Source organism: Prinia subflava, chromosome 3 (genome assembly GCF_021018805.1).
Source record: "Prinia subflava isolate CZ2003 ecotype Zambia chromosome 3, Cam_Psub_1.2, whole genome shotgun sequence".
Lineage (NCBI taxonomy): Eukaryota > Metazoa > Chordata > Aves > Passeriformes > Cisticolidae > Prinia > Prinia subflava.
The window spans coordinates 87,186,979-87,672,134 of record NC_086249.1 but is presented as its reverse complement, the minus strand read 5'-3'; the positions used below and the strand labels follow the sequence as shown (position 1 = coordinate 87,672,134).

At 39.9% G+C, this 485,156-nt stretch overlaps 4 protein-coding genes across 7 annotated transcripts; 1 reads left to right on the top strand and 3 right to left on the bottom strand.

The window, feature by feature from the left end:
- Window positions 1-20,117: 20,117 nt before the first annotated feature.
- Window positions 20,118-31,168, bottom strand: CLDN34 (claudin 34). Of its 2 annotated transcripts, none has more exons than XM_063393568.1 (2): window positions 30,946-31,168; window positions 20,118-23,904 (listed from the first exon to the last, which is right to left on the bottom strand). In XM_063393568.1, the coding sequence occupies exon 2, from the start codon at window positions 22,278-22,280 to the stop codon at window positions 21,636-21,638; it is 645 nt and encodes a 214-aa protein (XP_063249638.1). In that variant the 5' UTR covers window positions 22,281-23,904; window positions 30,946-31,168; the 3' UTR covers window positions 20,118-21,635. The 2 variants fall into 2 exon arrangements, with proteins under 2 accessions (XP_063249638.1, XP_063249637.1); XM_063393567.1 differs by lacking the exon at window positions 30,946-31,168 and having other exon boundaries at window positions 20,118-22,338; window positions 23,769-24,797.
- Window positions 31,169-40,891: 9,723 nt separating this feature from the next.
- Window positions 40,892-159,754, bottom strand: SHROOM2 (shroom family member 2). The gene is made up of 10 exons (XM_063392816.1): window positions 159,392-159,754; window positions 112,691-112,842; window positions 85,332-85,463; window positions 77,539-80,176; window positions 75,529-75,632; window positions 57,861-58,610; window positions 53,666-54,217; window positions 52,598-52,778; window positions 47,840-48,112; window positions 40,892-43,740 (listed from the first exon to the last, which is right to left on the bottom strand). Exons 1-10 carry the CDS (start codon window positions 159,608-159,610, stop codon window positions 43,474-43,476), a joined length of 5,268 nt encoding a protein of 1,755 aa, XP_063248886.1. The 5' UTR covers window positions 159,611-159,754; the 3' UTR covers window positions 40,892-43,473.
- Window positions 159,755-159,962: 208 nt separating this feature from the next.
- Window positions 159,963-185,503, top strand: GPR143 (G protein-coupled receptor 143). Its single transcript, XM_063392817.1, has 10 exons — window positions 159,963-160,089; window positions 169,976-170,087; window positions 172,546-172,974; window positions 174,699-174,808; window positions 177,714-177,808; window positions 179,183-179,275; window positions 179,761-179,870; window positions 181,110-181,218; window positions 183,461-183,578; window positions 184,805-185,503. Exons 3-10 carry the CDS (start codon window positions 172,731-172,733, stop codon window positions 185,102-185,104), a joined length of 1,179 nt encoding a protein of 392 aa, XP_063248887.1. The 5' UTR covers window positions 159,963-160,089; window positions 169,976-170,087; window positions 172,546-172,730; the 3' UTR covers window positions 185,105-185,503.
- An 11,588-nt stretch (window positions 185,504-197,091) lies between these two features.
- On the bottom strand, window positions 197,092-387,334 carry TBL1X (transducin beta like 1 X-linked). 3 transcript variants are annotated; one of them, XM_063392814.1, is made up of 18 exons: window positions 387,194-387,330; window positions 339,890-339,950; window positions 333,439-333,511; window positions 283,418-283,525; window positions 250,442-250,549; window positions 233,332-233,477; window positions 230,229-230,478; window positions 223,557-223,689; window positions 216,718-216,859; window positions 213,827-213,890; window positions 213,629-213,726; window positions 212,081-212,141; window positions 208,139-208,260; window positions 206,671-206,745; window positions 204,651-204,778; window positions 203,330-203,495; window positions 202,463-202,564; window positions 197,092-201,398 (listed from the first exon to the last, which is right to left on the bottom strand). In XM_063392814.1, the coding sequence occupies exons 5-18, from the start codon at window positions 250,497-250,499 to the stop codon at window positions 201,372-201,374; spliced, it is 1,572 nt and encodes a 523-aa protein (XP_063248884.1). In that variant the 5' UTR covers window positions 250,500-250,549; window positions 283,418-283,525; window positions 333,439-333,511; window positions 339,890-339,950; window positions 387,194-387,330; the 3' UTR covers window positions 197,092-201,371. The 3 variants fall into 3 exon arrangements, with proteins under 3 accessions (XP_063248884.1, XP_063248883.1, XP_063248885.1); XM_063392813.1 differs by lacking the exon at window positions 339,890-339,950 and having other exon boundaries at window positions 387,194-387,334; XM_063392815.1 differs by lacking the exons at window positions 339,890-339,950; window positions 387,194-387,330 and adding an exon at window positions 386,593-386,658.
- Between the last annotated feature and the right edge of the window lie 97,822 nt (window positions 387,335-485,156).

Here is a 485,156-nt window from a genome sequence, read left to right as displayed (position 1 = left end):
TTTTTCAAATGATAGTTAGATTAAACTTGGAGGAAAAAAAGATATTTTCCAGAATTTCATTTCAGTTTATACTTAAAGTAAGGGAAAGTTATTTGTCCTGTTAGATTTAACAAAGAAACCTCTCATGTCAGCATTTTATACACCCGCTGGCCACAGCCCACTGCATTCTAGCTCTTACAGGAGATTTTTTTTGCCTCCTGACCTTGGAGCCAGCATAGTGCTGTGCCACCCCACAGCAAGGAGGCCCCTTTCCTGCTGCTGCTGCTGCCCACCCCTTGGGCAGGGTGCTCAGGGGAAGCCTTGAAGACTGGTGTGTGTCTTGTGTCAGTTTGAAAGATGGTAAATGTAGTCACTGTCCCGCATAAAGCTTTTACAAAACAGAAATAGAGAACATTCTAGATAAATTACCATATATAGGCTTTATGCAGGATTCCCCAGCACATTTGCTCAGTGACTCCCAAGTACTTCAACAACACTGGAGTGCTTGTTCTCACATTGACATCACCAGAGAGACATTTATTCCAACACAAGATGTTTGCTGTGCAGAATATGTTCAATTTTGTTTTACATAAGCACATTATTACAGTTCATTTTTCATTTTCATCGAAAGATGTCTGTGGCATTGCCTACTCTTAGGAGCAAGAAACAACACAAAACAACCCCCCAGCAACACCCTTTTTTTTTCCCATCTAAAAGAAACATGCCAGCTGCCACGTGTTTCAGTAAGTACACATTCCAGTTCAGCAAGATGAGTATCATTGGCAAATGTGTGTTGTGATTTGGATACTGGAAACATAAATATATATACACATACATATCTAATACCTCTGAAACATGAAGATGATTTTAGCAAGTCAAATCAAAGTCCATCCAGTCCAGGACTCTAACAGTGGCCACTCCCAGCTGCCCAGAGTAGTTTAAGGACAAATCAGACACATAGTGACATTTTTCAAGAGCTGTCTTCCAATCTTCAGTGAATTCCAGCTCAGGATGTTCTTGCCCAGAGCAAGAACCCCTGCATTCAAAAGTTTCCAAGGGACCTTCTTTATTAAATTAATCAAATTGTTTTAGCATCCACAATATATATGGCAGATATCTTTATCTATACCCTTGGAGAAGTACTGTCTTTTGAACCTTTGTGCTGTTACCAGTTTGATACCTCCTATCTATTGTACTAAAGGAAACTGTGATGATTTTGTCTTCTCTGTGGAGATGCATCATATATCCCATCCATCCTCACTGTGATGTAGTTTTGTAATATTCCCAGCCTTATGAAGGAAGAAATCTCATCTTTATTTCTTGCAAATTGGACTGAAGTGATCTCTGCCCCTCATTCATCATGATGGCTGACCAACAAATTAGAAAACAATGTTGGATAATAATGTCTGCTAGTCTGTCCTATCTGAAATAAGGGCAAAAATGCAAATTAATGGTTTGTTTTGGCCTTCAGTTCATTTTTCATGTGCTGTGGATATGCACAGAAGTGCTGAGTATGAGAACCTCCAAAGTCTATGTAAGTTCTGAAAAGCAGAATTCCTTACAAAATTCCCCAATATGCCCAGATCAGAAAAACACAGCCATAATACTCAAAATACAACCATAATATTCATGTTACAGGAGTATCACATTCATAACCAGAAAGCTCCTCCTCTTATATAGCAGTCATCAGTATTTTTTCAGGTTTGTTTTGGTTTGGTTTGGGTTTTTTTGAGTTTAGTTTTTTTGTTGCTTTCATTATTTTTTTTTGGGCAGCACTGCCAACTCATTTGGATGTGTATTTTTCTTTTTAGCCAACAGCCCTTGCAGAGACCAAGGTGATATTTTATAGTGTTGTAACAGACCATTGCTAGATGTAGGATATATGTGCAAAGAATTTCTGATCTTTTTAATTTCACAAAATCATTAATGTTGGAAAAGACCTCCAAGATCATCAAGTCCAACATTTGACCAAACGCTACAACCAGCAAATAAAAATAAACAAAATTAGTTGGATGATAGGCCTTTGAAATTTTTGTCCCACATCATCCTAAGTGAGTATCTCCTCACCAAAACTACCTAGACAAATTACCTAGGTAGACTTCAATGTGCTCTGAGAGCCCTTAAAGTTCACATATTGTCAGGTTCTTGTCAAATTTACATTATTGTTTAAATTTAAACTGATCTCCAGAGATTACATTTTAAATATAGGTGCAATAATATTTTCACTGGATTACATATAATTTTAAGTAAAGTTTAAATGATCATATGGGCTGCTTAAATGTTTTTTCCCAGTGTTTAAAAACCTGTAATTAGTTTTCAAAATCTAAGATTTCTCATCCCTTTCAAAGCCTTGTAAACTAAAGGCTCTTTTCTTTATTTTACCTTTATAATAGGAAAAGCAGCAATCTTCTGTAACGCCTAGTATTGTAAAAACTGTATTTCTATACTTGGTATAGCAATAACACAGTCTAAGAAAAGCATTTACTGAGCTCACAATATTGAATTAAGACCAGTGTCCAGCAATGAGCTTTTGTCACTAAACACAGCAATCAAACACACACACAAAAAGGTTAAAAATCTATTTTTTAATTCAATGTCTCATTAGCACAGAAAAATCCTTGTCAAGGTCAGCATTCCCCAAGCCATTTGATGCTGGAGAGATCTGTGCTATTACTCCATGTGTCATGCAAATATTACACTGCAGATTTGGTCTGACTCCAAATAGAAAGAACTTATTTTCCATGCTCCTCTAGCAAAGTCAATGTATATTCCTCTCTATTGACTCCACTTTTGCTTTGGAAGCTCTGGAATTTTATAACTGAGTTATACACCATGAATTGCCTAAGCAGATAATGAAGATGCTACTCTTTGGTTTTCTCTGTTATAAATGACTGTTGTCATATATCTGTTATAAATGTGTCCATCCTCACAAAGAATGAAGAATTTTGTGGCAAAGACAGGGCAGCAATCCAGTTCTCTGGGACAGGAAGCAGCTGATTTAATCACCAGACCTTCTCTTTGTACAGTGTCTTGCCTCATGCACTAAACACTTCCAGGTTTTGGGACGCAGAAGGAAAAAATGCAAAGTCCAATGACAATGAGAGTTGAAAGGTTTAAAATGACACTGAGTATGCAGCTGAAGAGACCTTCCCGTATGACCAGCACAGCACTGAGCAATGCCACTGACAACAGAGTGCAGGTCTAAGAGCTGCATGTGTTCCCTTCACAAATGCTGACACTGAGATTGCCAGAAGGAAATTTTCATGGGAGAAAGAAGAGGGACTCCTTCTTTTTCCTTTTAACAGTTGCCAGCATCCTGCAGACATCCAATGGAATGATGGAAGAGAGGCTGCCATGCCCAGCTTCCAGGCCTGGCTGTCCTAATGATGTCCACTAAATGATTTCTTGGCTTGTAGGTCTCAGAAACCACTTCTGCCAATAACTGACATGACTGAGAGAAAACAAATCTGTAGGCCATTAAATGTTTCCTGGAATTAAATCAACACAAAACTCAAATGAAACCAAATCATAAAAAGCTCAAAATGGAATAGTATGTATGATGTGCCTTAAATCTGGTGAGACATAATTTTATTCTATGCCTGAATTGAAGATTATAGATTATGCTGTTTTAATTTCATCGTCAGATCTGATAAGAAAATAGAGAGGTCACACAGAGGAGGGGAAAAGGGGAGAAAAAAGAAAGCATTGATTTACAATGCTATTCAGAACGTTATAATCACGTGCATGAAAGCTATGGTAGTCCATTGGATCTTCCTGATGCCATCCACCCGACATACATTATTAGTATGCACTTTTCTATAACAACTAGTTCTGCTGAAGTTTTGGTCAGCATGTTTAGGATGCCCTATGTTCTGCTGTGAGAATAAAGGAAAATCTAGAAAATGAGCAATGACTGTTTCAGGTGTTATCTTTTCTAAGATAACTTTCCTAACTGTGGTTTCTTTCTTCACTGTGGTTGTCAACATTATGATGGAGTCACAAGACTGCACTGTACAAAAGGAGTCCCTTGAAGCAGAGGCCAGTGGTATGCTTTAGGACTGAAATAAAGGATTTTTTTTTTCTTTTGGCTGGAAAAACTTATAAATGGCATTTTCCTTTCCACAGTGGTTATTCCAACATGTTTTTTTTTCCTATGAGACAGTCTGTAGATGAACTAGGTTAACAGCATCTAATTTTCCTAGTATCATGACCCTTTGGGAGTACCATTTTACTAAAAGTATAATGAGATATAATCCTGCCCCCTAGCATCATTATTTATTACCGCTCTATTAATAGAGTCTGTAACTTGTTTTTATTAACAAAAGATATGAGTGCATATTTGGCAGTAACTCTTCTTGATATCAAGGCAAAAAGTCACAAGATTAGAATCATATTTTCTCAATAACACTTTCTAACAATAGATAGAATTGACACTAAAGAACATCTTGCTAAGAATAGATGGAATTATTGTGTAAAAATGCTTCATACACAATGGAAAAAATTCCAATAATTTTGGCTGGAAGGCTATGACAGATTGTGACAAAAAGAAAATTATGCTGTCACAAGTGCAGAAAAATGCTTTAGCTGTGCTAGGGTGCTGCTTCTCTGCTCACCCCCACTGTTTCATACTCTTTTGGAAGAACTTAATATTTTAAAAATTTGCAACTCTTTGTCTGTCTCCTACATTTAAAAAATGTAGTTGCGAACTTCATACCTGAATGAAAATTGAGATTACTTTGCATTGGCATCATTGGTTTTTTCTGAATGTGTATCATCCCAGTGTAACTTGTCTTGAAGTGGAAGAGTGCTTCAGTAACATCTTCACAGCTACCCCACTAATCTTTGAAACACAATTTGATAATACCTGCACAAAGTCAGAGTGCAGTTGGACTGATAGTGTGCTGACTGTGTGTAACAATGACTAATACCGTATCATCCTTTATACATGTCTTTCTTGGCTTTTCAAGTTTCTTCTTTAGCAGAACAGGCTCCTGCCATTCTGAAACACTAGAACATAATTTGACTAATTAGCAACCACAGTTTCTTCGTTCTCATTTTTAGCATCTCCTTTTTACATGGGAGAATAAAAGTCCAGTGTCTTCAGTTTAGAGCCATACTGTGCTTTTCAATGGTGCCATAGATCACAGAATTCCATCGGAATTAAGATGAGACAGGACATATACCCTTTGTTAGGGTATACACATACCCATATATAACATGCGTGGAACATGCAAGTCTCACAGCATGTGAAGATGTGACTTGAACCAATCACTCTTTGTCACAGCTGTTAAATCGTAACCAAAGGGAACAGGACCAGCTCCAGCAATGCCATACTGACTAAAGCACCCTCTGGCTACAGCCTCTTACCCTGCACTGTGCACAAAGGCAACACTGCCTGCTGACACATTCCCTCCCCTTCCCTTTACCTTGTGTCCCAAGGTGGGGAACCAAAAGCTGGGCAGCGCCACTGGGGGTGTGAGAGCTGCAAGGTGTGGGGCAGCACCGGCTGGTGAATGTCATTCTCAGTGGGTCTGTGATTGAAAACAGGGAGGCCTGACTTTCCTCCAGAAAATCTTTGCTCTGCCAAAGCAGCAAAATGTAAAAATCATAGTGATTTTAGAGCAATGTAAAGTCTACCATAGAAGAATGGATACTTTTTATTAATATATTCATATTTAGATGTATTTTATTTAAATGCTTTCTTAATTTCATTTTGGACTTCTCTACCCATAAGTTTGAAGTGATCTAATGAAATCTGTTCCTGTCAGGTCAACCTAAATGTGTAGATTTGGGTGTGGACAGGGCCATAATATCAGAAGTCCTGCTACGTTTTACAGCTTATAGGAAGGTTAAGTTTAAAAGCTGATAGAAAGGTTAAATATAAAATTGTTCCAGAGAGCATAGCTTCAGATGACAGCTTAATTCTCTTTTCCCACAAATCATTGTGGTTTTCTTCATGCAAATTTCTTGGTCTTCAATATCTTCTCTCATCATATGGGAAAAGCACTTCTGCATTTCAAAATCCATACAGATAATAGTTTGCAGCTTCTATCTTCAATTCCCATACTGGCCATAAAATGCAGAACCGCCTCTTTAAAAACAACAATAAAATAAATTTTTAAAAAATAGAATCATTGCAATGATTCTATGTTCTTTCACATTTTCCTGCCACATTTCCTTTATTTTTGTCTGTCATTAGTTTAATTGGAATTTCATCTGGCTTAAGCATCTGTCATTTTGTTTATCTTTTCTGTACTATGCATACCAATGACACTGCCTCAGTAACAGTACAAGTGTGTTTATGTTAATAACAACAGGCATACAAGGAATTGTTCTATGTCAGGTGCTGTCTTACAGCATCCCTTTGAAAGAACAGATTACCAATGAACACTGAACACCTGTTTTTTACATTCTTTAGTAAATGACTAATGTTTATATACAAAGAGAAGGTGACCTCAGTCGAGAGCTGTAGCAGCTGGCAATCACACTGCCAAATCCCTTCAAATGCTAGCTGGTTAGCAGAAACAAATTTTCTTTTTGTGACTACCGTCACAAATAAAACCATCAGTTTTATTTGTTCACAGCTAACTCAAATATTACCTATCCACACAGGATCGCAGGCCAAAGTACTTTTTGCAACCAGCTGCTGGCACCAAATGTGCCTCACTGATCAATAATGAAGGTGCATAGGATTTATCTCAACAGAAGGCTTGGCTGGTTATTGGAGAAAGATCTCCTATGTAAGCCAGACAAAACCATACAGCATCCCAAGAGGAGGAGCAAACCCCATTTCCTGCCCAGCTGGGATGGAGGGCAGGCGGAAAGGAGGAGGAGAGGAGATACTTTCATTGTTTACAACAGAATAGAAATTCCAACCAGAAGCAGAAGCCTGAGAAGGCATAATGACATTCCTCCTCCCTCACGTGTTCAAATCCAACTGGTTTTAACAAACATCTTCATAAATACCTTCCAGGAGGAGAAGCTGAAAAGTATTTCTAATCTTCCCACAAAACACGCACAGAACACGAATGCAGTTCTAGAGGGAAGAATATTTCATTGTCATGAAAATCAAGGCAACACACTACATTAGATTCCACAGGCGCCTCTAGTTCTTAGGGAAACTGATTTTCCGTATTCCTACTCAAGCGATGCTGGAGGCAAAGATAGAGGTATGATTCACAAACCACAGCCTCCAGTTTGGCTGCTCCTGTACTGCAGGGTAAGAGCCAGCACAGTAAGCAGCTATCTGTGCAAAGGGAATAGCCTGGATTGCAAGGAAACCTTCAGAAGTCTTTATGAAAGCTAAACAGCCAAATGGATGCTTATAGGCAGCACTGAAGTAAAAACTGGCGCAATAATTATCATCATTCATTGGCATACACAGGCCACTTAAAAATAAACCAGTTTAATTACTAATACTGGTTATGGGCATTTATTTCTTGGTTGCAAGAAAATAAAATATTTTTATCTGTTTGCAGTATCACTCGCAGTCCTAGAAGTTCAATAGGAAATTTACTTGCCGACTCAGGGGGCATATGCATTTTGGTAACCAATTCATATTTGAAAATTATGAGCAATGAATATAAATTTTACCTCTTTCATGGTTCTGTTTGTTGTTTTAATTCGGGTCCTCATATCATGTGTTTTGTCATTTTTCATATAATTATATTTACTGAAAGCTGCCTATGTATAGACCTAAAATCTTTTCCCAGAATTTATGTTACTTTAAGTTTCTTCTTTCCATTTCCATCTCTTTCTTTGGAACCCAAACCAAGCATGAAAATTTTCAGCCAGAAAAAATGTTTATGCTACCAGTCAGGACACAACACATACCTGTGTAAATGCAAACACTCCCTCTTGCTGCACAGGATTGCAATTTTTTTCTGGCTTGGTAGATATTTATTAGAAAGCTGATTTATGGGTAGTGCTGATCCAAATGAGAGTTGTCATGGCATTTAAAGTAGGTATAACACCACTCATATGAGGGCAGAATAAGTTTTGCATATCTAGTTTTTGCCTTCTGTTTTAAGGATTAATGTTACCTGCTAAGGAGTTTCTCTTTTCCACCCCAACTAAATTTTGATTTTTTTCATTTAGATAAAATTCTTAAAGCTAGAGTGGAAGGCAACTTACATATTTAGGTGTCTAATACTGCCTTGCAGTCCAAGAAAAAGGAAAGCTTCTGGTCAAAAGCAATTGAGTATTAATTACCTGTGAATATTTGGAAAAATCCCATCCCAAACCGTCTGAGTAAAGTGTACTGTGCAGCTAGCCCCCCCACCCAGCTTCCTTAAATCAGTGTGGAGTGACACCAGCTCAAATTGTATGTTTAAACAGCAGAGCAAAGGGCAACTTATTAGCTGTCTCTGATAGCTGTAAGATTTTTGCACCATCATGTTATCTTAGTTCTGTAATATCTAATTATATAAATCCTTCTGAATGTTTATCATAGAATTTAAAGTGGATTTTATACTCTGTTAGCCACATACCTTAATGATAGCTTTAAAATTGGAGAGGATATTAAAAGTCAGGTGTTTCCTACCTGGTAACCACTGTTTTAGTTGTGTCTGTGAGAGAACCACAAGCTATTTTTAAATAAAAGGCTAGGTTTATTTTGTTTTCTTTCTATAAATTCTCCAAAGGAAGGAAGTCTTTACCAGAAGACTTCTCAGGTTGGTTTCCTTTTACTGGCATAAGAGATGTCATTTGATGGTTTGTGTTGAAACTGAATCCAAATATCTCATCACTGCCTGTCCAGGCCCTCTTCCAGATTAACTTCATCAGACAGATTAAAATGTGAACAACCTGAAACATCTGCAAGAGTTTGGCATGGGATATACACTGTGTTTCTCAGGACACGTTTTTTTGTAATGTCTAATCTCCTGAACTGTTGGAGATGTGAGAGTGCTGTTGAAGGGCAATTACCAAACAATGTCAAGCACCAAGAAAAGTAAAGAGAGAAAGGAGAAAAACCTCTCTGGCATTAGGGAAATGAGGTCTTCAGAAGACAAAGAGTGTCTGCCATAAAAACTGAAAAAGAAAAAAAGTCTTTCACAATAATCATAATTATTTTGCCACAGTAGTAGAATTTAGTCATTAAAAAGAGTTGCTGTAAAATAAGCATATCCTTCATAGCTACATCAATCAATTATCATGCAGGTCCCTGTCCCAGCTCAGGCTGCAGCAGGCAGGGGTCTGTCACCAGACTCAAGTGCAGCTTTCACAAGAACTAAACCAGCATTTGGGTACAGTTCCTGTGTTAGACCCACACCTCTAAGCTTCGTTCTCAGTGTAATAGAGTAGAACCCTGGAAGTGTTACATGTAATTCTGCCCTGTGATACAAACACAGCGATACCATCTCTTAAAATATGGGAACATGAGTTTTTCAAGTGACACTAACATCCTTTTGACTGGCAGTGTGGGAACAGAGCAAGCACCCTAGGAGGGCTCCAGCTCATGCAGCACACCAGGACTGCATGGATCGAATCCTGCATAGCCTCAGCCAAGTATAAATGAAGTCAGATGAATTTCTGAAATTGATTTTCTAGAAGTGCTAGGACTTCAGAGTGAGAGGAATAAATGTCAGAGAGGAAAAATATGTCAGAAAAAAAAAGTCAGAGAGGAAAATATGTAAAAAAAAAAAAAATCCAAAACAAAAAAACAAGTAGGGTATTATTTAAATTATTGGAACTTTGAGACAAAGGGCTGAAGGGATGTATACGATAAAACCAATTTTCCAGCACCTTGGTCATACATTTTATGAGAAATGAATCCAGGTCTGGGATCCCCAGCACATGAAGGTCATTGACCTGGCAAGTCCAGAGATGGGCCACCAAGCTGATTACAGGGATCGAGCACCTCTCCTACAAGGAAAGCCTGAAAGAACTGAGGTTTATCACTCTGTAGAAGAATATAAATTTTACCTCTTTCATGGTTCTGTTTGTTGTTTTAATTTGGGTTTTCATATCATGTGTTTTGTCATCTTTCATATACTTATATTTACTGAAAGCTGCCTATGGATAGATCTAAAATCTTTTCCCAGAATTCATGTTACTTTAAGTTTCTTCTTTCCATCTCCATCTCTTTTTTCTGGAATCCAAGAGAACAGAAAGGAGCCCACAAGAAAGACAAGATCATGTAGTGACAGGATAAGGGGGATTGGCTTCAAACTGAGAGTAGGTTTAGGTTAGGTATTAGGAAGAATTACTGTGAGGCTGGTGAGGCACTGGAAGAGGTTGCCCAGAAAAGCTGAGGATTCCCCATTCCTGGCAGTGTTCAAGGCCAGGCTGGATGACACTCCAAGGAACCTGGCTTAGGGAAAGGTGTTTCTGTCTGTGGCAGGGCAATTGAACTAGAGGATCTTCAAGGTCCCTTCCAATCCAAACCATTCTATGATTTCTGAAAGCTCTTCCTGCACCTCAAGTGATGCATTCTCACATTCTGCCCGGTCTTGTGTCCTTATGGATTTGTGAGGGTGTGGTGAAAATAAATCCCCTTAAAACCTCTGACGGACGGTGTCTGGTCTCCCCGTGTGTTTGTGGGCAGCGGCGAGCGGCAGGCCCCCGAGCAGAGCGGCTGCAGCTCGGACCCTCTGCAGGCGCAGCTCTGCCTCCCGGAGCGCCAGGGCAGCGCGCCTGCCTGGCCAACCTCCCTCCGGCACTCCCAGCTGGCCCGAGGAAAGAGGGGTTTTCCATGCCACAGGGGCCGTACTGCTCTGTGGGGCTGAGCAGGGCAAACACGGCGGCGGCTGCGGGCATTCCTTTGCCCACAGCGCGCTCGCTCCTTTGCCCTGCCCGGTGCTCCCTCATAGCGCGCCACGCGCACACGGCCGCGCGCTCCGCCGGGCACGCGCCCTGCGGCGGGCGGGGCGAGGCGGGAGCGGCGCTGTCCCCGCGCGCCCCCTGCCGGCCCCCGCGCCCCGGGAGGAGCGGCCCCCGCAGCTCCCGGTGCCTCTCTGTGGGGAGGAGGCGGGGAAGAGGCGCTGTAGGTCCGCCAGAGCGCTCTGCGGCGTTGCAGCGCCACAGCCGCTCAGCGAATCACGGCGCTTGGCCTGAGACAGCGGCCGGCTGATGCTGAGGGTGGTGCCGACCACCAGAGCCCCCGGCTTTCACACTGCTCCCTTTCCAAAGGCCTTTTTCCCAGATTTATCTGGTTGTTTTTTTTTTTTTGTTTGTTTGTTTGTTTTTTTCCTGGGCTGAACATCCCAGTTACTAGCCTTACACGTGGTTTGAAGCTATTTGTAGGAAATCTTTGTTTTCTCACTGCAGGCCCCACGGGTGCCCCGTGAGCATCTTTCTCCTCAGGTTCCTTGAAGCCTCTTGTGCAGCCCCCTTCCCCCATGTCATTGGGCAGCCCCAAAGAAACTTTAGAATCCTAGTAGCAGTGCACAAAACCACTCTAGAACAATCCCAGACAGACAAAGATTATTGATTTTTTTCTTACCCTCATACATTCTAAAAGATCAATATAAACACAAAGTTGTGGCATATACAGTGGACATACACATGAGTTAAGCCATGGAAATCAAAGCTAAACTAAAAATCTGCAAATACTTGGCCACAACAAAATCTATGCACCAAATTTTGCTTTCCAAACTGTGGGACAGTAGGAGGTAGAAACAGCATTCCCAACAGCCTGAGAACGAACCCTCCCCCTGGGCAGGAGGAGTATTTGAATTCAGGAGAAAAAGAAATGTCTTGATTTTTAAATACTGATGGAACTCAAGACTACTGGCATTGAAACAGGTGATAGGAAAGGTGGTTAGGATTCCTCCCACTAGGTAAAATGAGATATTTTTGAAACTCTTTGCTGGAGATATCCCACATACGAAAGTGGTCCAACCATATCCTTGCTATCTCCGTGGCAGCAGCTATCATAGAGCAGTCTTGGTGGGCAATAGCTCCTGTGGAGACAGGAGGATTATATAACAAATGACAAAAACGACTAGAAAATTTCTTTGAAATAATGTGGGGCTTTCCAGAATCTGAACCATGAAACATCCGCAAACGAGCTGAAAGTAGTGATGTCAGTATACCACAGTTTCCATTCTATAGCAAGCATTCATACTATATACAAACCCCACCCTAATACCTGGAAAGCAGTTCCAATTAGGCAAGATAAAAACGATGGACAGGAAATCGCTAGCTGAAGGTGATCGGCTGTTGAGTCTTTGTCAGGTGCAGTGCTGGCCATGAAGTAAACTAACTGCTTGGCACTGAAAATCCAGTGCTTGGCATCTGTATGTATTTACAGAAAAGAAGGCTTGAGTTCTGGGGTGACCTGAAGTTTACATTGTATCCTGCAAAGCTTTAATGGATTCAGCCCCTCACAACATTCAGTGACAGCCATTAAAAATGCCTGTGATGGTGTTAATCACCATTTTCTATCACAAACGCACATTTCTCTAAAAGCAGAAGGATGAGAGGAACAGGGTGTCCCCAGAGTTTTGAGACGTTTAACCCTGTGTGGTATTTTGCTCTTTCCATGGGGTCTGCAGGTAAGTTTTAATATCTGATTGAAGAAAAACACTGAATTTAATTCTTATTCATTGTGCTGGGGAAAAAAGCTATTAAATGTTTCTGGGCTTCTAAAATTCACATAATAGAGCACGTTAACATAGAATCATTCAATTACTAGTATTGGAAAAGACCTCCAAGATCTTTGAGCCCAACCTGTGAACATCCAGACTTTTATCCAAAATTGACACTAACTCATTCCTCAGCCCAGCCCAGGCCTCCAGCAGGACAGCCAAAGGAATCATTTCAGAACCTTGTAGCAGTGACATAATACTGTTTAACTTTAGTGGGCTGCATCTATAAAAAAGTCCTCAAATTACTATCCTAACATTCCAGTTGAGATATTTAACTGGAAAACTTTAACTTCATCAACATGGAGAATTTAGGAGGTGCCTGTTGTGATAGGAGGAGGGGTAATGGTTTTAAACTAGGAGAGTTTACAAAACCCTTCATGAGACCCTTATATTAAAGGAGGATCAATTTAGATTAGAGATAAGGCAGAAGGTTTTTACACTGAGGGTGGTGAAACACAGTAATTGGTTGCCTAGAGAGGTGGTGGATGCCCGTCCTTGGAAACATTAAAGACCAGGTTGGATGGGTCTCTGAGCAACCTGATCTCATTGAAGATGTCTTTGCTCATTGCAGGAGGTTTGGGCTAGACAGGCTTTAAAGATCCCTTCCAAGCCAAACTGTTTTATGATGATTTCCCTTAAGGAAATGTGCCATGAATGGTTGTTGCAAGTTATCAGTCCTGCAATTGCATCTGTGGTGTAAAACACTTGACCGTATTATTTTTAAGAGGCATGTTTCTTTTTAAACAATTTTGCTTAAACTGTAAGAAAAATATTTTCTTTCATGCCTTTAATGGAAGTAGAAAGTTTCTCAGTCAAGATCATCTCCTTTAAGTTTCCCAATTCAAATGACTAGCAGAGAAATCACAAACACTCTGGGGTCTTTTTTCATAATCCCATGGCCAAGTGGTCACTCCAAGAAGGCTGAACTAAGGTTAGTAGAGTTCTCAGGAATATTTAATCTTTATATTTATCTGTTACAGGACAAGATTCAGTTTCCCCATTGATGTGAATTGGTTTCATTTTATGATGTCAGTTGATAATTTTTTTTCCCAGTGATGATCTGGCAAAAAGGCAGCCGGTCCTAAAACCAAGCTGGTATCTGTAGCTGCTTGCTTACTTTTAATGGTATTAAATCACCAATCCGTGCTTCAGCCAGCCAGGTGTTGTCTGAGCAATGCAAACAATTTTCTGAATGCTACAGACATGAATGCATCTCCCAACAGTTGTGTGTCTAGCATTGCACAGAGATTAAATCACTTACCACAGGAACTGGGCAACAGCATTTTTGCGGTTCCTAAACCAGACTTTGGTCATCAATACCAATCTGCCAAATGCACTGATACAAAGAAGTTTGTGATCAGTAAAAGCTTGAAAGTAGAAGCTCCTTCTGTCTTGTCTATCCACTCTGATGTAAACTGTTCTTGCTTTAAAAGACAAGGAGCTCCTTTTCATTGGGATTTTTTTCTTTTTTTCTTAACACTGAATTAATCAGGGAGAGCATTTGAAAAAAGGCTATGTTAATGTGGACTTCCTCTGCTGGCTTTCCAGTAACTGAGCATGATTTCTAAGACTTTATGTAAACAAAGGATTAAACTGGATTTGGGGTTAAATCTTCCTATTGCAGCATAATTCATCAGCAGTGAATGGCCAGAGAAAGCTATTAGTTGGGAGTACATAGATATACTTTCTCAGGAGGTTGATGCTGGTCATCTAAAATAAGATGTTTGCCATCAGTTTCCAAATTTCTGTAATTCCATAAGTAAACTTCTGAGAAAGACTTTGGCAGATGAATACTAATATGAGGACAGGAACTGCCAAAGCTTCTGTGTACTACAAAATATATTTCATACATGTTATATAAATCTGCAGTCTCTTGCATCCTTCACTGTCACATGTACCTACCCACCTACCCTGTGCTCTCCAGGTTGGAATGCAGCCATGAAATTACAGGCCAGCCACCTTCTTTCTTTGTGTAATTTACTCTTTTTGTCTTCCTTCTGAATTTGAATCCCTAAAGTAAGTGCTGTCCATTCTCATTTTATGAGCAGAAGATGATTTCAGGTTGAATTCTGCACAGACAAAAACTGCATTTTCTGAAACTCTAATCATATTTTAATCACTAATGTTCCTTATCTTTGTTAAATCACCTGCCTCTCACTTTCCCTTTCTGCTTCTTTCTTCTCTGCTTGCATTTTCCTGCCTCTCTCACAGTTTTTCCTCAGTGACTAACTCAAGTTTCTTCTTTTTTACCCCTCATGACTTTTTTTTTTTAATTGTTCCTCTGTCCGGTGTTGCTCTTCTACTATGCCTCCAGATCGTCTTTCACTGCTGGCATGTCAGTGTGATCTCCAGATTGCACTGGTTATTTAGACAAGAAAAAGTCTTAGATCTCTTAAGGTATCATAGTGGACAATAAAATAAGGATAATTTAAAAATAGTAGGAGTTCCTTGTCACATTTTTTAGAAACATGATTTGCAAATAGAATGAATTCAATGGAGAATTCAATGGAGAAATCAATGGAGAATTCAATGGAGAATATGGACACCTGATAGTTTTCTTCAAAGTGTCTAGTTTTTTGTTTGTTTGGGTTTTTTAGTTCTTGTTTTTGTTTGTTTGTGTTTAAATCAAGTATATCCTTAGCCAGTTTTGCACATCAGAGCTCCACCTTTTTAGACTGAAATTAAAAAGCAATCCTGCAAGATGCTGAGTACTTTTGTAAATTCCCTCTGACTTCCATACTCATATTCGTGTAAGATTCGTTTTTCAGGTTAGTTTTGCATATGCCTACTCCAGAGTACTTTGTATTTGCTGCCACAAATATGAAGTTTCAGCTACAGAAAGATTTTCTGAAGTACTTCTGGGCCTCTGAAAAGCAAGAAATGCTTTTTTACAAAAGCAACTTTTTCTGACCATTAGTAATGATCTTTATGAGGCTGTTGCTTAAATGTTCACATCAGAACTTGTGAAATTTGTGGACCAAATTCCTCCTGACATAGAGTATGGGTAGCATTCCTTAAGTAGGTTGACAACCAGCATTTCAAAGGGAAGAGCAGCACGTTTCAGCAGGTTCTGAGGCCTGGACTGAGCAGGCATCTGGAAGGGCCTGGAAGCACTGAAGATGCCACCAATTTGGTGAATGTCGGCATTGGCTTTGAACATCACCAGGATCATTTGGGAATTCTGGACTATTAGCACGCCAAGCAATGTTTACTATTTACAGCTGCAAAATGCAAGTCTCAGAATTCATGGGTTATCACTGGAAATGAAGCTATTTATAGGGAGAAATCCTGGTGAATACAAACATTTCTGAGAAATAGTAGAAAAAAGATAAGGTCTTAAGGCTCTTGCGACTAATCCCATTGATAGATTCATGGGGTATGCTTTCATGGTGTGTGCTCACGGAAAGATAGGATGAATTGGCATATGCTCAGTGCCTTCCAGCTGGAGGGATATCATACCAGTTAGTTTGAAACATTAAAAAGCATAGTGACTTCAATAATCCCATTCTATTCCTAGCACAGGTTAAAATATTTAACCTATACTTAACCTAGGTAAATATCGTGTGTAATGTAGGCTATGATATCTCTGTGATAAATAATGCAGTTTAATTCTAAAACAATGTTATTAAAACATCATTTAAGTGCCTTTTGGTAAAGGAATCATCAATGCAACATTGTATTGCAGCAGGCAAAATTCAATTAAATGAACACTGAATTTAGATATCTCTGAAAAACAAAAGTTCCACCTATGCAGGTCACTTTAGAAATAACACTTGTCAGTAACACTAAAGTGAATTCATGTACCTGTATGAAACACAGTAGTGTTTCAAAGTTAGCTAATGAAAATAATTTTTTGGCTGAAAAGAATTAGTCACACAGTGTATTTCCATTCCCTTGAATGAACCAACAGCAATGGATGAATGTCACTGAAGAGTCACAGCTGAACCCAGAGAGCTCCTTGGGCACATGAAGTCACTGGTTTGCTGTGTTTATGCTGTAGCCCTGCCACACGTTTCTCGCAGGCCTCTGAGGCCTGTTTTATCAGAAGGAGCCTTGGCATCCAGCACAATGGCATGTTTATGTTAAAAAGAAAGGTCCCACTGCGAGGGCAGGACAAGGGACGCCGGTAGAAGTGGCAGCAGTGGCTTCCTGCGCCCTAGGCTGGCGTGGGCAGAGGGGGAAGTGAGACACCCTGGCTTACACTGCAGACCAGAAACTGTAGCTCTCAGGGATTAACACACATAGGCCAGTGATAACTTTCCACATTCCCCCAGCTAGGAAAAAGCTGATGTGTGGATTTTGAGTACAGCCCTTATAACTATTTCTTTGAAGAAGGCTTGTAGGTCATTCCTACAGCTTCTATTCCTATTCAGCTTCTGAAAATCGGGTGCACATGAAGTAACCTTGGACAGTCAGAATGTATGTGCTCCTTCAAAATAGCATCCTAGGAATTAACCTCATACTTGGTCTTTCCCGCATATAGTCCGAGAGGAAGGCAGTGATGTGACAGTCTATGAACTGGATATTACCATTGCATGCTGCACTCCATTCCCAATTTTGAGCCGTGATTTATTTGGTTTATAATTCTGAGATGAAATTCGCTTACATTTTTTGTATTTGGCATGCAGTTGGTTTTGTCACACTAATTAAGAGCCAGCACACTCCAAAGCAACCGGCTAATTATTGAACCCTCTCAAGCAAGGGAAACAATAAATTATCTGGGCAGTGGAAAGGGAAATAGGTCAGTTGAAAAATATGTTTTTATGAGCTGATACTGAATTTGACAATACAGATGCTGGCAAGAATGAAAGGAATCCCAGTTCAGTTTTGAAAAAGGTATATTTTTTATGCCAGCCAGACTTACATTTTTTAAGCAAAACCTCTTTGCTCTAAAGTATTTAATGGCCCAGAGAGGAGGAAATTGGCTGTGACATTTCAGGTTTTGCATTCTAAGGGGAAAATGGTTGAAGGTCTAAAAGTATCCCTGAAAGCACCCTCCCTTCTCATCACTGTAATATACCATAAGCCATGTGACAGCAAAGACATTTCTTTCTGAGCCTAGCATTGTTTTTAATCATCTAAATCTGCAACTGAGACTGTCCTCACATAGAACTGCAGACTCAAATAAAAATTTTGTTTACCTGACTAATTTGATGATCTACTCTACACTACAATGTCTCCAGTTCATCCTGTTTCCTTTACCTGATCACAAGTGACAGCTGTCCTGAACTGCATATTCATCTGGGGGAAAAATCTCAGCAGGCTTTGTGCTGTGGGGCTGTTTTTCTATTAGGCACAGTTCAGCTCTATTCTCTATTTGATCATCCATCCTGGAGTAATATTGAAAGTATATTCATATATTTTTTGATCTGTGGCCATGAATGGACAGGTGAGGTAGATGGTACACGTAAATAAGATTAAGCAAATGCATCCTGTGATGGATTAATGCCAAGGAGTATGTTATAGATGTCAAAGATGAAGGCCTTATCATTATCACCCAGCAGAACTCAAAGGGGGTCTTGGTATTCAGATTATTCCCCCATCTGTGAATTCAGACATGTGAGTGAATCACAAGGTTGTTTATTGTCAACTCAGAAAAAATAAAGCAAGGCTGGTTTATGTGTAGACTGAGGCCAGTGTGGAGACATTCCTAGACAGGGTGGAGCCCACAAGGCGAGCGGTGCTGTCACTGGGGAGGAAGCAGGTCCCAGTTTGCACTGAAGCTGGAGAGACAGAGCTTTGCGATATGATCTATTCTGTGGTGAAATTTGCTTAGGAGGTTTTTTCTCCTTGTCTCTCTACCTCACAGCCCTGGCCACTCACTCCTGCCTGCTTTACAGCTTTTTGCCATCCTTAATTGTGCTGCTACAAATGAGTGTGGAGCCAGACTACTGAATAGGTCACTAAAGCAGTCTAGATTAAAAATAGCCTTCCAAAATAATTTTGCATTTTTGAGTTTTAAACCAAAACCATTTCAGCTGCCTGATTTTACATACAACCCTTAAAAGTACCTATATAAGCACAACTGACATGGTAACAAACTGACCTACTGAAAGGTAAGTAATCTTCTCAAATCTAGAACAAATATGTCCTGGAAATATACACAAAGAAACAATGCCACCTTGCTGGTGAAGGAAAAGTGCAGGGCCTCTACTTTCTTCCAATATTGAAATTGTAATGAACACAAACATTCACTTAATTTTAATGAATCACACTGCCCTGATGGATCAAGGTCAGACAGGCTCAATGCTTTGAAATCAGTGGAAGTTTTGCTCCTCCTTTGTTTTGAGCTAAGATTAGCTTAGAGAAATGAGGCTCATGGCTGACCTGATCACTCTCCACAACTCCCGTAAAAGACAGTGTAGGCAGGTGGGTCAGTCTCTTCTCACAGGCAACCAGTGACAGGACAAGAGGAAACGGCCTCAAACTGTGCCAGGGGAGGTTCCTGATGTCCACATCAGGAGGACATTCTTCACTGAAAGGTTGTCAGGCATTGGAACGGCCTGCTCAGGGAGCTGGTGGAGTCACCATCCTTTGAGGTATTCAGGGAATGGCTGGACATGGCACTCAGTACCATGGTCTAGTTGACAAAGTGATGACCAAAGGTTGGACTCGATTATCTCAGCGGTCTTTTCCAACCTAAATGATTCCACAATTCTCTAAGAGTTTTTCCCTATCTTTTCTTCAGAGAAGGACTTGGAGTTTTAATATAGATTACTATTTGAACATAGATTATATTTTATGATATATCAACATAGAATATGGATCCTGTGACCATTGAGAGACTGGGAAAGGATGCCAGGAGTTCCATCTAGATAAGCCCTCTGTCCTGAGGTGGGTTTACTCATACCTGCAGTCTTCCTGGCACTATTTGCCTAAACCTTTTTTGGGCAAAACTTTATTCTAAAATCCCCACATCTTCTTAGGTAATCTATTTCAGTGTTTAGCTGAGGAATTTCCTCACCATCTAGTCTGTGTTTGACACACAACTGATATTCCATAGCCACACATCAGTGCAGATGAATATAATTTCCAGTGGAAACAGCAGTGGCAGCATCGCAGAGACTTGGCATGTCCCTGAGGATGTTTGTTGATTTTTCTTTAGCCAAATGAACCCAATGATTTAGTGAATATAGATAACAAATACAGTTGGGGTTCTGACATTTCTGTGCACACATTAAATCAAAAAGAATTGAAGAATCAGTAATTTTCTCTTAAAGTTGTAATTCCTTGCCAGGGAATATTGGTAGTTTACTAGTGTAATAAGTTTAGTAGTGGCATAAACACATTGAGAGATTGGGGTTTTTTTCCTTACAACCATAATATGATATAATCTAATATTATTGTTGGCCCTGAGGGAAGAGATGACAGTACAACTGACATTACTATTGATTTGTACCTTTAAAACTGAAACCTGCCAATATTGTAAAGAATGTACTTTAGAAACCAAACTGGAAACAATACATAAGAAGTTTAATATATATTAAACTGCCTTCATTGAAAGACCATTTGAAAGTGCTTTACAGCATTATATAAACAGTCAAAAAATAGGTTCTTGCAGCAATGAAAAACTTACCAATGATGAAATAAACTGCTATTTCAGAAGAGACTGGAGACGAAATGAAGGTGCTGTGGAATTTCTATGTTGTCAGACAGTACAGCAAAGTCAAGCCCAAGGGAAGATGTATAGGAAAAATTGGACTGCTAGAACAAGCTGGGATAGTAACAGCCACCATGTCCTGGTTTGTTGGCATTTTGCCTTGTCTTGCAATGTCCAAAAAAATTATTACATTTTTTTTTTAAATTTTTCTTCTTCCTTCTCTGAATCCATGAGTATTTTAAAAATGGAGGACAATTGAAAGAGTAAAACTTAATTACTTAGATCTCTGTAGCATTTCTTTAAAAATGTAGTATTTGAAGATCTCTTTCAAGAGATCATCTGTTTGTCAACACTGTTGGCTCATTCCTTCTAATCTCTAAACTTTTTGGGGTTTTTTAAATTGTCTTTATTGCAGTACTTGGGACATTTTTTTTCTTAGGTGAAATTTGGTTATAAGTGCCACACTTGGCAACTGTGGCTACTATGGCCATTATAGTGGGTTAAGAGAAAAAGGGTTTCAGGGAGGCTGTAATCTCCCAGGCATTGTAGGCATCTGGGAAAAAGGCAGTCTTTGTCTCTGCATTGATTATAAACAGAACCTGAAGTTACCGGCTTGGACATAGATTCCTACATCAGATGAATGATATCCTGAAAGTTGTACTGAGTATTCCTGGTTACTGAGAGCACTGATTTTGACATTAGTTTTGTAATAACTTGTACAAGTTATTTCCGTCTTTTGCAATACATTTGGATTCAGTGAAGTGTCAGATGAAGAAGCAAACACTTGCAGACTTTTTGGCTCTGCCTCAGTTAGGAACTAAGGAGCGCACCTTCCCCACAGGCAAACATGTTGCAACATAAAATGCAAATAGCTTGAAATAAAAACAGAAGCAATAAAGGAATGGCTCTTTATGTGCCCTCAAGGAAGAGGAGAATCTGGCAAGACATTTGTAAGACAATTCAGGGAAGAGTCATTTGACACAACCTTGATGACAATCATATTATTGGTTTTAAAAGTCTTGACTTGTCACGAAACATACTTTGCTAAGGATGTAACCAAATAAACAACAAAAGAGCTTAGTACCAACAAGGAAAGAAATTCACATTTAATACATGTTACTTCACATTTTTTTTACAGGACATTTCGTTCAAAATCAGCTCTTTAAGCACGGTAAATATTTTACACCAAAAAATAATAAATTAATCAATAATGTTTGTATTTACAAAAGAGGACAACTGGCAAAATTTAATCACATTTGCTGCTCAACAGCAGTTCTCTCAAAGACAAACCTCTGGTAATAGGTGAGTACTGAGATGGTAACTCCACTGGTTCCTATAAGAAAATAGCATGGCTACTGTAGAATAAAACTAAATTCTGCAGTTCCCTAACTTTACAACCACTCATGCTGCTGTCCTGATCTCTTGACTGTACTCTTGTTCTGAAACAGTATGGGGGGTTTGTCCTGTCAGGATTTCGTGGTAGTGTTTGTGGTCATGGGAAATCTGTATGAGAGAGAAAATGTCCCACTCAGCAGCAGGAGGATGACAGCCACAATCCCAACAGGAATGGCAGCACCGGCTTCCTGTGCCACTGGACTGGAGGGCATGTAGTAAGAAGGAGGAAAAGCTATGCTCTGGTTGTGAGTTACGGAATAGAAATTCCAGCTCACGGGAATCAGGACACACAGAGCAGCAAATACGTAGAAGACGCCACCCAGCAGGAAGAACGGGGCAATGAGAGTTTTGTGAGTGATTCCCATGTACACATTTCTCAGAGCAAATATTGTAGCAGCCAGTCCCAGCAAGCCCATGAACATGGCGATCAACAGGAGACCCTGAGCAGCATAAATTTCATGGGGGATGAAGGAGTCATAGCCACTGAACTTATGGCAAAACTGTTCTCTATAGCCAGGTGAGACATGATGATAACTGATGAAGCAGACTTTCCAAATCCCCACCCAGGCAATGCCAGAGGAGATGATAGTAGTGTTGTCCACATGCCACACTCGCCATTCCACACTTCCCGTTGAAATGGTGCACAGGATCCAGCCTACCGTGCCCAGAGGAAAGGCAGCCAGCTGGAGGTGTGAGGTGCTGACCAGGGAGTTCATCCTTCGGAGCTCTCCTGCTCTGTCACAGACACAGCTGCCATGTGAAGAGAGAAAGGCACTGCAAAGAAACAAAACATAAAATGACAAAGGCCATTATTATTTGGGTGAATAGGTGAACCTGTCAGTGAAGAAGAGAATATGTGTGTAGAGGGAAGATGCAGTCATCTTTCCCCAACCTTAATGAACTGTTGAAATTTAATATCCATGGACAAGTAGCATACAGGGTTTAATTCTGTATATATCATGGTATCACACAGAGGAGAAAGAGTCTCTGATTAGCTCCCCTAAAGATCTTCTTTACATCACAAAAGGAAAATGAATGGGGTTTTTTCCAAGTTACTGTCTTCTTTGTTAATTAACCATTATGTTCAAAGATCCTTATACACATTACACATAATCAGGAGCCCTAGAGTTACTGGCTAGCAGGAACAAAATCTGAGAAAATCCTCTGGTTCCTGACTGTTGCAAGAGATCCTGCAAAACAGAATCTCTGGTCCTCTCTCCCAGCACCTGTGGTCTTGAGGCTGGAGCCCAACCTGTACAAACTTCAGCTTTTGTGCTGTCTTTACTGAGAGCTGCCAGGACCAGTGTGAGACAGTAAATGCCTCAGTTCAGAGGCATGAGCAAATCCAGGCCACAAAGTCTAACAACAAACAATAAACTTTGGCCATTTTTAGATTAATTAGCCATTAATGCATTAGCAGAAACATTTTAATTAATCAGAAATGTGAGGGGGCTGCAGCCTGCATATGATGTCATTGCTTTCCGACCCTCAAACTTTACCCAAGATTTTTTTGATGCTTTACCTTTGCAAATTCCACTTGTTATAAATTTCCCAGTTTCCCCAGTTTGAATCATCCTAAAACTGTGCTGGGAACTATTTTAGTAATTGAGATTTAAGATTTGTTTGCTGACTGTACATTCTGAGAGCAAATTAGGGTTTTATTGTATTTAAAAAAAAACAAACAAAAAACAAACAAAAAAACCCCAACCAACCAACCAAACACGCCCCCAAAAAAACAAAAAAAAAAAGAAAAAAAGAAAAGAAAAAAGAAAAAAAGAGAGAAACAAATCAGTACTTAATTTCCCATGTCTTTTGTACAATTTTTTGAATACTTATAGGAATGATCTGTCATCAGAGAATATCTGGCCTCAAATTTATGTAAATCTGACATGTTCTAGGGATCTGTATATCCCATAAGTTTTCTAAAATACTTTTTCTACTGCTCCTATTTCATTCAAGACTGGAGAAATACTGTACCAAGTCGACTCTAATGCCACTATGTTTTGTGTATTAAACATTAAACATAAAGACTAAAGCAACAATTTTTCTATTTACTGATGTTAAGGTAACTAGATTTAGTTGGCAATACAATCTAGTTGCAAAAACCCACCTGTGGAAATCTTAAAAAAGAATTATCTTCATAAAAATATGGCCTTAAGCAGACAACGTCCATCTTCTCATACCAGTGCCCACTACATACTTACTTCAGTCCTGGAGGTGATGACAGCTATGAGAGGATGGGACAAAGTGATTTTTGATGCCAGACAAACACAGTAACATCTGCAATTTTATCATTTCGGCCTCCCAGTTCATCTGTGTATCTCCAATAGGACTGATTTCCTGTGGGATGTATTCATCTCCATTATTGCAAGGGTACATTTAATACTCTCCAGCATGGAGAAACTTGCTCCGGAAGAGTCTCTTGTATTTTTATCTACTTAAACTGAAACAAATTTATAAACACTCTCAATTTGCTGTGTTGTTTACAAAGTGATTATAAACCCTCCTTTCTAATTAAATGTTTTACCAGGCGTGGAGCACAGTAGCCTCTCTTTCTGTCCCAGTTCTACATCAAAATAGCATCATTTCTGTTCCTGTCCAGGGATGGGAAGGTGCTGGACAGGAAAGAGGGCGAGCAGAGGAGTCCTGTGCTGGCTCCATTTGCCTTCTCTTGGAATCCCTGGAGCACAGAAGCCAAACCTGAGCCATGTGAAGATACCATTTGGTGTAGAGCCCATATGGCTGTAACACTTCTTGTGTACATCATGAACATTCATTTAAACAACCTGCTGATATCGTCATAAAAGATATGTCAGCAGGTGAATCCTTATCATCGACAGCTTTTCAGAGTATACTACCAGCATATAACTTCATTGATTGAATGTATCCAACTGTCTGCTTACAGAATTAAATGAGAGTAAATGTGATTATAAGCCTGCTATCAAACTTGCTGAGATACTTAGAATTGTGTCCAGAATTGAATTATAAAATTAAGAATCAGGAAAGTTCTTTTCCCCTTTAAGATTCTTAAAAAAAACACAGAACAAGCAAACACACAGGATGAAAGAATTTAAGGCTTATACAAAAGTTCTGAGAACACTGGAGAACACCAGTTAAAGATGGGCTTTAGATGAGTTATCAGGTGTCTAGACACACAAAAAATTGCTTATGTAGGAAATGATTCATTTTGGCTCATTTTTCCACACCCTGCCCACTGGAGCATATTTGATCTAGCCCGGTGTCACTGCCTTAGAGAAAAAAAACAATGTTAAAAAGAAGTACTTTTGAAATCAATGATGAAATTAAATTACGGTTCTCACACTTGTCTGTTTTGGAAAATTAAACAGAAGCATGTACTTAACAACTTCCTGGTACTGAGATTCAGCATGAAAATAAGGAGCAAAATATCAAGGTAAAATAGTTACAGGATTTTTCTTGACATATGAAAACATGTCAGAATGTTTTAAAAAAAATTCTGGTTCCTAATTCCAGTCTCTATCACTACAAATATTAATAAACACACTAGGTTTTGCTGACACAATGAAAAGAAAACAGGTATGTATCACTTGCCAGAAGCATTGATTTTAAAGTAAGTCTTTGGGCAAAGAGGATCAGGGGAACTCCTTTTCTCCCAAATGTAGAAAGATACATTGATTTTTCAGAGCTGCAGTGGTAAGTATTTAAGAAAAAAAACCTAACATGACATTTCTCTTGCAGATGCCAAATAAAACTGGGAGCGAGCTGCAGAGGGCGTCGTCCTCCAGGATTTCAGCCATTCCAGCGACTCTTACTGTGAGTCCTCAAGATTGAAGAAAGGAGGGAGGGAGGGAAGGTCATAGCAGGCTGGGCCAGGGTTTTGTCAGCTTTTGCCTCAGCTGGACCTTGGGGGTGACCCTGCACAAGTTTCTATCCACAGGAGGTGGGAGATGCAGGTGCTGAACTTGGCTCAAACACCAGCAGTGCCATTCCTGTAGATTTCAAAAGGGACAGAGGCATCCCTTTTGGAAAGGAAGAATTTGATCTGTCACCAGCTTGTCATCCACAGGAAAAAAAAAACCAAACCCAAAAAACCCAACACAAAACCCCAAACAAACAAACAAGCAACAAAAAACACTTTTTTTTTTTTTTTTTTTTTTTTTTTTTTTTTTTTTTTTTTCTTTTTTTGTAATAAAATTAAAATTTCAGGTGCCTGTGCAAATGCCCTTTTCTGCCTTCTGGGAGAAAAATGTGAAAGCTCAGTCCCTGCATATTTGCGCTATATTGGATAAAATACAGTTCAAACCCAGATCATGTAGCAGTGTTCTAACACATTCAGCACTGGCCAGTTTCATGCTTTAGTAATTACATAAATATTTTGAATTAATTTAATTAGTGTAGTAAGGTTACCTATATGGTCTGAATAACACAGTGATGTAACACAATCACTGGATGAAATGTCCTAAGGCAAATGAACTCATATTCAGTCAGCTACAGAAGATCTTCTGAGTAATTAGGTGGTGTCACTGGCATGTGGTTCTTGATCCAGGAGCTCGCTCAGAGCTGCAGATTGAAGCATTCCAGCTTTGCAGACCACCTCCTTCATGGGGTGGACTCCACTGGCAATGTGGCAGGAGCAAGCTAGGTCTGTGTGGTGTCTGTGTCAGTGGATGAAAAGCATGACTGAAACCCCTTTTCATCAAAAGAAAAGTGGTTTTGAGAGGTGGCCACAGTGCCATCTTTCAGTATCCCATGATTTCATCCACATTTTTACTTAAAATCTACTCAGTTCAATCCAACAAGCACCCCAGTAGCTTCTGGGGATGGTCTTAGGAAAGTCTATGAACAGTAGCTAAAAAACAGAGAGCTTCTTCTACAGACTTCTCACCTGGCAGCCATTTTCTCTCTGAATATATCTTCCATGTCATTCATTTGGAAGGGCTTTCCTTCACAGATATGTTTTTAACTAAATACCCTACTAAAGTAAAAGCCAGACAGAATCACAGAATCATGGAGTCACAGGATGGTTTGGGCTGGAAGCAACCTTAAAGAGATCTTGTTCCAATCCCCCAGCCATGCGCAGTTGCGCCTCTCACCAGACCAGGTTGCTCAGAGCTCCATCCAACCTGGCCCTGAAGGCTTCAAGGGATGGGGAGTCTGAAGCTTCTCTGAGCAACATGTTCCAGTGCCTCACCACCCTCACAGTAAAGAATTTATTCCTAATAGCTAATTTAAACCTCCTGTCTTTCAGTGGAAGCCATTCCCCCTTGTCCTATCACAGTTCCTGACGAAGAGCCCTCTCCAGCTTCCCTGTGGACCCCCTTCAGATTCTGGAAGGCTGCTATGAGGTCCTCACACAATTTTCTCTTCTCCATGCTGAACAGCCCCAACTTTCTCAGCCTGTCTTTATAAGGGGGTGCATATTAAATGTACATTCGCTAGCTTTCAATGCAAATTTGCATAGAGAAGACAGAAGCTACTAGTAAAAGATGATACATGTCAGTGTATTCATCCAAAAATAGAAACTTGAAGGATCCTTTTGTATTTATTGCTGATTCAACTTAAATTAGGCTTTGCACAGTGAGTAGCTCCTTTTCTTTATGAAAAGTATGTTGAGCCATTGCACATGTGTCGCGGTGCCCACTAGAGTTGACAGACTCTGTCCCCGGAAGCCCAGACACGGTGACAGGCGCCGTCGAGGGTCAGCCTGTGAGCGGCGCAGGCAGGGCTGACTCCTGTGGGTTCTTTCCCTGAGGGACTCTCGTGAGTGATGGAGATACGACGGGCAGTGGAATGAAAGGAGGAGACAGTTCCGAACGAACAGAGGGTTTATTGGAAACACCTCCTCAGCCCAGAACTGTCCGAGGAGAGGAGGGTACAGTGGGTTTTTGTCAGGGGCTAGCTGGGGGGGGCAAAGGGAGTGGTCGGCTACCACTAGCCAACCAGGGCCAGTCGCTGAGGGACGCAGGGGTAGGGGAACATAACGTGGACTAATCAGGAGAGGGTAGGAGGGGGTTTACAAAGGCAGGAAGAATGACAGACACTTAACTGAAAGTAACGTAACAGGTGCAGGTGCAGACTAAAATCATGTGAGTGAGACAAAGGAATAATAATTAGGGGGGTAGGGTACATAGAACCAAACCAGTACAAAAATATATGAAGTATAACTGATTAAATTAACACACTGCCACACACATGGACTTGAGGAACAGAATGAGACATCAGTTTCCTACTCTTAGCTTCAACGAACAGAGAGGATGCCTGAGAGCCACACTGGCTTTCCTACAGCTGCAAGCTTGCTTCTAGGAGACAAAAAATAAAAGCAAGCTGCTCTAACAACTGCCAAGTGGTTTCCTAGAGGTGGCTTTGGGTCATCTGTGCATCAGGCTTACCTTTAAAAAGACTAAAAGGAAATGTTGCAGTTGAATAGATCAGTTCTTTGTGGGCACAGGCCCACCTCCTGATACTCTCAGCAGCAGGAAAAAACAGAAATGGAGCTATCTTGAAATTTTGTCAGCACTTCCTTTACTTGCAGTACTTGTTAGTAGCAAATGGCTGGGGCTATGATATGATATCGATTCTGAGGGCAGAGAAACCTCATTTACACCAAATGCATTTCACTTCTGCAATTAATACTGTGTCTTCCAGAAAGCTGTTTTAATGACACTCAGTAGCCTATATGCGTCCATTGGGTTTCAGATCTGCTTTCTAAAACTCACCTTACCTTAAGTTCCTGAAACAGAGACTTTAAAAAACCTGCAGGCAAATGCAAGAGAGAAAAAAAGCTATCAAACTCTCTTAATTCATGTGTTTAAATATAATTGGACCTTTCAGGTTACTGGGGCTCAGGCTCCTTCCTGGGGGGATGAAGGCCTGTGCCAGGGACAGATGTCCAGATTTCAGGGTAGCATAAGGAAGTCCCCAGCCACACAATCACCTGCAAGACTTGTCCTTAAATTCTTCATTTCATACGATGGGTTGAGAGCAAGAGGGCTGCAGCTTTCAGAGGCATTGAAGGGAGTTTGCTATTTAGGAGGGATCCTTTGGTTGGCGTGTGCTGGGAAATGCATTCTCCAGCAGCAGCATCCCCCCTGCAGTATCTGTTACCTCTCTGGGCCCTGAGGCACCAGGCAGAGCTGGATAGGCCAGCCATCAACACATGGACACAAGATCTCAAACATAAACTGCAGGGAAATGTGAAATGGAGCTGGGTCTTGTCATGGAAATTTATAGAAGTCTTACACAAATTACATGATCCTTGACATGATATTCAAAGACTGTATTAATGCCTTTGGATCCTTGAGTTTGGATGTGTCTAGAAGAGAGCTTCAGAATTTTTTTTATTCTTCTGCCATCACTGTTCCAGCACAGCTCTGGCTGAAGGACAGCTTTATGTCTAAGGCCATCTACTTGCTGTGGTCCAGGCCACAACAAGAGTTGCCACTACTAGCTTATAAATCAGTCTACCTTCTTCAACAGACATTTCAAACAGTTAGGGTGAAAGCTCTTTTGTTCCTATTTTCCTAGAAATAAAATTAGCTGTTTTTATGATCCATTCCTTGAATACACCTCCATGACACTCATGAAGTCTTGAACTCTGATATCTCATGTTTAGATTTTAGCTATCACCAACATAATTATTTTCAGTTAGAAAAGACAAACTAGAGGGGTCTAGAGTCTTAAAAGTCATCGTTGGGTGTGACCAGATTTGTAGGGTATGTCCAGATTTAACATGCCTTATGTCCCCTGTCCCTCCAAATGTCAATGTCCAATGTTATAAACTTTGCTGCTTCCATTTATTCACTGTGTTTCAAAACAAGCAAACTAAAGCAATCTTCATTTCTCTTCTCTCAAGTAACAAGAGATTGAAATTTAGCCGTATAAAACTCCTTTGCTTATTTCAGGAAAATGTTTTGATTTGCTTTGATAATAGGACAAAATCAAACTGATAATTTCTATATTTCTCACTGTTTTTTCACATTCTAATTTACTTTTCTGTGGCTGAGCCCATCTTGAGCTCTTGTAACATAAGGAATCCCTGCAGGCTGGTAGGCAGTGAGATGGCAGTGGGATTGACCCAGGAGCCAGATGACCCTAAATTATCAGAGCTGCTACAGATTGTTTTGCCTCTGTCTCAAATGCAGCTCCATTTAGAGCCAAAGTGTAACAGTTCAGAAACATTCCAGGAATGACAGCCTCTGAAAAACTAAGGCACATAACCTGGCTGTGTTGAGATGGGATACCTCCAAGAAGCTTCAGAAAGCAGGGGGAGCCCAGAAGTTTGCCTACTCTGGTGTCTGGCACATAGAAAAGAGCACTGAGGATTCAGTAGTGTAAGTAAGACAACCACATCTAGGACCCAGAGAACTCACACACAACTGGGGAGATGAGGACACTGAACACACACTTTGGGGCATGGGAAGATGTCACCCAAGAGGAGAACCTACCAGCCAAAAGAGCAGGAACCAATGCTTCCTGAGCTGCAGGAGAAATTAAGAACTCCTAAAGCAACCTGAATGTCAGCCTGGAAATGCTGCTCAGGCATCCAGCCGGGAGGCAGGAGCAGTCCCTGAGCCAAGGGCACGTAAGGAATGCCTGCTAAAGGGGCAGAGGGAGAGCACAAAACCTGCACACAGCAACCTGCACACAGCAACCTGCACACAGCAACCTGCACACAGCAACCTGCACACAGCAACCTGCACACAGGTTCCTGCTGGCAAGATTTCCTTGATGGGAGGTAGTGGGTGCAAGGAGAGCCTTCCAAAATGATAGGAGACTATACTTGCTTCTTAGTAAATGATAGCACAGCAAAAATAAAATACGCTAAAAGATGTTCCAACAGAAGAGCGATGTGTGAGCCTCCCTGTCTGAACCAACTTGCCTGCCAAAAAAATAGGAATTCTACTGCAGTTTGTAACCAGCTTAAAGAGAAAGTTCATGATAAACTCTTCTCATATGAAATGAGCATACAATTATTTTTCCCAGGCTACGTAAGCAGAAATTCACTTATTTCCCCCTATTTCATGTTTTAACCAAATATTTTTGCTTTAGATGATGTCAGGCATCACTAAATTAACATTTGAATCCTGTTTTTGAAAAGTATTATAGCCTAGATACACTTTATTGGACTACACTGAACATGGTTTACTAACAAAACCCTTTGTTTAATGTAAATCTTGCAGCAGAAAGGGAGAAAGCAGAAAAAAACCCCATTAGTATAGTAATTACAAAGGTCTCTTCTTAGCAATATCTCTATGATTTAATGCTTGAAAACTTAATTCTTCAATTCCCAGTTGGGAAAGCATTATTTATAGAAAACAAATAAATACTTAAATCTCTCTCCCCATCTGTTCTCTATCAGCACTTCATAAAATAAGTAATATTAAAAAAAAAAGGGTAACTTACTTCTGCAAGTCTGAGAGCTCCTTAGGGCTTTGAAGCAGTGTCAGCTGGATGAAGCAATTTCCAAAAGGGAGGTAGAAAAAATGCCCCTGCAAATTGTCCAACTTGCTATGCTCCCAAATAGGTACCTCACAGTTCCTTGTCACTCTCCCACTAAGTCAACAAAGATGTAGGAAGTCAGTTAATAATTAACATATAAATATATGAAAGCTTTGTCATATGCCATTTATTTTAATTGCTTTAAAACACTTACTGAAGCATATAGATAACTCCCATGGAAATTACAGCTTTCTCTAAGATACCCTTTCAGCAAATCTACCTTTTTGATTATGGGATTTTTCAGCTTGAGATCACCATGATGCTCCAATCTGACAGCACGAAGGACACAGAATTCTCATCTGAAAAAGAACAAAGTGATTTCATAATCCTTTCTCTGTTAGATTTTTCTTCTTGTATTTTTTCACCTTAAATCAGTGCAGCTCTGCAGTGGGAAGAAATATAGGGGAGAAAGAGGAGTTTTTCTACGGAGTAAATTCAAGCTGAACTGCTCTCTTGATGGACTCTGGTTGGCAGCACCCACACTTTAGAACAAATAGTACTGTGCTTGCTATCTCAGATGCTTAAAAAAACACACACATTTTTTAAAGTTATATTATGTTTGCCTTGCTTCATGGTTTTCCCATGAATGTAAACAATGGCTCTCATAAACTGGAAGAATGTTCTTAACTCCATTCTGGTTCTTTCTCTTTGAACCCTATTCCAAACCCTGATAAACTCCAAATGATGCACGGCCTCAGCTGGTTACAGTGCTAACACCACCAGCATTTTGTGTTTGTTCTCTGTATGGCCATTCCCTTAAGAGCTGGACTCGATGATCCTTGTGGGTCCCTTCTAACTCAGAATATTCTGTGATTCTGTGACATTTCAAAGCTTGGTGTCAAAAGACAAGTAAGTTTATTTCATAGAAATACCCTGAAATGGGGAGGCCTCTGAAAAATTCTTCTCATTGAAAAATTCTCACTGTAACATGCACAATGGCTGGTCATTGCCATCACTAAAGAAGACTGGAAAATGTCATTAATTCATACCCTCCTGTTTTCTGCATCACCTTTGGTCCTCTCCTGCTGTATCTTCCAGCAGATGCCAGTTCACTGGTTCCTTGTGCAGGTGATGCAGCCTGGCCATGCTGACAGTCTTGTCGTCTCCTGAGCTCAGCAGCCTGGGATCTCCTCTCTGGCTGCTCACAGCTGGGTGGAGGTGGTTTGGTGCACAGACAACCTCAGCTGCTCAGGCCCTGCTGTTGTGTGACAAGAAACCCAACACACACACACACACACACACACACACCGGAGGGCTGCTGTCGTCTGCCAGACTCCAGGATGGCCTCCTGCCATCCTGACAGCGCTGCTGATTCACCAGGACAGCATCCTTGGGCAGGAGGCAGCTGGCAGAGAGATTCCTTTTCCTGCATTTAATAATTGTGTGGGACAAAATTTGCAGGCAAAGCCATTGCTGATCTTACACATGAGGCTGCTGCACACCCCTCTTTGTCTCACCCTGCAACAAAAGGGACATCCCCTACATCACTCCTAGAAGAACAATTCTTTTCTCACCAAATTCTCTGTCTCTGATCTATTCTCAGTCACCAAAAAAAAAAAAAAAACAAACACAAAACAAAACAAAACAAACAAACAAACAAAAAAAACCCCACCCAACACAGCAACAAAACCAAACCCACCATGGTGTTTAAGAGATTAAACTGTACTAAAAAATAATGAGTTCAAAATATCTGTCAGGCACCATCACTACAGTGAAGCTTAATTCAACTGGAAATCTACAGTGCTCAGTCTGTGACAACAACTAGCAGCATAAGCATCATCACATTAGTGAGAAATACAATACACACAAAATGGAATGGAAGAAGCAAATGGCAGTATTGTGTCTTTTCTTCTCAGTATATGATTATGACTTCTATAAACATTCTTTTTTAGTGTAATAGTGACGAATTATTAGGAAGCAGATAGAAATTAACTAAGTTTCTGACTACTTTATTTAAAGGAACATATTTTAAACCTAAGATTTTATTGTTCCTTGAATACCAATGGTTAATACTTTTTGAGGCAGAAAACATTTGCTTTCTTCCACCATGGCCTGGACCCAAAGCACATTGAAATCAGTGGAAATAGTTGCTGACTTCAAAGACCTTTAGATCAAGCCTGGTCCCTTCTGTGGTTTACAATTTCATTGTTAAATACCACAGAACAGGAAATATTTGTTTCAAGTTATTTTTCCTTTTATTTGCTGCACACTGAAAAGCCAGCCTGAAAGCAAGACACTGTGCAAGGTTTGCTGCTCAGCCCGTGCTACCACGTAGGCAGCTGAAGGAGCCCCTAAAGAGCTCAGGGGTTCAGGTACTTTCTCACTTTTTATTTCTGAGACAAAGGCTTCTTCTTCCAGAAGCACAGCAGCCTCCCTGCAGCAGCTTGCCACTCTGATCAGTGTCAGAGTTGTTGCACCCTCACTCTTGGTCACTCCCTGCTTGTCCTCAGCAGATCATCAGATACTCTCCAAATCCAACACTGAACTGAAACTTGGGCCTCTGAAATCGTAGAAAAATATTTCCATAAACAGCTTTCCTAACTGTTTACCTTTATGGCCATACCAAGTTGTCCTTTAAAACCTGGGAAATTCAGAGATGAAACAAACACCTCTACCGAACTCAACACATCTCTCATCATTAAGTGCTTCACAGCCCAGCAGCAGCTGAGCTCCTGCCTGCTTTGCCCAGGCCTCCTCAAACACGGGTCACAAATACTTTGTCCACAGCTGCCTCTGAAGAGGCCACCCACTGCCAGCCTCAAGGGACTCCAGAGGGAAGCACTGCACACTATCGGAGACTCAGCTCAATCCCAAACCACACCCACCCTGTTTACAGCTGCCAGCAGGTGCTGCTTGTTTTTATGGTTAACCCCATTGGCTGGTAAGTTTTCTGGCTCCAAAGAACCTGCTAATAGGTTTGTTGTGATTATGTCATTATATTTTTTGTGGCCTTGATTCCTCTTCTGTTTTGTGAAGTTCCAAATAAACATCCACAATGCTCAGTCCCTATTATCCTCTGTGTTATTTCTACTTGTCCAGTGTGGATGGGATTTAAACATGTTTTAGTCTAAAATGACAGTGGACTCTGACATTATATGAGAGGGTTTATATCCCTCCCAACAAAAGAAAGAGTGTTCAAAGTCCAATTCAGGTGTTACAAGCTAGGAAGACTGTACTTCATTCACGTCTGAACTTGCTTCCTTTCAATCTTGTACAGCCCTAATATCCCTAACAATTGTCACATAGTTTTTAGTGCTTCTTCTATCCAAAACAGGTCAGAGACCTTTTGTCCAGCATCTACACCACTAGCAGTGTCCTCAGAGCCCCTGCTGACACACTAACATCCCTTTATTTTTGTCCTTAACTTTCCCTAGATTCCCTTATAACTGAGCTAGAAGATTCACAGAAACTTCCCAAAAAGCATCTGAGCCTTTTACTGTTTGTCAATTAAAAACCAGGGGGAAGTGAGAACACACAAACACAGCTGCCCAGGCTATCTCCAGCATGGGCTCTTTAGACCTTTTCTTCAGAGATCAGCAACTGTAGATCCATTGGAATGGGCTGTATATTAGTGTTTGAAGAAAAATTGAACTGACTGTTAGAGGCTCAAAAGATTTAAGAGGAATGATTTCACTGTGATTGTGTCTCAACAAGGGGCTGATTTAAAACCAATAAAATTTGCCTTTGGCTCAGCAAGAAGTTGATGTTTTTTCCCGGAGATGCAGAATACAGAAGCTGGCATGCATGAAATGAAGGGCTGCTAAAATTAGATGCACTCTTGTGGTTTGGGGAGGCTCCTGGTTATTCCCAGATACCCAAAAGTAGGTCATTCAAAGCTTAACAAAGACATTTCCCTCAGACTTGACATTTTCGAGCCAGTTGAAAAGACCACCTGATGAGAGAATGTTATCAACACGTCACACTGGGGTTTCACTCGGCCTTGGCAGTGTTTCTGAGAGCTGCAGTGCTACACCACCAGGCTTTTGTCACTTCACTGGAGCTGCTTTAGCAGCTTGTTCTTATCAGCTCTTAAAAGTGACAAGGAAATCAAATACCAATGAATTTTCATTAAAGGGAATGAAAGTAAGAGATCAATAGAAACCTTTAGCTGTTAACAGAGCCTGGGGATTTAACAGCTTTACAAAGCAACTTCCTGCACAAATGATGAGGCAGTATTAAAGTACTAGTTTAGGAGAACCATATGAATAACTAGTTGCTCATTAGTTGATCATGATCATGATCTGACGTAGGAGATCTTTAGGATCTTTACTGACACCCTAAAAGGGTTTCTGTACCTTTGCCTCAATTCCTGGTTACCTTAACAGCTGAACAATGATTGTGATCTTTCATCTGACCAGTGCCCTATTTAGATTAATGCAATAGGAAGTAGATAGAAATATTCTGGTGACCCAGAACATAAGTAAAATAAGATACTGCAGAAAGCAAACCTGATTTCTTATGAAAACCCAAACAGCCACAAGCTGGATGCCAGTGGAGAGCAGAAGGATGTACTTCTGTAAAGAGCTCCAGACAGGGCAAATTCCTTAAATATGAGAAGGGAAGCAGCTTTTCAAAGGCATTTTATTCCAGCATCTCCAATGCAAAGGCAGGACAGCTCTACTTTTTATCCTTGTGCTGGTCAGTCATTTATTTGGGCAGTGGGAAAGAAGTGTCACACTGCCCCTGCTTTCCCTCAAAGCCCTCTATAGGCAGCTTACAGGCTACAAGGCAGAGATGAAAGGTGATCAAAGGTGATCAGCACGTGCTGGAGCTTGGGACAGTTTCAAAATGTGGGGACAACCTCCTGGAAGGTTCTGAGGAAGAAGGGAATGCTTTTATGGATAGTTAAATTGGTCAGCACAGGAATGCTGGTAGGAAACCCCAAACACAGGGGAGAAAACAAAATCAAACTTAGTAACTGACTGAACCAGTAAAAGGAGAAGGCAGTTCCTAGAGGTGCATGGGTGGAGAGGGTCTGTACTGGTAGAAAAAAAAATTCTCTGAGCCATGCTGCCTGGAGTGCTCAAGCCCCATTTGCAAGCCAAGAGCTTGCAAACTCCCACCTGTTTTCCTGACCTGTTAGCTCCAAAACATGTGTTATAATTACTGCTGCTCTTTAAAAGCCCCTGATATAAAACTGTAGGCAATCTAAATATTTGCTGAAGTATCACACCTCAGTACGTGACTGTGCAATGTAAGAACAGCAAACACAAAAGGTGGATTTATAGTGACCATAAAATTTTCATTCCCAGTTTCCTGACTTCCAGAGACTTTATGGCCAACCTTCACACTGCATTTCCCCATCATTTGTGACAACAGGACTGCACTCCCAACACCCTTGAACATTTGCACCTGATTTTTATTTTCATGAATCTGTCTTGCACTTGCTGGGTTTTGACAGGGCTTTCTCTGCTCAAATGAGTTCTCATGCTGTATGTGATGCTCAATAGCACACACACAACTTTTAAATCCCAGTTTTGATCAGTGAGGGCTCTTATGAGTTATGATACTCTCTCTACTCTCTAATAATTTACGTGAGCCTCTTCTCTCATTTTCCTGTCCTTTGCACTGGATATAGACTGTGGGATTAGACACAATATTTTAGAAAGTTTATAAAGTTTTCAGCAATATTGCATCACAAGTTACTAGCTTTCCTCTGTTCCTGTGTTTCAGCCTGTTTCCTAGAGCATAGAGCTCATGTGAACTGATCCCTCACTGCGATCCCACACAGGTTTAGAGAGTCTGGTCTATGTCAGTGCCCTGTCCATGTGGTTGCCATCATTTTCTCCTTGATTAATTGCTTTCATATGTCATCATATGAAATGATAATTTGTTTGAACACACCCAGACTACCAATTTTTCTCTGTGCAACTTTCCTCTTCATTGTTTGCCATACACGTTGCAAGCTGTGACCATTATCACTGGGCTGCTGTTGTAATAATCTCTTATTGGTTTGGTGGAACTGCCCATTGCAAAAAATGCTGGTCTAACTAACTCCACCTCTGCAAAACCAGTGTGACAATGAAGTTTACTCACCTAGGGTTTTTTTTTCCCTATAGTGTAAAAACAGGAAGAAAAGTGTTGTGTTTTTAAAATTCTTAATGGGCACATTCTGGCCACACTTATCCACGGAGTATTTTGGCTTTCAAGTTCACTGATGGCCTACCATGAACTGTGTAAGAACATCCTGGGAACAGAAACCCAAGATCCTCTATTCCCTATTGATGGAAAGGCTGAATATTTAGATTTTCTGTTTCTTACTCTCGAAATTATGCTTTCCTGGCAGAACACAATGATCCAGCTTAAACAGGAATTGTGTATTGCTCTGCCCTACCTGGTGTTAAATGAAGTTCTGAAGAGGTGGCAGTTAGGTAAGCAAACCCCCAGAGAGCAAGCCAGGTCACTCATTCTGTAAATGTGTGTTGTGCCTAGACACCCTCATCTCCCAGCCTGTGTGAGTTCAGCATCTCAGCATGTCCAGTTGGCTGGGCTGTTTAGTGAATTTAGGATGACCACAGAGAAAGGATGACTTCTTCCTCAAAGGATAACTTCCTTCAAGGCTCCTTAGTGCCAGAGAGCGGTTCCAGTGTTTCCTGAGCCAAGAAAGGGATGTCATTGAAAGCACAAAACATGAACACAGTGAGATCTGAGATTCTGAAATTCCAAGTTATTCCCCATGACTTTGATTTTAAAAGATGCTTTAAGGTATTTTCACATTATAGTAACTAAAAAGGTTGCCCTAGCCCATGAAGACAGGACACTTCTGCTGTGTCACAGAAACACAGGAAATTCACAGTCCTGAAGCACTTTACCACTGGTTTCATTTTTCTTCCTCCAGGGCACTGATCCTTTTAAGTTTTCTCAGTTTTCACTTCCTTGTGATATGTATCACCCCATCAATAAGAGAATGACTGCTCCACCCCTTTCCAGTCAGTGCTGGCCACTTTCGATCATCACAGCTTGTTTTCCCATTTTATCTCTGGAGGAACCAGACCTGCGTGAGAACGCTGCCGGGGCTGCAGCTCCTGGGAGTGGCAATGAATAGTATCCACAGGACTCATGCCTTTCATATCTAGATCTTGAGATAATCTTATCTTCCTTCCATTGCTTATTATTTAGCCTGCCACTGCTCATTGTATTTATATTTCTCTGAGGCTTTTAGAAAAGACACAAGTGAAATTTATCAGTAACAAACATTATGAAGAGCAGACAGCTGGGAAGTGAAACAGATGTTGAAACTAAATGATTCTCATCGTGAAGATTTTGTTAATTCCTCTCAGGCTTTTGGACTTCACAGCTCCACCAAAACAATGTTTTGGTAAAGCAGACATCCATCATCCTTATGTTCTCCATAAGGAACAGCAGCAAATCAACAACTCTTGGTAACATCAGAACACAGCCTCCTCAGAGCCAGTGCTGCCTCACCTTACAGAAGCTGCTTAGAATGAATGGTGTAGTTAACACAGTTACAGCTCGGTATGCACTCAAGAAAATGCTTTCTTTCACTAATTCCCTTCAAATACAGGAACATGGAACTAAAATTCTTGACAGTTCTCCCCTGGGACAAGTAGCATGCAGGCTTTTTAGATGCCATTTTGCTGGAGATTTTATGTTGCTGAAAGTAAGTATGATTATTTTTCTGTATCTTCCACTACATCTTCAGCTTCACAGTCACAAATCTATTTGCTTTAATTAAAATCTCTCCTGTGTCAAGACAATCATGAGCAGCAAATTAAAATATTCCAATAAAAGATGAAATGCATTGGGAATCTGGTTGTTCTCTAGTGGCACTGTTGTAGGTTAGCAAATGACACCTAGAGAGGAGGAGATACACAGAATTTCCTCCCCCTGCTTCACCCCAGAGGAGGTGCCAGGAATCCCCACAGATATTCTTGGTGTCCCACTCTTGGCAGCAGCAGCAGCACAAGGAGATCAGCAGCAGCAGGTAATGGCAGTTTGAGGATACATTTCTTGTTAACTTCACCAGGAAGCAGTTTGTTGTATGGAGGGACTTAGAGGAAGGGAGAACACAGGCTCCACTAACACTGATGTGTTTGGCAGTAGTGGAAGGCACATCCTAGCCACAAGGCCATCTCCCCCTGCAAAACCTAGGAGCCTGCTTCCAAGAAATACCAAAGCATCTAAAAATGAAGCCATTGTGAAGGTTTTTTACATGTGAGAAAAAAATCTGCATTTCACTGGCCTTTTGTTCAAGTAAAGGCTCAACTGCTATGACTAAAATAAAACAGCCCAAGATACACAACAGCTCACTGGCCCACATGGTTATAACCAAGAAAAAGGTGTTTATTGTAGACTGTCCTAAATACTTGCACTGCTTGCTGTGTGCTACTGTAGCCTGAGTGAGAATTACCTCCTGCTACTGAACTGCACCCAATTTATTTCAATTCAGATTTTCCTCTGGAATGTAATCAGTTCACCTACTTCAAATGGAACAACTTTATTCATAGAAACGTTATCATAGCAGCAGGTAGAAAGAATGAAACCCAAGATTTCACAGGTGAATTGCTAATTCACATGGGTTACCCATCTTACAGTTTAGGGATCATTATAATTCGTTAAGTTGCAGACTGGAACTGTGGTAAGTAAATGTGATGACCAATTTACCTCTGCTGACAACTGACAATATACAATCCAGTTTAAAGATGCAATTGTTTATCTTCATAACATTCTGTGGGCTTGACCTGCTCAAGTATATAGAAAAAAAACCAAATTATCCTCTAAAAAACCTGCACAACTGAGAAGACCAGACACTACTAAAACAGGAGTTGCTTTCTACTGCATATTATAAGGCCTTGCTAGAGTTACTGAATTGCCAACAGGTTTCTTCAGCTGTAAAAAACTGAGACAATTAAGTACACCAAAATTAATCACTAGAACTTGATTAGGAAAGAACGTCATGAAATGTTGACTCCTTTGAAATCTCAAAGTACCCCATGAGAGAAAATAAAGAGCTGAATTTCAGCTTAAAGAAAAGCAATTTAAAAAAATCAAATAGTACACAAAAAACCAGACTGCTATTCCTCTGGAGCTGACATCCTGGATTATACCTAATGCTCACGAAAACAGGCACAAACAGGTGGGTCCATGTACAAAGAGAGAGAGAGAAGAAGGGTGAAAAGAAGTTTAGAAAAATCCTACAAATATCCAAGTATTTTTCTTTCCCTAACTCCTTTTTCCTAGGTTTTATAAGGATCTTCACAGACAATCACAGACAATTAATTTCCAGGACTAGGCTATGGTTCTGTGATCTGTGGTCACCTCTGCTATAAATCTGTGCATACTTGCCAGTGTTTCCAATAAGGCAGAAGATTCTGGAGTTCACCTGAGAACCCCCATTAAACTGCAGTTTCTGTGGAAGTCTGTTAGAGTTGGAGAGTTCACAAGGGTTCTGTTCTTGCAAAAAATCTTGTGCACCACTGACTTTAGACATTTCTGTATGAAGTATCCATTCTAAACATGGGATGAAGCTGACACAGTGGAATTGCCCAGGCAGGAAAATTTAACTGCTCCCTTGGTGCTCTGTAAGTGGTGAGAGACCCATTTATTTTATCAACCTCATAACACATTTTACCTTTCTGCCATCTCACATTCACACTCCTAAAACACTAAATAGACACAAACACATTTCTGGTACTTACACTGGGAACTTGAGAATGATTGATTACTTAAAACATTAAATAAGCTGTGCAAAGACAACAAACTAATTCAGACCACAAGATAACTGGCCTGGCCTTGAAAAGCACTATTGACAGGCACCACGAGATGGCCAACAGTGCAAAGCAGCAAAGCAGTAGCTTTTGACATTAACACTGCACACAAAAACTAACTCTACATTGAAATATACAGTTTATTTTCTCAAAGTCAAGCAATACCATTTGTCAGTAGGTACGTGTTAGGTATCAGGCAGGAAAACTGTACATTTTCACTCTGGGCTGCAGGATCCAAACAGCTGGAGAAGCATTGTGGAAATCTTTCACTATACAGAGATCTAGAATTGAGAACAACAAAGGATGAAGACACAGCCATCCCCAGGATGCCAAAGGCAAAACATTAGCACCAGATTTTTTCAAAAAGCAACAGTACAGCTATTTACAGATTTACATATAACATTGGGAGGCCACCATCTTCACGTTTCCGGGGTGAGTGAATTTTAAGTTTTGAAAAAGGAAAGGTGATAATAATAGTGTCTACACAACTGTTCTGTGAAAAGGATAATAGATACAGCTTTCACAATATTGCTACCTTTTATCAGAGATCTAAATCAAAGTACTGTATACAAACACATTGTAATTATAGTATTATTCACATTTCACATACACATTTCAGAGTAACCACAATATGTAAAATTTTTCAAATCCCACAGATAAAACAATGCACACTTTTCTCCAAGCTAAAAGACAAGCATAATTTATTTATGTTTAGTTTGAGTTTGTTATGGTTAAGGGGTAGGTTTAAGGACAAAGAGACCAATTGTCCTAGGAACATAGCAGCAAATAACTGTGAGATGTCAGATTACATTTCTGAACTAGGAGAAAGAAACTAAGGTCAGCTGTAGGTCCTAAATGGTAGCTCCATTTGACCTCAACTGATGCACATCAACATCATTTCAATTAAAATTTGGTCCAGGTATACAAAGCAGTGCACAAAAGGGTGTGTGCAGGGAGAACAGTCCTTTGGATGTTTGCACCTGTCTGTAAAGGAACTGGTTCCACAGGATTTTTGCTCCCCAGTTCCCCAACTCACAAGGAATTCACTGATCAGTGCCTTTCCAGTTCTCTCCCCACAAAAGAGAGGATTCAGGTAAGAAAGACAGAAAAACTCCTGCGAATGCTGCCAAACTGCAGGAGTAGTGGGAAGAACACTCTGCTCTTTTCAACAAAAGTGAGCGTTTGTATTTTCAACCTGCTTAGCTACAGACTGGCTTTCACATCAGCCTTGAAAATGGCTTCTGGTTGGGGAACCTATTTGTCTGAGGAGAGATAAATCTTTTCCTTACTACGATGAAAATGGCATGTACACAAAGTCTTCCAAGACTTTCTTTGCCTCCAAAACTTTATCTTAACATAGAACTTGACACTTAAGACACTACAGAATTTCACTGTAGGTACCTAAGCAAGTCAGCATAACCTATTACTGCGCTGCAAACGTGAGTTAGCACCTTTTTTAGAGCTACTGGAAATTATCTAAGTCAACAGCAGTATCAGGAGAACACAAGCAGTGATCTGATTCTGTGAACTAACATCCTCTCCTTTATCACTGTTCAATGGAACAAACAAGCAAACAGCCCCACTTATGTTCACAGTTACAACACAGAGTTGCTCCAAGTAATGCACAGTATTTACATGGCAGAATTGTTTCTATTGCATTTGGTAGTCTGAGAAAGAGGAACAAACAGCATTATGTAGGTCAACTTCAATATAACTTAATTGTCTATACAAAACCATCACAACGCTGAGCAACCAGAAGAAAAACACAAGCAGTGTCCTTAACCTACATTTATTTCCATGAACTGTAGTGGGTTTGGGACAAGAAGAATAAAAACATGCATAAAAAAGCACAAAAAAGCAAATGAGCCTTCTAAATAATTTAGATGAAAAATGCTTTGAATAAAATCAGCACAGTACTTCCAGCCTGTTTCTTAAATCAAGTACAACTTTGTAAAGAAAATGACTTGCATTGCATTAAGAGAGTGTACAAATATGTCTTGCAAAATAATTTAAAAAAAAATCTTCAGCAAGGTAGGCATTAGGTGATTTGCAAGCTGCTTAAGAAGCTTTTAACTAGACTGATTTTAAAGTTGTTTTCTGCAAGGGGAAAGTGCCATCCTATATACAATGTTACAAAAAAGGGTCTGATGCCACAGGATCAGAGTGACACTGCATTTCAGCAATCTGAATATATTACCTATAAGATGCATGCTTCCCCTATTTAATGTGTCTTTAAAAAAACATAAAAACCCACTAAATTTAGAGCTTCTAAATGTGTGTGCATTCATGAATTGCTGTAGAGTTTCCCAGCAGACTGTGCAGCATCTGAACATGAAGGAAGTATACAACCTATTCTTAAAACCATTGTTTGCATGCACAACTGCCACAGACTTTGAACACACCGAGCAGAAAAGTTAAATGTCTCTTCTTCTGTGGAGCTTTCTGGCAGTTAAGCAATGAGGAACAGCTGTAGAGTCCAGCAATAAAAATGTATTCTAAAAAATTAAATATATCATTAAAAAAAAAAAAAAAAAAAAAAAAAAAAAAAAAAAAAGAGCATTATTGCTGTTGTGAGAGCTATTTTTCTCTTGTGCATTTGTTTCTCTACCAGACACTCAAGCAAGCTAAGATACTCATTTACTTTGAAACTCCCCTATCCCTTCCTTCTTTCCCATTTTTCCCGTCGTTGGTTGCACCAGTGCCCTTATTTGAGCCGCTCGGGTTGGAGGCTGTCAGTCAGACACTTCAGCTGCTCCTCCCCCAGCTTGATCTTGTCCTCAAGCTCTCGCTGCTCAATGATCAGGGCCGACTTCATTTTCACAAAGTGCTCATAGTCTGCTAAGTTCTCCTCACTTAAGTAGTTTGCCAAAATGTCAAAGACAATGCGCTCCCGGCGATCCAGGTTTTCCTTCAGCTCCTTTGCATCCTCGTGTTGCTGGGTCAGCAGCTTTTGCTTGTCTACCAATGTCCGCTGAGGAGAAAACAAAAACAGTTAAAAATCCACTGGGTTCACCAGGTTGGGACAACAGCGTCACTGTTCAAATCTCAGCTCTGTTCTGTCTACAGAGACCTTCCTAAATGTTTAGAAAGGTGGAAAAAGAATGCTCCTTATAAATTTAGACTAAAAAAATGCATCAACAAACTGATAAAACGCATTGTAAATCAATGAAAGATGCACCATTACTTTCTACTGGCCTCAAACGCCTTACTTCAAAGACTCCTTTATTATTTAATAACTAGCTGTATACAATATAGTTGCCTTTGATGAATAGTTCTTCAAATTAAGACTCAGCTGTCTTACATCTTCCATACACAGCACTGGCACAGCTGTGGTTACAGAACCCAGAAACAGACCAATTAATGGAGCAATTTGTTCTCATACAGCTCTTGACACTCTGTATTTAGCAACTCTACTGCACTCACAAGCCTTCTCAATGACATATCAAGTCCTATGGTCTTCAGACATGAGCAAGAGTGGAAGCTGAAGCAAGGCAACAGAAGGGCAAAAGGGAAGTAAAACCAAAAAGCATTATTCTCCAAAAAGGGCTGCAACCTTTCTGCTTTGTGACTTCACAAGAGACAAAATAGGAAAAAGGGAGGTTGAATGGAGGAACACACAAAGAATGAGGACAGCAGAAGACAGCAGCAATATCCCTCTCCCCCAGCATCACTGTCAGCAGAGCCAACAGCCGCACCTGGATCACGGGGTGCACTCCTTGGCAGTACATGGAGAGAAGCAGGAGCAGCACCAACCCAGCCTAGTTCAGATGTCTGCCCACAAGTGATTGCCTTTTCGCAGTGACAGAGTATGGCTGCCTTACTCTGACATCAAGGATTCTGTGCAGATGTCTGAACTAAATTAAAAAGTGTCCCTAAGAGGTACCAATCCATAACTTCTACCTTTGCTTCAGAGATGAATTTTCTTTGAGAAGCTTTCTTCAAATAAACCTCAGTCTGCTCTAATAAGCATGTCCATCTTTTTAATTTGCACCTTCTGTTATATCACACATGCTGTTTAATAAGCCTGAAGGATTTACAAAAAAGTGTTTTTGTAGGATATAAAACAGTCTTTTCAAGATGGAAGTATGAGACAAAGGAGGCTACAGACCAGTGAGCTTTAATAAACCTACCTGTCAGAGTTGCACATGCATCCTGTGCTGACTCTTTCTACAGACACATCAAAGCTCAAGAGAGACGTGTTTTCAGATTTGTGCTCTCAGTGTACTTAAAATACACAGCCTAGATTAACTCAGGATTCAAGACAGCTATGGAAGACAAGTCAGAAAAATCACACACTATTAGAAAAAACAGTTTAATCTTCCCTTGAGCTTATGCCCACGGAAAAAAAATACTGCCGCAAGCAGAATTATCTGCTGCAAAGAGATGGAACTAATAGTGCTCCTGAACTCACCAGGGTAAGTAGCAGACAGCCTTAAACTCAGGAGTGTGGCTAGACTGCTCCCAGGGCAGCCTTGCAGGTGTGTGCATGCTGAGCAGCAGTAACTAGCCAGAATTTGATGAATGCAGGAGGACATGGACACAAAGTGCAAGCAATGAGAAGACACTGGCTTTACTTTGTAAGAGCAAGAGGGCTGGTAGCTCTTCAGATGAAGCCCCTTTCAGAAGCTGAATTTGAAATATCTGATACTGTTCCCTGTGGCAAAATGTATTAACTCAGCAGTCATTATTTGACTGTTTTTATTGAAAAAGTCTGGTAAGCTGGTGCTGGCTCCTAAAACGTGGAAAGCTATCAGAGCAATGTTTATTAGACAACATCATCTTGGAAAGAAAAATCAGTGCCCACTGGGAATATGTTCCCCAACAATGGAAGTAAAATCTCCTGTTTTGTTTATATGATACATTAGTGGTTCACCACTTAGTATCACTTAACCTACAAAACACTAAAGGACAACAAAAAAGCCACAAGCACCAGTCTAAATTCAATGCTTCTAGATGTATTTCATAGAATCATAGAATGGTTTGGGTTGGAAGGCATCTTCAAGATCATATAGTTCCAACCCCTGCTCTTACCAGACTAGGTTGCTCAAAGCCCCATCCAATCTTATCTTGAATATTTCCAGGGAGGAGGGTGGGTACCTCTCTGGGGAACCTGTTCCAGTGTCTCACCACTCTCAGGAAAGAATTTCTTCCTAATATCTTACCGTCCTCCTTCACCTGAAGGCCATTCTCTCTTGTCCTATCACCACATGCCCATGTAAAAACTCCCTCTCCAGCCCTGTTGTAAGCCTCCTTTAGTACTGGCAGACTGCTCTCAGACCTCTCTGGTATTCTCTTCTCCAGGCTGACCAGCCCCAGCTCTCTGCCTGTCTTCACAGGAGCAGTGCTGAAGCCTCTGATCAGCTGAGTGCCCTTACTCTGCAAGTGTTCCAACAGGTCCATGTCTTTCTTGTGTTCTGTGCCCCAGGGCTGCATGCAGCACTGCAGGTGGGGTGTCACAGGAGCAGAGGGGCAGAATCCCCTCCCTTCACTGCTGGCCATGTTGCTTTTGATGCAGCCCAGGACACATTTGGCTCTCTGGGCTGCAAGTGCACACTTCTGGGTCATGTTGAACTTTTCATCCATCAACATCCCCAAGTCTTCCTCTTCAGGGCTCATCTCAGTCCTGATGGATCTCTCCTGATGTTACTATGGCAAGACTGGTGTCAGTGCATGTGAAGATGAATGGGGATTAAAATATGTTTGGGATTTGGAGTCCTGTCAGTATAAATTTGAGATCAGAACACACAGACAATTTCTCACTGTCCTTACGACACCACCTCCTCACCATCTTCCTTTTCCCCACTCACAGCTCTCAAAATGTGTTTCCTATGTGCACACATCATTTGGCAGCTCCTTCCCCATTAGGCAACTGCAACCACACTTAGAAAAAAGTCTAACAAGGGATTAAATTTCTTCAAGTGTCAGAAGCTTTGATCTGCCCTTTAATAAGCTGTCAAATACTTTCCCTTCCACCTCAGTCAGAGAGAGGTCTGAACAGCCATTAATCAAAGTATGTTAAGGCCAAAGAGCAAAAGCACAGCTCCAGATCAGTCCCAGCACTTACTGACTCTTATGTGTGAAATAATGCAACAGGCTGAAGAAACAACATGAAGCCACAGCCTTGGAAAAAATTCTGTTACAACACTTAGGTGGACTGCTGGCATTTCAGTCCACAGCTACAAGCCAAAAATCCTACTTCACATTCATTTAACCGTGGAAGCTAAACTCACTTGAAACACACACACCCTCCACACTCTCTATTTATTTTAGCCTAGGTTTCACACATATCTACATCTCTTCTTTGGTGCATATCTTTATTGCTATGTATCTCCTTCCTAGGTAAGGCCTGACAGGATTTGAAGTTAAACAAATTGCTGCAAGCAGAGGTGGGATCCAACATGTTAAGAGGACCTTGAATGCTTCTGCTCCTGAAATTTTCACTTCTGCTGGGAGTCCTCCACATCACTACCAGGCTATTCTGCTTGGGTAAAACATGTTTTCTACTGAAAAATTCTTTTTGCTATGCCTTCCCCTGTTTCCCCTCCCCACCCCTCCTTTTTTAAAGGCTTCTCCTGTTGTTTCTTGTTCTTGCTCCTCACTAGGCATTGTGGAAGGAAGCTGTAGCAGATGAGAAGCATTTTCTTTGTATCAACCTTACAGATTTGTACCAAGATACTCATTGCACATGAAGAAGCCTGCTAGCTTTCTGTATTAAGGCACAAAACCTCCTTTTCTTCTCTTGAATTGTTACGATATTTCTGTTCACCTCCTTTCTATGCTCTTATCAGTACATTCTCTCTTTCTTTAAACTTTTGCCAAGAAGTCTGTTTTTTAGTATGTTGCACCCCAAACCCACTTTTTCTCAGCAAGCCACTTGTAGTTTCAGTATTCCATGAAGAGAAGGCAAAGAGAAAAGTTTTAAGAAATCTAAAAAAAAAAGGTCTTATGAGATTTACCCACACACTATCCCTTCATGTTGAGCACTGCAATTTAGACAAACAAAACCAGGCAAACTGCCCCCTCCCAAGAGCTTCCCTAAATGCAGGAATATTACTGTTGGCCCTCCTCACCCGTTCTTCTGGAGAGGTGCTGTCATCCAGGTTATTGAGGGCGTTTTCCACCCGGGCCAGACGACCAGACAGGGACAGCAGAAGGTTGACCACTTTGTCAAGGTCACCAATAAACATCTTGAATTTGTCAAACTCATTTGGTTTGCAGACTTCTTTCACAATGGCCTCTACCTCTTCCCCCAAGATATTGTTTGCTTGGATGTCTTCCAGAAGTGTCTCCCGTGCTTCTCTCAGCACCTGCAGCTTCCTACTAATGCTGTCAATAAGTTCTTGCTGTGGAAAATAAAGGAGATAAGAATTTATTAGCACTACTGCATTTTTCCCTACATCTGAAAGTCATGTCAGCCAGCACTGTAATACATTTCAAACCTCCATGAGGCTTTGACAATGAATGCATTACAAATACACGCCTGTGGCAAAGGTCTATACCTCTGCATTCAAAGGTTCAGGACAAAGCTGCACAATGCTGAGATCTGTGTTAAAGCAAATTACCTTTGTGGAAAAAGATGAAGGCTTTTCACTCTACCAATAAGCCTCTCTGCTCCTTCTTTGAGAGCTTCAAAGCCTGCTATGAACAGCAGAAAGTACAGCACATGCCTGTGTCTCTAAATATCAGGTCCCTAACACCTTGTTGATGAGCTACACTTAGGAAGATACACAGTACTAGAAAAACAATCCTGTATTTTCCACATGGTGCAGTTAAAACTAGGGCACTGTCAAGCTTTCTCTTCCTTTCTGCATAATATTAGCATTCCTCCAACAGCAGTCATTCCACTCTCAGAAAATCTTAGCATTAACAGTGCCTTACAACATTTCTGTAGGGGAGTCATAATCCCTATGGCACAGGGAATAAAATCTACTGTATTGTGCAAAGCAGCCCTGTGCAAAGCTGTGCAAAGCGACTCTGCCAAAGGACCAAAGAAGCATCACCATCTCAGGCCAGAGAATACACAACCTCACTTGGAGTTTGAGGGGCTTCTGTACTATATCCCCACTGCCTGAGGTGCACTTGCACTGCCCTAGGAAAGCATGTCAGGTGCAGCACCAACAGAAACCAGACCAAGAATCCAGATCTCCTCTGATCACCTGGGGTCCCTCTGTGCTACTTCCCTGCATTTGGGCAAGAGGTCTTGTTTTTTAATGCCCATTAGCTTTCACTGCTGCACAAGTGGTGTTAGTTCAGACAGCTGTCAACTCTGAGATAATTCACACCCTAAAAATGCCTCATTCATTTAAATGTAGGTGCCTATTTGGTATTCAGCTAATTTCAAGTAAGAAAAATTTCCAAAGCATTCTCTAAACATACACCTCAGTGCAAATTCTGAATGAAAATTACATCCTTTAAAATAGTCATTATTACACAGCACCCCTAGCTTTTTTTTTAATTACTCGTGACATTCTTTAGGAACTCTGCTTTCTAAATGCAAATCTGAATACAAGTCTTCATGATTACTGAGAAACATACTGATAGCAGCTGCTGCTCACAGAGGCCACTGAACAGTCATTGCCAATTTATTTTGGGAACAAAAATCAACACAAAACAAAGTCTGCCATCTTAACAGAAAGTAACTACACCATGAAAATATAACAGCCTTTTTGAAAGTAGAAATTCAACCCATGGATTATCCATACTGGTTTTTTCCTTTTTGATTTAATGTACTCAGTCCAGGTTAATCTGGATCTGGGTTATCTGTTAGCCTTGGTGCCCAAAAGATTAAGGTAGTAAGCAGTTCTACAGATGCCTGCTTTACTGACTGATTAATCTGCAGGATTTGGTTTTTTTCCCCCCTTTTCTCAATGCAAATGCAGTTTGATTTGGATTATGTAGGTCACAGTGCTACACTCTCATTTCCCTGAGATGACATGCACTATGCTGCTGTTCCACCATTCAAAACACAGCAGGATGCTGCGGTGCTCTATGTTATTATCTCAAATTTTTTCACTTCTGCAGCTGTGCTGAAACTTTCTTTAATTAAAAAAAAAAAAAAGATACATGGCTGCTCAGCATTTACTGATATGGTCTGCCAGTCCAGATCAGCTCTCTCAGTTTCTTTCTTTAAAAAACAAAGAAGCCATTTTCCCAGTAACATCCTGTTTAGTAACACCCCAAGCAGCTGAAGCCAACCTCTAAGGCAAGATTTTTTTCAGGTGAGAAGGCCATAAATACTAAGGCTGTCATATCTCTTAAGAATTGGATTATGATTCCTGCTTGCTTTGTACCCAGATGAAGCAGCCTCTGCACGCAGCAACTGTGATCTCACTACATCCTTCTGCACAAAGAGAAAACCTGTATTATATTCAATATCTACTGAGCCAGAAGAGCTGCAGTCTACATCTTGAGACTGGCAAATGAATAATTTATAGCTGTGAATTCTGTACCAGTACACAAGGAAACAAAGTCATTCTTGCTGATCTGACTAGCAACACAGCAAGTGGCTCAGCAGAGCACTGCTCAGGTGGCTCACTGCTTGGCATGCTTTTACATAAAGTATACTCTGCTTTCAGCTCACCACCCCATTCCTAAGGAACTCAAGCCTCAAACCAGATAAAAATTGGTATACATGAATTATTTTTACACTCTTCAGCAGTTGCTGAAATTTTCCTAAAGGAAAAGGAGAAACTTCCTACACGGCCACACATGGATTTTCCTTACTACAAAAAACACTCAGTGCATAAGACACACAGATTCCATTCCTGCTAGCTGGGAATACAGGGATTGTCTAAAAAAATCAAATTAAAAAAATAAAAGAATTCACAACTCTATATGAAATTCCTTTACTTATTTCAAAAGAAAAAAACATCACCACACATTTCTGGTTTGCAGAGCAGAGAATGACAAATACAGGAATCCTTCCACAGTGGACTGCAATTAAGATATCTCATAACAGAACTACCAGTTTCCAGGAATCAAGAAACAGGTTCAGGGTATATGGCCCCTCTAAAACTACCCAGGTCATGAAGTGTGCCATTAAAATGTTCAGGTCCCTAAAAATGCCATGTTACACTGTTGCCAAATTTGAGAAGCTGGGCCAGGCTGTATCTTCCATCCCTTTAATAAAGATGGCTTGACCCACTTACAGAGTTTTCTATGTTTTCTGACAAGATCCGTGATGAAAGCCCACTGAACTGAGTGCTCCATCTCCACGTGGAGGAGCAGGGGGAGAAGCAAGCAGCAGGGTGTGTGTGCTACAACAGGGACACTTAGAGAAGGTGGGAAGGTTCTGCTAAAAGCCCTTCATGAAAACCTTCCTATCTCATATGATTAGTGGTACATACTGAAACTGGGGGATGGATGGAGAAGTATGAAAATGGTAAACACGATTTTCCTGTTAAGACACCAACAAAAGTAAATGGTGATCTTGCTTGTGAAAGTTGTAGTATTTAGTTTGTTGGGCAAACAAGAAAGGTTTAATTTTACCTCCCTCCTACTCTGTAATTAATGAGAATGAAACTAATTCCAGCAAAACCATGAATGTGACAATCATGTGTGGCACCAGATAAAACCAAATTATTTAAAATGAAGGGAAATCCTTAATTTGTGTAAGTAGTACAGCTGTTGGATTCAGCAGCTGTCTAGCAGGAGGGTGAGGGAAGGGCTCCTGCTGCAGCCACACCACGCCCCTGGCAGAGCACAGCACACTGAACCCTGTGATGCAGAGGCAGCAGAGGGAGGCTGAACAACACAGAAGAAACAGAAAACACAACAGCCCACTCAAAGGCAGTGCCAGCCACGCCTGCTCTGCACCACAGGTAGAAATCTCTCATTCTTAGTGACTAAATATAGTCCTAATAATTAAAAATCATTTCTTTGGGGCTGGATTGTCAAGTACACCCTGGGAGCTGCTTTTTAAGCAGAGAGCTGACTTGGACAGCAAAGGTTTGCACACCACTGCATTACTGGCTTAGGTAAACAGAGTTAAACTACATCACTTTACTTGATCAAACACAACATTTCCTCCAGCTTATCCATACTGGGAACAATGATTAAAATATTTTGTGCCAAGTTACTAATGAGATGAATGCAATAATTTTACTGTAGGACAACACTTTCTCCACACAAACGTCAGATCAACATTGTAGTATCTAGGGAATGATGGTGACCTTTGATCAGAAATAAAACACCAAAGGGTGGGGATTAGTAAGAAGATTTCTTCCTTCTCTTGTGACAAGTAACTTCCACTGAATCCACCAGGCTGATTAGTTATCTCCCACAATCATTATTAATTGGGGAGGCAGGAGAAATAGTTTCCTGTTCATGAAAACAAAGGGGAAGAAAAAGAAAAAAGAAAAAAGAAAAAAGAAAAAAGAAGGTGTATTTATGTTCCTTCTCTCTCAAGACAAACCCAAATTCTGGACCTAAATTTCAAAAATTTGGAACACCTAAAACCACCACCAGCTTCAGTGGGATACATAAAGACTGCTGGGGTTTTTTTAAATAGTCAGAAAGAGAGAAGGACCTCAAATGGAAAATGGTATTTTAAAATAACCTCCTCAAGACTTTTCCACTTGAGACTTTCCAAAACATGCAACAAGTTGCAAGAAGCACCTAATATGAAGTTCCTAAATTCACAGGCGTACACTTAACTCATCACCAAAAACAAACAAAAAACCGCCAGAACCAAAAGAGGCTGATTTTTCCAACTGATCCTGTATATGTAGAAAGCCTTTTATTGAGCAGTGTTTAGTCAAACAAATTCACAGTTAATATAATGAACAGAACTCAGAGCTTCCCATTACACTTGTAGAAATATCTTTTACCTTCTTCTCTGACAAGTCGTGATCCAGTTCATCTTCAGAATCATCCTCACTCTGCTGCTGTTGCTGCTGCTCCTGCATGTCCTTCATTTTAATCAGCAGCTCTGCCTTTGGTGCAGATGTGCTGTAGTAAGTAGAATTGGTTGTCAGGGAGATGGCAGATGGTGCACTCTGCTCCTCTTTCCTGGGAAAAAGTCAAAACTTTCATTAACTGCCTTGACACCCTAATCAATGAAAAGAAATGAGAATGCTTTAGAGCCATCATTTCACCAAGCAGGCAGGAGGTTCAAGAGAAAGCCATTACCTATGTAAATAAGATAAATAAACACTGTCTGTGAATAAAATTTGTATGAATTCAGTACATGCTCAGCAAAACTGAAATCACGCATAAGATCATACATTATTACAAGAATTGAAATGCATCAAAGATATTGCATCTGGAAATAAAATGGAAAGTTACATTTTACAAAGGAGTGCAAAAAAAAATCCTCAGTGTCATAGACAGTATCCTAATGGATTGGGATAGTACAATATAGGTATTTAACTTTTTGATTAGGGAATCATAAACAAACCTCTTGAGAAGGATACAACTTATCAAATAATTTGTATCAAGAAAACAAAACCCCACAGAACATCAACATGGATGGAATTCTATTATTTTCTTTCTTTGATCTCATTTCCTTATAGGAAATGCCTAACACCCACTTCAAGTCATCTTCATAAATTTTCATCACATAAAAAAGCAAGAATATTGTTCCTTCTCTGTGCAGTTACTAGACTGGATGACGTTGGTAAAATACAAAATCATGATGAAATGACAAAATTTAATTATTTCTTAAGTTGTCAAAAATTGGCTTTCAGGCAAGTCTTGTAAATCTTTCACAATTGTACAACACTGTTTCTGTCATTAATGGTATTATTAATAGTATATGCTTGACTACTATTCCATCACAGAAGTCTCAGAAAAGATCCTCAACAGAAGGAAGACTCACCTCCAGCCCCCATGGAATACTGACACACTCTGGATAGAAGCTTACAAGGACATACCAGCTTACAGAAGGTAATACTCACTTCTCTTCTGAAATTTTTGGAGAGGGAACTTTTGGCAGAAGCTTCCTCCGCTGCTGAGCTTCCTCTAGGAGATGTTCATCTTTAGGGAATATACCCACCATCAGATCCATTGTTGTTTTTATTTTCACATTAGGATCTAGAATGTCTGCTAGAGATTTATCTCTTCCCACAATCTCTCTGGCGAGTTCTTCTGACTTCCAGTCTTCAAAGGTCTTTTCTTTGGCCTTTACGTAGCTGGATGCTTGCGTGGCAGCACTGCTGTCCTTCAAGTTGCTCCCAGGTTCTTCAGCTGGTTGAGGGTCAGCTGGTTTGGTTCTGGCCTCTGGCTCTGGCTCTACACCTTGCCTGGTGTAAGCACAGAATCGTGAATAGGATTGCTCAGAAGTGCTGAGTGTTTTAATCTGGTCCTTCTCCAAACCACTGGGTAAAGCAGGAGGCTCCATGGTACTCACAAGGCTCTGCCGACTCTCCTTCTCTGCGCTGCTCTCAGAATGAACTATCTTGATGGGAACCATTTTCACTGTGGTATTATTGTCTATGACCCTTTCAATTCTGAAAAATCAACAAAATTCATCCTTAGAAATGGAAGAACCTTGAATCTCAATTCATATCTGTCAATCAGAAGGGAAGTCCAAAAAGACAGATAAGAGTGAGGTAATAGACTATTCCTAGCACTGAACCTCAAACCGTAAATCTACCTGTTCTTTTCTGCCCACAAATTTTAAATAGTATCATTAGTTCATTTGTAGGGTATCCTACCATCAGCCTTGTACAATACTCCTGATACAGGATTTCTGTTTGTTTCCATCAACATGAGGGTCCAATGTCAGCAGTCAGGCCCTGGATTTCAGACAGCTCTGCTGAACCACCTTTTACCCCTGTGCTGCCGCAGGCATAGAGGAAAACGCACCCTCAGCCCATCCTCACTGCCTCACACAGACCCAGCAATGCCCTCCTTGCCTTTTGGCTGAGCTGCCTGGGGAGTCTGTGATGCCCTCACATCAATTCTCAGCTCTTCCAAGGGAAGAGACAACAGGCCAGATGGGAGCATCCCACAGGCTAGGTTTTTGCTGAGCTACAGGAATAACAAAGAATCACACATGGGAAATCTGGAAATCATTCAAAACTTAATTACATGGTTAAAAAAATCTTCATTTATAAAATTTCACATATGACATAGAAGCTTAATAAATAGATCCCACCATAGCATCCTAGTTTTCCACTTAAAGAAGAAAAACAGCCATTGAAAAGGATAATATACAATTCTGAATATTCTTTTTAAGAGAAGCTTGTAGCAGAAGTTCTGTACTGCATAGCACAAAGGGCTACCTTAGCCATTCAGTAAGGAAAGCTATTTAAAGCAGAGGCTAACAGATGTTTAAACTGGACAATAACATGTTAAATAACATTACAGAAACATCTGTACTGTATGTAAACCATATAAGAAACTGAAGTCTAGTTTAGTGGTTCTGAGTTTGCAAAAAGTTTAAAATTATTGTCATAATGTGGGTTTGGAACCTCTACAGCAAGGAAAGGAACATTGCCTACTAGCTAAAATATCTGGTTTCATCTGTCTGGGTAGCTTGCTGCCTTTGAGATAAGTGACCAAGACATACTACAGCTCTTGTCCTCTAAGTGTGGGTGTGTCACTTTCCTTAAAATAAGCTTATACTTTTGTACTGTTGGTAACAGCAGAATCTGTTTCACTCGACATTTTTCAGAAGTTTTATCTTGTATTTTAATGGTATATTTGGTTCTGAATGAACATGCAGCCCTCCAGTAGGTATTTAGTGCTTTGTGGACATGCTTTGACATACTGATCCAACTCCGGGGGCAGGTTATCCAGCCCATGCTGAACCTCCCCACTCCCATTTCATCAGGCTGTTTTCATTCAAGGGGACTGTCATTTTAAAGAGCTCACTTCTGTGCCCACTGCTCAGGCCCAGCTCCCCACCTGCAGACTGGGACTCTCCTCCTGACTGCAGCAGAGCTGGGCAGTGCCCAGCCACCACCCCCTACCCTTTCTTTTGCTTATTTTACTTAAAGCCCACACATTTGAAACTCCACTAACATGTGAAGAGGAAGATATTTTGGAATTTGGGGGAAATATAAGATGAACGCATAAATGTATGGGAGGTAACTGGAAAAGAAGTGAGCTGAGTGGAATTCTTCACCTAAAATGCCCAGCATCTGTTTTGAGACTTTTGAGTACATTCCTCTCAGCCTAGTCAAGGATTTTTTCCAGAAACTTAAGTTATCATTAAATTGATTGCTTTAACTAGAAGCAAAGACAGTTCAACACCAGGTGCTTCAAAAATTCTGTTTCTGCAATCACTACCCTCCTGATTTCTGAAGGTTTTCCATTTGTGGACAGGCAACATGAAATTTTGACTTGTAGCAACTCTGCTTCAGAGTGGACATTCTAAAGCTTCAACCCAACCAACAGTCTCTCCTTGACTTGAGTTTAGGTTTAGTGGAACTCTGTTGATGCACTCTTTTCAGCTTTGTTGTTGCTAAGTAGCTGTCTTTGGCAATAGCTGGGTTATGTACACCATCAGTATTTGCCCCACACACATCATTCTGCCTTAATCACTGCAAGAAACCCTGCACACACACTCACTCTGGCCTGCTGATGAACAAGACACTTTTCTTTAAAGAGTACAAAAGCTATGAGCTAACATCATCAAACATGATGTTAGCTGCCCCTAGCATCAAAGTGGCATGTCCAAATGCTCCTATGCAAGGAGCCAATAGAAAAAATAAGCCAAATCTGATTAACTATGTATTAAGGTAAATCTACTTAACATATTTTATGAAATAAATACCATATAGAAAGTTCTGAGGTATGGCTGCCACACTTGTCCTTTTTGGCTGAACCTGTTTTAGTGAGTAATTTAATTATTAACTGGGGACAATACATTGTGTGCAAAAAAAGAGCTGTCTGGGCCTAAGAATTTTAAACATTAGCAAAAGATTTGCAGGGTAAGTATTTTACCATTCAGATATGGGCATATAATTAGGCACACCTCACTGCTCATTTCAACATTAAAGCTTAGCAAAAAGGAAGGACAAATACAATTGGCTTTCTACGCATCTTTCATATCTGTTCATAAAGTAATACATTAAGGAAGTCAAAGCAAAATATTAAGGAAGTCATTACTGCCATCTACCTTAGCACATGGATTCTAGGGTTCATACCACATATTGCACTTTTCATTGTAAATTATATTATTACTTCATGTTAAAAACACTGCAGAAGGAAATCTCGTTTTTTCCTCCAGTTGTAAGAGGAAAAACATCAAGGCCTATTTAGGAAAAAAGTGATTCATGTTTTCATGTCATAAGGCAAAATGGAAAACAGCCTGAGTTTGTTCAACCATTTACATTAGAGTAAAGCCATGCCAACTGTTTTTCTCACAGATGCAACCTCTGCATGAATTCAGCTTAGAGGTTTTGTTTTCATTCTTTAACCATGAATTATAGTGCTGAAGGATTTATGAAAACCAAGATTCCTGAGCTTCCTGGAAGAGTTTGTTATCTTGTGGGAGAATAACCTTTTATGATGTTAGCCGCATATGACAGATGCAGCAATCAATTAATTTTAGTCAGTTGTCTAATTCTGGGTTTATCTACCCTGGGAAAGGACTGACAATCTTCTACAGAGTGTTCAGTCCTTGTCAACATAAAGTGTTGAGGACCTCTCCACAGAAAACCTGAAGTGCCACATTTCACTGTAAAAGCAACACAAACCAGTCATGATTTGGCCAGTGTATATTACTCTGGGTGTTTTCACAAAAGATGTTCTCACAAAGGATCCAGCTTCCCTTCCCACATCTGCTTTGTCCCTCCCTACTCTGATTCATATTTACATACAGACACAGGTAGAGGAAATAACAGGGACTTTTCTGACTTTGCCTGTACTGTCAGAGGAAAATCTCTCAGAACCCTTCCCTTTCATTTTCTACTACCAGGTGTAGCACCTGGGCAGCACACATCAACTAAAGAAACCACAGACATTAGGAAGGACATTAATGGTACCAAAATAAGTTTCACACAAGCCTGTGGTCTCTAAAATATGCTGCAACGGCTCAATGCTTAATGAAATTGAAGGATGTGTAAAGAAAATGGACAACCAATAATAAGGTTTAATTGGGAAAAAATATTAATAAAATAGTAAAGGAGTTACATCTACTACCTGGCTGGGTTCTCATCCTGTAGGGACACAGGAGGTTTATCAGTGAGCTTCTGTGGTGCAAACTGGGGAGAAGGGGACCTTGATGACTCCATGCCAGGTTTCTGAAGATACCGATACTTGGAAGACTCAGACTTAAGGTGTGTTTTTTCTTCTAAGTACTGACAAACATTCTCTGTGGATGACACTTGCTGGAGCTGCTGTGGATTAGCACTCTTCAGTTTTCCACTGAAAGCTGCAGGACTCTGACTGAGAGAGGATTGACTGGCAAAGATTTCAGCAGAGCTGGGGGATGAGGACACAAAGGGCTGGCTGGCTGCTACCAGCAGAGATTCAGAAGAGGTGCCGAGAGATGGTGCAGAAATATCTGGCCTCCTGTATTTATCTCTTTTAGGTGGTGGTGGCCTCTGAGGAGCAGATCCTCGCTTCTTGTTCAGCAGCACTGGCTCTGTTCTATGGTTTTCGTCTCCTTTGCCCCAGGACTGACAGGAGTGGTTCTCGTTCAAGGTCTGTGGCTCAGAGTAGGGCAGGTGAGGCAGGCTACAATCCTTGTTCCTCTCATTCACATTTTCCTGAGAGTATCGGTAGTCACTAGGCAATGTCCCAGCCCTGCCCCGACTCTCATGAGGCAGAACTGTAGGTTCTTGCACGTGCAAAGGCCTGACAGAAGACTTCCACTTGCGGCCTAAATTCTGGTCCAGCTGATCACTCTTCTCTTGTGGGTTTTCCCTCAGGGCCCCTGTGTCAGCTTGCCTAGAGGAAAGAACATGCTTTTAGTATGCTGCTGATTTATTTCCTTCCGTGCAAGGCCAATCCCCCAGCTCAAAAAGCTTGAACACTGAGATCACATCCAACACTGAACATCAACTCCTCCAATCTATGGCAACTGTATGGGACAAAAACATCCCCTCATGTATGGGCACACATGGTGTACCTAATCTAACGTGATGAGTCAAAACATAATGTCAGGCTAAATTAGGGTATGGAGTGCCACAGGACATGACACAACCTCTGAGTAACCCGAGGCGCTGCAGTGTGCACAACTTAGTTAAATGCACAGCCAAATGGCCAAATGTTGGCAGAAAACAAAACTGTCTCCAGAAGAGGAATTCTAATACTAAAATTTATCTTCTTGCTCCAAAGTCAGTAACAAAGTGTGTGAAACACATTTCTTATCTAGGTGCAATAATACTTCAGTAACATTTCTAAATGTAAACTGAATACCAGGAACTTTAATTATGAATCCAGAGGTTGAATTTTTATGTGTCTGCTGAAAAATTAAATGAGCGCAAACAAAATGTGTACTGAAACTAAAAAAATTGGGAAAGGGAAAATTAGTATCTCCTGAATTAAGGCAGAAAAGGAAATTTAGAAAGGATAGTATTCTCCAGTCAGACTTATTTTAGGGTTGAACTTCTTTTGCCCTGTCAGCACAAATGACAAACAATGGCTGAAAACGCCGTATCTTATCCTAAATGTTTATCTAAATGTTTTTGAATTCAGTTTCACACTCTCTGTCTCTCTAGTTAGGAAACAGCCTTTCACAGTTCCATGCCTGTCCTTTGCCACAAGACACGTAGTGCATTTGTGCTCACCAGATAAAGACCAACTGGGGAAGCAGCAGAAAGCAGGAGGAAAGTACCTCTGGAGCCCCGAGAGGAAAAGGGTTTGCTCTCTGCTTTAAAGGAGGCTGAAGAGACACTATGAGCTTAGAAAACAAGCTGCAACACAGAAGTCAAAGGCTTCAGAGAGCTATTAATGCCAGTTACACTACTGACAGTGCTGGTGTCTATATTTTTAAACAGTAATCCTGTAGTCATGCACTGCCCAAGCCTTCCTTTGAGGTGACTGTGAAAAAGGCATCTTTCCCAGCCTATTTGTAAAACAAGGTTGACTTGAATTTTTCAATGTAAACACATTACTGACATCAGTGTACCAGTTTTGAGAATGTCTACAGGCAGTTAACACCAGCATGTAGGAAAAAAAAAATGAGATAAAAGCACATAAAATAACTATTAGCTTGAAATCTATTATAAATTCAAAAAGAAAAAAATTTGAGTAATTACACACTGCACTACTATTTTAATTAATTAATTAATTAGATTTTAAATTAAATATTGTGGAAAGATGACTAATAACATGTGGATTCCCAAGAAAGTCACATACACAATCTTTCTCTCATGTGAAGTGTTAAACCTTAAAATTCTACTTTAACTGGTAAATTCTAACATGTATTAGGAGATTAGTATTGTTGTCCTTCAGGTCCCTTCATATTTGTCTCACCTAAGAGTAGCTAGTTTAGACAACTTCAAATTGTCTGACAAATTCAGAGTCAATTCAGATTTACACAACAATGTTTATTGACTCCTCTTTTAACAGTAGATGAAGGACAGTTTTGTGAAGTAAAAAAATGTACAAAAGGCTAGAAAGACCAACACTATTCAAATTTGGTTCCGTGGCATCTTGGCATCTCAAGAGTCAGCTCATTTTCCCTAGTGAGTTCAATGTAAGCAGAACCAGGTCCATAAGTAGATCCACTAATTTTAATGGAAATATTTACCAAATGAAAACTGCAGGCCTTACATATGAAATATTGTGTTTAAACCAGCATTGTTCATTGTCTAGATAACCTGTGAACAGCACAATTTTCTCCTCATTAGCCCATGCAAAAGCTCCTCAGGCCTCCCAATGCACCTTCACATCCATAAGCCATAACAAAAACCAGTGCAACAGATGCTCTCACATACACAGAAAAATCAAGGGTATGACAAGATGTTGCAAAGACACCAATTACATGCATTGCCTCAGCCAGTTTGCAAAGTATACCATGAACTCTGCATGCACATTAGGACTGTGAGTGCTGGTGGAAGTAAACAGGACAGAGAACACCACCAATCTGACACCTGTGCATATACACAACATGTAACCAATATATTGGGGTGTGTGTATATATACAGTACTCTGGCTCAGAAGCAATGACCGCTCTAGCAGTCCTATCATCTTCCAAAACTGAGCAAAAGGACAAGGTATTACAGCAGAGAGAAATTTGCAAACATGGAGATAAACTTCAGAGATTACACACATGACTTCATACAGCTTCCACAAAATTAATTAAATTTTTTTTCACACAAAATGGGTCTGAGGAGAGGTGGTGGCTACATTCAACACTGAAGCTAAATGGCATTCAGTGTGAGTGTGTCATCATGCAAAACATGCTCATTACATTATTTTGGAGAGATGTAAGCTTACTGTTCAGAAAGGAGGAAAAGAAAATAAGCTTCAAGCCCCAGGAGAACACAGTGGCAAGAACCTGCAAAGGTGTTACATTATTATCAATACTGAGAAGTCCACTAAACTGCTTGCTATCTGTCAGTGCATCATGTAATCATATCCCCAGAATACAACTGGTTTGGAAATGAGGCCCATAGGATTATGCAAAGATAACATACCACTGAAAGGAACTCATCATTTATAACCAAACATCACCAAGTGAGAGACACAGAACAGTTTTAAACCATCTGAAAACACAATTGATATAATTACTATTTTCATTCTAGATAACAAACCAGCCAACATCAAAAACATTAAACTCTTAGCTCTATCTTCAAACCCGAAGCTCCCCCAACCCCATAATACAATGCCACAATTACCCAAGTTGAACGAGCCTTTCTGAGACAACAGAACCAGGAAAGTTCACACCACATTCCCCACCCCAGCACGGCACATCACAGCTTTCACTGCCAGACAACTTCCACCAGCCACTTAACCCGAGCTGCAAAGGAAGTGTAATTAAGACTCTTATGCTATTGCTACAAAGTGGTATTCAGTAAGGATGAGTCTCGTACAGGAGTCTAACATGAGCCTTTTCTATTGCACTTGTTATTAGTATTTTGCTGTAGGAGCTTTCATATCTAAATGGCAGGAGGCAGAAAACCAATGTATTCTTCTAACTGAAAAGAAGGAATTGCTTCATTACATAAACCAGTCCTTCACATTTTTGAGGAGCTCTCATTTAGCAGAGGGCTCAGCATTCCCTGAGGGGGTCTGTGTGGAGAGACAAGAGGCTGAGCACTCATAGTGAATGCAGGAGGAGCTCTGCTCTGTGTCTTGCACTTTCCCAGTGGCCAGAGCCACACCAGCATCACTTACTGCAGTGGGGGTGGGAATGTGGATCTCCACAGTGGCACGAATTATTTTCTACCTAAATGGACAAGTATATCTCTCAGTTTCCTTCTGGCTCCATTAGCTTGGAGCATACATACTCAAGACTGAAATGTAAAGGTCATGTAAATACTAAGCTGGGCAAAAAACTCCCAGGTCTCATCCCCAGCCTGGACACCTCCAGTCCCCTGAGCAATAATACAACAGGCTATTCTAGGAAACCAGAGAGAGGTAACAGTAATGTGAGCTCTTACATAAAGGTTAAACCATATACACACATACATACATTAACAGGAGCCTGCCAGTGGAGTCAGTGAACATTTACAAAAATGAATCATTACGTATAGATGCCTATCAGAAGAATAACATTTTTGGTTGCCATGAAAAACAACTCCAAATCACTTTCTTCATTTGCCCCATACTCAAGATTTGACAAAATCTGTATAGAGATAGAATGATCTGATCAAATGTTGTGCCGCAATAAATGAAAGGGATTTCAGCAAACTCAATGTGTTTGATTTTTATCCTTCTGATTTACAGTTTCTTGAGAACACTTCAGGCCAACCCAAACAGTGCCACGAGACACTCCAACTTCAAAATCCCAGACTAGATAAGTTTTGCAAAAATGCATTAGCCAACATTTGAAAAATGTATCATTTGTTAAAGATCTGACCTCTGTGCAGAAGTTTCACCATAAAACATAAGCATGGTTATGTAACCAAAGATATGTCCTACACTAACTCACTGGCAAAGGAGAGCAAATGGAGTGGCTGTTTCTGATTTAATTTAAATTCCTTTTTAAGAACTACAAGCTACACTGGAAAGAGGCCTTCATACCTGAGTATGACTCCTCCATAAAAGTCCTCACCCTACAAAAACAAACACTCTCAAAATCAAGGCCACAGTTTTGCAGTCCCTTTAAAGTGACCTTATGCAGATACTTTGCCAAAAGAGGCAGTCTCCTTCTTAGACACTTTGAGCTTTTTCTTCCTGCTCTTTTCAGCGTGCTAGCAGTAGGAATTGTACAGCCCCATAGAAAACTGGATCAAGGATCTGACCTGGCTTGAAACAGATAATTATGTGGCTTAAAGCAATTGGAAAATACTGTCTTTGCATACAACAAGATCCTGTTTATAGGCACAGCTCTTGCCAATACCTTTTAAGCTATGAACTTTATGTGCTGAAACTATGTTTTCATTGTGCATTTGTCTGGCACGTGGCACACTGGGATCCAAAAGCACTTCTGCAATAGTCCACAAAAAAGGGTAGTTTCTTCTACCCAGTATAGTTCTGCTTGAGACAACACAATGCTATGTAATTAGAATGAGGTACATAGGGCAAGACTGTTGGAAATTCCAAAAAAAAACTGAGGTCTAATGTCACATTTTAATCCATATTGATAAGCACTAACTAATGCATGATAAGTGTCTTCCATAATTTCAGAAACTTTGAAGGTTCAAAGGCATCAGTTCCCCCAAGGGGTGGCAGCTGGGAGCCAAGTGGGATATGCTGGGCTGTCTCAGGTCTCATTAGATACCTGTGTTTAGCCAACTGTTGAGCCAATTTAGAATTAAACCTGAGTTCTCTGTGGACTACAAATTGACTCAGTATTTCACTTGCACATAGATGTCTCCCTTCTATTAGTTATCTGAATCCTCATCTGAGTTCCATATCCTTTTCTTTCAGAGGGTCCAGGACAACTTAAGCCCTTAAATTGGTTTTACTATTGCAATATTCAGGAGACACTGACAATGCAAACCCACAATTTGGACATGCAATACCAGGGCAATTATTTTACCATTTATTTTTCTGATGAGCTCTCTATCTGCCAGCACTACTGAGTCAGTACAGCACACACTATCCGTCAGGTAGTGACACATGAAGCATATCCCAAAGATGCTAAATGAGACCTTTATCAAACTACTTAGAAATCTTTAAAGATAAATGGAGAGGATAAAGAACCTTCTAAAGAACCATGGTGCCTGCACCCTAACAGTCATGCCATGAAGAGGCACAGCATATAAGCCACTACAAAGAAGTGGGGCTGTCCACTGCCTTGGTCTGAAGAGACAGATGATGGCTGCTAGTATCCAAGAAGCACTACTGAAGTAAACAGTCCTAAAACCAAAGCACGTGTTAACATGAAAAGAATAATGAATACTGAATGATGAGAGAATGCTTTCTCTCTCTCAAGGGGAACAAAAAAAGGCCTGTCAGAAGACAACTGTAGCAAGGTATTTCAAAAAGTATATCCCAGAGCACATCACTGGTGCACTACAACCCGTTTATCATGGTGTGAGTCTTGGTTTTTCAATTCTGTCTCTGAAAGCCTGTTAACATTATCTGTGCCTCAATGGCAGCAATCTGTTTAGTCAGTCACACTAAATACAGCTTAGTTGTTGCACCCAATGTGATAAAGCAAAATGTCACTCTACCTTAACAACCCCTGCATTATCACCTGGCTTTATCACAGAATGAAATACGATAACAGACACTGCTTGCCAGTCCATTGATCCCATCAGAATTTCTCTCCTGTCCTGCCTGCAAGGCAACGTACACACTGCAATGTGTTTTCATCTCTCATTCTGTCTCTCTAAAAATATTACCTATTTCCCCATGAAAATCAGAAATAAATAAATAACAGAACATATCCACTCTAATTCTGCAGTAAATAAACAAAGTTATGTTGATGGATGAATGTAGGCCAGTCACGGGTAACAGCAAAAGACATAGGCCCTTAACAGAAATAAAATCTGATTAAAATTATATTTCTTATAGCAGCAAAATGGTCTTTATGCAGAAGGGAAGAATCTTGTGGGAAAAGGCAGAGGGAGGATGCTTTCCTTTCCTTAGTTCAGAAAACAAAAGCCCCTCCTCCACTCTACAGCCATCAAAAATAAATGATAAAAGATAATTTTTATGGCTGTATTCTTATTGCTTTATCTATTGCATGCCTCTCCTAACACACAGGGGATTACCTGCATGGAATTAAAATTACTTAAACTCAAGTCAGCCAGTTAATGTGTTCAGTACTTACACACTGAATTCAATCATCAGAATATCCCAACAGTATAACGAGAACCATCATATTACACAAATGGCAACCATTGCAGAGACAAAAGACAGTATTTTCCAACACTGCTAACAAGGAAATCACAGTCACATTAAAAAAAAGCTCAAAGGAGAATGATTGTTTTGTCAATTTACTAAAAACCCCCCTACATTCCAGTTGCCACTCCTTTGATTTTTTTTCATTTAGACTTTTTTGTCCTGATAATGCTGTTGCTATTTTCTTGTTATTACTACTGAAAACAGCTGCTTGCAGCTGAACAAGAATTAGGTAACAGAAAACAAGCTATAAAATAAAACACTTTGTGAATAACAACTAGGTCACCTGGGATTATCAGGCATTCTCTCATCAAAAAACCCCACATAACTAGCTCATCTCTAAAGAAAAAAAAATCCTAAACCAGTTATTTTAATTAATTAGCATGCACATGCACACATTTCAACAGCCATCTTTTCACTCTGAGCCACACTCACCGCTTGCTTCTAATAGTCACATCCAATTCTCTTACACTCCCAGCTAATAGCTCCTGCTGCTGTGGAAAAGGTCTTCATGCAAGCCTGTACTCACAGTAACAGGCTTGCCAGGCAAATAACAAGATGAAAAGCTCTTGCACCACCCCTAGCCGAGAGGAACCCCGAGCCTGGCACCCTGAGCCACAACAACAGCACTGCAGCCCTCAGCCCAGAAAACAAGTATTTTCAAAAGGCACTGCCTTCTAATTCCAGTGTACATGATGCCAACTGTGAAAACAAAAGCTGCTAAAAACAGCGCGTGTGTGTGAGCATATGCACAGAGAGCATCTTAGCTGGAATTAACTCACGTTTCCCCTATTCTCCCAACCCATGAGCAAACAGAGCAGTCGACTGCACTAAGCAAAATAAAATTCTGTACCAAGCACTGCATCGTTGCTAATTCGCTACTGTAGCTTCTGCTGATACAGGCAGAAGATGCAGCCTGTGCTCAAAGACCTGAAGAACAAAAGAAATACTGTATGAATTAATGCTGCAAATTTCTGTTCAGAACTGACAAAAAATGGTACATAAGGCACACACCTCTAGCCATTTCTTTCATGCCTTAACACTAAAGACAAGACAATCTTACCAGGATTTACAGCTTTTCACCCATATTCACTGCATATGTGAGCTTTGCATCCTTGCAAATGTGCCAGCCAGTTTGAAAGCCTTGCAGAACTGAATCTGTCTCAACCTCTGCGTCTCATTTACTGTAACACAGAGGATTTTCAAAGCCATGCCTCACAACAGCTGGCTTGTTTTTGCCTGCTTCCTATGATTGACAAGTTCATACAAGCTCTGTCAACTTTAACCTTGATAAGTGAAGGCTTAGTCTGTATTGTACGTTACATCACCAGAAACTTCTGACCTCAGGGAAAAGATCTCAGAGACTTCAAAGCTTTTCCTTTCCCCCACCCCCACCCCCTGGATTTGCTTATTAAAAAAATAATAAATAAAACAAAACGTAAAAGTCCTTTAATTTTTTTAAAGGTTTTCATTTGTGACAATCATGATCTGCATTTCCACAACTACAGCTCTGCAAGTTTTATCTATTTACAATGATTTTAAAAGATCAGTGTGTTACTAGGTTCCTTTCTGAACAACACTCAAATAACCAAGTCTTTAATTTTAGAGGAGAGTCTTCATCAACAGCCCTCCAGCCTGATTTTTTTTGCATGTGTTGTGTGCACAGGCGCCCTCTCTTGCAGGAGATTCTGCAGGGAAAGAACTGAATGCTTTCATGCTGCATGAGCACATTGCCACCCCCAATTCCATCTTTAGAAGGAATTGTGGCTTTCATCAGAGAGCAAAGCTCAAGCTCCTTTCAATTTTTCTACAAGAACACATTAAAGACTTAACAGAGAAGTTGTGGATAAGGTTTCAATATGTATTAAAAGATAATTTTAAAGATGATCACTTTAAGAGGAAAATGTTATTTAAAATGTACACAACAAATTCACATAGAGCAGTTAGATATCCAGTTAATAACCTCCCCTAAAATTTTTCTGCCTCCGAAAGCTGCCTATTTGATTTCAATAGAGAGAATGATTTCAAGAAAAAACACCAATTTACATAATACAACACAACTGGTTAACAGACTGCAGCAAGTCTGGCTGGCCCATGCAGAGAAATGGAAGCTACAGCTGCCACGTTACTTTTTAGCACAAAACTTCACTCACATTTACTGCCATAAACAGTCTCCTGTGTGACAGCAAACCATAACCATGTTGCCTAAGGGCTTATTGCAGAAAGCGAACATTTCACAGGCTAGCTTTTACTATCAGAACATCATAAAGCCACTCCATATGTCAGAAATGTATGAATTGCTGCACTGAGGAGACAAATCAGTCACCTATTTCCAATTAGGCTTTTCATCAAGTAACTTAAGGGAAAATAAAATCTACAGTGCATCAGTACATGATGCTTTTATGACTATAACCACTGGAGACTATATCTTACATTAGCTCTAAATCTCCGTACTCAACTGTTGTTATCATCAACAGGGCTACATGAAGATAGCTGGATTTCAAGCAGAGCAACTAAAATGCATGTCTTTAGATGGTTTTCATTCTAATCCTCTTTCCAGGGAAAGCAGTAAAATCAAACTAGAATACAAAAACGAACAAATGCATGCAAATTTCTCTCTGTTTCTCTGTCCACCAACACTTTTGTGTGTTGTTCTTTCACTCACTCCCAATTTCAGAATCATTTGGACTTCTTCCAGCTACTCATGCTTGGTAACACCATTAAGGGCAAGGGAGGAAACTTTTGGTAAGAATAAACTACCCTTCAACACTTCCTTTTATCAGCCAGTGATGGCCTTGCATACCCCTAGCTGTCACTGCATGCCCTGTGAGGAGAACAGATGTGCCAGGAGCAATTAAAGCAAAAATATCTTTACTTGGTAGCAAGAAGCTGCTAGTAGAAAAAAAGGGTATCCCCTTTTTAAGAGATGGGATAGCCATCCTCAATCTAGAAACAGGGATTCAAAGATCACCTGATCAAGGTAGAGGGAGAGTCCACATTTTCAAGGAGGTGGATGGGGGAGAAACAGAGCTGTATCACTGCAGAGTATTGTAAAACAAGCACAGGTTTTGGAGGCAGTCCAGCAGCCATTTAATGAGATCCATCAGCTGCTGGTGAGTGGAGCGTCTCACCCATCTGCAGGACGCACACCTGAGAGCTGCCGGCTGACTGCTGCCAGCAGAGTGAGGAATAGGGAGGCAGTGGCAGGAGCCTGCAAGTTTTAACAATTTCATTTAGCCACAACCAACCCCCAAATCCCAAAATAATGCATTTGGGATGCTTATGAAGATGCCCACACATCTCCCAGTTCAACCAGCCTGAAAGTTTTAAAATGGACAACAAGAGGAAGAAAAAGGCTACAAGTGGGACAATTTATCATGCAACTTCTGCCTTGATCCTGAGGTATGAGAAGAATCTGGTTCAAATCTTTGCTATTTGAAAAGCTACCCTGTGCCAGTGGCCATATGCATTTAGATAAATCTTTTTTGGAAGATTAAGAATCCACACAGTGGTATTCTATTTTGAAAAGGGCATTTACATACATGAGATGAATATTTTTTAAAAGAACAAGCCAGATGGTATAATGCTAAGAGGTAACTTGCAACTGAAGATACAATATATGAAACTCAGAGGAAATGTGTAACACCTACCAAAACATCCAACCACCATTCTTCCTTCCCTCTCTCTGTCCCCTTCAAAGGTTGAATTAAATAGCAATTAAAAGGAACGTCCACCAGAAAATTTAAGTCCTACTCAAATGAGGAAAATCCATAACTAATCTAGTAAAGTAGATGTATAAGCAAAATATGGTAAATAAAGAAATTTTAAAAGAAAAGCTGAGGTACAAATCCTTAAGGGTGTTAGGACAAAAGAAAAGAAAAAAAAAAAAAAGGGCTGCAGCAAAAAATTGATTCAGTCTCCCCTTCATAACTCCACAAGCAAAAAATAATCTTTGCAGGAACTATTCTCAGATGCTGTACACCATTAAAAGTGGGTAGTCATAAGCTACCTAGGCCAAATGACAATCATCTGAAACTTCCCCAGGAAACTGCTGAACTGGGATCTGTGATGCACAGCTACCCATTCCTCTAATACTTGGACAGCTGCTTGAGCACAGTGACACACCCAGTGTTGGGGAAGGGAAGGTGTGAGGGTGCTGAAGAGAAAGAATGAGAGAAAGAGCAAGAATAAAAAAAAAAGCCTCATCATGAATCTGGAAAACTTCAGAATCATAAACTTAACATCTGAAATAAGCAAAAAAGTAGAAATTTCCTGAAGAGATTCAGCAGCTGAACTAATGAGTAAAAATGACAAAGAATAATTTGGGCATATGTAGAAAAGATGTGTCTTGGATGCACCACCAGTCTTAGAAAGAGTCACTACACATAGGGACAAGAGTGATTTGGATCACAGGGACTTTGGCTTTTCAGATGAGTTAGAAAATTTAATTTTATCTCACCTGAGGCTCTTAAAATTTGGCTCCCATGAGACAGAGTCCTCACTCATCTTACCACATCATTCACATCAGAATCCATTAGATATAGATGATTCACAAAAGGGGTGAAAAACTAGGTGACAGCAGTTGCTGATGTGAGAAAATTATTCAGATTTAATAAATGCAAAGTAATCCACAGGAGAGATTCCTGTACCTCACCAACAAATACAATGATGTAGAACAGAAATTACTGCTATACGAGAAGGAAAAGCTGAATTTCACATACAAGCCTCGTACTTCACAGCAGTAAAAAACTAAACAAAACCCCCAAAATAAAACAAAGCTCAAAGACAGACAGACCAGCAGAGGCTTGACAAAATACCCAGCTGCATGGCTCCTGGTTTGCCCTGGTTTTCTGTTCTGCCCCCAAGCATCTGCTACTGGCTCACAGAGAAAAAAACTGCTTAGGTAGACCTTTGGCCTGCTTTTAAGCATCAACATCCATCAGCTGCCATCATGTACCAGGTGATTCAAGGTTCCACTGTCCCAGAGTGTGGTATTTATATATCTGTTGTTATATTTATATATCTGTTAATTATCTGTCACAAACAGCAGTACACTGAAAGGACATAATGGTTCATGGCAATGAAGCTTGTACTAATTAGAAGTATTCACAGAAACCTAAGGAAAATGAAAGGTTACAGGAGATTTCTCATATATGAATAGGTGCTGTTCTATGAATAGAGTGATGTAGTCATATATGAATAGATTGCTCTCATCTATATGGACAGGAAGAGCTACAGTAGGTTTTTCCCATTTTCAGACAAAATACAAACAGCCCAGACTGTACTGTGTCATTGCTCTATGACACACACAATGACATCATTGGCAAAAAAGACTGTTGTGAGAAATGCCTTAATAATCTGTACCTCATGGTAAAGAAATGCTAAGGACATGGACCTGCTGGAGCAAGTCCAGAGGAGTGCCAGGGAGATGATCAGAGGGATGGAACACTTCTCCTGTGAAGACAGGATGAGAGAGTTCAGCCTGGAGAAGAGAAAGCTCTGTGGGTCTTGTTAATACATGTGTGAAATGTTTGCCAAAGTAATTTTTCCACTGATTTCTAAGGAAGCAGTTGCACAAGATCATACTATTTCTTCCTCACATGGAAAAGAGTGGAAACATTTTGCTTACATAACTCTGGTAATGTCTTGGTAAGTCCTACTATGCCTGAAACATACTTGTCCTGCAATATTCAGTCAGAAAAAGCAACTCACAGTTTGACTAGTTTGTTTAACTGCAACAATAAACGAGTAACCTCAGGAAGGTCAAACAGGCCAAGAGCCAGGTTTTGCCCCTGGGTCAGGGCAATCCCAAGGAGAAGTTCAGGCTGAGAATGGACCAAGACCAGCCTTGGGAACAAAAAGTTGGGGGTGTTTGTGGACAAAACGCTCAATAATGACTAGGCAGTGTGCACTCCCAGCTCAGAGAGCCAAATGGCTCCATCAAAAGCAGTCTGGCCAGCAGGTCAAGGGAGGAGATTCTCCCCCTCTATTCTGCTTTTGTGAAACCCCACCTTGATTACTGCATTCGGCTCTAGGGTTCCCAAAAGAAGAAAAACGTGGCCCTGTTGGAATGTGTCCAGAGGAGGGCTACTACTATGATCACACAACTGGAACATCTCATTGAGGACAAGCTGAGAGAGATGGGGCTGTTCAGCTTGGAGAAGAGAAGGCTCCAGGGAGACCTTACAGCACCTTCCAGTACCTAAAGGAGGCTACAAGAAAACCAGAGGGACTTTTCACAAAGGCATGTAGTGATAGGGCAAGGGAGAATGGCCTTAAGATGGAGAAAGGCAGGTTTAGATTAGATATTAGGAAGAAATTCTTTACTGTGAGGGTGCTGAGGCACTGGAACAGGTTATCCAGAGAAGCTGTGGACTTCCCATGCCTGGAGGTGTCAATGACCAGGCTGGATGGGGCTCTGGCCCTTTTGCTACATATAAAACCCCCCAAGCCTTCAAGTCTTGTATATCAGTAGCTCAGTTCCTAGTTAAACTGATCCTAACATTGTGTATTTCCAATTAATTTACACTAATTTAGATGGTGACTAATTTACACCATCTACCACTGTAAATAGGAGGAACCAATTTGTCCAAATGTGTATTGGGGATTGTTGGTGGTTTTTTTCCCCACTGTTAATTAGTCCTCATAGATATGCAAACCCCAGCCCCTATCAATATACCCATTTTTATATGGGTTTTATATGTCTGTGTATATATACACATATATACACACACAAACATCCATATATGCATGATACAAATAAACACATACACAAATGGACTAATGGTCATTTTTAAATTCTTCTCTAACTCATTCAATTCAGAAGTCATAAGGTCACTCACATGCCTGTGTTGCTGAAGGTCTTCCTCCTTGCACAACAATTTGGTGCTGCTCCTGGTGAGCATGGAGCCTAGATATTCACCAGGTGTTGAAAAATCTTCCTTATAAAGAACCTAATAAACTTGGAAACATGTCTATAGGCTCCTGTTTCTGGATTATCAAAGATTTTTCTAGAACATTATACTTGGGCATTTAGAACAACTTAAACATTAAGAAATTATTTTTCTTTTGGTTTTATATTGTCAAGGCTGTTCCTCTGTCTTCAAGAGCTCAACTCAAACAGGAGTAACTACTAAAGTATGAAAACACTGAAAGAAGTATTTTACAGTGTTCAATTAGAGTTGAGTCACACTATAGTCCTGCATGCATATGACATGTACATGCTCTTGGACTTTACACTTATTAAATGTTGAAATATTTTCTGTAGCCTGTGATCTCAGAAACCCTTTTTCACTTTTTGAAGTTATGTAACTTTAATAGGCATCACAGGAACAAATTAATAGAGCTAGGAGTTAAATGTTCTTAGAAAGTAAATAAAGGCAATGGCTGTAAACATCTCTAGTAGATGGCAATCTTAAGAATTAGATCATAAAGCCTGAATCTTTTGATGCAGAATGACTTATGTGTACATGTCATACTGCAGGAAGCCACAGACTACTGGTCAGATCATCCATTTCCCTCTTTAACCTTTTGAAAGTCTTTCAGCTTAGAAATTGTGGAGACTTCTGCAAGGAAGGTAATTATATAACCAGTACAAGTGATTTTACAAATGCAGAAAGAGAGACATGTTTGAAGAAGCACAGACTTTGCATCAGCAAAAAGGTAAGCTTTTGTAACTAATCTGAAATAGAAAGACTGGCATCAATAAAAATAAAAAAGCATCATTTTTTGTTTTAAAGATCAGAAGAATTGTATAATGCTTTTATGCTGTCCTAAAGTTAAGAACATGCATAGAATCACATCAACCCCTCAGTAGAAAAATACTCATCTCATGTTAGATGACTGCATCCCTGTAAGTTCATAACAGGAGTGGTTTGATTCTTCCCCAAAAGATGACAACAGCTGCTATGGACCACTGTTTTCTCTTCCTACAAAAGTAATACCCTAAACTATTAAATACTGCAGTTCAGAAGAATATGTTGCAGCTCTTATAAAAAGGGAGATGAAACAACCTGAATTCATTGGAAACCCTCAGTAATCTCAGAGGGGAAAAACAGAGCTCCAAGATGAAAGAGGTTCACAAACTATCTTCATCAACTCAACATTCACATCCCCCCAGTTTTTCAAAGTAGTGTTAATTCAGGTTTTACAACTGTGTGCTAAAAAAGAACAGCCAAGAAAATACTGTAGCAAAAAGCTCAGGAGAAAAAAAAATTATCAAACATCTTTATTTTTGTTTGTTTGTTTTTAAAAAGTCATTTGCTGGTACAATATTCTAATCCTCTTTCATTGTAGATTCAGTGCATTAAAAAGATTCATATTTCTGATGAAAACAATCAGGGAAGCTGTAAATGGTAAATATTCAAAGACTATTTCAAGTCAATAATTTTTTTTCTTTTCTCAAAACAACTGAAGGGGGGGGGAGTCCAGAGGTACTCTGTAGCATAAGAACAGTCTCCAACCTGGACAAAGCACCCATGAACTCCACAGCTGTCTCTCAGCTTGGGTTACTGCAAATCTCATACCCATAAATGCAAAAGGGCCACTCCTTGTTCAGCCCCATTGCACTGACTTTGGTAGCACAAAGCAACCTTAGCACACAGATCTCAGTAGCACAAAATAACAGCTGCCAGCAAGTTAATCCAAATATAAATTTTAAAAGAGATCATTAAATATGACCATAAGGAAGACCTCAGGTTTGGGTACTATTCATGTTCTAGAATATACTCTGAATTAGGTAGATTTCATAGCCATTTGCAGATTGCTAGATTTTTAAAAAAGAAAACTAAAAGCGTTTAGGGCAGGTCAAAAATTGTAAAATCAATCCATGCCATGAGACCAGTTCCTTCTGAGCACAAGAATGGCTTGTTAAAAAAGGAGCACAGAGAAATATATATTCTTTCCCATAAGGCAACCATTCATTATCACACAGTGGTAGGTCACAACACAGGAATTAAATGCCCAAATGAGGGATTTTAATTAGTTTTTTGAATACAGAAGGCATATCAACCTTCTGCATAGCAATGTTGAGAGAAAGACTGTGAAAAGAGACAATTTCACAAAACCTTCTGTAATGCGGTAAAATGGCCAAATACTACATCTGAAATAGTGTGTCAAAACAGGCTCCAGCAGAAAAAAACCTTACTGCAGCTTGTGCCCAGTCATGTGATTTTCATGGATTCCATGATTATAAAGCAAGAATTGTGCTGCACAAACACTGCTAAAATGCTGGCGTAGGAGTATTATTCACACGCTTTTGTGGCTGGGCTTGGGCGCTGTAGATGGAAATCGTTTCACTTGTCCAGGGATGCTGCCCGCCCGCAGCAGCCCCGCCGCTCCCGGCCGCTCCCGCCCGCCCCTCTGCCTCCCTCCTTCCCTCCCCACGCTGCGCACACACTCGCTGCTCATTTTGGAATCACTACGGTAAGTACAAAGAGCTACAAAACACTAGAAAAACGGGGTGGTCCATCAGCTAAGCCATAAGCAATGCAAAATACAATCATATGAACCCACAAATAAATAGTAACTTTTTACAAGGTTTGATGGTCACAGCTAGAGTGTGTGTTTGCTACAGTTTGTAATTTCCTCTCCCTTGAGAGATTAATACCCCTTACAGAACCGAGGAAAGCCTACAGAGGTTCTTTTTTCCACGGATGGGTTCCCTCTGTTATGAAACCCAGAGCTGTCAGTGTGTGCACAACCTCAGCTCGGCTTCAGCAGCCACAGAATCAGCGACTGCTGAAATCACTGCTTACACCACAATGGGCCAGGACAAGGACAACCCTCAGCATGCTAGACATTTAAAGGAATTTAACTACACTCTCCATAAAGCCACACTTTCAAAAAGAGTTTAAAAACATGGTACATTAATTAAAACATGAATTAACAGAGAAAATTTGAGCTCTTCAAACAGTAAAACAAATTCTAGGGTCTCCTATTCATGTCCTATATTCTGTAAAGGCATAAGAAAAGGAAAGTCCAATTTACAGCACTATTATGTTTCAGAAGCATGCTGTCCTTGCCAAGGATAATAGTGGAAATCTCTTTTGGGATACCTCAGGGCCCCCACCTACGCCCGAAAAAACCTGTAACTATCATTTCATGCACACAAATAAGAATCAACTGCCTCTGAACAAACCATAATATGCTCAACACTCAACAATTTCTTTAAGCTCACACTAGAGTCCCCAAAAATTTCAGTCCCAACATTAATTCTATCATGCACATTGAAGTATGTGGGGAGAAGGAGGGAAATAAGGGGAAAAGGCACTGCAGAAACTCTGAAATCATCACAGCAGAACTTGCAGTTTGAGTCAGGAAAAGATCAGATCAGAGAAATTTGCAAAAAGATTTGTCAACCCCAAATCTTTTAGAGAGAGCAATTAAGAAATACTGTACTTACCTTACAGTACAGTTCCTTTCATCCAGTTTGTTAATGTTAGAGAAAATACACTCCCCATCTTCCTTTAAATCCTCTGCTTGCCTCCTTACTTCAACTGATACTTCCTGAAAGAGGTTTATAGTACAAGTAAGAGACCAAGTCATCATGTTTCACTCTCAAAAAAATCTGTGATTATGGAACCTCTTATTTGTGGCTTTGCTCTGTTTGAATATACATCAAGTCAACAGCACAGCATGTTTTAAGCTTGTTTGGTTTTAAGCAGTACAGCATGCTCTGTGACCTCTCGTGCAGCACTCCCGACCTGGCTGTGCCTGCGTTGCTGCTCTGCTTTGCTGATCTTCAGAAGAGCTTAACATTTATATAAACGTTGGCAACTTCCATTTGGCAAAAACAAACAAACAAAAAAAGAGGCGCAGAAGTTGCAGAAGAGTTGCTCACATTTTAGGAGATGCAAGTATGCACCAGGTTGTGAATCCGCGTGCGTCTCCTTAAGTTTCTCAGTAAAACACCAACAGTACTGTTCCACAACGTTATTATCTCACTATCTTCAAACAACCCCACCCAAAGCACAGCTTTGCATTACAAACACTGAACCTACAGGAAATTTAATTGCGCATTAGCACTGGAATCATCTGAATCATATATGCAAAACAACATCTTTATTTACTTCAGTCTGTTGTAAGCATCTTCAATGCACTTATCACCATATTTTCCAGGTGCCTAAACAGGTGTTTGCTTTTTGCCCCAGGAGGCCAATACTGAACGTAAAGGCACTGACTAATAAACCAGAAATGCATACAGGGAATAGATAATATGATTTTTTTTCTGCTGGGTAGGCAATTATTTAATAATTCAGTGAATTTAGTTTTCAAAATAACTTCCAGGTGAATATTTTCAGTACTTAGAAACTCTCTCTATCCTAGTAAATTATCCACATAGTTAAGTCTGCATATAGAGTTCAAAAATAACTTTTGCCAAACTTCAAGACACAAAAAACTTAAGGAAAGACAGTCCACAACTTTTAGAGATCAACAGTTTTGTTTCTTTTTGAACTATTCTCATTCTGCTCTATGTCTACACACACATACACAGAGGTGACCTGTGAATGTATGAATGCAATATTTTTACCAAGAGGGGAAAAATAAAGGAAAAGTAATATACAACTGCATTGCTTCAATTTTATTCTTGCAGAAGGTGAAGTCCAACACAGATTGAACACACTATGACTCCTTATACATATCAGGCAATCTTGTAGTAGCCTGAACAACATCTTTTAACAGAGAACTAAAGAGACTTGGTTTCTCTGTTTACTTCCAGTGTCAGCTGCCAACCATTACCTGGCCCTGCTCGGTTAAAAATTAACGTAATATTTACTTGCAAGTTGAACAGACATTTGGCATCTCTCTAAGGAATAAATGTATACATCTTAAATCAAGCAAACTGACATAAAACAAAACATTAAGCAGTTTCATTGTTGCTGTAGCTTTAACATTAAGAGGCATATTTGCAATCTGTAAACTTTATTGGGCAGAAGTTTTGTCCTATGTAGCTTTTACATGAAGCAAGTTTAGAAGAAAAGAGGAAATTATTAGACCATTAAAAATTAGACAAAAATATGTGTTTTTTACACTTGGGACACTTTTGTTCATAGTTTCAGAGAATTCAAACAGGCAATACAGCCACATCAATGAAAAAGTAAGTTTGAGTGAAAATTGCTTTGAACCTTCAAAATCTCTACTGTAAAAAAGAGCAAATCAATCATGGTCTTTTTCCATCTCACTGCAACACATAAGAAATTACTTTGATCCAACTGCTCTTGTGCAGTACAAACTTTGATCTTCCTCATTTTACTTAAGAGATCAACCTATAACATTTAGTCCTTTACTGACAAAAGGCAAACCATGTTCCTAAACTGGAAATTTTCAATAAAATTCTTTTTTTTCCCTCCACTCCTCTACTGTCCCCCACCACTGTGGGCAATTGAAAGGACAATGCAAAAGACACTTGTACCTGTTTGTAGAAATCAGTGGAAGGGGATGATCTAGACCTCTCATGGGCGTATTGGGATTTCCCATGCTGTTCGTGGCCTGTGTCGAGGATATTATCAGCTGAATGGTACCTTCCTGAGCCCCTTGGCTCTATTGGCTTCCACTGCTCTTTCCACGATGCCTCATACTCTGCAAAGGTTCCCAGGCGCTGTGGCTGTGCAGATTTCCCAATCCTCTCAGCAGCCCTACTGCTGCTGCCATGGTGGACACTATCTTTTGAAGCACGGGCAGCTTCAAGTCCAGCAGAGGCTACCCGACCTCTTCTCTCATACCACAGCTCCTCTCCCTCTTGTGCTTTCCTATCTGGCCTCTCAGGCTGTCCCTCTGCTAGACCATAGGAACCTGGTTTCTGTGATGATTTTCTAAATGCAGGCTTACTCGTTTCTTCAAAAAATTTCCACCTGTCTGCAAACGAGCCCAGGGCTTCTTCTGATATATCCGGACGGCAATGAGCATGACATTCATTCTCTGACATGCCCACCTCATTCATCTTCTCTGGTTCCGAGTATGACTTCAGTTTTTGCTCTGTTGTGAACCTCTTCCTGGCTCCAATGCGAGAAACGTGATGAGTGCCACTCCCTGTAGGGTTTGGTTTGGCTTGTGTAGCCTCAAGGAATCCAGAGACATCTTCAGAAACCAAAGCCAGTAATGAAGAGTTGTAACTCCCAGTTTTCCGCTCAGGTGACCTGGGGAGATATTCAGCGGGGCTGGGCTCCAAGTCCCGACGTTTGAAGGACGTCGCACTCAGAACCCTGGCCTGTGCCTCTTTGAGGTGATCTTTGTAGGTGCTGGTGAAGTTTGTGTCTGGGGAGGTGGTGATGTTCTCTGTTGAATCTGGTTTCCAGGTCTCACTGCACTCCTCTGTTTCAGATGACCCTACTAGTGTAGCAGTACTTCTGCTTTTCTGCAGCTTTGCTCTTCTCATTTGGATCTCATTTCTGAGGGTTGTTGCAAAACGATCACTCCTTCGTGCCTGTTTAGACAGGTGAGTGTCAAATGAGGTCTGTCGTTCTGTTACTGCTTCTGGGTTGTTGTCAGACTGTTTTTTCCCTTCCTGAGCTAAAGAGTGCAACATTGGTGTCTTTTGAGGAGAAATCTTGCTGCTCTCATCTTTCCCCCACCTAAAATCTTTCTGAGCAGATCTGTTTTCAGTGGTAAGGACACTGCCCTTCACATACTCTTGCTGACCATGCCTAGTTTCACTTTCCTCAGAGCTGTTCTCACAGCTTTTCTTTTGTCCAGATTTTTCAGTATGATTAGGTTTTTTAAATTCTTCTACTACAGCACACCTAGCATCTCCCTCTCTGTCCACTGGATAATGGCTACTGTTCTCATACCTTGCCAGTGAAGATTCAATAGATTGTTGAGGTAGATAATATTTTGGGTTTGGGGCCATTGTAATAACTGCAGAATTTTCATGAGGTCCGAGTGACACATCAGTTCCCACTGCAGGTTTCCAGCCGTCATCCTTGACTTGTAGTGGCTTTGAGCTTCCCTGAGCAGGTTGTTTTGCTGTCACACAATAATATCGACTTTGTCCAGTGTTGTCCACCTTCTGTTCAGCAGCACTGTTCAAAGAGGAAGTGTTGAGCAGACTGGCCTGGTGTGGACTGTAGCCATGAAAATGATCTGCAGCTAACTCCTGAATGCCACTGTAGGACAGATAATGTTGCTGATCCTTAGGTGCAGCTAAGATTCTTGCGCTGTGATAAAAGGTGCTTTCATCACTGTACTGGTGCTGGTGGTGATAATTGTAAGCAGGCTGTGCAAACCTAACGTCGGTGCTGGACAAGGATGGCTGCAGTTTGTTCACAGTTCCTGCATTACTACTGTACCTTTCACCAGCTGAAGAAAAAGTGTGTTCTGAACTGAGATCAGATTTATAATTTGAGCAGCTGATCCTCCTGTCACATGCTCTGGAGGGCCGCCGCTGCTGCTCTGCAGTTTCCAAACTCCAGTCACTCCTGGGCTGAGATCGGTTCAGGGCTGTAAAGTGCTGCGTGCTGGCACCCTCTGAGTACACAGGGCCATGGGCTTTCTCGTGGCCCTTGGTGGCAGCAAAGCTGTCACTACGAAGAGGTGGAGGTGGGGGGGGAGGAGATGAAGACTTCTTCTTATCAGGAACGTACCAGACAGGTCCGAAACTGGATCTTCCCGAGCCAGTGAGCTTGCCATCTGCGTGTTCCTCTGTTCTAGGACTTCTGTTGTTCTCGTATTGGACGGGAGCTGGCAAATACCCAGGTTTGTCCTCTGTTCCACTGCTGTCATTCAAAAACTGGCCAGACTTGCTTCCATGCTTAGCAGTCTCCCAGGGGCCCACTTTGTAAAGCATGTTCTCTGTTGAAGAAGTGTCTGCATTGGACAGAGTGTGGTCAGGGGTGCTGGAACTCGTGGAGAAAGACCCGTAGGCTGAGTCCCGCTTACTTTGGCTCCCTAGATGATCAATGCTACTATTAGACCTTGCAGAAGAAAGTCTCCCATACTGGGCTACTTGGGGAGTGTGGTCCCAGCTGTCCATACTTCCCAAAGAGCTGAATTGGTCAGAAGTGCGATATAGACTTGACTGATCCCATGAATTTGATAGATCATGAGAAGAACAACTATTGAAGGAAACAAGAAAAAAAGGTGTCAGAATAAATACTGAAAATGTCAAAAAATGCCACAATGTAATGATAACCACCCATTTTAATAATATTGGTTAAGATCCATCTGCACAGCATTTAAAGATAAACAATCTAACAAAATTTAAAGTTTGAACATGAAGTCAGGGCTCCAACATTATACTTCACCACTGATTCAAAGCTTGAAACCTTAGTAACTAACTTCCTTATGTAAGTTTGCCAGTAAGTAATATGAATTTATCTCCTTGAAGGGTCTCTTTTCCTCTGCAAATTGTTGATTTTGCTGACTTTTAGAAAAATTTAGTTTGAGCTCCATTAGCTCCCTCTTTCCCGGGACAAGCACCAACTTATTTTTCAGTTTATTTTCCAGGCACTCCGATCCTTCATCTCTGAAATATGATGCTAAACTTCTTCAGCCCATGATGTTATTCCCTTGTCAGTAAGTTATTCCCAAAAAGTTATATTCACATCTGCCTATTGATTTGATGTTTTAACTTTTAAGCAGAGACGCACTAAATGTGTTTGTCTCAAATACCACCTGCACACGCATCTTAGCACTGTGGTTTCAAACCACACTCAGGTTGACACTCTTTCAACAACATTCAATTCCTCCCAGTTCCACAACATTGGCAGGAAAACTTCAGGAGGAGATGCCACAGCAGCATAAGCTCTGCATGGCCAGACAAACTTCTAATTTTCCTTAGAGAATCCTTACTGACACACCAGTTTCTCCCTTCCTCTATAAAAACACCATCTTTGACACTGTACTTTCTTCAGGTCTTTTGCCAAGGTCAATATTCCAAAGTCCTGCTGCTGCTGTTACTTTCCTACCCCATGAGTTTTGTTTCATTTTCTTTCATTTCTTTTCTCTCTCAAGTACCCACCTCCTGTCAATCCAACACATTTATGCTGAGGCGACAGTCTTTCCAATTATTCTCATCACATCTCCCTGTTTGAACTTCACTGGCAGCTCCTCCTGCTTTTATATACCAAATTCAAATTCTTGCCTTTGCATGCAAAGCCCCTTGGTAGAAATCCCAGAATTATTCCACTTCCCTGTAGCTATAATTATATGAAGCATCTATCAAATCTTGTGCTGTAAAGAGACCTGTGAAAGCTAGCAATGAAATCAGAATAGTCCACACAAAAAATACAAAGAGTGATATAGGTCTTTTCTTCTGTCAAAAATATTGCAAAGGTCAACTCAACAGTTCTCTGGAATTCAGTACTAACAGAATTGCTTTTTTCCCCTGTCTACTACTACAGCCTTTTAAACTTTTCTTATACAACATGGTCAAAAGCAATTTATATGAAATAAGGAAATATATACTTTATGCTTATTTTCTAAAAGCATTTTATTAACAATATACATTAACAATAGTGTGTGGTGTTTTATGTTCTTTAATTTGTTTATTTTCAGCATTTAAAACATGTTGCTGAATCCTTAAAAAGGTCTTAATTGTCATCTTAGGCTGATACTGTGGTTCTTGTAAAAAGTATTTTGGTCATTACTAGGATTTTTTTGTCATAGAATAATGTAAGTCAGATATTACTATGAATTGCTGATATTTCAACTCCCTTGAGCACTAAGGAGATCATAGAACCATTAAGGTTGGAAAAGACCTTTAAGTTCTTAAAATCCAAAGAGATACTTGGCATTAATTAAAAGAAAGATGCAGGAAAGCCTCAGTTTACAGGTTTCACGTAAATCTGCTAAAATCAAATGTGAAGTAGAGATCATCAGCGTAGGAGGTCAAAGCCTTGCTAGAAAATGCCTAATGGAAACCCAGCAGAAGCAGCAGACACTTTAAAAAAGGACAAGAAGGTTTCTAATGGCATGTTACTGCAAAGCATGGCCTCCTGTGGTCCTAAACTGCAGGCCAATTCTCCTGTGAGCCCTGACATGGCAGAGAGTCCAAAAGTCTCTGCTCTGCCTGAGCCTGGCTGGCATCCCCGGATATGCTTCTCTCAATGGATGTTTTAGAGCAGATTCATAAAAGCAGTTACACTGCTAGTCAACATCTGGTAGATGAAGTCCAGGAACAATCTACGAACACTATCCCTTGGCCACATTGGCCAGTAAACACCCTTACCTGGAGCATGAGCTTCTGTTCCTGGACTCTTACAGAAATGATCTCATCTCAGCAACTGCATGGGATTACAAATCAGATGCACCTGACCCCAACTGCCCCAAAAACTCAGTTTTGGGTTCATCTGCACCACTAAGGGCACAGAAAAAAACCCAAAAGTTCCTCTGTTATAGTATATCCTACTGCAAGAAAATGCAGGGTTTAAACTTTCAGCAGCTTAAGACACTTCACGTATACTCCTCCCACAAAAGTACTCAGCCTTTGTTTAGGATGGGCCAGGAAAAAAAGTCTGCACCATATTGTTAAGGTGCAACTTCTGTGAAAGACAGAAGACTCATAGAAGGAAATGAAGGCACTAAAAGCTTTACAAGTGTTAGCTCTCTAGCCTTACATGAAAGGCATCTAGGCCTAGCCTAGTGCTCTCAAGATAACTTAATTTTTTTGCATAAAAGTCACATAATAAAAAACTCATACATATAGTGCTGGATGTGGAGGGCTGGGTTCCAGGACCACCCTCCCTCCACTCTAACGAAGATAGATGAAGACAGAGGAAGACAGGCCAGAAGAGGACCACCGTCTCTTTATTCACCTTCTCAAATGTTCAAATTCATCAGGCTGGCAAAAACAAAGCCCCAGCAAAACCAACCAACCAAAAACATCCTAAAGCAAATCAAACTGCCCATACCTTAACCTAGCAGTAGATACTATGGCTAGTCTTCACAGGGCTGTTTTGACCAGCTGTGCCCCGCTCCACCAACACAAAAAATGTTGTCCCCCCTCCCCCAATGAACTCTCCATGTTTTACAAGTAATTTAGCGAACTTTCACACTCACAGAGGGAATGCAGGTAGGCACATTCAGAAGGTATTTTAGGCTTTGAACACCAATCTCAGATGCTTAGCTCAAGGAAGGACACAAAATTCCAGAAATAGCCCAGGGATGAGATACTTGGGCTAGAAATATCCCCTCCTGGGCTATTTTCATTATCTCCTTGCATTCTGCTTTCAGTTGATTGCTGTGCTTTCCAATCAGCTGAGCTTTTTGTGAAGGGTACTTGTAAAGCGGGGATCTCCGTGGCTGCTCCCCTCTTTTTGCAGATCAGCAAGCCTAAAGAACCCCACTCTGCAACTGAGATCCCCAAAATACCAAAATCCTTGGGCTGCCACTGTGGGAATGCTGCGTCTCCTCCAGCAGTGGCATGGTAAAAGCAGCTCTGCCACTGAATTGGTCTTGGACAACAGACACCAGGGCTAACAGATCTCCCAAATCACCTTTTAAGTGGGCAGCACAGGTAGCCCAGGGGTTCAGGATGGCAGTGACCTGGGAACTGTGGTATTAGACTGTGCTGAGACCACTAATTCTTTCAGCAGCTCGTGAGAAAAAAATCTTTGTTTTTATTCATATTAGTGACTGCCAGCAGTTACAGCTATTTCTGATATGTGAGGGGAGAGGACTGCTTTATTCCCATCCCTCTTTTCCTTTATACCCACAATTTCCTGACCAAACCCCATTTCAAACTAGCATTGAATCATTTTTTAATCTTTTTTAAGTACTAGGACACACCCAGCTCCTATCAAAACACACCTTGAGACAGATCTTGTAGTATTTTACTTTCGCAAGGTACAAGGACAACCACCATGAAGAACAGGAAGTACACAGTGATTTACACCTTAGTGTAGAAGACTCATTAACAGCAGAAATACTCATTGCAATGAGGAACTCTGTAGAAGATTTCAGAAATTTCTAGATTTTGTTTCTATGTACAAGGACGTTTGCTGTCTTAAAATCTATGAATCAAAATCAACCCATCTCCATGATATTTAAACACAAACTTTAAATCAGTGTAAAACAGCAGAAATTGTAATCAAAGTTTCTAAAACTTCCTGCAATAAAGTATTACAAAAAACATTTTAAAAAACCTCTTTCTGCCTACATTGACTTCATTCAAGGGCAGAGAGCAACTTTGCTTAAAAACAGTAGGGAGCTCCCAAAGAAAACAGTATAAAAACATTGTAAATGCTCATCTACTTGTAAAAATTAGACTAAAAAAACCAACAAACCCTGAAGTATTAATGTTCTTTTGTTTTGACTACGTTTTGACTACCACAAAACATTAACCTCAAGAAGTAATGATTCAACAGAGAATGTGAAGCATTAAGTATAGAAAACCGAAGTCTACTTCCCAAACCAGGATTGCACACCAGACTGATTTTCTTTAATGCTCAGTGGAACTGTGGCCCAATAGGTACTGAGAAGGAAAAAATAACAGAAGACAAAAAAAACCCCCACCTCCTCCCCCAAAAAAAACCCCCAGAACCAAGAAAGTCTTTCATGAAAATGACAAAAAATTATCACCTAGGAACAGGAAACAAACAAGAACCTGTAACCAGACACAAACAGGTGTTACCTAAAGGTTTAGAGTTTCACAGCTAAAACTGCCTGGGTGTCTGCCTTTCTCCATTAGTGTTGAATGTGACCTAACAAATACTAGGTGCTCTAAACAGCAACTGAAAAATCATCGACCTTATTACCTCTCCAGACAAGCAAAATCACAGATGTAGGGAAGGCTTACAGACAGACAGTTTAACTAATTAAACCAGTAATACCTTAAAAGACCACGCTAAAAGCATTCCGCACCCTCTCTTTAGAAAAAGCCTTTTAATTATTTGCATTTTTCATTTCTTCTCCCCTTCCTATTTCACTTTATGAATGTTAACTTTGATGGTTACTTTGCCTTAGGATTTTACCAGTGGACATTGAAAGGAAATGCAGAGCAAGAAGCATAACCTTGTGATTGTCTTTAAAGCTAGTTTCTTACCTTTCAGTCACATGCACATATCACAAACTCAAAAATCCACTCATCCACACGTCAAACTTCCCCAACTCCCCCTTCATGCACTGTAAGGACAGGCAACTCTAAAGAAGGGTAATACCACGATTCTGCGTTGGTTGTTTTTTTACAAAAACAACCCCTCAACAACATGATCTCGTTATTTTTGCCTCGCTGTTAAAGGCTGAAAGTGTGTAACTTAAGCAGAGACTCACCTTGCATGATAGCTCGAGTGCCAGGAGGCGCAGGCATTAGCCGAGGGAAGGTGTGACGTGGCTGCCTCAGGTTGACTTTCGGTAAATTTGGTTGCATGCCAGGAGTGCGGCCTGCAGGCTAGGTCATTCCTTCTGAAAACAACAGAGGCAGAGGGTGCTACTTTAATGCAAACAGTTCAGTAAGGTGATATGCAGTAAAAAAAAAAAAATCAATCAGGGCAACAGTAAAACATTTCACAGTTAGGACAACAGCATAATGATTTTAAATGACAGCAAAACTTTGTACATGCATGCCAGTTTTGAAAAGACATCACCATTTCTTTAAAATGCTTGAGATAGACTGAAATGCCAGTATTTATTTTTTTAAATGGGTGCTGAGGTGGGTGTTTTTTACAAGGAACAGAGACCAATAAATTTTAAAGTGCCTGACACGTATCCAGAGCTTTAATAGTTAAAGCTAATTCTGAGACTTTTACAACTTGGTAACAGTAGGGCTGTGGTAAGATTTCACTGTAGGTAGGTGCACATGGGAGGAGCTCGGAAGAAACGAGTTAATGACAGGAAGGATTAAAGCTATGTACATTGTTTCATACAAGGCAGTGATACAAGCAATAAGATCAACTCCAGGCAAGTTCTGCTTCAGCTCTTGAAATATTTGGCATCCCAGATATGCAGGGAGGTTTTGTTTGTTTTGGTGTTTTATGGGTTGTTTTTTAAAGAACACATCTCAAAAACAGTTCGGTGAATCATATAAGTCCCCAAATATCTACTTGGATATCACCTCCAAATGTTACTGGTCATGAAACAGAAGAGATTCCTTCTAAGTACCACAGCAAGTTGTTGTCCCAGCTTTGCACCTTAAAAACTGTTTTGCAAAATTGCTCCATACTCCTCTACCCCCTTCCTTCTGCTCAGGAATTAGTAACTACAGCTTGCACTGTCTTCCAAGGACTTGCTGTTTGTTACACCTCTCAGCACTCATGAACTTTTCCCCTAAGGTTAAATAAGCCTTCTGGGTGGAATCCAGCTACTTCTGTTTCAGTGACCAAATGCCAAGTACAGGCCATTTGTCTAGACCCTCTTAGTCACTTGGGAATGAAGCAGGACCTTCCTTGAAAGTAACTCATCCTGCCCTTCTCTCCTTGGCTCATCCTGGAGGAAGTGTAATTTAAAATTAAGATGCGGTATGAGGTTTGACAAATTCCATCTTTTGAAGTCTCAGTCTGAAATAAAGGCTTACAAGACTGTAGTTATTAAGATTTTTTAATGCACTTATATATTTAGGAAATTTGTCCGAGTTACAGAAGTAATTTGCTACATGAAAAAGTGTTCCATATTTTCAATTTGAAATGTAAATGTACTTCCACTTTTTTTTACTCATTCCCCCTTTTTATAAATTTGTCTGTTATCAGACAGCCACTGCATTTAGAGACCAAAACTAAAGCCAGTATCTTCAAAACAGGTGAGGTCTGAGTACTGGCTTTTCACAGTACATTCAGGAAGATCTGAAGAAATCAGTGATGAACTGCCTTTCCAAACTCTGCATGCAAGACAACAAAGGGAGAATAACAATTCTACAGGGAAACTAATTCCACTACAAAGTGCAGCATCATTTCTGTCACTAAAAAAAGAAGTAATTGTTTCCATAAACAAAGGCCTACTCTTCTCAGCATGACAAAAGAGAAAACAGTTAAGCAGAGCCTCTCTAGTTGCTCATCCTTGATAAGACATGACATTCAGAGAATGCAGGAGCCCCAGTATTCTTAGTGCAAACAAGTGCAAAAGATTCTGCTCTGCCATGTGACGATGGGCTCCAGACAGTCCTTGCTTGCTCCAAGCCTGTATGAGTATGGAAAACATTATGATTCCATGGTTCAGCTGCAGAGAACATCACATGTCCTTTCCCCCCACTGCTCACCTTTAACAGTACTGACACCAACTTAGCAAACCACAAATACCTGGGCAAATTCAACAGACGTCCTAGACATCAATTCAGCTGAAAAGGTTTATCTTTTATGAGACAATTACTTTTCTATGATGTACCAGTAAGGAAACACAAGACTAGGACACTAGCACAATACAAGCAGCGTTTGGAGAGTAAGGAAAAGAAGGTTGGGAAGAGGGCTTCTGCGACAGTCTGGGCTTGACAAACAGCAGGAGGAATCCAATCACTGGGAATAAACAGAAGGGGTGCACAGGAAAAGTCAGTACTGTACCTCATGGAACTTGTCAAGATCTTGATAAGATAGTTCCTCGCTACATGAATGTCATTTTCAGAAGGCATTTTCTGTGCTACAATATCCACCACCACTTTCATCTTCCTGAGAAGCCAAGCAAGGGGAGGAACAGACTGGACTGAGTTGTGGCATAAGGCAAGTCAAGTGGACAAGAATTCACAAGTTCTGTTCAATTTTCTGTATTTGTGGACACAGTACTTTTGAGAGTTTTGCTTGTTTGGTTTTGGGTTTTCTTGTTTTGGGTTTTTTTTACATAATAGTCTGAGCAGCCTAAAAATACTGGTGGGATACATATAAGGTTAAATCACATAGACACCTGCTTTTGTTGGGAAGCTCACAACATGACTAAAAATTAATTCACCGTGCATAGTCAAAACTACTTTCTGATAATAATTTTAATTAGATGGTGAGAATCTATCCTGCATTTCAAGAAACCATTTTTTCTAAAAAGTGGACTGCAACATAAATATTGAATCCAAAACTCTGCAAATGGATAGAAGAACAAGAAAGAAAAGATTAAAAGACTCAAAACAGGAATATTTTGCAGGCAACTAAAGAAGCTGGAAGCTGAGCATTTACATTCTAATGTAATACCTCTCTGTTGCTTCTGAATGACAGATGAGATCACCTGAACCTACAATCAGAAAACCTCCAGCATTAATGGAAGCATTATTAAAAACATTTCATTGAAAGTGTCTTTCTACCATTGCTTTTACAGAAGCTGCTAGAAGGAAAATGTTGGTAAGCATAGAAGACAGGTTACAAAGGAAAGAAGATAAAAGGTCAGCAGATACAACAATAGAAGCATGTATTTCCCCAGCACCACCTACTCCAAGAGAAATTGTATCATTCTTATCTACCAAGTAGCGCCTCTGTTGTAACCCTGCCATTCAGGCTTTTGCATTTGAAGCAACCAAAGCAAAAAGGTGACAGGCAGTTCCAGGGGCCTGCATCCAGGTGAAAAACAATTGCTAGAATGTATTTCATAGAACCACAAAATAGTTTGGGTTGGAAGATCCGTCAGTTAAAGATCACTCAGTAAAAACATCCCTGACATGGGCAGGGGCACCTTCCAAGAGAGCAGGTTGCTCACAGCCTCATCCAGACTGGCTTTGAACACTCCCAAGGATGGGTATCCACAACTCCTCCAGCAACCTGTTCCAGTGCCTCCCCACCCTCACGGTAAAGAATTCCTTCCTAATATCTAATTTGTCTGTCCCCTGCTGAACGAGCAAAGGCCTGACTGCTGGCACACACCTCAAGCCTGAGGCTGCACCCCTTTCCCTGCAAGCAGCGGCAGCCCCACAGGACAGAGGCTGAAGCCAAACCGGCTGTTTGTCTCTTTCCAAAGGATTTCTTCCCTTCTCTCTCGTCCTTTTTCCCTGTCCCGCCCGGCGACCCGCGCGCGCCCCCTGCCGGCTGCCGCGAGCTGCGCCCAGGGCGGCGGCGGCCGGGGCACCGCGGAGGCGCGGCCGGGGCACCGCGGAGGCGCGGCCGGGGCACCGCGGAGGCGCGGCCGGGGCACCGCGGAGGCGCGGCCGGGGCACCGCGGAGGCGCGGCCGCCTGCTGCCGCTGCCGGGATTATTCCTCATCCCAGCCGAGCCTTCCTCAGGCCGCTGAGCGCACACTCTGCCACGACCACACGGTAGTGGTTTTTCTCCTGGCGGCTGCAGCCAGGAGGAACAGCGGCACATCACATTACACATTACACATCGGCAGTGATCATTGAAGCCGAGGCTCCCCACAGCCCAGCTAACCAGAAGTGAGCATTGGAGGCCAGTCCTTGCAAATGCAGTGTACCCCACTGTATCTGCTGCGACAGGAAATAAATCATGAATTCAATCAAAGAATGGTTTGGGTTGGAAGAGACCGTAAAGATCATCTCATTCTAACCCTCTGAGGAACGCAAGGACACCTTCCACTAGACAGACCATTTGCTCAGAGCCCCATCCAACCTGGCTTGAATGGTTTCAGGGTATAGGCCATCCATAGCCTCCCTAGGCAACTTGTTCCAGTGCCTCATCACCCTAAGAGCAAAGAATTTTTTCCTAACATCTAGTCTAGACTTACTCTCTCTGAATTTGAAGCCATTTCCCCTTGTTCTGTCACTACATGTCCTTGAAAATAGTCTATCTCCAACTTCTTGTAGGCTCCCTTTGGGTCCTGGAAGACTGCCATTTGGTGACCCCAAAGCTTTCTCTTCTCCAGGCTGAACATTCCTTGTTCTCTGAGCATTTTCACATGGGAGAGCTGCCCCAACCCTCTAATCATCTTGGTGGCCTCCTTTGGACTCACTCCAACAGGTCAATGGTACTTCCCATGCTAGGGATGCCAGAGTTGGATGCAGTACTCAAGTTGGGATCTCACCCTAATAAAACCTGGGTTTAAACAAGAAATCACGATTTTTCAAAAGTAAAAGAATGGACAAGTCAGTGGCTTGAGTCAGAACTGAGCTGAATCTACAAAGACAGAAAAAAACCCCAAAGCAGAAGCATCTGTACTTTTTAGCTCTTACTGTTACCCATTCCCAGACTTAATCCCTGAGTTAAAATAGCTGTAGTGATTTATATTAAAGATTCTTTAAAGAAATATCTATTCCCTTTTTGGTCACTTCAGTTTCTACAGAAAGCTGTAGACCATGTTTCAAGGTACAAACACAAAAATTTGGGAACTGATCAATGTAGTGATGGTGAACAACAGCTATCAAAATAAAACTCTCTCCATTCACTACAATGCAACTCAAAGCTTTTTTAGCAGTGCAGCAAAGCCTTTCCATGTTGTTAAAAACTTTTCAAAATAGCCCAAGTTCACTTTTCCAAAGTTGCAGCAGGAGGTCCAAACTCGAAGTACCAGCAGTCATTTTAAACCTTGTCTAGAACCAGATTTGGTCTAATCCCAGTGTAATTGGCTAGAAGACATGTCAAAGATGCAAGGTTAAGGAAATGCAGAAAGGCTGCATATAAATAAAATATAGATAAAATGGAAACCTGCAAAAGCTTAAAGGTCAAATGCAGAATCCACTGGCATTCTCAAACAAACAGCATGCTCAAGCACTGCTCATGCTGTGAGGCACAGCTCACAAGGTGCCCTTAGGTAGTTTCAAAGCCAAATAAACCAAACCACGCTGCAGTTGTTTGTCCTACAGAAACAGACAACCATTACAAACACTGCTGCCCCATGCCAGCCATGCAAACTGGCTAGGAGGGGTTCAGGTTTTGGAACATCCTCAGCAAGCCACTCACATTATTTTTTTTACTCCATGTAGAGCAAATGTCAAGAATTGGTAGTGACAGCACAGGTGCCCTTGTTTGTCTGCTTATAAGTCCCAAACAGCTTCATAGTTCTCAGCTTTCTCACCTCCTCTCCCTTACAGTAACAGTAGGCTAGACATACCAATACTTCATTAGCAATTTTCTTTTAGTAAATCTGTGTCTGCTGGGGGAACAAAAGTTTTCACAATCCATAGGAGGTTTTTTTGTAGCTCACCAATCTTGTGTTCAGTAAATTAACACACTAGAAGACCAACATATAATGTAATTAACTGGGTACACAAAAAGCTATAAAGAAACTGCTAAATCATTTAATTCAATGTATTAAAAATATTTTTTGGATTTTGTTAGTCTTCTGAATCCTTGGCAGGATAAAAAAGGAGGCTGAAAACCACCATGAGTCTGCAGTTACCCGCAGGGTCCTCAAATAAAAAGAAATTGACACTGTAAGTGGTTTTGATTCCAGAAGCTGTTATATATATTTGTCACTGCAGATCTGAAGAACTCATCCAACTGCCTAACGTGGGAGCTCATGGTTAGAATGGGATGATTTTTCTAAAATAAAGGTTTTTTTTTTTGAATGAGGACTTAATTTGATCTTTCTTCTTATCCTCCCTTTAAAACAGACAAACAACTTTCCTCTCTATAGAATACCAAAGGAGTCATCATCCTATACAGACAAAGATATTTGGTATTATCTATTTCAAACAACTATATTCACAGAATTCAAATTACTTCATGCTTCATTAGCCACCAATGGCAGATCTATCTGCCACAGAAACATGGGAATGAAGTATCTAAAATATGGCAAAAACTATTGCCCAGCAGCAAAACTCTATAAGGAATGTGAATGGTTTCTTGTGTCATTCTCAGTAATTAAATACATGCAAGAGTTATCCTAGTTTAGGCTAAACCAGTTGTCAACAATTCCATAAAAAGCTCTTGATTAAGTCCAATACAATTCCCTGCTCCTTTCCCCTTACCATTTTCAGGGTTGTCCTGTCTGCTGACATAAAAGTACATCTATATCTTTGGAAGTAACACCACACCAAGTGAGGATAAAGCATCCAAGACCTGAGGTGGAATGCTTTTTCTGAACAGTGCCCCACTTTATTTTTCCTTCGTTTATTTAAAAATAAAGGAAAGGGGGTGGTATGTATGTGTGAAAGAATATGAGAAGGAAGAAAAACACAGAAAGCCCCCCTGGAAATTTCCATACAGAAGTTGTATATTAAAGGATTTGCCAAATTAAAAAAACTTCCAGAATATATTTTGAAGTAAACCTTCACTGTCCTTCATATCCAATAGAGGTAATACATATATACACACACACATGCATACATATCTATGTAGATACATGCATAGATATATACGTACATAGAAAGTGACTTTTTAGGCTTTGCTAGTTCCAAAATATGCCCACAATTTCTCTAACCAGGTAGATAGTTTTGCACTCTAGCCACTGCTTTTTTGGTCTTCCCAATATACTGAAGCACTGCTAAAACCTGTCTCACAACCCACTTATGAATTCACCTCTCTGCTGCTTTCCAGAGCATCAGCCACAGCCACTTCCTTTCCTTTCCCCTAAGCCTGTCCTACTGCCTTTCCCTCAGATTCAGTCTTAGATGCCCCAAGTTCCCACTGTCCTGGGGCTAGACAGCAGCAACTTAAATGCTTTTCCTGAAGTACACTCTGTGCCAGCATTCAGACTGTCTATCCAGGAGAGCCTTAAATGTCCTTTCAAGTAAGGACAGAAGATACAGTAACTGCATTAACACCTCCAAAAAGCCAAAAAAACAGGGCCTTCCCAGGTGAGGCAGCATGTGAAATTTTAACTGTAGAGATATCAACCTCACTTTATATGAAAGAGATTAAACTTATGATGTGTAAAATGTCTTTTCACAGTGAGCAATAAACCCAAAAAACTGCTGGAAAACATCATCACGGCAAGTACATTAGGGACATGCCTTTGACCTCTGTAGCAAGTTTTATAAAAACAACACATACCATCTCCTTCTTTCTTTGAGGGTCACTCCCTGAATACAAAAATTGCCTAAATGGAACTCTATTTCAGATGAAGCCAAATTTTGTCTGGCTTTGTTTCTGGCTTGTTCATAAAAGGAATGGTTAAATCAGATGCACTGCAGGGACATTTAATGAAATATTTAATTAAGTAAATATTTAGAACAATACTGCCGATCACCATTAGAAACAATATAGTTCTTTTCATTTAAAAACCTCATTGGAGTAAGAAGTAGAACCAACTCAACAGGCCCACAAAGTCTTTTAATCATGTATTTAAGAGCTTGCACTTGTTAAGTACTCTAGTATTGCTTCTCAGCCTATTCTTACAATGCTTGGAATTCTCAAGTAATCTTCCAAATAAATACTGGTCATACCACACAGCATCCAGGACCCATTTACTCCAGCTTAGCCTTAACTGAGACAAAAGATGAGAGTAATACTGTAAAAAATTACAGTACTTCCCACATTAATAAAGAACTGAATATGTTTTTCGTGTAGAAATTTTCCCTTGCGGCATCCTGGTATCATAAGGATAATAGAGATATGAAAGAAAAAACTATTCGACCAAAAAAACCACAAAAAACCAAAACCAACAACAAAAAATCCACCCCAAAAAACCCCAAAAGAGATAAAAAGAAAACCTACTCTTCTGAGAAGCCTCTTCTGGACAACACATACAAGTGGATGTAAAAAGTTATACTTCCACTGAATTGAGGTAGCTATGCAACTGTAAATCACTCTCTGATATAGGGCACGGTTTGTAAAAAGGATTTTTATTGTCATAAAAACTATTTTCAGATTAAAACAGACATTAGAATTTTGGCACATTACAGAGCTGGTAATTTGGGCAGGAAATCTCAGCTGCCTTAACGTGTTGGAAGCCCAAGGCATAAGGTGGTTACAGTTGCACAATCATCCAAGGTAACCTCTCCCTCCTTACCTCCCGGGGCAGCTCAAGTTTCAGGCGAAGTTAATTGTTAGTTCCAAGTTAAATCCCGTGCCTAATCTCCAACTGATGACTGCAGCCCTAACAGCATTATAACACCAGCAGTACAATTTGAAACACTTATGTATCCATCTACCATTTCTCCATTGGCAAAGGGCAGGTATTTTCCTGCAGCTTCTTGAAGCATGAGCTACTCTCCTCCTATGCCTGTACTAATTCAGGCCAAATATATTTTGTGTAGACTCTTAATGGAAGTAGAAGGAATCTGCATGGGCAGGTACAATGTTGCCTCTGAAAGCACCTCCCACCCAGGGTAGGAGCATGACCCTGAGAAATGCAAGCCACCACCCTCCATCCCCAGGGGGAAGGAAGATGGGGACTGCAGTAAGGCAAGTGCAAGAATCTGGATCCTCTGCTGAGGCTGGTTCTATGCCCTTGCTTAATCTTCTGACATTTCATTCTGTGAGAAACAGAGCTGTTTCCCTTCATTTGGATACACTGGGAATAAGTACAAATCCTTATTCTGAGCATATATGGCAGACCTAAAACACTTACAATCCCTGGAGCTAGAACTTTAATAATGACCAGACAACTCTCATTTCTGGGATTCCTGGAACAGCACTGATTTTGCTTGAGGAACTAGGTTTTTAGGCTTATTTTACAGAAACAGGATGTGCCAAGATATACACCCAATTTAACACTATTGGACTTGAAAGCTGGGTTCAGTCACTTCACAGCAAAATAAAAGCTATTTTCCAAGCAAAATTGAAAACAGAATCACTTCACAACAATAACTACACAAATCTTCAATAGATCACTTTTCTTCCAGCCCAGCTCACACCACCTCTTCAGATCTCAATCTTTAGCCACCCTAACTATCACCAAGAGCAAGTTTTACAAGAGAGTAAATCTGGCAAAAATAGAATAATAAATGCCCACAGGTTGAAACATGTGCTTGGATACACAGCAATCAAATCAGAAACTATCTAAATTTTCCAAGCCCAGATCAGTTACAATACAGGAAACACAGGAAAATTTTCTATATAGTACAGGTAAATACAGGAAAAAATCCTCTAGTTAATATTCATAAATAGTTACTCCTACTGCCAAAGTTTGTTTGATAAAAAGCTGCAGAAACTATCAGCATCCCTCTGAAATGAGCAAGTAGTTTAATAACTGTATTCATCAATGCATTCTTCCTGCATAAACCAAGGTATCTATCTATGCACAATCTCACAACAGATCACACAGATACTATGACTACATTCACATGCAAATTGTGCCTACATCACTCTTAATTAACTTGGAGCAGTGAATACAGCTCTAACAGTGAGTACTCAGCTGTTTGCATCATATGTGCTACATTTCATCTTCAGATGGGAAACAAAATTGGGTTTTAACAATCCTTCAGGGTGGTACAGAGCTCTACACCAGTATGTCTAAATAACCTCAAGGAATAGAAAAGATATCTTCATATAGAAAAAAAATCACTGAGACACACTGAATACCACATATGAGCTCCAAGTGACTAATGGAAGTCTAATATTTTATAGCTTTACTCAAGGTTCAGTGAAGTCAATAGAAATGTGTGATGGGTCTTACGTGCTAGTACTCTGTTATGTGTTATTATGTGTTATTATAAACCAACAGTAACCTGCAGACATTGATCCTAACTCTTCTGGGATCCTTCTCCACAAATACAATGCTACCTGAGCAGCCCTCTAGTGTGAGAAGGTCCATTAGTGTCACTAGATTAAGGATTTCTCCAATGGAGCTGACTTGCCTATCTGGTCACCACTAAAAAGATAGACAGAAACACATCCTAGCCCACACTGCGCCAGCACGCCACCTTCACATCATATATGTTCTTGAAAAGCAGGGGAAAAAAACTAAAAAGAAAGAAAGAAAAAAAAAAGTCAGTCCTAAATTAATCATTTAACTCCTTCCCACTTCCCAAACTGTGTAAGACAAGTGTATTTAAAAGACTTGGCTGTCTTTCCCCCACTTCTGCTCAGTACTTCATATTCTTCTCCTTCCCAAGGAGAAATCCCACAATCCTTTCTTTAGATTTATTGTGAAGAACAAACATTTTTGTTCTCACATTTATCAACATACTCATTTCCTCTTGCACCATTCCGTAAAAATCCCCTTCCACCCTTGTATAAGTTCTGTACATGCTGGCAAACAACTCACAGCCTGTGAAACTTTTTCCACTGAATTTTCTTTTCACACCACTAAAAGCTCGAGGCTTAAAAACTCTCAGGCCTTGACTCTTTTGAGTTTTACTAAGAGCGACTCTGCCAGTCCATTTGTCTCCATCCCATTCTGGGACAAAGAGACCAGCCCAAGAAAACTGGTTGCAGAACTCTTAGAAAGTAGAGACTACAAACCAGTGCCTGGCCCAGCTGGGAGATGAGTGGTTTTGCTCAGCAAGACAAAGCACACGGAGGCCAGGTCTGCCTGAGAAATGGGAGGGAAATTTGAAAGCAAACAACAACAAAAAAAAATTCCAAGTTGCCTACCCTCTTCCACACCTGCCGACTCCACTTCAATACTCCTATGATGAAATTTTAAACGGATACATTTGAGACAATGCACTGCTTTTTTATCTCCCTCATCCAACAAGTTACAAAAGCCACTGAAAAGCCACGAGAAAGGCACTCCGAGCAGTGGCTTATCCCAGCAATGGAACGTAGGGGTGAGGAGCTGCCGTCCTGCCCAGCCTGGCAGGAGCCTCCTCCCCCTGGCACAGCCCCAGGTACCTACCCGGGCTTTGCGCTGGGCGCCGCCTCCTCCCGCAGGGGCCGGGCAGCGCTCCCGGCTGGCGGAGCAGCCTCTGCTCACGGAGCGGGACCGGTGCGAGATCCCGGGGTGTTGCTAGCACCCTCCTGGGCTCCGTGTCCCCGGCAGCCGCGGGCCATGCCGGCGGAGCAGAGCATGGGGCTCCTCAGCCCCCTGCCACCGGCTGGCCTGTGCTAATCTGCGGCCGCCGGCTTAGGGATATAATTAGACTCACAAAGGAGCCTTGTTAGCGCTCCCCGCTAAGAGGCCGCAGCACTTCAGATTAGTCAGACCCGCGACTCTGCCGCTGAACGCTGCTGCGGGGGAAAAGCTAAGCAAAGCCCAACAAATGAAACCAGAGGACTGTTCCTGACGGAGGAGGAAGGAGGGGGATTTTTAGTTTTCGTTTGAAGTGGTGTTTGATATGGCGCATGAAAAATGCACTGATACCATGCCGCTGAAACTGTTTGATCTGCTCTGTCCTTTTCCAACCTTCTAAGCAAATATACAGGCAGGTAAATAAATCGGTCTGGGGCACTGCATTGAAAAGAAGTTAATGTCACCTATGAGATGACAAAGTTAAAAGAAAATCTCTTAAGAGCTGATGGACTATCAGGGGTAGTGGAGAGTTACAGATGTTTTTCCTACACTTGAAAAACAACCAGTCTTCTCAGGGAGTAGCATTTCCTCTGAAAGAGAGGCAGCCTGTTACATCCCTAGAAATAAACCACCTCAGTATGCAGGCACTGGAAATCATCACCTACAAAAAAAAGTGGCAAGTACATCCTTCCATTCCCCCATGGAAACTGATGTTATAAATTCTGGGGAATTCTTTCAAAGGACAATTTATTTTAAAAGTCTTCTGAAAAAAATAAGCTTTATTCTGTAGTCACACAATTAATCCCCTTCTGCTAGCCAGATTTGCACATGTAAGCTTGCTTGATGCTTGCTGACCATCATTATACCTGAGGATATAAAGGATACAGTAATAGGCTCCACAGAGTTTCTTTGGGGGAAAATGAAGAAGATTCATTACGCTGTTTTATTTTATAGTTAAGGATTGGCACAGCAGAACGAAGATAAATGTTCCTCTTACACACTGGCCTATGTGCCAGAATGTTTTCCTTAGGTTCACTGATCCATCAAACTAAACAACTGTACATTTTTATGTTCATTAACAGAGCAGACTGATTGCACCACAGCATCCTTACCAACCAACCGACCTCCATCCTGCATGTGTCAAATGAATGGCTTTTCCCAGGTCAAAGCAGGGTGCATACACAGTTGTCAAGGAACAGCTGGAAGCTCTATGGATCTACAGAAATACTCAAACTTCAGGAAGCAGATCGGCTAAAAGGCAAGAAGTGGTCTCATTTTATGCAAGTATACATATTTGGATTTTAATAAGAAATACAGTTAAGACAACATATGACAGAATTACAAATTACAAAGAAGTCCAATAGCTCAACTGTGTGAACCTGCTGGAAAGTCAGACGATGTCTGGCTAAAACTTTCTCAGCCAGGCTGATATATTCTATCAAAAAACAACTGCACTTCATATAAAGGTGATAGTATAGATGACTCACAGATGTCAAACCTAATGTAATGAGGTTTTTTTTGGAAGAAGCCTTCAATAAAGGTAAGCTAAACCTAGCATGATGCCTTGCTTATTAACATTAACACACATGCCTGTGTGTGCATGTGCATAGTCAGTCCAGAGAAAGGCAGACTGACTTAATGGCTTGCTTTTCTAACAATGTTTCAGAAAGAGTCTAACAACCATGGAGTTATTGCTGTGTTAATGAGGATACAGACCTGACAAATATTATTCTTGGTGACTTATTTGGAAAAACAGAAGTAAGATTCAAGTGGGAAAGAAGAACTTTTTTTTCCCCTCAATTTCTAGCTGCAAGTCCATCCTCACTCTAAATAACAGAGGAATAAATTGCGTAGGGTAGGTACTACTGAATCTGCTGTCTAAAAAAACCAGTGAGAATTATATTGTTACAGTGGTAAGTGATGAGGAAAACTAAGTATTGCCTTGATTTTAAATTAATGCCTGAGCCTCAAAATACAGTTGACTAATAGGATTTTTAATTTGCTTTAAAAAGCCTCTTTTCAGTCTTAATCTGCAATCAGATACTGCTGAGCTGTCCTGCTAGACTGCAGCCAAAACAGCAAACAAGCTCATCTTACCTTCACTTCAAAGACTGCTGGCCATGGCAGTACATTTGCTGGAAAACAGCTATACACAGTCACATAATTGCCATGAAAGCGTTCCCAGGATACTAGTTGAAATTTTAAAAATATCCCTGAAAGAACTAGGATTATTAGAGTTGCTTATGTGACATATAGGATCCAAAGATGAATGAAGGTAGGTGATCAGACAAAAGCCACGCACAAGAGCCCAGCCTACAGAAAAATAGAGACTTTTTAGTCTCTGTTCTTCTGGGGGGGACAAGATCCCTCTCATTCAAAGCCTTATCTCAAGTGTAAACCTGCCTCTATAAGGGAGTACAACTAAGTAAACAACCTGGACTCATTACTCCAGTTGCTGCTGGGTTACAGTATAGAAGGAAAAGGAGCCTATATCCAACATTACACATCAGTTATTAATGCAGACATGCTCATAAAGCTATGACACTGGATGCACAAGCCCAATGGTATCCAGTCTATGTAGTACCAAACAACTGCTCATTAATAACTGTTCTTGAAAGAGGAAACTCTACATCCCTGGTTCAAAGGAAACCCCTGCATGTCACAATCTGAGCTTCCAGAAGGCTTTGCCTCCTTACTGAAAGTTAAAACATCATCTAAAAACTTTGTATTAAAAACAGAATAGGTCAGGAGTTAACCCCCTATTTGTTTCTTTCCCATCCCCAGAATGAGAAAACACAGATTCAGGGTGAAAAGTTTTCAAGCTTTCATCAGGAACACACATATCGGTTTCACTTGAAAAGTTTCCCAAATGATTTTTTTCATTCATTTTAATAGCCAAAGTTGTGGGAAGTAACTTGCTCATCACCAAGAGCAGCACCACAGAAACAGCAGCATCTGCAATCAAGCCAGTTAATGAATGTGCCCATCCCTGTCTCTCCTCCACCTGACTGGCTGCCAAGGCAGATTTCATTCCCCTCCCAAGCCTCTCCCTTCTGTCCACAGGCATGTGGCTTTTCACCAAAAATATACCCAAAAAGAGGTTAAAAACCTGAATGCTCAATATGCCTGTCCCTTTGAGATCTTCTGGGAAACACACTTAGGATGCTTTTGCCTAGACTGACCTTCCTGCATTATTAAAATATATATTACCACATTTAATTTAGGAATGCTTCTCCAGCACAGACTGTTGTGTCCTAAGGCAGAAATTTCTAAATAATATACATATTTTTGAATTCACTTAAGTGATTTAAATTAAAGTAACAACCACAAGAGAGCGCTACCAGCAAAGGATTCAGTCGCAGGGAGAAATCAGACTTTAAGCTATTCAGAGTAATACAAAAATAAAGAGTGTGGTTAGGCAGTCTTATTTGCACATCTAAAAGGTAACCTCAGACATTTAATTGCTATAGCTGTGATCTTCAGAAGTCAGGAAATATTCTGGGTGTCTCCATTTCTGAAGGTGGAATTCGAGATAGAACAATGACTTGTTTCTCTTTGTTTCAAAGGGAGATTAGTCAGCAGTTTTTGGATTTTTTGCATCTTTAAAATGACCCACTCCAATATCTGAAATTAACAGCTTTTCTAATATTACTATTTTTTCCTGAATGTTTGTAGCTAAATGTTTGTTTGCGACTAAAACTCAATGCAGAGTTAAAACAACAAAACTGAGGCTTTGTTGTTGTTTATGATCTCTGTGCACTGAGTATCTGAATACCTTGTACTCCCCTCTTACTTATCTTTTCAAGAAAAGTGCCAACAAATTATAACAACAAAGTCAGCCTATTTTTCTGGAAGCAGCAAATGGAACTGCAGCACTTCTGTCCATGCAAAACAGAAGGAGTTCCTGTTTTTGCAATTTCAGCTTCTAGTATCTTATCATAAAAGGAAACGACTTCCAAAAAGTATCCCTAAAAAGAAGTGACCTAGAACTTAAAAACAATAAAATAAAAATATAAACACATGCTTAACTTATGGACTTCCAGGGGGAAGGAGAGGCTCTAAAAGAGAAAAGCAGTAATGAAAGCAATAATCAGATTTTCTTAGAATGGTGAATTGAACCAGTATTTTGACAGACAAGTTATTGACAGAATTCTGTTGTATAGATATGTATAGAAATCCCTAAAAGTTGAGCAAAGCAGCGTATTCTGCCTTCAATGCCCATTCTCACATGCCAAAATTCACACAATGGTCTACACAATCGCCTTTTGCCTTGCTGTCAACCATGGTGAGACCTCTAAGGCCTGCAGCACTGCTCTGTGCTTTCTCCTCCCATGGATCAGGCAACCAGTTGGTCTGACCTCCCATTTGACAGTCATCCTGCACCTGAAAATGGAGCAAACAGCAACACCACACTATAGCCAACACAGTCTCTTTTAAAGGAAGCCATGCTGGAAGGAGTGTGACCTTGTCACAGCACAGCAGCTCCTCTCCTATCCCATGCTCTAATAAATTGCATTTTACATAAAAAGAAACTAAAGAGACTTGCAAAATGCTCTGCTTCTGTCTGTGAAAATAATGCAAATAAATTATCAACCCTAGTGCCCTTGAAGACTTTGGTCATTAACTTAAAGAAATCAGGATATTACCATCACAGTGTGCTCAGGTTTTCCTTGTTCCTCAGCCCAACTCTACAGGCTTGAGCAGGATGGAACAGCAATTTCATTTATAAATAAGATATGCACTGTCAACAAAGAGGTATTAATTTGTATGAGGTATAACATCATAAATCTTCCTGCCTTCTGAATTCACAATAGACTACCATGATAAAGCTCTCATATTCTGTAACTGTTTTTCCTTGCTCTGCCTTGGGGAACTAAACAGACACATCTGGATGTCTGAGATAAAAGTGTTGCACTTGGGATTTATGGTATATTATATAAGCTACATAAATACTTTTCCTTCATCCTTATTTTTGCACATTCTGCTACCTTTTGATGGCTAGATAGCATTAAACTCCTGATGTCACCTTCTTACCTCAGTTTTTACCATGATTTATCAGAATTCCTCACAAGGATAATAAAACTTTTTTTTTTAATGAGTATTTATCATTAGGAAACATCTAAAATGCTTCACACGTTGAATAAATTTGTTCTGGCAGGTTTTATTTTCAAGTATCTTGGAAATTATCATGTCATAGTAAAGTGCTAAAGAAATTAACCTTTAAAGTAAATACAAAAGAAGCATTATTCACCAGTAACACTGAAGAAAAACACAGCCTCTGACAGGACTACTGCTAACAGCAGCAGCAGGAGTCAAATTGGGGGATTTTAGGCTGTCTTACCATGGCTGAGGTGAAGGAGCAGGAAGCAGAGCAGCTTTCAGACACATTCCCCCCTGCCATCTTTGCCCAGGATGGGCAGAGTGAGTGCCAGAGCAGCACACGGCTGCCTGCACCGGCCTGAAACACTGCCTTCAGCAAGAAGGAACTTGCCACATCCTTGGGGCACACAGCCACAGAAACCCTGGTGCTGCTTGTGGCTACAAACAACGGGTGTGTTTTGCCTCCCAGCCACTCACCACAATAAGCTTAACCTTCAATAGCCATCCCAAACGACTTGAGTTTCCTCAGAAACCACATTCCAAATACTGCTCTTTCTACACAGGTATGGTGTTTTCTCACACCAATTTCAGCTGTAATTTACCTCACCGTGTCCAGGGTGACCCAAAAACAGGAGTGGGGAAAGGGAATTCCTCTTGTCCCAGGGCATTTCAGGAGACAGCCCAGCCCTATTTTGTCTTGAGCTTAGTTAAAACACTATAGCCATATGATGATGCAAATTCTGAAGCCTCCACAAAGAACTGTGCCACAAGCTGGCATGGTTCAGGTTTTACCTGAGAAAGCTATTTTGCTCTGACATGACCTATGCCAGACCAGTTACTATCCCCCAGAGTGCTTTCTTCCCCATCAGATGCCAGCCCTGGCTCAGCTGCCCACCTGCTGGCAAGGCTGCTGCTCCATGAGCCAGATCAAAGAACTGAGCATGGTTTTGATTGCAACCCAGCAGAAATTTCCCCAAACTTCAGCTTTTGTCATTCTGTCCTTCCTCTGCACTCAGCGTGAAGCTGGACTAAAAGCACAAGGGCTGTATAACTCAGCAGTGTGGCAGCTGTGACTCTGTGCCAGACTTTGTTTTGCCAGGTGATCCAGTATTATGCAGATTCAGTAGAATCAACCATAAAATACCCTGGGTTTCTTGTGTAACAGATAAGATGCAAATTTCTTCAGTTATTCAGTAACTAAATCTGCAATACACTTGCATTCCTGACCTTCTTTGAAGTGGTCACATTTCTGAAGTTAAGGGTTGGATTGAGAAATTATTTTAAAACTTCTTTATAATCTTTTCAAATTGGAAGGTATCACATGTAGTTACTTGAGCAAGTAGAGCATAAAATCTCTACTCTCAATATGGTAGATACTTGATGCTGAAACGTGTAAGAAGTGCCAAGTTCTCCAACTTGTAAATCATTTAATCCTCATGATGTGAAATTTGTAACCTAAAATAAAATTTTCACAAGGAGAAAACTGCAACACACTGAAATAGGCATATTATTCCTTCTCTCCTGGAATTGGACATGTACATTTCATCATCCTTGATGAGTGTTAAAAAACCCAACAGCCTTAAGTGCTCCCATTGCTTAAAAGCAGTTCCAAAACATTATTTCAAAACATACAGAACATACATAGAAGTATGCCTTCATCATGCAAAGATAATCTCTGACATAAAAAGATTATTCATTTGGTCTTTAGTGGGTGGGTTTATAATTCTATTTCAGTCAGGAGTCTGAAGATATCTCCATTATTATCGAACACATTAAAAAATTATCTGTGTGTGTGTCTGCAAAAGTTTTATGTGAAATGAATAAGTCTTCAAATCCCCTAAATTTAGAAATCTCACCTCTTTTCCTCTCTCTCACCCAAGGGTCTACATATTAAGAGTTTCCAGCACCTACACTGAAATTCACAAATGGAAGGCAGTTTTCAGAATAACTCCAATGTACCACCTTGTAAAAAGCTATGGTTAGATCCTGTAAGCACTTGTATACTTTTTTTTATCTTCAGTCATGTGAGTGCTCTTACTAAATTGGATGAGACTACTCATGCTCAAAATTAACCATTTTGACAAGTGCATGCATGATTGAGGAAAAAAGCCCACTACAAACCTAGTCATGACTCACAGGTTGTTATCGTTTGATGGGTATCCCACTCCACAAAAAAGCCGTGTTGCCCTATTTTGGTAATTACTTCAAAAAACTGAATAGCACTGCCACAGTAGCCTTTGAATAAGCATATTCAAATTACAGACTATTCCTTTTACCTACATGGAAATGTCTAGTCTGTGGCCTTCCTAATAGCCGAAACATTGCCCTGACAGAATTGCTTTGGTAAAATGTTGTGACATCTGTTGTAATTTTGGCTTTCTGTTATTTAAGCTCTACAGGGCAGATTTTTTAGATTTGCAAAGAAATAAAACCATGAAGTTGTCATAAAATGAAAACATATCAGTCATGACTTATGTATTTGAGAGAAGCCTGACAGATGTACAAGACAAACATCCAAAATCATAAGACAACAACTTGCCCTTTGAAACCAGGGACAATACACCACGAACTGGAGGAACTAAAGCTTGTGATCACCTCAAGCATCCATCAGTGTGTCATTAACAGAATTAACCAAATCATGTTAATGCAACTCAGAAGCAGGTGAGGTGGGCAGAAAAATGAGAAATAAAAGTGCTTTTTAGATGTACATCACATCAAGAAGGCAGTTGACATGGCAAACATCCTGGGTGATATTGCTAGGGTTACAGTGTGAGTTCACACTGTTAATGTGTTGGATTAAGTGACTGTCATACAACCAGGGAAAATGGTCGTCATCAGGGCTTTTCTAAGGTATAATTTGCTGAAAATACAAGACAGAAGTGTGTGTTCCTCCTTTTGTCATGTCCGTTCCCTTTCCATCAGTAGCGCAGGATCACACAGTTGAAGGATGAGGAGCACAGTGGAGGCCCAGCCAGCCTTGTGTTTGCCCATGGAGAAGGTGGAAGGCAAAGCAGAGCAGGAGGGACGTCCACATGGGCTGGCCTACTCTGTGTGTCCCCACTGAGCATGTGAGGGTGGTTTATTTGGCAGATGCTCCATTAAACATTCCTCCATTGAAAGATCCTGCTGGGATTACTAGGCACTCCTTCAAGTACAGGACATCCAACCCGAGGTTTTCCTGAGCTGGGCCTGTAGGTGCTGTGCAGTTCGCATAATGTGCCATTGTGCTGGTTTTGCATTGATTGACATTTAGTGGGCAGGGAAGAAGCCACCCACAGAAATTATTTTCTAATAGAAGCTGTTAACAGCTTCCTCCATGCCTGACAAAACCATTCAATGACTAGTTTTGAATACTGGCACCTTGCTAAACCACTAGCAAGCTGAAAACACCTCAGTGAACACACATGTTAAAAACTGAACAAACCCTGGGAAAAGCGTTCTTCTTCCAGCCTGGGAGCAGGGAACCGGCGGGCCTGGCCCCCGCTTGTGGCTGGGCCTGGCCCCCGCTCCCCGCGGCCTGGCAGGGCAGGGCCCCACGGCTGCCGGGCAGGGGAAGGGGAGGCCAGCAGCTTGTGGCAGTGCTGCTGCTGGGATCCCAGCTGATTGATTGTCCCGCAGCACAGACTCTGAAGAGTCCTCCACTGCTAACAGCTCTGCACGCCGCTACCAAGTCCTCTTGCCCAGCGCTGTCCTGGTGCCATGAGAGATCACAGGGCTGAGACCGGGGTGGCTCTGCAGCCCGTGCAGGGAGTGGCCCCACGGCTGGGACAGAACACATCAGGGGCCAGAGACCCGGGCTCCTGAGATCCTGGCACAGATCCAGCATGGCCTGAAATCCATCCCTGCGACTGCTTCGGCCACCACCAGCAGAAACCATCATGACCTCTGCCGGCCTCGGGCAAGATATTAACTCTTCCATTGCATAGATGAAAAGTACAAAGCACTGATCCTTTCTCAAGTGAGAGAAAAGGACACAGTGAAGAGACATGAAGACACCAAGGTCAGTGAAGAAGGAGTTAAGTCTCAGATGGGAGGAGAATGAGGAGATGCCTTAGTGTTAGGCTGCAATTCTTTTGCAAGGCCATGGTGATGGACTGTTGATACACTAGAATACCCCTTTAATTCATGAAAACAGTATGGGGAGATGAAGTGTTCAAATTGCAGAATATGAGCAAAGGCATTTGTGCTGAAGGAAGTAAATGGTGAAGTAGCTGTGGTCTCATGAAGAGCTTGAACAGAGAGAGGAATATGAAAGTGATGAAGACCCTCTGCCCCAGGGAAGAAGAAAAATAGCTCTGTTCCTAGAGATGAAGATGATCTCAGACACAGATGAAGAGAACCTTTGCTTTTGAACAGCTCATCCTTAAAATAGTACCCCATAAGTTTGACATGGCCCATAAATGCAGCTGTGGGAAGGCTGCATGAGATGAGAGGGACTTCACTAATACAGATTTTCAGGCAGCTGCTATTAGTGAGAAACTGAAGCCACAAGAGGACTGTTTTCTCATGGAGAAGTCTCCATGACACAGCAAAAGAGATTCTTCTTCCTAAGAGAACTGACGAAAGACTATTTTAGAGGTGGTCAGCTGACGTAAGTCCTGAAGTTTTGTCTCTGTATGTTGTCAGTGGGAAAGAAAAGAAGATTGTGGGGGGGAGGAGAAGTGTTTTGAAAGTTCTATTCTGATTCTTACTAATTATTTTTCTTTTCCTTGTAGTTTTGTAATGAAGTGTTTTTTATACCCTTTAAAGATGTGAGCCTGCTTTGCTCTCCTATTAATTCTTATCTCACAACAGAAAGTGAGTAAGTAATTTGAGTGGGTGCTTACCCCACCACAGCCATGTTTGCGCCTATCTGGTTCCTGCCACCCCACTGTGAGCCATGGTAGCTCACTGGCAGCAGCAAAGGAGTAAAAGAGGTGCCCTAGCCTTGTCATGCCATGTAACATATCCTGGAACACATGGCTTACTCCCCTCTCCATCTCCAGACCTGGCTGGGAGCAGTGTATGTGTCCACACCTGGCACACATTTACACCTGGCCATCCTGCTCAGAGCAAAGGAGGGGGCCCACAGCAATAGACTAATCCACTTCTCAAGTGAATTTGCCAAGTGGGAGTTTAAAAGAGCCCAGCCCTTCCACCAACTGCAGTCCCACAGAAACATTCATGCCTTGAACTTGAAAGCTGTGTGCATCTCCTGAGAATACCCACTCCCAAAGATCTGCAGAAGCACATCCTGTTACACAGCTGTCAGTTCCCAGAAACACAGGTGCCAAGGGCTGTCACACCTGTCCGCTTCTTACAGCAGTGGTACATGTAAGCAGATGCAGCTCTGGAAAGCCCTACTACAGTTTCCTGCATATTTCCAAAATCCAGTTGAAAATACAGTAATTAAAAAAAAATTTAAAAAAATCAAAACATTCTTGGGCAGTTAAGGCCAAGGTCAATCTTTAAAAACGAGGGATTACAGCTACTGGACAACAAGAGAGATCACTGCTATTTGTTTTGCCATAACAAACCCCAGTTCCAGAAGAAACTAAATTTAACTGCAAGACAAAATAGATTTTGCTTGTAATCAACAGTGGTTCTCCACAAGTGCGTTTGGTTTATTGAGCAATGCTTAACCATAACCATGGACAAAATAGTATACTAATGTTTAGAAGTAGAAAAATACACATAATTTTGCAGATTGTTTCCTATACCATTTTGGTATCTGTGAAACTAGAAGTATCAAGGCCAAACACAGGTAAGAGACAGAATTCACAGTTCTCCATCTGTATCTCATAATTGTACAGAAAAAAAAATCCCTCAATTTTCCAAGTCATCTTATAAATTGATATTCTCAAGTGTCATGGAGTATTTCTGCAGCCACAAGGAGCCATGAAGTATACAGGTAGCTACTCCATGGGTCATAAATAGGCAAGACTAGATCTCCTTGTTAAGTTACACAAAACCCATTACAGAAAGGTCACTGTTGATGTTCAGCAGGTTTCTGTTCAGATTGTGACAAATTTCAGTGATCTCCCATCTGAACGTTGCAAATGACTGTCAAGATTTTTATTCACAGATTTCTGCTCAGGTCTCAGGTGTCTGAAACAGTACTGTACAATCTTGTACTTAAAAACTCTTTCTTCTGTGCTTTAATTAAGAGTTGTCTGTCTTCACGAAGTGCCATGCAAATAAAGATAACCCTAACTTTCCATGTCTAGGTGTTTATAGCACAAGTATCATGAAAGTCACTGCCCTTGTTAGGATTTTGCACAGTCATGTCAGCATTCATACTATGCTTCTGATGACAAGTGTGTTTGCTCCCACTCTCTTTCTCTCTCCTTTAACAGGGGACTTCCTCAATATTGCAAAAAGAGCTTGCACTTTGGGAACATGAAGGCACAACACCAAAATGCTACAGAAGCAAGCCCATGTGTGTACCCACATATGTACACAACGTGGCCAAATTCCCAAACTTCAGAGCTTGTTCTCAGGTGCTGGCAGTTCCTGCAGAGTTGGCCAAGTTAAACCAAGTCCAGCTTCTCATCACTAGGAGACCCTGCAGAAAAGAGGTTGCTCCTCCTTCATCCACTCATTTTGACTGCTGCTAACAGACTACTCAAGCAGCCAAGAGGACAGCCCTTGTAACTTCTTAGGGTGACTCCCAGAGGTGAAAATTTCACCCTGCCTTTAATAAATCACACATGTAAGCCTCACCTATGTGCCTATTTTTAACAGTTTAATGTGTCTCATGAATGCATAGTGAAAAATTACTCTTACTATGGATTTGTTTTGTTATGGATATATGCTTATGGCTAGCATGTGCAAAGGAATGAAGATGGTATGTAATAAGTAGAAAGGAATTTAAGTTAGAAATATATCCAAAATTATTAAAATACACAGAATATGGCAATCACCTCAACAACATTCAGTATTGACACTCAGATGAATTTCACTTGTATGTAGATATGCACAGCATTTCCAAACAAAAGAAACTCACATGTAATTCTTGTAAGAAATGTCCTAAATACAGTCTGCTTGCCAATTTCCTAGGAAAGGAATCTACTGAAGAAAGTACTCAGTACTACACTGAAGTACTAGCATGCAATTAAGATGCATTGTTTCTGCAAATTCACTTGAGAAAATTGCATGAAGCCTCTTGAGTCCTATTTTAATCCAGGACCAAAAGTACACTGCACTTGTTCTACCATCAATATATGTAAGCCACTTAAACATCACGTTTGTTGTTGAACCAGTTGCACAGTCCTGATTTGGTTTAGACCACAACTATGCAACATTTCCAGAAAATACACCAAAGTACGTATGTTGATAGCCAACACATTTATACTGAGCATTTGGTACTGCAGACAGTTTTATTAGAAACCAGTGTTATTTTTCTTGTGTGAATCAAGAACCATATTCTTTAAAAACAGCAGGTAAATATAATCTTTTGGAAGCCAGCTACCACTACAGAACAACATAAGCCTCTTAAGAAACTTTTGTCACAGACACAAAGTAATTCTTGTGAATAAAACATTACTCTTGCTAAAACATTTTCCCTTGGTATTCGCTGTAGGTACATTAAACTTCTAAACAGACAATACATAAAATTAGATCAACATAGGATCAGGCTATGGCTCTACCACTTTGAGAAGAATTTTCACAGGGACACAGTTCTCAGCAGTGAAAAATAAAATGTGATTTTCCTTGATTAATTATATCAACTGACATTACAGCAAGGAAAGTTCTCTACTTTCCAGAAGAATTTTGTTAAGAAGTAAATTTTCATAAATCAATAGATTTTTAAAAGTTTGCTTTTTACTTCTGGATCAGTATACAAATAGGTAAGACAAATGACCCCAAGGTAAAATGTTTTCCACATAAAATCTAGATCTTGGCTACGTGCATTAACTCTCACAGATAGCAAGAACAACATGATTAAAACAAAGAGTCTCTTTAAGCTTCTGGATTGAACTTCAAACCTTCTGTGTATTTTGGTCCTTCAGATTATTACACTGATACCCACAGAGAATAAAATGTTAAACCAATGCTACACAGAGACATCACAGTGCTAGACAAAGGCCACAGGGCAAGCAGACAAAAAGATGCTAAGATGACTTGCAAGATCAATACTTCATCTTATATGTAACTCAATGAAAGGGAATAGTGGGACTATTCCCCAGGGAACAGTAAGCATGGCTCTGAAGACTGAAATGCTAAAACAGCCATTTCAAGATTGCTGCAATTGATTAAAATGCAGACTACCTGTGAAAAGTGGTGGTCCTACCCAGCTGAAAACCTATTTACTCAAGTAATTTTGTAGTCAGATCAGTTCCCTGATCCAATTCAATCCAGACCTGCAGGAGTGCTGACACAAAGACTAAACAACTGGTTTGCTTAAAGACACTGCTTTAAAGTACTCATAAAAATGCAGCCTAAGATTTAGGGCAAACAAAACAAAACTAATACTGTTGTTCAAACCATAACTTCTGAAAGAAAGCACGCAACAAGGCTTTTACAAAAACCTGCATCATTTGAACTTCCAGCAGGAAAAGTTATTTCAGCACAGTGACAGCAGTGCATGAGAACAAGCTGGCCAAGAATAAAATAAGACTGGAAGTTAAAAGGTTTCTGACCATCAAAGCACTGATGTCCTAAGGCAGCTTTCCAAGAGACAGAACAAAGTTGAAAAATCAAGACAAAAGCCCAGCTAGTTTCATTCACTAAGTTTTATGAAAGCTTATCTAATACTATGCAGGCTTGTCAATGACCCAAAGGGTTATTGCCTCTTTTGGAAGCTATGGAAGTTCTCAATGAATTTCAGACAATAATGTTTTCTTAACAACAGCCACCGTTTCAGCCTCTTGGCTACAACAGCTAGCCTGGTTTTGAGCATTGCATACATGTTAATGAAGGAAAAAGGGGAGGGATGATAAAGAACTGATGAAAATCCATCAGTTTTGCACCAAAGTGCTCAAGGGCTTCTATAGCAATGGGCTCTGCCGCCTGCAGAGAACGGCCACAAATCCCCAGCAGCAAATCAGCACTTGAGTAGCTGTAGCAAAGTTCTCCAAAATCACATGCATGAAGTGAATCATAGAATCACCCAGGTTGGAAGAGACCTTTAAAAGATCCAGTCTAACTGTCCACCCAGCACTACCATGGTAACCCCTAAACCACTAAAACCTAACACCCAGCACCAGATCCAGGTGCCTCCAACACCTACAGGGATGGTGACTCCACCACCTCCCTGGGCAACCAATTCCAATGTCTAACCACCCTAATGGGGATTTTTTTTTCTAACATCTAATCTGATTTTCCCATCTTAAGGCCATTTCCTTTTGTCCTCTCACTGTTGTCACAGTAGAAGAGAATGGCCTCCACCTCACTGCAACTTTCTTTCAGATGGTAGTAGAGAGTGATGTGTTTATGAGTAAGAAGAATGACACAGCTGTGTCTCTCATGAGGGTGTTTCTGCACCAAAACCTTCTGCCATTTCCAAAGATAGGTCAGAATCCACAGATTCTGAAAAAATTACTTTCATAAAAATGAAAAGCACCAAGAGAGGGAACCTTTCTACTTGATCTGAAGCTTTTCCTGGTAATTAAGACTTGCTGTCTTGGCACATTCTTCAGTGTCTATAAAACTTCTCAACCCTGAAGTTCTCCCTCTCTCTGACAGGAACAACTGATGGAACCTGTGCTAACAAACGCTTTTACTGGAATAGCCAGCACAAGTTGGAACTGCTGAACATCAATATGATTTATGGCAGTTATTTTGCATTTGTTAGCTTAAATGCTACAAAATATTGGTGAGAGCTTCTGGAAGTAGCTCTTGTTGAGGATATAAACTATCAGCTGTGAAAGAGCTCCAGGTTCCCATAATTTCTTCTCTCAAAAATACCTTCTAAAACCAAAGGTGAAAAGTGCACTTTTGTACCTCTCTTACCTATCAGTGCTATCTCGAAAGACTGTCCTCATCTGAGACAGCCTCAAACAGTCATTATGTTTATGGACTGGATCATTGTATCTGTCAAGTTTAACTCTTGGCATTTGCTGTGTTGCATCAAAATTCTTTTTTCATTCTAATGAATTCTCACATGAAAGACTTGCTGGTATAATTTGATAAAAGTAATTAACTAGAATGTTCTGATACACCAGAGTAGGAAATCACCAACAAAGATCATGTTCATATTTCTTGGTTGGATTTTTTTCATAAATTACAAGATCTAGCCTACTTTAACATTGGTTCACTTCTGTCAAAAATATTTTATGAAAATTATTTTTAACTCAAGTTAGTTAAAAGTCACAAGTCAAAATGACAAAACGACAAGTTTTCATACCAAAAGTCTGTTCTGTTTTGATAAACTGCTTCACTTTTCCCATTCACTAATAACTAACTGAAAGTACTCTTTATGCAAGCCACTTATGAAATGCTTGAGACCTCAAATACTTTCAGAGTGGGAAAATGCTTTTCCAAAAGCTTCCCATGTATCCTGCTCCTCACAGCACAAGTGGCCTGCAGGGCGTATGCACTAAAGAGCAGTGCCTGTATCTGCACACCAAAGGCAGGGAAGCAGGGCTGACAGCCCGCTCTGGGCACTGCACTTCAGGGACAGAGGCTGTGTCCTGACTCATCCATCACAACACCACTCACAGAATATATTGCCTCGGGTTTTGCTCTGATCAATAGGCTGCCTCTGTCCACATCTTCTATAAAGGAGGAGTTTAACACCACATAATATGCACATAAATAACAATGAATGAGTCACGAACTTGCCAAATCTTGGCAAATTTAGTTGCACATAAATAACAATGAATGAAAGTCATGAACTCGCCAAAACTTTGCAAATTTAGTTGCTCAGTCACTTATAGGCTGGAATGCATTTGGTGTTCCAGCTAACGACCCCAGCTTACCTTTTCACTACAAGCTTCAGCGTCTTGTGTGAACCTTTCACCAGGCAGATTGCTTCTTGTCGGAAGCCAGACAGGCCCACATCATTGATGCCAACGATTTCATCCCCAGCCAATAACTTGTCCACAGCTGCAGCTTTGCTCCCATCTTCTATCTGGGGGGGGGAAAAAAAAGGTATGTAACAAACAGCAGAATTACATAGGTTACATAGTGCCACCTTTAAAATAAGCTAATGAGCTTTCAATACTGGCTTCAACAAAAATTAATACAATAACTAAGTGCTTAACATAATTAAGAAGGCACATTAAATATCACTATAAAGAAACAGTAATTATACAGAGACAATTAGAATAGGAAAGAAATTAAAGAGAGGAAACCTCCTGAGAAAGCTAGAAAGCTTGAGGGAAATTTGGGAATAAAAGAAGAACTTCTTCGCTCTGCATCCACTAGAACAAGTTGTGGAGTCTTCCTTCACTGGAGATATTCAAGAACCGTCTGGATGCAAATCTGTGCTCTGGGATGACCCTGCTTGAGCAGGGAGGTTGGACCAGATGATCCACTGTGGTCCCTTCCAACTTGCTCCATTCTGTGAAAAGCATCTGTCATCTTGACCTCTATTCAATACTGAACATGTAATCATACTTGCAAATAGAGCTTTGGGCAGGCATCTAAAAATCTGATTCTCTAGAGACGGCAGGCAATGATATTAACCATTTTGTCAATAACACTAACACACAGCCCACTCCAAAGATCTGGCATGCAACAAAATCCCAAAACACTGCTTAACAGGCTGGCCTAGAAAACAAAGGCATTTCATAGGAACATAACATTTAAAATATACCTGCAAATTTACCATCCATATAGCTAAAGAACAGCTCTGGCTTAAAATGACAGTGATACTATGGGAAATTCACTGGAAGATTATTTTGCTTTCACAGGCATCTCTTGAATGGATTTAATTTTTATACAACTGTTCATAACATGTGGCAAAAACACAAGATAAATTAAAGATTCAGGCTTTTGCAATTGTCACCCCAATTAAGTTAAAGAACCTCACATTATAAGTTAACTATTTTCAAAATTTAAAACAAATCTCAAAAATCTGATTGGACAGATTAACAAGTATCATCAGTTTGAACTGATTTCAAATGATGATTACAAGGATGTTATGAGGTTATGCAAGGAGAAAATTACAAGGCCTAAAGCCCAGCTAGAACTTAATCTGGCTACTGCTGTAAAAGAAAATAAAAATATTTTCATAAATACATAAGCAAGCAATGGAGGGCTAAGGAAAATCTTTATCCTTTACTGGATGTGTGGAGACCATCCCTCTAAAAGATGGTGTACTCAGATACACGGTTTAGTGGTGGATTGGGCTGAACTAGGTTAACAGCTAGATTTCATGATCCTTAAGCTATTTTCTAAACCAAACAAGTCTACGATTCTAAGTGTAGCTGTAGGTATTGAACACTTTGCAATTCAATCCCTTGGCTTTCTAGTTTCTTCCTATCTCCTTTGCTGTCAACACAGCCTCTAGCTTCTGAGTTGCTTGGCTTCATGATCCACGTATTTAATTTTATTGCTCCCTCACTCGCTCATAATCCATACCCCACATCTTCCTATACATTTGACACTTTATCTTCAAAGACTTTCATTTATGTCTTCATTATATAGTATCTCTGAGTCCAACATTATTAAATGCTAGTAAATTTACAAAGAGCAATTCCTTGTAATCACCCCAACTGCAGACAGCTTCATAAAGAACTACCATCTTCTGAGGCACCAAAGTCAATCAGCAATGAGATACATCCAGAGGAAAGTAACTTCATGAATTCTGAAGCTCACAGTACAGGTTTTAGAAAGAGTCCAGCAACAAAAATATAAATAAAACAACCTAATAAAAAAAGCAATATCTCTGGATGAAAGTACTTTAGGATGATCTCATAGAGCACTCAATCTCATTGCAGGCACATAAATGCTCTCTTTATGTAAGTTCATGATAGATGTTCTTAAAAATCTTCAGGCCTGTGAACCCAAGCCAAAAAGAATACTATGAAAAATGCTTAGTATTATATCCCATTCTAAAACACTTGTTATTATAATAGTAATGTTATTATAATATTATTATAATAGTAATCAAGAAACTATTTACAGAACTTCTTATCTTAAGAAAACCAAGATAATTAAAGACAGCAAGTTTTTACATCTCCATAAATCTAGTTTTCAAGTTATGACCTATCTTCTGACCTGCTCACATATCCTCTGAGCATCAAGAATTTACCAGAATACCAAATTATCACTGCAAATCTTCATTTAGGTTTGAAACAAGGGAGTAGCAGTGGAAATTGCTTAGATGTAAGTAAAGATTTCAGTTCAGAGATGTCAAGTGTAGAGCATCTGCCGTATAAGGGACACTGAAATCAGGCTGAGCAGAACAAGAGAACAGGCAGCCTGGGACACATATCTGTGGCCCAAGCAGGTTAGAAAAGTGGCACAAAAAACATTAAGGAAAGTCAGAGCTAAATCACTAGAATAGCTGGAGGAAGGTCAAGGCAGGGAGGGGGGTTGGGTGTTGGGACCGGACACACATGGCAGAGGGCAGAGAGGGAAAGTATCTGGGAGGACACTTGAAATTTCAAATGTAGATGTCAAACCATTTGCAGCCCTTATGCCCCAAGCAAGGCACCCAAACATAATGACAAGGCTGAGACACCTGGGCCCCAAAACACTTTGACAGGATCTTTTTTTATTAAAAAAAAAAAGGGGGGGGAGGTGTGTAAAAATCTGTCTCCTAGGGTTTGAAGGAATGTTCATTGTTCTCAGTAAGCATGTTTGTTTTTTCTTCAGGCTGGCAATGCACTGACAGCAGGGAGTATTCAGTTACCCCTTCTGAGTTTTAATTTCATCAAGGAAACTACACATTCCACACAGAGCAAGCTTTCCAAAGAGACTCTGACTGTCCAAAACAACATTAATCAAAACAACCTCATAAAGTGTTTAAAAAATCAAAACCTAAACAGAAGGCTGAAGCCATCCTCATTAAAACTTCAAGTGGCTTTAAGATCTTGTCTTCAGATCACCTACAGGTAGTGAGAATAAAAACTACACATCCATTCACAGTACAAGTCTTTTCAAGTTGAATAAATTTAAACATAAACCTTTCATACTCAGATCCCCAAATGGCTGTACTGATATGATTCTACTTGACAATACACTTTTAAATGGAAATGGAAATATTTTCCTTAGCCCTTTTAGACAGGAAAAATATAATTTCTTCTGTTACACTACAAGTCCTTCCTTTAGTCATAACAATTAAAACATTATGCTTTGCACGCGTATAAAAAAACACAGCCAAAAAAGTCCATGAGGAAAAGGCCTCTTCAAACATACTGTTATATTAACCTGCCTTCTTTGTGCAAAACTGGACAATGCCATTTCAGCTTCTACTTCAGGTTCTCTTCTGTTTTATCAGTTTTAACACTTATTGTCTTTATTTATTCACCCACTGAGTAACTTTCCATCTCATCAGGCCTTAACTAGAAGTGTAAATACCAACCAAAATACATAAACATTTTCAAACTAGCAAATACACACAGCTGTGCTATGTATGCTGTGTTCAGGAATTAAGCCCAACTTTTAAGACTGAAGACTTTATTTATCTACCTAGCATCAAATTCCTTTAGGATTTCAGGTGTCCAGAAAAACGAAGTCAATAGCTGAAAATAAAGCCTTGAAAATGCAGAGGGAGGTTTTAAGATGAAGTCTTTCAAGAACAGTCAGGGAGATATGCCTCAGTCACTGTCAGCTGGCAGATACAAGTGGATGTAACCCAGCGGGAACTCACCTCCCATAAGCACACACATCTTAGCATTTTTACAGCAATAACAGGAAACAAAAGACACAGAAGAAAAACAATCAACACCTTATTTTCTTATAAATAACAGGCATAAGCCTTCAACAAACATATATAGTTACACAGCTTATCTTGAATGAGCAAGGGTTCTAGAAATGCTCTCAAACCATGCTTTTGTTAAGTACTAAAATATCATACCCCCATACTAGGCTAAATTAACAAGTGTAAACATGTTGACTTCCTATCCTTAGCAGTGATGTTGGTATGCTCCCAAAGAAAGTGTTTTCAAAAGGAGATGAAAAGGATGTTTGTTGACCGAAAGCATCTGCTTAGACAGTCTCCACCTCTCACCCTGCTGTCCCTGATGACCTCCCTACAGTCCCAAGCAAACTTTGGGATCTGTGCATCAGGGAAGATTTTGAGTGCAGACTTTGCCATAATAACAGTATCTACATCAATTGTTACATCTTCCCAAATTTATTTTTGCTTATATCACATCCACAAAAAAAGGAAGAAATACTGATTCAAAATGTAGATATGAGGATTTAAAAAAAAAATTATTGAAAAAACAGCACACATGTAAATCTAGTATGTGAAAATCTTCTTGTAAAAAGAAGATCCTTCAAACATGGAGAAAATGTCTCACAGCTACATACACAAACATATTCAAAGAATACTTTCAAGTCTGTATTCTGCCTGTTGGTAATAAACAGAAAGGGGAAAATAATGGTCTATCTTTCCAGCTTTGAATTGCTGCAGTGTTGATGGGGAGCACCAATTCCAGCATGTGACCCCTTCACTTCTGTGTTTACCAGGTCTGATGCTTTACTTAAAATACCCACATTCCTCTATAGGCACCTGTATAAACAAGCAGGAGACAGGTTGGGGAAATGCTGTGTCACATGAGAGATCTAGTTTTGTTTACAAAGCCAACAGTTTCTTGTCCGTGCTCTCTTTTGACAGGGTGGGAGACGGGATGGAAACCCAAACCCACAGACAAACACAGGAAAAAACAGCACCACTTATCAGCATTCTGCTATCAACTGTGATAAACTATTTTATCATAATTCATTTCTTGGAACAGCCAAGAAATGCTTCCGTGGTTGTTTGTATTATGAGTATCTAATACAGTTTTTCCACAAACCTAACAGTCTTCGTAGAAGATCTTCAGAACAAATAAAATGTGGAAAGTGTCAATTATTTTGATTTGCAAAGAGTTAAAGGAGAAAAACCTCTACAGTTCAAGCCTGGCATTTGTCCAACTTTAAGGAATGAACAGAAAAGTAACAGACCTGACCTAACTCCTAACTACTGACAAATCTGCTATACATTCTGCAAATGCATTCACCAGCAACACTCACAGCTCAAACTGAGGCAGGATAAAAGAGGGGTGCAAACTCCAACAGGACCTAACTGGTCCAAAGACAATGGGGATGTGTGTATATGTAAGGCACCACACAGAAGCATGCATACACTAGAAGCCAGGCAAGGCTAATGTGTTTGACATTACATTCCTATACATCTTTCCCACTCTACTTTGAAAGAGACTGTTGGAAGGACACCTGGCAGGGAAGAAACTCCAACCTCGTTTTACAGATGGGCTTAGAAGCATATATGGAAACAAGGCCCCAAACAATGCAGCATGGCTGCAACAAAGCAAGGAATTCCACACAAACCTTCACATTGATGGAGAGTACCTCTAACCCTGAACCACCTCTTCCCACAGACTGCAGGTTAAATAGTCAGTATTAGCTACTCAACAGGAACTTTAAACACCACCATACTAAAAAAACCTTCATGATGGGCTACCAACTTGCAAACTGTGTGCCTATGCAATACTATCCAATATTACTAACCTGGAAATGGCTGCACTTTGATCAGGCAGGTGAGTGTCTGCTGCATCGGGTGACATGCTAACTTAGCACAGAAGCCAGAACTTCCCTTTTGCCTGGTATCATAAATTCACACCCCACAGCCATTGTCCATACATGCTCTTCCTGAGATTATCTTTAAACATTACAGCAAACAACATAAAATTTTAGGAATGTTTAGTCCAGGACAATGTATTTCCTTAACAGCAATTTCTTTCTTCTCTAGACCTGAGGGAAACAGTTCATGGTCACTGTCACAAAACCACTAAACAGGCAGAGAAATTCCCCTTGCCCAGCTGCTCCTTTAAAGTGTCCCCTATCGTGCTGCACAGATCTTGAGCTGGCAGAAGCCTTCCCTTCTGTCAACAAGTGATTCTTAAAAATCAAAATGAAAACATTTTTTTAAAGGGTAGAGTTCAGTAACAGGACACAGTCTATCACAGCCTTTTCTAATTGCTTGTTTTTAAGTGTATTTAAGCATTTGCATATTCACCCAGTAATCTTTTCCTTTCTTTGTTGTTTTTTGCTTGGAAAAAAGCATCAGATTTTGAAAAGTTGATACAGTTCTTGAAGTACTCATTTAGTTTTAATAACGGTGTCCACGCTGCTGTTTTGACAAAGGGCTGCCATCACTGCCACTAGATTAGGCCGTTTTGGGGGGGATTTATTACAGCTGCAAAAACTGACTCCAGGCTGAAATCGAACTGCAGAGTCCCTCATGCCAGAAATGTTTAAGAAGTATGGTAACACATCCACCACTTCCCTCTTTAACAATTCATACATAAACTGATTAATGTTTTAGTTCAACCTACATTCAAAATAATACCTACCATCAGGCTGTGAGAAAAATCTTTCCAATTATAAATCATCAGCTACTATTTCTAAAGAGATTACTGTTATCATATCTGTTTCTTTTAATCACAGGGCTATTGCAGACTGAAGACCAAATAAAGTACTTGAAGTTAAAAATTTAATGAAACTTTCCCCCCAGAAATGAATGATAACAAATTTCCAGATGAAAAGTATCGGGAAGAAAAGCTTCATGTAGATTTGTAGGTTTTAAAAAACTGTACAACAGATATTTATTTTTAAAGGTTTTTTTCAAAGTGATTCCATTGTTTCAGCAACAGAAGTTGGAAGCTTTTCATCACTGCTGAACAATTCTACTAGGAATAAATTTATAATAATTTAAAAAACCCAACAAAAACCCAGAACCCACAAACCCCTAGAAAACCTTGATGTTTGGAAAGCATAGAGATAATGTATTAAAAACAAACAAAAAAGTGGGGCTGCTGTGTGTCAAGAACTCAGCTAGTTTTTTTCCATTAATACCTAAGCTTTACATTTTACAGCTTCTAAATAATATTTGCACATATTGCCAGAGCAGTATGCCTGCATCTATTCCACATCTACAAAGCAACTAAACACAGAAAAACTGTAGTCTTTGGAAATCTTTCTATGCAAGAGCTCCTCTAGGGCAGCACAAGCCCCTCAGGGAAGCTTCCCAGCTTTTACAGTCCCTACAACCCTAAACCAGCACCCAGGCCAGAGCAAAGCCAAAACAGACTCAGCTTACCTGGGGTAAGAACAAGGCCAAGACAAGAGTGGAAAAGATTGCAGTGAGTATTGAGAAGACTCTGGAAGCAGGGGTGATAGCAAAAACCTTTTTGTAGTGTTGAACCTGAAACTAAACAGCTCCACTGCCATCCCTCACACCAAAGTAACACTTGCAAAGCATAGCTTAAATTTTAATTTTTTTTTCCTAGCACATCACTAACATCTAAACACCTTCCTACTACTGTTTGGTACAGCATTCATTAAGACAATCTGTACACAAACTATTCAAAAATTACTGAGAAATAACTCCCATTTACTTTTAGCCATGTGTTTGGTTTTCCATTTTACAGAAGCTAATGACACATTCAGTCCAGAGGAACCCATTTGTAGTCATAGATGCCTCACACTGTTTTTAAAAATATTTTGCTATCCTTTTTTTCCCTCCCAAATGATAAAATAATCTGTATAAGAATGGAGTGAATAACTGTACTATGAAAAAAATAGCCAGCTGCCCAAAAGAGAACTGCTTTCCCTATATGCAGTTTACTTACTCTAACAAACCTCCTAGCAGAGAAGTTTGATAGGGTTGGATTACCCATTTTTACTTGTCCAAGTTTACTTATGGACAACTATATATATAGGCTGTTTATATATGCAATCTGTGCAGTTAAGATTAAGCATTTTTATAGGTCTACATTTTTGTACTTTCAGCTATTACGAACTATGATAAAATGGTTTATATGGAGGTTACAGAAATAACTTGTATTTTATCTGTTCAAACTGATAACAGGAACAGACTTCCAAGAGGAAAAATACGACCTGACAAAGTAATCTTTCTGATCATAAAGTTCAAAGTTTTTCACTTTGCAACTATCATACGCTTTCAACAACGCTGGTTTATCTTTCTGCCTTCCTGTCCATCCCAGGAAAACAATGTCACCATTTGCCAATGTACCCTTGACAAAAACAGATGAAATCCAACAGCCTACAAAACCATTGTATAATTAGGGAAAGGGTAGAAGTTACTGACAAATCAAATTTAAAAACCCCTGAATGTGTCTGTATGATCGTGTAGATTGGACTCTGCATTAATTAAAAAGGAAAAATCCAGTTTCATCAACTTGCAGCTTGTTTGTGAAAAACTTCAACAGATCTGAAAGACACACACTGAAAGATCTAGTGGATGGCAACATATACTTACCAAAAATAAATTTAATCTATTTCATTCAGTCTATCAGTTTAAATGTGAATTTTTCCAAAAATTTAAGTTGCATCTACACCCACATCTACAGATTGCTGTGGTTAAAAAAAAAAAAAAGTAAAAGAAAAAGCCACACTTTTAGATACAGGTAACACTGATTAAGACCCAGCAACAGAAGAAAAAGCTGCTTCACTGCCTGTTAGTTTTAAAAAGCACTGTGATGGGTCTGCCAAAACCCACAGGAATTTTACAGAGTGTTAGGTTTCCATTTTAAATACTTTCTCTTGAACAGCCCATTTTTAATGGAATGCTTATCTTGACTAACTCATACCGTTATTTGGTTTTAATCATGGTTGCTGTTTGGGATCCTCCAATTTTGTCATAGCACAAATGCTCACTTCTGAGACAGTAAGAAAGGATAACATTTCCCAATAATTCTTGTGATCACATTCCTGAAAATGTGATTTTATCCCAAAAGTAAAAGTTATTTGTAATAGTTACTGCAGAAGTGATTAAGACCCCACTGCTCTGTAGTGATCAGAACGTAACATTACACAGCTAAACAAAAATCTAGCAAACAATGAGAATGACCTGTTCTTTTAATAACTGATACCAATTTCTTCAGCAAGATTTCTCCACTTCGCAAAACTATTCAACTTTAAAGAAAAAAAAGGCTCAGTAAGGTGCTGAATTTTAAAGCATGTCTTTGTTGATTCCCTCACCCACTCCTCTGCAAAGAAAACAAACAACTTCAAAAGAAGGGTCAGGTTCCTCCTAAAATTTGAGTGCTTTTAACTTCAACAACAGAATTTGTTCTTTACGTTAACTTTTCATCTCTGTTCAGAATTGATATACACATTCACTGATTATCCAAATTACAGACTGAAGCTGTCCTTTGCCACAGAATCTTCCTGAGCAATTCAAATATTTAAAGCCAAACTCAAACAAGAAGACACATTTATTCCTCCCCCACCCCAGTGCTAAAATACTCAACAAAACCTAAAGTTGTCTTGATTCACCTTTATATAATTTATCCAACCCCGTTTACTCTTAGTACTTTAAACTGAATAGATTCAGATATCTGCTCCCACTGTATGAAAGCCATGCTTCTGCTGTGCACTCTGCACACCATTTCAATTCTTCATTCTTAGAGCAATAAAAACTCGGAAGCAAGTGGGGTGACCCTCAAGAAAAAAAAAAAAGGCATACTATTATAGAAACAAAAAAAGGTCTGGGTAACCTTGCTCTTAGTTTGTCTTCTGTTCTTGTTTATTACTGTCTCAGTAAAGGAAGACAGCTTCCCTCACTCCACTTTGACCCAGAAGTCAAACTTAGGAAGATGAAGAAGCAAACACTAAATACAGCATTGAATATACTTTTCTAGGGCAGGAACTTCAACGTAACTTCTCCTAAAATTACCAAACACAGTTCACAAAGCAGATTGCAAATGACTGTATGGCAGTTCCTACTTGTGCTGAGGTCCACTTTTGCCAGCTTGAAGTATCTGAGCCACCTGGTACAGTCAGACAACCAAAATTCAGGTCTGTGGAGAGGAACTAACCTGTAGCAAGAGTTACACCCCAGGCATCAATCACATTATGGCATCCTGCCCTTCTCCCCTTGCCATCAGTACTGTTACCATATATATCAGATCTAACAAAAAACCAAAACCAACCAAGCAAAACAAACAATAACAATTTAAAAAGGCTAACAAACCCCCCTCCCCCCAGCAATCCCAAAATTTTCTTTAGAAGAAATTTTCATTTCTTCTAAACAAGCATAGATGTTCATAATTTTAAATTCTTCATTTTGTGTAGTTTATTCTACATACCATTCCTTAAAACCTCAGTACCTTATGTCATCACAGAACATTAGAAGAATTTCCTTCCTCATGAAAAATTTACCATAGGAATTAGATATGCAACCATTTTTGGCATCTCTGCGGGTATCCTGCCACCTTTTCTCTATTTCAGAGGCTTAATTCTTACTAGGATTAATGAGAGATAATTAACCAATTAAGATAATTATATTGAGTCAATGACAAAGGTTATTTTTTCCTTAAGAAATTACAGGACTGTGCTGTGAATTATCAATTAATGCACTAAAATCACCATGGATTGTAAATTAACACAAATAGAAGCTTCAAAAAGCTGCATAGATTTAACAGTAAATTATAATGTAGTACTCAAGAATTGTTATATTTGGAAGTTAGAGTATGCTCACTACTCTAAATGGACATTTTCCAAATTGGCTTTACTTTGCAGGCCTTTTTTCAAAAGCTTTATTGTATTACACATGTTACTGGCCTCATTTAGCTCTAGGAGCAGGCACATTAAAAAAGACATATCAAAACATTACTCACACCATTAGCTGCTTTTCCTGATTTAAAAATGTGTATTTAATTATGACAAAACTACTCAGTTTAACAAACATCTGTATTTCTGTTTGGCAAATGTATCTGTCATCTGTGCAGATGCACTTATTAGAAGACACACTCTGCCCAGGCAGCACAATTCACAACTTCACTGCGCAGCATTCACTCAAGTATGAGCGGAATTTTGGAAAAAACGTCTGTACTGTAATTCTTGCAACACAGGAGAAAATTTGTACTTACACTTCTATTTTCTGACATTGGTGGTGGGACCACTGCCTGCGCACACAAGCATCACACACAGAGCTTCTTGTGTGCCACTGCTGCCCATGCCGGCGAACACGACCGCTTCTCGGGAGCGTGTATGCCAGCAGCACGCAACCACACTCATGAAAAATTCATCTCTCAGCACACCAGTTTAGGATGTCACTGTTGCCAGGGGGTTGAATGTTCAAATACCACATTGCACAGGAGATTTTGTACTTGCTCTTCTTGATAACTGATGGACTATTTAAAGATTGCCTGTATTGATATCCTGAACAAAATCAGTAACGAGGCTAAGGAATTTGAGTATTTTGTGGGACACATAGGATCCTGTCTGTGTTATTAATGAATGCCATGCAACAGCTGCTTTCCTTTCAGAAAAGAGCTATCTTAAAAGCCTAACACCAAAACATGCAAGAGCTGGGAGCAAAGTACTATTTTAACCTACTGTTTGATAGTCCTAACATTTTTCCACAGGCATGTTATTGTGACCATCTTTAGAGGAAAGCAACATGGTCTTCTGCAGAGCCTGTCCGCTGTCAGCAGTACTTCCATTCAAAACTTGCCTTTTCTTCTCAAGCTTGTCACCACACCTGCCTATCCCCAAAATCATGTTCTGAGCAGAGACCTGAGCCTTCAAAGAGTAGAAGTACAAAGAATCCCCTAGACAAAATCCCTGAATTTTGTTTTAGGCTTAAGAGCTGCGCATGTAGGCTGAGACTGAATTACGAAGTAGGAGTATGACAGGACTTCGCTACATCTTAAGTCCAAGAAAAACATCAATCACTAAAAACACCAGAAAAACAATCTGTTCTTCTGAATGATAAAAATTTAAATCACATACTATATTACATACTATGCAACAACTGTGGCATACTGAAAAAGGTTGTTTGCACTGTATTTAAATTATCTCCAAATTCAACAATTTTTACACTCTAAACTGTAGGGAAACTTTTAATAAAATTTTATTTATCGTAGTAAAGGAAGTTGAAGGTCTAACTAAAGCAGCAACTGGAGAGCCTTCTGATGACTCTCCCCTCAGAATTAAAACATGAAAACATCAGAATTAACCTGAGATAATTTGGACTCTTTCTCTGTACAGTTGTTCACATTAGGATACTTCTTTAAATAGCTCCTTGCTCAATAGGGAGGTTTCTGGATTATCTATGTCAAGCACTTAATTACTATAAAACTGCATATCCATTCTAGGAGCTAAACATCAGACACTGTAATGGCCAATTTGTAAACCTCTGGAGTTTTTTGTTTAGCGAGCTATGGACCTGAAGTCCAGTTAAATTATTTTGAAGTATATGTCCAATCTCAGCTCCTGAAGATGAGCCTTGCTTTCTTTACTACTAACTATAACACTCTTTTTAACATATAAAAAGAAACAGTATTCCTAAAAGTTGACTTGGAGCTCTTGCTTTTATTATTAAAAGAGTGTATTATTACAAAATTTTATCATTAAGGACTGTTGAGATTGTGTTGCAAGCCGTTCACTAAGCAGGTCAGTCAGTACAAATCGACCACATTTTTATTAGACAGCTACTCCTATACTTCCTGAGTTGCTGTTTGTTTCTTTACCTCAAGAACAGTTAAGCACTACGGGAAGCCTGAATTCCCATGTCTCAGTTCCTCCTGTTTATGTTCAACTCGTGTTTCAGAAACAAGGGTCTGTACCTTCATAAGCACTTGAAAAGCACTATACAGATACACCAGAAAGACATGCAGCTGACAGGAATTTGGAGGAAAGTTGCACTGATGTTCTTGGATTTTTCTTGTCTGGTAGAGGTGCAGATGTACCTTTTGGGAGCCCATTCCAAAACCCTTGGCTTCCTCCCACTAAGCTGAACAGCACTCTTAGTTTCTAGTGAACTGTGGAGAACAACACATTCATTCTTGCCAAGATACAGGAAGGCAGAGATGGGCTAGCAATAGTCTATTCAGGTTGGTCTGGCCCACACCACACAACAAGATATTAGCAGCTGTGATATTGTGCTGATGTGGGCAGAGGTTGATACCTCTTGAGCCACTCACGAGAGGGAAGAACTGCAGCTTTTTACATTAGGGAGTTTCCGGAGCATGAGTAAGACTGAAATGCAGGAAGTTAGATAACCGTGCAGTAAAAGGCCTAAAATTCCCATTTCATTATTTGCGGAAAGCTGCAGACTCCTGCTGTGTTCACATATTTTCTGAGCTGCGTGAAGTAACTCTAAGCAAAACCATTTCATGAAGATCTCTGAAGTGCACGGACACTACCAGTTAAAGCAAGCATGGGGTATCTGCGAGACAGTACCTCTTCCTTCCTTCTCTAAGCCACTGCTTTATGCTCCTCTACAGAATATGCAGGAATTTTTTTACTTTGAAATATTAGCTAGTTACTTGGAGAGACAGGTTGGCTACATACAGGACTTCCGAGCAACAACAGATCCATAACTGTTATCAGTCATAGGTTTTTCCTTGTCTGGGCATCATCCAATTTAAGATTAGAGATAAATTTCACTTAATTTTCCATATGGTTATCCAAACCACAAGTTTCTGTCTTTCATTCAAAGTTCTCATTTCAAATGCAAATCCCTTCTTCTCTCCTTTATCAGTTACCTACTATAATTATTTCAAGATTATTTCAAATTTTGAATTAATTTTCTGAAAGTACTATCTTTTTAGTACATAAACTTTGAATTCTTCAATTTTACCATTCTTATTTTAGAACTTTTGTGGTATGGTAGTTCTTCCACGAAGTTTAAAGGCTGTGGTCCAGAGAAATACCCACACACCAATTCTGGAACACAGTTGTACTACATTTGATATTGGAACTGTGATATTTTCTATTTTCGGTGAGGCCCAACATGCCATAAAAAGATATTTTAATTGGGAGAATTTTGTTATTTGTTAAAAGTGAAGGAAGCACTTTTGGGGTCCAATACACAGCAATGTTGTTTAACAACTTAGTGGGACTAAACCAGGAACTCTACAAGGAGTATTCGCTCTGCTTTGGAAGTTCACCCTCTCAGTGCTACCTGGCAGAGCCACGAGAGTGCATTAAACGTACCAATTTTCCCAATTCATTACTTCATTGCAAGCAAATCTCCAGAGGAATACATGGAGCATAAATTCCACTGGACATGATAAGTTCTCTACAGTGATCTTCTAAAAGATACAGGACTGGACAGTGTGCTCTGTGCCACAGAGCCAGCTGTATCATCTGGTGTCACAACCACAGCTTGCTACCTCAGTATCAGCTTTCCAAGAGTTTAGCACAAAACAGCGAACAAACTACTAAGTTAGTGTACTTAATGTTACAATGTACTCAATAAAAGGGCTTAAAGCTGTAGAAGTGTGATTTTAAAAGTTTTCCACAAACAGGAAACTAAGGCTCAAACCTGGATAAAAACATCGCCTATTTCACTCTAAATCAGACATGCATTTTCAGGATTCTTACAGTGTCTGTCAAGTGCAAGCAAGGAAAAATTGGCTGAGTTTTACAAACTGTGGAACTTAAAATATGATCTTGTGATAAGGAACACAATACTACTTCTCCCGATAGAGTTATTAATTGGTAATGCTTTCCTCCATGCTGGTGGTATTATATTGCACCTCTGCCTTTCACCATTCTTTTTGCACAAGGAACACATTTTTTTTCTTCAGGATGATAATCTAGATTAGGAGGCAATATAATCAGCCTGTTAATTATACATACACAGAAGGAGCACAACAGTAGCACTGCTTGTTAAGAGAATTTAAAATGTAAGCAACACAGGGCAGTTCATTTAGAAAATTAATCTTCTACCAGAAGAGACAAGAAAAAAAAAAGGCTTCTCATTCACTGATATAAAAATCATACATAAGATTTATCAGCACAAACTCTATGCAAAATGAAACTAATAGGAAAAGTCACTTTTTAGTCAGATTCAACATTACAGATATTTTCAGTACAGTAAATGATACATTTAAAAAACATCTTTAAGGCAATTTCATTTTGCAATATATCCATTTGCTGAAGAACACAGTGGAAGAAGTTTAACTCCAAAACCCTAACAGTCAACTTTATTTCACAGAGTAGCATCGCTCATAACCTACAACACTATGAGCTGTTCCAGAAGCTAGTTTTTCAATTTAATAAGGAAAAAAAAAAAAGGAAAAAGGGAAATAGAACACTAAATAAAAATATTTCCATACTTAAGAGTTTTCTTTTGCTTTTATGTCGCCCTGTTACCAAAGGCAGAAAAGTGAAGTGCCATTCCATCAGTCAACGTACAACTCGAAGCGGTCTCCTGGCACTGGACCAGAAGGCAAAGCTGAGCTGGCCCTGGTGAGAGGCTGTGCAGGTCTGCTGGCCCAGCACAGCCACGTCCCTCGCTGAGCTCCTGCCCAGGGCAGCCGGCACGGAGGCTGCTCCGGGGTCCCATGGGACGCGGCGCCTCCTGCACTGTGCCCCTCCAGTGCTGGCACGGGCTCAGCAGGAGGTGCCAACGTGGCCTTGTGCCACCTCCAGGGCACCCACAACCATCCCACCCCAGCCATTCCCCCTGTGAAACACCCAGCTCTAGCATCGGGAAATTACAACAGAGAAAAACAAAGGAACATATAAGATCACCTTAAAATAAAGACCCTTCCCTTTGCTTTCAAGCATTAAGTTTTTGCACTGTACTGTTACTCTGCACAACGTATTACCTTTATCTAAAATATCTCAAGTATAAATTGCACTGAAATATTTACAGCATTGCAATGCTAAGAGTGTCGAAATGCTTTTTGCCTAAGCTTATCAAATATGCAGTTTGTCTTGGGGGGAGAGGGGGAAGTTACAATGTATAAAATTTGAGTAAGGTATTCTCTCTGTTGGTTTGCAGTTCACAAGTTTATAGTAGTCTGTACTGGCTGTGCATTGTTTGCCAACAATCACATCCCAGAGGCTGAACAAAGTGATAGATGGAAGGGATGAAATACAGAATCCAGCCTTCAAAATCTGCCTGTCTGCTTGGTCAATGGCAGGGAAGTGCAAAAGAGCATTTTAAAGAGCTTTGCAGAAAAAAAAAAAAGCCAGATTTTTTGTGGCATGAAAAAATGTAGCAAAGTATGAACATGACTCTACACCCATTTGGACTTGACTACTGTGCCAAGACAAAAAACAAACAAACAAACCAACCCAAATCAATGAATCAACTGGGGAAAATTAAATAAAGCAAAATAACCAAGTCAGGCAAGGTGTACTCGTCAGCAGCTGTCCTGTGGCTGCAGAGACAAAACACCTCTCTGTTAAATGAGCACACTGGCAACTTTTGAGAGCACTCAGGAATTATTTTAGGGCAATGCCCAAACATGCTGACATTTAACAGGTTTTTTTTCAGACTCAGGGCAACTGCTACACAACACCAAAGAAAATATTTTTTTAAACTATTTTTAGAAGTTGTTCAGATTATACAATATGGATAAACAAACACCACTGCTGCAGATTTTCACATCCAGCTATGTCCCATAGTATGATATAACCACAAACATTAAATAGTTATTGCTTTAACTGGCATGAAAGCAATAGTATGATATATTTACTCTTTCTTTGTTGCATTGTGCAACATCAAAGTAGGATCATTGTCAAAATATTTAATGCTAAAGCACATTTCTATTAAATTCATTGTTTGCCAAGATACAAGGCAGGCAGAGTTGAGACACAGCAAGACCTTACCAGTTCATTTCTCTGGACTCAAGGAGAGTTTAAGGGAATGCTTGCAGAATGACTAGCCTAGATAAGAAACTCCTCAGCTAATTTTGGCCAGCTCCCAAATTGAAATACTGGAATTGAATTTGGAAGTGGTTAAAAAAAAAGGAGAAAAGCTATTTGGATCATGACACTTAACATCTGACTTGTGTAAAAACTGAAAAAAAGTCATTCTGTTAAATATTTTCACTTTTAAGACAGAATATATTAACTGAGGAAAGCAGAGGACAAATAAATGTGCTTGGACTCTCTAGCAGCATGCCTAAAGCTCAAGGTTGAAGTACAACTGACCCCACACAGAGCCATTTGAACATGTGCCAAATGCATGAACCTCAGAAGTTTCATGCTCTGCTAAGGCAACTTTCACATCACTCACTGGCTTCATCTCAGATCAAAAGCACTAAAGGAAAAACTGTGCAGAGAATCTGATTACAGATGGCCTTTACTGATGCTTTCTACTTAATCTCCTCTGGAATGCGAGGTCATAGCCCTCCCATATTTTAAAAGGGATCTATATACTATATGCACAATCAACTACTGTCACTGTACTATATTTTGCGTTCTCATCTGAGCAACATAAGGAGTTTATGGCAGCCCAGATTCCTACCCACAAAACATGCACAAGGGTTGTATGGTTTCAGAGGAGACTGCACTTTCTGCAGTGCTCATTGCTTTATAAATACAAAAATGTATGTTGCAGTTACCTGAATTACAGCCTGTAAAAGATGCAATGGCTGGAGTGGTACTCAGTGCTGTAAACACCTTAAACCCCTCAGGACTCATCTGCCCAGAACAAATGCACCCATGTCCTGCAGGTGACATGGTTCACTCTACTTTCTGTTTTGCCCATGGGCCAAAATCTATCTTCACACATCCTATGTGCCACAGGGCAGCTTTCAACTAACAAAATCCAGAAAATTCAAGGCCTAGCCACACTGGACAGAAGCCTCATTCTTCTAAATCTCCAAACTTTTGACAAGAAATAAGACTTCCTTGCTTTAATTTAAGTCTTTTCACAGATATATTCTCCTTATTAAAAGCTTATCAAAACCCTAATGATTTGGAATCTCTTTTTACTCTCCTTAAAATTCTCAAAACTGTGAAAGCATAAAACTGAAGCTGCTCAAAATATTCTACTTGAAAAACACACCTAAAAGTAAATACTCTTTAAAATTAAAAAGTATTTGAGAACTAATTCAAAAACCTTTCCTTGCTGTTCATTGAAGCATTGAGCCTCTTTCTTTTCTAGCAATCAAATGAAAAAGTAAAGAGAGAAAAAGCTGTTTTCTTTTCTAAGTTTAACTTCCAGTTTTCAGTGTCTTGTGTCTTCCAATCAGCACTTTTAAAAATCACAACCAAATAAACTGTGCCACACAAAAGATGTTAAATTTCTTCTTAATGCAAAGTACAGTTGTTGTAACACAAGATGCAGTACTGATGCTCCAAACAAAATTCAAACTGTAGTCAATGTAAAGTCTTCTAAATTCTCACATGACAAATTGCATTGGATGAAAGTCGATCAATAATCCTAGAAAAGTCAGCTACATAGCTCTTTTCTTCCTTAGTTTTTGTAGTGGTCAGGTTCCTGGACTTTGAGACCTCATGTCTTTCTATTCGTTGTTTGGCCAGAATTCCCTCCTCTAAGTAATAGTTTGTTTCACAATTTGAAATACAAAGGGGTAACGGAGACTACATTTATGTGAATATCTTCACCTGGGGGCCCTTGTCCCCCATTTCAAACTATGTGCATACACTTGTAGACACCTCAAGTGTAGCCAACTGAAACAGCAGAAGTATCTTCAGGTTCAAAAGTCACTTCCACCAAAGATAAGAAACGCAGACCCACAGTTAACTATACAAACAATGAAAAGCTTGCACCAGAGTCTTTTAGACACTCAGTCAAACACCAAGACCTGCTATGCACAACATAGCTGAATGTGACTGTTTCTCCATGCAGAGAAATAAGAATTGAAGGGCGCAAGAAAATGCACTGATTCATCTGAACTCCAAGCATTGGTTCAGTCCTTTATAGGGAACATCTGCTACAGGCTAAGTACAATACAAGCAAACATTTTTGCTAAACCTTAGAATAAGCATGAAACTGAAATTAAAACTGTGAGTGAAGTACAAATAATGCAGTAACAGGTTAGAGAAGGTATGCTCCCTACCTTTCATACAAGAGCAATGTACAAATCAAAGTGCAGAGAGAGAGCCTTACTCCATGTAATGGTGCTTTCAGCTGCTTTACACCGATCTTGACTTATTCTACACAAATTAATCAAGAGACTCAGTGTCAGATCTGTACAGCCAACTGCTAAGCTTCCTCTGCTACCCCCAGCAACTGTGAAAAGGCTCCCAAGCATGGGTGCACATACAGATCAGGGACTCATAACTTGGTGACATTTTCAGACATCTCTGTCGTTTTTGGGGTCTTCAAGGGATGCCCCACAATCCTATTTCACAGGACGTGCCAAAGGAACTTGTGGCCAACTTCAATTCAACTGAGTAACAGTTGCTAGCTTGAATCATTTTCTCTAGTCTTATCCCAACCTAATTCTGGCTCGAGTTTCTATCTTACAGTCTCCTTCAAACAAATGTTGACACAGAGGAAACAGGCAGAACAATCAGACAGCTTTCTTGAATGGGATTTATTTCTACCACCCCAGCTTCCACTGTTTGATGGGAAGTAAATCTATCAACATTGTTTGCATACATTACATCACTTGTAAAATGTCTCCAAAACTAGAGCAATGTAAACAAATACAAAATTATAAAAGAACATGTCTGCCACTACAACAGTGCCATCCTCAAGTTCAGGGAGATGATACACCATTCCCACTAAACAATAAACACAAGCAAAACAATCTAAATGTAGGGAAAGATTCATGCTCTAATAATCAATTCATATTCAACAACAAAAAAGTTCAGGAGGGCTTCTCAACTCAAGTATTTAATTTAGCAGTAAATATAAATAACAATGCACAAGCAATGCATACTAGCTTTTAAGAAATAAATCCAAGCAATCCAAGCTTTTAAAAATGCATAGTCTCATCTTTATACGTACAGGTGGACAATAGGAAATTAAAGCTCCTTGATTCTCAACTGCTTTCAGTCAATTAGTCCTCAGTAATCAGATTAACATTAGAAGGAAGATGTTCTTATCAGTAGTAAGTGCTTCCTTTGCAAGAAATGTCATTTGCAACCTCATATTTCAGCCATCTGAAAACAGAGTCCAAGAACTCAACATGTATGAAAGCACAAGTCCAGCAGTTGCTCACCCTTGGGAAGAAGGCTCTCAAGGGCAGGTTTAAGACATGTTTAGCAGCATTGCATAAGGAAATTTGACACCTATCTCATCATGGTATTTTTCTTCTACAGATAGTGAACTGATCACCAAGGTTATCAAAATAGCCAATTCTTCATTAATCCTGATTTCAAACATGAATGGGTACAGGGAAATGGAGATGTGAAGGTAAGCTATGCTAACTCCTAAAGCTTCCTCCTTCAATAAGCAGGCCAGAGTGGCTATTATAGGTTAGGGGGCCTGGAGGGCAGGGGGGTGTGCTCAACCCAAGCCTGCAGCACAGCTGCTAAGACACAGCAGGAGGGATCTGGATATTGGACTTAGTCAATCAGCTAAAGAGGTCTAAGCAAACTGATGTTCGTAATGAGAACTGTAGAATTCCATTCATACAATGGGTGGCAATGGGCCAAGGATAACTTGCTAAAAATAAGAGACCTAGAAAGATTAAAAAGCAAAAACATTTTTTGTGATATAGAACTAGAAAAGGGCCAGATAACACTGCATGTATATTAAAATACTCCCTCTTCCTGAAGGGCCTTCCAAGAATATAACATTTCCAGTGATAAAAAAAAAGGGAAAAATGGAATAATTCTTCATAGCTGGATCAAAGAGATACCCTGACCATTTGGAAGTATTATGAATATGGTAGAAGACTTGTTTGAAATTAACACTTGACCATTATCATTAGTCAACTTGATAAAACTTGATGTAAGAATGAAAAGACCAATTTGAGTGAGTCTCTGTTCATCTCACCTAGATGCTAAATAAAGATACTATTTCTGTGCATTTGTTTTCTCCTGATTTTTTTTCCACATTTTAAAGATCAAAGTGATAAAACCTCAAAAATCAGGATACCTAGCACTCAGAACAAGAAGTGTGTTTTTTATTTACAACTGCATGGGTAGAAGTTTGCACCAATTTTTTTTCCACATCCTTCATCCGCATAGGTAAGCTGCTGTTGAAGATGCAAGATGAAACAACAGGTAATTAAAACAAGAGGTTCTCATGACTGCAAGACGGCTTGCTTGTCCATGAAAAGTAGTTCCTCGCTATTCTCTGCACTAAGAATAACTGGCTAACAGCAAAGAACACATTCTGCTCCTATCCCCCACCCCACACAAAGCTAAAATCCCATTGATATAGTGTCTTTGGGTGGAGTAACCGAACTTTTACAAAGCAGCTTGCCTTTTTCCCAGACAAATGACTTGGCTGAACTTAAGAAACTCCTTTTGCTATTAAAAAATTCCACAATAACTGCAGTTCTAAGAAAAATCCCAGAATCTAGAGTGGAAAACCCCTACTGAATTAGGCTTCCAAGAGTCAGCAAGTCTTAAGAGTTTATTTAAACAAAATTGTCACTCAAATATCAGCAAACTGCATGGACCACACGGAAAGGGAACTAAACAACATAAATCAGGTGACTATTGCAGCTTCCCCAACAAAATCTTTGCTCTTTACAAAATGTCAAGACAGCTGAAACTTAGCCGAGTTCTTAAAGACGGCTGCATGCATTTAATTAAGTCAAAATCGAAGCCAGATGGCACATGACGCTTTTCCAATAGACTGGATGCTGTCACAAGAGGCACTACTTAAGCATTCCTTGATGATTCCTGGCACCAGTGGCTACAAAAATCTCTTTTTACAATCTACCATACACCCCTCCTTTTTTTCCAGTCACCAAGCCTTTAAAGAAGGTGGGAAGGAGGAAAAAGAGAGCCCCTGAGATAAATTGACTCAGTGTGTGGAATGCAAGGCAAACATTCCTGTACAAATTCAGATTTGATTTATTTTCTTTAGAAAACTTCAGTGCAGGAAAAACCCCCAATTGTTGGTCTTTGCCTTATACTCACTAAGGTTATCACCTGTCTTAAAGGGAGAAAATAGGTAACTATAGTTCCAAAGCACTGCACAGCAGAGGATGACATTAACACTTTAGCCAGTAATAAATTAAAGTGAGCTGGCTGAAAAAGTCCTCAAAAATTTGGAAGTATATGGCTGAAACATTAACATTTCATCTCTGGACCGCATAATCTCTCAGTGAAAAATGACAGTGGATGCTTCTGTGGTCAGCACACATGCAATGAACTCCTACTCACCAGGAAGGCTAGCAAGTTATTGCCTGTTGTAGTCAGCCAAAGTTATACAGGGTTGAGCCAGAATAGACCAGCAATACCATATTTTACTCCCAGTACTGTACACTGTACATGGAATTAAACAGAGAGGGCATGAGCCATGGTGCAGGTCATGCTTCTCAAGGCTTGTACAGGCCAGAGGGAATGCCCACCAAGGTGTGTCTCCAAGGTGATGAGGAATAAAAAGCATCAGAAGTTCATATAAATGAAAAATATGCTGCTGACAAAACACCTTAGCTTGATTTTTACTTTGAGATTTTTGTGTTCCAGAATTACTTAAGCAGCTGCCATATTGCTCCCAAAAGGATTCCTGAAGATGTTTAGAGCAAAAGGTGGGAACTATTATGTTTTTTTAATAGACAAGGAAGGCTCAGAGGCCCTTCCCTGCATTCTCTCTCCATGCTTCCATCAAATCATACTGACGATGGTTCACTTTTTCAAGTACCTCATTGTTAGATCACTCAGACAAAGCACACACATGGACAAAGGCACAGGACTGTAAATTTAGGTTATTTCTAACTGAATGATCTCCTACCCAGCATTACGAGGGATTAGGGTTTACTTAGGTTTTAATGTGATTGCCACATTTACACATATTCAATCTCACTTTTCACTTAAAAATGGAATCTTAAGTGATATCTTGCACTGAATATCTTACTGCTCGTGCAATCTGTAGAAAACTTATTTCCAGCACTACTGAGGACAAAAACCTGACTGCTGGAGAGGGTGGATGTGTTTAATAATTTCAGCAGAACAATTCTTCTCTCCTAGTTAGTTTAAAGCTCCATTAATCTTAATGCAAAACAAAACAGTTTCCTTTAACAGCCGAATTCTTGACCTTGAGCTGTTTCAGTGTCGGAGTTGGGGGCTGGGGAGAACGGACATGGATTGACTACAACTAAGAGATGAAGAATAAAAACAGTCAGATAGAAAAAAAACAGGGAAAAAACCCCTCACTAAACTAAACTAAAATTATACCTGTGAAAGATTAACACCTCCATTCCTACCACTGAAACCTGGACATCATCTCAATTTTTGTTATCCATTTTCAGATAGATTTTTAAATATAAGGAGTGATGAAAATTATGAAAAGACAACCAGGAATGCACACACTAATGGCTTCTAAATCACCCACTGACCCACATCATTAGCCACTAGAGTATTTTCTGACTAATGTTGCAAAAGAAATCCAGTCTGACCAGGCAGCATTATTTTCACTGTGAAAAAATATGAGCTGCAGATGCTTTCTTTGTGGAAACTGAAGATGCCTCTTATTTAGATCTGTTTGTTATGAGGTTTTTTATTCAAGATGGATACTAAAACCATCATTCTTATATGACCCCAGCTTAGAGCTGGACAAAATAAAACCTTTAAAACTATTCTCAACAGTCAACATTCATAGGGCTTCTTACATACAGGTTTTCTGCTCCCTTTTACCCACTGCTTTTCCATTACTGAGTAAGTGCTCAGAGCAGTGCTTTTGCTACCAGGGCATTACAACATGCGACAGACTCAGGTAGGAGAAGGCATTTGAGTTGCCTCTCAAATGGCATTAAATTGCCTGTGATTTATCTTAATACCCTAAGTTGTATAAAAGCATGATTTCCTCACTACATACATCTTGTAATGGGCAAATTTCATCAATTTGCCCAGCATTAACTGTGGCTAAGAGGGCACACAGCAGTTCCCGTGGGATGATTTCTGGATCTCCCACATCGGCACCACCTGACCCTGGAGAACAGCTCCTGGGGACAGCTTTTGTTTGAAATGCTGCTAGAAGGAAGCTGTTGAGATGGCTCAAACATCAATGAGTCATCCTGTATCTGCACTTACAAAGGTTTGAGGGACCTTCTTTTACAGAGAAGGGACTGGACAAAGAGTAAGACCTGATTTTGCCTGTGAACTCTGGACGTTCTCATTTGACTGTCGACTTTTGCTCTAGCCAACAGTCACAGACACAAGAAAAGTACAGAGAAAACAAAATAACTTGGATTACATTCACAAATCTGATTTTCTTCCACAGGTACACAAGGCTGTTTGTGAAACTAGAGGTATGCTGACCCATACTGTCCTCTCAGTACAAGAAAAGTCCTTTGAACAAAAGTTTGTCACCCAACACAAAGGAATTTTTCCGATCATCTCCCATGCTGACTCAGTGGCTTTTTGGCCACATTTATTACTATTTACCATACAGTTCTGCATGGTTTACCTAAAGTTCCATAACAAAGTGCCCACTATTGCTGCAAGAATACCTACATAAAAACATTTTAAAAGCCTGAAGAACTTACTGTTCTTAACAATTTCCACTAACCAGCTACGACTAGAGTGACAGAGCTAGCTTCATACACACCCTCAACAGCTACTCCAGTGTTAAAGCCTGAGAATAAATATGCACATAGAGAAGGATCCATCATTCTGTGGATCCAAAAGACCTAGAAGGCATCTGTATAAAACCTTTTGTTTCCAAATGAGGAAAACGGTGACCAGCATAAACACTTAAGGCCAAGTAATACTTTAACCGAGTGGCCTCCTCCATCTTCCACAGCTTGCAACAGAAGAAATTGCGTAACAGAGCAATTGAACCAGCCCAGCAAACACAGCAGGTGGTCCCGGCTCACAAGACTTCCACCAATGGGTTTTGAAATTTTACACTTAGCCTGGTATGCACCCACATACATTAAAGAGCCTAAAATGTTAAACATCAGAGACAAACCAAACATTTACAAAATACAAACCCTATTATTTTGGACAAACCTTGCTGCAATCACAGAGGAATGTTTCCTTTGGCTGCTACTATGCTCACTTCCATTTATTTATATAGGAAAAGAAGCAAACAATATTTTCTTACCTTGTTTTTTTAATTGGCTACATATGGTACAAAACAGTAAATGATAAGGCTGGAGAGTAAATTTCTGTCTTTTAATGAACAGATTGATATAAAATGTTACTAGTACAAGATTTTTTAGTGTTTGTCTCTGTTACAGAAGAGAGATCCTGCAACCAGAAAATTCTTGAAAAGTTTTTTCTTTCAAATAGAGAAAAAAAATCAAATACCAAAAGATAGTGGGTATATAATAAAACCCTTAAGACAGCCCAATTTACCTCAATCACCGTAATAACAAACTGCTGCTCTGCTCTTTCTTCAAAAGTACTGGAATACTTAGCTTGTTAAGTTCTCTACATGAAAGGGTTAAAAAGCACAGATCTTCAATCACTCTTTATTAAGACTCTCGAGAACAAATCACAGTTCTCCATTATTTAGTAGCAAAACACAGAAAACTGAGCTAGTATTATATTTCAAAAACATCCAGAAATGCTGGGCACAAGCTGAGCAGTTCACAAAATAGTTGTCCTACTTATTTTTCTGCATTTTATTTCAACTTTTATTTTGCAATTATTACCTTCTTATATCTAACTACAACAAATCAATGGACAGAAACAGAAAACTGTAAGCAACTCCAGCTTACCCATAAGTTTGTGTGCAGCTTCCCCCCACACAAACACAGCAGTGTGGCACCTCATGGTGAATTAGCCCATTTACAGTAAATCAAGCCCACAGCTCTGCTAAGATGTATTCTCTGCCTGCTGTATTCTCCAACCAGCCAGCCCACACACTACTTTGGGAACAATATTTTCGCCTAAGCACAGCTGAGTTCATGTAAGTGAACAAGGGTGTCACAAAATAACAGAAAAAGGAGATTACAAAGAATGCCTGAATCTTACACTGAAATTTCTTTTGCCAAAATGAGATTCAAAGAAAGAAGTGGGGGTTTTTAAACAAATGCTGAAACAGGATCCAGGCCACCAGATAATATCTAGTTCACAGCATAACCTTACATGCCCTTATTTTCCAATAATCTCTATTTTGGCACAAGTTGCCTTGAAAAAACCCAAAATTATGCAAAGACTTGTCATTTCAAAAAGCTCACTCACAGCTCAGAACTCTTCCTTAAATAAGAGAAGCAACACTGTAACTCTGGCTTTAACACAGAACAAAAGACATGCTGCTTTCTTGCCCCTGAGAAAGGCAAATGATGTTCCTGCCGAGTCAATGCCAGATAAGTGAGTTATGTTGTCCAAGCCCTTAGAGAAATGAAAGAAAGCAAATATAGCCAGGCAATTCTACACACTGACAGAAAATGAACACACTGAAGAAACACAGAAAGCATTATCAATAGATGCAAATGGGTTTGGGCCCAACAATTATCAAATGTCAGAATACAATCTGAAAAAGCTTTTAGAACAGGACTGTCCAACAAATCTAGGACTGGTTGGACAGAAGCCTAACAAATAGGACTGTCTTACAGAGAAACAGCTTCCTTTTAGAAAGACAAGGTCAATTGTCTAATTAAGCAATAAAGAATGCTTAATAATTTATTTAAAAAAAACAAGATATGGTCTGTTACTCCATGAGACTACACACACAAAAGCCCCAAACCCTGAACTAAAGCATACTCAAATTTTGCTAGTAAATATCCCTGACCATAAAATGCATTAGGCTTATAAACAAGGTATAGCAGCACTTACAGAATGAAAATACAACTGCTTGTAAAATCTGCTTTTGGCCAGGCATCTGTGAGCACAAACCCATGGCAAGACAGGTTTTATTTGAGGTCACTGTCTAAAAAACATCAGGACTATGTAACTTCATTTCATGTACAGTCTTTCCTGCTCCCTTAAATTCACAATGCTGCTATTCTAACACATGCCAAGAACTGAACTAAGAGAGTTTTGGAGATCAAGAGAGGAGCCTCTTGATCTGAGAAGTCAAAATAAATAATTTAGATCTGCATTCACAATCTCTGCAGATCCTGAGTAACAATTTATGTGCAATAAACACACTCAGCAAGATGCTGCATTGCCACTAATAGTTGAGTGGAGCATTCTGTAAAATTTTAAAGAAAAAAGGTTTCAGAGACAAACCAAGAAATTTATACAAGAAATAAATACACCAGAGTAATTTCTTACAAAACAGAGAATCAGTAAAACAGTCACAAACTGATGCAACAACAAGAGGGAGGGGAAAAAAACCCACCACAACCTTCAAAAAATCCAACACCAGGCTACATTTTAAAGCAACTCCTACTGCAGAGTGTGACCCCTCATTTAAATAACCTTACTACCTCACGAAATGTAGGCAATATATTAATGCCTACAGTAGCCCCACAAAAGTGCAGAGAAAATGAAGACGAGCCCATGACTACTAGTTTCTACCAAGTTACATACTACAGAAGATATGGCATTAGTAAAACACAGGAGGCAACAGCACAGGGTGATTTCTGCAGGCTTCTGTTTGTAGGTCAATCACATTCTTTGCAACTCAACAGAAAGAATTATCTGAACAAAGCACTATACTTTTTTTGTCCCAAGAGAGGGTCTCCTACTTTTTTAATGGTATTTCTTACCAAAACTTTTACAAGAAACTATGTTGTCATAGGACTAAAAATAATTCCTCTCTAAAAGCCCAGGCAGGAGAAAACAAGTAATAGAAATAAAAAGGCCAGTTTCACAATACTGAAAGGATACCAAAAGCATCTCACTGGCATCTGCACTATGGACTGTGCTGTTCAATATTTCTGGTTTTAGGAGTTTTGGTTCTGGGTTTTGTTCATGTTGTTTCTGGTAAATTTTTTTTTTCTTTTTTTTTTTAATTGATCTGCAAGGGGATGAACAAAGTTTGTCAGTGATGTAAGACTACCTGGCTTAGTCTAAGCTGCAAAGAGCCATGCAACAAAGACTGAATTTCTTAAAGTCACTGTAGATAAGGGAACAGACACATAAAACTCCACACACACCCACAACACACAACAAACACGACCCAAGGCAAGCAAGCTCTGGGCATGCCAGAGATCATCACTTGCATCATGTGCTCTGCTGTGCTCTGAAAAGCAGTTCGGTGGTCACCACCAAACAAGTAAATAAAACATCTGCAATGACTAGAAAGGGAATGGCTTGCTCTTTTTCACTCACAGGATGGTCCTGTGTCATTCAATTCCCCATGTTATTGTAAACTGAAAGTTTCATGTAATCCCATCCAAACTAGAATCTAGCAGATTTTACAACACAAGAGTGCAGGACAGGCTACTTAGAGATACTGACCCAGAATCTTCATGGAGAGAATTTAATCAGGACAGACTTGAGCTTAGAAAAGACATAGCAAGAATAATTATTATATAATAGATAATAACACACTATTTTGAATCCACAAAATTGAGAGGGCCAGTTATTTCTCAGAATTATAACAAAGCCAGTTACAGTTGTGTGAAATAGCACCATTTTCTTAAAAGCAGGTAGGAAACATTCCTAGTAGATAACAGGAAGGCAAAAGTTCAAAAATACAGCGTTAAAAAAAAAAAACAACCCTGTTCTGTCATGAATTTGCTAATTAACTTCAACACAAATAATTCAGACATCCCTAACCTTCTATTAAAAAACTGTATCGATTGTGAAAGGGAAATAACATTTTAAAAGTTACATTTTATTTCTCCTGCTTCTTAGAACTCTTAGTTATTATTATCAGAACTATTCCTCAGCTACCTCCCCAAACAGAAAGCTAGGTCCAGTAGACTTTGTCCCCACTCAGTACAGCTGTCCTCATGTTCCTAGATACAGCAGAGCTGCCCACCCAGACAATACCCGTCTCACGATGCCAAGGAGGAAGATGGAGGAAATCAATCTGTAACACAGAGTACATTAAGCTGGCTTTACAGAGGTTACTACAAAATGCATGTTAGCAAGTCAAGAAGAACAGAAAATAGTGGGGTTTTTTATTTAAAAGTAGAGGATACCATCAACATTACAGGTAAGGCATTTTCAGAAAGAGGTATAAGGTCACGACGTCTCTAAGCAACATTGTGATAGTCAAGAGCAACAGATGTTGTTTTCAGGACTAAACTGGTTTGGAAAAACAGTACTGGAAGATTGCATGCACAGAACAGATATTCATAGGATGGCAATCCCAAATGAAGGAGCTACAAAAACAACAGAGGTCTAATTCTGAAGGCAAGAACAAGCATTGAATGATGAAGGAAAGAAACAAATGCAATATATAAAAACCTTTAAACTGTGTGGTACCAATCAGCCTGTGATATTTTTGGCAAAATTGTATGTGAAGCACTAAGAGTATTTTGAGTGTACCTACAACCCAAAGTCAAATGGAAGCTTTTGAAAAATGCAATGAATTGATACAAATCTGTATTGCTATTTATTATATTTATTTAAAATAAAAAGGAAATATTACTGACTGGAAAGCACTCTGGTTTGGACTGAACAGTAGATAAATCACCATTTTGTCAGCACATACTGACAGAGGCTACCAGTGCCACCACAAACAGACTCTACCAGAGCCAACAGTTACTATTTAGGAAACAGAAGAATTTCAGCTGAGAGTTTTAAAGCTTCAAGAGGAAATTGCAACCCCAATCCCTAAATAAAGCTGACAAATAGTCGGTTTTTGGAGAATCTCAGAATACTAAGGCCAAGTTGTGGCAAAACAAATTTACATGAACTTGTGACTACATAAAAACAATTCACAAGTTTTCTCCTTACTTGCAGTGAATCCATAAATGTACACCTACATAAAATGAACAGAAATTTTCCCAGGCAATGTATCTTCAACAGAAATTATTGGTCTCCTAACTTTTCCAGAAGTACTCTAACTACTTTTTCCCTCTGTGAGCCACCAAAGTTCTTCTAGACCTAAGAATACTGGTTGTCTCTAAACATACGAAATTTTAAATGTGGAACAAATTAGAAGCTGCTCTCTGAGAATACACAGAGATGTTTCTGCAACAATCACTATACAGAGATTGCCACAAATCAGGAAAAAATATGTCTAGCCTTTAATGGAAATCTTTGATTGGCAAACCAAGATGTTTTCCTCATCAGTGGGGTGGCCAATACATCATTACTGCTCATGACCTGCATGTTAAGAGTTTATCACATTTGCAAATGTATGAGCCACATTTATTTCCCGCAGATCTTTCCCTCTGAAACTACCAAGCAACCAGAAACCATACCCTGATACAAATCCCAGGCTCAGGGAGTCACAAGCTGGCTCCAGCCAGGTTACAACAGAGCAGCCGAGCATCAGCGTGACACAGCCTCCCATAGGAAGTTCTCCTTGTGAGAATTACGAGCACAAAACTGATACAGCCACAGAGATAACCACAAATTGCTGCTATTGTCATCTTGTATAATTACCTCCAGTGCTGCTGCACACCCTCAGGTCTCCACCCAAAGCAACCCCAAGCAAGAGGAGTATTTTAGAAAGAATAGTCATTGAGGCTTATTATACCCTTAGCACCAAAGAACTTTTAAGCGTTTTCCTATCTAGTGCACATCACAGAATCATAGAACAGTTTGAGTTGGAAGGGCTAGTTCCACACACACCCCGCCACGGGGTCAGACACCTTCCACTAGGACAGGTTGCTCAATCTTTTGTTTTCATTAAAAACAGGTTATGTATGATTCAGAGACATTTACACACCATCAGACACACTGCATCAAATTATGAGAATGAATTAAAAACACAGTAACAAGAAAAGTAGGGAATCCAAATTAAAAAGTAAATGCAATTTTGGTTTCAACCCTACAGATTTTATGGAGTTTTATGTTTTTTACTGCTAAAGTGATCCTTATGAAGAGAATGGATAGTTTTAAGAATTTTTCTACACCACAGAGAAGCCCAGACAAAGAAAGCTTTACCTCCAAAAACGACTATTACACTCAGCATAAGACTAAGAACCACTGAGAACAGCAGGAAATAAAACAGCATTCAAAACCACTGAAATATGACATTAACTATAATCATTTAATTATAACTTGCATCTAAGTAATTTTAGTAATTTTTTCCAGAGCTACTGAAGGTACAGCTAACACCTTTTAAAAAAGAAAATAGGGATAAAACATAAAGAATGACTGAAGAAATTCCAACACTATCCAACACTATTTGACTATAATGTCAAAAGTCATCTGGAGTTTAACTGATAAATGAAAATATTGTACTATTTCAGAGTAGGACCTGATCTCATATCTTATATAAACAATCTTATGATCATGAAAAACAGGGATTCAAAGCTGTGTTTAACTATCAACAAAGCCACATATTTTCATTTGAGTATCCTGCAAACACAATGCAATACAAAACAAACCCGATTTTTTTCCTGTACTTAACCTGAATGGTTAAGTCAGTCAAAACTTTCATTGTTCAGATGCCCTGTGACTAACTGACAACTTGAGAGATTATAGATCCTATGATTTGCTAGAATTTACTCTGCCACCATAGAGCTCAAGCTTCTTGGTTTTGAATCCCAATGTAGGTTTCTGTTTCTTCAGAAACTTTGAATGGACAACATACTAAAAGGGTTCATCAGTTCATAATTCAGTTTTATTTCTGATCTGCTTTCTTCCCAATACTGACACTGAGCCAATACTTTCACATTGAGCCAGTATGTTTCAAAAAAAACCCACAAAAAACCAACAACAAGCCACCAAGCAAGAGTAAACAAAGTTTCAAGCCATACTGCTTGGAAGGCTAGAAGGTTAGAAAGTTAGAAAAAATAAAAGTTAGAAACTATTACTATTATTTCAAACATGGCCAAGTCTTCAAGCTTGTTAAGATTAAAACGCCATTGAATTTTGGTCTGTGTTTCAATTTCCTTAAGTAAAATACATTTTGGCAGTTTTAAAGTAACTTGGGCTGTTCTCCAGCACCATACTGGATTTTCAACATACTTTTAATGAACTGGAAGCTTGTGTCAATTGTTACCACCAGGATTAAAAAACTTGCCTATTTATGGTGACTGCAGCCTTGCCTGTAACACCCAGGACCCTGCACTATCCCTTCTTTTATTGCCACTGCATCCTCAACTTCTCATTTAAAAACTTTGGGTCTCCTCTTCCCTTGGGGGAAGTCCCCATCTCATGTGCACAACCTGCACTGCATTACTGAGGTGCAATAACTGAGGTAACAGCTTACAGGTTTAGGTTTTTTCCTATTCCTTTGAGAATGAGCTCCAGCATTCAGTAAGCAAAGGTTATGAACTTCAAGATTTAATTTTAATACATAACTTTGAAACCTTTGAAGAAACTGGCATCCACCATCAGATTTTTGGTCAGTTCAGGAAATGGATCTGTGAACATAAATCAGATAAGAACAAAATGCACTTGAACTGTCCCTTTTTTTTTTAAAGCAAAAAACCCTCAAAACCAAACCCCTGAATATACCAGAGGTCATAAGGTGTTCCTGCTTTCCTTCCAAAACTGCAAGCTTTGAGTAACACTCAGGAATGGAAAATTCCTTTTCTGACACTGTACATTAAAGCTAGCTCTGTTGTTTGAGATGCCTAACGACTACGTCATGATCCTTCTGCCTCAACTCACAGCCTAATCAGAAAAGGAAATACCTCTAAGAATATCTCAGAAAGGGGACACATTTTTCAAGTGTTTTACTAAAATTTAATCAGCACCTGGACAACTATCATCAAACACTATAAAACATCCCCTAACCTTGCTAGGTGCTCTTGGCTTCAAAACTGAAGCTGGATGAGATGTTTTAGCTGCGTGAGTCACAGAGACAGAGAAAAAAATGTGCTCTCTTGCGTACCAAAATTCACAGGATACTTTTTCAGGTCACAGTTTGTTATGTGTACTCTGGCTTCAAATTAAAAAAACACACAGATTAACTTCAAATGTAACTACAAAAACATAAAAATCACTGTTCTTCCTGCAAGCTATTAAGTTCCTGTTCATTTTTATTTAAATTTATGGTACAGAAAGTACAGACGTCTTTTTGTTGCTCTTATTTACATATTTCACCTTTCTAATAAAGCAGTATCTAAAACATGGTTTCACAAAAATTATCTTGTGTCCTCATCTTACTCCAAGATCCATTTCAGTAATTAACCACAGGTGGTATTAACCACTTCACTAATCAAAGGTGTTCAATGCTTTCATTATGAGATCATATTTTCCTTCTGTGGTTGATGAATTTGCCATACTTCAATTAATTAGGCAGAAACTCTCCATTGTATGTGTAAGGCTCACATTTTTCTCATTATTTTTCTTATATTTCAACTGAAATGGTTCCCCCATTCAGTTGGGGGAATGAAGAACAAACAAATGAAGAAATAAAATTAAGGAAAGAAATCTTTTGTTAAGAAGTAAAATTGGCAACTATATTTCAAACACCCTAGTGACCTCTGCTTCAGAAAAAGGAGTAGTCAGCGAGCATCCACAATGTCATGCCTTATGTCACTTGACCTTTAAAAGTCCCCAGCTATTGGAAGTCTCAATCAACTCCAAGTCCTGAGAGAAGATCCTTCATGCTGAGCATTTTGTATGTTTGGGGCTTTAAAGGCAAAATAAGCTTATGAACTAGGGAAAGAAATAGCATAGTGAAAGCAACTGGTAAAGAAAGAAGTTTTTGACTATTTAATTGAATCCAGAATCACTCATGTGGAGAATGATAAGGGAAAAAGACTTTTGGGTAAGAAGAGGTAACACTCAAATGGATTAAAGGAAATTCAGAAAAGTCTGGGCCCAAGCATCAGAAAGAAGAGGAAATTGCAACACACCTCCTCCAGAACCTGGAGGCCAAGTTCCTGGATCCAAACATTCCTTTGCCAAAGGAGAAACCTAAACCCAGTGCACAAGGTACCACCTTCTAACTCTGACTCCCACAGGAAAATTAGTTTGGAAAATGCAGATCAGCAGCTAAAATTACATGGATGCCACTAGGATGCCACTTTTCTTTTACCTTCTCCTAAAAAAAAAACCCAAAAAACCACAAAAAACAAGCAAAAGCAAAAACTATTACAAGAATATAAAATGTAAAGACCAAATCACTCTGTAAAATGATTTCAGACTTCTGTAATTAAGTGTTACATATACACAACCCTAGTCACATTCCTTAGAACCATACAGGAATAACATGTTAATGCTAAATTTCATCGACAAATAGAATCATAGAAAGGTCTGGTTTGGAAGAGACCTTAAAGATCATCTGGTTCCAAACCCCTGGCCATGGGCAGGGACACCTTTCACTAGATCACATTGCTCAAAGACCCACCCAACCCAGCCTTGAACACTCCCAGGGATGGGGCACCCAGAGTTAACAGATTTAAATAAATCAGAAAAACAATAATTTTAAAAAGTGCAAAGTTCAAAAACGTTTTTTAAAAGCAGTAATTACCAGCAGCATGATATTGAAAGGTATACAACCAATTTTATTTAGTATCAAAACAAGTAGCACAAAAAATCTTCATAGAAATTTCTCCAAATTAAGAAGAAACTTGGCCATAAAAACCAGCAGCCAGCATCAATCAAATGGACCAGAAAATTCCAAGGTTTTAGGCAAAGAAGTCCCTGTAAGAGATGCAGACCCAGCTATAATATGACATGATTTAATTTAGTGCTGATTTAGCAAACATGCTCTCCTAGATAATCAAATGTCAAGTATTTTCTGGTAGCCATAAATAAAAACAAGGAAAATAGGGGTTTTTTTACTCTGATATTAATATTAGTTATGTCCATTTTGTCCTCAGAACAGAGGTGAACACATTTTAGATTCAGACTGCTTGTTAATGAAAATTCAAAAGTTAGGAAACAGGAGATAAGCATTTTCAAAATGATTTTGATACCTGAATTTAAGCCTGTAAGTCACTGCAAAGCAGGTGACGGTATAGCATGATGTTGCCACTCCCTACTGCTCATCTCCACTCCCTCTAATCAGATAATTAAATTGCTCATGCAACATTTCCCCATGCAGCTTTCAGCAAAATAAACCAGGTTGCTAAAGACTTGATGTTTGCAGCACTGGATTAAAGGTGGAGCCTACACAAACCCAACACCTTTGGGCTGAAATGCAGGGTGATGGTACCAATTGACACAATACAGACAGCAGCCTCCAATTCCTGTTATAGTAATGTGCAGACAAACTAAATTTATTTTGTCTGCAGTAAGAAGAAAACATGCACATGCTCCCCTCATTACACTGTAACTTGTATGCTGTGCTATCACCTTGGACAATTGATGAAATCATCATCAATCTTCATTGACCGCACCTTTCTATTACAGAGCTATAAGTGGGTCATAACCATCAGAAACTGAAGGAAATTCAAGTGGTCAGCAAGGATGCATTTGGCTACAAAAGCGTATTTCTTTGTGAAGTTTTATCATGAGCAAATGTTTCAAATGGCTGGTGGACTTACTAGTAGTTACTTACTAGTTAACTTACTAGTACTAGTAAGTTACTACTTACTAGTAGTCCACACTGGGGGTTTTTTGCCTCACACTCAGGTGCTGAATCACCTCACTTCATTCATCTCTCTTCCTTTTCTGAAGCACCAAAAGCACCTGTGCATTTTGGGTGGGTACTGGGTTTAATTTTGTAAACAGAGATCTAACTGTACACTTCAGAACATTACAATGAACACTAGACAAAACAAGACTTGGTGCTTGTGTCTGCTGCAAAGAAAAATGTACAGAATCACATAGCTATAGCCTTTTAACACAACTCTGTGTACCCCAAGGGTTTTCAAATATCTGTGTTCTGGGTCTTGCTAGAAAGACCACAAAGTCTTTGTCACTGTAATAATTCAGTCCTTCTGCATCAGGTCTGCTTCATGAGAAACAAGACTTCTGTGAAATATTGTTAGTTCTATTCATCACCAGAGGCAAAGCAGACAATGGCAGAGGTACACAAGCAACCCGTGGCAAAAGAGGTAATTAATTTACTACATCTCCCAATTTTCAATGCACCAAATTTCCAGTTCTTTGCTTCTGATAGGGTTCTATGTTAAAGCTTTGCAAACTCAGACCCTTTACTGGCTTCAAGGGAGCAAACAACCACCAAAGAGCCACCTGGATCTTCACTTGCATGTTCTAATCACCGACATCTTTGACATAACAGGTCATGGCTACAATATTTGTTAAGATGATGATTGCCTGAATCAGACAGACGAAATTCAGTTGAGCAACACCAGACTTGTCTTACACCCCTCCCTAACAAGAGACTAGAGTAATCACAGAAACTCCTCAGGTCTCCAAGGTGTCAGAAAAGGCACAGCCCTACTCCCTGCTCGTGATAGCAATCTGTCCCAGCAGTCAGGAAAAACATCAAGCTCCCAGAAGGTTAAAAAAGTGTAGGAAAAGAACTTATTTTACTAATATATCACTGGTGTTTCCATTTTATAAGCAGGGGAGTAAATTGTTAGGTGTTACCTTTTAAAAAACAGGATAAAGGGAAAATAATAGTAAGTACAAAAATTCTTATACATACAAAGAATACATAGTTTAAAATGGGAAAAAATTAGCTCGTAACTTAAAAGTTGTGTTCAACCAATGTTTTGAAATTTAGGAGAAGCATTATGACATGAGAGTAGCATTTCAGAGAATTCAGTATTTATATCATATCTTCCAGCCTCAGAACAAGACACTTTTTTTAATTTTACAGGAGCCTTTCTATTTAGAAATAAAGACACTTGATCAAAATAGTGGTGTAAGAAAAAGATTACAAACTGTTTATAAAAGCTGTTTTTAAGGTATGCAGTGCTCTTCAGTTTTGAATTAACTGCTCAAAACATTAATTATGTTTAACAGACACATGAAGCTTCAAGTTTTCCCTGTTATCCTAAAATTCTTTCCACACAAACACCCAATAAAACACTACTTTATGTCAGTACAGTATGTTTGCATCTTTCTTTTACTTGAATGAACATCTGTGAAATGGATGGTTTACTGTTCTATTCTTTTAAAAAAGGGGACAACTAAAAATGTGTCTGCTGAAAATCTAATGTTCTCCTTTCTTCTGAGTCAGCAAAATATGTATTTGTAGAGAAAAGAAAAAAATTTGCAATACTGTAATTATTGCATTATCCAGAAGCCAAATAGTCACCAGGAGTTGTATAATTAACTACATTTGATATCAGCCAGCTAAACACCCACAAACATATTTTTGCATGTAATTTGTTTAAGAAAATTAACACACTGATGACTAACTGACACTGTGTAGGAAGCATTTCACTTCCTTTGTCATTAAATCATGTTTCTGTGATATTATCCTAAAATATTAGAGTATTTTACTGAAAAATACACACTACACAGCTTCCAAATAAAGTATTGCTATCCCCAAACAGTATTCACTGAACCAAATCAGAAGCTTATTTCCTAAAGAATGCTGAGTAGTTTGTACATATTTGGGAAACTGGGAGACACTGCTTTATTTTATAATTTATGTTGGAAACTTCCAAAGCGACTGTGTAGCAAAGTATGTTTTATCTCAAGAGAGAAAAAAAGCCAAAATTATCTGTTTGTATAGATTTGTGAAGGTTTTCTGAGAACAAGCACATATTTTACTGAAGAGAAGTACTGAAACTACAATTTTGAGTACAGCAGTAGGTACCTGTGCATCACCTATAAACAAATTTACTGTACTTTCATGCTCCCTATTGACAGATCCCCCCTCCTTCAGCTATCCAGACTTGAGAGAATATACTAGAAGGACTGAGGATAAAGAACTTGTTACTTTAAAATTAAAAAGTTTGGCCATTTTAAAAGGCTTTGGGTATTTTTTCAAGTTTCCCTAATGGATCTTTTTCAATTAAAAAACAAATACAAAACAAAACAAAACAAAACAATCAAAGCACAACTGAGAATGAAGTTCATGCTTGTCCATTATTAAAAAAAAGCTTAATTTCAATAGGTTATGCTACAGCTTCCACACAACCAAATTGAATTCACACATCAGTGAAAGCATACTTAGACTCTCTGCCAAACTGCTCAGAGGTGTCTCTCTGCTATTACCAGAAGAGGAACATCCTGTTGTCATAGATGACACAAACACACAGCAAAAGTCTAGAGTATTTTCTGTACTGTGAGTACAGAAATGATCTCAAACTCAGAAACATGATGGACAGAACAGCAAAGAGCCTGGAGCAAAGAAAAGATCCAGTAAAGCCACCTACAACCACAATAACAAGAACACCCTCGATCATGATCCATTTTCCTTGTGAAAGGTTACTCAGCTAGTGAAAGGACTGCAGGAATGGATGAACCTGCAGTGTTACTATCTATCCAAAGGGCTACAGCTTCTCAAGCACTGAAATAGATTTCCCTACTATGTTACCCATTTCTAGCTTTCAGACACTGAGATTTGTCCCACACTTATTTGTACCACCTCGAAAAACAGGCCACTCTACATCTTAAAAAAATTTTCTCATTACTAAGTACAGTTTTTCAGAAAATCTGTATTTACGAAATGTGACAACGTATTTCAGTACTTATACGAGTATTTCAGCTCAGATATCAGTTAATAGACGATTTTAAGTAAGAAAGAGGAATTTAAACATTTCAAAGAACCCAACAATTTAGAAATGGACAGATTTAAATGGGGAGAAAGCAGGGCTGGTGGCAGAGGGAAAGTCTTCCTTTCTATACGGAGTGAGGCAGGAGAAGTACAGGGACAGGATGTGAGGCATTCCCCTCAGTGCCAGTGCTGCTGAGCTTTTGACTAAACAGCTCAAAGCCTTCAGTAGATTTTGGCATTTCATCAGGGTTTGGAGGAACTTTGAAATAACCACCTCTTTCCTATCATCAAACACTCGATTCCATCTGTTTCTACTCTATGAGTCAACCCAAGAATTGTGTACCTGACAAAAGCTATTTGGTTACTCAAAGCTGCAATTTGCTGCGTTTCCAGCATTTACCAGCAAGTTGGCTCTTTCTGCCTGGGGGAGGCCAGCACACCACAATGACCTTCAGATACCCACAAAGGCCACTAAAAAAAACCCCAAAAATTGTTATGTGGCAGATGCCACTCTTATGAGCAATAAGAAATCTGTGCTTACCAAAAATGCCCTGAATTAATCACAGACTGAACACTAATACTGTATTAACTTATGGAGAGGGGAAGGAAGTTCTCTCCTAAGTTCATAAATGTTGTCGTCCTTGGTTGGTAACAACCTTCCCCTAACCAGCTTGATAAATCAAACAGAAATGCTATGCTCAGAAACAATCAAAGAAATAAAATTTTAAACAATATTTTAGGTATAGGTGCACACACACACTACAAATACAATCTTGCTCAGTAATATTTCACTTTACTACAGCTACCCACAGAATATCTAGGTATGTGTTGAGGAACCAGGCCTTTCCTCAGTTTCTCACACAGCTGACAGCAAGTGGCAGGCATCTCCAGAAAGCAATTCAGAGCACTTAAGTCCTGTCTAATTTAAATACTACAAAACACTTTTCAAAACTATCTCCTTCTATTAAACATTAATCTTAAACCCAGATAAACACCAGCAGAAGTTTGCTGCTTGGCAAAACATATACGGAGGGCACAAACACATTCAGAAGTCCAGTAAGTTGATTTTTGAAAACTGATTCTAGTTACAAACTTCGAAGACTACTCCTCTATCTCTGAATGAATGCATTTAAACACAAAACATTCAGTTGTCCATTCCATAAACCTTACTTCTTCCTGGCTTGTATATGACCATATGTGAAGTTAGAAGTAGTACAAAAATTACAACTTCCAACAATTCCCTCCAGAGTAGCAATAATATTCCTGGGGAGGGTATGGGGGGACAAGGAAAGCACAGCACACCTCTTGCATAACCTTTAAGAAACTGAAAATATGTGGAATTAGAAAGCTTCCAAGATTGCTTCTTATCTTAAAGATAAGCAAACACACACCCCCCAAATAAAAAACAAGCCCAAACGTCTCAAATTATGTTAAGTTTCATAGAGGCATCAATACCAAATAGGTTCAAAATAGACAGCTGAAAACAAGTCCTCATAGATTAAATGAAGTCTCTGTATAACTGCATTAATTTTTACTTTACCTGTGAAAATCTTTATGCACTGTATCTCTTAAATGCACAGCAAGTAAAAAATCTCCTTAATACCTAGGACCTGTCTCAAATTTCTATCACAAACTGACCCACAGAACTAGATCCATATACATATTAGGTATTCTATGTACAGATTACAAATACATAGGAAGACTAAATAGAAATAGCTTTTCTTAAGAAGAAAGAAGCTCACATGTAATAAAACACTGGCTTTGTTATTACCAAACAGTTGTTTCCTCTAATCTATTCACAGCCACGTTTCAATTCCCATTTACCTTATTCTTTCCACATTCCCATACTTTAAATACTCATTAAGAAGGAGAACATACAATGAACTGAGGTCTGCAGATAAAAATAAGTACAATCTATTGAGTAACTGAGTAAAGCATATGTAGTGTATGCATAAACACCACACATACCCACACTGGTTTTCATCTTAAAAAAGAAACAAAAAAACCATAAACATGATGGATATCTAGATAATAAATTGAATTACTGGCGAACCTCTGACAACAGCAAGCAGTAACTAGAGGTGTCTTGCAGATCTCTTATTTCCACGTAATGTCTATGACAGCATCCAAAATTCATACTGAAAAGTATGAATTAACATATGTATGAACTAACAGAGAAGTTTAAATTGTCCTTTAAACAGACCAAACATTCAAACTGTCTCATTCCTATTGCAGTAACTATTCCCACAAAACACACCAATTCCTCTGGCATGCTCCACAGACATGAATGATTTTGTGTTTTCTTTCAAACTAAAAAATCACAATAAATTTGACAGTTTTTACCCAAGTAGCAGAAAGAGGGAAATGCAGAGAAGATAAAAAACAACAATTTGGAAACAATCAGTATATCCAAAAGCTAGAGGTTTGCTTGTTGAAAGGAAGCTTCTTAGCTCTGATTTTAAATAGAGCACTCCAAGCCCTCTGGAAGATTCTCCTCCTGAGACATAGTGTGAAGTGCACAAAGGAAGACTGCAATTTCAGTACTGCAAACACACAACATTAAACCCCACTCTCACATTGCTGACTGCTAAGCAGCTAACTCAACTGCTTTGAGACTTCTGAAGGCACAAGCCTTTAAACACCCTTTCATTTCTTACAGTTTTTAGATCTCATGTGGCAATATCCAAGATAACTTTTAAATACAACTTCCAAAACTGGTGCCATTTCAACTGTTAAAGCCCTTGGAAAAACAAACAAACAAACAAAAACCCCAAACCAAAAAACAAACAGACAAAACACCAAAACAAGGAAAAAAACACACAAAAAACCCACCCCAAACAAACAACACACCTGCAAACCCAACCTCCCAAGCCTCAGACTTCCACAGCCAGATCATTTACACCACATATGAGGGTTGTGGGCTCCATTCTGTCAGTAAATTAACAGTCATAATAAAGAGGTCATTCACCAGCCATTAAAGCACTAAGACTGAGAGCATTCCCTTCATCAATTAGCTTACCAAATTAAAAGCAGTAAGATCTTCCTGCATCAAAACAAGTCAACTCCTCTCTTCCAATAACAGAAACCTGGGATCTAATAACCAGACACCAAGGCAAACACCAATCAGAAGAGTTTCTATAGCATTGAAAAAAGCCCAATTTTTAACATATTTGGCAGGGGAGAAAAATATAAATAGCTACATGATACTATTTCAAGCCTAAAACATTCACTGTAATGTATACACGTTTCCTAATATTTCTCAGCTATCAAACTGAACAACACAAAAAGGTCCAACACAGACCATAAGCCCCTCTTGCAAGATAAGAAGTTGAATAAAGGTTTCAAAAGAAATACAGTATGTGATATGATACATTCTTTCAAAATTGTTCACTAATACACTTGTTAAAATTCTGACCCATACAGGTCAGTAGTTCTACTTGCGTTTGATGACCAAGAGAAAATGAATAGAAAACAAAACAGAAGGAATAATCCTCCATGTATTACCTTTCTAGAACTGAAGGAAGTGAATTTAATTTGTTGGAATATGGAGACCTAGATCAGAATTCTTTCTTGGCCACAGTACACTGCCTCCTAAGAACTTATAAATCAACCATTTACACGAACAGCTGCATTTCAGTTGAAGCAGTCAGGAATTTCACAGGATTACTTCTAAATGCTGGTTTTCTGGATATCGAACTTCACAGCCAAGTTTAAGAATTGGCAATGTCTACAAAGAATGCAGCTCACCTCAAACACCTAACATGAGGGAACAAAGTGGTATTTGTATTTGATTATGTCTTTTTTTATTATTATTCATTTGCATACAGCATTAAAAAAGCTTTTTTTCCACCCTAAATATTGTTGCAGTATGGCAATGAAGTAATTGCTTTTAGTTACACGTTTAAGGCCAAAGAATAAAGAATTACCTAAATAAAACAGTAACCACTTACTGCTGAAACAACAAATTAATACAAGTCATATGGAGAAGTCTTGCAGCCAATTAATAGAGAAGCATTTCTTTATAAAACTTAAATGACTGTTAGGTTAAACAAGTTACAATTCACACCTAACCACAGATAGGAACACATCAGGAAAGTGCTCCTATCAGGAAAATGAAATAAAAGTTCTGAGTAAGTCTGATAAAAGGAGGAGTCCTTTTTAAAAGAAAGCACCTCCAGCTGGGGCATGGATTCAGCACTGATTCAGGAGATGAGAACGCTATCTACTAAATCAACAACAAAACTCCTTGCAACAGTCCAGGTTTCACTTGGAAATCTTGCTGAAATACCAGCCAAGCCCAGCCTTGATTAGACTGCAATGAGATCATAGCTTGAGGAGGTATAGCTGTAGGCTCTTGTAAAGCTGATACTAAAGAAAAAATTATTTAAATGATACATCAATCTTTCGTGAAATGCATGAACTAGAATGTTCTCTTATTTATTAATGTAATATGGATAAAGTTGACTGCAGAACAACTACAGAGTTCCTAAGGATATTGTTAGCACAGGAAGTGAAATTACTTTCTATCCACCACCCACAATCAATACTATGACACTGCAAGTTGGGCATCTCAGATAAGAGCACTTTTAAAGTAAAAGTAATCAAGATAATGCAGCTATGGGAGATTTTCACAAGATTCACACCTGAGCACTCTGACTTTTCATTTTCATTATTTCCAATAAGATCTCCCTCTTCAGATGTTGCTTCTTTAAAAAAGAGGAAAATACAAACTGAGGCTCGTGAGACTTCTAATTATTATCCTCAAAGTTCTCATTTCCTCTTTTATTGAAATACGCATGTTGCTATAAAAAGCAAGTCCTTTCTTTCAAGATGTCAAATTAAGCAAGAACAAGCTGCCTTTGGGCAATTTTTTTGGAATGTTATCACACACACATGCAGAGATCAGAAAAAATGTAAAGCATTTTTTTAAAGGGACTTTAAAAAATAATGCTATGCAACACAGTGACAATGCTAAAAGCCTTTTTCTTAAATACTACCAACACCATTTGCACTTGGGTGGGGCAAGTTTTCGACGACCAGCTATGTTTAAAGATTGAACAAGCTGTATCATGCACCATTTTTCTCTGTACCTATTGAAGCAATAACAAAAAGGGCAAGGGGAAAAAAATTAAAAAAGGCTTGCGCCTGGCAGGTGAACTTGATACTCTGCCTACCTGGTTCTATTTCTGGACTATTTCTCCCAGTCTTGTTTCGAGTACAGAAAGAAATGCTACTGTGAAATGGGGAAACCTGCCCACCCCGAAAGTGCTGGGCACCAACAGTGTGACTGTGCACTGACCTCTCCCGGGGCAAAGCACTTTCCCCACAGCATCAATCATGGAATGGTTTGGGCTGGGAGAGACCTTTAAAGGTCATCCAGTGCAACCCTGCTGCAATGAGCAGGGACAGAACTCCAGCAGCTGAGCACACACTTACACCCTTGGTAAGGCTGGACACATTTTCTCCTCTTTAGCATGCTTTCCCTTCTCTGATTATTGACAATTTAGTGGATCAAAAGACACTCTTGTTTTAATTGACTTAATTTCCAGCTAAAAAAATCCCAGATAGTATTCGCAGCCAGTATTTGTCCTAGACTCTCCCTATGACACCTGTAATAAAAAATTTCCCTTCCTATCAGCACGTGAAATAGCCACACCACCAGAGAAACGGAGAAGTGTATATTACACAGAAAGTGCTGAAAGTGATCATATACTTGCTCATGAATTTTTCAATTGCAGTATTTTTTGGTGCTATTTCTCTGGCAGTTGTGCCATATATGCTAAAGAAAGTAAGAAATATTTACAAACACAGATTTCCCAGCATTTACATAAAGGTGCAACTTTCTTCAAAGGCTGATCTTGCTTTTGAGACTGTAAAAGTGGAGACAGGCAGAATTTTAGAAATCCCCCTTAAGCAGCTGCTATCTGAGACTCCATTCACACCTTGTCACATTCCTCTCAGAGCTGGCAGTTGTCATCATCCACCCTCACTTCCCCAGAGATGCTCTGAACTAGAGTGAGACAGAGCTTCATAGCCAGCTAATGCTTAAGCACAGTTTGAATCCACAAACCCAGGAGTTTTTCCACAGGTGTCCTGAAGGATACAGTCCACTGGGTTTTCTTGGTCTCCCACTGACCAGCCATCAGTCTACCTGAGAAGGAAGGACACATGCCACAGAGAGAAGCACTGGTGAAATGGCATCTTCTCATCCATGGCAGCCCAATGATCGCCACTCAGGAACAGGGTAACTGAAGTTCAGAGCTCATTTCAGCTGAGGGGAGACAAACCCTACATCTCCTGCAAGGAGGGATTGTTCTAACCACTCTGTATTAAATTATTCTTCCCACCCCTAGAAGCAGTACAGTAAAAAACCAAAACACCACGATGGGTGGGCCAAATCAAGATGGAACACTTTGCAGCTAAAGAATTGTAGTCCTGGGCACACAAGTTTCAGTCCCTGGTTTCAAAACTAATTCTATACCACCGTATCCAACAACGGCAAATATAAATACACCCTAAAATTTAAACCCAAGGATCCAGGTTCTCTGTCATTCCTAGGTCTGTACGGATGGACCCAGATTGCCCTTGCACACAGCAGCACAACAGGCCCAGTTTAAAAGGTTCCCAGGCACAGACACTTCTCTCCACATACCACAGCCACATCCTCATGCCACAAATACTTATGCCTGTTACTTAATACCTAAGTAACATTATGGATAAGTATCACTGATCAGTCTTTAGATGTAGCACTTATTAGCCATTACCAGAAAGGTGGAATTATTTGAATTGGCACTCAATAGCTAGTAAAATAGCTCTTTTCTCCTTTCCTCAAATGCTCCCAGGTTTGCTGTTCTCTAATTCAGGACACTGGTAAGCAGCCAACAGTCTTGCAGTCATTTTTCAGCCTATACATCTGACACTGACTGTTGTTCCTTGAAAAACAGCACTAGGAAAGTGATCTAGAAACAGATGGTTTGAAAAGTCCTCACTTGGAAAGTTCATAACGCAGTTGTTTCAAGGGTGGGAGAAGGGAACCAACTAGAAAACTCACAACAAAACCAGATGAAAAATAAGATTAGTATAATTTCTGCTGTGGATAAAACAGGACTTGTTGACCTCTGGCACTTTCAAAATGGGAACAAGGTATAGTCCTGAGGACTTGTAGACAAAAGCATATATATATAACTTTCTGACAGATCTTGAGCAAAATGTGCTTTGCTAATGTGATTTCTTTTTCACTACAACATATGGCTTTATTTTAATGTGCTTTCACTGTGCAACATGAAAGCTGTCTTAACTGCAAAGACCAACAATTACTGAGAATGGGGGCTCTTAAGTCAAAATACATCCAGATGAAAAAAAAAAAAATTCTACAAAACGTGAAGCCTTTCTTTAACTCGTGTCCAGTACACTGAGATTAAATCTGTGAGTATACAAGGCCAACCCCCCCCCCGCAAAAAAACCCCACAAAAACAAACAAAACAAGCAAAAAGAAAAAAAAAAAAGAGAGAGAGAAAAAAAGAAGGCGAGCAGAAAGTGCATATATACCCAAGCACGTCCCCCTCCCTCGTCTTCGGTGCATGGATTTGGTCAGTATCCACAAGCCCTTTTTGAAAGAAAAGGGACAAACAAAAGGCTATCCTAATTATTTAGAATTTGCAAGTGCAACGGCAGCGGAGAAAACTCAGCCTCGGAGCCGCGAGTTTCAGTCCCCAATACTCTCCCGCGCCAGGAGCCCAGAGGGGAAAGAGGGAGGGCACAGCCCAGCAGAGGGTTTCGGGTCCCCCAGCCATTTACCAGCGCTCACAACGACGGCACCGGCTTTTTACTGTGGCGTACGAGCGGCCAGGAGCGGCAGCTCGGGGCCGCCGGCTGCCTGCACCCAGCAACCTGTTGCCCCCAGAGCTGCTGGGATGAGCCCCGCGCCCTCGGGCACCGCTCCCCGGGCTCCGGCGGGGCCGTGGGGCCCTGGAGCAGCCCCGGCCCTGCCGCACCTGCGCCGGGCGCGCTGCCCCGCGGTACCCGCGCCCCGGGCTGCGGGCAGGCGGCGCGGCCGGGCTGTCACCGCCGCGGGCACGGCAAAATGGAGCCGGCCGGACCCACCTCCCCCCGCCCCGGCGCCGCTCACCTTGGTGATGATGAGGGGCTCCCCGTGCTCCCGTCCGCCCTTCAGGGTGAAGCCCCAGGGAGCCCCGCCGGTCAGCTGTACCTCCACCAGCTTGTAGCCCTCAGCTGCCCGCTGCTCCACCATCACCATCACGGGCCCCGGTTCCACCAGCCCGACGCCGAGCCGAGGGTCGCCGACGGCCAGCCGCTCCCGCCCGCCCCGCAGCCCCACGTCCTCCATGGAGCGCCGGTCGCCGCCGGGGCTGGCTCGCCTCTGCCGGCCGCTCCCCGGTGCGCACCAGCCGGCGGCCGCCCGCGGAGCCACCTACCCGCCCCGCAGCGCCGGCCGGCCCGGCCCCATCGGCGGCGAGCGAGGGCTGCTCCGCCCGCCCCCTCCTCTTCCTCCTCCCCCACAGCCCGCGGTATTGTCTCACGCCGAGGCCGGAGCCCGGCGGCGGGGGGGCGGCACCAACTTGTGGCAACTTGGCGGCGGGGCAAATGCCGCCGAGCACCGCGGGGTGCTGGGAGGAGCGCAGAGGGGAGAGGCGACCCCGCCTCCCCTTCGCCTGGGAAGGAGGGCGAAACCCGCGTTCCACCGGCGGGGCAGGCGCTCGCCCCTCCCAGAGCGCGGCAGCCCCGCAGCGCGGTCCCCCGGCCGAGGAGGAGGGGGAGAGGGGAGCAGCCGCGGGCCGGCCGCCAGACAAAGGCAGCGGCGAGAAGGTCCGTGAGCCCCGAGTCACCCCGGGGCCGGGCCCGGGGCCGTACCCGTGCCACCCCCGCCCCACCGCCCGCAGGGGCTGCCGCGCCTCCTCCCCACCCCCGTTCCCAAACAAAAGCGGCGAGCAGGTGGAGGGTGGGGTGAAAGGGCAGCCGGCGACTGTGGCCGTCCCCCGGCAGGGCTGCCCCGCCTTCGCCGTGCCAGGCGGCGGGGCCGCGGCGGGGAGCGCAGAGGGGGCCGCCTCCTGCGGGCTCTTCCCGTCTCGCCGCGGTGTTCGGGGAGGGGGAAGCGGGGCAGTGCGGAGGGCAGGTCAGGGGGCAGCTGCGGCGGGAGCCGAGGGAAGGAGGAGCCTTCCGCCGGCCCCTCCCGGCCCGCGCTGCCTCCACCACCTGTGGGGCGGGAGGGGCCTGGGGCGCCGAGCCGCGCTCCCCCGCCCGCCCCTCTGGCGGCCACAACGGGCCGGGCGCCGGCAGGGAAACACAGGTGAAGCCTTCAGCAGAGAAATCCAACAGAGAAGAGATCTGGAGTCCCAGATTTGAAAAAAAAAGTTTAATGGCAGAGTGCGAGGCGGACTAGAAGTGCTGATCTGACGGCAAATCTTATGGATGGGAAGTAAATGCAGGGTTTGTGTTTGCCTGATACCTTCACTGAGTTAGTGGTGAGGCTGGGAGTGAAATAATTATTTTTTGCAATTCTTGCTGTTTAGTTGAATCACTTTATAGGAGGTTTCAGTGTCTTAAATCAGGGCCAGATTTGGCCTGGAGTACCGGTATGCTAGCACAAAATCCTCCTTGGCGTTCCACTGCCAAGCAGCCACAGTACTGCTTGGTCTAAGACAGAGGGAAATATCTATTTTCGTTTCTGAAAGACTTGTGAACCTCAAGGTACTTTTTCATGTGACAAGCTGTTTCATGGAGGTGCCTGGTATATGCAGTGGGATTTTAAGGTTTTGTATATTGATGTGACAGATCATCTTCTGAAAGTGACCATGGGGCTATTCTCATTATATAGTCTGTTCCTCTAATTCCTGTTTCAGTTGGTTTATTTCTCGTAAAATTCTCCTGCCTTGAACTAAAGCTGGTTTTTGTGGTGTGGTGGGTGGGAGGGGGTTTTGTTTGTTTGCTTTTCTTTTCCCTTTTTTTTCCCCTTACAATACTTCCCATTAAAATACAGGAAGTTTCTTCAATATCAAAAGAAAACTTGGGGTTCTGGACTCAGGACATCTGAGTCATCAATCCCAGCAGCAGATTGGAGGACATCTAGAAACAAGAAAAATATATGATTAGGATGATTGTTGTTCTTTTGTGATTAAGAGACAGAAGGAGCAGTGGAGGGGGTACTCCAACTTACACATCCTTTTATGAGAATCCCGCAAAATACAACATTATACCAAACCCAGGTATTGCACCAAGTTATTTAAGGCCTCTAAAGACTCGCAGATTCGCAGGCAGATTTCTTCTGCAATTATTTTCTGTCATATAGACAAGCAGAAATACAAGTAATTTTCTCCATGTCCTGTCTCCAGTTCTTGGAATCTGAGACAAAGTCTTCAGTTATATTTGTGTAACACGTATCAGGTTGTCTTCGCAGCAATGTATACTCTGTAACATACAGCTGGAAGTTTTAAGGGGCTGCAGTATGCAATTTGTTTTCTGTAAGTGTGATAATGAAAGGAAGATCCGGAATAATGATTTAAACTTTAGTGTATCCCCAATATGCACATTGAAATTAAAATAAAATCGCTCACATCACTAACTAAAAGAGTAAATACTGCTTCCAAAAATGCCTTCTCTGTTTATATCCCCCCTTTTTCAACTGCCAAACATTTGTTCTTCGTGTTGAACATTTTATTGTCCATAGAAATTCAAGATTTACATTACTGTTCTGGTTTTTAGAATTGGTCTTAAAAATTCGGTATTGAAGCATGATGAAGAAATCTGTGCAAAGGCACAGATTTTAAAACTGGAAAATCTAGAGCCAGGAACTGGCAGCCACTGTCAAATTCTGCTACTGTAATTACATCAGTGGAAGATGTGGACATGTAGCTCTTGGGCTAAAGAAGGAATATCTGAAAGCTTTCACACTTCTGGTTAAGAGAGACTTCAATAACGAAGAAGTTTCTAGCTAATGCTTGCTTAGAACCTGATAGTCTGAAACAGTTGTTAAGCAGATCCTCTGTTTGTGGCTGACAGTTCAGAAATCAGAATTCCTTGTCTTGAATGACACCTTTTTTTGCCTTTTATCCTTTGATGTTATCAATGTTACTAAGAGACCACAAAGTAAAGTTCTTCATACATATAAGTTTGATCAGCCAAAGCAATAAAGGAATTAATTTTTGTCTTATTGGTCAAATTTCTCCCTTTTGTATCCTCCCTCTCTGTGAAATCTAGAGCTTGTTCAGAACTCAGCTGGAGACTTCTACTTTTACACTTCTGAAAGTATTGTGATAATTTTTATTACTTGAATTTCTGCAGCTTCTGGCGGCCTTCATAAGGTTTCAAATAGTCATAAAGAACAAAGGATTTATTGAATGGATTCTAAAACATTACTTTTCATTTGTATGATAAGAGACTCAATGATAACTCTATTAGTCTAACAAAAGCCTCAGTGACCGAATCCTCAGCTTGCTCCTGTGTGAAATATTTTCTGAGCACACAGAAGTTAGCAATAGAAGGTAGAAATGGAAGATACATCAGGGTGCCATAAATATATCAAAGGAAGTAACAAACCACTTTTTTACACTGAGGACAGAGAATGATGTAGCTATTACCAACAAGGTATGAAAGGGATCCCTTTGTGTAAAAATGTAAAGATACATGTATCAAAGATACTTCACAGTGATACACAAAAGTTACTCCAAAGCCTTCTCCTGCTGTGCAAAAGGAGCTATCAGATTTATATTAAGAGATGGTTCCCACATCCCCAGATTGTGTGTCCCTGCCCTGTGGAACAAAAGCTTTCTGCAGTAAGCTGTGGTCTCCTACCACAGTACTTCATCTGTCATCCTACTTTGGTACTTGAAGCTTAATTAACAATTTCAAGTTTTGTTCTACAAAATTTATTCAACCTCCATTCCTTTCTGTTGCACATATTGCATATCTGTTCCCTGTTTAGTCAGTGAGATTATGAAAACTGTGAATAAATTACTTTATGGCAGGATTTTATTTGAATAGGCACAGTATGATGTTAAGGCATAGCCTGTTTCACCTTTGTGGCTGTACAAAACTTGTATTTTCCTTAAGGCATGGCACCTTGCAGTGAATTGCACAGGAGAACTGCAGGATGTCTCTAGAATATTTTTACTCTCAGTCCTGAGGCCATTCATTGTGCTGCACATTGCGATGTCAGAAGGGCTTTTTTTTTTCCCCAGAAGCTGAGGAATTTGAGAGATGTAGAGGTTCCTGACTCATAGTTACAGAGTAAAGAACTGAGGTGAGGTAAGCTTTTACAACCTCCCACTTTGTTACCAGCCCTTCCGGGAGCTCACTACCAAACATTGAGACAAAGTGCCTCTGCCTCAGCCATACAAAATCCAAGGCTGATGCTCTGGAGCATGCATAGTTCTTTGACAATTTAAGTTCAGATGCCAAAAGAGAAAATCTGATCCATGGTACATATTCTGAGAGAAATACGGGATCACAGAGTGATTGGAGGTGTTGAAAGGGATCTTAAAAGATTATTTAATCCAATGTCCTGTGAGCTGGGACATTTTTCAGTAGATCAAGTTGCTTAAAGCCCCGTCTAACCCAGCCTTGAACACTTCCAGTGATGGGGCATCCACAACTTCTCTGGGCAAGGTGTTTCAGTGCCTCACCATCCTCACTGTAAATAATTGCTTTGTAATATCTACTACTTCTTCCTTGCCTGTCCCTTCTGAACAGTTTATGGCACTGATGGCAGCTCTCCAGTCATGCAATTTGTACCACCAGTGATTAGACTGTAGCTTTCCAGTTGCACAGTGGCTCGCAGCTCTTTCCTGTTTCCAGCTCTAATGTCTTTGAAAATTATCATCACAAAGACTAAAACGACTGAAACAGTGATAAGAAGTTCTTACAACAGAAGTGGATGGATTTTTGTCAAGGTTTGTCAAGCTGCTGGCAGTCTATTGTGGAGTCTGAAAGTCCTGAGAACCTGGAGAAACAGGTTGGGTAGCAGCCCAACAGACAGACATCCTGGCATATCTGGGAACAAGGAGGCTTTCCTTTGGAAACCTGCCATGCTGCTTCTGATGAATTCAGCGTAATCATGCTCTTCTGCAAAACACTTTGATTCCAACAAATCACCCATATTCCCAGAATGAAAAACACCATGCTGTAAAGCTCCAGCAGGGTGTCTCTGATTTAGGCACCTTAAAAATCTTTCCCAAGTGTGTCTTGTTTCTCCTGTATTGCAAGTAAGGCTTCATCAGCACATAATTAGTGCTGGAGAAAACCTTAGAAGTTTTCAACCTTTCAGATATGTATAACTCAAATGATCGTTGAACTCTTAATTTCTTTATGATTAAAATAAAATCTATGTTCTTTATCTAAAGCTGAGATTCATGCAAGAATTCAGCATGTTCAGATGATAGATATTTCTGTCTCCCATGATAATTTTGATTCAAACTTTCTTCAATTCTCACTTATTCTCACAATACATATGCTTTTACCTTGGAGCGATTTTCTGAAGGTGACAACGTGAACTGTGGAACAAACTGAGGCTGTGAGTGGCCAAGAGAAAAAAAATATGATGATTTGCTAAGAATAATATTCTTGACTCAGATCTTGGGACCTATTTGACCTGCAGACAACAAAAGGGAGATGAGTCCAACACAGACTCCTATAATCTGTAGCCTGCTTAAGGATTAACAATTTTCATAACCCTGCATGATAAAAAGATTGAAAATCAAAGAAAAGGGCAAATCCTCATTTGATTGCAGAAGACAGCAGCCACCTAGCAAGAAGAGGTGAACAGGTAACCAGTTTTTCCTGGAGATGTAATTGTCAGCTTGTAGTCAAGCTCAGGCACATGTTAAGTCCTGCCTTGGGCCATTGTCCCTCTGGTACCAATGTATCTGTTCCTTTTCCAGTTCCTACATTAGGACCCATAATTAAATCACATTATAACACCTCTGACTACCACTTTACAGAGAAGTCAAGTACTGGTAGTCCATGCTGTTCCGTTGTCAGCAGGCTGACTAGGCAGCAGGCAGCACTTGGACACAGTTTGGGGGATAATATGGGCCAGGGACCATTACTATGAGCCCCTAAGGAGGAAGCCATTCTTTCTTGGTCATGGAAGAGAGTCCAGCAGTATATGCATATATACACTATATAGCTGCATTTGATAATATGTCTGTACATTGCAGCTTCATTAATCTGGGAATTTTTAAATTTTTTTTTTCTTCATGAAGTTTCATCATTTCAGTGAAGCACCATTTGTAATATTTATTCTTGCTGCCAAGTCTCTGATTATGGTACAGTAGGGAGTGCTTTTCATTGTCTATCTTCTTTGATAAAACATGCTACATGATAACATTCTCTGTACAAACTGTGCTGTGCCACTTAGTCTTATGTGCCATCAAACACTGACCCATTCATAAATACATGAAGGATAGTCTCAGAGGCTAACAAGAATCCTTAATGCATTTAATCTCTGATATCACAGCATGTTATATCTGAATTCTGTTCTTGATGAAGATGGTCACTGGTGCCAAGATGGTCATGGAAAATGCTAAGAGAGGGTTTCAAATGCTCTTTGTGGAGATAATGCTGCAGAGGCTTTTAAAGGGGAAGATAAATAACAAGAGGCCAGAGTATGCATAAGAGCAGACAAAAGCCTTGTAATCTGGTATTTTTCACTTGGACTTTGTCTTCATTTGCTGGCTAGCCCCAAACAGACCTTTTTCTGCCTATCACTGATGTATAAATAAACCTCTCAGTGCTTTCTATAAACAGACACAGTTTCTGCATTACAACTGACCTTTCTACTCTCAGCTTGGTTACACAGAACATGAACCATGTCCAGGTGAAGGTCATAGGATGTAGAACCTTGTGAGAGTCCATCTAAACATGCATAAGGCGTAAAGTACATGTTCTTTTTTTGTTGCAGTGCCATAGGAGTTTGCCCTAAAGCATCAGGTGTGCTCCAGAGGCTGTGGTCCAGCAGTGGCAGGTGCAGGATATTGCATGAATGCAATGATATTAAGGATGATGTAAGGCTGGCTTGGGCATGCCCAGGAGTCCAGGGGGCAGAAGTTCTTTCTGTGCATGCCACCTCCCCACAGACTGCTATGTCCCTTTTTGCTAAAGGTAAAGGTGTGGTCTCCTCTCAGGTCTGCTTAATAGAACTGTTAGTATTTGTAGAATATTTGAGGGAATCCTTCTGAGTCATGCATGTGAGAAAAAGTGCAACATTCAGATTAGCTTTCCTTGGCTTGTGTTTAGCTTAGAAAGGATGAGGCTGTGGAAAGTACTGTTTCCTTGGCCTAAATTTTGTGTAAAGCACACTTGTGCCCATGGAACACTGTAAATAAAGTCCTGAGAAAACTGGGGAGTGGGGTGTTATCACCCATCTTTGGCGTTAACATAGATCCTGTCGCAACCCTGAAATTTAATTTCTTTTGAAGCTCTGAATTTGTGGAGTATCAAAGGCACACACACTCTCAGAACACTGCTTTTCTGAAGCAGTTTTAGGACCAACCAATTTCTTGGAGTTGTGCTTACAGGAAGTTGGCTAATAGGAGCAGCTGATGTAGCCAAGTTGTAATATAAAAGTATAGTGTGGACATATTGCTCACCTGAAAGGTATATCCAGTAAACTGCATTGGATGCTCATTACTTTTTCCACCCTGGACTGTGAAGTCCACCTCTGACAATGAAGTCATCCCGAAGAGCAGAAAAGTCAAGAGTGGATCACAAATACTTTCTGCACTTCAAGGTTTCTGCTGCTATTACTGCATTTCCTCTGGATTCTCTGAGCAAGCTAAGCTGTATTTTTTAGCTATCTGTTAATTTCAGAGACTTCAAGACAACAATTTGTGGAATAGAAGGTTGCAACTTTCCTTCACCCATTCCCAAGATGCTGCAGGTCTGACTGCTGGCCATGCAACCACTGCAGAGTTAAAAAATGCAGTGGTGCTCATGGGATTTCCAAGAGGAACATTGGCTTGTCTGTGATCTGGACCTGGACTGTACATTTGATCTGAATTCCCTTCAGTTACACTTGTTTACAGTGTCCAACAAGACCATCTAATTGGCTTTGGTACACTGACATTTTTATCAATTTAATAGAGCCTTGGAGAGTCCTTGCACTGTAAGAGCAGTGAAGTTAGTGCTGAAGTATATTTTGAATAGACTACATAGACTTGCCTGAGGACACAGGTTTTATGAGATAATTCTTTTGTGCTGATGGGCTTTGAAAAATATAACTACTGGGTGGTGGAAGGTGTAATCTAAAAAGATCCCACCATCTAGCAATTGTAACAAGGATATAAGAGTGTCCTACCTAATTTCTCCCAAGGGAACCAACTAACATAACCTTCAGCATGTAGAAGTAGTGAACCTTCGGATGATCCTGAGGACAGGATAGAATTTAACTTTTGTAGATCATGGTACATGCCTACAAATATTACTATCCAATTTTCAGTGTGTGAGAGGTAATACTCCTTCTTTTCACAGCCTTTTTCATCAATCATTTCCTATTTAAACTGTGTCTCATAGTCTGCATAGGACGAGGTCTCTTTATTACACATGTGCTGAAACTGAGGTACCTTTTTGTTCCGTGAAATGATATAACAATGACAATGACTGAGGGTGAGATTTGCCCAGAAATGAGGCTGGCCACAAAAATCCATCTTAATGCAAGTTCAAAGACTGTAATATTCTCAGCATTGGCATAGAGAATTGGGGATTTTTTTCTTCTGATCTCTAAACAAAAAGAATTTTCTTCAGTTTTATGGATACATTTTTCTAGTCAGTTGTTTTGTACTTCATCTGTATAAATCTTGTTTACTAATTTAAATGCATTAGAGGCACAGTTTCAAAAACTAATTTGTGTATGTTTCTTCACAAAAGTCAGGTAAGATAACATTTCCCTGGAGAAGGTTTATAGTAAGTCAATAAAATATGAGTAACTTGATTGCATCAGTCAAATACACACAGTTATTGAGTTGTTCAAATACACACTCGTTTCATGTATTAAGGTTTTTATTCTTCAAGAAAACAAAAAGAACTCAAATATTATTACTTTTCTGCAAATGAGATACATTTATCCTCAGCCTTTTAAATTAATATTCACCATCCTTAAAAGTAAATTATTATTTTACAATTCTATAATTTTATTTAAAACACTGAGGGAAGTTTTCTTTTAGTAGCTTTTAATGAACTCAGTAGCTGTTATAATCATGACAGATGTCACACCTTGAATATCACTGCTGTTCCAAGGTCCCTAATTTTACAGAAAACTAGAAATAGCAAGAATGGAGTGTGAATTTTTCCATTCATTTCAGTTATACATTGAAGTTAAAGGTTTAAAATTGCCTTTTAAAAACTACTACTACTAATCATGGGAAGCACATGCCTCACAGTTTCTTCCAAATTAAGTCTAATTGGAGAAGGCCTGAGTAGATAAATAATGGTGTTAGAGCATATAGAAGATTTTTTTTTTTGTCAAGGCCTTAGGGAACATATTGCAGGATCTGCTGGAGACATCATAACTGCATCCATTGAGCTTGAAGACAGACCTAGCTTTTTTCAGTTTGGGAAATATTATGTCAGGTAGTGTGTAGAAGACTATGAGATTCTGATCAAAGTATAACTTCTACATTTGTGAGGTAGATAAGATCTTTGCTGGGACCTGTCAGGCAATGATGAGTTGAACTGTACACATAAACAAAACCAAGCTGTCCTCTGTCTCGATATCCACAAATTTCCTTGTCCTTTGTAAACCAGTGCTGTAGTCCCAGACTTAATTAAAACAGTGATTAAAGTATGTGCAGCTGCACACGCAAACATAAGCCATACCCACACTCCTTAACAACAGAAGTGAATGCCTGTCATATTTTTGTAAACCTGTTGCTTTCCCTTAGAAGCAGGCAAGCCAGTGTTTCATCTTAAAGATGATCACAGACTGCCATGAAATGTTGTGTTGTGAGTCCAAGAAGAGAGTGAGTGGGTATTTCTAAAAGTATGGAGCACATGGCTGTTTCCAAAGGGGCACAGTATTGTTCTCATCCTTGAGCACACTGTTGCCAATGTCCAAAATTGTGACTGGAATTTTCAGTGTTGTGCAATGTTGTACTTATGCTGTGAGTGTGATTGATTGCTGTTTGCAATGCCAGGAGGTTTTTATTTAGTGTTTCTTGTGCTAATGGCTGTCTCCAAGCTACACCATTTGCTTAGCTGAGATCCTGTCTTGGTGCAGAGATGAGACATACCATGTCTGTCTTTTTTGTACACTGGCAGAATGAGAATTGTGTCAATAACTTCAGAGAGAAGGGAATTAGAACCTGTAGAACAATGTAAGGTTTTAGAATACTAAATAAAAGTCCTTAACAAGACAAAGTAACTATTCTCTTATTTCTTTCACTACTTTTCTGTTTCCTTTATCTTTGTCCCCAGCTTTTATCCTCTTATTTTCATAATCACAAGAAGCCAAATTAGTCGTGAGTGTAAGACTGCCAAACCAGCTTTGAATTTCCTTGACTGTTCTAACTCTCTACACTTTGAGCCCAGCAATGAGAACCAGAGACCAGCTAGCTCTCACCAGCTGAGGTGTTGCATGGCTCATTAGTTTGGTAGATGCATCTCCCACTCAGCCTCAAATGTTGGCACATTTTAGACACCTCTACTTCTATCATGGCAAGTATCAGTTCATTCATGGGTCACTTGATTTTCTTTTTTGCATTAGGTATGCTACAGGTTGTGTGCTTTGCTGCCAACAAAACCCACATACTCCCTCTGCAGTAACTGTGGAATCAAATCCTGAGAAATCACAGGAGGGAAGGAACCCAGAAGAAGAGGTAAAAAAATAATGTTCCACTCAGAGGAGTAAAGCAATAAAAGGAGGGGGCACAGCTGGCAAAACTGTGGTGAGAAAAGAAGGGACATATAAAAAAATTAATCTCCAGACTATAGGAGTACAATTGAGGAATGAAAATAGTTTCAAAGTGGCTGGGAAAAAAAAAAAAGGAGAGAGAAGTTATAATAATGAAATGGTAAATCCACAAGGGCAAACTAGAAGATAACAGTCAAGATCAATGAAAACAAACAATAAGCAGAAAAAAGCAAAATACACAAAACATTCCTATCTGTGAGCCAGAACAAACAATCAGGATAATGACTTGACATGCTTTTCAAATTTTTGAAAGAAAGAACATGGCAACAGAAACAGTGAAGTGAACAATTTTAGAAAATGATTGTGGGAATGAAAAGCTTCTGTTAGTTTCTGTCTAATATTTTAAAGTTTTACTCTTCTAAGTATAAGCCAAGCAATGTAATTTTTCCTTCAAATCAGAGCAAAGTTTTTTTTTCATTTATATGTCTTTGAGTTGTATATGTGGCATAGGACAGCTTAATTTTAACTAGTAATATGTCTCTGTGGATCGTAATTCCTTAGTTCTTTAGTAGGCAGGTAGGTTTCAATGCAGTATCTCGACAGAAATGTGGCAACTCTATGCACCACTGCTCTAGCAGAGGTGGAATAAAGTCTGAGGAGTCCCAGACTTGTACTGATGACAGAGCCTTGTATTGACAGCCTCAGCCTGAGTTTGTATTTCTGGAGCAGAGCAGTCTGATTTTGCAACCTTCCTGTTCCCCCTATGTTTTTGTACACGTGGTAGCAACAAACTGTAGGATTGGAACATCCAGGTCACTCACCTGTCCTCATCCAAGGAGCAGGGAAATCTCTTTATGCTGGAAAGCAGCAAAAACACTTGGCAAAACACTCAGCTCAGCTGCCTGTGTTTCAGAGTCTTTGATGATGCGTAAGCCTAAATTCACATTATGGCCACTGGAGCCTCCTCAGCTCACCCTGTGCATTTATTTTCAGAAGATCTGAACAGCTCTCTAGACCAAGTCTAGACCATAAGCTTGGCTGCCTAAGACTCAGCTGACTGTAGCAGGAGTTCAAAGAGCTTGTTGATATGTGGCCATCCATGTGTAGGAGTGTGGCTTTGCAGGCTGCCCTCCTGCTCTCCAAGTGCCGTAGCCCGAGCAGAGCCCTGGAGAATCCCGTGGCAGCAGGATGGGTGGGCACACATCAGGCCTGGCAGCTTGGGCTCCCGCTGCCCCCTCAGCCCTGCCACCACTGGCCAGCACTGGGAGCCCCCAGCAGAGGCTGACAAGCTCAGTGGAGTTTGTTGTTCTGCTGGGATCAAGTGTGTGAAGTGTCTTGGCTAGTGAACGCAGCAGGTACCATTTCACCAGGGCTGCAGCTGTTCTCCCTACTGAGGGCAAACACAGTGTTCATAAACACTGCACGCAAAACATTCCACTGTCATTCAGCAGCCCCTCATAATTTCTGCTAAAAAAATAAGCTAGACCATTGGGGGGAAAAAAGGTTAGGTAATTTGTTCTTATAGAGACTAATTATAAAATCCATGATATATAAAATCCATATTTAGCATGCTGATGACTTTGAGTTTTTTGGCAATGTTCCCTCCTGTATTTCCTGAATGTGCCCCTATAAACAAATTTTCTGGAAGGGTGAGGGCTGATACAGGGAGTTTGAGACTTAGTTTAAAGGGAAGAGTTACTTTTTGTGTTTATGACTGTATTTGTTTGCTGCTGTATCTAGCAGGACCTCCGTCTTAAAAGATATTGTCTAGCTTATAAAGCAAAAACAAATATTGCAGATCAAGCTCCTGTTTTCATATTAAATCTTTATCAAATTAAAAAAAACAAAAATAAAAAGGCGAGATAAAGAAATATGTTGTTGAGAAATCTTAAGTCCTGGAATTTTCCCTGTCAAGCTGATCCAGTGCAGACAGTACTGACTAAAGAGAGGATTTTTTTTGTGCTTGCAGTTTAAGTGGGATGAGGTTAATATTTTCTTCCCAAACGTAATCTCTTTCTACAGTGATAGGATATCAGGTTTCTAATTTTATTTACAGAGATGGGTTGGATCACTAAAACTGAGATTCGGGTTAGGGTGTGGATTTATATCCCTGCTCCTCCCTGTAAAGACTGGGACTGCTTGTGTCTGGACTCATCTTTTCAATTAATTTGCAGTAATTAAAGGGTGCTGTGTGGGATGGGGCTAAAGAGAAACATAATTAAATTGTAATGCTTCTACTTCGGTATCTGCATCCTTATTTGTTTTAAACCATCTTCAATGCTCTGACGAATTTCAGTCTTCCTGTATCACATACTGTGCAAGCAGAAATATGTGAGTGAACTGTTGCCAATGGCTCTGAGCAAGCATGGGGCATGTTTCAGATTACACTGTGTTTTCTTGTTCGGATCTGATCTCCTTGCTAGGAGAGGCTGAGGAAGGCAGCTCTAGGGGATTTACTTCCAGCAGCAGCAGCAGCACATGATCCATCAATCGCGTGATTCTCACCACTGAGGACTAATGGGGAGGGTGAAGAAAAAGTGAATGCTGCCTTGGTGAAGCAAGAGCATTTTCTTCTGCTCGTGGGGCCCCTCCACCAGTCGGGCGTTTCATGGCTTCTCCAAGGTTAGAAACCTACTGCTGCCCAAACCGGGATGCAGCTACACAGCTGGTGGTGGACTTCCAGCCTAAGGTCTTCTGCGGAGTCTGCATTGGCAGTGCCTCCATCAGCCTGCTGCTGACCATCCTGCAGCTCCTGCCAAAGAAGGGACAGAGCCCACGGAAGATGCCCAAAGCCTCCTCCTCCTCCACAATCCTTCTCCTTATCTCCATTTGTGACATCCTTGGAGGCATAGGTAAGTGCCTTTGCTGTAACAGGTTCTTTTTGCTCTGAGGAACCACAGAGAAATTAAGCTGGTGAGTGGACAGCAGAGATTTCTGTGGGAAGCATGCTGTTTGTGCTCACAGGAAGACTTGGACTAAGTGAGATCAGGAAATTACGGGTCTTTGGGGAGAAAGTTCTTGTTTAGTAGTTATACTGTGAAAGTGAAAGATCTAGACAAATCTACACCAAAATCTCTGCTTTAAAACAAATTAAAATCTAGAATGGCAACTGGTTCTCAGAGTAAGGCATGAAAGTGCAGGTGAAGCAGCACATTGGAAACTAAATCTAACATCAAACATTTAGCCAGTCCATAGGACTGCATTCGAAAAACACTGTCCTCTATACCCTTAAATCCTTTCAGACCAGCTGTGCCTCTTGCTCATGTGCCAGCTGCTCCTCTGGGCACATCTCATTGACAGAAAATGAGTTTGACTTGCAGCTGTGCAGAGATCATGCTGGACACAGACTTTTGAAATTAGAGAGTGAGTGAGTAAAGCTACCTTATTAAGGTAGCAGGTATCAACCTGCTGCCCAGACCCTGGCTGATAGTCTGGAGGAATAAACCAGTGGAGACTAAAACAGAATGCATGAGTCAAAATGATGCTAGTATGTCCTGATCTCTCCCATCAGTCATTTGGTAATTTTTCCCATCAGTCATTTACTGTCAAATTAGGTATAAATTATCATGACATGTGCTATGAAAATACAGGACAGGTTTGTTTCTACAGCAGCATTTTCCCCCCTCACATTAGGTAATAGAAGTAGTACTGTTTTGTCTCACTGCTGGGGGCTGTGTGTATGTCTGTGTGTCTATGTGTCTGTGTGTCTGTGTGTCTTTGTGTTTCAGGTCTTCTCCCCTTTCACACCCAGCCAGGTTCTCTCACGGTATCTAATAAGTACTACTACTAAACCAAAGATTATAAAGGAAGTAAAGAAAGGGATATGGAAAATACATATGTACATGCATCTGGAAAATGTTCTTTTAGTCAGATGAAGCCAACAATAGATATATTTTTCTGCCTTCCTCTTTCACTGGCAAACTCAAACAAATCATCCATTGTTGTTTTTGTATTAAACTGACTTTGATGGGTGGAAAACAGTTCACTCTTGGTGGGAAACCTGGTCATTTTGTTCTGTTTCCTGTAGGTGTTTTATTTCAAGTAAACCCAGAAAACCTCACTAACAAACTCTAAGTTAACTTTTAAAAAAAGATTGTTGTTACCTAATTCAGAAATGCTGCTTTGCTCAGTCCTGTGACAGAGGAAAAGGGCTGCTTGTAAAATGAAGGCAGAGAAAAGTGAAAAATAACCTTTTCTGCAATGGGGGATTTTACAGAGAGGAGAATATCAGTGTATGAATATATGCTGGTCAATAGTTATTTAGTGTATTATGTCAATCTGTTAAATGTTACCCAGTTTATCTTAGGGAAGCATGTGACAGTATCTCCAAGTAAGTGAGATTCTAATCTATGTAATGTTTTAAGTCCCAGCAGCTTCCGACTCTTGGGGCTGCTTTCCCTGGATGGTTCCACTGACATTTAAACAGCACAGTTGTCCCGCTGTGCTCCTCTGCAGCCGTCGCCTTCCTGCAGACGCACAAAATCTGGGCTGCGATGTGAAATATGTGGCCAGGGAAAAGCATGTGACTCCAATCACACCAGCAGAGTCAAAGCATTAACACATCCTTTTTCTCTAGGTATGATCTTCAGGTCAAGTGTATGGCTGGGCTTCCCTGGCTTCATAGCTAACATTTCTGTGGTAAACGGGACCGACGTGTGGCCTTCCACTTTCTGCGTGGGGAGCGCGGTAGGTTCAGAGATCATCCCCTCTTTCTTCTGCTCCCAATTAGGAGTCCCTCCACAGGGGGAATCTGAAAGGAAAACTGCTGTGTCCAAAAGGAAATGTGGCTGTGAGTCAGAGCCTGGATATGATGGTTTCAGCCTCTGCCACACCCCTGCAAGTGCATTCATGCCTCCTTATGCAAGCCTGGCTGGGGCAGGCGGGTGTTGGCGGTGCTGTGTGGTGGGTGAGGACACAGGGCAGCGCGGGTCAGACTGATCCCGAGAGCTCTGCAGTGTTCACTCCTCACAGGAGTGCCAGGAGGCTGGATGGAGTACACCACAGCCAGGGACGTGGAACCAAAAGGGTGTAAGCAACCCCAAAAGAGCTGTGAATCAGTGCTTGGGTTTGTGCTGGCACAGCACACCAGTGCCCCAGTGGCTCTGGTGCACCGGCAGCGCAAGGTTGGTCTGTCCCTCTTCTCTGCCAGGAACTGCAGCCTGTGTGGTGGCACCAGGGACCTCCTGAAACCAGCAGCTTGGGTAGCTCAAATTAGCTTTTGTGGTGTGAGAGTGTGTGTTTTAGACACAGAGGGACAACAGGATAAATATACTCCAAGCCACAAATCTGCTGGCAGAAGGTCTGTCCCTGCCCTGTGGGATTTCAGCTCAGGTTGCTGGGCTGCATCTCAATGACTGCATCTGGCCAAGCCTAATTAAATATCTTCTGGATTAAAATGAAAGAATAAGAAATTGTAAATGCATTCCAAATGTACAGATTGAAACTCAGTTCCAAATTTTACAATCAAAATACTGGGAAATATAATCTGAACTTGCTGTGCAAGAATAAAGGTCACAATTTTTACCAAAACATTGTGAATAATAAGTAAGACAAATCATCACTTTACCCAAATGTAATAGGAATGTGGGGTCCCCAATGAATTAATGCATGAGCAGTACAATATTAGCTTTACAATTCAAAGTTTACAATGTAGAAGGGGATAGGTTGCATGTAAAGAAAATTATTCAGCTCCAGTAGTTTTAAAATAAAGCAATATGTGCCAAATTGAACTCACTGTGCTTTATGTGCCTATATAAAAGCAGTTTCAAACAGGATCGTTTTGTGCCATGGACACAAATGTAAATTATATACATCTATCAATTCTCAAATCTATCACACATCTTTAAGTTTTGATTATCAGATGCAATTTTTTTTTCTTTGAGAAAGAACCAACAATCTCAGTATCTTGCAGCAAAAATGTCCTACTCAAATCCCATTCCTCCTCATGTTTCACTTTCTGGCCCATAACACATAAAAATGTATTTTTATACATGACAGTATGCAGACTGTTTTTCATTTGAATTTCAGGTTAGATGGTGAGCAGCATAGCGGTCTACCACAATTTTTATTTTTCCTTACTTATGCTCCAGGAAAATGCTGTAATTTGAGTCATTTTAAATTTAGATTCAACTATATTGGAATGAAAAATAACCCTTCTTCCACTCATTTCCCCCAATGTATCCTCATGTGAGTTAATAAAATGTTTCCGATTCTATTTTATTTTTCTTTTAGTACTATTGTTTTATTTCTCTTAACCACAAGCCTATATAAACTCAAAACAGTGAAACTTTTGGACATCTCCCTTGAATGGTTTGCAGAAGGGTACCCTTTCAGGCATTGCAGCAAGATGTTTCATTTTGCAAAAAAATAAGATATCATACGAAGCTTTATGGTTTAAGTGCATCTGATTTATATTATTTTTGGAGACAGTTGTGTCTGTATTGGCTTTTCTGGAAACATGCTGCAGTTTATTTTTGTATATGTGTGTGTATGGATAGTAAATTGTGCATTTTTCAACTGCAGCAAATATGTAAATGTGATGATGAAGTTACATGCTGAGTGCTATGGGTAAAGTGTTTTAGAAGGAAGACTGGGATTTTATTTTCTGCCCCTGTGCACTAGGAAAATATCATGCTGCTTGAATTAAATACTGAATAATTCATGCCACAGATTACTAGAGGTAGGGTCTACACCCATGGTGAAAGGAAATATTTCCCAGCTTGATTTGTCTTTGTGAGGAAGGAGTGCTAGATCTCTATTCACCAACGTTTGGCTTAGTAACAAGTGTGTTGATTTCCAGATGTAAAATGATGCTACCATGGAGCTCTGATAAAGGATATTCAGATAAGTACTGAAAGATGGCTTAGAGGGAAGATAACATGAATACTAAAACACTCCCAGACTATTACAAAGAGCCAGCCCCTATGGGGAAGAAATGTGGAATTTATATACAGTGGCAAAGAAAGGTCACTTTTCTTATATAAGCTCATGGGAAAAATGCATAGGGTCAACTCAAGAATGTTGTGGAATTTAGCTTGACTTGAACCTGTTTCCTTTGGATTTTTACTGAAAAAATCACTCAGTTCAGTAGGGACATTCTTCCAGAGGGTAAGTGATTTTCTCATTAATGAGTTTTTTTCTTGATAACCATCTTGTGCATGGAGAAAACACCCATCGCATGCAGAACCCACAAATGCATGGGCACACTGTGGTTATGACTGACCTCAGTTATATTTTTGTGCCTCAACTACTGAGAAACAACTGGAATTTTAATCTAAAATTAAAACATCCTCGCTATAAATTTCTTTGGGCCTCACCATGTTCAGGTTAGGAACAGAGAGGTGAATGACAGGTTTTCTAAATCAGAAAATAAGCTGTGAAAGCAAATACTGTTCAGTTTGCCTACAACTTGACCCATAGGCTACAGGAATGCTGTTCCTGTGATTTTGAGTAAGATTTGTTACTTCATAATCTCATCTGGAAAATACACACATTTAAAGAACAAATCACCAGGCCGAAGGTTTGAGTTCCTTCCCTGCCCCAGTGGTACTGGAGAAGCAGTTGTGACATTTGGCACTTCTTTCCCCTCTAGATGTGGATCCAGCTGTTATATAGTGCTGGCTTCTGGTGGTTGTTCTGCTATGCTGTTGATTCTTACTTGGTGGTGAGAAGATCAGCTGGACTGAGGTACCAGAGCTAAAGATCTGAATTTGTTTTTTTTTTCCCTCCAACACTGTATGTCTCTGTTTGCAGCTGCCTAAGGGTATAAATGAGTCTTGTACAACCATCTGATGCTCATGCAATTACCAGGTAATGATAGGGATGAGTGCTGTTCTAAGGACTTAAATTGCCAGGGCAATGCTCAGATACTGATTTATGTCCAACTTGAATTTAAATTTAACTGAATTCATTTAACCTTTGGAAAAATAGGGAGCAAATTGTGGATTATAAACTTTATGGCAATGAGATGACTATTTTCGTCCCTACCCCACATCTGAAATTGATTCTTGCAGAAAAAAATAGTGTTATCCTGAAAATAGAAAGTTTGGAGGGGGGAAGGTGATAAAGTTCATACAATTAACTTCATACAGTTCATTCCTTTTTTTTTTTTTTCCTGATTTTTTATTTTATCCATTTCTCAGTGAGTGTGGTCATTATTGCCCTTCTAATGACACTTTTAAAATCTCTCAGAAGAATAATATGTATTTATCATATATTTTTCTGCAATGCCTGTGACAGAGGAACCTAAACCCTTTGGAAAGTACCATGCTTTAATGCCAGACAGAAAAAAAAAGAGATGTTTCTAAGTTGGTTGTTAGAAGAGCAAAATAACCTTCAGTTGCTACTGATAAAAGTGGAATTACATGACTGTTCCCAGATGATACACAGCAGTCAGGTACTAAGGATATGGTTCTTCTGCAGATGTAACCAAAATGAGGCTTTTTGAGTTAAATTTAGACAGCTGAGGATAAACCTGATTTTTTTAAAGTCCCATAGTTCTAGTGAAACAGCTGGGACCTGCCTCCTTCCCCCATTCCCGTTAACCAAAAAATCATGTGTATTTGGGCTTGACTGTGAGATCAGAGTTAACACCAAAAGACTTTCTACAAACACAGATCTGAATCTCCTAAGACAGGAGCAGTACCCAGCTCTGAAAGTTAAACACTAATTTCTTCAAATCACAAAGGGATGGTTTATTTGACTGTTCAGCTCCATTCTTAAATTTTAATCTGCTTATTTGCTCTCTACAGGAGAAATGAAAGATGCAGGGGTTCCTTCTCAATAATAAGGGTAGGGAAGAAGTCTTGTCCTCCCCAGCCTACAGGATGGAGAGGACAGGACTTCCATGTGCAAGCCTGAATAACTGCTTTGGCTCCTTCTTTTTCTGAAGGACTGCCCCCACCCACCTGCTTTCCTTAGTTTAATGTACTGCCAGGGTTGTTCTACACCATTTCCTGCCTGTAAATCTTTTTTTCAGTGAGGGTCCCATTTTCACTTTGCCATGTGGGCAGTGTCAGGTTTGCTCTCTTTAACTGTGCCTGTTGTGTTTGGTGCTTGCAGTACGATCGTGCTGTACCACATGATGACGTGGGGCCTGGCAGTGATGCTCTGCGTGGAGGGCATTGCTCTGCTCTACTACCCTTCTCTCTCCAGGTAAGCAGGCTCTGCAAACAGACTGTGAAACTGTGGCACTCTCTGCTCATTTGAATGGGTTTTGGTCAGCTTGAGAGACAGACATTCAAAACTTTTTGATCCTTGCAGAGGCTGTCCCACTGAGTCAGTGATTATGCTTGAAATACCTGGCTGGGCTTCAGGGAGCCCTGAAGAAATGTGCCAGGCAATAAAGGCACTTGGGCTTGCTGTGATACAGCTTCTGCTGTGAGCCACCCTTTTCCCCCTCCTGGTTTTCGCTTTCCTTTCAATTTGAAAAAATCCACAGACAGTGCACATTTAAAATCAACTTTATGTCCCATGTGAACTGGTGGTAATGGTCTATGAATTAAAATTTTTACATCCGTTTTCTTCATTCCTTTTTTTTTTTTTTTTTTTCTTTTTAAGTTAAAGGTGACATAGATAGAATAGCCAGAAAAGTGAGCTGTGGGGGAAAAATGTATAATCTTTTAATGATTTCTCCTCAGCTGTGAAAATGGCTTGGAACATGCAATCCCACATTACATCACAACCTATGCCCCACTCCTGCTGGTGCTTGTGGTCAACCCAATCCTGTTTAGGAGGACAGTATCAGCAGGTATGTTGCTAATGGCCAGCATCAATCAGTCTGTGTTATTTAGCAATATAATACTGTAGAAAGTCATGGCTTTGTACTCAGTGATGTGTGGCAGCTCCTTGTTAAATTATAAAGATGCAGCAAAGGGTGGGAAGCAGTTGCCTATTGAAATCAAGACAGCATTTTGATGGGGAATTGGCCCTAGAGACACATCTGGTGACTCACAAGCCATTCTCTTATTAACCTCTAACTGCAGATGGGCAAACGTTTCCATGTTACTTGATTTAAAGCTTTTGAGGCAATGTACACTGGATTCTTAACTCTGCTGTAGTTTTGGTACCAGCCTTGACTTTAGAATGTAACTTATTCTAGTTGATGAGATCTGAGAGTTTATTTAACTTCTTGACTTCCCTAGAACAAAAAGTAATAAGATGCGATTAGAATTTTGTCACTTCTGATTCTGAGATTATGAAACAAATGGGAATTGTACACAACTCAGACGGAATCTTGATGTTCCGGTTCAATTTGTTATCCAGTGCTTGGAAGAAGTGAGACTGAAAAAGAGCCACAGATTCAATGCATTCTTTGCATGTAATACCATCATTTCTAGATGTTTGCAGTACCTGGATTTATCTAGAAATTGATTATATAAAAAAGCTGGAGAAAATCGTGTTCTCAGTTCAGTCTTTATCCCATCCATCCTCTGTCCCTCAGCCATACTCATTTTCAAAAAAGCAATTGTTCTTTTAAAAATTGTTTTCGTAGAGTTTTTCTTTGTATATTTGTTTTTGCATTTATATATTCCTTGTGATATCTGAACAGCATGTGGCATAAATTTTTTTGCTGACAATCCATCTGCAAGTTTTAGAGGTGTAGCTGATGCTCTGTCAATGACACAATGAAAAACAATGTGCATAATAGGATAGAAGATTCTATTTAAACATCACATGATAAAGATATAATTATATCACACCTTATATATAGAAGGTACATGCTCCCTTTGTTATAAAACAGAATTATGTTGACCATACTATTTCATACTTTCTGGGGGATTGAGAGAAAAAATAGTGGGATAACTTTCATTTTAGGAATCCAACTGTGTGTAATTATTTTCCTTTAGTATTGGACTATATGGGACATTCCTTCCAGCTTCTGAACAGCTGCTGGAGGCAAATCCATCCAAGGCCTCTATCTTCTGGATTTTGTGCCTAAACCAACAAGATGTGCGAATATTAATGAACATAATTGTATACTTTTCAGTTGCCTCCTTACTGAAAGGGAGACAAGGGATTTACACAGAGAATGAAAGACGTCTAGGGACAGAGATCCAGATGCGCTTCTTCAAAATTATGCTGGTATTTGTTATTTGGTAAGAGGTGCATTATTTTATTTTAAAGTGCCTTTTTCCCAGAGGGAGAGTCAAAGACAGGAATAAAGACTGATGGGTGGCTTCATTTGTTTGTCTTTATGCTTAGAAGGGAAGGTATCTAAGGAAGAAGCAGTCCTAAACTGGTTCAGAAAGGAGCTGAATCACTCCTGTAACATCACAGGGCTGTGAGGAAATGATAAAATGTTTAACCAACAGAAAAGCAAAAGCAACAAGCAACAATAGTAAAAAATTCCCGATAGGTTGGGCATCAGCTGAAGCTGTCTGGTACAGCAGGCTCCCAGCTCTGTGGACTGAGGTGGCTTTCTACAATGAACATTTCTCAGAGTCTCTTGGCACCAAACACATCACTGAGGACCTACAAAAAACATGTTTCTAAGTCTGGCTTCATGGCTCTGACTATGATCATACAAAGCAGCCACCTCTGTGCTCTGCAGTTTTCAAGGGTCTGAAAAAAATATGGATATTGACTGGAAAATAAGGAAACACCAGAAAAGAAAACTCCATATGATTGTGTCTGAAATTACTTATTATTTAATCTTTTTTTAAATGGTCTAGCTTCTCCTGTGAAAATACTTTAGCATAGGAAAGAAAAGAAAGGGAGGAGAAGAGTGGGACAAGAGATGGTTCTGGAGTAGTGAAATGAGAAGGCCAAACTTAGCAGTCTCTACATCCCACTTCAGTTCTTTATACACAGGTGTATTAATGCATGTTACACTGCTCTAAAAGGCTGAGCAGGGGGAAAGGCTGCCTCTTTTATCTTCCCTTAGCTGCTGTCTACTGGAGTGCTCTGAAAGGAAATGATTGTCTTTTTTGGGGAATAACAGTCCACTTGGCTTGGAAGTGAAGTTTCCAGTGCGAAGGGTGGGGTAGCCAACAGAGGAGGGAGTGAGAGACAGCAGGGAAGGATCCTGCAGCATGGCTTCCTGGAAATTGCTGAAATAATAAGGAGCAGAGATTCAGCCAAGAAGCTCCCAGGGCTGTGGAAAGAAAGAGCCCAGAGGCACCACAGAAGTGCATTGCAACCTTAGGGATGGTGGCCAGCTTGATTATCTGGGAACAAGCATGAAAAGAAAGGCCAATTTCCCATGGACATTGTGGGGACATTTGTTTATTTCCATTCTGTCTCATTCTGGGCTTTCCTAATAAAAAATAAAATCGCAGCTCTGGCTTAGGATTTTGCTCTAATAAAACATAAGTTCTGAAGTGCAAAAACTTTCTCAAAGGTTACTGGAGGGATAGACTGAGGCAGTCTCATCTCAGAAGCATAGGGAATTTTTCCTTCAATCCCAGAAGTCAAACATGGGATGCTTTAGTCAAAGACAGCAGGTTGGGGACTACATAGAATAGAAGAAATGCCTACAGATTTGGGAGGGGAGAGTAGGAGGTTTTACATTGTGATAAAAATACAATTGTGCAAAGGACAGACATAAAACCCCTTAGAAAGTATGACATAAATGCTGATAGTTTCTTTTCTGAACCTGCAGTACAACTATAAAGAAATACTTCTCTCACTGTTTAGAGGTCATAGGAACTTACAGCCATTTGCTATAATCTCTATTAAATATAGAACATAGTTTCATTCAGTGGATGAGCTTTGATTATGCTCATCCTTATTTGGAAACAGATGTTACCTTTATTCAAAATAATTGTTGGCATTTTTAAGGTTTTAAAAGTCATCTTTTGTGTTGCTTTTTGGTGTTTTTTAATGGACATTCTGGAAGTCTTTAATCTAAGCCTGAAATTCTAACTCCAGCTGGAAATCCTGCAGCCTTTTACAATATGTGCATATATTTGGGTTCCTTGTCTATGAGCACAGCTCTTCTAAGGCACGAGCAAAAGAAGTCAGCTTGTATGATATTCCCATTATGGATCACACTTCCTTCTCATCTTAATTTTATTCTTCAAGTTACTGTTCTGCAGCAAGTTAAAATTATCAGAGGTTTTTTTCTTATATTAATTTCTACTGTCCAGGCCTGGGCGGGTGAGTAGGTGTCCAGTCCTTGATCATGATCTCATAGACCATAGGTCCCTTCAAATTGAGATTTAACAAGAAAAACAACCATCTTGGACTTGATCATCCTAGAGGTCTTTTCTACGCTTAATGATTCTATGATTTAAAAAATCTTACTGTCCTTAGAGTGATTTTATTTTCTATAATTTGAAGGTAAAACATATTTTACATCCATATGTAACAGTCCTTTTTTCTTTGCTCCTCCCATAGCTGGTCATCCAATATCATCAACGAGACCCTCTTGTTCTATCTCGAAATGCAGCCAGATATCAATGAAATGCCCCTGAAAAACATCAGAAGTGCTGCACTGATCACCTGGATTATAATGGTGGGTCAGCAGACATTGCTTAGTCTTAGACATCCCTGTTGCAAGACTGGTGAAACAATGATTTCTAGCCTAACCTTGCTAAAGTCTGCCATAATGCAAGCTGTAAGTTTTAGCCCACAGTTCCTGAAGGTTTCCCAATTAAATGGGCATTTCATGGAAATTCTCTGTTTTCAACTAGGGTGTTTTGTTTTTATTATTATAAAGAATGATTGCATTGTATGTCATGACATTCAGATCATTATTTGGGAACAAATAGGTGAAAAATCATTCACACAAGGCACCAAAAATAGCTGTGAGATGTTGGTCTCTTACTGTAGCCTCTTTTCTCCTATTAGAATATTTGTCAAGGGATTTTTCAGAGGTGACAGTGTAGGTTCATTTTCCTAGAGAATTTTTTCTGGAGTTTTTAAATAGGTGTAAGGCCTGAGCATGATTTGTGTAATTAGGCATTTGAGCAGTTTGGTATTGAAGGATTAAGTGATGCAACTGATGTGATATAACCTCCTTTTCCTCCTTCTCTGACGAGGAGTGAACTTATTCATGTGACAGGGACCTTGCTCTTGCTCACCTGGAGAGCAAAAGGCCAAGTCTGGGGACTGACCTATGTTTTAAATTGGCTGTAAAAATAATTTCCTTCTTTTCCTGTGAGAAAAACAGTAGCATCAAAAGCCATTAATTTGGAAAGCCTCTCATGGCACTGGGAACAGAGACAAATTTTTTGGCGATCACTTGGGATTTTCTTTTTCGTTGCCTCTCCCCATTTTTCCATCCCACTTTGATGGACATTTTCACTGGCTCAAGAATCTAAAGCCATTCCAGACAGATCAATTCCTGCTATTTTTAAAAGCTTGACTGTCTATGCTAGTGTCTCCTCTCATATATTTGACTTGGCTTGTAATGAAAAATATATGTGCTTTTGTGAATAAAAAAGTCCAGAGTTTGTGGGGAAAGTTAAAAACACACCAAGGGATTGACTGGCTAAACTCCATGGTAGAAAATAATTTCATGCACATTGCTTACTGTTATTTATTCTGGAAAACAGGTCATGGTGTTTTTTTCTTATTTGTTTGCGATGGCTAAATTTTTATTTGCATGCAAATAGCATATTTTAAAGTCAGCAATCATTCAGTGTAAGGGAAGTTTTTAATATATGCAATTTATTTTGCCAGAGTTGAGGATGAAGCCTTTCTTGCTGGTGTAACTCCTGTTGCACTTCTCTTTCCTAGGGGGTTCTTAATCCCATGCAGGGCTTTCTCTTCACATTAGCTTTCTATGGCTGGACAGGATGGAGAGTGGACCTGAAATGGCGAAAAAGAGAAATCCCCTGGGAATCTATGTCCTCATCAACAGCAGGGGAAAATGCCTACCCTGCACCAGTGAACTACCAAAGCAACCTCCACGATTCCAAGAAGATCTCGACAACTGACAGCCAGCAGACTGACGAGGCCATAAGCATGTTGTCTGAAGGTAACACCAGCAGTGACGAGAGATTAACCAGAAGCTCTCCCATCTACCAGGGCTGGTAGTTTTTATGTGCAGAGCTGGATCTAACTTCTCCTGGATCTAACTTTTCACGTTGTCAATACTCAGAAAACCACGCCAATGTGTGAATCACTGCGTACTCTGGAATTAGGTTTGTGCTGGATGGCTTGGTGTCATTTCCTGTAACTTGTGACACTGTGTGAGAGACAGTGTGAGACAGAGAGATGTGGCTTATGTCTTCATTTGCCCTCAAGGAGACATGTAAACAGGTATAAAGGCTTGAACCTTTTTCAGCAGGAGTATATCTCTGCAAAGATATTTGTTACTTATGATTGATTTTCATTCATTTTGTTTTAATCTCTCTTGTAACCTCCTTATGGTAGAAGAGTCTTTTGTTGAAATAAATGGACTATTCATATGCTGGGTTTTTAAATGTGTTGCCTTGCTTGTCTTGCTCAGCATAAAATTCCTCACCCAGAATTACAGCTCAAGGATTTCTGAGGCACCATCATTTCCAGTCTTTACAGTCTGGTAAAGCATTAGTGACAGCACACTCTGAGTTATGCACAAATATTTCCTGTTTGTGTAGACACTCACTGACATAGTCTTCTTTGAGCTTGTGTATATAAATTTTTGGTGTGGTTTTATCTAGGGAGATGAAAGGCTTTATTTTAAAAAAAATTGAGCCCAGCATAGGCTCCACAAACACTTCAGAACAAAGATTCCAGTTCACACCAGGTTCAAGAAAAAATAAAGCTTCAAAGTATTTTTAGTATTAATTCAGTCTGTACAGTCAGTACATTTATGTGTACTTACCTGACAGGACTGTGCCTGCTGGGGTAGGTGCATTGAGAAATAACATTTGCGTAAAACACTTCCATGCTCATCATCCAACAGAATAAGTAAAATCAATAATCCCTTCTCTGAGGAGTACTCTGTTTTATACCATCATGTGCTGAATGAAGAGGCATTAAATCCATTTTCCTTATTTGTCAGATACACTCTTTTTGTGCAGTGCCCTAGGGACCTACACCCAAACAATTGCCCACATTGGTTGAAAGTTAAGAAACAACAATGACCATGTCTATCCTAAGCTTTTGATTTCATATCAAGAGCAGAAGTAACATGATTGGTCTAGTTGTGCTGGAAGATGTTTAAAGCAGTTTGACTGATGGCATGGTGGAAGCCCCTTGAGCCAAAGTATTTGCCCTTCTCTTCTCCAGCATGTGACCAGGGCTGGGCTTTAAATCCTGCTCACATCCACTTTGGCTGAACTTTCTTGGCTGTTTCCACCTTTCTTTTTCAACACGGTTCAGTTTCAGCTATTGTCAAAAAAAATTAAATGTAGTAATAATAATAAAAATTGAAGACAGCTGAAAGGTTAATGCAAAAATAACATGAAGCTTAATTTCCTGGGTTACTAAGGGAAGTCTCGAAAAGGTTAGAAATTCAGAATCAGCAGAAACAATACTGAAAAATATTGACTGGCTCATTAAAATAAATCGGCTTCTTGAGCTAATTGCTTGATACAAAGGTGTTAAACGATGATTGGACAACTATTTAGGCAAATCATTACAGAGCATTGTTGATTTGTAGCAAGTCTTTTACACTGTGCCCTTTGGAAATCCTTCTGCCTTTATGGCTTTTTATTGCTGCTCCCCTTGTCAGAAATACTGGCAGATCACCAGACCCTTTCTTTTCATCACAGTCATTTGTTACCTACCAAAGTATGAAGAGACAGCACAGGGACTTATGAGCACATTATACTGAGCCTTTTGAAACAGAGACCATTTTTCAGTGCAGTACTCATCACAGCTGGGGTCAAAAGAGCAGGGAAAAGGTGGAGGTGGAATTGTTAGAAAACCTTTTCATAGGCTGTGGTGTGGACCAAGCTGCAAAACCTTAAACCAAAATAAACAGACTCTGGTTTCACTAGAATAATTATGTGGCACGAAAGCACTCGGGAGGCGACAGGCTGTGGCAAGAGGCCCTGTGAGATGATGAAATGACTAATCCCTCCCTCCCTTCACTGCTCCAGGGCATTTGTGTGGGACAGGGACAGACGGGATGCCCCAGCCCTGGCCCCCAAAGCCCCTGAGCCCCCAGGTGGCTGCTGGCACTGGAGCACCTCTGTTCAGGGACAGCATTCTGCAAGGAACGGGCTTTGCTCCTCTCCTTTTCTTGTTCTTTCAAGGTTGTCATCAGGGTGAGGATGGTGTGTCATCAGTGGGATGTCATCAGGAAAAATCAGGACTCATCTGAGAGATGAGTAAGAAGAAAGAAAGGAAAGAAAACGGACCTGATTTTGATGTATCTGGAAACTGATATGGGGCATTGCAGAGCACACTGACAGTAGGTTTTGGCTTACAAATGGAGAATGTGTGAGGAGTCTCCTTACCTGCTGCTCCTAGCCTCCAGTGGATGTACAGGAGGCACTCCTTCACAGAGCAACGTCAGATAATTGATTCTACTCATGTGTAACCATGACCACATTTGATTTCACCCTACACAAACCTTGTTCTTTCCTCACGATTCAACAAATCAGGCACACATTGCCTTCTTTAAGGACTGCAGCAGATGCCCCTCCCTTCCCACAGGAATATATTTTTGAGGCCCATCTTCTGTATGTCTCCACTCCATGTGCTTGCGTCCTCCAAGGGTCAGCAAGGGCAGACTCCAGACACCACAATCCTGGGCAGCACAGCTCTGACACCAACACCACCACTGCCTTCTTAAGTGTGCCACCCACTGCTGAGAGACCCTGGTGCTTATCAGCACACAGAAAAACATCCTAGCTTCCACTCTGATGAGGATTTGTATCTGCTTAGTTGTCGTGAGGGTTGCCCTGGTGAATGTGGGAAGTGCTTGCCTCTGGCCTGCATGTTTGTTTTCTAAGATGTGTTTCAAACATGGCTTGGGTTAACAGGGGAGAGCTCTTGTCAATACTGAAGTCCATCGGTGCAGTCAGAGTCTGTGGCCTTCATCTCCCACTGTGGGAGGGACTCACTTCCACAGTCACACAGCTCCTCCCTCCTGGAGCACGAGGGCAGCTGCTCCTCCAGAGCAGCAAAGTGTGACTCTGAGGAGAAGTACACAGAAGTGAAACTGGATCAGATACTGTCTAATAAAATATATGTACCTAAAGTGTTGTTTCATGAGCACAGAAGTTGTCAACTACAGCTTCTTGTATTAGAGCACAACAAAGCCTTCCTGAATTTATCACAGGGAAAAAATGTTAATTAAAATAAAAAGGTAGTTGAGTCCATGCACTGAAATATAATTAGTGCAGTGGAATCACAGAAAGAGGATATCTTTACATACAGGGAAGTATTGCCTGTATTAAACCCTTTCCTGGCCTCCCAGCCAGCTTATCAAATCCAACCACACAGTAAGTTCTCTCTGTATTCACCAGAACTTATTTTTAAGCACTCAAAGATAAAACGAAAACTTCTGGGGGAAGTGCCTTCTCACATCCTGCAAAACTTTCTTAAACACTCCTGGTTGTTTTCTGTTGGTGGACGAGGACATATGGAACTGTATTTGACCTGCCAGCCTCATATATTTAATTACTATTTTACTTGGCCAGATGTTCAGGCTAATTGTAAAGCTGAAATATGAGCACTAATAAAATAATAAACAATGTGAATAGGCAGATTTCTTGCATACCACAGCTCTGCATTTATGAAGTGCTCCACATGTCTGAATAACAAAGTCCTACTTACATCTCTCATTAAGCCTTTCTTCTGGGAGATCAAATACATGAAGCTAGAAAGTGAAATGTTAAGTGTTACCCCCTATCCCCTGGATATCCACACTTGACTTAAATACTTAAGGTTGCCTCTGTCTATCCATGATAATAAGTTATCTGATCTCAAAAAAATTTTAAAATTTTTATGGAATCTCAAGTTTACAGCAACCCCAGAGGAAGATCACTAAACCATGGTAATTGACATATGACAGGTCAGATATGTCTGGTTGTTAATTTTTTAAGGAACAGACCTGAACATATGTGGATATTGAAACTAGCAGCTGAAGAAGATGCAATCCTACTGAAAGGAAAGTAGGGAACAGAGCCAAGTCCAGGAATGCAGGCACGAATCTGTTCTCCTGGTTAGTATTCTGTAGGATATGCTGTGAGCTGTATGGAAAGTCAGTTCTCTTACTGCACCTTTCTAAGCAAATTCTCAATCATTCAGGGCACCAAAGTCACACAGGGTTTTGCTGGTGAAGTTTTCAAAAGGCTGAGAAAATTCGAGCATGCAGCTATAGGGAAACCATTCAGTGATGAAAGTAATGGGAAGTCTTTCTGCTGCTCCAGCATCCCTTAGCTGCTGGCTTTCATCACATTAGGGGCAGCAACAAGCTTTTGAGGCTTTCAGACTTCTCCACAGAGGATATTTGTGTCCTTGCAAAGCCAGTGCCAGGAGATGAGAAGGCTGGTGAGGTGCTGGCTCACTGCTGTCCTGTGCTCTGTCCTGTGACACGTGGCAGTACCAAAGGCACCGTGGGTCTCTTTGTGCCCTGGTGTCACATTGGGATGAAATTCAGGCAGATTCTGCCCTCAACTCTGTGGGTAGGAAATTGGGTCTTAAGGGGTGCAGAAGAGCTGTGAGGTATTGGGATGTGTTCCTCCCTCTGCAGAGTGGGAGAATGATGAGTCTGTTAATAAAGACAACCTTTGTTGATGAAGCCTTGTCCTGTTCTAGTTTTTCACCAGCTTTTCCAAAGCTGAGGGTAAACTCAGAGGGTAAACTGAGGCCTTGGATCCTTAGGGTAAACTCAGAAGGTAAACTGAGGCCTTGGATCCTTGCCCTCCACGTGGCTCCACAGAGGTACCCACCCACTTGTGCATCTGTGAGCCTCCTGGAAAATCATGAGAATGTGACCCAAAGCCACGGTGGGTGTTACTGTGCTTACTGAAAAGGGCACGTTTTAAAGACAGGGATGTAAAACTACGCAGTGGGGCTGGGTTTGTGCAGTGAGGAACCAGCTGTGTTGGGTGGGGTGTCCTTGCAGCATCTGCCCCCTCAGAGGACACCCAGACTCAGGACAACCTGAAAACACTGGCAGCCATCATTGCAGCTCTAGCCACATGAGAGCATCTGCTCCTGGTTTGCTGCTAGGGCAGATCTTGAGTGAATTTCCTGGAGGAAAAGAGAAAAAAAATTGCAAGAACACAAGTCCCTCCTTAGGCAAAAGCACTCAACTGAGCACCACATTTTATGTGGCAATGAAAGGTCCTTCCACCCTGCCTCTGGTCATGTGGCAGCATGTGACAGGGAGCACAGCATTCTTCCCACCAGCCCTTTCCTCAAGGCACCAGCCTTGACTTGCCAAGGATCAGACGCATTCCCCCAGCCACACTAAGTGCTCTGGGTACAACCCAGCTCTGCTAATGCCTCATGTCAGGCAGTCAGCCATCCCCTAGGAATGCAATTACACCCAGAACAATACAGGGGAGGCTAGATAAGGCAGCTTTCTCCTTAGCTCTCAGGGAGTTTATAGTCTGAAAGCTGGTACACCCAGATTCCTTCAATTTAATATCTGAATTTAAAATGAAAAAATGTCTTGAAAAATGTATTTTGCCAAGGACAAGAGACTTTTTAATAAGTATTTTCAAGTGTAATAGAGGCCTTTTACCCTTGTTTGCTGGGCTCTGTCGCTAGTGAGTTCCATGACTTCCCTGGAAATGAGGCCAATGTTGGGTAACTGGAAACCTGTGAAAGGCATGAACGGGTGAGCTGAAGACAGAGACAGCCACAAGGCTGCACACGGAGAATTGCTCCTCTCTGCCAGCTCTTCATCATCCCACAGGGAATGCAGTGACTGCTCGAGCCTGAGCTGCTGCCCCTCACTGCTCACAGAATTCATTCTTCACTGGGCCGAAAGAAGGAGAAATGCAGGCAATACTGGCCTTGGTGGTAAGACAGGATACCCCTCCCTCCAGTTTGGCAGTATTTTTACAGGGGAAGCCCAGGGAGCTGCAGCCCTGTGCTCGGGGCTCCCAGGGGCTGTGAAAGATGCTAAGATGCTCTGGGGGATGCCTGCCCCTGGCATCAGCTCCTGCCAGCAGAGCTGCGTTAGCCTTGGGTCTGTAAAACCTAAAAAAAAAAAAAAAAAAAAAGTGTTTTCTTCTTTCTTCTTTGTTTGTTTGGTTTTTTGCATGGCAACGTCCTCAAATATTAGTTTTATTAGTACATTACTGGGAGATAAAAATGGTATGTGCTGTCTTCATTTATTTTATGAAGATATCATACTGTAGATAGTTACTTAATGGATTCACTTTATTCCAGATGAGATTCTAATCATACCTATGAAATTGAGGGATGGCCTCTTGTCTTGCTTCTGCAGACACTTGTGAAAGGAACTGATAAATATCCAGGTACAACTGCACAGAAACTCAGATGTCAGCACGCACACACATCACAACACACACATAAGTACTCCCTAGGTTTTAGATTCATAGAAAGAAAGTTTCTGCAGATGGATAAACTATAAATTATTTGGTTTTGTTTTAGAAATTCCTTGTTTTTCTTCTACAAAATGTTATTGCATTTTATTAAAAAACAACAAGCACCCCAGAAGATACTACCTGAAGTGATGAACAAATATTTTGTTTAAGAAAACTTAAATTTTCATAAAAATAATTTTTTAACATTCATTCCACTGCTCACAAACATCCTTCAAAAACACCATCAAAAATTCTTGCAAGATTTTCTCATAAAATTGCCAGTGCTTTGCCTTCTCTAATTTTTTTTTCAGGGCTATTTTCCAATGACAGTTGGGGTGTTTGGTTGGTTTTGTTTTGTTTCAACCAACTAAAGCAATGGTTTACTACCTGGACCTCCAAGAGGCTATTGTATATTTATTTGAGACAGGCAAGTCTACATATGACACCTTCAATTTCAGAAAAAAATCTAGATACACACCACTTGCTGGGCAATAGTATCTTCCTCAGCCCAAAGCATGCAAAGCACAGCATGGAGAAAGAAAGTATTAATGAATTAAGCCAAAATAGTACAGGAGGAAGCAAGATGGTTTTTCATTCTCTCAAATTCATTTCATTCTGGGAGCTGATCAGCTTATCATTGCACCAAAGGAGGAATGAGCACCAACCCTTTTGTGGTTCAGACATGGGAAGGAGTGGTTCAAGTGGCACTATGTAATAAAATTAAATTTCTTCTTTTCTGCTAGAAGTGCTGCTGTTGGATTCCTACTGGAACAGACTTGGCTCAAGAAATAGATCAGGGTGTTGGTGGTTGTCTTTAAAGTACAAGTTTTGTAAGTTTGGATGATAAAAGCTGTGGGACAAGTTCTCATCTTAGAGCTGTGCACCAAGTAGCCCCTCCCTCCCCACCTGCTTTTATTTCTGTCACTGCAGAAACCAAAAACCAGGCAGAAATGTGCTGTTTTGTACAGACAGGAATGTTGTTTTAATTGGTAAGGGGTTTTCAGTGCTGTATGCAGTCAGTGCAGTCTCCAGGGGGCTCGTGGAACCTGTACAGTGATGAGAAGTGCTGGTTTCTCCCATACCAACACCTTCGGTTTCCAAATTTGCATCTGGAGAAATACACCTCAATTTATGGTACAGAGTCCAGAGCACTTTTTAAAAATTATTTTGTACCAACACATTTTTTACCACTCTGTATAGCAGATATAGGAAACTTATGTTGCTTGTATGTGAAAAGATTTTTATAGTTCTTACTAGTCTTCATCCATGTCTCTGTACTGAAGCAGACCTAGTCAGGATGCCACTCTACGTGTTGGTGGATAAGAAAGGTTACATTTTTAAAAATCGCTTTGATGTGTATTCTTTGATCAAGTCATGAGACCTAGGCCTTTAATGGGGATATTAAAACAAAAAAGGATGTCTGTGAACGGGCTGAAGCACAGGCTCTCTGCCTTTGTGTGCAATGAAATGACCGTGTCTAATCATTCACCCACTCACCTTCCTCCACAGAGGATGACAAATTTCTCATGATTCTCCCCAAACCAGCCTCTGGGAAAGAAGCTGACAAGCAGCCACTGTCCAGGGCTTCAAGGAAGGAAACATCACGCAGATCTCTCTCTTGGCAGTCAAGGTTGCCTGTCATGTGAAAAGGGAGATTTTCTCAAACCTTTAATGTTTGATTACTCTGTCAACGCCCTTGAAGGACTCAGATCAACAGGTAACAGAATAACATTCTTTATTAATGAAGCTGTGACAGGTCAGGGTTCAAGGATGGCTGGGGATAGTGTCTGACTGAAAAAACATATTCAAAGCAACATAAAATTCAAAACAACACAGTGACAAGCTCCAATCCTAACAAAACCTAACTGGAGAATATCATTCCATGCACATGGAATACAAATCTTCCCAACAGGCATCCCCTGTGGGGGAGAAGACAGGTTCACCCCATCAGCTGACCCCAGAAGCTACCCCAGACTTCCCCAACTTCTTCCCATTCTTAACTTACTTTTATACTATTATTTCTTTATATTTAGGTGGAGATTGAGTGACTCAGCCACACATCTTACTCACTGAGGGGCAGTGGTACCTTGGGGGTGGGTATGTCAGCACAGTACCTGAGACAACCTTGGGATGGGGACGTGTCAATCCAAGGAGAGGGATTTGCCACAGTTGCTAATTCAAGGGCTTCATTTATCTCCCTTGTTTTTCAGGTGCTGTGCAGTTTTTCAGCTAGGAAGTACCACTGAGTTCCCTCCTCTGCAAAGGTCTGGACAAATCCTGGCTGTGGTCTCTGCTTCATCCTCCACTTAGTCCCAATTAGTTTGTGTTGTGTGTGGGAGGTCAGATATGCTCACCATGCTCCATCCAGGGAGTAGCAGCTGTATTTTCCCTGTAACTTCTGCACTGTTACCTTTTTACCCTCAGTCATCTGCCCACAGTGCCCCCAGAGTACTGACAGTACTTTCTGCAGGCACTCGACAACTTTTTCAGTCCAGCTGGCAGGACACCATGGACTGCAGGACATCTCAAATGCCCTCCTAAGGGTCTGACATTTCTGTCTTTCCCTGCAAGAAAATATTCAGAGTTTTTCAGGAGCTGTAACACAACGTGGAGGGATGACACCACGGATTTTCAGAAGCCTGGAGAGGTAATTCTCAGTTTTGGAACTGCAGAATGGCAGTGCTTTGCAACCAAATCCATTTTTGTCTGTTGTGCATTTGACTGTGATGAATTACTCCAGTGAAGGATTAGGATTTCTACTTCGTCCCAGTCTTTAATGGGAAGGATGGGAAAGTGATGAGCAGAATCTTTTTTTGATCTCTTGTACTGAAATAATGACTAATGAATTACATGGTGAAGTCAAGGCTTCTTCTTTGAAGGTGAAAGATGTTAGACCTTGCAGCCATAAAAGAGGATATAGCTGCTTTCCTGCAGCTATTAGGTTTTGTATTCTTTGGGTTTTGTGAATATATTCAAAAGGAAATGGAAAAAAAAACCCTATCTCTAAGGAAACAAAGACCTTCCTTCCTATTGGGAAAAGAGTCAGCAGTGATGATAAATTCCTTGCCAAGTGAGTAATTTCTTCACTTAAAAGACTTCAAAGCTTTAAAAATTACTTTTTGTACCACAGAGCTTCAATATAAAATTGCATGTGCTCTTAATGGTCAGTGCTGATCTCACCCTTGGCCGGAAATGATACACAGAATGATGGCAGGGAAAGGAGTTGAGTGAGATGCTGCAATATTTTATCTTCCCAGAATAGCTCTAAAAGTACCCTTAATTGTACTGCACACTGACAGGAGTGAGAAGCAAGTGTTTAGGACTGCTCAATGCTTCCAGTGTTGTCACATAATTTTCAGGCTAGGTAAATATATATAGGATAAATGCCGGAAAACGAAACCACAATTTTAGTTTGCCAGTCATACACTGACTGAAAACATGCCTGAAAATAACATGACTAAAAACAGGACCATCACATGGCATTTGTTTAAGAAGCAGGTAAAGTGAGAACTTTTATACAGCATGACCCCTGAAGCTCCAGCCCCACTGTAGCTGTCTCCTTAGCTCTCATATTTCTTATTTTGAGAAGTTGTTACGAAGACATTAGTGCTGTGCAAATGTCAGAACATGAACTGACACAAGTGTCATGAAAGTGCATTGCATTCTTTCTCTTTGAATATATGATGTGCTGAGGTGCTCTTCATCAGCACACCAGCTTTTCTAGCCCCTCTGTCTTTCCAAATGTTATATATTAATTCTAACTTAGTGCTCTGGGTTCTTCAGCACCTCAGAACTAGATGATGTGACACACAGGATTGTGTTTGTTCTGAGCACTAATTCCCTTTGAAGACTTTGGACAATCAGCCTTAGCTCAGGTCAATGGTTCAGCCTCTTACATGGTCACAAAGCAAGAACCCCATTTCAGGTTGAATCCCCCAAGTACCACGGAAACCATTTTGTGAATAAAACCCAACCAAAATCTACACAACATTCAGCCTGTTAATGCTAAGCAATCCCCTCCCCTTGCACCCTTTCAGGTCAGTGCCTTGAGCCCTAAGCAGAGAAAGGAGCCATGGGAGCTCCTGACAGAGGGGATGACGATGACAACTTCACGAGTGGAATGTTCTTCAAAAACTTCCAACTGCTTAAACAAGGTTGAATTTTTAGCCTGTCTGGATTAAAGAAAAATTAACAATTTACCTTGATCAAAACTAGATCCCATTTATTTTCTATGGAGAAACTTCCTTTTCAGGAAACTTTTTTGAAGGAAACTTTAAAAAGTACTTCAACCCAATCTTACTCAAATTGTTTCCTTACCAGCTGTATAAATTTCCAAGAAATACAGCATGGGAGGAAATAAATCAAACAGTAAATATGTGATGTGAGCAGCCATAAAGGTGACCTGATTCAAAGGGAAAAAGTGCTCAGCAGGAGAAATCTGCCAAAATTCTGGGAGGGAAATTGCCAGCCAGCCTGGGAGCTGTGAGCCTGGGGACCAGAAGCTTTCTTGAGAAGCACAGCCAGCATCTCTGAAATGCAGCTGGGTACCAGAGACATCCTGAGATACCCTCAGAAAGTGCAAGCCCAAGGAACTGTAATAGTAACATCATTTGAAAAGCTGAAAAATAGTCTGGAAAAAGGGTATAACATCCTGAGAAAGAATGTATTGATAAGTTCCATGGGCTGTTTCAACTGCAAGACCAGTACAAGTCCCAAAATAGAACTGAAATCATAACCTGTTGGGTGTCCCAGCTGAAAACCAGAAATTAACTGCATCCATTGGCTGCTTGAAGTGGTGGTGTCCTGTACCCTCTTAGGCCTCTATGACAGAGAAATGATTTTCTGTTCAAATCAGCTTCTCTCTCTCTCTCTCTCTCTCTCTCCCCTCCTGCACATCCTTGCCCCTTTCCTACACAGGTTTGCAAGACTGTGGACCATTGTTGGGGAAGCCTTGCTGACTCCAAACTCTATGACATGGATTGCATCTGAAGCCTGTTGTTCCATGTTCCCTCTGGGATGGCTAGGCCCCCTGAGAACTACAGCTTGGTGTCTCATCCATACATGTTATTAACCTGTCCTAAGTTTATCTGCTGCTGTATTACTGCCAACTTTGCCTCAGGAGTAACAACTCAGTTGTTACTGTAATTTACTGTAATTTATATATATACACTTAACTGCTACTACTATTGAATGCTGCTATATTTGATTGTTGCTATAAATTTATTGCTGCTCTATCACTGATTGTTGCTACACCAGTGCTGCAGACACTACTCTGTAGCAGCTATATGTATATACATATATATATATACACTTCTTTGCTTTCTTTATTATGGCTGTACTTGCTAATGGTGAGCTGTGTGGTGTTGTGGTAATCTGTCACAAAGTAAAGAAATTTAGAGGCAAAAGCATCCATGCCCTGTATGTTACAAAATCCTACCAAACCATGGCCAAGATCTTTTAACACCCACAGGCCAGTGACACCACATCACAGCTAAAATCACAATTTTAGTCACTCAACCCCAGCTCTTATGCGCAGGATGCAAAACAGCCAGAAAAGAATAAGGAACAACACGCACAGAATTCTCTAATATCAAAATATAGCAATTTATTCAAGACACTGAATATGATCTGTTGATTCTCTCCTTAAAACAAATGAGCTACAATACACAAGGTGAATTTGAAGAAAGTGTGGGTGGGGGAGAAACAAAATAAGGGTTGATGTTGTTTCAACAGAACCTGGGAAATGCTTAAATGAGAACCAAGTCTGGCTGCAAGTCTGACACAGACAATAAAAACTGCAGAAGCCAGAATTCAGAATTTCAGTGAGTGGCTGAAAGAACATTTCTGCAATTGACAAAGAACCACATCTTTTAAAAAGGCAGTAAGAGGAAAAAAAAAGGAGGAAAAATTAAAAAGGGAAAAAGAAAAAGAAACCCAAAAACAAAGCAGACCCTTACATTTGACAAAGTGCACTTCACTTGGCTCTAAAATTAGCTATTTTTTTTCTTTTTTTTTTTTAAACAAATTAAAAGGAAATTTCTAAGATGTAGCATGGGGTTAATGTGTGTATAACCCTGTAAGTCGGGCCCTTTATTGCCCCATAAGGGACCCAGTGTTTTCTACATAAAAGATTCAGTATCCTTCTAACCCACAGAGTATAGTGGTTTTTCAGAAACTGGGTTATTTTCACTTCCAGGCCAGTTCCAGACAGCCAGCAATAATAAAAATCCAGCAAGTCTCTGGATGGTTTCACAATCCTGTTTGGTCACTTAGGCTTTTCCATTTTCTCTTCTGTTACAAAGAACTATAAACAAAATTCTAGGAAGAAACCTTAAGAAGTGCCCCGGGCTGTTGCTTGGTGCGGTTCTGTTGCAGGGGAGTCACAGAGAGCTCTGGGAATGCGCTGCCGAGGGGAGGGAGAGCTCCCAGGAGCACAGGGCTGCAGCTCCGGGCTGACACATCCACCTTGAACTGCAGCCTGGAAACGCCTCTCTGTCCCCGCTGCCCACCACCTCCTTGGGTTAAGATTAACCTTTGCAACTACATCTCCTGCCTTCTTAACAGCTCTCATTTCAGCTGAAAACTATCTACTACAGCATCTTCCAGGAGTTTCCAGTTGTTAGGATTTTGTGGAAGGTAAGAAAAGTGAATTTTCTTAGCTCCTTATATACATTGCTTTTAACTCTGATGGTCCATACAGAAAACTTTCTGGAGCAGCAGCCTCTGTCACACATGAGCTTTGCAAATCAATTGACATTCAAATTTTGTTTCTCCTTGCTTCTCACCTCCACGTAGGTAAGGAAAGCGGTGTTCTGACAATTAAAAAATGGAAAAAAAGGAGCGGGCATCACGGACACTGCCCTGTTATCTACAGTAGCTATCCTGGGAACAACTATGAATCACAGGCTGTGGAGCCAGCCAGTCATGCAGCCTTGAGCAAATTAATCTCTTCAAATCCTGAGGTCTGGCCCATTCAGGTGTCACTCAAGGGACAGAGGCAAGGCCAGAGCTCCATCAGTGCTGCCCTCCCACAGGCCAGCAACTTCTGCTTGTTATTCTCAGAAATGCCACCAAAAAGCAGCACAGGAATTTAACCGTTTATATGCAATGACTGCAATCAAATCATTGTCCAAACCGTGCTTCATAAAACCACAGTATGCCTTTGTGGTCAAGACTCTTTGAGCAAGTCCTTTTTTAAAAGAAGTAGTGACTTTAAATTAGCAGGTACACGTGGTCATTAGAAAACAGTGCAAAACTGCCACATGGTGATCTACAGCCGTGCTCTTGGTGCAAGAAACTAAAACCAACACATTAAAAGCATTTAACATCAAAAATAATACTCAATACTGCCTGGCATCCAATCATTTGAGATAAATTACAAACAAGCCTAACTATCACTAGTAACCAAAATCCGACATAACAGTTTTAACCTGAGGAGTAACACTTGTAGCAGTTACTTCTTTCCATTCTTTTCTCCTTTGCTAAGATGTCTTTAAGAAATGCAGCTGAAGCTGGCAGTGACTAGTTCCACTAGAAGGACTAAGATTCCTAAGATGAAGGCACACAAAGAAGAAAACTCTAGAGAAAGATGGTGTTCAGACTCCACGATGATGCCTGGAGCTCAGCAGGTCTCAGACCACCAGCTGAGCCCGAGGGATCTGGGTTTGCTCAGATCAAATCACACCTTCAGCAGCCGTGGTCAAACCAAGGGAAGATGCTGTGTCACAGTGACTTTGGGCAGGGAGGTTCTATATCTGTTAAGAGATTTGTGGCCTGTTTACTCTCTCCTCAGATCCTAGCCTAGGCTGTAGAGAGGACACCTGTGTGACTCAGCCAGCTCTGAGGATCTCTCTAAGTTGTGCCTGACACCACCCCCAAGGCTCCTCATAGTTTACTGCACTTTCAGTAAACTCTGCCTATGTGTCCTTCTTTGCATTCGTCATTTCCTCAATTAGAGTAATGCAATCTTCAGCTGGCATCTGTGCAGGTGGCACGGCTGCAGTAAGGAAATCCTGTCCAAAGTGGATAGGTGGTGCTTTGGAACTCTCCATCGTCATTCTGATCATTTCACCTCCCACAACTTCACAGTGGCTCACACGATGTCACCACCTAAAGAGCTCATTGTCTTCTGAGCACCACTCTGAGGACACCCTCCAGGCTAAAGCTGTCTGGCCAGAGAGTGAGGCTCCAAGTGCAGAGCCAGAGTTTTCCCTGCAGGATGGAGCACACACATGGTGACAGCAGCACCACCTGCTGCAATGGCAGAGCCTTCTTCTTGGTGTGTATGGCCCATGGAAGGACAGGAGCTTGGCCAGAGTCCATTCTTCAACAGTGACAGATGCAGTCAATATATTTCAGTTCACCTCCAGGTCTCATTAAGTGAGTGGTAAAACCCCACTGGTTTCCACGTGGGAAAAATGAATAATGGAAGACAGCACTGCTCAGCAAGACCACAGGCAGCAAAACCCACATTCTGTCTGGATCTGAACTATCTAGAGGAAAGAAGCTACACAAGGATTTTCTCCTGGTTACTGAAAACAAACAAAAATACTGACTAGAGAAAATGATGGCTACATTTATAGTCTCAGGCTTCTGAATCTCTTTGAATAAGTTTACATCATCAAACAGCCATAAAAAATGGAATGAGACTGAGTAAATGGCTGGCTGCTGGAAAAGGACTTTAGTAAAGGACTGGTATTCCTTGGTTCAAACACCATTTTTTCTTACAGCACTTTCTGAGAGAAGAGAGAAAAAGGATACTGTGCCTTTCATGTTCCCTGGACTCTGTCATTCTTTTTGCTTGAATTACACAACTGGTTTACATTTTGTGGCCACTTTAGGCTTTTAAAACTGTTTAACATAAAAAATATTTTTTTTCCAAAAATACACTGGGTTCTTTCTGTTAAAAGTCATCTTTCTCCTGTAAAAATCTTCCCCAGCACTGCATTCTTATATAAAGCACTTATTACACAATTTGCTGAAAGTGCCCTTGAGACGCTAAGATCTGAAGCATGGAGGATTTTTTTTTCTTTTAAATGGAGAGAAAGAAAGGAGAAGGAAGATATAGAAGAGAGGAGAAGCAGTCTGTCAAAAATTTTCATTGTCATGTCCACCTGGCTGCATCTACTATGGGCATACAGGGAAGAGAAAAAAAAAGGGGGGGGGGCAAAAAGAAAGAGGAGAAAAAAAAGGAAGGAAAAGTTGAGAGTGGTAGGGAGAAATAAAAGGAAAACAAAGTTTCATCCTAAGCCTGGGATCCTCCAGGCTGTAATATTCCAGCTGATAGAAAAACCACTGAACAAAAAAAGTAGTCTAGAAAATAGAAAGTGTTGTGATTACAAAGTTGAGCATTTCATCAGTACAAACTGGTCTTTGAACGTCCTTTGGGAGAGCAACTGTAGTGTCCAAATTGGAAGGAAAAAATACAACACCGCATGGAGGAGGATTTTTTTTCCCTTTTGGTTTATCACAGCATTTTTCTTTTTTTTTCCTTTTTTTTTTTTTTCCTTTTTATTAATTTTTTGGCACAGCTTTTTTTTTTTTTCCCCAGCCATCAGAGCAAGTTCTCAGATGCAAACCAAACAGTGCAATGCCTAGCTGGTGGCTTCACGCTTCCAAGGCTGAATGTTCCAGGTGGAAACCATTCCCTCCCCCTCTGAAGTGACTGCGTTTTTACTCCTTGATGACGGTTACGGACAAAATACAAGTCACCTGTGGCCAGGGAGAGTCGGTTTCACGGTACACTCTAACTTTGTTCAAGTTTGTACAGTTCTGGAGCTGTTAAGAATAGTTTTGAAGAGTGCTTCTCCCCACACATTCACTGCTGGTCCATTTGAAATTTCTTCTAAAACATTTCACTTTTACTTCCGCAGATCTAGAACACAAACCTGCAGAGAGAAGACTCCGTGTTAAGAACCATTTGTGAAGGTGATGTGGAAATTCAGGATTCATGCACCCTGTACAGGGCAGACCAGCCAGGTGGATGTTACACTCCCCAGCTCCAAATCAGCCTCTCTCAAGCACTGCTTTACAGGGACACAAGTAAAGGAACAAACTGACATGGCAGAAATCCAAGTGAAACCCACCCATTTAACATCTTGGGCTGGGCTTTCAATGGTTTACAAACACACATTTTGGTGGTACATGCCATAAGATTATGGGATCTATTAGCTGCCTAAATGTCCACTTCCATTCCTGAAATATATCCAAAAGAGATGCAGGCTTGGCAGGCATGACAGTGGATATGTGCCCATTTGGAGCAGCCGTTGGGAGCCAGGCATGGCACTGTCTGAGATGGTACAACTGAATCATGTCATAGGTGTTCCCTTTGTAAAAACCAGTTGAAAAATACTGCTCCAAAGTAGTTATGCCAGCCAGCCATGTGTCTCCTGCACAAGCTGATCATACTATAGTTGAAATTTTTTAGAAGTGACATTAAAAGCAAAAAAGAGTAAGGAATAATCAGTATCTCCATGGCAATATTTCTTCTTTACCACATGACAAAATCTACCTTGCTGAAAATTTCTTGCTTTAGTTATTCCTGTTCAAGGGAATAGAAATATTCTTCTGTGGAATCAAACTCTGAAAGCCCCAGGATAACTGTTTGGTACAGAGTTGACTGCTGTGATCTGCTCTTCATTAAAACTGACAGATAATGATAGAAACAACATTACTGTTGTTCTTGTCAAATATGTGTTTGAAAGTCATTCTTGTCTTCAGCAGTATTCACCTATTCCACAAGCATTGTTCATTCCCAACAGGAACACCACCTCCTAGTATTCAAAACCTTTCAAAGCAGGACCATTTTTAATACAATACACAGAGCTACTTATTTGTGTCTTGAGCTGCCCCTGCCTTCGGCTCTGTCCCCAGGAGGCAAATACAGCATCCTGGTTTTTGCTGATGCTCCCCAGAACAGAAATCTCCACCCAGCCTTTGCCATGATCCTTACCGATCCGTCTGATGCGCTTGCTCCCACTTTGTCTCCTCTAGCATTCCAGCAGACTTCAAAGATGCCCCCAGTGCCTCTGTAGCTATGTACTAGAGTTCCACTCTACAAAGCAAAACAGCATGCTGATATTGGATACAGAAACTTCCCTTCCTTTTCTCTGTCATGTGGCACTATGTTAAAAGGGGAGCTATTCAGATCATCCAGCTATGGCCACCTCCATATTGTGATGGAAACAGGTTAGGAAACAGTTGGGAAACTGGTCTTTGTAATGAAGAGCAACAGGCTCCTCCAGAAACAGTAGGACTCTAAAAACATTTGTTTTTGTCAGCTCTATAACAGGAAAGGCCTGGGGAGTTAGGCTGATGTGTTCTTCTCTAAAGTTTGTTGCTAATTCAGATTGTGAGGCACCAGTATCCAGAATTACATCTGTGGAACTATGGTGTCCCACTTTTCTCCAGAACATCACCAGTCTCCTGCCTGTACATCTTTGTATCTATATCTCTTCTTCACAAAATCTAAGCCAGGAGCATCAGATTCACAGCTGAACTCAGTTTGTAACTAAATAAAAGTATCCTGTATTTCTGATCTACACCTTTGCTTCACAAAGCTGATGACCCAAAACAGGGGCCCTGTTTTCATGCACACTACTTGTTTTAGCATACAAAGCAGACTGAGCAGAACTGTTCTGGGCAGTCACCTCACTGCACCTGAGTGACTCAAGTGCCATGGATTTGTGCCAGCCAATACAATCAGGTTCACCCTGGCAGGCAGGTCATGCATGACCTAGGTACACACATTCTTCATTTAAGCTTTTGCTATTAATGTGTCACCTAAACCAGATGTGCTTCACATGAGGCAGAACAGTACCTGAGTATTCCATATATGGACACATTTGTCAAAGGACCCACTGGCTAGGTATTTTCCATCAGGACTAAAAGCTACACTGTAGACAGGCTCTTGATGCTTTGTTAACGTATGGATGCACACTCCTCGGTCAACGTCCCACAGCCGAACCGTGGAATCAAACGAAGCACTGCAGGAAGCATTCAAACACAAGAATGGAATAATCTGGGTGTTAATCAATTTGCACTGTGATACTGTCAATGTTATAAGAGAATACCACAGGTTTCTTTTCCTTTGGCTAAGCAAGACATAATGTTTCAAATAGAAAAGCTAAAATGTACCACAGCCTGTATATTTTTTATCTTAAGAACTACAGCCATAGAACTGAATTCTTGTATGAGGACTCTTAGGGCCTATCTAGGTCTGCTCTATGTAGCCTTAAGAAGGTCAAGCTCCCTGCTTTTGACATTCTACCTCCTGTCATTCAGGAAGGTCAAACATATATTGTCATTAATAGGATAAATGGGTCCAGAGAGATCTTATTCCTAATGGATTCACCCTGTTTAACAAATTAGCATTTTATAATTCTCTATAAGAACTGCGGTTCTCTTCACTTTGTTTCAGTGACGCTTTTTGCTACATTCCATTTAAATCCCAAACTGTGGGCTTGGAGAAAGGCAAAGGAAATAATTTGCATTAAAAATAATAAAAGAATAACTCCAAGAAAGTGAAGTTCTTCCATGTCCACTCCCAGACTAAGGAGTAAACTAAACCATTTTTGATACAACTTCTCCCTACTCTGCACACTCCATGAGCTGATCTGATGAATCCACAGAACTGCCACTGACTGGCACTCTACAATTAAATGTATTTCCTAAGCTCAAAGAATTTAGCACAGATTTTCAAGTGGAACTTCAAGGACTATCCAAGCTTTTCTCTATTAGCAAAGAAGACTACCAAAATTTTCTCTAACCCCCCTAGGTGAGGTGCATGACCCCAGTTAGAAACCATTTCAGCTGCCTGAATCTTGAGAGCACCTGCCTCAAGATTTTCACTCCTAACACCTTTTCACTCCAATGCTGGATATGGAAGTGCAATGCCAAATTTACAACCATTTTATCAAGGCAGCTGAAAAGTTAAATATCACGTCTCAATTTTCTTTCTTTCTTCCCCTTCTTTTTTCAAATGCGAATCCTCTCCCTTTGTATCCATCCCCCTGAGTTACATACACAGATAGTTTTTAGAGGAACTGTCTGCAGGAAGACTGATGGCAAAATGACAGTAAGGTTACATGTCAGAAAGATGATACTTCTTGGCAGGCAAGAAAAAGAGGTGTATTTTTTACCTTGCTAACATGATGTTGGAGTTTGGGTTGCTGGTGCCTGGTCCTGTAGGGCTCCATTTGATAGTGTAAATCTCTTTGCTGTGAGCCTGAAGATCATGTACACAGGTATCCTGCTTCATACTCCATATCTGAGTCAGAGAAATAATGAAGGGGGGAAATGGCAACATTATTAATCCCCTCAGCATAATTATTTCAATTCTATGTTATTTTTACCATTTGTTTATTTGAGATCTCGACTCACCTGAATACACATAAATATAATTTATTAATGCAGCAATTTGGCACATACATTAAAGTAACTCCAATAAGGGAAGGAGTTACACATTCAATAGTATTTATTCAATACTAGAACTAAAGAATTGCTGTACTTACAAGAGCCTGTAACTATTTTCACACAGAAGTTTATCTGTTTGAAGAAGTTTAACCTGAGTTTTATTTACACATTGCAACAAGCAGTCATTTTAAAGAACAAGAAGAAAATTGCAGCAACTGCTTAGAACACTGCAATTTTCTCTTGTACTAGTAAAGTCTTCCTTTTCCTCCTGAACTCCATTTGTCTCCCTCATGTTTTTAATAGTACAGAAGATACAAGACAGTCAGCTGCTTCTGCAGTGTTACTAAATACTTCAGTGTAAGATGAAGGATACGCTCAACAGAGATAGCAGGTAATTTAGCACCTCCTTTCTCTGGCTAACTGAGAAAGTAAGATGAAGGAATTCACAGCAAGGAAAATAACTCAAATTTAGTCAGTCAGTTTCAGAGAGATACCAAAAAATGTGGGAATGATTTAACTCAGTTGTAAGTCTGCACCATGGGAATGATGTGCTCTTGTGCTGAATTCCCACCAGTGTACCTGAGACTGCTTTTGGAAATGCTACACAAAGCTCAGCCATGTTCTATTGCTGACTGGCACATGTTCCAAAAAGTTATAGGAAAAGCTTGTGAATTCCAAAAATAGAGAAGAAATAAGTTAGAGTGGACTGATTTACAAAGGAAAAGGGATCAGAATAATTGCCTTAATTTGGAGCACTTGCCATCTCTGTCACTGAAGGATTTTTACAAATAGGTGAGGCCAGGGATAGCAAGCTACTAGCTCTTGTGCCAAATTCAGTGGTCAGGAATTTGAACTGGTAACAACAACACTGAACCACGGTGATTTTTAAAACACAGCATGCAACTGGACACCAACAAGATGTGCTACCACTGAGTCAGGATGTTTAAGCAGAGCAAGAACAGTTATGCAATCCTGCTTTGTGGCAGCATGACAGCCAAGGTGCTCCCTTTTGCCCATTTTCTGAAAATTTCCAGCTCTGTCACTAGCCTGCAATAACACACCTGGAATCCAGAATGATGAAAACCTCAGTGGGTGTGTGGCAAAGACAGAGCAGAAGTCAGTCTACCTATGAAGAGGAAATATTCATAACACTGACATTCTCTTAGCTGTCATCTGCAAATTCTGCTCCTGTCTCAGTTTCATGCTAGAAATGTCCCAAGCTTCATCTGTGTTAATCAGCAGTGCAAACAGATCCGAGTCGTAATTAACACAACCATACTGCAAGGAAACTATTACTGGAACAATTCTATCCACAAAACCAAATCCTTTCTGGGATATCTGCTCTCTTCAAGGAACCAGCATACATCAACAGTCCAGCAGGAGAGCTTTGCTATAACATCATACAGCTACACCTACACAGACAGCCTTCATTTGATGTGGCTGGAAAATGAGGAAGGGTCTCGGGCTGCTGAAGTTCTGTATCATCTATACTGAAACAATGACTTTTTTGTGACAATGGCACATCAGTCACGTAACACTTATTTGGATAGGATGCCTCAATTTCCCCAGTGTTTGCTTCCCTGTCTTCAATCTTTCAGATTTGCTTCAAGAAATATGGGACAAAATGGAAACTACTGTTCATGCAGAGTTTGAAGTGATACAGTACCATCATTCTGGAGAAGACTGAAAAAGAGACATAATTTTTTGTCTTTACTCTTCGAACAACAGGAATGGAAATTGTTTTACCTTTAATGTCATGTCATCAGAGCAAGATGCTAGTAGCATGCCAGATGGGTCCCATTTGATTGCATTCACCTCGTTCTGAAATCAAGAGTGATTTTATTAAGCAAAGATTCCAGTTACTGCATCGTATTGGGCACTCAGCAGAGGGCACTCAAGGTTTATGCATGGAACAAGCTCACCCACAAATTACAGTGCTGGGTGCTTTTAGGGGTGAACAAAAACAGTGCTGCCACCCCAACACACTATTTAAGTGGCATTTTGGAGTGGAACCATCCTGTGCTTGTGAATAATACACATAAACATTCTTCTGATGAGTGTTCTGGCACAAAGTTGCTTCTATCCTTTTGTCATATCCTAGGATTTAAACAAACCCAGACAGATTGATACAGCATTAGCTTCTTTTTAAAACTGGGGCATTTCTTTCATTAATGTTCTGTAGACCTGGTGATACAAGTTTTCAACCAGAAATACTGATACTAGTGGGGTGAAGTTTTGTAGCTCTATAACAATGCTAGTCTCTCTAAACAGAGGTTTATGTGTAAATGAATTCCACGATGGAATATTAAAGAGTTTAGGATGTCAGTCTTTCTAGCACTTTGTAATTAACTAATCCTAGTGTACCCCCTTGGTAATAAGTAAGTTTACCATGCTCTTCCACAGCTATAGGTAAAGAGAAAAAAAAGGATTTTATAAAAAGGGAAGGACTGTTTTCTTAAAAATATAAATTGATCCAGGGTCTCAGTGAAAGCAATCCTGGAAAACATTTAAATTTTGCTTTATACATTTTATATGTTTCAGTAACAATTAAAAGCAAGTGTAGATATATTTGAAGTGAAAATTCATATCATATACAAAATGGTGCATTTCATCTAATCATAAAAAGCACCAGTCTATTGTTAGAAATGTCATGAAATATCAGTTTAACCACAGACTAATATAAAGGTCTCCAAATGCATAGTTCTGGAAGCTAACATCTAAATTATGGGTCAGTAAATGATTGCAGTTTTTCTCACAAATGAAACCTAGAAAAAGTAACCTTTGACAGTCATTAAATAACACCAAGAGAGGGAAAATACATCTTTAATGCATCGTATTAGATTAAATTGATTCTAAAACTGAATAATGGTTGGAGATAAACTGTTCTCTCCTTATTCATAGCTCTCATTTAGTAAAGGAAATTAAGCCAGCAGAAAACAGAATCTTATTGATGAATGTGCCTTTAGTCTGCAGCTCATGCTGCACAGAAACACTCTCACTGTTTAAGCCAGAGTTGTTGCCTCCCATGGTCATTTAGAACATTTTATCCCTTCTCACAGGCAGTGAATCACTCACTCCCAAGGAATATGCTTTTAGGGAAACAATGGGGTGTAACACCTTTGCTGCCAGAACACACCCTGCAAACACGTCGTCTGCCATCACTGTAACAGTTGCTGTGACTTTGTCACTCACATTTTGGGTTTCTTAAACTTACTGTGTGTCCTTGAAAGGTTTTAACAGGACGATCACAGCCAAGCCTGCATACATGGATGCACATGTCAGTACTGCAGGAGGCAAAAGCAGTGTTGTTCTGCCAGTCTACATCCAGAGCAGGAGCTGTGAGAACAAACAACAGAAGGAATATTAGCGAGCATGACAAAGAAACAGCTATCCCAAACCATTCTCCTCCCCCATCACCTATCTGGGTGAAACAGTCTACAGGCTAGTTCATGGTCTGTCACCTGCTGCCTGTTATAGGGTTGATAGGGACTGCCTGAAGGGCACAAATTATGTTTTCTATTCCAGTGGATAATCTGGATACTTTGCACAGCATCTACTTAGGAGAATCTTTTGGGTTAACTTACATAATGGGGCAAAACACTACCTCCACCCTCTCCAGCTACACTTATCATGGGTTATGTCTGGCATTCATCCCTCTGGAACCCAGTTCAGTGAAGAAACTGAAAGAAAACTAACCTAGAAAAAACGTGGATAATTTCATCTGGGTTAGACAAGCATGTTCCTGTGAATGCCAGACACAACACGTGGGAAGGTGGAGGAGCAAGTGGCTGTGTCCCTCTGCACTAGAGCTTTATGCAGCCTTTGACACAAAGCTATCATTCTGTGCAGGCACATGGATTAATAATACTAAAATTCAGTTTAATTTGCTTGGGGACTGGTTTTAGGTAGGTACATAGATCAGCCTCATCTGAAATGAGAGAAGAGTTTCTGTAGAGGGTTTGGCATTAACTAGCGCTGAATTAACAAAAATCTACGCACAGAGAGCATGTGAGCATGTAAGTGGTGCCTGTGTGCAACACATACACACACTTTGGAAAAAGAATGGGAAAAATCCCTCAACAACTCTTCCAGCATGTGACTGCAGAGTGCAGGCAGCAGCAGGAGGGAGCTCCTGACAAACAGCTTGCTTGTGGTTCTGTGACTGCTGCTTGGGCTTTTTCCCTCAGGATAGAGTTTAGCTGCCCTCCAGAGGATGACATAAGACTTGCTAAAATATAGAGATCTTCATTCTCAGCACACTCTCATGAGAAGCAATTGTGCTAAAATGAGACCAACATATAGGAAACAAAATTGAATCTCGTCCTGGCAAAGATAACAATGCAAATTTATCATTAAAATGAGACCAAGAAATTCCTTACTCAAACATGTTTAGAAAAATTGTTTGGTAACACAGAGGTGAAAAGACACCTGTTCTGACAAGCCTGTTACATTTAAATGTTTTTCCTATTATCATTTTTATTAACTGCAAAACAAAATAGATCCATATCTGATACCTTCTGAATCATCAAGTAGCTCTCTAAATGAGAATGAAGGGCTGACATTGTTTCATAGACAAGGGGTTTTTTTAGTATTAATGAAAAAGCTCAATAATTCTGTATGACAGGTAAGGAATTACTACCTTGCAGACATATAAAGGAAACTCATGTGAGGAAGGCAGACTACTTTTGAATTTTCCAATGAACATGAATGAGAATAAGGAAACAATAAAAGATCCTTCTTTAACTGCCTGCTTGTCTTTCTTTTTGTGCTACAAGCTTTGTATTTCAAAGCAAACAAAAAAATCATCATTAATAGCAATATACATTCAGGGCTAATATCTAGTGTGATATATATGAGTCAAAAACACATTTTCAGAGAGCTCTTGGCACCTAAAGCTATGGACTTACACTGCAGCATAATTTGAATCATAAAGTGCTGATAATTAATACTGATTCATTTATTAGTCTACTCAATCATATGTTTACTGGATAAGTAACTACATAAAAAGGTTTGAAAAAATCAACCAAACGTTGATGCAAATAATCAAACTGCTGAAGTATTTCCAAAACCACAGGATACCAGGCAATTACATAAAAACAATTACAATATCATAATATATCCTAATAAAAGCAGAAAAAAATCCTTAAAAAATTCAGCTAAAATAAAAACCAAAATTAAAAGTGTTACGATAATTACCCAGCAATTTAGGCTTTTTCAGAACAAATTTAAGTGTGATTCAGAGCACTTAGATCACAGAATCATAGAATGGGTTAGGTTGGAAGGGACCCTAAAGAACACCTAGTTCCAGCCTCCCTGCCATGGACACCTTTACTAGACCAGATTACTCAGAGCTCCATCCAACCTGGGCTTCTCTGGGCAGCCTGATCCAGTGCCTCACCACCCTCACAGTAAAGAATTTCTTCCTGATATCTAATCCAAACCTTCTGTCTTTCAGTTTGAATCCATTCAACCCTTGTCTTGTCACACAACTAGATGGTTACAGCTGGGTCATACAAATCTCTCTTTTGGTGTCAGCTCAACAACTTGCTCCTGCAAGCACAGACATCAGCTTGTATCTATCAGTAGATGTCAAAATTGGATTATTTAGCTCCTTTTTAAAGAGGTAAGTTTTGTGAATATGTATTTTGATCAAATGCCCTATGATGATTCATAGTTTTGCAAAAAATAATGAAACCCTAGAAGCTACTTATCTGCAGAGTTATATGTTTTGACCAAAAAACCTTAAAAATTACATGGGAACACCAATGACATGGAGGCCTTCAACACCCAGACAAAGGACTTTTCCTTATGTATTTTAAAATGACAGTTTTGTCCATGTGGTGCAAACTAAACCAGTTGTTGTAAAGAAGCAGAGAGTATAAAAAGCCTTATGTTATTCCCAGGCCAGCTACCTCCAGACTTCAAAGTATGTATTAAAGGTAGTGTACCCTGCCTAGACTAGACTTTTAATTGTTGAAATGCCACCTTGAATCCTAGTGTAGACAAGGTTTTCGGATTCCAGATATGGAAAAGAACTTGCTGTTAGTTTGTCCTGGTGATGCAAAGAGGACAAGGTGAGGTCTTTGTGGCTTTAGACTTGTGAGAATGAAGTGAGTAAAGAGTCTGGCTGATTTTAAGAAGGTTTTGTAGGATATATGACAAAATGCAGAGTATGGATTTGCTGTGTCCATGGACATACTTTTTGTCTACTGCTGAATAACCATTTAGATTGCATATTATTCACATCAGTGTAAATGTGAGAATAAGAACAGTTTGACTTGAAAAGCATGTGCAAAATAATGTTTTAAAATTAGTATCGAAATACGTTTTTAAACAACATTAAGAAATTTGTGAAAGCTTGTTGTATTTAAAAATGGATTAGTTACAGTGAACTAGGAAGATGACCACCTCTAGCATCAGAATCCAGAATATTCTCATGGTTTAAAACTCAGTTTTACTCTACCCCTTACAATTCTTCACTATGAAAACGTAGCCACTTCGGATCATGAATTCAGCCATCAGGTGAATTTCAGACTATGTCAATGGCTGTTATTCCAGATTATTTAATATCTGTGACATCTCCTGTCTTCTTGAAACAGACCTACAAGTAACCATTCAAGTTGTGTTTTGGTGCAGCAAGGTTTTGAAACTCAAGCTGGCAATAGATTTCCAATAATTAGAGAAAGTAAATACTGAAGAACTTTAAGTTAAAATTAAAAGCTAAGAAATTCTGAGGATCTTTGTGAGTGCAGTGGTGAATGCAAGGTGCATGAGAAATCTGCCTGCTTCTGCCTCAAATCAGCTTCATTGACACAGGAGCAGAGAGAATGGAAAAGATGCCAGACACCTCCACTGAAAGTTCTCTTCATGAATCACCACCCGGTACTATTCAAGCACATAGACAACAACAGGACTGCTCAGTTAGGTAGACATGGCTGATGTACAGACCCTCCTAAAATCAGTTTGACTTTCAAAGCTGATTTTCACAGAGCTGTGTCTATCTGAAATGAGAATAAACCCACAAGTCATGATACTCAGCATAGTTAAGGCACAAAAAAATTTGATTGAAACTATTCTCTGGCAGATATGGATAAAGTACACTGACAGAATTAAAAACTGCACTTCATTTTTCTAACAAGAGTTATGCAAAAAGTACCTGAATGGAAAGGAAATTGCTGTTTAGCTTCTCCCGTGTGAGCATCCCAAATTATTGTTGTCTGCATCCAAGGAAATGGTGGAAAAAAAGATTAGTAACTGTTCAGCTCAGAGAAAAAAAACCAAAGAGCACTCTCACTAAGCAGCAATTCTAAATGATGAACTGATAAAATTATTGACTACAGAGAGCCTTGCGTGCTAAACAGTGGGAAAATCAGATATCACTTCCAAGTATTACAGAACAATAATCCAAGTGTAGATAAAGAAGTATCATGCCTATAGGAGAAGCAGCATAACTATGAAGAATAGGCATACTCTCTCTCTGAATAGTGGTAGAAGACAACACTATACATTTTTAATAAGTATATTGAACAAATGTTTCAGTTATGATCTTTAAAGAACACTCTTCCTTTTTCAAAAGATGCTAGTTGAATTCTACTCTGAAATGATGCTGAACCCCATTTGTAACAATTAGACCAACAAGTGAAATGTTCTTGCAGCAGAGTACACAATAATTCTTGCCACTGAGGTGGGACAGACTCAAGTGTAATTGGCTTACTACAGGTTTAATCCATACTCACAGCACATGTGAGCTCAATACCCTGTAGAGCTCAACACCACCTGCTGAGTGAATTGTCAATTTATTGGAAGAATATACTTCCAGAAAATAAATTAAGGATGCATCATCTTGCTGATAATGGATCACCTAAAGAAATGCTGCTTTTATTGGGAAGGTAAGTTTGCCAGAGTAATGGAATTACCATGGAGAGACTAGTGTAGCTGATTATAAGCAGGATTAAAGGAAATAAGACTAAGTTTGCATTTTCACAAGGATATAAAAATATAGGGATTCACTGAGCTTACAAATGTACAAACCTCAGCTAGACTCCCTCTGCCAGCTGCTGGAGAGAAGCACTGTCAGTGCATCTCACTGGAACACACTATCCCTTGGAAATGCCATTTTTCTTTTTGAATTTTATAAAGGAAGCTGAGGATGACACATGCATCTAATTTTTAGACACTGAAAGTTAGGCAAGATGAATGCTGTGTACTTTCCAGTTTCAGTTTTAATGTATCATCACTCATCTGTTCATTTTAATCTCTAATGTGCACTCAGCTGTAGCTACTATGTTTTGCTTGATTTTCAGTTTAGAACCGTATATTTTTTGCATATTTCCAGAGGAAGCCATATTTATTTTATTAAAATAAAAGCGTTTCAACAATTAGATGAGCTAAAAGTTGTGGTATCTTTAAGATCACTTTCTTCCCATAAATAAAACTACAAATATAAGTACTGGAAGCTGTTCCTTCCTTAACAGAGCCACACTTAAGATGCAATTTTACACATTTTTTTTTAAGTTAAGTATTTTCCAGGAAAATAGTATACATTTATGCAGCCTAAAAAATGTAATCAACATGCACTAAAATATATTAAAGAACAAACTCTCCAGGATGCCTGGAGAAGAAGAAAATAATCTTAAGGAATTAAGCAGCACAAGCTCATTCATCAGCATACTTATATGTTAGAATAAAGTGTTTTAAAACTCACTTTATCAACACCAGCACTTAAAATATAATTCCCCTTTTTGTTCCATTTCAGGGCAAATATTGGACCTTTATGTTGACCTAAGGTGCTTGCAAGGTTACCTAGAATAAAGAACAGGTTATTATTACAATTTCTTTGCAAACTGGTCAAATTACAGCTCATTGCTGTTTGATGCTTAAGAACAATAAATGTTTGACTTACCATCTTCTGTCCATATTCTTGCAAAACCATCATATGAGCCTGTAGCCAATAGTGTTCCATCACTCTGTTGGAATATATATAAATGGCAAAAGTGGATACGAGATAAAATCTGTTTCAACCAACCTTTCTCTTTCTTTTTTAAGGTTTGCCAATTGTGATTTATGGGAATTCTGAGTCCACTCATTGAGACAGATTATGCTCTGATTCCAACTAAAGGTTATTACTTCAGACAGCACAGTGGAAATAAAAAGCTCTAACGTACAGTGAAATACTGGGCTATACCACCAGATATGCATCACTTAATCAAAAAGATTAGAAAAAGAAAACAAGATATAACAAGTTCTGTGGGCTACTTTCAGCTAACAGATACTATTTCTTAGACATATAGGGCCTTTAGAACACTAACAGATGACCTAAACCCAGACTAAACTCCAGTTCAGTGAAACTCAGGCACCTCGACCTGAAAGAATGCCCTAAGCCACATATGCTCAGGGTCACACCTCAAATGTTATCTACCACCAAGGAATTGCTTTCTACTTGTCTGAACACAGACTCCCACATGAGCTCAAGGGCACAGTACCACGATGGACAGCCCGAGAAAAGTTGGATTCATGGGTCCCAATCAGGAGGAAAAAAATGAATCTAATCAACAAGTTACATGTACTGTGGAAGGAACACTTCACAGAAGGATATGTCCTGTGCAGCCAGTGCTGCTGGTGTGATTGGGTCAGAATGAGAATAATTAAAACAGAACTTGACTCTGCTGTCTGGTGTGATGGACACTGTTGAAACAGGGTATTTAATATTTATTCAAGATTTCAGAACCTGGATTAAGAGTGAGATTTGTCTCATTTATCTCTAGACATGCAGAAGTTAGCAGTTAGTTTAAGAGTGCCATCTAGTCTCCCTCCATAGCTAACAGCATCCCATAACTACAGGCCTGAAATTTGATTCAAGAACTCATTTGCTTTAGATTATGACCAACCCAGTATGAAGGCATGTGTCTCTGTTTCTGCTGACAAGGTGAGTCTAGAGAACTAGCTTAGATGGTCAAACCCACAGGAGAGAAATTCTACCCTTGGTATCAAAGGGCATGATATGAAAATGACCTCCAGAAATAACCTTTCTTGTAACCTTTATGTGATGTAAGTCACATAAATCAGAAAAGAACTAATTCAATACCTCCAGTGTGAATATTTCACAGGGAATTATAATTAATAATGTGATTCTAAATGAACAATAAAGGCAGATGGCATTTCTAGCTTGATGAACAGAAAATTACAAAATGGCATGAAATAATCCTTTAAAACATATGCCCACTCCAACCCTACAAAAACATTGACTCAGAGCTATTATATATTTAACTCAAATATATAATAATGTAGGGGAAAAATACCATAACCTAAGCAAAGCTCACTGTGAGGTACACTTCTCTGCACCAGTGACAAAAAGAAAGGTGATAAAGGGCAAAAAGAGAAAAAGAAAAGCTCAGGAACTCAGATGTATAGTTTATCTAATTTTTTTGGTGGTGATTCACATTCTTTGGGAAACTCTAAATTGGAAGCACTTGAGGTATTTGAATTAGGATCATTTCCCTACCTTAAGTATTAGAACAATGCAAATGAAGTATCAGTGAAGTCTGGAATGTAAGGAACTACTATAGGAAATACTAGAGGATGCTCTATGTTTTGGACAAATTTTCTCCTAACTGTTCTCCACTCATTGCATGTTTTCCTCTTTCAATTTCTCTTTTCTTGCTCCTTGAATAATTTTTTTTCACAGCTGTTTTTCTTCACTCTAACATCCACAGGAAACAAGTAATGAACATAAGCTTGAGGTTTTTTGCTTCCTCGACCTACCTCTACTTGCTGTACTATTCACCAACTTTTCCATTGTGCAAATATAAAATACACAGGGGAGAGGTGACTTGTGCAGTGGCCTTATCTTTTACTTTTTGAAGCACCTAGCTCACCTGAAGGGCAATACTGCAGTAAAGATTAATCGAAACTTGGTCTCTGGCCAGCAACTGAGACTCTACATAACTGCTGAAAATCCTTTCTGGTACTTAATTAATCTGTTTTCCTATGAAAACAAGACTAATGTGATCACTCTGTCTGTACTAATATCAGCAAAACAGACAGAATGAAAATTATCTCCAACTAATTAAGGTTCCTGCAGGGTCCCGTAAGGTTTTTTGGCAAAATTGAGACATGAAGCAGCCTTAGAGCTGCCCAAAGACACTGTCCAGACACTGGGAATTCTCAGCAATACCTGTCCTCTCTGCTCATTTCAGTATTCTCTGTGCAGGAGCACATTATCTAAGACAGGAGGTTCTGCAGGATGAAAGTAAAAAAGGGATCAGGCAAGCCAGTTTCATCCAGAAGGTGGACAGGTAAGGACAGAATAACTAGACATGCTCCTATCAAGACAAAGAAAATAATGTGAACACATATTGCTGTGCACAGCATAATTCAAATGAGAGGATCTGGAGAGTCCAACCTCAGAAAAAGCTTCACTGGTACTTTTATCTCCTCACATGCCAAAATAAAGTAACTATGAGATGCAAATACATTATTAATGACACTTCAGTATTACATAGATTGTTTGTTTAATCTTTGTTCTTAAAGCTAGCTAAGTTTATTTTTACCCATGCTCCTAAAATAGAGATATAAATATATCATTGTTAAGCTTGAAGATGGCAACAGTCCTGGAAAATTACAGCATGTAGGAGAAAGTTCAGCCTATTATGAGTATTTGAAACAAGAGGTCAGTAGGTTAGGACAGAGCTTCTGGTCACCTCAGATATGAAAGATTTGGAGCAGCAACTGTAATTGCCTTGGAATTAAATTTAGACAGTTAAAAACCATGCACAGCCTTAGAAGTTAGCTTACATTCCAGTCCAGTGAAGTCACATCCTTATTGCTTGGGACATCATGTCCTCCTTCTCTGATGCAGTGCCTCAAGACTAGTTGAGTGGAACCGCTGTTGCTGTTTTCATTGAGATTCCATATCCTGGCCGTTGAGTCTCCGGATCTACAAAGCAGTTATGCAAAGAAGTTGAAATCTCCTCATGTTGACCCAGCAAACAGTGTAAAAGCCTGTATTTCTGTTTTCTTTGAGACAACATTACAGTCTTGCAGGAGACCAGAGGAACAAGAGCTGCTGCTGTAACGGGAGTGTCTGACTGCATGGGGCTGCTGGGAAGGTTCTAGCTCTGTGTAGAAGGCAGGTGTGAGACTTTGGTGCTGAAATTAGCAGAAGCTCACCCAGGGGAGCGCCCTATTCTATTGAAATGTTGCAAATTTTGCAAGTTTGGACCTCCTGAGAATTTTGTTGTTTCTCCTGTGCACTGCCCAGTGTAGATCCAACCATCTTTCCCTGAACACACTGAACGGACCAGGGTACTTCAAACCTTTAAGAAGTGATTTTTTCTTTTCAGCTCTTTCTGTACTCTCAGAAATGCTAACACATATTGAAATTACACCTGTCATAATCATTTGGTTTATTCAGAGAAGTTTTACCTAAAACACATACACTTGGCTGTCTACATTTTGCACCACATACCTAAAGGTTGCATCACCATAATTGAGACAGTCTGGGGCAACTTACAGTACCTTTCTGCAGTTTGGCTGCTTATATCACACTGTCTGAAAAAGTGGCAAAATAAGTACTGACATAAAAGAACAAGACAAGGGCAGCATCAGGATTCTGATCTGTTTTATAGACCAATTATTTTCCACAGAGGTGTTTTTAATACAGGCTGAAACCCTCATTTTGCTTAGAAAAGGTTTTGAGGAAGAAGAGTTTATCATTATCTATTTGTAAATAATATATTTATTCTGGCTTTGCATAAATGTTTATTCTACTGAGAAACATCTCTGAGGTTCAGAGATCAATTTGCCATGGAGTGGAAGATATTACGCTTTAAAAGTTTATTGGGATTTTTTTGTCACATCCCCCCACCTCCATTTCTTAAAACAACAACAACAACCAAACCAAGTGCCCTGGATTGCTTCTTTTATCCAGAAAGCAATTTTCATTTTCATGCAGTAAGTAGAAACTTGGAGCAGAGTTAGCATCTCTCTTATACTTGCAAGAATTCATACAGTCTAGATGAAATTTCATTATTGATATATCTGATGTGTTAGCTTTTCCTTTTTTTAAAGTAATGACTAAAAACTTTCTTTCCAATACACTGTCAAGGAGAAAAAGTCTTTCTTCAAAGCCTAAAAACCTGAGATCCATTTTTGCTTTGATAAGCCATGTTTTACTGAAAAGCAAATCCATCACAAGACTAGTTTTTCTTTTGGTCTACTAGTAAAGCATTTTAATTATTGATACTAAGAATACCAGGCTAATTTTCAACACTTGACATCTCTTCAAATACAAATATTGACCAAGCAGTTATCAAACTCCATTGATCTCTGTGTACTATTTTACCAATAATTTAGCCTAATTTTACACAAACAATTCAACTGTAAAAGCAAACTCCCCTCTGCCTGTATCAGTAGCTCTGAGCTATTCTGGGTGATGGCATGCCTGGGGAATGCGCCCCATCTCCTGTGAACCTTTCGTGCCAAAGCTGAGATGTGATGGCTGGCCAAGGTTTTGAACCCACCAGTCCTGTACAGCCACTCTTTAATTTTCAAGGCATATCTTTCACATTAGTGATTAAGAAATAATTCAGATCAGGGTAATTTTTGCCACCACACAGCTGTGACTCTCATATACACCCTTATTTCTTCAGAGGTCCGGAAAACTGACAATTTTGCACATGTTGGCTAGAAAATTAACAAAGGTAATCATGAGGCTCAGAAGTTCAGGAACATATTTAACTGTGAAAATGAACAATGATGAGAACATAAGTCTTTAAAGGACTGCTTCACTGGTTAACATGCTAAGTAGGAAATTCCTTCAGAGCTGGCTTCTCTCCTATATAAGACTCCAGGACTGTCCTGCCTTCATTGTAATAATTCAGTTTGTTATTGGACCCTGTGAATCAAGTACTCAGTCACTTGGCTATCAAATACAATATCCTGTTTGCTAGTTCTAAAGGGGTTATGTTTTGTTTTTCAACAGTTTTATTTAGTCGGTTTTCTGGCAAGGCGAGGGCAATCTTATTTTCCAGTATTTTAATTTTGTTTTTCCCTTTTCTTCTTCCTAAGGCTACATAAGCTATTATGTGTCCCTGTAGAGAGGCTTTATAAGCCGACCAGTGTGCAGCAAGGGTATTTGTGTGTCTTCCCTTTTGTTGCTGGGGAAAAAAAAAGAGTCCAGAGAATGCTCTGGAAAGTATTCTGATTTCTGCTGAATGATTCAGTGAACCCTGCCTTATTAGAGGAGCACAGTTCAAGCACAATTCAGCAAGATATTTAATCTCCTTAGCCCACAGAAGCACTTCTATCTACATGATAAAGCAGCTCATTCCAACATGCAAGTCATGAACACTTGAGTAATAGGTATACTTCTCTGCACTGTGGTAGAGTACTGCCAAATTTTAGGAATGCTAGTTCTGAAAGGATTTTATTTCATGCTCTCCTGCTCCAGCATGTTCATGAGTCAAGGTGGACAAATGTTTGTGGAATTTAATTTATGACATATAAAATCACATTCTGTAACTGGAAGGACAGAGGTTGAAAGTGCTGCAGCTGGGTAAAGAATTTGGCAAGATGGTTGTTAAACCCTGGTATTTCTAATCTTCAGCTGCAAGTCTTAAAATCATTGTTATTTTGAAATACAATATTGCTAATGTGTATTTACTACTTCTGGCTTCAGCAGGTTAGAGTTTTTATTATTTTATTTTAAGAGATATCATTAAAAGCATTATGGGAAGGAAACTCCTTTTTTTCACACCTAACATTTCCTTAATAAAGGAGGTCTCTTAAACTAAGTGATTACTAGTGACTTCCTGGGCAGTCAGTAGAAGGAAGTGCCTCACAGGTGATTGAGATCTCTGCCCCACTGATTCTACATTACTCTCTGCTACAAGTTCTTCAGGTGGATCTCCCTGAACAGCCTCCTGACCACTTTGCATTAATTGATTTGAAGAAACCAGTCCAAATAGTCCCCTGCTAATCAATAAGCACTTAGAGTTTTCAGAATTAATATCTGGCACTAACATAGAGGGGTGGTGTCTGAAATCAACACCCTCAACCTGGTAAGTCAAAAAGATTATTCTGAAAGGTAATTTACAGTGGATCCTAAACCACTGATATGAGGAGTACAGTAACCTGAAGTTCTATATAAAATCCAGAAATGATGACAGCAGATGGCCTAGAAAAATCTTTTCTTACTTCTGAGAGACACAGCCAGAACTGAAAGATCTTGGACAACAGCTTTTATGGGTAATTACTTTGCTGACTAGGGAAAGCAAAAGGTGCACAGAGTTGTTTGGAAGAGACAAATCACAGTCTCTGAGTGAGAGAGGCTGGCATATATCAGCTGATAAGCAAAGAAATCCACTGTTGGTTTTGGGACTGAGGCCAGGTCCCTCTGCTTCACAGCCATGTGAATTACTTGAAGGGTGTGGCTGGATGTCACAGAACAGAACATACTCTTGGAAGCAGCAGTGGAATACGAGGACAGAAACATCACAAGTTCAACTGGAAAAGGTTTTGGAGTTCAGGGCTCTAGCAGCCTTGACATTCACAGTCCATCCACTTCCACACTGGGAAATTCCAGCATGTTCAGACACTCTGTGTCACGGGACCATGACGACCCACGCAAGCAAACTGACAGGTTATTCTCTGGCCAGATTTGGGCTTGCTTTAATTAGCACTCTTGCTCGGGGCTCTGATGTTCTCTCTGAATACCTCCTGGGCATGGCTCGGTGGTTACAATGTCCAGAGATGATTCCCAGAGTGCAGTTTCTCTGGCAGCCAGGGCGGTTTGCTAGCACAGACACCGGCCGTTCGTACCAGCTGGCCTCGGTGCCTCGGAATATTCCCAGGCATGGTTAGCTTACTAATGTGGATGCAGCTGTAACTGCAGGGTTTCTGCACTACACAGGGAACATAACCATCTGCAACAATTTAAATGTGTCATGAAATTAAAACTTAGATACTGAAAGATAACTAGCGGAAGATAGCAGTCTTTGGGTTTATGGCTGAGAAAGGCCAAATCTTGAGATTTAACCAAGCACCTCTTTTTTTTTGTATTTTTTTCACCTGTCCAAAACACCATGCAATTATTTGCTTTGGAATGGTGACTTCCTTCATAAAGTGTAGTTAATCATCTTACGTGGCTGTATGCACACACTTCACTCTATTATTATAATGCTTCTGTTCATAACATCTAAGCTTTCTTCTCATAGGCATCTGGTGACAGTCACACCTTTGACAGCCTTTATTGGTATTTCTAGTCTCCTCCATCCTCAGCTTTAAGGGTTATGAAGGTTATGTCTGTGGTGGTAGAGGAAGAGCAGCTGCAGAATATATTTTTCTAGCTATTTGATCAGAGAAATTCCTGTTTCATTTTTTTTTTTTTAAATAGCTGTTTGCAAAGCCTGGAGAGTATATATTACTGTGCTAATCTTCACACACTTTTGAAAAACCGCAACTGAGTAGATGTGACATTAAACATCAAAATCTCTTTCTCTCAGTGGGATAGTCACTAACTTTGGAAACCAATGCTCTAATTTTGGGTAATTCATTCTACATTTCTTTTAAACAGATTGCTTCAGATTAGGTTCTGAACCTGCATTATTCTTCTAGTTGAGGATTACATCAGGTTGCTGTCTAAACTGCTGCTGGTAGTTGTTAGAAAAATCTACTGCCTGTATAACAAGGCTTGAGGAAAATACTTTGTCATTAACTGAGATTCAATTAGTCATTTTATAAACAAAACAAATATGTTATTATTTCCTCGAACAGCTAGGTTTTGAAATGTATTTTTTAAGATGGGTACAATCAAGCAGATGGGAAACTCAATGAAAAGTATTGACTGGGCAGCACAATATGGCTGTTACAGAATCTAACAATTTGACATTCATGCATCAGACTAACTGCAGTCTTCTTTTTTGAATCATTACTTTGTAAAGGGCAAACAGAACTGCAGCATACTGTGGATCTCAGGGAATTTCTCTCCCTTGTTTAACTGGTGCTGTAACATGGAGTTTACCTGTAGATAAAAGCTTGCAGTGTTATTATACCAGAATCTCAAAGGCTTCCCTGTGCAGTGGCACAATCACTCACTCAGCTCCCTTCCTTCAGTTTCTTCTGTGCATTCTCTGCCATTTCAGTCACTGGGCTTCAGGCACTGGCTGCTGTGTTACCCCAATTCCAGCTGCATCCCCACCTGGTTTCTTACTAGCAGGCTAGAATCTGACCAAGATGCACATGGATCTGAATTATTTGCATTGTCATTGCACTGCTATTAGTCTGACTAAAGCACATGATTGTAACCACGTGTGTACTTAGTGCCTCCATGGTCACCAGCAAAGCTCATTACCAAAGACCTATTACACTGAAGGGTAAAGCTTAATTGAAATGCTAGTGAGAGGGTATTCCTCTGGCTCAGATATCTGACTAATAGTTCTGATTACCATCCTCCAGGTTTAAGATATCACGATCCAGGGATCCTTCTACTAATGCTTAGCACCCTAAGGCAAAGTTAAGCACACACTGCAACACATACTCTGGATTATGAAATGCTCCATCATTTAAATTATGCACACCAGGACTGTGCACCATGGACCCTAGGGAAGCAGTCACTGTGGCAAGCACTTGCTTAAAATTGATAAATGAAGATACTTAGCAGCACAGATGCTAAAAGTACTGCCAGACCTGGACATTCCAGAAAAAAAGCATACTCAGCAGGATTCTGGTTTCCAAAATCCCAGTTTGTTGTCTGAAATTATTTTTTTGAAATTTCTACTTTCACTCTCTTGGAGAGCTCTGCTGTTCATCCAACATGGAATTTATTTTATTTTTCTTTCCTATTTATACTCTAAATCCTTGTTTTCATGTACTGAGTGAACAAAGGTAAGAAGAATATTCTGATAATCTTGTAAAAAAGCTAGAAATAAAATAAAGACCCTCCTCTTCCTTGTGAGGAAAGTATTCTAATACTGATAAGTAACTCTGAGTGATTTACCTCCTCAAACTTTCATCAGCTTGTGCCTGCATCCAGCTCTTGGGATATGTTTACAATTGTGATTTTGTTTGGATCAAAAGTGCTTTTTTAAGTCAGTTTGCTGATTGTCCCACTTAGGACGCCGTGGTGGTCAGAGCAGAGCAGTCCTGCAGAGGATAAACTGGGTCCCTTCCAGTGACACTAAACCACACCATTCCCTTAAACCACTACTTAGTGCTAAGCTCACTGAACAAACTTAGGTCCAGTCCAAAGCACCCTCATCTCTGTACTTTTGAAAAAACCTGGTGGATGCCAATGACTTTCTGAGACCCCAGTGTGAATCAATAACTAAGAGCACTAGATTACATGAACTTCAAATATTCTGAGAATTAGCCAGAATTATTAAAACAATATTTCTAAAAATTTTCGTGTATTTAGGCCACAGAATTTACACCTTAAATGTAAAAATTCTTCATATTCGGCATCACCTTATAATTACTTAGCTGTTATACAGGTATGGTACTGCTGAGAAAAACCACTGCTGCAGGCTGATAAAAGAGCCCAGACAATACTCATTCACATCCTGAATACAAGTTGCAAGTTCTTGCATCTCTAAATGTTCTCTGATTGCAGCAGCTGGTTTCAGTCACTGTCTTACCCAGACGCTAGCAGGTCACTGACAGGGTTCCAGGCACAGATGAACACTTCTGATTCATGGCCCCGAAGGACTGTTGCTTTGTTAGGAGGAATTTCAACATCCCCGTCAATTTCCATTGGCTTTGAATGATTATCTGTAAGGAGACACATCAGAATAAATAGTTTACAAGATGCAGTTAGATCTGTTTTAAAAACATGCTGGCCATCCAAGGCCTAAAGCTTGCAGCAGCATGTACACCACAATTAATACTCTGCTGTGTCACTGACAATATTACTCCATTTGCTTCTCTGGCCACTCGAATTTATGGCATTTCATCAAAATGTAGAGCTTTCTAGAACATTTTGTATAAATCTACACAGCTTTTCATCCCCCAAATACTCAGCATTTAGTTCAGTGTAGTTTTTCTTTTGAAGCTGGCCTCATTAAAAATTACTTACAGATTTATTACAATAATTAAAAAAACCAACATAATGCATTTATATTTTCTTACACAGTCTCTTGTAAGTAATATCTGTGCTACTCACAGGCAAAAAAAATATGGAGTAGGGGCTTCATTCCTGGAGCACATCAGGGAAATGGTGAGTGATCACCCTCTCAAGGATATCATAATATGTACAAAGGTACCAAATGAGTCATAGATATACTTAACCTGCATGCTGTAACTCTGTGGTTCTTTAGACTGCAGTCTAAATAACTTCATTTCTATAAAGTTCTTTTATTGCCTTAAGCAAAAAAAAAGTGAATTTAAAATAATAAATTTCTCTTAGTAACAACAATTCATTCCAACTTGCATCCTGAACCACGTTTTTACTCCAGACTTCCTCTGCTTCTGTATAAATCTTCCTCATTAAGCTCTAGCAACACTTCCTGGCAGCATTACAGGATTATTATCCTCTGCAAACAAGACACCATCCAGGGACAGGTGACACACTGAAACAGCAGACAGCAGATGCTACACACACAAGTGTGGCCTATTTGCAGAAAGCACATCCAAGAGCGGGTAGCTGACAGCCTCCTGTTACCCAAGATTGCCTTGGCCAGCTGATCTGCTCTGACTGATCAAAAGTCAAGTTCTCTTTCTGGTTTAAGTCTTTCAGTTAGTCATTCTTTAATCACATACGCAGATCCATAGGTTTGCTAGCAGAATAATTATGCTCCCTTATTGCTGCATGTTTATGGCATTTAAAATCAGCCATCTGTCCTGATACTCCAGCTCTGCTAAGCTATTGCCCATCAACTGGTGAAACAGACTGTGACATTGCACAAGTGCCAACAGGAGGAAGATCTCCAGATTTCTATCCTTACCTGGGCTTTCACATACCTGCTCTGGCTCTGCCTAACTTATGCTGAGTCACACAAATAGCACTTCTCACTGCGTATTTGGTTAGCACCCTACAAGCATGTCTGTGCCACATCTACACCACAGATGGAAAGGAATCTACATGAGTTACATAGAATCAAGTATTAAAATCAGGAAACAATTAACAGTAGTTTCACAACTTATTTCTAATTAAATATATCTGTATCTCTGACTGCACTTATTACCTATGGACTTGCTGCATAAACACTGGAAATGCCTATTTGTAAAATCTATACCTATGCTGAGTCCCTGTGTTAAGTATTGTCCTTGATAATTCCCTATGTTCATGACTACTAATCTGAATACTGTTGAGATATATCAATACTCAAGATTTAGCCTGACACCACCAACTGTGATCTTTGATATTCTGAGCAGTCAGGCACTGAAGAGTAAAGCACTACTAAAACCCACCAGAAGATACATGCCTAGAACTCACAATCCTCCATGGCTCAGCACAGCACAGATTCACCATGCTTAAAGCATATTATCATGAGAACAACAGCAGCATGACAACGGCTATGCATTCATCTGTGTCCTGTTCACAGTGTGAGCTGGAAGCTGGGGGTAAATCAAGAAGATACTTCAAGCACTTTAATTTGAAAAATTTAAATGAGATACTGTGCTTACGACATAGGATCCTACTGTTACCTGCCTGCCTCTAAAGGCAGGGCTGCTTTTTGCTCTTGATTAAAACCAAATGACAGCTGGGAAGCAGCATTACTCCAAGGTCCCAGAGTCAAGAGGTGCTATCAGAGCAAAGCCATCTGATACTCAGGAATATTTTTCATTTGTATGTGGCCAGATGGAAAAACACACACCTTGAATGTTATTAACTGCTGTGAAAACCCCCCCACAAACAGTCATGCTGTGAAAAAGAAACCTTGATTAGCTGATACCTGCATCAGTGTATGCAAGAACAACTTGGAGCAATGAATTATCTGTAGAATTATTTTGTATTGCATCTTCCAGTACTGATTTTTACAGTACAGCTTTGGTGGTTTAGGAGAAAAGAGAGGGAAGGATGAGAAGATTTTCATAAATAATTTGCAAATGTTCACATTTTATGTGTTTTCTTCCTATTTGCATCAGCAGTCAGGAACATTCATATTTAGAGCATTACTGTTCAGCACAAAACTTAAAATGCCCCACTGAACAAACAGGACAGTTCATGCCTCTGTGATACTGCCTCAGGCTCTTATCAGATTCAGATAGACACCTGCAATATATGACTGATACAATTATGATAACAATGAAAAAAACCTGCAGAAACCCTGAGCACAAACTGGCACCCTCTGAAGAGCAACAAGTTCCTTATGCAGCATGAGCTCTTGGGAGCCCTGGTCTCACCTGAAAATTTGGCTTTCCTATGGATGCAGCTGCAATGTGTGCATGAGGAATGAGAATAGATACATAAGTGAGATGCAGTAACCGTCAGGAACAGGTTTCTTTTGTTTTGAAGTACCTTCCAAGCAGAAAGTTTTGGTTAAGATCTTATTTGTATAACATTGCCCTGGGGGGTTCTCTGAAAAAGAAGGCATTTCTACTAAGTGAAGCGAGCCTCAGGTGAAAAATGTAAGTCTGCAGGTCACATAGTGAAGGAGTTAACAAAAAACATTTTCTAAAGGCCAGGGGATCTTTGGTTATAGTCTACATTATATTATAATTTTCTTCCTCATATGTATTAAAAATCCCAAATGACTGGAAATTAGAAGTCATATTACCCCAGAGTATTAAGATTGAGGGGTTTTTTTTAGTGTAAAAATAAAAATTCTAGTACGCTGGTAAGTAATTTTGACTATTTCCTCCGAAGAAAAAAATAGATACTTTTAAGATCTTATGAGTGCTAACCCTGTCTTTTCTCAGGAAACATATTTTTTCCTTTTTTTTTTTTTAATTTAAATCTTCAAGAGGCCTTTCACTGAAGTTGTTCTTTATGGCTGTAGCTTTAATAAAGGAACAGGGCTCAGTCCACTTTCCAGAGCCTTATTTTTCTTAAACCTAAGCCAATCCTTGCAAATATAATGAAACAAATGACACAAAAAATATTTGAGTTGGAAAACAATCCAAACTTTGGCTCCATTTCTACATGCTGACTTTTATTTTTTCCTGTAACATTTGAAGTGACTTAAAACTGAGAACATTACTTGGAAAGCAACAAGACAAGGCAGCAACCGTTTTTATTTAGTATTTGACTCTGCACCTCAAACTATTGTTATTGTTTTCTGTCTCCTCTCTTTTTAAATCTTTCATATTATATTGGTAATGCCACATTAAAAAACCGTATCATATTATAGTAAATATTTTAAAACCTTTTTGGAAAGACTTGAGAGTGTCAGAGAGAACTCATGGCAGAATAAATGCAAACTAGGTAATTTCTCAAAAACATCTCTCCCTCCTGCTCCATTTATTCTGCCTTTTTTAAGAGGCTGATATTTGGGTGACTTCCAGGTTATGACTAAGGTCTAGCACATTATTTAAACCTATGCCAGTATATGCCAGGTCTATGTAATACAACAGCAGTAAAAATTAAGGTTTGGGAACAGTTTCTCACAGCTTTCATATCAGCAGTTTTTCTACTCAGTAGGTCTCCCATGACTATATCTTTCTCCCAGGAAAAGGCCTTGTCAACATTCCAAGAAAAGGCCTGCACTGTTTGTGAAAATGCTTTTATTAAAAAGAGCTGTGAGAATTATTATTTTTTTAATTAGAAAATGTCAGATTTAAGACATCAAGGTTTACAATGTGGCTATAAACATGAACGGATCTTTAAGGCTTTCCTTTTGTTAATACAACAGTAAATATATTTCTTTGGATCAGAAGGAAATACATCTGAGTGATTCTCTTATAGTGATGAATTGATGATCAGTTTTCTACCTTAAGAGTTTGATTTTTTCTGACCCTGAGACAGTGAGGCATTCCCCTAAAATTTTCACAGCTCAGCTGAAGACCTGTCAACAGACAAAATGTCAGTGTTTGATACATTTAACAGTACTTTAATTTCTGTTTGCACCCCTTCACATATGAAATGAGTTAAGTTTCAAAGCAGAGGGTTAGTTGAAAGTAAAACATATGCAATCTATAGTCTAAGAACAGATAAATATTTTTTAAATGTTCAGATCTTTTTTACGTTTGCTTTCTCAAATAAAAATGTTATTTAAATAACTGCAGTTTTACTGGGGGAAACTAACATGTCCAACTGGAATTCTCTGAAGGAAAATCTGGTCTGACAGTGTTTTTCTCACTGACCCACAGAGGAATCTATTCAGATCCAAGAGAAGGTGGGGACTGATAAAGGTATCTCACTGCAGAACTAATAAAATCTATTACATGACTACAGTCCTGATCTTGTCTAAGCCAAAGAGCTGCTAGGACTTCCCACAAAACCTGCCATGCATGTTCCCCTAGAATTTTCTTGGAAGACCACTGGGCAGTATGGGCTGGTTTCAGAAGTCAGCCAGTACGCAATGAGCCTTGCACACAGAAACCAGACCCAGTAATCTCATCTGCCCCACAGTGTTAGCACAGCTACCAGATCTAGTTACACAAGCAGCTAGGTCCCACTCCATGTTGGATATGTCTGACTTTGGATGTTTAATACATAAGCAGAGTCTCCCTTAGTCACCCTGAACAAAGGCGAATTCAGCGCTCTTGAGAACCAACTGATCCCAAAGACTAAGGAAATCTCAGAAAGGTGGGACCTTCAATAGGAGACTTGCAGTGGACTTTATGAATAAGCACATGCTATTAAATAAAAGGCCAATGAATAATTTTCCTCTGTGCCTCCAGGACAGGTTGGCTGCATCCAAGCTGTTTGCTGGGAATGCCCCTTGACACATGTGCTTGACGATGCTGTTCAGAAATGGGTAGTTGGTCCCAGCTGGGCTAATGACCATGACAGTACGGCTATGGCTGCTCCTCTGCCTGGCCACACCTTACAAGAACGGAAGGTGGAACATGCCAAACTGGGCCAAGGACCGTGCCAAGGCTATGGATGATCACAAGACAGCTTCTGCACAAGGCTATGCACTGGTCACACAACAATTACACAGATAGGGCTTGTAGGTCTATCAGGGGTTAGGATTATTCCTGTTTTCCTTCTCTCAGGGGATTTTCTCCCATATATTGCTAAGAGACAATAACTGCAGGCACTTAAAAAAGACAAAGGAAGTTGCCACAGTTCAGGGGAAGAGTGTTCCTGGCTGCTCTCTTAGCTGAGGGGTTTCTCTTGGAGGGGCAGAGATACTGGGAGATTTGGGCTGGGGGAAGGGGCTGAGTGCAGCTCCTAGCTCTCTCTCACTTGTCTGCATTGGAGGGGAAACAGGCTGCGGTCACTGTGGGGAGAATTCACCACCACTGTGAGGCTCTGTCTCCAGCTGTCTTCTCCTACCCTTGCTGCTTCCACGGTTCCTGTTACAGCTCATTTTGCTCTCCTGAGAGGCACAGGGACCTACTGCTCCTGTGGGTTTGTAAAGCGAGCCCCCTTCTCCACCCCTTCCGCTGAGCCATCACCGTGTGGAGAGAGGCGGCTGAGCCCGCACCACAGCGCCCCCTGCAGCCGCGGGGGACTCATCGCACCCGCCCTGCCCGGCCGGGAGCCAGCAGCGCCCCTGCCGCCTGTGAGCGGAACTGCACCCAAGGGAACGTGCCTGCAGCCAGAGAGGGCTGTTATGGGGGTTCTGGTTCTGTCTGTTGTCGGTGCCATTGTTGTTTGTTTTGCCTTGTTATACATATGCATATCAGTAAAGAACTGTTATTTGTTTTCCCATCTTTGCCTGAAGCCCCTTAATTTCAGTGTTACAATGATTCGGAGGGAAGGGGGTCATATTCTCCATTCCAAGGGAGGTTCCTGACTCCCTTGGCAGACATCTGTCTTTCAAACCAAGACAAGGTCCCAGCCTCTCAACCCAATTCTCTCCTAGTCTGGCCAAAATGATCAGCTTTGGCTACAGCCCAGTTTTTATACAGTATCTAAAAAGCATTTAGAAGGCTGATAATAAAGTCTGGGTAGCCTGCTCCAAGAAGATAGCATACAGCTCCACTTCTTGATCCCATCTTCAACCTGCAATTCTGAACATATCTGAAGTTTTCAGATTGTCAGTATCAGGTAAAACACAGCACTGTGATGTGAAAATTTTTTACTCATCAGCCTTTTAACTCATCAGCCTTTTTAGAAATACCCCATCCTCCTGGAAAGATTGGCCTGAGTTCCACCAGCAGAAAGCACATCTTCCACTCCACCTTGCAACTAAGCACAAGAATATTACTGAAACACAATCTGCCCAGCAGTGGCAGGCAGCTGCATGTTGGCTTACTTATTGCATGTGCCCCATTCTCCTCTCCATTCACAGTGGCTTCTCCGTTCTTTGGTGTGTTCTGCTGGGAAACAGCAGTCGTCGTGGCTCCCGCTGTGGCCGCCGTGGCTGCTGCTGCTGCCGCGGCGCTGGCTTGTTGCTGCGCTAGCTTCTCTCTGAACGCTTGCTGTCGGGTCTGAACGACATCAGGCATCACTGCGTCTATCAGAGACAGGGACTCTATTGGCCTGCCATCAAATACTGTACCATCCTGCAGGGAAAACGAGCAGAAGGGAAACCCCAAGTTTAGGATCCTCACCACTCAGGTCGGTAAAGAATCACAAAATGAGGCTGTGTGAAGACACTACACTTTGACTTAACCAATAGTGCCACAGGACTATGGGCTGCCTCTCTCACAGATCTGTGATGGTGGCACTCACGGTCCACTCAGAAATTTGATCAGTGAAAAAGTAATTTGTTGGAATTATATATGAAGTTCTACCATACAAATGCTTTATAGAAGCAAAAGAAGTTAAGCTGTTTTAAAAACTATGTCTGACTGATGACAGAACATTTCACTTCATTTTCTGTTTGAAAAAACAGAGTCATGGCTAAAGCCATGACAAAGGCAAACAGACTTTGGTTAAACAGTTTGTATTCCTACACTTGCAGGAGGCTAGGAATGGAATGGAAGCAGATGATGCATAATGAACCTCAGCCAAAACATGATGTATGCACAAATTCAGTGGTTTCTTACGCAGTGTTTTTCAGCCCGGCATCAGTTGTAGCTGATCATACAAGACAGCCTTATTACATCTTTCTTTTATTCCACTATATTATTCATAATAGTTATGACTCTCATTTTGATTTCTGTAAATTAGGCTTCAGCTTCAACAATTGAATAAACTTTTAAGGGCTGTTAAAGACTTAATACAGACTATATTGACTTAGCTTTTCTTCACTTTAACTTTCCTATTATGTTAAATATAGGGGAAAGATTTTAGCAGTCTTTGTAAAATGCCATTTTGCCAATCTTCTGCAAATCCCTTCAATTCTTTGAAATAATAATGATCCAGTGGTGAAAGATTTGTTCTTGAGAAAGAGCAAGTAAGAATAGCATATAGATAGATAATGTAGCTGGTAAACAATATAATCTTCCATAGGTGAGAACAATTAAGAAAGAAAAATAGTTGCTTGCCTGACTGGAACGTTTCTGCTGAACTAGTTGTTGAATTACCCCTTATAGTTACAATATTAAGATAATATATATTTGTTTCCTCATGGGGAAGAAAAAGGAGGAGACAGTCATTACAGAAGAAATCATAATCTCTCTTTCTCCTCAAGTTTTTTTTATGTGTCTGCCAAAATTTATTCGAATCTTGACTCAAATTCTTGCTACACAATAAACAAAATATTTGCCAACAGATCCTGACATCTTATATTTTCAACTGTAAATGTGCTCATTGGACTATTTACAGGACTGCCCTTTAATAGACCAGAAACAACAATTTTATACACACTAGTTTATAGACTCACTGATTACTTGCCACTCTTAAGTAACACACACAGAAAAAAAAAGCATTTAGGGAAGCATCTTTGATTGCCCTCACTGGGATTCAGATGTAGTAAGAATGGCCTTTGCTTTGCTGTAACATACTCAGCAGTATGTATTTGAACAGAATCATAGAATGGCTTGGGTTGGAAAGGACCTTAAAGGTCACACAGTTCCAACATCCCTGTCTCCGGCAAGGACACCTTCCACTAGACCAGGCTGCTCAGGGCCCTGTTCAACCTGACTCAAACCATGATGAGAGCAACATAAATCTTAGTGGTGGCAACAGGCATATTTTCAGATTATTCTCTCATTGTTGGTACAGTCTTGAAGTTGAGTAAGTGCAGGCCCCTACAACCTGACCTGATATAGGTGCTTCAGAGCTGGAACCTTCTAACTGTGCAGCTCCGATTTCAGGCATGGGGCAAAATGTTAAGTAGCAGCAAATTGAGACAGCTTCCTAACACTGGTTTGTTATTACAACTGCATCAAAGTGCAGCTTGGAGTGATGTCAAATGTCATTGCCCCAATTACAAAATAACACATACACAAATCTTATACATGGTATCGAGTCATAAAAAGAAAAAAGCACACAGAATGTTTGAATAAAAACAAAAAACTTTCCAAACTACACACTGCAAACAACACAGCCTTTTCTCTATTTTATATTCCTTTGTTTTCACCTATGTTGTTCACATGCTACATTCAGGCATAGAAGAAAAACCAGTAGCTTCTTTGTATTAATGTTTATTACAGATGTTTGTCAATCAGAAATATCTATCATAAAAATCTTGAAATGCAGCACTTGCTTATCTATCATGCTTCATTCCCTCTCAAAGCACCACATCTTTAAGTCTGGCAGGGCCAAAGCACTGGCACTTCTCACATCCCTTCTTTGTTTCCACTGGCAGTTCAAGGAGAGCAGAGACAGTCTGTGGCTGCTCATACAATCTCTACAGAAAACCTGCACCCCAGCCACATTCAGAATTTACACAGCAGCTGTTTAACCATGTACATGATGCCTCATCTCATATGATCTAAGCCAAAGTCACTGAAATCACTCTCCAATGAACTCTGTGGATTTTTGATCAGGCTTCTCATGGCTTGTGAATAGTGCTGCCTACTAGGAGGTGTCAGGGAGTGAAGTTTTAACCTATGCTGCAGGTTTTTCCAGCCAAATTCTGCTATGACCTTGAAAACATAAGACTGTAAGCACAGGTACTTTTCTTGATGGCTGCAAGAACCTGTACACCCTGAATTTGTTGGCTAGGGTAGCAGAAACACCCAAGAATATCCATCTAAGCAGCGCAGAGAATGTTTCCCTGCCAGAGCTAAGAAACCTGAAACATGTCTCCATCTCAGAGCTTTCTGGCTCTCTGCTGGGATGGGGCAAAGTATGAGGAATAAAATTAAGCCAGATGAGAGGCTGGGGAGTGACTCGTGTGGGGCTGTTGGGGTGTGCTGCTCGGCACGTCCCTGTGTGCGGCGGTGGCGGCGGTGGCAGGGCGGCGGTGGCAGCGGTGGCAGTGGTGGCAGGGCGGCGGTGGCAGCGGTGGTGGCGGTGGTACTTACTTCGTTGATGCTGATCTCGGCCTCCACATACTGGAGCCCCTTCTGGAGGATGGAGATGAGTGCGGCAGGTGGCACTAGTGTTCCGTTGATGTTGGACTGGCTGATGTGGCTCTCGATACCGAAGGTAAAGGCCGAGTGGGAGAAACCTGAGAGCAGGAAAAGGAAGCCATGATATGAAAACTAAATGCACCAGTCAGATACACCTTCACGGTCTAAAAATAGTTCTGTCCTGAGATCTAAGAGATGCTGCTGTGTAAGCAGAAGGGTGTGGGCTGGCTGCTTGGAGCCGCAGGGGTCAACCTCAGCCACCCTGCCCACCCATCCCCCATCCCACTGCACATATAGGGGAAGGCATACAGAAATGGAAATGCCTGCAGAGAAAAATAACTGCACTAACTGAAACAAAACCCCCCAAAACATGTGTACACCAGCAATAGACACAAGGGTAGGTCCCGCTAAAAAAGGGCCTCAAATCTCCATTTCCCTTGCTGAATTTCAGTGTTGGGTGTTTGCTGAAGATGCACACTTAAATCCCTACCAGCATGCAAGTTGTATAAAATCAAGGCATAGATGCAGCACACAGGAGCCATTCCCTTATACCAGGGAAGATAATTCAAATCCTCTGCTCATTTATTGCTTAGTACAATATGATGGGCAAAGCAATGCTTTTAAAATGTGAAACTACAAAAAGGCCACCCCTGTAAACCTATTTTCTGTATATGAACAGCAATAGCAAAAGTAATTAACTGGGATCTGCCACACAACAGACGACAAGCCAGTGAGGTGGCTTGTACTTCAGCCAGAAGTCTTTCTCTTCCCTGTTTCATTTTTGTCATTGTCTGAGTAAGTAAGTGGCAATGAAGGTGACAGCACTGAAAATTAAAGGATTTTGGCAGACAAATTTTAGAGAGTGCTCCCTCAAATTCTGGCTAGAGCTGCTCTGAACTGTTGCAGGGTATGGAGGCGAGCACTGCAGAGAGACTGTACACAGGGGCAGCTGCAGGAGGGGGGAGGGGGAACAGGATGTAGATATAACTGTAGAAACCCATTTATCATCACACTGTCTCCAGAGCATTAATCTAACATTAAAAGCCTTGGGGAAATCACCCATGCACTGTCTCAAACAGGAAGAGCCCTTATGGTCTCCACCAATTAGACAAGAAAAAAAAACCAAAATAAACAAACCCCCCTAAAAGAGAAAAAGAAAGCAGTTTTCAAATGAAAATACTTCCGTTAAATATAGCTGTGCTTCTTCCCCTTGTCAACACTAGTTTCATTTATAGTTTTGTCCGTTAAGGGATTTCCCCTATATCACTGCAATGTCCAATTGTGTGCAGGCTGGGGATGTGATTTTGGGCTCACTTGACAGTATTGCCTTCTTTCTCTCTTTTCAAGATGTTTTTTCCAGCTAGCTCGATTATTAACATAGATAGCTAGCAAAAACAAGCTGTGAAACAGAGTGCCTCCCACATTTGAAACCAAGGAATGTATTTCTCTGATTCTCCCCTTCCCCCTACACATTTTGCTGCTGCTTTTCTCTTTTTCCTGCTAACAGCTTCCACCCTCTCCACTCCCAACCCTGTTTTCCTTCCTGGCACTCTCCCGGTTTTGGGGGATGGTTGGGATGCTTTGGACACTTTTTAGGAAATGGCAGGTCCACCTATGAACAGAATTCCATAGAATTACAAGGCATAAAAAAAGGACAGATAAAAAAACCCCACTGAAAAACTGCAGTATCATTTATGTAATCCCTAGTCCAATTTCTTATTGCACTTTATGTCCTGGTCTAGTTTATGAGCTGCTGGACCCCTTGCTGAGAAATAGACTGTAAGATCTGCAGGGCAATGTCCTTCCCTGGTTATTAGTTTTGTAGGACATCTAAGCACATTACTGCGAAGCACAATGAGGAAGAAATCAAGCACTGGGCATACACAGCCTGCACCTGAAAGGTCTAGGGCCTAATCACTGAAATCTCTATGTGTCACTATAAACACATGGCATAAAACTAACCAGAATTAGAGAATCAGATCCCCTTTATTTATATTTATGTGTATTTGAATTAATCAACAACGGTAACAGAACTTCCTTAAAACAGAACAAACTTAAACATATATGACAGATAAATTGGTAAATCTACATATGAATGAGAAAATTGAGCTGTTGTCCAAGAGCACTGAAGGTGACTGCTAAAAAACTCAGCAGCTAGTTTGCAAGTCAGCAACTCAGAAAACTGGAACATGGCCTCTGATTAAAACAACAGGTGGATATCATAAAAATGGCAACCAAACATGGAGGGAAAAAGTAAAAAAGTGGAATACCATGACTGTGGATCTATGGCAGACATAATCTTAAGTATGATGTTTTACATCTCATTATTGCATTTTGTATCTTACAGACTTTTTAGCTGGCTGCTGGAATATCTCAAGCCCCATCTTTGCCAGGAGACAGATGATTGTGCACACAGCTAAACCTCTTTGTTCAGTCCTGATCCTCAGAGAACAACACATCTCACCTCATGGCATGTGAGAGAAGAAACTTCTCAGTGCAAAACTCAGTTGTGTTTTTGCAATGAAACTTGTTAGCTTACTGTTTCTCTGGATGCTGAGAATCTATTACCAAAGCACCTGTTAGATGAGGAAACACAAAACTCCTGGTTCACTGTGACTGAGGAACAATCTCACTCACACACTTCCAGCAGCTGTGAGAAACTTTCCTAAGATCTGATTAACAACATTCAATGGGGCAAAACTGTTTAAGTGGGTGCCACTGGACACGGTGCTGCTCACCCCTCTTGAAAAAATCCACCCATACAACGGTAGTTAAAAAAAACCCAAACAAATACAACAAAAACATGCCCACCAGCTCTCCAACAGATAGCTAATTCCCTCCTGTTTTCTTGTATTACAGCAGTTATATAAGGCTCATTTGAAAATAGACTGGTTTTAAAACTACCTCACACAGTCAACAAAATCCTCAGTGAAGCTGTACGTACATCAGGTTTCTGGTAACACTGAAGAATCACCTGAGCTTTACTTTTATAGTTACCAGATGTCATTGGTTCTTTTCAGGGCTCTGCATTCAAGTACACTAAATTACATAGCAAAGTTGCAACTCCATACATCAGTCTTACAGAAAGGTGATTTCTGTTAAACAAAGGCAATTTTTAAAAACTGTTAGCGTGTTAACCTGGCCCTCCTTCTAAGATCATGAAACTACACTGGGGACACAAAGCCAAGGCACAAGCACAACCCCCACTTCCAGTCTGTCAAGTCAGTTGGGGAGTGTGAGCAGAGACAGGAGGTGCTCTGCAAGTGGGGATCTGAAGGAAGGATGTGGTGGGGATGACGTGAAATTACAGTAGACACAAACTGAAAATGCCGTGGCAGCAGTGAAATGAATGAAAGTTGCAGATTCGTGTCCGTATGTGTTCTTTCTCATAAATCCTGTCACTCTGGCGACTGCAATAATCACTCTATAAAACAATAATTTCTGTTCAAATAGCACCAGTAAACAAAATCTTAGTGCAATAAACCCTTCAAAGACACATGCAGTGAGACTGTGAGGTTTTAAGGTTAAAAGCATGAACACAAAGAGCTGAAGAGAAAGCATTGAAGAGAAAGCCACACACTGAACAGGTTTCATAGCAGTGAACCAGTTGCTTTTGCTGTGACATGACCAGGGCCCTACATGGCATCTTTCAGCAAATTTGAGAGAATGGCTTCCAGGTGTTTTCTGCTTCAAAAAAGATGGGAAAACAGAAACCATCAGGCTATGCATAATCTGTAAATACAGTATAGTATATGAAAAATATACCCAAATGAACAGTGCAGATCTTGGGATGATCTTGGTATGATCTTGGTATGAATGGAGGTGACTTATCAACTGTGGAACAGTTGGACTTGAAGGATTTTACAGAGCATAAAAGCAGAGAGGAAACAATGAATGCAGAAAACAATTACTTAAATGACCCCCCCAATCTCAAAAATTGTTACACAAGTCAAAAACAGACTTGAAACTGACTGAAATTCCTAATCGAGAGATTCCCACACATTTTTTGTACTGACAGTGGTAACAGGTCCCGGTTCTGTGCTATATCTTTTCCCACACTGAGGTGTCTGTATATACTCTCAGTGGTACATACACAGCCATTTGGGAATTCTTGCCCTAGGCAGTGCCAAAAAATGCATATGTAGGACTGTGTTTTGCAAAATTTCACTGATAGGTTTTGCTATAACTGCAAAAATGGAGATGATGGAGGGTTTTTCCTTTGGCTGCTCCTTTTTCAGTTAAAAATGGCTTCTTTGAAGCCTTTGAAGCTAGATTTGTTATTGATCTTAAAATGACAAGGTTTTATTTAATGAACATAATGATGCTTGTTGCGTGCTTGTTTGATCTGAAGGCTACATAGTTTTAATTGTTTACAATATGCCTGGCTCACATCAGAAATGCCTGTCAAGTGTAGGTGTAGAAAAGGCAACTGGGGAGCCACACAGCCCAGGGAATGACTTTTCTTCTCCAGAGATGTATCTCACCTCTTCTAGGAGCAAAGAATGCCTCCTTTTAGACTCGCCACTGGGGCGATGCTGAGTATTCCCCACGCTGGTTCATCTGGCACTCACAGCTCCAGCTAAAATTGACATCTACCAAGTGTTCCTTTCATTTCCCAATCTCTTTAGCACCACAAAAAGCTGTCTTTGTAAAACTGCAACCTTGAGTTGTAGCAGCTACAGTACCTACTGCTGTATTTGTACAGGTGAGGGGAATGACAAAGAGGGGTCTGTGGAAGCAAGGACTTTTGAACTGTTTCAGTCCTTGCCAGTTACTGGGGAGTTACTTTGGGGATGCCTTGACGAGCAATAGAGAAGTGGTCTATGGAACAAAGTTTTCTGTTTGTGAGCTAAGTGGACTTAGTTTTCTCTGGTTAACCTAAATAGTCTGCTGTACACATAATTTTTAAAACCCAGGTGCTTTTCATTTATTTGCGAATTACTCGGTTCAATTATGCACACTATAAGATCCTTCACTGAAACATTTGCTACTGTACAATGAAACAGAGAATAAAGGATTATTAACATCTAATTGCCTTTTACACACACCTTGGGCATCTTGATGATGAACAGCCTCTATCCCAACACTGAGTGCAAGTAAAAAGCCATTCCTACAAACCTTTGTATGCCTAATGCCCAGTGTGATCCTCTTTTCTGGAAAATAGTGAGATTTTATATGGAGATATGTTTCATTCTCTTCAACAAAATTTTCCTGTTTCTTTAACTCAAGTAGTCCAGATTAAAGTTTGCATATACAGAGATCTTAAGTTCAATTTCTGGAAATCACTAAATTAGTGATGTTATTACTTTAAAAGAGAGAAGAAAAGATGAAAGGAATAAACTATCTGACAATCCCCTTTTTCCCTCCAACAATTTAACCATCTCCATATGAAAATAACCAGTACTTGTTGTTTAATTGATTCCTCTGACATTGTGTTGTCCTTCTTTTTTGAAATTTCCAATATAACCTCCTCCAGTCCTCACCTCTAAAGTAACACAGTGTTCCCCTTCAAAGTATTTGGCAGGTAGAGGAGACAGAAATGAGCAAGGCTTTAGAAATTAAGAAAGCTCCTAGCTCAGCAGAATCAACCTGCAGTTGCTATAATGGAATCCACCAGCACTTCCAAGTTTTCTGGCTGCACAAGTGCCTCTTTTCCTTAAGGTAAGTCTTGCAACTGGCACTACTGCTGAGACTTTGACCAAAGCACAATTCGTACAAGAATGAAAGCCTGTAAGAGCTGATTACAGCTGTAAAGGCTGCAAAGCCTTTAAAACAAAAACAAAACCAATGCCTGCGAGGGGGAAAGAAAAGTCATCTTTATGACCATAAATGGGTATACGGGCAAAATTCCTGGGAGATGCAGACACATCAAGTAGAAACATTCCACTGCATCATGAGTCAAAAGAAAATCACGAGCAGGAGGAGCAGACGTCCACACACAATCCCATCAGCTGCTTTACCACGTTTACCAAACCCAAGTAACTCCAAAGCTGCCCGCACAACTGCTTGCCAAAGAAACCAGATGCAAGCATGGAAAAACACTCATCCCAAGTTTGACGTCTGGGTCCTGGGAGTGCCATGCAAGCACGAAGGCAAGAAGGGCAGAGTGGTGCAATGTGGTGTCCTGAAATAAATTACAGCCACATCACAGCAGTTTTAAACAAGTCCAAAACCTGCTCCCTCCAGTGAAATACAACCACAAACAAAATAATTTCCTCCAAAAGCGAATGATGTACAAACAATACAGTCCATGTTAAATGAAGACTTTTCTAGGTCTAGATTTATCAGTGTAGAGAAGCAAGGCACATGTATCACTAAGGGCAGATTTGAATGCAATTTCTGTATGCAAAACCAGAAAGAAACAAGTTAGAGCAACTGTATTTTCTTAAATACATGCTAATCTCGTTCCTGAGGCAGGTGATGTAATTTCTTGCCATTGCCTGAGAATAGTGAAGCTCTTCACTGTACTTGACTGCAGCTTCCATCTTAGACTAGTATTTTCTCTTCTATATGATGCACTGAGTGAGAACTGAGAACGCAACATGGATCCTTCTCCTCGCTTATCCTTAGATTTTTGTCTAAACTGAATTATGTATCCATCTGGTCATAAACTCCCAGTGCACATATATGCAAAAGCTTCACAAAAAGCACAGCCGGTTTCTTTGAAATATGTTTGGTCACAGTAAGTGTCTGGTGCCTTAAGCCACTGGTACAAAAAATAACAGTGGACACAAACCCTACACCAGATCTTGTTTATTATTTACAACAGACTGAGATTCTTCTCTTAGCTGAGGTTTTTGTTTCTCAGTAATACATCCTAGAGTACCTCTCTGACTTATAAGTGTCTGCTTATTTTGGAGACTTACCTTTGCAATTACATAAAGGGCTTAACAAGGACACACATTAGCAATTTAAAATAGAGAACTGTAGTTGAAATATATTTTTAGAAAAATCAGCTGAACAATAGGGCTTGCACATTTGTTTCAAGACTGGGATTGCTAAATTATTAAAATTATTTCCAGAACCCTGGTAAATGCATTTGGTATTACAAGCTCTTTCACAGTCATTGGGAAATATAAAGAAAGGATTCCTAGCTGTAGGTAAAATTACAGTATGTCTAGTTACCCAAAGTTTTGTAGAAGAGATTATTTGCTAATATTAAACGTTACGCCCTTTTTTCTTGGATATTGGACCTGTTCACCTTCTGCCAAGAATTCAGAGTAAATGTCTGCAATGCAAAATTATTTTATTATGTGCCAAAGAAGGTTTTGGCAGGTATTTTTTTTTCTTTTTCTTGCGGGAAAGTATGTTGGAAAAGATTAATACAATTTGGAAATGATCTTTTGATGAGTGGTACTTGGCACTCTCTGTTTAAGCCTTTCTGAGGGCTGCAAATTAACAAAGAGAGAAATATGATACAGACAGAAAACAGAGCACAAGCAATGGAAAGAGGAACTTATAAAAATCTCTTGAAAACAAGGTCTGAAATAATCTCCTTTTTTCACTCATTCTGTGTAAATGAGAATGACCATTGCAAATAAATATCAATACAGATCTAGCAATTTATTGCAGCTATGGGCAAAGTTTGAAACAACTTACAGAGGCCACAAGGATGAAAATAATCTTTTCCTCCTGAATTAATGGGATGCTGTTGTTTTTTAGCCCTGTCTGTCCAACTAAACATCCAAAGAAAGAGACATGCATAATTTTAAGGATCATGTTCATAGAACAGAGGTTCACAGTCATATATTATAAGTTCTCTTCTCTGTTCTAATATACATCTCTAAGTGGTGGCAGGTAGGACACCACAGCTGACACTCAGGAACCTAACACCAGGAAGGCTTCCGTGGATGGTGACCACAAAGGGAGCTCCAACATGGATGGGTGTGAGGAGGGGTGGTCTGTAAGAGCCATGGCTGTGCAGGCACAACATTCTCAGCACTGAGGTTATTAGCAAAACTTGCAAAGCTCCACTGGGCCTGGAGACTCAAACTGAAAAGCAGTAAAGTGAGAAATGAGTAGGACTGCACTGGTTTTACCAGCAAAGTCATCTTGACCTTTAGACATCTGTCTTCAACCCAACATACTGTTTTCTTAATACCCTAAAAATACTGTGTTTTTGCAAGCTTTAAAAAACAGGACATGAAGTGAACAGAACCAAAATTTGTGCCATGGAATAAATTTGTAAATGTGTAATTGTTTATGTTTGTGTAACTTAAGAATCACTGTGTTTGCTCAGTGTCCAAGATCCAACACTGTACGGCAACTTTCAGGCCAAAGAAAAACTGAAATAGCCAAGTTTAGAAAACTGTGAAGAGACCTAGAAGGAAATATGAGGTAAGCAGGCTTTTGCAAATGGCAAACCCCCAAAATACTCAATGTATTTCTTTCCTTCACATGAACTGCACCAATAATGAAACCGGGTAAATAGGAAGAAGTTTTCAAACAGACCTATTGAACTGCACCACAAAACATTTGAAAATATTGTTTATATATTTGTATATAAAGAGATATCTGGTCACAAAAGTCACAAGTCTGTGCATATAAAACCATAAAAATGGGTCTCATACAGCTTATTAAATTCTTTTGAAAATTTACCAGAACTAAGTAGGACAAACCCAACAACATCTTTACCTGTAAAAATATTTTTTCCTCACCATCACAGAATTTGGATTTTGTGAAGCCAACCACCAAATACTGCTAGTACATATTCATTGCTCTATGAAAAAAATGTCCAATTTGGTTTTGACTTGCACAGGTGCTCAGCTTCATCCTTTCCAAGATCTGTAGCTTTGTTAAGTTTAAACAGAAATGCTTTGGAAACTGCAGCCCAACAAAGCTTGTTGTCTTCTAATGTTGACCCTGATTTTCTTAAAACATATTTATTGTTCACAAAGAAAATAAATCTTTACTGGCAGAGACAGAAACTGTGTGTAATAATACAGTTCTTATTTTAGAAATGGATTTGTCTTTTCAGCATAATCCATTCTCAAACAATGAAGTATAATTTCACATTCAGAGTTAGGCCCACTGCTTCTGGAATCATACAGTCACTACCTTCCCAGTTTAAAAGAAATAAAGAAAAGTAGAGGAGATATTAAAAAAAAGGAGTCGTGGTTTATTAAAATCCCTTATATATCCTTTTGATAATACCCTATTTTACTACAAAAATATTATGCTGGAGGCATTCTATATATATATAATATTATATTATATGAAATATGTGTTGTGACAGATGGTTTCATGTCATATAGGAACATTCATTCTGAGGTGACTTTTATGAAATACTTTGATTTAAAGCAAACCATTTTGGGGGTCAAATTTCTTATGTGTTCTTATCCAGCTGTCACTTAAACACGTACTGCACTCCCAGAACAACACTGTGGCCTTATTTATGCGAAATAATTCATGAAAACTCTTGTGACTTTTGGTTCTATGGTTCTTGGCTGGTTCTATAGCCAACTTTCAATAAATCAGAGATCTGGATGAAAACCCCAAGTTATTTTATTTTAATTGAGTAGGCTGGTCCTAGAAAGGATAATGCATCATAGAAATAGGACTGCATGCCCACAAATCAGCTCTGTGCTAAACCATGAGAATTTAAAGTAGAGTTTGTTTTGCTCTAAAGTCTCACTATTGTACAGCTGAAAGGATCCCTGCCTTCAGTCTTAACACCAGTCCCTGAAAAATACAGTTAGCATCTCATTCATCCTGCTTTTAGGGATATATATTCACGCATAAATTCATAAACAGTACTCTAAAATAACTGAAAAAGAATGTTAAATATTGTCCCACTACCCATATAATACTTTTTACTCAGAAGATTTCAATACATCTTAGGACTATAAACATTCAACATCTGCTTTGAGGTACTGTTCACAGTATTAACTTTGTTTTCAAACAGGATAATTGAGGGACAGAAAGTTTAGGGTGAGGTATAAACACTCAGTGTTTATGCATGCCCTTGAGGATTGTATCACTTTATTTATTCAGTAATATCTGGTCAGCACCCAGTTACATCAGCACAGAAGTAGCTGTGCAAAGAGAAGGTCAGAAGTGTCCTTACTCTGGTGCAGCTGAGGTTGGTCTGCGAGCCACAGTCACTCTGTGCCGCAGGCTGGACACACGAGGCCCAAGAGACTGTGGTAACACTCATGTGGACACAAATAATGCAGCCACAGATTGTTACTGAATCAACACTAAAATGTGTGTTTTATCTTTGCCTGGCAGGCTGTCATTTCAAGGATGAATTTTTCCCTCAGCAAACAAAAAGTCTCCACGATTCCTGCCTTTAGAGCACAGCTGTGTACAGAGCCTTGGGAACACTGCAGTGACTGCCCTGCAGACCTTTCTGTACAGGTTGTTTAAAGGATCTCTGAGGCTCTCCAGTGCTGAGCAGGAGGTTGGAGTACTTGAACATGAGCCAGCAGTGTGCCCTTGCAGCAGGGACAGCCAAGAGCATCCTGAGCTGTCCTACAAAAGCAGTGCCAGAAGGTCAGTGGAGGGGATCCTCGCCCTCCACTCTGCACTGCGAGGGAGCGCTGCAAGCGAGTCTGGGCTCCACAATGCAGGGAGGCAGGGATGCACTGGAGAGAGCCCACAGCACAAAGATAATCAGTGGACTGGTGCCTCTGACACACAAGGAGAGGCTGAGAGAGCTGGGATTGCTCAGCTTGGAGATGGCTCACAGAGACCCCTACCCATGGGCAAAATACCTGAGGGAGGTGCAAAGAGGATGGACACTTTTTCCAAGGGTGCCCTGTGATAGGAGGCAATCGGCACAAAATGAAATACATGAAATTCCACTGAAACAAAATAAACAATTTTTTACTGTGGGGATGACAAAAGTGTTGGAACTGGCTGTCCAGTGAGGTTGTGGACTCTCGATCCTTAGGAGATATTCAAAGCCCAACTGGACACAGCCCTGGGCAACCTGCTGCAGCTGACCCTGCTGTGAGCAGGGAGATGGATTAGATGATCTCCAAGGCCCCTGCCAATCAGAACTAATCTCTGATTCTGTCATCTCCTGAGATACTGCCCAGACTGAGCCCTCCTACGATGTCAATGAGCCAAATTGCAAGAAAACATAAAAAAAAGGCAAGAGAAAGTTCGTTATCCAGTGACTCTGCCATCAGCACAGACTATTGCTTTTACTGCCACACTAGACAACTGCCTTTACTGACCAAGTGATTCATTCTTCTAATGAATTATTCTTCAAGGAATAAATTTTAATATTTTAAGAAAAAAACACTCACTGTATATTCCTGTTCTACCTTGCAGCAGTCTTCCTACACAAAGGAAACAGTTAGCTTTGAAGCAAATTTAGCTGACCTATATATGCCAATCTTTTATGCTTTGCTTAATCTGAATTATTTTCAACATGCACGTCTCTTGTCTGTGACTCAGGGACTCTATGCCATACTCAGTTGTTCAAAAAATACTCTAAACATACCTCATGCAGGCAAAGTATGGACTTCAGAGAAAAATTACACAGGCTTATGTAAGTAAAGACTGTTGCATCAGGCACCAACACAAAAGAACAGAATACCGATCCTCAGTCATTCCCTACTGCCTGAGAACTTACGTAAGCAAACTGTGATATTTACATTTTCTGTACAATTTCTATGTTGAAAAAGAGAATTATTCAATAAAAAAGGTAGTTTCCTTCAAATTTTGTTGCTTCCTTTTCAAAAAATTGCAAATGTAATTGGGAAAAAATGTAATTTAGTACTATTTCAACTATTAATATTTAGTTTCATCACAAGTATGAAATCCCAGATATTAATCATAATACCCACATTTTGGATTCCCTCATAATTTCCAAAGGCAAAATGACAGCAAAATGCCTTGGATGTGTTTTACAGGAAAGGCTCATATTTGCACATGCCTAACTACAAAGGGCAATGTGATTCACAGAAACCCTTTGCTCTATGCCCTTGAATTGATGCTTAAAACCTGAGAGAAAATCTTTTTTGCTAAGAAAACCTGTCAGCTGTGAACCAGGCAGACCAATGTGCTGCTATAATCCTGAATTTACAGAGGAGAAAAAAACTTTTTTATTAGCTGTCCTCATTTTTATAGTTGGGAAGAAAACAAATGAAAACTCTAACGTAAAATGGTAAATTGTCCCAAGTCAGCATTTAAAAATGTCATTGATATCTTTTTTAACAAAAGCATTTAGCTACTATTTTTATTGTCTTAGATGTGGTACAGATTCTACATGGTGTAGATTATACACTGGGGAACAATTACTAAGGGTGTGTCATAAAACATGGAAAATTCAAATCAAAAAGTAAAAATTTGAGTGAAAATGGAAACTTACACAATCTTAACTTTAACCAGTCATTGCAAGACATTCCTTACAATAAATGTTCTACTAGAGAACAGAGTAAGCCACAGGCAACTGGGGAGCTGATTTTCAGACAAGAATTCTAGACCACAGCATGCATATAAATGCTAGAGAAGGAACACTGTCAAATGATCAATGCATCAAAAATACCCAATGTGAAAAAGCTTTAATAACTGAATTGACATGTTGGGCTGGGTAGGGAAGGTAATTTATTGTAGCATTTGGACTGATGATAGGATTTGCACTCACAACAGATGGCAACACATTTTAGATTAAAAAGTATGTGAGAGAATTGATTTCCCTCGGTTTTGCCATCCTCCCTCAACTCTTAGAAATTTCCTTGGGATCCTTATTACTCCTCATTGCATTGTACTGCTCTGACTTTCATTCCAAAAGATAAATAATTATCTGTTTCCCTTTCAGAAAAAAAAAAAAACCAAAACCCAGGAAAACTCTACATTATGGATTCTGCATTTTTTTTTCAGAAACTGAAGAAACCCAACAGAAGGTCTATGCCAGCAATGAAGATGGCTGCTAGCAAAAGTATGCTTCTCAGGTGTTTGAAGAAGTGCAAAGTTAATACAATTAATACTATTATATTGATACTATGTTAGTATTAACATTATTTATTATCAAATGTAATTAATCTAATTTGGGTGCCAGAACTGTGGCTTGTTTCCCTTTCATCAGTGCACCTGCTTTGTTGATATAACTGTGTCCACCACAGGAGTATTTTGTGTGCTCCTATCTCCACACTGGTTCTACACTCTTAGCGTAGATGTACCTAACTGGGGCCACCATTTCATTTAAAGGTAACTTGTTATCAAGACACCTACAAATAAATAGAACCTGACTTTAAGAAGTTTGACTTCTGGGATAAACAATGCTTGAAAGGCCACTTTTAAGAATGATCCCTTTAAATTGTGCACCAAAAAAGTTTGTAATAAAACAGGAGAAAACTAGACATTGCAAGACTTGACTCTGGATAGGAAGAGATAACCTTGAACTGAAAATAAACACTAGTTCTCTTTGTATCTCAAGAAAGGGGCATTCATGGTCTTCCTGTGGAAGTGGCTAACACCGAGTCACCTTAGTGGTGAAATTCCTATGGCATTAAGCCATGGAGCATAAATGGAAATTATGATAGACTGCTTTGATTTTCTGGGCATAGATAAGCATTGAGACAGTCACCTGTGTGAAGAGGCAACTACTTATTAATTTTAATACAGCTAAACATTTAGAGCCTTAATTTGTCCATGTCCTGTCTTGTAAGGGAGGGATTTGACTGCACTGCCCTTGGACCAGGCATTTTCTCCAGCCTGCTCCTCCAACAGCAGGCAGCTCAAAGGAGTCTCCCTGGTTGTACTTCTTTCTGTGGATCAGTCAGTGTAATTCACCAAATGCCACAACTTACTATTTCATTCCATCTGCAGATGCACTTGGTAATCATTTTATATTTCCTTCCAGGCAACCAATAAAGCTGTTGAGCAGCATTATGCCAAGAGATTCCTGTGAGTTCCCACTAAGAAGTAACCCTTGAGATGAATACGTCCCAACTACAATCACTTTTCAGATGCTTCTGTTATCCCATTTTTAATCCATTTGATAGCTCTAGATTACACTGATTTCACTCACCGTTATTTCATTTTGGTTTTAACTACCGTGTCAACAAGACTAAATAAATGTCATAAAATAGTCTAAGTGTATTAATGTCAGCACAGCTATCTCTGTCAACTTCACTTCTGATCTTGGAAAAAGCAGTATCAAGTATGTTTGACAAGATCTATTACCCATAAAAACTTGCTGGCTGGCATTTGGCATGATGTCATCTCTTCAGATTTGTTGGAGATATTTAGTCTCAGCCTTCCAATGATTATTCTTGACCTATAGTTACCTGGATCATCTTGTTTAACCTTCAAAAATTCTGGCACAACATTGGCTTTTTCCAGTTCACTGAAACTCTCCTCAGTATGCCAAGATTTGTTAAAAAGCAGCAATAATGGTTTAGACAGTTCAACTCTATTAATACTCTCCTGTGCAAGGTTTCTGGTCTGACAGAAAATTAAGGAGGAAATAGATAGTTACTGAATTTCACTTCTAACTTCAAGTTTACAAGAGCTGAAATCTTAGTAGAATCACCTGCCAGCATTTTCATGGTGAAGTGTAGAGGCCCCTTCAGCATCTTTGCCACAATGCTTCAAAGAATCTCAAGTGTTTCTGTACCTCACAGATGCAAAATACATGTAATATTATAGGGACATTTTGCTTTTTATATACTTATTCTGCCATATGTATCTCCTTTGTTATTTCTCTCTTCCTCCCACCATCTGCCTACATTTTATGGGAAAGCCAGGAAGTTTTACATGGTAAGATTAGACAGATACCTGATTAGACAGAAAAAAAGAAAGTGAACTTATGTATGATCTTGAAAGCAACATTCATGGTTGTGTCTGATAAAATTTTTAGAGCTTTGGGTTCAGCTAATATTAACAAATAATCAGTATAATAAGCCTGGTTTTGGCAAACTCCTTAAACTGTAGAGATTTGAACTCAGACTGTATTTAAACATTAGCCCTTTAAATCTGGCCTGCACTATTTCTAAAGCTGTGGATTAAATAGCTTTCATTTGCTGTTGCATCTTATGGCCTTTATAGTAGCAGGTAGAAAGCCAAAATGTTGTATAACAGTTTCTGCCTTATTGCTTTAATTCATCTGAAAATACCAATTAAAAAATTTCTTTGGAAAAAACAATGACAGCAGGAAAAAAAGGTTCAAACAAAAAATAAGAAGCTAGCAGATTAGTGGATTCATGATTGATTATAGCTCAAGTTTGGTGAATGGAATTCCTAACAAACTGCCAGGTATATCTACTACATCCATCTAGATTTCAAGATGCTTAGTTTGAAGCATATTTGAATATTTCTTCAAATATATCTTCAAATATTTAACCTCAATTTCCACTCTCTCATATGTGTAAAATACAACAGAACAGTGGAAATACGATGTTTTTGTGAATGTCTTCAGTATGTGTGGATTAAATAAGAAAAATTTTTGACCCTCTAGAGAAGAATGTAAGAGCAGTACAACTTACCATTAACATATAAATTTGCATGTAAAATTCCCTGTAAAATGGCAAAAGTGATTGCTTTCCTGTTGGAGATGTTACCTAGAGTAACTTTTTCCTGACATTTGGCTGATCCCACCATTCTTGATTGACTTTGTAAAGTCTCCCGAATCACTACACAACACTAACTCACTTCCTGATGTATCAAGAGGAATAAAAAAGGTTGTTTTTTTTCACATCGGGAAAAGCTCCTGTATTAATACAGTGTTATGCAGAATCTCCTACAACCCAAACATAACAATGTAAAATAACTTCAAGATTGTTTATGCTTTGATTACATCCATTGGTGCACTGCTCTAATGTCTAAAAGCTCTTTTCAGTGTGATACACAATGGCTTGTTTTTTAAAGTAAACCTTTTTTGCATGAAATTTTATTTTTTTTTAGTTCCTCTTTTTCTTTCATCTGTTGGCACACCAGATCTAGACAACGCTTTATAAGTACCATTACTAGAGAGTGTGAAACAACAGCTAGCACAGGCCAGCTATGGACTCTTGAAGAACTGTTTTAAAAACCCAACCCTAAAAAAGTATGATAAACCTTCTTAATTTAAGTGGAGATTCTTTGCATAGGGATTCAGTTTCCTGGGATTGAAATAGTCTTTCAAGTCGAATAAACAACTTAAAATAATGTATCTAATGAACACCAGTTATAGAGACCAACAGAAGCAGGCTAAGGCAGTCTCTTCTGCCTGCTGGGATTCTGGTTCTCTGTAAAAGACATCTCTTGGATCTTGAGGGCTTACTCTAACACTGGCTTCAAGTCTTCTGACAGGATAACGTCTATTTTCCACAGATTTTTTTGTTTCTTTGTTTCAGCATGTGAAACATGAAATCCTGTTAGTCAATTCCAGTTTTACCAACACAAAACATAGGGTCAGTACCAAGTAAACTGTGATGAGAGTTACAAATCCTTTGTCAATGTTTCTCAGCTCCCCTATCATCTCTACAGTAATAGGATGTTTTCCATTAGCTAACAGAATTTCTAATTCTTGCAAAGACTGAAAGGAAGACTATAGATATAAAACAAACCCAAAATGTAAGTTTCAATTTGATTTTTTAAAAAGATTTTGAAGCCCCGTGGTATTTTCCAATATGAAAATAGGTAGAAGTGGAAATGGTATGGAGACAGAGCCATGAAGACACTTGTGCAGCTCAGTTTACACACACAATTACCCTAAGAATGATCTAAAACATCAGAAACCTGCATTCAAATTTCTCTTTGGAGCCAATATGAACCCAGTGTAAACAATTTCAAGTAGCTAAGAAAAAAAAGATAAAACATATATGTGCTTCTTGCCTGCGCTGCCAAAAATTACTTTGGGTGACATAATGTAACCAGCAAAGCATTTAACATAATGTTATTTACTTCTTGTTTTGCCTAAGTGCAATGTTTATTTTGTACCTGTGCATGTTTGCACTTTTATTATGTTCTAGACCACAATTTCAAAGAAACAAGGGTTTGTGCAGGAAATATTTAGTCTATCAGTCTGAAACACTAAAGGCAGCATTCCTAGAGCGATACCATGCAAAAGGACAATTTCCCCATTTCATTTATGACCAGAAGTTATGAAGAAAGACAAGGAATTTACCCGATTCCTGGAGATAGCGATACACCAAGAAATTCACTTCGTCACTGGTTATGCTCATCTTAGCCCAACCTCAATATGATGAGGTTTACGAGAAGTATGATCCACGCTCTGTTCAAAGGGAGAGAAAAAACAGGTTTTATCTTAATTTGCTATGAAATGCGTTATCAAAACAGAGGTGGGAATTGTTAAGGTATTTAAAGATGTAATAAAGTTATTAGAGCTGTAATGTCCCAATGTGAGGCATCTGTTAAATATTGTGAATCCAGTAGTCAGGCTGTACTGCACCTTTTAGTACAATTCAGGAGCAGTATCTAATGTACATGAGAGAGTCAGAGGGAGCATTTTAAATATTGGAAGACTTTTCTAATGTCAATTCCTTTACTTGTATGGCTTTACGACAGATTCTTCAGAGACTCCTCTTTACTGTGTGAGCACTTTCAGAATTGCTGGCAACTACAGTCATGTATAACACACCAAATGATAATAGTTTTGCAGAACTGAATTTGTACTCCAGCTTTTTGTCCAGTTGTTCATCCACTGAAGACAGATTCTTTCCTTACAAAACTATGTTACGCAATGAATGGGGCAGGAGGGGAAGAGAAAGAGAACACCATATACCTTGAGCCAAAAAGGAACACAAATATCCTTGCATTATATAAAGCTGTAATATTATAGTGTCTCTGTTGATTAATGCTGAGTAAGAATTAAACTCCAATTTTTCTTTTAAGTAATTGCAACCTTTAGGATGACAGTTTTACATTGCTATTTTGGGCATATACTCTGGTAGTAAAAACACTGATTTTAGATGACAAATTTGTTTTGAACGTTTTCCATTAAATCTTGATGAGTCATTCCTGTTTGGGAGTCTGACTTAAGTAGTTTGGATTAAGAGACCCAAGCACTCCTCAGACATAAACTCTGCAGCGGTGTCAGCCACACCACACCTATAAGTGATCACACGCGGCTCTGGCGGCACGGGCGCGCTCCGGGCTCTCACCGCGCGATACAAATGGAAGTCCGTAGGCGTGTGCCGCCTGTTTTGATTTCCCGTATGTCTCCTCTTGGCAAGTGGAAAGGTCGCCTTTGTTCATAGAAAACCTCTCCAGTAATTCCTGCTGCCTAGAGCAGCACCTGCTACTGCAGGCGATGGTGATCGACGACGCTTCCCCCGCCGATGGCTGAAACCAGCAGGTCACTCATGACTGTAACAGATGTCTTTGCATATTTATGTAAATGGAGGTCTTTCGAACCCTGGTAAACCTTTTATTATCCCGGGCCCTATTTCATCAATAGCTCGGATGCTGGTTTTCCATCTGAGACCAGAGCTTGCTAGTTTGGCAGACATCTTCCTCTAATACTTGAGTCTTAACTGTTACAGTTTCCATCTTATGAAGAACAAGAAGAAACAAAGTATTGAAAATCATTTGGTCTCCCTAAGGGAAATTTCATCTCCCTTGGAAAGGATGAATGCTTTCTGCTAAGATTCTGGCTGAGGACAGCGTCAGCTGTATCCAACATCCATCCTGTCACACATGCCACGTATTGCCCTGGAAGCCACTCAGTCTCTTTTCTCCTCCATCCTTCATCTGTAAAATGAGCTCAAACTTCTCTGCCATATGATTAGGAGACTGGAAGCACTGATAGTGGTAAGAACTGAAGTCACCACGGCTGGCAACTGCAGGCAGGGAAAGCATCACTTCCAGTATAACTTTATACACACTTTTTCCAGATAAACAGGCTTGGACCTGAATAATTAATAACTTCCCGTGTCTTTTTTGCATAATCATCACAACGAAGAACAAGATAGACATTCACAGCAACAGTTAAGACCATTTTCATCTCCATGTTCTTAAAATACATCTGTATCATTGCTATGGCCATGATAATAATAAATCAAGAGAATTTGATAGCTGTGGGTTGAAAAAAAACCCCACACTTTTAAAAGCATTTTAAAAATAGATGCTTCAGGGTTTGGTGGTAGGAAAGTTTGTAAAGATGAAACCGCTTACAAAAATTCAGTTTCAGCAATGACGTACTCTGTGGTAAGATGAACTTTATTAAAAGAAAAAAAAACCAAAAAACTTCAAATGCCCTTTCTAGGTGCATCCTGAAAACTTTAGACATTAACATGGTATTCCCAGAAACAGAGGGTTGCTTTGGGAAAGGGGAGGCAAGGGAAAGGAAGAATGCTGGGTTTTGTTTTTCTAAAGATGACTTTTCTTAAATTAATTTAAATCAGAGAAAATCAGTGTGATTGCAAAATAGTCTCCCAGTTCCAGAAAAAAACCCTCTATAGCAGCTACCTTTGTATCAGAATCCCAAGCACACTCAGTAACAGTTGGATTTACAATGCATTTTCTCTGAAGTCAGTCAACAGGAATTACTTTGACACGTGTCATATCATATCTTTATACACACATCATTACCATGCCACAAATAACCAGATGATATCCACTCATATATTTAAGGTTTCTTCTCTCCCACAGATGCCAGTGTAGCAATCAGATACACAACTGTGAAGCTTTTACCCCCTCCAAAGCAAGACACAGATTTTGGCTTTTACCCAGAAAAAACTATTCAATAGAAATTTGGCTGCCTACACTCAATTTCATTAATGCTCTTTCTGATTCCCTTCTTCTCTGCAAATAAACAGTCCAAATAAAAGTAGCTAAAAATGACATGGTGGGGAGGAAAGGAACATCCTTATGTTTCATGTATCTCCAAGACTGATTGATAAAGAATGAACAACTAGCCTCCCCCTCAATGTATTTTTTAAATGCAGAAAAGTAAACTTCTGTAGGAAATCACAGAAACTTTCAGTCACCACTGTGAAAAAATTTATTTCTGCTAACTGAGGGCCTCCTTTTGTTACTGACAACTGGTATTACCTAGATTAATAGTTTTTTAAAAGAAATGAAGTGCAGTTTATAAACAATACTGATGTGCCTTTGGAGACATTTCACATTTAAACCAGCAATAACATCTTAATTCTTCAAAATGTCAAGAGGATTAGCAAAAAGCATTCAAACGTGTTTGAACTTTCTTAACTTGAAACACTTCTTCCTGCAGCCAATTACACATAATGTGAAGCACTATTTACTTCAAACTCACTTTAAAAATTTGGCTTGTGATCTTGTAGATATTTAAGAATGCCCAAATGTGTGACCTGAGCCAATTAAGACTTCCCAAAGTATAATGGATGTAAAACATACAAACTCCATCAGTGGACAGATGGGTTGTCAAGATCATTCAAAATCAAATGTAACACTTACTTTAAATAAACACAGCTCTCAATTTTATCAGGATAGGTTTGCAGAAATGCTTCCCATACAGGGTTAAGAATCTGGGATATTACCTCAAACACCACCATTGTGCTTCGAGGGCTGCTTGTCTTTTGCTGAACCAAATGGTTCACCTGGGGTTCCCTGTGCAGCACGCTGCCCCGTGCTCCAGGCAGCAGGACAGCCTGCTTCCCAGAGCAACCACAGGACCTGATTTGGCTTTCTGCACTGGCATACCACTGCCCTCAAATGAAACCCTCCTGGAACACTGGGAATCCTGCTAATGGGCCATGCAAGTGGCTCTGGAGAAGGCAGCCTCACGTATAACCACGGTTCAGCACACTGATAGTCAGGTCAGCTAAGAATAGTTTATTTACATCCCATCATCCCCTTACTCAAAAGGATTGCTCTTCCTTTGCCAGACATATTTTAGCATTGCTGTCATAAGTAAGGGAGAACTGGCTGAAGAATCAAGGGAAAATGACCTTTTCAATTTTGAAACAGCATCTCAAGACTCAACTCCTCTGCCTCTTTTCTAAATGATGATCACTGGGTCCTCCAGGGCCATGTCCTGCCCTCCAGGCCAACCCCAGGACAGGGGACAGCCAAGGTTATTTCGGGAAATGAATCTACATTTGCTACTTAAACCAGCATGCCATCCATAGAGGCTGGGAATTACCAGTCAACCTTCCCCTCAGGAAAGCGGAAACAGGTCAGACATTTAGGGAAAATACCTAAACTAAAACCTAAACCTAAAACCTAAATAGCAACTTGGGCACTTCCCATTTGTGTATCCAGCCCTGCTGACAGAAATTTATCAGATGGCTGGTCTGGCCCTCATCTTACACCTTGAAAAATTCTGCAAGCTCCAGTCTACTTTAACTGAGTGCTGAGCAGTTGTCAACTTCTTTGGAGGGTTTTTTTTTGGGTCATTGTGGTAAAATAAACACTGTCCCCTTCTTCCCTCATGCCCCCCTCACCTCCAAACCCCAGCTGAAACACACAAACTTTCACTGATCTCCTGCAGAGGCCAAAATGTCTTTTTACAACTGAAATTTTAATGGTGACAACAACATTGTCATTAAAGTGATAAGGAGGTGCGAAAAGAAATTGTGTATTTGCTTTTGGGAAAAAAAAAGGCAAAAACTAGAGGTTCCATAAAAATGGAAACATTCCAGAAAGTTCAAACATTTAATGTTTTCAGCACGATGCCCTGCTGCAGGGGAACTGGAGTTCACACACTTACGCTCCCATTTTCTCACCCAAGATGGATCTGTGCACCAAAGTGCATCTCTCAGGACCCAACACAGTCTCCCCATCTCAGAGCAGAGAATGTGAACACGAGTACTAAAACAGACTCTAGGAAGGCACAGTGACAGCGCAGCCAAATCGATGTGTTACTGTTTTGTATATGCTCTGCAGTTTAATGAAAAACATTTCCCAAAGCCAGAAGCCACTTCTCACAAAATGAGTCATTTAGGCAATCTCTGTGTTTTCTGTTGAAAAATACTTTCATCAGAAACTTTCAATGAGCCCTGTGCTTCTGTATTTCTTGGATGTGTCTTTACCATAGAGCCAGAACAGAGTCAGTAGCCAGCACCTCTTCCCCAAAGGCTAACGAGCTCTGCTTGGCCCTCACCACTGCATTCCTCAGTCTTGGCTTTATCACAGCTGCCTCTTCTCCTGGAGAAACTCCAGCATGCTGCTTTCTCAAAATGCCAAACAAAACTTCTGGGAGAGGAAAAGAGCACACTTTGCTTCTTCTTCCCTCACAGTCTCTCCTGCCATTTCATGAACCTAAAGAGCAAAACATCTTTTCTTCACAAGTATACTGACAAGGGAATTGAGACCATCACATTCCCGATTACAAGGTATAAAGCATGGAAGAATGGTTCTTTCCTAACTTCACTCATGTCAGTGACCAAATTAACAGTGAACCCTGTTGAAAATGCAGCTTGAACAAACATGACTTCCTGATTCCTCCTTGTAAGAAAGATCAAAAAACTTCAAAAAACCCTAAATCTAAAACATAATTGCCCCTTCTAGAGACCTTGCACTTAAGAAAGCAAACCAAGATGTGCTCACTGTAAGAGTTACACCATATTTCCCTGGCCTTTCTTAACATGGATGCAAATATGTTAACTATCTTGACTCTGTAAATGAGTATCATGTGTCACCCAAACCATTTAGTGACAAAAATGAGGCGATTCAAGTATCTCAGACCTATTGTTCTACGCTTGCTACAGATGCTCACAGATGTCTTTGCATCACTTGTACTGTTAATATTTTGAAGCTTTCTTTACAAGAGCAGTACAAATTTGTTGTTTTAGGGAAAACAAAAGCTGAGATTTCCCAGAACAGAGTGACTTCCTTTGGGAATGGTTCTTGAGTTGTACAGTATGCACTGTCTCACTTGGATGTCTGTCATCCATGCTCACAGCATATCAGTAAGGACAGGGACCTCAATAACAGAAGGCAATAGGCTTGTTAGAAATCCTGCACTGCCAAATGTTAAGCCTGGCTCTTATTTTGGTTTTACATCTATTTATTTACAATGACCTTCTGCTGATTTTTAAAAGACCACACTAAACCAAAACAAACCCGGGGAGCCACAGCTCATTCCTGTTCTCACTGCTGCCTCTAAGACATACCCTGATGAAAAGTTGTAACAACTGAATCTGCACCTGAGAGCTTCAGAAAAAAAGGAATGGATATAATAAAAGCCTACCCTGGATCCTGACACATTAGAGTATCTCATACTATTAGCCAGTGAGCTCAACCATATCAGTGTTCCAAATCTGGTGCCAATCAGAAAAAAGGAGGAATACCACCTACAGACATGTGGTTGTGATCAATTAACCTGCAATTCTGTCTTCAAGACTTCACTCTCGATGAATCAAATGCTGTATAGACAAACTCAGCAAAAATGAGTTTTTCATTTAAATAAAATCAAAATGTTGTTCAGGGAGAAGGTTGGTTTATTATGTAGTATCTATAAAGACTTGCCTTTGAACAGATGAACCTTTTTTTGAATCATAACTTTTCCTACTGTATTTATTATTTTAAAAATTTCCAATAAATTATCAAAATGGTTGTTCCGTCCTGGAAAAAATGTTAACAAAACAACACATCATCCAGGAAACTATCAAAAAAATAAAATTAGGAAAAAAGGTATCACAAAGATATTTATAAAAATAATTTGGCCAGATAACACTTTGGTGGACATAATTGCAGAAAGCTTTAGTTCTGCATGAATACTACTTTTCATTAAATTATAAACTACATTTCAAACTGAAGAGCCATTTGGAACCAAACCCACAACTATTTATTTAAAGAAAGGGCAATGAGATATTCCAACAATTTGTAAGTGCTATTCAAACATTTTTCAATTAATCAACAATTCCCAGAGCAAAGTACTAATCATCAACAGAAGAAAAGCCTTTAATCACCAAATTCCCAGCAAACTTTACTTTCTCTATCAAAAGATTCTGAACCGTGTATCAGATCTTTCATACTCATAATCCCTTAGTTTGATCAGGTTGTTTTTCAGTTCTCAGCTGGTTTACTTAATTACATCAGCTTCCAGCATTTCAGTTCTAAGAGTTGAAGTAGATCTTTTCCAGCTGCCTTAGCTGCAGAATGAAATGGGTTTTCCAGTATTGATTTTTCCTTTTTGTCTCTTTGCTAAGGGGGAAAAAAATCCACAACCGCTCTTCCTAATTAGTGCAATTGTGTTATAGTTCTTTCAGAGCTTCCTTCTAAGAGGAGGCACCTTCCATTTTTTTAATAAACAGAAATATTTTTTACAGTAATATACTACATAGAAAGGTCTGGGAAGCCAAAAAAAGACTAATGGGAAAGCAATGGTTGACAGTAGACCTACAGCTTGCAAATGAAATGAAAATAATTGTTTTAAAATAAGAAAACCCAAGGAATTACAGAGGCTTGAGAAATCAAAACACATGATTGGATTTAGTCTGAGAACCAAGATACCTCATCAGTCTTGGAACAACTGAAGTCAATTGGGAATGCTGCCACTAAACAGAACCAAGGATTTTCTTCCTTACATGAGCACAAAATTGCAATTAGGACAAACCCAGGACAATGGTATGTGTCCACTCATTTCAAACCAATTAGGCCAAAATACATGATTGTCAGAGGGTGCAGTAACCGCTTGTCTGTGTGCGCGTGCGTTTCCATGCACGTCATACACCAAAAATGTGCTTCAAATCTTACCAGTAGTGCTATGTGCTCAAAAGCGTTAAGGAAGACTGCAATTTTAAAAAGATGGCACAACTACTCTAGTGATACCCCATTTTCTTTAATTTTGGTGAGAGGGAAAATATATTAATACTATCTCAAATTTAACTTTTCACTTAATATACCTGGATTTTTGGTAAAACCTCAACAAAATAAAACATTAGCTTTTTAATTTTTTGTTGGTACTTCACATTCAGAGTTTTAAGATGAAACAAATGTGATGGCATGATTTCCTTCCAGAACCGGCTGTACCTGATTCAGATGTGAGTAAAATAACAGAGCTGAACTTTTAGAATGAACATTCCCCCAAAAGCTAGAATAAAGTGCAGTTTCTTTTTCAGCTGACACTTAATAGTAAATAGACACTAAAATAAATGTGAAGTATCTTGAGTCTCAAACTGGTCTGTAAGAATGGGCATTGGCTTACTTTCTTTCAGGACAGCTTGACACAAGTAAAGCTGGAGAAAAATTAAGAGTGAAAACCATTCTGGTACTACTGTCTCATGACAACACTGGTAACTTCCACAACAAAGTCTTCTCTTGGACCGAGCAAAGCTCTGCTTGAGATAAACCATCACAAATCTGTGCTAGGCTCTAGCCATGCAGGCTGGCCCTACACAGCTGCAGGTCCCTAGAAGTAAAGGACAGGAGAAGGACCAGTGCTGCTCCTCGCATGGAGGTGGAGAAGGGCCCATCCCTGACACCTCCCAGTCCAGGATCTGCCCAGTAAGCAAGAGCCACCAAGGTCTAGAGAGCAGCAGGGAGCTGCAGCAGCTCAGCTCGTTCATGTCTGGATGGCCTCAGGCACAGGGAATGTGCAGGGATGTCATTAAGGGGGTGTGCTTTTATTAGTTTCTGCTAATAAGCTCAGCAGATGTTACTGGAAACAGTTTGATGTTATTTTTCCATCATTTTCAACGTTTTTTTCCCACCTCAGAAAGCAAAGGGAGTAGATCTTGATACATATTTCAACCTTCACTTGTTCCCTCTGTAGTATTGTTTAAAATGTATCTGAAAATTGTCTTTATTTTTATTATTACTGTACAAAGGGAAAAAGCATTTTCCCCATTTGTCTATAATTACAAAATAGCTGAAAGGATTATAATCCAAATTAATGAGGAAAAACACTTTTCAGACTCACAGCATGGAAAATTTCACCCCCTCCCCCCAAACAAGTATTTTGTAAATTTTAGAATATATAAAAACAAAGAACTATAATGGAAACTATTTCAAACTTTTATTATGGCTGTTCCTATTATAAACCATTTATAAAGATTTTAACTATGGCTATAAATACTTCATGTTTTCCTTTGAATAATCCTAAGAGAACGTCAATGCTAAAAGCTGTAAGGACAGAGATTACATAGGGTAGCACAGTGGAACAGAAAAATATATACACAAGTTCAGCATATTTCACTGCTGTGTATTTAGATCCTAGTGGAAAACTGTTGCAGCATTTTTGTGTGTGTGTTCATTTTTTTGTTCTTTTTAACATAACCATCCTTATATTGGTTTGAGCTCTGGAGAAGGTTTATTAAATGTCTCAATTTTATGGAAGACATAGGACTACTTTCCTTGTTGGAAAGTGGAGAAGGAAGGAAGACAGATGAAGGGAAATAATTTGCTTTTAAAGAATGCCTGCAGAAACTTCTAAGCAATCATTAAAGTAAAAAGCTTGTTTCTAGTTTATTCTTCTGCATTCACATTGCTACATATTTTATAGAGAAACTTCCCATTAAAAATTAGTAAAAAGAATTAAGGGTGAGAAATTTCTCTCTAATAAAAACTACCACAACCACCAACTTCAGATACTGATTTAACTTTTCCTCTCCATGTTCAATAGCCAGATTTAAATAGCTAAGAAAAAATTCACACACAGTGTATCCAGTAATATAATCCTAGTTGTACAACACTATCACGCATATTATCTGCCTTTTCATCCATCCTCCCCCCTTTACATGCTGTAATAGTCCAAGGGGGGGTGAGGCAGTTTCTTTGTCATTTCAGACTTTGCTGGCTTTTTGTGGGTGAAGAATGAAAACCAAAAAATTACAGAGAATCACATTTCTGGTGGCAGCATCATTAAATCCTACACAGCCCCAATATAAATAGCAAATTCTATAGATTAAAAAGTAATGCTAAGAGGAAAGCTTTTTAACCTCCTTTTTGAAAAAGCTAAACAGCCTAGAAACTAAGATGAACTAAAAAATCCTTTGGGAGTCAGAGACAGACATGACATAATCTAAGGTTTCATAAAAATTTTCAGTTAAATACTTCTCAGGAAGGATTTTAATATATTATGACACAGCTATTAGTTAGCTCAGATTAAATACAAAAAGCACTCCTCTGCTTTAAAAAATCAAGATACAGAGAACTGGAGCCTTAAAGCCATACATACAGAGTTTGAGAAGCTTTTAAAGATTTTAATCCCTAGACAAGAATCACTTTATCAGAGAATAAAAATATTCTACATTTTTGGCCTTTCCTCTAAGAAGGACTCCAGGGAAGCTAGAGGTGATCAGAAAGGCTGAAGCAGATGTCAATCATATGCTTGCTATTACAGAAATATTATGAAAGCTGCTGAACACCAGCAGGATTTTGGGTGCCTACAGGCTTGAGGGTCACAGGCTAGAGGGGATCTGCAGTCCTGCGCCCTGCCCACAGAAGGGCCAGTTCTGAGATCAGACCAGGCTGCTCATGGCTTGCAGCCCTCAGAGCTTGCAACCCTCCTCGAACAGGGATGGCTCAGACTATTGGGGTGACCTGCTCCACTGCCTCATTCCCCATGGGAACACCTCGGGAAAAGCTGCTCCCTAAAGCCAGCCCAAACCTGTTGCAACTCGCACCTCTTGCCTCTCCCTCTGCCAGCCTGCGCTGCCGTGAGGAGCCCGGCTCCATCTCAAGGACTTCCTGTGGGTGCTGGGGCTCCAATAGCCACCCCTTCTCCAGGCTGCCCCTTCTCCCTCCTCACAGTGCCAGTGCTCCAGCCCCACTGCCCTGTGTCCTCCCAGGCACCCTCCAGCTTGTCCACATCTTCCCTGTGTCAGGACAAAATGTCAGGACAAAACCAGATGCAGTATCTGGGTACAGTCTGACAGGAGTCTCACAGACAAGGACAATCCCTTCCCTTCACTAGCTGGCTGCGCTCCCACTCACACTGCCCATATTATTTGTGGCTTCTAGTTCAAAAAGAAATTACACCAGGGTTACAAACAGACAAAACCTCCACACGGCTTTAAAATGAATATCAGTATCAGCACAAATTCAAGGGAAGCAATTTTTCTGAACTAGAACAATCTTACTCGTTCTCTTTACTAATTTTATTTGGAAAAAAGAAATTTTATTTGGAAAAGACATGCAGCAAAGAAGATAGAGTAACACTCCATGCTGTCATGCCTATTAGATCTTCTAAGGATAATGTAACCAAGTGGGTATTTTAGTCATCCAGCTCCTGGAACATAATTCTCAAAGACTAGTTAGCTATGAAATTCCCTCTGCAAGGAATAGGGAGAGTTATGTGCCTGTTTCAAAGATTTATGTGTTTTCCTGTAGACGTGGATTAGACACTTGTCTGAGACTGGGATTCATTGCTTCAAATTTCCGCTCCAAATCCAGGCTCTGATTTGTATTTTTGGCTGTGGAGAACTGACTCAGAACTTTTATTTGAAAAGGAAAAAAAAAAAAAAGGAGAAAGGTGGCAGTGGAAGTGGTATAACAGATTTAAGAGACTGAAGATTAAAGTATTCACTCAAGAATTAGCAGGTTCAAACTTGCATTTTCCAGCTCCCAGGAGAGCACACTTCACACCTGGTTACAGGTTGCTGAAACAAAACCACTACGGAGTAAAGAACTGAGAGACTTGCAAGGACCAGGAAAAGCAGCAAGGATCTGTAATTACTCTTAATTAATAAATCACTTGTTTATTGCGAATATCTGGCTGCTGAATCATGAATCATATACATTTCAGTATTTTTCAGCATCAACGAAAAAAATTGATTGAAATATGAGCATTTGTCCAAAGACAAATTTTCTTTCATTTTTTCCACTCTTCAGTACTCTTTTTAACATATGTTTCACATTTCCTTATTAAGAGAAGATAAAATTGGTCCCCTTATTTCTACAGAAACTCAAGGGCCTTTGTAGTATTCTGCAAGGAGCAGACATCAACACCTATATTTAAGCATGACATATTATAAGCTTATATTATCATTTATAATTTGACTGCATTTCAACTATTTGGACTGTAAAGCTCCACAGCGAGTCTTTGCCTCAGGCAATTTTTTTTTATCTGGAAGGCATAAGCAAAATAGTTCAGTCATTCCAGAGTGAAGGTGGGGAAAACCCAATTTTGCCAATATTTATACAGTTTCAGTGTTTCAGTGAGAATTTCCAGCACCTCTGTATTTAGGAGCAGGGATTTGACATCTGTCAGAGAGGCTGCTCTCATGGCAGAGCCTTTGTTGTCACACTGAAAATCCATGCAAATTTAACTAAAATAAAGCCTTCTGAGAATATTACTTGTATATACGTTGCATAGGTTTGTTGGAGGCTATAGTTCAATTATAAAAATATTTTCCTTGTATTAACTTTGCTTCCTACCCAGGAAGGCAGTGCTGCCTCTGCCAAAGGCTCCTGTCTCTGCCAGGATGTCAGTGATTTTCCAAAGGGGAAACAGCCACAGGTGAGGGAAGGACAAAGGGCACCACGGCCACAGGCTTATGGACAGCTGAGATGGTGGTCTCAGGTGTTTCACTCACCAGACAGCAGAGAATACTTTATTCCCAACAAGTATTTCAGAGGAAAAAATATTAAAATCAAAATATGATTTTTAAATTTCTCTGCTCTTTTTCTTCATACTGATTTTTATCAGTCATTACTCCTGCAGATCTAGATTGCATGATCTTTAATGCCCTGAAGTTCTATTCATTTGCATCTTACTTTTATTATTTTTATGAGTCAAGGATTTTTTTCCTAAGCACTTGATTATAAGACTTAGCTAGTTTAGGGAACTATTTAAAGAAATTTAAAAGTATAATTTAAAAAACATAGAGTAAGATTTCTTTTTTCCCTCTCCCATTTGTTTCTTTCTCAGTTAAGCACAGACTTTAACAGCACAGCTGTTTGCTTATAAGAACCTATATTTTACTTGGATCAAATTTAATCTGAAAATTGCTTAAATTTTTAACCCTTAATAAACTGCTAATATTTAATCAACTCCTTTGATCATAAGAAATGCACATAAACACTGTTCAATGCATACTTATTCTCAGGGACTGCATTGAAAGACAGAAAAGAAACAAAACTTTTAACATGGCTCTGATGTCAGCGAGCAATATTTTGGTACTATAAACTTGAAAAAAGCCATCAAACAAAATCCATCAGCAAAGAGGCATCACTGAAGTTTTCACTGACTACAAACTTGTAATGTGCTGACCTGGAGCTCTTGAGAAAAGGGATATTCTGAACCCTAATGCCTGCAAAGAAAACCATAAGGCTCACAATGATGCAAGAATTTATTCCTTTTCTTTTTTTAATAAATGCCTCAAGATTTAACTGATGTTTACAAATGTTTCCAATCCCTTAGGTCCAAAAGACCAGTTTGCCACATCAAATGCACTGACGAAGATGATCCTTCTTCCAACCAAAAACCTTGTGAAAAAAATCTTAAAAGCAGAGACGGTTTCACCTCTTCTACATTTCATATAAATACATCGCTGTTACCAGACTGGGTAATAGCTTTTTGTTCTCTTTAGGAAAAAGAAATAAGACTGGAAAAAAGGAAAATACTACTGCAGATATTTCCTTAAGAAATTTTCCTTTTTAGCCACTGACACTTTAAGCCCTACCCTAGGCACAAGTCTTCCATGATTATTAAAACTGCAAAATGCTCTCTAAGACATTTAGTCACTAAAATGCAATGGAGATCTGTTAAACAAACAACTCTAAATGGTTTTACTATATCTGTTCTAACTAGTAATAGGATTATAGCATGTCTCTTTTTAAATTCTCAGCTTTCTAATTTTAAAACCCGACATGGACACTCCAATACAGCATTTACCATACATTCAGATCAAGCAATTAAAACTTTTTTGGGGTAGGGCAGGAGTTCAGGCAGGTTTCACTGAAAAAGAAAACTGCTTATGATTGGTAATAAACTTTGCATTCCTTTTGGATGGAATATAATATAAAATGTAGCAAAATAAAACAATATGGGGCTTTTGTATAAAATCACTAACGATAGTCTAAGAAAAGTATAGTTTTATGCACATGCAAATGCCAATTTTCACATTGAAAGTTGAATCTCCCACCTCAGGAGTTCACAGTGTCACCATTAATGACTTTTTAATGTTCTGTATTTTGACATTGTATTTAAGAACTCTTAAAACATTAACAAATACATCTTAAATGTTTCTGTGTAGGTTTTGGTGCTACACAGAGGCTCTCAGGATGTGGCATCAACAGTCCAACCACTATGGTTGTACAGCACCACATCCATTCCCTGCCAAAGTGAAGCACCCCACAGCATTTGTGACACAATGTGAACACAAATGTAAAATGTTTCACAAATTTGTATCTCTAGCCACTCTGATAGTTTCAAGTTAGCAACAAGAACAGAATAATTTCTGCTGTTCCTCAAAAAGCAAAACTAACAACAGCTTTTCTAGTTCCACCTCAAATTAGGCCACCTGCCTATTAATGCCAGGGTGTAAGAACAGCTCTTAATGCTTCTGATGAATTAAAAAAAGACCAGAAACATTCACCCATGTGTCAGCTGCTCACCTGCCCCCTCAATCCCACTTTAACTGAACTTTCAGTTCCTCCAGGTTCTGTCTTGGTTACAGCAGCAGCAACCAGCAGAGCTGCATCCATGCTCTCTACTGAACTTCCACAAAGCTCTTCTTAATTTGTGCAGAGAGTGGCTGACATGCTCATGGTGATGGTTCAAGGGCTCAGTCACCTTCTGATGACTGACCAGTTGACTGAGTAGCGTATTTTTTACTATGAAGTGTAAGTGGAGGAAAGGAAAGCCTGGGGGCAAGAAGTCAAATACATTTCTATGAGTGTGAGGTAGAAATAAATAACAAACAAATCACTGACTAAAAATGAGTTATAATGAATCCAATAGCACCATAAATGCATGCTCAGTGTTGCTGTTACTTCATCACTAAGTAGGTCCAGTTCTTTATATTATTAAATTTCTGCAAACAATTCTGTAAAGCATATAAAGTCACTAAGTTGCAATGGGTATCTATTAATATCAAATGAGACCTTTAAAATTATTTTACTTCATGTGAGCTAACCAGTGAGATAACAACATCAAGTCTCAACTCTTACAATCACTTCTCTAAGCACATACTGTTGCAAGAGGTGCATTTTTAAACTGTGGCAATTAGCTTACATAAAGTGAAATTACAACTTTTATTTAATTTTTATAAGAATCCTTTTTGCTTATAAACACACTTTTATACAATTTTTGTGCTTACATGAAGTAATTTAAAAGCCAGTCGCTATAATGCCTATGAAGTGAAGATGGAGGGGTAAGCCATTTACACAATGCCTACATTCACAAATCCATAGGACACAGAACATACAACACACAAATTGCCACAGAAACAAAACACATCATCAAGGTATCTTATAATGGGAATGGTAAGTTGCAAAGGCCACCAAGCAGTATGGCCTCTCCTGCCACCTGTTGCTGGAGTCACTTTTTCTCCTGCAAAGGCAAAAGGCATTCCCTGAGCTTCTCCCCAGAACCAATGTGCTGAGCCTGAGGACAGACACTGGGAACTTGCACTGGGGCAAGGTCTGAGCCAAGCTTCACGTGCAGGGCCTAAATTCAGGAGACTGGTGGCAAACTGCATGGTGAGAGAGCTGATGGGCAGGACTGAGCACAAGGTCGTGCATCTGGGGACAAGGAGGAAAAGCTTCAATGACAAGGCAAGGACACAGGCACAGCGAAGAAGGAAGAGGCTGCCAGGTGTGGGATGTGGCCCAGTGAAAGCTGTGGCGGATGAGAATGCCAGCTAAAGAGAGGCTCCATTCCAAGAGCAAGGAAATGCTTTCCTATTTAGTTCCCGCTGCTTAATTGCACCCTCTAATGGTATTTAGGAAACATCATTTACTTTGATTACAGGTGAGGCTATAAAACAGGGAAGTTGTACAACTGCTTCTGCTTCAAGTCGGTATTCCAAAGATTTCACAACTCCTGGAACACCCACACTACATTCCTTCATTTGAAACCACTCCAGAAACTGGGAAAAAACCCAGCTTCAATTTCTCCTTCCCTGCAAGATCACACATGAATGAAGACTTTTATTCATCAAGTGGAATAAATGTGTTACATTTTTTTCACCAGAGGAACGGGTGCCTGTAACTATACCTCTTATGGTATAGTTAAATGACCTTTTTGCCTTCACTCAAGAAATCATCCATTTTCTTCAGGTGTAAGCAGAATACTCACTCATGTCACTTTCAGAAGTAAGAGATTACACAGGGAAAAATGAAAAACTACAGTGTAAGGAAGTATTCCCAAGACAAGATCTGAAACATAACTAATACTAAATGTGAAAACACTATTCTGAAGATTTTGCCTTCATTCAGATAGAACAGCAAACTATCCCTGTATGAAGAAAGAACAGGTTCTTCCACACTAAATCCTTTCATACCTCTGGAAAAATAAAAATTCCCCAAGTGTCTCACAGCACTGAGTATATCCTGTACGTTCTTCCACATTCAAAAGAAGTGCATCATTCCTATTTATACAATTATAATAATGGAAAAAACCAAACAGGACACCAAAGAGCTGTGTGTACCTCTCAAATCTTGTGTTAATTCAGAAATCAAACTCCCTCTGAAGTCTACAGCTGCTCCTAATTCCCATAGATCAGACTAAATTTTGGCTGAGTTTGGCTGGTAAGTTAAGAAAAAAAATTTGCTACCACAGGCACTGGGGACACAATGGCATGGCACTTTCAAATCTCCAATCTCGACCCAAGTTTAGGCAAAAGTGTGAAAGAAAACTAGTTAGCTTTTGCTCAATTAATGGGGCACAGCAGAATTCCCTGTCTGTGCACACCACTCTGCTGGTAGGTAATATAAATAAGTGGCAGAACAAGCTTTTAGAGGACTCACAATCTATTTAACAGAATAGCATCCAGGTCTTTCAGACTAATACATTGTCTTCAGTATAAACTGGCAGTTTTGAGGTCAGAAATGTATGCCAATAATTAGATGCTCAATGTTAAACCAGACCAGGGAGGTGGTTTACAGCTGTTCTCTTAATAGCATCTCCTAGACCTCCTAATAGCATTAAAATAATGCCTGGACTGCCTGATGTGGCTGGAGAACACAGCTTTATCTAACTTACCCATTAACAATAAAAATCAGGAGACAGACTTGTCAGTGTTCAGGTTAAAGGCTTCTACAGAAGTCATTTAGGTATGATAACCTCATTAAAACTGTACTCAGAAGCTGCTATCGTGACACCCATGACACATTAAATGCTTGTCAGAAAACCAGTCATCATTAATATCTCTATTTCTTCTGCTTCACAGAAAGGCTGAAATTGAGTTTCACTGTTTATAGATATGTCTGTTGGTTTAGAATCATCCTTCCTAGACTGAACTAAAAAAAAAAAAAATCTGGCCAATGTTACCCAGATTTAAGTTGTACGCCTTGGATTCCTGTGTGTCGATGAAAACATTTCAGTCCTGCCTCATAAACTATCTTCACACAAGATCATTATATAAACCATTTGGAGATAGCTGAATAAAGCTGACCAGCATGTGGTCAGCTTTTTTTTTTTATGATAAATTGATATAACCTCACCTAAAAACTTTTTTAAAGCCACTTTAAAAGTGCAAAAACTTTAAAAAAATAAAATTAGATATGAGTTAAACTCTATTATTACTCTCAGTCTTTCTCAGATATAACAAACCTGAAATCTTAAAATATTAAGAATAATCTTAACATTTCCCACTGCCTGCACTGAACCACTTCAGTTCACACAGACTCCTTCAGGGTATTCAGAAACCTGTGGTTGAAAGTCTCTGTGTGTACTTCATTCCACGAGATACCAGGCCACTAGCAAGGATGAAAATAAGCCCGGTTATTTCCCAACAGTTTGACATTGTTTTGCCATTTCCTGAATGAGCGTATCAGTCCTTGGCCACCACACAAATCATCCAGCCAGGACAGGCTATTTTTGTAGTTCCCAGATGGTCTTTATGTACTTTCATGCATGACATGAGCTTCGCAGGATACAACCACTCTGTCGACCTTGGTGCATGTGAAACTGTTTTCTCCAAGTACAGAAAGGTAGGAGCTGTGTCGTACTCGTGGGTACATCTATTCATAGTTATGTCATGCACTTCAGCTAGCACTGCATCGTTTCATTTTCACAATGTACCTTGAAATTTGTCATTGGCAGGAGTTCAATTTGTGTCATAAAAAACACACTGTCTTCAGTTTCAGCTCAGTCAAGTTATCTGCTGCTTTCAAAGGGAAATGTGACAAGGCCTTTGCATTCAGGAGCTGAATAGTACTTATGATCCCAGCTCTATTTCAACAGCAAACACTCAGCCATTATCACCCATTTCAGAAATTATATTGGAGATATTATTGACAGTCAGCATCTGAACAAACTCTTCCAAAAAATTCCCTTGAGGCTGCCTTCACTTAGTCTTGGAAGTGTAAGAAGTCCACACACAAATATTTGACTTCAGTGTTATTAAAACCACCTGACTGAAACATAACAATCAAATACCTCTAGGAAAGCCAACAGAAACCACGAACTACATTCCTTTTTGAGGATAACCAGTTATTCATATAGATTACTGCTTAGCACAAAGAGTAACTTAGCACCTGTAGCAATTCCCAGAAGTGGACATACACAGTGTTAGTAGATACAATAAAAACATTTTTGACACTGCCAAGATGCTCGTAGCCTCTGAAGGTTCCTTTCACAGTAAAGTACAGCAAAGCACAACTGTAGTTTGGGAGACCACAGAGAAGGTGAAACCCATGATACACAAGTAAAGAGTTTATCTACCCAAGAATATCAGATTGGGAAAGAACCTGAGGTGCCCTTGGTGCTTCAACTGGCCTGTTTGGCTCATTACTGTGTAGCTCCAGGCCATAACTGAAACCAAACTACACATCAACGAGGGGCACTGACACATGACAGAAAACGCCTGAGGACTTGGACTTGTAACTAAGGCAGCAAATAACAACTTCTGTACAACAGCTATTCCAGGAACTTGCTAGACTGGTTTTCATATTCTGCTCCTGTTCTGGACATTACATCAACTTACAACAACTTCAAGAGAGGTTGTTGCTGTTGGTGATGATGAATGGCATGCTGGTTTCAAATACTTTTATATATGGAAGATGCAAAACGTTTTATGGAGCTGCAAATATAACAAAAAAGTGACAGTATGCAAAAAGCCATGGGATACATACAAAAAAGATGCAACATGCCTTTTTTCTCTCACTTGAAACAACTTTATAACTTTAGTACTGTGCTGCAGTAAAATTCACTAAAGAACATTGTTTTCTGTCTCTATTAGGGACTCATGGGAAAACTGGTGTGTCCGATGTCCAAATTACATCTTCCAGTATCAAACTCCTTGGTCTATACTTTGAGAGAGAATTGACATTTTCCTTCACTGTGCTCAAAACCCTCCACAGTTTTAAAAGCATATCTGGTACTTGATACAGTCACACATTATTCTCTCTGACCTTGCAACCAAGGAAAATGCCACATAACATACTAGAAGAGAAAAATGCCACTCTTGGATAGCTGAACTGTGCCTGTAAATTATTACTGGAACCACAGACATTTTTGTTTGGTTGGCTTAGCTACAGAGACCAGGGCTGAGGGCAGAATGAAGTCCCCAGGTGTGTGCTTGCTCTGGCTTGCAACCTAGTAGGAGACGTGGGTCTCACTGCAGAACTTTGCTCTTTCTCCTCAGCTCTGACCTGCGTTGGGCAGGGATGGACATTGGTGTGTGGGAGGAGGGTGTTCCAGGATGAGGAGCTGTGGCAAGCCTTCAGTCCGTTCTGGCTGGGGACTGGCATCCCCAGGGGCCCCTGGTGTCACTCCTCAGCTGCTAAGCTGAGCACTACATAAGGCCCTACTTTGCTGTAAACAGCACCAATGAACAGAACCAAATGGGTAAAATCAGGATGTCTGATTCTGAAGTCTGGTTCAACTGCAGATTTGTTTTGTATCCTTGATTTACATCTGGAAAGGTGTGCTTTATCAGCCTCAGTCAGCCCTGGGTAAGCTGGCCCTGGTGAGGGAAAGATGACAGGCAGGCATCATCTGGCAGCCCTGAGGACTCCTGCCATGGCTCTGTCCACTACAGCACTGCTCTTGCCACTGAAAATGTCTCTGCTCAAGTGTGAATATGGTGCACAGGCAGCCATGTAGGTGTAAGTTGTATCTAATAATTAAAGAAAAACATTGAACGATATAGTAGGAGATCTAGATGCACTAAAATATTTTTGTGTACTTAAGTGAAGAGAAATCTTTCAGAAGAAAAAATTCACATGGGTTTTACAATCTCTTAAGCTATCACCTTAAATAATGTGGTTTGACCACACAAGTGAGTCAGGGAGTAAATGAAATTCACAGTAAATCCAGAGAGCAATTACTTGTTAAAGTCTATTTATATGAGCATAAAAATGTGTTGAAAAGAAGCATATTTGTTTTCATGTCCTACACAATTCATCTTGCCTTAAAAGCTTCGAATATAACAAAATACAGAAAAACAGTCTTTTTCAGAGATGTTGTCCTTTCCACCAAGTCACATGTTTAGTCTTGTACACTTCCTAAGCCATTTTTGTGCTAAGAGAAAGAAAAACACCTGCAGCATGGAAAATTGTAAAGAAGACTGTCATTTGAGCAACAAAATGAAGAGAAAATATTTCAAGCTTCTTTCATATTGTCCTAATGAAGGGTGTTTTGTAATTCAAAATAATGAGAAAAATGACACAGTTTAGGCTGAAGAGTGATTCCCAAAGATTACATTTGATTCTCAATTCCAACTCTGCAGCCTTGGGAAACACAACTTAATCTTGTAACTTAGATCTCACTGTAAACTGTTTTATAATAGTTCACTTAGGATTTGTTCACCTCACCAATGTTTCGTGGTAATTAGCTGGACAAAATACACAGAAAAAATGAAACAAAACCCCAAAATGATAAAGCAAATCTTATCAAAGGACATAAACTACACATATCTTCACTTTCAAAATTCTCTTCAAGACACTTCATCTTCAGAATAAAAAAAAGCAAGCCTTGACTTTGAATTCAAGGTTGATTGAATTTCATCATGCTCCCAACCTTCCAGATCCTGTTAATTCAAATTATTAATTGGCAGATAGCCAGAAGAAGAAGGGGAGGGGAAATCTAATTTGTGCATGTGCTTAGACAACCAAAAATTCCCTTTACAATTGCTTATCTCCATATTCCCTCTGTTTATCTTCCAGAAAGGCAACAAAATAAGAGCAGGAGCCCTGCCATAGTAGATGAGAATGAAGTGCTGAAAGTATAATCCATTTTCCAACAATTGCAGAAACAAACATTCTTGCCTTTTTTACTCTCCTTGTTTTCATTTGCTGGTATTAGTAGTTATTTTTTAACTGCTGTACAATACAGCAAGTCCTTCTGACAAGAGATGTAAAGCCAAAGCCTCTTTCCCAAAGAACATTTATTAAAGCTCTTGACTAAACCCACTGGAGCTATTAAAGTAAAGGATGAGACTTTATGGCTCTCAAGTGAAGCAGGGGCATGACAGTGATCCCGAGGCACTCAGAGAACCTCACTGCTCTCAGCTGTAAGGAAGGCACAGTTTACAAAGACGAAGAGGAGGGATGCAGAGGGCTACACGTAAGTGCAAAAAGAATGGGTTTATCCACTTTCTAAGCTCCCTCTGTCTTATGTCACATCCCACAGTTACTTTTGCCTTTTCTCATTTCTTTGCCATGCTTTTAAAATTTCATTATTTCTCCTCAGTTTTTGGGCATTTAGAATGAAGGTTATTTTTACGCTGGGGTGACTGAAAATTTGCAGTTTTCTACTTCCAAGACACAGCTGACTAAACTTGGCAATATTTACGGTATCTGCTGAAATCAATACCTGACTTCCTCTATTTTAAGTAGCATTAATTTGATAACTGACACTAAAACAAAAGAAAAAAAGAGGAAAAAAGAAAAAGACATGATGATCACTATCATCTGCCTACTTTTGATAGCAGTCACTTTTTATCACTACCATTGAGAGACTGAATGCTTCAATCTGGAAATATTTGTAGCATAAAAAAATACAGAAAAATTCATACCCAATTTTTACAGGTAATGTAGGCAATAGAAGATCTGGAGCAAAAAGCAGTATGTGAAATAAAATAATCATTTGGGTTGGCAAAAACCTTTAGGATCATGAAGTCCAAGTGTACAATAATGGTATTCATATGCCTTGTAATTTGTTCCTTGCTGAAACCCCTGTGGAGCCTGACAGCCACAAGCTGGAAGCCTGGAGAGTCCCAGCTGTCACCACAGTGCAGGTGACCCCAGGAGGCTGCAGGACACTTAGGGAATGATAGAACTCCACTGTGGGGAGCTCAGCCACAGCACTGTGGCCTCACTGGCCAGGTTTTGCTGTATGGCCTGAAAAGCCTTTTGAACAAATGGTATTACAGACTTGGGATTTTATGTTGCTCTTCATTGTATTACTGCCATAGTCAGTTGGAATAAAACTGACTTCAGACAACCAAAGGTCAGCCTGCTGCAGTTTTTTTTCTGCACATTACTGCTAATAAGAAATTGTGTCAAAGTGAAATTAATTTGCAGGGATAATGCTTCACTACCCCTTTTTGCAGTGTTGTTGCCATAGAGAGGAACAGCTGTATCTGACCAAAACTTACTCAACCATTTGTCTTTTTCACAAGGAAGGTGAGTTAGATTTGACAGTCTTTTATCAGCATGGACTATGACTAATAGTCAAAAATGTGGCAAACACTCCCTTGTTACCACGTGCACTAGCACCACTATTTGGGGGAGACACTCATATATGAAAGATATTTCAGCTCGAAGCTAGCCTATTACTTTCCAAAATCAGTATGCAAATTCAAAGCCATAATTTAGCCTTTAATGTAATCAAATACCTTTTAAACATGAGGGGAGTAAGTTTGTTTCAATATGCTCAACATTCAATTCAAATCTTTCAAAAGATAGTTCACCATTAAGCAGAGCACATAGAAAACACTTTGCAACTTCCTCCCAATTGTTTATGTATTCAGAAATACTTAACTGTCCTGCCAGCTCCAAGAGGTAAGTAATTTCACATGGAAAAAAGAGGCACCCTGTCAACCCTTTCCCAAGTCCCAGTCTTCTGCAAAATCCAGTCCTATCTGTACTATATTAACAGTAAGCAACCACATCTTGTTTTAAGTCATCTTCATCCTTTTACCTCTGTTTCAGCTCCGTAGGTCTAATTTAAGTGGTGATTTACTAATCAGATGAAAAAGCATTACAAATGCAAAACTAACCAGGAATCAAGTCCCAGTGACTACTTGATCTTCAACCACCTGATTTCTGTAGCTGCCAGATCAAAGGTATAGCAGATGGCACAGACTCAACAGCACAATTCAAACCTGAGGCTGGATTACTGACAACTGATAATCACTGACGAGTAAACCAAAACTAAAAATGACAGCTTTTCAAATGTGCAGGGGAAGAAAGAGGTTCATAAGAATTCTCCTAATTGCCCAGGTCTTTTCTGCTTCCAGGTCTGTTTAGTTACCATTCACTGTACCGATCTGGTATAATACAAATGGGGATAGGGGAACATAATATCAACTGGTTTTATTCCAATACCAGGCTGAAAAGCCTTTTAATCATGTAGAGATTACATACAATCCACAGGAAATTACTGTTGTTTTCAAGTGTTTAATTACTATGGGGAAAAAAGTAACAGTGCTTCTAAAGCAATGCCCCAACAACTTCTTATATATTGGCTATTACCCATTAGGAAACTACGTAATTCTAAGGGAAGAATGATAATTTTTATCTGCAATATTAGTTAAAAATACTACATGGTATTGAAAAGTTATTATGCATTGTTCAAAACAAAACTGAGAGTGGCTAAATTCATAGAACTATTCAGATGACAAGGTAGAGTATATGATAAATTGTTGGTTTTAGCCTGTTTTATGCCTAGTTTTTAGGCTCAGATAATGCAGAAAACAAGAGCAGGAAAACGTGATCACAGATGTATGAATTTATCTGTTTTATCAGTTCAGTTCTAGTTTAAAGCAGTCTAAATGGGCTTTGATAATGAAAGGCAATGGGAGCAGATCAAATGGTGCAAGTGATTTGATTAGCTCCCTGCTAACCATCTCGGGTAGATTTAATTTAGAACGGCACGATCACATCTGACTGTGGCAAACAGCTCTGCACCTGCCTTCCCAGGTGACATCTTCATAGGAGACTGAGAGCTGTTGTATTTGCAAAGGTTTTAGGAAAATCACCCATTTTAAGCTTCTGGTAGCTTCTCAAGACAGGAAAAAAATTCAAATAAGAGAATGATTAAGTTTCCAGAACACTAAATCACACAATGAATAAAATCTGCTGTGTAAACTCTCTCCAGAGTCACTGAAAAGCATTATTACAATTATGTAAACAAGCCCTGGGGCTGACTTTAGTAGTTAACTCGAGCAAATGGGACAAAGCCACAGCAAAAACCATACACCTGAATGATTGCATCAACAAATCCACTCCAGGACTAACCGACTTGCCACAGTACCAGAAATTTTATTTTCTCCATCCCTGTAAAAACAAGGCCACTCCTATTTTGCTCTCTTTCAAAGGGACATACAGTTCTTCTGCTGCACAGCAACAATGGTTTAAATCAATACAAACGCAACCTCATTTGTCTCCAATATTCCAAAACATTAGGAACACATAATATAATGATGCAGACCATTACCTATCAATGAGTTCTTAATGCTCACTCTCCTGTGAAATCCTGATCCAAACCTGATTTAAGAGTTAAGAGGAAACATGCCAAGAGGCTGGACTCCACCAAAGCTGACATACTGTTCATCCGAGCTGCTGTACGCAAGGCAAGAGCGTGCACTGAGTACAGGACGTGTGACCGAAGCAAAAAGAGAGCTCTGAGACACACGGCACCATGAGAGCTTTGAAATAATGATTAAATAAATAATGTTATTGAAATAATATCCACGAGATAAATGAAAACTCTAGAGAGTCTAAGGACACTTTGCAAATTCCCAGAAGATGATTTTGATGAAAGAAGTTAATATAAAGGAAGACGGTTAATTTACAGGGAAAAAAAAATAGCAAGAACAGTTGGCAAATTTGTATTTATACAAAACTGATAACAGGCAGTAACAGCAGGCTTAATACCAAGGCTTTTTTTCCTCATTTCTTGATTTTGGCCACACTAGCTAATCAAACATCCATGGAGAAGAGAAATTCAGAGGATCCCCAGGCTTAGGCCTCCCAGCCAGGGTCGTCAGACCATTTCCTCCTCCTCTTTCACTTAACGTCCCTGACCCAAGTGCATCTGCTGGTATCATTCCTTAGAACACAATCTTCACACTGATGGCACCACAAATACCTTTGTGTCCTTAATTTTACTACTCTGGCATAGAGTTATTATGATACAGTATTTGTTTGTATTTGTACTTTTCTTTCTTTAAATGATCTTTGCATAATTTAAACGTGCTTAATAACGAGAATTTTCAGTCTTCAAGCTTGCAAAGACTGTATATATTAACAGACTTCCAAAACTTTATCTAATTAGGTTAAATTCAAAACATTTGGGCTTATTCTTAAGCAAATAATTTACAAAGACCTACTAGTTTCTAGAGACATCAAATGCATGAACACATTACAAGGAAAAACATCTTCTCCAGTTTACTACTAAACAGCATTTATCAATTCAAATTGTTTAAAACAGTCATGCAGCTTGACATAAACCTGGAGTTCTTTAAAAGAAGGAAATAAAATATTGGAATTAAATAATTTATCTGGAAATGTTTGATGCAATGTTTTGTGAAAACATGAATGGAAAGACCTCAATGTCATTTCAGATACCAAGTTTAGACTTAGCCATATTTTAACACAGTTGAACTTTTGACTTAAAAAAGAAAGAATTTGGAAAAAAAAAAGGGGCATGAAACTAGAAGTGCAAAATGAGATTATTGTTCTAGAACCCAGTGTAATTTATTTTTAAACATGAGATTAATTTACATTTGTGGTCAAATTTTGAAGCAAATTATTGAGCCTTAAATGACCAAAGATATTTAATATCTGTATTCATGGAATGGAATCACATAAGGAACAAAAGACACATTGTTGTTTAAGGCCATATTACAATGTTTATCCAAAAAGGTGCACTGCACCCTTCTTTTGTGCCAGTAAAAGAATTATTATTTTTGCATAACGATGCTCTATTTTTAATACAGAGCAAAAGATTCATCTCAATGTCAACTCCTTGCTATACCTTGACCTAGAACAGTATTTCTAAACTAGCAATCCAGAAATTGCCAGTAACTACTACAGTAGGAATATTTCTTCATACAGACTGCTGTTCTCCTAATATTATCAACTGCACTTAATGGGACATATTCTAAACACGGGTTTTGAGATCAACCAGAGAAAACATAAGGTTTCCTTAATGCATTTTGCAGTTTCAAGAGGCAGAATTGGTTTTCGAAGGCAAAATTGCACTACCAAGCTGTAAAATGCGACTGTAAATAAATGTCATGTTTTACATATAATATATTTTTAATAATTACCTATCTACACAAAAGTATTACTAAATGTGTGATATACTATGTATGTATAAAATTAAAAGATTAAGGACACCTTATATACAGTAAATAGTTCAGCATAAAAGTTATAGCATTATTTGAATGCCAGTGACCTAAAGGGAATTTTTAATTATTTCAGCTTTTTCTAGCATCACACATGAAGCTAACCTCAGGTTTTGCTTGGCACTTTATAATTCAATGAAGAGAGAAAATGCCTAGCCAGAGTCCTGGACTCACTTCAATCAGTAAAAAAGATTCTAGTGGCCTCAAACCAGCTATTACCAAAAAGGATGAGTGCACAGTACAAACTGTTCAAAGCATGGTATCATTGCCATTGTGTTTACAAAGAGTTCTCTGAGTCAGACTGGCATTCTTTTCTTTCTGTTCTGTGTAGCAGAGAAATAAAAATATCTTACTCTTTTAAAATTAGTTTTACAATGTTGAATGTAATCATCCTTTAAACACACAAACTAAAAAAAAGAAAGATTTTTTTTTTCTATCAAGGAATGTAAAAATGATTAAGGTGAATCATTATATCCAGAAACCTTGATTACAGGGGGAACTAAGTAGGGACTAGAGAGAAATTATTCTACATTTCCTTGATCAGAGATATACACTCATGCTATAGATGAAGGCAGCTGTGATTGATTACTCTGTTTATTAGGACTGCAAGCTGGTTAGATAAAAGGTAAAATTAATTTGTGCATGCATCAGTTGAACTAAGCTTATTTAAACTGATTTAGGTTGACGATAAACACAATTCATGTTACAGACATTTGGGATGCTTGCTAAATCACACTGTAGCTCACAGAGCAACCATTAAAAATGTTAACCATTTCAGATATAACAAAAATTACAAACCCACTTTATTCTGTTACAACAGAGATGTTCAGGAAAGTGCCTTCCCTGTCCCTCCGATATTTTCTGAGTAGGTGCCATCCATATGAACTCAATCTCCTGAACCATTTATTAGAAGATGCAGCACTATATGACCCTGAGTAGCCATCTCACATGTGAAGGTCTGAACACACCAGAGATTATCCAAAGGCTATGGGCAAGTCAGTAAAAGACTATTTTGAGATCTACTGCAGAAACGGTGGCACCAGTGTAAAACCAGGTGTGCTGCAGCTGTTTGCCTCTGCTCCTTACCTGGAGTTTACTGTCCTTGACAGCTGAACCAGAGCTAAAGACTGACTGATCTCTCATTGCATTCTAAAGTCAGAACACCCTGGTCATTTTAAGAGACTTCAGCAAGAGCTGCCTGGGAATGAACTTTGCACTAAAACAGAGCACTTGAGTGCTCTGCTTTTGCAGCTCAGGTGTGGGCTCTGCAATACCTTAAACCACCTCAGCTTTTTCTGTGGTGATCACTCACTCTCCAAATATGCCATTACAACGACTTTACTATTCACTGTATTCGCATTTGTGAAAAAACCCCAAGCTTGGACCAAGGTCCTTGATTACAAAGCCAAGCGTGAATCTGTATTTTCAGTGCCTAAGTAAGAACACAGTTTCAGTGATGACCATGCGTGCAAATCTATTTTGATTAATTATACATGAAATAACTCCAGTTTACACCGAAGAACTACACCTTAACTTTCACCACTACATTAAGTAAACTTTTGAGAAAAAATAATAATTTTATTTCTCTTCACTTACAACATTTAGAGTGTAGACTAAAATTTCAAGTGAAAATGTTCACAGGCTGCTTAAAGACAGAATTTCTTCTGAAATTAACTGATGTTAATCTGTATATTGGGCACAAATTTTTAGCATATACTATCTATATAACAGTATGTTTATCCATCAATTATAATTATCTTCCATGAAATCAAAGCAGTTCAGACAGGAACAAGGTCATACAAAAATGTAAATGGAAATACAGATCCTGTGCATCTCTAAGGCTTAATTAACAACTTATTGAAAAAACAATTATATTACTTGTCCTGTTTCTGTATGGGATGGCTGCATGAGACATTCAAATTATTCAGGAGCATGTTTAACTAGACTGCCTGTAGCCATTCCATTTCTACACCATGATATGGTAAAATAATTCAATTTAAAATAAAAGCTTTGTTTGAATCAACCTTTAAAAAGCAGAAAATCCCATCAGTCCTCAGAGGAAAGACATACACAGTCCCTCATTCAGGCAAGTTGCAGAAGGCACCGTGTCTCTGCAATGTGCTGCACACAGAGTGTGTGCACAGTACCTGTCCAAAGAAATAAACACCTGAGCTTCCCAAGAGTGCTGCAGCCTAAGCTGAATTCACTGATCTGGGCATATTTCTGCAGTTCAGCCCAGACAAGTTAAGCAGACTTTGGGTGGATGAAAAAGCACTCTTGACCTGTGTGAAGCCTTTGCTGGGCAAACCCAGAGGAGCAGTTTTGGGCAAGGCAGAGCTCCACTTCCCCCTCCCTGTGGCATGGTGTTTGCTCATGAAGGTATGAACCCTTCCCTTCAGCTAGCCCTCCAGCTGAACTAAATACATACTTATTAATGACTACAACAAAAATTGCCTTTAGCCTCGTTGCATATCTCTTACTAGCACTTTCAAGTGACTGGCACAGTGAATGTGGTATCATAATGTGCTCTACAAATCAAATAGCAGAGTACGGGATTATCAAAGTTCAGTCCTACAAGGTCTGAGCTACGCCTTAAATAATCACCAGCTTAGATTAAAAATCAAAGGATAAGGCATTTTGCCACCTCATTTTGGAATTCTAGCATCCTCTTTGCTATCAATGAAAACCTTCCTTGAAACCTTAGCTGTGTTAAGGTCAAAAGATTAAAAAACAAAAGCAGCAAATAATTTTATTTCACTAGCAGTAGTTTAAAACCGTACTGTGTAAGAGAAAGGCTCCAAGCAAGTATTTCAGAAGTTAGCCATGACTGTTTCATCTCTCTAACACAATGTAACATACATAGGCCCATGTTCTAGCTACAAACACATTTTTCTGACTTGGTTGACAGCTCAAAAAGTACTAATTAATATTTCATTAATAAAATCAGAGTTCAGTTAACCATGATTCACCAAATAGGAAGCGAAATACCAGGGAATATACAAATAAAGCTCTACTTCAGCCATGAAACAGCTGCAAATTTAAAGAATGTTCATGTTATTTTAAAATCTGCTTATTTAAAAAATATTATTACAACAGTTAATAACTACTTTTCAGTGAACAGCTTTGATGCCAATAGATTTTAAGAACAACCACTCTATGAATAGTTGATGTGTACACCCACAGGTACAATATCATTTGATGGCAACACATGAAAAACAACATTAGAAAACAAAATCAATACAGAGTTTATTAATTAAACCTCAGAATTATACAGAATATTGTTTAAAAGCAGTTTGATTTTCTGGTCCATAAATCTAACTGACCAATAAAATTATTTGGTGGGATCAGGTGCCAATAGTAACTTCAGTTAACATACAGAAAGCCTCTGTACCCTATGCCTGTGCAATATCACTTATAAAGTTCTAAATAATAGGGGAAAAATCATTAAAAATTAGTAACTGTAAAAAAATTACAAAAGCTGTTATGAAACAGTATGCATAGGGGTATTATGGTACTTTTCCAAATCATGCATTTGCAAGCAAACTTTTTGTTTGTAGTTTCTCTTAATTTCTTTGTATAAAATGCAGTGTTGTTATGCAAAAAGAAGATACGTATTTTCTCAAAATAAAGTATGTCAGTGCTAACTTATGGATAATGGAACATTCTTGTCAATCACACCAGATGAATGCTTCTGGAAAAAATATTCTGGAAAAGTTCTGGAAACTTTTTTTAAAAATGAACATTTTTATACTAATCTCTGCTTCTGCACTTCTACCAACAGTCACAACTGGCACTACCACATCTCATTTGTGACATTCCTAAACTGCACTTATTCCAAGCTCTTTGGCCAACAGAAATCTGTTAATATGCTGATGCATTTGAAGTACCTTCCACTACTTCCTATCCATCTTGTTCTTAAATTCAAAGTAACTAATTCATACAAGAAACATAAAACTAGGAAAAGGTGACCTGTTTCTTCCTAGGTATCATGTGCATACTTTTCCGACTTTTTCAAACTGAACTTGCCCAGACTTCCATTTTTGACATCTGATTTCACCTCATCTCTTTGATTTATCTTGCTTTTTAGAAGGTTTTCTAGTAAAAATACTGTAATTCCCTGTGCATTCATACAACATACCCCACATGATCCTGATAGAGCTGACCTCTTACCATTACCACACCCATCATACCAACAACAGTTATCAATAATTATCATTTTAATTGCTGGGCCAGTTAGAGTTAACTACTAAAAGCCAGACAAAGGGTATAGAAGATAGTACTCTACATTATTAGCACCATTATTCCTCAAAATCACTGATAATTCAGGATGTCAAGGTTTTGAACTCATACAGGTAACATGCTACCAGATCCCAGAAGGAGATGCTGTTAGCAATTCGAGATAAAGCAAACCACCAAACCACTATCAGAGAACTGGATGATCTCCTTAAGTATTTGTGAAACATGAACTGTGAAGGGCGTTCATCTGAGAGAAGTAAGCTAGAAATGCCACGCAGTCAGTAGTAACTCATCAGGCACTCCCAAATTTTACTGCTAGAATACATATTGAATGCACAGGCCCAGAGTGTAATTATCATTTTGGTATTTGAAACAGTTTAGTTAATAGCAAGCATGGAAGTTCATTAGCCCAGTAAAATAGGGAAAAAACTTGCACCTGGGAGAAAGTACAAGGGTAAAAACATGGAGAGCTCTTCCTACCCCACTGCCACCAGGAACCAAAAGTAATGATTAAACAGCCCAAAATAGGCAACCTGTGGCAAAAAAATCATACTCCCATTCTGGGTTAAGGGTGTAATTAGCTTGAAATACAGATTACACTTGAAAACCCAATGAAATAATTACAATAGGAAAATCTGGCTAACTGAAACAGCAAAAGACCTCCAACTTGGGATTCATGTTTTAAAGGAATACAAACACGGTACACAAAAAACCACAAACAAGCAATATATACTTTCTTTTAAGTAGAAGAAAAGCATTTTTACAGATAAGGAGGCTGTTAGTAACCAAAATGAATGTTAAAAGACAACTTTAAATTGGTACATTGGAATAATTTGTGCCTTAAAATTCTTTAAACTGTTTATGAGAGGATCATTTCAATGATGCTAATTTTCAATACATTTTGGAGCATCAGAGAAATTGAGTGAGACTGTTAGCATTTTCTGCTAATAGTTGAGGATGGTAAGCAGTATGATCTCAGTAATTATAGAGCTCTACGCCATTACTAATCTCAGGCAAAATAACCACCAAACTTATAAAAGATAAATTCACTGGGAAATTACATGGAAAAAACTGATGCCTGTCAACACCATTTTAGAGAAACTTGCTAAATAAAAAAGAGATTTTATTTAATCATCTGACAAAGTATCAAACTCTGGTCTGTGGATTTTATTCCATAAATGAAACACACAAACTTTTGAACAGCATTTACCTTGCAGCCACACAAAACTCAGAGTAAGAAATTATTATCAATATCACCAAACGTGATGAAGATATAGATGTGAAAAAGTAGCTGTTAACAGGAAATAATAATTGAAAAAGTCTCTACATTCCTCCAGTAAAATCATCCACTGTTCACTCAATGCTACTTAAGAGTATCATCAACGATACAAAAGTAATTACTGTTGATAGCAGTAATGGCACAAAAATTGTCAAACTGGTCAGTAAAGGTAGCGGAATTGTTATTCAGAATAATATGGATTTCTTTTTATGATGGGGACAGTGTATTACAGCCAAGTGGACTTATAGTAGCAAGCAAGAAACAATGCAGGTAATACTCAGTGCACAGCAGCAAGAGACTTACAAAATACATACAATCGTAATTTTTACTAGAAACAACTCACTACAAATGACAGCGAAGCCTGACAACAAAAGGGAGTAAAAAACTTCCCAGACACGTAAGTGCAAATGGTAAAGACCTTGTTATTTCTCCATCATTCACAAAGAAAGAGGAAGAAATCTGTACCTTCTTAAGATGTTAACCAGAACACCCCACATGCTGCTATTAGCACAAAAACTCACGTGGAAAGAGCACAGCAGCAATTTGAAAACGCTGCAGAGAACCAATGAATGTTATATGAACACAGAAGCTGTCTCTGATCCACTGCAGGAGAATGAGATTGTGCAGGCACAAAGTTAGAGCTTGGACAGTATTGATGATGGTGTAGGTACAGTGGCAAGATAGATCTTCCTGCTGATGTGTTTTGGGGTTATTTCCTACCACAGCAACTACTTAAGACCAAAGCCTCTTAAAGCATTGTACAGTACTTCTTTTTGCTTCTTCAATCTGTATCTTAAAAACCAACCCTGAACAAATGCAGACGTTTTGTTGAATGCCTCTGTTCAAGAGAGCTGGACTGCCACAGCCTTAAGTGACAACACTGGTGGCAGTCCACCATCACGTACGTGCACAGGACCTGACTGCCTCGGTGACTTCCCCAAGGGAAAACCTGACAGGACAGGGAGCGGCACACAGGAGGTGAGCTCTTATCTGGTGATTCCTTTTGGCTTACCTGGTCGTGAGACCCTTGAGCTGCTGAATGCTGCTCCTCGCAGGCTGCTGTCAAGAGTCTGGGGGTTTGAGTTACCATGGAGATCGCCACATCTGAGAGCTGAGGGGGCTGCAACGAGAGACAGAGGCACCCGTCAAACCAGTGCCCATCACCTCAAAACACAAGCACTTGACTCCTCCTGCTTTTGGCATTCACCAAGATCCCAGCTCCCAGATTAGGAGCTTTAGCTAAACTAAAGGGGAAAGTAAGGGGAAAAAACCCAACACTCATCACCAAAAGAATTAGAGAGGTGAGGGCAATCCCCAGTGACACACAGTATTTGAGCACTTCGCAAAGCCATGCACTTTTTCAGGAGCTTGGAAGGATTCTAATACACCATGAGCTTGACTCAACAATTTTCAGCCTCTCTGGTCAAGTAAAACAACAGCAAGCAATTCACCCAGAACCACTGCTGAGCACAGGACTGAAACAGCAGCACGCTGCCTCGGAACTGTGGCACACAAAGGCGCTCCCTCAGAAAGCCTCCAGTGGGAAATGGACTGAGCATCCCTTCTGTGCAAGAAGTAAGCAGGCAAAAGAAGCCACCTACTTGAATGTTTTTGGGGCAAGGCTGAAGGCAAGCTTTTATGAAAATCCAGCATGAAAGACAGCCTGGAGTTCGTTTGCAATAATAAACCTATTTGGAGACTTTTCCAAGCCTGCCAACAAGCATGATGAGTAAAGCCATATTTCTTATTGCCTTTGCCATTTGAGCACCATGTATATTGACCAGTTTCTTATTCTTCCGTTTCAAGCCTTACGTCTTATGCTCAATTTTTTCCTACATAATTTAATAATTAAGTGCTGTAAAGTGAAATGAGATAGTCACTGGAGACTTTTAAAATTAATTATCCTCTTCCACACAAACGTCTGACAGCTTTTTAAACTATTGTCCTGGTTTTGTCTGGGATAGAGTTCATTTTCTTCCTAGCAGCTGAACACAGTGCTGTATTTTGGATTCAGTAGGAGAGTGACGTTAGCAACACAGCGATGTTTTAGCTGTTGGTGAGCAGTGCTCACACTGAGTCAGGGATGAGCAGGTGCACAAGAAGCTGCTGGGAGCATGGCAGGGACAGCTGTCATGGTCTGGCCAATCCATGCCATACAATGTCACACCCAGTACATGAACTGGGGGGAGCTGGCTGGGAGATGCTGTTCACTGCTTGGGGCTGGGCTGAGCATCCTTCAGCAGGCAGTGAGCAATTGTATTGTGCCCCACTTGTCCTTCTGGGTTTTATTTCTCTCTTGGTGTTATCTCCTTTTTAATCACTATTATCTTTATTAATATTATAATCAGTACTATATTTTATTTATTAATTACTTATTTCCACTATTAAACTCTTCTTATCTCAACACATGGATTTTACTTTTTTTCTGATTTTCCTCCCCATCCCACTGGAGTGAGTAGTGGGATGGAGGAAGTGGCTGTGTGGTACTTAGTGACCAGCTGAAGTTAAACCACAACAACTATACATTAAGTATCATTTTATGATATAATCAATTTAATAGATAACCTTTTTAAACACATTATTAGGAAAAGCTTTCATAAATCCAGTTCTAACTCTCAGTGGGCAGTGGTACTACACATGTTCTCACTAACTTCATTGTGACATAAATACACCACCTAACCAAACACACCTACTCACTTCAGAAAGAGTTACATCTGTCCTAATCAGAGGGGAATGACTACACAAGGGACAACACTTGCCTACTGAAGCATCACAAACTATTAGCAATACATCAGCTGGACATGCACAGTTTTTCTGAGTTAGTCTGCTAAATGCATATAAATCTTCATGTATGTGGCTATGTATCTAATTACCTAATTCTCAGATGGCTTTCTGAACTGACTGATCTCATCTCTGCATTTCATCTTAATTTTTTTTTTTTTTTTTTACTTAGAGAATCATTGGCCGGTTTTGGTTTGAAGATACTTAAAGATTATCTCGTTCCAACCTTCCTGCCATAGGCAGGGCCACCTCCCACTAGACCAAGTTGCTCAAAGCCCCATCCAACCTGGCCTTGAACACTGCCAGAGTTGCAGCATCAACAACTTGTCTCCCATCTCATTTTGCCCATGGAGCATGTTGTGTTTATGCAAAATACAATATACTCAAGAAGCATAATTGTGTGTAAATATAGAATCTGAAAATCCAAGCAACAATTAGAGGATTTCCCATGTCTTATGGGAAAATTGTTAAGAGTATTATTATACTAAAATTATATCTATTCACTACCCTTACATTATGCTATGCAACAGTAACTAACACATACTGAGCCTGCTGTCATGTCAAATATGGGAAGTAACTGGCTCATCTGGAATAAAGACTTCTGCAAGATTCATGGAGTTTTAAAGGACACTGTAGAATAACAGATACTCCTACTGTAGCACTGTGGATGAATCAGGATTACTGAAGAAATTCTATTTCTTTCTGTCATAATTATACTCAGAAACTGGTTGGGTCATTATTTTCATTTGTTGTGTTTAGAAGTCTTATAAACTGGATCACTGGTGGTTTCTATCAGTGACAGGATCACTTAAAGGCTTTTCATCTTGCCACAGTGCTACAGAGGCAGGAGACAGCAGTGCAGGCAGCACTGGTCACACAGGCTGGAAGAGCTAATCACATCCTTTGGTAGCACCAGCTTTGGTTACTTTGCAAGACAACTTTTTGGCAAATACTAGCTCTCTACTGAAAAAGTGAATAGTAAAGTGAAATATTAGAGGCAAAAATATATGATTATTATAATTGTTTTACCTATAATTGTCAGTGAAGCTTAAAAGCTACATACATTTCCCTTGTGATTTGGTGACAGCATACAGGTATGACTGCAATAATCATATGGTATCATATGGCCCTATCCATGATTTTTTACTCAACAACAAGACTTTCTTCAAATCTGATTTCATATAGAAGTAAATAATAACATGAGCTTTGAAATAAACAGTAGGCAAAGACAAAAATGTTCTTTTAAACTTTCATTTGTAATATCAGCATTACAACCTGTCATTACTTACAGTAGGGTAAGGTCTTCACAATTTACAAAGAAATTGAAAAATAATTCATCACCAGAGATCACAGAATACAGCTGCAAAAGTGATTAGAACAGTGTAGAAAGTACTTTAATATGAAATATCTGGAGAGTTCCACTGGTATAGTTTATTACCAAAAAAACAAAAAAAAGACAGATGACCTAATTACAGCACTAAAGTATTTTCACTGGGAAAATACACTAAGTACCAACTGGCTTGTTAATCTAGCAAAAGTTTTGCATAAAACAAATCAGCATTTGGAAGCTGACAAGAAATTCAAATGAGAAATAAAGCACATGCTTTCCATCACCTGTGACTAACCATTAGTGCAACTATCCAAAGGAGAATGTAGAGATTCTCCATTTGTTGACGCCAAGCTTTAGCAGAACTTTCCCAGAAGACAAATTTTTGTGAAAACGTAAGATATCCCTGCAGCCATGCAAAAGTTTCTCTATTTCATACAGACAGACCAAGTCTGCAATATGGAGAAAGGGAGATTAGTTGCTGTTGTCATCCTTCGCTGCTCATAAATTAAAATACATTATGATCAAACCAATTGTCTGGTTTTGTAACTAAAGCCCTGGGTGGTGACGAGCACTGTGCATGCTGAGCTGCTGGTGTCAGCAAATTCTTAGTGACACATGTGCACATATACACACACAGTGAGGGAGGGAGTGTGCGTCCAGCCCACGTGGAGTCAACAACTACTGCCATCCTTCCAGACACAGGTGGACTAAATGCTGCTGGAATAATCCTCTGACTTCTAATTTAGGAAGTTTACTCTGTCCTCCACGAGCTGAAAGGACTCCATCACAGAGAGTGGCAGCAGGAGCTGTCTTCACAGGAGTCACTGGGGGCATCAGTCAGATGACTGAAGACAGGCAATAGAAATGATGCCCTCTGAATCTGTGCATGGAGCAATAAATACAGTGCTTCCCGTTACTAACTACTTGCCAGTCCTGTCCCTGTGGGCAGTAAGCTTTCTGGGCAGAAAAACCTTCTTACTGGGGTATTTCACTGGGTTAGCCAAGCTCAGCTAAAATCCAGGAGCTGCTGTTTGCTTACAGCTCTCTCTCTGCAACAGCAGCCTCAGTCTGGGCACACAGGTAACATGGGCTTCTTCCAAAGGGACAATGGAAGAAGAAAAGCAAAGAAAAACAAGTTATGGCCTAAAGGTTACACTGGTGTCACAGTGAGCAAGCTTAAAAATGTTCACACCTTTAGCAAAGGACAGGAAAGTTACTGGACGTTAATTTAGCTAGCATTGGTGCTCTTGTTAATCTATGCCTTGTGTCAAGAAATGTAACCATGTTTAAATACCAACCAAAAATAAAAGTTTAAAAAAATTCTTTCCTTTTTACTAATTGTTAATCTGGTACCCAAGGTTTGACTTTGGATTTGCACTACGTTTGAAAACACAGAAGTCAACCTATGCAAACAAGTTCATTGATCTCCTTATCTCTCAGCTCCTCCATTCAATCTCTGTGAAGCAAAACCCTGGAAAACCCTGGCATCACCTCCCATGTGGGCAGTTGATGAATGAAGAAGTCACCAACTCCCCCGTGGCTGTCCCAGTGCCAGCTTAACCTAAAGAAAATCCATGAGGCCTTTCCTGCCTGGGCCAGCGCAGGGCAGAGGACAAACCCCATGCCAGGGACAAACTGCACAGCATCATTTGCACTGAGAAGTCAAGGAAGGGATGTTCCTTAAAGGAGGCTGAGTTTGGTGCTGCCCTTAGTGAGCCAGTGCATTTATCCTCAGCTTCATATGTAGATTTCCTTTTGCAGACACCAGAGTGACTTTAGGAAACTGAAACCGGAGCCAGATTTATAGGAGGCACTTGAAATTACCAGCTGGCCAGGTGACTGGGATAAGAGCACCTAAATAGGTACTCTCGATTTAAACTTGTAATGATCAGTCATCATTTTGGAAGATGTTTTAGTGAATTCTACTAAATTCCTCTACATACATTTAGCTGCTTAAATATTTTCCCAGTCTGATTTCTGTTTAAGTACTATTTCTGCATAGTTTCAGATAAGTAATTTTATTTCTTTTTACTAAAAAATAAAGATGAGGAGAAACCAAACCAGTGCCATTACTATCCTATTTCAGCTCATTTCTGTTAACTCTTTCGTAATGAAAAAAAAAGATTAATTGCATAACTAATTTATTATTCCACTCCCTTCTGGCTTTTAAAGGTACGGGAAAGTTTAAATGTTAAATAGGCCATCTTCAAAAGACACAGAATTACAAAAGCAGAGATTGCATTATATCTCTGGGAAAGAAAAGCAAGATACTTGTGCACAATATTTCACTTTCTTTCAAATTGATAAACAGCTTCAATATCTTAAAACCACCCCTGGTGGAGTATACTGTACTATACTATACAGAAGATTCTAACAGGATATCAATAATTATGCCACCCTTCTGCAAAAAAATAACCTAAAATGCATTTTCTAAAGCAATTCCTAAAAAGTCAGCGAAGAGAACATTCCAACATTGGCCAAACTCCTGCTGATGTGCTGGCGTTTTTGTTTCTTTATGGATTAACATAATGTATAAATATAATCACAGCAGAATAACCCCAGCTGTGGCTCCCCTGGGGCATGAGGAGCAATTGGTCTGTACAAGGATCATGGATAACACTGCAGACACACAGAGCAGAAACCTGGACCATCGTTTTCAGCACAACACAAAACACAACACAACACACAACACAACACAACGTGCTGGGTTTCTCTATCATGTTTCCAATGTGTACCTATGCACTGGAACTGCAATCTCTGTTCAGAAAAACCCACACAGTCTCTGAATAATAATGAATTTGCCCTGAGGTCTTACAGAGTAAATAAACACTAGTTAATGTCTTGCTATGATAAAAAAATTCCCGCTGTAGACACTTATGTATCTGTTATTGCCCCACAGCTGCTTCCTCTAAAAGAAGCTATGAGAGGTTTTTTATTTTAAATATACCACAGATGAATGCCCAGATTTGATGAAGTAAACAAAGTCACAAGTCAGTTAAAAATCTGAAAATCAATGTTGACATAAATCTTCATTATAGTACTAGTGCAAAAAGCATTCCCATGCTAATATCTGAGAAAGCAACAAAAATACCCTCAGAAATAACCTACATCTTCCCACAAAAACTTGAAATAAGCCTTAAAAGCCTTTCCTCAGGTGCAACTCACAGAGCCTGGGCTGCCCCTTTGAAGCAAATCTCTCAAGGGAAAACAAAACTGCAGGTGGAAACTCTTCTCATGTTTCATCTTAAATAACTCTGTCAAAGCCAGTGGACATCATGAAATTAAGAACTTCAGAAGCACTGCCTTGTTACCTTGGCTATATTATGCTACCCCTTTTACACAGGTGCCTCCCAAGATAAATTAACTCTTAGCAGCCCAAGCAGTGACTCAATCCAACCAGTCTTAGAGACAGACTGGAACAGACAGCATCAATTCTCAAAATCATCTACCACTGTCAGCACTTTGCCTGCACAGACACTTTGACAGCTTTAGCTTTTTTCTGCCTCAGCTGTGTATGAGTGTAGAAGATATTCTCTCTACCATGTGTAATAGTTTCACAGGAGATACATGATTATCTACCATTATTTAATAGGCCAGAACTTTCAGTGATAATAATGGATTTATGAAAAGCTTAGCTGTCAGCAACCAAACCCAGTACCAAGACTTACTACTGTAAGAGGATTTTTTGCAGTACGTGGTCAGATTCATGGGTGCTGTGGCCTATAACACAGCAATTCTGATACCTCTTTTATCAGTAAAATATGTGAGTATCAAATAGCACAACATTTATTTTACCAGCCCTCAGGCAAATCAAATGTCATTTTTCTAATTAACAAGTCCAGATTTCAAAAAAACCTAAACCCCCAAACTTCTCTCTTGACAGTAACTCATGAGATTTCTGCTGAACCTTTTAAACATGAAACAAAACCCACAGCCTGTCTAGGACTGTTGTGATGAAACATAAAGAAAGGAGTTTAATTATTAATTTTGTGATGGTGCAGGTAGGTGGGAAAGAATTACCCCTTTCAGAAGCATTGAACTGTAATACTCTGATTTGCCTATTTAGCTCTACCTCAGGCAAAAGCACAGAGGAAGAAACAGAAAAGATGAAATGCAGCCTCCTCTGCACTGCCCTAGCAGTCACCATTACAGATTTAAAAGTGATTTCAAGCTTAAAATAAAACCACACAATTTTGATTGATTTATGTAATTTTTGCTGTGAGTAGATCCATCAGTCTAACCTAAGAAATGAACTTTCAAGTCTTTGGCCCCCAGTTGTACAAATACTGCATTGCTTTCAGCACGCACACCTTGGAGGTGCCCAACTACAGAGCACCACAGTGAAAGGATTTGCTGTTTCCCACGTCTGAATGACCCAAAGTCTGCAGAGTTTTCTCAAGGTGCATCAGTAATGTGAATTGCATCCCACAGCAAAGACAGAGCCAGTACAATTCTCTTAAACAAGGTTTAATATGCATAGCCAATATCACCAGTTTCATTTTGGGTTAGCTGTAGTTTCCAAGAGGTTTTGAAGGTGGGATACCACGGGCATAGTGGTAATACAATCTCGATGTTGTGGAGGCATCAATGAACACTGAAAGGTCAGGCTTTAGGAGAAATTACTACAATCAACTTTGGAGGAGCAGAGATGGCAGCTGCTTTGGACACGTGGCATGGCATTACAGGAGCAACTTGTCCCTAAAAGACCTTTTGAAACTTTGTCTTGGGTGGAACCTCAGCTACACATCACTGTAACAAGATGTATGTATATGATAATTAATATATTTAAGTCACATTTTCCCCCTTACATTATAGCAATTGTATGAAATGCTCTAGGCTAAAAGCTGCTGAATCAGGAAATGCATCAGAAGCTAACTAAAATGCCTTTCTGGTTATTGATTCCTGTTCTCTGTTTCATGTCAGTTCCCTAAAATCCATCCAACACAAGCACGAAAGGGTAATGAGTTTCTGAACCCACACTCTAATAGTGCACACTGCATCAAAGCTTTCAGTAATTGCCTGGATGCTGCTTCCCAGCAGTACTAAACAACTTAAATATAATTAGCTGGAAGCCCTATGGGCTTCATTTCCCCACTGGAACACCTCTTACACTAATCCATTTATCAGGCTGACAGATGACTGAATCACTGGCGCTATGGACCCATTCTACTAATAATATTTCTCAAGCCCACATTCTGGTTTGTGCTTTATCGGGTACATTTTTGCAAAGGAAAAATCAGTGTTAAGAATGGGGACAGAACCAGACATACAACTCATTCATCTCTTCCCAGTACTGACCAATGCTATTTGATTAGCCCAGTAAGTATAAATGCTGGAGCTATCAGGCAGAAACTTAAAATTAAATGTATGCATTATGTAACTATATGATGCCAAAAATAATAGGAAAACACAAAAACATTAAAAAGACTTCTGGAAGTTTTCCAGCCATTCTGAAGTTTCAAGAGAAGTTTGCATAAGAGGACAATTTTCAGCATATTCTCCTGAGGATGGCCTGATTACAGCTGTGAAGCTAAAATTTCTTCATACTAATTACTTCTTGTATATCTTTCTGAACAATAGGTGACAAAAGAAATTTTAAATCTGTCTAAGTTATATTGAATAGACATGAACTGAACATCACGCTGCCACAAATCTATACACTTTGTAAGCTGCTAGAGAATTCTCAAAAAAATACAAAAAACATTTATTTAATTTCTTGGGCAGAATTTTCTAATGTTGTAATGAAACCACTTTTATTCCCATGACTTTTATTTCCAGACAGGTTTCATTAAGTGGACCTCTGCAGAAGAGGCTGAAATTATGGGGACTGCTGAAATTCTGGGGAGCCAAGGTCTTCCAAAATGTGCCACACTGTGAAAATGAAGAAATTGTAAAAATGCTAAATTCTCATCAAATTCTTTTAAACTATGAAAAAAATTACTCTAGGACATTATATGCATATGTTTCCTTTCGAAGAAGTTGTGGGACAGGAAACAAAATGTGACAAAGCTGGTAATGACCAGGAAGAAAGAGGATTTTAAAAGGTGCCCTTCTCCTAGAACCATTATATTGTGGTCAATAATCCACATTCTGGCTTGGAATCACAGGATCCAGCTAGAGTGGTGGCACTGTTTCATCTGTTTATTTCCTGTGGATGTTCACATCATGGGCACAGAAAATACTGATGTTGAAAAACAATAAAACAAGAAACTTGTACTTCTTGTACTCTACATGAGCCTAAACGATATGCTTGTAGTAAAGTGTCCTAGGTTACAATGTAAGATGTGCCCAAAGTATGCATTCTATCACCTTCTTCATGGGCTGTTGGATCCAGGTGGGGCAGTGTTTCCCCTGCCCCTCCCTCCGGACTATCTCCTGTTCATGGGCCATCAAGGCCCTGCCCATGACTCACAGGTAATTCCCTCTGGAGCTCTCTCTGTTCAATGGGCAATCAAGGACCCACTGCAGGACTCATGGAATGAGATCAGCCCACTGTGAGATGCTTTGCCCAGGGGGAGGAGCCAAGCATTCCCACGTGGATATAATCTGGGATTTGGGACAGCACATGAGCCCTTACCCACTGGATTCCCAGAGGACAAGAGCTACCAGACCTTTCTACAGGATCACTGCTTCAACAAGACTGCTTCATCTGGACTACTACCACCACCCTAACTAACAGGCTGTCAGGTGACTCTGTCAGTGTTGTTTTGTTGGGTTTGTTTTTTGTTTGTTTTTTTGGGGTTTTTTTTGTGCTATTGCTTTTATTTTTTTTTTCTCTTTCTCTCCTATAAAATTGTATTTCTGATTTGGAGTCTTTCACTGGTTTTGCTTTCAAACCAGCACATAAAGCCAACAGCCAACATTCAGAAATTCTCTTAAAAGTAGTATCACAAGTCAAAGTTAACTCATGGACATTAGTATGAATTCAAAGAGTGAACAGAAAAGCTATACTTGAACTTTTAACAATGAAATAAGAAGTAAAATCTATTTAGTGATGTAAACTGACTTAGCTGGGTGAATCAAGCAGCTGCAGCAGGATGAGGTACAGCCGGCAGTGCTTGGGAGCAGCACCAACCACCTCAGAACAAGGCCAAAAAAGAACAGCAGCTACTTGGACATTACTTGATTTTCAAAAATGCAATCACACGTCTTTACACCACCCGGTAAAGTACTGAGCAGGTTATTAAATACTGAGCTGTTTGAGATTTCTTCACGTGAATCCCAGAGCAGAAATCTGAGTTTCACATGCACTCTCCACCCACTCCTTCCCTCCAGCCTGAAACTGGAAAACTCATCCCAGAGACACTGACACTTGCACATCAGCCACTCAACTTGCCTGTCGCTCAAAGACTGCCTGTTCCTTCCCAGCCTCATCTTCTCTTCAGTGTATTTTCTACTCCCACAAAGGGCAGACAGTATCCTGAGCAAGGGTTGCCCCAAACCATACAAACCTCAACACTTGTCAGTCACATTTTCACATGAAATGCAGAATTTCACACTCCCGTTAACACATACTCCTTTGAAATGCAGTGGTACTGAGCAGAGCAAACATCAGATCAAATAAAAAGAACATTCTGCAATTAAAAATGTCAAAAAATCTTCTCCTGTTTTTAGTCATCTTTAATAAAACAGATCATGGTCCTGAATCTCCTAACTAGGAAACAGTCTTTGCCAGGCAAAGAACGAAACACTGCCTTCATTTGTGTGCTTTATGAAGAAACTTGCTATATTGTCAGTAAAGCTGAATTTCGTGTGTACTAACTCTGAAACAATTTTTATATTGTTGAGGTATATAGTATCTCTTTAAAGCACTGTCAAAATTATTATGTATACAGATTCTTCCCTGTAAATCAGGGGCTAATGTACAGCACCTTTATATTTAAATAGCTTCAGAGAATTCCCAAGGTCTTTTAATATAAGCATCCAAGAAGAGTTTGAGGAAAAGAGAGGAATCACCTAAGAATGAGACAGCTGGAGCCACAGTCCACTAACATCCATACTTTGTATGGTAGGAAGTGCACACTTGCAAGGACATGGCAAGTTAAGCAGTCAAACGTTTTAGCAGTCAAGCGTTCCAGGAGTGCAAATAAATGCCTGTTTTAAAAAGCATGGCAGAAGTGATCTAACACACTGATCTGCAAAAAGAGCACCCTTTATAATATACATTTGAAAAATGATTTTTATATTCAGGAATTATTGTCTTCAGCATTAGAAAGATAATGAATTTTACGAAAGACAACTTCTGTGCAGTCTCCATTTTTGGACTCCTGACTAGATCAAACCTAGAATAGCCATAACTAACCCCAAAGCTGGCCCTGCTCTGACCTGGGTGTTGGACCTTCTAAAGTCCTGAATTATCATAGGATCCTACAGTAAGAATCTCTCCGTGCTAAAATTACATATGCTTGTTGTGCTTTTTACATAGAAAATAGAGAGTTTAATAAAAAACACCAGGGCACAAACAGATCCAAGGTCTTAAAGACACCAAATGTGAGGCATTCCCTCTAATCATATAGCGCTTATGCTGGTTAAGCAACTACAACAGAGCTAAGACTGATGATTAAATATATAGAATGCTTTTGTTACACTGCAGATTCTCTTTCAACATTACCTTTTCTTTTTACCTAAATCACTGTAGAGATCTAGGAGTAAAAACTATTTATATTAAATTAAATTGCAGTTTGATGGTATGCATGTGAATTTTAATCTACCCTCAATTAAAATGCAGGACAGATTAATAGGTTATCCTGTCTGGATATGAAAAATACAGGTTAGAATACTGGCTAGAGAAATATGCTAAATGAAAAAAAAAAATAGCAGGAACGTGAAATCATCTGCAGTAAACATGGCTGAGAAAAACCTGAGCATTTCAAAAGATGTGGATGAAATAACCTGTCAGTGAACATCACACAGACTTGGTAAAGAGCACTGGTCTGTGGAACCCAGTCCTTGGACTTGGTCAGTAACACAGGTCATTTCAATACATTGGAACTTGTAAATAAAATACTTGAAGAGTCAGCAGCAGATGTGAAATTTCAGGGAAAAAACGTTTCAAAATTACCATCTGCATGTTATAGGAAATAACTTTGGTAAATTTTGGTTCTATTGATTTGTTACTGATTAACTTGATGGTTGATAGTAGCTGTCTCATCACTATATGCCATATAGGAGTAAATGGGTACCCACACCTCTACACTGAGACAAAATTCACCTCTTTCGACAGCACATATCACAGTTTTGACCAGTATATATGTTAGAAAAGTTTGTTTACGTAAAAAGATTAGGATATTTCCTTTTAATGGATTCAAGAAAAGCTGATCTCTCAATATACCTATGTTCTGTGCTTTAATGAAATTCTGACACCATAAATGTATGATCTATCCATCTTCGGTTTCTTTTATTTTAATTTCCTATCTGCTTTAAAAGGTATTTATCTAATGAAGCTCACAGATTTATAATAATTCTTTAGACTACATCATTGAAGGGACACACAGAAAACATACTCAGTATCTGTATTAGCAAATGGTTATCCAAGCCATTCAGTCAACACATTGTTCTATTTCACTGTATGTTCACACACAGCAAAGTTCCTAAAGTATTTTACAAAGCCATGATGAAAAAAAAAATTGCATCAAGTTTCAAAACTCTAATAAAATCAAATCACACAACAAAACAAAACAAATGCAAAACCACACCAAATTCTGGAAATTCAATTAATTAGTTAAACTTGAGGAAGGAAGGAAGGAAGGACTTTTGAAATGCAGAAAACCACAAAGTTAAGATGCTTTCCTTCCCCTGAAGCTTCCTCAGCCTTGCTGCTCCAGCACTAGGGTCCAAAGCCACTGATCCTGCTTTGCAAATGTCATCTCTTGAAAACTTTGAAAGATCTTACAAGGAGATTAAAAGTGGAAAAGGGATAAAGCTTTTATTACTTCCATCAATGTGAAGTATCCCACAGCATGTAATGCTTACCTGTGCATTAATTTTATTTAATAACTACATTTAGGTCTGTTCAATGAATAGTCGGCCTGTTTTTAGAAATGCTAACTAATAAATTAAGAACACCTGAAAGTCATACAGATCAGGACAATAATTCAAATTGCAATGCAGACTATTTGTATTTGTAGGTATATGTGCATGCCTTAATACAGCACAACATCTTCACGTACATTTTATATCCCTGAATTTTATGCAGACAGTAAGTGATGTTACTTTTAGTCAGCATTAAAAGGTGATTTTTTCCAGGGTCTCAGAAGTACAATTGCCACTGACATCAAAACAAAAGGGAAGTGGCCTGCAGTTCTGGAAACCTGACAGTCTTTTCATCTTGCAAGCTAAACTCTCCTTCTGCAAATTGAGAAAACTATGAAAAATGAGAACAAGTATTTGCACAGGAAGATAGCTAGTTTTATTTGCTGTCATAAATGAAAAAGATCCTTTTTACATCATGATAGAACATGTCAGGGATCTTCATGCCACTTAACTTTGATTCCAATTTATGCATATGGATGCTGATGCCTAAAGCTGGGTATGAATATTCAGTCTTCATTATAATAAGTGGTTTTCTTGTATTACATTAGCAGGAAAAGAAGGACCTAGTAGCAAAACTCATTAAAGTAAAAAATAATTATAGCACTGATAGAAGCAACAAAAAAAAGATCATTAAGAGGCCTTTTGCATCTTAGTTTACAGATTTTGTTTACGTTTACGTGTTTTAATGAGATGCAAAGGTGTTAAGTCATTTTTTTGCCCTGGCCTTTGAAATTGTTTAGGAAAATTCTGCGGCATAAACTTAGAGGCTTAGAAGCTTGGCTTAGAAATTTTGGAGGACAGGTATTAAAAAGTTAATTTTCATCAGGGTAAGTCTAGCTATATTCTCCATTCTATCCACTGCAGTGTGCAATTTCAGTCTGTCATTATGCTTCTTGTTCTAAATCAAGCTTCACTGGTGTAGCATTATTCCCTTGTTCCTCGTAATCACTCTTCCCTTACATTGCTGCTGAACATGGCTGCCCCTCAGTGTCTGTGGAATAACTGCTCGTGTCCAAATGATTCTTACTGAAGAGTTCAGAGAGTTAGTGCTAAAGAGTGTTCAAACTAAGCTAGACTATAGTAACGAATCGGGTCAGAGAATGACTACATGATCAACCAAAGCTCTTGGGAGCAACACTGAACAGTTTTGAACTGTGGGGGATGGGAGCCTATTCAGAGAGCTCAGCTGCTGCCAGAATAAAATGTGGGAGACAGAGAAATGCTTTCGTTCTCAGCTTTTCTTCCTTTCTTTGCTTTTCCCAATATCTAGGATCCTGAAATTTTTATTCCTGATTCAGGCTACCAAGTTTCCTCAAAACCATTTTTCTCCAGCACAATCTGTGTTCAGACTTGTAAGGCACATGCAGCTAAAAAAACCCCACCCAAACTAAATGTGCCCCACCACCCTGCCCCCAACAGCACCTCAGTAAACCAGCAATGAATTTAAACACAGTCATCTTGGCGTCCTCAATTCACCTTGTTATTGCACCTCCAGTTGCTGCAGCACAGATGGGATGCAACATCTCCCACTGTTTGGGGACTGCCCCTAAAGGTGAGCCATATGTTTTGCAATACCTAGAAACAGCAGGATAAGATAAGGAAATCTCTGCAGCCTTAAGGCAGAGTTGCTTTGATTTCACTGCTTTGTGCCCTGCCTCCTCCCCACCCCCTCCTTTTTTTTTTTTTTTTTGAGAGAGAGCTTTTGTAATTTAATTTATCTGGGTTAAGCTTACAGAAAAAAAAATAATCCAAACAAATACTGTGTGTGCATGTGTGTATGTATGTGTGTAATGCCTCAGAAATCTCCCATGTTATCTGTCTGTGTAACATTTTACCTTCCACTAGACAAATATATTTTTAAACAGTGTGGAATCAAAACAACATTCTCAGCATTCAAGACATTCTGTCATCACTGCCCATTTGTTGCCCTCTAGGTTTCTCTCAGCTGGCAAATTTCCCATTTAAGGAATTATCAGATTCATCTGCTTAGACAAGGCTGCAAAATAGAATGAAAAGCTGGATTATTCCAGAAAACTCATATTTTTCTTTCAGGGCAGAAAACCCAGTGCATGAGAGCTGAACATTAACAGCAAATGGAACCAATCTCTCAGACTTCACAGTTCTATCCTCCTGTACTCTGTGAAATCTAATTTTGATTAAGGTGCTACAATATTTATTTTACTTTTATCCTTTACTTCTTTAAATATGTCTAGTACCACTTATTATGCTAACCTGTTTTTAAGCTTTAAATATTATGCTTATATATGATGTTTATTTTTAAACTGTAGTTCTAGTAAGCATCTCTAGTGCATCCTGCTGCTTCAAAGCAATTTGTCATAAAGAATTACCAATTGCTTTGCTACCATTTTCCCTACAGCATATTTTAGCAGGGTGAAAGTGTAAAAAAAAAAGGAGAAAGAGAAAAATAAATAAATTGACAGTTTTCCACAGCAAGATGGCTCAGGATTTACTTGAGTGATGGAGTAGCTTTCACGGCAGAGGCTGTGCTGCAAAACCATGCTCCTGTTTCTGGGCCTGCTGGCTGCAGCACCAGGATTTCTGGAGGGATATGCCATGATATTTAGTGCTGTAACATACTAAAACCCCACACAACCTTTCTGTACAGACATGTGAAACACTACTCCTTGCCCCCTGGGTGGAAAGAAAACTGTGGTATGATCTGGAGAAATGTCTCAACATCAGCCTTGCTTACTGAGCAGGTTGGTTTTGTTTCCTTAACACAGATGAGTGAACTAACAAACTCCATCAAATTCAGGGAAGGGTTTCATGTGCTGAGTGCAAACACAGAAGTTAAGCAGAAGATGAACATTAGAGAAATCCTAAGTGATAGGAAAGTAATTAACATACCTGCAAACTCATTACTGAGCCAGAACTGCTTTATGGAGACTACTGCCATTCAGTATTGACACTAAGCCACTATCTTATGATGTTCGCCCAAGTGAAAGTCTATTTTGAGGTGTTACATTATTTTAGCAGAGTGATTAATCAATTTCTTTTTAGAGAATCCTCTGAGAGCTTAAAAATTCATGATTCATATAATTAGTATTCTGCACAGCTCTCCGTATTCTTTGAGTGGTATGATTACATTTATCTGTGGTTGCTAATGGTCACAATATGAAATATGAAAGTCACCATTCCCCACACACCCAATGGGTGTTCTTAAAACACGATGCAAATCCCAGACAAAGAGGACTGCAAGTGACAAATCCTCTCTCTTTATTCTCACAGGCTATACACTGTTAGTGCAAAGGGCAGACAGGATGGATTTCTGATGTAATACTGCAAATGGAACAAATAAAATACTCCATTATTTGCCCGATTTTAAGGCTGGAAATTAAGTCCATAAACTCAGCTGGGTTCAGATCCTACTGACTCACATTTTACAAGATAAATACTCATTCAAGCTTTGATGCTGTGATATGAAGAATACCCAAAAGCATGACGAACTCGGAAAAATGTTCCAGTTCATCACTAAATTGAAAAGATTATATACTAGGCTTGAAGACTCTTGATACTGCCTTATTTATTTAGACTACATGTTCTAGTAGTCCAGGCTTGGTCATCAAAAAATAGTGAGAACTACACTTTTCCATCCTGGGCATAAAGTATTAAAAATTTATCAAAGAAATCAAAGTGACTGTCTAATAAGATTGAATCTATCATCCATAGAAATTGCCAGACACACAGACCTACAAATATATTTCAGGTTTATTGAATGTAGCAAGATATAATAGCACACAATAGATAAATACCAAGCCATCCAAAACAGCAATTCTTTCTAAAACCTGACATCAGGCACCAAATAATTTTAAGATACATTGTAACATACCAAAAACTGATACAAGAAAAGCAACATATCTCGATATTTATCATTAAATAATACTATTATGAGGTTCTAGCAATATACACCACAATCGATACCTGAGTAATTTTCTGTTGTGGGCATTGTAATGTATACCCTACATTGCAGTGAATGCTCTGGAAGAACAAAGTTCTACATTACCCAGAAGTTAAATGATCTGTTGTTTGTCCTTTATTATTTCTGTGAGTTGCTGAGCTATTCAGAAGCCTGTAAGTCTTTACTCCAAAGGAGGCACTGGTGTGACTTTTCAGAAACATCACATTAAAAATAAACCATTATAAAAATAGCACTGTATTGACTCTGTGACCCCAAAAATGTACTCTAGACTGTCACTACCATTAAAGGCAATGAATCTGTTCTAATTAACAGGTGATCAGTTTTTTGGGTACAGGAATTCCTCCATTAAGGCATTTCCCTACCTCCCTGTGAAAAGGGTGCTTAAATATTATCATCAGATGACAATGCAGACCCACCACAGAGCTAGTGAAGGGGCACTTTATTAGGAGTCTGCTGACAGATGCAAACATTCTGACAAATTCTGTAAAGCAGAAGCATGCCATTAATTTCAATATTTATTACTTCTCACGAAAGATAAGTGACTCAATATTGGGAAGGGCTTTACAAGGCCAATGTTTCATCTCTCTCCAATGCTTTTCTGCTTTGTGATGTGTCTGTCTATTATGAGACTAACTTGTTCCCAAGAACAAATTAAGCAGCAAGACATGACAAGCAGTGCATTTGTATGCAATTTGCTTACCACCTGAGGCATGCCAACAGCTCAAGGCCAAAGGCTGAGCAACCCCAGCCATTCAATAAATGCAACAATAATCAAACTGAATGCACAGCACTGCGGGACTTATTTTTTGTACAATATGGAATTTATACATAGGATCTGTGCACTTAGTGACTGTCATCATTAAAGAAACGATACCATTGAGAAACTTCTTCTAACTGTTGTTCTGAAAATACTATCCAACTCAAATGAAAGGTAGAGGTTTATATACCTTGTTCTGCAACCACACAGTGCTTGGGACACAATTACACTCTGGACTGTGGGTCCAGTATCAGTTTAAAAATATCCATGCAGACCATATATATCTATTTATCCGTGTATATATATTAAAGGCCTTGACAGCACAGGGTAGAAAATCAGACACTCTAGAGATTTAGCAGTTTGTGCTATCCTGATCATGTACCAATTAATTAAGGTCTAGCTGTGGAAGCAACAAAGAATTAATTCAAAATAAATCATTTTTTCTAACAGCACCACCTCATCTCATTCTGAGGAGACCATGCACAGACATGGGCTGTGCTAGTTTATTTCACTGCTCCAGCTTTAATGGGTAAAACAATGACATTATTTAGGTTCCTGATCCATTTGCCAGTCACAGTAAAGTTCATCTCTTAAATAAACAGTGAGGCAAGCTGGCTTTAATTTGTACTCACATACCAACAATTGATTTTTCCCATAAACTCACTCTCTTTTTGCTCTGCCTTGTGACTACACAGTCTGATCTGATTTAACCCTGGTGCAGAGAGCTGCCTTCCATCTACATTCCTAAAATGGCCAAAGAATTAAACTGGCTGAGAATAAAAGTTGTGAAGATCTACTAATGAGATGGAAAGACTGGGCAATAAATTGTTTTACGAAAAAGCACAGCACTTGTTTCATGCTGACATCTTCATTCTTCTCTGATGAATCTTAATCTGTAATGAGGAATTATTTTTGAAGATGAAAATAATAATAATAAATTTAAAACCTGGAAACAAGCTGCTAGATCCTCTTTTCTTGTCTTTTCTACCCTACTTCCCCCAAACAAGGGAAAAAAAAATCTATCCATAATTGAAAACTGAATATGTACATAAATAAACCCAAAACTCTTTAAACATCAGCACACTGGTGTTTTTTGTGTTCATTAACAATTAATAATATCACATCCAAGTGTGTTAAAGACAGAAGCATACTGCTCTGGGACAGGCTGCCATTGCTCCCAATGCTGAACTACAAAATGTTATTAAAAATCCAAACAAGGCTATTGTTACTCCCTGATTTAAGAAATCACGTTCTATTAAGATGTTTCATACAGTTCAGTCCAGACAAAATGTAACTCATGATCTCATTCAGAAGATGTGCTTTTTATGTTCCAATTTACACATCTTATGAAGCATTTTAACAATAATGTATTTCTCACAAAACACAATTCTGCATAATATACACAATATTTAAAATTATTTTAAATACAAATTTAAAATTAAACAGACCTACTGTGTAACTCAAGCACCCACTTTGGCCAGTACCTCTTCTTTAATCATGACAAAAGTAGCTGTCTAATGAAGAACATGAGTGAAGCACAGACACAGAGGTATTTCCCAGCCCCACAGCCTACAGCTCTGGGACCTCCTCATGGTTCCAGTACTGAGATACACCAACACATCTTTTTGAGGAACACTAATGCACAAAAGTGCTGCAAATTTGTGCCAGACTTCACTGGCACGTTATGGCACAAAATAGCTTTGATTTTAGCAATCTCAGCTCGATTTGTTGAATACAACATTGTCCCCAGTTTTTCTATGTCTTGTTCCAAGCTTGAAAAAAATTCCATCAACTCCTCTTTTGAACCTAGCCCAAATCCAAAACCACAAAAACATGTAAATATTTCCACGATAAATTTGCACATTGAAACTATTCATGAGAACTGGGGATTTTCACAACAAATGTGAAATATTAATGTACATGCAGAGGTGATAGACCTATAAACAAATAACCAGAAAAATGCTCTTGCACATCTTCCTTTTTGAAAATCTTACTTTCAAAATATTGTGCCTCTGGTAAAATGGTGCTCTTTTCACATGAGTACTATTACTTGGCATTGTGTTTAAAAACACACCCAAAGAATGGAGTTATCTTGAGGACAAGCCCATCACTCACACATTCTCCAAATACTCAGTCTTTAGATTTCTATGAATCTCCTTCAAGCCAGGAGGAGAGAATTGCTGTGTTATTACTGAACAATTCTTATATTTTGAAGATGAAGTACCAATTACTTATGTTACAGCTGCTGCTGCTGCTGCTGAGCTGTCCTCTACTTTATTGGAGCTGAATAATTAAACACCCCTTAGTCCTTGTGACAGTCCTAGACTCAGCATGGCTGTTAATCAATATCACATAAAAGGGAATTATGCTCAGGCAACTGTTGCACAAGGCAGGAGGGTAAGACAAGATGGAGAGATCTCCTCTTTCACACAGAATAATTTTCTGCATTTTCAAGTCTTGAGAACAGACAATACATATACAGATATGGGGAATCCAAATTAATCACAGAGATTAGTTACACCATAATGGCAATCAACAGTCACTTCTTCCATTCTTTCCTAAATTCCCTTCTTCACACATTTTTGGGATTGAACAAACCTCTCAGCACCAGCATATTTAAAGTACTCAGTTTATAGGGAGAATTTGACCGCATGGAAACAGTTCTGAGAATTCTACCATATGATTGCAGGTGGAAAAAATAAACAAAAGACATTTAATAAACACTATCTCAATTCTGCTCAGTGCAAAATATTTAGGAAGACCTATGCTTCCAACAGATTGAGGAATTCTTGTAGAATCTCTGAAAACTGTCCACAATTTATATACTTTTTCATTGTGTTCTTGCTCTGCAATGAACCAATAGGTTACTAAGATCAACTTCAGGCTGAGAGCAACCAACAAAAGATTCACATGAAGGGGTGCAAATTTTCCCCATGCTGCCATGCTTGATGCTCACCTCTTCCCAGAGAAAAGTGACACAGGTTCCCAAGTCTCTTCAACAACTCTTCCTTTCTGATGAAATATGCTAGTATGGAATTTAGAAATACCTCAAACTTCCTACCAGGCCAGCAAATGAACTCAGAAGTCAAACAGGTCAATTTCAGGGGGGGGGTGGGTTAAATTAATTAATTAATAGTAATGATGACACCATCAAACCATTGACATAGAGGTGGGAGACTTCAAGTACTCCTTACACTTCTCTGCTATGGGTGGCCTCTGATATTTTGTGTTTTAAAGACTGGTATCTATAAAACACACAAATTCAACTCTAACCCTTGCACATTGCAAAAAAACTCCGAGTAATGAGGAATAGCCAGCAATTCAAATGGAAAAAGCTTACAAAGTAATAGATTATTCTTGATACTATACTTTCCCAAGCATTTCACTGAAATTAGATTCTGCAAAAAGCAAGAATAATATTTGCACTCTAATCAATAATATTTGCACTCCAATCCTACTGGTAACATGAAAAGAACATGCATGTTTTAGATCTAATTTATTGCTTATTTCAATTTTTTTCTGTCTCACCAAGATCCACTTCAAGCTTTAGAACACGTGCTTCAGCTAGCAGCTCCCTCAAAACGCTCCAGAAAACATTTCCCACAGTCCACACGCACGAACCTGGGAAAGAACAGCAGAACAACTCCAACCCCCCTGGGCTCTGTCAGCCTGTCCAGGACCTTCCCTGGCCGTGTGCAGCCCCAGGAAGGCTGGCCAGCCCCGGCTGGAGCGCCACAGCCCCGCGGCTGGGCAGAGATGGGGCACCCTGGGCAGGAGCCATGGCCACGGCCTCAGGGCCATGCCCAGCGTCACCCACCCCTCCTGAGGGGTGCAAACCCTGCCTGGCTGCTCTTATCTTCCTCTCCCAGAGCTTGCCCACTTCGATTCAGCCAACACCCAACACGGTCTGTGGATCTAGGCCAAAATATCCTGGAGCTGCACAGCCATTTACAACACTGATATTTTTGTTACTCTTTTCAGTGTTTCTTAGTACACACTGAAATAATGAAATACAACCTTTACAGCACGTCAATACTGCAACTTGCTTACCACGAAGTTGTGTCACATACATACCTAAGGAAGAATGTGTGCTAACCTGCATTTACTATTCTTACACACCATTTAGCTGGAAAATAATGAATAACACCTTCTTACCTACAGGGCCACCATTTTTTTAAATGGAAATTAAACTTCAATTAAAATGGGAAAAAGAAAAATCCATGTTTTAAACACAATAGGTTCTTTTCAAACAGTGTTTTAGCAGTTAATAAAGGCTTATGTAAAACACACATGACCCTGTAAATAGTTCTACATTTTGAACCAATTCAATACATACAAAAGAAATTATCTATAATTAGAGAAACTGAGTATTTCTGGTCCCTATGGCTTCCAAGATTTCAAACCTAACAGATCTCAGCCCATCTTTCTTGGTTTTCTAATGAAATTAGTAACTGGGAGAAAGTAGGGGCTTTCCTGACTAGTAATCCCCCAAGCAGTTTCTCATCTTTAGGCTAGTCGCTAAATTGATAAGCAGAAATGAAGAAAACCTGCTGGCAAGGTTACATTTGTCAGATGGGGGTTTACTACCTTTGCTAGAGGCAGATACACAGTTAAGTCTTCTCACAACTGAGCTGATGATTTTCTCTAAAACTCCAGTAGTAAATAGAGTACTACTTTCACTAGACCAATAATAATAATTTATTAATAATAATTCACTCATTAGTAGGTCCAAATTTATAGGTCATTATTTTGTATTTCATATTAAGTTTTAAAAAATCTGTTTGATTTCTGTCTAACATTCAAATATTTTCTTTTTAAGCTGTTTATACTGAGTTGTGATTCAGCAGAATCTCCTCCTGATGCAGCAATTGCATGGAGTGGAAGCCCTGTGTCAAGCAGTACTGCTAGACTTGCAGAATGTTGATTAAAAGGCATGTCTTTAAAATTGGAGTGGTAAGCACAACTATAAAGAAAGCATCCAGAGAAATCCAAGCAAAAGACTAAGGACAGATACAGAAATAAATGTTTAGCTGAGTTCCTGAAATAGTTTACATTACCAAACTAGTCTCTCCCTCTGTAGGGTCACAGCCAAGTGTCCTTCTATGTGTAATTTAAACTGAAGCCAAAACCAAATATATACTAAAGTAATACTTAAAGTGCACAAGTATATATGTAATTGATTTTCTATGAAGACTTCAAGAGATGTCTAAATCCACAGTAATTTTTGGAAACTATGTTTAACAGAAATACCAATGCTAGCTGTAATTTGTATCTCCCCTAGAAGCCTTTATTTAACCCAACAGACCGTAATGTCTAACAATTTATTGAGTGTACAAAGAGCTTCCATCAAACCAGACTGCCACATTGGCCAGTCTGTTAAAGAGAAATCTTCATCACTCCAAACAAGTCTTCCTCTGACACCTTCCTCTTTTCTGTATTACAGAGGCTCTCCCTAGGATGGAAAACTGCACGAGATGAACCTTCCTTTAATTAGGGTAGATTGCTACACCACAGTCAACAGATACATGACACCAGTGTGACCACTATAGTTGTCTTTGTCTTGAAGGTCTATTTGTTTGCCTTCAGATTCCACTAGAACTCAGCTGCCTTAATCCCCCATATGCTACTCACCCTCTCATTTCACTGTATGCCAATTCTTCACACTAAAAGGCAGTCCGTATGGAAGTTTTTTAAAATTATGTCTCCAACTTACCAGCTGTCAAAATCTACTTGACATTTACAATAGTATCTGGAGAGTAGCCGGTCTTTATTCCATTTCTCTGCATTATGAACTGCCCTTGCTCTTAGTTTATAAATTCACTTTTTTTGTACTCATCATATAAGGGTTATCCTTTTTTGTATATGATTATACTGTGGCTGACTATTAATTTAGAAATAGAGACACAGTACATTCTTTATGATGAGGATGAATTACATAAGAGGTACTGAACATCTTCATTCTGATAGGCAGAAGGCGTATTCTTCCCTTGCTATTCAGGCATTCAATCACCACTTTGGACTTCAGGAAAAAAACCTAAACTAAGTTTTTGGTGAAGATCTGCTATACACCTCTGCTATAAAGTAAAAGCTATATCAAGAAACCAACAGCCAGCTAAAATCCCTAAGGTTTTCATGTTTTGCATTTAAGCTTGGATGAGAACTTTGCTCCTTTCCTTTACTGCAGCTCTCAACAATGAGCAGTCTCAAGAGATGAAAATCACTTCTTAATCTGAAAATCATATGGAAAAAATCAACTGCCCTTAAAAAAGTTATAAATGTCTGGACAAACTTTTCCCAGATTTTCCTTCTTCGGTTACTTAATGAACATATGGTTATTTATAATGTGAGTTACACTTGTAGTATTTCAAAAATTAGTTATACACATGCCTGGAGCTACTCAGCTCCTCCCTACTGACCTCGAGCATTGTTTGCTTTGGCACGTCTTTAACAGTGAACCTGTGTTCCTATTTATGTGTCTTCTCTCTGCTTTAAAAAATTTAGCTTAGTTTTCTTTTCTTAGCAAGTACCTTATAGCAAGTTATTTTAATTTCAGAAACATGATAATGTCAAATATCAATTATAACAAAAATCTTGGCCAGAAGGCATAGCTGATTAAAAATACATATAAAATGAATGCAAGCTCAGCTGTATTTTAAACTAAGAATTTGAAGGACAGTAAGGAGTAATTATTTAGGTTAGTGAAATGTAGCAGAAGCTAATAGTTGGGTTGATGTCTTTTTAGCAGTTCCAATATAGACATGTGTCCAAGGGCAGCTCCTCTCCACCTCAGGAGACATGCAGTTCTGGGGCATGATACACCTGGTGGGTGCTGAGAGCACCTGAGCCTGCATCAGGGATGGCTCCAAAGTAGACAGACACCTCTGTTACCTGACATCTATGTAACATCTATGTAAAAAGTTGGGTGAGATGATCCCACCCCAAAGAACCGATGTTCTAGACTAGAAATACATGCTTTTACATTTGTTTCTCATGTATACGTGTGTGTGTGTGTGTGTGTGTGTGTTTTGTTGGGGTTTTTTCAAAGAAAAGAAGTTAGGCAGCATCGCCCTGAAAATCCAAATTCATCTTCCATGTTTATACAGTTTAGTTACCTATGGGGTTTAATCTAACTTTTCATATAAATACACAGATTTGTTCAAAATTTCTTCCTGTTCAATAGATTTCATTCCATGTGGTGTATCACTTAATAAATGGCAAAATGACAGGTTTTTCTTTTACAATCCACAGAAACTGCAGATGTAAGATGTCTATCAGAAGACAGAAGGGTTTTTCACTCAACACCTAGCACATCCTCAAGTACTCTAGCATACTGTTTTTTCTACTTTTGAATCCAATTCTACAGTAAAGAAACCAAAAGAAGTCACTGACTGAAATGTGAATGGTGCATATAACCATGGCTTCAACTGAAAAAGAAGCTGATCATTTTTTACACTTCTTCTTACAGTATATGAAATTACTTTTTGGTTTGGATGTTTCTATTCACTGTTAATTGCATTTTACACCTCATTTGGGGAATCCATGGAGCTCTGTCCTTGACTCTCTTATTCTCCATGCAAAAGGGAATCTCATTCAAAACTGATTTTAATTATCACTTATGAAAGATACTCTGTGCTCCAGACTTGCCTCTGCTATACTGAAGACCAGAATCCTTATCCATTTCTAATGTGATTATTCTCCAGAATTACTCTGAACACTCTTTCCCCCTTTGCTCTGCAACCCTTATTGCTACACGACTTAAGTCCTGTCAACCTCACAATCATCTTGTTTGTCAGACAGACTTCCAACCCCTGATAACATTACCTTAACCTATACATTTGGAAAAATCTACAAATTTATGTAAGCAACTTCATTTTTCTATAGAATCATAGAATAGCTTGGGTTGGAGGGGACGTTCAAGATCATCTTGTTCCAACCCCCCTGCCATGGACAGGGACACTTCCCACTAGACCAGGTAGCTCAGGGCCTTATCCAATCTGGCCTTCCACACTTTAAGGCATGGGGCATCCACAGCTTCTCTGGACAACCTGTTCCAGTGTCTATTTTTTTTTAAGTCCTTTATAGCCCTTCTCAACCTTCTTCATCTGATTTCCATGTCAGTGACCTTGTTTACTTACTACATTTCCAAATGGTAATCTGTACATTCTTTTCATGCTTTCTCTTTTATTGGGAAAATGTTTCCTATAAACATCCACCAAACTACTTCACATTCTTCAGAACTTTAGAAAATATGAAAGTTTTCTATGAAAAACATTGCTTGGGTAAGAGAACCAAAATACGACATTCTAATGAGAAAAAAGTCACTTGCTAAATTCAAACAGAACTTAGAGATGTTTTATTCCTTCAGGTATGCCTTCAAAAATGCATAGGAAAATGGCTATAGTTAAGGGACTTCAGTCACTTGTCACTGAATCTGTTCAGCCTACCAGTGTTAGTCCAGATTCACATCTTGCAAATTCATTCAGGATTTGAAAGTCAAACAGACTTACTCTGTTATGTCTATCCAAGGTAATCACAATTTTCCACGCAAAATTTTTTGTCACCCCACCTGTTTAAATTCCATCAACATTACAGAGACAGCCAGGATATGGTTTGGCTCTAATCGAGGAATTTAATTAATGACATAGTTGGTGTCTGATTCAGAAAACAATTTAATTTACAATTCCATAAGCGCTTCTGCATGAATAAAAAAGCAGCAGACAGGAACTTTGCATTAAAATATAAAGGAAGTGGGGATACGATCCACAGAATAAGATCTGAACAAATTAATCTCGAGTACAGGCTTTCAGTTTTGTAAAATAAAATTTTCAGTCTATAACTTTTAGCACTGCATGTTCACCTGAACACAACATGATTCCTTGCTTGGTCATGTTCTTACTGTGCCTGATGTTACTGTATGTTGTTAAAAAAGCAAAACCTGTAATTATATCAAAGTTTAACATTTTGTGGCACCATGAATCTCTTTGAAAGCCTGGCCTCTTGAACACCTTCATAACCCCCTGAGCTGCTGAAATCAGATTACACTACTCTTGGTTATTTCACATTTACACAAACTCACTATCACCAAGGAAGAAATTCCAAGGTGTGGCTCATGAAGCTCTCCAAACAAAAAGTTCTTCTGACGGATGTTAGGTTTTTATGTGCTTTCCTAAGAAAAGCTACATAGTCTTGAAAGCTAACGCAGGCAGCTACGAGCCTTGGGTGGAATTTCTACAAACCCATCTGTGACTTTGTGATCATGGCGACTGGAAAAGATAGTAGCCTTTTTGTCCTCTGCTATTCCTCAAAATTAAGATCAGCTAACCAATCCTCCTCCAAAAAAACAAAATTTAAAAACCCAAACAAACAAACAAATAAAGACCAGGGAACCAGGTCCCTATCAGTTTTATTTAACTAAGCTTCTGCAATGCTTGTATTAGGTCACGAGGCAAACATCAAAACAAGCTTTGAACTATGCTTCTATAAGCTCTTTTGCCTTTCTCATCACTTTACTGTTTACTTAAAAGAAACTGGAGAAAAAGCTAAGAGCAAGATTGAAATGACACCTCAGATAATAACTTAAATGTGAAGTATCCCCAAAATCACAATGGATTAAGCAGACTTTCCTAATGAATTTACTTAGTTTCCTCTTTCCTCACAGGAGTCAGGAGTTTTTTCCCCTCTAGCTGTCCCCTTCTCCAAATGCAGGCAGAAAGGATTAAACATTACAAAGGTGCATTGTTTCTTCTACTCTTTCCTCATCATAGGTACTGGTTTATTTGTAAGGTAAGTGTATAACTCAACTGATCTTTGTCTTCCTAAAACACAGTGGTCAAGATGGAGAAATAAATCCATTGAGAAGATTGACAATAAATTGCATAATTAGTAAGTGTTCTGGACATTATAAACACAAAAGCATATGACAAGATCATCACATTGTCCTAACTGTAACCCAGACACTTGATTTGCTACAGGTTACGAGAAGGCTTGTGCAGGGCAGGAGCTGTTGGACTGGGGGGAGATTTTGTTTTACTGGGGGTCAGTTATGGAAATAACACAATGAGGAGATGCACTGGGACACACACAGACATACTCCTCCTCCTCCTGTGATGCTTTTTCTGGGTTTTAAACAGATCACTCAGAACTTACACATATGAAGACACAATAATTTAATGTGGGAAATTCTGCTTTAATTGAAATTAGCCCCTTAATTTAGAGAAGATTTCTAACATGTGAGCTTAAACTTTTCTCTTAGAACCAGACTGTTTCTTATTTTCAGTTAAAACAAATACTTTGTCCTGTAACTTTACTTAAAAGATTTTTTTTCTTTCCTAAGAAAGTGTGCACCATATTTTCAGTTCACGTATAAGACTTTGGGCAACTAAACTGTAACAGCTTTTAGCACATGAAAATCAAATGCACTGTAGTGTATTTCATAATATGATATATGACAAAATGTAAGAAATGTTGCCAATTTATATCCTATATGGCCAACCAGTCGTTTCTTAATGGTACTATGAGAAAAAGATATAAAAGCAAAGGTGTATCAAAACCACTAAACAGCAATTGCTGTGGTCATATTTAAACAGAGATCATCCCTAGTTCATAAAATTCCCTATTTTCCTGCTCTGACTCCAGCCCCAGTAAAACCTGCATGCACGTGTCAGACTCCTTTATTCTGGAAACATAAGAGTAGAAATTAAATGGTATCTCTTATCTACGTGCTGTGAATTCACTAGGAAATGACTATCAAGTTCCCTCTGAAAAACTGGGGGGAAAGTTCCAGAACCCAAACTTGTTCTAAATACAATTTTTCTTGGGTTGAAATGGGATTAGTACTTTGTCCTGTTAATTCCTCACTGGTCACTAACACTTGCTGCAGCTGAGAGATGAGCAACATCTGAAATGGTGTCATTTAATCCTGGTACTAACAGACTATGACAGCATTGGTTAACACCTCACACCAGTTTGGGGCCATAATGTTTTGTTTATTTTGATAAAGACAAGCACATGCACACAAGAGCTTCTCTAGCCCAGCACCACTTAAAATAACAACAACAACAAAAAGGATGGCAAAAAAACACAAAAAGAACCAAAGACTAGAAAAAGACAAACACTGTAACAAAGCACCAATCACTCTTACCCTTCAACAAAGCAAAACCTCAATCAAATAATAAATAAGTAACCTAATATTCCTTCTCCCTTAAATCCTTCCCCATTCCTAGCCAACCCCCACTTCCCTTGAAAACCAGATGGCCCCGGCAATATGCCCTGAAGGTCAACAGATGCACCACGTCTTTGGATGAAGAAAAAGGTATATAATGTCTTTAATAATATTTCCAGATGATAAAACTAGAAAACACAAGATGAAAAAAAGCACCACAAAATCCACAGCAAGGAAACAAAGCAAGCATGTTACTATGTTAAAATATTCAAGACACCAATGAAAATAAAAGGGAAGTAGTGAACTCTTATTAATGCTATGAATAATAAATAACAAGTGAAAAGAAGATTGATAAAAAAAAGTAGTGTAAGAAATTACATAAAGAAAGGATACTAGATAACTCTGGGGACTGGTAATGGATACAGCTGCTTATTTGTCATGGCTGCCAAAAGTTATGAATGTCAAGATTTTCTTGCTTTTATAAAATGTGTCCCTGTCTTTTGGCTTCATAGGAAAGTGTGTCAATGGGTGAGTAGATGCATGCATTCATAGGTGAATAAACAGGTGAACAATTTAGCCTGGAGTGGGTTGGCTGAGGCTGCACTCAATTCCGGCAAAGTATGCCTGGAGAGACTCAAATGAATTACAGATTAAGCTCTTCCAGATTTCCACTGGTGAATCTGAGGTCCAAACCAAGGTATGTGAGTCTTAATGTGAAAACTTATTCTAGTGACATTATTATATTTGTTGCTTTCTGTGTTCTGCTACTTCCAGATCAAATTTGTCCAATTCAACAATAAAAACAATTTTTTAACTGCCTACTCTGTCAGAAAGCCAGACAATACCTTTCCTCGGAACACCCATGACAATGTATTTCATCCTGCTCCCTGTCACAACTGGGAAATCCTAAGTGCATGGGTATGATTGTGATTATCACTGACAGTGGTATGGCTCCCTACTTTGGATCCCAAGACAGAACTAAATCTTAAGGCTTAACAACTGAGGTTCTGTAACTTACTACCTGTAAAAAGAGAGAGGTGTATTTATGTAGATATTCTAAGCTTATAGCACATAAAAAGTAGCACAAATTAGCTCAGCACTCTTTCCTGAACATGAAATAACTTTTTAGCCCAAGTAACGTGCTCACGTGTTCCTGTAGAAGATAAGGGGCTGATGTTTATTGTGTGTCTCAGGCACAGATAGCTGTGGAGCCATCCGAGGACTGGTGTGACAACAACCAAGGATTGTTGGCAATAACACTGCGAGAAGGAACAGCATGTGGCTGGAGAAGGGGGACACGCAGAGGTAGGGCAGCACTTTCCTACCAAGTGACAAACATCCTTGTTCCGGCTTGAGGACACAAACACAACATAAGTGCAGTGTAAGCACAGGGATGAGGTTGAGAAGAAGGCATGGACAATAGTGGGGGATCAAGAGTGCCAAAGACCTCTGAAGACCTGTGACACATTTCCAGAAAGGTCTAGAAGAACAAATTGCACATGATAGCAAATTTGCATAGGAAATGAGAAACTTATCTCCAGAGTGGGGAATCTTGTAATTAAAAAGGCATCCAACAAAGCCTAGGGACATATGCAGCCCAGGATCCTGGCCACACCATCAGCTAGATCAATGCTAGAACCAGGACTGGTGATCTTTCTATTCTTTCTTTACATCCCATGTTTCTCTCTCTCCCTCTTTAATTCACCTCTGTCACTTGTGCCCAAACCCTTAATCCATATTCACTGCCATGCATTTATACCTGGAGATAAAGGACCAATGAACACAAATTTCCATGCCAGGTTTGTACTTTACCAAAACAACTTTGTCAGCTTTTGCGGAGCCTCTGACTTCTGTCATTCCTTTCAACCACCAAGCATCTACTTGGTGCTCCCTTCTTAGGTACTCCTTCCTAAGGGTGAGACACCACAGTACTTAGTTTAAAACTCTATGACACAGAAAAAAAAGCCCAGTACAGTTTTATTTCCTCATGGATTCAGAACTAACAGAAGGACCAACCATCAAAACCTCTCCCAAGTGCATGCATTAATAAAGCACCCTGAGTAGCTACATTATAAGAAAAGTGGCCTATTTTTACTTAGATTTACACTGTCTTTTGAAATGAAGCTTTGAGCTACACAATATCATAAAGCCTAGTCCTACCTGAAACTACAACCATACAAATCAAAAAGCCTTTAGCTATCTGCTGCTGAACAGCATGAGGCACATGTGGATATACCACTGGGGCCAAAAGGTTTTACGAGCCTTTAGCCTTGGAGAGGTATCAGGTGTGCAAAGTAGCTGCCACCAAAGCAAATGATGGAGAGAGATGGTACTTAACTGGTAAGACAGGCAAGGACAAATAACATACCCACTTCAGCTCAAAGTCGTGTGGCCAGAGTTTAAGCAGGTCTGGCCTGCAGGTCTGAGGACCTGTGTCCATTAGAAAGCTGCTTCTGGCCCAGCAGAGATGCCGTGCACACAAGTGGGAAGTGTTGCTTCACCATCATGGACCCACTGTCTTCCCAAACACCACTAGGTACAAAAGTAGAAGCAGCTACACTTTGGCAGACATGGCCCCTTGCTGACATTTTTTCTGGCACTGATGCTTTTGAAGATCGTTTACAAGCCCTGAAGAGTTTTATTTTCCTCTTCCCCCATCTGTGGAAGTCTGAACACACAGAGTATACTGTCACTGCAACACCCAGCTAATACAGAAGCCAGAGGAGATACATATCAGACTCCATACATCCTAGAGTAGGATTACAAATGTATACTCTATTTCAAGAAAAAATAGAATAAAGTGCTGAAAAATGAAAGCTAGTAATCTGAATAATTTTGTACATTTTAATAACCCTACCACAAAACCTGAAATCTTTAGAGAGACTTCATTTTTTTTGTGTGAATAAGGAATAACCATCATTGTGTCAGTGGAGCTGCATTACATGCTAGGAAAAGCCTATTACTGATGAAATTGAAAAATAAAGCAGCGTGCATGTCAGCCCAGCAAAGCAAGCTGCTGATTTCGACGTACAATTGCGTGGAAAGGGAGAATTTATATGAGAATAAAAGACTGTGAAAGTTACTCCATTTTTTAGAACACAGAGAATGCAAAACTGTAAACATTTTAGAGTGGGTCAGGTTTGGTGCCTAACATCAGCAGCATAGCAATCACACTGTGTAACAATAATGTCAGCAGAAATCCCTCCACAGCAGCTCCACATTATCAGTTCACTGAAATATTTATTTGGCAAGATAGAACATCAATTACATTATTGCGTAATTTCTATTTTAAAAATATTTGGAATTGCATTAATTTGGAATGGCCTAACACTCAAACCTATTTGTTGCAACATTTTAAAAAACATAAACAAAAACGCCTAGCCACATGTGAATTATTTATTCTTCTCTTCAGAATTACAAGCCAGTGAATATCAGCATAAAGAAGCTCAGAAGCATTGAATCCAGCCAGCAGTTTTCAAGCTATAACAGGAGACAGGGAACCTTGATCAATAAGAGATCATTGTTTGTACTAAATTGCTGCTTAGAAATGCTAATCATGAATCTTATATGGAAGATTATATAAAAATCTGGAAAAATCCAGATGAAAAGACAGTTCTTGTCCGCAGAAGTTATAATATAAGAATAAAATCAGAGATACAGGATGGATTCTGTTAGATGAAAAGCACAACAAAACAATGAATGAGTTTCCAGGCCACACCACTGAAGACACACCCTTAGTAGCTTGAGTACTGCAGGACATGCTACGCTCCACAATTTTTCCTTTAGTAAATTATGACTGGCCCAGGTAAAGAATTGCCCTAAAGAATCTGCACTGTTTTGTTAACCATGGTAACTGGGGCTTGTGCACAAAAGCCCTCACTGAGCAGTGCTGTTACAGCCAATAAACAAACACTGCTTGGCATTTTCAATGCGATAATTTGTTCTTTTTCTTAAAGCAGATACCTCCCAGAGTCACCTGATCAGCCTGTCGCACTCTGCCCACATGCATGTCGTCACAGACCTTGTGGGATCATCCAAAATCAGGGACATAATGAAAGCACCCAGGCAGGTAACAAGCCTGCTCCAAAAAGCACTGCAGTGGAGCCTTGCTCAGAGCTTCCATGCTGGCACGGCGGTATGAAACAGGTATTCTTTCCAAAGGGCTTTTCAAAACAAAACCTCCAGTTGTCTTTCCAGCTCCCTTTTCAGACTCTTCTGCTCCAGTTGTTAAAAAAGAAATGACAGCGACAGAAGAATAAATGTGAAGCAAACAGTAGTATCTCCTACAAATAGCATTCCTCCTATTCCTGTGGTACACTCACATTTTGAATGTGCAGTTCTTTGAAAAAGCCTTTTTTCATTAGTACAAAAAAAAGGCTATCTGGACAGCTCTAGAAAACACAGAGAAGACAGTGAGAGTTTGATTCACAAGAACACATCCTTTGTTTGACATTGGTACAGCTGCAGTGTGAAGTGTTTTCCCTGGGCTTGCAGTGACACCGAAGCAGCACAGCTGACCCCTGGAAGAGGGAAACAGCTACATGGGCACTCTGGTGCTTCCACCCGTGTGCAGTGTAGCAGTCACAGAAAGGCTGTTCCAGCACAGGTCTGACTGTGCTGTGTTAAACTCAGAAAAAGGGAGCCCCGACCCTGGCACTGTTCAAGGCCAGGCTGGATAAGGCCTTGAGCAACCTGGTCTGGTGAGAATTGTCCCTGCCCATGGCAGCGGGGGTTGGGACTAGCTCACCTTTTAAGATCCAGTCCAACCCTTTATCATTCTATGATTCTATTACAAAATGAACAGACCACACTACCTTTTGCCTTTAAGCACTAATGTGGACTGCGTACATTGTGATAATGCTCAAAAACAACACTGGTCCCGCAGAAAAAGCTTATTGCTTATTGTTTTAAAGGGATGGCAGGGAAGAAGAAGAAAAGCCTACTCAAGGGAATACAAGAAACCTATGTACATCAGTGCCACAAAACTGGTATTGCTAATAGCTACCTGAAAACAACACTTTGGAAACACAGCTTGGAAGCTGTAGGGAAGGTAGGGAAGTCCACAGCTAAAAGCAACATGCCTCTGACGGGAATTTTTGTTTGGTTGTTTTGTCGGGTTGTTTCCCTACTCTTTTTTGCTCTCCCTTATTACCATAAGCAGATGCAGATGATTAAGAGCCTAGCTGTGAAAAGCTCTGGTAGTTTCAGCCCAGAGAGTTTCCAGGCAGGGCCAGGCAGAAGGGGTTACATGATCTCAAGGAACTGCCTCTGCAGGGTTCACAGGCTGGATTGCATTTTCTTGAGCAGCTGATGAAGGATTAAGCCCAGCACATGAGTGTAACGGGTAATTGTCACATCTTAAACCAGCACAGCTAAATCTACCAGAGTTTATGAGACAGTAGTTTATGTTAAAGGTCCAAATACCAAGGAAGCTAATCACTCCTTTTAAAGGACCTTCCATTATATTCCAAGTGGCTTTCTTACTCACTTAAGAGTTTATAATGCCTTATGCCACTTCTGCCTTTTGCAACAGGACACTGAGGGAATTTATTCATTAAAACATCATGATCATTTAAAGAATTAATGGAAACAAACCACTGCAAAAAGCTGGAACAATTTGCTAAAAATTGTTTTCATTATCCCACTTAATAATGGGATAATGCACTTGAACAGGAGAGAATTTTCTAGTGGGTTATTCAGGGGGAATTGTTTTGTGCAGATCATTTCTGTATTAGTATTAAAACCTTTCCAACCCCGAGTTACTTCAGTGTAAGGGCTTTATGCATTTCTATGTCACAGCACATAACGTCTGTTCATAATGCAGTGCTGTGTCACTCAAACCCTGAGAAAATGAAGGAAGTCATTTTTAGAAGCACTGAATACTTAAGGAAACAACACTTCATTAATATAATCACTAAAAAGCATCATTAGATTACCTCGGAAGATAAATTTCAAGTCTAAAGTTGCACCTTGTATATACACGTATATAAACGCATTTTTATGCATATATATGGAGAGATATGTGTGCATGCACCCCTGGCTGGGAAGGGTTCCCTAGGAGCGTTGGTGAGGGTCTGGAAAGGCTCCTTCCCACCCCTCCTCCACTGTGCTGCAAGGACTGATGCGAGGCAGCTACCTGGAAAAAAAAGGATCCTTCATAGCGGATTTATAAATGTTAAATGGCAGGGGAAACTGCAGAGAGATTCCTCAAGCCCGGATCCTCATTTTCTCCTGCGTGGCCATCCCTGGACACGGCTGGAAAACAAGGCAGCCATTTTCTCATAAGCTGTTACACTCAGCAAACCAGATTGAAGTGCTCGATAAGCTGCTGCTCTCTTCCTGCAGCGACCGAGGGCAAAAACAACCCATCACCCATAGACAGGTACAACCACAGCCATCTCTGCGCTCCTGCTGAGCCTGAGCACGCAGGGGGCCAGGGAGGGAGGGATGGGGAGGCCTGGACGTGAACACATCCATATTCCTGGGCTGCGCTACCCCGCGTCTGCGCAAAGCCTTGCTCATGGTTGTGTGTTTCCAGAAATAAACTGCCACCGGGAGAAAATACTTGGCTATTACAGAACCTGTGTGTTCTACACTGTTCTGTGTGGAAAAAGCTTCCAAACCTTGTGGTTCTTATGGAAGAATGATTTTAATTGCATTCAGCATGAGTGTATGTGCACCTGTATGCACACATATATGTGATACAATTTTACAGGCAACCTGGCTGTAACTTCTCTCACATATAAGTAACCTCACTCAAATAACTTTCTTGGGAACCAGACAGTCAAAAGCAGTGAGCACCCTAACTTTGTACAGTGTACAGATCGGGATATTCAATACAACAGGTTGAGAATAGAAAGGTCTGTCTCTAGATGTAAAGCAAGAAGTCATAGCACCTATACTTAGGTTTACTTCTGTCTTCTATTATAACCCAATTTCTTGTCATTTTTTGTGAATCTCCCTATTTCACAAGAATGTTTTGAAACTGGTAAGCAAGAAATCCTGGGAGATGCCATTTCAGTCTCAGCAAAATGTGTTCAGCCTTAGCTATGCTCAAATCTGGGAAAAAAACCCAATCCCACTTAAGTTACATCAACAGAGACTACTAGAATCCCTCAGCTGAAGTCCCCCAGTACCCTCTGCACGCTGCCTGCCCAGCCCTGGCTCTTCTCAACACAAAGCCAGGCTCTAGCCAGACCCCACAGGCGGGCCAACCACGCAGCCAGGCCCAAAGGAAGTGCAGGAAGCGGGGGACATGTCCCCATTCGGCCACTTCCAATGGATTCTGCTTGGCTGCCTGGTTGTGCTGCACTGGGCTCCCTCCATCTGGATGGAGGCTTCCCAAACAGAAGGTGATTTCCTGAAGTCATCCAAGTTCCCAAGCCTCAGGCTCAGTTCAACCCACACAGGGTCTGGTGTACGTGCCTGGCTTGGCTCTGTGGGTGCAGAGGCACATTTACATTTAATTCATTATATCCAACTCAGACATCTCTTTCCAGTGGCTGGTCCACAAGAGATAGCAGTACAATCCTGTTACCTAAGGTAATCATTTCAGTCAGCTTTAAGCAATTTTGTCACAGGCTGTCTGTGGCCAGGAATACCAAAACTAGGACTGCTGTCAAGACTATGTGTTTTTAGCACTACACCTAGGAAGTTTCCTCTCTCTACAGAAAACAGGAGAACAGCCAAGGAGATGACACACAAATGAAAATCCTATTAAGACCATAGAAAATCTAAATGTGAGAAAAGCACACCTGAGCTGCCAAAACCTAAGACACTGCCTCTGCTTTGCTTTTTCCAGACAAAAGCAGTCTTGCTCTGACCTCTCCCTATTGCTTGTCTCCCTGGGTCATCAGCGGGTCCCCCCAGCACCTGCTGCTGCTCCCACGTGGGCAAGCAGCAGCAGCTGAACCCAACTACCAAGACATTTCGTGCCCCAGTACCTACTCCAGCTCTTGAGCACAAGCATTAGGTTTGCCCTTGAAAACTTTGCATTTACTATTTCACACATGCTCACTAAGGCTGTTAAATAAAAATAGTTCTCAAAACATGATTCCTAATGCTGCAAACTGTAACTGTTTCCCAAGGTTACTACATGGCTTTGCAAGGAGCCTGATGTACAGGATGGCTGTACACCAGTGATGATTCTGGCCAGCTTTATAAGACAGAAAGTCAGAATAAACACAAGTAGAGCACCAGCACTTAAAACATGTGATGCCCTCATCAGTCATCAAAACTACTGAAGCATAGCCCTGTTCTCCATGATTAGCTGGTGAAGAACATGTTTGTTCTGTGGCCATAGATTTTACTGAGTAAAGTAATAAGTCTTGTTTTTCTGCCAAGTATTCATGCACCAAGGCATTTTTAAAATATCTTTTATTTTGAAATGCAGGACAGCTTAAGTTTTAGAGTATAAAGTCTCCTCACTCCACTAAAATTCAAAGTATGTAAAACCACAGCTCTATCAATCATACCATCTGTGCTAAAAATACCTTTTTTTTTTTTTTACAAGACTATTATATCATGTGCAGGTGGTAACATCTAAAAATGTATCACAGAAGATATATGTAAAACCAGACGACTCATTTTCTTGATCCAAACTGTAAGTAGAAATGAACCCATGCTGATCTAGCTCACATACCTCTTGGCACAGGAGGCTTCTCACTAGACCTGCAACCCTCCTGCTGAAACATCGTTTCCAGAAATGAAGCACACAGTTCCCTACACTGTTTCATACCATCAAACCAGACAAAATGGCTTGATCTCTTCCCGGAAGGAAGGAGTTCAGCACTGGATTGAGGAGTCAGACAAGCACCATCTGGCTAGAAGGGATGGGAAGACAAAAGTGAGGGCTGAACCACCTCTCTCAGTGGCAGCAGGAGTTACATTGGCTCAGCTGTGTTGTCTAATCAAGTATTCTAAATCAATTAAGAGTGAAGCCAATTTGTACACATGAATCTTTGTATTTACTAATGAACCTAAATATTCCACAGTAATATTCCATACGGTTTATTTCCTGTAGTACATGGATAGAAACCAAGGACTGATCGAGCTCATTAGCCATGAAAACATGCTGTTTTATCAGGCGAGCTTTTGTCCAGCAATACAAAAAATGAGCAGTGAATGGATGAACCCCTCCAGCCCTATAAAACAATGGTTTCCCAAGCAGGGATGTCAGCTAATGCCAGTTAAGAGTAAACATGCTCTCTCAGTTGTTTGGAATTATCGCCAGGTTCATAAATAATTCTCATGCATCTTCCGAGGCTACTACATTTCTCATAGGTTTTAAAGGAAACAGAAAGACACTTTCTGTGTGTGGAGAGTATTTTCCCAGGTTTTAGTTTAAGTGGTGATGCTCAAGCAGAGCAGGGTGGCTGCAGACACCTGCAGAGGTGATCCTCCTCAGACACCTTCCTCGCCTCTCCATGCAAATGGCTGAGTCACTCATGGTTCAACGGCCGGGGACACTGAAGTACAGCCTGCCCTAGGCAGACCTGACCTGGCCATGGTTTGCTTTACAAAGGTGTACAGCAAAGTAAAGCATTTCAGCAGTGACTCAGCACTGAGAATTAACACCCAGCCTAAGCTTCTTTAAGAGCCTATGTCTGCCATGTGTTTGGGGACAGACAGCCGAGCTGGCTGGAAGCTTTCAGCACTGGGCAGCAGCACGGCAGGACTGACCGTACCCTGGAATGGGAGCACAGCTCAGGGGGAAGGGGAAGAAGGGCAGGATGCTGCTTTTGAATTAGCTTAGGTCAGCTGCTAAGAGTTGGATTCCCATGGCCCACAGGAGGAAGTGGAAGCTGAGCATTTGATGAAGTTGTGAGGGATTAGGCATCTTTATGCCCTCCATGCAAAGTGAGTAGAAGAAGAAAGCACTGTTAGAAGAATCCTGTATAATGATCCTGCATGCACATACATCCCCACGTGCAGAAATGAAGTACATGCTTTTGGTCATGCTGGAAAGTACAGGGAGGTAAGAAATAAAGAGAGTCATCATAATCTGATAAGCTGTGTAATTAAGACTAAACTGGGAGATCAGTGAGGGAAACTATAAGGAGGGTTTTTTCTGCACAGTATGCTAGAGAAAAAATGAGAAATCTGGTGGAAATCTAATGGGATAAAGTAACAGATGGTAGGTGGACACCCAAGGGACATGGAATATGCTTAAAGATGATAATAGCTAACAATATGATTATACAATCATGCAATCTCCCAATGCACTGCATGGAACTGAAATGTAAGTACTAAGGCCATAAACCCCTTAATATTATAGATTAGATTTACATACTTTTATAGACACCTACAAGACAAATAGGAAGAACACTTACAAAAAGGTTCTACGTAACACAAGTATCTGGCCTATTTCAGGGAATGGCTCATGTTGCCATCATGAGAAACTGGCAAATAACTGTCTACAAATATGATACAAGACCACAGGACACATATAACAGTAAATAATTGACTCACTACAAAAAAGAACAAGCACAAACCACCGTCATCTGAGTGACCTGAAGCCTACATCACTTTACTGTCCTGTGAGGACCCTAGGGGAAAACAGGTAGATCAAACCCTACCCACTTTTTCAATCACAAATATACCAGCAACTTCCAGCAAAATCTTCCACGTAATGCACCGTTCTCCCAGTCGTGCAGGAGTAGGGACTGCAACCTAAAAGCTGGGCACACAAGCAGGTCAAGTCAAGGTGGCCACTGATGCTCAGGCACTGCTTTCACTTTTTTCTTGTGCACCATCAAATTTGCTACAGCAGTCTCAGGAAACTATGGTGGTTCTGTGCCTTCTAAATATTTGCCAATAATTAAATAATACCTATAAACAATACAGCCCAGCTGTAGAATTGCTTATTTCTCCACAAAATAAATGAACATTATATATAAAAATGCCAGATATATACAAATAAGTGGATACATATGTACACAAAACAGTTTTAAATGGAGTAAATGTAAACAAATGATAAAAAAATAAACCAATGCTGCATTTATATTATAATTATAATCCAGTTATTTATGTAGATTTATTTTAAAATATGTTTGATTGCACTCATAGCACTGATGAAGACAATGGTAATGCACTAAATATCATTAAACACTTAAACTAAAATTCCTCCTTGATCATCCATACACAACCACTTTGATTTTATTTTGCCACTCGTGGACAGGAATAACCTCATAACCAGAAGGTCAGAAAATTCTTACTCTGTTATGAGAGCAAACTAAATGATTTCCAAAAGCAGAGTCCTCTCCCAGACACAACTGGCACTAATTTCAATGAGGGGACTGGTAGATTTAGCACTTCAGCTGATATCAATTACTGTTGTATCACGCAAAGCACTCCCTGAAGTAATCAAGAACAAAGTTGCTTATGGAAGTAGTGTAAAAACTGCACTTGAAATTAAACAGAAGCCAGTACACAGCAGAGACATAACCATCCCCTCTGTAAGAAAAAGAGATTTAAATGGGCAGCTGCATTCTGCATCAGCAGAATTACAACCATTTTTGTAAATGGTTTTAAGGTGCATAGAGAGGTCACTGCGTTCCATAGATTGGGTTACTGCAAAGCCAGCAGATAATAACTATATAAAAGAAGTAACTGGGCACTGGACTGCCTTAAAACAACTGAAGAGAAACAGAATAAGCCAGAATGATGCTGACTCTGATGCAGCTTCAGAACAAGCACCATCCTGTAATTTACTAACAACTAGCTCCTGAAAACTTCCCAGTGTTTCTTCCAATCATAAAATCTAAGAAAAACAAGCCCCGAAACACAGATTTTTTTTTTTTATCCTAGTGCAGGAAAATGGTGGGAGGTAATGGAAGTGGGCCCAATTAAATGTGACATAAGGAACCCAGGAGAAACAAACTCTTCAGAAGCCTGTGTTGTAATGGCTGTCGCGCACTGTCGTGCTTTTGCCTGTGCTTGGGATCCCACCTCAATGCTTCTGCCCAAGGACACTTTTGATTTAAGGATGCTTAGAGCAGTACTTGTCAGACAGGGCGAGCTCACTCAGCTGAGGAGCCAGCTCAAGTCGCTGCAGGCGCCCCTCTCTCCAAAGGGCAGATATAGATAGGCTGCCTGGCACCTCTCCAGCCTACAATTTCCTACCGCTATTACACTGATGATTCAAATCTAATTTTAACAAGCAAGCAAGCCTTCTGCTGTCAGCAACCATTGTTCCAAGACAGAAGGAAAATACTTTAAGCACATTTTTGTGCCTTTCAACATCTGCATTCTTGTATTGCTTTTGTTCCTGGAGAGGGGCACAGAAAAGGAAAATAAGGGAAGCACTTCCCAAGATAAGTAGATAAGATATCAGTGTTGTCACTTATCATTTCCTAAACAAACTTAATTTTCCCAAACAATGCATGGGTGGCAGAAGAGTATTATTCATTTAAGGGCTAATGCTTTGAAAAAATCTAGAAAACTTGCTACTGTAACAAAGCAAGATTCAAACCATAGTCCCCTAAGTACACATAAAAACAATGTGGTTTTTTTCTTGTTTCAAAAATAGAAAAATATTTTTCACATACTTTGGTATAATTCAGTTCTACACAGCCACAATACTTATCTTTTTAAATAACTAAATATCTGAATCTCTTTACAGCTAAGTCTGTGTATAAATGAAACTGCTCTACCAGTTAGAAAGAATCTAAAAATTTCCTTGATTATATACTATCTCACAAGGCATGACCATTCACCATGTTTCTAAGTGTAAGCCTAAGAGATCAGAAAAAGGAAAGTAATTTGAATATCCTTTTTGCATATTTTAAGATGGCCTTCAAAAGCCAAGTCAACACAAAATAACATGCTGAGTTATTAGTTTTACAGCAAAAGAAATCATCCCATAAAATGTACATTATCAGTGAAAATTTTCAAGGGGTAAGATATTCACTGAACATACTTAGTTCTGAAGATTGTTGTAGAAGAAGAGGGTAAACTCAGTTTCAATAACCAAGGGTAAGATGACAACAAGCATAGAAAAGTCTTCTGGGCAAGGAAGAAACAGCCCAGTTTGTCCTGAGTTACAGCACATCAAAGTCAGTTGTATGACATGCCCTGATGTTTATACTATATGCTTTTAATAAATCTACAATAGAAGATTAAATATATCTGCAGGTCTCCTAAATAAAACCAATGCTATACTATGGTGTTGAAATATGCAAGGTGTTTTCATTACCTAGAATTCATGTCATAGAAGATCATTTATACATTGGAACAGGAAATATTTAACAGCTGTTAACACCCTAAAAGGTGCAGAAAATGTTACCAGTGCAATACACTGCTATACTGTTGTCTCAGTTGCAGTACACAGAACAGAGGGATCAAGTGTTGCAGTTCCCTTAGACAGACATTGTGTAACCTGCCCAAGGTATTTAATTTGATCTCCTTGCTCAAGTCAGTGGCATTTGCATTCATTCACATTCAGCAAGTTATTAATCTAAAAAAGCTAAGGAGTCTTTCATTTCTTCTTGACTCCAAACTCCATTTGTTCTTCTATAAAATTAATGCCATAAATAAAACGCTGCATTTAGACATGCTGTGATACTGCCAGCCAGTTTTGCTGTAGATAAAGGTCAAGGAAAAATTTATTAAAAAATAAAATAACATTTCTTTTCCAAACTCCCTATATAATAGAACAGTGCCAAGCATTTAAATAAACTCTCAACACAGGTCAATCCTTAATGGGCTTGTAAGCGAGCTGTGTGTTTTAAGAGCTAACCTTTGGAGCATTACTGAACTATTTGTTGCACAGCAACTACTGTGTTGCAACTGCCCCCCAGAAACCTGTGACCATCATCTGACTAAATAACCAGCATGTATGAAAGCCCAAACCCCAACTGAAGGCTTTAATAAGCAGGAATTCAACAAGAGACACAAGTTACCTCCTACCTCTACCGGGTTTCCTCAAAAACACAAGCTTCGAAACTCAAACATGCAATTCTTGCATTAAACACAATGTTCAAGCACTGAAAGAAATTGTATTTTAAAAATTCATCTGAGTTGAATGTAAAAATTTCAGCTAATTCCTCATCTCAACTTCAACAGTTTTGCCAGCTTTATGAATACTGGGGGAAAACCAAAATCTGTTTCCTGTCTGAATTTTTCTTTTTCATATTTCCAGTGCATCTTTTTTATTTATATAACATCCAAACAAAAGAGCCTTCTCATATCATAAATCTTCACATGGTTATTATGAGATGATGGCCAACTCATAATTTCAGTCTTCTTTTAACAAAATAGATTGGATTTTGTTTTCTACTAGAAAAATTGGCTCCTGCAGGACCACCAAACTATCTCTGCAGTAAACCCGAATTCTTAGAGCTCCTGGTACGAGTACCACTCATCCACACCGCACTCCCATACCAGCTGAATATCCTCCATTCCATATGCACACCAAATCTACTATAGATAACAAATATAGTTTTTATTTGTTAGTCTTGTAATCTTATGTCAAAACATCAAATCACTGAATGGGAGACTTACATGCAAGCCGTACAGTAGGGCCACAGTGCACCGTCAGAATACAAAAATGACAACTTCTGAAGGAGCTTTAGATATTATGGGCTTGCACAGATTAAAACAAGAAGACATCACTTTGCTATTCCTCACCACTATCTTTACAACTGAGTAGGGTAACATGAAATAATGAACTGAATGAGAGCACAATAAGAAAATAAGAAAATTGACACCTGAGAGCTCCTGGAGATCCAAAGCAGGGAAACAGGAAAAAAATGCTGATATTTAGTTCAGAAACATACCTCAACACAGATTTTTCCAGTGACTACAACTGGAGCCAACAACTGCTGTATTTGCTTACAGATTCAGTCGGTATTTTAGGGACAGCATTCAGAACAGGCTTCTGCTAAAGTAGTGTTATCACACAGCATTACCAGAGACACGGCCCTGTGCATCTGGCTCCAAAGGAGAGGAGATGCTGCAGCCACTGCCCTCCCCATGGCAGGCGTGCACACAAACCAAGAGGCTGTTTTGGATGGATGCTTAACATTGACTTGGTAGATGTGAAGTTGCAGACACAAGGTCTTGGGATTTAATGCAATGAAAAGCAAAAATAGGAATACAAATGGAAAGCAAGGTATGGCTTGGACAAATGCAAGATATAACACGTTTGGTATGAAAAGAATTCAGATCAATAATAAGAAAAGTAGGGAAGGAAGGGAGGGAGTACACTGAGACATAAATGATGTAGGAGGTAATATAGGCAGTCAATCTAGAGAGTAGAATTTTTAAAAAGAAAAGCATCAGGAATCACACTAGCAGAAAAAAATATATATTCTCTACAGATTTAGGAGAACATGGACTCCTGAGTTTCCTGATTAAATGAAGGTGGGTGTCTCAAAAGCAAAAAAGTGAAGAACTGACATTTGAGGAAAGAAGTTTTTTTTTACAGGTGAGAAATGGTAAAGTGGGCAAAGATAGCGGGGTAATTTTTTACAAATATCTAAAGGAAGAATGTGCATAGAAAAAGGATGACATTTTCTAACAGCTATGGAAACTCAAGAAGGAGTACATGGAAAGTGGGGTTTTTTTGGTAGTTTGTTTTTGTAGGGTTTTTTTACATAAAAATATTGAACTAGAAGGAAAGACTTTTTGGAGGGGAACAACTGTTGGCCTGTAAAAAACTGCCAGAGGGAATACTGCAAAGATACTGCTGGACAAGTAACAGAAAATGAACTGATGAGAACAGTCCTGTGGCAGAAGGATGAATGCCTTGGATAACGTAAAAAAACACTTTGCAGCCTGCTTATCTGTACACTATGCATACAACTAAGATATATTACCTGAAAATTTGTGCTCCCTTTTTAATACAACAGTAATGTACTTTATTACTGATTTTAACAGGCTTTAATAGGAGGAAGCATACATTCAATTATTTTATTACGTGCTTTGAATATAAATGGTGAGCATCTGCACTCGAGTTTACTCCTTCCGTCCTCAAGCTCTCATAAAAACAGCACTGGCACATTTTAGAATTCAGAGCAGCCCAGCCGCTTTCTTGGCTGCTTTGCTGGGATCTATATATCCAATCTAATTATTTTGATTCCCATTTCCAACCCTATCAGTGGTGCAGTGGTGCAAGAAATCAAAATGCCAGTCTCCTGAATGTGTTTGAACCTGAGAGCTAACAGCTACGCATTTGCAGAGGCAGCACGGCACGGCCCAAAGCCCCTGACACCAGGCAATTTACCTTCAGGGCTCTGGATGTGACTCGAGAGGGGTTTCCCAGCGTACCAATACAGAGCATTTCATAAAACATTTCAGACAATCTACAGGTTGTTGCATCATCTTATTTTGTTGCAGCATGACTGACTAAGAAAAAACCCCCAGCAACGCTTTGTTCAAATTTTGTCTCTTTTTAAAGACTTATTTTTCCCTTTGTTTTCTTAAAAGGCAAAAAATAGGATCATACAAGCTTATCTTCCCTTAAGTGATCAGAAGAGAGTCAGCAATAATCCTGCCAAAACACCTACTACCCTTTCAAATCAGGGGGATCATATGTTGCTCAGTAGCTGAATTTCCCTGTGGATCTTTCCTCTGCTTATAAGCTGTCCCCTTCTTGAGTTACAGTCTTACTTAGATTACTAATGCTCAGCACCACCAAAAATATTCCCATTCATTTCTCCAGCTTTTACAAACATGATAACAGGATTTGTGTTTAAATATAGGCATCACCGTTTTACTTTTTATTATGAATATCATATGTTTGGCAAGCTGTCTGACCTTCCTTATGATGATGAATGCTGCAGCAAACAATTTGCTGTATCTTTAAAGAAATGGCCAATTCAATTACATTATGCCAGAAGCTTTCAAATCCCTCTCTGCCAAATGTCTTTGCTATATCCTGCCACAGACAGCCCATTTGTATTCCAGCACAGTAGGACACTTGTTTTGTTGAAGCACACAGTTCCAGTTAGGTACTATCAACAGAGCAGTATTTCAGTTCTCCAGCTCTGTGCTCCTTCCACCCCCTCCACCCTTGGTTATCAGAATTTTCAATTTTACTGACCAAACGTGTACGCATTACTAATTATGAGCATGAAATGCAGCAGTTATCGACTGCTACAACAAAATACATTAGTGACCAATTACAGGAGCTCTTGGCAGCAATGGTTATCATTCTAGTGGATTTAATCATTGCACTTAAAGTGAAGCTTGAGATTCCCTTTGAGATTACACCACTAATTGCTTCTGTTTTGCCAGTTACTGCATGAGCTGTTTGCAAAAAGGATCACTAAAGATGCTTTCTGAATATGGGAAAGCAGTAAACAGATGAAGCCTCCTGTAATGAGTGTCCCCCCCCCAGTAAAACCACAGTGTCAATTTATTCATACCACAATGCTCCTCTCCGATTCATATCCCCCCTGTCACCTCCTCTTTCCCTCTCATTTCTTGTTATTTGGGCAGCCAGCAGCAATACAGCTGCATTGCTATTCATGTGAATCATGCCACACACTATCATTTATTTATATAGATACTGAGAATATTGCACTGCAAAGGTAAAAAAAAAAAGCTTCCCCTTCTCTTCCTTGTTTGCAGAGAGGATACTACTTATTCTTATGATTATGACAGAATGTTTAAATGGTCTTAGACCTTAAAAGTAAAAGAAAAAAAAACCCCAACCTAGGCCAAGTACATGATTTATTACACGTACAATACCATCCTAATAGGCTTCCACTCTCCAGGAATTCCTAAAAACAAACACTCCCCCTCCCAAGGAATTTGTAGTATAATGTATTGTTCTTTAAAAGCCCACATCTACTTCCAGGTTGTCAGTAGTGATGAATTATCTGGTTTACAGCCTCATAAAGCAAAAGTGTCTATATATTTTAATGCTGAGGCCAACCACAGGACTTTGGTACCTTTCAAATGTAGTGATATACAACTTTCCAAACACCAAAGAAAGGCTTCAGGTGAAACAAAGAGATGTAATTGTCATCAACATTTTAGGTCTGATCAAAATAAGCAGTCTTTCAAAGACAAAAAGAATGGAGAAGGATTACAAGTACAGTTTGTTAGCTGAGAACAAGCTATTTTAGTTAATAAAATTGTTCAAATAAATTTGTTTGGCTCCTTTTCATTAAAATTTTCAGCTACTGAAGCTTTCCATTATTCAAACACCACTTTGTGAACAACAAAGAAACACTCAAAAATATAAAAAATCTCCAACAATCCTCAACAGAAATTTTCTCATGAGATTAGAAAACCTCCTATATTTATCTCAACAAACATCAATGTTTTTAGGATTTCAATAGATGCTAGGTTGATAAAACTTTAATTATAAACTTAATTGATCTCTGTGAGAGAGATACTGTAGAGCAAGAGTTTTAAATCCCCAGAGACTTCTACACTATAAACAGCAGAGCATATGACATCTTTAAAAGCTGTCAGAAACCATACACTCTGAATTACAAAAATAATAGCAATCTCTGTGAATTTAACTGCTGAAAGAAGTTGAAGAGCTTCATCCTACGGTATCAACAGGCTACAGCACCAGTTGGCTTCACCTCAGCCTCTAAATTGGCACGGCCTAATACCCACCAATTCCTGGAAAAGAACAACCCGCAGCAGAACCAGGGTTACATCACAGATACATTTATCTTGCTTCACGCCCAGATGTAGATTTGCACAACACCCGTTGATCTTTCCAGAACAGCAGGCACAAGAACTGCTACACACAGGATGCTCTCAAAACCAAGGCCAGTTCATTTTCATGCTTAACAGAGAATATCTTGCCCCAAGGCACTCAATTTCAAGTCTGAATGAGAAAATCTGTAGGTGATGTAGTAACTACAGTAACTGGCAAATAATAAACTGGGTAAAACACCTAGGGATCAATCCTATATTCATGAAGGAACGCGCTACACAATTGAATTGGATTATCCCCATTTCTTAGTTCACTAGTTCTTGACTTCTACCTTATTAGACAACAATTAAGGACAATTTTCAAGTACAAAGTAACATAACACTGACACAGTATCTTTGTCATTATACTACAGGTTCTCCAGTCCAGGAGAGGGACTGCCTTTCTTTTGTATAGGCAAGCTCCTGTCTCATGTACACAGGCACAAAATCTGAATTACAAATCCGAGAAGATTGCAATTGTATCTGGAATTTCTAGTACTGCCTTTCAAATGAGGAAACAGGAAAAAATTAGGAGAAGAAAATATTCCCAAAATGAACAGCTGAGTTTATGTAGCACCCAAAATACAAAAGGTTGGGAAATAGCTGGCTTTCATCACTGTCAAAAGCAATAGACTAAAATATGCAGAGTAGGACTGATAACACAGGAAATAAATGAAAACATTTGCTTCATGTTAGTATAGAAGTTAAAAGAAACAAGGCTAAAACCTCTCTCAAAGGTCCCTCATGGATTTAAAACAGAGCTCTTGAGCCAACTGTGATTTCAAAACATGCCACTATCATTTAAGAACACTGGACCTCTATTCTTTAATAAACCTTACACCTGTTTGCTGGTCTAGAGACCTAATTCCTAAAACCATACACAGCAACTGCAAGACAAGGAACCAGAACTTCAATGAGAACTGCAAATGGACAGGATAGCAACCAGTCCCTTATAATACAGTCTCAGGCACTATTTGTAATTCAGTACCTAACTTACAAATCAATGAATTATAATGCTAAATGCTACCATGATGTATTTCTTAATGAATTAAAATTCTTATGTGTGTATAGCTCACAAAGCCTGGCAGATTTTTAGGTTACATATTTAATTCTCTTTAACACTGAAAGCAATGAGAGATATTTTTGTCTACTACTCTACTGCAGGGATTAACACAGTGAATAATCTAGCAAAATTAAATGCACTTTTTTTATGCAGTGATGTGATGGATATCAATTTAAAAGTCCATGCATTAAGTACAAGAATATGAATAAACCACAGCAGAGATTTGGAATAAAACAGCACTGGTAACCAGATTAAATTGAGGGACTTTCAGCTGGTAAGTATTGTTTTCAAAATTTAATGTAGATAGCAGTAAGGATATTCAGCTTAGTAAAGCTTTCTAAAACCAAAGATAATTCTTTTAGCATGAGAAATGCCATCAGGAAGAAAGGCTTCAGCTCTAGCAATTGTTTCCGAAAACTCAATTAACATGCCCATTTTTAAAAATATGTTACCAGTAGAAAGAAGTCTCATGCTATAAAAAATTTATCTGCTCATTAATATTACAGACATTTCATGTATTAATATGTATGACTAAATAAATACATTAAATAATAACTAACACATCAATGTACCTTTTTGACACGTAAAATAATTTTTTGCAACCAGAATAATGCTTGGGTTGTCAGGAAAGAAAGGTATGTGGATAAATGGAAAATACTCCTCCGGCCTTTCAGAAAACTGTGTAGGCTGGGGTTGAGACTGGGGGCCTCCAGATGCTAAGGGATGTGTACCACATGCCCCTTCCAAGCTGTTGAAGAAACACTGTCCCTGTCCTGTTTTCGTGAAAGCAAACCCCAACCAAGACAGTAGTTTTTGTCTCAAAAAAAATCCCTTATGAAATGAACATTGATCCTTTCCAAGACAACCTTCCACGAGGTCATCTTCTCAGGCTTCACCATCTGATGACCTCATATTTAACCTGGCCTGACCTTCAGTTCTGCTGAGTCTCAGTGCCTTACTACGATTACAAACCAGCAAGATCAAGTTAAGCTTTAAGAAACTCAGACATTAGTCTGAAGATAAATAACTGAAAAGGCAAAACATCAAAATACCAAGAAACCCTGCTTATAAGCTATGTTTCATTCTATGGAGACTCCCAGGGTAGCAATAAACAGAAAATATACCACAAAGCACTGAAGGCTCTGTACTGCATTCCCTCCCCTGTAGGCAGCCCTACTGCTTCTGGTCTTTGACAATTCAAAAGCCAAAGTACTGTCTAAAGTTACAACCAAAATTAGGCATGGAGATGCTGAAAAATATTTCAGTTTTAGCCTTTTGTAAAGCTGATTTCCACTAAATATTCACTTACTCAGGTGCAAGAAGAGTCAAGGTCCCCAGTTTCCCCCAGATTTTCCCTTCAGGCCAGTTTTATCCTTAGGTATCTGTGCACAATAAAAAAAAATTAAAATAAATAAATAAATAATTTACATTACTCCTCATAACTTCATCTCTTGATTATATCAACTTCTATGCCCCCAATTTAAAAACTCTTATCTCCAGCTTTTCTCATAGGATTATTTCCCAACAATACAATTAACCAGAAACAAACTCAAAGCTGTTTTCCCCATGTAAAAAAACTGGGTTTTATTTGACCAGCATACATATAGATTTAGATTTACCATGACCCTAAATGAAAGAGTTTTCTGTAAGAAAACTCAAGTAAATTCAACCTAATAGATGGTGGGGTTGCATGATTTAGGTATATTTCATCACTTGTTTTTAGGAGTACGAACAGAGAGTGCACAGTTAAGCCTTTGTTAGCCACATATTTAAGTTACCTTAAAGCTGTTAATATATGAAAAGCAAGTCCTACATATTCAATTACTGCTTTAAAAATTGAAAGAAGGTTCGTGTACAGGTGCACTGTCACTCAGTTAAAGAGCTCAAAAAATACAGTTATTCTTTCTCCTGGAAATAGTATGAATTAAAGAAACATTTTAAAAATGTGCCATTCAACCATATGGAACCAATTTTTGCAGACATATGGAGCTCCAATTAAATAAGTGTGGCTTTGCTGACACAAAAGTCCACCTGCACGTATTCAAATTTTCCAGAATTAGACCATCTAATTTAGAGCAGCCCATTTAACAGTAACAGAGTAGAAAAGCAATGTATTTGATATGGCACAACCTCTGTAACCAGTCTCCTTAAATAGCAATTGCAGCCTTACGTTTGACCATGGTCAGGATATAATCAGATAAGATTGAATTAGTTCCCCTAAAATACAGCTCCAATTACATCAGATCAAAAGAAAATAATTTTTCATCTTCTCCATTATGCAAGTAAATATATAATTGGAAAATTAAGCAAGGTACAATTTTTCAAAGAAGATTTTACCAGAAGTCAACGGAAATTAAAAAACTGACTGTAACCATCCTTCCTAGATTTTCCTAGGTTTTTTGCACATTTCCCCAGAATAAATGTACGGAAAGCATTCCATTTAAAGAAACAGAAGTCAACAAGCTATATACAAACATCAACAGCCTAAATAAAATCCTAATATAAGATAGATATCCAATGACATGGAAACTAACACATTTTTAAGGTAAGCTCTTCCGAAGGTTGGTTTTTTTTAGTTTGTTTGGTTTTTTTCCCCAAGGATTTGCAGTTAATTGGGCACCCTTGTTCAAATCTAGTTTGACTGACTTTGTATTGGGTGATAATGCACAATTTCTTTTCCACAGGGGCCCAACCTCATTCAGTGAATACAGTAGCTAGAAGAGAGTAGTGAAAATCTCCCCAGTGGCTGCATTCCATATGGTCACAGCAAAACTCTACACCCTCACTGCTCCAGGTTATCCTGTGCTGTTCCAGAACAGCACCCTGAGGAAGAAATGCCCATTCTCAGACAGAGATCCTCTTTGGTGCTGTCAGGTAACAACAGACCCCTGCCAGGGGTGTCCTACGATCCCAGAGACAAGAAAACTTAGAATCAAAAGCATTACAAACTTTAGTGTTCAACCATGTTCCTAAAACTCATTTTTCAGAGTATTTAGCTTTCTATAACACCTTAACTAATGTCCTGGAGAAGCTGTATTTACCTAGTTTCCTAGTTAAGGTGACACGTCTCCCCTCACTTGTCAGCTGCCCCATTCACTACCTGTCTTAGGGTTTCTACAACAAATAAAAGCACTTTTCCAGAGACCTGTCCTTCTTTGTTGCAGTCTTCATACACATCTGTTCCACTTGGAAAGACCATACAATTCTGAGATCATAGAATTTAAAACTATATCATAATGTAAATATCCAGGGCAGCTCAGTTAACATATTTTAGACAATCTTCATTCTGCACCTTCCCAGCTTTGCAGGACTTGCTCTTTGTAGCTCTTTACTCAAGGCAGCTTTCTGAGCTTGGTTTTTGTAAGACAGTCACCATGGAAAAGGAGAAGCTCTATCTTGCTCAATACAGGTATATTCAAAACTTGGCCACTTCTCATCCAAGCCTTATTATTGTCAATCCTGTGGACATGTGCTACTGCCCCCATCCACTCTTGTCTTTAGGCTCAGTTTCCTATTTGGGATCCCAGTCCTGCCTCCCTGCCTCTCTTCATGAGCACCTCATTCTCCACAATGTCATTATCCGACATATTGCTCCACGCTGCAGAGTCCCAATAGCTTCCAGCTCTCCTGTACCACCATTCCTTTCCCTCTCTGGCTTTCTGCACCCTTCACAGATCTGTTAGTTTTTCCATATCGCTTTTCACCTTCCAGTGTTTTTCCCATTTCTTTACTCCCCCACTCACTTCCTGGGTGCCCCTCTTGCGCTGGCAGTTTCCAAATTTCTTCCCAACAACTAACTCCGTGAGTTCTCCTGGTTCCTACGCAGTCTTTGTGATTAGCACGCCACAGCCATGGCTGCTACGCTTTGTGCAGAGCTCACTTCTAATGATGGGTGTTAAAGAGATCTGTACAAGGGCTAATGAGCAGGAACGCTTCATTTCAAGATCCCAGAACAACTGGGGCAGAAGAAAAGCCAAACCAGCAGTGCAGAAATAGAATTTTAGTTATTTAAATACCTCACTACAGACACCCATATATTTAGGGTCAAGACAACTGTATGAAGGCTTTGGGGACTGCAGCTACTTCTGTCAGCATCCATTCTTTTAAATTTAAAACCAAAATCCTTCTATAATGAACCAAAATAAAGTTACTTGGAATCTAAGTCTCAACATGAACTCAATCTACATCTCAGTTAACAGCAAGTTACTTATACTTTTTAAAACCATTTTTTCCAAAGAGAAAACAGCCCTTGATTCAGTAAAATATCTTAAGTACTGTGGGGGAGGGTGAAAGGGTTTTAATTAAAAACAGGATTTTCTTGGCACTATTTACCAAGGATAAGTGTTCTTATCTTTATTCTACAGAACAAAGTAGATTGTAGCATACCTTCATCTATTTTTGCCAGAAATTATGAGCTAACCAAAGTCATCTTCCTATTCTGTCTCAAACCTCCCTGCCTTTGGTGTGTGGGTGGGTTAAGAGTGCTTAGGCTGAATTTAAGGTGATTTTATAAAATCATAGAATACCAGGTTAGAAGTGACCTCTTGAATCATCTGATCCAACCTTCCATGGCAAAAAGCACAGTCTAGTAAGATGGCCCAGCACTCTGTCCAGACAAATCTTAGAAGTGTCCAATGCTGAGGAATCTACACCTTCCCTGGGGATCTTGTGTTCAATCAGCATCTCACCAAGAGTAGCTTTTAACCAACACCCTTCATCTTTTTCAGGAACTCCTTGTTAAAAGGAAGTCTCCACCATCTTTGCAGCCTGGACTCACCCTTCTCTGCACAAGGCTGGACAAACTCCGTTCTCTCAGCCTCTCCTCACATGGCAGCTCCCAGTCCTTTGGTCATCTTGGTGCCTCTTCTCTGCACCCTCTCCAGCCTGTCCACACATTTTTGCACAGCAGGGACCAAAAGTGAACACAGCACTCCAGGTGTGGCCAGGAAAGCACTGGCTAGAGTGGGACAATGACTTTTAACTTCTCTCTGCTGGTGATCCCCTTGCTGATGCAGCCCAGCAACCTGCTGCCTTTCCTGGCCACAGCAGCACACTGTTCTCTCATGGAACTCACTCTTCACCAGAACATCCATGTCCCTTTCCATGGAGCTGCTCCCAGGGGGGTAGATACCAGCCTGTGCTGCACTCCTGCATTATGGACAGATCCCTCCTATGCTACTACTGCATTATTGCTACTGTGGCCATTTAATAAGAGAATACTTTACTAAATGAGTACAGATGAATAATTCAGTGCTAGAAGTTTTCTGCTGAAGAGAAATTTCTATTACATCTTGAATCTTCTAATATTGAATCTAAAGAGAAAATGTATTTCCCTGATTTAACTGAATAAAAAACCCCACAGAATAGTTACTTTTTTATATTTGAATAGGAAATTATTAAAAAGATTTAGGTACACTACAATAACATAACCTTCCAACAACCTTTTTGTGTGTCCAACATAGAAAAATTAAGTACAAATGCAGTATCATTAATGAACACAGTATTTACAAATAAATCACCCATTCCTCTGTTGAGCCACACTTTAAGTACACTTTAATGCTGAAAGTGGTATCTAATTACCTTAATGCATCAGGAAAATAAAAACGTTCAAAATATTTGGATCTTGCTGATAAGCACTCAACATTGAAAGGTATGTGTTAGGATAATGTATGATGGTATTTATTCTTATTTCTTCTGAAGAGGTCTCAAACAGTCCAATGAATATATTAAATTCATACGACTGCTTGTTCTTCCACTTCTTATATTTCCTGCTGGTGTTGAGGGCAGAAAAAAGATTTAGCTATCCTGACTCCCACCTCCAGTATTGCCTGATGCAGGAAATTCACCACTGTCACTTCCCATGGAGAAAGGAGGACAGTTAATATGAATCATGCTCTGGGAACTGGGCTTCAAAACCTAACTAATGCAATGACTACAACTCATACAGAAGCCAATTATCACTTGTGATCTGAGGCATTACTCCAAAGTTGGCACTCCGAGTATCCTATTAATCAGTATTCATCAGTATATTCAAATGGCTTTGCTAGCTAGGATAACAGGAAATTAATAACACAGCTATTGGTAGTAGATTGATTCTGAACAAAATAAAGAACAGAAAAATTAACACATACACACATGAAGCCCCTAAAAATACAAAAAAATCACTAATAAAAAGCCATAGAACAACTGTATTTGCCTCCTTTTATTTTAGGAACCCATACTACTCTATTTTTTTTCCCTCCTCACAAGTTCTTGGCATCCCTTGTACCACGATGTTTATATTCTAGTTTCCATCACCAGCAATATGAAAAATACACTTAGTTCACCCACACATATGTCCTTGCCAGAAAGGTGGAGAGAATAATTTACAAAAGAAGGTCCATCATTTTCCCCCCAAAAAACACAAGTATGAAGACAAGAATCACCCCTTTCCTCACCTCGTCACAATCAAAAGTACCTGTGTCTTCCCAAAGCTTGCAAGAAGAAGGAAAATAATGATTCTTACCATCTAATGGTTTCCTGACATGGAAAATTTACCAGTGCAATGGTGACAGAATCATACAATCAATTAGTTTAAATCTTCCATGAAAGGGTCTGGTGGGGAGAGTTTGGCAATAAAAAGGTTTTTTGCTTAACGATCTTCATCCAAAAGAATCCCAGCTCACCTCAGAACATCTCCCTCTCTAGAACCAAGCGGATTTTAGCATCATCACTATCGCTGTTACAGTCTGGCTGGTGCAAGTTAACTTGGTCACACATGTAAGTCCTGGAACATTCCAGCAAACAAGTCATCTGGGATTATACGTTATACAGCCTAAAGCCAATATAGCTAACATTTCTCTGATCCTTGAGTTTCACACTTCAGAGAGCTGCAGGAGAGAGGAGGTGTTGATACTTTCAGGAACCACTAATTACAGGAATTCATTGTGAAGGGCATTGCTAGAAAGTAATAGAGATGTTTAGATATAAACAGTGCAGTTGCTGTCACACTGCTGTCCATGAAAGGTTTCAGTGCATTCTACCACCCAGATAGATGATCTGTAATATGTTGAACAGGAAAGAAATTTACCACAGTATAAGTCCCTTCAATTAAAACATAATCCCTAGCAAATTTTTTTGTGTTTGATCTCAAAGTAAACTATAAGTCAGATCCATTTTGACAGTTTAACATAAATGTTATGGCCAGAATTTTTGAAAGATTTGCTATTACATTTAGTCAGTCAAGTAGTACAGTTCATTTTTGAAAGAGAATTCATCCTGAATGGGAGCTACTGCTTTTTTATGGTAAAAAATAAAAGTGGCATTCAACTGGCCTCAATTATAACATTAATGATCTACTCACATTTATTTGTCTCCTTTTGAAATATGTGTAAAACCACATGGCAAGTTACTAGTAGAAGGAGGAACAATATCCTATTTTACTATTTCTCTTCCTTGAGAGTGCACCACTGCCTAACAAGGTATGTTACAAATATCCAGGCTTACATTATAGCCATTCCCTAAGATTTTTTTCTTTAATGACAATAGTCACATAAAGCATAGAGCCTTTTCACAGCCAACTGAATGGTGGTGGCCTGAGCCTATCAAGACCAGGAAGCCATATCCTACTTTTTTATCTGGCCCTCCCATTAGACATTGAAAAGAAACTTTCTCTTTAAATCCTGTCCAGAATAAAATCTAGAAAGCTGTAGCCCATCCTTTATCAGCCACTTTTTCACTTACTAATTTAAGAAAAACACTTCCTCCTGTTGCACACTTACCAGGAAGCAGCTATGCCATGAATATGTTATAAACACTATGCTTCTCTCAGGCTGCAGCTTTCTGAAAAAAAACAAGACAACCTAATGGAAACACTTCTTTTTATCATTCTTTGCTTCCTGCCCACATTCTGGTTACTTAATTCAATACCAAATTTAGAGCTTTTGAAAGCATTTCACATCTCATCTTGCTTTTGTAGTTCCCCCCCTGAATCTGAGGTCATTGATGATATGCTGATTTCCCTGCGAGTCTACTTTCTCACAGAAATGCCAAATATGCAAAGACAGAAGGATAACTGAGCTGCAAGACATCACTTACTGAGAACAGATCTTCTGGGCTACAGGAGGTGACCATTGAGTGAGAAACTTCTCTGCAGAAAGGATGCTACCCCTCCTCTGGACCACCAAGCCAGCAGTTCCCTGAGCCTCAGCACAGGTCAGAGACACGGGCTGGTCCTTTCGGGATGAACGTGCAACCGCAGGTAACGACATGAACGGTCAGTTCTGCAGTTTCCATTGAGTACCTGCTGCACGTGTCCTAAACCCCACAAAATGCTTCTCAATACCCTACAAAAGGCAAAACAGCTACAGGAGAGGCTACAATTATACTAAAGCTTTACAACTTGCTATTTTCTATGTCTTTGCAATAGCTGCATGTTTTTAGTAATTGATAAGTAGCAACTTCTAAATGATCACGATAAGTGGACCATATTTAGCACAACAAAAAAGGAATAAAAATATCTACTTAATGTTCTCTTTCCTGAGGGGACCCATTCATTCCTGACCCCAAATATAGTAATTGGTTCCATGATGGATGTTAGAAGGTGGGGGCTAGAACAGGGTACAAGTAAAATACATTGTTATTAAAGGGTTATTAAAGGGTTTGGAAGAAGAGCAGAAAAAGCATCATTCTCTTATCCACTAGAAACCACTGGAAAGACTGAAGCATGTTGTTAGTGCCAAATAAATATAATCAAAACAAACATTTATAGTCTCCCTTCAGACCCCTTGGAGACCTCAATACTTCAAATCCAAAGACTCATCTCATAACTTAACTTTCTACTGTCATTCCAGAGTAAATCTCCTGTGCACGTTATTAAACCGTCTTTGCACCTGCTCCAATCTAATTCCATCTTTCTCTTCACTGCAAAGGAGGCTCATCGGACACAGTATTACAAATGAAGTCTCAGGAAGGCTTTACAAAATGCTATTAGCATTTCTCTCTCTCTCTCTCCAAAAATATCATGTCTAATGCATCGCAGAAGCACATTAGACCCTTTCACAGCAGCATCATACTGGTGGCTTAGAGCCATCTTAGTGGCATTATCACAGCACTTTACCTAATTCAGACTGCTACAACCATTAAATCATCTACACAACCTCCTATAATGTTAACAGATGTTCTTCTCATTTTAGATATTTGCATATTGAGATAAGTGTGACCTGTCTCAGACAAGGCACTGAGGGCTTGCAGAACTGAATTAGCAACTGAGACTTTCAGATTCTTAATCCAAAATATACACTCCTGAACACCAGCAGCAAGCAGATGAACTACACTGTGCACAGCAACAAACATGCCTGATACACCAAATGCCTGTGCTTGCACTCAAAAATCATTTCTAAATGGATGGTCCTACATGGCCACTTGTCTACCATGTAATTACATCAGCCTGCTGAGGAGCCACACAGAAGATCCCCAGAAAGGCCAAACCTCCACCCACTTTGTCTCTATGTCCTCAGCCAGCACTGGAACTGCCTTTTTGTGGCAATTCCATCCAGACAAGTCACTAGGTGCTAGGCCACATCTTCTCACACATACTTGCTCTTAGCTGCCAGAGCAAAAGGTGCTCAGTGATAACCACATCTACAACAGCTCACATCAACACTGATATATTCTCCTGAAAAATGTTTTCAGGATTCTGAGTTTATAATTTAAACACTTTGTTTGCTCAAAAGCTTACACCATACTGGAAGTGACAGTCTCCTGGTTTCACAAGAAAAAGGCACATAAAATTAAAAGCGGAGGAGCTCAAATTCAAAGAATCATGGTGGACAAAGGGGCTGACTGGTACCAAACAGCTCGGTGGTCCCTACACAAGTCAGCACATTGTAGCTATTCACATCATAGGGTTAGTTTCACTATTACAATCAAATGATCCCAACAGAAACCTATCTTTCTGGAAAGTCTACCCAAAACATGAACATTACTAGAACTAGACAAAACAAGAACTACTTTCCCTTAATGCTCAGGATCTCTTAATTGCCAAGAAATGCCATGAATGTTTTGCAGTCGCATTCCATAAAGTACTTTTTCTGCCACGCAACAAGCAGACCCAGAGCTGTCCTGTGAGCTAAGGACATGGGAGGTTTTTTCTATAAATAAAGCAAGCATTCTAGTCAAGCAGAACACTGTCTTCTCAGAAAATAAATATCCTAGCTACACTCAAACTTGGTTTCTCTTTTTCACTCATTATCACATATATACCTTAACCATTTCCTGTTTAGATCCAACTTCACAGATTAACCCACCAGTGGTACTGGAAAAAGCTCACAAGTAACTAAAGCAGGATAACTTCTGAAATTGCCCATGGTGTAGAATTCAATATTAACAAAATGAAATACTGCAGCTGTGCACTACCTCAGAGAAATTTGTAGACAACTCACTACATTGCTTCTGCAGATGAAATATGCCCCTTCTAGATATTTATGTTTTCAGAGCACTTTCATGCATCGCTGAAGGAAGGTATGGACCAGAAACAACTGAACTGGCATGACCCAGCATGTTACTGCTGGCCAGCTGAGCTGAATCAGCTACAGGAAGAGGTAGATACTCTTCACAGCTACATCACTGCCCAGCAGTGAGGGGAAAAACTGTCCATGCTGGCTTAAGTTTTATTTTACAACAGAACAGACGAAAATCCATCCTACATTCAATTCTCCCAAGGCTGATCATGACCCATCTCATCCAAAACTGCAGCAGCACTCAGCATTTTATTAAACTGCATTAGTGCAAGTCCCAGCTTGCAAAGATGGTTTTCTGTCCTCTGTGCTCATTAGCAGGATCTCAATGTATCAATTTGGCCCTTTGGTCTTTAATAATGGAAAAGGTTATGCTTCCCTGAAATTACAGATAAGTATCAGGCACAATTCTGATGAGGTTCCAGGTCTACGACACCTGGAATATAAAATATACTTACAAATACTTTTGACTGAGTGCATGCTAGACTTATACTGACAGAAGGCAGGGAATCTGAAAATCAGGACAACTATTTCCTGGTGTTTGCAGTTGGGATCTATGTACATTATATTTATATATCAAAATTTCAGTACCTATACAACAGAAGTGTACTATTTACTTCTAATATGGAATCTCCATTCAGAAAACTAGTGGAATCTAGAAGAATTCAAAATTTACTTCTATTTGAAAACAAATGTATGTACTTATAAAGTCCCACCAGCAAAATCCATTCACATTCCATTTTCCAAATGTGTTGAAAAATACATTTGTCAAGATACATTTGCAAAGAAGGCATACAGTGTGCATGTATACCAAGAGATACTGAAATCTTTGTATGTATAGGTACAGAAAAGCAGCATTGCAGTTTGCAAGCAAAAATGAGCAGGCAGTGTTTCAAGCTGACAATGTGATATGGTGTTACCAGGAAGCATAAGAATCACAGTGATTTACAGTAAATTACTTTTACTGGTCAGGGATAATACTCAGTTATGAGAATAAATTAAGGAAGTTTGCACTGCTGCCTTATGGCACTTGATCTTTCAATTAATGTCTCAAGAATACTGAATTATCTACATCTGAGCAGTGTTTTTGATGTTAACATGAAAGAAAGAGGTTTTTCAAACCACAACACACTTGGACAAATTCTCATCAATATCTCCATTTCTAGTCACTAGGTCTCACTCATTCCTTCTGACTAATTTTGCGACTTTACTTTTTAATCTTTATATCGAAAGTATCAAAAAAAAAAAAAAAAGGCAGCATAAGCCCAACACAGAGCCTATGCCTACATTAGCAAGCCCAATGTCCTTCAAATCCAAGGAATCTAAAGCTTCTAAACATATGTTTATCTACAGTACACTCCTAACACTGAGAAGTATCTTGTGATTAATGTATTTTGTGAATGCAGTGTGCATATACATGTATGATGTGAAAGTATAGATCTGACACAGGATAAGGTCTCAGCATATGCAGATGTCAGGTGGGATAATAACCTGAAAACCATAAACAATACAGTGTAGGTAACAGCCATAAAAAGGAAGAAAGAAACTACAGAAGGAGCACTCAAAAAATTTATGAGTGGTATTTTACCTGGATTGCTAGGGGAATGACTTTAGTAATGCTTTTGGTTTGAGTTTCCTAACTTTGATAAATTTACAGTAAACTTAAATTTATTCAGAAAATCAAAAGCAAAATGCACAAGACCAAAGTGACTTTCTTCAGTTTATTCTCTTGAATTTTGCATCAAAGCAACAGCAGAGCAATTAAAATTTCCAATTACTACTCATTCCACAAAGACCCACTAAAGCTCTCCACACAAAGTAACCAGCTGGCCACTCAGACACTGAGCAGTGGACTATAAGCTAGATCGCCCATCATTTTTAGGACACTCATGACATCCTACTGGAATGTGTTATCAAGTAAATTAATCACAGAATGGGTAAGGTTGGAAGGGACCACTGGTAGGGACATCTGATCCAAAAGGATTGTGTCCAGATGGTTCTTCAATATCTCCCATGAGGGAGACTCCAAATCTCTCTGAGCAACCTATTTCAGTGTTGGTCACTCGCACAGGAAAGAAGTTCTTCCTCATGTTCAGGTGGAACTTCCTGTGCATCATTTTCTGCCCATTGCTTCTTGTCCTACTGCCTGGCACCACCAAGCAGAGCTTGGCTCCGTCCTTTTGACACCTCCCTGCAGATACTGATAGACGTTGTTTAGGTCCCCTCTCAATTGTCTCTCCTCACGGCTGAACACGTCCAACTCTCTCAGCCTTTCCTCCTAAGAGGCTCCTGTCCCTCACTCATCTTTGTTGCCCTCCACTGGACCTGCTCCAGGAGCTCCATGTCCATCCTGTCCTGAGGAGCCCAGAACTGCACACAGCACTCCAGATGTGCCTCACCAGGGCTGAGCAGAGGGGCAGGATCACCCCCCTGCTGGCAATGCTCCTCCTAATGCCCCCCAGGATCCCACTGGCCTTCCTGGCCACCAGGGCACGCTGCTGGCTCATGGACAGATGGTTGTGCACCAGGACCCACAGGTCCTTCTCCACAGAGCTGCTTTACAGGTCAGCCCCTACCCTTACTGGTGCAGAGGGTTGTTCCTCCCCAGGTGCAGGACCCTGCCTTTCTCTGATGAATTTCAGGCATTGCTTCCCTGCCCATCTCTCCACCCTGTCGAGGTCCTTCTGAAGGGCTGCACAGCACTCTGGGGTATTGGCCCCTCCTCCCAGCTTTGTGCCCCCAGTGAACCTGCTGAGGAGACATCTGCCCCATCATCCAAGTCACTGATGAACAAGTTAAACAACACTGAACCTCGTGGGACACTGCTAACTACAGCGAGGCACCACTAGTTCCAGGCTGTCACAGATGACACATGGCACAGCTGCCCAAATCCAGAGTTTGAAACCAAACCACGCTGAACCTCTACACCAAGCAGACTCAGTCTCTTAGGAACACATCACAGCTGAGTACAAGGAAATGCACTCACAGTACAGGGGATTCTCCGCAGAACAGAGTACCCCACACTTAGCAGAAGTTGGTTGTGGAGATACAAAGTTACAGCTTTGTTGAAAGAGCTGTAGAAATATTGCACTACTTAGAAACTGAGTAACTCCTAGTATGAATTGGCTGGACATAAATACCTGATAACTTTACAGAGCCAAATGGTACCAAGTATTAAACTAGGTAATGTCATTAAAAGCAAAAAGTATCAATGTGGAAGAAAAAACATTACTGTAATACAATTTTATATTATTCCTGCAGGACCTACTGATGAAGAAATTATTTTCTTTTTTTAAAAAGATAATATCATAGGAATTTTATTCTATGTATATTTTATTTAATAGATTCCTGTGGTGCATATCAGACTGAAGTGCCTCGTGAAAGCCTCTGAAAATTGGTCTAGATACAAGAAATGGTGTATTCTGCATAGTAAGACCTCTGAGAGAGGCTTTTAAAAGGTATACTTTGGAGAATTCTTACTTGCTCTGATAAAGATACATGGGAGTGCTTTCACTGAAGTAATTCTTTATATAAAGATAAAAAATATTTTAAAGCTAATTGTCAGATGCCTTCACACTTCTAAGAGCCAATGATTCCACTCAAGGATTTCTTACTACATGCAGTGAACCTCCGTTCGCCTCAGCAATCTCCATGTTAGTAAAAATCCTTATCCGAGAAAATTTCTTGCATGTTTTGGTGTTTTGAAGGATTAGACTTTTGGTTTGCAGCTACCTGACATACGAGTCAAATATCTATTAAAAAAAAGAAAAGAAAAAAAAAGGCCAGAAAAGATTATGTTATCCTCTTAGAGTAACAGGAAAACAATGCAATATACTAATGTTTACTTAAAGATCTCTATACCTTCCTGATGATCAAGCATGTTAAATACAAGTTCACAAGATCCTAATTATCCTAAATGTCAACATAACAATAAAACAACCCATGCTATCTGAAAAAGCTATGATTCCACACAATAACAGTAAAACATTTCTTACAGGTATTAAGTTCACTGAAAATGTTGGTAAATAACTGGAGATACCCTCAGGGAGAGTTTAAAAGGAGAGCCTTAAAATTTCCCCAAAACATCACCTGTACCAGTGACCAGCAGTCAGACACTGCTCTGAGTCAATTCCACCCAATGCAACACTGAGTCAAGGTTAGTCCACTGCAGTAGCAAAAGAGAGTAAGAAAATGAGTCAATGTGTTGTTTTGGGGGACACCCTCGTGAGATCAGGAAAGGCAAATATGAGAGAGCAGAAAGACTCCACTCTGAATTACAGCAGGATACCCACACCTTTCAACATACCCAGAACCCTGGAATTTTTCAAAGGAAACTTACTGAAGTCAAAGCAATCACCAGTGATATGATGGTTTTTCCATTTAAATTACTTCTTTGAAAACCTTTAAATATTTTCAAGCACTATTTTTAATGCCTTTTTTTCCAGCTTTGGATGCTCATCTTTAAAGTTTCTTCCTTTGAAAGACAAAGGAAGTAAGGAAAGTGCTTAGCAAAAGAGTAAGATAGAAATGAAAATCAAGGGTATAACTAGTCTATCCTGTTAAGTTCAAGGAAATTAATTTTTTTTTCTATCTTCAGCCATTTTATTTTTTGCAGTGAGTATTTTTGCATGTTGTCAGAACAACCCTTATCAAACTATTTGCAATCTTCACAGTCATGTTGACCCTGTGCAGTTTGAAGGAAAGAAGGGATGAGTTGACTTCTGTGCAACACAAAAGCCAAGACTCTAACTATGCCTGCAAAAGTCAAATGGAAGACAGAAAAGTATACGCAGTTTTGGAATAACAAGGTGATTTTCTTCACCTCAAAGAAGGTGCTTGCATTGTGGTTAAGATCTTACTGGCCAAGTAGAAATGGAGAATTTTCCATGATTTCTTATGCTCAGCTTTCCACACATTTCTGTCAGTATTGCATAAAGTCCTTGCTAAATCCCTCTCCAGAGTTGCTGCATAACTCCACTGACTTCAGCACTCACTGTGAACACCAGTTAAGGGGAACTCTCCTGCAATGAGTCACAGTTTATCCTCTGACCTACTCTGACAGCAGGTGGTTGAGCCCTGCAAAACACTGAATGAATTGTCATTCATTACCTAGCAGCTCTTCAGAACAGAAGTACAGCCCAGGAAAGTATCTGGAGAGAAAACCCAGATTCAGTCACAATGGTCATGAATTAAGAACCAAATGTTTACCAAGAAAGGCAACCTCACAGAAAAAGAAGTGGTATTTTAACATTATACATGAAATGAGCACCGCTTTACATATTTCAGTGACAATGTTGATCAAGATATGGGATGTGTTTATATGGAACCAGTTTAATCCCAAACGGAAAGGGAAACGTGAGGTACCTGTAAACATCATTAACACTACGGGCTGCAGCATAATCATTACAGACTCTATAAAAGCGATAATGATTCTGACCAAAAGAGCTTTTGTTTCCACATCAGGCCAAGTTAAGAGCATACCTTTGTCTCACAGCAACATAAATATTGCATGTGCATTCCTGTATTTAGCCATCTTATGCAACAGACATTAAAAGAAGCAAGTAAATATTGTCCATAAAAGAGTAATTTTCTTGACCTTGGCATAAAATAAACCATAGTGGAGAAGGGGAGGAAATGAGTTTTCCTTTTTCAATCATTTCATCCTTTTTTCTTTTTTTTCCTAGTACAAGCCTTGACTAAGTCAGTATAATACTGCCCCATCCCTCTGAGTGCAGGCTCTCAATTGTTTCGGTAACAAAGTATATGCTAAGGGTTCTGGGAACCTTGGGAACTGAAACACACACACATGAGGTTTTTCCACCTATCTTCTCTAATTAGCAACTATCAATGGACCAACAGCACACAACTGGAGAACAGTGAGAGCCTACAGAATATACACACAATCACCTGAAGTGAAGGAGGGATGCTGAAATGGCCAGCCCTCCAGATCTGAAATGAAATATGATGTCATCCTGAGTTCAAATAACCTGTAATGGACAGATGTTTCAGGCAAGTAGGCAGCTGGAAACTATTCTACCTGCAAGACAATCCAGGCTAAAGCCCAGCAACACTCACCTTCAACAAACTGACAAGGCAGCCTTCTCCTACTCCAGCATTCTCCAGGAGTGGAGATGGAGAATGTGGAAGCCAGAGCAGAGAGCCCTCATGGCACCCATCTTTCACTATATGGCCCCGTCTGAGAAACACATCCTGTGTCTATAAATTAAAGCAAACCTTAGGCCACCATGACTTATGATTACTAAAGACACTGCACAAGAGGAGTTTGCTGCCTGGAGTCCTGACTATCCACATGGTACATCAGCTGCTCCAGCCAGGTATACCTCAGTGACACAATGCCATACATCAGTCACAATCATTTTAAAATGCTTGAAAGAACAACGCTTATCGTGAACTACAACTAATTTGAAAAATATGTATTCAAATGAGTGAAGTTTACATTGCAAAATAAAGGTAATAAAATCACATTTCTTTTTAGAAAGCCAACAAGTGAAGAAGTAGCATGTCTCCCAGTTTTAATTTTCAGTTGCACTACACAGCACTGGGAAGTCCTGATTTAGTTGTAAAAATGCTGCTGTCAGATCTGGGTTTGGTAACTGATGCAACCTTACTTGTGTACAGAGAGCAACCTATCTTAGATCCCTCCGTGGAACAAAAATAATTCTTCATTTACTTGCTTCTTTGTACTTTGCCAGTTTTCCCTTTGCTGTGCGGGCCCAGCATGGGGATGTTTTATTCTGGGGTGACATTCTGGTTCCTACATCACAAGTAGCTTCCCTTGGGACCAATAACCCTGTGGAGGGACTGCAGCAGCTCAGCAGCAACTGCTGTGCCCCAGCATGCCAGAAACCACAATCTCCCTACAGCTCCAGAGGGAAAGGTTACATTAAGTACTCCCATATTTCTGTGAGCAAGCAGCAGAGTGTGATTGTCCATATGTCATAATGCTGGAGGCCAAGTGCACTCTCAAAAGCTCCAGCATTTTCACCAGAGTGTCCCTCCCCTTTGTGGAAATTGAGGTGAAAGAGCTGGTGCCTGTGAAGTTCCCATCTAATACAGGTCAGGAGGTATATGAACCCAGCTTCCACCTCATGGCTTGGAAGTACTCCTGGGTCCACTGCATCATTGCAGGAATTTCCTTTATGGGAAATGCTGAAGTGCTCTATTTACTCTTAGTTTCACTCCTGTTTTCTCCCCAGATACCCTTCTTTTTTTGGGTCTAGCTTCCTTTAATCCATCACTTTGATTTCCTGTTCCTTGCCTTTAGGTGCAATTATTCCTGATCACTGCTTTCAGCTTCCATGAAAAGCACATATTTCAAGTAAGCATCACTGAAAATTTGATTTGCGGAAGAAGCAGTCTTTTTCATACACTGAAATTCTTGTGATTGTCAGAAGCAATCACATAATAGATTTATTTTCCAAAAGTGACCAGTTGCATCATTATTGATGATAAGGAGACAAAATCTGCAATGGGGTGGGGAGGAGCGGGAATGTTTTTAGAAAAGAAAACTCAACACACTTGTTTTTAAGGTTTTCATCTACAGATAACTGAAAATGCTTCGTGCCCAAGGGCATCTGATAGTAGGTCAATTAGCTCTCTGCAGTGTCTCCATTGCAGTGTCTCATTCTCATCCAGCAACAAGATTTTCATCAGAGAAAAATATTGAAGAATGCCAAGAAACATCTCAGAGCAGAGACTGTCAGAGAATTCTTTATGAATGAAAGCTGCTCACGTGAGTGAAGTTGTAAGGTATTCAGATGCCAAGACAGGGGGAGAAAACACATACACATACTGTGAACACTTCCCACGTAGAAACACTAATTAAAATAATTTCATAAATGCAAATGGATCTATACCATAAACTCTTAAAAGCAAATATGACTGGCAAAACTCCAATCCAATTATCGGCAGTAGCAAAATACAAGTATAAGCTGCACATTTTCAATGCATCACACACAAAACTGAATTTTATAGCCCATCAAATAACAAAAGCCAGGTATCAGCTGTGCAGTTGAAAATTGAAGATAAACAGAGGCTTAACACACATGGATTTGAATTTGTCTGGAAAAGTTCTTCCCTTGCTTTATCACAATGGTTTGAGAAGAGATAAATATTTAAATATTATTAGCAAAAAGCCATTATTTAACTGACAGTTTTAAAATCATACTCTGAATGTAAAGTCTTTGAGACAAAGTAATTCTGTTCTAGTATGGCAAATGCTTAGTTACTAGTGAACACAGAGCAACAGCAGAACACTTCACACTTGGCAAAGTTTGAAATAATATTATTCTGCTTCAGTAAGAATCTATAAGTAAAAAATGAGGTATTTAACAAGCTATGCAGGATTTATTACCTTTGAAATGTTACTCTAATTTGCAAGATATAATCAGGTTTCCAAGGAACAATGCTGAAATGTAATAAAGGATCCAGATCTCATTCCTTAGCAACTCCTTCCATTTAATCATAAAAACAAGATAAATCCAGTTTGCCAAAAATGAAAAGATGAACGAGGCAGATAGGAAACAAATCAGTTAAGTACAGACATCAGAAACTACAGTATGAGATGGCATACAAATCCTGTGGTTGACAGAGATAAATCTGTCAGATAAATTCAGAAGAATTAGAACTGACACTAAACCTAAGGTTTGAGCAGAAGCTAGTACCAGTGCACAACAGGAAGAACGAAGCAGAGATGTTTCAGACTTGTCTCTCCTTTGAAAATCCCCTAGCTTTACTGATTTTTGTCATCACTTGATCATAATTTTTACAATAACGTATTTCAGAAAATATTATGTTCCCACAAACTGAGATCTTGAGAACTGACAGTATTTGCTTTGTCTGATGGTGCATTCTGAAAAGTAACACTATTGCAGTGCTCCTGAGAAATATCACACTTATCAAATTCAAAGGAGACCTTATATAACGTTCAATAAGCAAATGTGTAACTTGCTCTGAACATAAACCTAATTTCTGGCAAGGGATGATCATATAGTTTCCTGGCACCTCAAAATAAGGCACCTCTGCCTTATCAAATAAGGGTAATATTTTATGTGTCAACACCATTACGCAAATTAGAAGTAACACAGAAATTAATTGTTAATGGAAGTATTTAGGAGCCTGTTGCACTTTCTTTTTTTCCTTTTTGGGAGAGCAACAGGGTCAGAGAATCTTGGACAGCTATTGCTGCTAGGGGTTGCCAAAAAGGTGCTTTTGCATTGTCTGAAGACCACGGCCACAAACATCCTCCAGGCACCCCTTTTCCCACTAAGCCTACGCAGGCAGTAGCTCACCTCAGTCCTCACTGCCTCTCACACATGAAGTGTAAATAACTGTTCCTCCATGACACACAAGAGTGCAAAAACTGAAAATCCTAGTTAGTTACCAACAAATTACAGAAATTCAAGAGGTTTTTCTTGCAACATGCTTAACCATCACAAGGAATAGACTGCAGTGGCTACCATATTTACTGTCTCATTTTGTCACCCTATAATTCCTAAGAGATTAAACATCTAAACCAGTTCCTGATGATCAAAGGAGACAAAGGCAATTTGAGAGAGGCTCATTAACAACTATTTGACAAAAGGAGAAAACCATCAAGGCATGCAAAAGAGTAAAAACCTGAATGTTTATGTTGATATGCCTGGTGTAATTACAAATGAAGATTACATATTCAGCATTGTCTACCTCCTCCTAAACACCATGGTTTTGTTACAAGCAATGAGGTATTACAAGTCAGCATTGCAGCACATGAGAAGGACTAATTAGGACAGCATTCTGTGGTCCATGAGCTTTGCCACATGAAAACAGGCACCTCTGTATCGGACAATTTCTTCCACTATTCTTCCAGTGGAAGACTCATTTATGAGTTTCTTTGCACAAAACTGATTTCAGTATGATCAGGTGATGTAAAGCAGCACTAAATGTAAGTATTATTTATCATATATTTAAAAGGCCAAAAACTACAACAACATTAACAGATCTGCTGAAATGAAAATGCATAACATAAAGAGTTAATGCACTCCCCTACTCAACTACCTCAATTTATTACTTGAAGCAACAGTCTTCTGTTTATTGCAATATTTATTTCTGTCTCAGAGAAAAACCCATCACGTGCTGAATTTTTTACGTGCTGAGATTCCTCCCTATACCAGAGATAATCTTTAATTCAGTATGACATACTGTTTTCATTACAGCAAGCTTACTTTCAGCATAATCATAATAGGTAAGATTATGTTAAACCTTTTTCTCAGCTGAAGGCCTAGCTTTTCTTTAAGTGATGTCGTGACCTTCTCCAAATAAATTAGCCTGTCCAGTACAGATGTTGACATTTCATATCAAGAAAGAGAACCACGCTGTAAATAAAGAGCTACAGAAATGCATGTCAGCAGTGACTTGGCAAAGGTTTAAGACCGATGCAAGTATTTCTGGTATGAAAAACAGAAGAAAGCTGCAGGTGTGAAGAATGCTTCTGTGAAGAGGAAACAGGGCAAGCTGACACCCCAACACTTAGCCAAATACTGTATTTGATGAGAATGCAGAAAATCAGTTAACATCTTTGAAGCTACTACATTTTAGAAAGCAAAACAGGATGAGAATACAGAAGAAAAACAGTTTCCTAAAGAGTTCATTCTATGGTGCTTTTATATGTTTATGTGTGTGCATGCACATACATGTGTACACACGCATTTGTGTGTGTACAGAAAACATCTCTGACCAATCAGTTAAAACAGCTTGCAGCAAAAATAAAGTATGTTGCATTCTCTCCAAAACATACTTCAAACAACAAGAAATAGAGACTCAAAAACATTATAGAAAAGTATGAACTTGTGTCTTCCCACTCTCCCTAACACACTCAAAGGGCAGGAGGGAAAAACAAATTTTACGTATTCACAGCACATTTGGCAAAAGTACAGAACTTCCATATCCAACAAAATTCAGACTAACACAGTACAGCAAATTAGACTTCACTTAAAAGATCCTAGAAAAATAAATAATAGATCTGAAGCATTACTATTAGAATAGACACAGCCCAGCCTTTTGCCTTGGGATTTTGGGGGAAGGCTGTCTGGCCCTTTCCGCCGTTTCCTCTCATGGCTTTTTACAGAGGAAAACAATTTACGAAGGGAGCTGCTGGTGAGGTCACCCAGAGAGCTGGGGGCAGACAGTACAGCACCACTCTACAGCTCCCAGGGGAATTCCACGGTGCAGGATGGAGATGAAAGCTGAGGAGCAGCAGAGGAAGACTGTCCAACCTAAAATGACTCACCCAAGTTAAAACGTGGGGAAATACAGTGGGGAGTGTTTCCAGTTAGTAGTCCAAACCCAAACTGGTCAACAAAAGTATTGTTCCTAAATTGTACTAACATGTTGATTACTAATGATTTGTATGAGAAATCTTCTTGGATTCTCTTCAAAACAGAGAATTGCAATTGGGCCTATATCTGTTTCATCTTCTGGGAAGCTGAGAGAGTTGACATCCATTTTTTTCTGGATAAAAAGTTTCTAACTATGGAAATGAAAGGCATTATGTTCTACAGTAGCAAGGGAATAAAATTCTACTGTCATATATTCCCCACACCTGCAAACCTGTTCCATCAATAGCATGAGAAAAACTTAGAATGAGCAGAACTCTGAAACTAAGTTCATTACCAAAATTGCCTGACCTCATAGAGCCCTTTCTATTGAAGGAAGAAAAACCAAACCCTTTGTGGTCTTAGCAATAATAAAGACCATTGTAATAACTGTGAAATGTCTTCATTGCTATTTTCAATGATATTTTTTGGCCCTATTTTCACTGGGATATCTTGTTGCTAAATTATCCACCCAAAAAACAGGAAAATGGAGTTAAATAGCTAATATAACTGGCATATAGCAAGAGCTTAGCAACTGTAAATGGCCTCCAAAAGAGGAGGAAAATAGTTTCTGTGAATCTTCCTGCTATTTTTTTTATTAAAATGCGATTTGTATCTTTTCTAGAGATATGAGGAAGGTTTACTGCCTCCAATTTTACTGGAACTAGGAAGTTCAATACCGACTCCCTGGCAAAACACAGCTCCACATTCAGCAGAGACAGTTCCAGGCTGCAGTGTTGGTTTTGTTTCTAAGACAGTTATTTGCCATTTAGTCATGCTCATGTTGTGCCGTACGTGTTTGCAGACTCATTTGGGCCGACGCTTAAGCGGGATTTGCACGCCAGGCTGCGGAACGCTCGGGGGAGCCCGCACGTGCCAAGGTCACTGCGCCAGGAACAGGCAGGTGGGTGCAGGGCCACCCTGTGGGCGAGCCAGGGCAGGTGCTGCAGGTCCCCACGTGTCCCCACACACCGCCGCCCGCTGCCACGGCGCTGGGCCACCGGGCACACCCAGCCCTGCTCGCGCCACACGGCGAAAGAGAACCAGGGTGATTTTGGGGTTTATTTTTCACTGGTATTTGCATAACTGTTAAGATTACAGAACAGCACTGGCAGTTGTAAAACACTTTCTCGTATAAATGTTTTTAAGTGGTTTGTGAACATTATCCATGTATTAGCATAACACCGCTGCATTTTTGCTGCTGCAAAAATCCTTTCCCTCGCTATTCAGGTTTTCACTCTTATCATTTAGGCTCTAAATATTTCCTTTTTCCATGGACTTTTGCGTACATGGTCTCCCATGGAACTCTATCTTTTGCAATGAAATACTAACTGGGAGAAGCTGGAAGGGCCCTCAAAATTCTGTATGACCAGGCTGGACTACAGACAAGATTTGTTTAATCAAGTGTTCTTATTTTTCATCAATAGGAGACTTCTATTAAACTGGCAAATTTTCTAAATTTCTAAATTTTCTAGATTTCTAAACAGCTTTTATGAATTTAAATGTATTTGGCCAAAATAGTCAATGCCAATGCCTAGAAATTTAGGTAGCACTGTTCTAGATTATTTATTTTGGAAAACATGCATAAAATTTCCAGTAAATGTTCTAAGTATCCTGCTGCTGAAAGGTTTTTCTTAAAAAAAAAAAAAAAAAACAACTAAAAAAACCAACAACAACAACTTTCAAAGACCAAGATACAAATAGTATTAGCAATTTTTTTCCCAGGCTTTCCTAAATCATCACCTGTTTTTATCCTGGTTTGCCCAGAACTGAAAACCCCACTGTACCTGTGATGTGTTCCCATCTTAATCAAAAATACAACTGAGTGATCATGCCAAAGGCAGAAAGAGCGATCGCACCATCATGATGTCACCTAAGCAAATCTAGTAGCTTTTCTACCTGAACCAAAGACAAACCTAATTCTCATCACCAGTGAGCAAACCAACCACAGAGAAAAAAAATCTTGTTTGATAAAACCCTGAATCATTTACTTACCATTAAGCATGTGCACAGTCTTTCCCTTGTAGTGTTAACTCTATTCAAAGACAAGAAATAACTGACTTAAAAATTAGCCTTTTTTGTAGGAATGCACTGAGTTTCCTTCTAGCCCTCTTTGACTTTCTGAACTCTTCCTACTCATCTGTCACACACGGAGCAGCTGCAGGGCTGCCATTTTACAGTGCAGTAACCTTGCTTCCTGCTGCAGCTGTACTCTGCCTACCCAGAAGTGCAGCACAGCTCCCTGTAACTCTCCAAATTTCTCACTACGTATCTGTTTCGCCAGCCTTACAGCTGCCTGAAGCTCAGACTGCTGGCTACCTGCAGCCACATACGCCTCCTGCCCCTCAGACATTTCTGCTCCTTGTGCTATAGCAGAGTCTACCCAAGCCCTCTTTTTTCCCATCAAGGACAGACAAAGTAAGGTCAACTTCTCCTTTCCAGATGTAAAAGATGGAGGTGAGGCAGAACACAGGTCCAAGGCTTTGTTTAGCCTCCTACACCTGCAATCAGGCCTGTAGAAGCAAGGATCAAGTGGGGAGAGGAGAATGGAGCAGAAATGAAGATACTTATTTTTTCTATGACAGAAAGACTAAGAGCTCCACTTTCTGAAACAGCTTAGATCAGCTGTTCTCCTTTTAGCCAGTGCACAAACGTGACATAATAGCTAAATCAGAGAGGCACCTTCATTGCTCTTCCTCCATCTCTAGGAATGGCCAAAATTAACAGGAAGCCTGAAGAACCTGGAATTACAGCAATTCCACCAGCTTCTGCAAAGAAGCAAGAGGATAACACTAATGTCCATGTATGTTTTAGTGAGTTAAACATTTTACTCAACTAATTTCTATATTCATGGATGGAAAACAACTTGATACAAGCACATTTCTTTTCTGTGTGTGGTAGCACAACTTCATTCAAAATTCCATTTGTGAAAGGACTGCAAAAAAATGGCAAAAGGATCTCCCACATACGTGCACATGACCACAAACAGTAAGCAGCCTTTTTACAGGTAAATCCAAAGACTGGAAAGATCAAGTTCTTCATGAGCACTTAAACCTGTTCTGCCAGTGACAGTTTTCTTCAGCACTCAGAGGATGCAGGGCTGAAAGCACTTCAGTTCAGCCTTTATTATCACTGCTATGCAAGGATGAATGTAAGGCATGTTATTCCCCATTTTGTGATGAATGGATCTTGAGTACAGGAAGCTTTAGGTAATAGCCAGGCTCTGGTAGCCTGTGTTATGCGACTTACAAATACTTCCAAATTCAAAAATGAGCTTTGCATGTCATAACTATGAAATTTTTACATATTGGTATGATCATAGAGATTTTTATGCTATTAAGTTAAACGGCTTTTTGGGGAATCAGCCAGTACATTACAGGATATTACTTTCTATTCAGTTTGAAAGCACTGGTGTATTCTGGACTAAGGGAGAGACTTTATTTTGGACTGAGGAGACACAAAATTAACCATCAGAAGCTTAAAATGCTTTTCCATTGCCATACTACATTATTTTTAGCAAGTTTTGGTTACATTAGCTCTCTGTTCAGGAGCACCTGCCAGAAGGAGCTGACAATTCTGTGAAAAAGTAGGAATAATTTTCCAAGTGATTCCTGATACAACACCTATAAACCAGCAAGGATGAATGGCCTAAAACCACTTCCAAAATTCATATGGTTCACTGTTCAATCCACTGGGCACAGAGAATAGAGTGCATCAGATAAGACAAATAAAATCAGCAGACTTTTTAAAGAGCTGCTCACAGCAATAAGATCCACAGTGCTGTGAAAGCCAATCACATAACACAAAACTGTCTGTTTTTGTCTGTAATGCACTTTAACATGAGGAACACATGGAAATCACAGGACAGCTTTATATTTTTTGTGAACTCTTATCTATTTATCTATACCACTCATAAACATACTAAGAAGTTCCATGGCATCTCCATAATGGAAAAAGATGGATAGTGTGTGGTATCTTTTGCTGCCAGGAATATTATTATTATTATTATTATTATTATTATTATTATTATTATTCCTGGTATCAATGCAAAGTAGTTTTTCAAATGTCCATAAAATGAAAAATCATTTTGCTTTTAAAAGAACTGTAAGTACATCTGATCAGAAAATTTGATGGTAGAACATTTTCCATAAATACATAGGCTAAACAGATTTTGGAACATATCCTGCAGAAATACAGAAATAATTACAAAGATGTACAATGGAAATCAAGTTGAAATTTTATGTTAAAAAACATATTATATTTTTAATAATTTCCTTTAAATTAGTACAATACATGCTTAATATTACAGAAATGGTCCAAACAAAGTAATCAACATGACAACTGACAATGCTAGCTTGATTGAAAAAGAAGCATTTTTGTTGTCACCTTTTTAGTATTGAATTTTAAAATACCATCTTTACATTCCAACTCATATTAATAAAAGGAAAAAAAAACCAGCATAAAAGGTTAGCATTCCCCATTGTTGGCATTTGATTGAAACACTTGCATTTTAAATATAAGCTGGGGACAGGGTATTACAATCCTTGGCCCCATCCCAGCTCATAGGATGGTTTGGGTTGGAAAGAGACCTTGAAGTTCATCTTCCAACCCCCCACCACAGGCACAGACCTTCCAATAGACCAGGTTGCTCAGAGCCCTATCCAACCTGGCCTTGAACGCCTCCAGGAATGGGAAATGCACCATAAATTCCCTGGCCCACTTGTTCCCATGTCTCATCACCCTCACAGCAAAGAATTTTTGCCTAATATCTAATCTAAACTACTCTCTTCCATTTTGAATCTGTTCCCTCTTATTCTGTCACTACATGCTCTTACAAAAATAGTTTAATCCAAGCACATTGAAATTTCAGATAGAGTCTTCAAGAAAATACTATGGTTAGAGATGGGATTCATTTTATCAGCGAGGATAGCCAGATGACAGAGGCAGAATTAGACTAATACCTGAATTGTGACCCAGAAAACACCAAGAGGAAGGGAAAGTATGCCATGAGGAAGGACAACAATAATTACACAGGATGCACTATCACTGGATCTTGCTATTTTCTTCACATATTGCTTTAAATCACAGGAGGGTTGAGAATGTTGCTCTCTTTTCATCCAGGCACACATTTCCCAGAAGGATGCAGACTGAAAGACACAGGTTAGTGCTGAACTGAGGTGGGAGAGAAACAGATGCCAATGTTAAAATATACTTGTATCTGAGAAAGTTTGTTTCAAAATAACTACACTACCAAATGTATTATTTATACACAAAACTCTGCTGTGAGGTGAGAACACACACAAAAAAAGGAAAAAAGCTGGTTTCTTTCTAGATTTTTTCTTTCCCTCCCCTTCCCTTCAAATGACACAGACTCTCAGGAACCTTCCTGGTAACATTCCATTTTAAAATCTGTGGGCTTTTTGTTTATATTGTACAGGTGTAAAAAAAATACTTCTGGACGGAAAAAAAGAAGTCATATTAAGTAGAAGTATTACACAACTGAAGATGGCATTTTAGAACAGATTTGTGCAACCACGGCTACAGATGCATTTACATGTTCCACCTCTATTAACTGTAACGCTAACGAGCACTGACTGTTGTGACAAGGGCACAGTATTTAGAGAAAGAGTCAGCTAAGTCCTAAAAACACGCACACGTTCATCCACCATCTATACGTGAGTACACATGAGGAAAATCCCTGTTGATCACATCAGACAACAACATTAATGCACAGTTCATATTTTGTGTTTGTTCTCTAAAGTAACAATGGTGGGAGAAGAAAAGTGGAGTCTTGTTTCACCTGGGACAAGCTAGAAAGGCTCTGAGCAATGACACAATTCTGACATGGTAGCTGAGTCAGGTTTAATCAGCCACAATTTCTGTGTCCAGCTGCAGGGCTGAGCCCCTCAGCACTGACTCCAAACATCTGCCAAACACTTTCTATAAACACACTATCTCAATATTCTTATGATTTGTCAGACAAGCACCATTCATAATCCACTTGGAACATTTTTGCTTCATTATTAAGAGTTCAGAACAGGCTGAAGGCGGGACCTGGTGTTATTTGTTTGCTGTTAGCATAAACAATTCTGGCTTTACAGCTCGCACGGCACTGAGGTTCCAAGAGTTCGTGTATACACACACAGCACTAAGATTTGTGGGTTCAATTTTTTGTCATTCATCTGCTGGGACAGTGGAAGGCTTGAGGGTTTTGACATTAAAAGACTGACCTAATTAAAGCTGAATCATTCTTCCCAGCTATAGAGCAGCCAAGTTTTGAAGCACCACACCCCACCATATCATGAGGGTGGAAGCAGACTAGAACCTTGGAACATCTGCTGACAAGTTTATACCTGAAAAATTAATTCATTTGATATAGGACAGCAAGTACACAGCTATCCTTGAGAAAATTCAAATTGAGAAGAATTAGTCAAACTCTGTTTAGATGTATATGTATATTTATTTATATATTAATATGAAAACTGGTTACATGTGAATTTTCAGATCCTACTTCCATGCCCTGTTCCTTTGGTTTCAAGTTTTTTTAATCTCCTCCACCTTTCTGTATTGCTTTTATGTCTTTCCTGTTTTGTGTAACTATAAGCACTTTGCTTGAAAACACTATATTGTGTAGTGTATTAATTAGTTTGTTCACTATTTGCCTCCTGCTACTAATATAGGAAAAGTCAGTGCATAATGAACATCTATGCAAAATATACCAGAATAATTTAGAGGTGGTATTACTTCTTCTTTAATATATATTTTAATGGTAAGAAATGGCACTAAAACTTTTCTCCAGCATCAGCATATGGCACTTCTTAATACAGAAAAAAAAAATTAATTTCCACAGAAATAACATTTATATATATATACACACACATATGTATTTCTATATACATACATAGGGTATTAAATTTTTTCCATAAGTAAGTTGATGTATTTTTAAAAGTGAAGAGCAAGACTACTTGCTCTTCCTTGAGTCTGTTTCCAGTGTGTTTCACTCTATCACTTTTGATTTCAGTCTTTCTCCAGAATGTGCTACAGTTCATACCAGTCTCAGCTATTTGATTTTTCTGTGTAGCCCATAAATGAATATGCTTCTGCTTCAATGGATTATTAAATAAAGTATTTAATATATTTTCATTATGCTACTGTTCCCTATTTGCTGTTATAAGAGAATTACCAAATCCCCTAACTTTCCACTTCAGTTCCCACTGAATTTCAGTTTTAGGATTGCAGGTACTAACACAATTCCTCAAGATCAGAGCTCAGGTAACAAATGTAAATTCTTTTTAAAAAATTTCATTATCCTCAATTTGGAAAGTTCATAGAACCATTGCAATGGACAATACAATTACAAAATAGCCCTACCTTGAGATTTCTGTAAATGTACTCCACAAGAAATCTAGAGATAGATTTTTATCCCATATTTTTACTCCATAAAAGGCAGAACTAAAACATGTGACTTTATTCCAGTTTCTCCATCTATAAAATCAGATAATTATATTTAACTACTTCACTAAATACTCTTAAGCCCTTATTATATATAAAATTTGTGAAGCTTTTTAAACTGTCAAGACATGACAGAACTGGAATCAGAATAGAGGGGCTCCATTATGCTCCCAGTTAGAAATAAACACAGAAGTTCAGAGATTAACACATTAAGAAAGCTCAAAGCTCATTTTAGCTTTTTGTTAAGCTCAATACCTTAAACTCAAAGAACCTTTTTACTTAAAGCTTCTTTCCATCCTTTAATCTTGCAACTCTTCTTTGAACCTTCATCTACTTTCTCCTTTATTTGTAGTCACTAGAACTAGAGAAAACAATCCAGCCTTAGACCTCCCAGAGCCAGAGTACCATCTCCCTTCCCATTCCCAGACTTTCCATCTTACGTACCCAGAGCTCCTGCCAGCTCTTTAGCTGGAGATATTTGACACAGGATGGAGTCTACTGCTCTCAAATAAGCTCTCCACCCTTGCCCCTTCATGTGCATTTGCCGTGTTAAAGCAAAGATCTTGTTCTGCCCAGTTTGACAAGCACAATGACTCATCCATCTGCTCCATTCATTATTATTTTCTTGATCTTTGAGTATTCTATAAACTTAAGTGATTACTTTTACGTAGGCCAATAAAAATGTTCAAGTGTGAAGGACTGGCAGCCCATTGGTACACACACAGGTGCTCAAGGACCACCAAAATCTTCCCTTAGGTCTAATTCACCTACTGTTTGTCTTTCTCACCATGCATTGTTCTTGACTCTTCACAAAAATGCTGAAGAGCACCAAGGGAGTGAACATGGAAAATACGTTTTTTTACACTTCTTCCTTGTCAACAACCCAATGTATATAAGCAGCTCAAAAATATAGCAAGAGTAGAAATGTTACAGGGCCTATTTTTAACAAACACTTGCTGACAAGCATTAGCAATATCCTGTGCTTCCCCTCTGTCCTTTATTTACCAAGCCCTACATCAGTTCCTCCATCATTTCATGTGGATCATAATCTGGGCTTATAACTAAGTTATAGTTAGTTATATACTCAGTTATCTACTCTCCTCTGCCAGTGCTCAGCCAAGTTTCTCCTGTCCTCCTGATCTGCCAACACTTCTGTAGACCAACAGTGTGAGTCCAACATCAGCCTCTTTCCTAGCTCTGTTTGGATTAAATTATCTTCAGACTTTGAAACAACCATGCTGAAAACTGGACTTCCATCTAAGTACTTGCTGTCCCAGATAATGTGCCTCTGGGAGGCAACAAAATTTTTTTTCCACATTATTCTGCATTTTAAACAAAACACACCCTTACTATACAACCATCAATCTGCTCTCAAGCAGGAAACTCAAATACATCAACAATATGTGGTTTTCTTCCTCACCTAAGCAGTCCATATAAGCAAAGGTACCTCAAAAGAAAGCCCTGCTACTGCATGAAAAGAGAGTAACTGCAACAATTATATTCTTCCCACTGCAGGCTTGATTTATTCCTTCCTATATACATATGGCTGCAACATAACACAATAAAAATGTTAACTGGACAAATGGAAGAAAGGGGTGCTTTAATATGTTTGTAGAACTATGAAAAGCTTGAAATGTTTCTGCTCAAGGAATATATGTCAAAATTCAAATAGAAGACTTTGTTTAAAATATGTATAAGGGAATGGAAGAGAAGAATAGGTTGTTACTTTTCCATTTGAATTACTGGAGGTACCATAAGAAAAACTGGCAGAAAATTTATCTCCTATTCTCTGTGATATTTCAGCTTATCTGAGAAATAAAGGTTCAAATGGAGCAGCTTTGATATCCAAAGCAGCCAATCTTTTGTGCTAGCTTGCACCAACATTTTAAAAATGAAGGAAAAAAAAATCTCAGAACAAATATTGATCAATTGCTCTGTCAAGCTGATGCTGAACTCAGAAACACTGAAATGCTCTGCTTTTGAGGGTTCTCTTCGATCTTTATGATAATCCAGAGTTTTGTTTTATTAGTCAGTGGGTTTTTGTTGCTGAGGACTGGGATGGAGGGTCAAGGAAGAGGGAGGGGGAAGGAGAGAGATTTCATGCCTATAAAAGTGCAATTGAAGATCAGACAAATCTCATTTAAAGACTTCCAGTAAGAAACTGTGACCAAGGCTTAAAACACACTGAAGAAGCAGCTTCATCTTGAACTTTGGGAGCAGCTGTGCTCTCATTGCCCTTCCCCCAGCACAGGAAACAGACCTAGAAACAAAAATAAGACAGGAATGCTCCTGTGCAAGCTAATGTTGTTGGCTTCTTAAACATCCACTACTCTCGTGCCAAAAAAAATGAAAACCAGGAGGATTTAACACTTCAAAGGATAGTGAGACTGCTTAAAACACAGAATTTTCTACCAGAGACAGATATTCTTTCATTTTGTAAACAAACTGGAAGAATGTTATCATGAGTGCATGTTGAGACAGATTTCATTTCTATTCCTGTACTACTTATGCACAAATACACCACTGCATATTACACTTTTACCCATTTTAGACTACAGTTAATGCTGTAGCAGTGTTATCTCCCACCAGGAAAAAAAATGCAGCAGTTCAATCTTCTGATACTTTCCAAAACATTCTATTACAACATGCAGTTTGTAGGCTTAACAGTACAGAGAAATGTTTGACAAAGAAGCTCTCTCCTTATTAAGCAATGATACATAATTATATGTTCAAGGAGAATGTAACATCTTGCCAAAGGAACGTATGGCCACAAATGTTACTCACAGTATTTCCAACTACAAATTACAGTTATGCTTTCACTTGTGTTATTAAGAACTTGGCCTTTGTTCTGTCTATTTAATTTTCTAAACAAAGGTAAAAAGACAGGAAGGAAAGTGAGTGGTAGGCTACATTCTCTGTCTAAACGAAAAAAAAAACAAAACAAAACAACAACTTTATCTAATTTTGACGAGTACAAATCAGCTCCATGGCTTGCTATGCTTCAGTCACCACAAACAACTCATGTTTTCAACACTTAATTTAATATTTTGCAGGCTAATGGAAACTTTACATAATGCATTCTCCCTCATAAAGCTAAAATGTCAAGGCAAATGGGATTGAGATCTTGACATGGGAGAGAAGGCAAATGTTATCTTTTCAAAATCTACAGGCTAACAAATGTGATGTGGAGGATGGGATGAGCACTGATACAAAGCCAAGAAGGAGGGCAAAATAATCTTACTTATTTTACAAGGGTGTCTTTATCTCTTTCTGAGCATAGCACCCCTAACCATACATCTCTCAATAGTGTTTTAATGTTTGATTAAAATAGTTTCTTGATCCCTCCTCATTCTGCTAATGTCCCCCCTAGGTAGGACATGAAAAACAGATTGAAAAACAACAATTGATGTGGTTATTAACAGTTATATTTCACTGTCACTGAAAATCCAGTAATTGCCAGATTAGTCCTCACTCACAACAAATTCCAAGTCCAAGTGGTTTCTTATTTATTAAAAAAAAATTTTAAAAAGAGTATGTTTGATCTTTTCTTTGTGCATTGAGAGTTCAGGGCAGGCAGCACTCATGCCTTCAGCACCTGTTAATAATTTCTCAGTAGAATGTATAGAGCAAAAGCAGGTGAAGGGAGGCTTTCAAGTTTTAACCACTCCATCCATGTACCTCATCCTATCCAAACACAGTGAAGTCCCTCCCTTAAAGCACCACTTCTTTACAGGTATAACTAGTAAGAGGGAAATAACTTATTGTGGGTGTAGCATTTCAAAAATGGTGCAAAGTAATGTAAATGGTTTCCAGTTTCAGGGGATTTCATTCTAAATACAGGTAATTAAATCTCAGCATAATGAGAAAACAAGAGCAAGCACTGATCACACCCTGGATATCTCAGTCTGGGAAAAATCATCATCAGACATGGAGAGCTTAACCCCAAACAACCAATATTTCTCTTAAGCCAATTAGCAATATAATCTGTGTCCTCCAGGAAAAAGAATTGGCAAATTTTCTGATAGAAAATCTGCATGCTTTAAGAATGCTCTGCTTATTACACCAAAATGGAACATACATAGCAGCTCAGTCATCCACTCTACTGCCATTTCACAAGTCCTTTCTCCCTGTTTTCCATAAAGTCATATTTATATCTATTATATTTTCTGTAACCACTGCTGAGAATAAGGCCCTCATTATTAGAGAAGGGGTTTATAATCTGATACAATGTGGTTCAAACCACTTGATACTTGCTGGGTTACAGCAAGGGAATAGATAAATGGACTAAGGTTTAGACAGGTTAAAACAGAATTATTAAAAAAAAAAAAAAAAACAACCCAAAAACATGGCAGAATAGCTCCACCTGCACAGGTGGTACTAGGCTATCACACTGGTTTTTACACTGGCATCATTACTGGAGAATAAGCTTCTTACACCTGGAAAACAGTATCAAGCACAGATTGTAAACCCTTTTAATGGACTCTCCAGAGTGGACATTCCAAAATAGCTGAACCCACACTCAGAGCAGGTTTTTCATGAAGTCTAAATGCAAAGGAATGCCTGTGTACTTTAAACAATTAAAAGGTAATGAAAATCCACATTTCTGTAGTAAGTTAGAGTGCAAAATGTGGTCTAAAACAGCCTTTATTTATTTCACATCACAGCCCAATATCACAAAAGAAAATTATACACCCTTTTCTACATAGCATAGTAACAAAAAGTCCTTGTGCAAGTGTTACAGAAATTAACTACGTAAGAAGTCTTAATTATCAGCATAAATTCTCTAGTTGCATGATAAATAATAAATTTATACGATGATTCTGTAGACATTTAGCATTCTGCTACACTCTAATGATACGCCATTTGACAAATACCATACACCATTAAATTTAAAAACATCGTATTGCAAACATAAGGTTTTAAACTTACAGCTTACAAGGCTGCTTCATACCTCCAGCATGTGGTATATGCTCATTTTTATCCATCTAAAAATACCACATTTGTAAAAATCTAATGTCTGGAAACATGACTAGATGGCCTTAAAATAGTCAGTTTGCTGATGGATTTATAACTTTATCTGCATTTCACAATTACACTCAAAAATGTATTTTAAAAAGAGTAAGTTCATGCCCCTTCTGCAAATAGGCATTTGCAACAGGCTTTGAGTTCATAGCAGACTGCAGCTCATATAAGGAGTAAATATGTTGTTCTATAAGCAGCAGAACTAAAAGGATCTGGGTTTTGACACTTTAATGCATAGGCCTGCTGAAGAGCCTCACAAACTTCTGCCACTACCCAGATGATCATGCCATGTGCTGCCTGGCCAGGGGTGCTGCCCCATGGAATGAACCGCAGACGAGCCAAGAGCTCTTCCCATGACTTTGGTCTCCTTTACCCCCTGAGCCGCTAATCCTTACAACACCTGGAGGAATTCCTTATCTCTGAGCACATTAACACTGTGGAATGTGGCCGATGTTTAACAGAACCAAGTGCTCTATTCTGGGAGGAATGGAGTGACAGACAATGTCAAATTGCACATTAGGAAAAGGTTCTTCACCTGGAGGGTAGCTGGGCACTGGAACAGGCTTCCCAGGGAAATGGCCACAGCACCAACCCCGCTGGAGGAGGCATCTTGGATGATTCTCTTTATCCTATGGTTTATTTTTAGGGACTCCTGTGAGGAGCAGGGAGTTAGAGTGGATGACCTTTTGGGACCACTTTACACTTGAGATATTCTATGATTTTATGAATTCAAACTACAGATTTTGTTTCTTAGGAAAACCTCGATAATGCTTAGACAGGTGACATACACCTCAAGATGCCTGAGCTCCCATGTAGCTCATGGTACCCATGGAAAGTTTGTAGGCTGACCCACCTTTTAGTTTTTACCATATAAACTGGCTTTGGCTGGCAAGGATTTATATGAAATCAGACAGAAGTCACTCTAGCTGTAGCTGTTAATGTGCCCACAGGCACATAAGTTGATTATTTCAGTCTCTTTTTTCTGTTAACCTTTTCATACTCTTACATTCAGGCAGTGTGAGTCAAGATCCAGTGAAATGACTCTATTTGTCAGCAGAGCAAAACACCTAAGTAACATAACACTGCACAGCACCAGAGCCAGGCAAGCCACTCCTCAAGGGAAAAGCACAGTGCTTTATATGCACTTCCCAGTTACAGAGAAGTACTGTATTCCAGGCTGGTATTCCCATCTAAGCAGCTCTATTCTTAATAGACAACTGGCTTTTTAATTTTAAAGGCAGTAATACTGATATTTTAATCAATTCCTAAACAGGATGAATTCATAAAAATAAAGAATTATTTGAATTGAATTGTGCTGGTGACTAACATGCCTGTTCCTCGATTTATCATACTTTTGAAGTTACAATAACATACAGTAAATGAAGCTCCGGATGATGATATTTAGCTGTCTTAAAATTTCCTTTATGTTCTGCCAACTTCAGTTCTGATTTGGACTAGGACGGTAACTGGTAAACAATAATCTGGCATGCATTCATTAGCAGGAAAACAAACAATATATTTTTAAAAGTACAATATACCAGATAAATTTCCATTTCACAGTAGAACACTTCAGCTTCTAGTCCAATGCACTTGCTTTAGTTTGTTGCTGACTGCAAAATGGCATAAAAATACTCTATCACACATTAGGCTTTTAGCTCTAAGGCCTTTCATTTAGCTATTGCTACTTCTTTTCTCTCCCTTTCCCTCCATTTTAAGAGACACCATCTGTGTGAAATCTGCTTAATTTCAAACAAGTGGGGTAGAGTAGTTTCACAGGTTAAATCTATTGTAATTCTTATGTTTGCTTTTATGGATTTCAAAATGATTTCATATTATTCCTACTATTTAAAAAATACCCTCACCATTGGGTAAAACATTCAAGAGACTAGATGGGAAAAACAGTGTCCTTGGAGGAATACAATGACATCGAATGTGACAACAGTGTCTCAAATAAGCAAGAGTCAAAGGGAAGAAAAAAAAGGAAATTACATAGATTTCGTTTTTATAATAATCAGCTACCACTTATCAAAACTTTTTTAGTGAAAGTCTATTTTTAAATACATAAAGGTAATTAAAAATTAAGAAAGTATGTATTGTTTTAATCTTACAATCCTTAGCTTCTAATTAATAGTATCCCTGTTATTTTAGGACCCTCATGGGTATTCAGAGGGCTACATTGTAATAAAACTAAGATAAATGAAACCTATTAAGGTAGTCTTGGTCAATAAAAACTAATTGCATCAAACAATAGCCACAGATGATGGACAGCCTTGCCAGTGGGCAGGAGAGGAGCAGAGCACATCCTACAGCCCCTAGCACCCAGGAAAGGCTCTCATCATTCCCTCTTCCCCAGCCCGTGTCCCCTCCAACCCCAGCCCTCCTGCCCAGCAGCAGGAAGCCATTTGACAGTAATACTTCAAGAGCCATACGGCTGTGCCAGCAAAGCTCGGCCTTGCTGCTGCTCCTCACCTCCCTGGCTTCCCAGAACATCTGCTGGCTGATGCCTCCTGCCACAGCAAACACCCGTGGCCAAGGTTTCTCTCTCATGTTCTTGGGAGAGAGGCAGAGAGGCTCCCTCAAACGTGTTACACTGTCCCAGAAGATGCCTCAGAAGAGGGTCAGGAGAGAGCTGTGAGCAGCAACACACCCGAGGAGCCAGGCAGGGCACAGAGCAGTGCCTGCAACGCCCGGCAGCCCGAGCACAGACCCTGCCAGGGCAGGAGGCTGGTTCCCAGAACTGGGGACACAAAGCACAGACAGCCCCACAGGCTGGTCCCCAGCACTGGGGACACACGGCACACACAGCCCCACAGGCTGGTCCCCAGCCCTGGGCACACACAGCCCCACAGGCTGGTCCCCAGCACTGGGCACACAGGGAACACACGGCACACACAGCCCCACAGGCTGGTCCCCAGCACTGGGCACACAGGGAACACACGGCACACACAGCCCCACAGGCTGGTCCCCAGCACTGGGCACACACGGCACACACAGCCCCACAGGCTGACCTCACAGCACGAGTGGAAAATATTGCAAACCACGGCCTTTAACAACACAAAAGACATTCCCATTGTTTCTCAAAATGGCTAGCTAAGTGAAGCCTAGTGCCTGCCTTAGACAGAAAGCCTTTGAAAAATCCTGTTCCATGCAAGAGGGGAAAAAGCACCTCAAACATTTATAAACTACCCAAATTCTGCATATACGCTGTCTGGGAACTCCATGAGTTCCTTTCCTCCTACATTATGAACCAGATTGCATATTTACAACTGTTTCCTTCATCAGACTAAAGGTTCATCTAGGATCCCAAAACCTGTCTCTTCATTCTGCCCTTTGAATACCACTATAATTTATTCAATTCCTTTGGCGACAGGCCTTCTTCATCTCAGAAGGGAGCATTTAACTTCTCTGAGGATTGTAACATGAGGAATTAACCGTGAGTAGACAATGTTTGAAATGGACACTTTTTTTTTTAGTTGCAGAATAAGTCTGCATTGCTGATGGATATAAAATTCATACCGGAGATATGGAGACAACTTGAAAGAAAATTTCAAAGCACAATTCTACACAGGTATGTCTCATGAGCAATTAAGAGAGTTGCTAACATTTTCATTACTAAATCCTGTGTTATTTACATAGAAGCCTCACAGACTTGTTCTTCCCTAAGAGCATTGTGGGCAGCAGTCAAACATTCCTCCACTGAGGAGTTGGGGGTACCAAAGATTAAACAGGAACCACAAAGACAAACCAGAAGGCCCAACAAGTAGGTGTTCACTGCCTGCTGAAAGCTCTCTGGTACTGTTTTGAAAATCTACAAAGTAGAAGTAAGATGAATTTTAAAACATTTCAACTCCAGACAGGAAATTCTTAGAAATCATAAACTAGCAATGAAGGTCAGGTCCTAAACATACACACACACACACACAAAGCTTTCTGCACACAACTGCTGCTGTTTATTCCTGTGAAACCACTGTGTATGCAATTAAGCATAGACATAAATATTGAACACCTACAGCCACATCTTATATGAAGGAAATGTCTGGTCTACAATAAAGACAAATATTCACACAAATATTAAGTACATACATACATTTGTAAGAGATCTCCCTTTCTGGTCTTTTTTTTAAGTCAAATTATTTAAAATTCAACTTCAGCATATTCACAGAATCATAGAACGGTTTGGGTTGGAAGGGATCTTAAAGATCATCTCATTCCAACACCCCTGCCATGGCCAGGGACATACCTCCCACTAGACCAGGTCGCTCAGAGCCCCATTCAACCCAGCCCTGAACACTTCTATTTATCAAAACACAGCTAACACCACTTTGGTTTTAATGTTTAAAAACTAAAATCTTTAAGGGGGAAATGGCTTTATTAAGTTAACTTCTGGTATGTTCAAGGAGGAAAAAGACATATTTGTAACTGGCAAAAAGATCAGTTCTCAGCTATAGACACAGCTCCTTTTTAGATCAGTGTCAACTTGTACAGTACTGGCAGTCATACAACAGCCAAAATAGTCTGCAAACTATTGCAGAAAGAACTGCAATAAAAGCAGATATGTCTATGCAAGGAAGCATGACGGATAACATCAAAATTTTAGCCTAATTCTGATCTTGTACCATCAGCATAATCAGCTCCTTTACATAAATATTCTTTTTATCATCAGCACTTTAATTAATGTGACTGCACTTATAATGACAAAATTAAAGGGTTTTTTAAAATAAGAAAACTTTTTTTTTACTGGAAAATTAAATCTATCTGTCCAGCAGACAAACAACTGCCTATTATCTAAAGACTGCATTGCTTAAGGTGAGGCAACTCTTTGATTTAGAAGATGTGAAAATAGTAATACATTATTTCCCTTCTCCCCAAACTTACATCTAAGTGTACCAAAAGAACTACAACTAGCAAATGTTCTTGTTTTTCATGAAAAGTTCACCTTACTTCCCACACACATCAAGTTGACAATTGAGAATCAATTCAAATTGTAAGCACCTGTGTCCTAAGGTGACCTATCAGTGCTCAATTAACAAGTTTGTCATCTGCTTAACTTCGTTTTGGTGGGGGATGTTGGGGCTTGAGTTTTTTGCTTGTTTGGGGTTTTGGGAGGTTTTCTTGGTTGGTTGGTTGGTTTTGTGGGTGGGTTTTTGTTGTTGTTCTGGGGTTTTTTGTCCTTTGAATTTTGTTTTGTTCTGGTATATTTTCACAGGGTTTTTTTAGACTCATCAACAGAACAATTTGTAGCAATGTATTAACTCCTGCAGAACCAATTTTCTCTTTCAGAAAAGCCAGTTCTCAATTAAAGGCTGAAACTGGTGCTGCAAATTCTTACCTTCAAGGGATCAGTCTCTCTAACCTAGTGTTTTGCTAACAGCTTCAACCAGACCTACCATGGATAAGAATCAGGGAGAACACCAAAACTGGGGAAAGCTGGCATGCATGCCTCTCTCTCCAATAAAACCACATCATTTCAGCACTGTTGTTTGCATCACTCTCTCTCCCTCTCCCCCAAAAGGAACATTAAATGTAATAAGTGAAGCAAGAATTGCAGGATCAAAACAAATTATTTCTCAGCAGCGTGATGTGGCACACATGAACACCTCACCAAACACCACTTTTCACAGGAAGCAGCCTAGCTGAGAATAGGTTTTGAAACTATCAGGTTCAAAAACTGTGAAACCAAAGGTGAGATAAACCTTCTGGAAACAACAATTGCATAAGGTCAACAAAAATCTGCCAGAGAGGTGAGAGCTCCTCCTGCACGGCTCAGATTGTGCTCCTTTTCTCCTAAGTTATTATGGTTTAGTTCCTACCATTTGCTTATGAAAGGTCTCTTGAAACAGTAGCTTCCTGATGTACTAGAAGTGTTCTTACGTTTCCATCACTAGAACTGAAGAAACAAATTAATCACTCTAACAGCCTCTTTCCATTACAAACTGCATGCTCCTGAGACTGGGTTTTTTTACTGTATCAGTCAGACTCATAACTAAGATTTCTAAGAAATACTGTGAATCAAAAAAAAAAAAAAAAAAAAAAGGACTTAATAATAATTCTAGAGAAAGCTATCAGGTTGTACAATTTGAACAATTAACCCAACTGTTTTGCTAGGTCAACAGTGCAAATTTGTTATATTGCTTTTGGCTGTCAAAGACTTGCTTATTAGCAAAAAAAGATGAAAATCAAAACTGTAAATGTACTAAATTTTCACTTCATAGTTTCTGTGGCTTGAAATTAATGGGTCAATATTTAAACAGTCTACAATACGCTTCATACAGGCCAATATTCTCAACCTAAACAAAAAGAGAAAAAAAGAGAAGTCTAAGCTACTGTCTTATAGGTCCTAAACTCCTCAGTGGACTGGAACAGTACATCTTGTTCTTTACATCAAATTACTTCCAGTAAATATCTTACACTCAGTTCTCAACCAGCTTGATGACACTTGTAAACTACAGAGAAAAAAGAAGAAACCTCCAAGCCAATGTAATTTGCATGTAATTCTTACATAGTACAGTTCATCATTTGATACTGCCAATTTCTAGATTCTTATACACATAATAAGTAAATCTGTCTAATTTTAAGAAGCATCTGGATTGGTTTGTTTGTTTTGGGTTGGTTTTTTTTTCATTAGGTCACTATACCTCATATTGTTTTTTTAGTGTTTCTGTTTGTTTAAAGAAGAACAAGACTCCCAGTTCCTACTATTTCAACCACAAAACAAGTTCTCATGGTTTGTTAGTTCAGAAATATTTGTAACAAATAGTAAACAGAGTACAGTAATAGTACATCTTCTCACTGCATCAAATGTTACATTAAATGGAACTAAACACATATGGTAAACAAATTTGGTACAAATTTACAACACAGACACTCTAACCTCTACACAAACCATATACCACCTGCACAGTCACCCATTTATTAAATGTGAGAAGTTGCTGCTATGAATCAGTGTCAAATTTTTCCCTTTCAAGAAACTTAGGCACATGAAATCCACCCATCTGCACACAGACTGACAGTAACTGTCACTTGGTAGGATCTTTTTCTTTAAAATATTTTTAACATAACGCTTTATTTAACTTAGGATAAAAAGATGGAGGTGACCTTTTGTTATCAGAATGTTATGATGCATCCCTGTACTACAACAAATTATTTATCCAGCCACTATGCAGCACCAATTCCTCTGACTTCAGCTGGAGCTGTACCTACCCAAGGCTTCTGATAAACAAGCCACTTATTTACCTATCTATATTCAAAAACGTTAGCTTCTAAATCACCCAGCCAGTACACATGCTACAGACACCAATTATTAACAACATAATCAGCATGAGCCACAGCCACTATACAAACAGTCTCGAGTGTCTGTCATAAAAGCACAGAAATAATGAGGTGCAGGTAATGTTAATGTTTACTTCAACTCAGGTTAAACTCAACAGTCTGATTTCGCCTGACAGCAACCCCAAGAAACCTCTGGCTGTAGATCCAGGTTACTACAGGATGAGAACAGTACATTTTTCCGAAAAACAATCAAGAGAAACATTTATCCAATTTGCTGGTGGTCTAGCTGAAGAAGCCCACAGCTTCTCCAAAAGCACTTTAATGCCTCTAAATGCAGATTAGGCGCCAGTCACAGCTATGCAAGAGAGTTTTAAGGAACTGCTTGCCTTTGGAAAGAACCCCAAGTGTATGGTCTGAATTACCTTTTGCACTCTGTGTGCTAGAATGGTCTTAAGACTGAAGGTAACAGCTGTTACCCCAGTGGGACTGTCTTTTTTGTGTTTGTCATAATGATATGGTAATATTTCTGGAGGGCAACATGTTTTGTTCAGAAAGCCTTTACAACAAGAAGTTGAGCCACATCAAGTCCTAGTGACAAAGCAAGTTGCTGGAGTGACAAAGTGGCGTTACTGCACCACTGGAATAAAGCAATAATTTCACACATAGCATACAGCTTTAAGAAACCCAAGAACGCAAGCTTCAGGGAAGGAAGTGGCATGTATACAAATATTGATAATAAATAATAATAAACAGAAGGTCTGTTCATTATATTATGCAGAACCTGGAAGAAATCATTATTCATCTGCTTGCCTGCTCAGTCTATTTTAGTGCAGGCTGCAGGAAATAATTTCCAATACTGGAAAAAAAAAACCAAAACAAAACATGCAGGTGGATGGCTTTCTGTATCTGATTTCATCAGAACTCTGAAATGTAAGTGCTGGAAACCAGAATGATCAAATGAAAGACTACAGAACAGATTAAGCCTACCACAAAATAAATTTTAAAAATGCATGTATATACACGCATTACAGGGAAATGAGAAAGAGGGAGTAATCCTCAGCTCCTAGACCCAATGGTTATCATGCTGAAAATAGAAAATCTAGTTAGCAAAAATATTTTGATTAGGCAACTTTCCTTTTGGAATAAACTAGCAAGAAAAAAGGAGTCAAATTTACTTTGTCCTTTTATAGGCAACTCTTGAAGAAATTATAGCAATAGTCCTAACTTCCAGTATTTCTAGAAATGTCATATATTCATTATAAAGCACAGTTAATATTTTCTTCTTATGCACACACAAAAAAAAGGTGAAACAGTTTATTACATTTCAATCTAAGAGATTAACACATTGCTATTTACTTTTATTGGCAGTGTGCCCAAATACCCCAGATCTGCAAGACTGATAGTGAAAAGGAAAATATTTCAGGCCTCAAAGAGAGCAGATCTATGGTTGCCTGGAATGTGTAAACAGCCAGAGCCTGTTTTACTTCCCACCCCCACTCTCACCATACACATCTCCTCTACCTCACCCCTCCTAACATTAGCAAGGAGCGCTGCTCTCAAGCAAAGGAGAGAACACAAATGTAGTAACATCAAGTAACGAAATTCTTGACATTTTAAGATGCAAGAATTTGGATTTGCTGAAATAAGATGTTGCCATATAAATAGCTGTAGTCTAAAAACAAAACCAGTACTGCATAGGACCCTGAAAAAAAAGAAAAGAAAGATCAGTTGAGGAGGCTTCCTATATGACAGACCTGGTAAACACAAACTAAGGGAATCCAAATGCTTCTCTACAGCTTATTCTTTGTGCAATTAAGGATTAGCCAGATCTGTATTCTGTGAGAGAAAATAAAGTTCATAGTCTTACATAAGAGAAGGGATAGTTTCATAAATATCTACACAGTGTAACCAAACTGATGCCAAAATGTTAATGTTGGTACAAATCACCTTCTGTGAAAACAAAACAAGGACTATTACTTGCATAATGATATATACATCCACAAAGCAGTAAGTCATAAAAATAGATATCATCACATCCTAAAGAAGTTTACAATATTAGACCATTTTTTTAAAACTCTTTAAATTTGTGGACCAATAAAGATACCTTGCACAGTGAAACTGAACAATGACAACAGACTTCCTTCTTTTTTTAACACCACAGCTCTCTATAAAAACAATTCTGTGTACCCTAGTAACTTGCAAGCCATGATTTAAAACTATGGAAGTACAGAACTGATAAATATTACTGTTGTTATCTACCTAGTAGATTTAGTCTTCAAAACCAAATCAAACCAAAATGTACAAAAAAAAAGTTTATTAACATTGCTGAGCAAATGGCTGCATATGATGGGAAGCTCATAAAACCTGAATGAATAAAAAGGGAAATATGGGGGGAAATAAATGCAGTATACTATAGTCAAACACTGAAAGGCAGTCTCATAATGTTGTTTACAAATAACAGGTCACACAGCTCTCCCACTTTTCCTTCTATTAATTTTACCGGTTTTATGAACGCATTTGGCAAACATTCAAAAGAACACATCCAGGACTAATGAGGGTAAAATGCTGGCTCAAAGGAGACACAAGCAAATGCTCTGTCAGTAGACTATTTGCAAACAGTTGAAATCAATAATAAATTCAGCCTAACCAAATGCAATGCATACAAGCAGAAATTAAAAGACTGAAGCAATTGGCAAAAACACAAATGATGTTTCAGGCCACAGGACACGCTTTCTCACATACGTTAGCACTTTAAATAGGCTGGCAAGACATTAGCTCCATTTGAGACACCAGAATGTACCATATCTATTTCTAAAGACAAAAATAACAATGAAGACAATGCTAGTAGCATAACTAGCTAAATATTTCTTTAAGACAACTATTTGTAGGAGGTTTGAGTCATCAAATGAAAAAAGTCAGAAAATTCACATTTAAGATGAAAAAATAAATGTCATGATCCTTCTGTTTAATTTTCCTTATCTACTGCAGTCAAATAGAGCAACCACCCCACAGAAAAACAGTAAATTAGAATTAAAAAGTTGATATATCCTCTCCACAGAGCCTATGCTGCTTGCAGCCCTTACACAAGACAAGCATCCAGTGGCAGTCTGGAGGTGGTGGGCTTTTTATGTGGTAGGTCACACGAGGCAGAACAGTTTTGAGACTGCCCATGATCCAGACAGGCAATGAAACCATGCTGCCACTACTTGCCAAGCACTGCTTGAGTTTGTTAAACCTCATGATGTGCATTGCCTGAAAAACTAAGGGCACTTCACAGACAAAGGTCACAGGTTCCAACCTATGCAGGCAATCCACCTGTGCAGGCCACTGCTCAATGGATATGTCAGCAACCAAAATGCTGACACTCTAGACTGCAAAATATTAAGCCCAGTAAATTTCAACATAGCCAACGCAGCTCTTCCACATTTTGAAGAAACCAGGCTCTAAATCTTAACTTCACTTCTGTCATCTACAAAAACTTCCAAGAACATGGAGAAGATTTAGATAAGATCAGAATTCAAAATAGACTATGGAAGTTATGCCATACACAAAAAAGGACTCATGTGGGCTAGGGGAAAGGAGAGGGACATCCCAATCTCACTTCATTACAGGAACACTGACTGTTGGGACGAAAGCTAAATCATGCACATCATCTGTTGCTACAAAAAAAGCTCAGAAATGTTCACTTAATTAGTCAAGAATCTGTGCTGCCATCATATAAAGCCTCATCCTAGAAATTTCCTGCACAAGCCAAACACATTTTCGCAACATCAGGCCATAGCTTTAACAGGATTTGTTGAATGTTCAGAACACAAATGTATCATCAATTCTGTCCTTGCTGGAGTTACCTGGATATCGTGGAGCTGCCAGAAAATAAAGACTGTGGAGCACAGAAAACATCCAATAAAATTAAACCTCTTAAATTCTACTGCAAATCCCAATAGATTTTTTGCTGTGGACGGAGGTAATTAAAAGAAAGGTTTAAAAGCAATTATAAAAAGTTTGAAGGAAAAAAAAAAAACAAAAGCTTGTTCTGAGGCAAACTAATACCCTAAACCAAACTGTGTTAGCCAGGAAACTAACTTACAGATTAATAGAAGATTAACAAATCAAAGCAATCGTTACTTCTAACTCTAAACTGAACACTGAAAGGGAGAAAAAACTTGTTGTTCCATAATTTTCTTTTGATACTTTTATATCCTAACAGATAAGCTGATGGAAAAATGGGATTATACTTTACTAAGTAGAGCTTTACATTCACATGTTTTAATAAACTAGCAACAAAATAAACTGACAATGTGTTATGCTGTTTAAAACTCTTCAAAAGCAGTAATTCATAAAGTCTTTGCAGTAGTTCTATAGTATGGTAGGCAGATAACATTCCCCTATAGGTTGAATGTAAATGATTTACCCAGCCGTGAAAAGGTGTGCCCTATCAATTGCCTTGTTAGGCTGTTGAAGGAATAGATTTTTTTCTTTCTTTTCATAGATATATATATTCAACTTTACATTAAAAAAGGAAAAATATTGTACTTCAAACACTCATGGCAAAATGGATACAATAGCAAACTACTACAAAATCATTCACTGCGATTATCTGAGCACTTTTTAAACAGGTAAACGATGCACGTCACAATATTATTTTTAGTAAGAGAAAATTAAATTTCTTTCACACTGGACTCCATGTACACAACCATTTGTTCTGCTGTGCACAACAAATCTTATCTACGAAGCCACCACTCAGTGCACGTGATCAAAGTGACCATGTATAATTACATTTAGCATGTTGTCATTAGAGAACACAGAACCCTTCCATATTTCAAGTGGTTTTTAAACTGAAAATATATGCTGCTGGTAAAAAAGTAGATACCATGAAGAATTTAGTGCTTAGCCAAAGCAAAATTTAAAATGAAAGATTTAATCCACAGTGAGGCCCATATGCACACAAATACATTAGAAAAAAACATTAGAAAAACCAGGCACACACAAAGCCATTGCTGTAAACACAAAATAGCATATTATAAGGTACCCACATGTATTAAATACTACCATCATAACACTGAAGAAATGCACAGGAGTAAGTGTTTGGAAGACATGTCATCCTAGTCAAGCAAAAAAAACCAAACCAAAACAAAACAATAAACTCCCCAAAAAACCAACAGTTGTCCACTGGATGGTCAGTGAATCCTAGCTTTTGAGGTAGCCTACTCCCACTCATCTTCCTCTTCCTTGTAAACTGTCCATGGGGGCTTAAGATACATTCCACTTTTTACCTAACCTCTACCCAGCAGTACCAGGTAGTAAAAACAGGATGGTGATCTCCCAGATAAGTAGTTTTCATTCATCACCAGTGAGGGAAACCATCATGTTAATGCTTTAGTAAATTTGAGCTCTGTGTAATAAATAGGTTCTTCCCTTCCACTCTAACATTGTATTTCGGGCCACCCTTTCAGCTTCAGGTTGGTTTTTTTTTCCAAGCACATCAAATCCCGTGAGAATTAAGCTGGATGAATTTTTATGATACACTGTCATGCACTAATTTTAAACAAATTGGCTCATTTGAATTAATTGATTATGTAAGACTCTTACTGATACTAGCAGAAGCATAAGAGCTGAGAGTGTTTGGATTTTTTAGTACAAAACCAGATTCTCCCAAATACAAATTACCATTGTTACTGAGTTACAAAACCAACAACCCAAACAAACGCAGTAGTAGTCAAAATTAAAATAAAGGAACCTTGAATAGTTTTCACAGAATGATATAAAATCTGTCTTGTGAACACCATGTAATGTTACTAAAAATGTATTTGCTTCTGCTCCTTACTTTCATTTTTTGAGAACTGGCATAGAAAGGAAGATGTTTTCCTCATTAGAATAATCCTCAAGCATGCCTTTTATCTGTGCCTCCCAGATTACAGTATTTTAGTTTAAAAGTCAACAATTGAAAAAGTAAACTACACAAACTACAGAAGCTCTTATATTAAAAAAAGGAGAAAACTAAAGCCAAAAAGTAAAAAAGTTAGAATACAAAGAGAGAGATTTGAGTCCACATATTTAGCAGCATTATCTTCTGAAATATTTAGAAAATATTTCATGTGTTTCAACCAATTCTATATGCAAATTCTTAGGGGTCTAACTCATGTGTGCATGTAAAATAGGCATGAAAAGGGTTAAGTTTGTTTTGTGACTGTAAAAAGGAACAGATAAATATCCTTGGAAACTAATCCCCACAATATGAACCGGCACTGTCTGTGCTTGGATTCCCAGTCCTAACTTGTCAGCAAAGCTCGACCCTATCTGTGGAGAACACCATAGAGAAGGGCAATTTTACCTCCATCTCTTTGTCAAGATCAGGGTTTAAATTTTACTTCTAAGAGCAACAACAACAACAACAAAAAGGAAAAAAATGAAGATAACATAATTCTGATGTTTGAATGCATGTCCCAGCCCCAGCTGTCGCCTCCTGGTCTCACCAGACTCAGTCAGATGTACAAGCACAGCATGCACTCCTGACCTTGCCACATCTCAACAAGCACGTAATTAAAGTGTGCTGCACCTTTGTCTTCTCCCAAAATCTGACATCCAGCCTGGCCCAGGCTACAGTCATTTCACTGGCCCTGCATCACCTCAGGATGTGCTGCTGACCTGAGCACATCCTAGTTCAGGGTGTGAGAGTCAAGCCAGTGCATGCTGGCACCACTCTCCAACATCAGGGTTACACCTTTTTTTCTCCAAAACTATTTTTTGGACAACCTCAAGACTATCCACATGCATATGCATGCACTCACACACGACAATTAGTGTAGTTCATTTTAAACAATTGATATTTGTTGTTCTACAATTCCAGCTGAGACTACATGCTAACACAAGTCTTATTACTAATGGGTCTCTGGACACACACATATATCCTCTGCCAGTAGCAACCAGACTAAGCCCATTGGTACAGTGAACAAGCAACTTGTAGATTGCCAAATGACACTGAAACTATCGTGTTGTTATAACAATTCCTCATTCTGTTATCAACACACATGAGTTTACAAAAAAAATCCGTATTTTAACTTCACTTTATAAAAATCTCATGTATTTATTAACTACATACTGTGAAGGTCAATTCCTTTGGAAGAACATCTTTCCAATTATTTTGCTGTAGGCTATGGGGTTGTGTTCAAATTAGCACAAACTCAGCAGTGGACACTTAAAAGCATGAAACACAACAACACTGTATACATGTTAATCACAACAGAGTAACTGCTCCCTTTCAGCGGGGCCTCTGTAACATGACTATTTGATTTGGAAATATAAATCATAAATATTTGGCTTCCCTGTTGAACTACAGTATATTCTGCAGAGTTTTCATGCAACGGCAGAGGATTACTAAAGAGCTGATGGTGCTACACAGCAAAATATAGCAGAAGCCAAAGTTTGTCACTGTACATCCAGTGCTGTTTGCTGCGTCCAAAAAGAAGTACAACAAATGCATTATGCTGCAGAATGACAAAAGGAATCTATCCGCCAAAGTAAAATCCTCTTTGTTTTTTTGAAGACAATGTCAAAGCATATTTTCCAAGTAATTTAAATGTCTAAGGGAAAAATGTTGCTTTTTTGCTCTGTCAGTAATTTATTGGAGGTATGAGAAGGTTGTGTTTCAATAGGAAAAAAACCCAATAAAATCATAATTAATGTTACTACATGTTTTCATTTAATAAAACCATGATTTGATATAACAGAACGCATTCTAACACCTCTACACAGTGGTAAGAGGTTAAACTGTAACTAAGAATTAGCAGCCTAAATGAAACTTAGGTCAGTAAACACCATCACACTTTGAATGGCACTGGAGTGATGTACAGAGCAATGTTACACACTAAAGGAGAACACTGATCTTTGTTCCACCTTCCGATAGCAAAGGGTCAATAAAACTCACTACTTAATTAGATGAGAGCATTTTGATGAGCATATACAGAGAATTATTAGACATTATTGGTAGTACTCATTTGTTCAGAAACAGGCCATAAGTTGTGTCATCTAAGCATCAAGGCACTGTTCAGCCACATGTTTAGTGTGCTGTGTAACTTCGCCTAGCAAATGACTAAGGTTCAGCACCCAAGCCAAAATGTAGTTATGCAATGAACTTAGCTAAAATATTAAAATAATTGTTTCTTCATGCTACAATACTATCATCATGATTTTGTACTGCATGAACACCACAGGGTTCTTGGCAGAAATTTCCATTGTAACTTCACACAAAATTATGACTTTCTACATGCACTCCAGTTTAAACAGGACACATTAACTGTTCATACTAACAATAGAGGCAGTCAAGAAATGGAGTTACACATCCCAATGCCCCTTTAATTGCAAAAAGTGGACAGGATTATAAAGGTGGAAGCCACATCACCAGATGCGCCCAACCCCAAGCTGCAGTCATGATCATAACCCAAAGTATAGAAAGGGACTGCTGGCTGGGACCCCAAAAGAAGATAACAGAGGCAACATATTCTTCTCTTCTCAAACAACAAATGAAGAAATGCAATAACTATTCCTACAGATCAGTATTTTAGTATCACTTAAAATAAATACAAATATGCACAGGAAAAGCAGCTCAAGAAAAGCAGCATGAAAGGCCTGTGCACCTTTACCTTCAAAAACTGTCACACACCCATTGTGGAGTTAAATTAGCTTTCAGTTAAACTAGCAAAAGCAATTGTATATTTCAACAGAACTACTAAACATTAGTAACTATAATTTATAAATCTCTGTCTAGGACAAAATCTCTACACATGAAGACAACTGGTAAGAAACTATGATGTTTTCTTAATGAACATCCTTCTTTGACTTCTTCTAGCTTTTTACACAGCCCTAACTTTAGGGGACCTCCTTCGACTGTAAAACAAAAGTCGACAAAAACAGTCATCCTTAAATGAAATTCCATTATATAAATGGTCAGACAGCAATAACAACAAAAGAAACCTTAAAAATAGTCCTTTGTATACTGAAGAAAAATAACCTAAACCTTATTTTTCACCATTGTATGCTTGTTTCAGTATCATTAAAATGACAGATTTTGTACTGATAGGAAGGCTGCTATTCCTATGTACAGCCGTAGTTCCAATGTTTTTGTTTAATTTCAACCAACTTGTCCAAGTAGGCCATTTGGTAGAAACCTATAAATGGCACCCAGGGGGTCTGGGTTCTTGCTGTAAAGAGGTCAGCTATTTCCTCCTAACTAAAAATAGGCAAGATGAGGGAGGGGAAGAGGGAGCACAGTTTTAATTTAGCAGCTGAAAAAAGAGTTTACAAAATTACTTCCATCTTGCCTCATAATGAAGATTATGAAAAAAAGAAGCTGTCCCAAGAGCTACAAAGCCTGGATCACTTTACAGGCAGGCTGTGTACATAATCTAAAATACTAGGACTTAAAAGAGCAGTAGTAAAGCGAATCCAGGATATGGATCACGTTATGACACCCACCCCTCTTTGGGTAGAGCAGATTTACCAGCAGCCGTGCTGCCAGGTGTTAACAACTCTCCTCTCTCCTACCAGCTGAGATCACACCGTGGTCCCGCAGATACAGCACTACAATCCGCTGCTGTTCCCCCGAGTCAGTTTTTTCCAGCATTTACCCTCCTGGCTTTGTCTCTCTCACTTACATTACAACCTGTTTAGGGTGAGAACCACCATCCACAATATTCCCCAAATGGCCCTGATTTGAATGGGAGCCCCTTGGCACTACTAAAATATAAACACCATCAGTTTAATACAGCGTGAATTCTAACTCTGGACTCTCAGCAGCAGCAAAGAACAAGGGCTAGCGGCACCGAAGGGTGCAGCGACCCCACTACCTGCAGCCATCACCCAGCCACCCAAACCCAACAGTGAACCTAACTGGGCACACTGCTAAATCCTAAGCATATCACACTGCTGACTTATCTCAGCTACTGAGAAATAAGATCCCATCCACACAGACGGACATTCTTCTCTACTCCTTCCAAGCAAAGGGATGACAGGCCTTTAACAGCTGCTGCTGCCAAAGGAGGACTCTCCATTCAGGAAGGTCTTCCAGGAGCCAGGGCATATTAGACATAACAAGTGGACAGCACGTCTGCTCTTAGTCCCCGTCATCACAGAAATGAGAAAAGCCCATCTGACTATCAGTGACAGGACCAAAACAGCATCAAACTGAATCAGGGGAGGTTTAGGTAAGATACCAGGCATGGGTTTTTTACCCCAAGAGTGGTTGGGCACTGGAAAAAGTTCCCCAGGGAAGAGGTCACAGCACCAACCTGACAGAGTTCAAAACATGCTGAGATTCTTGGGGCTGTCCTGCATAGGGCCAGGAGTTAGATTCAGTCCTGGTGGGTCCCTCTAACTCAGCATATTCTATGATTTGGTGAAAACTGGGCAAACTGGTGGAGCAGAAATCTGAGAGTTCCAGGTGCCCCCTCCCTAGCAATGATTGAACTTATTTTTGCTCTTTACATACTTATTCTGGAGAACATCTGCAATCATTAAAAAAAAGTAGCAGTAGCGTAACTCACAGCAGTGACATAGCAGAGAACAGTGGAGTCACCTTACTCAGTTGGCTGGGGGAAGGGCAGAGGATGTATTCAGATGACAACTTATCTGCAGAGGGCTTTTTTACATAAGAGACCTGGACAATTGTGCAGCTGCCAGTGCTTACATGTATGTGTAATTTTCAATCCTCTTTGCTTATGAGACATGCTTTTTCATCTTAGGGGGAGAAAAAAAACAACCTTAAAATCATAGAATATACTGAGTTGGAAGGGGCCCATAAGGATCATGAAGTCCAGCTCCTGTCTCTGCACAGGACATCCCAAGAATTGCACCATGTGCTTGAGAGCATTGTCCATTGAACCCAATCAGGCTTGGTGTGGTGATCTCTTCCCTGGGCAGCCTGCTCCAGTGCTCAACCATCCTCTGAGTGGAGAGCCTTCTCCTCATATCCAACCTAAACTTGCCCATACACACCTTCAGGTCATTTCCTCAGGTCCTGTCACTGGTCACCACAGAGAGGAGATCAGTGCCTGCCCCTCTGCTTCCCTCTGTGAGGAAGCTGCAGACTGCAAGAGGGTCTCCCCTCAGCCTCCTTTAACCTGAACAAGCCAAGGGCCAACAGCCACTCCTCATACAGCTTCCTCTCAAGACCCTTCACACCTTCATGGTCCTACTTTGGAGACTCTCTGACAGCTGAATGTCTTTTGTATATTGTGGCACCCAAAACTGCCCCCATCACTCAAGGTGAAGCCATCCCAGCTCAGAGCAGAGGGGACAATCCCCTCCCTTGCCTGGCTGGCCATGCTGCCCCTGATGCCCCCAGGACAGGGTTGGCCCTCCTGGCTGCCAGGGCACTGCTGGCTCATGTTCAACTTGCCATCAGCCAGGACCCCAGGTCCCTTCCCTGGCACTGCTTTCCAGCATCTCCTTCCCCACTCTGTACATCCAGGGTTGCCCTGCCTCTGGTTATTGTATAACTCACTGAAGGTGTTAAACACTGAGACAACTACAGCAGCTCTGCTCAAATCTCCACTGTTTTTTACCATTATTACATATAGCACAAGAGAGATATAATGCATTTTTAATATGATAGCATCCTCCCCCTCTTGCTTTCCTTTTTCCTCCCACCCCCTCTACAAATCTTCTGTGGGAAAGCTTCCCTGTTTTACTATTGCTGTCGTTGAGATGTTGCAATTATTATCTGTAATTGTTTTTAAAAAAAGCCAAACAAAAAAAAACAACAACGCCAAAACACACACTAGGACAAATCTGGCTCTCTTTGCCAACAACATCTGCTATCACAGAATGGATATATTTAATTTAAAACCTGCCCAATGTCTCTGTACATGACAGAACACTGGCTGCAGGACAGGGAGAGGCCTAAACCCAGTATGTGCGGTCGCAAGGTACACAAGGTATATAATGTTAAACCTTGTACATCCACGCGAGTAGTCTTGGTTAAAAGACCACTAAAAATGGGGTAAGGAAGAAAGATATGACATTACATTTGTCAAGAGTAAAGACCTTGTATTTATTACCTACAATCAGATCTCCCTCTGGCACAGTATGTTTATTTTCATACTATTAGCCTAAAACACTAATCTTGAAATTTTAATTTTACACTCCGTTTTATTTCAAATCATCAGTCTTTTCAATTGAATATTTTAGGTTTCTGCAACATTATGCTGCAATATTTTCTTTTTTTGGAGGAGGCGGTGGGTGAGCCCCGCCGAGCAGCGCGCCTCCCCTCCCCCACCCCACATCCACATCCACACTCGTGCGTCAGGAAGGGAAAACGCCGTACGAATCCTCGTGGAGAACAGCAAAGAGGCATGTTAAGGCAACACATAAAGGGGAGCCTTTATTCCGTCTAAACGCCGACTTTGAGGAATTAATATGCCAGCCGAACTTTTAGGGTGTGGCTTGGTGTTTTTGCCCCTTGTTGCGCCGTGCAGGATGCCTGCCCGAGAACCCGACAACATATCATTAAATAGGTCAAGGGTCATTCGCTTTACATCACACCACACCAATATTCGGCCGCGCACAGAACCCATCTATATCAGCCCCACCGCCGAGACGGAACGCGCACCACAAAATGGGGACCCGGCCCGGCGCGGTGACAGCGCCGGGGGCAGGGGCCCGCTCGCCCGCCCCGCCGCCCGGGGCTGGGCCCGCCGGCCCGGGACGTGCAACAGGTCGGCGGCCCCGCGGCTCCGGCCCCAGGGGCTCCGCACCCCCGGCCCGCCGGCGGCCGCGGCGCTGGGAGCGGGGCCGGGGGCAGCGCGGCTCGGGGGGCTGGGCACGGGTGGGGGGCGAGGAGCGAACTTGTTTACCTACTTGGAAGTAAACTTCGATGTAGGGGAGCGACCGGCCCCTCCGCCCGCTGCTGATTCAAGCCCTGGCGATGAATGGGATCCCCTCCCCCACCCAGGCTCTGCAAACTCCACACTGGAGCGTGAATACCTCGCATTTCTCTCCCCCCTTCCCCGAGCACTGATTATTTTTTTTAATAAACCCCTCATACATTAAAATAGTGCCTCAGAAGTAGGGAGAAACTGCCCCCCTCCCCTCCCCCACGCCCCGGGGTCGCTCTGCCCGGGGGCAGCTGCAAAACACCCGCCACGGGCACGGCAGCCCCCACACACACATCACCTCGGCCCAAAGAAAACATCCCCAAAACCCCCAAACACACCCCAAAACGTCCGCGTTCAAAAAAACTTCGTCATAACAAGCGGCGGTTGGGCGACCCCCTCCCCCCCGGGCGGGTCAGGCTGCAGAGGGGCGCCGGGGGGCAGCGGGCCCCGGGCTGGGCTGGGCTCGGGGGGCTGCACAGGGAAGGACAGGCGTAAGAAAAGGGGAAAATTAAAAAAAAAAAAATACGGGGGAAAAGAAACCACCACAGGGTCCCCGGGATGAATAATCCGCCTCGGGAACTCACCTCGCGGCGCAGCGGGCGTTAAAGGCACAGCTCCCGCTCCCGCGGGCGGGGAGAGCCCCAACTTCTGCGGGGGGCGGCGGCGCTGCTGCTGGCGGAGACTTTCCCTCACTTGCCGCGCATGGTGCAACTCCTCTTCCCCCGGGGTCCCGGCCAGCCTGCCAGGAGGCTGCGAATCCCCCCTCGCCGCCGCCGCACACGCCTCCTCCCCCCCCTCCGCGCGCACGGGCGGCACAAGGAAGTCCCGGAGAGTGGGATGGGGGAAACGGAAAGTTTTGGGGCGGAATGGCGGTGAGGGGGGGCTGGCGGGGCCGGTGCGGACGCGCGGCGGCGGCGGGAGCAGCGCCGAGGGGGAGCCACAGCCGCGCCCGGGGCCGCCGCCACCGGGCGGGAGCGAGGGAGGGGACGGCGGAGGAGGGGGCGCACCGGGAGGGCCGGGGCGGCGGGGGGCGAACCGGCCGCGCCCTCCCCCACCTGCGTCGGTCCCGCACGCCGGGACGCGCGACTCGAGGAGGCGCCGCCGCCAACGCCCCCGGGGATGCCCTGGGGTGCCGCCAGCCCTCGCCCCGCTTGTGGTTATGTTGTGCTTTGACACCCCCCCCCGCAACTGAAACCCGGTGACAAACGGGGCGCACACGCGGAGGGCAGCCCTGCCCGCCCCTCCCCCGCCCGCCGGGCAGCGCCGCGCTCCCCGGTGCCGGCCCGCCGCGCGGTGCCCGCGGCCGCCCCCTGTGCCCGCGGCCGGCCCGGGCCCGCTCGGGGCTGCGGCCGGCGCTGCCCGCGCAGGGCACCGCGGGGCGCGCTCCGGCGCCCGAGGCGCGGCCGCTCGTCCCGCGGCGGCGCGGCCGGACAGCGCGGGCGGCGCTGCGGGAGCGCTCTCCGCGCCGCCACCGCTGCCCCGTGCGGGGCGGGCGGCGGTGCCCGGTCAGCGCCCCGGGGCGCGGGGCCGGGCGGTCTGTGAATCGGCACAAACGGTTTTATTTCATCTCGCTGGGGCGCGACACCCGCGGGCAGCGGCGCTGCGACTCGTTAGCCTCCGGCGCGCCCGTCCCACGCGTGTCCCCGTGTCCCGTCCGCGTCCCCCCCACCCCCGGGCGGATGATGCAACGCGGCTCCATGTGCTTCCCCTCCCCCGCCCGGCCGGCTGTTTTTTGCGCCTGGCGGGTCAGCCGGCGGCTGATTGATTCTCCCTTCGCGCTGCGCCGTCACCCGGCGCTGGAAAGTAAATAACAAGTTGACATCATTACCGCGCTCCGCGGGGCCCGCGCCGCTACCGCACCGCCGCGAGTAGCTGCGCACGCCAATCCGCGCCGCGCCCAGCCCCCGACCCGGCGCGGCCGCTGCCTGCCCGGCACCGCCCGGCCCTGCCCTGCCCGGCCCCGCCCGGCTGCCACCGCGCCCCCGGCACGGCCCGGAGGGGCCCGGCGGGTCGCCCGGGGCCGCCAGGATGCTTTTGGCGGCTTTCTTCCCCTTCCCCTCCCCCACCCCTCCCCACCCCCCACCCCCGGCCTCATGGCTAATGTCATGCAAATAATAAGATTATCGGGATGTTGCCGAGGTGTCTGCCTCGGTGGGCTCATCCCGGTGACAGCCAGACTCGCGCGGCCCCAAAAGTCATATTTATTATTGGAGGTTTTTTCCGCATGACCTTTCCACTCTTTTTTTTTTCCTCTTCAGGTCTTATTTTGACATTAAAGGGAATTTCATGCTCATTATACATTTAGCCCAAAGCCTACAAATGTGCTGTCACCCAGTGTCCTGATGGAAAAATATGACATCACTCAAGTCAGGACGACAAAGATCATTGCTACATATACATTCATGTACGTGTTGAAAGCAGAACTCTGGAAACACTGGGAAATGTTGCGGGCTGGTGTGATTCATTTTCGCATTCAGAGCCTCGAGACTGCAGTGCGAGGCCATCTGCGCTCAGACAGACAGGCAGACACGTGTCTCCCCTTCCGAGCAAACTCCCATTCGCCTTGTTTTTCTCCAAATGCAAAACCTACATTACGTTTTTATTTACTCGGCAATGTAAACAAACAAAAAACACCCTCCAGATTCATAGCGAGATGGGCCACAATTTTTAGCCCCAGTGCTTTTTTGTTTGCTTGCTTGCTTTTAAACTGCTGTGGGCTTACAAATGAGAAAATGGTCCTAAGTCAAGGCTTGCAGAGCTTCCAAGGTGCGGTCGCCCAGCAGGGCAGCTGAGACTCAGTCCTGGTGCGCTCCGGGGAGAGCCATGGAGCTGTCACCGCTGTGCCAGGTCCGTCCTTGTCCCCCGCACTAAGGAGGTGGCTGGGCAAGGCCAGGAGGGCTGCATGGTCAGGGGGCAGCGGGCTGCCCGCAGCCGCGGGCTGTGTGAGCGGCAGCACCGCGGCTCTGTCCTGGCAGCCTCCCAGCCCGCGTTGGGGTTTCTCTGCTGAGGAGCAGCACACGCTCATCCTGCCCAGCCAGGGACTCACCGCGGTGCTGCAGCCTCCGGCCGAGAGAGCCACCGTGTCCCGGCCACACCCGCACAGCCGGCCAGGCCTGGCCGGGCCTGCTGAGCGGGCAGGGAGACAGAGCAGGCGAGGAACACTCGGTGGGCAACTGAAGGCACTGTGATGGCAAGGAAATGAAATTGCAGCGTCATACAGATACAAGGAAGTGTCCTTTCCTCTTTTCTACCTGGGCACAGCCGCTGCCTGTTCCTGGGAGAGTTTCTGTCAGTCCTGCAGGGCGCAGGACGAGCAGGGAGGGCAGGTCCGGAGGGCTGATCTGCCTGGCGCTCGCCTTCCGCACTGATGCTGTGCCCAGCGCGGATCCCCGCTTTGTACAGCCGGCAGCCACCCGGGAGATGGGGTTAAACACTGACGTAAGCCTTGCCGAGAACTTCAAATGAAGGTTATCAAGGAAAGCACTTTTTTTCAGGCTATGCTTGGCTAAGAGGAGCTGCACAGACCCGTGATAAAGACTTGGGTTTTTTCCAGTTAAAATGGAAAAAATAATCCCCAACTGTAAAGTGACTGTAGAGTAAAAAATAGAAGAGGAATCACTGCTCTGGCCTTTGCAATAATTCTGGCCTTTGTGTAAGAGAAGACCCCCAAAGTGATCCTGTGTAAACAAAATTATCATTTTTTAAGAGCCTTGTTTTCTCTGTTCCATAACGCGTGACACTGCAATGGTGATCAGCAGCAGAGCCACAGCCCTGCAGCGCCAAATGAAGGGAGCCAGAGCTGAGGTTTCTTACCCTCATTAAAATGGAAACCCTAACCTGAAACAATCAAACTCAAGGGCCAGCAGGGTTGGCCGACTGGGGAGATAATGGGATCATAAGGCAAAATATTTTGTATTTTACAAGATGAAACCCATTGTTATTTTTCTAGTGCTTCATCATCTTGTATTATGTCGGTAACTGTTTCTATGTTTCCCCCTCACCCCATGTTTTCCATTCTCTAAATAAAAATAAGTTCTCTTGAGAAAGTGAATAATTAAAAAAATAAATAATCTCTTCTTCTTTTACATTACTTTAGTTAAATGATTCTTCCCACAAAAAAAACCAAACAAAAAACCCAACAACAACAAAAACAACAACAACAACAAAAAAAAAAAAAAACCAAACCAAAACAAAACAAAACAAAAAAAAAACCCCCCAAAAAAAACCACCCTGAAATGCAGATTAATTATTTACTCCTGTTATGGACTGAAACAAAAGGAGTATCTGCTAATTAAGTTTTTAAGACAAATTCATATGCAAACTTTTGATACAATAGTGAAAACTGAACTCAAATAGACATCCCCACACTACTGGGACAGAGGGGCACTATGCCATTCTCATGTTGCTGTATGTACATACTCTATACATGGAAATGTGACGTGGTAGGCCCTTGCTCTCTCACACTTACAAATGTTAAATAGCTTTCCTATTATGAGGTGTCCTGCCAAACTATTCGTGGTGGGAAAGTAAAGACTTTTAGCACATTATTATTACTATTTAGCACTTCTGTAGCAGCAAGCTTTGACTTCTATTTTGTGAGCATCTTTGCAATATTTGATATTCTTCAGGTAAGTTTTCTGATGCAGCCACTCGTGAGCGACTGGTTTGCAGCATCAAAGAACATTTTCTCATTTAGCCACTTGTTAATACCAAGAGTTTCAATTTTAGAAGGAAATTCTGATTGACTAAGATATTTTCAGGAATTGAGACCATCAATGTTTCTTTTTTTCTTCACATATTAATTTATTGATATCTTTGGAATAGACTGAAAGATTTTGCTTAATTCATGACCACTTGTGCAAGTAGACATCTTGAGTAAGACAATATTATCAGAAATAAAAAAATAAAGTGGAAGACCTTGTTTCAAAGTTTCTGGAAGAGAAAACTGTCAAAAACTTTTTGATTTTGCAAAGGAAGCATGGTCTGATCCTTTTTCTATCCTATTTCTCTCTATAGGTTGATTCATGTGGCCTGTAATACCTGCACTTTCTACTGATCATTTTTCATCCACCATTTTGAGATGTGAAGATTTAGATTCCTCAGCTTGCACAGGAATTCAATCTAATCTAATAACCTCTGATAAGAATTTTGATCCTGTTACTCTGTTGCAGAGGTTGGAAAGAGGGATGCACTATTCATAGTTCCTTCCCCATGCCATTATACAACCAATACACATCTGCTGCTCAGGGACACTATTAGGTAGGCATCACACCGATTGTGGTTTTGCTTCTTTCTATAAGATCGTAAGAACAGATTTGGTGATTCTTCCAAAAATCTACGTAAGTTAGGGCAACACTCCTATCAGCTATATGGAAGGTCTTTAGTATGTTGAACACATACTTGTTATTACTTAAGGTAAAATAAATCAGAAACTTTGATGTATGTAATCTACACTCCTCTGATCTATTTAGTGGGCTGACACGAAGGGCTGAGCTAGCAGTATGGGTCCCTTAGGATCCTCAGATGGAACAGAGATTTTTTTATGTTGCTCTAATTTACTCTTAGAGACAGTTTGGCCTCCTGCCAGTCTGGAATAGAAAGAAGAGAGGGGTGATCATCTCTTTTCTTGTCTTTCCTCATCCATGCAGTGTTGCATGGCCCCAGCTGTGCTGAGTTAATGTCTGGGACAGTTTATCATTTCAAACCTTTTTTTTCCTCCCATGAAAGATTTCAGAAGAGAAAGTAGTTCTACCTAGGAGCTGGCTGCAAGAGAAAGAAACACCTAGAGAGTGAACAAGATCAGTTTTCCCACAGAGAGGCCAGCCTTAGCAGGAGGCTGTGCTATGGCTGTGAGAGATGTTAACTAATCATCATCACCTCTAGCTGCTCAGGTTTTCTGGAGGTGTATGAATCCTGAGTGTTGTGAGAATGCTGTCAGATGTCTCCCCTGGTCCTGTGAGGATTACTGTACCCTCTGAGGCCAGCAGCAGAACAGCCCTGCTCACACACCTCTCGAAGTGGCTAAAGTGAGGTGGGAACCAGGAGCCTACCCTTAGGAAGGCCTAATCTTCCTGAGGAATTCCTGTTAACCCTGGTCTTTGGTCCTCAGTGGGGACTTTGTCAGGACAAGCCCCAGGGGAGAGGGAGAGCCCCATCCCTCTTACAAGGAGCATGCATGCAGAGGAGCAAACAAACAAGACACAGACATGTCTGTGGGCAGGTGGACAGGATGAAACAGGGATGTAAGGACCAAGAGTCTGCATCACACCAACACCAGCAGCCGGGTGCCTCCTGGGGCTGCGGGTGTCCAGCCGAAGGCTGGTCCTGCAGGCTGCCTGACAGGAGCACCCTGCACATGCTCTCAAGGTGCACTGGTTGGGTTAGTCCCACCCAAAGGGAAAGCAGTTCTCATGCTCAGAAACCACTCTGGTCTGTGTCCCAAAGCTCAGCTTGAGGAGAGTCAGGAGATTAGTTTCAGAAGTGCACTCCTGTTTTAGACTGAGAGTGGTGTAGATGCAGTCTGCACCAGTTCCCTGTTTATATTGACATTGCATTGTATAATACTTCACACTTTTAAAGGTTTCACTTAATTCACTGGGATTACTCAGGATTTAAAGCATGATTCACTGTTGTAAAATGTAAGACATATGGATTGCTTCCCTTGCCAAATGCAAAATTTTTGGTTCAAGAATTCTAAAATAGTTTTTCTTTACACAATCTCTATGACTACTGAAGCACACAAGGTATGCTGTATCATTTCTAGATGCAAACTGCCATTTTTGGGGAACAGTGAATAGAGGGGAGAAGTATTCTGAAGAAACTCATAAATTGATGCTAATGCTGGAAGAAAATGAACCTTGTGTGCTGCTGTGGCCCAAAGAGCTGCTGTAATACCGGGCACACAGAAATGGGTGTGTCAGGAAGAACAGAGGCTGGACTGCTTGGCACTGGTGGTGTGATGTCTGCTGAAATAGTCCCATTCAATTATCTGCACTTCAAGAAGGATGATGGAGGAACCACAGAGAAGAGTACTGATAATGACAAAGGGATTGGGAAAAGGCTGATTTTTAAAGACAGTGATCCATTTAACTTATCAATGAAGTAACTCAAGCCTCTGGAAGAATGCACATGAGGGAAAAGAGCTATCAGAGGACTTCTCAGCCTGTCCCACACAGGGAGATCTACAGCTCAAAATTACAAGCAAGTAGCAGGTTTTTAAGGAAATTAACCAGTGAAGCAGCTGGTGGGGATGTCCTTTGACCAGAATCTTAAACCAAGCACAACTACTGAGCCTCAAAAGGCAGCAGGAAGTCCTAAGGCCCACGTTGTGACATGAAATGCTTAGAGCAAACTATCCCAATGATACTTTCTAGCAAACCTTCAAGCACAGACCTCTGAGAAGCCAAAGTGTGACTGGCTAAATATTTACATATTGGTTATTTGATGCAACTTTTCATGACATATGTTGTTAGTACCCTGACAACAAAAAAGTTTTACTTTGCATTCCCAATTTGCACCTGCATTATTTCTGCAGGTGTGTGTGAAGTGGACTATGTTTCTATTTTTAGGAATTTTTAGGAATAGCTCTGTCTAAAACAAACACTTTCTCTGAATTTTTTGGCTTAGTTTTTTTTTCATATCTCAAAAACATCTCCTAGAGCCTTATTTAAGAAAGAGAGAAAACCAAGGATAATCTCCAAACCCTTTGTTCTAGCAGTCAACCAAACTATTTCACAGGCAATGAATCAGGCCTGCCTTTCAGTCCTAACTTCTATATGGCTGTAGTTGACCTGGTACAGTTCAGAGCCTCTTCATGGGGTCCAGAGTTCTACATGGGCACAAATGAAAATGCACTAGAGGGAGAAGAGACTCAGTTCGTTTTTGATTATTAAATTAAAAATACAGTATTAGGAAATGTTTAAAAGACAGTATTGTGATATGCAAAATTAAATAAAAAATAATATTTAATGATTGAAAATATACTTCTTAATTCCATGCTTTGGCCAGCTTTGTTTGAAAACTGAGTATTTAAACTAAGACATTCAGGTATAAAATAAATTTTCAGTTTCTGCCTTATTCCTCTTGAAACCAAAAGTAGGTTTGCCACTACTTCCTCGGGAATACAAGACCCTTAATTTTCAATAACTTTTAACTACTGGAAAAACACTGTATGCAGTAGGGATGAATGAATTACTCCCTCAGGAGTAACGTCTTTGTGTGTGTGTGGTGGTGAGGTTTTTTGTTGTTGTTTGGTTGGTTTGTTGTTGTTGTTTTTGACTGTTGCCATTTCTAAGTAACACAGAAAGAACACCAAAAAGAAAAAAAAACACAAAAAAACCAGAGAAAGTGATTTGAAAGACTAAGCAGCAAGAGAGAAACAGGTTCAATAAATCAGTACAAACCTTCATTACAACCAAAACTAATCTTGCATTCTTTACCAGACAGCTCTCCTTACTCTCAAATCAACAATTCTGATTTCCTTCCTTCCTTCCTTCCTTCCTTCCTTCCTTCCTTCCTTCCTTCCTTCCTTCCTTCCTTCCTTCCTTCCTTCCTTCCTTCCTTCCTTCCTTCCTTCCTTCCTTCCTTCCTTCCTTCCTTCCTTCCTTCCTTCCTTCCTTCCTTCCTTCCTTCCTTCCTTCCTTCCTTCCTTCCTTCCTTCCTTCCTTCCTTCCTTCCTTCCTTCCTTCCTTCCTTCCTTCCTTCCTTCCTTCCTTCCTTCCTTCCTTCCTTCCTTCCTTCCTTCCTTCCTTCCTTCCTTCCCTCCTTCCTTCCCTCCTTCCTTCCCTCCTTCCTTCCCTCCTTCCTTCCCTCCTTCCTTCCCTCCTTCCTTCCCTCCTTCCTTCCCTCCTTCCTTCCCTCCTTCCTTCCCTCCTTCCTTCCCTCCTTCCTTCCCTCCTTCCTTCCCTCCTTCCTTCCTTCCTTCCTTCCTTCCTTCCTTCCTTCCTTCCTTCCTTCCTTCCTTCCTTCCTTCCTTCCTTCCTTCCTTCCTTCCTTCCTTCCTTCCTTCCTTCCTTCCTTCCTTCCTTCCTTCCTTCCTTCCCTCCTTCCTTCCCTCCTTCCTTCCCTCCTTCCTTCCCTCCTTCCTTCCCTCCTTCCTTCCCTCCTTCCTTCCCTCCTTCCTTCCCTCCTTCCTTCCCTCCTTCCTTCCCTCCTTCCTTCCCTCCTTCCTTCCCTCCTTCCTTCCTTCCTTCCTTCCTTCCTTCCTTCCTTCCTTCCTTCCTTCCTTCCTTCCTTCCTTCCTTCCTTCCTTCCTTCCTTCCTTCCTTCCTTCCTTCCTTCCTTCCTTCCTTCCTTCCTTCCTTCCTTCCTTCCTTCCTTCCTTCCTTCCTTCCTTCCTTCCTTCCTTCCTTCCTTCCTTCCTTCCTTCCTTCCTTCCTTCCTTCCTCCCTCCCTCCCTCCCTCCTCATCACATAGGTGCCACGGATCCTTCTTTTCATTGAATCCTACAGTGCTGGCTTTTTTCCTCACTGATTTCAGCATTTCCTTTAATGCTGGTATTAGAAACATAAATTAGGGGAGCTAATAGGAATTAGGTAGTTCCTGGGTGCCTCTTGGCCATCTCCCTTGAATATCTTCCTAATGTCACCAAGTTTAACTATGCATTTTGAGACTTCCAAATTCAGATTTGACAGCTTTGGCTCCAAACTATAACTTCCTCTGCATTGTGTCATGGTGAATTTCTGACTGGCAATATTTCACAGGCTGCTTATGATTTTTCTGTGTAATTTGCTCTGTGTAGGCTGCTGGTTTTTTTCTTTCTTTTTTCTTGATTAGGAGGGGAAATATTAAAAGAACATAACTGATTACATTGTTCAGTATTGTCTGTACTCGGATCTTTTGTTCTTTTATTTTCAAGACTCTAAATATTTAATTTACATTAAATTAAAACATTTCAATGAAGGATGAAAAACTGTGAGTCAACTTTAAATATTTTGAATCATTTACATAAAATTTCTCATTCTAAAATATTTCTTTACTTACTCTTAGAATAGAATTAGCATGTCAGCCCTAAGCTTTTACTTAGTTTTGGTTTGGTGGGGTTTTTTTTAAATTAAGGCTGCTAACATCTAACATTACCTAACTTACCTAAAATAAATCTCTAACTCTGTCAAGCATGAAAGACTGGAGAAAACATAACTGAGATATGCAAGGTGACCCCAAAATTTTCATAAATATAAAAAAGTGGAACTGAAATTACATTTGGGTTTGTCGTTATTGAATTTACTACATTTCTTCTTCTTTTTTTAAGAAAAACTTTGAATTGAATATAAACATTTATACATTATCAAAAATTAAATGCTTTTTAAAGAAAGGTTATGTGGAAAACCAACATTTTTCCAAGACTTCTAGTGTAATGCTCTTTGCAATTTCTTTTTCAATTATTTTTTCAATCAAGATTTCTGTGTCTGTATGTTAATGAATTTAGATCAATCCCTCTGTGCTAAGAGTAGAAGCAGTGCCTTTCCATATTTACCATGGCATATTTGTACATTTGTTCACTTGCTTCCCCTACTAGAACACAAAGGAGAAAGATACTGAAATAACCCTGAGACAAAAATACTCAGAGCAATATGCAAAGGATTTTTGCAACACAGGGATCCCATCAGGTTAAAAAGATACCACCTAAAACGGTGTCTAATTTCAGCACTAAGTGTTCACAGAATCAGCTTCAAGATTAGGTGAGAGAACTTGTAATTTTTCAAGCTGATTGCTCTGTAACTTTACAGATAGAGAAAACCCCAGCTTGGGGGTTTTTTTCAGTCTTTTGGACTTCTCAGTTCTACAAATTCTAGTCCCCCCAGATGAACTTGGACTTACTTGGGAGTAAGAGCAGCTGCAAGATTTTCAGATACCACTGAATTTCTGTAAGAGGCTATGTTTGCACTCATCAGTGTTTATGTTTACTTTTGTAAGAGTAATGGGTAGTCCAGCCATACAGATTTATCTGCAAACCAGAGCCATGTGAGCATTTGCAACTGGAGTGTGGTCACTGAAAAGAATGTAATTACGTTTTACCTCTTCCATTTGCTCAGTGCCAGGAGAAGCTAACCAGCTTGTGTTCTACAAGGATGAGCTTCCATGGAGCTTCCCAATGGCTTGCAAAGGCACCAATTGCCTGAATCTTTCTGGTGGGGTGATTGTTAAACTGTGGTGTTATCTGCTCTTACTAAGTCTACAAATTGCTGTAAATCAACAAAGCAGTCATCAGATTTATCAGCCAAGACAAAGCCATGAAATTACTTATTTTTCAGTAGTGTGTGAGGTCTCACAACCGTACGAGTATTTTCATGTGTGTGTATTTGCACAAGAAACACACAGACACAATATACAAACATGTTTCATTTAAAGCCACATGCCTTGGACCTCACATACAAGCCTTTACCCTCACAAAGACCCCACTGAATTCACCAGGACCAAGGTGCCAGCAGTCCTTTGCTGCATGCTGTGGGTTCAAAGAGAACAGTTGTGTTGTTCCAGATGCATTGCAAGATGTCTTTCTTTAGTGCTGTACTAGGATCCTTATTAACACCTATCCGATTGTGGCCATGTGCTCTTTACTTCTCAGTAGTAATCAGAACTTGAAGCTTGGGATTAATCTGTGTTCAGTCCCTGATCTATCCAAATCTAGGAACAGAGCAGCAATGATTTATTGATGCTTTTCCTTCTTTTTGAGAGTAGCAAATGAGTTTTTTCTTGAGGTTTCTGGTTTTTCTTGGAAGACGTAGTGACAGAACTGCAGAGAAGCAATTTCCCCTACTTATTTCTGAAATAAAGGCAACTAGCAACAGAACAAAAAGAAATGGCCTTAAGCGGTGCCAGGGGATCTTCGGGCTGGACATCAGGAAGAATTTCTTCACAGAAAGGGTTGTTAATCATTGGAATGGGCAACCCAGAGAAGTGTGGAGTCACCATCTCTGGACGTATTCAGGAAATTACTGGACGTGGTAGTCAGTGCCATGGTCTGGTTGACAAAGTGGTGATCAGTCATGGGTTGGATTCTGTGACCTTGAAGGTCTTTTCCCACCTTTTAATTCTAGTGGTTCTATGATTCTGAAATGAAAACCCTGCTCTGCAGGTTAGCATGAGGTCAGCCATGGAGGTGTTTGTGACCAGCCATCAACGGCCTGAGCTCATGCAACAACACATTGCCCCTCTCAGATAAAGTGCTGTCCTACTCACCCCTCAAAGGTGTGTCCAAGCAAAAGGGAACAAGGAGTTTGCTTAGAGCTAACTAGAATGGGGAGCTAGAACGGTTACTGGTTTAATTTTCCTATTAAATATCATTTCAAATAAAACTTTCATGATGTAGAGGTAGTTGCAGCAGTATGCCTTCCCTTAAACAAGGGATAAAATAAACTGAGTTTGGGTAAGGTACAAGAATTTATGATGGTATAAAATAGATTAAAATATCACATTCCTAATGAATGTAATTAAAGCAATGTATTTTTCCTTAGGTGGATCAATCTGAAGTGACTTCTGAGAGACAACAAAGAGAAATGGTGTCCCAGGGTCTCCCCTCCCTTTTCCTCTGCATCAGAAATGCTTCAGATTGTAGGAAGCATGTCCAGAAGAAGTGCAGTGCAGCAGAGCACTGCTACTGTCGATGGAGCTATTTCCATTTACAGAAGCTAAGGGGCTTGTCCTTGTTTTCTTTCTGCAGAAGAATATGCAAAGCAAATTTCAGACCTTTATTATGAAGCTGTGGACAGGTTTCAGGCTTGATTTTCTGCCTGGAGATGGTTCCAGAATATGAAAGAATGACTGAGAGAGAAAAGGGCATCTTGTAGGTGATACCTAATTTGCTTTTCCACCCTCTAAACTGAATTTTGTACTTTTTTATTTTGCAGTGAATGTAAGCATTTCCTTTGCATGATTGTATTGCTTATAAAATGGGTTGCTAATATTGAGCTGTGCTGTCAATAAAAAAAGAGTCCCTTGAAATGCTTATAATTATCTTTACAATTAATACCCTTTTAAAGATAGCATTTACATGATCCATCAGCATATCAGTTAAGTACTTTCACTACATTTTACTTGCATTTGGCAGAAAAATTTCTTTGCAGAAGTACAATGAATGAGTGGGAGATACTGCAGCTAACAAAGTAAAATAGAAAGAAATGTTTGGGGATTTTTTTTCCCCCTAGAGTTTATAGAGAAAGCAAAAAATTCTTCACTTTGGCCAGAAAGACCTTGCTTGCCTAACTCACACAAGTGGCCTTTCTGTTTTAACCACAAGCCTTTACAGCTGTGAAAGAGTGTGAGCTCGAAAAGAAAAATAAGTCCAGTAGGTTCAAAATTCTGTGTATAGATATTCTCCCAATTTCTGAAATTTTTGGGTTGAGTTCTGGCTTTGTTAAACTCATGGTAAAATTGCCACAGACAGGAATACAAATTTAATCTTCAAGACATTTTTGTTCTTATTCGTGAAAGTTGGCATATTACAGAAAGAACGATATTTCATTACACACAAACACACACACACAAAAGGCAATAAACAAATACAATCAAATGAACTTACTCAAGTAAAACTAGAGCTTCACAAGTGTTCATCTTAAGAAAAGCAGCACTTTTTTCCTAAAATAGTGGACAAAGTCACCGGTAAATGTGACACAGGCAAACTTTCCCAATGAGGTTTTTAAAATCACTGTTACATTTTCCGTTTGCATTTATGTTTTAAGATTTATCTTTCTTTCTTTGCTTAGGATTCTGCAAGCCTACTACAGCCAAAAAATATTTGATCTCCTTTGTAAGAAGGATGTATAGCTGCTGAATAATTTATATTGTATTAATAAGATAATTCATAAATGTTGGTGTTTCTCCCCTCCCCCAGATCTGAATGCTTGCCCAGATTAATAATTCATTCATCCTTCTGATTCAGCTGAACTAAGGTGAGGGTGTTATCTTACAGAGAAAGTGGCAAATGCATAAAACAATGTTTTTCTGACCATTGTTAGAACATGGTCTTGGTCAGGACATTTTGATGATGAATCACCCACATGAAAGCAGGGTTTGTGTGGTGTGAGTTCATAGGCAGTGGCTGTGGAAGCAGATGGCAGGAGCAAACATTTGGGAACAATTTATAGAAGCATAGACTCACCTCACTCATGTGGATGGAACATTTTAGTCCTCAGCAAAGACAATTTGGATTGTAGTGGCACTTCCGATCTCCCTGTGTGTGGAACAGGCAAGGGAATTGAGCTGCTGTGGGATGAAGTGGGTAGGAATGGGGTGATGGCCAGTGTGCCAGCAGGCAGCTGCTGTCCCAGGGCTGGAGAAAGCCCCTGCAGCAGATGGACAGCAGAGAGTGGGTGGGATGGGAGCAGCTCCACAGGTGCATCCCTGTGGATGGAGCCCACCCTGTTCCAGGAGAGGATGAGGGCACAGCCTTGGTTCAGCCCAGAGAAGGGGAGAGCCTCTGGCTCCCTGCAAATACCTGGTGGGGGGGAGGAGGAAGCATTGTCCCAGCTTTGCACTTGGCCCCATTCTGTGCAAGGGCTGGGACAGATGATCCCCTATCCACCCAAACTGGTGGGAGTCCATGGTTCCAAGCTCAGAGGCTGACTGTGCTGGAGCCCTGAGACAGGGCAAGAGCAGCAGCTCTATTCCAACAGGATATCCTCAAGAGCCTAATTTCTGAGACTCTTACGTGGTGGGAAAATGTTTTACTTTGCCTTAAGAGTCTGCCAAAAGGCAAAACCATCCTACATTTGCCATGGGGGAAGGCAAGAGTTCACCACTTGCAACAACAATAAAAAAGGAGAATGTTTCTTTAGAAATCTGAGCATGATTTTAATGGCCTAATATTAATCAGCCAGGATTGAAAATGATGGTCAAATTATAAATAGAGCTGAAAGGCACAGCATACAAAAACACAGTTGTATTTGCATTGTATTTTGTATAAATAGAAAGAAAATAACCCCTGAAATTCTTCAGGCTCAAATTCCAGTTCTCTGTTAACATGAAACCTGCTCTTTCCCTTGTTATTATTCATTCCTGAACCTCTGAAACCTTGGTTGGGACCAGCACCTCTCCCACTGCCAGCTCCTCCCTCTCCAGCCACTGCAGCCCTAGAACGGCTCTCTCTCTTAGCAGGAGAGAGATCAAGAACAGGTTCAATGTCTCTAATTGCAATCTGTCCCTTCCCATGCTAAAATCCAGTGTGAGATCATTGACAAGTGGTTCCTGTGGAGATTTTTGGGTCCAGCACGGGTGCAGCCGCCTGCATGAATATGTCATTTGATTAAACTTTTAGGTGTCCCTTTTCCAGCCTGTCCTCACCTTTGTGCAACCTGCAACAGCTCAGATCCCCTGGCAGCTTGCAGGCAGCTACCATGACTAACAGCAAGACCCTGATGTTGCTGTTCTCTGCAACCCTTCACACCAGAACAATTTGTAGTCTGCTTGTTACTTGATTAGCCTCTGAAAAAAACCCTGCAAATATTTTGGTAGCACTGCCATAGCTGCTGGACAGCAGGAGCCTGCCTGGAGCTGGGTGGCTCTGGGGGAAGCCCTCAGGGTGCCCTGGTGTTGAGCACAAAGGGGGTTGTCTGTGGCAGGCAGCTGGTACTGGGCTTCTCACTTCTGGGTGAGCCCTTTGGGTGCTGACAGCAGCAGATGTTGTGGCTTTTACTTCAATAAGAAGCAGTCGGGATCCAGAGGCATTGTTGAAAATGGACTTCAGCTCACAGAAAGCTTTTCTTACTTCTGGGAGGTTTCTTACCCCAACAGGTTGTGAACTAAACAGCCTGGATTGTAAATTTATTTTTTAGCCCTAAGTAAGAATATTTTGACTTGAGTTGGACAAGAGGGAAATGTACTATACATCAGGTCATAATGAAACAGAGCATCTTTTCTCTGAACTTTGCATTGATTAAGCCACTCCAAAGGGTACAGTTATACACTGGATTGCTTCTTGCTCTTCCTATCAGCATTGTCACACTTTCTTGCTTGATTTGTTCATGGTAGGGGCATCAGATCCAATTTTCTCACACACCCAAACATATGGATTCAAGATGTAGGCTGGTCTTACAGAAGACCAGCTTTTTCTACTTTCTCTAAAACTGAATAAGCAATTGTCACAATCCAAGTTATTGTGCTGAATTAAGAAAGAAAAAAGGTAATAAAATGGGAGACTATGTGTGGGGGGCAAAACTGGGGCCTACATAAATGTGCAGAGCTAGAACATGCTTATTAAATAGGCATCAGAGAATTAGAGGAAGGTATTTCAGTTTACATTCAAGAATATTATGGGATTGTTTATAGGGCCCAAAAGAACTTCCCAAGCATTAACACATGCAGTATGAGACGCAGAGGTGGTAGAATCTGTATAAAGGTGAACAGACACGTAAAACCAGAGTAACTTGTTAGCATTTACATTGTTGCTGCCTTCAGGCTACGGCAATTATTTCACTCACCTTTTAGAAATGCATTCAGCTTTTTTTTTTTTTTTTCCAGTGGAGTGGATTAAAAGACAACATTTTTTTAAGGCCAGGGAACGATGTCAATGGTAAATCAAGCTAAACTTGTGCAATTCATTCAGAATAATGAAGAGCACATGTGAGAACCCTACAGAAAAAAAGGTACTGTTACTACATGCATTATGAAAGGAGGAGTGAAAGTTTGGTTTATATGTTCTTTTTTGTTGTCTTTAAGTGTAAATATCAGATGACATATTTACTTCTGGATCTGTACATCTGTGTTGCAGTGACAATTCATCCCTTATCACCCTTTCCTAGTGATTCCTCAGAGTCTCAACACTTCTGGACAAAGAAGAGGAGGAAATTATGATATCAGAAAATGCAAATGCAAATAAATCCTTCGTAATGAGAAGGAAGGTGAGTTTCACATTGCTTGATTTTAACTTGATTACTGAAAAATACTCAGGAGAAAATTTATCTCTCTGTCTTTCTTCAGGGCAGAAAAGGTTCAAAGTGAACATGTGGGATCTCCAAAGGCTCCTTGAGCAAAGTGATAAGAAAATTAGCTTTCCTGGTAGCCTAAAGGCTAAAGGTAAAAGAAAACAGCAGAAAATCCCATCTTCTTATCATACATTTAACTTACTTTTTATCATACATTTAACCCTCTTCTTAAATTATTGAGAAACATGCCAATTAAGAGTTTATTTTTAAAACATTCTTATCTAGATTTTTCAAACAAACAGAGAATTGGATGGGCATTCATCCATCTTTTTATTACTTTCTTCCTCCAGTTAGGAAGTGCTATACATTCTCACAAGCCATAACAAAAGGTCCACTTGCTGAGGGATTTGCTTTCAGTGGGGACACAGACTGTGGTATGTCTCTAGTACCAAAAAGATTTCTATTTTAAAGCAAGGGAACCAGGATACAATATTGTCCTGCACTAAAATATAGTGTCAAATAGAATTTTTACTACCTTCTACCTCAAGCACTGAACTTTACAGCAAGAGATGATTTCATCCAAGTATTTTAGGATAAAACCAAGAAAGATTTGTTTACTTGAGGATTTTACCAGGGTGGGGGGAAAGGAAGAAAAAAATCTCTTTTGTTGTAGGAAAAACAAAATAATTCTCATTGGGAGTGGTGAGGTCTGAGGAAGTGGAGGGAAGAAAAAACATCTGTCACTTGCCTCACCCTGTACACTGCTGCCTCTTGAGTCTCATGATGGCAGAACCACAGAATCACTTAGGTTGGAAAGGACCTCCAAGATCATGGGGTTCAGCCTTTGACTGATCTCCACCTTGTCAACTAAACTCTAACTGCCACATCCAATTGTTTCTGGAACACTTCAAGGGATGGTGGCTCGGTCACCTCTCTGGACAGTCTGTTTAAATGTTTAACAACCCTTTCAGTAAAGGGATTCTTCCTGATGTCCAACCTAATGATGTCCCCATTGAATGGATTCTGTAATTTTAATATAAGGCCAGATTTTCAACAAGTATGTGCTGCTATCACTCCCCTGTAATATATGGAGCAATGATACTTTATAGTAGTTGAAATCTTGACCTTTTCAACTCTTACCTTTGCCTATATGAGTGTTTTCTCCTTTTTAACTGTCTGTTGAAACACAATAACATTAACTTTTTAACAGCACTTAAATTACTACTTACACTGACAGCCTCTAATAAACCTTGAACACAGATGTATTCATATATAGGATTTATTAAACTTTTAGGGTGTATTAATTTTATCATTAAACCTTAATGGCTAGTAGAACTTAGTGTGTACCTGAAGGGACATACCTTTGAAATTAAAATCACAAACCTTGCTGCTGGAGTTTTTTTTTTTTGTACCACAGTAAGACTTCTCTTTCCAGTAGATTTAAACTATCTCTCCAGACCTAGACATGTAGATGAAAGACACGTCTTTTACTTGAACAACTCCATCTATATTCGGGTTTTGTTAGCTGTAGCAGCTGAAGTGAAACTAACAAAATGCTTTCATAGATCACCTTCTTGCTTCAAACTTATAACAAAGGCTTCATAAAACTTTTAAACTTAAATAGAAAGAAGAGCAAGAAGATATTAGTGATCCTGAGTTTGGTTGCTGTCATGTAAGTCAAGTGAAGAGAAATTACACCTACTCTGGGTGAAACAGTGATTCACATTTTTCACCTTTAAGTTAAGAGCCTTTAAAAGGAAATTTGGTTCTGCCTCAAAGTGGATGTGTGTGGGAGCTGACATTAACGCCTTGCACTGGAGAAAGAATTCTCTCGGTCCCTTTTCACAGCTAACTGAACACAAACAGTGTGGGGTTAGCAAAGAGCCACAGGCAGCAGGGCTGCTTACAGCCCATGTGAAGGATTCAGCAGGGTGAATGAAGGGCAGGCTGCTCATGGATCATAGTTCCCCAACCCACTGAAGCCCTTACATTACCTTACATGTGCCATTGTGCTACATCTATTTCTAGAACATCAGCCCAAAGCCTGGATTCTCCACCAGCCTCATTAGCCCTTGGAGCAGACTCTGCTGACGTTGAGGTCCATACCCACACTGCCTCTACTGCCAGAGTAGTCAGAGTAAAAATACATTAAAAGAGCCAGAGAGCAGCACAATTTTAAACATGTCAGTGCCCCTTTGTTAGCTGCATTGCTGAGCCATATTACCCACAACATGAAAGATTTCTGTATTTAACAGGACAGGTGTGCAGTTTAAAAGATCACTTGACAGTTACCTTTGAAAAATGTTCTAGCAGCTCAGGTCACCTAATTTGTTCTCCAAGTCGAAGGTAACAGCTAGCATAAATCTCTAGTTTCCCTGCTCTGACGTTGCTTTAAGGTAACCCTACCTGTTTTATTGCATTTTTTCCAAATTAATCTATGAGGTTTGACTGCACTTAATAAGTAAGAACCTTGGAAGAAGCTACTGACATTCAAGACTTCAAGCCAAATATTTTTATTAAGATATTTCTCACACCATGAATATTAAGTATTTATAGTTGTACTGGGCCAAGAAGAAGGCAGCACTCAGATACTTCAGCTGAACTGTTTCTGTAAGGTTGGCAGATCTTCTGTCTGTTTTAATTGACAGCATCACTCTGCTCACTTAACATGTAGAAAAAAAAAATTACAAGTGGCCATTTAAACTCTAGTTCTGTTTCCCAAGCCTGGAAACTTGGACATCACAGTGATGTACCTGAAAGCAGTAGAGGTGTGTGCCTGGCTGCCACAGTGGGATGTCCTGCAGAGCTGGAGACAGCAGCTGCTGCCGGGGAGACACCCTCTGCTGCTGCTGCTGCAGTCAAACTGCCTTGGAGGTCTGTGTCTGACTGCACTGCTCAGGGTGGATACATCTCTGCATCTATATGGGCATAGGAACATTTACAGATAAATCTTGAAATGGTATAAAGGGACATGATTGTATTTGATGGGAACATAACCATTTACCTTAGGTGAGTACTTGGCTCTTTTTTTGTTCATGTTGTGCCAAGACTTTCTCACTATATTAATTAAAGGGTACTTTAATTAATATACTGCTAGCTATTTATTGAACCCCACCTGGCAGGGTTCAAGGCCTTCTTCAGAGATGCCAAAGGTCCCGAGTAGACACTGGAAACAATGCAGATTGTTTCAATTCAGAGGCTCTCAGAACTGGCCAGAGCATGTTTTCCACTACAGAAGACCAGATCCCTTGCCTTCAGTGAAGTCAGTGTCTTGCATTTTGTTGGTAGTTTTATGTGTAATGACCCTGATGCATTAAAGTGTAAGATTACTAATGAGAAATATTATGAATAGCTGAGAGTACTAGAAACCGTATGTGGAACAAAAGGACAGATACCTGTGTTTTGAGGCTATATGAATCCCTTTGGACAATCCCTAGGACTTCTATTTTCATTTAACATCCAGCACGATCAGACCTGGCTGTTGCAGTATTTACCAGTTTCCACTGCTCAAATAATATAATACAACACATGTGCACATCTGATACTTCTTGCCACTTATTAAAGCAATATCTAATTAGGACATAAAACTAAATTCTAATAAATGATTGGAACTACATGTGTTATTGAACACTGCCAGAGCAGAACAATTGAGGAAGGAGGTACAGACAACCCTCTGAACTCATTAATTTTGAGGCTGGTCACTACAGACAGGACACATTCTTCAGCATGAAGAAATGAATATGGCAAACACTTGACTCACTGTTGAGCCAAGATACTCCTCTTGGATCTTTATAGTAGGAAATGAAGGAGGCAGCTGGATAAGGTGATATCAATCCCCATTGTTCCCACCTACACAGCATTTATAGGAAAGTTCATTCCCCAGAAGGCTGGGTTTTATCTGCAATTGCAATACTAACTTATAACCACATCACGTTTTATTTAAAAAGCTTGCACTACAGTGAATTAGTATGGAAAGCATTGAAGCCTGGCTCACTCATAGATACAAAATGCAGTTGTTATAATTAGGAACATACAAAAAAAGGCTGGCCTTATTTTAGTCTGCTCTCTACAGAGTGGTTCCATCTGATGAAAAGATCATTCTAGACACTAACATTGCATCTATGCTAATCATGTGGGCAGATGACAGAGAAATTGCCCAAGGTAGTGAATAAGGTAGAAAAGTTGCCTGTGCTGTGCAAGCTGAATGGCTTAATTAGGTTGTCGTGAGGAGCACAATGTATTTTAATAAAACTAAATAGAAAATAATACACATGGAACAAAATTGCACGTTCTCCTTTGAGGATGGGAGACTGTCTTGGCAAGCAGTCACACAGAGGCATATTTAGTAATCTGTGGAAATTGCCTCGAGGTGAATGCTCAGAGGAGCTCCAAAGACAAGAAAGGAAATCTCCCACAGGCATTTGTAAACATCTTGAAGATAAAAACCATGGTAGAGAAGTGGCTGCAACTATATGTGTAACCCTGATACATATCATGAAAATATCATGTCCAAGTCAAACAGTAACATTTCAGAAGGAAATTGGAAAATTGAGAAAAAAGATAAAAATACAATAAAATGGAGTAAAAACTACAAGGCAAGTTCCATTACATGCAAGGAATTAGTTACAAATTTAGAAGAGAAGATTACCATGGACAGAGATTTAAACACTGAACAGCTATTTGAGGCTGTGAGCTTTTTGACCTTTCCATAAAGACATAATAAAATCTAATCACAGGGAAGTGGAGTTTGAGAAATGGAACATCAGAATAAAATGTAATTAAGATGATTAACTCCTGGTATCATCTTTCTACTGGATGCTCCATTCTGCCATCATGGGTTTACATCTCAAGAAATTATGAGAAATTTACGTCCAGCCACAATTTCATATTTGATTTTAATTTATGGAAGGAAATCTGCATGTGCTGATTAAAAAAAGACAAAGAACCAAATAACACTAAGCTAAGAACTTAGCTAAGAGAAAGCTAAGAACTGCCTCTGTATTATTTATATTGCCTTGGTCCTTATCCACTTGTTGATTTTATGCTAATGATCATGCCAAGCAGCTAATGTAAAGGGTCATACAATTGCAAGAATCAAAGCATTACTCTTTATGCCATAAAAAAGCCTAAAATGAAACATAAATGAAGCCTACAATAACATCTTATTACAAATCCATTAGTCACCCAAACTAAAACACTCAATTACAGGAATAGCTAACCACAAGGACTGTTTGGAAATCTTTTGGCTTTCTTTGTGTTAGAGCATATTTCACACCTCAGCTCAGCCCATCAACTGTTTGCTTCACAACACCAGGCTTATTATGTTCTCTAGGTTTTTACCATCCTGTAAGATCTTTTTAAAATGTCTTTTACATTTTAAGGAAATACAGGGAGTTTCATAAACACTATATTCACTACTGAAGATGAAATTTTCCACACTGTTGGGAGTCTTTGTTTCTTCCTATTAAAATAAAGCTTGGAATTAGACCTTTAACTTATGTTAAAATTCCTAAAAAAACCCCACCTCCTTAGAAATATATTGATGATGGATTGACCTTTGTAATACAATTTTGTAGAAGTGTGCAAGAATGTTTTATAAAGTACCACCCAGCTAGAAGGCCACCTTCTCTTCCAGCAGAGCAATCATTACAAAATGCTGAGCCCATAAGGGAGATACTTGTTATTATGTTGTCAAAATGTATGTTACACTATCCAACTCATTCCTTAACATCTGCATACATCTAAATAAAAGGTATGAAGCCAATGTGATACTTCATTCACGTCTGGGAGACATCATTGAATAGAATCATAAAGTCATAGTATTGTTAAGGCTGGAAAAGACCTCCAAGGTCATGGAATCCAACCTTTAACCAACTACCAGGCCACTGCTCTCAGTGCCACATTCAGCCATTTCATAAACACCTCCAGAGGTGGTGCCCCACAACACCCGTGGGGGGTCAGTTCCAATGTTTAACCACCCTTTCAGTGAAGAAATTCCTCCTGAAGTTCAGCCTGAATCTCCCCCAGAGCAGTGCATGGCCATTTCCTCTCATCCTGTCTCTAGTTGCGTGGGAGAAGAGGCCGACTCCCATCTTTCTCTAACCTACTTTCGGGTGGTTGTAGAGTAACAAGGACACCCTTGAGTGTCCTTTTCTGAAGGCTAAACAACCCCAGCTCCCTCAGCTGCTCCTCACAGGATGTGTGTTTCAGACCCTTCACCAGCTCCATTGTCCTTCTCTGGACACTCTCCAATACCTCAATGTCTTTCATGTCCTGAGGTGCCCAGGAGCAGACACAAGACTTGAGGTGTGGCCTCACCAGTGCTGAGTGCAGGGGACAATCCCTGTCCTGGTCCTGCTGGCCATACAATTATTGATACCAGCAAGAAAATGTTGAAGGAAGTAAATTTAGCAGTAATGACATAGAGAATAGGCTTTGCTGGTGATGCAGCATGTGGATTACATTCCCATTTGTTATCCAGCTCTCCTGTGTCCATATTAGAACTGCTCCTGATGGGAGGTGTAAGATACACATAGACCTACAATTCCTGGTCTTGAAATTAATATCTCCATTGAGGTCCTTTAGTGAGAACTAGATATGTTGGTTGATCCCTCAGCAAAATACTAGTTTAAATTATTTGGGTATTAACCTGACTTCTAAGATGAAAATTACTTGAGTCAACACCACAAAAGCTGATCTATTATTGTGCATTGTGCCGGAAAAGAAATGTAATTTTTTTTACAAAAAGTGTTCCTGTGTGATTGCTGCTTGTTCCATTATTGTGGTTTGAGTCTATATTTTTGTGAATGATAAAATATGAAATTTGACCTTGCAAAATTATAAAAACTTGTCCCTGAAAGTTATAAATTATTCCAAGCAACCAAATACTTCTGTGTTTGTGACTGTATGCACATGTGTGTGCTCATGTGATTTCAGGGGTTCTGTGTGATAATATTTTGGATAGAGGGACATTTATCTAACAAACCACAGTCAGAGAGATCTCTACTTTAAATAGGACTGTGACAATAAGATAAGGCACATAAAATGCTATCTTGCTATCTGGTACTATCAGGGCATAGACATGAAATTCTTATGTGAATTGCTCCAGCAAACACATTTTTAGCAGTGTCGAAGAGCAAAAGCCAGAGGAATTTAGAATAAAAATTGGAGGCACAGTTTGTGTAATAGGGTGAATTAACCACTGAAACTACTTAATAAAGTGCAGTTGAGTCTTCAGGATTTGGAGTGTTCTCTAAAATATCTGTTGTACCCCAGACTATGAACTTACAGTAGGAATCTATGCCGAGAGTCTGATCTTTCTACTGGATGATCTATTGGCCTTAAAAATGTGCAAACATTTATTTGAAATAGAATTGACAAATGTATGGATTCTAAGCACTGCAAGCAGTCTATTCCCCCAGTCCTGTCCTGGTTGGTGATGCCTTGTTGAACTCACACAGAGGAGCTGATTTCAGCTTATGACAGGGAGAAGCACCCTGGACAAAACTTCAGATGTTCTTGTCTTTTCTAAGAGGAAGTGCTGTTCTCTCTTCATCAAACACAGCCATGGGTAAGGAAGCAGCTTGCTGGCTCTGAGTAGCAGGGAGGGCTTAACATCTAGAGGTTCCTTGTGAGCAACATTTTTATGCATTTGTGAATATCACTTAAAATGTATACATCCTCAGTCACCAAACTCAAGTACAGCCACTGAAGTGCTTTTTTATTACTCATAACCTCCACGAGTATAAGTAAGTCTTACCTAATTAGGACTTTACATGACATTCCCAAGTAAGATAATCCAGATTTTGGTGACAAAAGATTGGCAGTTTCCTCCAAACTTACGTGGAGCTTCCTTATGCAATGTTCAAAAATTTGTACATAGCTAGAATGAATCATGCATACAGGTTTTTATAAACTCTGGAAATTGCTTTTTAAAGGAAAAAATAATAAAAAAGTCTAATTCTGGAAATTAAATATTTTTTAATGTTTACTTTTAAGTGTGATACTTGATGCTTTTTTTAAGTTTTTAATATTAAAGTTATTTTTAATGCTTTGTTGAAAACAAGAACTAGGTTTTCTGGCTTATAAATACAGATCAAAAATATATATAAAATAAAGTTTACAGGTTAAATAGCTGACCCAGCATAGTACTTTCAGAATCTGTGTTTCCATTTTTTTCTTTGTGCATTCTTCTACCCAGAGAGTAGAAGAAAAAGAGCCACATAATGTGATCATTCTTTGGTGGAAAGATCTTCTCCGAAACCAAATCAAATTCAGATTTTTGTATCATGGTTTGAAAATCCACTGTAGAATGGATTCAGTAGGAAATCAAAGGTAAACCAGACATATTCTTGTGTGAGGAAACACAGAATATATTATGTGTCTTCATAATTCTTATAAAGATGATGAATCATGTATAAGAAATACAAATAGGACTTTCCTGTAATTGTCAAAAAATACTTTCTTTTATGTATGTTTATATTTAAAACTCATGCTCTTTTAATATCCACAAGAGAACTAAAGGTGCCTGGGAAAATAAATCACGCAAGAATTTCAGTACTGGCTGCTGCAGAGCCCAGAGGAGGCTTGGACAATGCTTTGGAAAAGTGGTGTTGTGGAAAATATTACAGTGTTGTGGAAGAAGTAATAGTTTATTAAAAATAAGGGCTGCAAAAAATGAAATGATGTGTGGTCTGGCAAATGTTTTATTTTTAAAGTTATGCATCCTGCTCATCTAAAAATATGCTAGAAGAACCCTGAGCTGGTTGAGGGCCAGCAGCTGTACATGCCTGCTGAGCACAGCAGTCACAGGCAGTTGATGCAGAACTGCCCTTAGCACTCCTCTGATGCCGATCACAGCCATTTTTTTCCTACAAGTAGAATAATAGTCATTAAGATACCATTTTCAGAGAAATATCTCTTTTGGAAATAATTTTGAAAACAATTACCAGTATTTGCAACTTCGTGAAAAATCCAAAATTATGTTCCTAAGTTACCTGTAGTCACAACAGCTCTGCTTTGTGTTATTACCACATTTCAGGACAGTAATCTGTGCCCTGAAGTGTGTGTGTGTGTGCTGCTGTTGTCCCCTGAGCCCAGGAATTTACCACTTCCTAACACCCCTCTAGAGTAGAGCCAGGAACTGAGGCCCCTGGGCAGGTTCATCCCCAAAGCTGCACATCTGCAGCACCAGCCCCCAGGAAGAGTTTATGACCAAGACTTCGGCTGTGGCTGTAGATGGTTTATAGAGCTGGGAGCTGGCAGCATCATGGCACAGCAGCAGGAAACATTCTCAGTTCCTGTAGCTCTTAATGGAAGGACCAGTGTCATCCAAGTTCTTTGCAAAAATATGTTCTTATTAAATTGCTGTAGTTGCCAGGAATGGCTACTGCTTTGTTAATTAAAACATTTTCTGTAAAGTGTTTTTCTGTTTAAAATTGGAAGACTTTCCCCCTTAAATTCCATGAAGATAAAGGATATGATCTTTGTTTTGTTTTGAACTTGACTTCCAAAGGTTTTGAGTGCATGTTCATGAAGACCTTCCCAAAGATTATAATATAACAAAGCCTGTTGGTGTGCTGGTGCCACTGAATCAAGCAAAGAGCAACTTGATGAAATGAAAGGAATGATGCATTTCCAGAGCCTGAATTGCAGAGCTAGAGCTCCCTGGGGTATCTCACCAGCACAGAAAGCAGCCTGTTCCTTATTTCTTGACCTCTCCAGCACAACTGGCTGTGTAGGACTTTAAGGTGAGACTCTGATAAAAAATGAGTAATGGCAGAAGGGGACTCTGAAGTGGAAGAACTGCTCTCCAGCGCCTAAGGGGAACCCTAAATAAGAGACATAAATGGCTGGTGTGTCTGAAGACAGCAGGTGCTGAGTGGGCTAGATATATATCATTCCCTAAATAAAATGGATGTCAAGAAATAAATTTAGACCATAATCCTGCAGTGTATTCTTTCAGTTTTGGTATTAAAAAGCCAGCTCTGTCCTTTTCTGTCACTCAGAGTTTATAAAAACTTACTGGATTCCTAAGTAAAATAACAAAAAACATCCAGAACCTTCAGACAAGCATCAGCTTCTTTATCTCTGCTTTGCAAAATTCAATAGTTTTGAAGCTGCAATTGTAAATGCAGCACCTCTGACTTCACATAAGAGACTTAGATAGGTTAAGCAACATTCTAGTCAAATTGCAAATCTTAAATCTTCTTCCAGGAGTGAGGAGTTTGTAATGGAAACATGAGGGATTTTTGGGATAGCTGCTGTCATCCGCTGTTGATACCAGCCTAGGCCTGACATTGTGAAACAATCTAAACTAGCAGAGCAGTCCTCTGTGTAGTGTGTGGGAAAGGGTTTTCCTCAGTGGGAAGACAAAGAAATAATTCAGCAAGTCTTCTAGCCTTATTTGCCCTCTGTCTCGCTGCATAATTGATTAAGATAGTTGAACAAAATCATCTCCATCTGAAGCTTCAAGAGCAAAGAAAAAATGGCAAAAGTCTCTTTAAACTTAGGAACAGTTTTTTTCTGATTAAGCAATGCCTAATCAGCATCAGAGGGATTCCAGAGCGTGCATTTGTCCTTGTGACAAACCACGATGCTTTGGGGTCTTTGCAGGCAGCTCTGACTGCGGCCGCTTTGCTCCCTCAGAATTCAGCCAGCATTGGGATCTACACCCCCAGGCACAGCTGGAAAAGCACAGGGTGGCCACAGCCGTGCTGTGATCAACCCCTGTGTGCAACACTGTGAGCAGCACTCGCTGCTAACACCATCCTGGATGTTTGTACAGAAATGGCACAGCCCCACAGGTTTTGGTGGCGGTGCCATTGCCAAAGGCTGGGTGCACCCTGACACCTGGGCCTGCCTCTCCAGGCTGCCCTGCCCAGCGTTGTGCAAGCTCGTTTGTGTAAGACTCTGGGGCCATCTTCTCACAGATCTAAGGCATGAGTGCATGAGATCACAGAAAACTTTCCTTTGCCCTTTAGTTCAGAGACATTTAAAATTAAACATAAAACATTCAAGATGTTGCAACCAACAATTTTGCAATCATCAATCGTTATAGCAATGGACTTCAAGACACAGTGAGAGGCATTTTTTCAACACCAAATTATCACAAATTAGGCAAGGAAAAAGAGCAGCTATGCCATGTTTCTCTAAATCTCCAGTCACAGTGGGTTGGGTTACGGCCAGTTGATTAATTTAAGCATGCTGTGAGAATCTGACCAGAGTTGCAGACCCATCTTTAGGAAAATTTATTTTTCTTTCTTTAAGTTAAATTCTGGTTTCAGTGCTTCTGAAAGACAAACTCTTGTGGCAAATTGTTAGTGTCCTTGGTTTGACTGTTTTTCAGATAATTATAATGCTGCATGCATTATATCTAGCTATGCTTTACCTTCATGATTCACTGCTTTCCTGCGCTACTTTCTTGTTGCAAACCTACATGTTTTACAGACAGTAACTAGCTAGATTTCATAAATTTTTTGTGTTAATTTCAAGATTTCATTTCCATTTTCTGTACATTGAAACTGTAAACATCTTTCATTTTATGCCAATTTTACAGCTAATAAAAACATGGAGTAATAAAGCTATTGTTATAAAACTAATGGAAAGAGATCCTTCTGTATATTGCAATGAAGTGGAAGAAATCAACATAAACTCTCATGAAAAGAATTATTTCAATATATCAAATAAGTATTTTGCAGTACCTACACTTGTAATAGCACTTTGGGGTATAAGCCAAAAGACTCTATTATTCCATTTCAGATGTAAGTGCAATTTAGAGTTTGCTTCCCAGAGAAAAGGGCTTTAAAGGGATGCAGTTAGGGGATCTGTTACTGATGCCAGGGGCCAGGTTGCTTGCTGGAGCTCAGCAGTCTGTCAGCTTGCTGCAGATAAGCTCTGTTGGAAAAATTGAGTTTTAGGTTGTTAAAGAAGGTTGATTTTTCTCTTGAGGTGGGGAAAGATCTGATATCAAACAGAAAATTTCCCAGCTCTTTAGGGGAGGTGTGGAATGCTGACATAGCAGGCACTGACCTATCAAGCACCCCTGTTGTTTTGGTGGAAACATGGCTAGAAAATTACTTTAATAATGTCTACATCCTCAGCTGTTCTTGCCGCAGTCTCCAAAAGGAGTGACCAGCCAATACAGGGAGTTTCCAGGAGTGCATGGCTAAGCCTTGAAACGAAGAAGAGATTAAAAGGCAACCCAGCACTCTTTGCTCATTTAGAATTTGTGCTGATGACAAACAGGAGTTCTTGTCTATGTGAGGCCATAAGGATTTGGCATAGTAATTTACAGAAAAAAAATAAAGTGGATGAGATCAGTATTCACTCCCAGTTACATAGCAGTAAATTCAGAGTAGCTTTATTCACTGACATCTTAGGAGCTAGTCTGGATTTACACCAGCTTGAGTGAGAGCTTATAATGGTCTACTGAGAATTTAAACTTCATGCCTCAATGTGAATTGGCTGAATTATGCCGAGCTAGGAACAGGCAATTGTGCCCAAAGACAACACTGAGGAGGAGCTTTTTGCCACTGTTCTTATTGTGCTTCTTGCACTATTAAATTCTGCTCCAGTTCCAAATGTGTCTGTAAGAATGAAAACCTTGCAACTACAAATGGACTATAAATTATTTATTGTTCCTGAGCTTATTTTCAGGATGATATCCAAGGGCTCATAGTTATTAATTCTGCATATTCCATGGATAGGTCAGATGACCCACTAGGCTTTTCAAATGTCAATTTGTTCTTTCCTAGAATCTATTATAGCAAAGATGTCCAGGGTAGTCCTTAATATATTATCAGAACACTTTGTATTGATGTGTTAAATAATTTTTCAATATTAAGTGAACACACTGCCTCTGCTTCTCATGTTTGAAGATAAGTCTTTGAAAATCAAGCTCTCCAAAGAAGAGGAGCAATGAATGACCTATTTGGAATCACCTGTATTCTTCAGCCAGCTGAGGATGCCAGGAATTCAAAATCAAGTCCTTTATGGCTGGATACATGTCACACAAGATGTGAGCCAAGAAAGGATCATCTAGCGAGGCAGCCCTGTGAAATAGGATAGCTTTAACTCTACAATGTCTGATTTCCATACATCTGTGTTTTCCTCCTGTTATCTCTAATATGTAGAGGCAGATGTAAGCTGTCAAACTAGGAATCTGAACAGAGGAGACTGGTTTTTAGACAATGATATTTGTGCCTTAGAAACTGTTATTATTATGTGGAATAATTGAGAACCTGATTTATATGAGGGGTTTTGTTAGCTGATGACCATCAGAATATTACTGTAATCACAGCTGAAATTACCTGTGTGTATTTGGTATGTGTTTTCTATAGGCAAGTCACCACATCAAAATAAGTTAGGCACAGCAGCCATTTAGATTTCTTTCTGAATTTCCCTAAGCACATACGTACCTTGGGCAATACCATAAGTCTTTTCCCTGACCTGTTCTTAACCATGAAGAGAAAGTATATTTTCCCTAAGCAACTTAAAAGTCTTTATTAATGGACATTCCTGAAAAGGTAGAAAATGGTTGAGATTTCGTCTTACCACCTCTGCTTCAATTTAGAGCTTGCATGATATGGCTAAAATTTGCTTTTATTTTTAATAAATATTTTCTTTGGGAAAAATTATTCTTGGCTCAGGTTCCAGTCCTTTGCATTCTGAATCAGGAATTAAACAATTGAATTAAAGCCTGTAAATAGCAAAGGTTTCCATTACAAAACCACTAGCAATTCTACCTCTTTAAATAGTTGTGCGATAAAAATACCTCAGAAATTCTTTGTAATCAGATCTCTGACAGCTATCTAATCTTCCTCTCTAATATAGGGGGAAGAATGAGGTTATGTAAAACCCGTGTGTTCCTTCCAAAATGGAAAGCTCTGCAGTTTCCCAAGCTACCTTTTCAAAGCTTTACTTAGTATTACTGTACTTAAGACAGTACTGATATTCAGGTGCTGAAGCACACTTGACTTTGGTTTTGATCACTTAAAGAAAGTTCATGTCAATTTTTCTTGTTTCATCCCGTCTACTTTGTGATCTTTGTTGTCTCTTTCATTATACACCAGATGTAAATAGATTCTAACTACAGCCTCTCTTCTTTTGGTGCTGCTTTTTAAAAACAGCAGCATTTTTGGCTTTGGCATCAACATGAGGATAATTACCATGTGGTCTCCATTTGGTTGTAGGTTGAAGACCCCCACCCTAGATCAAAAACTATTTCAGTTGACTGAAACAGCATTTCACAGTGAGTGGAAATGATGCATATCTGGCAGCTTTTCAGTGTAAAATGAGTCATCAAAACATTCTGACTGTAAGCATCTTCACCCTTCCTTCCCACATCTCTTAATCCAATGATGGCTGAGATTGGAATAAAACTTCATCTTCAGCATGTATACAAAACATAGGGGTACAGAGACAAACACTTGATTGCAAGGCTCTCATGTAGTGAAAAAGCACATATTTTGAATCAAATTGGGCTGAAATTAAAATTGCAACAAATTATTTGTCATTTCAAGCTCTGAAGACTAAATTCACTCTTTTCCTAATTTTTCTTTCTTCATCATTTCTCCCTCTGACTTACCCTCCCTTCTCTCAGTGTAGAAGCTCTACATTGCTTCTGCTTGTTTTTTGGCTTCTGATAAAAACAAGATTGAAGAAATCTACTAGCATTTACACTTCAAATGAAAAGCAAAATCTGAAAATGAAAAAGCAGTAAATGTTTCTTTAAAAATCTCAATAATGAAATATAATTTGCTCTAGTTGATTCTGTAACTGTGAAGTGATATTCAGGGCAGTATATGAAATGGAAAGGGAAGGGAAGGGAAGGGAAGGGAAGGGAAGGGAAGGGAAGGGAAGGGAAGGGAAGGGAAGGGAAGGGAAGGGAAGGGAAGGGAAGGGAAGGGAAGGGAAGGGAAGGGAAGGGAAGGGAAGGGAAGGGAAGGGAAGGGAAGGGAAGGGAAGGGAAGGGAAGGGAAGGGAAGGGAAGGGAAGGGAAGGGAAGGGAAGGGAAGGGAAGGGAAGGGAAGGGAAGGGAAGGGAAGGGAAGGGAAGGGAAGGGAAGGGAAGGGAAGGGAAGGGAAGGGAAGGGAAGGGAAGGGAAGAATGCAAAAACTTTAAGGCTCAGAAAGAGCAATCAGAAACATACACGTACCACTTTAAAAAGCTGAAATTTATAAGAAAGGAATTCTTGGCTTGGTTGCCTTAGGCTCTGGACAAGTACATGACTAGTACTGTGTTAGACTCACATCAGGGTTCACTGTTATGGAAAGACAGCAGAGATGGGCTGCTCCTGCACATGACTCTCAACTCCTTAGAAAGGACTGGGTGGGTGTCATTTGGTGCTAAAAATCCTGATCATTAGAACCATAGTCAAAAATCATGCCATAGTTGTGGATGATGTTTCTAGCTTCCAGTTTTGGATGAGTTCATGATAAAGTTCATGATGAACCATTTCTGGAACTCTTGAGATTCCTGAGTCTGATTGTGACTGCAAAACCTGCAGTGGTTGTGGCTTCTGGTGAGGGAGGAGAACCAACAGTCCTGGCTGGTCCTTAGCTCTGCCAGCCACATGGATACCTTTGGTCTATTTGACATTCCTACTGACCTCGGTTATTTTTAAGGAGGCTTGTGATGTTTTCATTCTACTTTGCATCAGAAGTTTTATTGCCTTTCTCAATGAATATGCACATCTGCAGCACTGTCTGAAGGAAAGCTCAGTTGTGAAGTCTTTGGCTTGTGATTTTTTTTAATATTTGCCTTTCTACAGTATTCAACACTATAATACAATTTATTAAAACTTCATAATGATCGGGGAAAGCAGACAAAAGGTGTAAAATTTGGATTCTGCTTTACAGCAGGTTGGCAGGTATGGGGAAATTATTTGGTAACAGATGAATAGACCTCAGCAGGCCACACATACATAGCACTATCCAGTGCTCACAACAGTACACACCTGAAAACTTGTAGTGATGGACAAAGGAATCTGAGACTACAGCTTCCCCAGCTCTGATTTACACCCTGCTTTGCAGAACAAGGTGCTGTTCCTCGGCCCTGGCTCTGCAAGGAGGAGAAGCTGTTTGGCTGCCAGCCTGGAGCTGATGCACTTGGACTCTGCCTCTCAGCAGGATCTTCAAATGTTGTCACTGGCCCGGTGCCACCGGAGCCAGGAGAGCAGTGCCAGCCCGCGGAACATGGGATTTGGCCTTGCATTTTTAATGTGGATAATTGGTTTGGACTATGAGATAGGAGCTGGTGACTATAGGAATTGAGAAGATAAACATCCTAAAGGGTGCAGGAGTGCAAGAAGTGTGTCTGTAGAATTTTTTTTTTTTAAACAAGAGGATTGTTTTATTTTTTAATCTTGTCTTGTGTTACTTCTTTCCCAATCTGTAAACTTCTTTCAAATCTGTAGAATTCTTTCCCTTTATGTAGGGAGTTTGAGCATTACAGGCACTTTGATTTTATTTTTTATTTAAGATTCTGTGCTTAGTTTTAAAATTACATGTATATTTTTAAAATGTGTATCTCCTTGCAAGGCAACATTTTACCTCATAGTACACTGGTGGTTCATGTTTTCTCTTGTTATGGCTCACACTTTCAGGGCTATAAAAGCTGCTACTGTTTATTCACATTTGAGGAAGGAACAAAGGGAGCTTTCTGCAGTCAGTGCACCTGGAATGTGAAGTGAGAATGGTAACTTCTGCAGCCTGCTTCTGCCAGGTGGCAGCCCCTTGCTGCACTGCAAAACCAAGAAAAAAATATTGGGAAAATAGTAAAGGTTTGGGTACATTTTATCTTAAGACACTAACTTTGTTTTATGTTGATTGAAGGTTTAATTTTTAGATTTAAGAGCCATTCTGTTTTGAGTTTCCTAGGCATCCATCACTACAAAACAGGAGAATCATCAGCTCCTGTAGGGCTTTGCAGCAATGCTAAAGTACACTAACTGTAAAGTTTCCATAGAATTTGTGTTATCATAACATGAAATGCAGACTGCACCTTATGTAGGCAGAAAAGGAAAAGCTCTCTTAATGGATTTAGATGAAACAGAAAGATATTAAAAATGCATTTGTGTTTCTGCCAAAACTAAATACAACTGCTGGTTGTTTCCTCTAACAGTACTTAGCATTCACCTTTTTCAAGGACTTTATAATAATATGTAGCTATCAGTTATACAGTACTCAGAGAAGATTAGGTAAAAGAAATAAGTAGAGACTGGCTGTCCTTGCTTACCCCAAGAAGTGGTGCAAGGGCAAAATGCAAGGCTGCAATATCTTCAAATGTGCTTTAAATTTATTCAAATTTTATTTTCTCTTACAGAAGACTTTGTCTTGCTTGAGCTGATGGTTTTGCACTACAGTATTGGAAACAGCATCTAGCTCATGTTTCTGTTGAACTGGTACTGAAAAGAGTTTGCATGCCAAAAAAAGGCCAGAAAAACTTGCTCTGTGGTTTTAGAAAGCATAGTTCAGATCTGACAGATGCAAACAGCAAAGAATAGACCTGGAAATGCTAGCAAAAGACTTTTACTTCAATTCTGAGGATACTGATAACTACAGAAAAATTAGAAAATACAGTATTTGGATAAATACAACTTTAGAATTGGTTCTCCAACAGCTTTTTGAAACCTAGATCAGAGAAATTTCTCCTCTATTCCCAGGATTAACATTTCATGTTATATTTGAAAAGTTGTAATTCTGACTTTCATGTCTTCATGATCTAACTGTTGGTTTTTAATATTCTAAATCCCCCTTTCAGGCAATAAAACCTTCCCAGTAATTCAAGTGGAAGTAAAATTTGCCCGAAACTAAAAAACACCTCATCAGTACCTTGAGCTTAATTTCCTCCAAATTATCAGATAAATATCATCTTTCTCTGTTTACTTTCTGAACATGAATATGTGGAGGTGCTTAGATCTTTTACCAAGGCTTGATCCTTATTGCCTTTGAAAGACAGATTAAGGCTTTCCTTATTGTCTTCTACTTGACAGAAACACAGATGTGTTATTTTAACAGCTTTTTTTCCCCTTCTAGACACATAAAGCCCACCTGCTCTTCTGGGACTCTACTGTTTTTTGGAAGCTCTAATTTGCACCTGGGCTGAAGTCACCCATGGGGGAAAATCAGGTGGCTGGGAGTAGATCAAGTACCATGTGCTTTGGCTGTACCTATTAATGAACATCTTTGTGTCCAACAGGATAGTCAGTATGGGATAACTACCTCTGGGCTAATACAGTGGCCTCATCAGGATGGGAAATCTTTTGTAAGGGAGATCTGTCTTCTTATCTTTTTATTTAGGAGGGCTGATGTAAAGAGTGTGAAATTCCATATGCATCTGGCTAATATATTTTAGAACAGTCTGAGCAATATACAGCTTGTACCATGGAGATTCACATAATTCGCTTTACAAGGCAAGTTTATTTCTCCCTCCCTCTTTCCATCTACTTTTGTGTTTTTGAAAGTGTCAGCCTTTATGTTTAGCAGTTAAGTTTTGTGTCTTCAGTGTGGTTTTTTCAAATCTGATCAGTTGTGATGTGATGTTCATATTCTTTCTGGATTGATGTATTTTTATTTCTCCAATTTTCTTTGTCCTACTGCATGCATTACAATACACATAAAACCTCACCAGTGAACCCATTACTTCTTTTTTAAACCTTCTCCCCTATACTTCCATTTAGACCATACATTGCTTATTTCACCACTTAAAATTATTTCCCACTTATCTCCTAATTTTAGCAACTTCATTTCTGCCTTTTGTTCAGTTGTCTATGACATACCTTGTACTCCACAGCCACCATGTTCTCCTTTACCTTAAAAATAAGTGAAGCTTCATGAATTAGCTTAGTCAAACAGTTCAGCTAAAGCCAGAGAGTGCTTTAATTCAGTGTAGTAACTTCTGTGGGGAACAACAGAGGCACGCCTCTGCCCCATGGTCCATCCCAGCACCATTCTGTCTTTGCCACTAGGTTGGTTACAAATCTTTCTCTTTGTCAGTTCAGATTTAACCACAATTTGAATGTGTTTTCATGTAATTCCAGGTGTCTGTCTATTCATTTATCTCCATTTCTGTGTTGGGGATACTTCTGTTCACCCCTTACTACTACCCCACTTCCTCTTTTACAGGCGTTTGTCTCTTCAATGTTTTATTTTGTGCACTATCCTGAAGAGATTTTGCTTCAAGCAAAAATCTTGAGCCATGCTTGAGTCTTGCTGTTATTATTTTTACTTCACCATTCTTTCAGTGCAAATCCTATTGGTTATGCAGTCTCTTTATGTATACTCTTTGCAGAAAGTGTTTACAGAGTCCTGGCATAGCTTCAGGCACTGTGTAATTTACAGATCAGCATAAATGAAAGCAAGCTGAAAAGTAATGCCATGTTGCCTTCTATTCCCACCTAGCACTTAGATCATCATCTTTCTTTTGTCACCAGTAGCCCATTAATTTTTGCTAATCTTTTCTCTCTACTTTGCATAGCAAAGGCTCTCATGCTGTGAGGCTACTTTTCTAACTAATACTGGTCACAAAATATCTCTGTGTTCTGTTCCAGCAATTTGAAGTGCTGCTGTCTGATCCCTACACACACTGAGAGTTAGTACATGAGCATGTTTGTGTACATATATGTACACACAGGCGGGGACAGATGTGTGTGCCCACAGACCTGCACACAAAAGAGGGATGGAAGGTGCAAAACAGAAAGGTTGGTGCCTATCAGGCACTTGACAGAGAGACACAGCCCCCTACTCTGTTTCAGTCCACAGCACCCACCCAGCACAACAAAGCACCTGCTGAGTAAAAGGTGGGAGCCATTACGTAAAAAGAGTGGGTTAGACAACCTTCACCAGTTACTTCTCAACACTTTCTTACCCAGATGTTGTCCAAAAATCAGGCAACAAAAGCAGGTTACAAAATAATAAACATAATTTACCCCTGTTAATCCAGTCCTTCCCCTACTTAAAGTCCATGCAACTTAAGCACGGAAACCTATTTCTTTGACTGCTACACATATTAAATCACCCATCTTCATGCAAGTGACCCGACTTAGAGCCATCATATAATTTAATCATGAAAAGATAATTATTCATTCTGGTCTTGAAAAAACTTTAGGAACATATTTATGGAGAAAATGGATTTAATTTCTGGATCTTTGATTTAAAGCCAACAGAAAATTCTCTTTAATTTTAGGTCTAGCTGGACTAGTAGAAACCAGCATCAGACAGGACTACAGTTTTATTAAATTTAGTTGGAAAATACTGGTATTTATATTAACAGTTTTCCTAGAAAATCATGCATTTTAATTTAAAAATGCTTTACTCTTTGAGCTGGAAATATATTATGTAGAACTATGGAAAAGCTCAATCCACCAACATGACAGTTGGCAAGCTAAAATAGACTGGCACAAAATTAGAATAAGAGACAGAAAGTAATAATTGCTTGACCTGCAGGTTGAAGAATAAAGAATAAGAGATCAGCTCCAGTTATATGCTGTAAAGCTTCAAAAGCTTCTGATTGAATCTTAAGATTCATAGGTTATTTTTTAAAAAATCAAATTTAGTTTATAAGACTTATTAGCTTGGAAATAGCACAGTAATAAATAAAGACATGCAGTAGACCAGAAGTGAACCCTGACTGAATATATTTCCCTTAATATATGTCAGTCAGAGGTTGTATTAAGCAGAGCTTTTGTCACCTCTGTGATTATTAAGATATAGGGAAAACTTGCAAGGAAAGCAGGCAAAGCTGTAAGCTTCAAGAGTTGAAATAACAAATACATGTCTATCTGGTTATACATTGGTTTTCCTCAGCTCATCTGCATAAAGGTCATCTCTGAGTTCTGCTGATGGACAGAGGCTTCCCACATAGACCTCATCAGCCCCTTCAAACTTAATTTAGAAGTTCAGTTGATTTGCATACTACTCCTTTACCTGACAAATGTTTTACTCCTGAAGATGGACTCACTCAGACCAAAGTGGGCATACTTTCACTTTTCCTACTGAGCATGCATTGATCCTGTTTACAAATATCCATGATAGATGTGAAGTTTTAGTTAAGAGTTATCCCATAAATAACATGGAGAACTTATTTATCTCCTCCACCTCGGCAACCTGAGAAAGGTCATGACTAAAATAAATATTTGTGCAATAAATTTCCCTTAAAAAGTAGAAAGTTCAAACAGTTGAGGAAGAACAATGAACAAAGAGAGGAAAACCAATATGAAACATTTTTGAACCAAAAATATTTTCCCCCTCTCCAAATCTCCTTCCCAATGCCCTCTTAATGGATATTTCCCTTGCAGATGCCAGGGTATAAATCTCTTCCTGTGTTCAACTTCCTGGGCACTTTCCATGTGCCAACACTGCAGGCTCTGGGGCTTGCAGGTGGCCCGGACACCTCACTGTCATCACAGGTGTGTCAGCTGGTGGCCCTGGCAGGCAGGAGGCTGAGGGGTTAAGAGGTGACTTGTGAGCACCCCGAGGAATCCTTCCCCTCCATGGGGCACCAAAGACCACATCCCACCCCAGCCTGATCTTTAGTTCTGCCATGACCTCACATGCTGCTGGGGTCATTTCCACACTGGGCACTTTCAAGAGGAAAGGCACTAATTTTAAGGCCTGATATCCTTAACTCCAAAATCTGGACACACTTAACAGTGCCTGCATGTCAACCCACACAAGAACTGAATTGAAGATGGATAGTAACTTAAGTGGAAAAATGACCTACTAAATTATACTCCTGGCATCTCTCTAGCAACACATTTCAAAACACTGTTGAGATACTACTGTGCACTGCTCAACATCAACCCTACTAACTAGGGCATGCAATCATGTGACTGCTCTTAAATTAGGAAAGACCAATCTGTATCCAGACTCTAAACAGCTTCTTTAGACCTTGCCAAGATTCCAGATATATCATGTATTCTGCCCTTCTGCAAAATACACCCGGCACAGTTCAAGCCCCTTAGGAGAGTCTGCAGGCTGCACTCGTGACCATGGTGTACAAGCCATGGATACACTGTTTTCCTACGAGGAGCTTTCTGTAAAATGAGAGCAGTTCTGTAGTACTTGTTCTAGTGATAGTGAACTCTCCAGACAATACTACACTGATGCTCAGTTAGGAAACATAATCCATTTTTCCTAGCAAGCCTTTAGGTTAGGAAAAACAGGTTACCGAACTCATGCATCTGGAGCTCATTTACAGCTCAGCTGCAAGGTGTGTAAAGGAAGAAGGCAAGAGGGGTGTCTTTCATGGTGGGAGAAGGAAATGGAAATACAGGCTAAGCTTTCATCTGAGAGAGAGCTTTGTATTGTTTTTGTTTGAATGCTGGAGAAAGGTAAAAGGGCAAGTTGCTGGGGTTTTTTTCAGATTTTATTCCAGTAAACAGAAGAAAGAAGCTGTATTGGAACAAGAAAACATTCAGGATTACATGAAATTGCACAAGAAGAAAGAAAATGCTATTTTCTATTTTTGCACAGAGCTCAGCTTGTGAGTGCCGTTATACATGGGGTTTTTTGGATCAAAGAGAGGTGCTTTTCCTAGAGTCATGCAAAAATTATTAAGAATATGGCTCCGTTGGTGATGTACTCTTTGTGTGGAAAGACTGAGACAGTTTTCAAAGACATCACAGTCTGGGGAAGTAAAGCTGAATTTATTTTCACTTGAATGAAATATTCAAGTGAGACTTGTGAAGGGCAGCACTGGAACTTTACAAAGAGAATGAAAAATAAAACTTTCATAGCTCCTCTATTTGTTCATAATATATAAAATAACCTATGGTTTCACACCTCCAGTGTAATCTCAGTTTCCATTTGCAGGTTTCTATACCTCTTTTCCACCTAATATACATGAATTTATCTCACTTCTCTGCTTTTACATGCACACAAAACCTGTTTGCTCTTGTTCTGTGTGCTGATGAGGGTTTTGGTGGCTGCATTCTCCTGTATCAAATAACGATCCAGGAAAATGAAATCTGAGACATTTATATGTGAATTACTTATTCACAAATAACTTGAGATAACAATGGTAGCGAAGATAACCAAGATTACATGAATGGTATTAATTGATGAGATTTTATTAAGAACTTGAATCATCCCTTAGAAAATTATTAGGGTTGTGCCTAAACGCTTGGTGGCCAGCACATGCCAAGGTTCTGTGGCTCCAGCAATCTGAGATGCTTCCCTCTCTCTTCTCCTTAGGACCTGCCACTCCTTTTTTTTTCTGCCTCCTGCCTTAGCCTACCACATAGACCTGCCCTTCATTTTTCACTTTCATTTCTGTTCCTGATGCCACTTCAGAGATTTTTTTCTTATTGCCCAACATTATTCTTTTCCTTTGTTCTTAATTCTTTGTGTTTCTCACCCTCTGTATTTAATCAAGTCACCACCTCCCTCCACTGAGTCACTTGCCGGAAGCAGAGAGGTCTGATAAGTACAACAGACAACTCTTACTCCTAGTTTCAACTTTATGCATCATAGTAATGGTATTAGCTGTTGACAGTAAAAAAGTAGGTTTCTGGGAAGGTACTTATGCTACACTCCTCTGTAACACACATATTCTATGGTGAAGGTTTAGGAATTTTCATGGAACCAAGCTAGATCAGCATTTTTATCAGAACAATCAGAGATGTCACAGGCATCTATTTCCATGAAACATTTTAAAGTCATTTAACAGCATAGAAGTGCAACAATTCTCATTGAAACGGAGGCTAAAACATATTCAATATAAAAAAATTAAAGAGAATGCTTAATATTTCATTTTTGGGAAAGGAGAAGTTGTGTTAAGTGAAATTTTCCAAGCAAATTTAACTGAAATAAAGTTGAACTAGTGTTTTTGCAGAAATACTAACAAATGAAAATAAAATCTTAACACATGAAATGATGGATTACTTCTGTGCATAGTTCCTGCAATAAAAGGGAGGCTGGTGCTGCCCAGTGCAGTGCTACAGGGGTAAGTTGAGACAGCTCAGACTAGGTTTTGGTGGCAGAAGCAGAACTGCCAGGACTTACGCTCCTTGCTTCCTGATGTCTTGGGTCCTCAAAACGAAAAAGCTTTTGTTCTACTATAAATTGTTTCTGTGTGAACATTTTGCAGTATGAAAGCAGGACACTGCAGGTGAGGTTTATGTGACCAAGTGCATGTATTTATGACTGAGCTGCTGCACGGATTTCCTTTATGGTTAGTGAGAAATATTATCGTTTCTACAGTGTGACTCATCACATCCTACTGTAGATATCAACATCAGTTTTAGACCTGCCTATATTTTGAAATTGACTTTAAAGGAAGGTCACAGTGACTATTTCAAGTGTAGATGCCTAAAATGAAAAGAGGTAGACCTACATCTTCCATACGCAGTGTAGTGGTGCAAACTAGGAGATGACTTACACTCTCTGCAAACACACAATCTCTGCAAACACATCATGAAACTATGCTGAGGGAACACCATGCAACAGAAATCAGATACAATCTTTGAGTGTTCAGATATCATAGACACACTTCATAGGAGCCCCCAAAATGCTGAAGAGCAAAACTTACATCCTGAAATCAAAGACCACGTCTTCAAAGCCAATGTACCCTCTTTTTTGCAGGAAGTCAACAATAGGTCTCAAAAGAGAGAAAATACCAACTATCCTTTACATCACCACCACAGATGGACCAGCTTCAGAGGAACCAACTTGCAAGACCAACTCACACAGGGCAGCCAGCAGCATTTTAGCATTTGGTTCTGCACAGCTCTCAACTGTGGGCTGTGACCTCCGCGGAAACACAGTTAGAGGAATTTACCATGACACCTCTTGGTATGTGTACAGCTTTGGCTTGCTGCATTTTATATATGAAACTGCTGAGAAGAAACAAATTACATACTTATTCTAGCTTCTTTTTCTCCTGCTTACTGCAAGAGCATTCTTACTCGCTCTAGTGAAAGGGCTCTCAAGTGCATTACAGGCAGAAGCAGGAAATTTGCTCTCCTTATGGATCAAACAGAACCGCCACTAATGACACAGCACAGCAAAAGGAAAAAATCAAAGAGAAAAATAAATGTTTAATACTCAGCACTAGAGGAGAGTGAAAACAGAACACACTTTGAAGAATTTCCTTGCTGCAGTATAGCCCTGCATAGGAGACTTTCCACAGTCAGACTAAACATGTTTGGAAGTTTCTCTGTTTAATCTTCAGGTCAAGTTTTGACTCTGTGCTTTCACTAACACAATATAAAAGAATAAAGGCTCAAACAAGGCAAGAGGAAAAAAAAAGTAGGAAAGCTTGCTTTGACTTAGTAAATCAAACTGTCTAAGAAGTAGAGCAACCAAGGTGCTTTAAGGACTGGGGCAAAATTTTGTCTTAGACAAGAAAAGCACCATCTGGAGATAGTTCTAATACAGCAAATGTCCTTGCTCAGCTGAGAGGTAAGAAATAATTTTGTTAACAATCTGAAGGTCAGGTTGGATGGGGCTTTGAGCAACTTGGTCTGGTGGAAGGAGTCCCTGCCCCTGGCAGGGGCATTGGAACTGGAGGATCGTTAAGTCCTGTCAACCCAATCCATTCTATGATTCTCTGATTAAAATCAATCCTAGTTACAGGGTCTGTGCAAAGTGAGAAAACATTACATTCCATAAAAGATGAAGAATAGAGCTAGAAGACAAAATTGTCACCTCAGTGTAAAGTATTGTTTTGGAAGTTTAATTTATGTAGATATATCACTGCAAATGCCTCTCTCTCCATTGGGACTCTTTGAGGGGGCTGTGAAAAACTGCAAAAATTCAAAATCATCTTCATTTTTTGGTATCAGAGACTCCTTTTATTAGCTTTTTGAGCTGCATGTAGTTCTGACAACTTGTGAACAAATTCTTAGGCAAACCTGGACTAACTAACTAGTGTTTCCCTACAAAAGCAATCTTCCCCTTGTGAGAGAAAGGAATGAGGATCCCAGAAGAGCACTATTTTCCTGCAGAGGCATTGCAGTGCTCTCTCTCACAGGGGGATTGCCAGGCTGTCTCTCTTGTTTAAAAACAGAGGATTCAAGAGAAGGTAGGAATAGGCAGACAAGATCAGACTGTGTCCAGTGAGAGCAGCCTACAGCAGATGCCCAGGGAAGAATATATGAATGGCCAAAACATGGTACTATTTTCCCATAGTGCAGACTGGCCCAAAGCTGTATCATCTGAACCTGCTCTGGATAGCAGAGCAGTGCTGCTCAGGAAAATGTAAAGGACAGAAAACAAAATTTTACTCATTAAGCAGAAGGCTGAATCATGATGTATCATCATCATCATCATATACTGAAATCAAACATACAATAGTAACATTATCAAAAAGAGGAAACTTTCCATTATTTTCAGAGTATATTAAATTTTATTCTGAGCTCTAAGCAAATAGCAATAATAATAAAAAAAGTAAGCCTGCCTCATCTACAGCATTTAGCATAACATGTTTCACTAGTACAAAGAATTCCAACTTAAGCTAAAGGCCATTCACTGTCAATAATTATTTTTTTTACTAGTGCATTACTCACTAAATTCAGTCCATTCAATTGTAAACTATAGCAAAAAGTAGCACAGTCGATAAAATACAAAGGAATGGAATCTGTTAATCTGTAACTACTGCTTTTCAAGGTAACACTTTGAAGTAAGTACTCCTGTGGCTTCTCACTGCATGTAGAATGTTAAACCAAAAATTAAAAGGAAAAGCAAGGGTCAGTTCTGTTTGGTTTTGCTTTTTAAATGCATGTATCACTGTTTCTGTTGCAGTCAGAATATTTCAAAGTTTAATAAAATAGGTTTTACATTTTATTTGGATCAGTTCTGTTCTATTTTTACTGTAACTATACATTTCTGGCCTTGTTGAAGAACTATAGAATGGTTTGGTTTGAAAGAGACCTTTAAGGTTCCAGTCATGGGCAAGGACATCTTCCACTACACCATCCCCCATCCAGCCCGGCCCATCCATTTCAGCCTGCCCTTGAACACTTCCAGGGATGGGGCATCCACTGGCAAACTGTTCCAGTACTCACCACCCTCTGAGTAAAGAATTCCTTCCTGATATGTAATCAAAATCTCTTCCCTTTCAGTGTAAAACTGTTCCCCCTTGTCTTATTGCTATCTGTCCATGCAAAAACATAAGAATAGGGTTTTTTTAATAAAAAACAAAAAACAATTGCAAAATTCAGAGCTATTACAAAGCCGATAAACTCTGAAGTCACTACTGACATAAATAGATTTACTATGAAATAATGTCATCATTGCATTGTGATTTGGCCCAATGTGTAGGTGTGTGGAGCTTTAATCTATAATGCAAGCATTCATGGAACTGATACATTGTAAAAACTCAGATTCCAATTTTCAGACAAAAGGCTGGAAAGAATTATAACCATATTAGGACACTAAATCCCTTATTAACATGTTCCAGGCAGTAGTAAATTCTCTTCTCAGCCAAGTCACAGAACAACCTTCACCTTTTTTATGGCTCAATTGCAACCCGGCTGGGGATTTGCACACAATGAGGCTGTTTTCACCGACAGGGCGATGGCTTTGCACATCTCTGCCGTGCCAGCCTCGAGGTGATGACTGGCAGTGAGGAAATCGTTATCTTAAGGTGGGTAGGTTTGACGGATTTCCTTTCAGCAAAACAAAACCATATGGCAACACAGCTTTTGCTTAGGAGGAGGCATGCCAGGTAAGGAGGGGAATGCCAGCAAATGGTGATGAAGAAACATCCCCAGACACCTGGCTTACCTGTTCGCACTGCTCCAACAGATTGCTGCAGCAACCTTGCAGGGGCCTCCTTGCTCTTCAGGAGGCCTCAGAGGCAGAATTATTTATTGCTGTGATGATCCTTGGTGAAGAATGGCTGTGTAACAGCTGTGTGTCTGTCCTGGTCCAAACAATGTCAAACTGAACCTTGTGAGCTCTTGGTGACTCAGATAACAGACAAATGCCCAGCTTAGAACTCTTTTATGAAACTGTGTTTTGAAGGAGAGGGCAGTCTCTGTTTCCATGGGATCTCACTTTTACTGCTATGACCAAAACATATCCCTTGAACTAATTTGCCAACACTACCACCAAAGAGTGAGTGTATGGCAATGCAAACTGGAATAATTTCCATGAACCAAAGAAGTAATTTAATGCATAAGTCATAAAATTTTGTATCATAAAATATGCTTTATACTTTACAAGTTAAATAAACAACTTTAATTTACAGACAATCCATGTTACATGTCAGTCCAAAGTTTTAATCCACCACTAAAGAGCTTAGTAACTCATTTTAACCCTAAATCTTTTCATTTTTACCTAATGACTGCATGTAACCAAACTAAATAAACGTTCACTTTTGATTTGTTCCTTCTCAGGATAGCTGCTTATGTCCATTTGCCTTCAAATTTACACCCTTTTCTTTTGGACAGGAGTCAATGGAGGGTATATTCCTGAGCCTATTTTGGCTTCTGATAAAGGTTATATTATAATCACTCCATGATTATGGAAGATATATGTCTTACACCTCTGCTTGAAAGGCTGAATGAATGTGATCTACCAGGCAGCTGATCCTCAGCCATAATTCTACTGAAATAAACAGACTGCAGTTGGAATTTTTGCTAGCAGAGAATTTTTACTCTGCACTGCCTTCTCATTTCTGCCTAAAATGATCACATGAAGACTCTTGTTAACTTGTCTTTAAGTTAGAAATTAATAAGACAGAGAGGAATGGTGTTTGTATGGCTGGAGTGTGTAACTTAGGCTCTGAAACAGATTACGAAGTCCGGAGATACACATGCAATGCAGTCAGAGATGTATCAAAAATGGGAGACTGTCAAAACAGATAAAAGAAGGAGTAATTTAGTCACATCACCTAAAGCAGCTGGATTACCACAAAGATGGTGAAAGAGGTGATAAAAAATCTATATATAATAGAATATGAATGTACAGTTCCTTACCTCACTGTAAGTACAGCCCCACAGCTACTGCTTCAGGGGGTTGAAGAAAGAAATAGCTGTAGTACCTATGAAACATTGCCTGCTTTTTTGGAGCAGCCAGCTGGAATTGACTAAAATGCAGAATGTCACATCAGATCTCACACAGATGAGAGGTTTGCTTGCTTTCCAGTAGAGATAACAATCATGATGAGCCAGCAGAACTTGGTCTGCAGCAATATGAAAGACACAGAGTATGAACATTTGCTAACTCTCAATAACAGGATGAGCCAACCTGTTAGGAACACCACACCTTTTTAGGGCCCTGAACTTATTCATTCCATATTTTCACTTGATAAAACAGTGCTAAGAGCATGACCTCTTTCTTCTTGGCTTTTGTGTACCCAATTCCTAGCCTGGGTCCTAACTACCATTGTTTCCAGGGAATATGTTTTGCTGGCACCATGACAAGGTTTGTTTTTTTTTTTTCCCTACAGCTTTGGAGAGCCTGAAAATTCCTTTTTCCGCCCCCCTGAAATGGCTCACTTGAGTGCAAGTGAAATCCTCTGCAGATGGGGGATGAGTTTGACAAACAGCAGTAGGAGAAGTAATATTTTATAAAAAAAATGATGAATGATTCCAAGAAAGAAATTAGAAAGCAGAAATCATCTCAAGCGTATAAGGAACCACATCATGATGCAATTGCAAATGTGATTATATTATGGCTAGTAGTTTGATAATGAAGGGAAAGCTGTGAAGCTCATTTGTGACAATGTAAAAAAATAAAAAAGAGCATGTTGATAATGAGCTTTAATATCCTTTCTTTTCTTTTCCCCCTTTTTGTCACCTTTGGTCTACTTGGCATTCACCCAAATTAGAAGGCTGACAGTAATTTCTCTTTAATAATCACTTTTGGAGACTCAAGAAGCACTCGCCTTTCAGCTCTGTCAACAGGGAATCATTAACACTGAAAAATAAACGTATATATGCTTAATTGTTTTTACTGAAATAAACACTCTGGGTACCCCCTGCCGTTTAATGAACATGCACTGAGTTAACTACAAGGGCTGCTGCCGTTGCCATCTTTGATGGCTTGCTAGTGCCAGATGAAAGATTAAAACACATCTTTTTTTGACAGTAAATATGATTTCACTTTTTTGGCTTCCACATGAACTCACCCTTTACAGAGTAGTGCAGAGTAGCAAAGGCTGTCAAAATAAGGCTAGCGAGAAAGTGGAGTAGCAGCTCTCTACAGAGTTTGATTATTCTTTTGTGAAAGAGTCTGTAAACAAAACCTTTAGGCTTTTGTCTACTAAACAATGCTTAGAGATTCTTCCAGCCTAGCATTTTTAATATGTGGGAACATGACTGCGTAGGACTCAAGAGCACTCAACATTTTTGAAAAGAAGACAATTTATTTTTGTAACTAAATGTGGCCTCAGAAGCCAAAATGCAGACAAAAGACCACTTTTAAAAAAGAATATAAATGCTCTGCATGCCCTGAGCTGTCTGTGAGACATCTTTCCTTTGTCTTGACTATAAAAACCAAGACATTATCACAGCAAAAAAAAATTTCAAGTATCACTTAATATAAATTTTGAGTTTGCAAAGTAAAATTTAGTTGAAAATGTATCCAGGTCTTACTTTTCACTTCCAGCCTTTCTGCTGGGATAATAAGCCAGCTAGTCTGAGGCCTGATATCCCTTCAACTAACAGTCAGTTCTTTGAGATGGCCAGAACCTTTGGAACATGCTACATGCATTACAGGGCATAAAGACTCAAATCTCCTCCCTTCCTAGAAAAATATTTGATCTAGGGCTGGGACATGTGTTTCTTGACCAGATCAAGTCACCAGTTTCTAAACATGGCCAGGAATTGGGTGCAAATTTACGCAGGCCTCAAAGCAGAAACTGATGGGATATTTCCGTTTCAATTTCCCTTCTCTATACCTGGCACGTGTCCTGAAAGGGAAGTTAAATGTTCCCTGAGCCCTCCTGTGACACTACAGCCATACCCAAATCCTTACCACTGAGCTCTTTTAACCTCCAAGTAGGGCATCCACATCAATGCTGTCAAGACTGTACAAACCAAGATATTAACAGAGCAAAAATAATTTCCAGGTATCAGTTAATATAAAGACCAGTCTCTGGTTTGTGCAAAGTCTTGAACTAAGCTAGGGAAATGTTCGGGATGGTGATGGCAGATCTAAACCCAGAAGAAGCGAAAGACTGTTGATTATGTAAAGAATAAAATATCTGAGTTCCAGTGCCTGGAATCTTTCCCTAGCACAGCTGAAGTTATTAGTATGGATGTGGTCATATGTGTCCAGGTGCTTTAGACAGCAGCTGAGCCTGGAGTTTGTCACTGCTGGCTTTGCCTAAATATCAACCGTAGATGTCTTAAAGGGAAACCAGTGCTTAACAACACATCTTGAATTTAATTCCCAAAAGGCTGAGTAATAATTTCCTACAAATTCTTTGCATAGATTTTGCACGAGTTTGTAAAAATTATTGCCAGCGTGATTTTGGTTTGCCTCCTACTATTTGAGATTTGCTGATCATTTCACCTCTGCAGATTAATGACTAATTTTCAATCATCTTTTAAATACATAGTTTTCCTTATCTATTATACAAGTAAGTGCTAGTAATGCAATTACAGAATGCAAAGCATAATAAAATCTTTAAAAAGTACTTACATTTGGATTCTTAAAAGGATCAAGAGTTTATAATCTGGTTAGCTCTTCTTCACTTCAGGCTACTTGATGAAAATTAGGGATTACTGCATCCTCCTAGTTTAGTCATCAATCCTTATACACATCCCTAGTTTTACACCCACCTAGTAGGGACAGTTTTAAGTTTCTCTTATAAAAATTGTAAATACCAGCCAAACAATTTTTGCAGACTACAAATGCTGGTGACAATGAGCCCCCTCCTTGCCTCAGCTGTTACTCCCAACCTCTTCAACGTTTCCAGAGTGCTTCTGGCTTCATGTAAAAGTAATTCTAGAGACAAACATCGGAATGATCAAAGGAAATTACAACACAGGAAGGACTGGAGCAATATATGTGTGTTGCTTATGGCCATGGCAACACCTAAGTTTTAGCTGTCTTGCCACCTCCTACAAATGACTTCAACTAGTGTGACCAGACAACGATGACTGTGATTCCCACCCACATACACACACACGATGTTATCTGTTCTCCAGCACTGGAAAAGGGTGACTTCTGGCATGAAACACAGCTAACAATAGATATCTACATTAAGAAAACTCTTGGCAAGTAAATATCACAGGTATCTTCGAGCATGAATAAATAGAAGGTAAAGTATATAGGTTTTGAAATATTCTTTACTTGTAACATTATTTTGAAAACTTTCTACCTATTTCCTTATTAATTTTGAAGGCATAAAATCTCTTGGATTTTACTGAAAGGACCAGGATTTTCCTTTAAGATTTTCTTCCATGTAAATGTTGATGCAGCACAGATTCACTGTGATCTAAAGAAAAGTCTGCACTTTTGATTTCTAGTAAGTGTGTTAGAACCAGAGTTGATTTGAAATAGGTTTTTGATGGAAAGTGGAATTTTACACTTCGATGATTTTTTAAATTTTATTTTTCATTGGAAAATCAAATGGACCCAGATTTTTCACTTTCAGATCATTTTGGGGAGTAATGTAAGAAAATGAAGACTATTTTATTATAAACACTGAGATAGGCCTTAAAGATATCATACTTTAACACAACTGTTAGAGAAGATTACTGTTAGATTTTTGTGAGGCTATCGGGAGCACACAGTTGGTATCATAATATCAAGATGGAGGCTGAAGACAAAACCCTCCCTTGGCAAAAGGGAACTAGACTGCAGTAGAGTCTACCAGAGCCAGAAGAGCAGGTCTGCAGTTTGTAGTGCTCCTCAAGGCAGTGCAACATTCTGCAGTTTCACTGCTGGATGGAAAGATCCCCAGGGTGACAGACATTTTCAAGACTATCTTGTACATGAGGCAATTATTTCACCATTAATGAAATAAAAGTTTTTGCAAAAGGTGTATCATGTAATTTGAGTATTCTCTATGTTCATGTTCAGTTCTGGACATAAACTCAGCTTTATTGGAACAAGCTGAGGGGATTCACATGAACACTAAGTGTATTCCTTCCTTTCTGTCTCCTAGCACTATGTGCTTCTCAGTACATTTTACACACAGTAGTTCTCATGTGCATTTTGGTACAGAGTGTATTAATTTTGAAGATCCCTTTCTTAGGCATATTCCTAGAGACCTAAGCTGTCACCTCAAATGTCCTCTGTCTTATTTTATTACAATAGAACATGCCATGAACCAGAATCCTATTGCTAGCTGAGCCTCCTTTGCATCATGCAGATGTTTAAACCAGATGTTTTGGAAAGGATTCCTTACTCTCTTATTCTCTATCTGCTTTGTGTTATTTGGACATGGCACAATTAAAAGTTACAAAGAGACATTCTGTATTTCCAGTTTCCAGCTGCAATTACATGGAGACTCTTACTAACTGCAAGATCACACAACCTTTGTCTTAATTGGGTAAACAGGGTGTTTGGAGTACCACACAGCAGGACCTGGTTAATTAAATATTGTTCAGATTCCCCACTGGGGACTTTATGCAACCACTGAACTATAAGCCATAGAGTTGCAGCTCAGAAACCATGTAATTAAGGTAGATACTCTGTTGAATGACTGACCTTCCTTTCCTAAAGAAATGTAATCGTCCTGTGGTATTTTGTTGGGATGAAGTAAAGAAAATCAGAGTGATCTGAGCTGTTCGCAGAAAAGCACAGCAATTCCAGATCTTTTCGAAAAAGCAAGTGAGCTTTTAACTTACTAGGTCTTCAAGTGACAGTGTTTTCTATAAGCATATTTGAAATTTTCATTTTGAGCTAAATTGCCGTAGGTGAGTGAATTTCATCACTTTCATTTCTTTATTGCATGTACTAGGAAATCTTAATCCCGCACTTGGGGTGGAGATCTCCAGGAAGATCCAGAACGGTATTATCAGGCAAGGGCAGACACATCTGTGCTAGATGCTCACACAGTAGGACAGTGAGAATGGCACAGAGCAACTCCCTCTTACAAGAATGTGAAGAGAGGACAAGAGGCAAAGGTGAGGCAATGAGCACTTCTAGTGATGTGTGGTTCTTTGCCTCATTTATGTCTCTTCTCAAGTTTTCCTGGCCTTTGACAGGATACATTCACATATGGGAGAGGACTGTGAATATCAGACTGAAGACCTCAACAAGAAACCCTCCCGTGTCGAGACATTTAGGCTGCAACTGAACTATGGAATGCATGAAAACATCCTGACTGCTCAGGTATGTGAACTGCATCCTGTGTGCACCCTGGAAGGAACCAGCATGCTCACCACCCTATTCTGCCTCCTTGTTCTCTCCTTCTGTGCATGCTCCAGCAGCTCTTGCAGATGGCATGATACGGGACTGCAGGTATACAATAGAAAGTAACTGCAGTTCAGTTTAGGAGTATATTTGCAGACTGACTTGGTTCTTGGGATCCCATGGGCCTCAAGTGGGAGGCAGACTCTTGAATTGGCAAATATCTTGACAGTAAATCTGAATCAAAAGCTATAATTTTGAACAAAGACATAATCCCACCCATGTGAGGGATTATCCTACTCCTGTGCTGAATAGTACACTTGGAAAGTATAAATAAATTTAACTTATTAGCTAAAGTAATTCCCAAACAATCAGATAAAGGGTCTGAAAGAAAGAAGTGGATTTATAGGTCTTTCCTTTGCCTTTGCATACAGTTGTCCCCAGGGTCCTGCAATAGCTTTAGCTTAGATCAGGCAGGTGGAAGACAAGCAGGACAAGAGGCCTTATGTTTCACATTTAAACTGTCAGAATTTGATATGGCACTCAAGGCTAAGTCATATATGCCGCCTTCACAGTACAGGAATTCTTTGCAATATACACTGGAATTATGCTCATGTAATAAATAAGATAAATTTTTGTTTGAGTACACTCAAATTGTTATTTCCTTCATTTCAGCAACAGAGGCTAGAGCTAGGATAACTAAGAATCTAGAATCGTTTCTCAGTTCCACATTCAGATGCTTCCCAAAATATATAGCTGTGAGATCTGAATGCACATTATTCTCCTTTACCCCAGCCCAATAACCTACTGGAAAGAACCCTGAGAGCTTAGCTGGGGAAATAGTCATGGAGTACTCCAACAGACACATAGGTCTGGGAGCTTTGCAAGGCATGACTTTGGGTTGTATCATATGGCATGAATCTGCTCTACAGTTCTCTAGATTCAGATGCATCCAAGAGATGCTTCAACACAGTTCTCAAAAGGACTCGGTTATGACAATTCTTAGGTGACCCAGAATGTAAATAAAAAGTGAGAATTTCACAGGCTTTGGGCCTGGGCGTAAGAGTCACTCAGACAACATGGTAGGTGCCCAGTAGAACATACTGAAGTCCTTTCTGCCCCTCCCTAAATTCAAGCCCCTCTGTATAGGCCTGAGTTAGGTGCCAGGGTAGCATTAGCATTCACAGCCTGTACTTTGGTGTCTAAATGTCCCTTTGGAAAGGAATTTCTATTCTGTCCTTCTGTTTTAACACATGCCCTGAAAGAAATGAAATGTAGATGTCTAATGAGGTCTGGAAGCTGAGGTTAAATCCTCTACAGGTCTCATAGGCAATGAGTGGCAGAGGAAGTTTCTGGATCTGTCTTCTGTGAATGCAGGGAAGCATCTTAACTAACCTGTAGGCACTTTACCTTCAGTCACTGAGGATGATGACTCAGTGGGACAGCGATGGGAATAGAGAACAGCTATTCTGTAGTGCAGGACTGGCTACCATGTGTTGCCTTCTGCTTCTGGAGGCTCCTAAACAGAAAAGGAGGGAAAAGGCAGTAGAATAACCTTCCTGTAGCAACTTCAAAACTGTCAATATGCAATATTATGGCACCAAGAGAAAATCTGAAAAAGAGAAGAAATCTTCTGCAGTGCCTGCTGACCAGAACAAACACCATCATACTACCAAATTCATGTAAGCAAAACTGAGGGATTTTAATGAAACTGGATCATCATCTGCACTTGGAGCAACCAGCAAATTTTAAGTAAATATTTACTTGTAAATGAGAAAATGAAATCTAACTTTTGTTTTCATGAATTCTTAATAACCACTAAAATTTCAAATCTTTAGAGACCTGCCCAGCTGAGATAGGGCTTTTCCCTCAAATACAAAGCTGTTTAAGAAATGGTATTACGTACAGACAATGGATGGCTGATCTATAGTCCAGAAGACTGATAGTAGAGATTGGATACTATTTTCTTCGTAAAATCTTATTCACATGCAGATATATAACTTCATTAATTAAAGTCCAGGGCTTTGAATGCTGTAAACCTTTCTGTTTCCTGAAAACATTCCTGAAAACATAGTAATTTTTATTATGGTTATTATTGATAATTTTTTTTTCTCCTTAATAATTCCTCAGTTCTTATTTAAAGCAAACCTCAGACTAGTCTAAATAGGAGACTACAAGCCAAATTATGATCTCAGTCCAATGTAAGTCTGCTTTGCTTGCCTCTGGTAGACAGATTTCACATTAATTTTGAGATAACTGTATGAGGGAATCTGAGCCAAAACCAGATATGAAACTCTTTTCTGTGACATCTACAGTGCCCTGCAACTCCGAGACACAGATACATCTGGAAAAGCTGCTTTGCCTGGTGATCTCTTGTGCATTTAAATCATCATAAAAAAGTGCTCTTTGCAAACTCAAGTCCATCTAAGGCATAGTCTGGCAATCCAGGGAAGATGTTCCTCTGTGTATTTTACTTTTAGAACACATCTGTCTGCCCTTGAGTTAGTTTTCCCTCTGACCACCATAACCTCTCTTTTATCTGGAGAACATCTGAAATGTCTTTCAGTTTTAGCAGTGTCCCGACTCCAGCAGAGATTTCCTAAAACACAGAACAGATGACAATATGTTTCTACCCATTTATTATACCTGGAGCATACCTCAGCAATCCCTTGACATTTCCTGTTTTGCTGACTCAAAGTACTAACAGTGAGCGGAAAAAGAAATCCAAGTAATTTGAGCTATTCTGGAGCTCCAGAGCCTCAAAGTAAGACATTTCTTCACCTTGGAAACAATGAGAACTTTGAAATTGTTGTTCACTACTGCTGGAAACAGAATTATACTGTGAAAAATGATGTCCTGCAGGGATGTAATGTGCTCAAGAACTGAATACCACAATGTGGTTAGTGAAAGACTAACGGAAAAAATTGTGTTTTTTCATTTTCATGGAATTTACAGGAATATTTTTGTAAGTTACTTAATTTTTAAATGTCATTCTGAGAGTATGCCTACACTTCCCAAGATGTTTTCCTATTGAATTTTGAATATATTTCAAAACATTTTTTAACAGAGATGGAAAAATGTAGTGACAATAAATATAGATGAACTCTGAAAAATACACTGAGCTTTTATGAGTACAATTCACTGCTATGAATATTAGAAAGGGTGAGGAACATGATTAGATGATGTGGGGAGCACTGACCACTGGTAAAAAAGTGCAGTAGGCAGAGACCAAAGGACAATTTTGAAATAAAAAATCAATATGCAGGCAGCTATCATCAACACTGATAGAAATTAATGCCATCTTACGTGGGATTTAGAAAGGCACTTGGCACTGGTTTAATTTATTTCTGCTGCAGTGAATGGGAATTTTGCTGGTGAGGTTAGCTGAAGCCATGCTTCTGAAAAAAGCAACCTGAAATCACCCTTACCTCTCCTGCTCCTTTATCCTGGAAAACATCCACGTCATCTCTACAATAAAAACTTCAGGATGGAAAATGCTCCTTTGCTGTGTGACCTTGCAGCAGCAATTGCTCAGATAGAAGAGTGGTTTTTTTTAGAACTCGGCTTCACAGGTCATTCCCTCTCTGCCCCTCAGCACATGCATTTAACTTGGTTTCAGCTAAACCCTGTGAGCAGAGCCCATCAGGCTGAGACTCTGGGCCAAACACTTGTTCACCTCTGACAACAAAAAATGCATGCAGCTGAGCTGAAACTGTGACTCAAGTCTCATTTTCTCTCTGCTTGGCAACCCCAAGCTAGTTCTAACCTGACCCCATCCCCTCAGGGTGCCAGGCAGCCCCTGCTCCGTGTCCTCTCCTCAAGCACGGGGTGGTTCCTTTGGCAAAGCCAGCTCTGCCCGGTTACTCGAGACATCTGGTGTCCCAGCAGAACTGAGGAGAGGTGAGCTGTCAAGGGAGCCATGCTCGTAGAGCTGTGGCCATGGTTACAACCATATAACTCTTTCTTTTTGGCTGGAATGGGAACTGTTAGGATTTTGACCTTCCCACTGAGTCTTCCTGTCCCAAACCAAAGGCAACCAGGCTGTTTGCCTCACTCCATCCACGAATTACAAGTATGTGTCATTATCACACAGCACATACCTCAGTGTGGGAAAAGAACTGGGGGTGCCAGAGACAAAGACTCATGAGAAGCAGAAGCACTGAGTGAAATCCTTCGTTATGTCACTGTACACTGTAGAAAGGTTTGAATGAAACATGCCCCAGCTGCATGGGGTGGCAGGAGAGCAACCTGAACACCTGGAATCACTGCTGCCATAGACAGTTTCCCACACTGTGGGAGCTCCCTGAAGCCAAACACCATCCAGCCTTGCTACACCTCTCCCCATTACAACAGCCAAGGTTCATTCAGCTCTAGGTCTCCTCATGAACTTCAATTTTAATTTGCCTCCAAATGGGAATATGTCACCATGCTGCAGGCAGGCATTCAGCTCCCAGCTCCAGAGCAGGAGATGTGGTGAGGGTTAAGGGTTTTATTCCTCTCACCCAATGGGAGGGAGGAGTCTCATGTTTTTCACTCTCTGCCTGGATTTAAGAATGGCATAAAGCCAAGGAATAGTGCACGGTGTGTGCACCTATGCAAACTACAGCCAAGGGATGTCATTTTCTAATCTTCACAGCAGCCCTTTGCACGAGCCTACAGTGTAGCCCAGCAGCTCAGTTGCCAGTTTTCTCAGGTACTCACTGACATAAAGCCATATATATAATATTTAAGCTCAAAGTCACAGAAATTGTTCTAATACAGAGTTTTCCATTTTTACTAATTTTTAAAGAAGAATCACACACATTTTGATTCTGATAACTTTTTTTCACCTGCATGCCTGAAACTGTGGTTAGCAGAACTGTGATTTCGACAAATTGTATCATGAATTAGTTCTTTTCCCACCATTTTCTAAGAGAAGAAAGCATCCTTAAGGAAAGGTTAAAATCTAAAAAAACCCCAAAACCCAAACCCCTTCCTTTTTCCTACTCCCATATTCTAATAGAGAAAATGTATTCTATTTCAGTGCAACAGGTAACTACTGTGCTGATGTCACTAGGCATGTTCATGACGTTGCATAAAATTAGAGGTAATTACTAATTCTAACAGTAACAAGAATCAGTTATTTAAAAAAAAAATTGTCACAGACTTATCATACAGGCTAGATCCTGGAAAAATAATTTAAAAATTTTTCAATTTCCCCTTGAGTGAAAATCAAGAAATCCTGTGACTTAAACATGTGACTGATTCATATTTGGAAATTAAGAACTTTTGTCCACAGGGACATCATGACTTTTGTGCTGTAACAGGTTCCTGGATGTAAGCTGTTGAGAATGTGGCCCACACAGTATAAAGAATTAAGGTAAAGGAATAGCTGCATCAAGAAATCATTTGTGGTGTTTCAGAAAATTTGCATATGCTTAAAATCCAGGTTTCTTAAGGTTAATGCATTAAAGATAGAGTTGGGCACAAAAGTGAATCAACTGAGAAGTATCAAACATAGTAAGTTACCAGTGCTGAAAATAACAAATTGACTCTGACTTGTGCAAGTAGGCCACACCATATGCCTTTCTATTCTAACGTTTCAGAGAACTGCTTGAATAAATAAATTAATCGCACCATCACAAGAAAATGCACACAATTTGCTTTAGTACAAGGCAAAGTGTGACTTGATAGGTGACCCAAATGGATGAGCAACAGAGCTGTGGGGAGCTGCAGCAGAGTTCTTGGAAAGCTACCGTATTTGCTGCAACAGTAATTAGGCAAGAGCTGGCAAGAGCTGATAGTGGTGCAGTTTTAAATAAAACTTGGTATTTGTTAAAGTGCTTTGGATGATGGTTGATACTCTTTGCTCAATATTCCTCATTGTTCCAACAGTCTTGAAAGAAGAGTTGTGAGAACTGAAAAAGTTCCCATAGCAACAGCAAGGAGATGGGGCTGTTTTTCTCCCAGCCCTGGGTGAACAGCAATGGCACACAATGGTGGTAGCTGGGCCCTTCCTGTGCTGAGCAAACCGACTCTGTTCTTCAATTTCTCACAGAAGGGCAATATTTTTATTGCCCCCCAAAAAGAGATAACTGACTTTTCTGTTAAAATGATTACGTTATTTTCCCCTAACAGAACCTCAGGGACAAGACTGATGGAACAGCCTGCATGCATGTACATCCTAGATGGCAAATAGAGCCAGCAATGAGGCCTGATGACCATCTCCCCATAGAAACCCCTCAAATTCGTGCTTAACCAGGTGAGGTTCACAACTGCCCATGAGCCCCAGTTTTACTCCCAGCCACTGGAATATTCCCAGGCAGTTTCATGTCTCTGCAGGGGTATCCCACAGTCTCCCTATGGCTGCTGTGGTCACCAGTGTGCAGCTTCCCCAGGGACTCGCAGTGCGTGGGCTTTTATGCAGCAACAGAGATGATGGGCCAGGCTAGAGGTGAAGAGGCCCACTTGGACCTCCCTGGTCTACCCAGTCTTTCCTAGTTGCCTTCAGGAATGTGATGGCTAATTACAGACCTTCAAAAGTCATCAGCACAGCCCTGAGGTGAGCACACTTCTCTGGCTATCATGAAAATTTTACTTAAAACAAGCTTTTACGCATGAGTGCAGCAACACATTATAACACAGACATGTTAAGAACAAAACCCAGAGAACCAGCAATTGGTGAATCCACACTTCAAGGAAGTATTTCAGAATTCTGTCCACTCATATCTCACGATCTCCCAGTACTTAGAAGCAAACTACTATCTTCTTAAGAGGAAAATTTACTAAAAAAACCCAATGTACCTATTACAATATATGTAACCTCTATGCTCTGCCTCTATACTGCACCTATAGAGGTGTCTTCAGCACTCTAACACAATGAAACACTTCCTGCTTCATTCTCCCTGTTACCCAAAAAGATCATTGATTTAATAAACCTTTTGATTAACTAAGGACAATTTCTTCTTAATTTATCAATTTTTCAAGTTCTTTCCTCATCCAAGACTTCCAAGCAACTCCCTGCATCAAAAGGACTATCTTTGTTGGGATTACCACCTCTTCAGAATTGCCCACAACCCCAGTATGGCTCCTTACACACGCAAATGCAGGAAATCCCTGGTGCTGGGATGTTCACATTCCATGTGCCAGACTGGTGAATACTTGCCTATTTTGACTTGGGGCTATAACTGTGCCTACACAAAGCCTTGCCCACACGGGCTGGGTGTTTTCCACCACTAACCAGTGAAACTGGTAGATCAGGCCCTGACCCAAGTGCAAAGGCGATGGCACAGCAAGGAGAGAGCTGGTGCTCTGGGGTTTCCCTTTCACCAGCACTCCCCCTGTTGTTGGACACCAAAGGCTGCTGGTGTCTCTTGGAAGCGCCTCACAAGTGGTTTCCTCAGGGTTTTGGAGGTTTGTCCACAATTTCTTACCAGCATGGAAAAACCAATAAAGATTCAGATGAAAAACTGAAAAGCTAATTGGAAAAAATCTATGACTTTCTCCCTCAGAAACTGCAGGGTTTTTTTAAAAAATGTCCTTTGTCAGAAAATTCTAGAAAATGAAACATGGGAAATATTTTGTTTCATTTTTCTTTATTTCTATTCTAAAAGCTCTGAAGAATCTCTAGGCATGTAAAAGAGTTTATTCCAAGAAACTGATTTCTCAAAGGAAGGTGCTGGCTTGCCAGTTTATTCAGCTAAAATTTGAGCAGTATAGGACCAACCAAAGTTATCTATAGAAAGCCATTCAAACAAGGTTCTAGCCCCACGACTACCAGGCAGTTATTGATAACAAAGTATTCTTTTATTCAGACTTACAGAAAGGTCTGCTCTCATATACAGCAGTAACTTCATTAGTAAATGGAGTCACAGTAGTGCACTTTGTGTAAAAAGCGCAGCAGGCCTGTGTTTTCTCCTTGATTTTATACGCTGATGTTACAGATTAGAAATAATTCAGAAAGGAAGAAGTCAATGTATCGGCTGACAAATTTCAGAGCAGCTCAAGAAGAGTTAAACCAGGCTGCAGTGCCCTCCTCCTCCTCCCTTGTACTTCTCCATCCTTAAACAAGGGTGCTGAGAAGAGCTCCAGCAGTGCCGCCCCCTCCCCCAAAATAATTGAGCATGCCCCATAAAATCAGCCTGCACAATCCCGAGGGAGGTAGAAATTCCCATAAAAGGATCATTCCAAATCCTCAGGATAAGTTTATTTGGCATGCTATTCAAGCAATAGGAGCCTTGCAATTGTTTTCCTTGACCTTTTAACCTGCTTTTCTTATCCCAACAGAGGTCAAAGGACAAGCCCCCGTCTCCCCCCCTCGGCCTCCCCTGCCCGGCCCCTGAGCACGCCGAGGCTCCGGGGGAAGGGTTTGGCCCGGGCAGCCACAAACAGATGTCCGCAGCGCCAGGGCTGGGCCGGCAGGGGAAAGGAGTGTAGGAAAGGTGACTTGGAGCTGCTATTTATTTAATTGATCATTAAGCCTGGGAAGGAGACAAAAATCGAAGAAAGTTTTCCTGCAGGCAAAGAAAACAGTGGGGATTAGGGCACTTTGTGTATCGATACGACAGCGTTTTTTTCTCCACTGGTTCCAGTGGGTCAAGTCTTAGCAGTGCCTGGAGAGTTCCCATTTGACTGGTGCTGCTCTCCGGGAAGATGGGGAGGGAGAAGCCTCTGCCAGGAGAATAATTCATATATGCCTTCCCCTACAGAAGCCAAAATTACCTGCGCTATGCTTACACTTTGAAGCCCCCTCAGCTTCAGCTCTCGAGGGGCTGCAGAGGAGGAGGAGGAGGAGGAGAAGGAAGGCGGAGGGTGCAATGCCCTCAGGGGCGGGGGCGGCTGTCCCTGCCCGCCCCAAGGCGTTTTGCTGAGCAGCCGTGACACCCGTCGGCCCAAGCCGTGGCAGGGGTGAGGCCGAGCCCCTGTGCCTGCCCCCGGGCGGTCGCGGGGCCGTGCCCGTGCCCTGCCGGCGGTGAGGGAGCGGCGCGGGCCGCGGTGCCCCTCTCCTCCGGGGTTGGCGGTAGCGGCGCGGGGCCGGAGCTGACCCCGCCACAGAGCGCGGCTTCCCCGGCCGGGCCACGTGACCGCGGGGGCTGGGGGCCGCCATGGCCGCGGCGGGGCGCAGGGCCCGCTCAGCCCGGCGGGACCGGCCGCTCCTTCGGCCGGGCGGGCACCGCACCTCCAGCGCCCCAGGAGCTGCTGGCCAGAGCCCCGGGTCGCGGCAGCCCCCGCACCGCCGGGCTGGTTTTACAGCAGTAAAGGAGAAAACGGGTCTCAGGGATTTGGGCCTGTCGGGACCGAGGGGGTGTTTGGCCCAGGGGTTCCCTCACAGCCCGGGTGCTTCTCCAGGCCGTAAAGGATCGCTACCGTATCCTTGTAAATCACACAATCCATCAGATTGGAAAAGGCCTCTAAGATCATGAACTCCAGCCTGTGACCAAACACCACCCTGTCAACCAGACCATGACTGAGTGTCAGGTCCAGTTTATCCTTAAACATCTCTAGGGATGGTGACTCCACTCCCTCCCTAGACAGTCCATTCCAATGCCCAGTCACCCTTCTTGTGGAGGAATTGTTAATGCCTAACTTAAACCTCCCCTGGTGCATCTTAAGACTCTCTCGTCCTGCTTGGAAATCTACTTTGGTTCAAACACAAACCAAAGAATAGTTTCTGTATCTTGCAGCTTCTTCTGCTCCCCCAAAACTAATCATCCACATTGCACGTTCTGGAGCAAAGAAAGCTATGCATTCAATGGGTCACATTACCTTTACAAAAATGGTTGTGTAGGGTATTTCTTTCTACATTTTCAAGCAGAAGGGTGTGAGGGAAGAGGCAGGTGCTGTAGAGGTTTTGGTTTAAGGTGTGGGAGGTCTTAACCCACAAATGCTGGTCTAGCCCAGATGGCAACCAGTGTGTAGGGACTGCAGTTTTGCATTACCAGGGAAGATCCCTCACAAGATAGTTTTGCCTGGATCATTTTGGGATTTTAGCAGTGGGAGTGTAAAAGCATTTGGACAAGTTGAGTTTCCATCATTTCCTCACCAGGTCATGGCAAGGGCTGTAGCTCGTTGCCCTCTGAGGTGACTCCTGATGCTGAGCTGTGGAACAGCACACCAACACCTGCCCTCTCTGGGCCGGCTGCGCTCCTCGGTAATTCAGAATCTGTGAACCCCTCTTCAGCTTGTCTGTGCCATGATCTTCCACGTCAGCCAAGAAGGAGAGGGCAGAAGAAGCAGTGTACTGAGCTGCCCAGCATCCCAGAACCTTGTGGGAGTGATGCAGCTGCACTCTCTGCAATGTTGGTCAAAACAACAAGAATTAGGATTTTGTTTCTTTGTGATACCAATGCATCACCTCTTGTCTTTCCTGAAGTTGTTTGTGAATGTCCACTAAACGGTAACAAAAAGAAAAATAAGAAGAAAAAGCCCCAGTCTGTCAAATGCTGCCTCAAATGAGCAGGCTCCAGGAGGTCTCTCTGGGGATCCTGGGACAGATTAAACAGCCAAGTCAGAGATGGCATGAGGCTGTGCTGCGAGAGAACGCTGTGAAACTCATTCCAAGTGTGAAAGCCAGATTGATGTGAGTGATGTGGTATTTCATGGGAATGTAAAATTAGGATACACACACAGCCAGTTTCTCTGCTGACTTAATCTAATGCCATTCCAGTAATCTCAGAAAATTGCACTGATTAATGCAAGAAGTGACTCAGATCCTGGAATGATAAGAGCAGGATTTCAGCAGAAGCAAATAAAGGGGACAGAAGAGTTCAGACTTGGTGTAAACTAATGTTAACTTAAATCTACAATAGTGTCCACAATAAACACAAGATCAGTTCTGCCAGTGAGAAGTTTCCAGTATGATTTAAAAGCTCTTGGAACCAGCTTTGAGTGTTAGACTGGCACCAGTGGAAAAATGTTCACATCTAACCCGTTTCTCACTAATTTAAAGTTGCTGTGCAGCTTAAACCCCAGCTCTCATCACAGCTGGGTTTGACCACTTAGCATTTTTTGGGCTGTTTTAACACATTTCAGGAGTCCTAAATAGAATCCAAGTGTATCCACTATGTTTTAGAAGAAAATAAGGAAAAGCAAAGCTTTTTTGTATGCTTGAGAGACCTGAAATAACTGACATGAATTTACCATTTATAGTGTACATTCTGATAAACCATCTTTTTGGAAATAATTATTAAAACATATTCTTATTTTTATAGATTGTTTGATTTCTTTGCTGCTGAAGGTATGTTTCCCAGTCTGTTGTCTGAAAGAAACTCATGACAAAATGGGCAAATTGTCAGGAAAGTAAGACCTAATGATGGAGAGAATCCAAATGGAAAGCCTGCTGCAATTTGACAAGGATCCACCAGAATTACTGGACACATTACAGACACCACCAATACTTACAATTTCAACCAAAGTCATCAAATACTTTTTTTTAAGGGCTATTGAAAATTCATTGTATAGATAAACAACATGCAGTTATTCCATCCTGCGTTGTTTGGGATTTTATTATTCAGTTTGCCTCACTAATAATGCATATGCAGTCATGTTTATTTAAGCTAGAATATAAATAAGCTTCTTCTTTTGCCCAGGATTTTTTTTTGAGCAGTTACTGTGTAATAGAATGAAGTGGGGCAGCCAGAACTACATGGTCCCAGGCGTTCTCTTCTGTTAAGTAAAATAAAGTGCTCTCAGTAGGCTGTCAGGAACACTAAAAAGAAAAATATGCAACTGCAGCAGTCATGGTTACAGATGAAACTGTGTTTGTATGCATGTGTATGTGAGCATGTACTGGCCTAAGTGCAGCATGTTTAGTTGTGTAGAGAGCTTTCGTGCTACACCATAGCAGGCAAAGGCTTCACATTGGGTGCTAGAAATTCCTGACAACAGAAAACAGAAGCCTTCTCAGTCACTTTTAAAAATATGTCAATTCCTACTCCTTTTAATTGAGAAATGTTTTTGTCATAGGGGAAATACAAGTTCTCTTATATTTGCTGGGTTTGGAACTATAAAATCCATAGTGCCCTTGGTGGATATTTATTCCAGGAGAAGGGAAGAAATGTAATTACTCTTTTTCCTTTGGGTTTTGTTGTAAAGATACAAGCATCCTTAAATAGTTTAATATCCCATTTACTCTGTAATGTTCTTGGTAGTTGCAATGGGATATGCTGAATCATCTGATCCTTTGGCCACCTTGCCATCTTCCTTTGCCTAAATAGCTTCTTGTTTTTAAAGCTGTTCTAGCCCATCTCTCCCTTTTTGCCATTGTTCTTCACGAGAGGGATCCTTTTATGTTATGTTGCTGCAGGCAGTATATTGCATCTCATCCACTTGTGTGGATAATGAAGCAGAGTATGGAAAAGATGGGGTGCAGTGGGATCTTAGTATGAATGCCAGATAACATGCAGTGCTGCCTGAGTCCTGAAGTCTTACCAAAAAGAGGTAAAACTAGTATTTCTTTCTGTTTATGACTCAAACCCTGCTTGTTTTCAACAAGAATTCCTCATTTCAGCTTTTCAAAGCCGTAAGGACTGTTGACCTACTTTTCAGGTGGGAAAAAGACACGGAGGCAGCAAGCTGGTTTGCAATACACTGTAAAATTATTTCCTTCCACAAGTACATGAACACTTATTCTTATTTACATTCAGATGTGACTGGCCTTCCAAATCTGAGAATCTCCTTTGATTCCTTAGATGGTGATTTTTAGAATGAGTGGTCACAGATTCAGGGGAATGCAGCATTTACTTATTTTAAACAGACCTTCAACATGTCCTTTTCTTTCTGCTTATTTGAAAGCAGATTTTTTGTTGTTTCTCTGGACTCGTATTTTGGGGGGTTCAGACAAGGGCTTGGATATATATGTTATCCCTCAGCCTTCAGGCCAAGATGATTTTAACCGCAGCTCATTTATGAGACCTGTGGGTGTGATGGAGCAGCAGGTTTTCAGAATCAATTACCCGATGCCGTGGTGTGCTGGAAAGGGAGGCAGAGATGTGTGCGGAGTCTGCATGGCTGATAGCATTTGGAAAGGCCTCTGCTGCAGAGGATCAGCAGCCTGTCTGTGTTCGCTGCCTCCCACTTCAGTGTCACCCCATCCGTAGAGAAGTCAGAGTCTGGAACGCAGAAGCCTCTTTCTCAGATTTCCCTCTGACATCCAGTACTGAATGTACCTTCTGTGTCTGAACTGAAAATTTCATCACCTTTTTCATTCTTCTGATTTCACTCTCCCTTCTTTCATTCCTTACATAAAGCAGAAAACACAGGCAAGGAAACACAGCCAGAAGGTCCCTCATTGTAGATGGGGGTTGGGATGTTGTTCAAGACAATTACTCTGGGAGACTGTGTAGCTATGCAATTGCAAAGCCAAAGAAGGAGCCCTGGGGAATTACATCAGCTTTTTTTTTTCCCTTCCTAAGGGGAAAAATCTTGAATACGGTTATGAGCTGTCTATCTAATCAGCACTGCCCTAGTTCACAGCAAAGCATGCAGAATGAACCAAGAGCAGAGCACACACAGCTTCTGCAACAAGCTGTTTTCAAAAACCAAGGCACATAATTTCCTGTGAAGCCCTAAAGAATGGAAAGGATAATATGAAATGCAGGCTTTTTCCTGGTAATCATCTCTGTGTATACGCTGTTTCACCTTCAATCTCCCTTTGTCTCCTCTCTGCCATTCATGACTCAGCATCGCCTTTCATAAAACCCCTGTGCCTCTCTCGAACACGCTGACAGCCTCACACTCCTCTTGCAGGGCTGCAGATCTGATGTCTTTGTGTGTCCACATAACCTGACTCATCTCTTCTTGGACACTGGCCTTTGCCACTCACTTCCTGACGGAACAAAGTATCATACCGGGTAAAAAAAAAAAAAAAAAAAAAAAAAAAAAATTCGGCTCAAGGCCATGAATGGTGTAGGATTACTCAGCTAATTGCAACACCAGCTCAGAGGCAGCTTTCAGCCACACCAGGAGCTGGCCTCCCAGGTGTCTCCCAGGGCCTTCCACGAGAGCTGTGTGCTGGATGGCTGCAGCCCCTGCTGAAAGTTCCCTCTCCTTTCCTTGGGCACTGTGCCACCTGCACAGATGCAGAGAAATGCCCCAAACCCCTTCACCTCTCCTGCTGGGTAGTGGCAACACCCTCTGCCAGTACTTTTTAATGCTGCCACATCACTTGGAGCCCTGTCTCCGCGGGGCAGGCATTTTGCTTTGTTTTGAGTATCTAGCGCCTCCCCCCCAACTTGTGACAAGAAGGAAAGATTTAAGCAGTCGCCAGACTAATGGTTCTGACATGCAGACAAAATGAAATAGCTCAGAGTGGAGCTGGCAACCAGGAAACTTCAGAAACAAATTGATCTGGCAAGGAGTTTTCATTATGCTTCAGGGAACATGTTGGTCTGACAAAAATAGAAGTTGGCAAATAGATTACCTCTTGGAAAACGGCACACCGAGGTGGTGCAGTGAGATGTGGCGTGGTGTCTGATCTGGCTCCAGGAGCTAGGGTTGGCTGGTTGGGAGGGAACGAGGAGATCGAGCTCTTTTTGGAGCAGAGCTTTTGTCATTTGTGTGTTTCATAAAGCACCGTGCCTGCTTGCGGCTTTCTCCCGTGGCTCTTGTCGCAGTCAGGAGGCTCTGCCAGTGCTCATCATCCTTCACTTTCTGCAACGTGTTCTTCTCCTGCTTGACACAGTCATGGTGTTTGTGTGCCTCCGACCTTTCTCCCGTCCGTCTCCCGGGCTTCTGCTGTTCCTCAGCTTCATTCCTGAGCGTGGTCAGGGAGGAGGGACACCCTGTGTATCCTCAGGGTCAGGAGCCCTGGGGATTTGGCCCTAATTGCCCTATTGTGGTAGCTGCAGTCACAGGTGCCATATGTTTTTATAACTGCAAAGCATCCAAATGCTTAATGCCAGGAGAGAAGAAGCTGTTTATAACCTGATGTAGAAGACTCTATTATTGCTAATGGGAATACCAGGCCTCCACAATGGTTAGAAGATTTTTACTATGCACTAAAATATTTTGCCATCGGTATAAAACATGCAAACTATTCATTCTCTTAAAAAATTCCCCTTACATGTCTAGCACTTACAAATAATGTCTCTGTCTCCACCTGTGATTATGTTTCTAAAACGTAGCCTGCTCTTTTTGTAAATTCTTCTTGTCAGCTCTCTCTCTTTTTTTTTTTTTAATTTTTTCTTTTTTAAATGATTCCTCTTTCAGTTACTCATTTTTCCCTTATATGGCCTCCCTATATGTCTAGACTTTTTCGTAATGAATGGTATTCTCCACACCCTGTGTTGATCCTTTGTAAGGCTACTAACTTGTTACTATTTTGTAGCAGTATAGACAAGGAAGGGTTTTTTTAAAAATTTAGCCTATAGCGTTTTTTTTCCCCACAGAATAAGTACCATCAATAGAACAATTTAGCTAAACCATATAAAAAGAGTAAGTCTGGTCTTAAAAGTTAGTCAGAAATCTTTGGATATACTGTGGGAAATATGCTAAATACTTATGTCTTGGCACAATGCAGACATTTTCCTGCACATCTAAAGATGGAAAATTAGGAAATAAAAAAAATATTACAGAAATATTACCTTGTTTGTCTTTTATTCTGGTTATAATGTTGCACCTCAGTTAACGTTAATGCACGATATTAAAAATTAAGGCACATCACCGTCAATGCATTGCTGCAGGTCCATTATTTGTAGTTTGGGAAGGAAGCCCTGTAGGCCCTTATAATTTCCTGCTAGGATAAGAATATTCTTTTCCAGGAGAATAGGCATTCACAAGGATGACAGATGAGTAGTATGGTAGTTCAAAGGCTATGTATAGAGTTCTTGAAATTTTTTCCTTTTTTCCTTTTCTTACTGTCTTCCTGACAAGTTTGTAGGTTCCTGCTAGCAATCCATCTGTTGCACTTTAAGTTAAGGTAATGCATAAGTCTTGGAGTAGTTATGAAACCATTACAAGGGAAAGGTTTAGTTTTGATTTTTTTTACACTATAAAACTGTTTGGAAAGTGCATGGATGAAAATGCCTAACAGATAATGATGACAAGCTGTTCTAGCAATAAACACAAGCACACAATTCCACCACGAAGGCTTCACAAAATGTACTTCAGTTGTGTGCAGTGTTAGCAATGAGTTGTCCAGGTCACTGGCAGTCTGGATTCTTTTGTTTTACAAATGGTGTGTAATCCAATCATGTTTTACAAAACTTCACACTGTTTTTTCCCAAACCACAGTTTCTAGAATTCCTCATGAATTTGGTATTGATGAATCTAATTAGCTTTGCACAACTGGAGAAAAAAATGCCACTTTTTTGTTTTGCTTAAAAATGCTATCTTATTCATTGTTTTAGTAAAAATCAAGCTGAATTATTCCCAGCCAGTGCACTGATTATATTTAAAGGGTTTCTTGTAGAGACTTTTCTTGGTCTAGAGATGCTTAGTGTATTGCATGCCACAGTTTAATTCAAAATTTATTAGGCAGCTTGTGGAAACAGATTAAGTTAGCATATAAAAATTGTTGATTCGACATCAGCTTTGATGGGTAACTAAAGAACAATTATGTACTTGCAGTCTGTCAGTCTCAAGCCAGGTTAAAGTTAAATATCCTGAAAAATGCCTTATGACCTTATGAGCATAAATTACTATGAGTTATGAGGGCTGCAGTATGGTTTAGAGTTTGAAAGACATTGATAAAGCTTGATGGAAAGACTTATATTTTATAAGATAGTTTTGCCTTCCATCAGTCTTAAAGCCAATCTGAAGTATCACTGAATCAGAAACAAAAAAAAAAAAGGAACTCTCTGTATTCTGTCCCTTCCAATTTTTCTTCCTTTTCCCTCCCCATTATGATTTTCCCTTCCTGTTTCCTGTTTCTGTTTTTCTTCACCCAAAGTAAAAAAGCTGTTTTTTATGTAAAAAGCAGTATATCCTTCTTCCTCCCTGAACTGAACCAAGACCAGTAAAAGATTGTCTGAGTTCGTTTCTGTAACATTAGTGGATACAATATAGATGGAGGGTGAACTGATGACAGGGGAAGGAGCAGAGTCAAGCTATTCCTGCAGTGATCTCTACCAACTGAGAACTGAGTGAGCTGGGAACTCTTTCCATTCTTAAACCACCTTTCCTGAGGGAAAAATAAAAGAAAAAGGCATGTGATATTTTAACAGCTAGGAATGTTTTAAAACTATGACTTTGACTGTTTTCTGAATTCCAATTGTTCATTATCCAGATCATTTGGAGATGCAAAGGAAGTGTTTTGTCAGTCTTCTGTCTATTTTGGAGGTTTTTCATCCTGTTCTTTGCAATATCACTATCATTTTCATATAGATGGGGAAAACATTCCAATTTCCTTTGCCTCAAAATTTTAAATGTATATTTTTCAGAAGAGTGAATTTGTGTTCAGTCATAGGGGAAAAAGAGCCTGAAATGTTACACTTTCATGAAATGTGAAGAAAGGATTTTTTTTTTCCATTTTGATTCTCCTGAAATTTCTCAGGCAAATCTCATTTTGTGATTACTGCTACTAACAAATGATTGAAGCAATATGAAAAAAATAAGGCAGGAGAGGAGGGAAGGAAAAGGAAGCAGTTGATTATGAATGTGAAAACTTTATTTACACACACATGAACAATCAGCAGCTTTGAGAAAAGAATGCAGAAAGTAGCACACACACATTTTTTACATTTCTGTATGCATAATGGCCCTCTGAACAAATCAACCAATTTGGTAATTTTTCTTCACAGAGGATTTGTTACGCTTGTAAAGAGGCAGCATTTTGAATGACACTATGGGGTTTTTTTTCTTTATGCTTAGTGCTCATGAGATGAAGTTGACAGAAGGGGATTTTTTTTTTCCTGTAGTCATCCAGCACTCAGCATGATGCAAGGCTGATTTTGAGGGAAGAGAAGTTGTGATATTTTCTGCAAAGCATCCACAGCTTTGCACAAGATTGCTTAAATGGGGTTCCACTGACAGATGTTAGGATAAGTTCCATAAATGGGAGACATAAGTGAGCAGAGGTAGAAGTAGAGCAGTATATTTTGCTGCTTCTGACCTGCTGCTGTCAGGAGCGGGTCAGCCCTCACCAACCCATTGCTGCCTCCTGATCATTAGCCCATAGATTTGGAAGTGATCCAAATGGTGGTGGCTTGGTGCCAGTGGCCTCTGTCACATTTAGCACACGCCAGGGTCCCCTTAGGTCTTGGAGGTGCTTAAAGGTGGGGCAAACACGACTCCTGCAGGGGTTGGTCCACATTTGCACTTTGTTCTGCAAGCTGAGTTGCAGCTGGCAATTAGCAGAAAAGGCAGTGGTGCAGTGAATTATGGTCAATGAATTTTGTCACATCGTCTGAATCACTGGGTTCAGCAAAGAGAGTTGAATGCTGGGCAATGATTATCCATATAGCAGCATGTTAAAACCATTAATAAGTGGTGATGAAGTGATGAAGATCAGGATTATGTCTGCGTGGGGTTTGTGTTTGTTTGTTTTTGTCTTCTGAAGAAGCTTAATATTTTTTCCAGTACTGATGTTGCTTTGTCACTGGTGGTGGTGGGGTGGCTGATGTAGGTCGATAAAGGCTTTTTGGCTTTTACAATTTTTATGAACAAGCATAGGCATAGGCACCATTTAATGTCAGTGGTTCAGTATTTGCAGCCTGCATATTAAATACAAGCTCAAAGAAAAAGATTATTGAGAAAAAGTCTTAAAATTCCCTATCTATATTTGTCTTTTGCTCCATTTTTGCTGGAGGAAAAACCTCCTTGGAAAGACTTCCAAAAATCCCCTCATGAATATTTGCATGTATGCTTATGTGGGTGCCTTTGTGTACAGGGGTGTATCCACCTGCCAGAGACATTCCTGCTTCCTCCCCTTTAGTCTGGGAGTTATTGGAGACTGAGACTGGTGTTTCATTAAATTCATAAGGAAGTCTTTAAAGACCCTTCCTCAACCTGCTGTGGACCTTTCCAAAATTAGGAGAGCCAGGCCTGAGCAGGCCCATGAGACTGACTTTTGGAAGTTTCTTCTAGGGAAGGGTCAAGGCTGGATGAACCAAGGGAGTGCGTGCACACGCACCGCCAGAGCTGTACAAGACTTCTCATGGGGGTCAGGTTTGGCTCTGTTCTGCCTGTCTGTCTGCTCTCACCTGGATTTGCAGCGAGGGCTGCAACACCTCTACACGTGTAGAGAGGTGAATCTGGCTGCTGTGTAGGACACACTCCTGTCAGCACAGATGCACCTGGAATTTGGGTGTCTGTGGAAGGCTGTGCTAGAGAGGCACCTTTTGCTGTCACTTGCCTGTGACTGGGTCTTGCTGTAGGTCCAAGGCAGTCCATGAGCTATGCTCCCAGTTACAGGACCCTGGTTCAGCATGTCAAAGGACAGACCATGATTTTTTCATGTTGACACCTTCCTAGCCATCCAGGTAATCCCAGGGCACATCCCAAAGGATGTTATTTTTTGATCGTTGAGTGTGACAGTTTTTTCCTGCCCACAGTCCTTGAGAGGAACGAGATCAAAGGCCTCTCACTGGGCTGCTCTGGTTGCATTGCATCCCTGGTTTTCCACTCTCCTATAAGAGTGTCTTTATTTAAAGCAGGTGAAGCTGTGAAAATCCATTACAGTTTCAGTGAAATTTATCTGTATTCATGTAGCTACTTTATATACTGTCAAATAGGCAGCGTATTTTGCAATTGCTGCAACAGTATGCAGAGTTAGGAAGTATATGGTTCAAATAAAATGAATTAATATTTGCGTTGGTTTAAAAATGCAGTGTTGTTATTGGGATGCAGTTAGAATTGCATGCATCTCCAGAGGGAATCTAACCTTTGTTTTTTAAAATGCTTTCTACTCCACATTTTAGGACCTCTCTATTGATTTATCTAGAATGGTAAAAAATAATATAAGACTGTGTTAGATCCAGCAAGTAATCTTTATTTTGAAATTCATTATATTTTGTGTGATGAAGACACATGGTGCTGTAGTGGTATACAGCAGAAGAAAATCTGTATTATGCAAAATGTGTTGTGAAGGGTGGACGTTAAGAATACCAAACACTTTCTGCTGTAATTCCTGTCATGACAAAAATCTCTCTTACTGATGATGTTGGATAAATATTTAAAGCTGAAACATTTTCCATGGAAAGATGCAGATTCTGTGGCATGAAAATAGTCTATGGACTTGTGAGACTTTGTTGAATTTCATGTTGAAGAAAATCCAACACATGCCAAAATAATCTGAATACTTTGCCTCAACTTTCAAAATGAAACTCCTAGTTTTTTATTTCAAATGTGATTTCTTGCCTAGAACTCTATTTTCAGTAAAAAAAACCCCAGTCGAAATTGAAATGATGTGTGCAACAGTGAGAGGATTTTCAGTTCAGTGACAACTGCTTTTTCTGTCCTCGTTCCCTTCTCCTCCCACAGTGGATTTGCCATCAACTAAAAATATCCATCATATTTGTAGATCTGTGTCTGACTACTCTATTTCACAGCTCTTTCCCTTTGTACTGTGCCATTTCTGCAGCTATCCCATGCTTCTCAAACATTGATTTTCAAAATTTTCATGATTGCTAGTCATCTGTCTTACCTCCATCAGAGCGAGGTACCTGTATCCTTACACTATATCAAGTGACAGAGTTGGAGAAAACTCTGTTGGAATAACTCCTTTTCATCAGTTTGGGTTTTACTTTACCTTCTCAAGGCTACTACCTGCTGTGAACTCTGCTGTTTCGTGGCAAATTTGCTCACATTTCATAAAGTCAACAATGCTGGGATGGTGCCTCCAGAACATCAGAGGTCTCTTTCCAGTCAGTGTTTGAAACACACAAAATTTATTTCACAGTTCAAGGACTGTTTTCTTTCTCTTTCCATGCCCCAATATGGGGCTTGAGCTGAGCTGTTACAGAGATGAGGGGCGACGTCCAGGGTTGGAGGTACCTTAGCCCTGCTCCCCATTTCTACACAGCAGGTGGAACAATTGCAGCTCAGTTGTTCAACAAAGCAAGCACAGGTCTGCTGCAGGTCCCCTGCATGGCTGTGCCACACAGCAGAGCCATTTTGCAATCAAAAGCAGTTTATGATAATGAAAAAATGCCAGGAAGGGATTCTTTGTGCATTTATTAAACTGCACAAAAGATGATTCATTACAGCTTCATGATGTGAAAGGCCCAGAACCTGCTCACTGGAAAGCAATGTTGGGAAGAACCGTAGCAAACTGCTTGTTTTCATCTCTCTGGAATTTCATCACTAGCAGAGACATGAAGTGGCAGTCTAGATCCCAAACGTCACTCTCCAGCAAGAACAAACTTCAGTATAAATGTAGAAGAAGGGTTGTTAAAACACAGTGTAAGGGTTAACATGCAGCCGGAGGATGGACTGGCTCCAGCTGGGGGGACAAAATTAGTTTGTTCACTCTTGTGTGCTGCAATTCTGACACGGGGCTGTTTCCTGAATCGGAAAATTGGCTTTTTGTATTGACAAAAGCCAGGTTACCACAGTTTTTTCCTCTCAGACATGTCTTTTATGCAGAGAACCAAGAAATGGCTGTGTCATTCCTGCTCTGTTCAGAGGTTTCTTCAGAAAAAGGGTGTTTTGAGGCTGCCTGTGCTGCCTGGGCATGCTGAAGCTGGCACAGCAGACCAGAGGAGCAGGGTCTGTGAGAGCTCCCATTGCGGGCATGCCACATGTGCCCTGTCCCCACAATCATCTCTGAAGGATCATGCATCCTTTGGAATATGTGGCTGCCTTTAATCCTCAGAAAAATTTTAGCCCACCCATTCCAGGCTGGGCTTGGCATGCCCCTGTCCCCAGAGAGGTGCCTGATGGGAGGCTGGGGCTGCCCTGGTGCCCCCAGGTGCCCTGCTTCTGGCTGGGCTGGGACAGGCCCTGGCTGCCGTGGGGAGCTGGGACAGGGGCTGATGGCCATGGGGACGGGTGTGGGGTCCTGGACCCTGGGCAGGGTGGGTGAACCCTGGGGGGCTGGTGTTGCACCCAGAGATAGGATGGAAAACAGGCAGGTGGGAGGATGTGGCTGTATCCTGTAGCTGATCTAGTGATAGGCTTAGGGTAGCAGAGAGACAGAGCAAATAGCACATCTCAGAAGGCTTTTAATCCATAGTGGCTTATTTAGTCATTTTAGTTAAATCATTTATTTGTGTGAAGTTTGGCCCTTTAACTGCAATGCGTAGGTCTAGTACATGATCTGCTGTGTGGAGTATCTGACTCTGCAGGCAGAGATGTTTATATTTCAGGATTCTCTAAGCTGTTTCTGACATATCTTTGTTAGATGCATTATGCATTTTATATCTCATTCCTAATAGTGAAATACAAACCTCACACTTAGGCATTTCCCACAAAGCAAAACCCCTCTGCAACTTAGAAATGCTGAACGCTGATTTACTGTTCATGTGAACGCTGATTTACTGTTCATGTGTGAACAAATAAATTCCCCAGAAAGCTGTTGTTTGGAACGTGGGGCACACAGCTTGCCTTTGCAGCTGTGTGGTATGGGATGAGGTCATCCCTGCCACAGAGCCAGCTCTGTCTGCAGCCCTGCTGCTGGAGAAAGCCCCAGACAGCCTGGAAGAGGAAGGGAAGCCGTGCATGGAGGGTCAAAGACTGTGGGTTTTGTTATGATAAAACTCGTGCAATTGCAGACCTTGGGATTTGTAGCATGGTCTTCCCCAGCAGTGGCAATTCCAAAGTGCTCCCTCACCTGCCTGAAGAGAGTGTGAGCAGCAGCATACCCCTCTGTTAGAAAAACAGAAAAACAGATGAAAGCAAATTGTTCAAATGTGTAAGTTGGGAAAATGCATATGAAATGCAAACAGATTGTCATTACTCTTACTCTGTAATGGTCTACCCCATCTGATTCCAGAAACAGAATGTTACTTTTTTTAGAGCGGTACCTCCAGAAGATCCACAAGACCCTGCTGCAAGACCTGGGCTGAAGTCTGAACTTTACAAACTCTGCATCATTTGGCACAAGGCAATATGTCAGTGTATGAGCATGCAGATGTTAATATCTTAGTGTAAAGAGGTTAGCACATTTAATATTCTGTGCAACTTCATGCAGCCTTTTTATACATTATATTCATATAATTATGATAAGCATTTTAATCTTCCCAGAAGCTTTGGGAACAAGCTTACTGAACTGTGACTTGGTGAATTTTTGAACTCTCTTAAGGCAGAATATGATGAATTATTAATGAATATGAAATACTTTTATGATGTTAGTGCTACTGGCAGTCTGGAAGACTTCAGTTTCTTGGGCATACCAGCTAAAAAAGAGAAGAGAGATTTCTCTCTGTCTCTCTCATTTCATTTTTAAGCCAAAAACACACAATAAAATTACCTACAACGCTGAATAAAAATACTATCCATTGAGTCCAAAGGAAAAACATGAATTAGAAAAATATTAGTAATGTGCACTATTGAAAATGAAAAAAACCCAATAAATGAGAAAACCTACTGAAACAGATTTTGACATGACATAGTAAAGGAAATTGAAGAAGAAATGATATTCCAAAGAATCTGCCAGTGTGTCAAGTCATGTCACAGAAAGCAACTTTGGATGAGGTTGTCATAAACAAAGGCTTTTGTGTATTGTTAATAAAACAGCATATAAATTGTGCTGCAAACCCTTTCTGTGTTTTCTGGGGAGAAAAAAAGTACTTTAAACAAATGAGAAGACATACATAGGAATTCTGACCTCAGACCCATTGAATTTTACAGAACAGAGGCTGAGTTAAAGGAAGCTATGTAACATTAGAGACAAATCTGATATGTCAGGTTTACCTCCGTCACCATAAAGACTGGGACTCTGTGGCACACAGAGTTCTACAGCTGTAGCACACAGAAGAAGAGGTATTTCCAGCATATTGTGGTTTTGAGGACTTTGCATTTAAACAATCATTGAAGAACAAAATATCATCAGTTGTGAATGATGTTTTGTCCAGTAATGCACTTGGCAGAAATCCATGGTTTCCTGGAAATATATTGGTCTTTTTGAAAATGTTGTTTTATTTTTTTCTGTGATGGATAGCTGATCATAACAAAGCCAGCTGGAATAGCTGATAGCTTGATGGCTGTAGCACTTCCATGAAAACTTATGTTTCTTTGCTTCTCATTATTATGGTGTATTATTCTGCCTTCTGTACTAAAAACTGTAAGCCTCCTTTTCTTCATATGATGGAATGAAAACATTTCCTAACACTGGAGAGTGGGAGTTGCCATTCAGAGACATCTTGTCAGGCTGGTCTGAGAGGACCTGAATGAAACTGCACAAAGCCAAGTGGAAAATCCTGTGTCTGGGGTGGAGCAATCCCATGCACTAGTACTGGCTGGGGACTGTTTGGCTGAGAGCAGCTTTGCAAAAAAATGACTTGATGGTCCCTGTGGATTCAAGTTCATTGGAACTGGAGAAGTTCACTTTGTGAAAAGAGGTGAGCAGCCCCACTGTGGGCTGCAGGAGCTTAGCCAGAAGGTCAAGTGATTTTTTTCACTCTATTCAACATTTTGAAACTGCCCTTGGAGAGCAGTGTCTCTTTTTGGCTGTACCAGTAAAATAGACACCAATATCCTGGAGTGAAGGGTGGGCAGGGGACTGGATCAGCTGTTGGAACTGGCTCTGCTTGGAGCAGGGACTTGGACCAGGTGACTCCAAATCTGCATAAGTCTGCAGTTCTGTCTTGCAGAGTTGGAGCTTTTCATGTCTGTTGTGCAAATCCTTAAATAGGGTTTTCTCTGCCATGTAACCATGGCCTCATTTTCTTTAGCTGTGCTGCTGTGTTTTCCCAGAGTTTTAGAGGAAGTGGCAATCCTATGTGTTTGTGCACATCAGCTCTGCCAGTTGTACTGGCTGGAAGATTTATTGCAACGTGAATAATGTGCTGCCTTTTATTTCTGAGCCAAGGACCAAATATTCATGAAGATGTGAATGCACATTTTCTGGGTACTGAAAAAAATGTACCTGGGATTAAAGGGTGTTCAGGAAGACTTATCAACTTTGACTTCAAGGCAAGCGAAGAAAAAATACTTAAAAATTTCAAAGGAAATCTGGATATTATCATTTTATCTGTTGTTACATTTTAGTTACAGTGTGGTATCTTAGAAATTGCTAGAGATATTTGAAAATGTTATATTGAATGCGAAAATGCACAACCTGTTTGTAGTAGTTGGCTGTAGTTTTGCAGGATTTTCTTTCCCAGTTATGCTGCTGTATTTTGCTGCAGGATGATGAAGGGTACATCTGCATTGTCTTTCCTAAATGCTGACTTGGGAACAGTTTTCCCTCTGAGGTGGATGTATCCTCTGAGTGCTGCTGGGGGTTTCATGTTTTGATAATATGAAAATTCAATTTCCTTTTTCATCTCATATATCCAGCTGTCCTGCATTGTCTGGCAATACGTTTCTTCTTGTTTACTCCCGTTTGTGTAGTACTGGACTTGCCCTCAAGAAGTGGCAATATGTCAGAGATTGGTAACAACAAATAGGAAGATTTACCAACTCAAGTCAACCAGATATGCATTCAGGATAGTTTAGAGCTACTTACAATATAGCTCAACAAATAACCTCAGTTTTATAAAGCACTTACTTGAATAATTCTGTCATTAGAGAAAAAAAAAGGAACCCTATATTTTATTTAAACATCACTCAAAAAATTAGGTTTTGGAAACAGAACTTTAAAATCGAGATGTGAACCTGGACTTTGAAATCCAGCCCTGGACTCTTTATTCCATGATAAGTCTATATGCACTTAAAGAAAACAGTTTAGGAAAGTAGGCCCATTTTCATTTTCCTGAGACTGAAAACTTCACACTATGGAAGCATTCCTGAAGAATACTTATATCCTAGCAAGGATATTAACATTCATTTTCTTTGCAAACCATTAATTTTGAGTATTCAAGTTCAAGATTTGCAATTATTTGCTCACTGGAGTATTGCTCATGGAATGTTTTTTGGTATACAAATATTCCAAATGACTCAAGAGAAAAGGAGTTTACATGAAATTATAATGAAATTACAAGAAATACCATGATGGAATTCTTTGAAATGTTTTGATGACAGTTTGAGTAATTTATAGACACAATCAGAGAATCATCTGGTTTGGAAAAACTTCCTCCTGAGCCAAGCAGTCCATGCTCTGTGCTGTGGTAGAGCTGGATAATTCCATGCAGTGCAGAGGGCAAGAACTGGTGCTTACAGTGAGTTTCGTGGAATTATCCCAGCTATGTGGAGCTGTAGACCCTACACATGCTTTGTTTGTGTGCAAGAAAACAACAACATGCTGTGTGGTTAGCAAAGAGGAGTCTGTCCACTCTGACCCATTAAATTCCTTACTGTTCCAGCCCTTCATAACCATCCACCTCCATAAGCCTGACGCCTACTGTACAGATTTCACGGAAAATGTAGTCTCATTGCTTTCTATTTCCTCTGAGATTAACGAAAGTATTCGTTTGATTTCCATCATGCTACTAAGTGAGTGGGAATAAATTACTGTGAGAAGAGAAAGAAAGCACAAATCTATTTTTGGTCTTAAGGAAATGAATTAATTTAATCTGATATGATTCCTCCTGACAAGCACATACTGGCTACCATTTCACATCACCTCATCAGAGCATAAAGATGTTTGCAAATGGGCAAAATCATTCACAATTTGCCAGCTGGCTAGCTAGGCTGCTTAGACTTTAACTGTTGAAGCTCCATTTTTTGGTGTATCTCTATTATGTGTGTCTCTATTAGAAAATGTATATTGATATTAACTTCAATAGACAGCAATTTTAGCTTACTTATGTCTTACAAGGTGTGCAAAACTCTAATGCCTGAGAATATGGCTGGGGTGGGATTCTGCTGCTACATAGAAATGCTTCAAATAGGAAACAAAAAGAAAGGAAGCTTTAAATATTTGCCTTTTTTTTATATTCACATGGAGGTAGTTCCAAGATCAGGGAACTGATCAGGGAACAGTTAAAAGTCTTAGGAGACACGATATATTTTTTAACTCATGAGCTGGTTTTAATCTGCATGGACAGCAGCTCTTACCTGCCAAGTAGGTAAAGGCTTTGCTGGCCTGGCAGCAGCGTGTCCATGCCTATTCCATACAGGAATTGGAGCTACAGCACTTTACCTCACGTGCTATGAAGGGATCATTACATTGCTTCTGGATTACCTAGGGCTTCATGCTCGTGAATTGACAGGTTTATACAAGATCCATTTGGCTTCCAGTGTGGCAAAGCTGCTGGAATGACATCAGTGATTATTTCCTAGTAATCTCTTGGAAGTGCACCCTGGAAGGGGGAATGTTTATTGCAAGTACAGTTCAAGTAAGGAACTGTTTTGGAAGATATTCAAACTTGGAGAACTGGCTTTGGAATATGTGTGCAGAGAGACTGATTAATCTTATGACACTGGAGAGCATTAAATAGCTCTATGAATTAATGGTTTCTTTGAGCTGAGACTGTTTATTGCTTTGGAAAAAACCTTTTTCAGCAGCAGGAGAGTTTTGAGTCCTAACACCTTTTTTTCCTTTGTTGGATTGTTTGTTTTTAACTTAGACAGTTCCTGTCTGAACTGACTCATTTGGAAATTGAATTGTGAGGTTGCTTTGTACTGTGGAGATTTTGTTTTGAGAAGGAATTTACTTGTAACAAGGAAATGTGTGGGGAGACAGGGAAGCAATGAAATCCTAAGTGTTCTTTTGATGGATTAAATAATGAATTTTCTTTAAGGAACCACACAATAAGGTAATCTTGGGATAGCCGAATTCTTAACTTATTTTTTTTAACTGTGTGTGTTTTGATTTGATGGATTTTGGATGAATGCCCCTTTCCTGGAGGCTTTCATATTGTTTAGACTTGGCTTTCAAAAATGATTTGGGAAGGTTTTTTCCCTCAGAGTATAGCAAATACATTATGTACATATTTGGGCTAATTTCTCTCCATGTATTTATTAACTGTCTCCATCATTTATTAACTGTTGTTTTCCAGTTTTCAGAATGGCTTTGGGATACCTTTATGTGTATCTGCTTGTGTGCCTGTATGTGGGGTCTATATTTGTCATTCTTGCAAAGCAAACATAATTTATAATAAGAGGTTCATGTAAATCAGTACTGTAATCATCACATTGCCCTGTGGTAAACCAGGTTAGGTCTTCTTCTGCCATGTCCTCAAAGTTTCTCATTGTTTTGGGTTTAGCATTAAAAAATTCTGTTGTACTTGTCCATAGTTTATTTAGTTTCATCTTTGAATCTGTTCTCATCTCAGTATATTGATAGGGGGCTTGTAGTGCCAGTTCTTGTCTTTCTCAGTGTGGTTCATTTATTTATAAGAACAGAGTGGAGAAATGGGCATAGCTAAAGACAGCTAGGAAACAACAGATCCCCTGTGCAGCATTTAGGTGGATTAATGATCCATCCAGTGTGAGATCCAGGCTCAGGCAGACACTAAAACTGAATGAATCAGAAAGAAAAAAAAAAAAAAAAAAGAGAAAAAAGCTTCACTTCAGCCCTGATAAGAACAATGAAACCTTTTGGTGTTATTCTGTTGGCTGGCCTTCCAGACAATTTATGAACTTATGAAATCAGGTAAAGATACCTAGGTAGCCTGTCATGCACAGTGAGAGAAAGAAGAGACAGAGAGATCAGAACAAGAGTGGGAAGGAGTTGGAGGATTCTTCTGGCCAGCCCCATTTATTGTTAGTATGAGAGTGTTATGAATGAGACAGGGAACCATGGAAAGGTGAAGATTACTATTTTGACAGGGCAATTGGATGTTCTCATGTAGACCTGCCTTTTAACATGCTCAGGATACTGTTCTGAACCTGTCTGTTGAATCTGGTTTCGTTCTGCTATAGGTCTGTTTGGTTCATGCCTTCAGGAAGACTATTGATTCTATCCAAATTGAAATTTTTTGTATGTGGTTTCATGAAATTTGGTCTTGAAGACAGTGTAGGCTGGAAAGGCCTGGCTTTGCAGAGCTATCAAAGTCCTATCACAATGCTTAGAACGAGAGCTTGCCAGAGTTTGCTCTGGAGTGAGTTATTTTAAAAAGGAGTTCATTAATAATATACACGATTGGACAGTTCACGTATTTAAAATGTGTAAACTTCTTAGATTAAATTATCAGTTTAGAATAAAAATCAGATTTTAAACCATGTCTCTAAAATAGGAGAGATGGCTCAAATCACTGCAAGAGTAGGTTAGAGAGACTGGAGAAAAAGAGCTTTGTTTGTACAAAATGGGTTGTACCTGACTGTGAGTGTCCTGTGGGGAAATGCTTTTGGCATGCTCCTACAAACAAGAAGCCAGAGCTGGTTTAGAAATGGAGCAGAAAAGTTTAGAAATTGAAATGTGTGGGTGTAGCAGGAGAGGTCTACAGAGACTGTTGCTCCATATGGTTAAAAACTACCTTTCCATGCAAACATTTTGATTATATTAATTTTTTTTAGCTGTCCCCAAATGCCAAGGCACTCTTTGCTAACCCTAGTGACTGGAAGAAATGGTTATTTTCATGTTGTTGCCTTTACATCACATAGTTCACTGTGATGGTGAGCACAGCTTTGTGGGCAACACGTTCCCCTCCATATAACCAGATCAGTGTGTCTGCTTCCAGGTTCATGTCTGGTCTGTGGAAAAGGGGAAGGAGAGGCCGAGTGGTTGTCATGAGAACAGTGAGTTGAGTTTTTTCTTTGCTATTCTTTTCCTTGGGAGCAGAGGAGGATCATCAGTGAAAGTGGGGGAGAAGTACAGAATGCTGTAGAAGGGATTGTCATTCATTTTCCAGTGGCATCCTGGGCATGTGTGTGTGTAAGTGAATTGCAAAGAAGATGGACTTTCTTGTTTGGCTTTATGTAATTTATAAGTCTCAGACAAAGCACCAAGCTATGGCTTAGTGCCTGGGATACTTGTCTAATGATTTTCTTTCTCCAGTGGTCTTTTCCCAGTAACCTGGACAAATGCTGTTAGACCTCTTCTGAGGATACAGCTTGGACTGCAAATCCACCTGAGACTCTGGATAAATTGTTGAGCCATCTCTGTCATTGATTAAAAACCCAAAAACCTGAATTTAAAATTAGGTTCATGTCTGCAGAATTTCAGTGACAGCAATTTGGACAGAGAAAATGCCAGAATTTACTTGCAGGCTTATGGCCAAAATGTGAGCTTTTCTGGAATTCTCCAAAAGTATAAAACTATAAAAAGTATAAAAAATGTATGTACATACTTGGAAATGTGTCTAACATAGACAACTGAACCCCTCTTGGCTCCATGTCTTAAATGAGACAATGTTATCAGGGAAAAACAAAAAGAAGGAAGATTTCTTCATGTATGGATATTATTTACAGAGCTGAGCTGTTGCTTCCCAGTGGAGTTATAAACAAAATGAATAGAGGTAAAGGGTTCTTTTGTTATTTCTTGCAACTGCAGAAGCAGAAGAATTTCTGTGTTTAGGAAGGGAGAGTAATCTTGACTGGAGTTCAACAAGAGCTGTTGCATTCACCCATTCATCTAAACTTGCAGCTCCCATTTTTTGTTCACTCTATACTTTGGGTTTTATGAGAGAGTTTTCCTTACATTTCTCCTAACACTCTCCTGCACACAGACTTTCTCAGACTACCTGACTTAGTGGTATAGCACTAGACAAGAATGGGGCTTAACATGAGTACTGACAATGTCTTATCTTCAAAATGTGGTCTTTTTATCTTCCACTTGAAATATTAATAAACTTCAAAAGCTACTTTCAATCTGAAATAAAAAGCTCTGGGGATATCCTTAACTATGTCAACACTGCTGCTGCATCTTGATGATAATCTTATCATGCAAAGGTGAAAAAAAAGGGCAATCTATAAAACATGTGCTGCACAAGGCACTGCAATTTCGAATTACAGATGTCTGGGTATTGACCCATGGATCATTTCAATTACTTGCTTCTGTAGATATGCACGATCCACCACCAGCCTACCACAATTTGGTTCAAATAGTCGATTGGCAGACAGAAATGTTTCCTTTAAACTGTTGGCAGGTTGTCTGATAAGTAAATGCTGAGGTGATGTCATGTTGACTTGCTGCAATATGATGGAAAGTAACAGTGCGAACCATGTACGCGACAGGAAAAAAGACAAGGTCGTTTTCTGTGATAGCATCATGCCCTCAGCAGGAAGTGCTGGTGCAGCAGAGTTGAGTCATCAGTACTGGAGTTCATCCATCAGCTGCAGGGAAAAAGGAGACAGGCATTGAAGGCGACTCATTTGCAGAATTTGTGCTCCTGAATTTCTGTGAGGTAGTGGATGAATCCAATAGAAAGGGGAACTACTGTGTGTTTAAATAATTAAACACATTTTGGGAAATAATTTGTCCTTTTTGGAAAGTGTAAGTGACAGCTCTTGTTTTATTGCATGTATGGTGGAAATATGATAGGCTAAGAATTCAAATGGAGACAAAATGAGCAATTCCCTTTTAAAATTTTCAGTTAGTTGTGTACCTATTTGAAGAGAAGTTCAACACTTTTTCATTTGTTTTCAAATGGCCTATGCAAAGACATGATTTAGAGTTAAAAGTCCCATCAATCCAACTGTTGTAGTTAAAGATCCAGGCTGGTGGTGACAGAAGTTGTATTCAAATGCTGGTAAAAATTCCAGTGGCCACTTCTACCAGAGTTAACCCCTGTTATTTGTAACAGTTGCCCCTATTTAAGTAAATGTCTGACAAAGATTCAATATGCCTTATAATAGCAGAAAGACCTAGTCAGTGGCAATACAAAATATAGTACAGGCTTGGCTTCAGAGATGTGGGAAAAAGCCCCACTCTGCATGGTTTCAGTGGAAAGTAAAGAGCAAAGTGATATATGGAGAACAACAGTTACATATGTATATCTAAAATACTCCCTCTGCTTGTATGTGTTTGTATACTGGAACCACTTGTGTTGTCCTCCTTTCAGTTCAGCTAAGCCAGCTGAACTGGGGCTGTTTCCAGGGGCACACAGGGCTGAGGCTGAATTATTGACTGAAACACTCCATTCTGGTCTCCTGGGACATCTGAGCATTTCCAACCCATTCATGATAACAGAGCCCAGTCCTGTGCTGTAGGGCAAATGACTCTGCATCAAATGGCCAGCATGAAGCAGCCAGCCACTGCACATCCCATTACCTCTTACTGCTCCTCCCCTGTGCTGTTTGTGCAACATTTTTTTATGCAGGACTCAACTGTGGAAAATCTGGCACATCTATATTACCTTCTGAGCTCCATTATATGCTCCTTAGCCATAGTGAAATATTTGGTACAAAATATGCAATTTCAGCTCAGAAAAGTATCTAGAAACAGCTCATGTACTTGTGTAGGTTTCCTATTGTGTTGCCCACCCCCAAAACAGAGGTTTTTAGGAAATCCTGGTAAAGCCATAATTCTAAACATAAATAAATGGCTCTCTGTAATGCTGGTCTCCTTCTCTAGAGCTCTCAGACATTAATGGCAGGGCTAGAGATCTATATTAGGCACTGTGACAGCAGGAAGAAATCTGGCAGTCTTACAGTGTCATTTGGTGGAAAATACATTGGAGCTGCTTCTGGAATAAATTTACATGAGAGCAAAGAGGAATTAAATAGAGACGAAAGCACAGATTTGCTTGCAATGATGTGGATGAGGATGGCAATTGCACAGAATGTTTAGTTGCAAGTCTCCCTTCTGTTATTGTGCTTCTGAGTGATCAGCAGATGTCACTGGTGATGGGTGACGTGAAGGCTGTCTCTGTTCTTCAGATCAAAAAAGAATTGTCACAGCATCTCTATTTGTCAGTGGCTTGGGAGAGAGACAGCTAAATGCCAGAAGTTTCACTGCAAATGACCAGACATCAGCTAAGACTTGCAGTTGTGTAGCTAATTGCTGGAAGATTAGTGCCTCACAATTGGATCTGCCTGTACTGAAGTTGTTCCAAGAACATGGAAGCAGACCAAACACTAATGTGCATTCACACATGCATGCATGCATATATATAGATATATGTTCATATATAAATGCCCTGGGCTAGTGGTGGAACAGAGAGACTTTATCTGTGTCTCACAGCGTGGCATCTCAGTGCTGTTTATGAACTTCTCCCTCTGCTGTGTTAGGACCTCTGAAATTCTCAAGATTGTGCCAATCATGGAGATCTCTACCAACAGAGTAGGAAAAAAAGCTTTTTACTCCTAGGATCAAAAAGGAGATAAAATACTCTCTGCAAAAATAATTGTGTTGTTTCCAGATAAAAAGCTATGTATTCTGTAACAGTTGATTAAAGCTAATCTGGAAATACCTGAGGGACACCCAAGAACCTTCATGAATTAGAGAATAAAACCTCCCACCAGTCTATTTCAAAGAAATTAAAAGCCAAGTGAATGTAAAGATTATGTCAAAGAAATGGGAAAACATAACAGTGAATGTACTTTCCAGAAATCACAGACAGCAAATAACCAGAAGCTTCCTTGTCAGAGGGATGTGAATTAAAAAAAAAAAAAAAAATCTTTGCAAACAAATGGAATCTTTTCAAACCAACCTTCTTCCAGATACGTAACAACTCTGCTGGTTGTATGAAATAGAAGGAAACCTAAATTATGGCTAGCATCAAATTCACATTTCTGAAAGTTCTGTACACTGCAATGTGAAGAACTCAAAGCATTACTATCTTGTGTAACACTCTGCAAAGTGCTAAACATTATCTCAGTTTTAAACGTTTTGCAGTACTTTAAAATTTACAGGCCAAAATGTTTTTCTTTGATCAGTCTGGAGTGATGTGCATAAGATGACAGACTTCATGGAGACAGCTTTCAGTGTGCTGGTTCAGAAAGATGTACAGAGATCTCAGCTTATTACCATGTTTATTTATTGCTGGATTCTCTTACAGGTCTGTTAGCTGACACATACCAGCATAAAGATTCTGCACAACAGGAGTAGTGCTGTTTTACAGCTGATTTCTGAATCTGTGGCAAGTGCTGGTTACATAAGGAATTTGCAGATTTGGTGCTGCTTAAGATTCAAGGCATAGAAGCCTAAACTGAAGATGACTGGTTTGTCATTCTGCAGTGCAGCCATGAGCACACACTGTTCCAGAGGCTTGGGTTGCTGCAGATCAATAACCTTTGTGTCTGAAAAATAATTACCACATGGAATTTGAGTTTGCTTACACTAAGTCCTAGAAAACATAGATAACTACTTTCTTTTAATGATGTCTGCAACCTGGTTTGTTTGGAAACATTTTCACTACTAGAGACAAGCAAGGAGGAGAAGGCAAAGATCTGAAATTAACGATACCTTAAATCAGTCCTCTGAATGGGGAAGAGTCTGTTATTACTGACAATGCTTTTACAGAGGTCCAGGGGAGGTTTATGTGCATATAAGGTAGCAATGCTGGAATCCTTTCAAGGAGAGGATAGAATGTTTGGTGCAGAAAGCTGAGAAAATGCAATGATTTAAGTCAGAGCAATTATAGACCATTCCAGTTGCTTTGTCCAAATTTTAACATTAAGACTAGCAGGTCCAAAGATAAATATTTCTGAGCCCTGGAGGCAAAGCTAAAGTGAACTCTTATCTTAACACTAGAAGCTGCCACTACAAGTTTGCATGTCAGATTTCTTCTTAAGCTATTGCATATTTTTTTTCACAGGACTTCAGCACCTTTCCTCAACATAGTAGCTTAGTGATATTAAAAAAAAAAAAGTTCCATTATGGCAATGTTAAAAGTATCACTTTGCTAGCACATTTTTACGCTAGTATTGAGTGGAGAGGAAAAGTGCAAAACCCTAAAATCAAGAGATTCTGATTCTAAAAATTACACAAAAATGCAATCAAATTTGTAACACATGATAGTGCATCAGGTCAGTTTAATAAAGCTTTTAACTGACACGCAACCTGCTTTTCAGGTTACCTTGGTTTTGGTGGAAAGACTGTCTCACTCTCTTGTTCAGCAGCAATGGTATGTGGGCTTCCTACTGCAATGGAAAGAAAACAAAATCTTATATTACATTGTGTTATGTTACACAGCATTTTGATGCATTGCTTCAGGTCACAGTGAAAATCTGGACATTTAAATATACAGAATTCAAGGATGGTGAAACAACTTAGAGTGTCTTAATGTTTTAACAAAACCACACATGCACACTGGAGAGAGGTGAACAGTTACCTGGCAACTCAAATAAATACCCAGGCTGTTACAAATTTGGGAAAACATAAGTTCTCATTAAAAAAAGAGGTAGAGTGACAACAATGAACTTACAGGTTTATGTGGGGTTTCCCAGAGGTTTCTTTCACCAAGAACATAACCTTCACTTTAGTTAGGACTGTCTTATAACTTGTTATGTAACATAGTGGAATCAGTCAGGCTGGAAGCAATCTCTGGAGATTATCTGGTGCCACTCCCTCTTCAGAGCGCTATGTGTTGTCTTTTTCCTTCCAGAACTGGAGAGTTCTGTGTTACTTTTCTCAAATTAATTCCTAGAAGCCCTAAAACTTTATGTCCTTTACCTTTTCCCCCCCCGACATGTAGTACTATAGCCTGTAAATGGCATGATTTCATCACAGAAAAACAGAATGGTTTTGATTGAAAGGAACCTTGAAGATCATATTTTTCCACCTCATCTGTTGTGGACAGAGACACATTCCACTGGACCAGGTTGCTCAGAACTCCATCCAGCCTGGCCTTGAACACTGCCAGAGATCTACAGAGAACTTCTCTAAGCAACCTGCTCCAGTGCCTCACAGTAAAGAATTTCTTCCTAATATCTAATCTAAACCTACTCTCTTTCAGTCTGAAGACATTTCCTCTCATCCTGTCACTACATGCCCTTGTAAAGTCATTCTCCAAGTTACTATGTGCTGTTCCTCAGCTTAGCCTTATATATTTTCTTTCCTGCTCTCTAAACCGTGACCCTTTCTTGTGGTCCAAAAGTGGAAGATATGAAAAACCTAGTAGTTTTCTCATCATATAATTTTACCCAAAATTCATTCTTTTCTGGTAGAGAAGGGCATCTGGGGAGTCAGCATGGATCTGTGGCTCCTTGAAATACAAGGAATAACTTATTTATCTTTGTGGTTCATATATCTTAAGAGAAAGCCTTATGGGATGATGTAGGTCTTGGCCTCTCTATAAGAAATCTTACCCTTTCTACTTCACTTGCTGCTGCCCAGACACAATGAGCTTTGAGAAACTTACTTAACTGTTCCTCTCCCATCTAGACATGAGAAATAAGAAATAGAAAGATCTTTTCTGTGAAAACCATGCACTGAAATTGGTGCAGCTTTATTATTGTCGTATGGCTACTACCATACTCATTACTATAGTATTTGAGTGATTCCCAGTAGCATTTTAAGAAGAAGATTAATATCTGTCACACATTCATCTGCTCTTTGGGTGGGGAAGAGAAGTACTTGTAAGATCTCTGGGGTTTTTTTAACATGTATGTTATGCATTACTGTTAATGAGGGCAAAGTCAAAGAAATGTGCCTTGTGCTTGCAAGGCACTGGGAGTTGTGAATGTTCATAATTTCTTAGAAATGCACATCTGTGGATCAGGTCCTGAAATGGTCTTTGACCTCCGTGTAGAGCACAGCTACTAAATTAATTCTTATTAATAGTTGGTTACTTTCTGAGGCTTGATGGATTTTATAAAGGTCTGCTTAGTAATTTTTGTGAGAGCCACAGAGTAGAAACACAAGGATTGCTTCCACATTTACAGAGGCAGAACTTTCTGGGAGCAAGGGATTGCTTCTTGCCAAGAGAATGATGAGCAGTACAGTCACTGCCACAGGAACATGAAACTGTCAATTCTGCTGTAAACTCCACTAGTGGCCCAGATCTGGAGTTGTGTGCCTCTGCTATGGATAAATTCTTCTGTGGCAAAGAAGCAAATATTAAATAACTATCCTTAAACTTCAGGTGGGGTTTTTTTTTTCTGGTTGTCTGTAACCTGGAGAATCCTTACAATAACAACTATAAAGATATCTGTGACTCCAAATATTATGGGTAGCTAAAATAGACAGAGGAATAAAGTTTTATATGTTTATAGTGTCATAAGTGGTTGAAGACATGTTCCAGCACTTTATTTTAAATGGATTTCCATAGGCACTGAGGCTCTGTGCTGGGATATGTTGTGTGTTACTGAGTTACTGCAATTGTCTCCTCCACCAGAAAGATCTACAGTTTTCTTGACAACTTAACACTCTTGTTCGAGCATGGCATCCCCACACTCTTCAGTGTTAGGGAGGAATCTCAAATTACTGAATTATAAATACCTAAATGTTGTAAATTGTGGCCAGAGATAATCATGAAGATCCTTTTGTGTAATCTGTGAAGAGAGAGACACATTACACAGAGTGATTTATCTGACCCATAGATGAAATAAATTGCTCTCAGGAGGTGAGCACCTCTCACTATTGATAAGTAAAGGGAATCTAGAGTGACACTGTCATCCTTAAATGACATCTGTCATTCTTTCCTGTGCCTGTTTTAGGGCAGACAAATCCTACTTATATTTGTTCACTGACTGGCTAAGAAGAACCAAAAAAAATTTTAAAATGTCATTCTATTTTTTTGTTCACTACCTATTTCTTTTGTGCTGAGGCTCATCTTCAGCTACATGCTTTGCCCTTGAAGCACTTCACCTTACTCTATGCAAAAGAGCTTGACTGTATGTGTGAACAATATCTCTGTGCGTCATTATGGATTATGGGCATTTACATTATTAGCATTTAAATAGTCCATATAATAGGTAGCAAAGAAAACCCATCATATGGTACACCAAAGTAATAGATGCCAGATGAAAGTGAGGTTTTCCCATCAGGTTTTGATGGATACATTCCAGAAAGACTCAAAACATTTTAGCAAATTACCTTTTGCTCCTGTCATCTCTTTTAGCAAATGTCTCATAATCTCCATAAGACCATGTAACTCACAGTCAAATGCTGTAGATATGCCCCAGATGAGAAACCATCTTCTGTGTTCCCTCTGTGGATAGGGGATCATCTGTGCCGCTAAAAAGGCTCCATTCTGTGTTCTGGCATGATTTCAGACAGTTCCAAGTTTAGAATTTGAGCATCAGTTAGATGAAGTTGTAGCTGGCCTTTGTTTAGTTACACTCCAAGCTCATTCAGGAATGGTGTGGCAGGTTGGAGATGAGGGAGTTGGTGTCCAGAAGTGGTTTCTCAGGGACTGAAGTGTGTGGTTTGGAGTTATTCCCAGCTGTCACATGTTAGAAAATGCATAGATGGAATTGAGTCCTAAAGATAAGACTTTTTTATGGTGAATTAATGCTGTGAAATTTAGTAATAAATTTTAGTGGATGTGTATAGAATGGCTATCAGTTGCTTGCAAGTGTGAACTTTTCATTGCAGCAAAGCTAACATGACTGTTCTCTTTGGGTATGAAACAAGGGTTTAAAAATCTGTTATGCTTCTATTTGGCCATGTTGAGTTTTTCAAGAACTGTCAAAATTTCAGCGGTCATCATTCCTCCTGCACAGAGTATCAGACAACCAAAAAGTACATAGTCAGTAATGAGGAACCATCTTCTTAGTAGCCAAGCTGTGAATGTTCAGTGGTCACTAATTATGAATCACAATTTCTTTCACTCTCATCCTGTAGATGGAGTAATGTTCACTATTACCACTCTTTAAATGGAGTTTGTTGGAGGGCAAGAATTTTGTTTGAGGAAAGAACTTTATCCTTTTTTGTGTCTGAGATCTGGTAGATATGAATGTTGTGATGTAGATAATGAAGATTATAACACTTTGGTCTTTAAATCCAGGTGATGCCTGGAGTACAGATAATTTTTTAAATTTTTTCAGACAACGAGTCATTTGTATTTCCTTGCAAAATATTTATGACCTTCCTGATAAATTTACTGAAATCTTCAAAAGTGCAGCACGTTGCACTTGGCCTTGTTAAATCTCATGATGTTCTCATGGGCCTACCTGTGTAGGTCCCTCTGGATGACATTTTACCCCTCAGGCATGTCAGTGGCCCCACTCAGCTTGGTGTCATCTGCAGACTTTCTGAGGGTGCGCTCAGTCCTGCCGTGTTGTCGATGAAGATATTAAACAGTGCTGGACCCTGGGAGATAACACTGATCTGCATCTGGGTATTTTGCCATTGACCACTACATTCTGGGTACAGCCATACAACCAATTTCTCACCCATTGAGCAGTCCACACATCAAATCCCTATCTCTCCAATACAGGAAGGAGGATGTTGTGCTGTGAATCTCTCAAGATATAATACAGTGATCCATTAAATACCACGAGCCTTTTGAAAACTAATCTTGCTCTCATTATTGTGAAATTATTTGCATTGTTTAGAGCAATTTAAAAAAACTAAAATGGCAATCATGTTCAAGCTGTTGTTCTAGACATGTAAAGGCCATGACTATTAAGTGATTCAATTCCTGCCTTTCCTTCTTGAACAGATAGACATTTTCATCACAGTAGCAGAAACTTGTAGAGATGGTGATGCCATTTAAGTAAAGGTGAGTTAGGTGACTTATTTTAATTTAGACATTAACTTCCAGAGGTGAACTTCCCTGTTTTGTTTCTGGGTATTCATGTCTGGTGCCCAACCTCATCCCTCCGCAGGTCTCTCCTAAGGACTCATCTATAGGACTGTGGAAATGTCCTAGAGAATCTGAAATCCCGATTACACGGATCACATTTATGAGTAGTACACTGTTCAGGAAAGCTCATTTCTGCTGGTGCTGTCACTTCACAGTGGAAGTTTAAAAATAACTGTGATCTAATAACATGAATGTACACATTTTTTATTCTCCCCCTCTGTAAGGTCTGTTTCCTTACACTTTGAACCAAATTAGTTTCTATTGATATTGTTGCCTTTATTTATATGAGGCACTTTGCTGCACAAACCAGTAGCAATTACTTCACATTTGCTTTGATCATAACTCTTGTTAGGCAGTTTAACTGCTGTGTGTATTCAAATGGGGTTTGCCTTAAAAGCGAACAAAAGCTTTTCAGGTCCTTAACACAATTCAGCTGAGCCAGTCATATTTGAGACTTATCAGCTGATTTTGCTCTTTTAAATATAAATAATCTGTTGTGTTCCTTTTTTGTATTTTCAGACAAAGGCAGCAAGTTATTTGCTGATGAATTTTTGATAGTCCCATGTCATAGAGTGTTGGCTAAGGAGTTTGATAATCGGATATTGAACTTTTCAATTCTAAATTATTTAACTTTCATCCTTTACCACAGTAGTTGTGGCGAATCTGGTACCTAAATGGTGTAGAGACTGTTTTGACAATCTCTACTTATGGCAACCCAGCCTTTCTTGCTCGAGACATGGGCTTTTCATCCAAACTTTCTCATTGATACATCACACCAGCAAGTATTCTAAAATCTTTGAAATGCATGTAATATTATTTATTTTTCCTGACAAGAGAAACGACTGAGTTAGCTGCACTGAGTGGGAATGAGAAAGTGCAAGGCCAAAGCAGGACTAATGAATTGAGTTATGCCAAGGTTAGAAATGGCTGATTGTTTTTCTCTGCTGTGGCATGCTTCCTTGTACAGATGCTGGTTAAGTTTTGAGTTTTCTCTTCTTAGGCCTCAGTTTCAGTTCCATTTTTACAATCCATGTATAGCTGTTATAGGACATACTAGTTGCTTCATAAGAGAAGAGTTTGCAGAGTCCTGAATCTTTTAGTTAATGACATTGGAGCCTGTTTCACTTGAGTATATTCACTTTAGTACATTTCAGAGCATTTATTTTCTCTGTTACAATTTCTTGGAAATGAATAAAGACTTTTGAGGAACAGCTTCAGGAAATATCCCTAAATAACCCAAAACAGAACAGTATGGAAACTAAATCACACTTTTGTTTTCAAAGATGAACATTTCTGACCATATTCTGGTGCAGAGACTCCAGTGCTGTTTCTTTCTTTTCTCTTTTCTTCTGCTAGGTGAAGAAATCCATGTTTTATTGTTACCACTCACATCTTTCATGAGCTCTGCAACTTCAGCATTGCCTTAAGTACTGGCAAAACTTGCAGTGATCCTGCATGAAGCATGCCAAATGCATTGACATAATAACACATATAAAATACAGAAGTTTGCCTGAAAAAACGTGTTAGAACATTAACTTAAGCGAAGGAAGAGACATACACAATTTCCAGGCATAGATTTAGTACTTCTTTCTGTCTATATGGCCCAAGTCAAGAGCTCAATGTCTAAAGGCTGAGAGCTGAAAATACATGCATTTGTCTGCTTAAGCAATATATTTCCCTTGCTTTGAATTTTACAATTGAGAATATAGAATGTATCTGTTATAAAGAAAACAGACAATGGTGCACTTTATAGAGAGTTGCTGTAGTTCTAGTTTTTCACATTAAAACTTCTGCTAAGTACAAGCTTGAGAAGTGTGTCTAAATATCTTAAAATTCAAGAATCAGTATTTAGGCATCTGTGATTTAAAAAATATTAACCAATAAGATATATATATATATAATATTCTTTGGGTCTGCAAACCCAAAATCAGACTTTAGGAAAGGGATCATCATCCATTTACTATTTGATTTTCAATTTCAGGAGACTGCAGTTATGAGTACAGTCAAGAGAGTTATGGGGATAAATTTTCATCCAGATTCTGTGAATAACTTGCAGGATTTGTACAGCTATTCCTGTCTGAGGAGGGTTGAGCCTGGCTGGATGCTCAGTGCCCACCAAAGACTCTCTATCACTCCCCTCCACAACTGGACAGGGGAGAAAAATATAATTAAAGGCTCATGAGTTAAGATAAGGACAGGGAGACATCACTCACCAAATACCATCACAGTCAAAACAGGCTCATCTTGGGAATATTGATGGAATTTATGACTGACAAAATCAAAGCGGGATAATAAGAAGTAAAACAAATCTTAAAAATATCTTCCTTACACCTCTCTCCTTCCCAGCTCTACCTTCTCTCCCCAGCAGTGCAGGAAGATGGGGAATGGTGGTTGGGGTCAGTTCATCACAAATTGCTTTTTGCCACTACTCTGGGAGAAGAATCCTTCCCCTACTCCAACATGGGTTCCCTCCCATGGGAGACAGTTCTCCATGAACTTCTCCAACATGGGCCCCTCCCATTGGTTGCAGTTCTTCACCAGCTGCTCCAACATGGGTCTTTTCCAAGGGGTGCAGTCCTTCAAGAACAGGCTGCTCCTGTGTGGATCTCCCAAAGGGTCACAAGGGTAACCAGGAAACCTGCTCCTGTGTGGGATGCTCTCTCCAAGGGTCTGTGGGTCCTGTCAGGACCCTGCTCCAGCAAAGGCTTCCCATGGACTCACAGCCACCTGTTAGGGATCCTGCTCCAGCATGGGTCTCCTCCATGGGCTGCAGGTGGATCTCTGCATCCCCATGGTCCTCCATGGGCTGCAGGGGCACGGCTGCCTCCCCACAGCCTTCACCACAGGCTGCAGAGGAATCTCTGCACTGGTATTTGGAGCACCTCCTGCCTCTCCTTTTCCACTGACCTTTGGTGTCTGCAGAGCTGTCCCTTTCACGTTCTCACTTCTCTCTTCCCTGAGTGCAATTACCTCTGTGCAGTAACTCTTCTTTCCTTCTCAAGTGTGGGATCACAGAGGTGTTACCTTAATTCCTGACTGGTCCAGCCTTGGCCACTGACACATCAGTCCTGGAGCCAGCTGGCACTGGCTCTGCTGGACATGGGAGAACCTTCTGGCAGCTTCTCACAGAAGCCACCCCTGTAGCCACCCTGCTACCAAGACCTATCCATGCAAACCCAATGCCCTGCCTGTTTTCCTCACAGGTAACTTCTTTATTTGCACAATGTAGATATGATTACGAGGTTTCCCAGAGAAGCCCAAGTGTCACAAATGTGAAACTACATGGAACAAGGAGAGGAAAAGCAAAAGTAAGAAAACAGACAAAAAAGCCTAGGGCTACATGAGAGGTTCTGAAAGGCATTTTTAAATGTGATGTGGGGAAAGTTCAGCAGCAAGAAGGATAACACATAAAGGAGTAAAACTCAATAGACTCCAGAAAATTCAGTTCTTACAATGCCAAGAAGAAAAGAGAAATCTTCAGAAAATTTGGCTCCATGTACTCAACCCTGAAGAAAATTAGCCTTGTAGATATTTTTTTTGGCTGGTCCCAAGATAGGAGGTGTTTTCTACTGTCTTCCTGAACGTAAGACTTGTTGGATTTTTTTAACTGAAGTTATTCTGGGAAATAATTCTGTGAGCCTAAAATTTGCCTCAGGTTTGCCTCATCTAAAAACAGTGAAAGGAGGAGTGTGAATTTGCTCATCTATGAAGTTTATTCTCCCTTGAATATGTTTTTTAAAGCTGAAGGTTTGGATTTCCTGCTTACAGCACACAAAAAGGGAATGCTTTGATCGACCTCACTGACCTTGGTAAACCAGACAGCTTTCTGACTAAGATGAAAACATACATCAGAACCAGATTAAGCTTTTCTGGAATGTGGTAGAAAGAGATCTGCTGGAACTTCTCCTGTGTGATGAGGGAGAGATAGGTTCTTGTGTGTGGAATGCCCTACCCCCTCCACTGATCATGTTGTGCTCTCACATGTGGATGAGGGGACCTGAGCTCTTGAAGTTGTTTAAGTTGTGGTGTTGTCAGTCACTGGAGAATTGGGCCCTCTGGGTGAACAGATTTAGAGAAAAAAAACAAAACCCCAACGCTTTGGTCACTTACAATCCATATGTACAGCTGTGGCAAAAGTCTGTTTATATTTACAGCTTTCAAAAAGGAGGCTGTGTTTAGTGGTGTGTTGCTGCAGCAGCATTTGGGTCTTTATGGAGACACGTAATTAGGGATTTTACAATTTGATGTGCAAAGCAGTGCATTCTCTCCACAAAAGTTTTAAGATGATAATCACTTTTATTGCTGGAATTTCATTCATAGCAATGTGAAAAACCCCAAATGCCATCTAGAATGAACTTGCCTGATGCCCCCTCAGATTAGTATTCACAACTGTGAATTAATTGGAAGAATAAAGGGTAGAACTTTAACTACACTCCAGGTCCCATCTTGGTCTTAAAAATCTGTGTGTGTAATGCAATCTGCAAGTCATGTGCCTTCTCCACTTGAGGTCAGTGCTGAAAACAATCATTGGCTGAAGCATAATTAAAATCAGGCTCTCAGAGGATCATCATTTTTCCTGGTAGGGTTCTGTAATTATGCATTAACTAGTTATCTCTTATGCTTGAGGTAGTTAGAGCACAGCAGAATTTATTCATCTTCCCTGTATTTTTGTGTGGAGACCAAGGGGAATTGTTGAAGCAGACTTCCAATGCAAAAATCCATAAATCCATGCTGTGTTTTCATATATGATATACTGTATGGCTCCATGTACACTATGAAAATTATCAAATAAGAGCAGTCAAGCCATTCTAGTAATCTGGAAATATCTCTGAAGAGAGGAGGGAAGATTTTTTTATCTACTACTATATTTTGCCATCTCTATAGTAGTAATGGACATCTCTAAGTACAATAAAATAAATGGCTGACTTTTCTATATTTTTTTTTCCTGGCAGTCAATAAATTTACCAGTGGTTGGCAGCTCAAGTATTTTGGATCACGCTGAGGATCAGCAATGTTCCAGATGAAGCCCGTAGCCCTGTTGGAGCTGGTCCCACAAACTCTGCAGCATGTTGTTGTCAGCCCTCCCTGCCATACCCACAGGGCTCTGATGACGTTATTGCTGGGCTTCACACAAGCTAAAGCTCATAAAACTCAAATTTTGCTTTATGTGAAGGCGACAGTCACAGTCAATGAGTTTAACAGATGCAGTGGGCCCTCTTGGTGCAGTCAGGGAGCTTAAGGAATCAGATTTTTTTCCAAGAAAGAAAGCAACAGTGCTACATGAAACCTCTGTTTTTTAAATCCCTTTTTTATTTTTAAAAATATTTTTCTTGTTTTGCAGGATGGAATGTTAGAGCATACACAGAGACCTGGAAGTTTCATTTGAGATGGTTATTTTAGAATGCTCTCCCAAGATCTGGGGACTGAAATGAGCTGGGTAGAGGTGGGAGGTGGGAAATGGGCATCACTAATATGATGTAAAAACTCACACACATAATAATCTGAATGTAGGCAAAACAAGAGCAGATATCGTCCTTCCTTTTCCCAGAAGCAAAGGTACTGCAGTCCCTTGGTGGGTAAAACAAACAATTTTCTGCTTTGTTATGAATTCTAGTAATAGAGCAGGTACTATACTGTAAAAACAGAATTACATATTTTGGTTTTCCAAACTTTTTCCCTCCTGGTGTGGATATGGTTTTACTGTCCAGCTGCATTTATTTATGTGTGTTCCTGGAACTGCAAAAATTCTTTGCCTGGATTTATAGGTTGGTATATGTACAGTGGTTTGGTTTCTCACAAATTTTTCTTCCCAAAACAAACCCAGTTCCTCTCTGTACATTAGATGTGTGGCAGGCATGCTGCCACGTGTTTTGTAGCCTGAGCTGTACTTCAGCATTTCTTCCCTCTCTTCATCTCCCCTCCTACCAGCTTGAAATTGTTGTGTAGGTGCAGGACATGCACAGAAACAATTCCACCAGTGCTTTTTCTCATGTCCAGGTGATAAGTGGTGGTGGTTTTGAAGCAGGAGGACTCCCAACAGACTGCTCCAGATAGACTTGGTGTTTACAGAAGTGAGACAAACCCTCGGCTGTGTAAGAGGTAGTGTTCAGAAATGTACCTGTGGGAAAGGTGAGGTAAAGCGAAGTTGACAAGGAAAGAAGATCAGTTTCATGTTTTTTAAAGAAATATTCACTGTAACATGGTGTGAAGCAGCTTTTAGCTAGTCAGTGGACATGGTTGGAATGCACGTAGCTTTATGGTTTATAGTTTCTCTAAAGCAATGACAAAAGACAGCCGTGGAAAGAAGCCATACTCAGCCATGAAATGGGAGAGGGTTTGTGCATATGTGAAGACAGATACAGGGCATTTTCTCTTTGTGTACGTGTGAAGACAGAAAAAGGGCATTTTCTCTCTCTTGTATGTTTCTTTTTCAATTTCAGAGAAAGGTTACTCCTCCTGTGGCTTTTGCTGGCAGCAATAAATGGGAAAGCCCTCATCCAAACCTTTGGCTATACTTAGATGAAAGCTCCTCCTGCTTCATCTCTTAGACGAAAGATACAGTTTTCTTTTCTGAATTAAAGGGAACATTCACTCTACTGCTCTCTGTTCCCAACCCCCACTTTTTCTCCCTCTCTTTCCATCTTAGAAGCTGACAAGAGGTGGATAAGACTGTAAGTTATTTAAAATGATAATTGGCTTATTTTCAAGCTACTGGTAATAAGGATAAAGCAGATATACACCACACGTTCTTAACTTTAAACACATTATTAGTCTGAGCCATTTAACGGAGACTCATTCCTGGCTTCATCCTCATTTCAAAGTCCTAATTAAGTAGGCAGTAGCTATTGAGAAACAGTGGCCTGAATTTACTGAGGGTATAATTCTGAATTTGGCTCTGGCTTCAGATCTGTCTGAATAAGACTAGTTTTAGAAATTCAGTATTTTCTGTTCTTGAGGTTTTCCTTCAGCAGCTTACAAATGTCACTGTTTATGACACTGGCAAAGTTTGAAAGCTGTAAAGCTATTGCTCCAGAAATTTTTTTTATAGTGTACAGCCATTGAGTTTCAGGCATTGCAAATCAAAAAACAAAAACAGTCAAGTAAATTCTAACTTTATCATGAATAAAAATGTCTTTTTTTTTTTTTTTTTAGCCAAATTCTGGGAGCTAAATTTCTATCCAAGCAATTTTATTTTCAGCTAACCCTCTCTGCCTGCAACTAGTCTGAACAGCTTTCAAGTAGATTTGAAATTCTCCCAGACCCATTTCTTTTGATTTAAATTTAACCATTTGTCTAGTGGATTAAAGGGCTTGGTTTCTGATGGGGTGACTTCCATTTATCATGTGTATTTCTTGATGGTGCAGCTGTCAATCTGTATAAGAATGCATTAAGAGAAACAAATGACCCAGCAAAACTACTCAGGAAAGTAAAATACCAGCCAGAATAATTTCTCCCTGGATGTGGGAGTGGCTGGAATACTCTGGGACAATACTGCAGAGGAGCATTTGAAGCAAGAACAAAATTTAAAAGTGGACAGGGAGCCCTGTGGTTTGATCCAGTCCCCCAGCAAAAATAAAAAGAAAATATTAATCTGTCTTTAAAATATATGAAGTGCATCAGCCTCTGTGAGTAACCTTGCTCAGCAGAGACATTAAATTACCGAGAACTCAATGATCCATCACATGTTGTTTAATAGACTCATCTTAAGAACCAAACTGGTGAGTGGAATGCCTGTGTGCATGGGCCATTCCTGTATCCTGGAGCTCTCTGTGAGCTCTGTCAGAATCAATACACAAATTTCATGCTTTGAGCTGTCATTATTTAATGGTCGCACTGCAGTAGGACAAAAGTTAAAAGCCTCATGGTAATTGCCCCCAGGTGCTAGATACTCCACAA

Bases quoted from the DNA above. Each gene is read 5' to 3' on its own strand.
- CLDN34 (XM_063393568.1), bottom strand. From the start codon at position 22,280: ATGAACTCCCTGGTCAGCACCTCACACCTCCAGCTGGCTGCCTTTCCT.
- SHROOM2 (XM_063392816.1), bottom strand. From the start codon at position 159,610: ATGGAGGACGTGGGGCTGCGGGGCGGGCGGGAGCGGCTGGCCGTCGGC. The intron at 75,633-77,538 runs GTACAAGTGTCT...AACCTCTTTCAG, and splicing joins CCACTGATTTCTACAAACAG to GAAGTATCAGTTGAAGTAAG. The intron at 43,741-47,839 runs GTGAGGAGGGCC...TTTTCTCCTCAG, and splicing joins GCACCTCTCCAGAAGAACGG to CGGACATTGGTAGACAAGCA.
- GPR143 (XM_063392817.1), top strand. From the start codon at position 172,731: ATGGCTTCTCCAAGGTTAGAAACCTACTGCTGCCCAAACCGGGATGCA. The intron at 174,809-177,713 runs GTAGGTTCAGAG...TTTCCCCTCTAG, and splicing joins CTTTCTGCGTGGGGAGCGCG to ATGTGGATCCAGCTGTTATA. The intron at 179,276-179,760 runs GTAAGCAGGCTC...ATTTCTCCTCAG, and splicing joins TACTACCCTTCTCTCTCCAG to CTGTGAAAATGGCTTGGAAC.
- TBL1X (XM_063392813.1), bottom strand. From the start codon at position 250,499: ATGAGCATAACCAGTGACGAAGTGAATTTCTTGGTGTATCGCTATCTC. The intron at 212,142-213,628 runs GTGAGTTTTAAA...CCTTGGATGCAG, and splicing joins TAAGTGCTGGTGTTGATAAA to ACAACAATAATTTGGGATGC. The intron at 202,565-203,329 runs GTACTGTTCTGC...TTTGCTTTGTAG, and splicing joins TCCATATATGGAATACTCAG to AGTGGAACTCTAGTACATAG.